Source organism: Pinus tabuliformis, chromosome 8 (genome assembly GCF_031772625.1).
Source record: "Pinus tabuliformis cultivar Carrire ecotype Pingquan chromosome 8, CPIR1, whole genome shotgun sequence".
NCBI lineage: Eukaryota > Viridiplantae > Streptophyta > Pinopsida > Pinales > Pinaceae > Pinus > Pinus tabuliformis.
The window spans coordinates 1,963,360,536-1,963,937,251 of record NC_142294.1 but is presented as its reverse complement, the minus strand read 5'-3'; the positions used below and the strand labels follow the sequence as shown (position 1 = coordinate 1,963,937,251).

At 39.4% G+C, this 576,716-nt stretch overlaps 1 protein-coding gene and 1 long non-coding RNA gene across 2 annotated transcripts; one reads left to right on the top strand and one right to left on the bottom strand.

Moving 5' to 3' along the window:
* Nucleotides 1–96,687: 96,687 nt before the first annotated feature.
* Nucleotides 96,688–423,888, top strand: HK5 (histidine kinase 5). Its single transcript, XM_089374807.1, has 13 exons — nucleotides 96,688–97,191; nucleotides 99,295–100,299; nucleotides 101,421–101,477; nucleotides 102,426–102,653; nucleotides 148,978–149,071; nucleotides 149,419–149,625; nucleotides 220,405–220,535; nucleotides 270,654–270,703; nucleotides 324,155–324,525; nucleotides 324,758–324,861; nucleotides 384,998–385,816; nucleotides 411,816–411,995; nucleotides 423,733–423,888. The coding sequence occupies exons 2-13, from the start codon at nucleotides 99,592–99,594 to the stop codon at nucleotides 423,856–423,858; spliced, it is 3,075 nt and encodes a 1,024-aa protein (XP_089230933.1). The 5' UTR covers nucleotides 96,688–97,191; nucleotides 99,295–99,591; the 3' UTR covers nucleotides 423,859–423,888.
* Nucleotides 190,696–492,511, bottom strand: LOC149244319 (uncharacterized). The gene is made up of 3 exons (XR_016246727.1): nucleotides 492,301–492,511; nucleotides 385,071–385,265; nucleotides 190,696–190,965 (listed from the first exon to the last, which is right to left on the bottom strand). It is a non-coding gene; the product is annotated as an uncharacterized LOC149244319 (long non-coding RNA).
* Between the last annotated feature and the right edge of the window lie 84,205 nt (nucleotides 492,512–576,716).

The window sequence follows — 576,716 nt, the reverse complement described above, 5'->3', positions numbered from 1 at the left end:
CAACTCTTTCATAAATGTTTCTCGCCTATTTATGAATCAATCCAAATCCATCTTGTTTGACGCAGCAATGCATGTTGAGTATGCATCTGCAATTGCTAAAACTTTCAAGGTAAATGTGGTTCCATTGGGGGAGGGTTTCAAATAATTGGGTCTAATGTTAAATCCAAATAACTATGGAATTAGGGAATGGACTTGGCTGATTGAAAATTTTGAGCAAAAATTACAATATGGACACATAAATGGTTTATGATTGGTGGTAAACTGATTTTAGTTCAATCAGTCCTTCAAAGCATTGTTGTATATTGGATGCATTTATACATCCTTCCATGTTCCATCATTAAAACTATAAATGCTATAATTTCAAATTTTATTTGGTCAGATTCATATGAGGCTAAAAAATTCCGTCTTACTAGGTTGGCAGACATCTATAAGCCCACGATGGAGGGGGGATAGGGCATGCTTGATATTGAAAAATTTGTCTGGGTACTGGGTTTAAAACGTATGTGGAGGGCCTTGGCTAGATTAGGCGCTTGGAACAGTATCATTTGGGAAAAAATCTAAAACTTATATCCCTAGAGGCTTGGACCAAAGGCGGAGCCAAATTTCCCACTTCAGCCTCATACATCTTGCACAGAATGATGAAAATTAAAAGATGGCTCATTGGCAATCTCCAGTGGAAGATTGGTAAGGGATCTAATGAGGATATTGGGTTGGACCCAATTATGGGTTTTAATGGAATCCACATCTTACCCACCTATCTCATTCAACATATTCGAAATTTGGGTATATATTTCATAAACCAGATCTGGGTGGCTTCATATCCTCTTTATTTATATCCTATTTAGCTTTGTGCAAAATCTCTGGACCTATTTGGGGATTTGGATTGTATATGGGACAATTACATAAATAATGGTATCTTGGTAGATATTAGTTTAAATGAGGAGGTGGACATGTATATATAGACTGGGAAGATGGTCCAAGGTCAAATTTAGGTAAAGGATGCTTACAGGTTTATTTCTTATTCGCAACAATGGAATGGAAATTATGGATGGCCTTATAAAATATGAGCCTGGAACTTTCCGACCAAACTAAAGTTCTTTGGATGGCTTGTCTAGAAAAGTAAATTTATTACATGGGATAACCTTTTGTTGGCATTATGATACAGGTATTGTCCTTGATGGTGACTCACTCAGATGAAATATCATAGTGTAGCAGGTAAACATCAAAGAATTAAAGATCAGTCTTCACAAAATGAAGAAAGAAAGGTACACACAGGTTCACCATTGACCAAGCCGGGTATACATGTAGGTTCACTTTATACAAGTCGTGTATACATACACACGTACTTTCACAAAAGAAAAAGCGCGTATACCTTGGGAAACTAAGTTTTTGGTCCGAAGTATTTGGTCCTTGGTATTTTGATCCATGGTATTGGTCCAAGGTATCTGGTCCGAGGTATTGATCCTGGGTATTTGGTCCAAGGTATTGGTACTAAGTGGTTTTTTTTCCATGGTATTGAGAAAGGCCTAAAACAATAAAAGGAGGAGAAGATCATTAGGCCAAGGTGTGCAAGTATCGAATATCGAATGAAGTGTGAGATCTAGTATGCAGGTTATTGGGTTATGGTGCATTGTTGGATCTGAACCAAGGATGAACCTTAGCGGACGATGAGGGATTAGATCTAATGATGGATCGGGATCTTAAGGCGTAAAACGAACTATCATTATGTGTTTTTGCTCTTGTATATTCTAAATCTGAATACCGAAGCATATATTATTCTGTAAATGATATGACCTGGATCTGGAATAGTTGCAGAATTCTGAATTAATATTTGTAGATGTATACGCTGGTTGGATTTGAGAAAAGTGTGTATACATGTAGGTTCGACACATGGAAATAGCGTATACCTTATAAAATATGTTTTAGTTGCTTTTGTTTGCTGTTGTAGAGTTCTGGGTTCTGGTTTGGGTTCTGGTTACTATATTTTGGTATCAATATTCTAAATGATCAGATTGATGGGTTGTCAAAGTGATTGATTGATTCGGTTGTGGTTGGTTCAAAAGGTGATTGGTTGATGCAAATGTTTTTGATGATTGAATTATAGTTATGATGTTGTTTATGGATCTAGTCTGAACATTTATGAAATGTGGTCCCTGGAGGAAGAGAGAAGGTTGTAGCCTTCTGTAGGTCGGCGCCTACGTACTAGCAAGCATATCGGCTAGTACAAGAGCTAGGGGGTTGTAGCTCCCTTCCAATAGTAGCTGGAAAACGAGAGAAGGTTGCAGCCTTCTGCAGGTAGAAGCTTTTGTACTAGTATAAGTATGCACCAGTACAAAATTGTAAATAGATTTTTCTTATTATTGAAAGAAGATAGAGAAGACAACAGCAGGTGGTTTTTACCCACATTGGGTTTCCACCTTATATCTTGGTGTTCATGTGTGATGCTTATGTGTAATGCTTTATTCTAATTTTACTGCACTATCTAATTAATATCCGACATACTGGTTAAAGTTCAATGCATGATAAATTGGGTAAATCAAAAATTTTCTGCATATATGTTGGTTGCTTTAATAACAGTCGCGTGTACACGCTGGTTCACTTAGCGAAAGTTGCGTATACAAATCTATCTATGGAAATGAAAAATTATTGAGTTACTAATACTGATTCACCCCCCCCCCCCCCCTCAGTATTGTTTCCAACACCTTTCTCATTGGGGATTTCATGGGCTAGGTAGATGTATATTATGCCAACATGCACAAGAAGATGTGGCTCATTTATTTTAAAATTGTCTCTTCTCTTTTGTTGTATGGATTGGCATACTAAACATATTAAATATTTAGACATCTTGGGATCCTACTACAATGGATTTTTACTGAAGGGGATGGTTGCAGGAATATAAGGTGTACATGATCACTCTCCCTTTTTACATCATGTGGGGAATTTGGCGTTGCAGGAATGCTTGTTTATTTGAAGATAAAGCACCAGGTATATTTGGTACATGCATGAAAATCTTCACATATTATTTATAAATTGGGCATGAAAAATAAAAACATCAAACATTGAGAGATGATTAACCAGTGGATGTTTGGAGAAAGTTCCCTGTTGGTTTTTTTATGGTGTTGCTAATCACAATACCTGCAGTTGTGGTGCTTATATTTTTTTATGTCCAGGCACATTTTTATATTTTTTTATGTCCAGGCACATTTTTCCATTTCAGTTGGTCGGGTGGTGCTAGATCCAATACAAGGGCATAATTTATGGCATTTTGGGGTGTTCTATTTTGTGCAAGATGGATAAAAATATATGAAATTGAGATTTTCGACAACTCAAAAGTGGTGATGAAGACATCATTTGGGCCTCCCTCCCTCTCTTTCTGGATGAAGAGAATCAGTTCCCTGATGGTCCTCTTCCATGAGATTCATTGTGCACATATTTATAGAGAACATAATGGTGTGGCAGATGATCTTTCAAAGGTTGGACACCTACAAAATCTAGGAGAGATCAACTATGTGTCCTATTATAATGACTGGTTTAACAAAGTTATCGATCAGATGAGAACTATTACCTCAAAATGCGAACTCTCACCAAAAACCCCCAAAAAATGAAAAAACAGGGGGAAAATGAAAAGTGTTGATGCTGGAATAATATAAAAAAATCGGGGTAAATTTTCAACATTTTTTAAAAATGGTAGTAAGGAGACCTGTCTTCTTGAAATCTTGAGAATAAAAATTCAACATAACTTCCCTGTATGGAGGGGAAACATGGAAGGAGACCTGTCTTCTCGAAATCTTGAGAATAAAAATTGAGAGAAGAAATTGTCCTGATGATGGACCCACTTTGGGGTTTGAAACATCGACAAAATTAACACGAAACTGTGGATAATCTGGATCATGCAAGTGCAAAAAACTACCACAGAAGCTTAAAATCTAACATAACTTCCCTGTACGGAGGGGAAACATGGAAGGAGACTTGTCTTCTCGAAATCTTGAGAATAAAAATTGAGAGAAAAAATTGTCCTGATGATGGACTGACTTTGGGGTTTGAAACGTCGACAGAATGAACACGAAACTGTGGATAATCCGGATCATGCGAGTGCAAAAAACTACCGCAGAAGCTTAAAATCTAACATAACTTCCCTGTACGGAGGGGAAACATGAAAGGAGACCTGTCTTCTCGAAATCTTGAGAATAAAAATTGAGAGAAGAAATTGTCCTGGTGATGGACCCACTTTGGGGTTTGAAACATTGACATAATGAACACGAAACTGTGGATAATCCGGATCATGCGAGTGCAAAAAACTACCACATAAGCTTAAAATCTAACATAACTTCCCTGTACGGAGGGGAAACATGGAAGGAGACCTGTCTTCTCGAAATCTTGAGAATAAAAATTGAGAGAAGAAATTGTCCTGATGATGGACCCACTTTGGGGTTTGAAACATCGACAGAATGAACATGAAACTGTGGATAATCCAAATCATGTGAGTGCAGTAAAAACCATTTTTTTGTGCAAAAGACACCTCGAAAACGAAAAGTGTTGATGCTGGAATAGCGCTTTTTTTTTCGAGGTAAATTTTCAACATATTTTAATAATGATGTTAAAGATAAAATACCATGACTCTGAAAAATTTAAAGTTCCAATGATTTTCAAGCATGACATTAAATATAAAATATCACATCTTTGAAAATCCTAAAAAATCCAACGGTTTTTAGGCATAACATTAAATATAAAATATCACGTCTTTGAAAAACTTTAAAATTCAAACAATTTTTAGTCATGGTGCTAAAGAAAAAATACTTATAACTATTTTCAACCATAGCATTAAAGATAAAATGTCATGACTTAGAAAAACATTAAAATTTGACAATTTTCAACCATGGAATTAAAACCAAAGGTTATGACTACAAAAAAACCTTAAATTTTCAAAATATTTCAAACATGACATTATGGAAAAAATGTATGACTAAAAAACCTTTAAAAATGAACACTTGAATGAAAGAGTCATTCTACCAAGAGTAATTTATTTTTTAAATGCTAAATGTATAGTGACTTTAAAATCTTAGCCTAAGACAGAGGTTCACCACTAGCTCCTTTATAATTGTTGTGGCTCCCGCGCACGCCCACCTCTGAACTCTCTGCGATCTACTTGCGGCCGCCTGGGCCTCGGCCCCAGCCATGGACCCTCCAGATCCCCCTTCGGAAGGGATGGATCCGCAAAGCGCTTTCTCAGCCCTGGTGAAATCGCTTCCTCCGCAACGCCCCAGGCCTGCCCTCTCAAAATTTGTGAAGAAGTTGGATGGGCTCCAAGAGGTTCAGTTACCCCCAGTCTTGCCCCGCATGGCCGCTCTGTCTCTGGCTGAAAAAGGCCTCATAGGTCAATTCACAGGCCTCTGGCCTTCTCCTAGAACCGTTCAAAGATGGGTTGAAAGAAATTGGACTGATAAAATTCAAGGGAAGATCTCCATAAGGTTTTGTGGGAAAGGATACTTCACATTCCACTTCGAATCTAAAGAGGATAAGGATTTAATTTTCAGAAATGGGCCCTATTTCATGGACTCCAGGGGCCTGTACCTTAACAAATGGACTCCAGATTTTGACCCTGAACTGGACGTCCCCAGTGTTGTTCCGGTTTGGGTTCGTCTTCCCATCTCCCACTCCATTGTTGGGGAGATGAATCTATACGAGCCATCGGGAATGCAGTAGGAAAATACATCGATCGTAGCGAACCGAAAGAGAACATGCAGGCCTGTGCGAGGATTTGTGTTGAAGTGGATCTTGGCAAAGGACTCCCCAAAGCGATAAAACTGGAAGTGGACGAGTGGAGCCATATCCAGCAGCTCGATTACGAGCAGATTCCTTTTAAATGCAAGGTACGTCATGAATACGGCCATTTTACCAATCGATGTTCTAAACTTGTTGATGCAGAGAGCGGTGATCAAGAAGGCCAATGGGAACCTATCAAAAAGAATAAGTTTGCCACGTCATCCAAAGCTCCTCTGGAAACTAAACCTCCTGTTCCCTCTGCTCTTCGTCCCTCCTCATCCTCCCCTCCCCTTTCTGCCCAACCCCCTCCTGATCTGCCCCTCCCTTCCTCTTCTAACCCTTTTTTTGTTTTATCTTCCCTCGATCCTCCTCCCGAGGATCCCTCTCTGCTCCCCTTCATCCCCTCCGAACCTTCAAATCCTTCTCCCCGCCTGATCATCCCTTCGCAGGCTTCTCTGGATCCCCCTCTTCCTAAGCTTACAAGAAGCTCTTCTAAAGACCATGGATCCTCTTGCGACTCTTACAAGAAATCAGTTCTTGGTAGAAAATCGGCCAAGCAACATAGAGACGAGAACGCTCAGAAAGACATAAGCATGGGCACTCAAACTCCTATAGAATCTTTCATCATGGGGAAACATGAGAAGGAGACAACTCAACAGAGGCGAGCACCTCTCCGTAAACCAAACACCCAATGATGAAAATTCTGTCTTGGAATAGTAGGGGTCTAGGGCACCCCTCCAAAGTTTTAGCCCTCAGAGAACTTATACACAGTGAAAAGCTAGAAATTATTTTGATTCAAGAGACAAAGCTAGAGCAGCAAGAAATAAGAGGAATAATAGATCAGCAGAAACAATACAAAGGTTGTACCAGTGACTCAAGAGGAGCTTCCGGAGGAATTTCCACCCTTTGGGATCATAGCAAATGGAACTGCACATCAATAAATCTACATCAGCATTGGATCAAAACAGTTCTGGATAATAAAATAGATAATCAAACTGCAGTTATCTATAATGTTTACGCCCCCAACCATTACAGAGAAAAGGAAAGTTGCTGGGATGATTTGAAGGCTAGCATCGATGGTGAAACAACTTCAAATATTATAGTGGCAGGCGATTTTAATCTGATCTTACATGCCAATGAAAAAAGGGGAGGTTGCTTTTCACCTAACCCCTTCAAAGGCCGTTTGGAAGCTATCATTCGAGACCATGAATTTGTGGACGTTGTACCAAAAAATCGCAGGTACACCTGGAGCAACCGCAGGCTTGGCATTGGCAACATAATGGAAAGGCTGGACAAGTTCTTAATTAATGTATCGTTCCTCTCCTCCTTTTCTGTGGGGTACGCTAGCATTTTATCCACCTTAGCCTCTGATCATTACCCCATAATTCTCATGCTAGAAACTCACTGCCCTCTTGGGCCAATCCCGTTTAAATACAGTCCTCTCTGGAATTAGGATCCGGCTGTCAAAGAAATTGTTCAGGGATCCTGGAACTAGCACGTTGAAGGCTCACCAAGTTTCATTTGGGAAACTAAACTAAGAAGAACCAAACAGGTCATCAAAGAATGGGCAAGAGCCAATTACAAAGAACCTAAAGAGACCAAAAAGAAAATTAAAAATGAACTTGAATGCATCCAAAGAACAATAGAGGTTCATGGCCTCTCTCAACAGAATAAGGAGCAAGAAGGCTTACTCTACGCACAGCTGAGTCACATAAACAGAGAAGAATAGTGAAAATGGAGAGTAAAGTCAAGGCATCTCTGGCTGCAAGGTGGTGATAAAAATACAACTTTTTTTCACAAACAGGCCACGGCACGAAAAATCAGGAACAATGTTAGCTCAATTTTGGACAATGAAGGCAACCAGCAAAACACCCAAGAGGCCATCAGAAGAGTTGCCACTGAATATTACAGAGAACTTCTAACAGAAACCAAAGGAGAAGAGGATTATGCCGATTTTCTTCAATACTTGCCCAAGGGAATCACCAAAGAAATGAACGACAGCCTGATAAAGGAAATTGAAGAGGAGGAAATCAGAAGAACGATCTGGACTATGAATCCTGATAAGGCTCCCAGGCCTGATGGATTCCCCATTTGTTTCTATAGGGATTTTTGGGGTTTAATAAAAAAGGACTTGACTAAGTTGATCAGATGGATTCAGAGAAAGGGTAAAATAGGAGGATATACCAATGCCACTTTTCTGGCTCTCATCCCTAAAGAAAACAGGCCCACTTCTTTTTCTCGGTTTAGACCCATTTCCCTCTGCAACTCCTCCTATAAAATTTTGTCTAAAATCCTTGCCTCTCGTCTCAAACCCCTCCTCCCCTCTTTGATTTCGGACAACCAAGGAGGGTTCTTGGCCAACAGACAAATTACTGACTCCATTCTTTTAGTTCAAGAAGCCATTCACTCGAGCCTCTCTAGGAAGGAGAAAGGGTTTATCCTTAAACTCGACCTTGCCAACGCCTTTGACAGAGTTAGGCACTCTTTCCTTATAGTTGTTTTAAAAAATATGGGTTTTGAGTTGCCCTTCATTAGCCTCATCACTGCTTGCATCTCTGGGCCTTGGATTTCCCCCTTGGTTAATGGTAGACCGAGTGAAGCCTTTCAGTCCTCTCGGGGTCTCTGACAGGGTTGCCCCCTTTCCTCGTATCTATTTATCCTTATGGCTAAATCCTTTAGTCAAGCTCTGGACTACAACAGAAGAGTGGGCCTCATCACTGGAATCAAATTTGGGAATGGAGTCAAGAATATCAATCACTCTCAGTTCGCCGATGACACCTTGCTAATTGGAGGAGCCTCCACCACTATAGCAAGGAGGTTCAAGACTCTTCTCGACAAATTTATGGGGTACTCAGGAGGTTTGGTTAACCAGTTAAAAAGTTGTATATTTGGATGGAATGCAACAAATTAGGTCATCCATAATATCGCAAATATTTTTGGAGTCCCTTGCAACCTCGAGTGGACGCATTTCTCCTATTTGGGCATGCCTGTGAGCCTAGGACCTCTGAAGGCAGGAACTTGGGATATCATCATTGACAAGGTGAAGCAGAAAGTACAACAGTGGGGTTCAGTTTGGCTCAACCCAGCAGGCCGTCTCATCCTCCTTAAATCTGGTATTTCTTCTCTCCCCCTTTATCGATTCTCTCTATATCAAGCCCCAGCTTCCTTTCATAACAAAATGGAAGTAATCCTCCGTCACTTCCTTTGGCAAGGAGGGAAAATCGATAAAAAGAAATTCAATTTAGTCAGTTGGAAACAAGTCATTCAAACCCAGGACAGAGGAGGTCTCGGCGTTAGATCCCCCAAATTTCTAAACCTTGCCTTCGGAGGGAAGATTGTTTGGAGGCTCATCACTGGTTCTTCTACATGGTGGAAAAGGGTTCTAGAAACCAAATATTTGAACTGCCCGAGACAACAATTGCTAGATTCTGCTATACCCAATAGAGATTCTTCAAAAATCTGGCGCTTATGTAAAAAAGCTATTCCGTTCATTGCCCAAAATACATCCAAAGTGCCCAAGGGAGGAGTCAGTATTAAGATTGGAGTTGATAAAATTCTGAGACAGCAACCAATAAATAGTCATGGAAACCATTCCTATTCTCTCTTTTCTTAACAGCAAGGGTATCCATTATCTGGATCAAATTTCTAGCTGGGATCCCCTATCCCACCTCTGGCTTGGATGGTCTTTCCCTGATGTTCCCATTGCTCTCAATCCTAGCCTTTCCTTTCTGCAGTCTCTCCTCCACAACAAAGCTCTCATCAAAAAGAATGAGATGGATGGCTTTCGATGGGGCCCAACTGGCTCATATTACATAGTTCAAGCAGCCCACCAACACATCTGCTACAACACTTTCCCTATGCCAATATGGAATCACTGGAGAATGGTGTGGAAGTCAGAGGCTCTCCCAAAAATTAAATTTTTTATCTGGACCCTGCTAAAAGGGAAAATCCTAACAACAGAGAATTTACAAAAGAGGGGTATCAACAGTCCATCTCGCTTCCCCAACTGCTACGCTACAGAAGAATCTATGCAACACCTCTTTGTAGACTGTTTTTTTGCTATTGACTGCTGGAAAGAATTGTACCCCATTGATAATTTCCCTTGGATTTCCCAGCATTTCATAGGTGAAGTGATACAATATTGGAAAAAGAATTGTCCTTGGAAAAATAAGCAGAGCAACTTAGTGCAGAGGGTCTAGAACACTCTCCCATACACCAGGTTATGGAGTATCTGGCTAGTTAGAAATCGAAAAATATTTAAGGATAAGAACTCGACTTCAAGATTTGCCTGCAACAAGGAAAAGACTCTAGCCCTTGAAACGATTTCTGTCAAAACTCATAGCAACATTGATGCAACTGTGTACAGTGTTGAAGAAAGGAGCTTCATCAGCTATATCCTGGACAAAAACCATAGCACTCAGAATGGCAATATAATGAGAGAACAACGCAGTCAGGAAACCCACAGTTGGAAGATAAGGTTCAAAGAGGAGGAGTTCGCAATTTGGCTACAAAAATGCAACAATTTCTACCTTTTCTTCGATGGAGAATCCAAGTCAAACCCAAGAATCACAGGAGCAGGGGGCTTGATCTCCAATGCCAATAGGGGCTGTGTCCTCTACTATGAATGGGGTTTAGGGAATATCTCCAACAACTAGGCAGAAGCGTTGGCCCTATATCAAGGGCTAACACAACTCATCAGACTTGGTATAAGATCAGCAAAAGTCTTTGGAGATTCTTCAGTAGTAATTAGTTTAATGGCTCAAAAGAAAGTATCATCGAATGCTCTCCTACAGCAGATCATTCAGTGCTGCCAACTCTTGCATCAGACAATGGGAAATCTGTAGTTTCATCACATCCTGCGCTCTTTCAACAAGCAAGCAGACAGGAACGCCAACAAGGCTTGCAACAAGACAATGGGTAGTCTGCTTTGCAATGCCGATGAGTCTCTACAGCCTTTGCCATGAATCGAATCGGTTCACTCAGCATCAATTCGAATAGCTCTATCAAGTGGAAATGGTTTCAGATTTTCCAGGCTTGCAACAGGATCATTATCAGCGCTGGGATGTGGCTTAGATCCGTTTCATTTATTACTCTGCTCATTCTGACTAAATCTATTCATCCTTTCCAGAACCGATCCCTCTTGTCTCTGTTTCGCGTAGGATCTTGGCTTCAACGTGACCTGGACGTGTCTATTACCTCATCCTTCACCCGAGCTCAGCTGCTGATCCTTGTCGCCCCATTCTATAATCAGTGGCAAGCAATGTGGACTGCCTCCCTGTTCTCGTTAACATAATTTAGAAATGCTATGCAAATATCAGTTTTTATTGTTTCAATTTGTTAGAGTTTATCTCAGTTTAGACTCTCTCAAAGTCAAAACAAGCAGGACTAAGGAGAAAAATTCTTTCTGTAACTCCTCTAATCCTGAGCCACCCCGGCTCTTCATGTATCTCAGGGATTCAAGTCCCCGCTTTTTTTTTCCAGATTTTAATATAGCAGCCGATTTTGTTAAAAAAAAATCTTAGCCTAAGACAATGTGACACATTGCAACAAAAAATTAAAAATCAACCATCAAATTGACATGCATTGTAGGTGAACTCGACCCATTGTAATGAAAACTTAAAGACCAACTATGAAATTGACACATTGTAGGGGAACAATCGATTCATTATAACCGAAATTTTAAAATCAATTATCAAATTGCACATAATGGGACCAGGTTGCTAGTCGAGCATCGACACGGACCCAACAGAAAAAAATAAAAAATAAAAAATAAAAAAACATAAAAACCAAAATAATATATAAATAAATACAAAAGAGAACAAAAATTCAAACATTGAAAAAAAACACAAATTGAAAAAAAAAAAATATATATATATATATATATAGAGAGAGAGAGAGAGAGAGAGAGAGAGAGAGAGAGAGAGAGAAACATGACAAAAAAATTATATATAAAAGACAAAAAAAAAAGGAAAAAACTAGCATGTAAAAATTAAAAATTTAAACAAAAAAATTTCAAAAATAAATAAATTAATGTAGAAAATATTTAAAAAAAAACACACATTTAAAAAAAAAAAAAAAAATAACATCAAAAACAAATTTTTTTAAGTTAAAAATTAAAATTAAAATAAAATATTAAAACAAGAGAAATTAAAAAATATATAAAAAGTTAAAACTATAAATTGTAACAAAAAAGTAAATTAAAAAAAAAAAAGACCGAATTTGTTTTTGCCTCAAGTGGCCTAGGCCGATTCCTCAAATTGACCTAAGCCGCTCAAGGCAAAATTTTTCCTTTTTTTGTAATTATTATTTTATTTTTATTTTTTTTAACTATATATATATATTCACTCGAGTTAGTGAAAATGATACTCATTGTCCTTGCTTAGTTAGCTCGTTCTTCAGGTGTACTTGTAGCTCTATCTGTTGAGTTAGCTCTGTAGTTCTGTATGAGTGAGTTGCCTATGCCGAAGAGAATATAATAGCTACTGCTACTACCTACCGCGTTTGAGATGAGGTAGCTACTTTTCAGAAGCAAGAAGTCACAAGGTAACCTTCCTCCTAAGGTGTTTATAATCGACACAAAAGCGATCCTATAAAAGACACCTCTTTCCTAAGTGAGCTATTATTTATGCTCTTCTGGGATTGGTTGCATGTCTATCATGCAAAGAGTTCAACTCTCCATATCAGATCATTTATAGTCCTCTCATCAGCGTTTATCGATCTATCTCTTTGTCTGCTCTATATTTGTATACAACTGCTAAGATGGTTACCTCTTTCTTGAAGCACTCCTTCCTAAAGGGTTTGCTATTAAAGCACTACTTCTTTGTAGATACCTACTTGTTCTATGGCCCTACTTGTGCTAAAGCACCCTGTGCTATGAAAGTGAGACAACTACTAGAGCTAAGCAAGCTAGGAACTACTACAGCTATAAACTAATCTGAGTAAATCTAGCAACTACTATAGCACTGATATAACTACTAAGCTATGAATTGTTGTAGCTATATATATATATATATATATATATATATATATATACACACAAGTTAATTTTAGTTATTTTTTATCTTTTTTGTCATTTATTTTTATTTTTTACCAACATTTAAAAAAAAATTATCCACACTTAATAAGTTAGAAAACTTGAAGTGTTAAAAATAAGGCTTCTAAAGAAAAAGGGTTGATGTTGCATCAACACTTTTCAAAATCAATATGAAAATCACTAACACTTAAAAAAAAATGCTCATACTTGATACATCAAAATATTTGAAATATCAAAAATAAGCCCTCTAAAAAAATGGGTTGATGATGTATCAATACTTTTCAAAATTAGAAAGAAAATAACTAACATTAAAAAAAAAAAAATGTTACATAAGAAAATTTAAGTGTCTAAAATATGCTCCAAAAAAATGTGTATTTTGAATAACCACTTTTTAAAATCAGGGGATTTTTTTGCTACCTCAAAAAAACGGGTAATGAGTAATTTTCTCTTTTGATCGGTAACTATGTTTTTTAGAAAGTTGGAATTATTCCTCTCTTAATCTATTTTCTTCTTGATGATGAACATCAACAATCTCTCTTATTTTATGTTTTCATTAGATTAAAAATAGATAGAAAATTGGGTGGTTGACATACACTTTGGACATGTTTGGAAAGGATATTTCTTCAATGTTTTTTAGGGTAATGTGTCATTTAAACTCTGGCTATAGTGATGCATTTTTAACAGTATAAAAGTATTCAAAGAATATTTTATTTTTAATACAAGTCTGTTGGCTTTTTTTTCTTGGTGAAAAAAAAATCATGAAAATTATCAAGGTTAAATGCAATCATTTGTCTACCCGTCATTTGCATGAATAAACAAATATATCGTTACTACTCTACAATGTTATTGTGACAGAGTTCTTCTTAATGGGAGAAAGAAAGTAATGAATGCGAGGAAAATGCCTTGCTGGAGGTCTTGTCCATGGAAAAAGTGAGACAATGAGTACACCTTGGCTCAACCAAGACGTGAAATTTCTCTATCAATTTTTTATTAAATAAATATATGTGGATATTAAAAAAATAAATAAATAAAATATCATGAGGTGTAGATTAGTTGGTTTGTTGTCCCTAGAGTATACCCTAAAATTGCTTCTCCTTAGCTAAAATCTTGTCTTCCTCAAACGTAAGGAATAAGCTAATAGCCCAAGACCTAGAGGCATTTTGAAGGAATGAAATCTTACCCCATTATGGAACACCAACAGGTTAATTCTAGGTAGCTTGGTTTTCCTTAAATAAAACTAATGAGTTTGTATGCATTCACAGATAATTACGAGTGATGGTTGTCCTCAATGTTGGTTTGACAATTGAATTACGACATGTTTTCCCACTGTCTAAAAAAAAAATAGCTGGCTTGAGAGGTATTTAGTTTTAATTAAGGCCCGGGTTTAACTCTGATGGGAACAGATTGAGAATGGAAGCCACTTTGAGAAAATTAGATTTCAAGATGCATCTCGTTGTAGGTAAATCATTCTTCATCTAATAGGTGGGTTGGCATTTCCCTAGACTCAACCTAGTCCAAAAAATAAAGAAAAATGTAAAATTATGAAAAAATAAATAAAATAAAAAATTAATTACACGTATGATAAAAAAATTTAATACATTGATGTTTTTAACGGATGGGAAAACCTATCATAACTCAATTGTCAAACCAACCGTGAGGACAACCATCTCTAGCTACTAACCACGAATGCAAACAGACTCATCAACGTTATTCAAGAAAAACCATGCCACTTGGAATAAGTTCGCGTTGGTGGTCCATAAGGGCACCTGTTTTCACTCCTGCTAGATGCCTCTAGGTCTTGGGTCATTAACCTGTTTTCTTACGTCCAAGAAAGATAAGCTCTTAGCCAAGCAGAAGTAGTTTTAGGGCATACACCAGGCCCAATAATACATTGATATTATTAATTAGAGTTAGGAAACTTAAAATTATTTTCTTTGTTTAAAAAAATAAAATTATATATGTATATATATATATATATATATATATATATATATGAAATTACTAAGTATACAAAGCCTAAAATAATTAAGAATAAAATATTTATATAATTTGTAATTTGATAAAATAAAGGATGAAAAATAATTTTCTTTTATAATGTATAACCTATAGAAGAATATATTTCATTTTTCAAAAAATGGTAATATTGTTAATATTTATAAAATGTCAATTTATTGGAGTGGTAGGTGGGGTGGAAGCATACATGATTATGGGTAACAAGGTTGTTCAATATGTTTAGGAAATAGGCAAAGTCTCCAATAACCTTGCAGAAGCGTATTTGCTTTGGGAAGGTTTGTATGTTGCCAAGGAAAAGGGTATTTAATCTTTGATTGTTTTAGTAAAATCGATTATTATAATTCAAATATTAAAGGGTAGAGCCTACTCAATTGGAATATAACTCGACTCCTTGATTTGAAGAATCAATCATCTCTTTCACCAATTTGAAAGTATTACAAAATTCCATATTAAGAGGGAGCTATAAATAGAACCCAATTATTAATCCCTTGATTTTGAAATCCAAGGTTATTTTCACCTAAGTCTACACCTGTCCATGCGTTTTATGGTCAAATAGTCGCGTTCCAGTTTGATGCATGAAGGGAACGGGTCTTTAAAAACACACCGTGGGCTGATGTTTAAATATTTGCATTCATATTTGCTAACAGTTTTCAATAAATTTGTAGAATCCATGGCCTCGAGACTCATTTGGATATTGGATATTTTTTTGATGGATTTCAGCCTTGATCCATACATTGACACTATAAATAAAAATAGTTTTTGAAGGGAAAACTTCAATACGTTTGTTGGAGTCCCTAAATATTCACAATGGAATTTCTAAGATTTTGGTTTATTTGTGTCAGTGTGGCACTCACTACGTTGGTTGGGGTTGTAGCCATTGCCTATGGAAAAGAAGGAATTATCTCCATTAGATGCCAATGGACATTGTAGTAGGTGCAATTGATTGTCATATTTTGATTGAATTAAACAGTGCAGTGGTGTATATAGATCATGGAGCAATGAAATGACATATGACGATTGTATAAACAATGCAACGGTTTATATTGGTCATCGGAACAGTGAATGGAAAATTGTCATATGTCGATTGTCATGCTGAAGATTAGGCTTGCATAAAAATTTATACAGAGAACAAAATTTTTCCATCTTTCTTTTTACACACAGTGGGCAAAATGCATTTCATCCATGTATGGGCACAGTAAAAAAATTCGAAACAGAGAGGGGATTTTTGATGAATTTTGGCAAGACACAGAAATTGAAGGCAGAGAAGAATGATTTTTATTTTCTAGATTTCGATTTTTGGGGAATATTATGTAGCTGAGCATAATTCTGATTGCCTTGTAGGTTGATTTTCATTTTCCAAAAATCAATTACTCAAAAGGTAGTGAATGAATGAGTGGTTATGTTGCATGCAGTGGTTACCTTGAGTAAATCTCCAGCTTTCAATTTTTTAGAAGGCGCAGAAGGTGAATTTGAAAACGATTATTCATATTTGTGAAAATTTTTCATTTGAATAATTTGATTTCAATTGATTTCCAATCAATGGATCTTAAAATTTTGTTCAGTCCTAGAAAGGCATTTTGATTTTTGAAAGCCACTATTTTTCGTTGCCTTTTTCTGAGTAAAATAACATGAAATTTGAAAAACGAAAACATGGGTTTTTTTCAGAACGAGCCTAGTTAGACTCCATGGGAACAGTTTTCTCAAATTCATTTTTATTTGGGATATTTTTATAATTCTTCCAACCCATATTTTGCAGATTGCATGGGTAAATCAGTGGCTAAATTGAGAGTGAATGCCTAGACATGAAAAAAATTTCTTCTTTTAATGAGATGTAAGGGAAACTGGATATTGGATGCTTTGAGTAAAATTGTTGATTTGAGAGGGACATGAATCCTGTGTCGGAATGTATTGCCAAATTCAAGTTTTATTTGTCGTCTGAAGCTGCTCATCCAGAATGATATATTGGTAAAGAAAGTCATCCACAAGAAAAGAGTAGAAGTAAATGAAAGCATAGATATCTTTTTACAGGTAGCTCAAGAGAAAGCTTCATCTTCAAGGGACAAAGCCATTGGTAGAACAGCAAGGGAGATCAACATACAGAGGTAGAAGATCAATGAGACAAAGACAAGCATGAGGACATGTTTGAAGATCAGCAAGGGGGAGATGTTGGCCCTCAGTTTTGGTCTATTTTTTCTTAGAAAAACCTACTTAATCCTAATATTTTCCATCCATTTTCCATCACATCCATCTCATTTTGATGTATTTTATGCATATTCAGGTGTTTAATTTTAATTTTGCAATTTTGGGCTGAATCAGAAATTCCCGTAATAGCTATGTGGATGACATATTTGCAGGACACTTGGGCTCGAGTTTGATGCATGGATGGACAGCTTGGGAACTAGGACTAAGCTAACTCCACTTGGTTCGGCTAGAAAAAGCTTTATTAGGCCCGGTCAAGGCTGGTCAAACATGACTAGTCACCAGAAAATCCCTAGGAAATAGGGCAGTTTTGAGATTTTATGGGATTGACCATATTTCTTGGGATGAATTGGATGAGTTCGACTTAGATAGGTAGATATGAGTAGATATGAGTGTTAGAGATAATATAGATCATTTTGTTTCATTAAACCTCTATTTAAAGCCAAGACTTTGATGGCTTTTGTAATGGAATTTGTATGTAACTTTTGTATAATTAGAGTTGGGAGATAATTTGAAGAACTTGTTTCATTCCAATTTGTTGTTCATGCTTGGTTGATTTACTAAAGTTGTTGTAACTGAGATTTCTTCAAGTGTGCAAGGCAAGGGTGGAGGGCCCCCACACCAAGCTAAGTACACTTCTTGGTTCAATTTTCATAGTTTTCATAGACCAGTTTTTGTTTCAAATGTATTTAGATGTGTGATGGTTGCTGAATGAATATTGGTTTAATTCTAATCTACATATGAAGGAACACACAGGAATTTAAGTTAAATTCCCCTTCAATTTGATCTTGAACTAAAACTGAATTTCATTCTCCTTTTCTTATTTGAAGTTATTTATGCATTTCTGGTTTGAAGCAATGGTGATTGTGATATAGTAGGATTGTGAAGAAGGACAATTTGTACCTCCTTAGTTAGGAGCCTCTTCTTTTACATATTCTGCATCATAAGCCATTGTTAGTTAGTGCTCTTAGATTTATCTTCATGAAAGTAGTATTGTAGGGAAAGACAACCAGGTTCTCCTAAGTTAGGAGCCTCTTCCCTCATATATTACAAAAATGAATTAGAAATTGTTAAAATAGGTTTATATTTGTAATATGTACTTCTCTAAATCTTCAAATTTTATCTTCTAAACTTGATTATATCTGATGTCCATATACAATGGATTTGCCTCCAAGTTTTACAAACACGGATTGATAATTAAATACTTGTGTTAATTTAGTCAATAAATTTGCCCAACACCTGCTCTTCCTTTTGCCTTCTTTGCTTTTCTTGATCCAATGTTGAAGTGCTACAAGAAAACTCTAAGTGTCCAAGAGTGAGAGAGAGAGAATAGAGAGAGCTCCAAAACTGAATTGGAAAAATCTTAAAACTGACAAAAGGTTACAAACTGATCTTAATAATCCTTTTTATTAACGAGGCCTCTATTTTTCTTCATTTTCCATTATTTTCCTTCATTTTCCTCCACTCAATTAGTGACCTTTCACCTTCCTTTTCTCCTAATTTACATTATTTTCATAAATAAAATGCCAATTAATGCCTCATGCCTTTCCAAAGCCTTTGTCATTTCTTGTTGGGTGTGTGTTATATTCTTTCCCTGACTAGTTGCACATGTGGGAGGATAATAGGGGGGCCAATAGCTCCCCCTGATCGTTGAGCTGGACGCAACAGGGTAGTTAAAGGGGGAACGTAGCCCCCCCTGTTGGGGGGTTTCAGGGGGGCAACATCCCCCATGCACAGGTTCTAGGGAAGTGCCCTGGGAAATTTTTTTTGGACCTTACATTAGGTGGGTGGACCTACCTATGGTTTTGTGCATGGGTTTTACACATTGTTTTGAGCATGATGGTTTTATGCCCATGGTATTTTGTATATCTGGTCAAGCGAACTATGACTATGTTCTAATCCAAGGTTAATGAATTTGGCTTTATGAATGTTTTGACATGTATATATATGTATTGTAACATTGAAAGGAACATAATGAAAAATCAATTTGGTAGTCCCAGTTTTGGAATCTAGGGGAAATATCTGTGTATTTGTTTTATATTCTCGTAATTGTTTATTTTCTATTTTTTAAATTCACCTTTAGGTAATTTTTGTACATGGTTAAAACCTACATTTGGTATAAAATTTGTTTCGGCTTCAAGGGGACGCCTTTGCTATTGAGAGATTTTTCTCGGGCTTATGGTAGACGCTATTCAGTGGGAGATCTGAGCGATCGATTCTTGCAGTGAAAGAAGATGGCGAGCAATGGAAAGATAGAGATCAAGAAATTTAATGGTCAGAGTTTCGAGTTGTGTAAATTCGTGATGGAGGATCTACTAGTGGATAAAGATCAGTGGATCGCAGAAGATTTGAGTACTAAACCACCGAAAATGTCAGATGAAGACTAAGGGAAGTTGAATCAGAAAGAAAAGAGAACAATATTGTTGTGTATCTCATATTCAATATTATTGAATGTATCAAGGGAACCTATGAGGAAGGCTTTGTGGGACAAGTTAGGGACTTTCTATCAATCTAATTCTCTAGTGAACAGACTGTTCCTACCAAAAAAATTGTATAACCTGAGGATGAAGGATGGAGACTTGTTGACAAATCATCTGAATGCCTTTAATATTGTGGTAAGCCAGTTGTTATCTATTGATATTAAAATTTTGGATGAAGATAAGTACATCAGTTTGTTGTGTTCTCTACCAAATTCGTGGGATAGTCTGGTTGTTGCAATAGGTAGCAATACAAATACCTTGAATTTTGATGAAATAGTCTCATCCTTGTTTTCGGAGGAGATGAGACGGAAAAATATGGAGGGCCAGAATGGAGATACCTTGTCTGTACAAGGACAGGACCAGAACATAAACAAAAATAAGTCCTCGAGTGGGAGATCTAAATCAAGAGGGAGATCTAAATCTCCAGGAAAACTTCTAAAGGTGTGCTAGAAATGCAGAAAGGAAGGGAACTTAAAAATGGATTGTATATCTAAAGCTCTTGAGAAAGGAAATGGACCTGATGATGCTCCTTCTGCAGAGGAGAAAGCCACCTCATATGAAGGTATGGATGTGTACTTGGCTTCTTCTTCAAGTACACATGCAGATCATGAGCCATGGTTGATTGACTCAGGTCCATCCTTTCACTTCACTCCCCATAGGGAGTGGTTTTTCGAGTATGAGAAATACAATGGTGGTGATGTCTTCTTAGGGGATGATAGGAAGGCTAGAATCATCAGACGTGGAAAATTCAAGATGAAAGTTGCAAGGTGGAAGGATTAGAACACTTCCAGGTGTTCTGCATGTTAATTTTTCATAGGGCTACATTGTTCTTTGCTTTGATAAATTCATTTATTCATTAACATATTAATTTCACCCCATAACATTAAAACATTATTCAGATTCACATTATTATTCATCACAATATGCAACTATGTAGAAAGAAAACTATCATCATCATCAATGCAGCGAACATAAAGGAATAATAGAAGAAAAGCATGCACACATAGAGACACGAGGACTAGTCGTAGACTAGGGAAGACCCCGCTACAGGGAAAACCCTTGAAATTCTTCTTCTTCTTCATAGATCACCATGAAATGATTCAGAAAAAGAGAGTACAATGATCCATATATTTATCTATGAAAAAAACAACTAGAACATCCATAACATGACCTTAAACATGCTTATACTCAAAGACCCTAATTCTGAGAAATGTAATGCACTGTCACTGACTGTAGTCAACTTCCGAATATGGATGTCACTGAGAAAAATCTTCAGAATAGTGATATTCATCTTTTGGGTCTGAGAAGCATGCAAAGATATTGTGTGCGAGCGTCTAAGATAGATATGGATGCTCTCTCGAGAACTGAATGAGTGTGTTTGGCACTGGTCAGGACACTCCCAAGAGAATTTCATGCAGGCATTTGGGGTCCAACTGCATTGCAGAAACCCTGACATCCAAAACTCTCTCTTATACACCCTATGCAAGCATCCAAGACACAGAAACCCTAGACATGTGCGAGCTTCGACCCTGTAGTTTCAAACCCTTTGCGCGAACTTTCCTCCGTCAGACATGTGTGAACCAACCAAATAGAAGAGAGAAGAGAGTGTTTGATGATTATCTCCAAATGAGCTTGAGGTATATTCTATATATATATGCTTTCATGAGGGTCCACTTGATGTTGAGGCCAACCTGTCCAATTGTACATGTGCTTAGGGCCAACCTAATCTAATATACATGGATAAATAAATAAATTCAAAAACCAACTTCTGCTTGTCCAAATAAGGTGATCTTTAGGTCTATTTTGGTCCTCTCGAAAACAGGAATCTATTGCAATTATTATCTTCATAATATGAGATGTCCAAAGTGGAATTTGACTGTAGTTGCATAATTTTAACACTCCTCAACTAGGGAGAATTTCACTTGCCAACATGTCCATCGATCAATGAGCCATTATGGCATCTTCAAGTGTCATCACATATCATCACTGATCATCTTTGTTATGTAGTCATCATTCCATGACCATCTCAAGTGTCTTATCATAACAAATCATCAATGTACATCTCGATCTATCCCTTGATTATTCCTGCTTATCTCTTGATCATTTATGCTCATATGTTGAACATTCTTGAATCTAAAAGAAGAAGGTTTTTTTACCGGAGGGGTGCTTAAGATACCACCCTCTATCCATCAGGCTACTACCCGAAATCTCTGCCAATGGGCTACTACCCAGAATATCATCATCAATCATCATCAAAGAGCATATCATCAAGGAGCACATCTAAACCTATAACCACATCGGGGACCACATCTCGACCTCGAAACTCATTGGGGGACTATACATATACAACCCCATATCGAGCAATAGGATATACAAACACACGGGGGAGCATGTCTTGACCCTTGGATCACATCAGGGAGCTCAATCTCAACCTGGAACCACATAGGGTTATCTCAACCCATCCTATTGCCTACTGACCTTCCCATGAATATTCATGGGGTAAGACACATGCATCATAATCAACTTGGGTTGTACACCCTAAGTACACTCTCAACCCATTGGCCAAACAAGGAGCATTATTCCCGACAAGCCCTGCTCGTGGGTATGATGCCAACTAGGGTATACTCTACAAATACCAGACAAGGGAGAATCATTCTTCGACCTTATGACGATAGGGGAGAAGCATCTCCAACCCTATGGGTAAAAAATAGGGGTCATACCCTATTTTACAAAGTTCCCTCAACCTTAGGATCCCTCTATCTCAATTCCTCACCCTAGGAGCTCAAACAGGGAAGAAGAGTTGGCTGAGTGTCCTCGATCAGCATTGCTCTCATCATGCTCAAATATGGTATCAAATTGTCTCAATAGCAGTTGTTTCCTATTCATACAGGACATCAAATCAAATATCATGTTAGAACATAAATAATCATATAAATCACAAAATGATACTATAATCATCCTCCCTCTCAAGGAGGTGCCAATAACAAGCCTAAGATTGTCTCGAACAGCTACACTATCTCAATATATGGAAGTATCTAAGGAGCTTCTACATCCTGCCTCATAGCTAGCCATGCTAGCAACTTCATACTCAATCTCGGTCGAGTGTAAAATTATGGACCTTTCATCAATAATATCATGGCATATCTCATATTAAGGCAAGACTCATATGTGCTCATCAACAATAATCTCTATTAATAACAATTCATCCATACAGTCATATATCATAAGAGAAATATCTCAGTTTAAAAAATAGAACATCTCATGAAAATATTTCAAAGGATGTTCAGTGGCAATTCTATGTGAATGAAGCAACTCAATCATGAATTTATTCAGGTTCTATTGATATCAATTATATGGACAGATGTTCAAAAACAGAACATCAATGCTTCAATCAACTGTCAGATGCCATGTCATGTTCAACAACATCTTCAACTTTAGTCAAAATATCCAAGGATTTTCATTTCCATTATTCAAAAACATTTTTTAATAGCCTTGCAATATAGAATTCCCTTTTTCAAATTTTAGAAATCGATTCATCATGCCATGATGCGTCATTTTGAGCTTCAGAAGTCATTTCCCTCTTACTTAGATCATCAGAGGCTCATCACCTATCAAGAGTAGATCATATGTATTTAAAACCAAAACCATAATCAAAATCAAAGCCATACCTTGGAACTCATCATCCTGACTTCATCGGGTAATTGTCAAATATGGACATATCTGGATTGGGGAGCTTGCTTCATGCAATGCTCTTTGCAAGCATAATTCCTTACGAAGCCAACATAACAAGCCTTACATAAAGAAATGTTGTATTAACAAAGTCAATTAATCAGAGTTTATAAGTGAGATCAAAACTATTATCAAGGTCATCAATATCACAATATTAATTCTTTCAGCCAGGTGACAGGTAGAGCTTATATCAAGCCTTAACTTCATTTATTATTATGCCAACAAGTTTGTCATCTATCATGCAATATCAATCCAAAACTTCATCAATACAATTCATTTATGTCACTAGATGAAAATGCATACACCAAGGATAAGTCATGCATGTTCCATCTTCATACTGAATCACAACTATCAATACTTCAACCATTATGCTAGGAATAAGGAGGCCAATACAAAACCATTTTTCTGAATACTCATATAAATCATTGAAGGTTACTATGCCCACATAGCATTGATATCAAGGCAAATCAAATCATTAGACATTAGGTCAAGTCCAAATTTGTTATCGTAGAGGGATCTATAGTGAAAAACATATCTCAATCATCAATTCAAAGTTCTAAGTTATTGTCAGGAATAACTTCAAATATCCAAACAAAACTCATCTATATCAATTAGCAAAATCATGCCAAACTCTTGTAGCACAAACTTCAAACATAATGAAATATCTATATGTATGTCCCGGTCACCTGCAAACACAATTTTAGTCTTCATGTTCATATTATGGCAAACATTAAGCTTTTCTGCTTTTAGATCTAACTGTTATTTGCAACACTTATGTAGTAATGACATATTTCTGGTGAACATATGATTTTATGCACAATACTTCATTTTTTTTGTGATCAACAATTTAACCAACAACTTCAGAAATCAGTTTACAATGGTAGAATATGTCAGGGACACCTTGATTCAGAGTTCAAACAACTTCAGAAACCTCCGGATGATGGTAAATTGTAGTCAAACCCCTACACGCTCCCTTCAAGTTAGCATGAAAGTATCTTTAGCTTCCTGGAAGCTACCTTGGCCTTAACATGCGTGTGTCCAAGGATGAAATCTCCCAGTTCTATGCCTGTGTCCAAAAGAGAAACCCTAATTTTGTGCGAGAGTCAGATCTCTGACATCATATGCACATAAATCATACTTCAACAGTACAAAATGAAAATAGTAATATGAGTAAGAATCTTGAGAAGAGATTCTCCCTCTAACTTGGAATCTACTTCATTCATATTCATTCATGTCACCAACCTGTCTCTACTAGTGTCATGCAATAGCAAATCCAGCAGATCATAAACATATATCTATCATGGTCATCAACATCATGTCATCAATCTTTCATCAAGGGTTATACTTGAAAGATTAGGGAAGCAGACATATGTGACATCATATCTCAAATATTATGAACATAATAACACTTTCTATCAAGACAATCCATCAATTTAGGGAATTTAATTTTACCATATGCCATCAAGATATGACTACAGGTAGTAAGAGATCTAGAATATCAATCTCATAGTTATACCTCTAACATCAAGGTTACCATGCTTACCATGATCAATTGGATCAAGTTAGTTCATTCAATAAAAATTTAACAAAACAACAAGAGTGTCAATATCTCTTTCCATTATCTTTCATCATGCTTATCACAAGCATTATCAATACTATCATGTATAAGAATTAATGAGATAACCTTCTCTGTGAAATCCATCATGTCTTATGCACGACAAGTATCAATAGTATCATCTACTAGATTCAAGGTGCTAGCCTTCTTTATAGGATCAAGATATCCAACAAATAGATGTTAGCCAAACATCAAGTATATAAATGTATCAACAGTAGATAGCTTTATAGAATTCAAGAAGATCAAAATGTTCAACACTAGGTGCATCATTTCATCATAGGAAACATATATCCAAGTTGCTTTCATATGCATGTATGAGCCATTAAAGAAAGAGATATTCTCATCATACCTTGGGGCTTACTGTTATAGACATTTTTGGGCACTGCAACCCCAATCATAAATGTCCATAAACCAAGGGCTCTTAAGTCCCTAAAAGTGTTGTTCCAACCTCTAAAAGAACAAGGTCAACTGATTACATCTTCTCCCAGAAGTTCTCCATGAAAAACTGCTCAGAACTGGTCAAAACTGGACCATCTCACCTGCTCCATGGTCAAAGTGTGCTGCATCCCACCTAAATACACATAGGAGGTGCGATGCATCTTGAAAATCCCTTCTATGGGGTGTGATGGGCGAGAGTGGACAAATGGCAGGGTCAATCTGCAAGGTGGAGGATCATGGAATCTTCTAGAAACTTCTCCTATGACACTTGCCTCTCTGCATTCGCCTAGGGATGAGTAAGAGATCATCAATCTCCAAGTGGAGTCAAGAACTATCAAAGTGAGGACACTAATCAAATCTCAAAAGCTGACTCACCCCCCTTGCAAACATCTATATATGGATCCCTCATCCCAGAGATCCAGAGGCTGGAATTTGGTATCTTGCAAGGAAGTGTTGTTGGTTTCTTGGTGCAATATCATAGTGTTGGGTGATCTAAGCTTTTCAAGAGGTGAAGAAGGGCTTTCTTACTTAGAGGATGATGCTGGGTCAGAACAATTGGTTGTAATCCTCTTTGCTCTTTCTTGATTATCAATAAAGCTATTCAAGTTTTCCTCCACATTCTTGTATGATTGATGTTATATGCATTTGTGTGGTAAATATATATCTGGTCCTATATTGTTTGTGATAATAGATCTATGTTCTTGGATAATGCTATGTTACTTTAATTCTACAGGTGCTCTTTGAAGTTGGGTAGACGAGGAAGCGAGTTGCAAAGATCTATCAGAAGAGAGAGGAATCGAGCAAGGAACCAAGCGCAAGACAGAGGTTGGTCTCCTTATTCCCTTCTTATCTATTTCTCATAAAGGAAAACGAAAGTAGTTTTAGTTTGTTTATTTCTAAGGTAGCTACCAGCCTTAGTGGGACTAGCAGCTCTGCATAGACACTAGTTTTCCCGATAACACTTACCTAGCCATCAATGTTACTGTTGAAAAACAACATATCATGTGCACCCTTTTATTAGACATAGGCAACTTGTAGCATTTTGTCATCTTTTCATATAGTGCCTCTTAACATTTTCTAGCTTTAGTCATTTGTCTTTCATTTCAAATTATCCTTAAGAAGGATCCACCCATCACATCTCAACTAGGAGGTTAGAAATGTCCATATATTCAAATACATATGTAGGAAGTATAAACAATAAACATAAAATAAAAATCCATAAGTCTAAACAAAATTAAGAGGCATCATAAGTCAAGAAATACTTACCTTCAATGAGAGGAGATCCTCTCCCTCTAGAACCAATCATCACCATCCATAGTCCACATAACATTGTTACCTTTAATCAACAAACTAGGCCTACTAGGGATTATCCCATCTAGGACTTCATCAAATATTTTGCAAGTGCTTGAGCCTTCTCACATTGACCATGCTATATCTCATGTATTTTCCATAAACAAGGGTTTTCTTTCCAACCCTATCCTCATAGAATCCATCAAACCCTAATAATAAAGTTTCCTAGGGTTTTCTTTAAACCCTAGAATTATTTTAGGTCTCCACCATATTCTTCTTGCTTCCATCAATGGTGTCATCATCGAGGTGATATCCATGAATTTTTTTTAACTTGGATCTGATCCCATTTTAATTTTTCATAGGGCTACATTGTTCTTTTCTTTGATAATTTCATTTCTTCATTAACATAGTAATTTCACTCCATCACATTAAAACAATATTATGATTTACATTATTATTCATCAACATATACAACTATGTAGAAAGAAAAATATCATCATCATCAATGCAACAGAACATAAAGGAACAATAGAAGAAAAGAATGCACACATAGAGACACCAGGATTGGTCGGAGACCAAGGAAAAACCCACTACGAGGAAAACCCTTGCAACTTCTTTTTCTTCTTCTTAGATCATCATCAAATGGTCCAGCAAAAGAGAGTACAATGATCCATATATTTTTCTATGCAAACAAAAACTAGAACATCCATAACATGACCTTAAACATGCTTATATGCAAAGACCCTAATTTTGAGAAATGTAATGCATTGTCACTGACTATAATCCTGGTTGTGTAGAAATTGTGCTTAAGACATTAATGATTACAATGATCGTCACTTGTTTGTCACTTATTTGTCACTTAATTATATGTTGTGTTCTCAAATGAAGGACCTGGGAAATTTGGTTCTTAACCCTTAATACTTTGTTGACAAGAAAATATCAGAATGCCATTTGATTGTTGAATATAAATGATGAATGAAGAAAGCTTGAATAATTCATAGACAATATTCTGTTTTACACAGGATCTACTATATGTGACACTTGAAGAAGTTATAGATAATATGTTGTCTTACACAGAAACTACTATTTGTAACTTATAAGAATTGCAGAGGTGTGAACTTCAAGTATAGGAGCGCTCTTTTTAGGGATTTTAACTTTATTTACATAAGCAAATAAAAACCTGCAGCTTCATTACCATACTTAAAGGAAGAAAACATAAGATGACACATAACAGAGGAGTCACAAAATCATACCCAACAATGCATGGAAAACTTCTGATTCTTTCATTAATCAACAGTTGTATCAGGAATTCAGTAGCATAGTCTCTAGGTTCTCCAAAATTCGAACCCCTTCTCTGTAAATTTTCCTCTTTTTATACATTATAAGGCAGTTAGTGATCACCAAACTGTCAAACTACTTAACTATTTTCCTAACTGTTTAGAGTAAAAATTATTATAGAACATTACACAGAGGGTAAAAGGCACCTCATTCTAAAAGAACATAGAATAACAGGAACTAACGGAAGTTAGAAAATGATGATGATTGTTAGCTTTTTGGCTTTGTTGTTTGGCTGCTGATGAAATCTCTCTGTAGATGCTTTAATAATGATTAAACTGTTTTAATCATAATAATTTGTATTTGACAAAACCCCGTGCATGGACCTGGGCCCACGTATGTATCGGGAGTGTTTTGATTGGCCAAAACACAGGGAAACCCGACCAATCATCGACCCTTTGAAGTTTTGTTCATCTCCCTCTAATTTTGATTATTTCGCTTAAATAGAAAAATTGACCAATTTACGCGGAACATAGTTTACCACGGAACTGAAAAGGATTAGCAATCTGATTCATAAAACTGTCGGGTCCACCTTAGCTATATATGAATAGTCTGATCACTCATTCAACAGTTCAATCCTTCGAAACTCATGAGATTTTAAACATGTTTGAATTAAACCTTATCGAGTCTGCCTTTTCAACACTCCATTGACTCCCATACGGACCCGATGGGAAATATAAACCGCCAGTTAATAATCTATCGGGTCCTATTTGAATGCTAAAACCCAATTACTTTTCACGCGATATCCATCAATTCCCGTCTCTTTGGATGGACGGCTGAGATTGGCCCAGACTTCCACAAATTTAAACTGTGTTTGATATGCCATTGCGTCCGATTAGTTACCCACCTGATTGTCATCGGATCTGCGGCCTGTTGATCGAATGACCCAAATCTTCTCGCTGGTACACCATCACATCTGATCTCTGAAATGAACCCATTCTATTTAACTTATGCAATTACCGTTGGATCTGTGGTTTGTTGATCAAACGGCCCAGATCTTCTCGCGGGTTCACATTCAAAAGCTAATCAAACAAAACACTTTATTTCTTTTAAACTTTGTGGGGTTAAAGAATATACGGGACCTTCATTGGGGGTGAACCCCTGTAGTAATTTCAGGCCACACATTGTGGTCAACCCAGCTAACATCATGGTCAATTATAGGGGTTGAGCCTTAATTAACCTTCGTGCTTATTGTTTCCCCGCATCACACCTCATCGTACTCATCAAGCTATCGCTTGATCATGTAGGAATTTACAGGGTAAGTTCCTCAGACAGAACACCAAAGGACACCGCTCACAAACAGATCGCAGATCAATACACCAGTACTTTTGGTGTGGTTAAAACCCTCAAAGAGGGAAACAGTCCACGACCTGAGCCAACGCGGCCACTTCGGACAATTTATTAATAAAAGAATGAAAATTTACATATGCTTCTCTCATAGACGGATTACCCTACAAATGACCCTCCATGCTCTTTAAATAGAGATCATGGACCAATCGCGTGTTAAGCCACGGATCAAGTGTCGGTAATACCGAGGAGAGAATGAACCGTCGGATCACTACATATCGTGACCGTCGGATTGTAAGTTACAAAATGTACATAGTAAAGAAACACACTTTACCTAACTCTATACTAGACCAAGTTGTACTTAACTATTTCCTATGTGTCGGAATATCCTAGCATCCCCCCTTAAGAACAACTTGGGATAGGATTGAAGGATTTACAAATATGACACAATAGGAGAAGGAAGGAGGCACTAGAGCCTATCCCCCTTAGTGACAACTTCCTGAACTCCAACCATAAATCGAAGTTTAGTGAACTTCGCCTCTGTGAGAGCCTTTGTAAAGATGTCTGCAACTTGATCATCTGTTGAACAATATTGCACTTCAAGAACATGGTCATGAATGAGCTTTCTGATGAAGTGCATGTGCAGTTCAATGTGTTTGTTGCGCTGATGTTGGACTGGATCTTTGCATAGTTGAATGGTACTTTGATTATCACACCAAAGTGTAGTCGGATGTTGCTGCTGAAAGCCAAACTCTGATAGGATCTGACGAAGCCACAAGGCTTCCTTACTAGCTTCTACGGCACCACGATACTCTGCTTCTTTTGAAGAAAGAGAAATGGAACCTTGTTTCTTGCAAGCCCATGTAATAGTTCCTGAACCAAGAGTGAACACATAACCTGCAGTAGACTTCCGATCATCAGGGTCACCAGCCCAATCGGAATCAGTGAAACCAACCAATAGAGGAGATGCTTCAGCACTGTAATGAATCCCAAACTGAACTGTACCTCGAACATAACGAAGAATTCTTTTAGCTGCTTTCCAATGGCTTTCATGTGGGTTTTGCATAAACCGAGCAACAAGGCCAACAGCAAAGGAAAGGTCATGATGAGTATGGGTTAGATACAAAAGTTTTCCTACAAGTTGACGGTATAAGGTAGCATAAACTTCAGGAGAAGTACAAGTGACTGAAAGTTTGACTCTAGACTGAAAGGGAGAAGGGGCTGGCTTACAGTCTTCCATGTGAAAATGGCGTAGAATATCACAGGCATACTTGGATTGGGAAAGGGAAATACCTTCCTTGGATTGCAAGACTTGAAGACCAAGAAAATAATGTAAGTGTCCTAAGTCTGTCATTTCAAACTTCCTTTTAAGGCTAGACTTCACATGGTTTATAAGGTTGGGATCACTAACAGTCAGGATAAGATAATCAACATAAAGAACAAGAATGATAAGAGACTTGCCCACTTTCTTGGTGTAGACAGTATTGTCAGAATGACACCTAGAAAAGCCATTTTCTAAAAGAAATTTATCCATTTTGGCATACCAATCTCGAGGAGCTTGCTTGAGACCATGAAGGGATTTATTAAGCCGACATACAAGGCTGGAGTCTGTTTGTATAAAGCCAATAGGTTGTTCCATATAGATTTCTTCATGCAAGTCCCCATGCAAGAAGGCGGATTTAACATCCATCTGATGGACTTCCCATTTGAAAGAGGCAGCAAGGGAAAGAACAAGGCAGATAGAGTTCATTTTGGCAACAGGGGAGAAGGTTTCAGTATAGTCAATGCCTTCAACTTGTGAAAAACCCTTAGCAATAAGACGAGCTTTATGTTTATCAACTTTCCCATCTGGTCCATACTTGGTTCTGTAAACCCATTTTCATCTAACAAGTTTTCGTCCCTTTGGTAGAGGAACAAGATCCCATGTATCATTTGCCAATAATGAATGATATTTTTCATTCATAGCTGCTTCCCAATCTGGATGGCCTGAAGCTTCTGCAAAGGTGTCAGGATCATAATTCACTGAAGCTTGAGCCATTAAAGAAGAGGCTCTCTCGAACTAAGAACATGTATGTCATTGATCTGTAGGATCACCGGCAAGATCACCTGCTGCATCCCGAGTAGCACAGACCCATTTTGGAAGCTGAGGAGCAGAAGGAGGATCCTGAGAAGGTGGGGGAGGATTTTCATCCTCGCTTTCATCATCTGAAAAAGAAATATTTTCGAAGGTAGAAGAGATAGGGAGAGGTGGCACATCCGCCGAACTAGGCTCACAGGCCAATATATTTTCAGCAAACTTTACATCTCTTCTAATGATAACATTTTTGGACTTAAGTGGAATAAGTCTATATCCTTTGACATCTTCAGAATATCCGACAAAAAAACATTTTTCACTCTTAGGTTCTAAAGCTTTATGTTTCTCATCTAGAATATGGGCCCATGCTTCACTTCCAAAAACACGAAAGTGACTTACATCTGGTTTAATTGAGCTCCATGCTTCTTCTAGAGTGATATTCTTTAAAACTTAGTAGGAGTGCGATTTATTATGTAATTTGCACAGTTAATTGCTTCTGCCCAATAATTAAGAATAAGTCCTTTAGATTGAAGCATACAATTAGCCATTTCCTTTAAGGTGCGATTCTTCCTTTCAGCTACACCATTTTGTTGTGGAGTATATGGAACAATATGTTGCATTTGAATTCCATTCTCAGTGCAAAAGTTGATGAATGTGTTTTTAACATATTCTCCACCATTATCACATCTTAGCTTAAGAATTTGATGTCCAGATTGTTTTTCAACAAAGGCCTTAAATGCCAAGAACATGTTATACTTCACTCTTCAGTTTTAAGAAGTATACCCAAGTGCGTATGGAGAAATCATCAATGAAAGTTAAGAAATACTTGTAGCCAGAGAATGAAGCAACTGGAAGTGGACCACATAAATCACTATGCACAAGTTTCAATTGAAAACAATTCCTTGCCCTCAGAAGCGCAAGCCCCTCCGGGACCTTTATATACGTTGATACTGAGAGCGAATTGACATTGATCAAAAAAGCAATCAGCAGGTCTAATCATGTGTGTAGATAAGGCAGGAAGGAAGGATGATCCTGTTTGACTAACAACAACACGTTTTTCGCAGAATGACAGGATCAATTAGATTCTAATGGTGCCCCTAGGTTCTTAGAACTTTGTTTTCGATTTGGTGTACTTACCCTTATACAATGATCTTATTACTACTCGTGACCCTATTTTCTTTCTAAAGTGCGTTTTGGGTCAGATACTTGCTCTCATCTCTTGAATCTATGAGAGAGAGTGCCAGGCGAAGCATATACTTCACAATTAGAGCCGGGGTCCGTCTTTAGATCCGAACAATCTTTCTTCCAATCCTTCTTCCGATCAGTTGGTTATGCTGTTGATGGAGCAGTTGATTGAGCAGTGGTGGATTGGAAGAAAGATTGTTCTCTGAAGGTAGCACGTTTCCTCTCCTTATCAGTCGAGCCCCTCTCCTCTCCTTATCAGTCGAGCCCCCTAAAGGGTCCTTATTAGTCGAGCGTGCTACAAACCCTGTCGGTCCTCTCCCTTATGGTCGAGCCTGTTTACGCATCCTCGTAAAGGGGCTAAGGTGTGCCAAGAGGCACGTTTTTCAAAACTGTCCCGATGATGTTTTCCAAGTACACATCCGGAACAAACACCATCTCTGCAAGATACCATTGGAAGACCTGTCACCATATTTTCTTTACATAGATTCTGAAGAGAGAGATAGTTTAAGTGACCAAATCGCTCATGCCAAAGTTTACTCACTTCATCATTATGAGCAACAAATACTGAGGGAAGATTTGATGACCCAAAGTTGTGAAACTTATACAACCTTGTAGAATCATCATCAATGTCAATAGCTAAAATTTGTCTAGGATCTCTTAGGTCCTTAATTACAACATCTTGAGGTGAAAATTCAACGATTTTACCTTCACCTGAATGAGTTATCTGATATACAGATAGAAGGTTGCAGGATAATGTTGGAACACATAATACATCATTAAACTGACCATTGTCTATATGAACAGTTCCAGTCCCTACAACACTAAGAGATCTATCATCACCAACATATATATTTTTGGTGTTACAATCATTTAAAGAAGAAAACATGGCTTTGTTTTTGGCCATGTGATAAGAAGCTCCAGAATCAATGAGCCACTCATGAGAATGAGAAGAAGAAGATACATTTAGTGCATAGCCAGACCGAGATGCTTGACAACCACATGCAGAAAGTGCCATTCCTGAAGATGAAGTTGAAGTTGAAGAGTGCTCCAAATGGATGTTATGCTTCTTCATTGCTGCTTCCAAGGCTTCCATCTTCTTAAAGCATTTGGATTCTAAGTGGCCATCTCGATTACAAAAGTTGCAATGTCTATCAGTCTTCTTCCCTTTGTTTTTATTTGTCTTATCATTTTGTTGAAATGATTTTTCATTTTGAGGCTGAAATCGCTTAGGACCCTTGTTTGGTTTAGGACCATTCTTTTTAGGATACAGCTTCTTAGGATTCTTTGGATTTGGTTGTTGCTGGGCGGCTAACGCTTTATTAGAAGAGTTTCCAAGATGAAGAAGACCAAGGTGTAAGAGTTTTTCTTGTTCTCTTATTAAAGAATCACAAAAGGAATCAAAGGAAGGGGACTTGTAGGTTTGTCCTTGAGAAATGAAGGCTTCTCTTGTAGAATGGAAGGTGGAAACAAACACAGAATAGGTTGGTCCCAACTTAGTAAGAATGGAGTAGATAAGGTTACTATCTTCTTTCTTAACCTTAACACCTTCGAAGAGAAGTCTAAGGGTCTTGAACTTGGACAAAAAAACTTCAATGCAAGAAAAATTATTGGGGTCCAATGTAAGAAATTCATTTTCAAGTTGATGGGCTTTAAGTTCATTTTTAATTCCAAAGACTTTAGTAATCTGTTTCATTGCTTCATCAGGAGTATCAAGTTCTGCAATATGGAATCTAAGATCTGGAGAAATAGACATCCCTATCAACCCACGTGCTTGGTCTTGCCTATTTTTCCATTTAGTTGCCTTGTCTTCATATTTCGGTTTGGTCTCTTGGCCTGTGGCTATTCTGTAAAGACCTTTACTTCTAAGTAAATCCACAATGTAGGACCACCATTGGAAGTAGTTGGTGCTGTCAAGAATAACTTGGCATGGATTTTCCATTTAAAAAAAAAACTGAAGCTATAGATGCTAAAACTAAGTGTTTCAATGGAAAGATCTTGAAAAATTAGGTTGTTTAAAAAAAACGGTTCTAAAAACGGCTTCTAGATGAAGAAGTTATGGATTTTTGAAGAAAATTTGATGAAGTCGCTGACGAAGTGCGGGAATGTGCGGAAATGAAGAAATCCGCCCCCACAAAATGGAGACTTGAACCCAAGACCTCTACTCTCATAAATTAGCTTTGCACCAAGTGAGATATACAAAAAGTTAGAGAGAGAGAGGGGGGGGGGGGGGTTGATGCTTTGTGTTGCGTGCTTGCTTTGAGAAAGCTCTTTTTCCCTACAAAACAAAAAACACAAAACCCAACACAGACATACAAAAAAAAACAAACCTTGCAGCTCGAAGTTAGCTTTAGCCGGAAACTAAATATTTTCAAAAACAAACCTTGTCGCTCGAAGTTATCTTTGGCCAGAAACTAAATATTTTCCTCAATGTTTCTGATTTTCCGAGATCACACTAAGGCGCAGCGGAAAAGAGCATACGCATGAGAAAAATCCTTCCTTTCTGTTTCTGATTTGCCCAGATCGCACAGAGTCGCAGGGAAAAGAGCATATGCAAAAATGAAAGGTATAGATCTGGTAATAAAAAAAGGCTAAATAAACCGAAAACCGAAATAAACAGAGAGAAAATAACTGTAAACTGCAAATAAACATTGTATACCTCCAGATCTTAAAAGTGACGCAGCTAGGGCTACCGGAAACCTTTTCGCGTGAAACGAAAGGGGTTCCTCACTGGAAAAGATGCTCCCAACACAACAGAGCAGTCCTCTCGGCCCAAAAGCAGTCAGAAACAGTAGATCTAGGAAACGGTAGTCGGATGCAGTTCTACCGGCTTCAGATTTGGATCACCAACGGACTCGGCCCTCAAATAGCTCAGATACCATGTAGGAATTTACAGGGTAAGTTCCTCAGATAGAACACCAAAGGACACCACTCGCAAACAGATCGCAGATCAATACACGAGTACTTTTGACGTGGTTAAAACCTCAAAGAGGGAAACAGTCCACGGCCTGAGCCAACGTGGCCACTTTAGGCAATTTATTAATAAAAGAATGAAAATTTACATATGCTTCTCTCATAGACGGATTACCCTACAAATGACCCTCCATGCTCTTTAAATAGAGATCATGGACCAATCGGGTGTTAAGCCACGGATCAACTGTCGATAATACCGAGGAGAGAATGAACCGTCGGATTGTAAGTTACAAAATGTACATAGTAAAGAAACACACTTTACCTAACTCTATACTAGACCAAGTTGTACTTAACTATTTCCTATGTGTCAGAATATCCTAACAGATCGTGCCTCTTGAACCTACACGACCTTTAGCCAATGGTTTTATTTTTCATTTCTTTTGATTTTTATTTCATTTTGTAATAAAACTGAAAATAAGACTAAAATAACAATGGAAGCTACAACACTGTAACTGAGCGAAATCTTCAGAATAATGATACTTCATCTTTTGGGTCTTAGACGCATGTAGAGATACTGTGTGACCATCTAAGATAGATTTGGATGCTCTTTGGATAAGTGGATGAGTGTATTTGCGACTGATCTGGATGCTCCTAGGAGAACTGCATGCGAGCATCCATGGTCCAATTGCACTACGAAAACCCTAGCCTGTTGGACGCTCTCTTTGACACCCTGTGTGAGCGTCTGAGACTTTCCAGACACTCCCTTGACCATATTGTGCCAGCGTTCAGGGATGAAAAACCTTATTTACGTGCGAGCGTACAAGACTCAGAAACCGTAGACACGTACGAGCTTCGACCCTGTAATTTTGGACCCTTTGCGTGAGCTTTCCTCCATCAGACCTGTGCGAACCAACCAAATAGAAGAGATAAGAGAGTGCTTGATGATTGTCTCCAAATGAGCTTGAGGTCTTTTCTATACATAGGCTTTCATGAGGGTCCACTTGATGTTGAGGCCGATCTATCCAATTGTACATGTGCTTAGGGTCGAGCTAATCCAATATACATGAGTAAATAAATAAATTCAAAAACCAACTTTTGCTTTTCCAAAGAAGGTGATCTTTAGGTAAATTTCGGTCCTTTCAAAAAGAGGAATCTATTGCAACTATTATCTTCATCATATGAGTTGTCCAAAGTGAATTTGACCGCAGTTGCATAATTTTAACACTACATATTTTTGCATTGGTCAGAAATTTGATTTTTGTAAGCAAGATGAATGATGCAAGTGTAAGAACAGTGTTCAAGAAAGATACCTGCAAGATGGTTTGGGGAGCACTGGCACTAATGCGGGGAGTTTGTATTGAAACTCTATATAAGCTTTTGGGTAGTACTGTTATTGATGGGTGCAACAGTTTTGTGGTTCCGGAAAGTGGAGCAGAAAATCTAGTGGTCTCTGGAGAAAATACCATGTTATGGCATTAAAGACTTGGACATATTGGAGAGAAGGTCATTTGAATACTTCATGGTTATGGTATGGTATAAGGTATGTCTATTTTCTCTTTGGATTTAGATTTCGGGAACATCATGTATATGGGAAGAAGAATCGGGTGAGTTTCCCCTTTGGTGCTAAGAGGGCGAAAGGGATATTAGAGCTTGTGAACAGTGATGTGTTTGGACCAGTGTCGGTTCGAACACTGGGTAAATCTGTGTACTATGTATCATTTATAGATGAATTCTCAAGGAATATATGGATATATATTTTTAGGAATAAATTTGAAGTCTTTAATAGGTTTAGATAATTTAAGTCTCTAGTAGAAAACCAGATGGAGAAGAAGATAAAGGTGCCAAGGAAAAATAATGGTGGAGAGTTCTACAAGAAGGAATTTGAAGAGTACTGTAAGAAGTGTGGTATAACACGACAGAAGACTACTCCATACACACCTCAACAAAATAGAGTTGCAAAAAGAATAAATCGGACGTTGATGGAAAGGGCAAGAAGCATGCTCAATAGTGTCAGGTTAGGACAAGAATTCTGGAAAGAGGCGGTGGAGATTGCATGTTACCTGGTTAATAGATCACCTTCATCAGCGTTGGAGGATAAGATTCCACATGAGGTATGGATTGGTAAGCAACCCCCTCTTTCACATCTAAGGGTATTTCGCTGTGATGCATATGTACATGTTCCAAAGGAGAAAAGAACCAAGTTGTATAGTAAATCTAAAAGGTGTATCTTTATTGGGTATAAGGATAGTTTAAAAGGTTATAAGCTTTGGAACCCGGAAACAAGGAAGCTTGTGTACAACCGACATGTGGTGTTTAGAGAGGTGAAAGATGTTATTAAACATGAAGTCTTACCAAAGGAACTTAAGAAGATATATTTTGAGCTAAAGGAGGAAGAATCAGACTCTACAACAGAATAGGAATCAGAAGATGAAGAGCCACAAACTCCAATTGTGAGAAGATCAGTTCGAGAAAGAAGGTTATAGCTAGACAGGTATAGTCCATTTGATTTCTGTTCAAATTTTTCTTTATCTATTACTAATGATGATCCCAGAACTATCAGGGAGGAATTAGATTCAAAGGATGGAAAAATATGGAAAGAGGCCATGGTTGATGAAATGGAATCTTTAGATAAAAATGAGGCTTAGGATTTGGTGGAGTTGTTGGTTGGAAGGAAACCCATTGGAAGAAGATGGGTGTTTAAGAAGAAGATGAATACATAACGCAAGGTGGAGAATTACAAATCTCGGTTGGTAGCCAAAAGGTTATTCCCAGGTGTCGGGAATTTATTCTAGTGATATTTTTTCTCTTGTTGCCAAGGTAGCTTCTATTAGATTACTTTTATCTATTGTTGCTGCTTTTGATTTTGAGGTAGAACGGATGGATGTGAAGACAACATTTCTTCATAGGGATCTAGAAGAAAAGATCTACATGAAGAAACTTGAAGGATTTGCGGTGAAGGGAAAGAAATAACAGATATGCAGGTTAAAAAAGTCTTTGTATGGGTTAAAACAGTCACCAAGGATGTGGTATCAGAAATTTGATACTTATATACAAGGACTTGGCTTCACCAGAATCAAAGCGGATCATTGTGTGTATTTTAAATTAATTGGTGATCGTGTTATTTATCTGATCTTGTATGTGGATGATATGTTTCTGATTAGAAATGACAAAGAAATTATCCAAGATTTGAAGACCCAATTGTCCTCCAAATTTGACATGAAGGATCTTGGTGCTGCAGACTACATTTTGGGCATGGAAATTAAACGAGATCGAGAAAAGAGGAAGCTCTAGTTAAACCAGAGGAATTATGTCGAGACAATACTACAGAGGTTTAATATGCAGGATAGTAAACCAATGAAGGTTCCTATTCCTATAGGTGTAAGATTATATGTTGAACAATGTTCAAGGCACAAGAAGAGGAAGAGGAAATTACATTTCCATATGCAAGTGCAATTAGTAGCCTGATGTATGCAATGGTCTGTACTAGACCAAACATTACAGATCCAATGGGATTATTAATCAGGTTTATGTCAAAACTAGGTAAGGAGCATTGGACAATAGTGAAGCAGGTTTTCAAGTATTTGTGTGGCACTAGTGATTATGGTTTGTGCTACCAAGGACGACTAGGATTGGACAAAGTTGTGGACATTCGTGGATTTTTTGATGCAGATTGGGCTGGACTTTGGATCAGAGAAGATCTACAAGTGGGTATATGTTTAACCTATTTGGAGGTGAAGTCAGTTGGATGAGAAAGAGACAGTCTTTATTGGCACTTTCAACTATAGAGGTAGAATACATGGCATCCACTCATGCAAGCAAGGAATCAGTTTGGTTGCAAAGATTGTATACAAGTATGGGTTTAGTACAATGAGTTATAAGGATAGACTGTGATAGCCAAAGTGTAATTTTCTTGGCAAAGAACCTTTCTTATCATTCAAATACAAAGCACATTGATGTTCAATATCATTTTGTGAGGGATATGGTTCAGGAAAAAAATGTGTTTCCGGTAAAGGTGGACACTTTGAAGAATATTGCAGATGCATTGACGAAGTCTATGAGCACTGAGAAGTTTTCTTGGTGTAGAGAAACAATGGGCATTGTAGGGTTGGATCAATGACTAAGCTCTCCTGTGATAGAAAAAGTGTAATTTTCTTGGCAAATAACCATTCTTATCATTCAAAGACAAAGCACATTGATGTTCAATATCATTTTGTGGGGGATATGGTTGAGGACAAAAAGGCGTTGCCGGTAAAGGTGGACACTCTGAAGAATATTGCAGATGCATTGACGAAATTTTTGAGCACTAAGATTTTTTTTGGTGTAGAGAAACAATGGGCATTGCAAGGTGGGATCAATGACTAAGCTCTCTTGTGACCCCTTGTGTGGAAAATAAAACAACAATTGGGAGAATGTTGGGTGTGTTTTATATTCTTTCTATGACTAGTCACATACACAGGGAGGTCATAAGGGGGGTGATGGACACCCTTGTCAAAGGGTTTTAGGGGGGTAGTAGCCCCCCAACACGGAGTCTGACGTAGCGCCCTGGGGAAAAAAATTGGACCCTATATTAGGTGGGCTGGCCTACCTATGGTTTTGTGCATGGGTTTTACACATGGTTTTGGGAATGATGGCTTTCTGCCCATGGTATTTTGTAGATCCGGTCAAGGGAACTACAGTCATGTTCTAATCTAGGGTTAACGGATTGTGGTTTATGATTGCTTCGACATATATATATATATTGTAACATTGAAAGGAACATAATGAAAAATAAATCTGGTATTCCCGGTTTTGAGATCCAAGGGAAAATATTTGTGTATTTGTTTTATATTCTCATCATTGTTTACTTTATGTTTTTTAGAATTCGTTTGCAGGTAATTCCTATATAGGGTTAATATCTACATTGCCTTTTCCAATTTCCTTAGCCATAATAAACCAAATGAACACCCACACTAGAATGTCCTACCTAACATTCAACTTGGAATAAGTTTCCCATGACCGTGGTTATTATTTTTCTTTTATTAACTTTTATTTACATGGAATTTTTACCATGGTTGTTACAAAAATTTACCCACTAATGAAAAGTCTCCTTTGTAGCTCAAATATAGAAGTCCCATTTATGTTCTTGTACATATTTTCTCTTGTATGAGTTGATATGCCTACTCATAATCAATGGGGTAACTCGGTTGCTCTTGCCATCAAAGTTATGTAATATGGCATCCCTTAGAGTCTGCGTCATAAATAGGATCATCTTTGAAGATAAAATAACTCAAGTCCCATTTACATCTATCAACCTTAAGGAATGCATCAATAGACTTAGGTTCTTCACAAGCCCAATCCTCTTCAATAGTAGGCCTATTTACTGAATCCTCTTCCTCCAAGTCACTGGTAAATGTAGCATGAAGATAAATTTCTTGGAAAGGAGATAACTTGTTGAACATTGTTTTCATCTAGAGGAGGATGGGTGGGTTCTTACATCTAAACCAATGACGAAAAATTTCATCATTGTGTCTTGTTGGAAGAGGAAATTGCTATTAATGAATTCATCCAATGCATAGTAATAATGTTGAACTAAATCACCATATCCATTGAATCTCTGGATTGCCTCTCAGTCTATAAAGGATGTTCATGGGGAAAACCCTGAAATATTGAGAAATCAACCAGAGCGTAACATTCTTCTAGCCATGCAAAAAGCTCCATGTTTTTGTTGGTTATAAAATTTGGTAGTGAGACATTGTATGAAATATTGGATGAAAAATGTCAAAAAAATACCAGAATGGAGTCGTTAATACATACCTTACCTACTTTTTTCTTTAACTTGGAAAGTGGTTCCTATGTTGTACTTCTGTAGATTTTATCGAACTAGAGTCACCATGTGAGATCTTGCAAGTTAACAATAATAATACCAATCTCATCAAAGTAAAAATAAATGAAATATATCTATATATATATATATATATATATATATATATATATATATATATATATATATATATATATATATAGATATATATAGATATATATATATTCTAAATATGACTAAATCTATTAATGAAACAAAAAATAGTACATGGAGGCACCGGCCTCTGCAGATCCTGTCTCATATTTTATCATGTTTTAACAAACAGTGACTGAAAAATGACTGCCCTCAAAGGGGAAACCAGTCCAAGATTCGAGGAGTATGTTGCCCACGCAGGGGAACCAGCCTGTAATAACATTGTGGTATAGTTTTTTGAAAAAAAAACAACAAAATTGACATCAATTACAACAAAAAACATTAAAAAGACCCCTAAGTTGGTGACCGGGTGCTTAAAGAAACCTGAAATAAACCTTGGCCTGCTAGGTGTCATTAGGTGGTAGAGGTTCCTCCAAAGTTAGACACTTGTAAGCCTCCATATCATCTTCGTCGTGCTGTTGCCCGCTCATTGTGGCTTCCATATTCGTATTTCCACATGGAGTGTTGTGAACCTGAGCTGCGTCCGTCTGTTTCAGAGCTTCACCATGTGTTCTACGAGTCCCCAAGCTACTACCAAGAGTTTTCCTTCTACTGGTGTTAGTGCTTTCCTGAATGATGCAAGCTGAAAAGACAGAGCTCTGTGGCTCCTCTCTGAAGGCAACAGAAATGGTAGCAATGATGCACGGGCGCTCCAGCATGCAATGAAACTAGAACTGGGTAGAATGGTTGGGTTTCATCGTTGGAACAGAGACATCAGGAGGTTGATGGGTGTCTGCAGCATGCCTAGAGTCGGCCGTCTAAGTAAGCCCCCTATCATTACGGGTGGTGGGATATCTACCCATGAAGTGAGTAGCAGTCGACAGGGAGGAGGAATTCGAAGGAGTAGAGGCAGAGTAGGACAGCGAGGGAGGGTGAGTTGCCCTTCCTCTACTGCTGCCCAATCTACATTGCATCCTGTGCCGCAAACAAGGCATACTTTCTTGGTTGGAATTGGTTCGGCGAGTGCTAGGAGGAGCAGGATGAGGAATAGAATAGCCAGTGGAAGCAGGAGAATGGGGAATTCATTGGTCAGAAGCAGAATTCAGAGCTGAAGCAGCAAAACAGATTATGCGAGAAGTGGGCACCTTCAACCATTTCAATACAACAGAGGATCTGGCACCTTCTCCCCATAGCCGTGCGCAAGCTCGGCTCTGCAGCAATAGGGAGGCAGTTACAGTCCAAAGGAGGCATAACAGGGGGAAGGCGATCTGATATCGCCATCTTATGGATCAGAGTGAGGTTTCCTCAGCCTTCACACAGCATTAAATTTTTTTGGCCTTCACACCGCATTAAAATGACGTTAATTATGGCAGTGGGCTTCTGGGTGGAAGCGTGGGTGGCCATGTGGCCGCACCACTTGCCAGCCCAGATTTGTTGCATTGTACCAACACAGTTAATCACCCGCATCTGGGAAAAAATAAATGAAATATTATCAAGGGTGTGTTGTTGAAATTCTAGATTATTTGACCTTATCCCCAACAATGATTAAAAGAATATTACAATATGATTAGGAGGGTTGCTAAGGTCCTAGAAACGTGTTGGATAGACACACATAGGGTAAAAGATTTGAAGGGGGTAAGGGCTAGAGTGAGCGAGATTGTATCACTTAGCAAGTTTTGGTTGGATTTAGTCAAGGAAACCCAAGTCAAGTTTAAGGGGGGAATTGTTAGGTAAAATTGACTCGGGGTTTAAGTCAAGGTTGACCTGGTTAAATAGTAGTGGTTTTGGGCACATAGATATTCCATGTGGAAGTGAGGGTTTCTGGATGGTCTTGAAATCAACCTCAAACATGTCATCTTAGCATTTTTGATATAACTTTTTTCTGGGGATTTTCAAATTGTGTTTTTTTAAGGATCCATGGAGACATACAAAACTGCCATGGCTAAAAATTTCATAATTAAATTTGCAAAATTGGATATGTGGCCTGCTATACAAATTCGCTCTTAGAAAGAAGTCGAAAAAAAACAAACTTTGGGAGAGTTACCATAAATTTCATTTGGAGGTTCAAAATTTGGTCATACCTAGTGAAGGTAGAAGTAGTAAGCAAACCTAATGAAGCTAGAAGCAACAACCAAATCTAGTGAAGGTAGAAGCGTTGAGTAGAATTGGTGAAGGAAAAAGTAGCAAGTAAACTTAGTGAAGGTAATGTGAATTTCATTATCATTTGAACAATATATATGCACTAAAGAAGAGTTGTAATTAAGGTTTATTTCTCAAACGAAGGGATTAGTGTCTCTTTCTAAGTTGGTGCTTAAGTGTGGGGATTGGTGTCTCTTCCTAATTTGGTGCTTAGTGGTGGGGATTAGTGTCTCTTTCTACATTGGTGCTTAGTGGTGGGGATTGGTGTCTCTTTCTAACTTGGTGCTTAATGGTGGGGATTGTTGTCTCCAATAGGTAGGTGCCTACAGATATTTGCAGTGGCCGAAATTAGTGTTTCCAGTAGCTTGTTGCCAACGAGCATTTTTAATAGTGGGGATTCGTGTCTCCACTAGGTTGGTGCCTACAAATATTTGTAATAGTCAATTTGTGGCTACAAAGAACTATAAAAATAAGTTTTGTGGTTTCCCCCAAAAGGGTTTCCACGTACATCTTGTGTTATAAAGATGATATATTTCATATGTGATTGTTTTCTTATGGTTCATGAATGTTTAAATAAGTAAAAATTCTCTTATACTAATTCATCCCCCTCGGTATAATTGTGTGCTCAACATGTGTGTCAAATGAAATTTTGAGCTCTTAATGTGTATATTGTTGTACTGACCTTGAGACTTCAATATTTTTTTTTTACTATTGGTGTCATCCTCGAAATAAGTGGAAGTTCCTAATGAGAGGGAAACCCACAAAACACTTCCTCATGTTCCATGAATGACACCTAAAGTAAATGTTGCTGGTGAACAACATGTAAGCCTAACCTTGAGGAACCTATGTGAATTCAATCTTGTGACCTCCTTGGCCATTATGGCTTCAACATGCAATTCAAACCACTTGAGCTAACTCTCAGGGATAACACCATTGCAAATTTCCTTGGAGAAACCCTCAAATCTCTTTCTTGTGTTCCATTAATGATACTTGAGGTAAATATTATCAATAGAAAACATGTACACCTAACCTCAAGGAACCCTAGTGGATTCAATCTTGTGACCTCTTTGGCCATTATGAATTTAGTATAGTAAGTAAAATTGTAAAGCTCTCTCCCACCCCCTTGTACTAGCTTAGGCTATAGAAGGTGTTATTTAATAACTTCACTTGACCTCCATAGTATATCATGAAGATGGGGTTACAAAAAATGTTCCTTATTCAAAGTTTGTGGAATCAAAATTTGATATCACCATCACACTCAGCTAAGTGATAGATTTTTGGTGATATAAATTTAACCTCAATCCTAGTTCTGGTTCAAAAATCATTCATGTGCGAAGTTTTGCCATTTACAAAGTGCCAAGTTAGCATTGGGTCACCATGTGCACTCACATGGCCTCCACCCGGCCTGCATGGCACAACCAAGTCATCAATGTAGGGTTCACAAAGTACCCATGTTGTCACAAGTCAAGTTTCTTTTATGCATTGATATGTTAGGATTAGAACTGGTCAAAATCTTAGACAAGCTGCTCGAAGTAGAGCCCACAAATGCACCTCATATTGGCCCTGGGTCTCTTGGCTACTCTCTCTTCTTAACTTCGTGTTAGCCCAATGGATTGAAGGCTCACAAGTTTAAAGGGTCCACGAGACCTACGTCACATTGAAATTGTTCCATTGCTCGTTGGATTCTCTTAAATCTTTTGGGAGCCCGATGGTTTGGTGGCGAGGTTCTGTTGGACAAGGTTCACCAGTAGACCATCCCCCTTCATTCATTTCCACATAATCACTTTTGGGATCTCAATGGCCAGGTGGGCGAGATCCCATTAGGCTCACTCTTGACACATTTTATTGTTGAGGTCTATTAGCCCAATCTCTACCTGTCTCATCCCAATGTCTCAAAGATTCGGAGGTATAAAGTCTAGTGAGTCCTACTATGGTCCACGTTGTATCGGATTGGGAAACTATCAGCCGCAACAAAGTTTGATTCATAATATTTCCCTGAAGGCCCAAAGGCCAAATGCCTAATGGGCTCACCCTCGACACTTTTCGACCTTGGGATGTATCAACCCATTCTTGACCAAATTCATTCAAATACTCTAAAGGTTAAGCATCGAAGATTTGTCTCCTAGATTGTTATGGTTTGAGGTCATAGTTCGTAGGCCTTGAGTTTCACTAAGTGAGAATGATCAAAAGGGTTAACCCCTAATTCACAACACAAATTTTCATAAGGCCATAATCATGGCCTTCACAAAGTTTTTCCATAACTGATAACTGATAATGAGCATGATCCCAAGCTACTCCTTATTCGGAATATTAAGAGAAGTTACGTGGTCCCAAAATACAATCCACATAGATTGTAAGCTAATTAATAAATTCCTAGTAGCCAATCTGACTTCGTTGACCTTATGTAGGCTAGGCTAGTATACATGTTAGGGGGCATCAATTGACCAATTAACTATTCCTAAATAACTACACAATGACGTATACTTGATTAAAGGGAGGTATGGTCGATTTAGTTCAAAGCATGCAAATTATCTATAATTCATAAATAAGATACAAACCCCATAATCTAAATACAAAATGTGTACAACACAATCCAGACATTTATTTGTCACTCAACATATTACATAATATATAAGTCTTAAATTCTACAACATAATTAAAAACACCAAAAATTTAGATAGCCACATACATCTTAGGCAGTTGACAATCATGGATACAAAGAGATTTAAGCATTCATTCATGAATCATATAGAAACATATATCAACTTGTTATCACATTAAGCATAACTCTTCATTCATAAATCTAAGAGCGTAAACCATTCTACTTATCTAAATGAGTTGAATCAACTGGCAATTGGAGAAGGGGCTTTCACTCTCCACCCAACCATAGGTCAAGTACACTGAAATATGCCTTGCAACTGACCACCTCCGAGCCAGATCTAGAGTCTTAGGAACTATTTTCTCAAGGGTAAATTCACACAATGGATTGTTCAAGCTCTCAGGAGCTACTTCACCCAAATTTCAAAGGAGTGTGTTACTTAGCTTCATAGAATTGATTTCACTTTTGTAGGTGGTTTAATAGCATATTGGGAAGCACTAGTGGTTTCATAGCTAACAACAAGCACCTTGTGTTCCATTGTGTGGGTGGTTTGATAACAAATACGAAAGCATGTAGTGGTTTAACAACTAATAGACACACACTCAGTGATTTGAACGTGTCAGGCCAGGGTAACTCCACAATGAATAGAAGACAACTGAGATGATATTTCATTAAGAGAACTATTGTTTATATACAAGAAGGAGACAGAACAGTTCATCTTCTTGATGACTGTTCACGTTCTAGTTCACCCATCCGTTGAGGATTAGGTGTCAACATTCCCCCCCTTAATCTGAAGGGATGTTGGTGAGTCCAAGCATCGTTCTGAATCTTTCAAGCTTTTCTCTTCCAAGCGCTTTGGTGAAGATGTCTGCAATTTGCTCGTTTGTGGAACAATGACGGAGATGGATTGTTTTGGCCTCAACATGATGTCGGATTAGATGATATTTAGTATTAATGTGCTTAGTACGATCATGGAACTTTGGGTTCTTGGCCAACTTTATTGCAGAGCTGTTATCAATCATGAGTGGAGTTGATTGTGTTTGTTTTACCTGCAAGTCTTCAAGAATTTTCCTGAGCCACACAATTTCTTTCGTTGCTTCAGCTGCTGCCACATATTCTGCTTCTGTTGTGGAATCTGCTGGAACTGATTGTTTGCGTGATCTCCAGGAGACAGCTCCTGATCCAAGACTCATAGCATATCCTGAAGTAGATACCCCAGTTTCTTTGTCTCCATCGAAGTCTGAATCAGAGTATCCAATCAAGCTGAAGTCGTCCACCTGTGTATACTTAATTCCAAGGTCTTGAGTTCCCTTCAAGTACCTTAGAACTCTTTTTGCAGCAGACCAATGTCCCTCACAAGGTTTTTGCATAAACCTAGAGAGGATTCCAACAGCAAATGAAATGTCCGGTCTGGTAGTAGTGAGGTAGATGAGACTTCCTACAAGCTGTCTATACTTTGTTGCATCCTCAAATTCCTTTCCTTCAATAGATGTGAGCTTTAAGTTTTGTTCCATTGGAGTAGAAAGAGGATTGCACTCTGTCATGCCAAATCTGTTTAACAAATCTCCAATGTATTTCTTTTGAGAAAGAAATATGGATTTTGGATGTTGGGTTACTTCAATGCCAAGATAGTAATGAACATAGCCCAAATCAGTCATTTCAAAAAATTTCCTAATTCTTTCTTTATGGATGCAATATAGCTTTCATTGTTCCCTGTCATTAAAAGATCATCTACATATACCACAAGATATACAACTGTTTTGCCAACTTTCTTGACAAATAAAGTTGCATCATCAAGATCAAAATGATTGAAGTTGAGTTTCAGAAGATGCTCTGTTAGTTTTTCATACCAGGTGTTATCACTGACAAAATTCCAATGCCAAATGTCTTACATTTGTTTGATGCTAAAAGTCGGTGCTAGTCTAAGTTTGAGTTTTTTTTTGCCTTAGAGTCTGAGTCTTATGAGTCAACTATGTATTCTCGTTCATCACTGGTCATTCTTATTCATCCCCGGTCTCATTCCATGTGTCAACTCTGTTCAAAGGTTATTATGTGCTACAAAGCCCTTTAGGTAATTTCGTAGCGCATAAGTCAGTTTTAAAGTGATTTCGTAGCGCATAATTCATATTTTGTACTCACTGCGCTACGAAATTGGGAATTTGTCTTAATCCACAGCCAATCTTACACAGCTGTCATATTCATCAAAATTCATTATCAGTGACTAGCTTATACCATTTGCCTGTCAATTCGATCGCCTATCCTTATCATTAGGTCATTAGGTGTCGTCGTAAGCTCAGGTTGCAAAACGGGTTCAGACAGATTTGAGAGAGATGTTGCAAGTTTCCAGGTGTGTTACATTGGTGAAGAATGAGAACATGTTGCAAGATTATGTGCGGAAGCAGGGGATGCCAGTTCGATTAAATAAAGGTGTGATAGAATTAGTAACAGATCATGTAGTTTGCCGAGAAGGAGAGCCGATATCACCCGAAGCATCTCGCATACTACATTTAATGTGTGTTCAAATGGCTACATTCCACCTCAACCTTGTATGCCGGTGGAGTCCTGATGAGTTTGAGATTTACAGAGATCATGGTGTGGCAAATCCTTCAGATGGTTCGTAGTGCATGCATTAAGCATCAAATTCTTTTACAAGTTTTTTGGTTCACGGTATTATTTTAAGGTAATACCTCAAGTTCCTTACAATGTTATCATGAATCAACCTGAGGAGATGTTTACCGTGAGCAACAGTTCTCTGTCAGAATTTGGTGTTCTGGGTTTTGAATTGGGTTATTCAATGGAAAATCCCAATTCATTGGTCCTGTGGGAAGTTAAGTTTGGTAATTTTGCAAATGGCGCCCAAGTCATTTTTGATCAGTTCATAAGCAGTGGGGAATCAAAATGGCTTCGCCAATCTGGACTTGTTGTTTTGCTTCCTCATGGATATGATGGCCAGGGTCCAGAGCATTCTAGTGCAAGATTAGAGCGGCTTCTCCAGATGAGTGATGACAATCCTTTTGTGATTCCTGAGATGGATCCTACATTACGCACCCAAATTCAGCAGTGTAACTGGAAAATTGTAAATGTGACAACTCCTGCCAACTATTTTCATGTTCTTCGTCGCCAGATAAATCGGGATTTCCGTAAACCTTTGATTGTCATGTCTCCAAAGAATCTTCTTCGGCACAAGGACTACAAATCAAATCTGTCTGAATTTGATGACATGCAAGGTCATCCCGGATTTGACAAGCAGGGAACCCAATTTAAACGTCTCATTAAGGATCAGAATGATCACTCTGACCTAGAGGAGGGCATCAAGCGTCTGATACTTTGTTCTGGAAAGATCTATTACGAGCTGGATGAGGAAAGACAGAGACTTCAAAGGAAAGATGTCGCTATTTGTCGGGTTGAGCAACTATGCCCATTCCCATATGATCTGGTCCAACGGGAGTTGAAGCGATATCCAAATGCGGAGATTGTTTGGTGCCAGGAAGAGCCTATGAACATTTTGGCACAATCATAAAATTCTGGGGCAAGTAAACCCACGAAATCAAGGAGATAGCATCCGGGCAGTTGGCGGTGTTGTTGCAATTCTTGCACTTGCGCATCCAGCAAAATAAAAGACTCATTCTCCGCATCTTTTCTGTTGGTGCTGTGGGTGAAATGGACAAACTCCAAGAAAAAGTTTTTGGAAAGCAGAGAGACACGTAGCCCAAACAGAGAAGGATTTGACACCTAGCTGTATCATTGGACCACCTGGGAAAGGGCCTAAATGCGGTGGGATAGATATGATCAGTCAGGCCCAAGCCTTGATGCAGCGACCTCATGTTGTGATTGCCACACCTAGGCTCTCCTCGAAGACTATCCTGATGTCCCCAAAGTGTTTTCCAGGGCAAAGTTTCTTGTTTTGAATGAAGCAGATCGTTTACTGGATGTGGGTTTTGAAGAAGAACTAAAGGTAGTATTTCAGTGTTTGCCCACTGAACGTCAAACTCTTCTCTTTTCAGCGACAATGACTGGTGATCTAAGAGCCTTGCATTATTTATCTGGAGACAAAGCATACTTTTATAAGACATGCGAGGGATTTAAGACAGTTGAGTCATTGAACCAGCAATACGTTTTCGTTCCTGAAAATGTGAAGGATATATATCTCATGCACATTGTTTCAACCATGGAAGATAATGAGATCAGATCTGCCATTGTTTTTGTTTCCACTTGCAGGACTTGCCATCTGCTTAGTTTATTGTTGGATGAGCTTGGTATGGAGGCAGTGGCATTGCATTCTCTCAAATCACAATCTGCAAGGCTTGCTGCCCTTCAGCATTTCAAATCTGGGCAGGTTCTAGTTTTGTTAGCAACTAAGGTAGCAAGTCGTGGTCTTGACATACCAACTGTTGATCTTGTCATCAATTATGATATACCAAGGTATCCTCGAAATTATGTTCACCATGTAGGTCGTACAGCAAGAGCTGGAAGGGAAGATGAAGGCAGATGTTCAAACTTCACAGCTAAACGTATATGGTCATCCAAGGTGAACCTGAAGCTGTCATCAGGGGGAAGAAATGATCTGCAGGTGTCACCATTAAGAAGACAACATGTGCACTTATCTTTGGCCTTTATGATGAACTGGTGACTCCAGGCGAATGTAATATGATTGTGGAGAGGCTTGGTGACTATTTTATTGACCAGGGCATCTAATTCCCAGTTAGTCCTTAGTTATAATGTTGTATGGGGCGTTCTGCCAATTTAAGTTCTTCCTGTTTTTTAGATGTTGGTAATTCTGCCTAATCCTAGTCATTAAGTAATGGAATATATATGCATATTCTGTAGAGGGCCTATCTGGTGTGTACAACAATGACGAGGTGCTTCATCAGTAACTCCTGTACGTTTCTTCTCGCGTTGAGGTTTCTGAATTTGAATTGATGTATTTTTCCACCATTTCCTGGCATAACAGGTTTGTCGTGTCCCAAGTTTGGACATGCTGATGGTTTGCCAGAAGTTTTACCATCAAGTTCAGATCCCAACATAACTAGTTGTAATGAAGAGTCCTGTGATGTAGAAATGCAGATAGAGAAAATCAAATTGTCAAGTGGAAGAACAGGATGATAATGCACTTTGTATCAACTTGCTTAATGGAGAAACTACAAACAGTGGAAAGGTTATAAAAGAAAGGTTATCAAGTGGTTCAAATACACCTTCAAGTGCTGACCCTGAAGTTGATCCCTGTTTAGGGATGAACACTGAAGTGAAGAGCAATAGTGAAAAGGATTTTGAGTTTAACTGGGTTGGTAATAGAAGTTCTAATGCAGGAGGAGAGGAGGTATTAACCAGATTCATATAGTTATATTTGGAACAGTGAATGGTGTTATCGGTGTCATTGCATCTTTTCCTCAGGAGAAATATCTATTTCTTTAAAAGTTGTAAGAAAATCTTGTCAAAATGATCAAGGGAGTAAGGTGCTGAAGTCATGAACAGTGGCGATCATTTAGCTATGAAAAGAAGACTGTGTTTTTGAAATTACACAGCAGTTTCGTAGCGCGCTACGAAACTGCTGTAGGTGGTGTTTTCAACGCAGACAAACAGTTTGGTAATATGTGCAGAAATTTTCAAAAGGAAACACCTAAAGGATATGTAAGAGACCAAACGAAGCCATCACAACCATTCAGATCAAGACAGCTGTACTTTTAAAAGGTGGAATGCTTTAACTCAAGTTTGAAGTTTCTGTTATAAAGCCACTTTATTACTGGTCATAGGGTATTGAATGAGTTGCATACAAGGAATTTTGGCTTGCACACTTGGCCATCGATGAAGCCTCCAACACATCAGGAACATGGTGATGTCCTATATTTTTGGGTTATTAAAAGGGCTAAAAACATGCTGCTGTATATTCGAAGTTATGGAGGAATGGAACCGAAAAGCAAGGGATATCACCTAACATCACTGAGCAGTTAAAGTATTCAGCATCCGAGGCCAACATGGAGCTTTAAATACTCATCTCAGCCATCTCAGCCAAACTGCAAGGAGTCCAAGTGTCAAAGAACAAGAAGGAATCATTCTACGAAGAAGATAGAGTTAGAGTCATAGTCAAATTAGAACTCTTTAGAACTCCAGTTAGCACTAATTGTATTTAATAGTTTGTTTTAAAGCAAATAGGTGTCATCATAGGCAGAATTCGAGTTCCCCTCATGTTGGAGGAGGAAGCTCGAAGTAGTTAGAATAAGGATTTTCTATATATAGCTGGAACATCTATGTAATGAGGGTTGGATATTTTATAAAACAGAGGACTGTTTTGGCTTATGTAAAAAACAGAGTTCAGTAATATAAATGACTGTTTTACTTCTCAGGATTCATAAGGGATTTTCTTGTTCAGAATGTGTGATAGTATATTTTCTTTAGTGTTTTTTTACAGTTGTACAAATGCATAATCACTCAGAATTCATTGATCATGCTCTGACTTCCTGTATGTCTTTGTAAACTGTGGTTTTATATAAGTGGTATTCTGAACATCCAAATGCTAAATGCCCTGACTTCTATGTAAGGCATCATCATTGTTTGCTGTAGTATGTTTGACTCCATAGGCCCAATGGAAACTTATGAAATATTTGTCCAGCCTTTATATTTGTCACTGTTATGTCACAAGAGTTAGCCCTCTTATTTTTAACCAAAATCAATAACCCTTTGAGAGAGCCCTTTGAGGCTAAGGAGGCTAAGCCTTAATCAAAAGATTGGTGTGAAATAGTTACTTGAAGTCTTCCTGGGTTGCAGCCTTCCAGGTCTTGATTTTGAGATAACACCAGGCTCGTGGTGCTTGTTTGAGGCCATACAAGGACTTCACAAGTTTGCATACTTTATGTTCATGTCCTTTCACAGCAAATCCTTCAAGCTGGGACATAAAAACATTCTCTTTTAGATCTCCATTTAAGAATGCAGTTTTTACATCCATTTGATGGACTTTCCAACCGTTCTGAGCAGCTAGTGCAAAGAGTGTCCGGATGGTGGCCCATTTTGCTGTGGGGGAAAAAGTTTCCTCATAATCGACCCCTTCCTTCTGTGCAAAACCTTTTGCCACAAGCCTAGCTTTGTGCTTGTCAAGTGAGCCATCAGCTTTGTACTTGTTCTTGTAGACCCACTTGCAGCCAATGGGTTTGGTTCCAAATGGAGGATCAACCAGCTTCCAAGTGCCATTCTTTATGAGGGCATCATACTCCTTCTGCATCGCTTCTTTCCATTCATCATGAGAAGCAGCTTCTTTGAAGGAAGTTGGTTCAAAATCTGTAGACAAGTTCAATTCACAATCATAAGTAACATCCATATCAACAGGTGAATTAGAGTTATCTACATCACCTCCATCTTGTCGGTTTATATTTCTGGTTCCTGTTTTTCCAATTTCATCAGGATGAACACTTTCAAGTGTCTTTGTCAGCCACTTTGGGGGACCTTTCTGAGATGGTCCAGGCTGCTCTGTTGATTGAGTTGGGACTGAATCAAGATTGAGTCTCCCAATTCTATCAATTACATCACTTAAAGGATCATCCGGTGTTGGAGTTTCATGCAAGGGAGATTGTTCTTCAGAAGAAGATTCCACATGTTGATCTAGTATAGGAATCCCCCCTTCAAGATGTGGAATCTGATTATCAAACTCTTGAAATGATTTCGGTTTTGTGAATCTATCCAAGCGATCAAGTTGCCGCTCAACAACACTGTCAGATTTGGATGATTCAAGAAAAATGACATCTCTAGATAAAACAAACTTTTTATTTACTTCATCATAGAGGCGGTATGCTTTAGATGTGTTTGAATACCCCAGGAAGATACACTTACGACTTCTAGCACCAAGTTTGTTTCTATGTACCTTTGGTATTAAAGCATAACAGGTGGAACCAAAGATCCTGAGATGTTTTACCGAAGGAACATGTCCATACCACAATTCATAAGGAGTCTTGTTTCTTATAGCACTAGATGGGCATCTATTCTTTATATATGCAGCACATAGAACAACATCAGCCCAAAACATTGTCTTTACATTTTTGAAGAAAAGCATGGATCGTACCATATTCAAGATTATTCTATTCATTCTTTCTGCTACACCATTCTGTTGGGGATTATAAGGTACAGTTGTTTGATGTTTGATCCCATGTTGGTGAAGATAGTTTTCAAATTCATTTGATGTATATTCTTTTCCATTATCAGTGCGAATAGACCCAATATGAGATTGTGCATCATTTTCAATCCACTTATGAAAATTATTGAATGTTTGAAAAGCATCATATTTGTTCTTCAATAAATAAACCCAACACATTCTGGTGTAATCATCAATAAATGTCATGATATATTTATTTCCATTTGCAGAAGGAACAGGCATTGGACCACATAAATCTGAATGAATGAGTTCAAGCTTCCTATGTGCTCTTGAATGTGAATCATGAAAAGACTGTTTGCTATGCTTTCCTAGAATGCAAGCATCACATTGCTTATGTTTTCTAGGAATTGTAGGCAAACCAGCAACACCAGTTTTCTTCAACAAGCGAAGACTATCATAGTTTAAATGTCCAAATCTAGCATGCCATAATAAACTTGATGGAAGTGTACCTTCTTCATGATGAGAAATATATGAGAAATGTTGTGCATAAGCAGAAGTTCCTTGCAGTTTAAGAAGTCTTTCTTCTTCTATACCCCTCATGACAAGTGAGTGGTCAGATGCCTTTCTTACCTCAAGCTTGCCATCAAACATATGAATGGAGTGACCTTGCTGGCGGATGTGGACCAGGGACAGCAAGTTTCTTTTGAGTTGTGGGAGATATAGAACATGATCTAGAAGAAAGTCTGGAAGACCAGGCAGTTTAAGCCTGATTGTGCCAAGCCCTGATGGCTTGATTTTTGACTGATCTGCAAAGTATACTGCTCCATCAACATTATCAGTGAAATCTTCAAAAAAATCTTTCCTATGAGTCATATGACAGGTTGCTCCTGAATCAAGCAACCAGTCATTTTTCGAAGAAGCAAGTGAAGCATTAAACAAATCTTCATTTACTCCAATGTTACATTGTGCCTCAATATAGTGAGCGGATTCAGGTGCTTTACCTTTGTCTGTGTCATCAGTTTTACCTTTCTGCTGATTTCTTCTCTACTCAATTTTGTCCCATGGTAGCTTGCATGTAGAAGCATCATGTGATCCATTTCGTTTGCAGCGAATGCAATGCAGATCTGCCTTTTCTGCTTGAGAATGTCTGCCCCCCTGCCTCTGAAGTATCTTCCTCTTCCTCTTCGTCCACCTCTTCCTCTTGTAGAATCTTGAGTAGGATGCTTTTCTTTATGAGCAAGGCAAACAGTTTCTTCAGAAGATTCAGGGACTGTTTTCTTTCCAAAGGCTTTCTCTCTTTCAGCAAACTTTTTCACAAGAGACTCAAAGGTTATGTCTTTAAGATTTCCATTTGCTTGTAAAGACTCAAGATAATTGGAGTAGGTAGGATAGAGTGCTTTGAGAAAGGCAATAAGTGAAATATCCAGCTCAACCTTAGTGGATTTAATATCATGCAATATAGACTTTATTTCAGATGCAAGAGCAAGAGGATCATTATTTTTCAGTTCAAGAGTGAAGAGTTTAATCATGAGCTGAACAACTTCAAGTGCAGAATGTGAATCATAGAGTGTTTTCAGCTTTTGTAAAGGTTCAAAGGCAGTGGAATAGGATGAAATATGACGACTTACTTCTTCATTTACAGATGTTGCGATCAATGCATAGGCTTTGCTGTTCTTGTTTTCCCAGATGACAAGTTCTTTATCTGATGTAGGCTGCACAGGGTCTTTGTCTTCTTCTCCGACACACACTCCTTTCCACAACTCATTGTAGATGAGGGTGTGTTTTACCATCCGAGACCATTCTGAATAGTTCTCCTTGCCAGTGAGAACTATTCCTACCATAGAAATGATTGAATGCATTCTGTAAAAAAATATCTCTGCTAAAAAAAAAACTTCTGTTGATAAAAAAACTTCTGCTGAAAAAAAAAAAAAAATCTTATGCCACAGCCTTATGCACTTTATTTTCTTCTAACGTTTGCATCAGCATTTCTTATATCACTGCAATATTACTATGTTTTGAGAAAAAAAAACTCTCAAGGATCACTTCAATATATATCAATATATCAAATATATATGTAATGCTGGAAACATCGCAATATTTTGAACGCTTTGAATCATATAAACGTTTTGAATGATACAACACAATACTCAACACTTTCAACTATCCCAGCAGCTTCGTGTGCATGGAAAACGACATAGTAGTAGACAGGAATGAGCCTCGTTCTATGTAGATGTCCTTTCAGTGGTATCTTAGAGATTATATGCTATCAAGTTTGAAATATACCATCTTGCATCCTTCGTCAAGGCATATGATCGTTCCCTTTTTATAAAATCAGAAATAAGATATTGTACAGACTCATGTATGCAGAGATTGTAAGTTATCCATCTGCGAAGTTTACATTAGACTAAAAAAAATACTCTTTCCAAATATTAGCAGACAGGAATGAGCCTCGTTCTACGACAGATTGCCAATAGAATCCGGAATATCACCCACTAGATTACAAGAACGAGCAAAGGAGGCAGAGGAGCGACGCTGCAAGCGGAGGTTGCGTGTGAGATTATCGATCGATTACAGTGCAAGGCTTAAATCCTGCCACAATGAAGAAGACGGACTTTGCAAAACGATTTGACTTAAAAAAGGCTAGAGCCAAGGCGGACTTCGAATTGCAATTACGAATTTGCAATCAATGGCACATCTTGGGGGAGGAGCCGAGGCTCACGTCCGTTTCAAGCAGTATGAATACAGAGAAAATTCCAGTTTAGTTCTAACTACAGACTCTAGACCCAGAAATACGCATGAGCCAGAAATACGCATGAGCCCACAGGAGAACCGGAGTCTCTTTGGCGTAAAATTGATCCTAGGAATTTCGATGATACCAGGGGAATGTACCTGAATGTTTCTGAGAGCAACGTGCTGCAAATCGGCGTCAGGGCAGATTATTCAACGCTCAGGTGCATTCAATATCAATTCAAAATCAGAAACGCATCAACGCTTATGCTTCAAAATCAATTCAAAATCAGAAACGCATCAACGCTTATGAATTCAAAATCAGAAACGCATCAACGCTTATGCGCATTCAATATCAATGGCTCATGATCTGAGAACAACGCACATTCAGCAGCGCATAATTATGGATAGTGCACAGTCTTCAGGACAGAGGCGCTCAGTCTCAGGACAGAGGGCGCAGTCTCTGGCAGTCAGAGAGCGCAATTCCGCCTTGAATGAAAACGCTTATAGTGCAGTCAGGCCAGGCAGAGGCAGAGCCAGGGAATCAATGTCAGAGTAGCGCTCAGGACTGAGCAGCTCTCAGGACAGTAGGAGTTACAACTATTTCTGGGACCTGTGCTCTGATACCATGTCAGGCCAGGGTAACTCCACAATGAACAGAAGACAACTGAGATGATATTTCATTAAGAGAACTATTGTTTATATACAAGAAGGAGACGGAACAGTTCATCTTCTTGATGACTGTTCATGTTCTAGTTCACCCATCCGTTGAGGATTAGGTGTCAACAGAAAGCTAATAGCAAGCACCCAATAATCCAATGGTTTAACAACAAATAAGCAAGCACTAGTGGTTTCACAACCAACAACAAGCACCCAATGATCAGGTGGTTTAATAACAAATAGGAAAGACATTAGTGGTTTCACAACCAACAACAAGCACCAAGTGGTTCACTGTGTGGGTGGTTTAACATAAAATAGGCAAGAAATAAGTGGCTTAACAGTTAAAAGTAAAGCACTAAGTGGTTTGACAACCAACAATAAGCACCCGATAATTCGAATTCAATATTTTCTTTCCAAGTTGGTAACATTGGTTTAAATGAAGGAAAAATAAGTGGTCTAACACAGTCAGAGTGCCCAAAGCATCCATGTCCATTGATCAAAATCTCCAACACAGAACTCCTAGAGATAGCAAAATACCAACTCACTGTTGAGGTGTGTATATATGGGCCTCCTTCTATATCCCTTGGCACAACTCAAGGGCACCGCCTAGACTACATGGTGCCTTCACTTCCAAATTTGTTTCTTCAGTCCACGAGGGGAGAATGAGGATGGGCACCGCCCAATCTGATCTATCCTTTCATTACATAGATGTCAGCAAGGTCTATCAACTCCAGATCGACCCTGATCGCATCTCATTAAAATTCAGTTAGAAAAATGTTTTTTCCCAACTGCGAATGTTTCCAACATTTTATTCAATAGGAAATTGGCACAACTTTTTAGAGTGTACAAGTAAAACCAACAGTATTTCCTCAGACTTTGATATGTAGATCATCCCTTTGTCCAACAAATTTAATTTAATTAATAAATCTCAACTATTTTATTGAATTTTTTCCAACAATAATTACCCTACAATAGAATCACAACTAAATTAAATATTTAAAAGCAATAAACAACCCAGAAAATATTATACAAATACTCTCTTTCTATATATAAATTTATCCCTTTCACTTTTTAATATTTCATTAAAAAAAAATTAAAATAAACGTGATTAAATACTAAATACCCCAACATTGACTTTAAAATATGTATATATGTATTACAATAAACTCAACTAAATTATTAAGCAACAATATGCAAAATGCTTTCTATATATAAATTTATCCCTTTCACTTTTTAATATTTCATAAAAAGTTAAAATAAATTTGATTAAACACTGAATACCAAAAGCATTGACTTTAAAATATGTATATATGTATTACAATAAACTCAACTAAATTATTAAGCAACAATATGCAAAATGATAAATAAGAAGTGTACAAAGCCACATTACTCAATACCTCCCACCTAGTGGAAAACTATAAAAAAATATATACCTCCCACCGACTGGAAAACTATATATATATATATATATATATATATACCTCCCACCGGGGGGAAGACTATTAAAAATTTAAACACGCCTGTAAAGGAAAAACTATTATGAAAAGCTTATTACAAACCAGCAAAACCTACAAACTATACAATTTAGTCCATATAATATTTGACAATGTCTTTTCCAAAACTGCTTATAAAAATTTCACCATAACCTTGGAATTTTAATATATATTTTCTTTTAAAGCAGGGCCTCAAACAACATATTTGGTTGTTTTACACATATGTCTTTCAACAATAAGTATTCTCTTATGTCCTTACAGTATAAGGAAAAATAAATTATACAAATGAATATATTTGGAGATGCTTCATATATGTCTAAATTAAATACAAATCGAGTAATGTGCCCCTTACTCTTAACATAGGTTTGCCGCCTGGTCTATGTAAAACTACATTTTCTAGGTTTTTTATATACGACGTGCCTAAACATTTAGGAGTTCGTTGGGAGCGATATCATTTTTTGTTTGTTTCGGTGGATAAACGTCATTGTTGCACAGAGTAAATTAGCGGTCGATAACCATGTGCAACAAGAGTTTAATAGAAATGAGAAGTACGGATAGGTTTGATTTTTTTATTATTTAAAAAAATATTATTAATATTGATAAAATAAATACATATGTTTATTAAACTGTATATATAAAATAAATTAATACCAAAATAATTGGTTTTTTAAATTGTATATTTTATTTTAAAGATGTGTTATTTTTATTATATTTTTAATAAAATATTTAAAAATATTAATTAAAATTTAATATATAAATTAAATATATTTTTAATCTGTAAAGCAGAAAAAATATTAGTTTTTATCTATTTGCTATTAAGATTGAGATGTTAAATTTTAAATAACTCTTTCACTTCCATTTTCTTAAATATATTAATTTTTTTATATAAGTATATTAAAATGGTTTATATATGTATTTTTGTTTCGAGACTTTTTAATATTATTTTGTTTATTAAACATTTTGCTTTTTCCATAGCGTTTTTTTTAAATAATTTTTATCAGTAGAAAGAATAACTTCGGCGTAAATCACATGTAGATAGACATTTGTCGACGAGTTTCGAACCAACAAGTATGGTTCATCGTCAGGACAAGTTGAAGAAACAGATCTAGCTTAGCATGTTAAATAGTCTGAGCAGAGACTCCAACGACTAAATCGACCAACGTCTAATTTTGACCTTAGGACCCAAGTCAAATTATTATTCATTAATTTAATATTATTATTATTTTTAATATGATGATGATGATAATGATGGTTAACGTCCACTGAGACCAAACAATGATCTATCGGACCTAAATAAACAAATTATTTATTTTGATTTAAGATTTTATTTCTATGCTCAAAAAGCTTGGAGAGAAGCCTCCCGAGCTCACTATAATTTTGACATTGTAAAAGGCTAGGAAGGTCAGTATTGTAACAAAGATTGTGAAATTGTGATCTAATGTGGTTGTATGCAGGGCACTCTAAGAGGAAGTGGTTTTCATCCTCGATGCTCCTATTCTCACAAATATGGCAGATCCTTTCCAACCATGGCGTTTTAGGAACTGCCCAACGACCTGTTTCACTATGGAGCTCATGAGAGTTCGTTCTAATCTTTGCTATATTAATTTTCTTCTTAATATTAATACATAAAATAATACATAAAATTTCTTAATATTAATACATAAAATATCTTTTTAATGGTTAGTTTTAAAAATAAATAAATTAGTAAATTATCTTTTTAAACTAACCACTAAAAATATTTTATTTATTATTTTTTAATCCTAACTTTTATCCTAATAACCTAATATTATAACTTTAATATATATATATATATATATATTAAATTAAAGTTTTTAAAACTAACCATTAAAAGTATTTTATTTATCTATATATTTTTACCTAATTTAACTTATTTCCATAAATAATAATAATATTAATAATAATATTAATATTAAATTAATAAATAATAATTTGACTACTAATATTATTAATATACTAATATCAAGACTATATTACTAATATAATATTAATTATATTTAATAAATAATTTAATTAAAAAAATTACCTATATTAAGACTATATTATTAATATATAATAATAAATAATTTAATTAAATTAAATAAATTACCTTTTCTAACTAACCATTTAAATTATTTTATTTATTTATATTTTTAACCTTAACTTTATGATTTTAATTAAAATATATATATGTGTGTGTGAGATTATTAATAAATAAATTAATAAATTACTTTTTAAGCTAACCATTGAAATTATTCTCGTCCTTAAGAACCTATTATTATATATATATGTATTATATTAACAATAATTTAAATAAATAAGTAAATTATCTTCTTAAACTAACCACTAAAAGTATTTTATTTATTTTTTAATCCTACTTTTATCTTAATAACCTAATATTATAACTTTATATATATATATATATATATATATATATATATATATATATATAAATTTTTAAAACTAACCATTAAAAATATTTTATGTATTAATATTAAAAATAATAATAATATTAAATTAATGAATAATAATTTGACCTGGGTCCTAAGGTCAAAATTAGCCGTTGGTCGATTTAGCCGTTGGAGTCTCTGCTCAGACTATTTAACATGCTAAGCTGGATCTGTTTCTTCAACTTGTCCTGACGATGAACCACACTTGTTGGTTCGAAACGCGTCGACAAATGTCAGTCTACATGTGATTTACGCCGAAGTTATTCTTTCAACTATTATGGATCACAGAAGCCTCAATTCAACTAATTTTTATCAGTGTTGATTTTAAGTTTTTATCATTTTTTTATTTCATATAATTAATTTAAATCTAAATTTTATTAATATTTTAGACTACCATTTTTTATTTTCTATTTATGTATAATCAAATTTCTTAATATGCTTAAATCTATGATTATAATCAAATTTTATTTAGGTGTATTTAAATGGAGTTATAGTTTTACTTAAATTTTAAATTTCTTTCTTATTATTACTTTTCATTAACTTTATTTAGATATACATAAGTCTTTATCTTTCAAATTTATAAGATATATTAAGATTCAAAGCATTCCAAGAAAACTCGACTATTCCTAAATCCAAATATCTATTGTCTTACATCTATTTATAAGACATATTAAGACTCAGAGCATTCCCAAAAAGACTCAACTATTCTTAAATCTGAATATCTATTGCCTTACATATATTTTCCACAGTTTTTAGAGTATTTTTTATTATAGCTTAATAAGAAAATGACCTTTGTACTTTTTTTGGTGTAGAGTTTGTCCCTTAATAATCTATTAATAGGGAAAATAGAGCAAGATTACATTTGATGTTTTTTTGTGAGCCATGCTGACATGATTAAGGAGATTAGTAACTTTTAACAAAAAACTCAACCATGTAATTTACCACATTGACTATGTGGTTGACTGACATAACCAAAAATCCACAGATTACATCGGAACTACATGAAACATCCTAACAATGTGAGGTTGACTAAGATAACATTGACACAAGATAAACATGACACATAACTGACATTTACAACATAAGGACGAGAGTCCATACTTTCGATAGAAGACATAAAACAACTAGAAATTTAGTGATCTAAGATAATCATTGGGAGATCTAGAGAAGGAGGTATTGTAGACATGTTCAATGGAGTAGCATTGATGATCGTCTCCCCATCTTGAGTTACATCTGATTCAGTATCAGAGTGTAATTATATAACATTCCATCTTGTGCAGGCGAACTGTTATCTCATCCATGTCATATCACATTCTCCTGTAGAATCCTCTTTATTTCCTCCTGACCAACAAATAATTTGTAGGTATCCCCCTGTTTGTCTCACAAAACCATGTGAAGAAGATTCATTGTCTACCTGTGAGTTGAAATTGAGTGGAGAAAGTATTGTCTTCTCTTTATCCATTTACCTAGATCAGGTACCCAATTAGTGTTACCACTACCAACAACTTTTGAGTTTGAGTGGTACAGGTGTTCACCAAATTCCTTTGCTTCAAGAGTGCAGGTCTCCTTTCTTATCTCAATAGGCATAGGATCAAAAATTTGCAGCAAACTCCCAACCAAAGAGGCGACGCCGTCTGGAGGAGGAAGCCCCTTGTGTGCTGCCGCTTCTACTAATCAACCGTTGGCATGGAGGCATGAATGAGAGGTACCTGCAAGAAAACTTGGCAAGGAGATGGATGGACAAAACTCTTACCTGACAATGATTCATGATAGACCCAAAATTGACAATTATTATACTATAAGCCACGTAATGAGTGATATGGGGATCAGAGTGAAGAAGTGGAAGTTTTAGACTAAAATCATCAAGATATCTATAGCTAACTGTGCTAAAACCGAAATAGAAACCACCATCTCTATGCAACCAAACCAACCTTGGATTAAACTTTTGGAGCTCTCTAGTTATCACTTGGGGCATGTATTTTGACTGACCTCAAAACCAAACTGAAAAGGAACCACTATACTAGAATCCCACAAACAACACAGGGAAATTAAAGGATATACCAGATGGATCAATTGATTGAAGGACTATGAAGGAAAAAACCACAACCAACTCAAAGGACAGACCTGACAAAGAGTTGTGCAAGAAACATACGAAGAACATTGATAACCGTAGAGTAACCATTGGGAGTCCCTGACAAATTCCTAACCACAGTCCTATAATGGAGGAATACACAATTGAAAAAACTCCCACTAATGACGTTTCCTTTAACTACATAGGGGATGGAAACAAACTACAGGAGAAATTGTTTACTATCAAAGCCCTGTAGCAAGAGGGCTCCCATGGTAGAATTCCACAGACATTCACAGATAAACATAAGTTAGTAAGAGGATAGATCAAGAAACGTCTAACCAGAGCTATCCCTGACCTACAAAGATGCCATATCCGCCACCCGGAGTCCTCAATGTAGCTTCACCACCCCAGTCATACAATCAACATCATAAAACCAACTACCAACCCTTATATGTTTATAAGGAACGTGTGACCATGATGGAAGGATGCTCTATGTATACATCATAAGTGATTTAGCTCCCTGAGATCCTCCATCCCAATGTCATGCATGATGAGGCCATTAATGCTTCATCTGTGTCTATCAATAAACATCTGAGTCGCATCCAATTGTCCTCGCTCCTGTCTCACCTCCATACTTGCAGCAGGGAGGCAGATGGAATGTCGAGAGTGTTTAAGAAACCCATATACACTACCTTCCAACATTACCAATTTAATTATGTCACCCTCACTTCTACGACAAAAATGTGTGAATTTAACGCACTTCCATGTGTTGTTCGTGAGAGACCAAGTGTAGGCCCTAGTTTGCATTTCAAAGACTGCCTCCAACCTATCCACTCGTGCCCTTTGCATGCCACTAATTATCATAGGGTAGAATCGGTCGCTGAAATCCACTGGTTTAGGTTGTTCCGTTGAGCATTTTTCGTGAGTGCACCCCCATCGGGGATGGCCTCTGTAACTATTGATTAACATGCCCATAACATTGATAGAAAGGAAATATGATTGACATGCAATTTATTTAGTATTTTAGTTTTTCATGTGTTTAGTTAAATATAGTTATTAAGAATTTCTATATATTGAAAATACAATTAATTTATCTTTTTTAAAATAAATATTACCCATATTTGATTAAAAAAAAAAAATTGTTTTATGGACAACGGGAGCGAGAGAGAAGATTCATAACCCTGATGAACAAATGGAACATAGTTATGCCTAGGGCTAGGTGTTGCAACAAATAATCAAGTAGGATTTTGGGCTTTCTGGACATGTCTAGAAATCATCGGGAGTAAAAACATCAAGAAACCAATAGTTTTCGGAGATTCCACAATGGTTATAAGGAAAATTTCATTGGCTATAACTAGAAAATGTTCAAGGCCCCCTCTAATTGCGTTATGGATAGCTCTCCTATCCTCAAAATTTGATGAAGTTTCCTATCTCCATATCCTCTGCCATTTAAATGTTGATGAAGACAAACTAGCTAATATGGGCTCCTAGCTGGATCAAGGCATAATTGAATATGAATATGGGGGGAGGCCCTGGATCCCAATCCTGTGACTGTAGACATAATAAATGACAGGATCCACAAGCTTGTTCAGATCAGATCGATGGGTTCGAAATTCAATAGAATTGAATGAGAAAATCCAAGTGGATCCCCTTCTAGGAGGTACGAGGGATGGCAAAGGACACTTGGTTTTTGAGCATACAATAGGTGTTTGGTACTGCATGCAAGCGATAGTATACATCTGGAGGCTCCATCTCGGAAGACAATGAGATTTAAATTTGAAGTAGACCATTCACACAAGGTCGAGGGATTTGCAGAAGAATGATTTGTCTGAGTGCATTCAATTCCTCATGAGAACTCATAATGCGAGGGCTATTAGGATGATAGTGCGAATTTATCTATAGGCATCTCTAGAGTTCTGAATTATCCTTGTTATCGACGATCGATTACGCTGACGGGCCATGTTTTTGCTATATAAGCTTGAAGGGAGCAATGTCAGGCTTGCCATAGATAAAGCGAGGTTGAGTGAACAAAGAAGAGTCTAGAAGTCTATCTACATGGAGGGTCCAGGCTCGATAAATGATCTGGCTCAATGGAATAAGTTGACAAAGAAGCTTTGTAAAATTCTGATGGGAATATATGAATTGGTAAATCAGAGATTGGAATTCATAGAGTAAGAGAGGGATGACAGAGCGAAAGTGTTGGAGCATAAAATAAAATGGATGCATGCTCGGATGGAACAAAGGCTAATTGGAATGGAGATAGAAATTCTACTACTGAAGACTCGGGCTCGCGAATCTGGAGAAGAGGATGATGAAGCAAATGCCCAGGGCCACTCGATTCCAATGCTAAGCCCACAAGAAGCTACAATGTGAGAAACAAACAAACTAGGTCGCAACAAGCAAGAGATATTAGGAGGTAATATGGATGCAGGCCCCTCTGGGGCAAATTAACAAAATGTTGTTTCATGTGATGCAAGTATAAATTGTTTTTTTAAAGATTTTTGTAGAATATGGGTGATTCTAGTGTAATATAATAGTTCAAAAAGCTCGGAGTAATTAGAAAACAAAGTTATGGTTGTATTGGAACTTTGAGGCATATGATGCCACAATAAAATGTAAATGATACCCACCATAACTAATTATTATAAATAAAATAAGTACCATTTTATTGAAAAAAATATTATTATTTTTTATTATAATTTAGAAAAAATATTACTAATATAATAATATTTTTTTAAATATTTAAAATATATTTTGAAAGTTTTTCCAAAAATATATAAAAATAATAATCGTATTTATATCAGATAAATTACATTTACAGATGCCAATAACATTCATTATGGACCAAAAAAATAAAAATAATGGCCAATTGACTTTTTCTTGTTTACAAAAAAAAATGGCATACGATCTTTTAATGACAATAATCAAGAGGTCCTTCCCTTTTTCTTTACATGTTGATATAGTATTTCAGTAAATTTCTGAAACTGAAAAAGGTAAACTAATGGATTATGCACATATGGTATATATTAAAACAAATACTTAAATTTATTATCACTATACTTCTATATATTAAATATAATTATAAATGGGCTATAGTTATAAAATATTTAAAAATAATTATATAATTACTGTACTTGTAAAATATTTTGAAGATGGCATGATTATAAAAATATTTTAAAAGTTGAAAAAGGATTATACCATGATTTTAATTATAAAATATTTTAAAAATTGGTATGACTTTTCACTATTTTAAAAGCTTGGTTTTATCATAGTATGTAGATTTATTTTAGTTAATTTACTTTATAATATGGCCAGATAATATATTAAAGGTTGGTTTTATTTAGCATGTACATTTATTTTAGGTAAATTTGGTGTTGTTGAAGCACGTGAGTACATGATGTAGCGGTCGGGGCGGTTGGTTTGCACGCCCCCTTGCCACATTCGAATCCTGTGGAGCTGCGCGGATGCTGCAGCGTATATTGTTCCATGGAAATTCCAGTGATGGCGATTAAAAATATGTTTCGATGTGATGGCTATCAGCCTGTTCTGACACGCATATGTACAAATATATATGTTTCAATGTGATGGTTGTCAGCCTGTTCTGACACGTATATGTACCAATATATATGTATAAAAAAGAGGGCCCATAATGCTTCTAAAGGGAACTAGCCCCTTCCATTTAAAAAAAATAAAAAAATAAAAATTGGTGTTGATGAAGAATATATATGGGTGTTTTCCCGTGCAACTAAAGATTAAAACAATTGAAAAATGATTATACCAGGATTCTAATTATAAAATATTTTAAAAAATTGGCATTAAGGATGGTTTTATCGCATTTATTTTCGTTAATTTACTTTATAGAGATTAGTTAATATATTAAAGGTTGTTTTATATAGTATGTATATTTATTTTAGATAATTTGGCATTGATTTTATATATATATATATATATATATTGTATTTCAATTTCAGCGTAATTCAACGTTAAAACTATATATATAAAATAAAAGATTAAAGATTTTATATATAAAATGAAGATTAAAAAGTATATTAATTTTTTTATTTAATTATATATATTTTTATTTTTTAATTAATTGTATCATTATTGAATTTTTAATTTAATGGTGTAGTTTAATTTTTTCTAATTAGATGAGGATTTTGATTTAGCTAGTAGATTTAGTGGAAATTTTGAATATGTAACTAAGAATTTATTTGGTACCGAGCTAATCCAGCTTTATAGTTCTCAAGGCCTTATAATTTGTAGTGGAATTAATAAGTGGTCAACCTCTAGCTAGATGACTTATATTCATGGGCTTGGCAATAGTGTTGTGGATTATGGGATATATGATATCCATGTTCTCAACCGCATCGTAAATTTTGACCTCTTAAATGACCATGAGCCTAATTCTAACCATAGACCTCTAACCTTAACTCTAAACCTAGATATTCACACCAACCACATTGGTTTTGACATAAGTAAAATAGATCTCTTCTTAAAGGATTTAAATAGGAATATAAATTGTTCAACGTATAGTGATAACTTTGATCACATCTACCACGATTTTACTACAATCTTTTCTACTACCATTAACAAGTTATCTACCGAGGTGTCTTATGAAAAGAATAATAGGACTTCCATCCCTTGGTATGTTAATGCTTGTAAAATTTCCAGAAACGCAATTAGAGATGCTCCTAACGAAACCATAAAGCTTAAAAAAATGTACAAATATCTTATCAAAAGGAAGAAAATATCCTATACTAATAGGAGGCAAGAGCATCTTCTTCACTTTTCTAAAGTTAAGCCCATAAAGTTTTGGGGGAAAATTCTTGTTCGTATAACAAAAGAAAATAATTTGATCCCCTTAAAGAATCGGGATATCTATCTTAAGAATCTTTATGATTTCCTAGACGCCATGGGAACCATCTTGAACACTCCTATAGAGGAGGATATCTTCTCTTTGGAAGACGTCAAGTTCGAGATTAAGAAACTCGCTACCAAGTTGAAATTCTCAATATGACAAGGTCTATCCTCATCCCTCATATACACAAGCCCCTCAATCTAGCAATGAAATGAGGCTTCCCTAAGCCTTAGATGCAAATCCTTATCCTGCCTATCTTTAAAAGTGAGGATAAAACCATTCCATCTAACTACAAGATTCTTATGATTAGCCACATTTTAGCCAAGTTGTATGGGGTCATTTTGGAAAAGAAGATTACTTTTTGGTTTGAAAGCCATTGTAAAAGATCTAAAGGGAAAGTTGGATTTAGGAGACATCGCTCAACTATAGATCATCTTGTTACTCTTAGGATCATTGTAGATGAATGCTACAATAATAAGACTTATCTCTTTTTTTGTTTTGTTGACTTCAAAAAAACTTTTGACATTGTTCCTTGGGATAAGCTATGGAAGAGGCTAGAAGAGATAATGGTTCCTCCTGAAATGAGGGTTGTTATGACTAGGCTATATGAGAATGTTATTTCCAAGCTCAAGACCACTGAAGGTTGGTCAGAAGAAATTACATGCAATATTAGAGTTAAGCAAGGATGTCCCTTATCCCCTACCCTTTTTGGTATTTACATTGATAAACTAGAATAGAGTTTGGAAGCTGCAAGTTGTGATGGCCACAAGCTCACAGGTATGGTCAGTACTCTTCTCCTTTATGTTGACAATATCATTATTTTAGCTAGGAGCCATGGCGATCTCGACAAGCATCTTAGAATCCTCCAAGATTACTACTCCAAGATGGGTATAACTATTAATACCAACAAGACTAAAGTCATGATAATTAAATCCAAAAATATCAACTATGATAAGTTCATTTATGGTAATAACTACTTGGAAAAGGTATCTTCATATAAATATCTAGGAATCGACATGCATAATCAGCTCATTTGGAATTATAGCATTGAAAAAAGGATAATTGGAGGTTGGAAAGCTTGTTGTGGGCTTGAAAACACTTGTAAGTCGACGAATCTTTGGGCATAGAGTAACACAAAGTTTCACTGTAATAGTCTCATCACCCCTATTATTTTATATTGATGTGAGGTGTTGGGTTACAGTATATCTAGATAGTCGTGGAGGAAGATTGATTTGGTCCAAAAGCAATTTATAGCCTACAATATCAAGATTAAAGGAAATACTCCCTACCTTATCCACCTGATTGAAGTTGGCCTTTCGCCCATTGAAAGCATGAGTATGACAGGTATCTCATGTATAAGAAGTTATATAACATGGAATCCAAGAGGTATCCCAAAAATCGCTTCTAACTCTAGCCAAAACCCCTACCTCCGGCTCAAGTGAGGTTGGCATAAGGATGTCCAGTCTTGGCTAGACCATTGTGGGATAAAGGAGGAGATAATATTGAAGAATAAGGATAATATTAAAAATATTATTACTTCCAAATTTTGGGTATGTGTTATATTTTTTCCACGACTATCCCCATGTGATACTACGTTGTATCGGGCGCAACAAGGGAGAGACAAACCCCTTATGGGAAAATTTTTATATAGACCCAATAATAGTTTTGTTGGATTTTGTAGCATCAGACAATTGTTCTAGTCTTGATTTGTGTCTAAGAGACTAAGGAACAAAGGATCTCCAAAACCTAGAAAAGGTTTCGTGAGATAAGCTTGGACAATGCCATAATTAAATTAATTAGCCATCATTTAAACTTTTCCTAATTCTAAATTAGGAAAACTGGTCAATTAATGAAAATTAATTAAGGAAGATCGAGAATGCTCTAGATACTCACATGGATCGAGTTTAAGATAATCTTAGTCATTGATGAGGGTTTAATCATGGTCGTTGAAGCTCCAATGGGAGATTAAGAGCAAGTCGATGGGATGGAGAGAGACACAGTTGACATAAGAAGGGAGCGAGTTCCTTGGTAGAACGTGTTATCCAGTTGCAGAGATTCAACAAGGAAGTGAGTTCAATCCAGAGAAGGAAAGCATCAATGATTGAGGGAGTATAGAGTTCCAGAGGATTTTCCAGTTCCGGAGAGTCAGCAGAGGGGAGGCCGAAATATTCTGCAGAGAAATTCGTCCAGGTTGTGAAAAATCAGTGACCTGATTCCCTACTACAACAACTAATTAAATTTCTCCTACTTGTTAATTTCTGAATCAATTTATTTATAGTGTTACACAGTAAACATTGAAATAAAATCTACTGCAGCCTTCAAAACATAAAATACTGCGTAAACAAAATACTGCACATGAGAGAAATAAACACACACATAAAACTACACTGTTGCTTTTGGACCAATGTCCCCAGAAAAACCCAACATGGGAAAACTGGTGCAATAGTTGAGGGTTTTATTATTATGTAGTAATAATCTGAGTACAAATATTTAGATGCCCAAACTAGCAATCTAATACAGAGAATAAACTGGCAAATAGGTAGTGAGAAATATTCTCACACTGGCACTGGCGATCCGAATCTGATCTAGGCTTTGAATGGCTAGCCCCGGGCTGCCTCTACGCAGTCTCTCCGTGGGCTCACGTTGCCGATACGTCACATCTTCTAGGAGTTGCGTCACCCTTCCAGCTAATTGATTTGCTAGTTGGAACTCGACTCTCTGGCCCTTCGGTCTCACACCCCGACTTCTGGCACTAGATTTCGACTTCTCCCAGTGAAATTACGGACTTCCTCTGCGTGGCACTGCACTGCCTCTCTGAACCTCTCATTTCCTTCTTTGCCTTGCACTCTCTGGAACTGGAAAAATCCCCTCTGGTCTACTATCACTACCCCTCACTGCAAGAAGATCACTCAATCTCTCTCCGACAACTCAGCGCTGCTACTCTTGAGAAATTCGATCTCTAGATCTCACTATCTCGGTGTGTTCTCCAAGTTCCCATCAAACTCCTTCTTATAATCTCTCATTAGAGAACCAATGACCAATATTAAAACATAATCAAGGACTAAGATTAACTGGGAGTTTATCCTCTTCTTTATCTAGAAGATTCACACCATATCTAATTAATACCCTTTAGTTAAACACATTTCGTAAGTTTAGACTTAGGAATACATTAAAAACGATTAATTATTTTAATTAAACTATTCTCCAGGGGGACTTTCCCAAACGATTTAAGGGTCTTAGAGAATGCATGTGTCTTAGCCTCTCTATAAAATCTTGAGGCTAGAGCACATCTAATGCTACATAAATAAACACTCCCTCTTAGAAAGGAATGTTCTCTAGTGCTACAACCCACTGAAGCATCACTCTGTCTCTGCACCATCTCTTGTTGTGTTGTTGATATTTGGCTCTACCGCCCATCAACTATTGTGCAACTCTGATTGTTGCATACGTGTTGCTGTTGGCCCCTACTTAACTACTGCGAACACTGCATATGCACTGCAACCTTCTCCAACTGTTTGTTTTGCAACTACAACAACTGCAACGGAAAAGCATTCAAAACACTGGACCAACTGTGGTTAGTATGATGCATCTGTCACCCGAGTCCTGACTGCTGCTAGAATCTGCTCTGTCACTAAATCCTCTGCGTTGTTGTTGACTCTGCTCTGTGCCAACTTCACTGCTGCCAACTGTGCTCTGTGCTATTCAGTCTCTGACCGCTACTAGCTACTACATCTATCACTCTAGCTCTTGATTGCGCCAACTGCCACTGGTCCATCCTGCTACTGCATGATATGGGCTCCCATAACAAACGAATCCTGCCCATCCTATAGCTCTGTGGGGCTACAACTCTAGATCACCCCACCTCACTCCTGGAGGTAACTTGGTGATCATGGAAAAATCTTCCTCCGATCTAGAGGACAACCTATCGATTTCTGCAGATGTAGCCTGTTGATCATGCTTCTCCTCCTTGTCCTTCTTTCAGAGAGGACATTGAGAGTTGAGGTGGCCAAGATCACCACACCTGAAGCACTTGAACTTGGAAATGTCCTTCTTCCTTCTGTGTTGCTCCTGCTGCCCCTTAGATGTGAGGGCCACATCTTCCTCCTCCTTTACTTGCTTCGTCCCACTATTGCTTCTACCACAACCAATGGTACTCTTCACCAGATCTCACCTCATCTTCTTCTGCTGCAGATCATTCCATATACGTTTTCAATCTGACAGTTTTTCTCTGCCCATGATACCCTGGATGAAAAGTTGCCATTCTTCTAAAACATTGTTTAGAGCTAATCGTACAAACTTTGTAGGTTGGGGTGCTGAGCCTACTGAAGCCAACTAATCCCAGACATCTTGAAGCCTAGTAAACAAGGGGTCTATACATTTCCCCTTGTGTATCCTTGTGCATCTCAGCTCCTCCTCAAGATATATCTTCCACTACTCAAAAGACCCTTCGTACAACGTAGCTAGTGCTTCCCACATCTGTCAAGTTGTATCTTTGCCAACTATGTGAGATACAACATGATCTTGAACCCCATCGAGAATCAACCTCTTAGCTTTTGCCATCTCCTTCTTGTATTTCTTAAGTGGATCTGCATCAGTGGGTACAACAACCACACTATCGATATAAGTTGTGAGATCATGTTCATTCAAAAGGCAAGAAATTCTAGCCTTCCAGATCACATACTTGAAGGCTATGTCCAACCGATCTTGATCTCTCAACCCAGTTGATGCCATCTCTTTGAAAATGTCGAACTCCTCCTCTTCTCCTTTGCGCAGCTGCTACCCAGCTATTCACACTCCCTTTTTGAGTGAGAAATTTTTCACACAACTACTGCTACTCTGCTAGGAAAATTCGAATTTCTTGTCTAGAAGTCCCCTGAGGAAAGAATTTCCTTAGTGTGTTCTCTTCTCCTTCCTCCTGGCGCTATTTGCACTAAAAAACTGCTACAAAATTTGCGACCCAGCCAAATATTTTCTCTGCAAGGAAATTGTTATTTCTCCCTCTACCTTCGGTACTCTTCGATCTGGAAAATTTTATTCTCTATCGACTCACCAGAGAGGTAAAATTTCCACAAAAAACTGACCCTCCTGGCCAAGGAAATATGCTACCCCTAGGGTTTTGAATTGCTTCCTACACAGAAATTTAAACCTCCTTCTTCCTTTATGCTTCGAGCTCTCCAGCTTACAAACTGTGCTCTAATACATGTGAAAAATCGGTGACCCGATTCCCTACTGCAACAACTAATTAAATTTCTCCTACTTGTTAATTTCTAAATCAATTTATTTACAGTGTTACACAGTAAACATCAAAATAAAATCTACTGCAAACTTTAGAACATAAAATGCCACGGAAACAGAATACTGCAGAGGAGAGAAATAAACACACACAATTACATTATTTTTTTTGGACCAATGTCCCCAGAAAAACCCAACTTGGGAAAACAGATGCAACAATTGAGAGTTTTATTATTATTTAGTAGTAATCTGAGTACAAATATTTAGATGCCAAAACTGGCAATATGATACAGAGAATAAATTGGCAAAGAGGTAGTGAGAAATATTTTCACACTGTCACTGATGATCTGAATTTGATGTAGGATCTGAATGGCTAGCCCCATGCTGCCTATGCACAGTCTTTGTGTGGGATCATGTTTCCTCTACATCACAACTTCTAGGAGTTGCAACACCCTTCCAGCTGATCGATTTGGTAGCTGGAACTCGACTCTCTGGCCCTCTAGTCTCACACCTCGACTTGTGGCACTAGATTTTGATTGCTCCCAGCAAAATTAGGGACTCCCTCTGAAGCACTGTGTTGCCTCTCTGAACCTCTCATTGCCTTCTTTTCCTTGCACTATTGAAAACTGGAAAAATCCCCTCCGGTCTACTATCCTCGCTCCTCACTTCAAGGAGATCACTCGATCTCTCTCCGGCAACTCAGCGCTGCTACTCTTGAGATATTCAGTCTCTAGATCTCACTATCTTGGTGTGTTCTCTAAGTGCCCATCAAGATCCTTCTTATAATCTCTCAGCCAAGATTAAAACATAATCAAGGGATAAGATTAAATGGGAGTTGATCCTCGTCTTTATCTAAAAGATTCACACCAGATCTAATTAATACCCTTTAATTAATTACATTTCCTAAGTTTAGACTTAGGAATACATTAAAAAATATTAATTATTTTAATTAAACCATCTCTAGGTGGAATTTTCCCAAACGATTTCTGGGTCTTGGACAATGCATGTGTCTTAGCCTCTATGAAAAATCTCAAGGCTAGAGCACATCCGATGCTATAGAAATCAACACAAGTGGCGTGAGTTAGCCAATCTAATAGAGTGAATTGTTGAGAAGGGTTTGGATTAGTCATCGGAGGCCGGAAAGACATTTCGGAAGGCAGAACGACTTTTTCCAGTGGCAGGAGAAGGCTAGATGGCTCCGTTTGGAGCAGTTCCAGAGGCTGTACAAGCTACGCAGGCCAGTAGTGTGAGTAGTTGATCCGTAAACTACCATGGATATTCAATTGGACAGTGCATCACAACAGATCTGATAATAGTATATTAAGATTATGATTTTTTACACTATTACAGTTTTATTAAACTTATAAATCTGTAAATTTAACTATAGTTAGTGCATGCATGTGAATGGAAATTGTGCAGAAAAGTAGAGAACGAAAAAATAATCTCACACACAGACACACATAAGACACAATATATGCTCTAGGAAACCCTTTCCGGAGAAAAACTAGCTGGATGGTGAGGTTGCTTCACTCTCTTTCTCTATCTGGTTAATAAGGCTGCTGGTACAAAGAAGTAATGCTTGTGGCCCATGGGCTGCTAAAATGCACACATATTCTCTGTGTTCTCTACCTCTTATCTCTCCTGGCTATGTTTGCTCAACTATGGAACAAAATGCTCTCAAAAGAATGTAATGCCTCTTCCTCCTAGTGGCCTGGTTATAACACAACACGGTAGCCTAATAGTGGTTAAGTTTGACTACCTCAACTCTTAACTAGAGTTACAATATAGACTCTTCTAGGTTATTTTACATCAAAAACACATGGCTAACCCATTTTCCATGAATAATGGGGGTTGACGCAACATACTCCCAAAGTATAGGTGTGAAAACAAGAAGGTCAACTTCTGAGTTGCATAACTTTTGCATACAGATTCTAATTGACGCGCTCCATGTGTCGTTGGAAAGATCTTTGTGTGTATAATAACTTAAAAAGGTGTTGCATTAAAGCGGAAAAATTTTACCCGCAAAAAACGTCATTTAATGCCTCAAAATGCTCTTAGAAGGTTTTAGACCTCGTTTTGCCAAACTGGGTCCTCCGCTTTTTCCACTCTTAATGCATCGAGATGGATGAAAAACAATGTAATGATCCAATCCGGATTAACATTCAAGAGGCAGTGCGAGCAAGCCAGAGGGAGGCAGAGTTATTTTGCAAAGGGAGAATTTTCTCCAAATTATTTTGGTGAGATTATCTGCTGGAGAATTGCCAATTAGGCATCCAGATATTGTACTAAGATTTTTATTGTTGAATAATAATAAGATAAATCCTCATCTGTTGCACCGGTTTTCCCTTCGGGGTTTTTCCAAGGACGTTTAGTCCAAAAATATTGGTGTTTATTTTATTGTGTGTGTGCATTATTTTCTCAACTTCCAGTTTATTTTCCACAACATATTTTATTTTTTGTGAAGATTGCAATTGTGAGTTTATCGATATTTGTCGTAATAACAAATAAACTGTAGAACAATTAGGAGATAAATTTCCAGTAATTGCAATCAAGGAATTTTCACGGGGTGGACCCAAGGATGGTGGGTGAACCTACGCATGGTTTTGCACATGGTTTTCGACATAATGGTTTTTTTCCCATGTTATTTTGTAGATCCAGTAAAGGGAACTATAATTATGTTCTAATACAGGGTTAATGGATTAAGGTTTATGAATGTTTCGACATGTATATAATGTATTGTAACATTGAAAGGAACATAATGAAAAATCAATCTGGTTTTCTCGGTTTGGGTTCCAAGAGAAAATCTCTGTTTATATTTTATGTTCTCGCCCTTGTATATTTTTCTATTTTAAAAATATATTGGCAAGTAATTTATGGGGTTAAAACCTACACAAAATTTAAGGATAAGTTATGGGATGATAATGAGTTAGAGGGAAAAATGAAGCTAAGGTATTATAAGGAGGTGATCAACTCCAATCTCAAAAACCATAATTACCTTCCTCTCTTGACCAATGCTAAGAAGAAAATGAACATTACCAATATAAGAACTAATTCGCATGAGGTTCAAAGTAAAACCAGACGTTGCTCTATTCCTAAAACACCTTGGGATGAAAGAGTTTGTCACCTTTGTGATACTAAGAGGGTTGAAGATGAAATTCACTTTCCCTTGGATTGCCCAATCCTTACTCACATCCATTCTAATTTCCATAATCTTTGCCACGCTACCAACCTTCCTTACTTGCTAATTCAACAAAACTACGAGGATCTAGGAGTGATTCTCTACATTCTTTTCAGTGATAGAAATAAAATGTTAAAGAATCTCAATTAATCCCTTACTTTCTTAGTGTTCGATACACCATATTGGTCTTAGTGGACGTTAATAATCATCATCATTATAAGTTTTTCTTCTTACTTTTATGTGAGATTATGATTTTTTTTATTATTATTTAAAATATATGTTTGAATGTACAAATGACTTCAACATTATGAAAAATATGTGGGGCACTTAGATTTTACGAATTACACAACTCATATAAATGAAAATGGTTAATAATTAAACCACACATTTTTTCAGCTAATATATTATCTAGTTCATATAAATCTAAAATGTCTTATTTACAAATTTAATGAAGAACTTAAAACAATACTTCTAATAATATTATTACTCTATTTTTTTACTTCTTTTTTCTTTTCTTTTTTTGTCTTTTTTCAGTTGAAATGGAAAAATAATGCATAAGATTATAACTTAGTATTTTTCGAATTCAGGCTTCTGTGATCCATATTGATTTAAGAGCAAAGTTTTTTGGTAGAAATCACATAGGAGAATTTTTTCCAACGTGTTTCGAACCATCCATGTGGTTCATCTTGTCCTGACAATGAACCACACTGGATGGTTCAAACACGATAAAAAATCTCCTATGTGATTTCTACCAAAAAACGTTGTTTTTAAAACGTAATATTTATTATTAAATTTTAAAAATTTAATGTACAATTACATTATTATTTATAAACAAATTTTAAACAAAAATTAGTCATTTAAAATAATGTGTTAATTTTGTTTTTGTTTTTTTTAAATGTCTAGAGGAATCAACAACTAGGTTGGTCTCATACTTGCATGTCACAGAGTCAATTCTGCTCTCACTCACGTTGTGTGACACACAGTCAATTCTGATTTTTTGGTCTCACTCTCACTCTTGCCTGACACATGGCACAAAGTCAATTCTAGTCTCACTCTCGTTGGGTTACTCTCACTCAATTCTGATTTTTTTGGTATCACTCTCACTCAATTCTGATTTTTTGGTCTCGCTCTCACTCTCGCCTGACACATGGCACAAAGTCAATTCTAGTCTCACTCTCGTTGGGTTACATAGAGTCATTTCTGATTTTTTTGGTATCACTCTCACTCTCACTAACACAAACATGTGTCACATTGGCATTCGCGTGACACAAAGTCAATTATAATTATGATTCTAGTCTCTCTCTACACAAGGTTGATTCTGAGATCTATCACTAACCCAAAAAATTGAACTTGGGACCTTCTACTCACATTTACTTTACATTTTCACATGCTTACCAAGTGAACTAGGGGAAGGGGCAAAATAGTTTGTTAGTTGAATGTAATGATGTTTAGCTTGATGCTCTAGTTTTTTTTAGGGGCTTGCACCCCCAATATTTTGATAACAGTGGTATGTATATGGTTTTTTTTTTTGAAACATATGCTATATGCATGAATATGTAACAATCTTCTTAACTTCTATTTCTAAGAGACTAATTCTTAGGTTATTAACTCATTATCTGATATTGAAAAAAAAAAAACTATTAATTACTTGATTAAATTTTAGATTATACTTTAAAACTAAAAATATAATTTTAACCAATGTTGATTAACTATTCAACATTTTTGTCTTTTTCCTGAATTCAGGAAATAGTGTATTTTAATTATTTAAAATATTTTTAAATGTATTTAAAAGCTTAAAAACTGTAAAACACTTTAATTATACAAATTACAAAACTCAAACATTCATTCCAAAAAATTTCAACTAATTTTTAAACAAAATTAAAAAACATTTATACTTAATATTCTTAAAAAAAAAAAGTAAACATCAATTAATTAAACTACTCTGGGTTGATATACTTACAATTACTTTAAAACACATATAGTATTAAAATATACCTATAGTAAAACATTAATACAATTTAACATCGCTAATACAAAAATATAGATAGATCCATAATATTTGTAAACTTAAAACGAGAAAAGTTTGCGCCACAGAAGAGCTACGTGGAGGACCTGAGATAAGCACATTTTCCTACATTAGTGCAGAGTAATCTTTTGGGTGAAAGCGTTTGATTCTCTAAATAAACATTTGACTCACGAATCTCAACCCAAATTTCGCTCTCATACAGCTATCAGCATGACGTTTGCCCTAAGCCATGATTTTGTTGTAATTGACACGTTTGGCCTCGTCCATGACGCTTGGTCGTGAATGGAGACAAAGTGCGAGGCAACCCTGTTACCCAAACACTACGATCATCCTAATAACGTGGATGACCACATTCCAACCTTTTTTTATATGTTTTTTTATCACATCGTATTAAGAGAGAGCTTTAGTTGGAGAATGTGTGAAAGGAAGCTCCATCATATTATATATATGGATGGGGTAATCACTGTGTTGTCAAATTAATGGTATGGGTTATTTATGAATTTGTCATTTTGGATGAAACAATCTGTAATCATTGTTATATCAAGAAGTTGAAGAAATGAAATAAGAAAATAAAATAATATTTTATTATTTAGGAGATAAAAATGGTATATAAAAATATTTTTTGTTTTTTTTTTTTATAATTTTTTTTTTTCCTTATTCAAATTGATGATGGGTTGGTTTAACTTTGTTGAAAAGATAATGTCAAAGAATTGATGCGAACATATTCCTATAGCAAATGTTTTTATGATTCCACTGCCCTAAACATGTAAAATGTACCCACTCATTCTTCCCAAATTTCTTTAGGTTGTTACTTTAGGTCCTTTTTGTCGTCTTGTTTCACACCAAAGTTGATGCAAGTTAGTCCTTAATTGAGCAATAAGAAGCTTTGCCCTCCATGAAATGCTAGCTCCAATGAAAAGCACTTTCTCTTGGATTGCCTGACTCTTACTCACATTCGTTATCATTGTCAAATGCCACACTACCAACTTTCTTGACTTGTTAAGTTAGCATAACTATAGTGATTTAGGAACACTTATTTCTCTTCCTTTTTATCATAAAAATAAAATTTTAAAGAGTCTCAATTAATCTCTTACTTTCTTAAAGTAGACCACATTAGTCTCAGTGAAAATCAATCATAATCATCCATATTAATGATGTGTTTATTAAAAAAATTATAAATAGTTAAATGATTTTAAATTTTAATATAAAATGTAAAAAATTAACTTAAATAATTTGCAAAATAAGAAAAATCTCCCTCCAAAGTTTGAACAACTAACAATTATTTTTATCAAATTAAACACCATATGTACATGTCCCATCAAATTTTAAGATTGGTAAAAGTCCAACATAGGGAAATTGGTCGACAGTGGGACAAAATTTATCATTAATTTAAACTAGAAGTGGAATTTAAATTAAATTTAAGGGCCCTCCCTCCCGAAAACCCGGGTGCTCTTGCTTTTATGGCAGAGCATATTATTAATAATTTCAATTCTAAACCATTCTCTTGAAATGAAGCATAGGTTTACACTTTGGGCGACTCGATGTGACCTCAAACCTTCCTATTCAATATCTACGTAAACTGAATAAAAAATAAGCTCACACAGACCAACGACTCACGGGCAACTTTCACATGGAAGCCTTATTACTAGTAAAAGTATTTAATATCAATAACAACCCCACCTCTTACATAAACAAATTGACCTCCAATAATTATTCATTAACAATCTATCACTTCCACGCCTTCGAGTATTATTTTGGTGTTAAAAAAATCCAGAACCAATAGACAATCTTAGTGTGAGAAAAGCATGACTATTGAAAATATTTATTTCTTAAAAGTAAAATTTAAAGTCACTATCAATGAAAAGGAGTTCTCTTAGGAATTTGGAACGGAGATAAAGCATCAATTTTGTGCTTTTTTAATTTGTTTTAATGAAAATTTGACACACAACTTTTATTAAAGACTTTTTATTATTTTAATAATAAACATATACAGAGATGTTTCATTTTACTCATTAGAATGTTATATTATATTCTAAATGGTAAATTATAATAATTAAAATTTATATTTAATATATATATATATATATATATATATATATATATATATATATTTTTAATTTCTAATTAAATTTTAAATAAAAATATTAACAAAATGAAAACCCATTGCACTAATATTATTGGACTTGTGCAAAGTAGGATCTAAGTTATTTTTATAAGTTTAAATTTAAATTTTCAGTAAATAATAAAGTGGAATTATTTTAATTTCAGTTATTAAACATTAAAAAGTGTTAATTTTATTTTTTTATATAAAAATATAATTTCACCAAATTCTTTTTTTTTTTCTAAATTTTTGAATGGCATATAACAATAATTTTTAAATCTAAAGAATTTCTTAAAAATAAATCAGGAATCAATAAATATTATCTCTTCAAATTATATATAGATATGTCATTGGGTTTAATGAAGTCTAAAATGAGAATTTGTTAACTTATTTAGAAATATCATTTTGATCATGATGATTAACGTTTACTAAGATCAATATGGTCTATCAAACCTTAAGAAGGTGAGAGATTAATCAAAATTCTTTGACATATTAGTTGTATGCTCGAAAAGAAGTGAGAGAAGAGATTAATCAAATTCTTTAACATAGTAGTTGTATTCGCGAAAAGAAGCGCTCCCTCATCTTCATGGTTTTGTTGCCTTAATAGGTCGAGAAGGTTGATAGTGTGACAAATATTTTGAAAAGAACTATAAGCTGAAAGTGTTTTTCATCTTCAATTGTGGCAAATATTTTTAAAAGAACTATAAGCTAAAAGTGTTTTTCATCTTCAACCCTCTTAATATCACACAAGCTACATTATTTTAAGACCAATGCCTAATTTCAATATGAAGCTCATGAGAATTAGTTATTATCTTATATTTTAAGCTTATAGACCAATGCCTAGTTTTTATTTTAATTTTTTAAGCTTATGTTAAAATCAAATTTTTAGAAAAAAAAAAAAAAAATTATCTAACTTTTTATTTATTTATAAAATAATTACTTTCATTTTTTTAACAGTAATGAGAATGTCTAAAGAATTAGTAACTTCGATACTTTTTTGTCACTATTACAACAGATACGAATATTCATAAATGCGGGTAACTCCGATGCATCTGTTGTCACTATTACACTAGATATGACTATTCATAAATGCCAGTAGCTTCGATACATCTGTTGTTGTGCTATTGGTACAACGGTTAGGAGATGCACTCTGCTTCTCATAGTTGTTGCACATTCATCATTGAGGCTCAAGATTGTAACCATCGCCTTTAAAATTCACATTTAGCCACTTTGGGAGTTCAAATGCTTGGTTAACCTCCAAAAATACCACAAAGCCATTCGTTTTGCCATCAAGAGCTTGTTCAGCACCACATAAGTTTCATTGTGCAAAAGTTGCAGGGGAGGCACTGCGCTCACATAACAATTACTGTGTTTTCCAAGTTAGTGATCAATCGCTTATTCCAAGTGCCAATTCTTCGTTTACTTGAAGCCTTTGTCTTGCATGTTGTTGAAATTGCTCCTATTTGTTGAGAAAAACGCATTAGAGACTTTGTAAACCTCAAAATTTAAGTTCGTTGTGTTTCCTTGTTGGGATGGGGTCCCCGGCGACAGAATGGAATTAATTATTCATTTTTTGTAACAAAATTCGTAAAAGATGTAAAGTCTCCGTGATTTGTGGAAGCGGAGCACGTAGATGAATAAGAGTCAAAGGGGCTTAGCCCCTTGTTTTAAGTAAAGTTTTGAGTCGGTTTTGAGATTCACCCATGGTCCGCACCATGGAATTGTATGGAAAAGTCTATAAATGGTCAAGTCTTAGTGACTCTAAGGATAAGTTTTGACATATGGTTTTTGAGAGAGAATTGGGTTGAAAAGTCTTGGGTAGGAGCTAAGGCAGGAAGGCTCTTCTTCCTACGCTTAGGCAGAGAAGGGAAGGCTCCACAGCTGAGTGCGCGGAGGCCTGGGTAGAGTTCGTAGTTGAGTGCGCGGACCCCTGCAACTGAGTGCATAAGGTAGTTTGAGTCTGTAATCAGTGAACTGAAGATCAATAAGACAATTTTCCGAAAAATTAGTGAGTATTTCTGTTTATATCTGTTAATATTATATGTTGTTGATGAATGAGATGTTTTATGAAATATTGATTGAATGCTACGCGATTATCTTGAATCTATTTTAATAATGCACACAATGAATACGAAGGCACTTCCACGAAGTTTCTAGTGAATTCTCTTATGTTTTCTGATGAATTAAATAGATCTGAGCAAACTCCAATTTAGGATTTCTTTCTGATGCGCGTAAGTAGGTAAATCGACTGTTAAGGGTCCGCAAGGAATGATCGTGGACCTTCGCGAAGGTCTCAAGGCCGCTTTAACTGAGTTGCAGTAACATGCCTGAGAAGTTTATCGATTTGTGCGGAGGCAGATCCAAGGCATTGGAAGACATCACACTAGTCTCTGGATGCAGAAACCTAGTTCTTGCATCCCCCCTATATTGCTTCGGGTGAGACTGCAACCTGCGCTACGCAGGTTTTCGCTGAAAGGGCTAGTAGTATAGGGTTTTTTTGGTTGGCACAACTAACTCTAAACTTGGGTCAGGAACCCCTAAGCCAACAAATGGTTCCATTGCCGGGATCAGGATTTTCTTCAAAGAGATGTGTGACATTGCATCATTGAACTCGACTAAGAAAGAAATTGAAAAGTGGTTGGACCCGAAGATTCACGAGATCGTGTCACAAGAAATCAAGAATTCGCGCCTGTCAAAGGAAGAGTGGTTGAATAGATATTTGTATATAGAGATACATGAGATCTTCTTCTGCACCTTCCCAATTGAACTATACGAGTGGTTAGCTAAATTGACATATAGCCAAGGAAGGTGGGAGCTCGATAGTCCTATAGTGTGGACTCCAGAATTAATGCGACGACTAGAAGCTTCTGAAAACAAGATCGCACGGGCTGTCGATCATTGACTCGATCAAATTCTCAGAGGATTTGTTACAAAATTTGTAGTTGATACCTCAGTCAGCCATAGCGAAGTAGAGCGAAGATTCTTCAAAGGACCGCGAGGTAAGTATTTAAGATCATTGAATACTTGGATTAAAATGTTGTTATGTGAAAAAGAGGTGATGCCATTACCTTGATGTTCGGAGCCACGCAGAGTGGACGATTCTTTAGAAATCACGAAGGATCAAGACCAGAGCACAGTCTGTTGATTGGACCTCCTTCAAGCAACGACTAAGGGGCGGGGCAGACTACATCGCGAAGCGCGATTCAGCTAATCACTTAGGGGATTCCTAGAACAAATCATCCACTCCACTCCACCGCCACCTCCTCCTCCACCGCACACCTTCGCCCACACCTCCACCTCCACCACCACCATTCAACATGGAAAACGCAATGAAAATGTCAATCTTCAAGGGAATAGGAAGTGAAGATCCATAACAATTCTAGTTTGTTGCGAATGTTGTATGGACAACGCAACAGATCACCGATGATAATATAAAGAAGGCGTAGTTGGTTACTACTTTGCAGGATCGCGTGCTAACCTGGTACATTAAGTATTGTGTTGATAATCCTCTTGCGATGCTAGCAGAGACTAAGACGACTTTGAACAAAGAGTTTAGTAAGCCTAAATCTGACTCACAATCAGTGATTGAATTTAAAGAGATCATGATGAAGGTTGAGGAGACGCCTTGGGACTTTGATCAAAGGTTGAAGTGCCAGATTAGACAGGCTAACATGCAGATCACAGATCACCAACATTGTGATTGGTTTATCGCGTCGCTTCTACCCCATATGAGAATCGCTCTGTCACAGCAAAAGATAGATACAGGTAGAAGCCTTGGAGATCGCGATGCAACTGCATGCATCACCTATTCAGGACATGAACCTAGGGGTACATCAGATCCAATCACAATTAGCAAGATTACACCTAGAATTACAGAGTTTGAAAAAAGACAAGGAGATTAAACCAAAAATGTGCGCAAAAGTCTGGTGTTTGAAGTGCAAGGGCCATGGGCACGATAAAGATCATTGTCTCGTGTCCGCAAATTATATTACAGGAGGGGGCCAATTCCCCTCAAGCCGGAAGCCTCAACAGGGTCGAGCATGGGGGCTGCACTATGGTGTGCCATTTGTCAAGTTACTGGGAAACATGTGACAGATAATTGCCATTTACTTTAGAAGTTCGTTCAGACACCCCAATAGTTGCTCTGTAATTTCTGCAAATCTATGGGCCACAATGAGCACCATTGTTGAAGTTATGAACTGATGATGGACATAACCCCTACTTACCATATGGAAGCAGAGACTCGGCCTTTAGATCAAGGCGCCAGAGGAACGCACAGAGGTTTTCTGGCCAAGGAGGAGGAACTGGTAGAGGTCGTGGTCAGATTATTTGCTACAACTACGGACAACCAGGGCACTATGCGCAAGAGTGCCAGAATCTTACACACCCTCATGTCAATACTGCAAACAGTTCGACCATACTATAGAAGAATGTCCAGTGTTAATAGCTAAGATGCAAGAGAAGAAAACGCAGCCTCAACAGACTACGCAGAATTTATAAATGATGAGGGCTAAGCCCTGCGAAGAAGATCAAACCATTAATATTGTGCTAAAAGGTGGAATAACGACTAGCGCTGATAAAGGTAAACAACTAGAAGAAGAGGGATGAATCCGCAAAGATTCGGAGAAAGAAGATGGATTTGATCTAAATCGTGCTAAGGAAAAATTTATGGAAGCCAAGAAGAGCTTCGTTGAGGCCTCCACCTCAGGAAGCCACGATAAGATACAAGAAATTAGCGTACCTGCAGAGGTTGATCCTTCTGTACTCACTACGTTTTTGGAGACCTACATGAAGCTGTTGCGCGATAATAAGGCTGTGGAGGCACTACAGGAATTAATAAATAAATGCGCCAGTAAAGAAAAGGTCCCTGATGGACATCGCGTGGTCAGAAAGATTGGCAAGCATAAGGCACGAACAGGGCGAGAGATGTGGCTAACAATGCAGATAGGTGATTATGAAATGGACCAGGTCATCTTGGATCTGGGGTCCGATGCGAATGTTCTACCGAAACAAACATGGGAAAGGATGGGGAGACCTACGCCGCAGTGGTCCTCGATTCAACTCAAGATGGTGAACCAACATAAAATCATCCCCATGGGACAATTATATGGAGTAACAGTTGATATTGAAGGTGCGAGTGCGGTGGCAAACTTTGAAGTTATAGAAATTGTCGATGATAGTAATCCTTACCCGCGCTCCTGGGAATCAATTGGGTTATTGATATGAATGGGGTCATCAATTTGAAGAAAAGAACGACGTCGTTTGAAATAAAGTCGCTTAGGGTTTTAGTGCCACTGGACCTTGTAGAAGGGGCGCGCTATACTGAACCAGTCTGCGATTATGAAGAAAGTGACGATGAAGTGGATCAAATTTACAAGATAACAACGCGAGATCACGACTAGATCAATCCGACAACAGATGGGTGGATTGCATGGGACCGAGAGAGTTCATGCACCTCTGATTCAGATGAGGAATTAGAGCATTGGCATAATTGCTTGCATGAATTTTCTACATTGCGATGCAATATGATGACAAAGTCGTTGCGCTGTGTTTTGTCGGAGGTAAGAAAGTTACCTTACTATGGTGGTTTAACTGATGTAGATATGTTTTTAGATGAATTTGAGTGTAAAGTCCCTGAGGAACACTGCTTCCAAGCATTAGAATTGGCACTGCATGCTACGCCCACACGATGGTGGGGAAAGCATAAGGATAGTTTTGTTGGATGGCAAGATTACAGAAGAATGATGAAGCTACGGTTTGGGCGTTCTAATACCAGAATGATTGAGAAGTATAATGGAAGGGATGATGTGCGCGATCACCAGGCAAAATGGACTAAGGCATGGGGAACGAACCACAGCCAGAATGGGTGCACATATTTTGCCATACCTTGGATACAATCCCCATGAACTGGTATCTTGAGATGGAGCTCTGCCATGGCACCGCGGAATGGGATGTCTTAAAGGAAGGGTTCTTATTGACTTTCAGTTTTGAAGACGATTTTGCAAGCATCGATGAAACGCTGCAAGAGATTAAATCGATTATCTTTTGAACACTGAAGGAACCTATGGAATGGACCCAATCAGATTGGAGCACCCAGTTGTGCCACGCATTGGAATGTTATAATGTGATCGTTGAAGAGGAAGAAGAAGACCCAAGGAACATCAATATTCCGGAGGCAGAAGAGCATCACGAAGTCAAAAGCCCACAAATAGAAACCCCAGACATCTCCACACCTTTGAAAACAAAGCAAGTAAACATTGGCACCGAAGAAGAATCGAAGTTCGCAAAAATCTGAGATTATTGGGACAACGACATAGTAGATAAAGTTGCTAAATTACTTCGCGAATATCAGGATTGCTTCCCCACTAAGTTTTCAAATTTAAAGGGCATAATTGGCGATTTGGGCATTATGAAGATCACATTGAAGCCGGATGTGAAGCCTGTTAAACAGAGGCCTTATCACCTTAATCCTAAGTATAAGGAAAAGGTTCGCCAAGAGTTGGATAAGATGCTGGAGGTAGGCATCATAAAACCTGTTGAAGAATCCAATTGGGTGAGCCCGATGGTGGTCCAAGAGAAGAAACAAAAAAGCGAAATAAGGATTTGTGTAGATCTGTGGAAGCTTAACGATGCATGTGTTCACGATCCATTTCCAACACCATTTACAGGCGAAGTGTTAGACAATTTTGGAGGGCAGCAAGCCTATTCCTTTACTGACAGGTTTTCGAGGTGTCATCAAATCAAGATCACGCCAGAGGATAGAAGCAAAATGACCTTCGCGATGGACTGGGGTTGTTTTTAGTACATTGTTATCCCATTTGGACTAAAGAATGTGCCTGCGATATTTGGACTGAATTTGCAGCTGACCACACCACCTGAGGTTTGGGAACAAAGGAACACGACAATTAAAGAATCCATGGCCCAGCTAGATTTTGCCATTCAAGGGTATGACAGGCTCTTCACCATGGCACTGGGCCTCTGGGATACATTGCAGGAGAATCCTACATTGCAATAGTTAAACACGGAAATTAGGGAAGCACAACCACAGTACGATGAAATTAGCACGACAGCGTGGACGTTGGCACTAGTCCAACGTTTCACATGCTTACACGAAGGTAAAGAAAAATTGTTGCACATTCAAGAATTGCAGAAGAAGAAGTTTGTGCTCAGCGCACAGCATGAGCCCTGGATAGAGGAAGCTAGCTAGTTCTCACAAACCATTCTTGAGAAGCTGAAGGCGAGGCAGCAGACACAGAGGACTACGTAGTTGGCAATAGAGGGGCCAACCACAGAGAAACTAGTCCAGGAAGTGCAATAGGCAGTAGAATAGAGTACCACGAAGCTACAAGCATTGACTAAGGCATTCAGCGAACCCCGCCAGAAAGTAGAACAACCAGTTGAGTGACTCGAGGGTGAGTCACGATCTTTGTGTTGGGGGCCTGTTGGGATGGGGTCCCCAGGGGCAAAATGGAATTAATTAGTCATTTTTTGTAACAAATTTTGTAAAAGATGTAAAGTCTCTGCGGTTTGTGGAAGCAAGCGCGTAGATGAATAAGAGTCAAAGGGGCTTAGCCCCTTGTTTTAAGAAAAGTTTTGAGTTGGTTTTGAGATTCACCCATGGTCCGCGGACCATGGCATGGAAAAGTATATAAATGGTCGAGTCTTAGTGAGTCCAAGGATAAGTTTTGACATATGGTTTTTGAGAGAGAATTGGGTTGAAAAGTCTTGGGCAGGAGCTAAGGCAGGAAGGCTTTGCTTCCTACTCTTAGGTAGAGAAGGGAAGGTTTCGCAGTTGAGTGCGCGGACCCCTGCAGCTGAGTGCGCAAGGTAGTTTGAGTTTGTAATCAATGAATTCAAGATCAATAAGACATATTTCCAAAGAATTACTGAGTATTTCTATTTATATATGTTAATGTTATATGTTGTTGATGAATGACATGTTTTATGAAATACTGATTGAATGCTACGCGATTATCTTGAATCTATCTTAATAATGCACGCAATGAATACTTACGCACTTCCGTGAAGTTTCTGGTGATTTCTCTTATGTTTTCTGGCGAATTAAGTAGATCTGCGTGAATTCCAATTAAGGATTGCTTTCTTATGCGTGCAAGTAGGTAAATCAACTGTTAAGGGTCTGCAAGGACTGATCGTGGACCTTTGCGAAGGTCTGAAGGCCGCTTTAACTTAGTTGCAGTAATGTGACCTAGAAGTTTATCGATCTGCACAGAGGTAAATCCAAGGCACTAGAAGACATCACACTAGTCTTTGGATAGAAACCTGATTCTTGCATTCCCCCCCCATACTGCTTAGGGTGAGACTACAGCCTGCGCTACACAGGTTGTTGCCGAAAGGGCCAGTAGTGCAGGGTTTTTTTGGTTGGTGCAACTAACTCTAAACCTGGGTCAGGACCCGCTAAGCCAACATTCCTGTAGAATACGTTGCGCTTTGCCTTAGTGTTGCATTTTCATGTTGTCACCCCCATCAAACACCCACAACTTTGTTTACCACCTTGGTATTTGAGCTTCAAATTTTGTTTAAATGGTCTGAAGCCTTGTATTTAGCTATTGTTGCTCTCAAATATCATGAATTCTCTTTTCCCCATTCATTGCGCATGTGTTTCTAAATTTGTCACAGTGACCAAGCAACATTTCAGTTGTTGTTTTGAGATTGAGATATCATTTTTGGTTATATGAGTCTACCATGCATAGTTTTCATTCTGATTTGCCATAAAACCCTAATCTAAAGCTTGATTTTATCATTGCTACCCTATCTAATACACTTAATTGATATACACTAAGATTACATTCAAGAAACCCTAGAGTTCATCTATGTTGGGAAAATCATGACAACCCTAGATAGAAAGAAGCATAAGGGAGGAAACATTGTCAGATTTGAACCCCAAGACCTCACCTTGATCAATTCAGACCCAACAATCAAAGTTGCATTTGAACAAGTTGGCTGCATTAGATTTTGTGAGAAGATCCAAGGATACAATGTACAACTCACTAAGGAGTTTGCTTTTAATTTCACTAGACTAGAGGTAAGATTGGAGAGCTCACTTTTCCAGTGTCATATGTCACCATCTCAGCTGCAACAGAGATTCCTCTTCAAGGAGAGTAGTGGTTCAAGGGCATGCCTCTTGACATAGCTAACTACAAAGATTTCTTGAAACCAAAGTATAAAAAACAAGGGTATGGAGCCATTGTACCAAGAGAATACCTACTTGAACCCTACATCAAACTGTTGAAGGTAATCTAGAGGTACTTTACTTGTGAGGGTAGGTTTGGGAGGATCTATCAATACCATTTCAAGCTTTTGATGCATTTTACAAGGAAGAGTCCTTTGAATTTTGCCTTCTATTTATTCAGAAGCCTTAGAAAGATAGCAAACAAGGTGCTATATAAGCAAAGTCAAGTGGAACCCAGTCTTTTCCACTTCTTTTTAACCAAGTTGTTGGTGGTTGAGGAACTAAATAAGAGGAATCAAACATGGCAAGAATTTCTCGACTCATCAAAGTTGACAGTTGACTTACCAATTGGCTCTTGTAGTAAGGACACACCATCATTTGTGGCAAGAGACATACAATCACCAATTGGAAGTTCTATGAAAAGACCATCAATTGTTGTAGATCCATCAGAAAAGAAGAAAGGTAAGAATTTGCAATTTTCTCCTGAAGTAGTGGAGGTTTCCAAGAAGCCAGTCACTAGAGCCACTGCAAAGAAGCTGCCCTTAGAACAAACACTTGAGAAACCATTTGAAGCTTTAGAAACCATACCAGAGGATGATGTTCCTGATGATAAAGACAAGGAGATTGCAAAACTACAAGAGCAACTGAAAAAAGAACACATGGTGATTGCTCAATTACAGCATGACAACAAGGAGCTGAAGAAGACTATTTTGGAAAGGGTGCCTAAGACTAGTGAAATTGAGTCAGTAACAAAGGCAACTCCATTTGTCACCAAGTCTAAAGGAAAGGAGAAGATAGTGAGAGAGGAAATTCAAGAGGTAGAAGCTCCATCAGTTAGAGTCACTAGGTCTTCAGCTAGAAAATTACAGATACAGGAAGAGAAGTCAATACAAGAAGAGAAGAAAACAAAGATAGATGAGGGGCAACATACTTTTAACACGTTGAGGATGTCATTGAAGAAAGCCCACAATGAAATTGTTGAAATTAAGGAGAAATATGAAAGGGTTAGGAAAAATATGGATGATCTTTTGAACATGTATGAACCAACAACGCAAAATGCCAAGTATATGTTGAAAAGAACTCTTCCTTTGTACAGACAACTCAAGAACATATGCAGATAGGACCTCACCTTGAGGAAAGAGCTAAGGGTTTCCAAGCAATAGTTACAATTCAAGAGAAGGACAGAGGTAAGCTAGATTTGTTGGCTCAAGCAGCCAAATTTTGAATATTGCAACAAGTAAAACAAAACAATTATGGTTTTTGGTTTTTCTGCCCAGTATGCTAGCTGAATGGGATCGGATAAAGAGATAAAGAGGTCATATTTTGCATGAAGTCTTTCTTGAAGCACAGTTAGTCAGGGTCCTTAAACAAAATTTTCAAAAGAGGCAACTCACACATAAATTTTGCACTTATTGACAAGGTATTAGGATTTTGATGTAAGGATGGAGTTTTGTCAGTTTTTGGTGAATAGGGACTTGAAAGGGGTTTGCAACATGTCAGCATCATCAACAAAATATGTATTTTGTTCAGAGACTTCAGCACTAATCAAAACCATGGAGGACAAGTTGCGTTGCGCTTCCTTACAAGCGTTGTGTTTTTTATTATGGGTAAAATTTTGAGAGATGGAGGCTTTGCATAATGAAATAAGGTTTCTAAAGGGGAAGTTAATGACGTCCAAGCCATTTCACAAGTGCAACAATCATCGAGCAATCAAGGGAGTGACCAGGGCTATATCAGCCATCAATTTGTTGTGCTTCTCTGCTACGTTTCTGCTGAACTAGGAGGTTGCACAACACCAGTGCTGCACTTCCACATAGTCAGCTTTTTGATTAAGTAATCCATGTCAAAACTTCATGTAATTTATTTTTATGCTTATGGTTAATGTTTTAAAGCATCTGAAGACTTTGAAGCTCGATTTAGACTTTGTATTTAATGTAAATTTGCTTGAAAAATATTTAGTCAAACAATTCATACTTTTCATAAAAAACAGTTCTATATTTGCTGCATTAGGTAGAAACAGAAATCCCTTTAGGGAATTTGGTTCCTAGAGGTGGGAACTGATTTGTTTTTATCTATTTATGTTGTAATTGTGATGAAGCAAAGGGTTGGTCAAGTTTTAGAAGAAGAGACATTGTGTATTGCATATTTCTGATATATTTTTCAGTGAATGAAAAGACAAAGGTCTGATTTTACAAGGATTCCTGTGTCAGTTTCTATGGAGATGTGCTTGTTTGTTTTGTAAGTTATCTTTTGTTATCAATCTTGTTTTGAATGTGTGGCTTCTTGTCTAGCTAAACAAATATTTATCTCAAAATTCGCTTTAAAGGTACTCTGATATAGTTTTCTAAACAATTTATGTTTTCTTCTTGAATGACATTTAGAATTAATCCCATTGTTTGATGCTCTATATGTTATTTCCATATTTCTTCCACTCACCCTCCTATAATGAATTTGACTGAAAAACTCCAAAAAGACTGCCTACCTTGCCCCTGTAGGAGATCCCTCTTTCTCTTCATCCTATCACTAGAAAATAATCAACTTTATATGGCTGTATTGCCCAATGGATCTGTCTTCTCTCCTACCAGTGAACCTTTAAAACCTATATCCTTCTAAGCACCATACCTAAGATCTTATCGATCGAAACATTTGGACAAATTGAGCCCTCTATGAAGTTGGAAGTGTTAGATTCCAGCTTCTAAGTGGTTTATGGTTACCTTTGGGTTCCTCTCCTCGACTTGGAGGAATTACGAAGTGCTAACAACTCTGATACATATGTTATCACTATTGCATTACCATTATTGCATGAGATACTATTCATAAATGCCATTAATGAACCAGTTACATGTCTCTGAAGACTTAAACCCATGTAAATAAGGAAACAAATGGTTTACTAAACCACTGAAGCTAAGATCCTTTAGCAAAATTATTTTCAATTTTTATTAATAAAATAATTTACTATAAATTAAATTTTTTAAATATTTATATAAAATTTTTATATAATATAAATAAAATAATTGCATATAAAATTTATAGAATATAACTAAAAAATACAATAATAATTTTTGTATTTAACATAAAATATATAATTAATGCTTAATATAATTTTTATTTTTAACCCATTTAATTTAATTATTTTATATTAAATATTAATTACAGTGAACGAAATTGAGAAAATAAAAGATAAGTTGGTTTTAAATGATTTTTTGAAAAAATAAAATATAAATTAAAAATTAATTTTAAAACAAATTATATATATATATATATATATATATTTTGAATTTGATAAAAGTATGTACAAAACTATTGATATTTAACACAGATAATAAATGTTAGGGTTAGTTTGATGTTTTTTTGGCCGGGCATTAATGTGCATCTTTGTGAAATAAAAAGTTATATATCGCTGAAACAGCGAAACGAGAAGTTCTGGATGAGGAGGTTTCAAACAACCTGCTACTTTAAAGGCAAGTAAGCTATTCATGGCAAATCGAAGATTCCCTACTGTAACATCTAAGTTGATGATGATATCTAAAACCTTAACCAATCAATACAATAAAAATAATATTAAGCATTTTCTCAAAAATACTTTGAATTCAAGATCCTGTTACATCATCGCTTTCATATATAGCAATAGACTAGAAAACTATGGAGGACTCATTATGGCGAAGTTCCTATTATATCGTTTTCATATAATTAGAGATGTCTATTGACTATTTTGGTAGCATGGTGGAGGAAAACTCTCTGAGGAGGTCAATATTTATTAGGTTTATGTTGTTTTTGTTCAAGAAGAAAAACAAATTCGCCTGAATAACGGAAAGTTCAATCTGCTGCTTTATTTTAATGTTTTGATGGGAGGGTTCACTTTGAAGACTGTATTCGTCACCAGTACCGAAGCCCAAGTCAAAGTTCTTCTCATCATCACCATAACTCAGATCGCCTTTTGACGGCCGAAGTACGTTTTCTTACTTAAATTAATTATAATTAATTAAATTCCAGTCTCTTGACAGAAGTTCGCACACTACCTCAATTAAATTCCAGTTTCTCGGTTGAGGTTTCCAGGCACCCCGGCTTTATCACGGGCAAGTTGCTCGTGTGGATCCACACATTACCGTGACAGCATTTTTGCTTCATTTCATTTCTTTAGCATCTTTTATGGATGTAAATGCATCATTTTGGCCGGCTTCTAGGCGGTGAGAAGTGGCCAGAGTTTGCTTGCTTCTTGGCCGAATAGGCGTTTGGTCGCTTGGGACGCAACAAAAAAACTGACAGACGGCGAATTTTACAGAGGAAATTCTTCTTTTATTTTCACTACTACTATAATTACTGTTTGGCCGCTGAAAGTTGCATGAAACTTGGTTGGTTTAAGGCCGGCAATGTGAAATTGACTGAAAATTTGTGAAGGTTTTGACGGATTTGTGTTGTGAGGCTTTGTCCTTGCAACCTGGATGCTACAATTTTAACAAAATCATTAAAAACGTCTATTTTTGTTAAAATGACAAGGTTTTAATTAATTAATTAATTATATCCATGTTTTAGTATTTACGCCGAGAATTTGATCTCACGCAAATTAGTTTTGCTAACTACATAACTTCAACTAACCAGAAGCCCCTGGATTTCTCGTCAAGTTTCTTAAAAATGCTACAAATAACCAGAAGCCCCCGGATTTCTCGTCAAGTTTATTAAAAATGCTACGGATTTATGTTGAAAAAGGGCATAAAATTCTGAAACATAAATCTGTGAAAACTTAAAATGACAAAATATTACAAAAAAAAAAAAAAAATCTTAGATTCGGGAAACTCTAAAACATTTATATTTCTTGGGTTAGTTTTTACCTTACTGTAGTTGAACGCCAAAGTTGCATCGGATTTTGAACTGCAAAAACGATAATAACACATTTTATTTTCAGTGCCCGGCGGAGTTCCGGTGTGTGACCGGAAGCAAGAGATATGTAAATATAAATGCATCTTCCTGCTTATTCTTCTTATTCTCCGTTGTTGCTGACAGGGATGCTCAGGGGCACATGCGCCTTTACATGCCAATGATAATACAATTACATGATTCTGCCTTTATTTTCTCGTTCTCACATGGCTTATGTTTAAAATATTTAAGGCTGAAAGGCGTTACCATTCTCATCCTTCCCTTCACCTTTTTCACCGCCTTTCTCCATAAGAGAAGCCTTTTCGGTATTCCCACTGTCTATTTTTGACCACTCTCGCACCAGATACAGACCAGAATCTGTCTCTCCTTTTCTTTGGTATGTCCAACGTTTTTGCCTGCTTAAACAATTTCTTCCTTTTTCCGTTTGCATTTTCATTTTTCCCATTGTTAAGAATGCCGCGTTTTAAATGAGATTGATGGACACAAGGGATTTACAGAGATTGGAATTTTCCAAGAATAGGCATATTCTTGCGTTTAGAGGTCTTGAAGTCCTCAATTCTTATTAAAGCTTCATGTCTTCATTGATTTTCCAATTTCCTTTGTTAATCTGAATGTCGCAGTGGTTTTAAAAGTAGCATTTAATTCTTTTACAAGAACACAGCAGTCCCTGTATTAAGATCTTTTGTGGTCGATCATTCTATAATGTAAAACTCAAAATAAAAATAAAAATACGGAGAATAAGAAAATCCGAGCATCTTAAGCTATTGTCATTAATATCGATGTTCCAATCTTTAAATTTGGGATTTCTCGGTATTTCCAAGCATTTTGTTTGATCGTCAATAACCAGATATGTCAATCGTTAAATTCTTTTTGGTCTTACTTTGCAACAATGCATTTCATACAAGGTACCCGTTATGCGCATCTCTGCGAAGAATGGATACTAATATGCAAATCTTTATCTTCAGGTCGTTCGAATCGCTGAAATGGCTGAATGAATGATTATATCTTGCAGTCTGAAATCATTCTATGACAATGATTTTGATTTTGAGCTGGCAAAGTTGAGGAATCAAATCTAAGGTCTGCACTCTATGGGAGAGTGGAAATTTTAATTCGACTGTCCACTTTCTATTTGATCGTACCATTTGCTTGTGATCTACTTTTGACAGGAAGTTTTCCAGGAGTTTGTTGCATTTTTCGCATACCTTAGAACGTAAAGTTTTGGATGTTTCTGTTGTAGAATGGCTGACAGCTTTAGAGTAAGCAGGTCTATAGGAGTGTAGAAATGACAGCTTTTGTGTAGGCCTTACAGTTTTAAACGCTGTTTTCTTATGATCTAGTCGGGTTCCAAAAGCATTCCTGAATTTTCTAACTTAAGTAATCTTGTAGCCTCTCTCAGTGCTTATGTGTACCGTATTTTGAAATTTCTCTGACAATTTTAAGCATTTTGCACTGTCAAAGGGCTTGGTCGAGGACTGTAGATTTGATTCTCTTTCAGTTAGTATATACTTGAAATTTTAGTTTCCTCTTGTCATGTGCGTTGTCTTTGAGTACTTGACTTCTCGCCTAGACTCATCTTGCCAAATTTATTTGAGATAATTTCTGCAATTTTTTTGGCACCGTATGAAAGCTTAGTTACCGATGACCATTTGAACACCAATTGAATAGGGTATTTTTTGTTTGTTTTTAGCCAGTCAAGTTCCTCATGTCTAATGGCTATTGTTGACCAGGGATTTCATGAAAACATTGCATCTTCAAGGAATGCGGTTTTTAGCTGGTATGATATAATCATGATCAAAGGAGAATTGTGTGGTAAACCAAGTCCGAGGACGATGGAAAGTTAGAGCATGTTACAACATCAACTCTTGTACTATTACTGCTGGAAGCAGGGGTGATTTCAGCTTCCATACGTCGTGTGATGATGCCATGGGATGTTACAAATACTGGAATGTACTATTTTGATCTTTGAAATAAGGAATTTCTCTTGAAAATGAAGATACGAAGAGGATTTTGGGCAGAAATAATGAATGGGAGCGATTCTTGGGAGGCCATTCTGTAAGCAGTGGTACGATAAATTTATTTGACAGCTAGGTGCAGAGGAGAATCATTTTCTTAATTTTTTCCGGAAGTTCAGATCAAGGACAAGATTTGATGCCCGTAGTGCTATGAAAGGATCAGTGATTGAGTGGATGCACAATTGTGTGTTGTTTTCGTTTGCTTATAGAAGGCTCAGGACAGGTATCATTTGGTTGTCTATACCTTCTTAGCATTCTACTGTAATCTTCTACAATCTGCATCGCCTTGGAGAACACATATTAAGCTATTACAATCAAGTGTAGCTGAATGGGATTACTATGCAAGATCTCCGAATGTTTGTTAATAAATATTGAGAGAATAATCCTTCTCTGTTTACTAGAACTAATATCAGCCATGGAAATTTCATTGGTCTGGTTTCAAAACGTTATAGAGTTCTAAGTGTGCCAGTGCACCAAAAATTCAGACACGGATGATCACATAAGAGCTTCTTGCTGTTCTCTTTCATGAAGGGTCAGAATGGAAACCAACATTTTTCTTTGAGCAATTGTAAGTTGTGTGGTAGTTTACTCTGAATTTTGCAGACCAAATTCCAAGCAAGGAACAATGGTTATTTTTCGAAGAAAGTGGGCCAGAATATATAAATCCTTTACGCCTCAAAGAACCATTGATTTTGACGATGACCTTGTTTACCTGTTGATGATTTGGGCCGAAATAAAAATATAGTTCAATCCAAAATCCGATTACTAGAGACATGAATCGTGAGATCCGTTCTGATCTGGAAAACAAGCTACATCAATGTTTTACTCACGTTGTCCACGAAACAGGGGAAAAACTTTTTGTCGGAATTAATGACCAAAGAGAAGAAATTAAACAGTCTTGAAAGTTATGAACAGTTCCTGTGTGCTTTAAATTATCCTTTAAAACACAATTCAAAGATAGTTAATGCTAAAAACTTAGAATTGAAAAGTCCGCATGGATAACCCCTTCCAAGAGTGGTTAAAATCTTGATTGTGTTTAATTCATTTCATATTCTCATCTCGATCGTAAACTTCCCCCACACTGCTTTAGCGACTCCTCTTTGTTGTGGAGGAACTTACAAAGATATTCCAAGTCAATTATCGAGGTTCACATAACATTGGGTTTCTGAGGTGGTCTAGTGTCCTGGCATCTTGTGGTTTTTTATGGAGAACCTTCATTACATAGGCGACATTTGTCCTCTGTTTTGCGGCTTTTAGCTTCTGGTATTTTGATATATAGACTGAAATTATTGGAGATTGAAAGTGACACTTCTAAGAGAAAACACTTTCCAAGAATATTGTCTCTTTTTTGTGATTGGGTTCAAGTTTCCAGCACTTTCCTAACCATTGGTTCCTTGTGTCTTTGTAGGACACAAACACACCAGACTAAATCCTTCCTTCTTCTCCTAGTCTCAGTTCAAGTAATTACCTTGATAACCGGAGGGCAAAGGTGAACAGAATTTATCAAAGTTCCTTTTAATATTTTAGGATGATGAACTTAGTGTGTGGAAAAATGCTTAGAATTCATTTTCAAGAGTTTGTCTTCATGATCAGCCTTCGACTCCCTTTGTTTGGCCCAAGGACATGCTGTAGTTGTAACTTCATTGAAGATAGTTTTGAAGTTTTTGTATTGAAATTTTCTATGTTTCTCCTTGCATTGAAGATTAAAATTCGTTTACCCTACACATTCATACTCAAAGTCTATTTTCGCTGAGACACAGTAATGTGTAACCATCCTCGTGATGATACTTGCAAATAAATGGAAGAAGCATCTTTACGTAAAACAATAATTGTTTTCCCATATCTCTCCCCTATTTTTTTCAGTGATGCTTGAATGCTTTAACCTTGATAAAATAATTTATTAGTATGCAAAAATATCAAAACTGCTTTATCCTTGGCTAATTTTTATGTTTGCCAAATTTTGCGTGCATTTTCTTGTGTAACATTTCTCTCTTGTTAGAGAGCTCAGGTTATTGTTTCTCTTAACATGCACTGCTTCACCATTTTCAAATTCTACAACATTCATTTCTACCAATGCCTCCTCTCTTTTCACTGGTGTTGATAGTTATCTTAGAGGTGGGGTTTTCTCTTTATCTGAGGCTGTGACTGAGTTTAGGGTGCATTATAATTGATTTCTGAATAAAGACAAAACAGCTAAACTATTTCCGATATATACAGGTCCCTTAATATTTTAGTCAGGTCACTATGCTTTTATATAGATGTCTGATGAATAGTGTCAAAAGTTATGTTCTGTTTCTGTATTTAACAGGTTTTTTCTGTTATACAGGATGTAAAGTCTGCAACTGAAATGGAGTCCTTGCATAGGATAGTGTTTGAAGGATCAAATGCTACAACAGTTCTTGTACCATGTTTGGAAGATTTTTTTCATGAACAGCAGAGAAAGCTTGCCCGGGTAGAACAGTTTAGGACATGGTGTTTGGAAAAGATTGCAAAAGACTAGAGACTCCATTCTTTTGAGAGAACTTCTGAATGTTATGCATGAAACAAAATGATGAAATTAAGTCTAGAACTTATTTTAAGGAAAGAGTTTTAAGCTGAGGCATTGCTTTTCGACAGTTGCAAGATGGGAGAAGACTATTCTACAGAAATGGACATAGAAGTTTTACCATCAATGTGGCCGGAAGAGTTAGAAAAGGCAGCAGATAAGCAGTTCAATATAGACCAACCTGGTTCAGATCAAGATATGTTGGAAGAGGTTTCAACTTTGCAGGAAACATCTATTGTGGACTTCAAGCGTCTTAAGGAATTGACTGATTTGACTGAAAAGGGGTCTTCACAGATGGGTTGCCTTATGAAGCAGTGGGAGGCTAGGCAGGCAAATGCTTTCCGTCTTCTTAATGAAGAACTTGACATATTAAAGAAACAAAAGCAAGAAGCTGAACTTAAGGAACTTGAAATTTTGGAGGAGCACATGTTTGAAGGAGAGAATTGTGCTGTAGACAAGAGGAATATTTCCATTCTCGAGGATGATTATAGATTTGGAGAAACAACACCAAGTTTTAAAAAAGACGTTTATATTTGCACTAATAAATTTCGGATGGATGTTGAGCATGATTCTATAGAGTATTGGAAAGAACGGGCAAAAAAGCTGGAACTACTATTGGATGCAAGCATTGAAAGAGAAACCAAGCTCCAGGAAAAACTGCAAGAAAACATAGGGTTGTTAGAAAAACAAATGCAACCAGTGGAAGAAATATCTCAGATGTTAACAAGAGCTGACAACTTCTTGCATTTTGTTCTCCATAATGCACCTGTTGTGATTGGTCATCAGGTATCTTATGTTACCAACATTTTATTAATTGATTTCCCATAATATTTGCTATCTTTTGGAATATATCCCAGGCTCAAATGTGGAGTCAGTGTCTTTTATAATGAATATATCACCCTTTGTATCGGTCTTATGTTATGTTGAAGTTGTTTGGTTTGCCTATAACCTGATTGCATGGTTATTGCATGTGAAATTGGCTGTTCCAAAATATTTATTAATGATCTAATTCTTTTAACCATTGAGAAGCTTGTTATTTTAACTTCCAATTATTGTTAGATTCATATTAATATGATTTCTTGATGCTCATGGATAATTGCTTTTTTCCTGCCATTTTCACTCTTTTTTCTTCTCTAGCTGGTGTAACTGACTGCGATTTGCATTAACATTTTTACTAATCATGATATGCTGACTAGATAAAGCACAATGACCTTAATTTATATTATTTTTATCATCTCTAGACAAGAGTACATCTCTCCCTACCAATTGATCTAAATGAATAGACTTGTTATTTTACATATGACTTTGGGAGTGCCTCATTGTAAGACGCCTTTTGCTAGTTATATCAACACCATTCTCGGTACAATTTTTTGATATAAGAGGCTAGAATTGGTTTTTAAAAAGGAACGAATAAGCATCAGTTTATTTTCAAAGGCCAAGACGAGGAAGTCATGGCTTCATATTAACTGATTTTGTTTGGCGAAGCCCCAAAACAGGATAGAAGATGCAAATTTATATCTCAGAAGTTACATATTAGAAATCATTATCTGCATATGTTCTTGGGTTTTAGGGAAATATATATAATTTCTGTTTAGGACTGCTACCTTTTTCATTTTATAGCAAGATCTGGAAACATTTGTCACCAAAATCAAATCAGGTATACGTCTGGTTGAGAAATTTTTGTAAACTGACCATTTGCTAAGTGAGCCAGGACTCCCTTGCATTTATTGAGAAAACTTCCCAAATTTGAGTAAACTAATTTTACTCTACATGGCCTACAATCCAAACACGAAACGGAAGTTAACTATTTTTGTTAATAGTCAATATAAATTTTATTCTTCAATCTGTTTTTAGTATTTTAAATTACACTGCAATTCTTATTAACTTTGTTTGTTCATGTGTATTAGGATAAGGAGTTACGCTATCGGTTTATCTACAATCACTTTCCTAGTCTTCAGGGAGAGGTAAAGTCTATCCTCGAATCCCTTTCACATGCAAGCATCCTTTTGTTTATTCCTTTTTCTGCTCATGAAGTTTCATCTCTGTTGATTAATAAGCATGACAAAAGTATACTAGGCTTGATGGCATTATATATCGTTCCATACAAACTGATGGGATTCCCTATCTAGTGCCTTACCATAAATGTGATTCTACCATCAAAATATGCAGCAAGGATCTGAAATTTGTATTTAATGTATAATACAATGAAAGTATGGAAAGAAAATACAATGATAAATTTTGTGCTAAGTGCTACATTCTATGTATTGAAGAAGGCAGCATTGATATAATGATGTCATTTTATGCTAAATGCTACATGTATTGCTTGAGTGGACCTAATTGTTAAGAACACATGTTTCCTCCTAAGAGGTCATAGGTTCAAACCCAAAGGGGTAGAGTATGAACACCTCCATAGACTTCAGCAGTCAACTTGTTCTGCGGAGGCAGGTCCCTTGTCCCACGAAACAAAGGGGTCTCATACACCAATTTGGTATCTGGATTGACTCTGATCTAATTTGCATCCATGTTCAAAATAGATGATCCCAAGTGATTACTTAATCAAATGTATGGAGCAATTCCAAATGCAGAATTTGCAATGATTGCCTGATTTGTGTACATACCTGGCATTTACACTTTTTATTTCTTAGCTTCATATAGAGTTTTAAGTGTTCAACATGAAAAATTGTTTCGACAGCCCGCATCATGTGAAATAATGTTACATTGAAAGTGGTTCGCTTGGAGGGATTCAATAAGTTCCTGATTTTTGTACATGCTTGGCATTTACACTTTTTATTGCTTAGCTACGTATAGAGATTTAAGTGCTCAACATGAAAAATTGTTTTGACAGCCCGCATTGTAAAATAATGCTATATTGAAAGTGGTTCATTTGGAGAGATTCAATTTACATTTTGCAGGATATCATAGGGAAAAAGGATGTTGAGATATTTTCTGGAGCTGGTGTGAAAGAATCTCAGGATTTTAAGGAAGAAGTTTTACTGCGTGGATTACCAGCAAAACGGGAAATTACTTTTGAAACAGAGTTATTTGGGACGAAGACATTCTTAATCTACGTAGAGCCTGTTTTTAGTAAAACTGGGGAGACAATTGGAGTGAACTATATGGGGATGGATATTACTGATCAGGTGAGAATCTCTTTCTTTGGAGTGAAAGCTATGTGAATTTTTTGCTCTTATGCAAACAACTAATATAATGAACATCTTTGAGGTTGCAGTATGAATCAAATAGGTAAGTTTTTTTTTGTCTCTTATTGTGTTGTTGCATGTTTCAGAATATTGGGTCATTGAGAAATTTTATCTAAACGTGAAATAATCTGAAAGATCTAGATAAAATACAGTTAAGTACTCTGTTCACACGTGCATCCGTTTTTCATGATTCTGATCAGTTATTTTATATAATTTTTTATATAGAGGGAATTCCTTTTCTGCACCTCCCATGTGAAGGGTTTGTGATAATATGTAAATGTCAGTGTTATCGGAACCGTTGGAACCAGCCGGTCTGAGAGGTTTGGGGGTCAAATTGGTCCAGTTTGAGGTTTGGAACCGGAAATGGCCTGTTAAGTATTGAACCAGTCTTCTTCACCGAAGTGGTCAGTTTTGTACCGAACCAGCTGGTTACGTGCAATGTGACCAAGGACATTCCAAATGCAATTTTTTTAAAAGAAACAAGAATTTTTGAGTGGGGCAGCTAATATTCAAGATTATGATGCTACTATTTTTTTTAACAAGATCGGCTATTGTGTTTTCTATTCCAAAAGAAAAATGGAGCAAGCTCCCATTACATATGGATTATTGGAGATTGACTCACTTTTGGTGGAAGTAGAGGGAGCGCATTCCCGATTACCCCAGGCATTGGATCCAAAATAGCCTGGGCTTCCAACTACATTCTGATTGTATTGTCTTACAAACTGATTAAGCAAAAATATACATTTACATAACATGAGTAAAACTTAAGATAAATGCCGAGAATGCTGCATTAGGATCACTGTTGTGGTCTTTTAGAACTGGTTGACTGAAGGTTCTTGCTGAGACTTGATCCTGCTGCCTTGGAAGTTTGAGTTTTCGCCAGTTTGGTTTATGATGAGACCCTTGAGATAGCTGACTGATTCCTCAAGATGGGAGCATTTGTCTTTGAGCAAATCAATTTCAGAGTTCTGATCATTAAGCTGCTTTTTCAGGAGAGAGTTCTCTGACTTCGCTTGCTACCTTATTTCCTTCACTGTTTCGCGGAGCTGGTCTATCATGAATTTGTTTGCTCTACACACAACACACTTGTCGTTTTGGGAAGCTCGATCTAGTGGATTCATTTCCATTGTTGCGCCAAGGGGAGGACGAACACTTCTCTGATGTCTAGAGGTAAGAGGAAGTTGAGAGATCAACAGGAAGGAGAAAGGATGATCCGCAAAGGGTACTCCCTGATGGAGGAAATCGAATTGGAAGATAGAAGTTGATATATAAAGCAGAGAGCAGCTAGATGGTCGAGAGACCAGCTGATGAAAGCGGGTAGAGCTGGAAGGAGAGAATGCAGGCCAGCGGGAGAGGGAGAGGGAGGCGATCCGATGCACAATGGGAGGATGCGTAGAGGGAGACACAACAGCAGGGAGGAAATCGGGACTGCAGGGAGAACATGAGCCACGACAGGAGATGAAGACGGGAGCGAAATAGAGGCAGATATAAGGGAGAAGACATAGGGGAGACGGAGGGGAGGATAAGATCGAAGTGCAGTCACGAGAAGCATGAAGGGGCTTGTCAGACTTGGAATTCAAGCATGAGCAGGGGAGGAATACGATAAGGATATGAGGGAGATCTGAATTCAGAGGAGGGATAAAAATACTATTGGTCAAACTCCTATCCATAATTCGAAGAGACAAGGATAGGATCGATCTGCAGGAGATTTCATGGGATTGGAAAAAGTGTAACATCATGTTGAATACGAGATTCACCAGGAGGCTGTGCCACTGCCAAGTTGGCCTGGATGTCAGCTGAGCTATTATTTTCTCTCAGAATGTGCTTGAAAGAGACTTGGCCCAGATTTAATAGATTTTGCCTGATTCTTATTATGGATTGGCTCAGAGCAGCATTTGTAGGGTTGCTTCTTTTAACCATTGCTTGAATGATTATTGCCGAGTCACCCAATATGACTGGATTTTGAATATTTCTTTTTTTGAGGATCATCGTGCCCAACAATAGACCATAGGCCTCTGCCCTGTTATTTGTGATTTTTCCAAGACCCCATTCATAGGTGGTAGGGTTGATTCCACCTGGTTCTAGGAGGATGCCACCTGCTCCTGCTTTGCCCAGATTTGCCTTTGAAGCGCCATAAAAAAAAGGCAGGGTCTGTTCAAATTTTTCATCCATAGGATGAATTCTTCATTTTTAGCCTTATTTTCCAGTTCTAAAGGGTCGGCTTTAACTTGGGGGTGCAAGGCCAATTAGGCCTGCTAATTGCATAGCTGATCCAATTTCTCTCCTCTTGCTGGAGCTGATTTGTATCAATTGGTTTCATTCCTTTTGAGGAGAGGAATTCAGATGTAAGACCCCAAGTCCTAGACATTATTTTGCTGATGACTGGAGGGCGGTCATTGAAGATTTGTTGGTTTCTTGCTAACCACAACTGCCAGCACAGGAAGGCAGGGAGACTTGTCCAATACCTTTTGATGGAGAGCTTTTTTTTAAGAGAATATGGATATTCTTTTTTCCAAGTTGTAAAGAAGTCGTTGAATGGTCGGGTTAGATTCAGATTGATCTCTAGGGGACTGACTAGGAGGTTCCAACATTCTTTTGCAAAGGGACAGTCGAGGAAAAGGTGTTGAATGCTTTCTTCAGCCATTAAGCACAGAGGGAACCTGGAGGGCCTTAAAATTCCCTTTTTTTTTAGGTTATCTGTAGTTAGGACTTTGCCTTTTAGAAGAGTCCAAATGAAAATTTTTACCTTTGGAAAACTTTCAGTTTTCCACATTGTTCTCCAAGGTGCCCACTCCTGTTTATCTTGTTGAGCTTGAATGGTCAAATATCCTGACTTCACCGTGTACTCTCCTCCATTAGGGTCCCATATAAATGAATCTTGGGAATCTTGATTAGTTGGAGCAGCGCCCTTGAGAAGGATGATTAAAGAGTCCCATTGCTTTTTGAGATTTTGAGGGAGGATGGGGATCTTCCAATCTTCCCAATTACTATTTTTCCAAAGAGAGATTGCTTCCAGTGTGCTTATTCCCTTTGAGCTCATCCATCTTCTTAAATTTAGGATATGAGAATGAGAGGCTAGGGGAGGGTTCCCCATTATTCTATCTTCCCATAAGTTTGTACCTTTTCCATTCCCCGAGAGTTTAGATGTGTGCTCCTTGATGAGCGGGAGGACTTTTTTAACTAGTTTCCAAACTTGAGAGCATGGCCTGATCGGGATTCCTTCTGCGAGGAGGAGAGATCGAGCATGATTCATATACTTAGATTCCAAGACTTGCTTCCACTAGCAATCCTTCCCTGTGATAAGCCTCCATGCTATTTTTGCCCCAAGGGCCAAATTCAAATGAGCTGGGAGTCTTATGGACAGAGCTCCTTTTATATATGGCAAGGTAACTTGATCCCATTTTAATAAACTGAACTTTCTTGATTCAGATTTCCTCCTTGCCATAGAAATCCCCTTTCTATTAACTCTATTTGCTTGTGAATGCTAGCAAGAGCTAAAATTGCTATAAACTGGTAGATTGGGAGAGTTGTGAGCATTGACTTAATTAAGATCACTATGCTTGCTAAATTGAGCCAATTCATCCCCCAATTTTGTACCTTTTTTTTCATTTTCTCTATGTGATTGTTCCACAGATCAGTCTTCAGGATTTCTTTAGATATAGGAGGCCTAGATAGAGGAAATGACTCCATTTTGCTTGAAAGGGAATGTCTAGAATCTGAGAAATTCATTGAAGAGTACGAGGAGGCGAATTCCAACCATATATTCTACATTTTTTGTTGTTTAGGAGTCCTCCTAAGACCTCCATGAAATTGTTCAGCACTTTTTTAATCCTTTGGGCTACTATGCAAGATGCCCCTCCCATCATTAGTGTATCATCTGCAAACAAAGAGTGGTTGATGCTTTTGACTCCAGAGGTTATGGAGAGGCTTGTTAATATGCGTTCTCTTTTGCTCTTTTCTAGAGTTCTGCTCAAAGAGTCTGCCATTATTATATAAAGAAAAGGAGATAAGGGGCATCCTTGTCTCAAACCCCGTGAACTTTGGAAGAACTCACTTGGCCTTCCATTGATCAGAGGGGTGATCCAAGGTCCGACTGTGCAAGCTCTGATTACTTCTATTATCTCACTTGAGAATCCAAATTTCTTGAGGACTGCTGATAGGAAGGATAGGTTAACTCTATCGAATGTGTTTGCCATATCTAATTTTACAATGATGCCCTGCTCTTTCCTTGATACACTTGAGTGTAGAGCTTCTTGGACTATCATAATATTGTCCAGTATCTGTCTATTAGGTACGAATCCTCCTTGATTTTCTGAGATCAAATCAGGGAGGAGGGGCTTTATTCTATTGGCTAGGATTTTTGTGATAATTTTATAAGAGGAGTTACACAAGGAGATTGGTCGGAATCGACTAAAAGTGGAGGGCCTTGCTTCTTTTGGGACAAGAGCAAGGTAAGAAGAGTTGGTGAAACCTCCTAACTTCTTTTTCCTAAAAACATTTTTGATCATTCTTATAAAGTCCTTTTTGATAATGTGCCAATTGAAATGATAGAATGCAATAGAAAATCCATCGGGGCTAGGTGCTTTGTCCGGATGAAGGTCCCACACTGCTGATTGAATCTCATTCTCATCAACTTCTTTAGTGAGATCCAAGTTGTTTTCTTCACTTATTTTTTGGGAATATGCTGGGTGAAGGTTCCATAATCTAAATTTGCTAATTCTGTTGTTAGAAGCTTTTTAAAGTGGTTGTAAGCTTCCTTTTTAATGCTTCTTGACCTCTGATTTCTCTGTCTTCTTCTACCTTTATACTATCGATCTGGTTTATGATTCTACGCATCTTTGTTGAGTTGTGAAAGAAGGTTGTGTTTTTGTCTCCCGCCTTCAGCTAGAGGTTGCGAGATTTTAATTTCCATTCCTCTTCCTCTCCTCTATTTTCTCTATATATTTCCCAATAAAGTTTATTTTCCTGAAATTGACTTTCTTTTGTTTCTTCATGACCTTCTTTTGTTTCTTGAGTTGATTCCATTTTTTTATTAATTCTGCCTTCCTTTTTTGAGATTCTTTATGATTATTCTTGGCCCAAATTTTCAATTCCTTCCTCAAGGTTTTTAATTTGGTTTCCCAAACAAAATTTGGAGAACCTGTGATCTTTTGGGACCAGACCTCTGCTGTTATTTTTTTTACTTCCTCATTGCTGTTCCACGAAGGGCAAAATCGAAATGGGATTGGTCCCAGATTCCCCATAGTCCCTAGGGAGATTACCACTGGCTTGTGGTCCGATGTTGTTGTGTGGACTATTCTAGAAGTGATTGAACTGAAGTTTGTTAATATGGTGTCTTGGATTAGAATTTTGTCCAGCCTTTCTTTTATATTGCTTTTGCCGATTCTCTGATTGCTCCATGTATATTTTCCGTTATTGGGAGGAATATCCAATAGGTTGTAGGATTCCATAATGTTTTCAATGGAATCCCTTGAAGGGTCAACATGAAAGGAACCACCAAACTTCTCATCAACATTCAAGACCAGGTTGAGGTCTCCTCCAACTATGATGCTTCTGTTTTGAACCTGAGATAAAATATCTTTGAGAGAGTTCCAACATACTTCTTTCTCTCTATAATGATTTGGCGCATAGATATTAATCATACAATATTGCTCATCAGTGATTTTGTTTCTTAGGTCAGTTTTTATCCAGTGCTGATCTTTTAGTAGATGAACTAATTCCCATTTTCCTTTCCTCCACAGAGTGCAGATACCTCCCGAGGCCCCTGTTGCTTGGAGAGCTACTCCTTCATAGTTCCTTATTTTTTGGATCATTTTCTCAGAATCATGTTCATTTATTTTAGTCTCCTGAATCATGAGGATGTCTGGATTTTCCATTGCTAATAAGTCTTTGAGTGCATTGAATTTCAGGGGATTTCCCATTCCTCGACAGTTCCAGGAGACTAGATTCATTATTTATTTTGGTTGGAAGCAGAGGGTCCTTTTCCTCTGGAAGGATGGGGGTTTTTCTCCTTATTTCCTGTGTTCTTTTCGAGGAAGGTATCCATAGGTTGTTGAGTACCCATAGCCATCTCCTTTGCTGCAACTTCATCTCTTAGATCTCTGTTTGACTTTCTTCCTTGTTTTTTGTGATGGTCCAGAGAGGATAATGATTGATTCCTTGTTAGGATTCGATCAAAAGAGGGGGGGAGGGGGCTAAGGGGGAGGATGGGAGAGGAGGGGGTGGGAAAGGGAGGGAAAGGGAGAAGCGGGGAGGAGGGAGGAGGAGAGGAGGGAATGGCAGGCTCTTCGAGAGGGCCAAAGGGGTTAGAGACCAGAATGTTGGAGGAAGGGAGGGAAGGGATGGAAGAAGGCAATGGAGAAGAGGGGGCAGGGAGGGGATCTAAGAGAATAGGGGTTGAGAGAGGGGGAGCTTGAGGGAATGAAGAGGGTTGAGAAGGTTGTTTACTGGCTGTCTTTTTCTTTTTTACTTGTTCCCATTTTGGATCCTGAGCATCTACTTCTTCGTTTTCTTGTTTTTTTGGACATCTATTAGCGAAATGACCGTATTCATGACATACCTTGCACTTGAATGGGATTTGTTCGTAGTCCAACTACTGAATGTGCATCCAACTGTCGATTTGATCTTCACTGCTTCCGGGAGGCCTTTTCCTAGGTCTACTTCAACACATATCCTTGCACACGCGTGCATGTTCTCCTTTGGCTCGCTTCTGTCGATGTATTTTCCCATTGCATTTCCTATTGCTTTGACTGATTCGTCTCCCTAACAGTGGAGGGGGAGGTGAGGGAGGTGCACCCAAACTGGCACAACATTTGGCACATCCAACTCTAGATCGAAATCCACCTGTTTAAATATAGGCCCCTAGTGTCCATGAAATATGGGCCATTTCTGAATATCAAGTCTTTGTCTTCTTTTGTTTCAAAATGGAATGTGTAATAGCCTCTTCCACAGAACCTAATTGAGATTTTCCCACTGATTGAAGAGGACCAGTTCCGTTCAACCCACTTCTGCACCGAACGAGGAGAAGGCCAAAGACCTGTAAATTGTCCCACCAATCCGCGTTCAGAGAGGGAGAGCGCTGCATGACGAGGAAGGGAGGGAGGAAGAATGATTTCTGGGATATCTTCTAGTTTTTTAAAAACTTGGAAACATAAGGTCTGGATCTAGGAGGGCCAAGAGAAGTTAAGAGAGTAGCAAAGGCAACAACATTTTCTTCAGGGAGCTGAGCCATCTGAGATGAGGTGGGAGGGAGGACTCCATCCAGAGAAGGCTCCAGAGGGTCCATAGCAGCGACAGGAGGCCAAGGCAGCCAGGAGTAGGGTAGCACAAATGCCAGAAGGTCGCACGCGCATCCAGTTCAAAAATTCTAGTAGTGTCGGCTGCACTTAGATTATGATGCTACTATTTCTATTCAATTAATGGTGATGTTAAATTCTTAAAGTAAAAATGACATTCATGTCACTTTTACTTAAATTTTTAACATTACCATTAATTGACTCGGGATGTTTGAGAGTGGTCCCAACTTCATTGGATTTCATATGGAGAAAGTAGAATTTTAGATCTCATTCAAAATCCAACAGACTTAACAGTTTTCAAGATTTCAGGATTGGGGGAATTGCAACGTTTCCATTGGATTTTGTCATGTATGAGGGTATGAAACTAGCATTTAATCAAGAGAACCAAGCCCTATGTGTACCTTAGTGTTAGTGGCATTGACTGTTGAACTCCTTTATCACGACCCTAGTAAAAATGTACTTATCACTCGAACAAAATCTCAATTTGACATGTGAAGCTTTTTTTCTTATTTTTATGCTCAAAGGGTGATATTGATGATGAAGATCCCAATATAGGCAATGACTTTTATGATATGTAGGTATTTGTTGTAGCATGATTTTTTTTTACACTAGAGGCCATCTAGAGCCTCTTTGTTGATGTATTTTTGGTTCAGAAATATATTGCACTAAAGTGTTATTATGGTTATATGCACTCTTATTTGCTATATAAATGAGAACTTTTACATGTTTGTGTATAAATAGTTTGGATTCATATGGATGCACGCACACACACACACACACACACACACACACACACATATATATATATATATATTTCAATAAAATTTAAATATTTAATGTGTTTTTGGTTGACTAGTTTTTGGTCCATTTTTTTAATGGTTCCAAGTGGTTCTCGGTTAAGAGGTTTTTCTAGTTCGGTCACTGGTTCGGTTTTGATAACATTGGTGAATGCATGTCTATATGCCAATGTAAAAAGAGCATATGGGTGGTCCATGTCTAATTATTTGATCATAGTTTCAGAGGCGCAAACATATGTGGTTTGTTTATTTAAAGAAAATTCTATTATCCACAAACAATAATCAACTGCCTAATTGCCCATCAAGGTGTCATGACAATATAGTAACCTTGTCTATTATTTTGGGTCTATATGGCTTGTTGTCCCCGCCACAAGTAGATAGAAACAACGGGAAAATATAATCAATCACATGAACAAGATATAGCTAAAAATAGAAAGGAGAATGATATTTTATTAAGGTGGAAATATTTCCATGAAAAAGCATATGTTCGGAAGTCAACTCTCTCTTCAACATCGTTATGCAAGGTAACCAATAGTAACTATTGGTTACAAAAGTAGTTTCATGATTAACTAGACTAAATTGATTAGTCAACATGACTCCTGGCCCACAAAAGTCAGTTGACTTGTCACATGGCACTAGGACATGGGACACATTTCATGTGTGTGTGTATATATATAAATATATATTAAAAGGTAAAAAATGTCAAATGACTCTAGCTTGAATGGTTCTGAGGGGAAGTTATTATCCTTCCCACTCGAGTTTAAATCCCACTTGTGACATGTTTTCTCTTTGTGAACCGATTGTTGATTCGTACTAGCAAGGTACCAACAATCTCATATTCACCTCATATATATATATAAGGAATCACATATACAAAAATAAATTATAGACATAAAGATCCCATTTTTAAGAACATTTATAAACTATTTAAATTTTATACATTTAGCTACTACATCAAACACAAGAAATTAGAGTATCCAAGAATCAATACACATAAAATAGAGGTTTAGAAATTACAACGATACATTGCAGTTTTCTCAACGAGTAATTGATGTCATCAAAATCAAGATGTATTACATAGACATTGATACTATGCGTGGGAATGCCAGTGACAAATACAAAAAGGGTAGAACTAGATACAACAGATAGTCAGGTAGTCTTTCTTGAGCTTGTTGTCTTGCTATAACAAGGTTATTTGCAGGATTGGCAGCTCCATAGTAACAAATGGAGTTGTTTAGCAATAGATGGGCTTGGAGGAGGGTGGGCAACACCAACAGTGACATTCTTCTCTTTCTTTTGACCATTACTAGTAGTCCTTAATGATTGAGCCATGGTTTCTATGGTATGAATGAAGAACACTGTCGCTAGAGAAATGTTAGATAGGGAGTTTAAATGCTTTTAAATCTCTTAAAATTCCTTAAAATTTGTTTTTTCTCCTTCTCCTACACAATGTTCAAGCATTTTCTTGTGGTTGAAACACAGTTTTAAAAACTAGAACCAAGTTTTGAGTCAGGCCACCTATCAATACACTGTTCAGACTAGAACTAGATCAAATTGGATTTAATGAACTAGAATTGAAAAAAATGCACAAAATAATTAATTTTTAATGAAAAAAAATTGTTTTTGAGATTTCAATACCAGGAATCAGAGAATAGTGAAAGGAAAACAATGGAATATAAACAAAATTTATGTGCTCTATGTGAATATTAACCATTCAAGTGCAATCGGTGTCGAAGTGTTTGAACTGTTAGGTTGTGCTAGGAATTTTGCCCAAAAAAATGTATAACTCTATTGTAAACCAATGTTGAAACCCTTCAGAACAGTGATGAATCACGCGTGATATTAACATCATTTTGTGAAAATTTCTAACCTGAAATTCTACTGTAGCTATTGATTTATTTCACCTACTTATTCTTCACAATAAGTTATTTACGAAATCCCTTCAGAAAACATCAAAATAAATTCTACTGCAGTTATCACATAATTACACAGAGAAAATAACAACGATATACATGCACAAGAAGCAATCACATCAACAAAGTTGTTTTTGGACAATTGTCCCTGGAAAAACCTAATTTGGCAAAACCAGTGCAACAAATGAGGATTTTATTAATCTTCAACAACAATCGCTTTACAAGGAATGATTTTATAGAGAAACTGAGAGAAAACACCTAAGACTTTCCCCTGGAAACTTTCTGACACCTGGAGACCATTCTCCCACTACTGCGTCACTCTGCGTGGTTTTGCGTGAGGGCTGCGTCTCCCTTTGCACTGTGTCTCACTGCCCCTGCATCACCTCCTCCTCAGTCACCGACTGCTGTTGATGCCCTCCTCTTCCTCCACCCTGCAACTCTCCCTTTGAATCGATCTCCTTCCCTTTGAGAATCGATTTTCCTTGGGATACTGAGTATCTGTCGGTGACACGATACTGAGTATCTGTCGGTGTGTCTCCAAATGATCCTCAAGTCTTCTCTTATACTTTTCCTGTTGATGAATCAACCACCGAGATTAAGTCTCTAATCAATGGCTAAGATTAAAACAGACTTGATTCTCGTCTCTTAAAAGCTTCTCACCCTTATCTTTATTAATACTCATTAATATTTTTATTTTCCTAAGTTTAGACTTGGGAATCCATTACAAATATTAATTATTTTAATAACTCCTCATCCGGGTGGAATTTCTCCAAACGATTTTTGGGTCTTGAAGATCTCATGTGCCTTGGCCTCTCCACCAAATTTCAAGGCTAGAGCACATTCGATGCTACCCAAAATCAACACTCCCTCTTAGCGAGGAATGTTCCCTCGCAATGCTTCATCATAGAAGCATCACACTGATCCTCCGCATTGGTCCTTTGTGTTGATGCTTGTCCTGTTGCTTCTTGTACTTCTTCCCATGACATTGCCACTGCCACTGCTACATCTGTACTGCAGCTCCCTCTCAACATGCTGCATCATGCTGCCCATAGAACTGCCACTGCTAATTGCTACATTGCAACTCCCAATACTTATCCATTTCTGCTACTGAAATGGATCCTTCATCATCCCCATCTTCTCCCTGAAATAAACAAAATTTGTTCTTCCTAGAGCCTTGGTGAGGATGTCTACCACCTATTCTCCTCTAGGAGTGTACCTCAACTGAATTGCCCCTCGTTGGACACAGTCTCTAACAAAGTGACACTTGATATCAATGTGTTTCGACCGATCATGAAATACTGGATTCTCAAAGAGCTTGATGCAACTCTGATTATCACACAAAATCCTGGTTGCTTCCATCCTTATCCTGAATAGATTCACAAGCAATTTCCTCAGCCATATGGATTCGCACGAGTGACGAAACTATGCTAGCTACCATATATTCTTCTTCAGCTGAGCTCAGAGCCACGAATCTCTGTTTTCTACTACACCAAGAGGTTATTCCTGATCCAATGTTGAAACAGTACCCAGTTGTACTTTTTTGATCTACTAAACTTCCAGCCCAATCTGTGTCAATGAACCCACTCAGCCTGATGTCATTGCCTTGGGTGTACAATAGTCCATGCTCGATTGTTCCTTGTATATACCTGAGAACATGTTTGGTTGTTGCCCAGTGCACCCTCTTGGGTTCCACCATGAACTGACTGAGGGTGTTGACAGCGTAACAAATGTCTGGCCTGGTATTGACCAGATACATCAGGGACCCTATAAGCTGCCTGTACAAGGTGGGATCAACGTCTTTATCTTCTGATGCATCAATCTTCTTCCAGTTGGTGATCATTGGAGTAGCCATAGGTCTACAGTCTTGCATCCTAAATCTCTTCAAGATCTCTGTAGCATATCTCCCTTGTCCAAGGAAGATCTCACCCTTTTGCTGCCAAACTTCCAACCCCAGGAAATAATGCATCTGTCCCAAATCCTTCATGTTGAATTCTGTGGCTAGGTTCTTCTTGCAGTCTTTGATGAGCCTAGATGATCCTGTCAGGAAAAGATCATCCACATATAACACCAGGATTAGAGGCTCATTCTCTATGACAAGATAGTAGAGATTAGGATCTGCGTCACTCTTGACGAACCCCATCTTCTGCAAGTAGCCATCAATTCGATCGTACCATGCTCTAAGTGTCTGTTTAAGCCCATACAAGGCTTTCTTTAATATGCATACATGAGATTTCTTCTCATGTGTCTCAAAACCCTCTAGCCGTTCAACATATACTTCTTCTTCTATCACCCCGTTCAAGAACGTCGTCTTGACATCCATCTGGTGAATCTCCCACCCCATCTGTGCTGCAAGGGATATCACGGTTCTAATAGAAGTATACCTAGCTACTGGGGTGAAGGTTTCTTCGTAGTCTATCCCTTCCTTCTGAGCATACCCCTTAGCCACAAACCTGGCTTTGTATTTCTCCACATTGTCGTCTGCAACATATTTGACTTTGTAGATCCACCTCGAACCTACCACTAACTTGTTCTAAGGCCTAGGTACCACTTCCCAGACATCATTGACCATTATAGAACTGTATTCCTCCACCATAGCATCTACCCATACTTGATGCTGAACGGCCTCTTGAAAACTAGAGGGTTCCCCAACCTGAGCTACTAGGGCCTGGTATCTGTCTGGCTGTCTTCACTCCCTTTTTTCATTCCTGGGTGCACTAATGAAGTCCTCTGCATCCCGTAGAATCTGTCAGAGTTCTTGACTCGCTCTTCCACTGGTAGTGGGTGCATCTATCAACGCTTCCTCTTCCTGAGATTCCTCCTGTTCTGAAGCTTTGCCTTTAGGAGAATTGTTGGTACTAGTTTCTGTTGGTCGAAGTGGTTGGACCAACGGATCGTCTTTTGACTGCTCCTCGGAAGGCATTTCTCGAGATTTCTTGAAAGCTCTGTCCTCCATGAACTTTACATCTCGCCGAACTACTACCTTCCTACTATTGAAGTTTCTAAGTTTACTTAGTTAGAAACCCTTCATGCACTTTTTCTGATTTATTCCTACCTACTTGTTATTTTTCCTTAACAAGTTATTTACAAAGTAAATACTGAAAATAAACACCAGTGCATGCTCAACATATTACAGATCAACAACTAAAAGAAACAAGAACAAACACACCACATGACACCATTATTTTTGGACTAATGTCCCCGGAAAAACCCAATGTGGGAAAACCGGTGCAGCTATCTGAGGGTTTTCTTATTAAGCAATATCAGAGTACAATTTGGGTGCCATAACTGGCCTACCCAACAAAGAATTTCCTTAGCAGTAATACCTCTCGGTTTCTGACAAATCTACTGGCTGAAACCCCAGATAATCCTTCCGGCAGCTACTCAACACCAATTTGCCCCAGAAACCCCAGTGTCTGCCCAATCTAGACTGCGTCAGCCTCTCCTAGCCCAGCGTTGGCACTGCGTCAGCTCTCTGAGCCTCTGTATCCGCTACGCTGGCCCCTCTGGTGCTCTACGCAGCACTTAGCTGCCTCTGCGTGGCCCTGCGTGAGCACTAGTTGCTCCTGCGTCTCTCTCTCTGGCTGCTCTGCTGCTATCCCGGCACTATCTCTGCCTCTCTGTACTCAATGCCCCTCAGCTACTCTTCTGATCACTGATTCTATCTCTCTTAGCAAACCCCTCTCTAGAGAATAGAATGACTGATCACTCTGGTGTGTTCTCCAAGTGACCTCAAGCCTCCTCTTATACTTTTCTTGTTGACATCTCAACGGCCGAGATTAAATCCCTAATCAACGACTAAGATTAGATCTAGCCTGATCCATGTCTTTTGGACCATTCTAACACAGATTCATATTAATACACATTAATATTTTATTTTCCCTAAGTTTAGACTTAGGGACTCCATTAAAAATATTAATTATTTTAATATCTCATGATCTGTTTAGAATCTACCCAAACACTTTCTGGGTATTGGAGATCTCATGTGCCACAACCTCTCCACCAAATTTCGTGGCTACAGCACATTCGATGCTACCCAAAATCAACACTCCGTCTTAGCGAGGACTGTGCTCTAGCAATACTCCTCACTGAGTATTACTTTGATCATCCGGCATTAGTACCTGTGCTGATGCTAGGCCTTCCTGCCCAACATCCTTTGCACTACTGCATCCTGTACTGCTGCCCATGGTTCTGCCACTATCACTGCTGCATCTGTACGACAACTCCCTCTGCATCCATGCTGCTGCTGGTCCTTTCTCCCAGTACTGCATCTGCACTGCACTTCCTCTCACCATGTTGCATCGTGATGCCCACTGCTGCACTGAAACTCAGTTACTGAAAAGTAAATAACTGATCTCCCAGCTGACCTCCCTGTTGGGCTAGAAACACCCACTGATGTTGAAGCTCCCTCTGCGGCTGACAAGTACTCCCTCTCTCTAACCTCTATGCTGCTGCAACAACTCCCTGCATCTTGCTTCGTTGTACACCTTCTCTTGTGCCGTCCTGCACTGGTGCAACACTCCTGTGCCTCTCGCATTGCTGCAGCCTGCTAGCTCTACGCTATCTCGGGACTCCTGCACTGTAGCTCTCTCTGTTGCTCCATCCACATTCGTCTCTACCCACCCAGCCAGTCCTGCTACTCTTCGTCGGGGCTCCCGTAGCAAGGTCTAATCCAAGAGGCTGGGTACCTCGAGGATCTTGCCCCTCATCGCCTGTAGTCCTCCTGACTACAACTCGATGTCTCCCCACTTCCGCTCAAGTGGCGTGTGTGCACTCATGGCACAGTCATCGTCTGTCAAAACTTCCTTCTCTGCCCGTGCTGGCGCTGCCTTAGTCTCGGAAGACTCTCCCTTACTCTTCTTCCTTGGACACTGGGTCGCATAATGACCCAGTTCCCCACAGTGGAAGCACTTGATCTTGAAGAGATCCTTCTTCTTCCGCTTTTCTTGCTTTCCCTCATATGCTAGGGCAACTTCTTCCTCTTCCTTTTTGACTCTGATCCCCTTACTACTGCTTCCCGCCTTTGTCTACCGTTTGATCTCTTCTTGGCGAAGAGCCGCCCACATTTCGTCCCAAGGTGGGAGAGTCCCTCTACCCAGGATACTCTGGACAAATACATCCCAATCTTCTGAGACAGCATTCAGGGTTGTCCTCACCATAAGCTCCTGATCCAGTGTCGCTCCTATAGCAGTCAACTGGTCTCGGATCTCATTCAATCCTCCAAGGAAGGTGTCAATCGATTGAGCCTTCTTCATCTGATACAACCTCATCTGGTTCTCGAGCAGCATTCTTCTCTGCACAAAAATATGCTGGTACAGCTTCTTGAGAGCCTCCCACATCTCAAATGTCGTTTCCTTCTCGGCTATATGTGGTACCACATGATCCTTGACCCCGTCAAGGATAATGCACTTGGCCCTCGCCATCGCCTCTTCGTACCTGTCATTATCATTAGGGTCGACTAGGACAACTATTACCTTCAAGGCGAAGTTCTTGACACGATTCCTGTCAAGCACTGATAAGATTCTGGCCTTCCAGACTGCAAAGTTCGATGCTCCGTCTAGTCTATCCTGGTCTCTTACCCCGTGTAGTGCCATGATGCTCCTCTACTTCCCTCCTGGAAGTTCTCTGTTCGACTCCTCTGAGTCTCTACTTCCCGTCTGGACTCCCTCTGAGTCCTGATTTCCCTCCTGGAAATCCTTCTGCCACTTGTCGAGATGTCCCCTACTCTGATCGACTTGTGCAGCTGCACTTCTGATTCGGGTTCCTCGGCTAGAAACCCTCGGCAACAACTCCTCTGGCCCTGCTTTGTCAGGGACTGTTCTGACTACAATACCTCACCAGCTCCACTCTGCAATATTCCTGCAGCCTTCTAGACCCCAACAACTGCCTCTCTGTGAACTACGTCAGCCCCTCTCTGCCTCATGCTGGCTCTGCATCACCCCAGATGGGTCTATGTCAGCCCTGGGATGCCCTGCGTTGGCCCTTTGGCCCTCTGCATCAGCAACGCTGGCCTTTCTGGGGCTCTATGCAGCTCCCGACTTCCTCTGCGTGGCCCTGGCTGGCTCTGCGTCACACTCCTTGGCTTTTGCTTTGCTAGAAACAACTTCTGTCACCTCGGGACAATTGTTCTCTGCTGCTATTGCTACGCTCGGCTAATGTCTCTTAGTCCTCCTGTGATCTGCAATCACGCTCTGATACCATGTTGAAGTTTCTAAGTTTACTTAGTTAGAAACTCTTCATGCACTTTTGTTGATTTATTCCTACCTACTTGTTATTTTTCCTTAACAAGTTATTTACAAAGTAAATACTGAAAATAAACACCAGTGCATGCTCAACATATTACAGATCAGCAACTAAAAGAAACAAGAACAAACACACCACATGACACCATTACTTTTGGACTAATTTCCCCGGAAAAACCCAATGTGGGAAAACCGGTGTAGCTATCTGAGGGTTTTCTTATTAAGCAATATCAGAGTACAATCTGGGTGCTATAACTGGCCTACCCAACAGAGAATTTCCTTAGCGTAATACCCCTCAGTTTCTAACAAATCTACTGGCTGAAACCCCTGATAATCCTTCCAACAGCTACTCAGCACCAATCTGCCCCAGAAACCCCAGCGTCTGCCAAATCTGGACTGCGTCAGCCTCTCCTAGCCCAGCGCTGGCACTGCGTCAACGTATCTTGGCCTGCGTAAGCCCCAGTAGGCCCTGCGTCAACTCTCTGAGCCTTTGCGTCAGCTACGCTGGCCCCTCTGGTGCTCTACGCAGCACTTAGCTGCCTCTGCGTGGTCCTGCATGGGCACTGGCTGCTCCTACGTCTCTCTCTCTGGCTGCTTTGCTGTTATCCTGTCACTATCTCTGTCTCTCTATCTCTCTGTACTCAATGCCCCTCAGTTGCTCTCCCGATCACTGATTCTATCTCTCTTAGCAAACCCTGTTCTAGAGAATAGAATGACTGATCACTTTGGTGTGTTCTCCAAGTGACCCTCAAGCCTCCTCTTATACTTTTCCTATTGACATCTCAACGACCGAGATTAAATCCCTAATCAACGACTAAGATTAGATCTGGCTTGATCCATGTCTTTTGGACCATTCTAACACAGATTCATATTAATACACATTAATATTTTATTTTCCCTAAGTTTAGACTTGGGGACTCCATTAAAAATATTAATTATTTTAATATCTCCTGCTCTGTTTAGAATATGCCCAAACCCTTTCTGGGTATTGGAGATCTCATGTGCCCTAACCTCTTCACCAAATTTCGTGGCTAGAGCACATCCGATGCTACCCCAAATCAACACCTACTCCCTGGAAGATAGATTGTATATGCCTTAGCATTCTCAGTATATCCCACAAGATATCTTTTCTCAGCTGTTTGATCTAATTTCTTTCTCGTTTCTTCGGGTATATGCCAATACGCCAAACTCCCAAATATCCTGAAATCACTGACATCAGGTGTCTCCTCGGTGAAGATTCTTTTCGGAGTGATTTTGCCCAATGCCCTGTGTGGAGTCCTGTTCTGGACATAAATTGTCGTGCTGCATGATTCCGCCCACAGGAATTTGGAAATATCCTGATCATACAGCATTACCCTAGCTGCTTCCACAATAGTCATGTTTTTCCTTTCTGCTACTCCATTCTGCTCTAGATTGTAAGGAGTTGTCCACTCTCTTCTGATGCCTTCCCTAGTGCAAAAATCGGTGAAGTCCTTGTCAATGTACTCTCCACCATTGTCTGAGTGCAACACTTTTATCTTCTTTCCTGTCAGATTCTCTACTAGAGCCTTGAACTCTTTGAATCGACCAAAAATCTCATCCTTGGTTTTCAGAAAGTAGATCCAAGTCTTCTTGGAATGGTCATCGATGAAGGTGACGAAGTATTTGGCACCACTAAGAGCTTTTGTGGACATAGGTCCGCATATGTCTGAGTGTATCAATCCTAGAACACTCTGAGCTCTATTGTTACTTCTGGAAAACGTTGCTTTGGCATACTTGCCTAGAGTGCACCCTCTACATACATCATCTCGTTCGGTACTTAATTCTAAAACTCCTGATACTATTTTCCTGAGAATTCTCAGAGCTCCATGGTGTAAGAGTTCCATCCTCCTGTGCCATAGTTCATTCAAATCTTTATCTCCATTGCTGCCAATCAGTGACATTGGAGATTCTAGTTGTAATCTATATAGCCTGCTACTTCCAATTCCAATCTGGGCCTTCCTTTTCTAACTCGGGTGTTTGACATATACTTTCTCCTTAATAAACAAAATGACATAGCCCTTGTTTTGAAGTTGAGATACGGAGAGTAAGTTCATCCCCAATCCTGGCACATGCAGCACATTGGTTGCTCGAAGCCACTCTCCTACTTCGGTTTGAAAGACTACAATACCTCTTCCTACGTGGGTACACTTTGCCTTATTTCCCATCGTGATCTGAAAATTCATCTTTTCTTCGTGATAATTTGAAAAGCATTCTCGAATTCCTGTGATATGCTAGGAAGCTCCACTATCTATAATACCAAACCTCAGAGGAGGCAGAGCTTGCTAGGCAAGCGACTTCTTCTTCCAGTCTGGAAGCTAACATCGAGTAATCGTGATCTATGTCCCTCGTGCTTTCTTCTGGAAATCTGCGTGAGTCCCTTTCAGTTGATGCCTCTGCATCATGCTCCTAACCTATAGCCGTTTCTTCTCTTCTGTTGCGAGATTTCCGCTTTGATACCATGTGAAAATTTCTAACCCAAAATTCTACTGCAGCAACTGATTTATTTCACCTACTTATTCTTAACAATAAGTTATTTATGAAATCCCTTCATCGAACATTAAAATAAATTCTATTGTAGTTATCACATAATTACACAGAGAAAATAACAACGATATACATGTACAAGAAGAAATCACATCAACACAGTTGTGTTTGGACAATTGTCCCCGGAAAAATCTAATGTGGGAAAACCGGTGCAGCATATGAGGGTTTTATTAATCTTCAGCGACAATCGCTTTACAAGGAATGATTTTACAAAGAAACTGAGAGAAAACACCTGAGACTTTCCCCTGGAAACTTTCTAACACCCAGGAGACCCTTCTCCCACTACTGTGTCACTTCTGCGTTCCTCTGCGTCAGCCTGCGTGAGGGCTGTGTCTCCCCTGGACTGTGTCTCCCTCTGCACTGTCTCTCACTGCCCTTGCGTCACCTTCTCCTCAGTCATTGACCGCTGTTGATGCCCTCCTCTTCCTCCACCCTGCAACTCTCCCTCTGAAATCGATCTCCTTTTCTTTGAGAATCGATTTTCCTTGGGACACTGAGTATCTGCCGATGTGTCTCCAAATGATCCTCAAGTATTCTCTTATACTTTTCATGTTGATGAATCAACGACCGAGATTAAGTCTCTAATCAATGGCTAAGATTAAAATAGACTTGATCCTCGTCTCTTAGAAGCTTCTCACCCTTATCTTTATTAATACCCATTAATATTTTTATTTTCCTAAGTTTAGACTTAGGAACCCATTAAAAATATTAATTATTTTAATAACTCCTCATCTGGGTGGAATTTCTCCAAACGATTTCTGGGTCTTGGAGATCTCATGTGCCTTAGCCTCTCCACCAAATTTCAAGGCTAGAGCACATCTGATGCTACCCAAAATCAATACATTCAATGAATATTATTCATCGATTCAATTAAGGGGTCACTTTGGATGTGTATGGCACATGTGTGAGAGAAAAGTTAAAGAAATACAAGCATGCAATGGTAAAAGGTTTCAAAACATACAAGCCAGAAAGCTGTAAATAAAAATCCTCAAGCACAGATCACAAATGAGACATTGGCTTTAAGGAGCAGGTTGTTTTTAACTCTATTGCATTGGTTTGATTTAGAGTGTCAATTGTCAACAATATGCCATAACGTTGGGAGAAAGGCTAGAATTGTGAGTTTTAATCCTGAATATTGTTTCATAACAAAAATTACTTGCACTCAACACAACTATCTCCATCAGAGATCATGGTCTTTAATGAACTAGTTTATAGCGGAACCAGTTGTTTTGTATCAATTAGTACCGATTAGGTACCAAACTGGCTGGTTTGGTGCCTAACCAGTATCAACTAGTTCCCAAACCAGGTTTATTGGCTAGGTTGATGTTCTAAAGTTGTTGACCAGTGAGTTTGACTGGTTACCGGTTTAGACAGGTTGGGTTTTAAAACTATCGGTTCAGAGCGAAAGAAAGGGGAGATCTGCTTTTTCTAACTTTGTTTTGGCTCCTTGTGTGTCTGAAATCTCAAGGCCAGTTTGGGGACTGCTTGTTAGTACCTAACTAGTCCCCAAACTGAGTTTATTGGCCGAGTCAATGTCCTCAAGTTGTTAACTGGCTGGTTTGACCGGTTATTGATTCAGACTAGTTCGGTTTTAAAACTATAGGTTCAAAGCGAAAAAAAGACAGGAGAATTGCTTTTCCTAGATTTGTGTTTTCCTCTTGTGTGTATGATACCTCAAGGCACACTAGGGAATGTGTAGGAGATGAGTATGACAAGTCCTATTTCACGACACATGTTAAACTCATGTATGACATGTAGGATATGGACAAAAATCCCTAGGGGATGTGTCCTATTTCTTAGCTGCTTGGTGGTCTCAATATGATAGACCAAGATGACTAATCATTTATGTGTATATGCACAAGAGACAACCAAATAAATACATAAAATACATGATGAGATTAGTTTGGAACAAATATGTTAAATTGGCAACCAAGGCCAAACTCCACCTTGGACAACTCATATGACCAGCTTTGACTTTCTGGTTAGGGCATCCCATTGACTGCAGTTTGACTGGACAGATTTGATTGTTTTTGGGCAAGTGAACTTTGTATATTGTACTCTCTTTGCTGAAATTTTGAAAAATAATAAGAAGACTTGATCAAAGGGTTTCCCCATATTGGGGTTTTTCCCTATTATCCGCCAAATATTGTGTCCTCTTGTCTTGGCTTGTCTTCTACTTTTTATTTATGTTCTATCTACATTTACTATCATGTTAATCTGATTGCTAATCTGGAAATTGATATTGGGCTAATAAGAAAAATTGAAGTAAATTGCTCTTAAGCATAGAACATACCATTGTTATCTATAATTAACATGGTATCAGAGCTGAGGTGAAGACAAAGTCCAAGCAAGAGTGAAAAAGAGCAATCACTAAGAAGAGAAATCATTGAGATCTGTTGGACAAGGACAAGATTCAATGGCCTCTGCATCTTACTTCAAACCTGATGATAAGCTCAATTACAAGTCTGATTATCATGCATAGAAGATGCCTCTTGATTTGACTTCAGAAGAGTAGGATGTTATGGACTATGTGCAGGGAAAGATCACTGAACCTTCTTCAAATGTACCGGCTGCCGCTAAGACAAAGTACAAGAAAGGTGAAGTGAAAGCTAAGAAGATCATTAGGGATTCTATTAACAAGCATTTGGTTGCATACATCTCCAATTGAACACATTTAAGGAGATATATGATAGGTTGGTTGGCATGTTCAAAGTTAGCAATGCAAACCAGGTCTTCTTTCTCAAAAACAAGTTGAAGGACATAAAGAAGGGAAGAGGTGAAGATATTCAATCCTACTTCATGAGAATTACCGAGATAAAAAATGATCTTTCAATTGGAGAAGTTATTGCTGATAGGGAGCTCACTCTCATTGCCCTTGGAGGTCTCTCTCGTGAATGGCATGCGTTCAACACTACTATCCTCAACAATTACAGGATTCCAAGTTCTGATGAATTGTTGACTAGATCTACTCAAGAAGAAACAAGGATGATGGAGAGAGACATGCCTTCAAATAGGAATGATCCTACTGCATTCTCCGCTCATGCTAAAAAGAAGAACAATGCAGGTTCAAAGAAGCAATGTCAAGGAAGACCGGGATTCAAAGATGGAAGGAAGGGAAGATGCTTCATTTGTAACAGGTTTGGCCACTATGCTAGGGAGTGTCCTAATAGAAGGGATACACCTCGGGATGATGACAACAACAACCACAACAATTTCAAGGGCAACAACAATCAAAGGAATGGCAGATTCAACAACAAAGGAAAAAGGAATGCTCCTGCTACTCAACATGGAAATGGTCGACCTCCCAAAAGATCAAGAAACTCTAGGTATGATGAATCTAATGTTGTAGATAACAAGCAAAAATAATTTTATCTTATATCTGCCCTCTCTACTGCCTCTCCTCCAAATACCTTGGGAAATTGGTTGATTGATAGTGGTGCCTCAAGGCACTTCACTGGGTATAAGGAAGCTCTTTCAAATATGATAGAAAATGATACAAATTTGGAAATCATTCTTGGGGGCAATGCTACCTATCCCGTGAAGGGAGTTGGGAATGTTACTCTTCAATTAAATCAAGGTAGCACCATTCGTCTACAAGAAGTACTCTATGTACCCGATCTAAAGAAGAACCTGGTATCCATCTCAGCAATGGAGGACAAAGGATTCAAGGTGGCATTCATCGATGGAAAGGTACGTGTTTGGAAAAGAAATTTCAAAGAAGCATTTACTCTTGGATTCAGGGTTGATAGCTTGTATCAAGTTAGAGGAAGCCCATTGGGAGCTATGTCTTGCGACACATCTCTTCATTCGAATTATGGCACCGGAGGTTTCCTCATCTACATTATAAGGCTCTACCCGATGCAAGGAAAATGGTGACAGGTATGCCTGAATTTAAAGTAGAACATGAAGGTGTTTGTCAAGGATGTGCTGAAGGAAAACATATAAGGGGACCATTCCCCTCAAGTGATAGCAAGACTACCGACATTTTGCAATTGGTTCATTCTGATTTATCTGGTATGTTGCTCGTGACATCTTTGGGAGGATATTTATATTATGTTATTTCTGTGGATGACTTCTCTCGCAAAACTTGGATTTATTTCTTGAAGAAGAAGGACGAAGTGTTCACATAGTTCCATTCTTTCAAAGCCTTGGTCGAAAATCAAACAGGGAAGAAGATCAAAATATTGAGGACCGATAATGGAACCGAATATGAATCAAATGAGTTCAATGACTATTGTAGAGAACCTGGCATTAAGAGGAAAACTGTACTGCATATACTCCCGAGCAAAACGGAGTTACTGAAAGAAAGAATCGTTCCATTATAGAAGCCACTCGTGCCATGCTTCATGATCAAAGCCTTCTGAAGTTCTTATGGGCAGACGCTGCCAACACTGCCGTGTACGTTCAAAATAGATGCCCTCATCAAGCGTTGGACTCCAAAACTCTCGAAGAAGTTTTCACCGGTAAGAAACCTGATGTTTCACATTTTAAAATTTTTGGTAGCCACGTGTATTTTCATGTGCCGAAAGAAAAGAGAAGCAAATTGGATGCATCTGGGAAGAAAGGAACATTTGTGGGCTACAATCAAACTTCTAAGGCATATAGAATCTATGTGCCTGATCAATGAGAAGTGGAGATAAGTCATTGCTGATTTGGGGTAGCATCGGATGTGATCTAGCCATGAAAATTGGTGGAGAGGCTAAAGCACATGAGATCTCCAAGACCCAGAAATGGTTTGAGGAAATTTTACCCAGTGAAGGAGATATTAAAATAATTAATATTTTTAATGGGTTCCTAAATCTAAACTTAGGAAAATAAAAATATTAATGGGTATTAATAGAAAATCGGGTTAGAAGGTTCTAAATAACATGGATCAAGCCAAATATCATCTTAGCCGTTGATTAGAGATATAATCTCGGTCGTTGAAGACTCAACAAAAAAAGTATAAGAGGAGGCTTGAGGGTCAGTTGGAGATACACTAGATTGATCAGTCAGTTCGATTTTCTAGAGCAGGGTTTGCTAAGAGAAATTGAACCAGTGATCAGAGTTGCAGCGAGGGGCAGTGAGTGCATAGCAGAGAGGCAAAGATAGTGTCGGAAGACCAGCGCAGAGGCAGAGAGGCAGACGTAGAGCCAACAAGAGCCACGCAGAGGCCAGAGTGACTGCGCAGAGGGCCAGAGGGCCTGCGTGAGTGATGCAGAGACTGCAAAGGTGACGCAGAGGGTTTCAGGCTGACGCAAAGGCCAAGAGGGTTGATGTAGAGCCTCAGAGAGGCATTGGAGAGAGTTTTTTGGAGCAGACTTTCAGAGTATCTGCTTCCGAAGAGAGGTATTACTGCCAGATAGATTTCTCTATTGGGTGAGCCAATTTGGCACCCAGTTGTACTCAAGAAAATCTGCTTAATAATAAAACCCTTAGAACTGCTACACCGGTTTTCTCAAGTTGGGTTTTTCCGGGGACGATTGTCCAAAAATAACGATGTCCCTTGTGTGTTTGTCTATTTCTTTCAATTGATGATGTATAGATGGTTAAGACTGCATTGTGTTTATTTCAGTATTTATATGGTTAAATAACTTGTTCAGTAATTAAACAAGCAGGAGAAATAAACCAGATAGTGTAGAAAAATTTCTAACGAGTTAGACTTAGAAATTTCAACATGGTATCAGAGCATTGCAGATCACAGGAGAATTGAAGACACCAGCTAAATCAGAAAATTTGCAGCAGAAACAGTTGTCCCGAGAGACAGAGTTGTTCCTACGCAGAAGGCAGCAGTGAAGGAGTGACGCAAAGGGCCTGCATCATCAGTTTGAGTCAGAGAAGGGGCCAGCGCAGAAGTAGTGAGAGGTAGAAGAGTCTCACGAAGAGCCACGCCATCCTGCTCAGCCAAGTAGGAGTGACGCAGTTGGCTAGTGGAGCGATTTAGCCACTGTCGGGATTGCGCAGAGCTTAGAGGCTCAGTTCTTCAGTTGCTAGGGCATAGGAAGCTATGGGAGGATTTTGGAGTGTGCAGCTGGTGGGGTGTTGTTGTTGTTGAGGCAGAACAGTACCTAACGGGACAGAGCCAAGGTAGAAGGGAGTCGCTACTTAGGCGGTGTTGACCACTACCGGTCAACTCCCCGTGCAGTACACCCCCTCTTTTCTTGGCAGAAAGGGGTTGCACCTGATCGACGTGTCCGTGCCATCCTACAGTCATCAGCAGCTTTATCGATTTAATTGTAAACCCAGTCTGCATGTATGAATTGTAAATAATCTTAGCAGATCAGAGTCATGTATGTAAAATTGCGTAGGTGGACCTAACTTTCTAATGATAATCTACGTCCCGGAAGGTTTTTCGTTTCACCGATCTACGATCGGCAGAGTTTTCCTTCAGCCTGACCCCAAAGCCGGGATTGATTTTGTCATTCGAATTTTAGGAGAATCCTAGTGTGTTAATCTGCTAGATTATAGTTGTGTCGCAGAACTGGGTGGTTTATGAGGGTCTATGTTAAGTGGGTTTGTCCCCTTAAGATGTAAATTGTAAAAGTCATGATGTAATGTGTCTTGAGGGTTGAAAAATGTTTTAAATCCCCTCATGAGTCCTAGGTCCTAGGTCCTAGGTGATGTTTCCGAAGGCTTAGTTCGATGATCCATTTGAGAAAATAAATAAAATAATAAAATAAATAAAAATTTAAAAATTTAAAAAATTTAAAAAATCATAAAATAGAGCAAAAACCCTAAAATAATAAAATAATAATATTTTAAGTGAATGCATGCAAAATATTATTTTTTAATAATTCGACGGATGAGATTAAGAGATGTCTTGATCTCCATCGACGGTCGAGATCATTTCGACATGGATCACTCGAACTAGCCGTTGGGATCATTTCCTTTATATAGGGTGCTAGGGGTCATTTCAGATCAATTAGATCTGTGAGTCTGGTACTGAAGAAGCTCTCTTGTAAATCTGTTTCTGGTTAATAAAAGAAGACTTTGGGGTCCATATCTTGCTGGTGTTACTCTCTTGAAATGCTGTGAGATTGTTTAATTTTCTGCATATTTTATTTTCAGCCATTAATAATAGCTTATTGTAGAGTATTGTGAGCACAGGTATCTTGTTCACTTGCTGGGGTTTGAGTGTTGTTAGGGTTTCTGAAGTAATGGCAGGTATCTCCATTACTTTTTGAGATCTAGCAGCATTTTTGCCCTCTTTACTGATGGTTGTCTTGAGCTGTGCAGAAAACCCTTACTTGAAGAAGAATTAACGGGCGTTAGGGGAAGTTCTCGGCTGAACCAGCCAACTCCCGCAAGCATTTTTTGCTGAGCCCAGTTGGATTTGATCCTGGGTCTATCATTCAGTTTATTTTTCTAATTTGCATGAGAGATTTTCTGAAGTTCTTCACAGTGAAACCTGAAATTTTTATTCTTTAAAATATTTCTGTTCTTATTGCTGAATCTGGCTGTTAAGGGGCCAAAAATCTGTACATTAATCAGCTGTTCTAGGGTTTCAAATTTTTTGCTTTACACAGTCTTCATTAGGGTTTAGGGTTTTTAGTTTAGTTTCTGGCATACTTCATTTTAGGTTCCTTTTTTCTTTTGGCAGGTTACAAGTGCAGGTTCCGAAAGCATATTCTGGGGTTTTTTTGGGGCAAATCGCTCCACCGGCTGATGTTTATTGTTCCAGTTACAAACACGCAGAGAGATACTATCTGATACGCCCCAGCCTCCGTCTGCGTTTCAAACATTTCACTCATGAGATATCCTCTCTATCTGCGCATGAAGAGTCGTCCTCAGCTTTCAAGCGTGACTGTGTTTTAGTGTTCGAGTCTCCAGAAATTCGCGTTTTGATTAGCCAGCTGCTCAGCCAGCAAATCCAAGTCAAATTGAAATACCCAGAGCTGAGCCAGCGTATATTTTTATCTGATCATTTCGCGTGTTGTTCGTGCCAATTCACAAAAGCAAGCAGCAGCTTCAGCACAAAATCCATTGATTTATAAACGGGATACGACTTTGGAACTTCGGCATTTGTCAATTTATCGGTGGTTGCAGTGTGTCTAAACTCCAATAACCAGTGCTCAGTCGAAAACCCTCAGATCAGGGTCACGATTTCCATTCCGCCGCCATCAGCTGTGCCATGGTCGAGGTTAACTCGTTTTCGATTTCTAACTCATATCTCAGCGTTCAGCATCCAAGGAGATCCGCCGTCACATATAATACATTGCCAGAAATCGCGTTTTTTGTGTGAATCAGCTGCAGTCTCCTCCTGAGCCATAGCCGGTTGCCCTTGTTGCGATTTTCTGTCTTCATATCCTCAGGTAACAACGGCAATCCGTTCGCCGTCTTCAATCTCGGGTCAGGTAGCATCTGCGTAAAGCCTTCGTTCTCTTCGTCGCAGTCTCTTCCTGAGACATAGCCGGTCCTTTTGAAAGTTTTTTTTTGGGTGTTTTAAACGCGTTAGATTTTTTGGGCCCAGTCAATTAGATTAAGTTTTTTATTTTAATTTTTGTTATATCATATATGCACATGCGTTTGAATATCAGTTACGTTTCCATTTCGTTAGATTTTTTTAGATTTAGGTTTTCTTTTGATTTATATTTTAGTTTAGGATTTATTTTATTTGGTTTTTACTTATAATATGAAAAATAAAAAAAATAAAAAGATTTATAGGCCTAGTTCTATTTTCATATAGTTAGATTTCAAATAAAAAAAAAAAAAAGGTTTTGTTTAGATTTTAGAATTTTTGACTTAGTTTATTTTGAATAGACTTTAGATTAGTTTTCTAATTTAGGAATTGATTTTTTTAGTTAAATAGTTTAAATTTCTTTTATTTGTTAAGTTTTAGTTTTATTTTAAATTGTTTCATCCTTTTTAGATTTTATTAGTTTAAAAAAAAAAAAAGGAGGATTTTCCATTTTTTTTTATTTTTTAGATTTTAGTTTTAAATTAGATTTTAAGCTTGTTTGGTTTTGTTTTTAAAAAAAAAAAAAAAAATTGTGGAAGTTTCTTTTGCCGGATCCAGTTATTCTCGGGAAAATATCATTTTGAGGTTCAAAATTACTGATGTGGGATAAATGTTTTACATGAATGACCATCTGGTATCTGATTGATGATTTATGAGTGGTTGTTTGAAAGCATTCATCTTTTCAAAACTCTCAGTCACTGAATATCGTTATTGAGCTTTTGTCATTATAAGAGCGTCGTCGTTTTAACTGATATCTTGCATCATTCGAGCTTTGATGATAAATGCTTGCTCTGCATGGTTTATATTATTGCAGCATCTGATAATTAAGCAATTAAACATTTACTCCACAAGGCACTGGTCTTTTAACTTCTAAATCCTTTTAGTGCTTTTCATATCGTGTCTCCCAACCAACTGGTCGACAGTTGGTCTTCATCACCTCATAGGGTCTACCCCCCTTAGCCGCGGGAGACAGGCTTAAACGGAGGGATCGGGGATCAGAGTGACAGCCCCTGGTCTGAGCGTTGTCGTGTCAATCTGCGCGACAACAGGCGGATTTCTAGCCAAGAAATCCAGGTCAATGTTGCAGGAGCAAAGGGGATCAGAGATTGTACGATTCGACTGTTGGCAGAAGGATTTCCAGGAGGGAAATCAAGACTCAGAGGGAGTCGAAGAGAACTTCTAGGAAGGAAGTAGAGACTCAGAGGAGTCGAAAAAAAGAGCAGAGATGGCAATGAACAGACTGAGGATTAGGACAGCTTGGACAGAGCATCCAACTTTGTCATCTGGAAGGCCAGGATCCTGTATGTTCTAGATAGACATCGCATCAAGGCCTTCGCCTTGAGAACCGTGGATATCCCAGTTGACCCAGCTCATAACGAAAACTATGAGGATGCGATGTGTTGGAATTTCTAAGTCTGAAACGTTAGAAACCCTCCATGCACTTTACTAATTTATTCCTACCTACTTGTTTCATTACTTAATAAGTTATTTACAATGTAAATATTGAAAATAAACACTAGTGCATGCTCAACATATTATAGATAATCAATTGAAGGAAACAGATACAAGCACACAAAATGACACCGTTATTTTTGGACCAATGTCCCCGGAAAAACCCAATGCGGGAAAACTGGTGCAGCTATCTGAGGGTTTTCTTATTAAGCAATTTCAGAGTACAATCTGGGTGCCAAATCCGGCTTACCCAACAGAGAATGTCCTTGGTAGTAGTACCTCTCAGTCTGAGACAAATGTCCCGGCTGAAACCCCGGATAAACCCTTCGACAGCTCCTCAGCTCCAATCTGCCCCAGAAACCCCAGCGTCTGCCTTTCTGGACTGCGTCAACCTCTCTCTGCCCAGCGCTGGCCCTGCGTCACCCTGAATGGGTCTGCGTCAGCCTCAGGAGGCCCTGTGTCAGCCTTCTGGCCCTTTGCGTCAGCAACGCTGGCCTCTCTGAAGCATTGCGTAGCTCCTGGCTGCCTCTGCGTGGCCCTGCGTGAGCCCTAGCTACTACTGCATCACTCTCTCTGGCTCCTACGCTGATCTCCCGGCACTATCTCTGCCTCTCTATCTCTCTGTACTCACTGCCCCTCAGCTGCAACTCCAATCACTGATTCTATCTCTCTTAGCAAACCCCGCTTTAGAGAATAGAATGATTGATCATCTGGTGTACTCTCAAAGTGACCCTCAAGCCCCCTCTTATACTTTTCTCGTTGACATATCAACGACTGAGATTAAGTCCCTAATCAATGGCTACGATTAGATCTGGCTTGATCCATCACTTTTGGACCATTCCAACACAGTTTTATATTAATTCACATTAATATTTAATTTCCCTAAGTTTAGACTTAGGGACTCCATTAAAAATATTAATTATTTTAATATCTTCCAAACTGTTTAAAATCTGCCCAAACCCTTTCTGGGTATTGGAGATCTCATGTGCCCCAACCTCTCCACCAAATTTCGAGGCTAGAGCACATCCGATGCTACCCCAAATCAACACTCCCTCTTAGCAAGGACTATGCTCTAGTAATACTCCTCACTGAGTATCACTTTGATCATCTGGCATTGGTCCCTGTGCTGATGCTAGGCCCGCTGCCCATCATCCTCTGCACTGTTGCATCCTGTACTGCTACCCATGGCTCTGCCACTGCCACTGTTGCATCTGTACGACAGCTCCCTCTGCATCCATATTGCTGCTTATGGCTCTGCCACTACCATTGTTGCATCTGCATTGCATCTCCTTTCATCATGTTGCATCGTATTGCCCACCGCTGCACTGCAACTCAGTTACTGAGAAGTAAGTAACTGATCTCCCAACTCTGACCTCTCTGTTGGGCTAGAGTCACCCGCTGATGTTGAAGCACCCTCTGCCGCTGAAAAGTGCTCCCTCTTTGACCGCTGCGCTGTTGCAACAACTCCCTGCATCTCGCACCGTTGCACACCTCTCTGTGCCATCCTGCACTGATGCAACACTCTCGTGTCACTCGCACTACTGCAACCTGCTAACCTCGCATTGTCCTGGGACTCCTGCACTGTAGCTCTCTCTGCTGCTCCATCCGCATCCGTCTCTACCCACATCAGCCAGTCCTGCTACTCCTCTTCGTGGCTCCCGTAGCAAGATCTAATCCAAGAGTCTGGGTACCTCCAGGATCCTGCCCCTTATCGCCTGTAGTCTGCCTGAATACAACTTGATGTCTCCCCACTTCCGCTCAAGTGGTGCGTGTGCACTCATAACACAGTCATCGTCTGTCTCCACTTCCTTCTCTGCCCTTGCTGGCGCTGCCTTAGTCTCGGAAGACTCTCCCTTACTCTTCTTCCTTGGACACTGGGTCGCATAATGACCCAGCTCCCCACAGTGGAAGCACTTGATCTTGGAGAGATCCTTCTTCTTCCGCTTTTCTTGCTTTCCCTCATATGCTAGGGCAACATCTTCCTCTTCCTTTCTAACTCTGATCCCCTTACTGCTGCTTCCCGCCTTTGTCTACCGTTTGATCTCTTCTTGGTAAAGAGCCACCCACATCTCATCCCAAGGTGGAAGCGTCCCTCTGCCCAGTATACTCTCGACAAATACCTCCCAGTCTTCTGAGACTGCATTCAGGGCTGTCCTCACCATCAATTCTTGATCCGGCGTGGCTTCTATGGAAGTCAACTGATCTCAAATTTTATTCAGTCCTTCGAGGAAGGTGTCAATCAGTTCTCCCTTCTTCATCTGATATGACCTCATCTGATTTTCTAGTAACATTCTTCTCTCCACAGAAGTATGCTGGTACAATTTCTTTAGGACCTCCCACATCTCATTGGTCGTTTCTTTCTCAATAATGTGTGGTACTACATGGTCCTTGACCCCATCAAGGATGATGCTCTTGGCCCTCGCCATTGTCTCCTCGTACTTGTCGTTCTCAATTGGGTCACTGGGATAGCTATCGTCCTCAAGGCGAAGTGCTTGACACGATTTCTGTCAAGTACGGATAAGATTCTGGCCTTCCAGACTACGAAGTTTGACGCTCCGTCCAGTCTGTCCTGGTCTCTTACTCCGTGTAGTGCCATGATGCTCTTCTACTTCCCTCTTGGAAGTTCTCGATGTGACTCCCTCTAAGTCTCGATTTCCCTCCTGGAAATCCTTCTGCCAATGTCGAGATGCCCCCTACTTTGATCATCTGTGCAACTGCACCACTGATCCAGATTTCTCGGCTAGAAACCCTCGGTAGCAACTCCCTCCTCTTGGCCTTGCCTTGTCAGGTACTGTTCTGACTACAATACCTCACCAACTCCATTCTGCAACTTTCCCACAGCCTCGTAAACCCTAGCAACCTGAAGGTGAGAGCTCCTAGGCTCTACGCAATCCCGGCACCAGCAACCCAGCCTCCTCAGCCAACTGCGTCAACCCTCCTAGCTTTTTTGTGGCTCTGCATGAGTCTCCCTTTGCCTCCCTTAGCCTCTGCGCTGCCTCTTCCTGGCTCACCCTTGATGACACAGACACTGTGTCACCCTTCCCTCATTGCTGCTCTGCCAGGAATAGCTTCGGTCACTCGGGACAACTGTTTTTTGCTGCTATTGCTCCGCTCGGCTGATGTCCTCAGTTCTCCTGTGATCTGCAACCATGCTCTGATACCATGTTGGAATTTCTAAGTCTGACACGTTAGAAACCCTCCATGCACTTTACTAATTTATTCCTACCTACTTGTTCCGTTACTTAACAAGTTATTTACAATGTAAATACTGAAAATAAACACTAGTGCATGCTCAACATATTACAGATCATCAACTGAAGGAAACAGATACAAGCACACAAAATGACATCGTTATTTTTGGACCAATGTCCCCGGAAAAACCCAATGTGGGAAAACCGGTGCAGCTATCTGAGGGTTTTCTTATTAAGCAATTTTAGAGTACAATCTGGGTGCCAAATCCGGCTTACCCAACAGAGAATGTCCTTGGCAGTAGTACCTCTTAGTGTGAGACAAATGTCCTGGCTGAAACCCCGGATAAACCCTCCGGCAGCTCCTCAGCTCCAATCTGCCCCAAAAACCCCAGCGTCTGCCTTTCTGGACTGTGTCAGCCTCTCTCTGCCCAGCGCTAGCCCTGCGTCACCCTGAATGGGTCTACATCAACCTCAAGAGGCCTTGTGTCAGCCTTCTGGCCCTCTGCGTCAGCAACGCTGGCCTCTCTGAAGCACTGCGCAACTCCTGGCTGCCTCTGCGTGGCCTTGCGTGAGCCCTGGATGCTACTGCATCACTCTCTCTGGCTCTTGCGTTGATCTCTCGACACTATCTCTGTCTCTCTGTACTCACTACCCCTCAGCTGCAACTCTGATCACTAATTCTATCTCTCTTAGCAAACCCTGCTCTAGAGAATAGAATGACTGATCATCTAGTGTACTCTCCAAGTGACCCTCAAGCACCCTCTTATACTTTTCTCGTTGACATATCAACGGCCGAGATTAAGTCCCTAATCAATGGCTAAGATTAGATCTAGCTTGATCCATGACTTTTGGACCATTCTAACACAGTTTTATATTAATTCACATTAATATTTTAATTTCCCTAAGTTTAGACTTAGGGACTCCATTAAAAATATTAATTATTTTAATATCTCCCAAACTGTTTAGAATCTGCCCAAACCCTTAATCTAACACAGTTTTATATTAATTCACATTAATATTTTAATTTCCCTAAGTTTAGACTTAGGGATTCCATTAAAAATATTAATTATTTTAATATCTCCCAAACTGTTTAGAATCTGCCCAAACCCTTTCTGGGTATTGGAGATCTCATGTGCCCCAACCTCTCCACCAAATTTCGTGGCTAGAGCACATCCGATGCTACCCCAAATCAACACTCCCTCTTAGCGAGGATTGTGCTCTAGTAATACTCCTCACTGAGTATCACTCTGATCATCCGACATCGGTCCCTATGCTGATGCTAGGCTCGCTGCCCATCATCCTCTGCATTGTTGCATCCTGTACTGCTACCCATGGCTCTGCCACTACCACTGCTGCATCTGTACGAAAACTCCCTCTGCATCCATGTTGCTGCCCATGGCTCTGCCATTGCCACTGCTGCATCCGCATTGCATCTCCTCTCATCATGTTTCATCGTGCTGCCCACTGCTGCACTGCAACTCAGTTACTGAGAAGTAAGTAATTGATCTCCCAACTCTGACCTCTCTGTTGGGCTAGAGACACCCGCTGATGCTGAAGCTCTCTCTGTCGCTGACAAGTGCTCCCTCTCTGACCTCTACGTTGCTGCAACAACTCCCTGCATCTCGCACCGTTGCACACCTCTCTGTGCCATCCTACACTGGTGCAACACTCCCATGCCTCTCGCACTGCTGCAGCCTGCTAGCCTTGCGTTGTCCTAGGATTCCTGCACTGTAGCTCTCTCTGCTGCTCCATCCGCATCCATCTCTACCCACATCAACCAGTGCTGCTACTCCTCTTCGGGACTCCGTAGGAAGGTCTAATCCAAGAGGCTGGGTACCTCAAGGATCCTGCCCCTCATCCCCTATAGTCCGCTTGACTACAGCTCGATGTCTCCCCACTTCCGCTCAAGTGGTGCGTGTGCACTCATGGCACAGTCATCGTTTGTCTCCACTTCCTTCTCTGCCCTTGCTGGTACTGCCTTAGTCTCGAAAGACTCTCCCTTACTCTTCTTCCTTGGACACTGGGTCGCATAATGACCCAGCTCCCCACAGTGGAAGCACTTGATCTTGGAGAGATCCTTCTTCTTCCGCTTTTCTTGCTTTCCCTCAGATGCTAGGGCAACATCTTCCTCCTCTTCCTTTTTGACTCTGATCCCCTTACTGCTGCTTCCCGCCTTTGTCTGTCGTCTGATCTCTTCTTGGCGAAGAGCCGCCCACATCTCATCCCAAGGTGGAAGTGTCCCTCTGCCCAGTATACTCTGGACAAATACCTCCCAGTCTTCTGAGACTGCATTTAGGGCTGTCCTCACCATCAATTCCTGATCCGGCGTGGCTTCTATGGAAGTCAACTGATCTCGGATCTCATTCAATCCTCCGAGGAAGGTGTCAATTGGTTCTCCCTTCTTCATCTGATATGACCTCATCTGATTTTCTAGTAACATCTTTTTCTGCACAGAAGTATGTTGGTACAATTCCCTCAGATGCTAGGGTAACGTCTTCCTCCTCTTCCTTTTTGACTCTAGTCCCCTTACTACTGCTTCCCGCCTTTGTCTGTTGTCTAATCTCTTCTTGGCGAAGAGCTGCCCACATCTCATCCCAAGGTGGAAGTGTCCCTCTGCCCAGTATACTCTGGACAAATACCTCCCAGTCTTCTGAGACTGCATTCAAGGCTGTCCTCACCATCAATTCTTGATCCGGCGTGGCTTCTATGGAAGTCAACTGATCTCGGATCTCATTCAGTCCTCTGAGGAAGGTGTCAATCGGTTCTCCCTTCTTCATCTGATATGACCTCATCTGATTTTCTAGTAACATCCTTCTCTACACAGAAGTATGCTAGTACAATTTCTTTAGGGCCTCCCACATCTCATTTGTCGTTTCCTTCTCGGCAATGTGTGGTACTACATGGTCCTTGACCCCGTCAAGGATGATGCTCTTGGCCCTCGCCATTGCCTCCTCATACTTGTCGTTCTCAGCTGGGTCGACTGGGATAGCTATCGTCCTCAAGGCGAAGTGCTTGACACGATTTCTGTCAAGTACGGATAAGATTCTGGCCTTCCAGACTACGAAGTTTGACGCTTCGTCCAGTCTGTCCTGGTCTCTTACTCCGTGTAGTGCCATGATGCTCTTCTACTTCCCTCCTGGAAGTTCTCGATGTGACTCCCTCTGAGTCTCGATTTCCCTCCTGGAAATCCTTCTGCTGATGTCGAGATGCCCCCTACTCTGATCATCTGTGCAACTGCACCACTGATCCGGATTTCTTGGCTAGAAACCCTCGGTAGCAACTCCCTCCTCTTGGCCTTGCCCTGTCAAGTATTGTTCTAACTACAATACCTCACCAACTCCACTCTGCAACTTTCCCATAGCCTCCTAAACCCCAGCAACCTGAAGGTGAGAGCTCCTAGGCTCTGCGCAATCCCGGCACCAGCAACCCGACCTCCTCATCCAACTGCGTCAGCGCTCCTAGCTTCTGCGTGGCTTTGCATGAGTCTCCCTTTGCCTCCCTTAGCCTCTACGCTGCCTCTTCCTGGATCACCCTTGATGACACAAGCACTGCATCACCCTTCCCTTGTTGCTACTCTGCTAGGAACAACTTCTGTCACTCGGGACAATTGTTTTTTGTTGCTATTGCTCCGCTCAGCTGATGTCCTCAGTTCTCCTGTGATCTGCAACCATGCTGGAATTTCTAAGTCTGACACGTTAGAAACCCTCCATGCACTTTACTATTTTATTCCTACCTACTTGTTCTGTTACTTAACAAGTTATTTACAATGTAAATACTGAAAATAAACACCAATGCATGCTCAACATATTACAGATCATCAACTGAAGGAAACAGATACAAGCACACAAAATGACATCGTCATTTTTGGACCAATGTCCCCGGAAAAACCCAATGCAGGAAAACCGGTGCAGCGATCTGAGGGTTTTCTTATTAAGCAATTTCAGAGAACAATCTGGGTGCCAAATCCGGCTTACACAACAGAGAATGTCCTTGGTAGTAGTACCTCAGTCTGAAACAAATGTCCTGGCTGAAACCCCGGATAAACCCTTCGGTAGCTCCTCAGCTCCAATCTGCCCTAGAAACCCCAGCGTCTGCCCTTCTGGATTGCTTCAGCCTCTCTCTGCCCAGCGCTGGCCCTGCGTCACCATAAATGGGCCTGCATCAGTCTCAGGAGGCCATGTGTCAGCCTTCTGGCCCTCTACGTCAGCAACGTTGGCCTCTCTGAAGCACTGCGCAGCTCTTGGCTGCCTCTGCGTGGCACTGCGTGAGCCTTGGCTGCTACTGCATCACTCTCTTTGGCTTCTGCACTGATCTCCCGACACTATCTCTGCCTCTCTGTCTCTCTGTACTCACTGCCCCTCAGCTGCAACTCCGATCACTGATTCTATCTCTCTTAGCAAACCCCGCCCTAGAGAATAGAATGTCTGATCATCTGGTGTACTCTCCGAGTGACCCTCAAGCCCCCTCTTATACTTTTCTCATTGACATATCAACGACCAAGATTGTGTCCCTAATCAACGGCTAAGATTAGATCTGGCTTGATCCATGACTTTTGGACCATTCTAACACAGTTTTATATTAATTCACATTTATATTTTAATTTCCCTAAGTTTAGACTTAGGGACTCCATTAAAAATATTAATTATTTTAATATCTCCCAAACTGTTTAGAATCTGCCCAAACACTTTCTGGGTATTGGAGATCTCATGTGCGCCAACCTTTCCACCAAATTTCGTGGCTAGAGCACATCCGATGCTACCCCAAATCAACAAGATGGCCAAGGCAAAGTGCATAATCCTTGATGGGGTCAAGGATCATGTAGTTCAGCATATTGCTGAAAAGAATACGATAAAGGAGATATGGGACACCTTGACGACATTGTATCAAGGCACTTCCGTGCAGAGAAATATGCTACTGGAGAATCAGCTGCAGTCATATCAGATGCAGAAGGGGGAGCAGATAGATCACTTCCTCAACAGGTTGCAGGAGATTCGGGACCAATTGACTTCCATAGGGGCCACGCCAGATTAGGAGTTGATGGTGAGGACCGCCCTGAACACAGTCTCCGAAGAATGGGAGACATTCGTCCAAAGCATTTTGGGCAGAGTGAATCTTCCAGATTAGGAAAAACTGTGGGCAGCTCTTCGCCAAGAAGAGATCAGACGGCTGACTAAGGTGGGAAGTAGTGGCAAAGGAGCTTGGGACAAGAAAGAGGAGGAAGAGGATGCAGCCCTGGCATTTGCGGGGCAGCAAGGGAAGAGGAAGAAAAAGGACCTCTCCAAGATTAAGTGCTTCAATTGTGGGGAGTTGGGCCATTATGCAACCCAGTGTCCTAGGAAGAAGAATAAGGGAGAGGCGTCTAACTCCAAGGCAACGTCGGCTAAGGCGTAAAAGGAGGTAGAGGATGATGACAATTGTGCCATGAGTGCTCATGTACCTCTAGAGAAGAGGTGGGGAGACATCGAGCTGTAGTTAGGAGGACTACATGAGATGAGGGGCAGGATCCTTGAGGCACCCAAACTCTTGGATCATATCCGGCTACAGGAGCCCCGAAGTGACAGTAGCAAGATGACGGATGTCGGTAGAAGCGGATGCGGATGGAGTGACAGAACAGTGCTAGATTGCAATAGTCCCTGGCAGCGCAGAGAGGGTTGCAGCAGTGCGAGAGGCACAGAGGAGGTTGCAGCAATGCAGGAAGGCACATAGGTGTTTGCAGCAGTGCAAGAGGCACAGAGTTGTTGCGGCAGCAGAGGGAGCACAGGATAGCAACAGAGAGAGCTTCAGCAGCAAGAGGGCTTCTAGCTTCACAAGGATGTCAATAGTTGAGTAGATCAGTTACCATCGTCTCAATAACTGAGTTGCAGTGCAGCAGTAGCAGTGGTAGTGCTATGGGCAACACGATGCAGCATGATGAGAGAGGGCTGCAGTGTAGATGCAGTGTTGGGAGAAAGGACCAGCAACATCACGGATGGAGCTGCTATACAGATGTAGTAGTGGCAGTGGCAAAGCCATGACCAGCAGTACAGGATGCAGTAGTGCAAAGGATGTTGGGTAGCAAGGCCAAGCATCAGCACAGGTACTGGTGCCCGATGATCAGGGTGATGTTCAGTGGTGGAGCGTTACTAGAGCATATTCCTCGCTAATAGGGAGTGTTGATTTGGGTAGCATCGGATGTGCTATAGCCATGAAAATTGGTGGAGAAGCTAAAGCACATCAGATCTCCAAAACCCAGAAATGGTTTGAGGAAATTCTACCCAGTGAAGGAGATATTAAAATAATTAATATTTTTAATGGGCTCCTAAGTCTAAACTTAGGAAAATAAAAATATTAATGGGCATTAATATAAAACTGGGTTAGAAGGTTCTAAATAACATGGATCAAGCCAAATCTAATCTTAGCCGTTGATTAGAGAGATAATCTCGGTCGTTGAAGACTCAACAAAGAAAGTATAAGAGGAGGCTTGAGGGTCAGTTGGAGATATGCCAGATTGATGAGTCAGTTCGATTTTCTAGAGCAGGGTTTGCAAAGAGAAATCGAACCAGTGATCAGAGTTGCAGTGAGGGGCAGTGAGTGCATAGTAGAGAGGCAGAGATAGTGTTGGAAGACCAGCACAGAGGCAGAGAGACAAACACAGAGCCAGCACGAGCCACGCAGAGGCTAGAGTGACTGCGCAGAGGGCCAGAGGGCCTGCGTGAGTGACGTAGAGATTGCAAAGGTGACGCAGAGGGCCAGAAAGGTTGCGTAGAGCATCAGAGGGTTGACGTAGAGGGTTTCAGGCTGAAGCAGATGCCCAGAGGGCTGACGCAGAGCCTTTGAGAGGCGTTGGAGAGAGTTTCGTGGAGCAGACTTTCAAAATATCTGCTTCCGAAGAGAGGTATTACTACCAGATAGATTTCTCTGTCGGGTGAGCCAGTTTGGCACCTAATTGTACTCAAGAAAATCTGCTTAATAATAAAACCCTCAGAACTGCTGCATCGGTTTTCCCAAGTTGGGTTTTTCCGGGGATGATTGTCCAAAAATAACGGTGTCCCTTGTGTGTTTGTCTATTTCTTTCAATTGATGATATATAGATGGTTGAGACTGCATTGTGTTTATTTTAGTATTTATATGGTTAAATAACGTGTTCATTAATTAAACAAGCAGGAGAAATAACCAGATAGTGCAGGAAAATTTCTAACGGGTTAGACTTAGAAATTTCAACAGTCATGATGTCACCTTTGATGAAGATGTTGCCCTTGGGAAGGTTAGTAACCTTCTGTTGATCAGTGGTTGTCATTGATGTCAACCCAAGCAGCACCAGGGGCTACCCTGATCTTGCATGGGCATTTTGACTTGACAACTTACTCTATTCTGAGTCAAGGATCTTCTAGATGGATTCTACTCGTCGAGATGTTTCTGTTGATATATGGCACGCCAAGTAATTCTTCACGGTTTGAGAGATATTCATGTTTGAAGTTAGTAACCCCAGTTAGTGGGCTAAAACCCTATGGGGTTGTGGCATGGCACTCATAATTGGTTGTGGTCATTGAATATTCAATAATTAATAATGTTTTTTTTTGCTCCTAAAATCCCTCCAACGTTCACTTGTTGAGGACCCTCTCAACTCAAGACATTCATATAAATAATGACCCTCATATCCTCCTCTAGTAGGGATTTTGTGGCTTCAAACAGGTCATCGTGGCATTTTCGCTATAATTTTTTTTTCTGCGAAGCTTCAGAAGTTGAAATTAAAACCTATTTGAGCCAAAATCTTGATGAACCTTGTGACTGAATTTTAGATCTTGGTTCGCTATAGTTTCGGAGATATGATCTGAGAAAGTTAGGGTTTTTGCAAGCTCCCAAATTCCATGTCAAACAAGTGACGTTGGGAAAATCGTCATAACTTTCTCTCTGAGCATTGGATTAAAATTTCGTAAATAGTCACAGAAAGAGGACGGACTGTAGTTTGTTGAGTAGCGTTTTCAGGGCCGAAGGTCACAACAGTGACACGTGACACTTCATACAAGTTTGCTTTACTGAACCAGTCTATAATCAAGTCATCGTGGGAGATTGGGCATAACTATTTCTTGAAGAATCCAATCTTGATCAGACCTGTGGGGTTGGAAAGAGGACTCAGAGGGCTACCACAGGACGAAATTTCAGACCCTGAAGATCCGAAATTACATAGATACAACAGATTCAATATCGAGCTCCTAGAAGGCAAGAAAAAGCATGCATTCAAGGATCACTGCAGTGAGGACCACACATCAATAGTCAAGGGTAAGTCTCCTACAACAAGGTATGTATGATTAGTGTTTACATTTGAAATATGAATATCATCTCTGACATATTTTTTTGCAAGACAATGTAAGTATATACAGCATCTCGGTTATATCTCTGTCTCTATATGTCATAGTTTTGATACCACATTCCGGATGTCCTATTCTTGATACTACACATTTGATGCTACATATTCTTGATGCTACACCAAATCTGCTAAATCTATATGATGTTGTAAGTTCATGTTACTTGTCTTTTCATAGTTGATAGAATGGTCTCTGTTGTTGTACTTAGAACTTGGTTCATCAAAAGTCTAGGGTCTGTCATCAGTTTTTATTGTATATATCTTTAGGTCAGTTTTGGATATAGTCTTGCATAGAGTCCAGGCCTATATCAAGAGTGGGAGTCTTTGTCTACTGCTGCAACAAGTCAACAACAAAAGTGACAAGCACACTTTAGGTACGCATTGTAATTTGTATTTGTATTTATTCATTATTATGCACTTACATGTGTTTTGCAGGCATAGGTAAGTTGAAGGGTATTTTCTTTTGTTTTGGGATTGGTTTCGTCGGGTAAATTTCGCATGCAGGTAGAAGAAGATTCAAGTACAACTTCAAGCAAGAATTCAAGAGGCAGAAGTATCAAATCAAAGGAAGCATTGTAATGGGACATCCTTTGAAGACATGACAGTCATTCGTATATTGTGAAGAAGTGTCAAGGCCAAGAGTCATCATTGTAAAAGTGTCATCATTGGAAGAGTCACTATTGTAAAAGAGTCAATTTGCCTAGAGTCGAAAAGGCATTATTGGGAGGTATAGGAGTCTCTGTTGGGATGATGTCATGGTTGGGTTGCAGGTCATAGTGTGATTGGGTGTTCGGTCAAAATCATTGTAAATCATATTGTATCGTGGATCATTGTCCCTAGTACGGGAGTCCACACTTTTGTATTTAATTTTTGTCTTTATAGGGTGGTAGGGTGGTGCTAGGCTGGCGCATGAAGTCGCCTACAAGTTGGAGCCTGTGAACACTTCAGGGTGGTAGGTTGGTCTAGGATGTTGGGGCATCCATTCAGGTTACTACTGAAGAAACCAGGCCATTGGGGTGTCCTTCCAGTGGGAGTTGGAGAAGAATGTTTTTCTAGAATTCTAGGAAGTTGTTGCTTTCATTTCAGTTGGGGTTGAAAATTAAAGAATTTATTAGAAAAGCATTCGGTGGTTTTTGACCCGGAGGGGGTTTTCCACTTAAAATTCTTGTGTCTACTGTGTTCTTTTATTTACTATTATTACTTCATAAACATTAATAATAATTGAAGATTAACTAATGCTCTGAAAAGATTTAAAAGTGCTAATTGCTAAGGAATATTGATTCATCCCCCCTCTCAATGTTTTCAACACCTACGTATTCCAAGGAAGGACAAAGAAGCAGATACAGGAAAGCAAGGAGAATCGCAGGATGAGTCGATGCCCGATGTTTAAGGAACAATGGATCCCATTGATCCACCTCCTCATGAGCACTCCTCCTAAAAAAGGAGACCCTATGGCTTAGGGAAACTCTCAAAGATGCCGAGAATCATATTGCTCCTAGGGGAACTTTTCGTGAAAGTAAGAAGCCAAATAGGTACTAAGGGTACTTAGCTGCCATGAGCACCATTGTTCAATCTGAGCCTTGCACATTCGAAGAAGTTGTGAAGCACCAAGTTTGGAAGGATGCTATGAACGAAGAGTATGAGTCGATTATGAAGAATGATATCTGGGATGCGGTCCCTAGACCAAAGGACAAATCTGTTGTCACCTCGAAATGGCTCTACGAGATCAAGCATGGAGCTGATGGAAGTGATGAAAAGTTCAAGGCTGTTGAAATTTCTAAGTATTATCTGTTAGAAATTTTATCTGTATTCTCTGGTTTATTTCGCCTACTTCTTAATTACAAACAAGTTATTTAACCATATAAATACTGAAATAAACACAATACAGTCTCAACCATCTATAGATCAACAACTGAAAGAAATAGACAAACACACAAGTGACACTGTTATTTTTGGACAACTCGTCCTCGGAAAAACCCAACTTGGGAAAACCGGTGCAGCAATTCTGAGGGTTATTTTATTATGCAGTCTTTCAGAGTACAACTGGGTGCCAAATTGGCTCACCCGACAGAGAAAATAATCCGGCAGTAATACCTCTCTATTCAAAAGCAGATATTCAGAAAGTCTTCCCTATGAAACCCTCTCCAGCACAATCTGAAGCTCAGTGTCTGCCCTCCTGGCCTCTGCGTCTCCCTGAAACTCACTCTGTCAGCCCTCTGAGGCTTTGCGCAACCTCTAAGGCCCTCTACGTCAATCCTACAACCTCTGTGTGGATGACGCATGCCTTTTTGGCCTCTACGCAGTACCTTCTGCCTCTGCGTGGCTTCCTCTGGCTCAACGTTTGCCTCTCTCTGCTTCTGCGCTAGTCTCTTGGCACTATCTCTGTCTCTCTGCCTCGTACTCACTGCTCCTCGCTGCAACTGATCACTGATTCGATTTCTCTTAGCAAACCCTGCTCTAGAAAATCAAATGACGAACACTCCGGTGTGTTTTCCAACTGACCCTCAAGCCTCCTCTTATACTTTTCTTATTGGTCTTTCAACGGCCGAAATTACATTTCTAATCAACGGCTAATATTAGATTTCGCTTGATCCATATCATTTGGAACCTTCTAACCAGATTTTATATTAATACCCATTAATATTTTATTTTTCCTAAGTTTAGACTTAGCAACTCTATTTAAAATATTAACAATTTTAATATCTCCTTAACTAGGTAGAATCTGTTCAAACCATTTCTAGGTCTTGGAGATCTCATGTGCTTTAGCCTCTCCACCAATTTTCATGGCTAGAGCACATCCGATGCTACCCTAAATCAACAAAGGCCAGGTTTGTTGCTCAAGGCTTCTCTCAAAAGGAAGGTGTGGACTACGATGAGATATTTGCACTAGTTGCCCGATATACCACCATCCGTTCGATTATAGCCCTTGTTGCCTCGCAAGGATGGAACCTACACCAAATGGATGTCAAAACAACCTTCTTGGATGGTTCAGTTAAGGAGTAAATCTATGTAGAACAAGTCTAGCCTTAATTTTTGGGCAGAAGCAATTAATTGTGCAAATTACATAGTAAATCACACTCCTACTAAGGTTTTAAAAAATATCACTCCAGAAGAAGCATGGAGCTCAATTAAACCAGATGTAAGTCACTTTCGTGTTTTTAGAAGTGAAACATGGGCCCATATTCCAGATGAGAAACATAAAGCCTTAGAACCTAAGAGTGAAAAATGTATTTTTGTTGGATATTCTGAAGATGTCAAAGGATATAGACTTCTTCAACCTAAATCCAAAAATGTTATCATTAGAAGAGATGTAAAGTTTGCTGAAAATATATTGGCCTACGAGCCTAGTTCGGCAGATGTGCCACCTCTCTCTATCCCTTCTACTTCTGAAAATATTTCTTCTTCAGATGATGACAACGAGGATGACAATCCTGCCCCACCTTCTCGGGATCCTCCTTCAGCTCCTCAACTTCCAAAATGGGTCTTGCTACTCGGGATGCAGCAGGTGCTCTTGCAGGTGATCCTACAGATCAGCGTCGTACACGTTCTTAGTTTGATAGAGCCTCTTCTTTACTGGCTCAAGCTTCAGCAAATTATGATCCTGACACCTTTGCAGAAGCTTTAGGCCATCCAGATTGGGACGCAACTATGAATGAAGAATATCGTTCATTATTGACAAATGATACATGGGATCTTGTTCCTCTTCCAAAGGGACAAAAACTTGTAAGATACAAATGGGTTTATAGAACCAAGTTTGGATCAAATGGAAAAGTTGGTAAACATAAAGCTCGTCTTGTTGCTAAGGATTTTTCACAAGTTGAAGGCATTGACTTTACTGAAACCTTCTCCCCTGTTGCCAAAATGAACTCTATCTGCCTTGTTTTTCCCCTTGCTGCCTCTTTCAAATGGGAAGTCCATCAGATGGATGTTAAATTCGCCTTCTTGCATGGGGACTTGCATGAAGAAATCTCTATGGAACAACCTCCTAGCTTTATACAAACAGATTCCAGCCTTGTATGTCAGCTTAAGAAATCCCTTTATGGTCTCAAGCAGGCCCCTCGGGCTTGGTATGCCAAAATGGATAGCTTTATTTTAGATACTGGTTTTTCTAGGTGTCATTCTGACAATACTGTCTACACCAAGAAAGTGGGTAAGTCTCTTATCATTTTTATTCTATATGTTGATGATGTTATCCTTACTGGTAGTGATCCCAACCTCATAAACCATGTGAAGTCTAGCCTTAAAAAGTAGTTTGAAATGACAGACTTAGGACACTTGCATTATTTTCTTGGTCTTCAAGTCTTGCAATCCAAAGAGGGTATTTCCCTTTCCCAGTCCAAGTATGTCTGTGATCTTCTATGCCACTTTCACATGGAAGACTGTAAGGCAGCCCCTTCTCCCTTTTAGTTTGGAGCCAAACTTTCAGTCACTTGTACTTCCCTTGAAGTTGATGCTACCTTTTACCGTCAACTTGTTGGAAAACTTTTGTATCTCACCCATACCCGTCCTGACCTTTCCTTTGTTGTTGGCTTTGTTGCTCGGTTTATGCAAAACCCACATGAAATTCATTGGAAAGTAGCTAAAAGAATACTTTGTTATGCTCGAGGTACAGTTTAGTTTGGGATTCATTATAGTGCAGAAGCATCTCATCTATTGGTTCGTTTCACTGATTCTGATTGGGCTGGTGACCCTGATGATCAGAAGTCTATTGTAGGTTATGTCTTCACTCTTGGTTCTGGACCTATTACATGGGCTTGCAAGAAACAAAGTGCCATTTCTCTTTCTTCAACAGAAGCAGAGTATCGTGGCGCCGTTGAAGCTAGTAAGGAAGCCCTGTGGCTTCGTCAGATCCTGTTAGAGTTTGGTTTTCAGCAGCAACATCCAACTACACTTTGGTGTGATAATCAAAGTGCCATTCAACTATGCAAAGATCCAGTCCAACATCAGTGCAACAAACACATTGAACTACACATGCACTTCATCAGAAAGCTCATTCATGACCATGTTCTTGAAGTGCAATATTGTTCAATCGATGATCAAGTTGCAAACATCTTTACAAAGGCTCTCACAGAGGCGAAGTTTACTAAACTTCGATTTATGGTTGGAGTTCAGGAAGTTGTCACTAAGGGGGGATAGGCTCTAATGCCTCCTTCCTTCTCCTATTGTGTCATCTTTGTACATCCTTCAATCCTATCCCAAGTTGTTCTTAAGGGGGGATGTTAGGATATTCCGACACATAGGAAATAATTAAGTACAACTTGGTCTAGTGTATAGTTAGGTAAAGTGTGTTTCTTTAGTATGTACTTTTTGTAACTTACAATCTGACGGTCACGATATGTTCTAGACATGAAGTGATCCGACGGTTCATTCTCTCCTTGGTATTACTGACACTTGATCCGTGGCTTAACACCTGATTGGTCCATGATCTCTATTTAAAGAGCATGGAGGGTCATTTGTTAGGTGACCGTTCATGAGATAAGCTTATGTAAATTTTCTTTCTTTTACATTAATAAATTGCATGAAGTGGCTGCGTTGGCTCAAGCCATGGACTGTTTCCTTCTTTGAGGGTTTTAACCACGTCAAGAATACTGGTGTACTGATCTGTGATCTGTTTGTGAGCGGTGTCCTTTGGTATTTTATCTAAGGAACTTACCTTGTATATTCCTACAAAAACCCTGTCTACAACAGAGATTTAGAAAAGGTAAAGTTTTCTACCGAAACTTCACAATCTGTGTTCCTTTTTCCTCAAAGACAGCTATGAAAATTGTTTGCTGCTTCTGAATGCAGTTGTCATCTTCATCTTCATGTCAGTCAAATTCCACTGCTGAATGATCTTGAAGTCTTTCCATTGCAAACTGCATTAAATATTGTACTTTTTATCTGCTTATTTGCTCGCAAATTTCAGTAGTTTCTTCCATAAAAACCATATTTGTGCAGATAAATATGCATAACCATAAGCTTTTCAGGCCAATAGAGGTTCTCCAAATCAAACCCATGGATGACATATTTCTTGTGTGGACAAATTTTACAGGTTGCAAAAAGAGAAAAATTGGCAAAGCTTCGAGAGGAAATAGCAGTGCGAAAAGCTATGGAGACAGAACTCAATAAAACAATACATATTACAGGTAAAGACATCTTAATATATTCAAGTAAGAAGTGGTAATCTTACTGATCCTTTCTAAAGGATTATTACAAATTTTGTTGGCCATCTAGTTGTTTGCAGTGCTGTATACTGTACGGGGAATGTAAAAACTTTGTCAAACAACGAATCAGAGATCAAATTGGTGCTAGTTAACATTATGTAGGGCCCAAATGTTATTTCTAATTCCATATAGGCATAAACATAGACAACTTAGACAGATAGAAGACAGGATTTCTTTCGAATTTCAAAGATATATAGCATGTTTTCTAAGCACAGTATTTTGTCCATTTCTTGTCTAAACTACATGATTTGTATTGTGTTTGTTTGCAGAGGAAGCCATGAGATCAAAACAAATGTTGGCAACAATGTCTCATGAAATCCGTTCACCATTAACAGGTGTTGTTAGCATGGCTGAATTACTTGCCACTACCAAACTAGATCCAGAACAACAGCAGTTGCTGGCTGTCATGATATCCTCTGGGGAATTACTTCTTCAACTTATAAATGACATTCTTGACCTTTCCAAAGTTGAATCAGGTAAGAAATTTGACAGATTTCTGTATATTTGACAAAATGTATGTCCTTAAGTGCTCGCTTAAAATGTTGATACTAGACACTAAAGAAGTATGCATACTAGATTTCATCATAACATATAATGCTTATAGGACTGTCCTAATACCCTTGGATATAAGTGCACACTCAGTTTCCACTAGAATTTATTGGCTTGAAAAACAGTAATATTAAAAATAAATTATTTACCAATATTGTTGAAACATCAGAAAATTTTATAATTGGTACATCTTTTTATGCCATTTCTGCACTGCGAGTCTTGAATAATAGCACCCCTGCCAGCAATTGGCAGCTTAGATTATTTTCTTTTCATTTAGCTACATTCAAGATATTTCCATTTATGGTATTTCTGTTTGTGATCAAATCATAGTATTTCCATTCTCTACAATTGTTTTCAAGGAGAGGTTTCTTGTTCAAAAAAAAAATTGAACGTTGTCTTTTTGATCATTTTTTTAGACAGCTTGAATACAGCACAACCTCCAAAAAGAAGAGTTTAAAAAAATATGCATATCAAGTAGGCATATTACCAGGAATCATGACAACCTACACATGCATAAAGAGAACAAATGTTTCCAGTGTCTTCCTATTCAGCAACTTGATAATGTATTTTAAGCATTAAAATATGAGGCAATATTATGGGCTGGTTTATGCCTCTAATATCAAGCATTGTCCTAAACCATATAGGCAGTCTTCTTTAACTCTGGGAGTTATGGTTTCATTGAAATTGATAGAAAAAGTTTATTCACCCCTTTAATTGCTGTATCTAGTGATGAGCTGCAAGTGTGATGAGTATATGAATTCAGTTACCAGAGTAACAACCGAGTAGAATGAAGGTGTGGATATTTCAATACACAAACCTCTTGCGTTTGATAAGGATGTAAATGCCACGTTCTTCATTTTTCTTATCTACTATAAATGCATAGGTAGTAGGTACAAAGGATAGCCTGACTGAAAAGTGATGATAATTACAAATACGTGAAGAACAGGGACAATGTGCAAATGAAGCAGCAAAATTACAGTAACACCCAATTGCAGAGATTGAAATCTGTGCAAGATAAAATTCTTATGGAGAATATTACGAATGTTAAGATTGATTCTCTACCTGAGAGATCAAGCTACACATATAAAATTGGGCCATGTGATACAAACCATTGTTACTAGATATGCATCATAAAGTTACAGATCATTAAGTTTCTTTTGAATACTACCAATTAGAAGCTTATAGCTGATCCTTTGGCTAAGCAGTTGTGCTATTGGAGGTGCATCTATATGTAATACCCCCAATTTTTATTTTCTGCCTTGGAGACAATTTTGTAAAACGGGAGACATTTCCAGCATTGGGACTTGGGAGGAAAAAGGAAAATTACAGCCTTAGTGGAGAGTGGGGACCACAAAGAGAGAAAATTCAACCCAAGAGGCAATTCGCACTAGTGAGAAGAGAGAGAAAGGGTTGCAAATTAGTGGAAGGTAGAGACCATCAAGGGAGAGAGGGCCAACAATTATAAATAGAGCTTAGAGGCCTCCATTTGGCATCTTTTTATCATTTGATAATTCAACAATTAGTTCTATTGAGCTGCATAGAAAAGACAACCCATGCTATTCAGCACAAGGAATTTCTGAGCGGGAATTCCACCTTCATTTCAGAGAACTTCGAGTGTCTCCCTAGTGTTTCCACAAAGCTTTATTGCAGGTACTCACTTCGTTTTGCACACTCTGTGTGTTGGAAATACTGAGGGGAGTGAATCAGTATTTCTTTTCAATTGTTACTTTTACCAGTTAGATCACTTATATTTAGAACACAAAATGAACAATAAGAATAAATGTTTTTATTAATTTCTTCTTTACAATAAATCAAGTACAATATATGTAGGGCTCCAACCCTAGATGAAGACACCGATCTTCAATCTCCCAGGCTCCAAACTTTATTTGCCAAGCACCGACTTAGACTTCCAAGGCTCCAACATTGTCAATTTTGAGGCACCAACCTCAAGGGCTCCAACCCTATATCTGGTTCAGGTTCTAACCTGGTTTCTTGAGGACTTTGATCCTCTAGGGCTCCAACCCTATCCTCCAAGGCACCAACCTTGTCTTTTTGAGGCTCCAACCTCTTGGGCTCCAACCCTTAGCTTTACTTTGTCAATATGTGTTTGATTATACTTCACACCTCCCAATGTCTCTTCAACGAGCCTTGTCAATCTTCATTTATGCCTTCACTTAGTCTCCACATCATGTCATTAATGACAACCTTGTTCTCTTAGAAGGTGTCACCATTGCTCTTCATCATACCCAGACAAATTCTCCAAGTCACCTCATGATGACATCACGGTCTCCAATGATCTCCACAAATCTTCAATATGTTGCTTCACAAAGTTCTCCAGCTCTACCCTATTGTGTTCTCAAGAGAAGACTTCAACAAGCTCTAATTGTCCAATCCCAATAAATCAACACTTCGATCACGACAAATATGGCAACTTTGACCACGACAACTACGGCAACTTCGACCACAGTAGCTTCAACCATGGCAACTTCGACCATGGTAGATTCAACCACGGTAGCTTCAACTGCGACCACGGCAACTACGATAGCTTCGACCACGGCAACTACGACAACTTCGACCACAACAACTTCTCTACTCCTAGATTGGACCTGTGGGAGACTATTTAACCCAAGAATAATTCCACAAACTTGTCTTCCTTGCTTTTCTAGGTTGCGGCTGCTTCTCTACCTCTTGTCTTATCTCCACCGAAAATCTGAGCTTGAATGGATGAATTTAGGTTTATATTTATAGTGGTTTTTCCATATTCTGAAGGGACACGTCTCTTTGCCAAGAGTTATGAGCCTACTCAAGTCGACTTCGACAGTTTGACAATTTTTTACATATGTTGATTTCAAAAATTGATTTCTCTTCAACGGTAAGGAATTAGGAGGCAAGTGAGTACTCATTGGAAAGAGGAAAAAATCCTCTTTAAGATGGTCTAGGTCCCATTGAGAAAAGATGCCTCTAAGGTGGCAAAAAATATTTTTCTTTGTAACTATCCTTAAATTTTATGCATAAAAAATTTAGGACAACATGAGGTATGTTTGGGACAGTGTGGCTTCTTCATTGTTATCAATGTATGAATGTGTCATCATGTAGGAGTGTTGCATTTATGTCATCATGAGTGTATCCAATAATGAGTGTATCATCTTGTGTCATCATATAATGGTGTAGTGATATGTCATAGTGCAACATCATTAGGAAAGTTCTAAGGTAGTCTTCCAACCATCAAATGAGATCTTCCACGTCATCATCTATTCTTCCAACCTTCATCAGGTGCCATCATCAATTGTGGTCATTCATTTAATGTATGACATCATCAACTATATGACTCCATATGTCATCAAGGGTTAAGGTCTAGATATGCAACATTATAGTTAGTTCAAGGGCTCCTTGGGACTTATTTATTAATGTTTTGACATCTTCATGGCTTGACATCTTCATTTATGGTATCCTTGTCAAACAAGAGTCCTGACATCATCATCTGGAACCAGGCATCTCAAGAATATTGACATCTCAGTCAATGCCATATTGACATCAATGACAACCTTGATTAACAATCTCCTCCTTTGTCATTGATGGCAATATTCTTGCCCTTCCAACATTCTCTCCCCCTTTGACATCAATGGCAAATAGGGTGCCCAAGTACTCCCCCTGTCAAGCTACTTCTTTTCTTCATCATATTTTCTTTATCAAAAGTAGTTCTTCATAGGTATGTTACTCCCCCTGTCATGGTGCTCTTCCTTCTAGCAATGTGGTCCATGATAGATGTGTTTACATTTCTTCATGTGATGAACCAACTCCCCCTGCCTGCATAAACTCCTCTAGCTTCTTTAGACAAGAAAGATTTCTGCCTTGTGATCAAGTGGAAGAAATCTTCAACAATAGTCCATCGGATGAGTAAGGAATCATGTTCTTCAATGGAGTTGCTCCCAAGAGATGATCTATCAAAAGATGATTGTCCATGTGTGACTCATCAAGAATTTCATAGGGCCCATTCACAGATAGCTTCTGCAAGAATGATCATAAACTCCCCCTAACAGTATGCATGGTCTCCTTTGGCAGAGTCTCATTATCAAACACTTGGAATATCAAGGATGACTTTATCAGATCAACAACATGTGTTGTTGGTTGGAGTGTTCAAGAGACTTTTAGATTCAGTTTGCTTCCTTCTCCATACTTGTGTAACTTTCTTCTCTGGCTTGGTTGTCATGGTTTTAGCTTGTTTAGGGACCCAAGTCAAGTTACAATCACATGCCATATGTCCAATGTTATGGCAATTGAAGCACTCCATCTTATTAATGAATGAGAAATTATGACTTCTTGCTGCAAAATTGCTTCTAGGAGATTGACAGGGACCATTATATTTGTTGGCTTATATGGGCTTGACCCAGGTTTGGAAGAGTTATTTAGCCAAACAAATCCCGCAGCTACTAGCCCTTTTGGCAACAGCGCGCAAAGCGCGAATTGAGGTCTCACCCGAGGTAGCAGGGGAGGGTTGTAGTGACTGTGAACTATTTTAATGACTTTTCCTTATAAACAGAATAAGAAAAGAATAGATGCAGAGACAGTAAAGTTTTCGGAATTACAGAAAAGAATAGATGCAGAGACAGTAAAGTTTTCGGAATTACAGATCATGATCCTGTAATAAAATTTCCTAAATTTTGTAAATTTAATTAACAAAACATAATCAATGAAAGTACTTACCTGTAGTCTTACGGTCGGTGAAGCCTCAACTGCTCCAGCTTCAGTTACCAAAAGACCGAAACCACCAAGCCAAACTGAGCAGAACCTTGCTACTCAGTCCAGTAAACTTCTCAAGCGAAGTCCATTGTTTCCCCCGTGCCCAGAAACCTCAGAACAAGTTAGGTCTTCCTGATCATAAACTTCTTGATCATCAACAAACTCTGTGTATCAGTTTTTCTCCTCCTCCTTCCTCCCCCCCCTTGCCTCCAACCGTTGCTTCCTTCTTATAAATTTCCATTACCGACATCCTCCATCATCGTGTCTCAATTATTATACGTGTCGATTTTTTTTATAAATCAAATCTGATTTGATCTTATCTGCATATCTTAATTTTGAATTAAAGTTTATTTATTAATTTTAATTTATTTAATTTTTAATTTAATTAATTTTATTTAATTCCATAAATATTACTTTACTATAAGTGGGTCATTACATACATCCCTCCTTCCAAAAACTTCGTCCCGAAGTTAGGGTTTATAAAATATATTAATGATTATTATGAGTATATAGGTCTTTATAGTACAAGTTGAATTTGTTTTCTTTATTATTTTTAATATTTTACAACTATAATATCCATGTTCTGTCTCAGTTGATTTTCAACTATTCTATAATCATCCTATCCTTCCTAATCTCTTCCGCTCCCATCCTATCCATCCTCTACTGGAGTATGTCATGGCGTCAGTTATACTGACGTAACCATTGATAAACTCCAAGGATGACAGCGTCGGCCATACCGACCTGATCCTTAGTAGGCATCCGGCAGTCATCATCACACGTCTAGGAGAGCGTGACTCGCACAGTCCTCCCATGACTCCAGGATTCGAAGGATAAACGGTGGGCAACACCTCCACCCCTCCCAGTAGAATCAGGGTTAACACCCTATCATGGAATCTCTTTGAGCCTTAATTGTTCTGATTTTTATCACTTTCTGATTTTTACGCGTTTCAGTCATATCTTTTGCAGTTAATATGTGTACTAGCGTCACGCAGGAACCCTATGAGAGGCTGCTATGATGGGCGTAATCCGAGCGATTGTGTCAATGATCGTTTAGAGACGGCATGTCGAGCCAACACCTGAGAATGCAAACGCACATTTCAGTTGGCCGAGCTCTGCAACTTGGCGTCGGCGGCTCTGTTGTTTTGGCATTTCCCACGTTAACTAGGTGAACCAATGAAGCATACATGTGACTAGTCTCCGGTTTTACGTTAAGGTTAATGGAAGTCATTGCTCCTCAGACAATTTGGACACTAGGGTCTGCTTTTGTTGTTGGAATGCACTGCTATTTGGTGGTAGTGAATTTATCATGTTTTGCTGTAATGTTATTGATCTTGATTGCGGTAATATAGGCGCAGACTGATGCTGTATTGGCAACAAAGAAGCCTATGATATGACCTGTTGTTGTTGAATAACATTCTTGTCTAATTGCTGAAACTGAGACAATGCTTGTTGCACAGATTGTGCTTTATTGCTACTTTGTAATTGAAGTTGCCGTTGTTCTTCATGTTGCTGTGCAACAAGCTTTCGTGTCCTCAAACCATTTAAAGATAGTATTATATGCTTCTCAAGCTGACGTATTTTGTCTTCATCAAACCCTTGTGGAAGACCCCCCTTTGTTGCATGAAGACATGCCTCAATTTGTTGTAGTTTTTTTTGTTTTTTTGTTTTTTTGAAAACTGATTGACCTTTTCCAACTGCTCAGGTCGCAAAGGCTTTTGAGAATTCTCTATAAGAAAGTTCTTTGCTTCTTTTATTTTAGGTAGATATGTCTCCTTTAAGCTTTGTAGCTTCTGATATATCATGTTATGAAACCAGCTCACAAAAAGATAGAAAAGAGAGATCCACGCCTTAGAATTCAGCCTCTTCGAGGGGGCAACCTCCTTTACATTACATAAATGAACAATTCTTCGATGATACAAATGACAAAACCTCCTTTCTATATATAGGAGTCTAGGGAGTCACAATATAATCCAGCCGACCTAACAATAATAATATAAAGCCACAAAAATAACAATAGAGGGATTCTATGGGGCACAGAAATAACAATATGGGGGTAATAGGGGCACAACAATATAAATAAGGGGTATAACTACAATAGTAATGGGGTAATCACTAGTATTATAGGGACCCAACATGCCCCTCTCCTTCAAAAAAGTGTTGTCCTCAACGCTTGAGTAGTTCTGGATACTTCTGCATAAAATTCTCATCCTCCCATGTGGAATCTTCAGCGGATAAGTTCTTCCACTTGATAAGATACTCTGAAATTGATCGATTTCGTAGCTGTCGAGTTCTTGTTTCTGTGACTGCTTCCGGTTCCAATATAATTTTTCCTTCCTCGTCAAGTTCTGGCAATATTGTTTGAATTGGGAGCTTGTCACCTATAACCTTCTTTAAACATGAAACATGGAAAACTGGGTGCAATCGAGAAGCTGCAGGAAGCTCCAATTTGTATGCCATAGTACCAATCTTTTGCAACACCTTGTACGGACCATAATACTTTGGTGATAATTTATTATCCTTCTTAGCTTGCTTTAGGGACATTTGCTTATATGGTTGTAGCCGTAGGAATACCCAATCACCTACATCAAAACTTCTTTCACTGCGATGTTGATCTGCCTGTTGTTTCATTCTATTTTGTGCCAACACGAGGTTATCCTTTAAGAGTTGGAGGACTTGTTGTTGATGTTCGATGTGATGTTCCACTGCCTGAACCTTAGAATTTTCTCTTAAATATGATGTGATGGATGGTGGTTGATACCCATAAAGTGCCATAAATGGGGTCATTTTTGTTGCTGTATGGAAGGAAGTGTTATACCACCATTCAGCCAGAGGCAACCATTTGACCCATTGTGTCTGTTTATCAGATACAAAGCAACGAAGATATCCTTCCAAACATTTGTTTACTATCTCAGTTTGCCCATCAGATTGAGGATGATAAGATGAGCTATGAGCTAACTGAGTACCAAGACAAGAAAATAATTCTGTCCAAAAATTTCCAGTGAAAATGGGATCTCTGTCACTTACAATAATCTTTGGGTTTCCATGTAGCTTTTGAACTGTTTCCATAAATGCAGTAGAAACTGTACTGGCTTTAAATGGATGTGATAATGCACAAAAGTGTGCATACTTGGTAAGTCTGTCAACTACCACCATGATGACACTCTTTCCCTCAGACTTGGGTAAACCTGTGATAAAATCCATTGAAACCTCCTCCCAACGTTGGCTTGGAATGGATAAAGGTTGTAATAGACCCGGTGTCTTAATTGTTTCAACTTTATTTTGCTTGCAAACCAAACATTCCGCCACAAACTTTTGAATATCTGATTTAAGGCCATCCCAAAAAAATTCCTTCTTAACCCTGTGGTAAGTTTTTAAAAATCCTGAGTGCCCTCCTAAGGGAGAAGTGTGCAATTCCATAAGAATCTTTTGTTTTAGCTGGGAATTCTTACAGAGGTATAAGCGATCTTTGTACCATAACGAATCATTTTTCCAGCTAAATGTATCAGAAGTACTGGAATCTTGTTGTAACTTTCGAATAAGTGCCCACACTTCTTCGTCATTCTTCCATTCCTCCCTTGCTTCGTTTATCCAATCTGGTTGGATAATAGAAATGGCACACAACAATGCTTCCACATCCTCATCCTTTCTTGAGAGTGCATCTGCCACCACATTTTGCTTCCCTTTTTTGTAGATGATTTCAAAGTCATAACCCAACATCTTTGTGACCCACTTTTGTTGCTCTTCAGAGGATAATCTTTGTTCTAAAAAGTATTTAAGGCTATCATGATCCGTTTTTACCTTGAAGTGTCTTCCCATTAGGTAGGGTCGCCATTTCTTAAGTGCATGGAGTATTGCCAACATTTCCTTCTCATAAATAGCTTTGCTTAAAAACTTTCCCTTGATTGGACGACTTTCAAAAGCAATGGGTCTTTCATCTTGCATTAGAACAGCACCAATTCCATTTCCTGAAGCATCACATTCCACAATAAAGGTTTTTGTGAAGTCCGGTGTAGCTAAGACCGGTGCTTGGCACATTGCCTCTTTAAGATGTTCAAAGGCCTTTGTTGCTTCCGGAGTCCATGAAAATGAATCTTTCTTCAATAATGTTGTTAGAGGTGCTGCTATTCTCCCATAATTCTTAACAAACTTGCGATAATACCCTGTCAACCCAAGAAATCCTCGCAGATGCTTTATGGATGTGGGGATTTTCCATTCCTTAATGGCTTTAATTTTGCTAGGGTCTACCTTAACTCCTTCATGAGATACAATATGACCCAAATATTCCACCTCCTGGACTCCAAAGAAACATTTGGATCTTTTTGCATATAATTGTTTCTCCTCCAATAGTTGTAGCACCCTGTCAACATGTTCAACATGATCCTTCCAAGACTTGCTGTAGATTAGTATATCATCAAAAAATACTAACACAAATTTTCTAAGGAATGGTTTGAAAATTGAATTCATCAAACCTTGAAATGTTGAAGGTGCATTGGTAAGGCCAAAAGGCATGACCAAAAATTCATAATGACCCTCATGAGTTCTAAATGCCGTTTTCGGAATGTCTTCAATCTTCATTCTGATTTGATGATATCCCGAACGAAGATCCAACTTGGTGAAGTAAATTGATCCATGCAATTCATCCAGTAATTCATCAATAACAGGAATGGGGAACTTATCTTTAATAGTGAGCTTGTTGAGCTCCCTATAATCCGGACACATGCGCCATGATCCATCCTTCTTGTGCACCAATACTACTGGAGCTGAGAAAGAACTTTGACTCGGTTGAATTATACCAGCCTCTAGCATTTCTGCAACCATACGTTCAATTTCACTTTTTTGGACATAGGGATATCTGTACGGCCTGATGTTTGGAGGAACACTTCCTGGAATCAGATGAATAGCATGATCATGATCACGCATAGGTGGGAGACCTTTGGGAGTCTCAAATACCTTGGAATGATTGTCCAGGACTTTTTGGAGATCTGGAGAAATAGATGATTCCAATGTGGAAACATCTAGCGAACATAATTGTGCAATTACACCTCTTTGCTCCTTTTTTAGAAGCTTTGTCATGCCATTAGAGCTGATTATCTTTCCTGGTTTCCCTGCAATACCCCTTAATTCAACTTCCTTTCCTTCCACAGAAAATTTCATGAAAAGTTCTTGAAAATTAAAAGCTATTGTACCCAAGGATTGTAGCCATTGGACTCCTAGTACAACATCAGCACCTCCCATTGGAATGGAAAGCATTGGGCTAGTCAATACATATTCTCCCATGGATAGCTTGATATTATGGCACTTTCCAGAACAATTTATTGTTCCTCCATTTGCAATCATCACTTGACACTCTGGTGCTGGATATAGGAAGCAATTCAATTCTTTTGCTACCCTACAATGAATAAAATTGTGGGTGCTTCCTGAATCAATCAACACTATTACCTTTTTCTTCTTGATTTGTCCTTCTATCTTGATGGTTTGAGGAGTGGTAATTCCCGCCAATGCATTACAAGATATGGTCGGATTTATTTGTTCTTCATCTAGGCTTTGTTCCTGGAATATATCCTCTTCTTTTGACCTTTCTTGCTCCTTTTCTTCTTCCTCTTCACAATCTATGTAGAATAATTTCTTCTCAGCACACTTATGACCTTTTGTGTATTTGCTATCACAATTGTAACAAAGCCCTTTTGCTCTTTTTTCTTCCAATTGTTGTGGTGTCAACCTTGTAGGTTGTGGAAGACTATGGGCAACAACACTTCCGTCTTTATAGTTGTGAACGGTATGCTTCCTAGTTGCCATAATTTTGCTTTCCATTTTTCTTGCTAACCTGAATGCCTTCTCTAATGAATCAGGTTCCCAAAGGCGCACATCATGTTGGATATTATCCTTTAAAGACCCTATGAACACATCAATCCTATGCTCCTCTGGAATATCTTTTACCCTTATGTTCAATTTTTGGAACTCCTCAATGTGCTCCATTATTGAACCCTTTTGTTTGAGACTTATCAATTGGCTAAAAAAAGTGTTGCTTTTTGTATCCTCATAATGTGCTATCAATTCTTCCGTAAAAATTGCCCAAGTGATAAATTGTTTACGAGAACAAAGCCATTGATACCATACAAACTGATTTGGTTCCAAATATAAAGTTGCCATACGTACCTTTTGTGTGTTTTGCACATTATTGAGATCGAAGAATTGCTCCATCTGTAATATCCATGTGGCGGGATCCTTGCCATCAAACTTCCTCATATCGATTTTTGGAACATGGTGAGTCTTCGATCCAACATTAGAGTCTATGGAATCATGATTAACATTTCTTTTGTTCTCATCATGAGTTTCCTTTACTACCTTTTCACCATTAGTGACCCTTTCTTGTAGCAACTTCTTCAATTCATCCATCTTATCATCCATGCCATCAATTTTAGCGTCCATGCCATCAATTTTAGCGTCAATCTTAGCTTCCATGCCATCCATCTTAGCTTCCATTCCCTTTATCTTAGATTCCACGCCATTTACCTTAGATTCCACGCCACTTATCTTAGCTTCTGTTAGCTTTTGTGAGCGTGACATTTGTTGCACTTGTTCTTGTAATTTTGATATATCATGTAGCATTTCTTCCTCTTCTTCATGAGTCATGCTAGAGCTTTCAGGTTCCTTACTAGGTGTTTGCATTTTCTTTCCTCGGGGCATCAGTTACCGATAATAAAGTTTTACTATGCCCTTTGAATTCCGTTAAACCAAGCTTACACAAAAATTAAAAAAAAAACTACACACCTTTTTTTCACTTTATAGAAGCCTGATATTGAATCTGATGTATCTCTGTAATTTCGGATCATCCAATTCTGAAATTGCTACCTGTAGTAGCCTTCTGCGTCCTCTTTCCAATGCCACAAGTCTGAGCCAAATTGGATTCTCCAAGGAAGAGTTATGTGAAATCTCCCACAGTGACTTGCTTTTAGACTGGTTCAGTAGAGCGAACTTGTACGACGTGCCACGAGTCACTGTTTCAACCTTTGAATCTGAAACACACACAAAAGAAACTACAGTCCGTCCTCTTTCTGTACCTTTTTACGAAATTTCAATCCGATCCTCAGAGAGAGAGTTATGACGATTTTCCCCAGGTCACCTGTTTTGAATGTAATTCAGGAGTCTGCAAAAAGACCAACTTCCTCAGATCATATCTCCGAAAATATCGCGAGAAAAGCTCTGAAATTCGGACCCAAGGTTCAGCGCCAATTCTTCTCAAATGGGTTTTTTTTGCGACTTCTGAAACGTCACAGAAAACAAGTTATAGCGAAAATGCCACGATGACCTGTTTGGAGCAGCGAAACCCTAGAATCCAAAGCTCTGATACCAAATGTTATGAAACCAGCTCACAAAAAGATAGAAAAGAGAGATCCACGCCTTAGAATTCAGCCTCTTCGAGGGGGCAACCTCCTTTACATTACATAAATGAACAATTCTTGGATGATACAAATGACAAAACCTCCTTTCTATATATAGGAGTCTAGGGAGTCACAATATAATCCAGCCGACCTAACAATAATAATATAAAGCCACAAAAATAACAATAGAGGGATTCTATGGGGCACAGAAATAACAATATGGGGGTAATAGGGGCACAACAATATAAATAAGGGGTATAACTACAATAGTAATGGGGTAATCACTAGTATTATAGGGACCCAACATATCATCTCTAGCTGGTCCTCAGCACCAATTGTTCGTTGTTCAGTTTGACCAGATAAATCAATAGAAGTTGAAGAAACATTCTGAAGCCCTCTTTTCTGTGAAGGCTAATAATACTGTTCAGGTGTGTTTTGCTGCTGTAACAAGCTATCTGATGTTTGAAGCCTGTGCTGCACTTGGTGATCGTTTGAATGCAGTTGCTGCAACAATGACTGTCGCTGCAATTGTTGGGGTTCAGACTGCAAATGGAAACGAAGTTGTTGGGGCTTTTGCAACTGATGTTGGGATTCCTGGCTTTCTGACTATAATAATGCTTGTGAAGCCTGCGTTGTTTCATGTATATTACTAGAATTTGGATGTTGAAAAATTTGTTGCATATGATATTCCAGCTGTTTATTTGGAACATTAATTTGTTTTCCCATATGTTGATGCTGTGAATGCAGAACTGACTGTTGATATGTGACCTGTTGTGATTGTTGAACAGATTGGCTAGTTGATTGCAAAACAATAGTTTGGTGGTGGCCAGCTTGTTGAGATGATTGGGTAATGGGCTGTTGGACAGTTTATATCTTTGCAATAAAGATTCAGAGAAGCAAATGCACGATTTTGATAAAAAAAACCTTTGTTTTTATTAAACTGTTAGTTGCAACTATATATATATATTTTTTATATATATATATAATTGATGGATTCTCAAGCTTCAAGATAAAACACGAGGACAGGCCTATAACCGACACCCGCTCTGATACCAGATGTAGTGACTGTGAACTATTTTAATGACTTTTCCTTATAAACAGAATAAGAAAAGAATAGATGCAGAGACAGTAAAGTTTTCGGAATTATAGAAAAGAATAGATGCAGAGACAGTAAAGTTTTCGGAATTGCAGATCATGATCATGTAATAAAATTTCCTAAATTTTATAAATTTAATTAACAGAACATAATCAATGAAAGTACTTACCTGTAGTCTTACGGTCGATGAAGCCTCAACTGCTCCTGCTTCAGTTACCAAAAGACCGAAACCACCTAGCCAAACTGAGCAGAACCTTGCTACTCAGTCCAGTAAACTTCTCAAGCGAAGTCCACTGTTTCCCCCGTGCCCAGAAACCTCAGAACAAGTTAGGTCTTCCTGATCATAAACTTCCTGATCATCAACAAACTCTGTGTATCAGTTTTTCACCTCCTCCTTCCTCCTCCCCCTTGCCTCCAACCGTTGCTTCCTTCTTATAAATTTCCATTACCGACATCCTCCATCATCATGTCTCAATTATTATACGTGTCAATTTTTTTATAAATCAAATTTGATTTGATCTTATCTGCATATCTTAATTTTGAATTAAAGTTTATTTATTAATTTTAATTTATTTAATTTTTAATTTTATTAATTTTATTTAATTCCATAAATATTACTTTACTATAAGCGGGTCATTACAAGGGTGCTGGAACTAGGTTCCACACCCTTGGGATGTCTAGATGTGGTCTGGAGGCTTCGCACACTGTTCTTCAACCTCGTGCTAGTCTGCTTCCACGCAGATCCACAACAAGACTACTTCTCAATACTAATTACTTAATGATTTGTTATAGATCAGATCTACTTATGAGGGTCTTTAAGCAACCATTTATCAGATTTAAACAGTTCGCGCACTTAGAATAAACACAGATTCACTTATATTCATAACATAAACATATGCACATAGATCAAATAGTTATATTAACCATACCAAAGCCAGATCCGCGATAATACAGATTTAACACAGAATTTCAGAAGTAACTTATCTTTATTCACTTTCTTCACCAATACATCCAGATCCGCCCTGCGCACTCAGCTGCAGGGGTCCGCGCACACAGCTGCGGACTCTTCTAGGCCTCTGCACACATAGCTGCAGAGCCTCTATCCACTACCCAATCCCTCGACTCGGACTTATAGACGCTCCAAAACTCCCTAGCTCATGTAGCCATTACAATTCAGATCATTTATCATCCAAAAACTAACTATTCCTACCCATAGAGCCTCACTCTATTTATACATTTCCATGGACCGCGATCCATGGGCGAGTTGACTCAACTTACATTTCTTTACATTATTTTTGGGCGGACTACCCTTTGACTCAACTTATTACAAATCGCACTCCGCGCATCCCACAGAGTCTTTACCCTATCTTTACCCAAAATTTCGGGCTTTGTGCCCCATCACCGTTGCGCGAGCTTCTGCTACCCAACAGTCCCCCAACACAATCATCGTGACTCGTCCCGAGTCACTCGTTGGTGCGGTGAGACGCACTGCCTTGGCTTCACGGTTCACCTCCTCTTCGAGTGACGCTCTTCGTCCTGTTGCTCCTTCGTTGTCTCCTGCAACGCTTTGTCCGGCTCCTGCTTCGTTGTTATTACCAATTCTCGCAACCGATAATGCTCATTCTGCTCTGCTCGGTTAACACAGAACACCCCCTCATAGGATTTTAGCTCTAGCGGGGGAGCCGCATACGGGACCTCCTTGTACCACCGCAGCCACTTTCTTCCTTCGTATCTTCTCTTCGCAATGTCTGCTGCAGCTTGTGTTGCAATTTTGCAAGACCCTTACTGTTGTCCGCGAGATCCCAATCCTCAAGGTACATCAGGGACGAGTTATTAACTGCATTTCTACCAGTGGTCTCTGTCTTTCCAGCCTTTCGCTTTTCTGTTGTAGTTCGCCAGCCTTCCCCCGGGCGAGGCGGTGGCATCCAGACCAATTCTGCTTCGTGTCTTCCATTTTCCGGTACATCCCCTCCTGTTGATGCTGAACTCTGCGTGGTGCCCTCAGCTGTTAACACCATGTTCCTCAGAGAGCCCTGCCTTTCCATCGGCCCGATCACCACCCACGGGCTTACTCCTTGTGCAGAGACAACGAAAAGTTCCATATCGGTACCCAACTTGCATTTTTCAGAAGCGCAGTTCACCCGATGGAAGCCCCCATGTGATTTATAAGCGTTTCAAATTTGAAATTCACTGTCTCCCGCCTGTTTTGGCGCCCTCGTGTTAAACCTGTGGCAAATCATTCCATAGCTGGCTCGTACCCCTTCTCTTAATTGCCCGCCACCCGCTCCCTTTTTCCATACTGCGGACATCTTGTCATGAATAGTGACAACAACGGTCACTTCTCCTCTTATCAACGCAACAGCGCCATCCGTTCCGCGCAACCGCGACCCTTGTAATTGGCCAAATCTACGCGCACCTTGGCAATCGCACATCCTTCCCCCAGACTGGTTTATCGTCCTGCGCTCTCTTTCAACTCGCTGGAGCGGTGAGATTGTCCTTCGGATGGTTAGTCAGGCGGTCGGCCCACCCGTGTAGAGCTTCAGGCGACTGCCATTCACTCTTCCCGGGAAGGGGTCTCCATTGAGTTTGGCAAGCTGAACCGCGCCCCCATTGGTAACTTCTTTGACGACATAGGGTCCCAACCAATGCATTCGGAGTTTGCCAGGGAATTTCTCGAACTTGTTGTCATATAATAATACTAGATCATTCTCCTTGAAAGTGCATACCTTGATATGGCGATCATGCCACGCTTTCTCTCGTTGTTTCTGTACTTGCTGATGGAATCCAGCCAAAAACCTTTCCTCCTCCAGTTCTTCGAGTTGCGTGAGCCGTTCCTCCAAAGCCCCGCGGTCTGCCATACCTGTTATTGCCGCTATCCGCAGACTAGGCACAATGTATTCCATAGGCATAATGGCCTCCTTGCCATAGACTAACCGAAAAGGTGTCTGGCCCGTCAACTTCTTGCACGTGGTTCGGTATGCCCATAGTACAGCAGGGATGCGCAAGTCCCAGTCATTTCGCTGCGCATTACAGACCTTTGTCAACGCAGTCTCCAGAATTTTGTTGAATGCTTCAACGGTCCCATTCGCTTGCGGGTGATAAGGCGTACTCTGTTGATGATATATCTGGAATTCCTCAGTGAGTGCGCTGATCGTTTCATTCAAAAAGTGCATTCCCCGATCGCTCATGAGAATTTTGGGACATCCAAACCTTGTCAGCATGTTCTCGAACAAAAACTTCGCAGCTGTCGCAGCCGTGCAATCCTTGACCAACTGTGCCTCTACCCATCGAGTCAAATATTTTGTCGCGGTGATGATATAGCGCGCGCCCGTCTTCCCTCGCAGTGCGATAGGTCCTACGAAGTCGATTGCCCACTTCTCGAATGGCTGTAGCGTCATCTGTGGCTTGAGCGGCATTTCATCCCTCCGCGATGGTTTCCCTGTCCATTGACATACGTCGCAGGCTCGGCAGTATGCTTTCGAATCTTGATGCAGAGTGGGCCACCATAATCCTGCGCGAAGAATCTTCTGGGTTGTGGCGCGACCCGCATAATGTTCGCTAGCAACCCCCCCATGTGCTTCGGCCAGGATTTGTCCTCGCTCGAACTCTGGGACATACCTGCGTAATATTTCGTCGTTGCCCATTTTGTAGAGGTGCCCTGCAATCACAGTAAAGTCTACTGCGCGTATCACTAATTCATTCTTCTGCTGAACAGAATATCTCTGCATCGCGGGTTCCTGTAGTTAAGAAATGGATTATATCAATGTTGTTAAAAGCGCGATCGGGATTAAATCGGCGCGGGGAACGAATCGGAAAAAAGCGGGAAAAAATCGTTTGGTACAAAAATATTCATTTTTTTTCAATTTTTTTAATATCTAAACCATCTACAACATAAAATAAATACATTGACACATAAATATGATAAAAAAACTAATATATAAGATGTTTAATATCATTTCTAGCGCTAAAATCACACATAACATTGAATCATGTCCTGAATAGTAAGTCCCAACTCAGCCTCAAAATATCAACAAAAAATATGATAATGTATCTCATCATGTCATAATGTCATATACAATAAAATGAAAGTCTAATCCTATTGATTTCCTCTGCCCCTCTTGCAAGAAAATGCCACAGCTTTCCCTTTCCCTCTAGATGTAGATGCTGGTGCCCGTGCAGGTGGAAATGGCAGTGGAGTCTGATGTGATCTAGACGTTGAAGAACTAGAAGTAGGAGCTATAGGAGGTAGACCACGTCCTCTACTGGTGGCAGGGGTAGCCCGGGCAGGTGGTGTCACCTGGAAACATTACAATCTCCCAATCCTGAAATCCTGAAAAACTGATAAGTCTGCTGGATTTTAAATGAAATCTAAAATTCTACTTTCTCCATATGAAATCCAATGAGGCTGGAACCACTCTCAAACATCCTGAGTCATTTCATGGTAATGTTAAAAATTTAAGTAAAAGGATGAAAATGAAGATTAAGGAGAATGTCACTTTTACTTTAAGAATTTAACATTACCATGAATAGCATATCCATACTAGGGCCTAGACTTGATCATTAAGCTACCCCACTCAAAAATTATTTGTTTCTTTCAAAAAACATTGCATGAAAAAACCCAAAAAAAATTATAAAACTATGCTGTCCTAAGCCCCCACGATTTTTTCGTTAAAAATCGCGCTTTTTTCGAAAAAATCGCGATTTTTTCAGTAAAAATCGGCAAAAAAAAAAGTAGGCGATTTTTTCGTATAAAAATCGCGATTTGATCGGCAAGCTGAAAAAATCGCGATTTTTTCATTAAATCGCGATTTTTTCATTAAATCGCGATTTAATCGCGCTTTTAACAACACTGGATTATATCCTCAAAGTGGCCATCCGCTACGTGCACTGCATACAGCTGTGCATCCAGGAGTCCGTCCTCTAAACTTGTGGGCTCTTCGCCAGTCTCAATTCGGGACAGGTGATCCGGGCCTGCGTTTAGACGTCCCGACTTTACGACGACCTCGAAGTCATATTCTTGGAATAACAACAACCACCTACAAATGTGCCCCCCCAACACAGGCTTATTCACTAGGTATTTTAGCGCCAAGTGATCAGTATACATCTTAAAGTGGCCTCCGAGCAGATAGTGGCGGTATTTTTGAAGCGCGTATACCATCGCTAATCCTTCTCGCTCAGTAGTGGAGTAATTCTTCTCCGCTTTTGACAACCAGCGACTTGCGAACGCAATCGGGTGATCAATTCCCTCCGCTCCTGGTTGAGTAAGTACTGCCCCCAACGCGATACACGATGCATCGACATGCACATGAAATTCGACGTCCCATTTTGGAAAGACCAATATAGGGGCGGATGCCATCTTTTCCTTCAGCGTTTCCAGACTTTTGTTGCACTCCTCATTCCAGCAATAAGTAGCATCCTTCTTCAGCAACTGTTCCATTGGAGTCGTGATCTGGGCGTAGCTTTTTATGAACTTCCGATAGTAGCTTGTGTGTCCCAATGTGGCGCGTAGTTATTTGACACTCCACGGCACTTGCAGATTGAGTATGACAGCAATCTTTGCCGGATCCACCATCAGACCTTGCTTACAAACCACATGGCCAAGCAGGTTCCCGAAGGGGACGAGGAAAGTACACTTCTTTAGGTTTAGCGCAATCTGGTGTCGTTGGCAAGTATCCAGCGTTAACCGTAAGCTCACGGTATGTTTCTTTACCAGTCCAAATACGATCCAATCATCAAGGTAGACCTCTAAGAACTTGTGTATAAATTCCTTGAATGCAGCTACCACAATGCAGGAAAATATCACCGGCGCATTCTTCAGTCCAAAGGGCATCACCGTATACTGAAAACAACCCCATTCAGTGGCGAACGTTGTTTTACTCCTATCCTCTGGTGCGATCTTGATCTGGTGGTACCTGGAGAACCCGTCCATAAAGGAGTAGGCTTCCTACCCCCCCACTTTTTCCAACACTTCATTTGTAAAGGTCGTCGGGAACTGATCGTTAACACAGCCATCATTGAGCTTTCTGAGATCCACGCAGATGTGAATCTCACCCTTCTGTTTCTTCTCCTGCACCACCATAGGACTTACCCAGTCGGACTCCTCAACTGGTTCAATGATTCCTGCTGCCAGCATCTTGTCCAATTCTTCGCGGACCTTTGCTTTGTATTTTGGATTCAATCGGTAGGGTCGTTGCTTAACTGGCTTCGCGTTCGGCTTCAACGTTATCTTCATCACTCCCAGGTCTCCTAGGATCCCTTTTAGCTCTGTGATTTTTGTTGGGAATAAATCTCGATATTCCCGAAGCAACTCGACAACCTTTTCCACCATGGCGTCGTCCCAATAGTCCCCAAGCGTTGCATACTTTGGCTCTTCTTCTGTTCCAATATTTACTTGTTTCATTTTCAACGGCGTCGTGATGTCTGGATCTTCAATTTCGGGTCTGCGCACCTCACGGCTCCCCTCTAATTTTGGAATATTGATGTTTCGCGGGTCGTCCTCATCATCTTCTACTTGTACATTGTAACATTCCAGGGCCTGGCTCAGCTGTCGTGACCAGTCTGGCTGCACAATTTCTTCTGGTTCCAGTGGCGTTTTGAAAATGGCGGCCTTCACCAGCTGTAACGTGTCGTCCATGGTATCCATCCATTGGTCTTCAAAGAGGAATGTCGACAGAAACCCTTCGCGCAAGATATCCCACTCGCCGGTGCCATGTCGAAGCTCTGTTTCAGTATACCAGTTCCTTGGGATGACATCCAGGGTATGATAAAATAAGTGCACCCACTCTGGTTGAGGCTCCTGTCCGTAGGCTTTGATCCATCTGGTAAGGTGCATGCGTGGGTCATCACGTCCATCGTATTTCTCCGTTATTCGTAGTTCTGGCTTCCCAAATCTGATCTGCATCATGCGCCTGCAGCTGCGCCAATCTTCGAAAGTCCCTTCATGTGTGCCCCACCATCGCGTAGGTGTCGCGCGCAACGCCCATCTCAACGCATCAAACCGTTGGTGCTCTGGTACCGTGATTTCAAATTTGGTCAGAAATTCATCTATTATTGTCAGCCCATCATACATCGGCAGTTCGCGATCCTGGGCCCTCACGCAGTACAGAGATTTAGTCACCATATTGCAGTGTAGCGTGGTTACTCCGTTCAACCGGTTATGCCATTGCTCGTCTTCTTCATCTGAATCGGTGGTGCAGGACTCTACATAGCCCGTGATATTCTTCTATCCTCCGTTGACTTGACCCATTCTTGCCTTTGTGCAGAAATATTGTAGATACAGTCTAATTCGTCGTCACTTTCTTCATTGCACACAAGTTCAATGTAGTGCAGTCCTTCAGCCGGATCTAGCGGAACGACTACGCGGAGCGACTTTGTTTCAAATATCATTGTTCGCTTCTTTAAATTAATAACCCCATTCATGTCGGTGGCCCAGTCTATTCCTAACAACGCAGGATAAGGCGTACTTTCATCCACGATTTCAATTACTTCAAAGTCTGTTCTGGTGCTCGCGCCTTCTATATCTACCATAATTCCCTGCAACCTTCCCATGGGCAAGATCTTCTGTTGGTTCGCCATCCGCAATTGAATAGGAGACCATTGTAGTGTAGGCCTACCCATGCGCTCCCAAGTTTGTTTAGGCAGTACATTTGCATCCGAGCCCAAATCCAAAATGATCTGATCCATCTCATAGTCGCCAATTTGTGCCGTTAATCGCATCTCTCGCCCCGTCCGTGTTGCGTGTTTTCCTAGTTTGCGGACCACGCTAGGTTCCCGCGTCCCCGCGCACCTATTTATTAATTCTTGCAAGCCTCTAACTGCCCTATTGTCGCACAGCAATTTTATGCATGTCTCTAAAAAGGTAGCTATCATCGAGGGATCCCTGTCCTGCTCAGGTTGATCCCTGCTACCTGGGGTAGAGACCTCCGCGAAGCTCTCCCTAGCTTCCAGATACGTCTCCTTGCCAACCCTTGTGTCTTCCTTACTTAAGTTCCTTTTATCCTCTCCTGTGGCCATGCCACTTCTTAGTACCATGTTTACCTGGGGGTCTTTGTCGCGGGGTTCGGACCTCATCATCTGCACGTTCTAGGTTGTCGTAGGTTGCGCTGCCCTTTTTTCACGAATCTATGCTATCAATGTGGGGCAATCTATCAGCTCATGATCAAATTTCTCACAGTATGTGCATGATATTCTAGTTGGGTTGGTACAATCCCGCGCGTAATGTCCTGGTCCTCCGTAGTTGTAACAGATTAGCTGCCCGCGACCCCTTCCTGGCCCCATTCCGCCCCATCCTCGTCCACGTCCCTGGAACCCACCGCGCGTGAGCGCCGCGGCTAGATCCTGACCTCGCGCCTCAGTCTGCATTCTGTAGGTCGGTGACTGGTCCATCAATAATTGATAACTACGGCAGTCTCGTTCCTCGTGGCCCACCAATCTGCAAAAGTTGCAAAATAGCCACTTGGGGGGGGGGTTGTCTCATGTTCTGTAATAGATGGCAGTTGTCTGTGGCATGCTTTCCTCCCTCCTGACATATCGCACACCAGAGGGCGGGCACCGCGCTTGGCCCTGCCGGTACCTCTGGTCGCAATGGCGTTGGTCCCCCCGCTACCACATAGTTTGCAAAGACTGGACAGTGATCTTTATCGTGACCCTGGCTTCTACACTTTATACACCATACTTCCTCCCGGGCTTCTGGGCGAGGTGCCTGTTCCTGTTTTAACTTCTTCATTTCTAAACACAGGGTTTGTATCTGCACTTGGATTTGCTGAACTCCCAACCCCGGGTCCTGTAACGGAGTTTCGTGCAACCTCATCGCTGTCTCCAATGCTTCAGCCTGGGTTGAGATCTTTTGTTGTGACAAAGCCGTCCTCAGATGTGGTGTCAATGACGCTACAAACCAAGCGCAATGCTGCGCATCCGATAGTGTCATGTTCGCTTTGCGGATGGTACTTTTCAGCCTTTGATCCAGATCCCACGGGGTTTCACCAGGTATCATCGCGATCTCCTTGAACCCTATGATCGACTATGTTTCTGACTTTGGCCGGCTAAATTCTTTCTTCAATTCGGTCCGGATCTCTGCTGTCCCCACATTCGGGTGATCGCTTGAGTACTTTATATACCATGTCAGTGCTTGGTCCTGCAGTGCGCTAACTAAAGTAGCCTTTCTGATATTATCGTCCGTAATTCTGTGTGCGTCCCATACCGATGTCACCACGAACCAAAATTGTTTTGGATCCTCGCTTCCTACTCCTTTGAATACCGGCAACTGGATCGCGCTCGTCATTTTTAACCTCGGGTTTGCGCTCCGATGTACTCTGAACTACTGCTGTTCCTGATCCCTTCGACCCTTAAATTCTTTCTCTATAGGATTCCAGCGCTTCTATATCAAACATCCCTTAGGCAGATCCCGGTCCCGGCAATGGAACCATTTGTTGGCTTATATGGGCCTGACCCAGGTTCGGAAGAGTTATTTAGCCAAACAAATCCCGTAGCTACCGGCCCTTTCGGCAACAGCCCGCGGAGCGCGAACTGAGGTCTCACCCGAGGTAGCAGGGGAGGGTGCTGGAACCAGGTTTCCGCACCCTTGGGATGTCTAGATGTGGTCTGGAGGCTTCGCGCACCGTTCTGCAGCCTCGCGCTGCTCTGCTTCCACGCAGATCCGAAATAGGGCTACTTCTCAATACTAATTACTTAATGATTTGTTATAGATCATATCTACTTATGAGGGTCTTTAAGCAACCATTTATCAGATTTAACCAGTTCGTGCACTTAGAATAAACACACATTCACTTATATTCATAACATAAACATATGCGCATAGATCAAACAGTTATATTAACCATACAAAAGCCAGATCCGCGATAATACAGATTTAACACAGAATTTCAGAAGCAACTTATCTTTATTCACTTTCTTCACCAATACATCCAGATCCGCCCTGCGCACTCAGCTGCAGGGGTCCACGCACACAACTGCGGACTCTTCATGGCCTCTGCGCATACAGTTGCAAAGCCTCTATCCACTACCTAATCCCTCGACTCGGACCTACAAACGCTCCAAAAATCCCTAGCTCATGCACCCATTACAATTCAGATAATTTATCACCCAAAAACTAACTACTCCTACCCATAGAGCCTCGCTCTATTTATACATTTCCATGGACTGCGATCCATGGGTGGGCCGACTCAACTTACATTTCTTTATATTATTTTTGGGCGGACTACCCTTTGACTCAACTTATTACAAATCGCGCTCTGCGCATCCCGCGAAGTCTTTACGCTATCTTTACCCAAAATTTCGGGCTTTGTGCCCCATGACCGTTGCGCGGGCTTCTGCTACCCAACAATATTTATCGTTGTGATATGCCCTACAATCTTTTGCCATGTGCCCAAAGTTTGTACAAGAATAACAATAACCAAGAAATATACTTTGATACCTGGGAGATGAAGATTTCCTTGATGTACTTCTGAAGTCTTTTTGCCTTGGGATTCTTTGATGATATTCATTACCTTTTGTATTCTTGACACCATCTGCAAGTCTCCTTGGAATAGGATTTCTTCCATTGTTGTCTTGACCCTTCTCCTTGCCTTTGCTGGAACTGGGAGCATCAACATTTCTTCCTGGCTTCCTCACATCCTTGTTGTTTGAAGCATTATCATTCTTTCTTGAGGATTCACCTACATAGCCAAGACCTGATTTATCAAGGGGATACCTTTGATGACTTAGGATGTCATCTAAGGTTTGAGAAATTTTCAAGTTCTTATTCAAGAAGTCAACTTCCTTTTTAAGAAAGACAAATTCTTCCTTCATTTTCTTGCATTCTTCATCCTTCTTTGATAGTATGATCTCCACTTCTTCCTTCATCTTGGTTTCTTCACATGATTGGGCTTTAAGAGAAGTGATTTATGATCTTAACTTGGTGATGTCATCATCATTTTCTTCTAGTTGGCATGTCATGGTGTTTCTCTCCTTTTCTGCTTCATCAACTTGTCCTTCTATGAATGCCAAAGCTTCCATCACCTTCTTAGCTATTTGTACTTGTTTCCTTGCTTCTTCTAGTTGAGATCTAAGGGAGGAGACCTCTTCCTTGTGTTGACCAATATGTGCCAACTGCCCATAGCAGTACACCCCCTTTTTCGCAAAAAGGGACAACGCTGGATCGACATGTCCGTGCCATTCGACTGTCATCATCAACCCGATCATGTTATGTTGTAAACCCAGTCTGCATGTGTAAATTGTAAATAATCTTAGCAGATCTGAGTCATGTATGTAAACTGCCTAGGCAAACCTAATTTTCTAGTGATAATCTACGTTCCGGAAGGTTTTTTGTCTCACCGATCCATGATCGGCAGAGTTTTCCTTTAGCCTAACCCCAAAGCCGGAATGAATTGTCATTAGAATCTTAGGGGAATCCTAGTGTGCTAGGTCGAGTCTATGTAAAAGTAATTTGGAAATAATTCTAAATTGCTTGATCTACTAGATTATATTTGTGTCGCAAGACTGGGTGGTCTATGAGGGTCTATGTCAAATGGATTTTCCCTCTTGAAATGTAAAATTGTAAAAGTCATGATGTAAAGTGTCTTGAGGGTTAGAAAATAATCAATCCCTCATAGGTCCTAAGTCCTAGGTCCTAGGTGTTTTTTCCAAAGGCTAAGTTCGAGGATCCAAAAATAAAAAATAAAAAACAATAAAAATAAATAAAAGATATAAATAATAAAAAATAAATAATAAAATAAAAATAAATAAATTGAAAAAGATAAATAAAAATTTGAAAAATAAAATAAAATAATAATAAGTCAAAATTTTGAGAAAATAAATGCAAGATTTTAATTTTTTAATATATTAAAATGCATTTAAAATTTCAACGGATGAGATTGAAAGGGATTTTGATCCTCATCAATGGTCAAGATTAGTTTGACATGGAACACTCGTACTAGCCGTTGGGAATTTTTCCTTTAAATAGGGTGTTAGGGGTCATTTGAGATCATTCGATCTGTGAGTTTTGTGCTAAAGAAAGCTCTCTTGTAGTCATTTTTTGTGCAATAAAGAAAGACTTTGGGGTTGAAAATCTTGCTGCTGTTACTCTTCTAGAAGTGTTGTAAGATGTTATATTTTTCTGCATAATTTTATTTTCAGCCATTGATAATAACTTAATGAAGATTGATTTAGGCACAAGTATCTTGTCTGATCTCTGGGGTGTGAATGATAGTTTAATTTCTAAAATATAATGGCAGGTATCTCCATTTGATCTGAATTTCACTGTTGTTTTCTCCCTCTATGTTAATGGTTGATTTAAGCTGTGCAGAATACTTTAATTCTGAGTTTACCAGGCGTTAGGGGAAGTTCTCGGCTGAACCAGCCAACTCCCGGATTGTGTTTTCTGAAAGAGCCCAGCCAGTTTTAATCCCGGGCTTATCATTAGAATTTTTGTTGCAGACGCATGAAGGGTTTTCTGAAGCACCTCACATTAAGTTTAAAATTTCTGAAAATATTTCTATGGCATAACGATAAATTTGGTTACCTAGAGCCTTCAGTTTGTAAATACTGTAATTATTTAGCTGGTTCTTAAGGTTTCATTTATTTTTTGCATTTTCAGGTTCTGGCTGTTTGTTTTCATTGTTTTCAGGAACAGGTTGCAGGTTGCAGGTCTGAAGTCGAAATTTGATTTTGACGCCAGATCTAGGCCCTGGAGGGTAAGATCTGGGCTTAGAACTAACTTTTGTAGGTGCATCGTTTTTCAGTCCAAGGGTTTTAAAGTCATTCATTTTCAGATCTGAATTTTTTTATGAGGGTTTCAAGAAATCTGAAGCAGAGCTGATTAAAAAAAAAAATCAGTTTTCTGGAGAATATTTTTTAGGTTCAGGTAAATTTTTGATTGGATGCCCAATGGGGTTTTATTGCTGCGAAAAAAAAAAATTGAAATTTTTTTTCGGGGGCCACAGTGTTTCGCTGCTGTCAATGCAGCTGCCATTCAAATTGAATTTCGATGCTCCAACATTCTCCACGCCTCCTTCCAGCCTCATTTTACTCAACGTTGTCCCCGTCAACTCTTTTCAAAACCCCACGTAGCTCTCCTTGCTGCGTACCTGCCCACCTGCATTCCTCCCTGACTCATAACGTTGTTTCGAGCTACCAAAACCTGCAACCTCCATCTCCTAGCATCGAAGTTGCCCGTCTACTAGCCGTCCCACGCTGTCCTCATTTCTTGGCCCGCATTTCCCTTCGCGCTGTCCTCCATTTCCACACTTCTCCTACACGTGTTTCTCATTTCCTTGTTGATTACCCTGCCTCTCACGCAGCCATCCCTGCTGCTCCCTCCACTTGCGTTCATTACAGCCCTTCCACCGTCGGTCATAAACCTGCATATTACAACAGCGCAAACAAAAAAAAAAATGATATGTGTAAGTTCTTCTTTGTTCTCTTTTTTATATATGTGTTGGTTAGTTTTAGGTTAGGCTTTTTTTTTTTTAATTTAGATTTTAATTTCTAAAATTAGATTATTGTTAGTTTTAGATTTTAGTATTTTAAATTTTGATCTTTATAAAAAATATAAAAATCGATTTTCATTTGTTTTAAATTAGATTTTATTTAGATTTTAAGTTTTGTTTCGTTTTAAATTAAAAATTTTAAAATCATAAAAATTAAAAAGTTATAAAAGGCATAAAAAATTTTCCTTTTAGATTTGATTTTAATTTTATTTAGGTTTTAATTTTTATTTAGCTTATAGTTTTTTTAGTTATAGTTTAATTTTAGTTTTGTTTTATTTAAACTTTGAATTTAGAACTATAAAAAATTCATAAAAAGTTTTTCTTTTTAGAATTTGGTTTTTTTTTTTTTTTTTTTTTTTTTCATGATTTTGATCATAAAATGAAAATCATTAAAAAATAAAATATTTAAAAAAAATAAAAAATAAAAATTTGAAAGAAAAGTTTTTTGTGGTATTTGACATAGCTAAATGTGCTTAAATTTTTACTTCTGAAGATTAGCTGGTCAGCGTTTAAATTGTATGGTTGTTTAAAGCATTCAATCTTTAGAAATTTAATTGCTGGAATATTGTTAAGGCATTGCGCATTTATTGATTATCTCGCATTTGGTAAAATTAATCTTTGCTTGGGTTATTTGATGATAAATGATCGCTTTACAAGGTTCATATTTCTGCAACATTTAATAAATAATCATTTAATCATTAACTCCATAAGGCACTGGTACATTAATTTCTAAAATCAATCAGGTGCTAAATTGCCTTGCTGTGTCTCCCAACCCAACTGGTCTGCAGTTGGTCTTCTTTTATCCCATAGGGTCTACCCCCTTAGCCTCGGGAGACAGCTTAAACGGAGAGATCGGGGATCAGGGTGACAACCCCCGGTCTGAGCGTTGTCGCGCTGCCCAGACAATCTGTGCAACAACATTTTTTGGCGCCGTTGCCGGGGAAAGAGTTTTTCTGTCCCTGGTGTTTCAATGACATTTCATCTTCATTCTTCTCTCTCATCTGGAATCTGGAATCTTTTCATTTGAGCCGGCAGGGTCAACATTTTTTGGCATCATCTCATCTTTTACGCCATTCATTAGCCTGTCAAACGGCCAGCATTCTTTGGCGTCATTTGATCTTTTCATCACCTTATCTTTCATCATATCAGCAACTACTCTTCAATTCGTTTCTTGTTTGGGTGGCGACTCCATTTATTTTCATTCATTTTTCCCAGACAAGAACCCTCCCTCATATCTGCTTGTTTGTTGCTTTTTTGGATCCTAGAATTAGATTCATTGTTCAAGTGGCGACTCCAATTCTTTAATCTCTTGATTTTCTTGAGCAAAGATCTCTTTCTATCATCCAATTGGTCCCTCATTATTCATCATGGATTATTCGTTTACCCCGTGTCATTTCACTGATGTTCTCCATGATATTCCGAAAGTGGCCATTTCTAAATTACCTTTGTTCTCGGGTGGTGATTCAGTCGCTGTTAGAAGGCATTTATGGAGTTTTTATCGTATAACGTTCATATATTGTAGACTTCCTCAATATAATCATGAAGATGTCAAAATGCGTCTATTTGTCTTTTCTTTAGAGGGTGATGCTTTGAATTGGTTTAATAATTGTCCTGAAGACTCTTTCACTTCTTTACAAGACATTTTCAATGCTTTTAAAGATAGATATGGTTATCCAGATAGCTCGCCTTGTGCCCCTAAAATTGTGCAACAGAATGAAAGTAATCTTATAAAAGGTCCAGCTGTCGATGAAAGATTTCAAGACAATTCTTCATATCAGAATGTGCCATCCACCTGTACCATTGCAGATCAAATCCATGATAGTGGAAAAGCAGGGACAAATTGTAAAAACAGTGTTGACAATGAAAAGGAAGATCATAAGCAAATTATACAAGAACTAATGCGGCTGGTAAAAAATATGGAGATCAATCAAACTAATTATGCCAATGATATGAGAACTTTATGCACCCACCTGGAAAAACGTGATAAGGAGATGGAAATCATGAAAATTAAACACTCTGATCACGTAACCGACATGCAAAGTCAGCATGCTAAGGAAATTGAGACCATGAAAGCTAATCATGATAGGGAAATTAATTCTATGCAAAACAAGTTATTAACTATGGATGAAGAAATGACTATCATGACATTCGATCATAATAATCAGTTGGCTAACATGCAAGAAAATCATAAGAAAGAGATAAACTCTATGCAGCATTGCTTGATGACCATAAAGGAAAAGAACGATAAAGTAATAAAAGATATGGAAGCCAGTCAAATATGTCTTCAGAATAAGTTACTGACCATGGAAGAAGACCATGCCCGGGAAATCAGTGCTATGAAGGTTGAACACTCTAGTCAGATGGATGCCATTAAAATACAAGTTCAGAAATTTCAACAATGGTCAGAGGATGAAAGAAACCAGGGAACGTCAATAGATCAAGAGCCTCCTTATCTGCTATAACAAGCTCCATCTTATTATGAGGTCCTTTGTTCCATTGAAAAATGGATAATTGAAGGTGACCTAGATAAAAGGGAAATTAATAATCAGGTTGATGCTCACATGACTAATCCATAAGTCTTAGAAGATCAGGGTATAACTCATGACACCTGTGAGATTGATCCATCATCCTTGACAGGGCAGATGTAGAATGAAGAAATACATGTCACACATATCTTACATACTTCGTCTGAGAGCTTTGAAGCAGAAAGTTCCACGTCATCCGTGATACAGCATGCCACAAAGAAAAAACGCAAAAGAAAGAGAACGAGAAGGCGATTTGATACATCAGATGGCCGTGAGCAGCTTCATTTTCGGATAGGAAAAAGTCCTACCGTATGCAGAATTGGATATGGCACATCCGACAAGCAGCCGACAGATTTTCCTGAAAGCAGGGAAATGTTCAGTATACACTATATTGAACACATCTGATGCCATGGGGCATCCTCTGTATTTCTAACCCTACCCCTTGTTTTTTCAGCATTTTCATTTCTGTTTTAGGATTAGATTTACTTTTCATGTTACTAGATAGTTAATAAATGAAGAGCTTATATCTTTCCTGTGCTTAATGTTATATGATGATTTTTGGATGGACGCTACTTATATTTTGTTGTGTGTTGCATGGATGCAGATTCTGGATTCTCACATTCCTACAGTGCAGCAACGTGTCCCCAAGTAGAGCCAGATGTTGACCACTACGTGTCAACTACCCATAGCTGTACACCCCCTTTTTCGCAAAAAGGGACAGCGCTGGATCGACATGTCCGTGCCATTCGATTGTCATCATCAACCCGATCATGTTATGTTGTAAACCCAGTCTGCATGTGTAAATTGTAAATAATCTTAGCAGATTTGAGTCATGTATGTAAACTGCCTAAGAAAACCTAATTTTCTAGTAATAATTTACGTTCCGGAAGGTTTTTTGTCTCACCGATCCGTGATCGGCAGAGTTTTCCTTCAGCCTAAACCCAAAGCCGGAATGAATTGTCATTAGAATCTTAGGGGAATCCTAGTGTGTTAGGTCGAGTCTATGTAAAAGTAATTTGGAAATAATTCTAAATTGCTTGATCTGCTAGATTATATTTGTGTCGCAAGACTGGGTGGTCTATGAGGGTCTATTTCAAATGGGTTTTCCCCCTTGAGATGTAAAATTGTAAAAGTCATGATGTAAAGTGTCTTGAGGGTTAGAAAATAATCAATCCCCTCATAGGTTCTAAGTCCTAGGTCCTAGGTGTTTTTTCCAAAGGCTAAGTTCGAGGATCCAAAATAAAAAAATAAAAGATATAAATAATTAAAAATTAAAAAATAAAAAATAAAAAATAAAAAAGATAAATAAAAATTTGAAAAATAAAATAAAATAATAAAATAATAATAAGTCAAGATTTTGAGACAATAAATGCAAGATTTTAATTTTTTAATATATTAAAATGCATTTAAAATTTCGACGGATGAGATTGAAAGGGATTTTGATCCTCATCGACAGTCGAGATTAGTTTGACATGGATCACTTGTACTAGCCGTTGGGAATTTTTCTTTTAAATAGGGTGTTAGGGGTCATTTGAAATCATTCAATCTGTGAGTTTTGTGCTAAAGAAAGCTCTCTTGTAGTCTTTTTTTGTGCAATAAAGAAAGATTTTGGGGTTGAAAATCTTGCTGGTGTTACTCTTCTGGAAGTGCTGTAAGATGTTTTATTTTTCTGCATAATTTTATTTTCAGCCATTGATAATAGCTTAATGAAGATTGATTTAGGCACATGTATCTTGTCTGATCTCTAGGGTTTGAATGATAGTTTAATTTCTGAAATATAATGGCAGATATCTCCATTTGATCTGAATTTCACTATTGTTTTCTCCCTCTATGTTAATGGTTGATTTAAGTTGTGCAGGATATCTTTAATTCTGAGTTTACCGGGGGGAAGTTCTCGGCTGAACTAGCCAACTCCCGGATTGTGTTTTTAGAAAGAGCCAAGCCAGTTTTAATCCCAGGCTTATCATTAAAATTTTTGTTGCAGATGCATGAAGGGTTTTCTGAAGCACCTCACATTAAGTTTAAAATTTTTGAAAATATTTTTGTGGCATAACGATAAATTTGGTTACCTAGAGCCTTCAGTTTGTAAATACTGTAATTATTTAGCTGGTTCTTAAGGTTTCATTTATTTTTTGCATTTTCAGGTTCTGGCTGTTTGTTTTCATTGTTTTCAGGAACAGGTTGCAGGTTGCAGGTCTGAAGTCGAAATTTGATTTTGAAGCCAGATCTAGGCCCTGGAGGGTAAGATCTGGCCTCAGAACTAGCTTTTGCAGGTGCATCGTTTTTTAGTCCAAGGGTTTTAAAGTCATTCATTTTCAGATCTGAATTTTTTTATGAGGGTTTCAAGAAATCTGAAGCAGAGCAGATTCAAAAATAATTCAGTTTTCTGGAGAATATTTTTTAGGTTCTAGTAATTTTTTGATTGGATGCCCAGTGCGGTTTTATTGCTGCGAAAAAAAAATTGAATTTTTTTTCGAGGGCCATAGTTTTTCGTTGCTGTCAATGCAGCTGCCATTCAAATCGAATTTCGATGCTCCAACATTCTCCACGCCTCCTTCCAGCCTCATTTTACTCAACGTTGTCCCCGTCAACTCTTTTCAAAACCCCACGCAGCTCTCCTTGCTGCGTACCTGCCCACCTGCGTTCCTCCCTGACTCATAACCGTTGTTCCGAGTTACCAAAACCCGCAGCCTCCATCTCCTGGCATCGAAGCTGCCCATCTGCTGGCCGTCCCACGCTGTCCTCATTTCTTTGGCCCGCATTTCCCTTCGCGCTATCCTCCATTTCCACACTTCTCCTTCACGTGTTTCTCATTTCCTTGCTGCTTACCCTGCCTCTCACGCAGTTGAGCCATCCACGCAGCCATCCCTGCTGCTCCCTCCACCTGCATTCATTATAGCCCTTCCACCGTCAGCCATCAACCTGCATATTACAACAGCGAAAACAAAAAAAAAATCGATATGCGTAAGTTCTTCTTTGTTCTCTTTTTTATATATGTGTTGGTTAGTTTTGGGTTAGGCTTTTTTTTTTTTAATTTAGATTTTAATTTCTAGAATTAGATTAGTGTTAGTTTTAGATTTTAGTATTTTAAATTTTGATCTTTATAAAAAGTATAAAAATCGATTTTCATTTGTTTTAAATTAGATTTTATTTAGATTTTAAGTTTTGTTTCGTTTTAAATTAAAAATTTTAAAATCATAAAAATTAAAAAATCATAAAGAGCATAAAAAAATTTCCTTTTAGATTTGATTTTAATTTTATTTAGGTTTTAATTTTTATTTAGCTTATAGTTTTTTTAGTTATAGTTTAATTTTAGTTTTGTTTTATTTAAATTTTGAATTTAGAACTATAAAAAATTCATAAAAAGTTTTTTTATTTTAGAATTTAGTTTTTTATTTTTTATTTCATGATTTTGATCATAAAATGAAAAATCATTAAAAAATAAAATATTTTTAAAAATTAAAAAATAAAAATAAAAATAAAATAAAAAATTGAAATAAAAGTTTTTCGTGGTATTTGACATAGCTAAATGTGCTTAAATTTTTATTTCTGAAGATTAGTTGGTCAGCAGTTAAATTGTATGGTTGTTTAAAGCATTCAATCTTTAGAAATTTAATTGTTGGAATATTGTTAAGGCATTGCGCATTTATTGATTATCTCACATTTGGTAAAATTAATCTTTGCTTGGGTTATTTGATGATAAATGATCGCTTTACAAGGTTCATATTTCTGGAACATTTAATAAATAATCATTTAATCATTAACTCCACAAGGCACTGGTACATCAATTTCTAAAATCAATCAGGTGCTAAATTGCCTTGCTGTGTGTCCCAACCCAACTGGTCCGCAGTTGATCTTCTTTTATCCCATAGGGTCTACCCCCCCTTAGCCTCGGGAGACGACTTAAACGGAGAGATCGGGATCAGGGTGACAACCCCCGGTCTGAGCGTTGTCGCGCTGCCCAGACAATTTGTGCCACAACACCTTGTATTGACCAATCTTTGCTTCAAGTTTGTTTAAACTCTTGAGTCTTTGTTCAAGGTGGTTTGACAAAGTTTCTTCCCTTTTCTTTGCCTTATCCAATTGATTTATCATGGATATTACTCCTTCATGATGCTTTCTTTTGTTTTGATGAAATTCCTCCTTAAGTTTGGTGAGCTCCGCATCTCTTTCTTGTACTTGAAGCCTGAAAAGATCAACTTTCTTCCTTGTCTTGTCCTAGTCACCATCTTGTGCTTTCTTCTTAAGATCCTCATTTTCCTTTTTCAAACTATTAATTTCTTCCATGGCAGCTATAATTGTAGGCAGGAGATCTTCTTCAAAATCTTCTTTGCTTTCTTCTACTTCTAGGTCTTCTTTGGCCTTGATGTCATCATTCTTATTTTCAGCTTCCTTGATGGGTTATGGATTTCCTTCTTTCTTACCATCATCTTCTTGACTAGAGGTCATGGTCAATGCTCCTTTTGAGTGAAGGTCATGAAGTTTGTCCCATATATCTTTTGCTGACGAACATTTCTCCAAATTGGCCTTTATAGAATTTGGTATCCCTTTCAAAATTGTATTCATCGTTCTTGTATTATACTCCTTGGATTTACCATCCATCATGCTATCAGTGATCACTGATTCCCATACTCCAACGCCTTGAGCCATTAAGAAATTTCTCATTCTTACCTTCCATACATCAAATTTTTCATTCAACACTAGAACTTTTTCAATTTGATTGTCTTCAGTTTTCATGGTTGAGGAAGAGACTTCTTTAGGAGGATTAGAAGCTTTCTTCCTTGGCTTTGCCATTTGTGTTCTAACGATCAACCTTCAAGCTATTAGGCTTTGAGTGAAGGTACTAACTCTAATACCAATTGTTGGAAATACTGAGAGGGGGGTGAATCAATATTTCTTTTCAATTGTTACTTTTATCAGTTAGATCACTTATATTTAAAACACAAAATGAACAATAAAAATAAATTCTTTTATTAATTTCTTCTTTACAATAAATCAAGTACAATATATGTAGGGCTCCAACCCTAGATGAAGACACCGATCTTCAATCTCCCAGGCTCCAACCTGTCTTTGCCAAGCATCGACTTGGACTTCCAGGGCTCCAACCTTGTCAATTTTGAGGCACCAACTTCAAGGGCTCCAACCCTATATCTGGTTCAGGCTCCGACTTGGTTTCTTGAGGACTCCAATCCTCTAGGGCTCCAACCCTATCCTCCAAGGCACCAACCTTGTCTTTTCAAGGCTCGACCCTCTTGGGCTCCAACCCTTGAGCTTTACTTTCTCAAAATGTGTTTGGTTATACTTCACAGCTCCCAATGTCTTCTTCAACGAGCCTTGTCAATCTTCAGTTATGCCTTCACTTAGTCTCCATGTCACGTCATCAATGACAACCTTGTTCTCTTAGAAGGTGTCACCACCGCTCTTCATCATACCCAGACAAATTCTCCAAGTCACCTCATGATGACATCACGGTCTCCAATGATCTCCACAAATCTTCAATATGTTGCTTCACAAATTTCTCCAACTCTGCCCTATTCTGTTCTCAAGAGAAGACTTCAACAAGCTCTAATTGTCCAATCCCAATAAATCAACACTTCGACCACGACAAATATGACAACATTGACCACGACAACTTCAACCACGACAACTACGACAGCTTCGACCACAATAGCTTCAACCAGGACAACTTCAACTAAGACAACTGCAACAACTTCAACCACGACAACTATGGCAGCTTCAACTACGACATCTTCGACCACAGTAGCTTCAACCACGGAAACTACGGCAGCTTCAACTGCGACCACGGTAACTACAACAACTTCGACTATGGCAACTACGACAGCTTCGACCATGGCAACTACGACAACTTCTCTACTCCTAGATCGAACCTGTGGAGGCTATTTAACCCAAGAATAATTCCACATACTTGTCTTCCTTGCTTTTCTAGGTTGCGACTGCTTCTCTACCTCTTGTCTTATCTCCACCGAAAATCTGAGCTTGAATGGACGAATTTAGGTTTATATTTATTGTGGTTTTTCCATACTCTGAAGGGACATGTCTCTTTTCCAAGGGTTATGAGCCTACTTAAGTCGACCTGGACAGTTTGACAATTTTTTACATATGATGATTTCAAAAAGTAATTTCTCTTCAAATGTAAGGAATTAGGAGGCAAGTGAGTACTTATTGGAAAGAGGAAAAAATCATCTTTAAGATGGTCTAGGTCCCATTGAGAAAAGATGCCTCTAAGGTGGCAAAAAATATATTTCTTTGTAATTGTCCTTAAATTTTATGCATAAAAAGTTTAGGACAACATGAGGAATGTTTGGGACGGTGTGGCTTCTTCATTGTTATCAATGTATGAGTGTGTCATCATGTAGGAGTGTTGCATTTATGTCATCATGAGTGTATCCAATTATGAGTGTATCATCCCGTGTCATCATATAATGGTGCAGTGATATGTCATAATGCAACATCATTAGGAAAGTTCTAAGGTAGTCTTCCAACCATCAAATAAGATCTTCCACGTCATCATCTAGTCTTCCAACCTTCATCAAGTGCCATCATCAATTGTGGTCATTCATTTAGTGTATGGCATCATCAACTATATGACTCCATATGTCATCAGGGTTAAGGTCTAGATATGCAACATTATAGTTAGTTCATGGGCTCCTTAGGACTTCTTTATTAATGGTTTGACATCTTCATTGATGGTATCCTTGTCAAACAAGAGTCTTGACATCATCATCTGGAACCACTCATCTCAAGAATATCGACATCTCAGTCAATGCCATATTGACATCAATGACAACCTTGATTAACACCGTGGATGTTGTTGCACACATTTTGTCAAATTTCCAAGGAAGTAGTTTTGTCAAATGCTTTCAAAGATTTGGATCATCAGCCATCAACTTTTTGAGTCATTGTAAACCCATTCTGAAAAATTTGTAATGTAAATGATGCTAGTACGACCGTGTATGTATGTAACAACCTAGGTAAGTCTATTATACGAATTTCATCCTATGAGGTTTTTCGTCTCATTGATTTATCTGTGTTTCTAAACACGAATAATCGGTGGAGTTTTTCCCTCTAGCTTAAACACCAAAGCTAGTGTGGAATTTATCATCAAGGTCTTAGGTGAGTCCTAGTGTTCTTAGTCAAGTCTATTGTAAAAATGATTTGGGAATAATTTAAGCTATTTGGCTAAATTATTTTATTACAAATCACTTGATCTACTAGATCATATTGTGTCACATAATTGGGTAAATATTATGAGGGTCTATAACGAATGGATATTCTCTCTTTAAGGGTTGAATTTGTAATTATATTATGTAAAGAATATTTTAGTGCATGGTCTCACACAATCAGACACCATGGCTAAAGTATTTGAGGGTGGAAAAATAATAAATCCCCTAAAGTGTTAACTAATTATTTTTTCTGGCAAAAATAAAATTAAATCCTAAGCTAGAAAATTAATTAATTTAGAGTCAAAAATTAAATTCTAGAGAAACTAATTTCTCCAAGTGGAAAATGACCAAAAAATTCATGGTTCATATTGCAAATTTCAAGAAAAATTGGACCCTCGGACCTTGGTAGTCAAATTTTTGAGGAAATTAGCTCAAAATAATTATTTTTGAGCTAATAAAAAATTATTTTAATGATAAATTCGAAAATTCCTCAAAAATAATTATTTTGACGGCAGAGATTAAAGGATCATCAAAGATTTATCGACAACCGATGGGGATCAAGCCAACTCGCTGTGATTTTCCACTTGGAGGATTTATCTATAAATAAGAGGTCATTTGTGTCTCAAGGCAAATGATATTTGGCTAATGTAACTTGTAAAAGTTGATGTAAAGCTACTGTCCCGCTTTGAACGTTTTGATTATCATAATAAAAGACTTGGGGGTGCAGTTCATGGTGTCTTTGTCTCGCTAATTTGTGTTATATGCTGGGTACGAGCATTCCTATATTGTGCTTTAAAATTTAATTGAATCATTATTTCATTGTAGATGATATGAACATTATATTGGTAAGTTTTGGGCTTATTTTAGGTGATCCGATTCATTGTATGTTTTAACTGTTTTTTCTTGAGAGAATATATAGAGTTCGCAGGTTCACCAGTCCTTGGGCTCAAAGTTCACAAACTGTGGACACAGGTCGACTATGTTTGGATCCTGAATACTTTATATGATTTTCTAACTTCGCTAAGGCTGTAGTTTGGCATTTATTTTTCGAAATACATCTAGACATTGTCAAAATCTACAAAAAAATCATTCTCAAAAATTATTCTAAGCATTGTACATTTGTATAATTTGTAAATATATTTTATATAATAATTTTGTAAATTATTGTATTTTCTAACCCTTGTTTTGCAGCTGGGGTTTTCTGGGGTTTTGGGATTTAAAGTTTTTGTATATATTAGGGTTTTCGTCTCTTGTAAATTCATTTGTGCAACAAAACTTCGAGCTAGATCTGAAGATTTGGAAAGTATTTCAAGATTTTCTGGCATCAAATATCATTGTGAGGGTTTCTAGGGGTGGATCTAGGCCTAGGAAGGCAAGATCCACCACCGACTTCCCATCCAAGTTCAACGTCCAAGCTAGAAGGAGAATCTGCTAGCCTTGTTGTGGTGCTTTGTAGTGAAGTTCTACCGTATTCAAAAATCTTAAGTAAAATTTAAAATTCTTTTAAAGATTTCTGAGATTTTGGGCCTCATAAACCTAGTCGTGAGCCCTCCAAGCCCTACTGTCAGCCTAAGGAGGCTCCTCCTCTTAGCCGCAGGCCCTTAGGGCTATTTTCAACCCTAGTTGTGGGCATCCAACCTTTCGCTCCCTCTCCTATCCTCTCTGCCCAACCTCCTTCCCCTCCGTTGCCCTTCCTTCACGCCCTTTTTACCTTCCCCGTGGCCTTCTCTCCTTCCTTTCCTCCTCAATTCCCCTTATTTCTCCCTCTTCCCTGCCCTTCGTTGCCTTCCCTTGCTTCCTCTCTGCCCCTTTTAACCTTGCCGCAAGCCTTCTTAGGCTCTTTCCTCCTCACCACAGAGTTTGAGGCCTTCTCCTTTGCCTCAGTGGGCTTCATAAGCCTAGGCCACAGGCCTTCTCTGCCTTGGATGGCGGGTCTTAGGGCCTTTCACCTCTACCATAGAACCTTAGGGCCTCTCCTCTATCCTGTTGAGGCTTGTCTAGTGCCTTTCTCCCTTATTGCCCTCCTTTCCTCGTCATTTTCCTTGCACTGTTGCCTCATCTTTGTCCTTGAAGGTATCATTTGTTTTTTGAGCTAACCTATGGTGTATTTTATAGAGAATTTGGTTAGAGACTTGTGTTTTTAAGGTGGCATGATTATTGAATAAAGTTTAAGCAAGTGAGCCAGCCTCCTCCTAGGCCTAGGGCCTTGCTGGTTTTCCATCTTCAACTTCACCGTTCCACTGTTTATTTCAACAAATCTATCACCTTATAACATTAATAAGGCACACATGAAATTTCTCTAAAAAATAATTAACAAATTGCCTCACACTTTAAGGGATTAACTGGATAAATTTGGCACTTTTGTTTTAGTGAAATCTCATGTTTTTTGGTGACTGTTATCTCTTTTCTGAATACATTATAACGTCTGATTCATAACAGTGACTTCAGCATCCTTTCATAGTGTGCATCTTCATTTGAATGTGCTCTTGAAGAATTAAACAATTTTGGGACAGTCTCATGCATTTGGCACAAAAGTGATTCATTGTTAGCTTTTTGTTCTCATGAGATTACTCACTGCTATCTTGATTATTCATTGAATATCATTTGGTAAACTTTAGAACAAAAGTAACATAAGAAGTTTTAATTGTTCCTTGTTTCATGGCATTATATACTATTGTGAAAAGGGTTGCTAGCTTTGATCATTTGGAATCCAACATTGTGTTTCCTTGTGAGTTTATGATCCACAAAGCTATAAACAAACTCACTAAAGCACTAGTCTCATCTTGTTGAATAAATCTAAGGCAACTAATTCATTGAAATTTTGGTGTTGACAAAATAGTCTTGTATTGGGATTTCCTCATTTGCATTGGCATCCTAGATGCTCTAAAACATAAGTGACTTGTTGCTACCCTGTTGACCCTGTCGCCTACGCCTATGTACAAGTCAGTGAAAAATGCCTTCAACCCCCTTGGTGTGGTTGGTGGCAAGGAACTAAGAGAAGGGGTTGTCACACTAAATCCCCTCTCTCTCCGTTTAAGTTATCTCCTAGGTTAACCTATGGGGGGTGGTCCCTAATATGGAAAATTAAGATAAAAGAAATGTGAGGTTCTAGAGAGATGTTAAAGTGAAAGTGGATTACTTTTAAGAACTATGAGAAAAATGTGATATGAGCAATAAAAATCATTAATATAATAAAACCATAAAACCAATGTTTTAAGATAAATTGCTCAACAAGAATGAAAGACACATTTGCTCAAAACAAAAGTAGAATGCTTCAAAAAATGAAAGCAAAGCAATTCTGAAATGGAGACAAAGATGTTAGCACGATAATTGATACAAGATATAAAATGCTTTCAAAATATAATCAATGCCTAAATCAAAGCATATAGAGATATCTTGCAAAAGGAAAAGCAATTAGTGTTCTACTTGCAAAAGGAAAATGAAACAATGCTTGCCAACATAAAATATTCAATAATGACAAGTAAAATGGACAATTGCAAGTGAAATCATAAGATGTATTAGCATGAGATGCACCTATACTAGATTTGAATGCAATTAGTCTTGTTTATTTTTAATCTAAAATGCCTAATCTAAATGAGAAGTCCTCATCTTGAGCTCTTACCAAAGGGTAAAAATTGGGGTGACTATAAGAAAGAGGGGGTGAGGGCATGGAGGTGTCATTAACAATACCCGTCTCTTGAGTCTGACGAGCCAGCGTGTGCCTTCGTTCCTACAAGGGGGCAAGCCACCTTTATAACTGCAGGGTCACAACGTTTTTACTTTACTTCATACCGGATGGAAGAATTTTCCAAGAAAGTCTTGTTCCCTATACTTTCTATCAAGCAAGCTTATACTTGGAGGTTAATTGAGTTAAAATTCAAACTATGCTAGAATTTGTAAATGATGTGCAAGTAAGTTTGCTTTGCAAAAAAGGAAATTGCCTCTAATAGATGGAAATGCTCACAATGATGTAACTTGAAAAAATTCTCTCAAAGTTGTACAAGATATGTAAACATAAGCTTCATAAATAAATGGAATTGTAAATTGCTCCGAGTAAATGTCGCAAACCATAAACTTATAGCAATTGAAAATAAGATGAAGCTAAAAAGTGAATGCTTGTTTGTAAAGTACGCTTTGAAAGTAAATGAGAAAAACCACAAATGAACCTATAGTGAGGCAAATTGTAAAGAAAGCAAATGTTAGACAACTAAATTAAACTTGCTACACAAATTGAGATACTTGCATGTAAGAAATGAGTTGCTCTAAAGCAAAATATCAACTTATACTTCAAAGCAAAAGGAATGAAAGGCAAAGCATCAAATGAAACTTGTAGCAAAATTTAACTTAGAAATTGAAATGTGATGGTGAGGTTGTGTTAATTTTAGAGCATGCAAAATGAGCTAAAAAGGAAAGTTAGAAAATATGAGATGCCAAAATTAATCCACCCACACAAAATCCTTCTAAATAAGGAGAAAGGATGCCTTGGGTAAACCCCAAGCTCCCACGAGAGAAAAAAAAGAAGAGATAAATTATTAAGATATTACAATGGTGTAAAAGCCTCTTAAAGGGTTGCCCAAAAGATGAAGGAGATTTGTACAAGATGAGAGCTAAAAATAGCTAGAATATCCCTCCAAACTATAGCAACCTCAAAGGGCAATGAAGTCCTTCTAAAATCAGAAAATTACAAGCTCCCAAAGGCCCATGGTCTAGCCTTCTTTGCAGCTCCTTCTAGTGTCCATGGCCTCCTTAGAATAGATCTTGGGTGCTTGAGAGGTCCTACAAGAAAGATAGAGTTTTCAATGGTCTTTCCTCAAGGCACTTGTTGTCAAAACTCCAATCAAAACTCCAACTATGGGCTGCAAAACCAAGACAAAATTAGTGTAGAACACATATAAAATGAACAAGTATGATACAAAATAATGTACAAAACCAAATCAAGTGATGGGAGTGAAGTTTGAACCCCATCACTTGCCTAGCTTGGAAAATGCTCTTAAATAGCTAAATAAATCAATGAAAGCACAATTTTTTAAAAGAGATTTAAATTTAGAAGTATTTGTTTGTACACAAGCTATGTCCAAGAAAATCTCTGCAAAAAACCACTTTATAAGATAAAACTATGGAAATTCAAAGAACCAATGAGAGCTCTTTGGAGAATGTGTCAAGAGCAGTGTTGATAATACCAAAATATCACAATATTTTTGGGGAGCCGAAATATGACCGATAAAATATCGCGATATTTTCACTCCCTGAACATATCACGATATTTCTGAGATATCTCCGATATCTCGCGAAAATATTGCGCAACGATATGAAATATCACCGGACCAGTTGGGTCGCGGCTAGAAAAGGGAATTATCGATTTTTTTGGCTCATTTTTGTTTTCTGAGTGTTGGAGAAGGAAGGGGAGAGCGTTGTGGTTGTTGTCAAGGAGGAATTGAGGATTGAAGAGCCATTATCACCACCAACTACGAATTTTTTGTTGATCAAAGATTGAAGAACAGTGAGACAATCTTCATTTCTTCAATTAAGAGGTATGTTCTAAAAAACCCCTATGTTAATGATTTTTTTGATAAATTTAGGGTTATTCTTGCTTGCCTCTTTGCCTACCAACATTTTGCTTCTTTTTTCTTCCATTTGCTATGATTTTCATGCCCATGAGCCAATGCAAGGGTTTTCTCCATATTTGGATAGCAAACTCCATTTCGTTTTTTAACTTTCAAATGCACCCTCTTATTGTCATTTTTCATTGAATTCACATTGCAAATAATGTAGCAAATGTGAAAATTCTATCACTGCAGCAATTTATTTATTTATCCTACTTATTTCATCATAAGTTATTCATGAAATTACTTCAGCAAACATTAAAATAAATACTGCTGCAGATATCACACTGTAATATAGAAACAAACATATGCAGCTCTTTGTCCTTTCTTCGGAAGGTGATGCTTGAAATTGGTTTTGTGATTTTCCTAATAGATCTTTTGATTCCTTCCAAACCATCGTCAATGTTTTCAAAAATAAATATGGGGATCAAAAGGATTCACCTTGTGCCTCTAATACTATGAAGAAGGATAAAAGTGATCCTGTGAAGGACCCAAATATCATAGAAAGGTGTCAAGAAAATGTGCCATATATCAGACATTGTGACCATTCTCATGACAAATCCACTTACGCAATTGCAAGAAGAATCCGCGATGGTGGAAGGGCAAGGACAAAGGATCAAATTAATATTAATGATGAAAAGGAAAATGATAAGCATCTTATCGAGGAACTAAAGCAAATGATTAAAGACATGCAATTCAGTCAAGCATAGTTGATGAAAACCATGGAACTTAATCAAAAAATATTAATAGCAGATCACGCCAAGGATATGAGAACCATGTATACCAAATTTTGGCCATAGAAGAAAAAACGAATGAGGAGCTAGAAATCATGAAAGTTAATCACTCCAATCAGATGACCACCATGCAAAATTATTTGATCACTATGGAAGCAAATCACAAGGAAGAAATGATTTTTATTAAAATAAATCATGATAGAGTGATAAAGGAAATGCAAGGCAGTCATATGTGTTGATTTGGGGTAGCATCATATGTGCTCTAGCCACGAAGAGGCTAAAGCACCTGAGATATCCAAGACCCGGAAATAGTTTGGACTAATTGTACCTAGTTTGGGAGATATTAAAATAATTAATATTTTTAATGGAGTTCCTAAGTTTAAACTTAGGAAAAATAAAATATTAATGGGTATTAATATAAAACTGGGTTAGAAGGTTCTAAAAGTCATGGATCAAGCCAAATCTAATATTAGTCGTTGATTAGAGATTTAATCTCGTTCGTTGAAGGACCAACGAGAAAAATATAAGAAGAGGCTTGAGGGTCAGTTGGAAGATACACCAGAGTGATCAGTCATTCGATTTGCTAGAGCAGGGTTGCTAAGCAAAGTCGAATCAGTGATCAGCAGTGAGTACTAGGCAGAGAGGCAGAGACAGTGCCAAGAGACCAACGCAGAAGCAGAGAGTGAGAGGCAGCAGCCAGTTCGGGTCACGCAAAGCCCAGCAGAGACAGTGCAGAGGCCAGAGGGATTGTGTCATCCACGCAGAGGCTGCAGGAGTGACGCAAAGGGTCCCAGAGGTTGCGCAGTGCCTCAGAGGGCTGACGCAGAGAGGTTTGAGGCTGATGTAGGGCAACAGGAGGCTGACTCAGAGGCTAGAAGGGCCAACACAGAGCTTCAGAGACGCTGGAGAGGGTTTCGTGGGACAGGTTTTCGGAACACCTGTTTCCAAATAGAGAGGTATTGATGCCGTGTATTTTTTCTCTGTTGGGTGAGTCGGTTAGGCACCCAGTTGTACTCAAGGAAATATTGCATCATAATAAACCCTCAAAATAGCTCCACTGGTTTTCTCGCATTGGGTTTTTCCAAGGACATTTGTCCAAAAATAATGGTGTCACTTGTGTGGTTGTTTTCTTTCAGTTGATGATCTGTAGATGTTGTGATTGTATTGTGTTTATTTCGGTATTTAAATGTTTTAAATAACTTGTTCAGAATTTACAAGTAGAAGAAATAAACCAGCGGAATACAGATTAATTTTCTAACATATAAACTTAGAAAATTCAACATGGTATTAGAGCGAGCTTGCAGATCATAGGAACGCTGAAGCCATCAGTTGAGCAGAGGATTTGCAGCAAATTCAGTTGTCCCGAGTTATAGAGCTGATCCTTGCAGAAAATGACAGAGGAAGGGTTGACGCAGAGGGACTGCATCATCAATCCAGGCCTGAGAGAGGCTAGCGCAGAGGCTGAGGAGGGAAGAAACAAGCTCACACAGAGCTAAGCAGAGGCCAGGAGGGCTGACACAGTTGGCTGAAGGAGTTGTTTTGCTGGTGCCGAGATTGTGCAGAGCCAAGAGGCCCAATCCTTCAGTTGTTGGGGCGAAGGAAGCTGTGGGCAGTTTGCGGGGACAAAGTTGATCCTTGCAGAAAGCGACAGAGGAAGGGTTGACGCAGAGGGACTGCGTCATCAATCCAAGCCTAAGAGAGGCTAGTGCAGAGGCTGAGGAGGGCAGAAACAGGCTCACGCATAGCCACGCAGAGGCCAAGAGGGCTGACGCAGTTGGGTGAGGGAGTTGTTTTGTTGGTGCCGAGATTGTGCAGAGCCAAGTGGCCCAATCCTTCAATTACTGGGGCGAAGGAAGTTGTGGGCAATTTGCGGGAGTGAACCTGGTGGGGTACTGTGGTCAGAACAGTACCTAACAGGGCAAAACCAAGGTAGAGGGAGTTGCTGCTGAGGCGGATTTCTAGCAAAGGAATCCAGATTAGTGTTGCAGTTGCACAGACGATTGGAGAGGGCAAATTTGATGGTTGGCAGAAGGATTTCCAGGAGGGAAATCGAGACTCAGAGGGAGTCCAGAGGAGAACTTCCAGACGGGAAGTAGAGAGACTTAGCAGGAGTCGAACCGAGAACTTCCAAGCAAGAAGTAGAGAGACTCGGAGAAGTCGACAGAGAAGAGCAGAGAGATGGTTGTGAATGGGCTGAGGGATCAGGATAGGCTGGATGGAGCGTCCAACTTTGTGGTCTAGAAGGCCAGGATCCTATCCATTCTAGACAGACATCGCATCAAGGGCTTCGCCTTGAGAGTAATGGTTATCCCAGTTGACCTGGTAGCTAATGAAAGGTACGAGGAGGCAATGGCCAAGGAAAAATGCATCATCCTTGATGGGGTTAAGGATCATGTGGTCCAACATATTGCCAAGAAGGAGACAGCAAAGGAATGTGGGATACCTTGAAGACGTTGTACCAGCATACTTCCGTGCAGAGGAAGATGCTACTTGAGAATCAGCTACGGTCATACCAGATGTAGAAGGGAGAGCAGATAGATCTCTTCCTCGGTCGGTTGAAGGAGATCCAGGACCAACTAACTTCCATAGGGGCCACGTCGGATCAGGAGTTGATGGTAAGAACCGCACTAAACGCAGTCTCCGAGGAGTGGGAGACATTTGTCCAGAGCATACTAGGCAGGGTGAATCTTCCAGATTGGGAAGAATTGTGGGCGGCTCTTCATCAAGAAGAGATCAGACGACTGACCAAGACGGGAAATAGTAGCCAAGGAATCCAGATCAAGAAGGAAGAGGAAGATGCAGCTCTGGCATCTGCGGGAAAGCAAGAGAAGAGGAAGAAGAAGGACCTCTCCAAGGTCAAGTGCTTCCACTATGGGGAACTGGGTCATTATGCGAAACAGTGTCCGAGGAAGAAGAACAAGGGAGAGGCGTCTGACTCTAAGGCAATGCTAGCGAAGGCGGAGAAAGAAGTCGAGGAGGATGATGATTGTGCCATGAGTGCTCATGTGCCACTAGAGAAGAAGTGGGGAGACATCGAGCTGTAGTCAAGAGGACTACAGGCGATGAGGGACGGGATCCTTGAAGTACCCAACCTCTTGGATCATACCTTGCTACAGGAGCCCTGAAGAACGAGTAGTAGGACTGGCAGATTCGGTAGAGACGAATGTGAATTAAGTGACAGAGAGTGCTACAGTGCAGGAGTCCTCAGGCAGCACGAGGCTAACAGGCTGCAATAGTGCGAGAGGCACGGGAGTGTTGCAACGGTGCAGGATGGCACAAAGAGGTGTGCAATGGTGCGAGATGCAGGGAGTTGTTGTAGCAGCACAGAGGTCAGTAGAGGGAGCACTTGTTAACAGCAGAGAGAGCTTTAGCATTGGGAGTGTTTCTAGCCTGACAGGGATGTCAGAAGTTGGGTGGATTAGTAACTTACTTCTCAGTAATTGAGTTGCAGTGCAGTAGCACGATGCAGCATGATGAGAGGGGGGTGCAGTGCAGATGTAGTGTTGGGAGGATGGACCAGCAGCAGCACGGATGTAGAGGGAGCTATCGTACAGATGCAGCAATAGCAGTGGAAGGGCCATGGGCAGCAGTACAGGATGCAGCAGTGCAAAGGATGTTGGGCGGGGAGGCCTAGCATCAGCACAGGGACCGATGCCAGATAATCAGGGTGATGTTCAGTGTGGAGTATTACTAGAGCACAGTCCTCGCTAAGAGGGAGCATTGATTTGGGTAGCATCGGATGTGCTCTAGCCATGATAATTGGTGGAAAGGTTAAAGCACATGAGATTTCTAAAACCCAAAAATGGTTTGGATAGATTGTACACGGTTTGGGAGATATTAAAATAATTAATATTTTTAATGGAGTTCCTAAGTCTAAACATAGGAAAAATAAAATATTAATGGGTATTAATATAAAATTGGGTCAGAAGGTTCCAAAAGTCATGGATCAAACCAAATCTAATCTTAGACGTTGATTAGAGATTTAATCTCGGTTGTTGAAGGACCAACGAGAAAAGTATAAGAAGAGGCTTGAGGGTAAGTTGGAAGATACACCAGAGTGATCAGTCATTCGATTTGGTAGAGCGGGGTTGCTAAGCAAAGTCGAATCAGTGATCAGTAGCGAGGGGCAATGAGTACTGGGCAGAGAGGCAGAGATAGTGCCAAGAGACCAGCGCAGAAGCAGAGAGCGAGAGGCAGCAGCTAGTTCAGGCCACGCAGAGCCCAGCAGAGACAACGCAGAGGCCAGAGGGACTGCGTCATCCACGCAAAGGTTGCAGGAGTGACGCAGAGGATCCCAGAGGCTGCGTAGTGCCTCAGAGGGCTGACGCAGGGCAGCAGGAGGCTGACACAGGGCAGTAGGAGGCTGACGCAAAGCCTAGAAGGGCTAGCGCAGAGCTTCAGAGACGTTGGAGAGGGTTTCGTGGGACAGGTTTTCTGAATACCTGTTTCCAAATAGAGAGGTATTGCTATCGTGTATTTTTTCCCTGTCGGGTGAGCCGGTTAGGCACCCAGTTGTACTCAAGGAAATACTGCATAATAATAAACCCTCAAAATAGTTGCACCAGTTTTCCCGCATTGGGTTTTTCCGGGAACATTTGTCCAAAATAATGGTGTCACTTGTGTGTTTGTTTTCTTTTAGCTGATGATTTGTAGATGTTGTGACTGTATTGTGTTTGTTGCGGTATTCAAATGTTTTAAATAACTTTTTCAGAATTTACAAGTAGAAGAAATAAACCAACAGAATACAGATTAATTTTCTAACGGATAGACTTAGAAAAGTCAACAATATGGCTCTTCAGAACAGGTTATAGGTTATGGAAGTTAAGCAGTATAATCAGATGATCACCTTTCAAAATATGATGGATACCATGGAGTAGAATAATGCCAGAGAAATCAATGCTATGAAGGATGAGCATTCTAGTCAAATGAATGCCATAATAAGCAAACAAATCATTCTTCAAAATAAGTTGCTGATAATGGAAAAATCACAGGTTCAGGAACTCCGGCCAAGGCCAAAGGATCTAGAACACAATCCTCCGAGCTCACAAAGCAACCTTCATCTTATTATGAAGAAGCCATTGATTCCATTGAGAAATGGTTAAATGAAGATTATCCAGGCAGGAAGGAAATTGATAAGAATCAGGTTGATGCTTTACAAGGTTGATCCACTAGTCATAACAGACCAGGTTCATGAAAATAAATAAGAGCAGGTCACAAAAGTCTTGGACGTTACAAATTTTCTATATGAGCGTTTTTCGGATCAAGAAGGAAGTTGTGAACCAACCACATCATCATCAACATCACATCCTACAGAGAGCAAAAGTAAAAAACGAAAGAGAAGAAGGAAGAGGTTTGATGCATCTGATGGTCGAGAGCAGCTTGATATTCGGATAAGTCAAAGTCCTAGTATTTTCATAATTCAACATGGCACATCCGAGAAGAAAACGACAGACTTGTCGAAGAGTCAACACATGCTCAATATACAGAGGGATGACATCTGATGCCATGGGGCATATTTTGTATAGTATCTCTAAACCTACTCCTTTTTTATTTATGTCGTTAGCTAGTTTTATTTCACGCATTTCAGTTATGTGTTCTTTATATTTTAGTTTGTTAGAGTAGATTTTTTTCTATTCCAACAGATTTACTATATATGCATAATGATTTCGATTTTGAATGGATATCTATTTGATGGACTTTTGTTTTCTTGAATACAGGATTCTGGAATTTTCACGTTACTTCATGGAAGCAACGTGTCCCCATATGGAGCCAGATGTTGCACACATTTTGTCAAAGTTCCAAGGAAGCAGTTCTACCAAATGCTTTCAAGGATTTGGATCATCAACCATCAGCTTTTTAAGTCATTGTAAATCATTCTGCAAAATTTGTAATGTAAATGATGCTAGTAAGATCATGTATGTATGTAAAAACCTAGGTAAGCCTATTATTTTGGTGACGATTTTCATCCTAAGAGGTTTTTCGCCTCACTGATTTATTTGTGTTTCTAAACAGGGATAATTGGCAGAGTTATTCCCTCCTGCTTAAACCCCAAAAGCTAGGGTGGAATTTATCATCAAGGTCTTAGGTGAGTCCTAGTTTTCTTAGTTGAGTCTATTGTAAAAGTGATTTGGGAATACTTTAAGCTATTTGGCTATATTGTTTTATTACAAACTACTTGGTCTACTAGATTATATTGTGTCGCAGAATTGGGTAAATATTACGAGGGTCTATAACGAATGGATATTCCCTCTTTAACGGTTGAATTTGTAATTATCTTATTTAAAAAATATTTTAGTGCATGGTCCCTCGCAATCAGACACCATGGCTAAAGTATTTGAGGGTGGAAAAATAATTAATCCCCTCAAGTGTTAATTAATTATTTTTTTTGACAAAAATAAAATTAAACTCTAAGCCAGAAAATTAATTAATTTAGAGTCAAAAATTAAATTATAGAGAAACTAATTTCTCCAAGTGGAAAATGACCAAAAAATTCGTGGATCATGAAGAAGTCAATTTTTGGAGGTCCTCCACCAAGGGAATATTGAAAATTTCAGGAAAACTTCGACCCTTGGACTTTGATGGTCAAATCAAAGTCAATTTTTTTAGGAAATTAGTTAAAAAAAATTATTTTTGAGCTAATAAAAAATGGTTTTAATGAGAAATTCCAAAATATCTCAAAAATAATTATTTCGATGACAAAGATTAAAATATCATCAAATATTTATCGACGACCAAGATTATTTTGACGAGCATCAAGCCAACTAGTCGTTATTTTCCACTTCGAAGGTTTATCTATAAATAACAGGTCATTTATGTCTCAAGACAACTGATCTTTGTTAATCTAGGCTGTCATTGATGTCAATATGGCAGTGTTTGTGATGGAAAATTCTTGTGACATGTGTGGCTGCCCATTGATGCCCATTGATCATAATACTGCTCATGGAGGATCCAAGGATTGAATACAAACATAATAGAAACAGTGGAACCAAGGAGGAAAGATATCGGATGCCATCAGAACAAGAGAAAGAGTAAAGAGGAGAAGCCATCGTGAAGCCAAAGAGTAAGATGAAGAGTTTATCGAAAGCCATCAAAGAAGCAAGTTATTGGAGCAAGAGAAGCAGGTTATCACATATGCCCAAGGGTAAGTGTTATCGAAAGAACAAAGAGCAACAACGATATCAGAGTAAAGAAGAAAACATCGAAGGATCCATATCAGAAGTATCGCATGTAATATATGCCCAAGAAGAACCGATAGGAAGAAAATAGCGGAAGAGCACAAACAGAGTTATCGGAGAAATCGTATCAGCAGTATATAATATCAGCATTTTCTATTATATGCCACTGCTCAAAACCCGCCCGTTGCGATATAAGTTGCGGACCCGATGGTCCCATTACAACACACCCTAATTATTATCGCATCCGCCGTATCAGAATCTTTGCCTTGCAAGTTATGAAGGCTTGTCACATTAAAACTCTGATTGCGATATAATATGCGGACCCGATCAGTGTATGGTAACAACCCTAATGTAATATCGCATCCGCCTATCGGAATTTTCATATCGCAAGTTTTAAAGGGATGTCTCATTAAAAACTACGATTGCGATATTATTGTGGACTCGACTACAACACTATAACATAACTTAATGTAATATCGCATCCGTTGAATCGCAAGTTTCAAAGGATGACGTGTAAAACCTCTGATTGCGATAATATTGTGGACCTGATGGATTCATTAAAAACAGTTCATTGAATATCGCATCCGCTCCATGGGAAGACAGAGCATGTGCACACTTGTAAAATCTCCAATTTTTATGATGTTGCGATTGCGGGATTAAAGGAATGACTCCGATTCTCATGAAATTGCGATTGCGAGATTAAAGGTGATGACATGGCATGTGGGACCTCCATGTGGGTATAGCAGCTCTTATGTGATTTCCGTAAATAATAATTCTATTGGATGAATATTGAAAAAGGGCCTCTCTGATATAATTTTAATATGGGACATCATAAGTCGGTCTCTTCTCCAATAAACGTGTCTTTTGGGTATTGATGAGACTCATATATATACAAGTTGAAATGCTTCACTTCAGGTAACAGATTTCGAGCATTTATCACAAAGAAGAAGGACAGTTCACAACTCGTGATAGTGAATTAGCATCAGAAAGGAAGCCAAAGGTCGAGCGAACAAAAGTGGAAGCCGAAGGTCGAGCGAGCGAAAAAGGAAGCCGAATGTCAAGCGAGCGGAAGTGGAAGCCGAAGGTCGAGCGAGCGAAGAAGAAAGCCGAAAGGTCCAGCGAAAGAAGAAGGAAGTTGAAGGTCGAACATTCTGTTGACTGGGTTATTTATTGAAAAGCTCGGACCTGTGTTTGACAGTGATTCAGATAACAATTCAAAAGGACGCTCTGCGGATCTAAGAAGATTATCTGAGTATGAACAGGGTTGTTTTTAATTGAACGCACAATATGAAACTGCGACAGTCACTCCTCTAAAGAAGTCACTCCTGAAGCAGTCACTCCTAAAGCATTTACCGTGACAGTGAGAACAGAGGCTTGAAACAGAGAGTTGTTTTTGTGCAGAGCTTAGTGCAGTTCATTGTAGACACATTGAAGTTGTGTGAAGACTATTGTAGATCATGATGGCTATTTGAAATCATCATGAGGTAACTTTGCAGACTTTGTTTGGGCAATATGAAGAATTGTGAAGACTCCTTCATATGAAGACAGGTTGTCATTGATGTAGCAGTGAAGCTGTAGATTGACAGAACACAGTGAAGAAGATTTTGAGAGCAGTGTAATACAATCAAAACATTTCTTGACAAGATAGGGTCGGAGCCCTTGGGGTTGGTGCCTCAGAATTGGAAGGATTGGTGTCCTTGGAGTTGGTGCTCCTAAATCCAAGGTTGGTGCCTTGACAAGATAGGGTCGGAGACCTTGGGATTGGTGCCTTAGAATTGGAAGGATTGGTGTCCTTGGAGTTGGTGCTCCTAAACACAAGGTTGGTGCCTTGAGAAGATAGGGTTGGTGCCCTAGAGGTTAGAGCCTCACAAAAGACTAAGTTGGTGCATGGCAACAGGTTGGAGCCTTATATATATTGTACCTGATTTATTGTAAAGATTATATTAATAAAGCATTTATTCCTATTGTTAATTTTGTGTTCTAAATATAAATGATTTAACTAGTAAAAATAACAACTGAAAAAGAATACTGATTCACCCCCCCCCTCAGTATTTCCAACAATTGGTATCAAAGCCAGTACCTTCACTCAAAGCCTAATAGCTTGAAGGTTGATCATTAGAACACAAATGGCGAAGCCAAGGAAGAAAGCCTCCAATGCTCCTAAAAATGTGTCTCCCTCAACCACCGAAATTGAAGTCAATCAATTTGTGACGGCTCCATTGTTCAATGGAAACTTTGATATATGGGAGGAAAGAATGAGGAATTTCTTAAAGACTCAAAGCATTGAAATCTGGAAACCGGTGATTGTTGATAGCATGATGGATGGAGAATCCAAGGAGTACAATGCAAAAGCAATGAAGGCAATCTTGAATGGGCTACCAGATTCTATAAAGAACAATTTAGGAAAATGTTCATCGGCGAAGGGTATATGGGACAAACTTCATGACCTTCACTCAAAAGGAGCATTGACCATGACCACTAGTCAAGAAAATGATGGAAAACAAGAAGAAAATCTAAAGCCCATCAAGGAAGCTGAAGATAAGATTGATGACATCAAGGCTAAAGAAGACCTAGAAGATGAAGAGAATGAAAAAGATTTTGAAGATCTCCTCACTAAACTTATGGCTGCCATGGAAGAGATTATCAATTTGAAAAAGGAAAACAAGGAACTTAATAAGAAAGCACTAGCTGGTGACCAAGACCAAACAAGGAAGAAAGTTGACCTTGTCAAGCTTCAAGTACAAGAAAGGGATGAAGAGCTTGCCAAGCTTAAGAAGGAATTTCATCAAAGCAAAAGAAAGCATCATGAAGAAGTCATATCCATGACAAATCAATTGGATAAAGCAAAGAAACGGGAAGATAACTTGTCAAGCCACCTTGAACAAAGGCACCAGAGCTTGAACAAACTTGAAGCAGAGATTGGTCAATACAAGGAAGAGGTCTCCTCCCTTAGATCACAACTACAAGAAGCAAGAAAGTTAGCACAAGGAGCTAAGAAGACAATGGAAGCATTGGTAATCATAGAAGGACAGGTTGATGAAGCAGAAAAGGAGAGAAACACCATGATATGTCAACTAAAAGCAAAGGATGGAGAAATCTTCAAATTAAAATCTGACATCAACCTTCTCAAGGTCGAAACATGTAAAGCTACAAGGATCAAGGAAGAAATGGAGAGCAGTCTAGCTAAGGAAAATGAAGAAATTTTCAAAATGAAATCAGATATCATCTCCCTTAAAATAGAAGCAAATGAAGCTACTTGTATCAAGGAAGAAACTAAGAAACAACTTTCTAAGAAGAATAATGATTGTGAAAGATTGGAAGAAGAGATTGTCTCCCTCAAGAAAAAGGTTGAAGGGATGGACAAAATCTTGAAGAGCTCTCAAGCCTTGGATGACATGCTTAGCCATCAAAGATCTCCATTTGATAAATCAAGTCTTGGCTATGAAGGTGAATCCTCAAGCAAGGGTGACCATACTTCAAACAACAAGGACATGAGGAAGCCTGATGGAAATAATAATGCTCCCAGTTCCAACAAAGGCAAGGAGAAGAGTCAAGGCAACAATGGAAGAAATCCCACTCCAAGAAGACTTGCAGATGATGTCAAGAATACAAAAGGCGATGAATATTATCAAGGAATCCCAAGGCAGAAAGGCTTCAGAAGTACATCAAGGAAATCTCCATCTCCCAGGTACCAAAGTTTATTTCTTGGTTATTGTTATTCTTGTACAAACTTTGGACACATGGAAAAAGATTGTAGGGCTTATAATGATCCCCGTCAATCTCCGAGAAGCAATTTCGCAAGAAGAAGTCATGAATTCTTATTCATGAACAACATAGAATGCTTCAAGTGTCATAACATTGGTCATATGGCACGTAATTGTAACTTGATTTGGGCACCTTCTCAAGCTAGAACTATGCCAGATAAGAAAGTTACACAAGTATGGAGAAGGAAGCAAATACAATCCGAAAGTCCCTTGAACTCTCCAGCCAACAACACATGTTATTGACCTGATCTTCGACAATCTAAGCATTTGATGGGAAGACTCTGCCAAAAGAGATGATGCATACAATTAGGGGGAGCCTGTGATTCTTGATCATTATTGCAGAAGCTATTCGTGAAAGGGTCCTTATGAAATCCTTGATGAGCTATATTAACAATCATTCTTTGATAAAGATCATTTCTCAAGAGCACTACATTGAAGAACATGATCTTGTAACCATCCTTTGGATTGTTGTTGAAGATGCTTTCCACTTGATCACTAAGGATAAATTGGAGCAGCAGAGAAGGCCATCCAATGCTAGAGAAATAGGGAAAATAACTATGTTGTTGGTATTACAAAAGTTGAATGTCTCGACTTAGGGATATAATGTGAGAACAGGTAAATCAAGGACAGTAATAGAGGCAACCTTAAAAGAAACAAACACATTTGGGAATGGAGCTTGAAGAAAGAGCAGTTGGAAGAATCTAGCATAATTGAAGCATTGCAAAAAGTTGTCAACCAGTAGAAATAATTTAAAAGATAGTCACGGATTAGATATTAAAAAAAAAGGGGAGAATGTTGTGATGTCGAATATAGCTCAACAACTTAAGGAGAAGCACAGAGATACAAAGGAATCCTGATTTGAAGAAAGATAGCGAGAATGACAATTTCAGTGGCATTTTCTCTTGATTCGGACTGTGAAGGCCTCTTAATTCTGACTGTGGAGACAACAGAATACAGTGTAGAAGCATAAAAAATTGGACTTGGACATTTGGTGTATGACTATTTGGAGTTTGTTTTGAAGCATTGAAGTGGAGCATATTTAAGCATTGTTGAAAGCATTATGAAGAAGTTCTGAGACATGAAGAGGGGATAATGTGCTAGTTGATGATGAGGCAGCAATCCTTCTATCTTGAGTAAAAAGAAGAGCACCACGACAGGGGGAGTAACATACCCATAAAATTATTATATTCATAAAGAACAGAAGCAGTTTGACAGGGGGAGCAGTTCGACAGGGGGAGTCCTTGTGCACTCCTTTGCCATTGATGTCAAAGGGGGAGAGAAGAAGAATATTGCCATCAATGACAAAGGGGGAGATTGTTAATCTAGGTTGTCATTGATGTCAATATGGCAGTGTTTGTGATGGCAAATTCTTGTGACATGTGTGGTTGCCCATTGATGCCCATTGATCATAATACTGCTCATGGAGGATCCAAGGATTGAATACAGACATAATAGAAACAGTGGAACCAAGGAGGAAAGATATCGGATGCCATCAGAAGAGGAGAAAGAGTAAAGAGGAGAAGCCATCGTGAAGCCAAAGAGTAAGATGAAGAGTTTATCGAAAGCCATCAAAGAAGCAAGTTATCGGAGCAAGAGAAGCAGGTTATCGCATATGCCCAAGGGTAAGTGTTATCGGAAGAACAAAGAGCAACAACGATATCAGAGGAGTAAAGAAGAAAACATCGGAGGAGCCATATCGGAAGTATCGCATGTAATATATGCCCAAGAAGAACCGATAGGAAGAAAACAGCGGAGGAGCATAAACAGAGTTATCAGAGAAATCGTATCAGCAGTATATAATATCGGCATTTTCTATTATATGCCACTGCTCAAAACCCGTCCATTGCGATATAAGTTGCAGACCCGATGGTCCCATTACAACACGCCCTAATTAATATTGCATCCGCCGTATCGAAACCTTCGCGTCGCAAGTTATGAAGGCTTGTCACATTAAAACTCCGATTGCGATATAATATGCGGACCCAATCAGTGTATGGTAACAGCCCTAATGTAATATCGCATCCGCCTATCAGAACTTTCATATCGCAAGTTATAAAGGGATGTCACATTAAAAACTGCGATTGCAATATTATTGTGGACCCGACTACAACACTATAACATAACTTAATGTAATATCGCATCCGTTGAATCACAAGTTTCAAAGGGATGACGTGTAAAACCTCTGATTGCGATAATATTGTGGACCCGATGGATTCATTAAAAACAGTTCATTGAATATCGCATCCGCTCCATTGGAAGACAGAGCATGTGCACACTTGTAAAACCTCCGATTTTTATGAAGTTGCGATTGCGGGATTAAAGGAATGACTCCGATTCTCATGAAATTGCGATTGCGGGATTAAAGGTGATGACGTGGCATGTGGGACCTCCATGTGGGTATAGCAGCTCTTATGTGATTTCCGTAAATAATAAGTCTATTGGATGAATATTAAAAAAGGGCCTCTCTGATATAATTTTAATATGCGACATCATAAGTCGGCCTCTCCTCCAATAAACATGTCTTTTGGGTATTGATGAGACTCATATATATACAAGTTGAAACGCTTCACTTCAGGTAATGGATTTCGGGCATCTATCACAAAGAAGAAGGACAATTCACAACTCGTGAACGTGAATTAGCATAAGAAAGGAAGCCAAAGGTCGAGCGAACAAAAGTGGAAGCCAAAGGTCGAGCGAGCGAAAAAGGAAGCCAAAGGTCGAGCGAACGAAAGTGGAAGCCGAAGGTCGAGCGAGCGAAGAAGGAAGCCGAAAGGTCCAGCGAAAGAAGAAGGAAGCCGAAGGTCAAACATTCTATTGACTAGGTTATTTATTGAAAATCTCGGACATGTGTTTGACAGTGATTCAGATAACAGTTCAAAAGGACACTCTGCGGATCTAAGAAGATTATCTGAGTATGAACAAGGTTGTTTTTAATTGAATGCACAATATGAAACTATGACAGTCACTCCTCTAAAGAAGTCACTCCTGAAGCAGTCACTCTTGAATCATTTACCGTGACAGTGAGAACAGAGGCCTGAAACAAAGAGTTGTTTTTGTGCAGAGCTTAGTGCAGTTCATTGTAGACACATTGAAGTTTTGTGAAGACTATTGTAGATCATGATGGCTATTTGAAATCATCACGAGATAACTTTGCAGACTCTGTTTGGGAAATATGAAGAATTGTGAACACTCCTTCATATGAAGATAGTTTGTCATTGATGTAGCAGTGAAGCTGTAGATTGACAGAACACAGTGAAGAAGATTTTGAGAGCAGTGTAATACAATCAAAACATTTCTTGACAAGATAGGGTCGGAGCCCTTGGGGTTGGTGCCTCAGAATTGGAAGGATTGGTGTCCTTGGAGTTGGTGCTCCTAAATCCAAGGTTGGTGCCTTGACAAGATAGGGTCAGAGCCCTTGGGGTTGGTGCCTCAGAATTGGAAGGATTGGTGTCCTTGGAGTTGGTGCTCCTAAACACAAGGTTGGTGCCTTGAGAAGATAGGGTTGGTGCCCTAGAGGTTGGAGCCTCACAAAAGACCAAGTTTGTGCTTGGCAACAGGTTGGAGCCTTATATATATTGTAAAGATTATATTAATAAAAGCATTTATTCCTATTGTTAATTTTGTGTTCTAAATATAAATGATTTAACTGGTAAAAATAACAATTGAAAAGGAATACTGATTCACCCCCCCCCCTTTCAGTATTTCCAACAATCTTTGGCTAACAAAACTTTGTAAAAGCTGATATAAAGCTAATGTCCCATTGGGAACGTTTTGATTATCATAATAAAAAACTTTGGGGTGTAGTTCATGGTGTCTTTGTCTCGTTGATTTATGGTGTGTGCTATGTATGGGTATTCCTATATTGTGCTTTAAAATTTAATTGAATTGTTATTTCATTTGTAGATGATAGGAACATTCTATTGGTAAGTTTTGGGCTTATCTTAGGTAATTTGATTCATTGTATGTTCTAATAGTTTCTTCTTGAGAAAATATATAGAGTTTGCAAGTTCTCCAGTCCCTGGGCTCCAAGTTCACAAACTGTGGACACAGACCGATTATGTTTGGATCTTGAGTATTTTATATGATTTTCTAACTTCGCTAAGGCTATGGTTTGGCATTTATTTTTCGAAATACATCTAGCCATTGTCAAAATCTACAAAAAAATTATTCTCAAAAATTCTACTAAGCATTGTACATTTGTATCAGTGTTGATAATATCGCTGAGATATCGGCGATATTCGGAAATATCGCGATATTTTCGGCAAGCCGATATGTCGCCGACAAAATATCGCGATATTTTCGGCTTTTGAAAATATTGCGCGATTTCCGAAATATCGCCGACATTTCGGAAAATATCGCGCGACGATCGAAAATATCGCCCGGTGACTATAAAAAATTTCTGCATGGCCTATAAAAAATTGATTTTGGTTTTTTTTCATATCATTTTCATTTCTGATTACTGGAGAAGGAAGGGGAGAGCTATGTGGTTGCTGCCAAGGAGGGTTTGAGCGTTCTAGGCCCTAGTATTGATATGCTATTCATGTTAATGTTAAATTCTTAAAGTAAAAGTGACATTCTCCTTAATCTTCATTTTCATCCTTTTACTTAAATTTTTAACATTACCATGAAATGACTCAGGATGTTTGAGAGTGGTTCCGGCCTCATTGGATTTCATATGGAGAAAGTAGAATTTTAGATTTCATTCAAAATGCAGCAGACTTATCATTTTTTTAGGATTTCAGGATTGGGAGATTGTAATGTTTCCAGGGGACACCACTTGCCCGGGCTACCCTTACCACCAGTAGAGGACGTGGTCTACCTCCTATAGCTCCTAGTTCTAATTCTTTAGCTTCTCGAGCATAGCAAACTCCACTGCCAACTCCACCAGCACCAGCATCTACATCTAGAGGGAAAGGGAAAGCTGTGGCATTTTCTCGCAAGAGGGGCAGAGGAAATCAATAGGATTAGACTTTAGTTATTTTCTTATGTGCTTCTAGGTTGTACATGAACAATGAACATTGAATATTCAAGAATCAAGACCAAGCATATCACATTCTAATTTCTAAATAGTAAATTTTGATTCTATTTATTTTTTTAAAGTGAACTATGAACTTTGAGAAGTAATTATATTTTAATTTGATTAGATAAGCTGCAACCTGTAATTTAATATGGATAAAAAACTATATTTTGGTATATATATATATATATATATATATATATATATATATATATATAAAACGTGTCCCCCGTGTCTTGTTTCCAGGTCGTTGCGTTTCGTATTGAATACTCGTATTTACGTGTCCTCCGTGTCTCGTGTCCTCGTGTCATGTGACTTAGCTTAGACAATATTGATGTATTGTCTTTGTGGAGGGTGGAGTCTGAGGAGCCCCTCTTGGAGGAGTCACCTTCATGGTTAGAGCCAGTAGCAGATGATCCATTAGAGCAGGGGCAGCAAGAGGAGGACTCGGAGTCAGAGGAGCAGCAGCACTCAGAGGAGGAGCGGGAGGAGGAGGAGGAGGAGGAGGACACTGTGGGAGCATCAGCATCAACATCATCTACTATAGATATAGGAGAGCATAGCCCCATACCTAGCACTCATTATTTGACATTAGGTGCAGAGGTAGGGTTAGGGCCTCCTACTACTAGGGGCAGGCCTGGCAAACAACCCATCATGTTTTCCCGTAAAAGGGGGAGAGGGCAGTGATTTCAGATACATAGCTGCTAGTTTTATTTGTTATGCTACATATAACTCATGATGATGAGATACTTTTATATATGTGATGTTATTTTGTATTGGTTCTCCACATTTGAGTCCTTGAATGGACAATTATCAGGGATTAGCAGGATTTGGTATCGCCTTTGATGTATCATTTCTATTTGACATCATATATATCAGTGTTTTCTTCATATTTATGTGCCAATGTGTTTATTTCATGTTGTTATTGCTTTATATGTTTAAAAATCTTTTAAAAATGAATATGTTATGCATTTTTTATGCTTGCCGATATTTGCCGATATTTTGCCGATATTTTCGCCGATATTGCCGATAAGATATTTTCTGGAGCCTCGCCGATATTTTCCCGATACCGATATTATCAACACTGTAATTTGTAAATATATTTTGTATAATAATTTTGTAAATTATTTTATTTTCTAACCCTTGTTTTGAAGCTGGGGTTTTCTGGGGTTTTGGGATTTTAAGTTTTTGTATATATTGGGATACTGGGCTCTTGTAAATTCATTTGTGCTGGAAAACTTTGAGCTAGATCTGAAAATTTGGAAAGTTTCTCAGGGGTTTCTGGCATTGAATATCATTGTGAGGGTTTCTAGGGGTGGATCTAGGCCTAGGAAGGCAAGATCCACCACCTACTTCCCATCCAAGTTCAACGTCCAAGCTAGAAGGAGAATGCGCTAGTTTTGTTGTGGCGCTTTATGGTGAAGTTCTAGCGTATTCAGAAATCTGAAGTAAAATTTAATTTTTTTTTAAAGATTTCTGAGATTTTTGGGCCTCATAGCCCTAGCCATGAGCCCTCCAAACCCTTCTGTCAGCCTAAGGAGGATCCTCCTCTTATCTGCAGGCCCTTAGGGCTATTTCCAACCCTAGCTGTGGGAATCCAGCCTTCCGCTCTCTCTCCTATCCTCTCTGCCCAGCCTCCTTCCCCTCTGCTGCCCTTCCTTCCAGCCCTTTCTCCCTTCCCTGTGGCTTTCTCTCCTTCCTTTCCCCTTCAGATTTCCCTTTCTCTCCCTTGGCTCCCCTTATTTCTCCTCCTAACCCTCTTCCCTTCCCTCTGCTGCCCTCCTTTGCTTCCTCTCTGCCCCTTTTGACACTGCCAGAAGCCTTCTTAGGCTCTTTCCTCCCCACCGCAGGCTTTGAGGCCTTCTCCTTTGCCTCGGTGGGCTTCATAGCCTAGGCCGCAGGCCTTCTCTGCCTTGGAAGGCAGGTCTTAGGGCCTTTCACCTCTGCCATAGACCCTTAGGGGCTCTCCTCTGTCCTGCCGAGGCCTATCTAGTACCTGTCTCCCTTACTGCCCTCCTTTCCTCGCCATTTTCCTTGCACTGTTGCCTCATCTTTGTCTCCGAAGGTATCATTTGTTTTCTGAGCTAACCAGTGGTGTATTTTACAGAGAATTTGGTTAGCGACTTGTATTTTTCAGGTGGCGTGATCATTGAATAAAGTTTAAGCAAGTGAGCCAGCCTCCTCATAGGCCGGTTTGCCATCTCTAACTTCATTGTTCCACTGTTTACTTCAACAAACAATCACCTTATAACAGTAATAAGGCACACACGAAATTTCTCTTAAAAATAATTCACAAATTGCTTCACACATTAACAGATTAACTGGATAAATTTGGAACTTTTGTTTCAGTGAAATCTCATGTTTTTTGGTGACTGTTACCTCTTTTCTGAATACATTATAAGGTCTGATTCATAACAGTGACTTGAGCATCCTTTCATAGTGTGCGTCTTCATATGAATGTGCTCTTGAAGAGTTACACAATTTTGGGACTGTCTCATGTATTTGGCACAAAAGTGATTCACTGTTAGCTTTATGTTCTGATGAGATTGCTTACTGTTATGGTTTTATATACTATTTTGAAAAGGGTTGCTAGTTTTGATCAGTTGGAATCCAACATTGTGTTTCCTTGTGAGTTTATGATCCACAAAGCTATAAGCAAACTCACTAAAGCACTAGTCTCATCTTGTTCAATAAATCTAAGGGAACTAATTCATTGCAATTTTGATGTTGACAAAATAGCCTTGTATCGGGATTTCCTCATTTGCATTGGCATCCTAGGTGCTCTAAAACATAAGTGACTTGCTGCTGCCCCAAAGGTCTGGACTCTGATCATTGCTCATTGGACGTAATTGGTGCATACAGGAATTGCACATATCGTTTACAATTGAGTTGTTGAATGATTTGACAATTGATGAAATATCTTAAGAAGACTACTAACTTTGTTGTTTCTCATAAGTTCCTTCGGTTTCAAAGGATTCAATTACTCTTTAATAACCTCAGTCTCTAAAGCACATTGGTATCTTCTTGATAATCTAAATATTCATTGGATTTTACTATCTTGGTTGAATGCTAATTGTATAAGAAGAATTAATTTCTTGAGCAGTCTTTTGTTTTCAAAATTGGCATAAGAGCTTTGGTAAATATTGCTTCCACCATTGTCATTATTGATTTATAAATGATAATCTCATATTCACCCAAAGCGTTCTTCACTTGAGAATTTTTTACCTTATTGAACAATTGGAGTTAAGTAATATTGGTGTTTATCTTGCAAGATCTCTAATTATTTCAAGTTATCATCATCGGCACTTAAGTTCGAAGGAATGATGAATCTAATTGCATTAGGCAATATTGACACATGTTGATGCATCTAATTGTCTAAGCAACATTGCTAATCTTAAGAAAAATCATTGGTAAGAAAACAAATAGTCTTGTTCTCCTTTTCCATCACTGGTCTATTGTTATTGTGAATCCTTGGCTTATCGACATATATTACGAAGCTTTGATAATTTTATTGTCTATCTTAACCATTGGCATCTTGAGAATTATTGATTGTGAAATATCTATAGTGGTGAATCATCTTAAGAGCATCTCTTTTATACTTGAGCAATTATATTTGTTGAGTAATTGTATCTTGTATCTTGTCACACTTAATAGCTTGGCACATATTCTTGTGGTTGAGATTACCTTTTCTAAGCATGTTGAGTACTCGATATCTTAATTTGAAGAAAGTCATAACTAAGTACTTAAAGAACATTAAAATGATCTTAACTCAAGAAGCACTCATATCTTTGCACATCATTCTATGTTAGTCTTGCGTTTAATAACTTACCTCCAAGTATAAGTTGTTGATAGACATCTGGGGCCACCCTTTCTCAATTTAGCTTGAGGAATTCAACACCTTTCTAGTGCTTAACACAGTGACCTTGCAGTCGTCAGAGCCACAGTCTCTGTAGTGCCGGAGGCATCGGGTGCTTGGAACACAGAAGGAGGTATTGTTAATCAAGCCTTTGCTTGCTTCCCATTGGCTTCCATCCCACCACCTACTCTAAAGACTGGTTCCAAAACAGTTAAGAGGAAGGTGTTAAAATTGGCAACTAGGGCCAAACTCCATGTGGGTCATCTTATTTATGGCAGCTGATATTTTTCCTTGATTCTCGTCAAGAGGTGTAGGATTGATCTAAAGATCATCCGAGTCCAACAAGTATTTATGGAGATATGAATTTATTTTTAATTACTTGACAAATTGTCAAGGTCGGCCAACAGCTAAGTGTGTGGCACACATGCCCAGCGTTTCATATAAATAGAAGAGAGGTTGAGTCATTATAGCATCTCATCTCATCTTCTTCTCTTACGCTTGCTTGGGCTAACAAAGGAGCAGCTAACGTGGGAGAAGAAGGACGCAGCTAGAAGGCAAGGAGGAGGACGCAGCAAGGAGAAGGACGCAACAAGGAGGAGGACACGGGTCTGTTCTGCGTTGACCTAGGGTGCAGCAAGCTAAGGAGGACTGCGTTGACCAGCGAAGGAGCCTCTTTGACTGCGGCCTAGTGTGGGGAGTCTCCCTCAAGCAAGCCGCAATCTGATCTGCTGTTTGTGGAGCTGATTTGACCCACGAAGTGACCAGCACTAACTGGTTAGGGCTGACCGCAGGGCTGCCTAGACGTTGACCAGTTTTGACCATATTCTTTGGGTTGTTTCGGCCTGTCCTTCATTGCTATTGAAGGCTGAGTTGACTAAGGTTGACTCTAGGCTATTTGTGAATCATTTGATCCACTTTGCAAGTGCTGGTTAGGGCATCTTTTACTGCTGTCATAAAAATTACAGATCTGTACTATTGTACTATTTCTCTCTGCTGAACTATTGAAGATTAAAGAAGAATTGATCAAAGGGTTTCCCCGCATTGGGGTTTGTCCCTGGCTAGCCGCCACATCTGGTGTCTCTTGTCTTGGCTTGTTTTCTGTCGATCTATTAATGTTCTATCTGCACTTTACTTTATGTTTATGTGATTGCTAAACAGTGGCTAATAAGAAAAATTGAAGTAAACTGCTCTAAGCATAGAACATACCATAAATTAACAGAAGGTCATACTTAGCATAGACATATAACTAAAAGTAACCAAGATTATTGCATCACACCTTGGTCTTAGGATTTGCATAGCATATAAGTTAGTGAAGCATCCAAGCAGCGATTGTCCATCCGGTTACTTGGCATATAATTTGTAATAAGCAAGAAATTGACTCTATAAAACACTAGTCTCACATTCGAATCAAATCTAATCCTTAAGTCTTGCTAAAATTAACCAAGTAGCTAGGCCAATCAATCATGTCTCACGCACTCGTTGGTTGCCAACTTGTCCTTCAACTTCACATCTCCATAGGGGCGATCACAGTGACAGCCCCCGACCTGAGTCGTTGTCGCAATGCCTGTACAATCTGAGCGACAACAGGCACAGAGACAATTCGAGTTGCTCATTGGAGGATTAGCTATTGTGGGTTGGAGTTCCAACTATTTTGCAAGTGGTTTTTTCTATTGATGTCGGTGATTTTGTAGTGGATTTGCAAAGTTGAGATCAACATTCTTTTGTGGGCCGAATTTGGTAATTATCGCAGTGCACAAAGTTTCTTGGACATAGCCTATAGAGGCATTGAGAGAAGAGTTGATTCATGGAGCAAGGGGTTGGAAAAGGGTTGGGTTTCCGAAGTTAAATTTGTAGGAGAGCGTGAGGAAATTTCCAGTGGTGGATTTGGGCCTAATTTAGTAGTATCAGAACTATGGGGCGTTTTCTCGCCAAATTTGAGTAATTCACACTTGTTGGGGGTCACCATGGGTCGATGGATTCAGCCCAAACCCTTTCTGGGTTTTTGTGGGTTTATTGAGAGGAGTCCCCAGCTAATTTTATAGAATTTTTTGAGCAGATTTGAGGGTCAAAATCTCAGCTCCATTCCAGCAACAACAGTATTTCCAGAGCAGAGTGCAGTTATTAGGGGCAAGCCATTCTACCACTTGGGTTCGTGAGATATTTTTGGGTTTTGCTGGGCATCTAGTGAGGAGGCCACCTGCAGAGTTTCAGCTCATTCTGAGCACTCTTCAGGGCAAATATTCCATTTCCATTCAGTAGTCGACAACAACATTTTCTGGGCAGGGCGCAGTTTTTGGTGGAGAACCTCTCCGACACTTGAGTATTGTACTCTCACCTGGGTTTTGCATAGCTTGCAGTAGCAAGCCTAGGTTTTATCTTTCTTATCATCTGATGTACTCAGTTCTCCACATTAATAAAATGGCTCAGTTATTTGCCCTATTTTTTGTGTTTTATTGACTGGAGCATGTGTAGTAAAATTTATTTGCTATAGCCTAGTTCATGTCTATTATTAGTTATAAATTTCAATTTGGAATATATAGTGGTATCAAAGCATGATCTTGGCCAGCTGTGGGGAGGCTAGCAAGATCATGGAGTTTTTAGCCATGCATACACAGTGACTAGTGAATTTATGGGCACTCAAGTGACGCAAAAAGGGAAGAGTACCCAAGGGATCATGTAGGAGTTGATGAGGAAAAACCAACAGGTCCTGGAGAGGATGCAACAAATGATGGGGACATTAATACATAATCAGCAGAGAAGCCACGCACATGCACGCACAGTCCAGCAGAACAACACCCATGGCCAACCTAGCCGACCTACCATGCCTCATTTTCTGGATGAACCGGAGAAGGAGAGGAAGCCAAACACCTTTTATTTCTAATGAGGTCCTTCGTAGATAGGATTGATGAGTATGAGGTATCAGACCCCAGGATCAGGAGGGCTCTCTCATTTGAGGAGCATGGATCAGGAGTAGGATCATCATATTAGTGCACCAAGGACAAGGCCCACTGCATGGAGGAGATTCCCGACATCGAGCATGAGGAAGAGATTGCACATGAGGTAGATAACCCCAGTGATTGTGAGGAGGATATAAATCGACCTAGTGTGACTCCAAAGTCACCACTATTGGAGAGCACCTTGGCGGCACAAGTTGAGGCGTCGATAGAGAGAGCAGATCATGCACTCATAGGATCACCCATTAACGAGATGTTAAGTGACACAGAGGCGCCTACCATTGATGAGGTGCCATCCTCTATTGAGATAACCATTGATGAGGTGTTCAGGGTTGTGTTGAGGTTTTCAGGTGATAGCATCCCATAGTAAATTGGTGAAGTGCCAAGAGACATACCCATTAATGAGGAGTTGATAGGTACAAAGGCATCCAGATCTATGACAGAGTTGTCAGATGACATCCACCTATAGCTGACCTATGAGGATGTTTTGCATGATGGATTGTCGATGGAGGAGTAGTTGGAGGCTCATGTTGAGGTCGTGATGGAGGATGACGAGTAGTCATCTTTTGGGCCTGCCACCGATTTAGAGCAAACAAACACGCAGACCGTCAGCAGAGCTACAATACCTTTTGACAGTAGCTCTCTTCAGACCTATATAGGTGGGGCTTGCAACATTGCTAGGCTACCTCTGCACAATGGAGAGAGAGATGCAAAATTACCCCGACAGATTTTATGTGTCGACCAAATCAGTGAGATGAGGCGACATGAGATGCACAGGGGGCAACATTCACAGGATGTGGGACTAATTTCGTGTACGGGAGTTTGTGCTTTCGATCCTTCCCTTGGGGTTGGATGGCAAGAGATTCTGAGTTGGTACCTAGTGGAGTGGGCTAGGCATATGGAGTTGGTCATAGACCGGAGTGAGGGTCAACAGGCATGGCATCGGGGATATTGTAGGCCCAGGATAGCTTTGGGATCCAGGTGGGATTACATACCACTTACTAGATACGAGGATTAACTATGACATTGGTGGCATAGTTGACCCAGCGATCGAGCACACGCATTCGCTAGGGGAGTTTCAGTCAGCACCAAATCAGTTTGTAGGGGATTTCATGGGTCATCTTTGTATGTTGGTTGTGCATGGGATCACAGGATGATCCGAACACTCTAGTGAGAGATTGACAGAGGAGGTGGCATTGGCAAGCCACAAGACAGTGCCTTGTATGGGGTTGGGGATTATCCACATTTATGTGGTGCACAAGAGACACAGAGTAGCAGAGCAGTGGTGCCATCGCTACTGGTACATAAGGAGATTCACCTCTCAGGTCCCTCAGGGAGGATTTGTTGGGAAAATCCATGCATCAGAGGGTATGGTGATGCGATGGTGGAGGTGGTGATGCTGGTAGGGTGTGGGCCAGCACATATTGTCTCAACTTTAGGCCATGGCATCTAGTGGTGTGTAGGAGCATACAACATTGAGCAGTGGTTTGCAGGTGGGCATGGAGATGCATGGTGGTGTGTTGTAGTGTGTTGGATTGCGTTGTGGAGTAGGAGCAGTTCACATCGCATTGAGTACACGCAGGGAGTGTCAAGTACAGTGACACAGACAAGATACGAGACAGTACAGGATGGTACAACAATAGCAGGGGGTATCCAGTGGTGTACAAGGATAGGTCGCAGTGTACAGTGGCATGCCGAGGGGTACAGGGATACTTGGTGGTATGCAGGGGCATATGGTGTTGCACAACAAGGTCTTAGAGTGTTGCCTCCAAGGAGACCTATGGATCGGGACACCAGGCATACCTTTAGGTGTAGTTCACCCAGGATCAACAAGGACATAGATGAGCAACACTTGATGGTATCCATGGGGACTCACACGCCTATCCGTCTTCTACATCGCTTGTAGGCACAGATGATTTGGTTGTTGTCCTTCAATACTCTGGGCACAAGCAGCAAGGGAGAGACTTCTCAGCGGTGGCATTAGGTCAGGGCACGAGCAAACATGTATAGGTTTGGGGAGTGCGTGATTTGTTGCATAGGTAGCGTATGTTCCACCCTTGAGTTCACACTTAAGGGGATGCATGACACATTTTGGGCGAGGCACTCCAAGGTGTCACGGGGACATATATAGCAGGTGGTTGACCTTTCTTACGGGCAGATGTTTAGTCTCTAGGTAGTATCGAGGTGCGTTTTTAGGAGACAAGATAGCAGATCCCACAATGTGGTATGGCAGACGCAAGGTAGTTTTGCATGTGCTATATTGATTCATGTTGTGTGGATTCTATATATCGATTACATGCAGGGAGCAGAGATGTGGGCCAGGTGGATTTCAGTAGTCGTCAGGACTACACCGCAGTAGATCTGGTTATGGGCTCTAGGGATTCAGTTGGATGATAGGGCACTCCATTTCATGACGATCAGGACCATAACAGAGGGTGATCTAGCTCACTTTGGGTTGACACATGGGGGATCGCTGAGGCCTCCATTGTTTGGCGAGGCAGGTTTTTCCAGTTGCAGCTCGGGATCGGGATTAGAAATGGATGGATAGATATTGACATCATACAGATACCTGGGCAATACGAGCTTGGCCTTCGTCGATATTTCACCACCATGTTTCAGGGTTGAAGGATACTGTGTGCACACGATGGGCAGCCTGTTAGAGTCAGAGTGGCATAGTGACAATATGGTGGCACCCTTCTGAGACTAGCATGGGACCTGTCCATCGCAGTACTGGACAACTCAACGACCTCTAGGGATGAGCTGGCTACTACAAAGGGAGATCATTCAAATCTTCCATTGGGCTTTTGTGACTCGTTGATGGCATGGGGGACTTCATCAGCATGGCAGGTTGGTCAGCAGGAGGATATCAGGGGAAGCTCATGCAGGAGAGACTTCATCCCCACAAGGATTGGGTTGTATCTTCAGGAGTTTACTCTTGGAGTGCATGAGGTGGACTACTCGATAGGGCAGCTTCACGGGGAGTTGGACAGAGTCCTATACTATCATAATTCTCTACTTATTGATAGTATGCAGAGGGCTTCTGGTACCTATACCTAGCTGGACAGTGAGCGGAGAAAGGGGTGCTTCACATTGATCAGGATGGCTTGGGATCTTGGTATCGAGGGATTCCTTCATGACAGGACAATTCAGAGATTGGGGATGACTCAGTGGCGCATTTACGGCCCTGGTATTATTGGTGGTGATATTGGTGATCAACAGTCTGAGAGGATTCTTGTTCAAGCATTGCTTGAGGACAAGCAATTCTTTGTGGAAAGGACTGTAATATCCCCAATTTTTATTTTCCGCCTTAGAGACAATTTTGGAAAAAAAGAGACATTTTTGACATTGGGACTTAGGAGGAAAAAGGAAAATTACAGCCTTAGTGGAGAGTGGGGACCACAAGGAGAGAAAATTCGACCGAAGAGGCAATTTGCACTAGTGAGAAGAGAGAGAGAGAGGGGAAGGAGTGCGAATTAGTGGAAGGTGGGGACCACCAAGGGAGAGAGAGCCAATGATTATTAATAAAGCTTGGAGGCCTCCATTTGACATCTTTTGGTCATTTGATAATTCAACAATTAGTTCTCTTGAGCTGCTTAGCCAAGATAACCCGTGCTGTTCAGCACAAGGAATTTCTGAGCGGGAATTCCACCCTCATTTTGGAGATCTTCGAGTGTCTCCTTAGTGAGGCAATTTGGGGAGTCCAATTCAGGGTTTCCACCGAGCTTTATCGTTGGTAATCACTCAGTCTTGCACACTACTTGGGTGCAGAGGCAGTTCGAGTTGCTCATTGGAGGATCAGCTATCGTGGTTTGGAGTTCCAACTATTTTGCTGGTGGTTTTCTCTATTGATGCTGATGATTTTGTAGAGGATTTGTAGAGCTGAAATGAACATTACTTTCTGGTAGTGCGCAGAGTTTCCTAGACATAGCTTGCACAAGCATTGAGAGAGAGTTGATTCATGGAGAATGGGGTTGGAAAACGGTTGGGTTTCCAAAGTTCAATTTGTAGGAGAGCATGAGGAAATTTCCAGTGGTGGATCTGGGCCTAATTCAGTAGTAACAGAACTGTGGTGCGTTTTTTGGCCAAATTGGGCAATTCGCTCTTGTTGGGGGTCACCAAGGGTCAATGGATTCAGCCCAACCCCTTGCTGCTAAGAGGAGTCCCTAGCTAATTTTATAGAATTTTCTGAGCAGATTTCAGGGTCGAAATCTCAGGTCCATTCCAATAGCAGCGGTAGTATTTCCAAAGCAGAGCACAGTTATTAAGGGCAAGCCATTCTACCACTTGGCTCCGTGAGAGATTTCTGGGTTTTGCTGGGCATCTAGAGAGGAGGCCACCTGCAAAGTTTCAGTTCATTCCAAACACTCTTCATGGCAGATATTCCAGTTGCAGTGAGCAGCCAACAACAACATTTTTTGGGCAGGGTGCTATTTTTGGTGGAGAACCTCTTTGGTACTTGAATATTGTACTCTCACTTGGGTTTTGCAGAGCTTGTAGTAGCAAGCCCATGTTCTATCTTTCTTATCATCTGATGTATTAAATTCTCCACATTAATAAAATGGCTCAGTTATTCGTCCCATTTCTTGTGTTTTATTCACTGGTGCATGTGTAGTAAAATTTATTTGCTATAGCCTAGTTCATGTGTCTATTATTAGCTGTAAATTTCAATTTGGAATATTACACTATAACATCAAAATTACCCAAGACTTGCACCTAGCCTCATCCTCTCAGGGCATGGGGGTGGGGTGTTGAACCACAATCTCCACGTCAATATGAGCCGATTAACTAGTTGTTTACTGCTAGACCACACTCTTGTGGGCCATAGAACAGAGTTTCTAAATTCAATACAAAAGAATGGAGATACCCTAATTTGCTAAGGAGAGGTAAAAGGGAAACCGTCAAAGAAATTTGGACCATAATAAGAGAGTCAAAAGAACTTATAGGTACAAAAAGCAACAAAATAATAGCTCCTACTTTATTATACTGACTACAAATGGTCAAAAATATGTATTTCAATTTTCAACATGCCAATGTAATCAATACATCATACACACATACTTTCCTAGACTAAACACGTGGTAAAATGCATTTTGTGTTTTTGTACAGTAATTTCACTGTATGTTTTGGGTTTTAACTTTTAACAGTAGCAGATGCCAATTTTATAGCTTCTGTATTTCATTTTTTGTCATTAGGAGTTATGAAGTTGGAAGCTACACAATTCAGGCCTAGAGAAGTTGTAAAACATGTACTTCAGACTGCAGCGGCCCCTTTGCAAAAGGAGCTTACCTTGGAAGGTTTTGTAGCAGAAGACGTGCCTTTGTTGGTGAGTATTTCAGTTTATAAAAATTTTACTGTACTAGCCATAGGTATGTTTCCTTTGTTACAACACTTGGCTTTTCAACCTTCTTTTTACATGGACATGGTCTTCTGCAGCTATAATTACAACTTTCTTTAAATGCAATTAGTCACAATACAGTTTGAGATGTTTGGCTTGTCTTTGCACTCCTCGAAAACGTTATGGTTTACAACAGTTTTACCTGGTTGACTGCACCAGCATTATCTTCTGCTGAAACTCACTCTATGTGTCCGACACAGCTTGTCCTTTACAGTTTAGTATGTGGAAAGTCAAAATAGATATTTTAAAATGCTTTTGTTACGATTTGATGCTACGTTTAAATCCCATCTATGGAGGATTACTCTGATAACTTGCTTTGGGATGTCCGTGAAGACATAAAAAGGTTGGTTGGCTACCAGTATAGGTGATACTACCCACTCCAGCTTTCAATATCTGACCATGGTTACAGCCAACATCTTACCAATTTCCATTTTTTGGCTGTTAGCTGCAAGTTAGCTTCCCAGATAACAGGGATTTTTGTTCAGCCAATAAGACAGTGTGCACAACATAGATAAAGATAAGAGAGGATAAAATTATTAATGTCCAGCAAATGACCACAATTTGTTCAATGGGACTCAAAAGTATAGCACACGTAAATACACAGTGGGAGTGTGAAAGCAACTCCTAACACTACTAAAAGGATAAAGAAGATCTAACTAACTAATCACTAGAAATAAAAGCAGGCATCAAAATGTGCAAGAACTAGAAGCAGAATGAGGGAAGAGAGAGGAAGAGAAAGAGGACCACCCATCAGGGTCATGAATCACCATGAAGGGGCCAAGGCACCACGTTATAATCTTTTGTGGAGAATATCTACGACCAAGGGGCTTGGCTGTGTAATCCTAGGGGGATCCCTAGATCAAGAGGTCCATCACTCCTGACATTTAAGGTCTCAAGGAAGAATCTCCAAACAAAAGATTGGTGATCAAGCAGACTTGGAGAGTAGTATTCTATATAAAGTGAGTCTACCCCCAAATCTCTTAGACATTGTTACCTCACAAATTAGCACCATTAAATTAAAGTCCCAGAGATAGGGCACTAGCCTTGTGGAACAAGGAGGTTGGCCATTTTCACCTCACCAACTCTCCTCTGCACTTTAGGCTAGGGTAAATGGAATCTTAACCAAGGGGGGCTTCCCTATGGGTTACTAAGCTTAGTGTGTATGTAGTATGTACTATGTCATGGGGGTATGAGAAAGCTTAACAACATAAACATGATGGAAAAATGGATTTAGATAGTTGGGGAGTGGTGAATAAAAGGGAGACTAGTGCCTTTAATTGCTGGGGCAATGGGGTCCTGTGAGTGATCTTAGAGGGCAGTTCTAAAGGAATATTAGGTGGTAGCAAGCAGTAACTTGATATGCGCAACTACACATAGTTGTTTAATCTATAAGTGTGATGGTGGAGAGGGTCTATAAATATTCACTACTCAAAGAAAATTGCAAAGTGGCCCCTTACTAAAGACTATATACAAACACACCTATTCTAGTGATATAGAATGTCTAACGTTTTCATCTTGAAGGTGATGGATACAAAAGTGAGATAAGAGGGAGGAAACCATCACCTTGTTCCTTTCAATTGTGGCACATATGCTTCTCTATGGCCCTTGTTTTGCCTTTGTCATCCATACACCCTGCAAACAAATTCCCAATTGCAGCACATAGAACTAAAAGCCACACATCAGAAATTAACTATACATCACTCTATTACTTAGGCAAAATAAAGGCAAAAATACTCCTATAGCCTTGAGCTTCTTTTATTTACACCAAAAATCCTGAATTCAAATGAATAAGAATGCTTCTATATAGATGAAGAGCCTCATAAAACATGGCTGAAAACAATGGGTGCTTAACAAACCATGGGCGAAAACAATTGGTTGGCTAAAACCATGAGCTTTTTTGTCAACAGTCTTCTCAAACCCATTGAGAAATGTCAAAAATAAATTGACCCATTAAAAAATGACATGGATCTCTCTAATCATCAACATGCATAGGTGGAAGATTTCCTTATGTGATATGCCAAGTGACCATAAGAAGGGGGTGCCTTTCTCTAAAATTTTAACCATTCTCAAAACCCTATTTATTTTTTGCACATGCCAAGGCAGATTCCACATAGCTTTGACCAATTTGAGAAATAAATGTGTTAAACTACACAAAAAAAGGTAGGCAGAATTAGGATAATCGTTGAATGCATATTATTCCCAATGATATACATTTATATACATTGTTAATGCCCCTTGGTTTTCATATTCCAAGTGGTCTCTTGGACTCCATTAACTGTTCACATTAAACACCCAAAACCCTTAGCGGATTAGATGTCCAACATTCACCCCCTAAATCCGAAGGATATATATATGAGTCCAAGAACAGAGCTGAAATAGAAGAATGCAATAATGCATGACAGAAATTAGTTGATTGTGTAGGAATTTACAGGGTAAGTTCCACAGAAAGAATACCAAAAGGACACCGCTCACAACCAGATCTCAAATCAATACACCAGTATTTTTGACGTGGTTAAAACCCTCAGAGTGCAAGGAGGGAAACAGTCCACGGCCTGTCCCAACGTGGGTACTACAGGCAATTTATTAATCAAAGAATGAAAATTTACATAAGCTTCTCTCATGCACGGATTACCCGAACAATGACCCTCCATGCGCTTTAAATAGAACTCATGGACCAATCGGGTGTCAAGCCACGGATCAAGTGTCGGTAATACCGAGGTGAGAGTGAACCGTCGGATCACTACATATCGTGACCGTCGGATTGTAAGTTACAAAATGTACAACGGTAAAGAAACACACTTTACCTAACTCTAACCTAACTCTATACTAGACCAAGTTGAACTTAACTATATCCTATGTGTCGGAATATCCTAACATCCCCCCTTAAGAACAACTTGGGATAGGATTGAAGGATTTACAAATATGACACAATAGGAGAAGGAAGGAGGCACTAGAGCCTATCCCCCCTTAGTGACAACTTCCTGAACTCCAAGCATATATCGAAGTTTAGTGAACTTCGCCTCTGTGAGAGCCTTTGTGAAGATGTCTGCAACCTGATCATCTGTTGGACAATATTGCACTTCAAGAACATGGTCATGAATGAGCTTTCTGATGAAGTGCATGTGTAGTTCAATGTGTTTGCTGCGCTGATGCTGGACTGGATCTTTGCATAGCTGAATGGCACTTTGATTATCACACCAAAGTGTGGTTGGATGCTGCTGCTCAAAGCCAAACTCTGATAGGATCTGACGAAGCCACAAGGCTTCCTTACTAGCTTCCACGGCACCACGATACTCTGCTTCTGCTGACGAAAGAGAAATGGCAGCCTGTTTCTTACAAGCCCATGTAATAGGTCCTGAACCAAGAGTGAAGACATAACCGGCAGTAGACTTCCGATCATCAGGGTCACCAGCCCAATCAGAATCAGTGAAACCAACTAACAGAGGAGCTGCTTTGGCACTGTAATGAATCCCAAACTGTACTGTACCTCGAACATAACGAAGTATTCTTTTAGCTGCTTTCCAATGACTTTCACGGGGGTTTTGCATAAAACGAGCAACAAGGCCAACAGCAAAGGAAAGATCAGGACGAGTATGGGTTAAATACAAGAGTTTTCCGACAAGTTGACGGTATAAGGTAGCATCAACTTCAGGAGAAGTACAAGAGACTGAAAGTTTGACTCCAGACTGAAAGGGAGAAGGGGCTGGCTTACAGTCTTCCATGTGAAAATGACGAAGAATATCACAAGCATACTTGGACTGGGAAAGGAAAATACCCTCTTGGGATTGCAAGACTTGAAGACCGAGAAAATAGTGTAAATGTCCTAAGTCTGTCATTTCAAATTTCTTTTTAAGGCTGGACTTCACATGGTTTATAAGGTTGGGATCACTACCAGTAAGAATAAGATCATCAACATAAAGAACAAGGATGATAAGAGAGTTGCCCACTTTCTTGGTGTAGACAGTATTGTCAGAATGACACCTAGAAAAGCCAGATTCTAAAAGAAAGCTATCCATTTTGGCATACCAAGCCCGAGGAGCTTGCTTGAGACCATAAAGGGATTTCTTAAGTCGACAAACAAGGCTGGAGTCTGTTTGTATGAAGCCAATGGGTTGTTCCATATAGATTTCTTCATGCAAGTCCCCATGCAAGAAGGCAGATTTAACATCCATCTGATGGACTTCCCATTTAAAGAGGCAGCAAGGGAAAGAACAAGGCGGATAGAGTTCATTTTGGCAACAGGGAAGAAGGTTTCAGTGTAGTCAATGCCTTCAACCTGTGAAAAGCCCTTAGCAACAAGACGAGCTTTATGTTTATCAACTTTCCCATCTGGTCCATACTTGGTTCTGTAAACCCATTTACATCTAACAAGTTTGCGTCCCTTTGGTAGAGGAACAAGATCCCATGTATCATTTGTCATCAATGAATGATATTCTTCATTCATAGCTGCTTCCCAATGTGGATGGCCTGAAGCTTCTGCAAAAGTGTCAGGATCATGATTTACTGGAGCTTGAGCCAGTAAAGAAGAGGCTCTTTCAAACTGAGAACGTGTACGTCGCTGATCTGTAGGATCACCGGCAAGATCACCTGCTGCATCCCGAGTAGCACGAACCCATCTTGGAAGTTGAGGATCCTGAGAAGGTGGGGGAGGATTATCATCCTCGCTTTCATCATCTGAAGAAGAAATGTTTTCAAAAGTAGAAGAGATAGGAAGAGGTGGCACATCCGCCGGACTAGGCTCGCAGGCCGATTTATTTTCATCAAATTTTACATCTCTTCTAATGATAACATTTTTGGACTTAAATGGAATAAGTCTATAACCTTTTACATCTTCAGAATATCCAACAAAAGTACATTTCTCACTCTTAGGTTCTAAAGCTTTATGCTTTTCATCTGGAATATGGGCCCATGCTTCACTTCCAAACACACGAAAGTGACTTACATCTGGTTTAATGGAACTCCAAGCTTCTTCTGGAGTGATATTCTCTAGAACCTTAGTAGGAGTGCGATTGATTATATAATTTGCACAATTAATTGCTTCGGCCCAAAAACTAAGACTGAGTCCTTTAGATTGCAGCATACAATTAGCCATTTCCTTTAAGGTGCGATTTTTCCTTTCAGCTACACCATTTTGTTGTGGAGTGTATGGAACAGTATGTTGCATTTGAATTCCATTTTCGGTGCAAAAGTTGATGAATGTGTTTTTAACATATTCTCCACCATTATCAGTTCTTAGCTTAAGAATTTGATGTCCAGATTGTTTTTCAACAAAGGCTTTGAAGGCCAAAAAAGTGTTAAATACTTCGCTCTTGAGTTTTAAGAAGTATACCCAAGTGCGTCTGGAGAAATCATCAATGAAAGTTAAGAAGTACTTGCAGCCAGAGAATGAAGCAACAGGAAGAGGACCACATAAATCACTGTGCACAAGCTGTAAAGGGGCTGAGGCGTGCCAAGAGGCACGTTTGTCAAAACTGTCCCGATGATGTTTTCCGAGTACACATCCGGAACAAACACCATCTCTGCAAGATACCATAGGAAGACCTGTCACCATATTTTCTTTACATAGATGCTGAAGGGAGCGATAGTTTAAGTGACCAAATCGCTCATGCCAAAGTTTGCTCACTTCATCATTATGAGCAACAAATACTGAGGGAAGATTGGATGACCCAAAGTTGTGAAACTTATACAACCTTTTGGAATCATCAGCAAGACCAGTAGCTAGAATCTGTTTAGGATCTTTTAGATCCTTGATTACAACATCATGAGGTGAAAATTCAACAATTTTACCTTCACCTGAATGAGTTATCTGATAGACAGATAGAAGGTTGCAGGATAAGGTTGGAACACATAATACATCATTAAACTGACCATTGTCTAGATGAACAGTTCCAGTCCCTACAACATTAAGAGATCTATCATCACCAATATATATATTTTTGGTGTTACAATCATTTAAAGAAGAAAACATGGCTTGGTTTTTGGCCATGTGACAAGAGGCTCCAGAATCAATGAGCCACTCATGAGAATGAGAAGAAGAAGAAGATACATTTAATGCATAACCAGACTGAGATGATTGACAATAACATGCAGAAAGTGCCATTCCGGAAGTTGAAGTTGAAGTAGGCTCCACATGGATGTTATGTTTCTTCATTGCGGCTTCCAAGGCTTCCATCTTCTTAAAGCATTTAGATTCTAAGTGGCCATCTCGATTACAAAAGTTACAATGTCTATCAGTCTTCTTCCATTTGTTTTTATTGGTCTTATCATTTTGCTGAAATGATCTTTCATTTTGAGGCTGAGATGGTTTAGGACCATTCTTTTGAGGATATGACTTCTTAGGATTCTTTGAATTTGGTTGCTGCTGGGCGGCTAACGCTTTCGTGGAAGAGTTTCCAAGATTAAGAAGACCAAGGTGTAAGAGTTTTTCTTGTTCTCTTATTAAGGAATCACAAAAGGAGTCAAAGGAAGGGGCCTTGTAGTCTTGTCCTTGACAAATGAAAGCTTCCCTTGTAGAATGGAAAGTGGAAACAAATACAGAGTAGGGTCCCAACTTAGTAAGGATGGAATAAATAAGGTTACCATCTTCTTTCTTAACTTTAACACCTTCCAAGAGATATCTAAGGGTCTTGAATTTGGACAAGAAATCTTCAATGCAAGAAAAATTATTAGGATCCAAAGTAAGCAGCTCATTTTCAAGTTGATGGGCTCTAATTTCATTTTTAATCCCAAAAACTTTAGCAAGTTTTTCTAATGCTTCATGAGGAGTCTCAAGTCCTGCAATGTGGAATCTAAGATCAGGAGAAATAGACATCCCTATCAAACCACGTGCTTGATCTTGTCTATTTTCCCATTTTGCCGCCTTGTCTTCATCTTTTGGTTTCTTCTCTTGGTTTGTGGCTATTCTGAAGAGACCTTTACTTCTAAGTAAATCTTCCATGTATTCTACCCATTGGAAGTAGTTAGTGCTGTCAAGAATGACTTGGCATGGACTTTCCATTTTTAAAAAAAACTGAAGCTGAAGATGCTGAAAGTAAGTGTTCCAACGGATAGATCTCGAAAAAATAGGCGGTTTAAAAAAAAACGGCTCTGAAAAAGGCTTCCGGATGAAGAAGTTATGGCTTTTTGAAAAAAAATTGTTGACGTTGCCGGCAAAGTGCGCGAATGTGCGGGAATGAAAAAATCCGCCCCCACAAAATGGAGACTTGAACCCAAGACCTCTACTCTCTTAAAATAGCTTTGAACCAATTGATCTATACAAAAAATTTGAGAGAGAGAGAGAGGGGGGAGGGGGGCCTTGGTTTGCGTGCTTGCCTTGAGAAAGCTCTTTTTCCCTACAAAACACAAAACACAAAACCCAACACGAATATGCAAAGAAAAACGAACCTTGCGGCTCGAAGTTAGCTTTAGCCAAAAAACTAGAAATTTTAAAAAAAATCTCAAAGTTAGCTTTAGCCGAAAAACTAAATATTTTTCTCAATGTTTCTGATTTTCCGAGATCACACTAAGGTGCAGGGAAAAGAGCATACGCATGAGAAAAATCCTTCCTTTCTGTTTCTGATTTGCCCAGATCGCACAGAGTCGCAGGGCAAAGAGCATACGCAGAAATGAAAGGTATAGATCCGGTTAAAAAAAAGGCTAAATAAACTGAGACCGAAATAAGCAGAGAGAAAATAACAGTGAACTGCAAAAGAAACACTGTATACCTCCCGATCTGAAAAATGACGCAGCTAGGGCTACCGGAAACCTTTTCGCGTGAAACGAAAGGGGTTCCTCACTGGAACAGATGCTCCGAACACAACAGAGCAGTCCTCTCGGCCCGAAAGCAGTCAGAAACAGCATATCTAGGAAACGACAGCCGCATGCAGTTCTACCGGCTTCAGATTTGGATCACCAACGGACGCGGCCCTCAAATAGCTCTGATACCATGTAGGAATTTACAGGGTAAGTTCCACAGAAAGAATACCAAAAGGACACCGCTCACAACCAGATCTCAAATCAATACACCAGTACTTTTGACGTGGTTAAAACCCTCAGAGTGCAAGGAGGGAAACAGTCCACGGCCTGTCCCAACGTGGGTACTACAGGCAATTTATTAATCAAAGAATGAAAATTTACATAAGCTTCTCTCATGCACGGATTACCCGAACAATGACCCTCCATGCGCTTTAAATAGAACTCATGGACCAATCGGGTGTCAAGCCACGGATCAAGTGTCGGTAATACCGAGGTGAGAGTGAACCGTCGGATCACTACATATCGTGACCGTCGGATTGTAAGTTACAAAATGTACAACGGTAAAGAAACACACTTTACCTAACTCTAACCTAACTCTATACTAGACCAAGTTGAACTTAACTATATCCTATGTGTCGGAATATCCTAACAGATTGTGCCCTCTAAAATGATGGTATAAGGTGGGAGAACTCGAGGTCTCAACCGGTGGTGGTTTAAGGCTAACCACCAAACTGGAACGCTTAGTGCAGTTCCTGAAACAGTTCCAAATCTAGCTAGAAACTGAAGTCTTTTGCTAGAGAAAGTGCTCCCCAATGCTTTGAAAGGTGGTTTTTAAAGTATACCACAAACCCAAAAGAGGAGTTTCTTTGTATCAGCATACATTTTCTTTACACCAGGATGTGCACAATATAATGCTCTGTGGGCTTCCTTAAGGATGGTGTTTCGGAGATCCCCACTATCAGGTATGTACATCCTTCCATGGAATCGCAAAATTCCATCATTTTCAAATTCATATCCCTCAAACTTAGATTCTTTTGGATTTCTATTATCAATTCCAGATCTCACTTTTAAATACCAATTATCTTTCAAGAGATGTTCTAATACTTGTTTCCTCAAGTCTACCTTGATAGGTATGAGGGAAAATATTCGCGGTCTTCTACTTAAAGCATCTGCCACTACATTCTCTTTTCCTTTAATGTATGAAATTCCAAAGTCATACTCACTTAAGAATTCACTCCATCGTCTTTGCCTAGCATTCAAGTCTCTTTGGGTAAATAAATACTATAGACTTTGATGGTCTATTTTGACATAAAGCTTCTCCCTACCAAATAGTATCTCCATATATTTAAAGCTAATACTACCGCGGCTAACTCTAGATCGTGCGTGGCGTAGAGTTCTTCATGAGGTTTTAACTTCCTTGAGGCATATGTTATTACTCCTCTATCCTGCATTAATACTACACCTAATCCTTGCTTGGATGCATCAGTACATACAATAAAATCTTTGTCCATATCAGGTACTCGCAAGATTGGTGCACTGGTCAACAGTCTTTTAAGTTCAGAGAATGCTCTATGACATTCCTCATTCCATTCATACCTAACACCTTTACGATGGAGGGTTGTCATAGGCTTTGCAATTTTGGAGAATCCTTTTATAAATCTTCGATAGTAGCTAGCTAAACCCATAAAGCTTCATACTTCATGTGCATTTTTCGATATCGACCATTCCATGATTGCCTTTACTTTCTCAGGATCTACTAAGATTTCTTCACCAGATATGTTATGACGCACGTAGTAAATCTTCTTTTGAAAGAAAGAACACTTGGATAACTTTCCATATAATTGGTGTTCTTTGAGGCAAGATAATACTATTCATAAATGTTCTTCATGCTCCTCATTTCTGGAGTAGATGAAAATATCATCTAAGAAGACTTGTACAAATTGATCGAGATATTTGCGGAAAACGTTGTTCATAAGGTTCATGAATATTGTTGGTACATTGTTAACCCCAAATGGTACCACAGTGAACTCATAATGCCCGAAACATGTTCGGAATGCAGTCTTAGAGATATCACTTTCCTTAATTCTTAATTGATGATAGCCTTATCGTAGATCAATTTTTGAAAAGATAGAAGCTCCTTTCATTTGGTCGAAAGAGGTCATCAATTCGAGGCATTGGATACCAATTTTTTACTGTAGCTCGATTTAAGTCTCGGTAGTCTATGCATAACCACAAGGAACCATCCTTTTTCTTGACAAAAATTACAGGAGCACCCCAAGGTGAAACACTGGGTCGAATGTGTCCTATATCCAATAGTTCCTTCAACTGAATTTGTAATTCTTGAAGTTCTGGAGCTGTCATTCTGTAAGGTGTTTTAGAGATTGGTTTTGTACCAGGTTTCAATTCTATTGTGAGATCTAGCTCTCTTTTAGGAGGTAATCCTGGTAGTTCCTTCAGAAAAACATTCAGAAGTTTGGATAACACTAGGTATTGTTCTAAGCAGTGAAGCACGACCTGTATTAGACCCACGAGTACCCGCGGGTCTTGGCGGGTTCTATACCGAGTCGGGTCACTCGCATAGAACCCGCGTTTAAGACCCAGACTCGGCGGGTATCTTATAGAACCCGACTACCCGTATAAGACCAGCGGGTATGCTATAGCCCCCGTATCGGACCCCTATAGAACCCATCGAGCCTCAAAAGGCATATTTTATTCAATTTTTTTTTAATATCTTTTTTTCGAAATGAGGTGGAGGGGAAGGGAAATTGGAGGGGGAAGAAAATGCTTCATAAGAACCTCTCTCCCTTCCATTTGTCATCCATTTGTCATTTGAGTGTTTGGCTAATTTGTATGAGTATTGAGTGACTCCATTGCACAGTGAAGGAGCTCTGGGAGGAGGCTTCATCGGATCAGACCTAGCTTCAAGTAGGCTTCATGAACCTTGTTTGAATGGTTTCCATGTAATATTTTTGTATTCAATTTAGTTTTTTTTGTTTTGAACTTTTTTTTTTTATATTTGCAGTTTTTTTTTTTTTTTTTTTTTTTTTTTTTTTTTTTTTTTAATGTTTGGGCCTGTGTCTATGTTTCTTAGCAACACAGCTGCCCTGTGTGGCTGAGAAACGCAGCCACAGGACCAAAAAAATTGCAAATTAAAAAAAAAAAAACAAAACCAAAAAAAATTAATTATTTTTTTTTCTTCCAGATTCTATCACCATGTCACCAAAGGGTTCTCGAAAATCTCATGATTCGGCATGGGCACATGGTCAACGAATCATTGTCAGTAATGACCACCATGTCAAATGCAATTATTGCAATGCCACAATGCATGCAAACATAAACAGGCTAAAATACCACCTAGCCAAAATTCTTGGGAATGGTGTGGGATGTTATCAAAATTGCCATGATGAAGTCACTACTGAAATGGCAGCTGCTTTGGAATCCATTAAAGAAGAAAGTTCTAAGAGGGCAAAAAGGAAGGACGAGATTATTGGGATAGGTCGATCTTCATCTTAGAGTGAAACACAGATTCAAAGTCCAGCTATTGGTAACTCCTCTTCAAGTGTTGTGGCAAACATGAGTATAACCTCTTCTTTCTGCAGTCCTCGTACAACTCCAGGATCTCAACCAACCTTGGATAGTTTTAATGAAAAGAAGAGGAAGGATGCATATATGGCAGTGAGGAGGTTTTGGTACCATAACAATATTTTATTCATGTTGGGGCCTTCGTTTTGAATTTAGGATTTTGGAGGGAAGAAAGGTCAAGAATAGGTGGCGGGGACAACGGTTCGGGTTGCGGAACTGACAGCCAAAGGAAAGGGACAGGAACTGGGAGTTAACAGGCAGTTGCAGCAAGGTGGCGGAAGAGTACAAAAGCAGCCGAGCAAGGGAAATAGAAGGCAACTGAGAATGGAGTCAATCAAATAGAACTGACAGTGGGAATGTCGAGCAAAGGATAGAAGGAAAAAGATAGCATGAGGAAGGGGTTGGTGATGAAGTGGGTGAGTAAGGGTGGGATCTTGAGAGCCGGATCAGTTGTGGAAAGGCTAGGACTGTCCTCATCTCTGCTTATGTCCATTCTTGTCAGTTGTGTTCTATGAAAAGTACTCTTTGTGTATTTGATGAACGGGCCTCGAGCCTTGTATACTCTGTCATGTACTCTCTTATATTCCAGTTAATGAAAGAAGCAGTTTGGGTTTTGTTGTCGCACAAAGTGTCTAGGCACCACGACAACGCTCAGAGTAAGGGTTGTCACTCTTGATCCTTACTCACTCCATTTAGACTCTCTCCTAGGCAAGTCAAGGGGGGTAGTCCCTAAGGTAAATGGATGAGAAAACCGGTGGAACACAGGCTCTAGGAGATTTTAATGATGAACAACTTGACGAATGTAAATGAATCTCGATTAACTCAGATGAATAGATTAAACGCTAATGTAACCAAGACACAACCACAAGATAGAAATGATTATAGACCAGTGCCTTTATGTTCAATTAACCGTAGATTAAGTAAGAAAACAAGTTATCCAAAACAATTTTCCAATATGTGACGAATAGTGACAATCATGAATGATCAATATAAACACCCAAAACTGTATCATGCAAGAGATTCCAGATTTAAAATGATTTTTGTTAGGAATTTAGATCTAGAACAATTAACTTTCTCCTATAGCCAATATATTTAAAACATTTATCACACCTTGACCATAGAGAAATCATGAAAACGCATTTAATCACCAAGTAATACTAAGGAACTTCAAATTCAAATTTTAATTATTCCTTAGGCAATAACTTCAATGTGATGAATAAAGAAGTCAGACTGAATCAAAGGGTTAAAAATTTTAGATTTTTTGTGAGCCATAGGCCATAGTAAAATATTTAATGTAAAAGCGCAAATCCCCTTAGTTTAGTTTATTTTCAGTCACAAAAAACATTTTAGATTTTTTAATCTTTTAGAATTTTTTAATGTTTTAATGTTTTTAAGATTTTTTTAAGATTTTTAGAATTTTTTAATTTTTAGGATTTTTAGATTTTTTAAGATTTTTTAATTTTTAGGATTTTAATTAAAAGATAGTCAAAATCGTGAAAATCTAAAAAATGTAAAAAAGAAAACAAAAGTAAAATCAAAATAGAAAGAAAAAAAAAATCGAAAAACCATGAGCCAACAAAAAAAAAAATCGACTTCCAAAAATTTTATTTGTTTTTAGATTTAAAAAAAGAAAAGAAAAAAAGAAACAAAACAAAACTAAATCAAAACAAATTAAAATCATGAAATGAAAATAAGTCTAACCCTAATCTAAAAATACAAAACAGAATTAAGGCAAACATAAATAAAACCTAACGTAACACAAAAATAAAAAAGGAAGTCGAATGTGTTTGGGTTGTTTGTTGTGCAGGTCGACGGACAAATGCATGCGGGAGGAAAGATTTGCTAGACAGAGGGAGCTCGGGTTTGCAGTCAGGGTTGCAGATCGACGAGGAAGGGAGAACACAGAGCAGAGGAACAGCGGACAGCGATGATGGGTATGATGCAACAGTCGAGCGATGGGCAGCGTGGAGCAGGGACGACAAAGAGGCAGGATGGAGGACGTGGAGAGGATACGGGCAGCAAAAAGGAGCAGAGATGTACGCAGAAGGCAGGGCAGCGAGGAAGGGGTGAGACTGCATCGTTGAGGGAGGAAAGGCTACGGGAGAGGGTTTGCAGTTGCTGCAAGGAGGGAAATGCAGCGAGACAGAGAGCAAATGGGAGTTACGATGTAGGGTTTAGGCAGCTGCGGAAATGACAGCGATGAGGAAGGGACAGCGCACGGAGGCAGTAGCGGATGCAATGGAGGTTTGAGGAAAACGCAGAGAGAAATGGCAGCAAAGCTGGGGTTTGTAGATTCGAAGAGAATGCAGGCAGCAACAAAAGGTTGTGGGCCTTAAAAAAAATCAAATTTCTTCAGCAAGACTGCAAAACAAAAACCCTAGGCAGCAGACAAAAAGAAAAATGGTGCCCAATAAAACCCAGAATTTTCCAGAAGTCTTAATTTAAAACTTTGAATCCACTTGCTTCAGATTTAACCCTGAAACCCTCACTAAATTTCCAAATCTGAATTTAAATTTAAACCCTTGGACTGCAAAATGTCTGAATAATATCCATGGAAAAATATTTTAATGAACCCCAGAGATCCAGATCTTACCCTCCAGGGCCTAGATCTGGACTCTACATAGTTTTCTCCTTCAGATCTGTAGCTGCAAGACAACAAGAAACACCCAAACGATATATAATGACCCCAAAAAAAAAAAAAACCCAGCAAACCCAAGTCAGAAAACTGAAAATAACTACAGATTTATGCACATGAATAGCAGATCTATCAGATCTGAGGAGTGTGAGTCCAACTCCGCTCCCAAATCTGATAATCTAAGGCTCTCAACAACTAGATTTATCAATTTAGCACATAGAATTTTTTTTTTTTAAGTTTAAAGGAGGTGCTGAGCTCAAAACCCTTCATGTATCACCCAAAAAAAAATATATCTTATGATAAGCTCGGGATCAAATTTAAGTTGGGCTCTTCAGAAAACACGGATCGAGAGTTGGCTGGTCCAACTGAAAACTTCCCCGAACGCCCGATGATCTAAAAATCAAGACTTTCCTGCAAAACTCAATTCAGCCATCAACATAGAGCGAGAAAACAATAATAAAACTCAGACAAATAGAGATACCTGCTATTACGTTCAGAATTTAGATTATTATTCAAACCCCAGCGACTGAGCAAGATACCTGTACTCAAATCACTCTTCAGAAGCTATTATCAATGGCTAAAAAGAAATTACGCATAAAAACAATACATCTTACAATATTTCCATGAAGAGTAACATCGGCGAAAATTAACCCCAAAGTCTTTCTTTATTATCCGAATAAAAATTACAAGAGAGCTTTTCACTTAGCACACAACTCAAAGGTTGGATGAATTGACTCACAAATGACTTCCTATTTAAGATAAATCCTCCAATGGCTAGTTCGAGCGATCTGCATCAAGGCAATCTCGACCGTTGATGAGGGTCAAAATTTCTTTTAATCTCATCTGTCGAAATTTTAAATTCTTGAGGAAATTCGAATTTTTCAATTAAATGCAATTTAATTAATTCAAAAATTAAATTTTTGAATTAATTTCCTCAAAATTTTGACTTTGACTTAACCCCAGGGACCAAAGGCTTATAATATAGCAAAATAATCAATTTACCTTAGTCTCGGGTCCTTTCAAATTTTGATTTTTAAGGACCAACAAATTTTGCCTTCGGAAAATTTAAATTTAACTAGGACCTAGAATTAATTAAATTTATGGCTTAGGATTTTAATTAATTTTGGCCAGAAAATTTAACTAATTAACCTATGAGAGGATAAATTATTTTTTCAACCCTCAAGACACTTCTCATCATAATTTTCATATCTTTTACATCACAAGGGGAAAACCCATCTGAAATAGACCCTCACAGATTACCCATTTTTGCAACACAAATATAATCCAGCAGACCAAGCAATTTGTAATAAAATAACCTAACCAAATAGTTAGGATAATTTCCAAATCACTTTTACATAGGCTCGATCTATAACACTAGGACTCACCTAAGATCCCAATGACAAAATCCATTCCGACTTTGGGGTAAGGCTGAAGGAAAACTCTACCGACCATTCGAGAATGGATCGGTGAGACAAAAAACCTCCCGGAGTGTGGATCATCACCAGAAAAGTAGGTTTACCTAGGCAATTACATACATGACAGATCTGCTAAGATTATTTACATCATATACATGCAGAATGGGTTTACATTATACCATTTTTCTTTCTGTATGCTGCCTGGGGTTTTTGTTTTGCAGTCTTGCTGAAGAAATTTCGATATTTTTTTAAGGCCCACAGCATTTTGTTGCTACCTGCATTCTCTTCGAATCTGCGAACCCCCGCTTTGCTGCCATTTCTCTCTGCATTTTCCTCAAACCTCCACTACATCCGCTACTGCCTTCGTGCGTTGTCCCTTCCTCATCACTGTCATTTCCGTAGTTACCTAAACCCTGCATTGTAACTCCCATTTGTTGTCTGTCTCGCTGCATTTCCCTCCTTGCAACAACCGCAAACCCTCTCCCGCAGCCTTTCCTCCCTCAATGTTGTAGTCTCACCCCTTCCTCACTGCCCTGCCTTACACGTACATCTTTGCTCCTTTCTGCTACTCATATCCCCTACGTGTCCTCCATCCCACCTCTCTGTCGTCCCTGCTCCATGCTGCCCATCGCTCGACCGTTGCATCACATCCATCATTGTTGTCTGCAGTTCCTCTGCTCTGCGTTCTCCCTTCCTCGTTGATCTGCAACCCTGACTGCAAGCCCGAGCTCCCTCCATCCAGCAAATCTTTCCTCCCGCGTGCATTTCTCCGTCGACCTGCATAGCAAACAACCCAAACGCATTGAACTTCCTTTTTTTTTATGTGTTACGTTAGGTTTTATTTTTATTTGCCTTAATTCTGTTTTGTATTTTTAGATTAGGGTTAGACTTATTTTCATTTCATGATTTTAATTTGTTTTGATTTAGTTTAGTTTTGTTTCTTTCTTTTTTTCTTTTTTTCTTTTTTTTTTAAATCTAAAAACAAATAAAAATTTTGGAATTCGATTTTTTTTTGTTTTCTCATGGTTTTTCGATTTTTCTTTCTATTTTGATTTTACTTTTGTTTTCTTTTTACATTTTTTAGATTTTCACGATTTTGATTGTCTTTTAATTAAAATCCTAAAAATTAAAAAATCTTTAAAAATATAAAAATCTAAAAATCCTAAAAATTAAAAAATTCTAAAAATCTTTAAAAAATCTTAAAAACATTAAAACATTAAAAAATTCTAGAAGATTAAAAAATCTAAAAAGTTTTTTGTGACTAAAAATAAACTAAACTAAGGGGATTTGCGCTTTTACATTAAATATTTTACTATGGCCTATGGCTCACAAAAAATCTAAAAATTTTAACCCTTTGATTCAGTTTGACTTCTTTATTCATCACATTGAAGTTATTGCCTAAGGAATAATTAAAATTTGAATTTGAAGTTCCTTCGTATTACTTGGTGATTAAATGTGTTTTCATGATTTCTCTATGGTCAAGGTGCGATAAATGTTTTAAATATATTGGTTATAGGAGAAAGTTAATTGTTTTAGATCTAGATTCCTAACGAAAATCATTTTAAATCTGGGATCTCTTGCATGATACAGTTTTGGGTGTTTATATTGATCATTCATGATTGTCACTATTTGTCACATATTGGAAAATTGTTCTGGGTAACTTGTTTTCTTACTTAATCTACAGTTAATTGAACATAAAGGTACTGGTCTATAATCATTTCTATCTTGTGGTCGTGTCTTGGTTACATTAGCGTTTAATCTATTCATCTGAGTTAATCGAGATTCATTTACATTCGTCAAGTTGTCCATCCTTAAAATCTCCTAGAGCCTGTGTTTCACAGGCTATCCTCACCCATTTACCTTAGGGACTACCCCCCTTGATTTGTCTAGGAGTGAGTAAGGATTAAGAGTGAGAGCACTTACTCTTAGCGTTGTCGCGTTGCCTAGACACTTTGTGCGACAACAGGTTCCTTATTGTATTGTTGTGTTCATTATGGTTTATTTAAATTTTTAAATGAATGATCAATAACTAGGTAGTTTCCTGCGATGGCATGAGCAGAATGACAGTCTTAGATAGTACAAAGAATTGAGTGTGATGAGTTATTGTTGTATGTTATTTTCATTTCCTCAATACCCCACCCAGCCCCATCTAACTTCGATCGCGGTACACCTCGAGTGAGACTCCTTGCCCTCCGGGTAAGGTGAAAATGTCGGTGTTGTCCTAGACTACAGCGGAGCCTTGTTGGCCCCTTGAGCCTGAACCCAGGGTCTCTTCCCTGTTGTCATTTTCGTGCCAACAAATGGTTCTGTTGCCGGGACCTGAAATCAAAAAGAGGGGTTCGGAATATGGTATCGAGGATCTTTAAGAAAGAAATAAGAAACTGGTGGGACGACCAAGTGGATCGGTTTGTGTCGCAACAAGCTGTCCTTCGAAGTCGGACTGTTGCTAAGGTGAATGACGAGATCTTGTACTCAGAAGCTGCAAGTAATCAGTACGAGATCTTCTAGTGTAAGTTCCCAGAGGAACTATATAATTGGCTGCGGAGACTACAAGTGAAGGGTCAGCCGAAAGGACAACAACCATCTCGTCACGGTTGGGGCCCCACTAATCTTGTAGCACTCCAGCACCTGGACACTGATCTGACAAGAGTAGTAGACTTTTGGGTACAGACTACTCTGGAGGGATACGTGGTCGAGTTCGCAACAGAAAGTTATCAGTCCTTCTCGAAGGTTGATGCGGTGTTTAGATCGGGGCTGAGGGGAAAATTGTTGAAGGAAGTACCTCTTTGGATTAAAATTCTGATGGTGGAAGAAGGTTTAATTTCTTTCCAAGAGGCGAGCATGGCAACGTAAAACCCTAGTGTTGGGGGAAGGATAAAATGGGGCGAAATGCTACTGAACGGGGGACTGTGATGTTGCTGAAAGGATGGATGTAGAAGAATCACGAAGGGCTAGGGAAGTGAGAGCGCAGAGGAGGGCGTTGATAGCAGAAAAGTGGCAGGAAAGGGCCATGCAGGCTATGAAGGTGCATGCGGAGGGACCACACCAAGCAAGAGCGGTGTCGAAGGGTCCAAAAGGAAGAGATGAGATAGCGAAGAACTCAGAGAAAGGAATAGAGACAGATGGGCCAGACGGAAGCACGAAAGGCGGTAGGAGCCCTCCCTCCCTAGTCGCAGAGGAGGTGTTTAATGTCAGTGGTCGAAGTAATCCCAAGGAAGAGATGGAAGATGAGATGTGTGATTTTATGAGACAACAGTTTGCGGAGGGCAATGCGCTAGATAAAATCGGGCACAATCGAGGTGAGTGTCCTACTTTCCATGGCATAGACTCGGTAGACGTATTTCTAAGTAAGGTTGATAGAACCATAAGGGAAAGCCACAAGGTACCGTTGCTGGACATTGCACTGCAAGCAACCCCAGCATGGTGGTGGGGATCTCACCGCAACACCCTTCGTGATTGGGACAAGGTCAAGCGGGCCATGAGAGAAAGGTTCAAGCAGGAAGGGGACCGAGCGCGAGAGTGTAAAATACAGGGGGGACTCTAATCCCCGGCAACACCTAGAACACTGCACAGACAAATGGAACAAGGAACGAATCCCAAAGGAGCTATGGGTACACATGTTTGTACACACCCTGGGTACAGTCCCATAGGCTTGGTACATACAAGAAGAAATTCGAAGACAAACTAGGGACTGGGACGCACTGGCTGAACAATTTTGTAGCAGTTTTTCATTTAAAGATAGTGACAAATGGCTAACCGAGGCTTTGTATGCCATCAAAAGAATACTCTTCACATCAGGACAATTATGGGAAGGATGCATTGACGAAAAGTTCTTACAATACTTTTATGAGTCAGGGTACCCAGAGTCCATGGCTTGCAGGATGGTGAGCGTAGATCCAAAGGAGGATGATTTAGAGGGACTGAGGCACTTGATGTTTCAAGAGATTGAAGGAGAAAGGGATATTCAAGAGGGACTGGTAACAGATGCCCCCCACTTGCTCCCAGTAAAACTGCAGAAGCATAACATCGGGACGGAGGAAAAACCAAAGATGGCATCAATAGGGGACTACTGGGATGAGCACACGACTAAGGAAATTTTTTATCTATTGTACGAGTATGAGGATTTATTCCCAGCTTCAGTCACGGAGTTAAAAGGAATCAAAGGAGATATTGGAGAAATGAAAATTGTGTTAAAGCCTGATGCCAAGCCTGTGAAGCACAGATCGTATAGGCTAAACCCAAGAGTAAAAGAAAAGGTCAAGAAGGAGATAGATAAAATGTTGGAGGCAGGACTCATATTTCTGGTAGACGAAACAAAATGGATCAGCCTGTTGTCGCGCAGATTGACACGACAACGCTCAGACCGGGGGCTGTCACTCTGATCCCCGATCCCTCCGTTTAAGTCTGTCTCCCGCGGCTAAGGGGGGTAGTCCCTGTGAGATGATGAGACCAACTGTCGACCAGTTGGTTGGGAGACACGAGATACGATATAAAAAGCACTCGATGGATTTGATTAATTGAGCAGACCAGTGCCTTAAGAGATTGTTATTTAAAACGATTACTTGTTAGATGATATAGAAACATAAACCGTGAACAGCAATCATTTGTCATCAGCTAAATCACAATGCTCTTAAAATGACCAAAACGATATCCAGCAACTGAAAATTTTGAAAAGATGAATGCTTTAAACCACCACGAATCATAACCATTAACCAGATATCAATTTCGCATCTCGGCCTGAAAATTTAATAATCCTGCAAACCATGAAAGGAAAAGATCACCCAAAGAAAAAATATGCCTAAAACCAAGAAACTGAAAACCCTAATGAAAACTGAATAAAACAAAAATTTGGAACCCTAGGTCAGCCTAATAATTTACAGATTTAGCCCCTTAGCAGCCAGATTTAGCAGTAAGCACATAAATATTTTAAAGAAAAGAAATTTCAGATTGTCACTGTGAGAAAAAAAAAAACTTCAGAAATTCTCTCATGCAAACTAAAAAATAAAACCGAATGATAGACCCAGGATCAAATCCAACTGGGCTCAACAAAAAATGCTTGCGGGAGTTGGCTGGTTCAGCCGAGAACTTCCCCTAACGCCCACCAAATCTTCTTCAGCAAGGGTTTTTCTGCACAACTCAGAAACAACCATCAGTAAAGAGGGCAAGAATGCTGCTAGATCTCAGGAACAGTAATGGAGATACCTGCCATTACTCCAGAAACCCTAGCAGCACCCAAACCCTAGCAAGCGGGCAAGATACCTGTACCCACAATACTCTACAAAAGCTATTATTAACAGCTGAAAATAACATATGCAGAAAATGAAATGATCTCACAGCATTCCAAGAGAGTAACACCAGCAAGATATGGACCCCAAAGTCTTCTTTATTAACCAGAAACAAATTTACAAGAGAGCTTCTTCAGTCTTTGACTCACAGATCGAATGATCTGAAATGACCACCCAAGACCCTATATAAAGGAAATGATCCCAACGGCTAGTTTTGGGTGATCCATGTAGAACTGATCTCGACCGTTGATGAGGATCAAGACATCTCTTGATCTCATCCGTCGATTTATTAACTTAAAATATTATTATTTTATTAGTTAGGGTTTTTTGCTTCATTTTTTAATTTTTTATTATTTTATTATTTTTATTCATTTTTAATTTTTTTAATTCATTTTAAGATGGATCATCAAACTAAGCCGTTGGAAACATCACCTAGGACCTAGGACTCATGAGGGGATTTACAACATTTTCAACCCTCCAGACACATTTCATCATGATTTTTACAATTTACATCTCAAAGGGATGAACCCACTTAATACAGACCCTCATAGAACACCCAGTTCTGCGACACAACTATAATCTAGCAGATTAACATACTAGGATTCTCCTAAAGTTCTAATGACAAAATCAATCCCGGCTTTGGGGTCAGGTTTGAAGGAAAACTCTGCCGATCCGTGGATCGGTGAGACAAAAAACCTTCCGGGACGTAGATTATCATCAGAAAGTTAGGTCCACCTAGGCAAATTACATACATGACTTCATGTCTGCTAAGATTATTTACAATTCATATATGCAGACTGGGTTTACAACCAAAAAGATCAAGCTGCTGATGATGGCAGGATGGCACGGACATGCTGATCAGGTGCTGCTTCTTTCTGTCAAGAAAAACGGGGTGCACTGCATGGGTAGTTGACCAGTAGGGGTCAACATCTGGCTCTACTTGGGGACACGTTGCTGCTTGCAGGAATGTGAGAATCCAGAATCTGCATCCAAACAACACAAAAGTAAGTAGCGTCCATCCAAAAATCAACATATACGTTAAGCACAATAAAGATAGAAGCTCTTCATTTATTAACTATCTAAAACAGAAACGAAAATGCGGAAAAAACAAAGAGTAGGGTTAGAAATACGATACAAAGGATGCCCTACGGCATCAGATGTTTTCAATATAGTGCATACTGAGCATTTGCCTGCTTTCAGGCAAATCTGTCGGCTGCTTGTCGGATGTGCCATGTCCAATTTTGCATATGGTAGGACTCCTTCCTATCCGAAAATCAAGCTGCTTACGGCCGTCTGATGTATCAAATCTTCGTCTCATCTTCTTTCTCTTACGCTTTTTCTTTCTGGCAGGTTGAATTACTGATGACCTGGTACTTTCTGTTTCAAATCTATCAGATGAAGTATGTAAGATATGCATGCTATGTCTTTCTTCATCTTGCATCTGATCTCTATCATTCTTAAGTCTGTCTGGATTGCCCTCAATCAACCGTCTTTCAATCGAATCAACAACCTCCCAATAATAAGATGAATCTTGTTGCAGCAAATGAGAAGGCTCCTGATCTGTTGATGTTTGCTGGTTTCTATCATCTTCCAATTGCTGAAACCTTTGAACTTGTATTCTAATGGCATCCATCTGACTAGAATGTTGTACCTTTATATCACTGATTTGTCTGGCATGGTGTTCTTGCATGTCTTTTATTACTTTAACATTCTTTTCATTTATGTTCATCAAGAAATGCTGTATAAAATTTATTTCTTCTTTATGGTTCGCTTGCATGTCCACCACTTGATTATTATGGTTGAACGTCATGATGGTCATTTCCTCATCCATGGTTAATAGCTTGTTTTGCATAGAGTCAATTTCCCTATCATGATCAGCTTTCATGGTCACCATATTTTCCTCTAAGATCGACAACCTGCTTTGCATGATTCTAATTTCTGTTTCATAATTAGTTTTTATGGCCTCAATTTCTCTAGCATGGTGACTTTGCGTGACCTCAATCTCCCTATTACGTATTTCCAGGTGGGTGCATAAAGTTTTCACATCATTGACATAATTAGTTTGGTTGATTTCCATATTTCTCACTAGCATCATTAGATCTCGTAAAATTTGCTTTTGCTCTTCCCTTTCATCGTCATTTGTCCCTGATTTTTCACTATCATGAACTTGATCTGCAGTATTTTCGGTGGATGACACATTTTGACATGAAGAATCGTCCTGGGATCTTTCAGCTGGACCTCCTATCAAATTACTTACATTCTGTTGCACAATTTTGGAGGAAGAAAGCAAGCTGTTTGGATAACCATATTTGTCTTCAAAAGCATTGATAATATCAACCAAAGAAGTGAAATATTCCTTAGGAAAACTGTTAAACCAATTCAAAGCATCATCTTCTAAAGAAAGGACAAATAGACGCATTTTGATATCGTCATGATTAAACTGAGGGGCTCTGCAATATATGATCATGATGCGAATAAACAAGTCAATATGCCTTTTAGCAGCGATTGGATCACCATCTGAAAAAATAGGTAATTCACGAAGGGCCTCCTCCGGAAAATCATGGAGACGGCGAGTAAAACGACATGGTTTACATGAATAATCCATGATGAATAATAAGGGATGAGATGGATGATAGAACTAGATCTATGCTCAAGAAAATCGAAAGATGAAAGAAGTGGAGTCGCCACTTGAACAATAAATCTGATTCTAAGATCCAAAAAGCAATCAACAAACAGATATGAGGAAAGCTTCTTGTCTGGGAAAAATGAGAAAGTGGAGTCGCCACCCAAACAAAAAACAGACCGAAGAGATGCTACTGATATGGCGAAAAATAAAGCAATAAAAGATCCAAATGATAACCCAAAAGGTTGAATTTGCCAGCTCAAAATGAGAAATGAGAAAGATGATAAGGTGAATGTCGATGAAACTCCAGGAACAGAAAAACTCTGTCCCCGGCAACGGCGCCAAAAAATGTTGGCGTTGCCGGCTCAAATGAATGATAAAAAGATGAACGATGAATGATGAAAAGTCGTTGAAACACCAAGGACAGAAAAACTCTATCCCCGGCAACGGCGCCAAAAAATGTTGGCGTTGCCGGGCCAGATGAACAGATAAAAATGAGAAGAATGATTGTCGTTGAAACGCCGAGAAAACAAATTCCCCGGCAACGGCGCCAAAAAATGTTGTCGCGCAGATTGACACGACAACGCTCAGACCGGGGGCTGTCACTCTGATCCCCGATCCCTCCGTTTAAGCCTGTCTCCCGCGGCTAAGGGGGGTAGTCCCTGTGAGATGATGAGACCAACTGTCGACCAGTTGGTTGGGAGACACGAGATACGATATAAAAAGCACTCGATGGATTTGATTAATTGAGCAGACCAGTGCCTTAAGAGATTGTTATTTAAAACGATTACTTGTTAGATGATATAGAAACATAAACCGTGAACAGCAATCATTTGTCATCAGCTAAATCACAATGCTCTTAGAATGACCAAAACGATATCCAGCAACTGAAAATTTTGAAAAGATGAATGCTTTAAACCACCACGAATCATAAACCATTAACCAGATATCAATTTCGCATCTCGGCCTGAAAATTTAATAATCCTGCAAACCATGAAAGGAAAAGATCACCCAAAGAAAAAATATGCCTAAAACCAAGAAACTGAAAACCCTAATGAAAACTGAATAAAACAAAAATTTGGAACCCTAGGTCAGCCTAATAATTTACAGATTTAGCCCCTTAGCAGCCAGATTTAGCAGTAAGCACATAAATATTTTAAAGAAAAGAAATTTCAGATTGTCACTGTGAGAAAAAAAAAAAAAACTTCAGAAATTCTCTCATGTAGATCAGAAAAATAAAACCGAATGATAGACCCAGGATCAAATCCACTGGGCTCAGCAGAAAATGCTTGTGGGAGTTGGCTGGTTCAGCCGAGAACTTCCCCTAACGCCCACCAAATCTTCTTCAGCAAGGGTTTTTCTGCACAACTCAGAAACAACCATCAGTAAAGAGGGCAAGAATGCTGCTAGATCTCAGGAACAGTAATGGAGATACCTGCCATTACTCCAGAAACCCTAGCAGCACCCAAACCCTAGCAAGCGGGCAAGATACCTGTACCCACAATACTCTACAAAAGCTATTATTAACAGCTGAAAATAACATATGCAGAAAATGAAATGATCTCACAGCATTCCAAGAGAGTAACACCAGCAAGATATGGACCCCAAAGTCTTCTTTATTAACCAGAAACAAATTTACAAGAGAGCTTCTTCAGTCTTTGACTCACAGATCGAATGATCTGAAATGACCACCCAAGACCCTATATAAAGGAAATGATCCCAACGGCTAGTTTTGGGTGATCCATGTAGAACTGATCTCGACCGTTGATGAGGATCAAGACATCTCTTGATCTCATCCGTCGATTTATTAACTTAAAATATTATTATTTTATTAGTTAGGGTTTTTTGCTTCATTTTTTAATTTTTTATTATTTTATTATTTTTATTCATTTTTAATTTTTTTAATTCATTTTAAGATGGATCATCAAACTAAGCCGTTGGAAACATCACCTAGGACCTAGGACTCATGAGGGGATTTACAACATTTTCAACCCTCCAGACACATTTCATCATGATTTTTACAATTTACATCTCAAAGGGATGAACCCACTTAATACAGACCCTCATAGAACACCCAGTTCTGCGACACAACTATAATCTAGCAGATTAACATACTAGGATTCTCCTAAAGTTCTAATGACAAAATCAATCCCGGCTTTGGGGTCAGGTTTGAAGGAAAACTCTGCCGATCCGTGGATCGGTGAGACAAAAAACCTTCCGGGACGTAGATTATCATCAGAAAGTTAGGTCCACCTAGGCAAATTACATACATGACTTCATGTCTGCTAAGATTATTTACAATTCATATATGCAGACTGGGTTTACAACCAAAAAGATCAAGCTGCTGATGATGGCAGGATGGCACGGACATGCTGATCAGGTGCTGCTTCTTTCTGTCAAGAAAAACGGGGTGCACTGCATGGGTAGTTGACCAGTAGGGGTCAACACAGCCCAATAGTGATCCAGAACAAAAAGGACGCCATGGAAATAAGGGTCTGTGTAGACTACAGTAGCCTCAACAACGCTTGTATCCATGACCCATTCCCCACGCCTTTCAATGATGAGGTCTTGGATAATGTTGTGGGGAATGAAGCCTACTCCTTCACAGATAGGTTCTCATGGTACCATCAGGTTCGAATAGCAGAGGAGGACAAGAAGAAAATAATGTTCACCACAAAATGGGGCTCGTACGCATACCACGTCATGCCTTTTGGCCTAAAGAATGCGCCTGTTGTGTTCTCCCGAATTGTCATTGCTGCTTTCAGAGACTACATTCACCGGTTCTTGGAGGTATACATGGACGATTGGACAGTTTACAGCCTGTTGAAGAAGCATGCCATCTTACTTAGAGTAATGTTCGATCAATGCAGACAGCTACAAATCTCCCTAAACCTGAAGAAGTGTATCTTTGTAGTTTTGTTTGGTACATTGCTGGGCCACATCGTTTGCAAAGACAGTGTTTGTGTGGACCCTGCAAAGGTTGTGGCAATTGTAAATATGGATCTGCTGGCCAATGTGAAGCAGTTGCGATCAGCGCTGGGCCACACAAGGTATTATTGCCAATTCATCTGCAACTATGCATCCATAACTGCTCCCATGGAGAAGTTGCTCAAGAAGACGGAAGCATTCAATTGGACGGAGACTTGTCAAGCGGCGTTGAACATCCTAAAGGAAAAGTTGGTAAGTGCACCCATCTTAGTATACCTGGATTGGAACAAACAATTCCACGTACATATCAATGCATCAAGCATTGCTCTAGGGGCAGTGTTGGCGCAACTAGGGGAAGGGAACTTGGATCATCCAATCTACTTTGCAAGTAGGAAGTTGTCGACTGCAAAAAAGAACTACACCACGACCGAAAGAGAAGCACTAGCCATGGTGTACTCCTTGCAAAAGTTTCAGCACTATTTACTTGGAGCCCCATTCAAATTCTTTACAGATCACTCAGCATTAAAATACTTGGTCAACAAGCCAGTCTTAGAGGGAAGAATCTGCAGGTGGCTACTGTTGTTCCAGGAGTTTACATTCAAGGTTATCATTAAACCAGGTCGGTTGAATGTGGGACCAAATCACCTCTCTAGACTGGAATCAGGGGAAAGTGGGGGCTCCCTAGATGATCAACTACCAGACGCTAATTTATTCTGCATAGAAGCAATACAGACTACTTGGAGGAAATCGCAGCTTTTCTAGCCACAGGCAATGTCCGAAGGGACATATGGCAACGCAGAAGAGACACATGGTGGTGCGAGCAAGTTGACTATCAGCTGATCACAGGACATCTATATAAGCTGGCCTCGATCAAGTCTTGCGGCGATGTCTCCTCCAGCATGAAAGGCAAGATGTCCTATGGGAGTGCCACTCTAGAGTCGCGGGAGGGCATGTCGGGGGAAAAGCAATGGCGAGGAAGGTCTTGCAAGCAGGGTTATGGTGGCCTACACTCTACAAGGATGCCAAAGAATATGCGAAAGGCTGTGATGTGTGTCAGAGAGTTGGAAAACCATTGCATCGTGATGAATTACCATTACAGCCGGTACGTACAGTGCAGATCTTTGAAAAGTGGGCAGTTGATTTCATTGGGCCAATCAACCTACCGGCACATCATTCTCAAGCACGATATATCATCACAGCTACCGAATATCTCACGCGATGGGCAGAGGCGGCACCAGTGAAAGATTTACAGCAGACACAGCTGCGAGGTTCATTTTTGAAAACATCATATCAAGGTTTGGATGCCCAAAAATCCTGACAAGTGACCAAGGGACTCATTTTATAAACGAAACAGTTGCGTCCCTCCTGCAGAATTTCCTAGTCCAACATCATAAGAGCAGCCCATACCACCCTCAGGCTAACGGGACAGTCGAAGCATTCAACAAGATACTGGAAAAGGGACTAACGAAGATATGTTCGGCAAGTCGAGACGATTGGGATGAGCATGTACCAGCCACATTATGGGCGTACCAAACGACAGTCAAGCAATCACACAAGCAAACACCTTTCCAGTTGGTATATGGACAGGAAGTTGTGGTACCCGCTGAATTTGCAATACCGAGCATCTTCATTGCTCAAGATACAAAGATGGCACACGATGCATTGCTACAGAAGCGTTTGGAGGAATTGATGGAATTAGATGAAGCCAGATTTCTAGTTGAATTCCACTAGTCTATTGAGAAAACGAGGTAGAAAGCATGGCACGACAGACACATTAAGAGAAAATCATTCACAATCAGAGGACAAGTTTTATATACGTACTCAAGTTTCAGAAGTTCCTAGGTAAGTTGCAGATGCATTGGCTTGGTCCATTCATAGTCACAGAAATCAGGGAGTCCGAGTGGTGAAACTTGTGCAACTGGATGGAATATTGATACCAGGATGGGTGAATGGCACACGCCTGAAGCCTTTCCACCAGCACAACACCCAATCTTCTAATTGATGAGGTCTTTGAAAAGGGCCTATAGGTAGGTTTAGAGTCAGTAGGAATAAGACAGTCAAGCAGTCAGTCCGTTTAAGTTTTTTATTTTATTTTCAATACAATAATTCTCGCGTGTCAGTTCAGTTGCGGCACCTATGCCACCTCACCACAACCAACTGTGGTCGGGGAGGTCAGTCACACATTTCACAAGTCTTATCCACCGTACTCAGAGTCTTTTCTATAATAATTAGGTAATAATACCCCTGTCAGGTAAATTTCCGTAGAATCTTTTCCTGTTATGGAAAGAGTTAACTAATAAAGCCGCCATTATGGTCACATTATTACCCATCTACTCCACTTTGTACTTTTCCCGTCATGTGTCATCCAAGTCAGGTACAGCTTAGCCAGTGGCCAGTTAACACGATCGATTCTGCATAGGGAAAGTTGTCATAGTAATTAGTTAGTGAGTCTAGTCAGAAACGTCGTGTCAAAGCTGGTCTACTTAATTTGCATGGCTATGCAGGAATTTTCAGAATTTCCAATTTAGGTGACAGAATTCTTCAAGTCTCGGTTTGAAACTCAGCAACATCGCTCAAGCACTCGCTATCAGCCTCTTGTAACTGTTGTATATTAGTGATGCAAAAGTATGACGAAGATAATCTCAGTTCCTAAAGACAAATTAGATGACCGAATTACTGTTATAGAATCATTGTATGGGAAATATGACAAGGCAACACTGGTAGACAACGATCTTTCAGATTGCTTCCAGTTTCTAGCGCTCAAGCGAGAGGTATATATAGAAGAAGTTCCGAAGGGTGATGACACAATGGCGACAAAGATCAAAGGAACATTTCGGTCACTCCAGTGGTCGACATTGATCAATTTGAGGAGTCTGTCGGTCTTTGGAACGTCTTTCACTACAATGCAATGCACTAAACTTCTGGTGAGCAGGATGCATGGTGGCTCGCTCTGGTTAGACAAGGAATATCCAATTCATGTGGAGGACATTCAACGCCTCACCGACTCTCAGCAATAGGAGATGCAGTCTCAACAGCGTTCCAAACCGAGTTGAAGCAAGCCAAGAAAGAGGGGGACAATGATTATTACAGCAAGTATAACACCAAGTGCAATGGCAAGGGCACTAAAATAGATTTGATCAACAAGGACCACATCAGATTCACCTGCTACATCATTGCAGGGAAAGTAATGAGACACTTCTCTAGAAATGAGTGCACGTTGGACACCATATCAGTTGCAAGCACTGTTGCGAAGGAATTTCACTCAATTGGTCTGCATTTCTACTGAATGAGTTATTTGAAGCTTGTGAGGATGTCTACAGACAAAGCACAAATTTCATTTTCAGGTATTTGATTATGACTTTGGTGATGTGGAAATGGTGCCCGCCAGCGGGGAGGAAAGATCCCAGGTATCCCTATTGCTAGGAATGGGCCCACTCTCGAGCGAGGAACCAATCACCTCACAACCACACTCCACTGCAATCAAACCATTTGAAGCCTCTTTTCTAATAAATTTACCCATTGTTCCAGAGCCAGTGATTATCCCTCTCGCCGCTCAGTTTCTTGAAACCACGCAGCCTACAACTTGCCCCCAAAACCACTCAAAAATATCTATTGCTAGTGGCCAACCCCTGCAAAGCAACTTCCCAGACCCATCAACAATGCAGCCCAAGAACCTTCAGCACTGGTCATCTACACAGTTGTTCGGATTTATCCAACAGGTAGCTCAGAGGGCTGAACAGATCCACAATGACCTGGTCGCCGAGCATGAGCAGCAGAAGCAACAAATTGTCGCTATCACGGCGGAGCGAGATCAGCTCCGACAGACCAATCAACAGCTGCAATCACAGGTCGAGCAAGTGACATCAAAGCTAAGAGCACTTTGGCCAACTGTGGCCGATTTAGTAATTGAAGTGCCCGAGGATTTTTTGGCCTGCACATTGGTCAACTACTGCGACCATATTCAGACATCATGCACGGAACTTGTGGCCACCAACAAGGAGCTGAAGAAGAGTTTAGATACGGCAAGAGCAGCACTGCCCGATCCAACTACAAGCTACATCGCGGAGATCGAGCAAAAACTCCACACTGCCACTGCACTAAAAGCTTCGCTAACTGATGCCCTGGCGGATGGTTATGTGCTACTGGAGCAAGTCAATGATTGGTCAAGCAACTTGGCCATGAAAAACCAGCCAGTCTATCCACTTCGCCAACAACTCCAACAACGCATCGCTAACAACAAGACATGCAGGGACAAAGGCCAGCTAAAGCAAATCGATGACGAGATTGCCTCTCTCGAGGCCAGGGTACAACAAATTGAGGAGGAATCGGCCAAACAAAAAAGAAAATTCGTGATCTGAGGCCACTAGTCCGTAAACATGTGATAGCACTGCGGGAGGTATGTGATGATGTTGAAGAACAGTGGAGCACCCTGCAAAATACCCGGCCCGAGCAACCGAACTCCACATCAGCGGCCGAATTTCTCCAAAAGACAGAAACCCTCACAAGCATCTGGCAGACGACATTGGAAGATTATAACCGCTTCTGCCAGGAAACGATTGTCGCAGTACCTGAGTTGGGGCCTTCGTTTGGAAAAAAGAAGGCCAAAGTGTAGCAGAAGCAGCCCCACACGAAGCAAGACCAACATAGCCGGGGGCAGAAGCAGTAGCACCGCAAGAGGAGGAACCATCACAGCAACAAAAAATAATGACAGAGACACCGCCAGGAACAACAACAGAGCCGACAACACTTGAGATAGATTGACTCGGGGACAAGTCAAAGAACTATGGTCAGGGCCTGTTGGGGCCTTTGTTTTGAATTTTGGATTTTGGCGGGAAGAAAGGTCAAGAACAGGTGGCAGGGACAACGGTTCAAGTTGCGGAACTAACAGCCAAAGGAAAGGGACAGGAACTGGGAGTGAACGGGCAGTTGCGGCAAGGTGGCGGAAGAGTACAGAAGCAGCTGAGCAAGGGAAATAGAAGGCAGCCGAGGGTGGAGTCAGCCGAACAAAACTGGCAGTGGGAATGCAGAGCAAAGGATAAAAGGCAAAAGATAGCATGAGGAAGGGGTTGGTGATGAAGTGGGTGAGCAAGGGTGGGATCCTAAGAGCCGAATTGGTTGCAGAAAGGCTAGGACTATCCTCGGCTTTGCTTATGTCCATTCTTGTCAGTTGTGTTCTATGAAAAGTACTCTTTGTTTATTTGATGAACGGGCCTCGAGCCTTGTATACTCTGTCATGTACTCTCTTATATTCCAGTTAAATTAAACATTTACAAAACTTCAAAATTATAGGGAAAACTAAATATATATGTAAATAATAATTTAATTTGAAAAGCTTAGGATCCTTATTGCCAAACCCAAACTTTTATTCCTTGCTCATTTTAAATTGTCCTAAATTAAACATGTATTTAACCTTTGATATCTATTTTCAATCTTTCCAATTTTCTATATATATTTAAATATTGAGAAAATGAAACATTTAGATTAATTATAATATTTATGGTCCAACGAAGTTATTGCAACAATTCAATCACGATAGTTGAAAAAATTCATGGTTATCCTCACCATGTTACGCCTTCAAACCCTAACAGTAGAGGTGGCGAACAGTGGGGAATTCATGCAGCTCAGTTATTCAACATTTAAAAACAGACCACCCTACGTTGCTTTCTATGATTCCATCGTATCGAGTTCCAATGTCCTACAAAAACTGAATTTGTAATTGTCCCAGGGTAAAACATTAATACTATAATTGCGTTTGCTAGAATTTTGTTGGATACGCAAGTGAAAACATCTTTGCAAATCCAATCGAACCCTACTGTAAGCATTCATACGAATATAAATATTATCAGAATGCTCTTTAAATTTTAATTAATAAAAAAATTATATTGTTAAAATTTTAAACACCGATGGTTCAAGGCCCTAGTTCACACCATACACATATGATCGTCGAATCTCATCAACTCAATTCACACGCCAGCACCCACACCTAATGCGTCGAGGGAAGGGCCCGCTGGGACCATTGCCTTTGCACTACGCGTCCAGCGTTAAATATTATGGGCGGAAGCAACCAAATTTAATTGTGGTCACGTAACAATATGTCGTCTGGTGCAGTAGAAGAGGTAACGCCGTGTTATAGGATCCCTGTGAAAATTTCTGAATCTTTACAAATACAAATCCTACTGTAGTTACTGGTTTAACATCTCCTACTTGCTATTTCATTCAACAAGTTATTTAATTAGATAAACAGTGATGTAAACACTACTGCAGACTACACTAACATACAGATCATAAACGAAAACAATAGATGAGACAAACACACAAGGGACACTGTTATTTTTGGACAACACGTCCTCGGAAAAACCCAATGCGAGAAAACCGGTGCAGCAAATAGAGGGTTTGTAATATTAAGCAAGCAGAATCTGAGTACAATAGGTTGCCTCTCACATCGGCTAACCTTTACAGAGAAATCACGACAGCAAAAAATACATACGAGGCAGTGAAACCGGATTCGTTGTTTTTTCCTCAAGTGTCTGAATCCTACGAATCGGATTCAATTCGACCTAATTCGAATCTGATTTTCGGGACATGCTCGAATCCGGGTCGTGTCCCATTAGGACACATCGTGTCCCGAAAACCGGATTTGAATCCGGTGAAAAGGAACCCGCGGGCCATTAAAAAGGGCGCATTCCTATTTTTCTTTACCATTTTCTCTCATTCCTTTTGCAAATAGTGAGTTGTGGGTTTGTTGTTAGAAGTTTGGAGCAAGGAGCCAAGGGTTTGGAGCATTTTCAAGGAGATTCAAGCACCAAGTAAGTGCATTTCATCTCTATTTTTTTTGCATTTGTATTACAGCAGTTTGTATATGCATTTTTTTTACAAATTTGTGCATGTTTTGTTTATTTTTTTTCACAGTATTCATGGCTCAATCAAGGGCAGCAGGTAGGGGGCAAAGGAAGGAGAAGAATGTCCCCATTAGAGATGCCCCTCCTCCCCCAATATCATAAAAGTCTGCTGCAAGTAATGTTGAGGGAAGACTTCCTCCTAAAGATAACATTGGGAAATATCCCTTGTGGAAATATGTCATAAGAGAGGATGGGCCAAGCAGCAAGGGGAAGGGAGGATGCAATGTGCATTGGAGACGCAACTTTTTCCACAGTACTTTCACAAGCACATACTTTCGTGTGAAAGGCCATCTGTTGGCTTTACCAGGTTGTGGAGTTGGAGCTTGTGCACAAGTTCCTTTACAAAAGAGGAAAGAAATGGAAAAAGAGTTCACTGTTGGTATGGCAAATGTGGCTGCAAAATCAAGAAAAACTAAGAATGATGACCCGCTTCCATTTTTGAGGAAAGGAACCACCAAATTTCCATTTGAGAGTTCTATTGGGGGACAAGTAGCAAAAATAAAGGCAATTTCACTTGGTCCCATGGACAAGATTTTTCAAAAAGAGAAACGAGAAGAGCTTGATCCCACCATTGCCTTATTTTTCTATGAAAACTTCATATCCTTTAATGTTGCACGCTCACCTCTATTTATTGATATGTGTCGAGCTCTAACCCATGGGTCTCCATCATGATATGTGCCTCCTGGTTCAGAGAATCTTAGAACCACATTGTTGACGAAGGCAAAAAAAGAGGTGCAAAAAATGCTTGAGCCTATTAAAGCATCATGGCCAACATCTGGGGTTAGCATTGTTTCTGATGGATGGACAGATCTAGCACGACACCCACTCATCAATTTCATGGTGTCTTCCTTGAATGGTCCAGTTTTCTTGAAAGCAGTGGATACACTTGGAGAATACAAGGATGCACAATTTATGGGTGAGTTGTTTATTAAAGTTATTGAAGATGTAGGTGTTGATTCTTGTGTGCAAAAATTATAGATAATGCACCTGTTTGCAAGGCTGCTAGCATGATTGTGCAAGCTCAATATCCACAAGTGTTTTGGACACCTTGCATTGTCCATTCATTGAACTTAGCACTGAAATCCATTGCTTCTGATGTGCTTTGGATTGGTAACATTATTGAGGATGCACGACATATTCGTAACTTTATGCAAAATCATACAAATGCCCTCACTATCTACAAGGAATACAACAATCTATCATTGTTGAAGATTGTTGATACACGTTTGCCTCTTCATTCATCATGTTGAAGAGGTTGAGGGAGGTCAAGACCGCTCTTGGGGCCATGGTTATTTTTGAGTTTTGGTCTTTTTGGAGAAAGACAGATCAACCGGCCTCTAAAATAGGGAAGGACACAGTGCTAGATGATGCTTGGTGGGAGAGGGTAGATCTAATTATTCAAATCATGGACCCTATCATTTCTTTGCTTCGATTTGCAGATACAGACAAACCCATCCTAGGAGAGGTTTATGAGGGATGGGATTCCATGATTGAGTCTGTGAGGAGCATTATTCTACAGAGTGAGTGCCCCAAGTATGAGACATCGCCAGAGGTCTTCTGTGGTACTATACAGGATATTCTTGTCAGCAAATGGGACAAGAATTGCACACCTTTACATTGTTTGGCTCACTCATTGAACCCAAAATACTACAGCCATGAGTGGCTGAATGGTGGACCTTCCCGCAGATTCCCTCCTCACATGGATGGTGAAATCTCACAGGGGAGGAAAGATGCATTCAGACGGGTTTTTCAGGATAGAGCATTGCTTGATGAGGTGGAGGATGCCTTTACAAAGTTTTCCACTGGCACTAGTCGATTTGCAGGATATGATGTGATTAGAGACAGGGGGGCTAAGAATCCCTATTCTTGGTGGGCAAATCATGGGGCAACAAGCCCTCCTCTTCAGCAGTTAACCATGAGGCTCCTCTCTCAGGTGACTTCATCCTCTTGTTGCAAGAGGAATTGGAGCACATATGGGAATTTGTATAGTGTGAAGAAAAGCAAGCTTGAGCAGTCCAGGGCAGACACAATGGTGTATGTGCACACCAACCTTCATCTTATTTACAGGCAGAGGGAAGAGTGGTTGAAGGGAAAGACAAAGATGTGGGATGTCTTTCCTGATGATATGGGTCTAGACAACAGTGTTGAGTTGGCATTGGCCAACATGGATCTCAATGATCCAGTGCTAAAGCCTGTTAAATTTGATGATGGTGATATTATAGAGGGGTCATCCTCCACACCAGCAGATGCAGAGGCGACTATGGATATAGGGGAGGAGGATGCAAAGGAGAGTAGTGGTGACCATGATGATGAGCACAGTGATGCTGATTCTGATGATGACTATGAGGATTGATGACTCATGAGTCATGGGCTACCTACTGCCTTGAGGCTTGTATACCTGTAGTTGTTTTGTATTTTCTATTTCTATTTGCCATTGGCATTGCACTACCTATGTAACACATTTTGATTTGATGACTTAATGAGAAAACTACAACTATCAGTGTCTTTATCTTACTATCTTGTCTTTCTCCCATTGGATCATTGATCAATGATGAATTGAATATGTATTATCATTTATCATTTATGAATTTAGAATTTATCATTTATGATTTATGTGACATGTATTTGAATTTTGTATGTACTATGCATGCTATAATGTTACTAACTTACTTTATAAATAGTAAAACTTACATCTAGATGAAGATCTATGTTTGAAATCAATGAATTTGTATCATTAATGAGAATTTGTGTAATAAATATCTAATTTTTAATATATATATATATAGATAATAAAATAATATATAACGAATACTACGTGTCCTGTTCCGGGGGGTCAACATGTCCGAATCTGACACTCGAATCCCCGTATCCTACGAATCCCGAATCCCCGTGTCAGGTTACTTAGATACGAGGGTTTACCTTGTTCTCCAATTCACAATTGATCCACTGAGTGGCCTGACTCCTGGCAAACACTAAGAAATCCCACCGCAATTGCTGCTTGGGCTAGCGTCTTGCCTCTAGGAGACTGCGTCACCCCTTCTGCTGGATCGATTTGCTAGACGAAGACCGTTGTTCAGCCCTCCCGGCTCAAAACCTCACTTCTCCAACAAAATCTCGGACTTCTGACGAATACTCTGCACTGCCACTACAAGAGACCCTCCTGGCCTGCGTCAACCCCTTCCTGGGCTGCATAGGCCTCTCCGCTGCCTCTTTGATACTACTGTTGTCTCTTTGCCATGTACTCTTTGGCTTGGAATTCCTTTCCGATCCAAATCTTTGCTTCTGCCCCTCTCATTGCAACTCAAATCACTAGTTCGATTTTCTCAGCAAACCATGCCCCAGAAAAATCGAACTGACTGATCACTTGGTGTATCTCCAACTGACCCTCAAGCCTCCTCTTATACTTTTCCTATTGATGAATCAACGGCCGAGATTAAGTCCCTAATCAACGGCTAAGATTAAAACAGACTTGATCCTCGCCTCTTAGAAGCTTCTCACCCATATTTTTATTAATACCCATTAATATTTTTATTTTCCTAAGTTTAGACTTAGGAACCCCATTAAAAATATTAATTATTTTAATAACTCACAATCCGGGTGGAATTTCTCCAAACGATTTCTAGGTCTTGGAGATCTTATGTATTCTAGCCCCTCCACAAAATTTCGGAGCTAGAGCACATTCGATGCTACCCAAAATCCACAATCTCAGGTCAAGATTTGGCTCGAGTCACCGGCTCATCCTTCACTACATAATTTTTTCAACTGGAATCAAAGTTGAGGGGGTAAATTTCAGACTCCCGACAAAATAGACACGTAATTTATTTGAAGGTGGGGAATAGGGAGGTGGTGTAGTTGTATTAGCTTGTTCTATTAGAAGCTAATAACAGAACCAAATAAATTAAATTACATTCCAACTAAACAGATAGCTCTATCACTTGAAACTATTTCTTTAGGGGCAAGCGAACGATTCTTTGCAGCTTGCTCACCCCAACATCTGCGCCTTGAATTTTTCTTTTCAAAGCACATTTCCAGGAGCTCGTTTCATTTCTTCCTATGTTTAATTGATGGCATTAGCTCTTTGGACAGTCTTGGAAACATGCTATATTAACGAGCATAGGTATTATAGCACTGCATTATTAAAAGTTCAAAGAATATTGTAGTAATACGATTACTCCAGTACACAACTAATTATTAGTGTTGTAATGGACACATTAATCCATCTGCTCTTCTCTAAAAGATGCCCAAAATCAAGATGAGGAGCAAACGGCGTAGCTGCACCCATAAACTAACTGAATTAAGCACAAACCCCAAAAATCGACAACTAAATTCTTGATTGCATTGATTAAAATTTATTTGACAAAATAATTATTTCCGATTGTGTAGGGCATGTAAGGTCCCGAAGGTTTGAACAGCGCTCCGATACCAGAATGTAAGGGTTCTAAATTCGGAAAATTAGGAGATTACTTCTAACATTGCAAACAGTGTAATTTAGGACTAAAACTTATTAATTAAATTCATTATAAATACCTGTTTTTTTTAATTTGATGTCGATCCCAGACTGTTCTCGCTCCAATTTCGCTCTTGTTATCAAATGACAGAAACCTCCTTCCCAAACTAGACACAATCCTTGGTACCCGGCTCCAAAATACTTCGCAATTGAAGTACTCTAGCCCTCGTGCCCAAAAGTTTCAAGAACAATTGCTAAAATCTCCAATTCTCAATTCCAATCTCTTAGATCAAAATATCAATCTTCAATTTAGAATTACCCTCTATCTTCCCCCCTTCTCGATCTCTCTGTGTACATGGATAAATAAGTCTTTTTAGGCGATCGTCGTCTCATCCACTGCCCTCCCCAGATTTTTATTTGCTTAGTCATATATTTACGTGTAACCTCCAAGTGATTATTCGTATATGTGATTATATATTTAGAAGGTGGTTGTTATGTTAAATACATAACTTTAACTTTTAACTTTTTTAAATTATATTATTTAAATACAATGAATAGTTATACCTAGGTATATTATCAAGTGTTTGTTACATTAAATAATGATTTTTAACTTTTAAAATTTATTCTAGCCCCTCCACAAAATTTCGGAGCTAGAGCACATTCGATGCTACCCAAAATCCACAATCTCAGGTCAAGATTTGGCTCGAGTCACCGACTCATCCTTCACTACATAATTTTTTCAACTGGAATCAAAGTTGAGGGGGTAAATTTCAGACTCTCGACAAAATAGACACGTAATTTATTTGAAGGTGGGGAATAGGGAGGTGGTGTGGTTGTATTAGCTTGTTCTATTAGAAGCTAATAACAGAACCAAATAAATTAAATTACATTCCAACTAAACAGATAGCTCTATCACTTGAAACTATTTCTTTAGGGGCAAGCGAACGATTCTTTGCAGCTTGCTCACCCCAACATCTGCGCCTTGAATTTTTCTTTTCAAAGCACATTTCCAGGAGCTCGTTTCATTTCTTCCTATGTTTAATTGATGGCATTAGCTCTTTGGACAATCTTGGAAACATGCTATATTAACGAGCATAGGCATTATAGCACTGCATTATTAAAAGTTCAAAGAATATTGTAGTAATACGATTACTCCAGTACACAACTAATTATTAGTGTTGTAATGGACACATTAATCCATCTGCTCCTCTCTAAAAGATGCCCAAAATCAAGATGAGGAGCAAACGGCGTAGCTGCACCCATAAACTAACTGAATTAAGCACAAACCCCAAAAATCGACAACTAAATTCTTGATTGCATTGATTAAAATTTATTTGACAAAATAATTATTTCCGATTGTGTAGGGCATGTAAGGTCCCGAAGGTTTGAACAGCGCTCCGATACCAGAATGTAAGGGTTCTAAATTCGGAAAATTAGGAGATTACTTCTAACATTGCAAACAGTGTAATTTAGGACTAAAACTTATTAATTAAATTCATTATAAATACCTTTTTTTTTAATTTGATGTCGATCCCAGACCGTTCTCGCTCCAATTTCGCTCTTGTTACCAAATGACAGAAACCTCCTTGCCAAACTAGACACAATCCTTGGTACCCGGCTCCAAAATACTTCGCAATTGAAGTACTCTAGCCCTCGTGCCCAAAAGTTTCAAGAACAATTGCTAAAATCTCCAATTCTCAATTCCAATCTCTCAAATCAAAATATCAATCTTCAATTTAGAATTACCCTCTATCTTCCCCCCTTCTCGATCTCTCTGTGTACATGGATAAATAAGTCTTTTTAGGCAATCGTCGTCTCATCCACTACCCTCCCCAGATTTTTATTTGCTTAGTCATGTATTTACATGTAATCTCCAAGTGATTATTTGTATATGTGATTATATACTAAGAAGGTGGTTGTTATGTTAAATACATAACTTTAACTTTTAACTTTTTAATTATATTATTTAAATACAATGAATAGTTATACCTAGGTATATTATCAAGTGTTTGTTACATTAAATAATGATTTTTAACTTTTAAAATTTTAATTATAATATTTAAATTAAAATGAATATTTATACATATTTACATTAACAGGATTGGAAGTGTAAATTTTATTTAATAACTTTATAATTACGAAAATATTTTAATATGTATATTTTGAGAGTGTCAAATTTTAAGCAATATTTTCCTTCTTAATGATTTTAGGTACTTAATCCCTTTATCCTTCATTTAAACATCTTTCATAATTATTTAATAAGTATACTAGCATAAGACATGCAATGTATGCATATGTAGTTATCATATGCATATATCGTATGTTTAATAATACTTTTTTGCTTATAAATTCAAAATGGGTCATTGCAAATTCTCCTCGTCGAGCTGATTCTTGTGGTATGTGGCACACCACGAGAAGCCTCACAGTGTGTGAGTTATTCTAATTTGAAGTCAAAGGACCAAATTTGTGGGAAAACCCCCAAAGGGTGGTGATTTGGCAGCTTCTCCTTGGTAAGGACAAATTGTCAAGCAATGTGGCTCTTCTCCAACGAATAGAATAATTGCAAAAAATATTCTTGGGGTTTTTACAAAACTATTTTAAAACAAAAATCAAATGAAGGGGTTTTGGAGGTATTTTAAATTTCAAATTAAAAACCCTCAAAGGGTTCTTCCCTCCATAAATCAAATGTCCAATTCAAAAATTATCCTCCATAATAGCAACTTGTTGCCTCTCACAGAGCCCCTCCTAAGTATATAAACACAAGCCACATTCACCTCCAAAGGCATGTAAGTTCAATGATTATCTTGTGTTTAAGCTTTGAAATACTTTGGCCCTATGGAAGATGGACACATCAGACGAGAGGCTTGGAGGTTTTTTACTTAACTTTGTTATTGGTTGGGATTTGTTGGTCACCTGTGCAAAAAAGGAGTTTCGGCCCTCATTCAGGCATGAAGATCTGGGCTTTAATGTCTTGAAGCAGGTCTACTTGTATCGGGAATTCTTAAAGACCTAGCCGCAGTCATGAAGACTAGTCAATAAACCATCTAACGTCATATTCTAGAACATCTTCGACACTCTATTGAGCCATAGCTTGATGCTTGAGATATAATACTTGTTCGGATCTTTCTTAAGATATAATGCTTCAAGCTTAACGTTGTTATTTTATGAGCATAAGGACTCCTATGAAAATGCAGACTAATTCTTGGTTCCAGAGCCTTACAGTCATCACTGTTTCAAGACCTATCACATCGCTAGAATTTTGGTTCTTTCTGAAGATCTTCTCTTAGCAAGACTCTGCCCTCATTAGAGCATCATAATTTTGTAGAGAAATTAGTCATTACATCTTTATGGCTTGATTACCTAAGACTTTTGTGGATTCTTAAGGTTAGTGTTTATTTGAAGGCTCAAAATTGAAGTGGGATAAAACAATCAATCTCCAATTCATTAACAGACTAGCAAAGAAAGAAAAATTTGCTTGCGGTGGACACATATGAATGTTTTAAACGTGTGAAGGCAATTTGATCAGCAAAGAAGCCCTTCTTCCTTGCGGCTATGCTATCTAAAGCTTTTGTGGCAAGATCGAAGCCTTATGTTATGTTTATAGCCTATTCTTTGTAGCCTGTATAGACCAGCAAAGAAAAGTATTGTTAAACCATCAAGAAATTAAGGTTTGGCAGATCTCAAATCATGACACAACTCTGAACAGTGTGAAGTGGTTAGAAGAGGAGTTTGACATATTATATATACCTATTCCAGTGCTTGTCAAAACAAGTGAAGCTGACCTAAAACAGCAATCCAAAGTTGGTGACAGTATAGTGAAGAATCTTGTATGGAAGTTGGTCAAAACAAATCCCCTTAAAACTGAAGAAGGTATGTCTTGTAGCACTTTTGTTTTGAAGATTTAACTCCCATCTCTTTCAAAGAGGATTAAAAGTTTTGTTTAGTGGCTATATTAATATCATGAAAAAGGGTTTCTCAAGAACAAAGATGCCAATTGTAATTTGTATATTGATGATGTCTTTGGCACAGTGAGTAAGGATTCACAGTTATATTTGGGAATTGGCTTCTCACAACATTCATAGCAGTACTATATTACTTTGTAGCTAGAAGTAAGGGTTTGATATTGTTGATTTCTGTAGCATCGGATGTGCTCTTGCCTTGAGATTTTGCAAAGAGGCTAAGACACATGCATTCTCCAATACCCAGAAATCGTTTGGGAAAATTCCTCCTAGAGATGGTTTAATTAAAATAATTAACTTTCTTAATGATTTCCTAAGTTTAAAATTAGGAAATCTGGTTAATTAAAGGGTATTAATTAAATCAGGTGTGAATCTTCTAGAAGAAGACGAGGATCGACTCCCAATTAATCTTAGCCCTTGATTATGTTTTAATATTGGTCATTGGAGCTCCAACGAGAAATTATGAGTTCGATGGGCACTTGGAAGATATATCGAGTGAGGGATCAAAGATCGAATTTCTCAAGAGTAGCAGCGTTGAGTTGCTGGAGTAAGATCGAGTGATCTTCTTGCAGTGAGGGGCAGGGATAGTAGTCTGGAGGAGAGTTTTCCAGATCCGGAGAGTGTAAAGCAGAGAAGGCTTTGAGAAGTTCAGAGAGGTAGCGCAAAGCTTCAGAGGGAGTTAGAAATCCAACTGGGAGAGTCAAGATCCAATGCCAGAAGTCGAGGTGTGAGTTTGGAGGGCCAGAAGGATGATTTTCGAGATAGCAAAGATCAACAGAGGAGTTGACGCAGAGCCCAAGAGTTGTGACGCAAAGTTACGTAGGACTGATGCAGAAGCAGCATGGGGCCAGTCAGCCAGCCCTTGATCAATGTCAGATCTCCCGGATCACTGTGAGATTTTTCTCACTAACTTTTTGCCAGTTATTCTCTATATCAGATAGCCAGTTTGGGCATCCAATGATTTGTACTTAGATTTACTACTGCATAATAATTAAAACCCTCAGTTGTTGCACCGGTTTTCCTACAATGGGTTTTCCCGGGGACATTGTCCAAAAACAACTATGTAGATGTGTATGATGTTTATTTCTCTCCAGTGCTGTATTTAGTTTCCGTAGTATTTATTTTGTGTAGGCTGCAGTGTATATATTTCGATATTTGTTGTAGATAACTGCAAGTAATTTGTTCAAGTAATTAACAAATAGAAGAAATATCATCAGTTTGTTGTAGTGGGAATCGGGTAACCGATTTTTCACATAGTATCAGAGGACAGATCGTGAGCAGAAGAGCTTAGTTACAGAAAGTAAGAGGGAGTTCGAAATTATTACAGAGGCAACAATTCGAAACCCCAGAGGCAACGCAGTCCTTGGGCCAAGGAGGTCGAAGTTTTGAGGAGAAATCGATTTCTCTGGGTCGACAGAGAAATTCGACCTTTAGATCAAAGCTTTCCAAAAGTAGAAGGGAGCAACGTATTTTTCCTTGCAAAGCATATCTTCAGCTGGAACGCAAATATTTTGCAGCAGTGGCTGGCAGAATAGCGTGTAAATAGGAGAGAAGAGCACATACTAAGGGAATTTCTTCCTCAGAGGACTTCCAGCCAAGAAGTCCGAATTTTTCTAGCAAAGCAACAGTAGCTATGTGTGAGATTTCTCACTCCAGAAGGGAGTGCGAATAGCTGGGTAGCAACTGCGCAGAGTAGAAGAGGGAGCAGTTCGACTTTTTTAGGAGAGATAGCATCAGCGAATTGTGAGGTCAAAATCGGTTGAACGGATCCTCCAACTATGTGATCTGGAAGGTTAGGATCTCCTAACTTCTAAATGAGCACGATCTCAAGATGTATGTTGATAGGGTGGTAGTTGTATTTGCCGATGCAGATCCACTCAAGAAGTACAAGACTGAGATGGAAAAGACTAAGAGGATCATTCTCGATAGGGTTCGAGATCATTTAGTATCCCATATAGCCTGCAAGGATACTGCCTGTCAGATGCGGGAAGCCTTAGCTACGATATACGAAGGATCTTCTGAGCAACAGAAGATGTACTTGGAGGAGAAGCTAAGATGCACGAGGATACAGAAAGGGGAGCATGTAGACCCCTTCCTTACGAGGCTTCAGGATGTCCAAGACTCGCTGGCTTCAGTAGGACTAGCACCCCAACCCTCAGCGTTTGTATGATTAGCACTGAATAACGTTTTTGAAGAATGGCAAGTTTTTGTCCAAAGTATCCTGGGCAGACAGAAACTGCCAGATTGGGAGCGTGTATGGGTTGATCTGTAGCTGGAGGAAATGAGGCGTGATCTAGTGAAGACCACCATCAGTGGCAGTAGCAGCAGCGAGACGAAGCAGGTGAAGGAAGAGGAGGACATGGCTCTTGCATCAAAGGGGCAGCAGGAGCAGCAAAGAAGAAAGAAGGACATTTCGAAGATCAAGTGCTTCAGGTGTGGCGAGTTGGGCCACTACAGCACTCAGTGTCCTCTCATAAAGAAGGACAAGGAGGAGAAGCAAGATCAGCAAGCTGCATCCGCTGAGATTGACAAACTGTCCTCCAGACTAGAGGAAGAGTTTTCCATCATTGTCGAGATGCCTCCAAGGGTGAGGTGATTTGGAGTTGTAGCCCCAGAGAGCTACAGGATGGGCAAGATCCTTGAGGAGTACACCTCTTGGATCAAGACCTTGCTACGAGAGCCCATAGTCAGCAGTAGCAGGATGGACTAGTGGCAGTTGGTGCAGTCAAGTGCCCAAGTGACAGTTGCAGTGGCTAGTAGTGGTCAGATACTGAGCAGCGCAGAGCAGCTTTGGCAACAGTGCAGTTGGCATAGAGCAGAGTCAGTAGCAGCGCAGAGGCTAGCAGCATTTAGATCTCGGACGACAGATGCATCATACTGAACACAATTGGTTTACTATTTTGGACATTTTTCCGTTGCAGATGTTGCAGTTGTAGCAGCAACAGATGGAGAGAGGGTTGCAATGCAGACGCAGTAGTTGAAGGCAGGGTCAGCAACAACACATATGCAGCTCATATCAGAGTTGTGCAGTAGTTGGTGGGCAGTAGAGCCAGACATCAGCAGTGCAGCAGGAGGTGGTGCAGAGACAAAGTGATGCTTCAATGGGTTGCAGCACTAGAGCACATTCCTCGCTAACAGGGAGTGTTGATTTATGTAGCATTAGATGTGCTTTTTCCTAGAGATTTTGTAGAGAGGCTAAGACACATGCATTCTCCAATACCCAGAAATCAATTGGGAAAATTCCACCTAGAGATGGTTTAATTAAAATAATTAACTTTTTTAATGATTTCCTAACTCTAAACTTAGGAAATCTGGTTAATTAAAGAGTATTAATTAAATTAGGTGTGAATCTTCTAGAAGAAGACCAAGATCAACTCCCAGCTAATCTTAGCCCTTGATTATGTTTTAATCTTGGTCGTTGGAGCTCCAACGAGAGATTATAAGAAGGAGTTCGATGGGCACTTGGAAGATATATCGAGTGAGGGATCAGAGATCGAATTTCTCAAGAGTAGCAGCATTGAGTTGCCAGAGTAAGATCGAGTGATCTTCTTGTAGTGAGGGGTATGGATAGTAGTTCGAAGGAGAGTTTTCCAAGTCCAGAGAGTGCAAAGCAGAGAAGGCTCTAAGCAGTTCAGAGAGACAGCGCAGTGCCATGCAGAGGCAGCACAGTGCCACGCAGAGGCAATGCAGAGCTTCAGAGGGAATTCGAAATCCAACTAGGAGAGCCGAGATCCAGTGCGAGAAGCCGAGGTGTGAGACCGGAGGGCCAAAAGGACGATTTTCTAGGCAGCATGAGATCAACAAAGGAGGTGATGCAGAGCCCAGCAATTGTGACACAGAGTTGCGTAGGACTGACACAAAAGTTGCGCAGAGGCAGCGTGGGGCCAGTCAGCCAGCCCCTGATCAGTGTCGGATCTTTCGAATTAGTGTGAGATTTTGCTCACTAACTTTTTGCTAGTTATTCTCTGTATCGGATAGCCAGTTTGGGCATCCAATGATTTGTACTCAGATTTACTACTGCATAATAATTAAAACCCTTAGTTGCTACACCGATTTTCCCACATGGGGTTTTTCCGAGGACATTTTCCAAAAACAATTGTGCAAGATGTGTATGATGTTTATTTCTCTCCAGTGTTGTATTTAGTTTCCGCAGTATTTATTTTGTAGGCTGTAGTGTATGTATTTCGATATTTGTTGTAGATAATTGCAAGTAATTTGTTCAAGTAATTAAAAAATAGAAGAAATATCTTTAGTTTGTTGCAGTAGGAATCGGGTAAACGATTTTTCACAGATACTCATCTATTTAGAAAAGAATTTGATCTCACTTGCAGCAGTATAATAGGCAAGGTCATAACATTATCTGGCAATAAGGGTTTTAACATCTAATTCATCAATGATCTCAATTTGAAGAGGCAGTGGTTTAATTGACAATAGTTACTTCAATGTGTTATCATTCATCTTCAAGTAATTTGTTCATCAAGTTTTACTGAGACACTACGATTGACATCTACAAGCAATGACATTAACATTTGGCAAAAATAAACAAGTTATCAACACATCTTTTAGTAAGAGTTGTTTTGCAGCACAGTAAGGGTTCTGATTAGGGCTTCAATTATCAACATAGAACAAAAGCGACAACAAAGGTATGTGGGTAGTTGAAATTTTGCATTTCAGTTGTAAGGGCATCATTGTCTAAAAACTATTGTACAGTTGAAGGGTATTTTGCAAAAATTATATTCATTGTAAGTGGGCCATTGTCCCTGGTACAAGAGTCCACATAAATTGTAGAAGTTGATTTATTGTAAGTGGACCATTGTCCCTAGTACAGGATCCACAGTAGTGTATAAAATTCATTATTATTTTCAGGGTGGTTGGGTGGTGTTAAGCAGGTGGTTGAAGTCACCTTCAGGTTGGAGCATGTAAACACTTCAGGGTGGTAGGGTGGTGCTAGGGCGAGTTGGAGCTTGCAAGTGTGTTGGAGCATCCTTTTAGCTCACTATTGATAAAACCAGGGCATTGGAGTGACCTTCTAGTTGGAGCTGAAAATTGAACGCTTTTCTAAAGTACTAGGGAGTTGGGGCTTCCCTTTTTAGTGGGAGTTGAAGCATTTGATGTACTCACGAAATTATTAGAAAAGCATTTGATGGTTTTTTGTCCTACAAGGGGTTTTCCACCTATCAATTCTTGTGCCTATTGTCTACTACTCATTTATGTTTTTGAATTGATGCTAAAGATTAATTAATGCTCTGAAAAAAAATTAATAAGTTACTAATTGCTAAGAAATATTGATTCACCCTCTTCTCAGTGTTTTCAAGATAAGAGAGAGTGTAACGTATCCATTCAGAGAGAGAGAGAGTAATATAGTGCAATGTGAGTCATCAAGGAGAGATGTGCGAAGTGATTGAGTGTCATGATGGAAAGGGGACTTGAATTTCCTTTTGAGAATATCATGGTATAATAATAATAATAATAATAATAATAATGATGATTAAGTCGAAATTGAACTATTAGGATTGATTAATGATAAGTTAAGTGATTTTCCATCAACTATACTTGATTACCAATTGATGCAAGGTGATTTACTATTTTTAGAAAGTCATACTTGAGATGCTAGACATGACTTTCTAATTTTAGAAAGTCACTCCAGAATTGTCAAAAATGAGTTTTTATTTAAGGAAATTCATCCTTGAGTTGCCAATTTTCAACACTCCCTCTCAGCTAGGGAGGAATTTCTTTCTACAACAAAGATCTTTGCTTTCTCTACTCATCTCTGCTTTGGAACAATGACGTTGCAATCTAATGAAGAAGAATCATCATAAGGGAGATTCATCTATCACCCTATATCCACTGATCTTCCCACCTTGACACAAACTTTGGGGGATTAACACTTGTCAACACATGACAAGGATCATGCACAACCAAGCTTCACCACACCCATTGGCTAGATGGGTGGAAATCCCATACTAGGGTATACCCTTGGCAAGTCCCAAACTAGATGGTAGGGGGGATTACCACTTGTCAACACATCACAAGGATCGCGCACAACCCAAGGTCAAGAGTTCCCTCAACCCCTAAAGCTCTCTTGGCTCCATTTCCAACCTGTGAGCTTAGACAAGAGGGAAAAGCATAGCTCAGTGTTCTTGATCATCCATGACTACCCCCTCTAGGAAGGGTCACATCCGTTAGTCCAAGCTACTCTCTGAATACCAAGAACTTCCCTTTCGGCAAAGGCTTGGTAAGTATGTCAACTATCTGATCATCAGTCGCAATATGATGGAGTCTCACTACTCCTCTCTGCACCATATCCTGGATATAGTGATATATAATCTCAATGTGCTTGGACTTGTCATGGAACACGAGATTTTCTGCAAGTCGAATCCCACTCTTATTGTCACAGTATATTATTGTCGTATCTGGTACATGCTCAAATAGCTCTCCAAAGAGCTTCCTCAGCGATACTACCTCACAACTAGCCATGCTAGCAATAATGTACTCAGCTTCAGCCGTGCTAAGGGCTATAGACTTTTATTTTCTGCTCATCCAAGATATCGTGGCAGATCCCAAACTAAAGCAACATCCCAGTGATACTTCTCCACCTAGTGATATACACACCAATGATGATACCTTTCATGCAAATGTGCAACTATTGGATGACAATAATGATGATACTTCTACTATAGTGTTCCCATGCATGCCTAAAAGGGTTGTTTACACTCTTACAAACTCTCAATTTCCTTGCAAGTCCTTCAGTAAATAATTCTGAGTTACCTCCATCTCAAGCTCTTATTTCTACCAAGTCTCCTACTCTTGACGAATACCGATTTGCTACACTAAAGATTCTTGGAATCTAATCAATGCGAACAAAGATCTAAAATAGTTTCTCTCGCTACATTATGGCTTTTGATGACCCCTAAATCAACATTAAGGGGGGATATTGTGATGATTTGTGGATGTAATAGTTTCTTTGTACCCACTCTTTAAACTTTAGGTATGGGTGTTGATATTATATGTTTAATATTCACTTGAGGCCATGTAAAGACGTATTGATTGATGTACTGATGGAATTATTGAGCCTACACATGGGTGACTAACCCATTTATAGTATTTATTTCATTTGGCTATTTTGGCTAAGGCTGACCTAGTCAAACTCTTGGGGCTAGTACTCCAAACCGTAATCTGTGTAAATATAAGTACTTTCCTCTTAGTTGTATTCATTTACTCAAGCTGATTATTTGATAAAGTCCCAAGGGAAACTCTTCTATACAATGTATCTTTTGGAGTTGCTTGTGTTTAGTTACCGTGTGATCTTTCTCTTGTAATGTTCTTATAAATATATTGTGTTTTTCTATCTGGATAGGTTTGCTGAAGTGTTCATAGATTTTATTTTCCAGTGATCTTAACATTCTCTTCATGTGCAATGAATCAGTATGCTATTTTTCTATATTTTTAGGAATATCATCAGTCACATCATAATTATAACTGCAGTGACAATGGTAGCACATTCTGCCTTTTTGTTTTAAGTGAAGGGATCTGATTATAGTGGTAACATTACTTGGTTTTCTCTGCACTCTTACTTTACTTACATTGATATGTGTAGGGCTCTCCTTCCAAAGTCCTCTCCCTTTCTTGGTCTTTCGTAATGTTTGGGACCTTATAATTCGATGTGCTTGAAATTTTACTTATACTTTTCGCCCTCTTTAATCAGTTCTTAGAATTAATTTCTTAGATTGTGTTTTTCTATCTGGATAGGTTTGCCGAAGTGTTCATAGATTTTATTTTCCAGTGATCTTAACATTCTCTTCATGTGCAATGAATCAGTATGCTATTTTTCTATATTTTTAGGAATATCATCAGTCACATCATAATTATAACTGCAGTGACAATGGTAGCACATTCTGCCTTTTTGTTTTAAGTGAAGGGATCTGATTATAGTGGTAACATTACTCGGTTTTCTCTGCACTCTTACTTTACTTACATTGATATGTGTAGGGCTCTCCTTCCAAAGTCCTCTCCCTTTCTTGGTCTTTCGTAATGTTTGGGACCTTATAATTCGATGTGCTTGAAATTTTACTTATACTTTTCGCCCTCTTTAATCAGTTCTTAGAATTAATTTCTTAGATTGCGAGATCCCGTTTCCTTAGTGCCTACACTGATCAAATGTTGTGATGTATTTCCACAATCCCGTTAGCTACTCTTAACTACAAGTGAACATTAATATTATCCTTCCTTCCTTCTACTTCTGTGTTTGTTGGATTCTCTGTTTACACTGTACAGTGCTCTTTTCGTTGCAACTTATTTCCCACTCAAGTAATGGTTGGCTAATTACATAAATGATACAAACATACTTAATAATGAACAGCCCTACATGTTATATTTTGATGAAAAGGGTGTCAGGGTGAGTTTTCCGTGTGGGGAAGTGAAGATTATCTGGATCTTGATTCAAGGTGTTTGTGTGCATCTTTTTGTGCCTTGTATAAGTAAATGCTTCTGTTGACGTTCACCAAAATGACAATTCTTATAAGTTGATATTTATGAACAGGTGATTGGTGATGTTCTAAGGATGCGGCAAATTTTGACCAACTTGATTAGGTATGGATTTTTGATATTCAACTAAACTACATTGAATTTTTTATCATCAAGTAACATACTGATGATTTTATAGACTCCTGGCATCCTTTGTATTCGACTATTTCAAAATTCCAAATCAGACGTGAAACTGCATTTGGCTGCAATCACTTTAAATTCGAGCTCTTTTATATACCTACCTTCCTCGAAATATGGTTAGCTATGTCAAATTCTTTTTTTTCTGAGTAATTTATGCCGATTTTTCCATCATATGGAAATTATAGCGACTTCAAATAGTTTGCAGCATGCACAATGAGCGATATATGCTACAATTAATCTTGCCATTCGAAAATAATTTGAAATTAAAAGATAAACTGATGTTCTACATTTTATACTTGTAATTTTGATGTTTTGATTCTTTATGTTGTTGTCATTTTTCTATTACTATTTGCAAGTATTTTAGGCTTTTCTTTTTTTGAGATTATCCTTCATTTGGCTTCTTTTCAATTGAACATGTTTTCACGTCATCTTATTCTGTTCAATCTTCAAGTTTACTCGATTTTGATCTCATGAAATGAACGTTTATAGGTTTGTTATATTCTGCCTTTTCTGTTGGTAGTACTCAAGTAAAAACAACTTGAAAATGCATTAATTGTCCAAGTAGTAGTTGAGTTCTAATGTTGCTTTCATAGATATAGATGTTGAAGAATCTAGGGCATGCCATTTTTAGTGAGATTCTTCTTTACATGATAACAATTTGTGAAGTTCTTTTACAATTTTATATTAGCTTGATCTTCATATTATTATTAGTGTGTGATTGCTTCATCAAACTGCTATCAAAAACAAAAGAGACAAGAACACAAAGTATTTGGCTTCTTGCCAGGGCCAAAACCTCTCACTCTTGGATCGGAAAACCCACACTAAATTCTTCTTATAGAGATTCCAATTGACGAATACCAAGACCATGACCCTTGACACTTTCTGCCACTCCAAGACCAAGACATCAATCTTCTTCTCTGTCACTGCTGAGATCATCATGATTGCTGCACCATTGAAGCCATCACTGCTGCATCACTGAGATCTTCACTGCTGCTTCTTCACCATGTCAATGAGGTTTATTGAGATCTTCATTGTGATCCTTATTCTATGCTTTCATTGATGTATCAAGAATTACATTATGACAATCACCATGATAATTGTTTCATCGTACCTCCATTATTGTATTCTAACTAAGATCATCATCACATTAACTGTGAGCATGCCGAGAGTATATTTCTAGACTGTGATTACAATAGTGAGATCTTATTCCGAGACAGTGAGACTATATAAATACAGTGAAGGTTCCGAGCCCTCCTTCATCATATGTATACATTGACTATTATGAAACAGGTCCACCGAGATTGTGATATTGAGATCCTTACCTTCCAGTTAGGCCGAGACTATAGTAGTTATTGTTGCTTCTAATTGTGTCGAGACTGTGATCTTAATTCACTGTCATAATTCCGAGACTGATCATCTTTGTCACTGTTGTTTCTGCGTCTCTTCATCAAGACTGTGATTCTCTTCTTGCATTGATGTCGTCATGATACCTTCGAGTATGTTGGGATATACCGAGATCCTTATCATTTTATTTGTGCCGAGACTGCAACCTTCAAGGTATGCCGAGAATGTAACTAACACAGAACTCCTTGCGTCCTCTTGTCATGCGTTCCTTAGGTCCTTGTGATCATGCGTGTTGTCATGTGATAGAGTGAGACTAGCCCGGGTTTCTCTTCTGCTCCTTATACCCATCCGAGGTAGCAGTGAAACCCGAGTTTTGTCCCTCCCTTGATGAGGATCTCTGCTCCCATATTCACCCGAAAATTTAGAGAGAAATGCGAGTTCTTCTTGTTTCTTTTGCGCTGACCCTAGGCGGGTATTTATAGTGGTTCATGCTCCTATTTTGAGCCGACTTGAACTTGTGAACCAACATGTCTATTGCCCAAGACGACATGTCATTTAGTTATGTATTTAATTCATTTTTGGAGCCGACATGAAGAATTCATTATCGATTTGCTTGCAGACTTCTTAAGCTTGCCAATTGAGGATTGATCTTGGTCTTGGAGGGCTACCTTGACTTGAATACATTTTACATAATCTCTTAAAGAGCTCCTTCATATAATACTTGACTCTTTGACTTCATTAATAAATTCTAAAGACATCAAGAAGAAGTCTTTGACCTAATGACACTTCTTGCTCATGAAGCCCATGTAGCAAGACATACAAAAATAATTTATTACATCATTTACAAAGATCATGTCATTATGAAGACCGAACCTAGTTATACTTTCTGCAACACTCTCTCTTAACTAGGGAGGTATTCATAATGTTACTTGGTCATTCTCAATTTGAAGAATTTCTCATAAGAAGATCGGATTTACAATCCATCTATTATAGCATCATTTCAACCAACATTGTTTTCATTTAGCAAGGCCTTGACTAACAGCTCTATCTCTCACTTAGATCACACAATGTTGGCGAGACCAATGACTAATAGACAACATCATCATTGTCTCTCTTAGGGTCATACCCACCCAGGTATTCTCCGAGTATGCCCTACTAGGACTATTCTCATCTTGGGTTCCCAGCCCTCAAGAATATCGGTCCTCTTGCCCACTCTTGTCTTGGATGCCCTACCACATCCCCAAGGAGTGTAGGATGCCAGATGATTACACAATCCTCCATTATTTCTTCTAAACTAAAGACAAGAATGTTGTGTCTAACTCTCCCTCTTAACCAGGGATGAGTTCCGAGTTTCTTTTTACTCAGAAACTTACTAGAGTTCCTTTACTCATAGGAACCTCCCAGAGCTCCCTCTTACCCAGGGACTCTATCATCAATACTTTATAGTGTCTTCTAGTTGACTAATGATCCAAGACCTCGATGTCATCAATTTCTTCATATGTAGGGTTCAACCATCCATCACTTTCCTCCATCATGTCATTCCTTCTTTCCCGAAAAGTATCCTCCTTGGCTTTACATCTGGGGCTTCCTTCATAGGGCCATCTATCTTCACCTTTCCTGTTGAAGTCTCTAAGTTTACTTAGTTTAGAAACCCTTCATGCACTTTTCTTATTTATTCCTACCTACTTGTTATTTTTCTTTAACAAGATATTTACAAAGTAAATACTGAAAATAAACACCAGTTCATGCTCAACATATTACACATCAACAACTAAAAGAAATGAGAACAAACACACCACATGACACCATTATTTTTGGACTAATGTCCCTGGAAAAACCTAATGCGGGAAAACCGGTGCAGCTATCTGAGGGTTTTCTTATTAAGCAATATCAGAGTACAATCAGGGTGTTGAAACTGGCCTACCGAACAGAGAATTTCCTTAGCAGCTATACCTCACAGTTTGAGAGAAATCTCCTGGCTGAAACCCCAGAAAAACCCTTCCGGCAGTTCCTCAGCACAAAACTACTCTGCAACCCCAGCGTCTGCCCAATCTGGACTGCGTCAGCCACTCCTAGCCCAGTGCTAGCCTTGCGTCAGCCTTCCTTGGCCTGCGTCAGTCCCAGGAGGCCGTGTGTCAGCTCTGGGAGCCTCTACGTCAGCCACGGTGGCCCCTCTAGTGCTCTGCACAGCGCTTGGCTTCCTCTGCATGGCCCTGCGTGAGCCCTTGCTGGCTCTGCGTCACTCTCCTTGGCTGCTGCACTGCTCTCCCGGCACAATCTCTGCCTTCTTTGTTTCTCTATACTCAATTCCCCTCAGCTGCTCTCCCGATCACTGATTCTATCTCTATTAGCAAACCCTGCTCTAGAGAATTGAATAACTGATCATCTGGTGTAATCTCCAAGTGACCCTCAAGCCTCCTCTTATACTTTTCCTGTTGACATCTCAACGGCTAAGATTAGATCTGGCTCTATCCATGTCTTTTGGACCATTCTAATAGAGATTCATATTAATACACATTAATATTTTATTTTCCCTAAGTTTAGACTTAGGGACTTCATTAAAAATATTAATTATTTCAATATCTTCTGATCTATTTAGAATTTGCCCAAACCCTTTCCGGGTATTGGATATCTCATGTGCCCCAACCTCTCCGCAAAATTTCGTGGCTAGAGCACATCCAATGCTACCCCAATTTCCAAATCAACACTCCCTCTTAGCGAGGACTGTGCTCTAGCAATACTCCTCACTGAGCATTACTTTGATCACCTGACATCGGTACCTGTGTTGATGCTAGGCCTTCCTGCCCAACATCCTCTGCACTGCTGCCTCCTGTACTGCTGCCCATGGTTCTGCCACTGCCACTACTGCATCTGTACGATAGCTCCCTCTGCATCCGTGTGGCTGTTGGTCCTTTCCCCCAGCACTGCGTCTGCACTGCACCTCCTCTCATCATGCTGCATCGTGATGCCCACTGCTGCACTGCAACTCAATTACTGAGAAGTAACTGATCTCCCAACCGACCTCCCTGTTGGGCTAGAGACACCCACTGATGTTGAAGCTCCCTCTGTCGCTGACAAGTGCTCCTTCTCTGACCTCTGCGTTGCTGCAACAACTCCCTGCATCTTGCACTGTTGCACACCTCTCTATGCCTTCCTACACTGGTGCAACACTCCTATGCCTCTCGCACTGCTGCAGCCTACTAGCTCTGCGCTGTCTCGAAACTCCTGCACTGTAGCTCTCTCTGCCACTCCATCCGCATCCGTCTCTACCCACTCAGCTAGTCCTGCTACTCCTCGTCGGGGCTCCTGTAGCAAGGTCTAATCTAAGAGGCTGGGTACCTCAAGGATCCTGCCCCTCATCGCCTGTAGTCCGCCTGACTACAACTCGATGTCTCCCCACTTCCGCTCAAGTGGCGTATGTGCACTCATGGCACAGTCATCGTTTGTCAAAACTTCCTTCTCTGCCCGTGCTGGCGCTGCCTTAGTCTCGGAAGAGTCTCCCTTACTCTTCTTCCTTGGGCACTGGGTTGCATAATGACCCATCTCCCCACAGTGGAAGCACTTGATCTTAGAGAGATCTTTCTTCTTCCGCTTCTCCTCCTTTACCTCAGATGCTAGGGCCACATCCTCTTCCTCCTGCTTGACCTTGATCCCTTTGTTGCCGCTACTTGTCTTCGGCTGTCGTCTGATCTCTTCCTGGCGAAGAGTTGCCCACATCTCGTCCGAAGGTGGGAGAGTCCCTCTGCCCAGGATACTCTGGACAAACACTTTCCAATATTCTGAGACAACATTCAGCGTTGTCCTGAACATAAGCTCCTAATTCGGTGTCGCTCCTATAGCAGTCAACTGGTCTCGAATCTCATTCAGTGCTTCGAGGAAGGTGTCAATCGATATACCCTTCTTCATCTGATACGACCTCATCTACTTCTCGAGCAGCATTCTTCTCTGCACTAAAGTATGCTGGTACAGGTTCTTGAGAGCCTCCCACATCTCAACTGTCGTTTCCTTCTCAGCTATATGTGGTACCACATGATCCTTGACCCCGTCAAGGATAATGCACTTGGCCCTCGCCATCGCCTCTTCGTACTTGTCGTTATCATTGGGGTCGACTAGGATAGCTATAACCTTCAAGGCGAAGTTCTTGACACAATTCTTGTCAAGCACTAATAAGATTCTGGCCTTCCAGACTGCGAAGTTCGATGCTTCGTCCAGTCTATCCTGGTCTCTTACCCCATGTAGTGCCATGACGCTCCTCTACTTCCCTCCTAGAAGTTCTCTGTTCGACTCCTCTGAGTCTCTACTTCCCGTCTAGAAGTTCTCTTCTGGACTCCCTCTGAGTCCTGATTTCCCTCCTGGAAATCCTTCTGCCGCTTGTCGAGATGCCCCCTACTCTGATCGTCTTGTGCAACTGCACTGCTGATCCAGGTTCCTCAGCTAGAAACCCTCGGTAACAACTCCTCTGGCCCTGCTCTGTCAGGTATTGTTCTGACTACAGTACCTCACCAGCTCCACTCTACAATATTTCTGCAGCCTTCTAGACTCCAGCAACTGCCTCTCTGTGAACTGCGTCAGCCCCTCTCTGCCTCACGCTGGCTCTACGTCACCCCAGATGGGTCTGCATCAGCCTTGGGATGCCCTGCGTCAGCGCTCTGGCCCTCTACGTCAGCAACGCTAGCCTCTCTGAGGCTCTGCGCAGCTCTTGGCTTCTTCTGCGTGGCTCTGGCTGGCTCTGCGTCACACTTCTTGGCTTCTGCGCTGCTAGAAACAACTTCTCTCACCTCGGGACAACTGTTTTCTGCTGCTATTGCTCCACTCGGCTGATGTCTTTTAGTCCTCCTATGATCTGCAATCACCCTCTGATACCATGTTGAAGTTTCTAAGTTTACTTAGTTTAGAAATCCTTCATGCATCTTTCTGATTTATTCCTACCTACTTGTTATTTTTCTTTAACAAGTTATTTACAAAGTAAACACTGAAAATAAACACCAGTGCATGCTCAACATATTATAGATCAACAACTAAAAGAAACAAGAACAAACACACCACATGACACCATTATTTTTGGACCAATGTCCCCGGAAAAACCCAATGCGGGAAAATCGGTGCAGCGATCTGAAGGTTTTCTTATTAAGCAATATCAGAGTACAATCTGGGTGTCGAAACTGGCCTACCCAACAGAGAATTTCCTTAGCAGCTATACCTCACAGTTTAAGAGAAATCTCCTGGCTGAAACCCCGGAAAAACCCTTCCGGCAGTTCCTCAGCACAAAACTGCTCTGCAACCCCAGCGTCTGCCCAATCTGGACTGCGTCAGCCACTCCTAGCCCAGTGTTGGCCCTGTGTCAGCCTTCCTTGGCTTGCGTCAACCACGGTGGCCCCTCTGGTGCTCTGCGCAACACTTGGCTGCCTCTGCGTGGCCCTGCGTGAGCCCTTGCTGGCTCTGCATCACTCTCCTTGGCTGTTGCGCTGCTCTCCCGGCACAATCTTTGTCTTCTCTGTTTCTCTATACTCAATGCCCCTCAGCTGCTCTCCTAATCACTAATTCTATCTCTCTTAGCAAACCCCGCTCTAGAGAATAGAATGACTGATCATCTAGTGTAATCTCCAAGTGACCCTCAAGCCTCCTCTTATACTTTTCCTATTGACATCTCAACGGCCAAGATTAAGTCCCTAATCAACGGCTAAGATTAGATCTAGCTGGATCCATGTCTTTTGGACCATTCTAACACAAATTCATATTAATACACATTAGTATTTTATTTTCCCTAAGTTTAGACTTAGGGACTCCATTAAAAATATTAATTATTTCAATATCTTCTGATCTGTTTAGAATCTGCCCAAACCTTTTCTAGGTATTGGAGATCTCATGTGCCCAACCTCTCCACCAAATTTTGTGGCTAGAGCACATCCAATGCTACCCCAAATCAACATTTCCTTCAACGATGATTGCTCTAGATCACAAGGTACATAGTTGTGACATCCTTCACAACTCTTCTTACCATGGCCCTGCACACATACCCAGACTTTCTCCAAGAGGTCAGAAACCAAAATCAAATCACATATTACCTTTTTGGTTATGGCCTTTTCCAGTGACATCTTCTTGTAGGTATCAACACCCTGCATACAAGCAATGTTGTGAAAAGCGCGAGCGGGATTAAATCGGCGAGGGGAACGAATCGGAAAAAATCGGAAAAATCGGGAAAAAATCGGAAAAAAGCGGGAAAAAATCGTTTGGTACAAAAATATTCATTTTTTTCATTTTTTTTTCAATTTTTTTAATATCTAAACCATCTACAACATAAAATAAATACATTGACACATAAATATGATAGAAAAACTAATATATAAGATGTTTAATATCATTTCTAGCGCTAAAATCACACATAACATTGAATCATGTCCTGAATAGTAAGTCCTGACTCCTGAGTCCCAACTCAGCCTCAAAATATCAACAAAAAATATGATAATGTATCTCATCATGTCATAATGTCATATACAATAAAATGAGGTCTAATCCTATTGATTTCCTCTGCCCCTCTTGCGAGAAAATGCCACAGCTTTCCCTTTCCCTCTAGATGTAGATGCTGGTGCCTGTGCTGGTGGAGATGGCAGTGGAGTCTGATGTGCTCTAGAAGCTGAAGAACTAGAAGTAGGAGCTATAGGAGGTAGACCACGTCCTCTACTGGTGGCAGGGGTAGCCCGAGCAGGTGGTGTCACCTGGAAACATTACAATCTCCCAATCCTGAAATCTTGAAAAACTGATAAGTCTGCTGGATTTTAAATGAAATCTAAAATTCTACTTTTTCCATATGAAATCCAATGAGGTTGGAACCACTCTCAAACATCCTGAGTCATTTCATGGTAATGTTAAAAATTTAAGTAAAAGGATGAAAATGAAGATTAAGGAGAATGTCACTTTTACTTTAAGAATTTAACATTACCATGAATAGCATATCCATACTAGGGCCTAGACTTGATCATTAAGCTGCCCCACTCAAAAATTATTTGTTCCTTTCAAAAAAAATTGCATGAAAAAACCCAAATGACCAAATGAAAAACCAAAAAAAAAATTTATAAAATCGTGCTGTCCTGACAACCCTGAGCTTTTTTCGGAAAAAATCGCGCTTTTTTCGAAAAAAGTGCGCTTTTTTCAGAAAAAAATCGGCAAAAAAATCGCTGATTTTTTCGTGTAAAAAGCGCGATTAAATCGGCGCGCGGAAAAAAGCGCAATTTAATCGCGCTTTTCACAACATTGCATACAAGTTGACACATCTCCCAAAGATATATGTTGTCAAGGGTCTTCATCTTTTTAAACTTCCACCAGAGTCTCCATATCTTTCCGGGAGATTTCCTAGTCAAATCTTCCTAATCCTATGGATGTTGATTGCCTTCATCATGGTTGCATATTTCACAATCTCTTCCATCCTCACATCTTCCATTCCCAAGAGCTTTCAATCAGAGTTCTTCAATTGTAGTCAACCACCTCATACTTCATATGAGGACATATTATGTTGATTTCATCTAATGTGACTTATGTCTTTCTGCATCCTTTCAGAGGAGGAGATCTTTTTCCTCTTGATCATGCTCGATCTATGTTACTTGCAACCATATGTCATGACACTACAATTTTAAATACAAATACAAGCATACATACCTCATTTTTCCTTCAGGCTTCTTCCAGCAACTTTCTTGATTGAAAAGATCTTCAATCCCTTGATCTGCTTGAATTTCTCATGTCATCGGACCATCATCTCATGAATTCCAAAAGTTGGATTTCCTAATGAAACACTTGTTGCCTTCTCAGACTAGGGGATCCTCTGCTGAGGTTTCTATCAGAGAATCTTCAGGATCTTGTATATCCCCATCTGGCAAATGTTTTTCTTTGACCTAGATGACTTCTTCCTTTCTTTAATGTCCAATGAGATTCCCAAGAGCTATGTCCTTCATGTTTCTCATGGTGATATCACGAGCTCTTGTTTCTAATGCTTCCATGATGCCACGATGCATCTTCTTACCATGGTCATATCAGCAAGGACTTCTGATAGGATCCTTTTGAGAGGGACACCATCTCATTCATAATGGAGATCTATTACTCCCTCTTTCCTTGGTCCTTTTCTTCAACTTCCTCCATCCTTCAGGCAATATGAGCTCCTCTCCATAATCTTTCCATAGTACTGTCTTGTCAACCTTTCCTTTGCACATATTTGAGTCCTTTCAACTTGTCTTTCTCTATCTAGCATAGAGACCACAAACTGTTGATTGAGGTAACCTTCTTGTTCATGGACAATTGTTACCTTGCTTATCAATATTAATATTCATGATGATTATCTTCTCATCATTTTCCCAGATCTCGCAATTGAGATTTCATGAAGATATTTCTTCATTCTTTGATACCTTCTTCACTGCATTTCAGAAAGTATATCTTCTAACATTTCATGTAGCTCTTTTATGTCTCCTCTCTTACTACATAGGAAAGAGAGAACCTTAAGAGTTCTTATGAATTCAAAGGAGACCTTGATATGTTCAATGACTTTTCTTCTCCATAAGGATTTTGTCAAACCTTCTTACTCCATGCAAGGACCTTAGATAACCCATCTATCCTATAGATCTCCTTGCAATCATGAAGTCATTGAACCAAACTTGATTATAGAATGAAAAGATACTTACTTGATATGTGAAGATGAAATCTTCACCCTGATCATGATGGTTGTTGATGAGGCAGATGTATTGATGCTTCCACCAGATGAGATCCTTGATAGGAAGATTGCCTTCTTTGCCTTTGAGCTATCTTGATATACAAATTGCTGATATAATTTGGCTTCATAAGGAGCCTTGAAGTATGCAGCATCGATTTGAAGTTGCTTGTCATGATGTATGAAGACCCATCAGTTGGAATAGTTTCTATATTGAGTACTGTCCATATGAACTGCCTTCAAATATGTATCCAGAAGCTCTGAGGATCCGAGATTTTAAGACTATGTTCTTTTATAGAAATGGACACAATCTGAGTTAGTGACTACCACTGGCATGTTGTAGACCAAAACTATGGGAGGTATCAAAATTTTTGTCATGTATCCTGAGATCTGAACACTTCTTCTTTTGTTTGATGTGTACCAAGACCTTTGTTGTTGAAGACTCCTAATGTAGACTGCTTCTTTAATCTAGGTCTTGATTCTTGAATGTAGATCTTGATTTCTACAACTTGCTTTGATGCTTTGTTTGAAATTTGATCCTTGAATGTCTCTTTTTCTGCCCTTCCTTTGACTTCTGAACCCAATCCCTCTGATACCATGTTGAAGAATCTAGGGCATGTCATTTTTAGTGAGATTCTTCTTTACATGATATCAATTTGTGAAGTTCTTTTACAATTTTATCTTAGCTTGATCTTCATATTATTATTAGTTTGTGATTGCTTCATCAAACTGCTATCAAAAACAAAAGAGACAAGAACACAAAGTATTTGGCTTTCTTCTAGGGCCAAAACCTCTCCCTCTTGGAGAGGAAATCCTGCACGAAATTCTTCTTATAGAGATTCCAATTGACAAATACCAAGACCATGACCCTTGACACTTTCTGCCACTCCAAGAGCAAGACATCAATCTTCTTCTCTGTCACTACTAAGATCATCATGATTGTTGCACCATTGAAGCCATCACTGCTGCATCACTGAGATCTTCATTGCTGATTCTTCACCATGTCAATGAGGTTTATTAAGATCTTCATTGTGATCCTTATTCTATGCTTTCATTGATGCATCAAGAATTACCTTATGACAATCACCATGATAACTGTTTCATCATACCTCCATTATTGTATTCTAGCTGAGATCATCATCACATTAACTGTGAGCATGCCGAGAGTATATTTCTAGACTGTGATTACAACAGTGAGATCTTATTCCGAGACAATGAGACTATATAAATACAGTGAGGGTTCCGAGCCCTTCTTCATCATATGTATACATTGACTATTATGAAACAGGTCCACCGAGATTGTGATACTGAGATCCTTACCTTCCAGTTTGGCCGAGACTATAGTAGTTACTGTTGCTTCTAATTGTGTCGAGACTGTGATCTTAATTCACTGTCATAATTCCAAGACTGATCATCTTTGTCACTGTTGTTTCTGCGTCTCTTCATCAAGACTGTGATTCTCTTCTTGCATTGATGTCGTCATGATACCTTCGAGTATGCTGGGATATACTGAGATCCTTATCATTTTATTTGTGCCGAGACTGCAACCTTCAAGGTATGCCGAGAATGTAACTAACACAGAACTCCTTGCGTCCTCTTGTCATGCGTTCCTTAGGTCCTTGTGATCATGTGTGTTGTCATGTGATAAAGTGAGACTAGCTCGGGTTTCTCTTCTGCTCCTTATACCCATCCGAGGTAGCAGTCAAACCCAAGTTTTGTCCCTCCCTTGATGCGGATCTCTGCTCCCATATTCACCCAAAATTTCAGAGAGAAATGTGAGTTCTTCTTGTTTCTTTTGCGCTGACCCTAGACGAGTATTTATAGTGGTTCATGCTCCTATTTTGGGTTGACTTGAACTTGTGAACCGACATGTCTATTGCCCAAGCCGACATGTCATTTAGTTATGTATTTAATTCATTTTTGGAGCCGACATGAAGAATTCTTTATCGATTTGCTTGCAGACTTCTTGAGCTTGCCAATGGAGGATTGATCTTGGTCTTGGAGGGCTACTTTGACTTGAATACATTTTACATAAGCTCTTAAAGAGATCCTTCATACATGACTTGACTCTTTGACTTCATTAATAAATTCTAAAGACATCAAGAAGAAGTCTTTGACCTAATGACACTTCTTGCTCATGAAACCCATGTAGCAAGATATATGAAAATAATTTGTTACATCATTTACAAAGATCGTGTCATTATGAAGACCGAACCTAGTTATACTTTCTTCAACAATAGAAAGTTGAAGGAAAAACATATAGAGTTTAAACTAACCAATTAATTGCAAATATATATTGCTTGTGGGCTTATACACATGATTGGTTACTTAATGTCCAATTTCACTTCTTAAGCTGACCAAGCTGCTACAATTTCAATTAATCATTTTATTTGCACTTAGTATAGAAGGATATAGATGTATAACAGCAAGGAAATTCAACAACTTGTTAAAGAAAGACTCCACCAATCTACATACATAAACACAGATATGTGTCTATGTGTCTATGTATGTGTCTGTGTATGTGTCATATAGTCCAAGCATCAACACCACATGACCTTATAAATTGGAGCATATTGCTTTTGTTGGTAGCTACACAAGGTGCCAGAGCAATAACTCCCATTCGATTTTCTCAACCAGCAAAGGATCCAGAAGAGGGGCAGTGTAATACCCAGGAGGGGTGACGCAGAAACTGTTGGGAGTCACATTGTTTTGCGCAGAAGTGACGCAGAGGCTCCAGTTCAGCAGGATCAGTTACTGATTCTCCCAGTGACAGGGTGAGATCATTTCACCAGTCTTTTGTTCAGTATTCTCTCTGTATTGGATTGCTAGTTGAGCATCTTAGAATTGTACTCAGATTTTCTCCTGCATAATAATAAAACCATCAGAATTGTTGCACCGGTTTTTCCGGAGACTTTTGTCCTAAAATAACGGTGTCCTGTGTTTCTATTTTCCTTGCTCAGTTTCTATTTTTCAGAGTCATATTTAATTTGGTGTCGGTTGCTTTAGTAATTTACTTCAATGTTTCAAGAAGAAATCTGAAATAAGTTTGTAATGTAATTTACAATCTAGCTGAAGTAGATTCAGTTGGTTGCAATAGGATTCCAGAAATTGTTAAATCTAGGAATTTTCACAAGCCATTGCTAGAATTTTCATGAAACTTCCCAATGAAGTCCAAACACTAATGCTGAAAAGGTGCCTCAACAATGACAGGTTGTAAGGGCAAGGAAGCAAGCTTCTGTTTCCCAGTGAACAATTGACAGGTTTGACAACTTCTAACAAACTTATGCACATCAAAAAATATTGAAGGCCAATAATATCTAGCTCTCAGAATTTTGTGGGCAGTAGTTCTAGCAGCATAATGACCACCACAAAATCTTGAGTGAAACTCATAAATCAACTTCTTGGACTAAATTTCATCAACACATCTAAGTATAATACCCTCAGGATTTCTCCGTCCAGGGCCATCCTTCATAAGGAAATACATAGTTGCTTTTAATCTAAGAGCCCTTCTTTTATGAGAAACTAAATGATCAAGACATGTAAGATTTAATAAATAATGAATCATGTCCTTGTACCAATCATGCTCTCCTAACCTTTGCAGCTCAGGTGAAGATGAATCGTTAAGACAAATCAAACCAAGAGCTTTCTCATTTCCTTCAGTCAACATTTCAGCCAATCCTTGACCTTTGACCAGCTTAGTGGGTCTAATCTCCAAGTCATATTCTTGGATCTTAGTAACCCACCTAGCATGAGTCCCTAAGAAATCAGTCTGAGTTAATATATCTTTAACAGTTGAATGTGGGACAAAAGCAATGATTTTAGAATAACCCACATAAGTCCTGAAATGCTTAAGAGACTTGACCAAGGCATATGCTTGCTTTTCCATGGTAGTATAATTTAATTTAGAATTTTGAAGAACTCTACTCATGAAAGCAATAGGTTGCTCGTGACCTTCCTTATTCTTTTGTAACAAGACACCAGCAATTGTATCTTCTAAAGCAAAAGAAAAAATCATGAAATATTTAGAATAATCAGGGCTAGCTAGAACAGGAGCTTTTGCAATAACACCTTTGATTTCTTGAAAACCCTTTTTACTATCTTCTTTCCACAAAAATTTAGCATCTTTCTTAAGAAGACTTTGAATAGGTTTGGCTATCTCCGCGTAATTTGGAATAAATCTCCTAAGAAAGTTGGTCTTTCCAAGGAAAGACTGAAGGGATTTGAGATTATGAGGAAGAGGAATCTTTTGGATTGCCTCAACCCTTTCAGGATCTATCTTGATCCCATCTTTCGAGATGATGTGACCAAGTAACTTCCCTTCAGTTACTCCAAATACAGATTTAGCAGGATTCAAGGAGATTCCAAACTCTCTACATCTATCAAAAACTTGCCTAAGATGACCTATATGACTGATACCATCCTTAGAAAAAACCGTAAGATCATCCTGATATATCTCAATGATTTTACCAATTAAACCCTTAAAGGCATAATCCATGGCCCTTTGAAAGGTAGCTCCAGCGTTAGTTAATCCAAAAGGCATTCTAATATATTCAAATGTACCCCATGGTGTGGTGAAAGTAGTTTTGTGTCAATCTTCTTTCTTAACCCATACTTGATTATATCCAGAAAAACCATCTAGCAATGACATCATTCCTGAACACGTTACTCTTTGCAACATAGTCTCCATGTTTGGCAAAGGGTAATTATCTTTTTACATGCTAGATTAATGTTTATAAAATCGACACAAAGTCTAATTGTACCATTCTTTTTCCTAACAATCACCAGGTTGGAACACCATGTTGAATGCCTAGTTTGAGCAATAATTCTTGCGGCAAGCATCTTTGAAAGCACCTTTTGAACTAAGGGGGCCAACTTAGGATTTATCTACCTAAGCTTTTGACGAAAGGGCTTAGAATTTTCATCTTTTAAAGGGATAGTGTGCTCCATGATAGCTTCCCTATAACCTTTTAACTCATCATAAGAAAATGCTAAAACATTTCTATATTCATGAAGTAAATTAATTAACATTTTTCTTTCTTCATCTTTTAAAGGGATAGTGTGCTCCATGACAGCTTCCCTATAACCTTTTAAGTCATCATAAGAAAATGCTAAAACATTTCTATATTCATGAAGTAAATTAATTAACATTTTTCTTTCTTCATCACTAGTACCTTTACCAATTTTTACAATTTTTGGGTCACTAGAGGCACCAATATTTACTTCAATGAACTCCCTTAGATCCATCTTGATTTCATCTTTTTTCTTTGTAGCATCATGACGATCGAAATGTTGCTCCAAAGCTACAATGTTCCTGGGAGTAGGATTAGTTATATCTTCATGATTTTCAGATCCATCCTCTTTATAACTAACCTCAAAATTTTCGAACTCATCCAGCTTATTAAGAAAGCGAATCACCTGTCTTTCATCATCAAAAACCTACCAATGCTCCATATTGTCAAGTATAGAGTGTCTAAAGATAATTTCCATTTTAATCTTATCCTTCATCAATTCATCAAATAATTGCAAGGTAGACGCTACTACAGTAAGCTCATCAGCCAAGTTATTATTTTCTCTAGGGATAGCTTCTAGATCCAGAGCATCAAAACATTCCATAGTATCCCATACAGCATTTCGATAGTTCCTTAATCTTTGGTTTTTACATGTAAACTTATTCTTAATTTGCATGATAACCAAATCAGAATCTCCCTTGATACTAAGCATCTTAACCTTCAAGTCCTTTGCCAATTCGAGACCCAACAATAAAGCTTCATACTCAGAAACATTGTTGGTTGCTCCAAACTCCAATCTATAGGCAAATTTGAAAATGTGACCAAGGGGAGACTTTAATACAATTCCAGCACCTTTACCATGCCTAGAAGATGCACCATCGAAATACATATACCAAACCTTATTCTTTAAATCACCCATCTTCTCATCAACCTTGACCTCTGGGGGAATTATAGAGTTAGACAAAATAACATAATTCCCAAGGTTAGGTTGTTCCTTTATTATTTCATTATGGGGACTCTTAGGATCTTCAACATGGAATCTTCTCTCAGACTCTCTGTTAAGTCTAACAAGCCCATCACCTCTAGGAGGACTCGTAGCATATGACCAATTCATTTGAATACTTCCACCTAGATCAGAGGCCCATTTCCTAGACAACAACATGCCCCAAGCATCAGGAACATCAACTACAACTATGTCCATTACAATCATTATGTTAGAGTAAACTGATAAATGAACTTGCAAGTCCTTAATCAACCCATGAACTTCAATCTTCTTTGAATCCATGGCACATATGTTGTAGTAAGGTCTAGAAATTCTTAAGTTAAGTTGCTCCATGACCCTCTTGGTCATAACACAAGTCAACGCACCAAAATCCAACATGCAGTTATACAATCTATAACCATTAACGAGCAAAGTAATAAAAATTGGTTGATGATCTTTGTTATCTGAATCCACACTTGCAAATATATGGGCGCATCCTGATACACAGTCTTAGGAGCCTTCTGTTGAGAAACATTCACACGAGGAGCTTCAATGGATTTTAATAACTTAGCTTTTTGGGAATGAATCTTCAATATCTCAGTGACAAGAACCCAGATTTTTGCATTATTAAACCAACTTCCCAAATCAACATCCAAACCACAGCTTGAATTAGGGTTAAAACTTCGAGGAAGAATTTGATTTCCACTTTGATCCTTATCCCTTCTTGATAAGTTAAACCCTTATCTTTCGCAATTTCCAAGACTTGCTTTGGAGAAGGCTTTTCACCAAATAATTCAACCATAACATCCTTTTCATGATCAAAAGTATACTAAAGGAAGATGTAGAAGGCCTGACCTCTTGACTGTTCTCCTTAACTTCCATCCAATCCTCCATAGATAATGAAAACTCCTTGCCAACCACATTGATTTGATTACTTGTTCCAAAGATTTCACTGTCCAAAATTCTCTTAACAGTGGAGCAAGTAGCCTCTTCATGAAGAGCATCACAGACCCTACAATAAGGAGGAGTTTCATCCACAAGATTAGCATATTCGAGAGGATTTGGAGGTCTATGCTCATTAGATGGGCCTTTTCTTTGCCAAGCATTATTATTCTGATTATTATTATTATTTCTAGGTTGGGAACTTTGGGCTTGAGACCTTTCCATTTGGACCAACCTAGACTGCAAGGCACTTATTTCCTTAGCATGGTTAGATATTAACTTCGCCTGATTTAACTCCATGCTTTCAAGTTTTTGTAACAATTTTTGCATAGGATCATCATCAGATTCTTTAACCTCTTTTCGTTTAGGTTCCTTCAATTTCGTTGAAGCCCTATCAAAACTTGGGATTTCGGACTTCTCGGATGCCTTCTTATCTTTTTCAAGCTCTTCAGCTAAACTCTGAGCAACTTTATAATCACGACTCTTAGCACGTCTTAATTCATAAGAAGTATCAAGATTAAAAGCATCAATGTAAAAATCCAAAAGAGATTTATCAAGAGGCTTATAATCTTGAGGTAATTCTTTAATAATACCAGTAAATCTCTTATTGAATTCTTCTACAATTTCATTTTCCTTCTTCTTTATGAAATTGATAGCCTTAACCAAATGCCTTTCTTCTTTCTTATCTCCAAACTTTTCCTTAAAGGCATTAATGATTGACTATAATGAGTCAAAAGAATGATCAACTTTCTCAGTAAACCACTCCAAAGCATCTTCTTCCAGAGATAGCACAAAAAGCTTCATCTTTACATCCTCATGAGCAGTGTTAGCACCACCCCATTTATTAATGAAATGCCTAAAATTTTGAAGATGAGCTTTAACAGATATCGCATTATTGCCTTGGAAAGAAGGCAATTTATCCAAACCTTTATCGAGAAGTTCATGAGGATAACCTTGAATATTAGCAAAATCACAAGGAAGATATAAATCATCCATGAAGTCTTGTTGAATAGGATCAAGAAAAAGAGAACGGATATCAAAGAGAGCTTCCTGCCTGAGATTAACAAGAAGTGTACGGAAAGATAGCTTGTGTAATCGTACTCTAAGAACCTTTTCAGGATCTAAAACAGGATTAACCAAGCTACTTGGGTTCCGTCTAGTACACGCCCTTGTAGGAGATGAAGGAAGTGAAGTCGACACTCGGACATGAATCTAACTTCAAATAACCAATATGCAAGGAATAAAGTCAATGAAAGGAACCAAGGACAAGGAACTTATCCTGGTGAGAGATGAAAGGATGAAAATGAGGAGATGAAAATGATTAAGACGAAATGTCACAAAGCCAAGGTCCAAAAAATTGGTCCCTAGCAACGGCGCCAAAAAATGTTGTCACACAAAATGTCTAGGCACCGCGACAATGGCTCAGAGTGGGGGTTGTCACCCTGATTCCCAATCCCTCCGTTTAAGTTTTCTCCCAACAGCAGGCTAAGGGGGGTATACCCTATGGAAATAGATGGAAGGACTAGTTGGGAACCAACGAATCCGGGAGACAGTTAAATGACCAAATATTCATTTTAGATTAAACAAGATTTTAAAGGATTAGATTAGATTTAAGCAATTGATACCAGTGCCTTATGGAATCAACTATCTTGCTAATTAAATTTAGGACAAGTATTAGATGGATAACTGCTGCTTGGATGAATAACTAACCTATATGACATGCAGTTCCTAAAACTAATGTGAAATGCAGGATCTTGGTTAATTTTAATTATATGTCTATTCTAAGTATATTCTTTAATCTTTGTTTGTATTGAGCCTAAACTTGATAGTGAATGGCAGAGAGAAGACAAGGTGAAGCACACGAGGGTGTGATTAACGATCCCTCTCATTGAAATCTAACGTACCTGGTGCCTCCGATGCAGCAGAGGTTGTGGCTTTGACAACTGCAAGGTCACCGTTTTAGACACTAAAAGACTAGACTTCTCAAGAGAAGACACAAAGGTGTTGTTATCTTTCTTTCAACCAAGCTTATGCTTGGAGGTCGATTTTTAAATGCAAGACTAACTTAGAATGCAGAATGCAAGGACAATTAGAAGATGTTTTAGTGAAACGCGACATTAAAGACTCAAAGCACTTAGATTACGATTTATTCTGAATTAAATACTAAGTACTTTAATGAAAAATACCAATTGAATAGATGCTCAAAATACTCAATTTTAAGAACCGAAAGATATACAATTTTCCACAAGTCCACGACAAAGTACTCACTAAAAATGTTGATCACAATTACTTGAAAATTCTCAAAATTAATTATTCAAGAAACATTCAACAATTCAAGTAAATAAATCCACACTTAGAATTAATTTTCCTTTTAAACAATGAGCGATCTCAATAGATATCAAGCATCAAAAATTAAAACCCAATGCCAATGATCATGAAACTTAGTTGAAGTGCGTAAATAAGTGAAGGCCTAAGCACTTAAATTTCAATAATTAATTACCAGGAAAAAACATGAAAAATTTAGATGCTAATTAAATAAATACGTCTTCAAGCACTTCTGGACTTAAAATGATTTTCTTAAGTAACCCAAAACTAGAAAAAATTTATTTTTCTTTTTATAGTCAAACTTAGAGATAATTCAAAATTTCAAGTTACTTTGACTATAAGAACTTTTCCACAATCAAAATTTTTCTCAAGGTTAAATATTTTAAACAATTAAATATCCTAAACACCCAATCCTAAAAGAAAACCCAAAAATTGATTTTTTTTTTTTTTTTTTTTTTAAATGTTAATAAAAAAATCTCTGATGAAAATTCTAATGTTATTAACGTCTAAAAAATAAATAAATAAATAAAATTTAAAGGACCGAAACCTATCAAAAATTTAAAGTTTGATTTTCTTTTGTCTTTGTGATTAGGTAAAGTCGAGGGGAGAAAGCATAAAGGAAGTGAAGTATGGGACGTGGAGGGGATGGAGCGAGAATGGACTGAAGGCGGAGATGGAAATGCTGGTAGAAAGTGAGGTAGATGAGAGGGTTAGGGAGGAAAGCACAGGCAGACAGGGACAGAAGCAATATGGGAGTTAGGATGAGGGTGGAGGATGTGAGATAGGGGTCCGCGGAGGAAGGAAGGGATGCACGGGCAGATAGAGAGAAAGGAAGAACGCGGGAAACAGGAGCAAGGATGATGAGGAAGATGGGGACGCAAGCAGAGAAGCAAGGCAGCAAGGGAGAAGCGACGCACAGGCAGATAGAGAGAGGAAGAATGCGGGAAAGAGGAGTAAGGCAGCTAGGATGATGAGGAAGACAGGGACGCAGGAAAAGAAGAAAGGCAACGACGGAGAAAGGACACTTAGGGCCACAGGCAGAGAGAAAGGAGCTCACGCAGAGCTGAAGGAAGATAAGGCAGCTGAGGAGATAGGGTTAGGGTTGCGGTTTGAGAGAAAAACGCAGAGGATTGGGCAGTGAATAAGGAGAAACGAAGGGATTAGCAGCTAAAAAAAATGCAAAGAAGGGTTCAATAGCCGAGGAAGAAGGGATTTGAAAATCTAAAAAATCCTGAAAGATTTCACTCCAATTTTTATTTCAAACAACCCCAGATCTAAAAATTTTATAAAGAGAACCCAGATCTGAAGAAAAAAAATTAATTAAATGATTTTGATTGAAACTTTTCCCTGCAAACAATTGTTTCTGAGACAAGATCTTGCCCTCCAGGGCCTAGATCTGTCTCAGATCTTGAAAAATCTTCTTGTAAAACTCTAGATCTGCTCCTGCAAAAACGAAAAACAAAAACCCAAGACCCAATACATTTACAAAAATCTGAAATCAAACCCAAATCCCAAGTTAGAAAATAAAATTTATGTTACAAAAACTTTAGATCTATATGAATAATTTATAGATCTATCAGATCTAAGGAGTATGAGTCCGACTCTGCTCCTAGATCTATAGATATAAAGCTCTTTCTTGCCAGATCTAACTATTTAACACAATATTTTGATGATAAATAATTTTTTAAAAATTTAGGTACTAGTCTAGAAAATCCCTACAAGATATATTTCGTTAGATAATATCAGAGTATTAATCCATAAGGCTCTCCAAATCTTAAGTTTCAAGAGTCGACTGATCCAACCAAGGACTTTCCCAAACGCCCAAAATTTCTTAAAAAAATGATTTCTGCACACTTAGAATATAAGTTGTTAAATTAATAGACGTATAAACTAACGATTAAATCTTCAGAGATTAGAGATACCTGCAAATCAAATAAAAATTTAAATGGTATCTTAAAACCCAACAACTTAAGCAAGATACCTGTGCAATAAATTGATCTACAAGAGCTATTAACCAACAACTTATAAATAATATCATCAAAATATGAAACACAAGTTACCATAAAATACCGGAGATGAACACTGCCATAAGTAAAACCCAAAAGATTTTGTGTTGTATTATTCCAAAAAAGTTTAAAAGAGATTCAATAGCTAGTACACGACTCAATGATCGGATCCTTTTGAATGACAAATGACCTCTATTTTATAGATTAATTCTCCAACGGCTGGTTGGCTTAATCCCCATCAAAGTAATCTTGACTGTTGAAAAAGATTTCATTATCTTTTAATATTTTCCGTCGAAATTATTTTATTTTTTAAGAAATTCGAATTTTTCATTTAATTGAATTTTAATCAACTCAAAATTAATTATTGAGTTGATTTCCTCCTAAAATTGACTTTGACTTAACTACTGTTGACCACTACGTGTCAATGACCCATAGCAGTACACCCCCTTTTTTCGCAAAAGGGATAGTGCCTGATCGATGTGTTCATGCCGTCCAGCTATCATCATCAGCTTGATCATCATCTTATAATGTAAACCCAGTCTGCATGTGTATAATGTAAATAATCTCAATAGATCCGTGTCGTGTATGTAATTACCTAGGTAAACCTACTTTTCTAGTGACGATCTACATTCCGGGAGGTTTTTTGTCTCACCGATCCATTCTTGGATCGTCGGCAGAGTTTTCCTTCAACGTTACCCCAAAGCCGGAATGGATTTTGTCATTGGGATCTTAGAGGAGTCCTAGTGTTCTAGATCGAGTCTATGTAAAAGTGATTCGGAAATAATCCTAACTATCTGGTTAGGTTATTTATTACAAATTGCTTGATCTGCTAGATTATATTTTTTGTCGCATAACTAGATAGTTTGTGAGGGTCTTTTGCAAATGGGTCTTCTCCCTTGAGATGTAAAAATCATGATGTAAAGTGTCTTGAGGGCTAGAAAAGTAATTTATCCCCTCATAGGTTAATTAATTAAATTTTCTGGCCAAAATTAATTAAAATCCTAAGCCAAAAATTTAATTAATTCTAGGTCTTAGGTATATTTAAATTCTCCGAAAGCAAAATTCATTAGTCCTTCAAAATTCAAATTTTAAAAGGTCCAGGGACTAAGGTAAATTGATTATTTTGCTAAATTTTAGGCCTTTGGTCCCTGGGGTTAAGTCAAAGTCAAAATTTTGAGGAAATTAATTTTTGAATTAATTAAAATGCATTTAATTGAAAAAATCGAAATTTCATCAATAATTAATATTTCGACGGATGAGATTAAAAGAAATTTTGATCCTCGTCAATGGTCGAGATTACTTTGACAAGGACCACTCGAACTAGCCGTTGGAAGATTTATCTTTAAATAGGAGGTTAGTTGTCAGTTGAGATCATCCGATCTTTTGATCGTGTACTAAGTGAAAAGCTCTCTTGTAATCTTTTTATGAGCAATAAAGAAAGACTTTGGGGTTAAATTTCGACGGTATTACTCTTCATGGAAATGTTGTAAAATGTACTATTTTCATGCATAATTTCTTTTTTGCTATTAATAATAGCTTCTGAAGAGCGATTTGAGTACAGGTATCTTGCTTAGTCACTGGGGTTTGCATGATAATTTAAGTTTTGAATATAATAGCAAGTATCTCTATGTATCTGAATTTTATTATCGTTCTCTCGCTCTATGTTGATGGTTAAATTGAGTTTTGCAGGAAATCCTTGATTATTAGATCATCGGGTGTTCGAGGAAGTTCTCAGCTGAACCAGCCAACTCCCGATCCATGTTTTCTGAAGAGCCCAGCTTAAATTTGATCTTGGGCTTATCATACGATATTTTTTATGGGTGATGCAAGAAGGGTTTTGAGCTCAGTACCTCCTCTAAAATTAAAAAAATATATAATTTTTTTTTTGTGCTAAATTGATAGATTTTGTTGTTGAGAGCCTCAGATTATCAGATCTGGGAGCGAAGTTGGACTCACACTCCCTAGATCTAATAGATCTGCCATTCATGTATATAGATATGTAATTATTTTCAGTTTTCTAACTTGGGTTTTTGGAGTTTTAGTTTTTTGGGTCATTGTATATATCGTTTGGGTGTTTCTTGTTGTCCTGTAGCTGCAGATCTGAAGCTGAAAGTTGTGCAGAGTCCAGATCTAGGCCCTGGAGGGTAAGATCTGGATCTCTGGGGGTCCATCAACATCATTTTGGCAGCAATCATATCCAGATTTCACAGTCCAAGGGTTTAAATTTATTTATTTTCAAATCTGGAAATTTTATAAGGGTTTCAAAGAAATCTGAAGCAGAGCGATTTAAAAATTTACTTAAGATTTCTAGAAAAAATTTTAGAGGTTCTGGTGGAAGTTTTGGGCCACCATTTTCCAGATTGATTAGCTGCTTGATTTGGGGTTTACTGTGCATTTTGATTTAACAAACAAACAAAAAAAAAAACCTTCTTTTGCCATGCACAACCTTCATCTACTGCCCACGCAGCTCCTTCATCACCAAAGCCGCAACCTCTTATCGCTCCATCGCAGCTCCAACTCTTTGTTGTGTATCCATTTCTTGTTTCAACACCATCTGAGCTTCCCTTTCCATTCACGTTGTTACAGGCTCTAATGCCTCCTTCCTTCTCCTATTGTGTCATATTTGTACATCCTTCAATCCTATCTCAAATTGTTCTTAAGGGGGGATGTTAGGATATTCCAACACATAGGAAATAGTTAAGTATAACTTGGTCTAGTGTAGAGTTAGGTAAAGTGTGTTTCTTTACTATGTACTTTTGTAACTTACAATCCGACGGTCTCGATATGTAGTGATACGACGGTTCATTCTATCCTCGATATTATCGACACTTGATTTGTGACTTAACACCCGATTGGTCCATGATCTCTATTTAAAGAGCATGGAGATTCATTTGTAGTGTAATCGTTCATGAGAGAAGCTTATGTAAATTTTCATTCTTTTATTAATAAATTGCCTGAAGTGACCACGTTGGCTCAGGTCGTGGGTTGTTTCCCTCTTTGAGGGTTTTAACCACATCAACAATACTGGTGTATTGATCTATGATCTGTTTGTGAGCGTTGTCCTTTGGTGTTCTGTCTGAGGAACTTACCCCATAAATTCCTACATGGTATCAGAGCCAAGTTGAGGGCCGCATCCGTTGGTGATCCAAATCTGAAGCCGGTAGAACTGCATCCGACTGTCGTTTCCTAGATCTACTGTTACTAACTGCTTTCGGGCCGAGAGGACTGCTCTATTGTGTTAGGAGCATCTGTTCCAGTGAGGAACCCCTTTTGTTTGACGCGAAAAGGTTTTTGGTAGCCCTAGCTATGTCATTTTTAAGATCTGGAGGTATACAGTGTTTATTTGCAGTTTTTAGTTATTTTCTCTCTGTTTATTTCGATTTATTTAGATCTTTGTTTTTTTTACCAAATCTATACCTTTCATTTTTGTGTATGCTCTTTGCCCCACGACTCTGTGCAATCTGGGCAAATCAGAAACAAAAATGAAGGATTTTTCTCATGCATATGCTCTTTTCTGCCGCACATTAATGTGATCTCGGAAAATTAGAAATAGTGAGGAAAAGATTTAGTTTCCGACTAAAGCTAACTTCAAGCCATAAGGTTTGTTTTTTTTTGTATGTCCATGTTGGGTTTTGTGTTTTTTGTTTTGTAGGCAAAAAAGAGCTTTCTCAAATAAGCACGCACCCCAAAGCTTCAGTGACTAAAAAAAAAAACCCCCTTCTTCTTTTCCGAAAATTACTAACATTTTAATCTAGCTCACTTGATCCAAAACTACTTTATGAGAATAGAGGTCTTGAGTTCAAGTCTTTCTTTTTGTTGAGCTAATTAGATTAATTTTTGAAAGGGGGCGGATTTTTTTTTAAATATAACATTATCATTCATTTCCACACATTCCCGCACTTCGTCGGCATCTTCAACAACTTTTCTTCAAAAAGCCATAACTTCTTCATCCGGAAGCCATTTTCAGAGCTGTTTTTTTTAATCAGCGTAATTTTTTGAGATCTTTCCATTGGAACACTTAGTTTCAGCATCTATAGCTTCAATTTCTGTTAAAATGGAAAGTCCATGCTAAGTTATTGTTAACAGCACCAACTACTTCCAATGGTGGTCCTACATTGTGGATTTACTTAGAAGTAAAGGTCTTTACAGAATAGCCTCAGGCCAAGGAACCAAACCGAAAGATGAAGATAAGGCAGCCAAATTGGAAAATAAGCAAGATCAAGCACGTGGGTTGATAGGGATGTCTATTTCTCCAGACCTTAGATTCCATATCGCAGAACTTGATACTCCTAATGAAGCAATGAAACAGATCACTAAAGTTTTTGGAATTAAAAATGAACTTAGAGCCCATCAACTCAAAAATGAGTTGCTTACATTGGACCCCAATAATTTTTCTTCCATTGAAGATTTTTTGTCCAAGTTCAAGACCCTTAGACTTCTCTTGGAAGGTGTTAAGGTTAAGAAAGAAGATGGTAACCTTATTTGTTCCATTCTTACTAAGTTGGGACCAGCTTACTCTGTGTTTGTTTCCACCTTCCATTCTACAAGAGAAGCCTTCATTTCTCAAGGACAAGACTACAAGTCCCCTTCCTTTAATGCCTTTTGTGATTCTTTAATAAGAGAACAAAAAAAGCTCTTACATCTTGGTCTTCTTAATCTTGGAAACTCTTCTAAGAAAGCCTTAGCCGCCCAGCAGCAACCAAATTCAAAGAATCCTAAGAAGCTGTATCCTAAAAAGAATAGTCCTAAACCAAACAAGGGTCCTAAGTCATTTCAGTCTCAAAATGAAAAATCATTTCAACAAAATGATAAGGCAAATAAAAACAAAAGGAAGAATAATGATAGACATTGCCACTTTTGTAATTGAGATGGCCACTTAGAATCCAAATGCATTAAGAAGATGGAAGCCTTGGAAGCAGCAATGAAGAAGCATAACACCCATTTGGAGCACTCAACAACTTCAAATTCATCTTCAGGAATAGCACTTTCTGCATGTGGTTGTCAAGCATCTCGGTCTGGATATGCACTAAATGTATCTTCTTCTTCTCACTCTCATGAGTGGCTCATTGATTCTAGAGATTCTTATCACATGGCCAAAAACAAAGCCATGTTTTCTTCTTTAAATGATTGTAACACCAAAAATATATATGTTGGTGATGATAGATCTCTTAGTGTTGTAGGGACTGGAACTGTTCATATAGACAATGTTCAATTCAATGATGTATTATGTGTTCCAACCTTATCCTGCAACCTTCTATCTGTATATCAGATAACTCATTCAGGTGAAGGCAAAATCATTGAATTTTCACCTCACGATGTTGTAATTAAGGACCTAAGAGATCCTAGACAAATTTTAGCTACTAGCATTGCTGATGATTCTACAAGGTTGTATAAGTTTAACAACTTTGGGTCATCAAATCTTCCCTTGGTATTTGTTGCTCATAATGATGAAGTGAGCAAACTTTGGCATGAGTGATTTTGTCACTTAAACTATTGCTCCCTTCAGAATCTATGTAAAGAAAATATGGTGACAAGTCTTCCAATGGTATCTTGCAGAGATGGTGTTTGTTCTGGATGTGTACTCGGAAAACATGATCTGGATAGTTTTGAAAAACGTGCCTCTTGGCATGCCTCAACCCCTTTACAGCGTGTGCATAGTGATTTATGTGGTCCACTTCCAGTTGTTTCATTCTCTGGCTACAAGTATTTCCTAACTTTCATTGATGATTTCTCTAGACGCACTTGGGTATACTTCCTAAAACTCAAGAGTGAAGTATTTAACATGTTCTTGGCCTTTAAGGCCTTTGTTGAAAAACAATTTGGACATCAAATTCTTAAGCTAAGATTTGATAATGGCGGAGAATATGTTAACAACAAATTCATCAACTTTTGCACTAAGAATTGAATTCAAATGCAACATATTGTTCCATATACTCCACAACAAAATGGTGTAGCTGAAAGGAAGAATCGCATCTTAAAGGAAATGGCTAATTGTATGTTTCAATCTAAAAGACTTGGTCTTAATTTTTGGGCAGAAGCAATTAACTGTGCAAATTACATAATAAATCGCACTCCTACTAAAGTTTTAAAGAATATCACTCCAGAAGAAGCATGGAGCTCAATTAAACCAGATGTAACTCACTTTCGTGTTTTTGGAAGTGAAGCATGGGCCCATATTCCAGATGAGAAACATAAAGCTTTAGAACCTAAGAGTGAAAAATGTATTTTTGTTGGATATTCTGAAGATGTCAAAGGATATAGACTTATTCCACTTAAGTCCAAAAATGTTATCATTAGAAGAGATGTAAAGTTTGCTGAAAATATATCGGCCTACGAGCCTAGTGCGGCGGATGTGCCACCTCTCTCTATCCCTTCTATTTCTGAAAATATTTCTTCTTCAAATGATGACAGCAAGGATGACAATCCTCCCCCACCTTCTCAGGATCCTCCTTCAACTCCTCAGCTTCCAAAATGGGTCCATGCTACTCGGGATGCAGCAAGTGCTCTTGCCAGTGATCCTACAGATCAGCGTTGTTGACCTAGGTTGTCCTTGATGTCAATATGGCAATACTCTAGATATTAGATGATGATATGGAGCCAAGGGGAAGTAGAGCAAATCCATGAAGAGACAGGAGCAAGGCTATCAGGATAGCCAAGCCATAAGCAAGAGGAGTTACCAAAGGAGGCAGATCAAAGCATGTTACAGGATATCAGAGCAAGAGAGGCATTCATTTATGCAAGGAGGTCTTTGAAAGACACTGCCAAGCCAAAGGAGCCGCATTGGAGCAAGGGGAGTTACAGGAGGAACCATATATATATATATATATATATATATATATATATATATATGCCAAAACAGGCATATCAGAGCAAGGAGGCATATCAAAGCAAGAGGAACCATATCGGAGGAGCGCTGCTTGTAATACATGCCCAAGAAGCACCTACAGGAGTGCTGCCTGTAATATATACCAAAACAGAGCTATCGGAGCCATACTTACAGACCATACATATATGCCAAGCCAGAGGAGCCACACTGGAGCAAGAGGAGTTACAGGAGGAACCATAACAGAGCTATTGGAGCTATACTTACAGACCATACATATATGCCAAAGAAGAGGAGCAAACAATGCAAACAAAGCCATCGGCGATATGGAGGAAGCAGACAGAGCTAACGGGAGCAGACAGGGTCATATGCGTGAAATTACACATATGCGTGCAATTACACTATCGGGAGCCATTGGAGGAGCAAGGATGCATATACACTATCGGAGCGGAAAAGGCAGAATTCATACAAGAATACCGTACAAATACACTATCGGAGGCCATATATGCATGCATTTACAGGCGTCGGCCTGTGTTTTTTCATATGTTTTAATGGAATTACTGTGTTAAAGGATCGTTTGGCAGGCGCATTCCATGGAACTGGTTTTGAAGGCAGAAAAACCCAAATACATTAAGTATCGGGCGTAAAACACAGTTGGATTGAGAATCCGGATCTCAAATCCTTTAGACAGAGATTTTGAACGTTATCGGGTCCGTAGAAACCCAAATTACATCAATCCTGTGTATTTCCTTATCGCATCGCTGAAAGCCTTTTACACTGGAAAATCACGCTAAACACTTAGCGGATCCAGAAAAACGGACTTGAAAATATATGCACGGGAGTTTTGGGATCCAATCAGGTCCGGGACTTACATCGCATCGGCATATCGGAGCGGGAGTGTATTAAGTGTTAAGCGCCATTGTAAATCGCCGATAGCGATCAACGATATCGCATCAGACCAAAGGAATAGCGTCGATAGTGCAGTCCATTGGGACCTCCGATCGCCGATAAGGCAATTTGATCTGGACCATTAGATCTCATCGCTCCAGATCAACAGTCACAAATGCTTGGCGCGTTGACTTCGGCGTACGGTAAGTGCGCAGATAGGAAAAGGTAAAAACCAGTGTTTTGGGGTATTTTTCAAAGTATTTCTGTTTAAAAGGAAAACAGGCTGATATAGTTAAAAGGGTGATCCACAGGGTGATCCACAGGGTGATTCGGGGTGTTTAGGCATTCTTCAAGGACATTCCGGTTTCGAAAGGAAAAGGCATAGATCATGTGGAAAAGGTTTTGGGGCCGATTGCGATGAAACTGTGGAGGAGCGGATCCGATACAGTATTAATGCGGGTGTATGGATTCTTGAAGTCCGCCCTTTAGTTTTTTGGCTGTGTTCGATCGTAATTCCTGTGTATTTGTATATTTTGCTTGCGCGGGGTTTGGAGACAGAGATACGTTAAGGAATGCTCCCGATAGCTCAGAAGACTAGAATCAAGCCGATTGCGATTGCGATAGGACGTGGCATGTCCGTTACGCTGTAAAGCCCTGTGTATGTCAAATAATTATGGATAAAAGGAGCGTTGTTACAGTCTTTAACTTGTAATAGGTATTCTCTGTGTATACGGTCCCTCTTCCTCCTGAACGTGTCCTGTGAATATTGGAACGCTCGGATAGACAGAGGAAACTGAAATCCGGGAAGCCGAAGCAACAAGCGAGCGCAGAGGAAATGACAGCGACCGAGGAGGAAACTGACAGGATAAGCGAGCGTTGAGGAAGCCAAAAAGCCAGCGAAAAAAGGAAACTAATAGACAGAGGCATGTGGAACGGATAAGATGAGAAAAAGCAGAGAACAACGAGCTGTTGAATGTTGTTGAAGGTTGTAAAAACATTGTGGAAAATAAGTTGGAGGAGACAGAGGCAGTGAGAGGATCCAGCAAAACAGAAAGAGGGCCGAAGGGCCAACAGGACAGCAAACAGTCAAAGGGGAGAAGTAGCCAGCAGAGAACATAAGCTTGAACAGGAAGTTGTTCTTTATGCAGAGCTTAGTGTAGCTAATAGTAGACTGACTAAAGTTGTGTGAAGACATTATCAGAGAGCATGAAAGCTATTGGAGACTATGTGTGGGCAGTGTGTAGAGTTGTAAAGACTTCCTTATAAGAAGACTCGTTGTCATTGATACTGTAGCTTGGAGACTACAATGAAGCTATAAACAAACAGAACTCAGCAGAGAAGAGTTCTAAGAGCAGAAGATTAATATCAAACATGCCTTGACAAGATTGGGTTGGAACCCTTGGGGTTGGTGCCTCAGAAGTGAGAAGGATTGGAGTCCTTGGGGCTGATGCCTCAAAAGTAAGAAGGATAGGAGTCCTTGGGGTTTGATGCCTCAGAAGTAGGAAGGATAGGTGTCCTTGGTACTGGTGTCTCAGGAAATGGAAGGATTGAAATCCTTGGGAGTTGGTGCTCCTAAGTCCAAGATTGGGATCTTGGCGAAATAGAGTTGGTGCTCTGGAGGTTGGAGCCTCACCAAAGTCCTTGTTGGAGCTTGGCAACTAATTGCAACCACTTATATATTGTATCTATTTTACTACAAAGATTATATTAATAAAAGCATTTATTATTGTTGTTCATCTTATGTTCTAAATATAAATTGTTTAACTGGTAAAACAATAGTCGGAAAAAGAAATACCGATTCACCCCCCCTCTCAGTATTTCCAACAAGCGTCATACACGTTCTCAGTTCGATAGAGCCTCTTCTTTATTGGCTCAAGCTTCAGCAAATTATGATCCTGACACCTTTGCAGAAGCTTCAAGCCATCCAGATTGGGACGCAGCTATGAATGAAGAATATCGTTCATTATTGGCAAATGGTACATGGGATCTTGTTCCTCTTCCAAAGGGACGAAAACTTGTTAGATGCAAATGGATTTACAGAACCAAGTATGGCCCAGGTGGAAAAGTTGATAAACATAAAGCTCGTCTTGTTGCTAAGGGTTTTTCACAAGTTGAAGGCATTGACTATACTGAAACCTTCTCCCCTGCTGCCAAAATGAACTCTATCTGCCTTGTTCTTTCCCTTGCTGCCTCTTTCAAATGGGAAGTCCATCAGATGGATGTTAAATCTGCCTTCTTACATGGAGACTTGCACGAAGAAATCTATATGGAACAACCTACTGGCGTTATACAAACAAATTCTAGCGTTGTATGTTGGCTTAAGAAATCCCTTTATGGTCTCAAGCAAGCCCCTCGAGCTTGGTATGCCAAAATGGATAGCTTTCTCTTAGAAACTAGCTTTTCTAGGTGTCATTCTGACAATACTGTCTACACCAAGAAAGTGGGCAAGTCTCTTATCATTCTTGTTCTTTATGTTGATGATCTTATCCTTATTGGTAGTGATCCCAACCTTATATATCATGTGAAGTCCAGCCTTAAAAAGAAGTTTGAAATGAGAGACTTAGGACACTTGCATTATTTTTTTGGTCTTCAAGTCTTGCAATCCAAGGAAGGTATTTCCCTTTCCCAGTCCAGGTATGCCTGTGATCTTCTATGCCATTTTCACATGGAAGACTGTAAGCCAGCCCCTTCTCCCTTTCAGTCTGGAGCCAAACTTTCAGTCACTTGTACTTCCCCTAAAGTTGATGCTACCTTATACTGTCAACTTGTAGGAAAACTTTTGTATCTGACCCATACTCGTCCTAACCTTTCCTTTGTTGTTGGCCTTATTGCTCGGTTTATGCAAAACCCACATGAAAGTCATTGGAAAGCAGCTAAAAGAATACTTCGTTATGTTCGAGGTATAGTTCAGTTTGGGATTCATTACAGTGCAGAAGCATATCCTCTATTGGTTGGTTTCACTGATTCCGATTGGGCTGGTGACCTTGATGATCAGAAGTCTACTACAGGTTATGTGTTCACTCTTGGTTCAGAACCTATTACATGGGCTTGCAAGAAACAAAGTGTCATTTCTCTTTTTTCGGCAGAAGCAGAGTATCGTGGTGCCGTAGAAGCTAGTAAGGAAGCCCTGTGGCTTCATCAGATCCTGTCAGAGTTTGACTTTCGGCAGCAGCGTCCGACTACACTTTGGTGTGATAATCAAAGTGCCATTCAACTATGCAAAGATCCAGTCCAACATTAGCGCAACAAACAAATTAAACTGCACATGCACTTCATCAGAAAGCTCATTCACGACCATGATCTTGAAGTGCAATATTATTCAACAGATGATCAAGTTGCAGACATCTTTACAAAGGCTCTCACAGAGGCGAAGTTTACTTAACTTCGATTTATGGTTGGAGTTCAGGAAGTTGTCACTAAGGGGGAATAGGCTCTAATGCCTCCTTCCTTCTCCTATTGTGTCATATTTGTACATCCTTCAATCCTATCCCAAGTTGTTCTTAAGGGGGGATGTTAAGATATTCCGACACATAGGAAATAGTTAAGTATAACTTGGTCTATTGTAGAGTTAGGTAAAGTGTGTTTCTTTACTATGTACTTTTGTAACTTACAATCCGACAGTCACGATATGTAGTGATTTGACGGTTCATTCTTTCCTCGGTATTATCGACACTTGATCCGTGGCTTAACACCCGATTGGTCCATGATCTCTATTTAAAGAGCATGGAGGGTCATTTGTAGTGTAACCGTTCATGAGAGAATCCTATGTAAATTTTCATTCTTTTATTAATAAATTGCCTTAAGTGGCCGCATTGGCTCAGGCCGTGGACTATTTCCCTCTTTGAGGGTTTTAACCACGTCAACAATACTGGTGTATTGATTTGTTATCTGTTTGTGAGCGGTGTCCTTTGGTGTTCTGTTTGAGGAACTTACCCTGTAAATTCCTACAACAGCTCCTCCGTCGATCTCTGTCCATCAGCGTGCTCTCCCCGCACTCTCCAATCCCATCAATCCATACGTTGTCTGCTCTTCTAACCCCGCGGATCTTCTCACGCTACCCTCTCCTTGACCCTCGCAACTCCTTTCATCGCACTTCGTATCACTCCTTCCTTCATCCCGCTAACCCTCAGCGTGCTGCCCACTCCACACCCATCCTAGCAGCTCGCTTCTACCATCTTCGTTCTGCTGGCCAACCCCTCCATCCGTGTGTTGTCCCTCGCATCCAAACCTGCGTACTCTTACCCTCGCTCTCCTTTCCACTGTCAAGCTCACACCTGCACATACGCACAACAACAAAGCATTTCGACTTTTCTCCTTTTTGTATGGGTTTGGTTAAGGTTTAACGCATTCACTTTTTTTTTAGTCTCATTTGACTTTCGAATTTGGGATGGTCCCACTTTAATCTGATTTCATCTTATATTTTTTTATTTGACTTTCATTGCATTTAGTTTGTATATAGTTAGGTTAGCTTATGTGCATTTTTTCTTTTAGTTTCATTTGATGTCTTTTAATAAAAAAATCTAAAACATTTTTAAAACCTTAAAAAAAAAAAAAAAAAAAAAAAGTTCTAAGCATTAAAAAATCTAAAAGTTAAAAAAATCTAAAATTTTAAAAAATCTAAAAAATTCATAACATTTTTTTTTAAAAACCTAAAAATCCTAAACATTAAAAAATTCTAAAAATTTTAAATTTGTGACTTGAGAATTAAAAATGAAATAAATTAAGGGGTTTTTTGCTTAAATATTAAAAATTTTAATGTGGCCTATGGCCCATTAAAAATTTTGATTTTTTAACCTGTTGATTTGTTTTCCTTCTTTAGTTATTGACTAAGGATAATTAAGATTTAAATTTGAAGTTCCTTAGTGTTATTAAATGCATGTTTTTCTATGGTCAAGTGCGACAAACGTTTTAAATCAGATTTATTGGAGAAAATTAATTAATTCTAGATCTTGGGCAGTTAATGAAAATCATTTAAAATCTGGAATCTCTTGCATGTTAAAGTTTCGGGCATTTATATTGGTTATTCATAATTGTCATTGTTCGTCACATATTGGAAAAATTGTTCTGGATAACTTGTTTTCTTGCTTAATCTACGGTTAATTGATCATAAAGGCACTGGTCTATAATTGTTTCTATCTTATGGTCGTGTCTTGTTTACGTTGACATTTAATCTATTCATCTGAATTAATCGAGATTCATTTAGATTCATCAAGTTTTCCATCATTAAAATCTCCTAGAGCCCGTGATCCACAGGCCACCCTCATCTATTTACCTAGGGACTACCCCCCTTGACTTGTCTAGGAGAGAGTCTAAACGAAGTGAGTAAGGATCAAGAGTGACAGCCCTTACTCTGAGCGTTGTCACGGTGCTTAGACACTTTGTGCGACAACACTTTTGGCGTCGTTGCCGAGGATATTTTATTCTCGGTGTTTCAACGACATTTCGTCATCATCCTTCTCATTTCTCATCTATTCATTTGAACCGGCAAAGACAACATTTTTTGGCGCCGTTGCCGGGGATAGAGTTTTTTTGTCCCTGGTTTCCTCGACATCGTTTTAATCATCTCATCTTTTTCGCCATTCATTAACCTATCAAGCGACACAACATTTCCTGACATCATTTGATCTTTTCATCACCTTACCTTTCATCATCTCATTAATCGTTTCATCTGCACTTTTAGCACCTGGACATTTCGGTTCATTTCTTGTTTGGGTGGCGACTCCATTTCTTTCATTTATTATTTCTCAGACAAGAAGCCCTCCCTTATATCCGGTTGTTTGTTGCCTTTTGGATCCTAGAGTTAGATTCATGTTCGAGTGGTGACTCCACTTCTTTCATTTCTTACAAGAATTTCTACTAGAAGCTCGCTTCTTGTGGATCTCTTGATTTTCTTGAGCAGGGATCTCTCTCTATCATTCATTTGGTCCCTCATTATTCCTTCAAGCAAGTCATCATGGATGATTCATTTACCCCGTGTCATTTTACTAATGTTCTCCATGATATTCCGGAAGTGGCCATTCATAAATTGTCTTTATTCTCGGGTGGTGATTCAGTCATTGCTAGAAAGCATCTATGCAGGTTTACTCATACAATACTCAGATATCGTAGTTCTCATGAAGATGTCAAAATGCATCTATTTGTCTTTTCTTTAGAGTGTGATGCTTTGAATTGGTTTAATAATTGTCCTGAAGATTCTTTCGCTTCTTTACAAGACATCGTCAATGCTTTTAAAGATAGATATGGTTATCAAGATAGCTCGCCTTGTGCCCCTAAAATTATGCAACAGAATGAAAGTGATCTTGTGAAGGATCCAGCTATCGATGAAAGATTTCAAGACAATTCTCCATATTAGAATGTGCCATCCACTTGTACCGTTGCAGATCAAATCCATGACAGTGGGAAAACAGGGACAAGTTGTCAAATCAGCATCAACAATGAAAGGGAAAATGATAAGCAAATTATAGAAGAACTAAAGCAGTTGGTTAGAGACATGCAGTTCAATCAAACACAGCTGGTAAAAAATATGGAGCTTAATCAAGAAAAATTTGTAACCGATTACGTCAGGGATATGAGAACTTTATACACCCACCTGGAAAAACGTGATAAGGAGATGGAAATCATGAAAATTAAACACTCTAATCACGTAACCGACATGCAAAGTCAGCATGCTAAGGAAATGGAAACCATGAAAGCTAATCATGGCAGAGAAATTAATTCTATGCAAAGCAAGTTATTAACTATGGACGAAGAAAAGTCCATCATGAGATTCGATTATAATAATCAGTTAGCTACCATGCAAGAAAATCATAAGAAAAAGATAAACTATATGCAAAATTGTTTCATGGGCATGAAAGCAAAGAATGAAAAAGTAATAAAAAATGTGGAAGCTGGTCAGATATGTCTTCAGAATAAGTTATTGACCATGGAGGAAAACCATGCCAAGGAAGTCAGTGCTATGAAGGTTGAACACTCTAGCCAGATGGATGCCATAACAATACAGGTACAGAAATTTCAACATCGGTCAGAGGATGAAAGAAACAAGGAAACGTCAACAGATCAGAAGCCTCCTTATCTGTTGCAGCAAGCTCCATCTTATTATGAGGAGGTCATTTGTTCCATTGAAAAGTGGTTAATTGAAAGTGACCCGGATAAAATTGAAATTGATAAAAATCAGGTTGACGCTCACATGGTTAATCCACTAGTCATAGAAGATCAAGTTATAACTCATGACACTTGTAAGACTGATCTATCATTCTTGACAGAGCAGATGCAGAATGAAGAGAGACATGTCATGCATATCTTACATATTTCATATGAGAGTTTTGAAGCAGAATGTTCCACATCATCAGTGATACAGTCTGCCACAAAGAAAAAGCGCAAGAGAAAGAGAATGAGAAAGCAATTTGATGCATCAAATGGCCACGAGCAGCTTGATTTTCGGATAGGAAAAATTCCTACCGTATGCAGGATTGGACATGGCACATCCAAGAAACAGCCAACAGATTTGCCTGAAAGCAGGCAAATGCTCAGTATGCACTATATTGAACGCATCTGATTCCATGGGGCATCATTATATTGTATTTCTAACCTTATGCCCTGTTATTTCAGTATTTCATTTTGTAGTTAGATTTGTGTTTTTAAATTAGTTAATAAATGAAGAGCTTATATCTTTCCTGTGTTTAACATTACATCATGATTTTTGGATGGACGCTTCTTATGTTATGTTGTGTGTTGCGTGGATGCAGATTCTAGATTCTCACATTCCTCCAGTACAGCAACGTGTCCCCAAGTAGAGCCAGATGTTGACCACTACGTGTCAACGACCCATAGCAATACACCCCCTTTTTTGCAAAAGGGATAGTGCCTAATCGATGTGTTCGTGCCGTCTAGCTCTCATCATCAGCTTGATCATCATCTTACAATGTAAACCCAGTCTGCATGTGTATAATGTAAATAATCTCAGCAAATCCGTGTCATGTATGTAATTACCTAGGTAAACCTACTTTTCTGGTGATGATCTACATTATGGGAGGTTTTTTGTCTCACTAATCCATTCTCAGATGGTCAACAAAGTTTTCCTTCAGCCTTACCCCAAAGCCGGAATGGATTTTGTCACTGGGATCTTAGAGGAGTCCTAGTGTTCTAGATCGAGTCTATGTAAAAGTGATTTGGGAATAATCCTAACTATTTGGTTAGGTTATTTTATTACAAATTGTTTGATCTGCTAGATTATATTTTGTGTTGTAGAACTGGGTAATCTGTGAGGGTCTTTTGCAAATGGGTCTTCCCCCTTGAGATGTAAAAATGTAAAAATCATGATGTAAAGTGTCTTAAGGGTTAGAAAAATAATTTATCCCCTCATAGATTAATTAATTGAATTTTCTGGCCAAAATTAATTAAAATCCTAAGCCAGAAATTTAATTAATTCTAGGTCCTAGGTAAATTTAAATTCTCCAAAGGCAAAATTCGTTGGTCTGTAAAAATTCAAATTTTAAAAGGTCCAAGGACTAAGGTAAATTGATTATTTTGTTAAATTTTAGGCCTTTGGTCCCTGGGGTTAAGTCAAAGTCAAAATTTTGAGGAAATTAATTAAAATGCATTTAATTGAAAAATTCGAAATTTCCTCAATAATTAATATTTCGACGGATGAGATTAAAAGAAATTTTGATCCTCATCAACGGTCGAGATTACTTTGACAAGGACCACTCGAACTAGCCGTTAGAAGATTTATCTTTAAATAGGAGGTCAGTTGTCAGTTGAGATCATCCGATCTTTTGATCGTGTACTAAGCGAAAAGCTCTCTTGTAATCTTTTTATGAGCAATAAAGAAAGACTTTGGGGTTAAATTTCGCCGCTGTTACTCTTCATGGAAATGTTGTAAGATGTATTATTTTCATGCGTAATTTCCTTTTTGCCATTAATAATAGCTTCTGAAAAGCGATTTGAGTACAGGTATCTTGCTCAGTCGCTGGGGTTTGCATGATAATTTAAGTTTTGAATATAATAGCAGGTATCTCTATGTATCTGAATTTTATTATCATTTTCTCGCTCTATGTCGATAGTTAAATTGAGTTTTGCAGGAAATCCTTGATTATTAGATCATCGGGCGTTCAGGGAAGTTCTCGGCTGAACTAGCCAACTCTCGATCCATGTTTTCTGAAGAGCCCAGCTTAAATTTGATCCCGGGCTTATCATATGACATTTTTTATGGGTGATGCATGAAGGGTTTTGAGCTCAGTACCTCCTCTGAAATTCAAAAAAAAAAAAAAAAAAATTGTGCTAAATTGATAGATCTTGCTGTTGAGAGCCTCAGATTATCAGATCTGGGAGCAGAGTTGGACTCACACTCCCTAGATCTGATAGATCTGCCATTCATGTATATAGATCTGTAATTATTTTCAGTTTTCTAACTTGGGTTTTTTAGGTTTTAGCTTTTTGGGTCATTGTATATATCGTTTGGGCGTTTCTTGTTGTCCTGTAGCTGCAGATCTAAAACCGAAAGCTATGCAAAGTCCAGATCTAGGTCCTGGAGGGTAAGATCTAGATCTCTGGGGGTCCATCAGCATCATTTTGGCAGGGATCATATCCAGATTTCACAGTCCAAGGGTTTAAATTTATTTATTTTCAAATCTGGAAATTTTATAAGGGTTTCAAAGAAATCTGAAGCAGAGCGATTTAAAATTTTAATTAAGATTTCTGGAAAAAAATTTAGAGGTTCTGGTGGAAGTTCTGGGCCACCATTTTGCAGATTGATTGGCTGCCTGATTTTGGGGTTTACTATGCATTTTGATTTTAAAAAAATAAAAAATAAACCTTATTTTGTTGTACACAACCTTCATCTGCTGCCCACGCAACTCCTTCCTCCATCACCAAAGCCGCAACCTCTTATCGCTCCATCGCAGCTCCAGCTTCTTGTTGCTTATCCATTTCTTGTTTCAACGCCCTCTGAGCTTCCCTTTCCATTCGCGTTGTTACAGCTCCTCTGTCGATCTCTGTCCATCAGCTTGCTCTCCCCGCACTCTCCAATCCCATCAATCCATACGTTGTTTGCTCTTCTAACCTCGCGGATCTTCTCACGCTGCCCTCTCCTTGACCCTCCCCGCTCCTTTCATCGCACCTCATATCGCTCCTTCCTTCATCCCGCTAACCCTCAGCGTGCTGCCCACTCCACACCCATCCTAGCAGCTCCCTTCCGCCATCTTCGTTCCACTGGCCAACCCCTCCATCCATGTGTTGTCCCTCGCATCCAAACCTTCGCACTCTTACCCTCGCTCTCCTTTCCGCTGTCAATCTCACACCTGCACATACGCACAACAACAAAACATTTCGACTTTTCTCCTTTTTGTATGGGTTTGGTTAAGGTTTAACGTATTCACTTTTTTTAGTCTCATTTGACTTTCGAATTTGGGTTGGTCCCACTTTAATCCGATTTCATCTTACATTTTTTTTATTTGACTTTCATTTCATTTAGTTTGTATATAGTTAGGTTAGCTTATGTGCATTTTTTCTTTTAGTTTCATTTGATGTCTTTTAATAAAAAAATCTAAAACATTTTAAAAATCTTTAAAAAAAATTCAAAAAAGTTCTAAGCATTAAAAAATCTAAAAGTTAAAAAAATCTAAAATTTTAAAAAATCTAAAAAATGCATAACATTTTTTTGAAAAACCTAAAATTCCTAAACATTAAAAAATTCTAAAAATTTTAAATTTGTGACTTGAGAATTAAAAATGAAATAAATTAAGGGGTTTTTTGCTTAAATATTAAAATTTTTAATGTGGCCTATGGCCCATTAAAAATTTTGATATTTTAACTTGTTGATTTGTTTTCTTTCTTTAGTTATTGACTAAGGATAATTAAGATTTAAATTTGAAGTTCGTTAGTGTTATTAAGTGCATGTTTTTCTATGGTCAAGTGCAACAAACGTTTTAAATCAGATTTATTGGAGAAAATTAATTAATTCTAGATCCTGGGCAATTAATGAAAATCATTTAAAATCTGGAATCTCTTGCGTGTTAAAGTTTTGGGCATTTATATTGGTTATTCATAATTGTCATTGTTCGTCACATATTGGAAAAATTGTTCTGGATAACTTGTTTCTTGCTTAATCTACGGTTAATTGATCATAAAGGCACTGGTCTATATGTTTCTATCTTATGGTCGTGTCTTGTTTACATTGAAGTTTAATCTATTCATCTGAATTAATCGAGAATCATTTAGATTCATCAGGTTGTCCATCATTAAAATCTCCTAGAGCCCGTGATCCATGGGCCACCCTCATCTATTTACCTAGGGACTACCCCCCCTTGACTTGTCTAGGAGAGAGTCTAAATGGAGTGAGTAAGGATCAGGAGTGACAGCCCTTACTCTGAGCGTTGTCGCGGTGCCTAGACACTTTGTGCGACAACAACTACCAAGGTCCCAAGGGTCCAAAATCTCTTGAAATTTTCAGTATTCCCTTGATCGGGGATCTCCAAAAATTAATTCTTCTAGAACCCACGATTCTTTTAATTTGGAAAATTAATTTTCCCTAGGACTTAAAATTAATTAAATTTATGACTTATAATTTTAATTCATTCTGCCAGAAAATTCAATTAATTGACTCATGAAGGGATTAATGATTTTTCCAACCTTCAAATAATTTAGCCATGGTGTCTAAATATGAAAGACCATGCACTAAAATATTTTTTATATCAAGATATTACAATTTAATTCATGAAGAGGGAACACCCATTCGTTATAGACCCTCATTTATAAAACTCCATTCTGCGACTCAATATGATCTAGTAGGCCAAGTAATTTAATAAAGAAATTTAGCCAATTAGCTTAAATTACTCCCAAATTACTTTTACAGAAGACTCGACTAGAACACTAGGACTTACCTAAGATCTTGACGAAAAAGTCCACCCTAGCTTCGAGGTGAGGTTGGAGGGAAAACTTTGCCGATCATCCGTGTTTAAAAACACACATGAATTAGTGAGAAGAGAAACCTCCTAGGGTAGAAATCGTCACAAAAAAGTAGGATTACCTAGGTTATTACATACATAGATGGTCTTACTAAGATCATTTACATTATAAACTTGCAGAATGGGTTTATGACTTTTACAAAATAATCACTGAAGATGATGATGAAATCTGGATAATCTTCACTGCCCAAGCATGATGGAATATTCTTGCGAAAATGTACACTGCTATAGGGTAGTTGACGTGGAGTGGTCAACACAACCAAGCTTATGCCCGGAGGTATGTTTTATAGATTCACTTCTAACTTAGAATGGAAATGCAAGATGTGAGGGATTGCTTCAATGAGATTACAAAATACATTAAGTACTTCAACAAGATTAGATTACTTGAAATCAAAATGCTTATTCAACACAAGATGACAAGAGCAATTAAATGGAGCACTTAGGAAACAATTATCAAATATCCCAATGAAACAGTAGAGACAATTTCAATGAAACACAATTAGCAAGAGCTTATTAGAATTTGTTAATGTGTTAGTTAATTCCTCTTATGATCAAGAATTGGAGCACTTTATCACAATTAAGGCTAGCAATTTCAAATACTCAAGATGCTTATTAGATGTTCTCAATGTATTACTTATGTCAAAATTTGATTAGCAATTAGGCACAAGAAACAACTTTATATCACAATGATGATTTGTCACTTAGATCATGAATCAATTAGGCATAATATAATAGCAAAATAGAGACAAGCACAATGAGAGATGAGATTGCTAACAGTGATATGAAGCCAACAAGTGCATCTAATTAACAATGGATGCTAGAAAGAGACAATGCAAATGATGCAAGATGCAATAGACAAGTTAATGCAAGACTTGTATGATCAATTCACCAATGAATTTCCCACAATGTTATCACTCTGAAAATGCACCAGACTTGAATAAATCAGATCAGCAAGCTATATTTGTGAAGCAGTCCCAAAATTGACAAGAGAAACCATCAAACACAATAATGATTAAGCCCTTAAGTTATTAATGTCACTTCTTATACTTATTAGGCTTATTTAGAATTGTTTTTAGGCTTCTTTAGAGTGATTATTATTTAATTATGCCACTGTTATAGATTAGCTTTAGATCTGATATGTTATGACAGTCAAGGAAAGAGAGAAAGCGATAGAGGATCAAACCCCTGGGCCTAGTGGCCTATGCCAAGTTTAGAGACAAGGGAGAAATGCTTCTTTCAACACCTGCACTCACAAAGGTTGGCTTAAAACACAAGGATCAGACCTTTGATATCACTGCAACCACAAATCGTTAGTCCAGACACTTTTGCAAATGATAGATCAGACTTGTACAATGATAGCTAAGAGGAATAGGGCTAAAAAAATTGGAAATATTGACCTTGTAACTCCTTCAAGAAGACCTGCAACACAAATGGATCAGCACTAAAACGAATTTAAGTGATGAGTTTAGCCTTCAAAAGGGTGTGGCTAGGCCTAGGGAGCTTGCGGCCTAGTGGAAAGAGGCTTTAGGCCTCACGGATAGGGCTTCTAGCCCTCTTTATGCTAGCAGCCAGGCCTCCAAGGGCTAGAATGGCTGAACAAATAAATTTTTGGCCCTTGAAAGCCTTCTTCAATAGATGAGAAGCCTGCAAAACCAAAGTTAGTCCACTAGATGACAAAAATATAATAAGAAATCTCTACAAACCCCTGCCATAAATCACCTTAGGCCTGCAAAACGAATTATTGGCCTTTGAAATCACTTGCAAACATAGGTTTAGGCCTTTCTGGGGCTGCGGCCTAGGCTTGAAGGCCTAAATATGCCTACAGCCCTCTTGTGGAGGCTAAAAAGGGGTTGCAGCTAGGGCTTTTAGCCCTTGAACCCCAATGGCTAGGCCAAGAATGGCCTCCAACCCTTGCAGCTACGCCAAACTAGCCTTGAAACTTCGAAAAATGCCCAAAAATGACATTAACCTTGAGAATCCACCTACAAAACCACTTCAAAAAATAATTGCTCAAGAAAAACCAATGTTGCATTAATCGTTATCGGGATATTATTGGTGCGAGGAAAAAATCGTAAAAATTGGAAAAAATCGGAAAAAAATCGTAACATACAAAAATATTCATTTTTTTCAATTTTTTTAATATCTAAAGCATCTACAACATAAAATAAATACATTGACACATAAATATGATAAAAGAACTAATATATAAGATGTTTAATATCATTTCTAGTGCTACATCACACATAACAGTGAATCATGTCCTGAATTGTAAACCCTGACTCATGACTTCCAACTCAGCCTCAACATATCAACAAAAAATATAATAATGTATCTCATATCATGAGTCATAATGTCATATACAATGAAATGAACCAAATAACTAAAGTCTAATACTACTGATTTCCTGTGCCCCTCTAGATGTAGATGCCGGTGGAGTTGGCGGTGGACTCTATTGTTCTCTAGAAGCTGAAGAACTAGGAGCTACAAGAGGTAGACCATGTCCTCTACTGGTGACAGGGGTAGCTTGGGTAGGTTGTGTCACCTCCTCCCCCTGTTGCTCCTCCTCCTCATCAAAAATCCAAAAAAAATAAATAAATAATTTATTTTTTTTATTCCACAATTTTTTCCCAAAAAATCGCCGAAAAAAAAATGTTGTATTTATCGGGTGATAATATCGCCGGTTTTAAAAAACTGCGATTTTACGATATAATCACGATTAGTGCAACACTGAGAAAAACCCTAGTTGCAGTAGCAAAAAAGCCCTCTATGGCGAGCAGCTTCCTCAAGGAGGCTAGACGTTGCAAAAATGGGACTTGGGTCTTGTAGATCTTAGTCTCCAAACCCTAGATCAACCCTTAAAGGCTAAAGGACTTGCTTCCTTGGGATGTCGATGGACGACTCCTCTCCAAGTTGAATACCCCCTCAGACCCCCATCTATGGTAGGAGAGGGCTAGAACCTTCACACTTGAATTTATATTTAAGATTTTAGTCCTTTGGCACCTACAAAATGAATAAATAGAGCCCAAGACACAAGATCTAGAAATTTCTCAAATAAAACCCCAAAATTATTATTTACAAATAGGAAAAATAATTTACAAGGGTTAGAAATAATTTAAAAAATATTTACAATAATCTACAAAAGAATATTGGCTCTAATTAGCAAATAATTCATTAATAGACCAAAAATCAATTCTACAAGATAATTTGGTGGAAATAATTTTAATTTTAATGCACAAACAAAAACTCTGCAAAATAGATTTGTTAGATAAGCTCAGGGTCCAAACAAAATGTGATCACCTCAAAGTCCATGAACTTGGGCTTTCCCCAAGGGTTGAATCACCTAAAAGATCTCTATACACTTGAAAAATAGATCATTAGTTTCATAGGGGTTCGATTCACACAAATAGACTAGTGATCTAGAGATACCTGCTAGATCCACCAGCTTCTAAGTGTTTACTCTAGCCCAAAACCTAAAGCAAGATACATGTGCTAATAGATAGTCCAACCACTGGCTATGAAACAATAATCTTCAATGATAGCATAAATTAGAGCATTCAACACATACCATGAATCATTAAGCGAGAGACACCTTGAATTGAAACCCCAAAGTCTATATTAATGCAAAAATTCCCCAGAGCTTAGCTCAGTACAAAAATATTTCAATCTAGTGAGATACAAATACCATGAGAAGCTTGAGAGCTTCCTTACATAGAAAAATGAGAGGGGATAACCCCTCCAAGTGGAAGTAACGGCTAGTTGCATCAATCCATGGCTTGATCCTGGAGGAAAAAATTCGAACCCTTGATTAACTAGCACAAATCTCCAAAAAGTTTTGACCTTGTTCCCTATGCTGGAGGGGTCAAACTTTGACTTTTAGGCCATGGAGGACCCTCAAAAAATAGAATTATCATTACTTGTGCAAAATAATTCTTTTCTTGCTCCAAAAAATTAGATTTGCTTGGAATATAGTCTTTTCTGCCCCAACGAATTTCTGGACTAGGTCCTTCTGCCTTGCAAATGAGGCAGCATTTTATTTTTTGACTTTAATTATTTTCCTTTGAAAATAGCCTCAAATATTTTTGATGTATTTTGCCACTTGGAGGGTAACTAATTTTCCCTTCATTTTATTTTTTTTTGGACAATTTCTGGCTAATTTAACTTTTGTTTTTGCCAGAAATTAAAAAAAAAAAGACTCAAGCGAGGATAAATTACGTTTCCACCCTCTAAGTGTATCTGAAAAATATTTTGGTAATGATGTTCTAATTATGAGGAACCATTCATCAAAAATATTTCTAAACACACTTTTACATCATATACTACAAATTCAATCCTTTGAAGGGGAAATATACATATAGACATAGACCACTTGAGACTCAACCAAATTTTGTGACAAGACACATGATCTAGTATGAAAAATACATAGACTTGATAAACACTAGGACTCACCTAAGACCTTGTTAATGAGCTCCACCCTAGCTTTGGGGTATATCTGGGAGAAAAACTCTGCCAATTATTGGTGTCTACAAACACACATAATTTGAGGAGGTTAAAAAACTCCCTAAAGTGAAACCCTTTGAAAATAATCATAGGCTTACCTGGGTGTTGTTACATGGCTTAATAGTCATACTACAATCATTTTTACAATAAACTTGCAAAATTTGGGATTACAATGATGACATTGACTAAAAATTTATGTATTTTGCTTTATACCCTGCTTGGATTGTTGACATGTACATGGTTAACACAACCGTAAGGGGAGAAACAATTTCTAGGCTGACCCATCAATCAGTTGGTGTAAGTGATCAATGACATGATATGGGGTTTACTTCAAGGATGATGCCACAATCTTGTACCAGCTATGAAATTTGAACATCCTTGAGAATTATGATGTGAAGACAGAGTAATCGTGGGACCTTAGTTACCCCTTTCCTTGGCCTTTACCACCCCTCTTATGCACCTTTTTCATTATTAATTTTCACATATATAGCTTGGATTTCAAGCTTTCATTGATTCATCATTGGCACCTTAAAGATGAAACATTTCTTTGCTCATTGGGGTTGAGATAGTCGAATTTCTTTTCATTTAGATAGCTCATGCATTAGCCAAGAATTGAGTGAGGACTAATAAGGGGGTAGAGGCTAGAGCTCAAGCTAGGCTTTTGCCCACACACTTTCATTTATCCTTGCCAATCATTTCCATTTTAACATATGCCTCATGCTTTTTCCTTTCTTTGTGCATCATCAACCTCTTAGGTAACGCTTCTAGGCCCTTAGCCAAAGATGAGGAAAACACGAAACCTATATTGGTGATAAAGAGCAATGGGGAAGATGGAAGTTGTGAAGTATAGATTACTATGGACATGTAACATCAATTAGAGCCTCTTATTAGTGCCCCTCCTAGACAATGAAAGAAAGGCCTCAAGAAAGGTCACATTGGACTAGGTGGAAATGATAACCACCAAGGTGAAGTAAGGGAACAAGTGTATAGTCAAAAGCAATTTATCATCCAATTCAACATGTGATCCATACTAAAATGTCATTAAACAATAAATGAAAGAACTCCAATACAAAAATGGTTTACCTACCTCATATTTGATGACCCACCTGTTGACCCTGCCGCCTACACCTACCTACAAGTCAATGAGAAAAGCTTTCAACCCCACAAGGTGTGGTTGGTGGCAGGGAACTAAGAGAAGGGGTTGTCACACTAAATATCTTCTCTCTTCGTTTAAGCTATCTCCTAGGTTAGCTAAGGGGGATGGTCCCTAATCAAAACTAAGTTAAAGAAATGTGAAGTTCTAGGAAAGATGTTAAAGTGAAAGTGGATTACTTTTAAGAATTATGAGCAAAATATGATATGAGCAATAAAAATCATTAACATAATAAAACCATAAAACCAGTGCCTTAAGATAAATTGTTCGATAAGAATGAAATATACGTTTGCTCAAAACAAAAGTACAATGCTTCTAACAATGAAAGCAAAGCAATCCTAAAATGGAAACAAAAATGTTAGCACGATAATCGATAGAAGATATAAAATGTTTTCAAAATATAATCAATGTCTAAATCAAAGCATATAGAGATATCTTGCAAAAGGAAAAGAAATTAGTGTTCTACTTGCAAAAGGAAAATGAAACAATGCTTGCCAACATAAAATATTCAATTTTGACAAGTAAAATGGACAATTGTAAGTGAAATCATAAGATGTATTAGCATGAGATGCACCTATACTAGATTTGAATGCAATTAGTCTTGGTTATTTTTAATCTAAAATGCCTAATCTAAATAAGAAGTCCTCCTCTTGAGCTCTTACCAGAGGGTAAAAATTGGGGTGACTGTAAGAAAGATGGGGTGAGGGCACAGAGGTGTCATTAACGATAACTGTCCCTTGAGTCTTATGAGCTAGCGTATGCTTTCATTCCTACAAGGGGACAAGCCACCTTCATAACTGCAAGGTTACATGCTTTTACCTTACTTCGTACCAGATGGAAGAATTTTCCAAGAAAGCCTTTTTCCCTATACTTTCTATCAACCAAGCTTATGCTTGGAGGTTAATTTTAGTGAGGATGCAACTATACTAAAATGCTTAATATGGTATGCAAATAAGTTTTCCAAATAGAGATTTGCAATGCTTTCAATATAATAGAAATAGTGCTCAAAGTAAATTGCAAAATGTAAACTCAATTGGAAAAGGAAATTAGCTTGCACATGAATTAAATAAGATTACTAAATGCTTTGCTTCAAGAAAATGGAAATGTGATCAAAAAAATAACTTGGATAGTTGCTCAAGATAATGCAAGATACATAAGCTTTATGAACATTTAAGATTGTAAGTTATTGAAAATAATTGCTTTGACAAATGATAAACCAATAAGCAATTAAAGCAATGAAGCTTGAAATTTATGAGCTTGCAAAATGAGCAAATAACTTAAATAAATGAGCATGTAAGAATGACCTATTGTGAGGCCAACATGAAGCAAATGGTTAAACTTTGCTACTCAAAATTAGATGCCTTGCATAAAATAAATTGCTTCCAAAAGTAAGATTTAGAATTGTACTTGAAAGCTAAACTTGAAATGGCAAAGCATGAAAATAAGTAACAAAAAACAAATTTAGAAAATTAGCTTGTGAAGGTGATGTTGTGTTAATTTTAAGGCATGCAAGATGAAAAACTTATAAAACAAGCTCAAAATCAAACCACCCACATGTTCCTCCTTTTGCAAAAAAAGGAGAAAATGATGCCTTGGGTGAAAACCCAAGCTCCCACAAGAAAAACTAAGCTTTTATTAGATGTTACAAGATGAGAAACCTTGAAGAGGTCTCAAGTAAATCTTCAAGAGGAGTCTTTACAATTAATGGGGCTTCTCAAGCTCTAGATCTCTTTCTTGAAACTCAAATTCAGAAAATGAAGTAAGTATAATGAGAAAGCTCTCAAGATTGAAGAAGTTAAGTGTCTCTTGGTGCCCCAAGGCTTGGCCTCCAAAGGTGAATGAAATGTTGCACAAAACAAGGAGTCAATCCTCCTCAAAAGCCCACGGCCTTGCCAAATAGCAGCCCTCCTCTTTATCCACGGCCTCCTCAAAAATATCAACTTTGAAAGGGTAGAGAGGTCCTACAAAGAAAAATGTTAGAGTTTGTGTGATCTTTCCTTGATGCTCTTATCACCAACACTCTACCTATGGGTTGCAAGATCAAGAAACAAATTATTGTAGAGAGAATATGAAAACAATTAAATAAAATACAAATAATATACAAGAAACCAAATCAAGTGATGGGAGTGAACCCCATCACTTGGTTTAGTTTAGAAAAGCTCTCAAATAGCTAATATGAATCAATGAAGCATTATGTCAAAGATTTGAAAAAATTTAAAATAATTGCTTGTATACAAGCTATGCCCAAATGAATCTCTGCAAGACACTTTTCGTAAGATAAACTAAGTGAATCCAAATAACAAATGAGAGTTCCTTTGAATGGTGCTCCAAGAGTGGGTTGGTCTCCCAAAGACTTCCCCTCACGCTTGATCCAACAAAAATTCTTCTACAATACTCAAATCAAACATTAGTCCATATAGATTTAGATAAGCAAACAATGAATTGAAACTTCTAGAAATTCCTTTGAAAATAAACTAGAACTTTCAAACTCTAGAACTTACTTTCAAATCAAATGCTAATACAAGATAGCTGTGCACTAGCAAGTTTACAAGAATATATGGAAAATGAAATAATTCAAAGCATATAAAGATTATACCAATAGCTCACAATGCACCATGCTCCAAAGGAAAAACACCCATGAATGGACCCCAAAGTCTTTTTATTGATATTCTTGAAAAGTGTACAAGGTAGCAACGCTTCCGCAAGCACAAGAGCTAGTAGACAATGATACAATATGAGAGCCCATGGCTCCATTATATAGAGAGTTGGGAGCAAATCCCAATGTAGAGTGATTAAACAAGTGGCATGAGGTGACAATCCCAAAGAGAAATTCGAATTTGTTGAATGGAGCTCCAATGCCAAGTGTAAAAATCGATTTTTGGCAAGTGGACATCATTTTCTTCTTCCCTTATGTGCCAAATTCGAATTTTATGATGGAATGACAAGTGTAGATGGGTGGTAACCCATGTGGGGACAATTTCCCACAAAAATATCCTCCAAATATTCTCCCAAATTCTTCCAAATGTGCATTAACTTCACAAATTCGAATTTCCAAGTAAGCAATTTTCTCATTTAATGCCAGAAATTCGATTTTATTTGAGCACATGTCCTTTCCTTGATTTTAGGAGTCCACATCACCTTGGGACTTCACTTTAACTCGTCTTTCCACCTCATTTCCACAATATTTAGCATGTGTGGATATTTATTTTTTTCCATTTATTTAATTTATGGCTTAATTAATTGTCAGATTTCCCACTAAACTTAGGAAAAGTGGGTTTTGAGGGTTCAAAACACATTTTTAACCCCTCAAAGTGTGTCATAGTAGAAAGTTGAGGGTGAGAGGTGAAAATTTTATTACTCATACCCCATACAACTTCTCTAAACATCACTTATTACATTACAAATACAATTTTTATTGCAATTTCCGCTCTACAGGAAATCTGAAAATTTAAAAAATGACTACTTAATCCTAACCAAATTCCACGAAATTTTTTATGTGATCTAGTATGGTAATATACATCGACTCTAGACACTAAAATGCATTAGGGGCTCGACCTTCAAACCATCACCCCGGCTTTAGGGTTAAAAATGAGTGAAAAACCTAGAAAATTATCCGCCTCTAAAAAAGAACGGATAATTAACCAAGTAAAAAAAACACCTCCAAGGTGTACTCATTTGTTGATCGATTCCCAACATCCTAGGTCTATTACAGACTCAAAAATCATCATTTCTAATATCACTTATTACAATTCCCTGCAGGGTGTGAAATATGGGTACAAAAAAGATGATGAAAAATAGAAATAGAGTTTAAAAACTCTATTGACTGATGATATCTGATGGTACAAGTGTCATTTGGATCATCCTTGGGCATGGAGTCTTCATATAATCATCAGGTGTCACTCCAGTGGTGAACACCAACTTCATCAATGAGCAGGCTAGATGAAGAAAGCATTGACCGAAGAATGGGATGAGAAGCATCTGAGGCTACCTATATGTGGATCATGATAGGGCTACTAGCTAGCAAGCTGAAACATCATGAGAAAATTCTCCTAGGGGTCACCCACATGGGTGGGTAGGAATCCCTACCAATTATGAATGGCTTAATGGTCAAAGTTGTCCATATGGCCAACACCATAAATGATCCTTTAATCATAACCATGGTAAGAGTAGCGTCAAGTGAGTAGCATGTGAGGCCTTGCCAAGACCTATTTCCTAGAGGAGCACCACAAATGATACTATTTTTTTTAAATGTTTTAAATTAACATAGGTAGAATAATCCTAGTAAAATGCTACTAAAGATATCCTAGTAAAATCCTAGTCATATCCTAATAAAATCCTGGTAAAATCAAAATAAGTCATAGCATCTAGTTCTTTGGCATCCTTAACCAATAGAAAACCTTTGGCTAACAATTGCATGAATCTTGTCACACCGTGTACAACAAAAGCACTTTAATGAATTGACTTCATTGGAAAAAATATGCTTGCACCTTAGTTGCAACTTGCCAAGTAGTGGATAAAATAGTAACTTTGAGGCAATGCCAAATTCTTGAAAAAGCAAATCGCATGAAGCATCTACAATCTCCAAATAGTGCAAGCCTCCAATGCATTTCCATGAAAAAAGGTTGAATGTTGATATTGAACATGTTTCCAATAGGCTCAAGCAAAGTTGCAATCCGAAAACATATTCTTCACTATCTCTTGTTTGCCACAAAGCAAAGCCCATTTGTGAGCCCACATTTCACCAAGTGAACTTTAGTGTCAACAACCATTGCTAGATAACCAACCAAGCAAAGACTTTAAAGAGAGTCAAAGGGACCGGACATTGTGCAATCTATGAATTAACCTATCCTTTCGGTTGGATGAAGTCCAATAAGCATTGAGAACCGTAGACAAAACATGCTTCTGGTTTAAGAGAAGCAGAGATTTTTGGAATCATACTATTCGATTTGCTTATAGACACCCAATATCTCCACTAGGGTCCTTGCAACAAAAGAGATGAACAAGACTTCCTCAAAAGAGATCAATGCAACAATTTCCTTGATACAAAGCGTATCTAAAGAAAGGAGGGCCTTCGAACCCCTAACAGCCTCCAGTCCTTCCAACAGCTAGCTTTAAAATACTGAAGATCCCTCCAATAGGAAATACATTTCCTACTCAATCAGCTTGGAAATGTGGAAATCTAGCTATACATTGGTCCTAGGGGTTCCAGCTCCAAACTGGGCACCAAGCCAATTCCTAAACCAACCTACTCCCTGAAAAGTTCCAATTCATTAGATGAGCAACAAACATCCTTGCCTCCCAGATTTTGTGGATGAAGGAGCTAGAAATTCAGAACAATTGAGGGAAAGAGATAATGACACACAATCCAAAAGTGTCATAGATTTTGAGCACGTGCTAAGCTGAAATAAACATTTGTTGCAGCATAACCTACCAAGGGGAAGAAGCCTCAAGGCATCATAAAACCCACTTGGAAGCAAGAATGATTCCCTTGGAAGCAACAAGGCCTAGTCCTCCGTCCTCCTTGAGCACGGTACAATTTTCCTAGTAAACGATTGGCAACTCTCTTTCTCAACCATATTTAGACCACAAGAAAGATCAATATAATTTTTCCCAGCCATTTGACATGGGACTTGCTGGCAAGCCAACAAGAGACATAGTATATGTGTGAAGCCTAGAGGATTCATGATCCAATAGTTAGCTGACCTGCAAAAGGAATACCCTTCAACAGTCAAAAAATGAAGGTTGGCACAGAAGCCTCTGAAGAAACAAATTCCACATGTCCACAACTGGGAGACAGTTTCTGAATGAAATCCCTAGATAGCACACAATTACACCACACAAAAGGAATCCAATCTGGAGGGTCATCCAAGCCAGCCAATGAAAAATCAGTTTTCATATGACTAACAATTGCTGCTGAAGCCGCACAAAATGTGTCAATGCAGTCTCATACATTCGCCACCCATTCCTGCTGCATCCAAACAGAGGAGAGATTTGTCTGCAAAGTTATTGTTTATGTTTTCAGAGCCATTGAGAAGAGAAATCCCCCCCAGTCCTTCCTTGAGCCTGGGCAGCCTCCAATAAGTAGTGAAGGGCATCAGCAGTGAACACAGAGAGATACATGGCAAAGGGAAAGCCTGCTGAAACAAGCAGAAGGATGCTGGTCAACAACAAACCATTCCAACTATGACATTGGCCTTAACTCATTAGTAACTTTTGCAATGAACATATGACAACTGAATAAAGAAGAAAAATGAGCAGTTTTCAGACTTGGAGATGCTTCACTCTCACAATCTGTCATTATCATATGTATTGCATCAGAAAACTCACGATAGAAGGCAATACCTTGTGTGCTCTTAACAAGAAAAAGCATTAGATAGCCATGTCTTTGGATTATTACATCCCTCTATATAGCCAACAAGCAAATGCTCTCGAAATTAAAATTCCATAAGAAAACATCTCGATGGAAGAATAGTTTTGTATTTGCAATGCTTATATACATGTTGATTTATGCTAACTGCAATTAGTAGTTAAATGTGAAGTCTTTTTAATAGGAAACAAATAGTTTTAATCGAGTAAATGCTTGCTTCTAACTCTAATTGGGAAGAATGTATTTGCAAATTGTGCATCAATTAAATGCTTTGTAAATTTCAAAGGGAAAAAATTTATGGCTTCTGTTTTATAATTTATTGCTTTGTTAAAACTGTTTTTTGGAAGATATTGTAATGCCATTTCTTTTCATTCCCATCTTGCAGCAATGCCATTAAGTTTACCCATGAGGGAAAAGTGGGTATAAAATTGCAGGTGACATCACCACCACACTTCGAAAATGACCAGAAAGATGGAAAGAATCCAGGAGATGCTTGCTTATATAGAAAAAGAGATATGCACATGGAACAAAATATCCCTCCCATGTCTGAAACTGATTCATGTGGAGGCAAGTCTTCACGCTCAACATGTGGAAAAGAATCTAACCACCAAAATGAATCTGTGAACCAAATGGTAAAATCAGAAATAAAACCATTGCCACTAATGGATGGAGATGAAAACCTGGATTTTGATTCTGATAACGAGATCATTGTGTGGCTGCATTGTGATGTTTATGATACGGGGATTGGAATTCCAGGTAAATAATAACTAATGTTGTTTGGATGTCATTATTTTAAGCACTTCCCCAGTACTGATTCTTAGGTTGGATAGCTTATGTTCCCTAGAACTGTACAGTGTAATCCACTACTACTCTTCTAATTCTTAATGCTACATTTATAGTGGTACCTGTTATCAGTTTTCTGTTCTAGCTCTCCATAAATATGTAAATTCCAGAAGATTGTTAAAAGCAACTTGTCTGTTTTGAGCAGAAAAGGCATTGCCAAATTTGTTTCGACAGTACATGCAAGCAAGTGCCGCTCATGCTCGAAAATATGGTGGAACTGGGCTTGGTCTTGCAATTTGCAAACAGCTGGTGAGTTATTTGTATTATTTCAATCTTTTCCTTTCCAGTTTGTTACATGTATTCTCCTACAATCAAATTCAATTTAAGCTTCATTTACATTGTAAATTATTAAAAAAACAAATATCGTGAAAAAATTTGTCGCTTGCATATTTATTGTATCAGTTGTTATTTATTTATTTATATTTTTTTTAACGAGCAGAAAATGAACATAGATAAAAGTGCTTACTGGATTTGTTCCATGAAATATCTGTCTTTGGTGACTTGTAAGATCACTAGGAGTCCCGAATTTCTTGAACCTTTCAGCTTATGTAGCCAATGACCATAGTTCAATCATATTTGAATTGAACGATTAGATTGTTATTTCGAAATACACATAAGGTAAAAGTGACGTGGGAAGAGAACTTGTTTATATCTTTGTGTCATCCATTTATCTCATTGCATGATGGGGATCATTCACAGAAATCTATGCTCCATTTGGTGACATTTGAAAATATGTGTTGGGTAGTCTTACTTGTAGATGTGTAGTAGTTAGTTCAACCCCTGCATAATGGGGACCGAAGAGGCATGCTTGGTGCATCCTTTGCTTTCCCTCATTAGTAGGGGATGCCACAAGAACATATCCTATGATAGGGTCTGTCTTTTATATATAGATAAAAGGCATACCCTATGATAAGGTCTGTCTTATATATATATATATATATATAAGGCATACCCTATGATAAGGTATGTTATATTCACATAAATATATTACATCTTAGGTATGTCTCCTACCAAACATGGAAACCAACATGTTGCTATGGCACGTACACCATAAACAAAAAGAAAAAAGCAGTCATAAAACATCCCAATGGTTTAAGGGCTTCATAGTGCCCCATTTCTCCATGGCACTCATGTGTTGCACATAGCACTCACATGTTTTTTCTTTATTTTTGTAGACAAAGGCAAGAAATCCTTGTCTGTTTGGCATTTGGCTAGAACTAATTGGAGCAAAAGAACAAAGAAGGGAAGTGATAAGCATCAATAAAATAAAATGTATGTTTCAGCAAAGTTTAGGGATGGGGGGTTAAGACTAATTGGATCTTGCATTTTGTTTACTTGGGATTAGTATGATTAATTATTTTTTATACTTTTTTCTATATCTGAAAGGTACCTTATTATTGTCTCTTGGAACTTCAGGGGTCTATTGGTTATACCTTATTATTGTCTCTTGGAACTTCAGGGGTCTATTGGTTGTTGGAATTGCAATGGTATGTTTTGGTCTTCACCGAGTACACTTCGAGATGCTATAGGATCCTGGAACCTTCTTTTCCTCACTGAGACACATGCAAGTCCCATGCGAACACCATCCCCAATTCAGGGGTACCACTAGATATGGTCATATAGGCAAAAGACAAGATACACTAGTGTCAGAGGGTCAAGGGGTGGCTTGTCTTATATGAGACTCCCTTAAGAATCGAGTTACTATGATGTCATTGGACGAGCATGCTAGATATCTTTGGGTCCGGGTCCATTAGAAGAGTTCCCTGCTTCAAGACAACTACATTGTGATTTGCTAACTTCCCCCTACCTCATCATACTTTGCACTTCATATGGGACACACTTATTTATACACAAATGAGGAGTTTGAATTAGTCTTTTGTTAGTTTTTGGTAGCATCGGAAGTTCTCTAGCTTTGAAAATTGGTGGAGAGGCTAAGGCATATGAGTTCTAAAGAACCCAGAAACCGTTTGGTGAAATTCCACTCGGATTGTATTTTGTTAAAATAATTAATATTTTTAATGGAGTTCCTAAGGCTAAACTTCGGGAAATTAAAATATTAATAGTTATTAATCAAAATATGGGTGAGAATGATCTAGAAGGCGGATCAAGTCAGGTTTTAATCTTAGCCGTTGATTAAAGACTTAATCTCGGTCGTTGAAGACTCAACAGGAAAAGTATAAAATGGAGGCTTGGGGTTCATTTGGAAACACACATAGAGAGATTGAGGAAATTGATTTTCTGAGGTGAGAAGTTCTCAAGAAGAAAATCGATTGGGGAGATCTTGTAGCTGAGGGGCAAAGAGAATCCGAAAGAAGGACTTTCTAGAAAATATAGAATAGAGACGCGGAGAGAGCTTGCAGAGAGGCAGCGCAGTAGCCGGGAGAGCTGACGCATAAAAGTTGCATGTCACGCAAAATCTAGAACTGTCGAATCAACCGAAATTCTACCAAGTGAAGTGAGGTAAAACTCACTCAGATTTTCCGCCAGTATTTTCTCTGTAAGATTTGTATTCAGATATTTCTCTTGCATAATAATAAACCCTCAGAACTGTTGCACCGGTTTTCCCGCATTGGGTTTTTCCAGGGACTATTGTGTCCAAAAATAAGTGTGTCCTATGTATCTTGTTCTTTGCTCTGTTTTCTGTTTCATGAGATCAAATATTTAATTAGTGTAGGCTGCAAAAGTAATTTGCTTCAGTATTCAGAAGAATAACTTGGTTAATGTATATTAAAAATCAAGTAGGTGAAGTAGATTCAGATTTGCTGCAGTAGGGGTTCCTTCAGAGTGTAGGAATTTTCACATGGTATCAGAGCGTTGATTTTGAAACAAGAAGAGCAAATCAAGTGTTGAGTAGTGAGGCCGAAAGCTGCACTTGGAAATAATTCGAATCCCCTTGAAGGGATTACGCAATCCTTACCAGGAAGCAGATCCGAGGAATCCCTCTCTGAGTGAGACGACACAGAGGTACGATTTCCAATTTGTGAGTTTGCAAAGGCAAAGGGAGTGACGCAGAGCCTCAGTGCAGTGCTTGAAGGGCGCAGTTTCTGTCGAGGCAGAAATCCGCTGGAAAAGAACGAAGACACGTAGAAGGGGAATTTTCTCCTCAAAGAACTTTTTGCCAGAAAGTTCGAATTTCTCACTTGCTGAGTAGTTGAGCAGTGCTAAGCAGTGACTAGAGGAGTTAGTTCGACAGTTGGGTGAGATGGCATCGCATGGGCTCAGAGATCAAGACAGGTTGGACGGAGCCTCCAACTATGTCATATGGAAGACCAGAATCTTAGTTGTTCTGGAGGAATATGATCTCGAGGCCTACGTCAAAAGTGTTGTAGTTGTTCCTGCTGACAATGATCAAAAGAAGAAGTACAAGGTCGAGCAAGTGAAGGCAAACATGCTCATTCTCGATGGAGTTCAAGATCATGTGGTCTCACACTTGCAGGGCAAGGATACAGCCCGAGAGATGTGGGAAGCCTTGTCTTCTCTGTATGAAGGCTCTTCCGAACAGCGGAAGATGTATTTGGAGCAGAAGTTGCAGCGAACTTTGATGCAGAAAGAAGGGGTGACCCTCTATCTCCAGCGTCTTCAGTACAGTAGAGACCAACTTACTGCAGTGGGGTCCACTCCTTAGCCAATCGTGATGGTGAGGATAGCCCTGAATGGAGTCTCGGATAGTGGCAAGTTTTCGTCCAAAGCATATTGGGCAGAGAAAAACTACCTTCATGGGAGGAGATGTGGGCAGCTCTTCAATAAGAAGAGTTAAGGAGGGACCTAGTGAAGGTCAACCTCATTGGCAGTAGTGGGAGTGGCTCAAAGATGAAGGAGGAGGAGGAGAACTTAGCTCTAGCATCGAAGAGACAGCAGAAGCGAAAGCGAAAGAAGGACATTTCAAAGGTGAAATGTTTCAGTGGTGGCGAGTTGGGCCACTATGCATCCCAGTGTCTTTGAAGAAAAAGGACAAGGATGAGAAACATGATCCTAAGGTTGCTTTAGCAAAGATTGATGAGGATGAGTTTGCCATGAGTGCCCACGCATCTCTAAGAGGGAGATGGGGTGATATTGAGCTGTAATCGGGAGGACTACACGTGAGCAGGATCCTTGAGGAGTCCACCTCTTGGATCAATTCCTTGCTATAGGAGCCCAAGATTCAGTAGTAGCGAGATGGACTTAGTGTCAGATGATGCAGTGGATTGTTTGGAGGACCGATGCAATAGCTTGGGACCAGAGACTGATCAACGTAGAGCAAGGTTGGCAGCAATGCAAATGGCATAGTGCATAAGTCAGCAGCAGCGCAGAAGATTCAGAGGGTCAGCGGCAGTCAGACTCCAACATTCATTGTATTATGTTGAACACATTTAAGTTTAGCTAATTTCGTATGTTTTTCAGTCGCTTCTCTCAGCAACTAAGTTGCAGTACGGATGCAGTATTAGCAGTGGTAGTGATAGCAGCATAGTAGATGCAATGTTTGAGAGGGAGTTGTAGTACGGATGCAGCAGTGGCAGTGGCAGTGTCATGGGCAGCAATACAGTGGCAGCAGCAGCACAGTGTTGGTGGAAGCAATAGTGCAAAAAGGTGGTGCTTCAAAAACAGAGAAGCATGCAGGTGGACATTGTTGTTAGAGCACTTTCCTCGCTAAGAGGGAGTGTTAGTTTTTGTAGCATCAGAAGTGCTCTAGCCTTGAAAATTGGTGTAGAGGCTAAGACATATGAGTTATAAAGAACCCAAAAACCGTTTGGTGAAATTCCACCCAGATTGTATTTTATTAAAATAGTTAATATTTTTTAAGGAGTTCCTAAGTCTAAACTTAGGGAAATTAAAATATTAATGGGTATTAATCAAAATATGGGTGAGAATGATCTAGAAGGCGGATCAAGTCAGGTTTTAATCTTTTAGCCATTGATTAGAGACTTAATCTCGGTCGTTGAAAACTCAACAGGAAAAGTATAAAATGGAGGCTTCGGGTTCATTTGGAAACACACAGAGAGATTGAGGAAATCGATTTTCTGAGGTGAGAAGTTCTCAAGAGGAAAATCGATTAGGGAGATCTTGTAGTTGAGGGGCAGAGAGAATCAAGAGAAGGACTTTCCGGAAAATATAGAACAGAGAGGCGAAGAGAGATTGCAGAGAGGCAGCACAGTAACCGGGAGAGCAGACACAGAAAAGTTACTTGTCACGCAGAATCCAAAACTGTCGTAACAACCGAAACTGTCGGGAACTGTCGGAACAGTCGGGAGAGTTGACGCAGAGGCAGCGCAGTAGCCGGGAGAGCCAACGCAGACAAGTTGCCTGTCACGCAGAATCCAGAACTGTCAGAACAACCGAAACTGCCAGGAACTGTCGAAATTGTCGGGAACTGCCGAAACAGCCAGGAGAGCTGACGTAGAGGGCAAAGAAGGTGATGCAGGTCTAACACAGAGCCTGAAAGGCTGACGCAGGGCTTACGCAGGGCCAGTGCAGAAATAGCCTAAAAGGCTGACGCAGGGCTTACGCAGGGCCAATGCAGAAATAGTCAGGGCTAGCCAGTCTTGTGCCGGATCAGCCGAAATTCTATTGGGTGAAGTGAGGTAAAACTCACTCAGATTTTCCACCAGTATTTTCTCTGTAAAGGATTTCTAGATGAGCATCCTAGATTTGTATTTAGATATTTCTCCTGCATAATAATAAACCCTCAAAACCGCTGCACCAATTTTCCCGCATTGGGTTTTTCTGGGGACTACTGTGTCCAAAAATAAGTGTGTCCTATGTATCTTGTTCTTTGCACTGTTTTTTGTTTCATGAGATCAAATATTTAATTAGTGTAGGTTGCAGAAGTAATTTGCTTCAGTATTCAAAAGAATAACTTGGTTAATGTATATTAAAAATCAAGTAGGTGAAGTAGATTCGGATTTGTTGCATTAGGGGTTCCTTCAAAGTGTAGGAATTTTCATATCTCCTAGGCCTACATAAGCCCCAAAAATAAAATAATGTGCTAATAATCTAACTTTTGGTGACAATCCCACCAAACTAGCTCACAAATGAAATAATAAGCCTCTTAAGAGGTCAGATGATGAATAATACATGTCGTAGGGCCCTCCAAGAGGCCTGATGAGGTCCATAGGTGCCATAATGAAAAATAGGACCTTCAAAAGTGATGGACAAGGGGTTGGCCCCTTGTTCTCCAAACAATAAACTTGTGGTGCTCCCAGTGGGTGTGGGGGCACAATAATAACCTCATGGGTCTCCAAATGAGTCGAAGATGCATGTAGATCATCTGCAAGGGCTCTGATGATGGTGTAGGGGATGCCACATCATCCTACAAGTCTTGGGTCAGTTGCCAAGTGCATGGTACATCTGTGGGGTCGGTTGGGCAAAGGTGAACCAGGTGCATCTTCCTCGTCCAATAGGAGTATCTCGAGCATCTCTAAACATCCTCGAGGATCCATGGAGTGTTTTCTACTGTTGTGGAGGCCCATGGCTCTCAACACACACCCTACATGTGCCAATGTATCCCTCTGGAGGATTAGGACCCTGTATAGGGAGACCAAACCCAAGATGGAGACCATCTGCAATCCTGCATAAGATCCAATGTGTCCCCTAGCCTTCCAGTACAACAAGTCATTAGAGAAATCAAGTAAATGAGCTTACCAACCATGGACCATAGGTGGGGACTTCATAATGGGCTTTGGGATGTGCCAATGTCTCCTAAACTCTAGATGGGATTAATCAAGTATCCTATTAGGTGGTTTCGACTTCTAAAGGGGATAATATGTTCAAGGTACATCCTTCAAAAGATGGTGGCATATGACAGATAGGTGAATGAAGTAGGGGATGAAAAGGGGCAACCCTGCGCCACATGCTGGGGTACAAGGGTAGCTAATAAAAGGGAAGCCCACACTTGGGTTTATAAAGTATAGGAGGAAGAAATCGAGATACATGAGGCGCCCCGACCTTGATTTTTCCACCCTTCTTTATATGCCTTTTGCCTTTTTATAATTTTCTTTGATTAACTACTCGAGGCTCAAGGGGTAAGAGCATGATGCATAAGATATAGCAGTGAATACCCCCTTTTATGGTAGGGTGGTTCATTGCCCACCAGGGGTTGGGACAATCATGGGTTCCTATATGATGAAGGAGGCTCATAGAACCTGTAGGAACCAAGGTGATGGCCATGATGATGGGGTAGAGCTCATGTATTGGCTTTTTCCCACGTGCTAAATGTGTTTGTCTTGGCCATCTTTTGCATTTTGTGGTACATTTCCCTGTTGAATGTGGTCAAATATGCTTTTATCTTTCTTTTTCGCTGCATCAACCTTTGGGGCATCATTCCAAGCTTGACCCAAGGTGCGAGGAAGGAGAAGGGGTGAGCTAACCCTATGTGGACCCAGTGGAAGAATGTGGACCTAGGTGGGAGAAATGATGAATGGGGTAATAATGAGTAGAAAGAGGGTAATATATGCGAATAAGGGAACGGGACCATGCAACCAAAATCAGGCTTTTCCGTGAAATACCATCCCTAAAGCCAAATGGTCAGTAAAAGAGATCCCACGAGACTAGAATCCAAGGTTAATATCCAAAAGGGGTCTAGGGGACAAGAGCACAGACCTAGCCCATTCTTTCCACTGAATCCTCCCATTAATCCATGCCAAGAGGTGTCCATGATAAGCAAACTACCAAACTGAATTACCAAATGATAAGTCATACCTTTAGGTTCGGGAGGCCCACCTTCAAACATACGATCATGGCAGATGGGCAAGGGACCACATCGTTGGCTCAGGTGGTGGAGAAATGGCACAATGAGCTAGCTGCTGGCTGCAAGGGGTTGTTGGCTACCGGCTGAGGACCATCTTGGAGAAAACTTTTCTCTTAGGGATATCACCACAAAATGGTGTGTAACAGGGCCTTCACAAAATCTTTATTTGTGCTTAAATATGGTCATAGTTTTATATAGATTTTATTTTTTTGGAACAAAACGATGGTCGATTATTACATGTAACCATAATATATAAGTATAGGCATTCATATTTCATATCTAGTTTTCAATAGTCTACTTTGCCAAGATAACTTGTATATGGTCGAGACTTAAAAAAGAAAACATACATTAAGACTTTACATACATTTGAAACTAGTGCTTGTTGAAATTTCTAAGTTTGACACATCAGAAATCCCTACTGCATTATCTGGTTTATTATCTCCTATTTGTTCTTTCCGTTAACAAGTTATTTATAAATATAAATACCAAAATAAACACAAATGTAGCCTTAACACATATACAGATCAGCAACTGAAATAACTGAGACAAACACACAAGGGACACTGTTATTTTTGGACAATCGTCCCCAGAAAAACCCAATGCAGGAAAACCGATGCAGCATATATGAGGGTTTTATTATTATTCAGTTTCTGAATACAACTAGGGTGCCAGAAATGGCTCGCCCTTCAGAGAATTTCCTTGGCAGAAGTACCTCTCCTCGGAGACATATATTCCAGTTGATCAACAACCGTATGATTGATCCCACAGCAACTTTGACAGTTCCTTAGCTGGATAGCAAAAGTTGATCCAAGCTTCTCTCTGGAACTGTATCACCCTCCAGGGACTGTGTCACCCTTTTCTGCTCTGCGTCTTCCTCTCAACTCCCAGTCTGCCCCACGATAATCCCTCAACACTACCTCTTCAACCCAGCGTTAGCTCTGTTGACCTCTGTGCAGCCTCTACTGCCTTCTACATCAACCTCTTGGCCCTCTGTGTCTTCTGCGCTGGCCCACTTAGCTTCTGTGTCAGTCTTGGTTGCCTCTGCGTCAGTCCTGGTTGCCTCTACGTCAGCCTTCCAAGGCTCTGCACTGTCTCTCCGGCACTTTCTCTACCTCTCTGATATGTATTCTCGGCCTTCTGCTGAACTGCCCCTCACTGCAACAGATCACTAACTCGATTTCTCAGCAAACCCTGCCCCAGAAAATCGAATTCTTGATCAACTTGGTGTATCTCCAACTGACCCTCAAGCCTCCTCTTATACTTTTCCTGTTGACGATTCAACGGCCGAGATTAAGTCCCTAATCAACGGCTAAGATTAGATTTGGCTTGATCCTCGTCATTTAGAACTTTCTCACCCATTTTATATTAATACACATTAATATTTTAATTTTCCTAAGTTTAGACTTAGGGTCACATTAAAAATATTAATTATTTTAATATCTCTCCATCTGGGTGGAATTTCCCCAAATGATTTCTGGATCTTGGAGATCTTATGTGCCTTAGCCTCTCCACCAATTTTCATGGCTACAACACATCCGATGCTACCACAAATCAACACTCCCTCTTAGCGAGGAATGTACTCCAGTAATGCTCCACCACTGAAACATCACACTGATCCTTCGCACCGGTACCTATGCTGATGCTTGGCCTGCTGCCTCACATCCTCTGCACTGCTACTTCCTGTATTGCTACCTATGACACTGCCACTGCTTCTGCTACATCTGTACTACAGCTCCCTCTCAACATGTTGCCCATGCTGCCCCTAGCACTGCCACTACTAACTGTTGCATTGCAACTCAGTTACCGAGAAGTAGGCAACTGATTTCTCCCCCAGTCAGTCCAGAAGCCTCGTGATGTTGAAGTTGCCTCTGCTGCTATCTTATGCCTCGTCTGTTGCCACTGCATACACCTCTGTGCCTCTCACACTTTTGCAACCTCCACTGTGCTGCCTCAGAATTCTGCACTCAAGCAATGCCTTGCTGCTCCACTACACTTTGCTCCACCTGACACCTATCATCATGCTACTATCATTAAGGGCTCCCATAGTCAGATGTGATCCAAGAGTTTGGGCACCTCAAGGATCCTGCCCCTAGGATGTAGTCGTCCTGACTACAACTCAATGTCCCCCCACCTCTTCTCTAGAAGTGCATGAGCACTCATGGCACAATCATCATCAGTCTCGACTTCTTTCTCCGCCTTAGCTGGAGCTGCCTTTGAATCGAAAGCCTCTCCCTTGTTTTTCTTCCTGGGACACTGGGATGCATAATGTCCCAGCTCCCCACAATGGAAGCACTTCACCTTGGAGATGTCCTTCTTCTTCCTCTTCCCTTGCTGTCCCACAGATGCTAGAGTCGCATCCTCCTCCTCCTCTTTCTTGATTCGACCTCGCTCGCCACTACTCCATGGCTTGTTCATCCTCCTGCTCTCTTCCTAGCGAAGAGCTACACACATCTCCTCCCAACCGGGAAGAGTAGCCCTGCCCAAAATACTTTGGACAAATGTCTCCCACTCCTCGGAGACTGCATTCAGGGCAGTCCTGACCATAAATTCTGGATCCAATGTAGACCCCACGGAAGTAAGTTGGTCGCGAATCTCCTACAACCTGAGAAGGAATGGATCTATCTGCTCTCTCTTTTGCATCTAGTATGACCACAGCTGATTTTCCAATAGCATCTTTCGCTGCACGGAAGAGCCCTGGTATAAGTTGGTTAGGGTGCCCCACATCTCCTTTGTTGTGTTTTTCTTAGCAATATGTGGTATGACATGATCTTTGACCCTGTCTAGGATCATGCACTTCACCCTCGCCATTGCATCCTCATACTTCTCGTTCTCAGCTAGGTCAACTGGGATAGCCACAGTTCTCAAGGCAAAGTCCTTGATGCGATGTCAATCCAGGACTGCCAGGATCCTGGCCTTCCAGATGACAAAGTTGGAAGCTTCGTCCAACCTGTCCTGATCCCTTAGTTCGTTCACTGCCATTTCAGCTCCTCTTCTGGACTCCCTCTGAGTCTCGACTCCCCTCCTGGAAATCTCCCTCTAAGTCTTGATTTCCCTCCTGGAAATCCTCTGGCCAACTATCAAACCGCTCCTCTCCAATCCTCCTTGCAACTACAACTCGGATCTGGATTCCTTGGCTAGAAATCCGTCGAGGTAGTGATTCCCTCTACCTTGGCTCCGTCTCCTTAGACATTGTTCTGCTTCGACAGAAACAACGTCCCACCAACTCCTCAAATCACAATCTGCCCACAGCTCCCCAAGCCCCGACAACTGAAGAAATTGAGCCCTTCAGGCTCTGCGCAATCTCGACAAAGGTTGAATATAGTCCTCCTGCCCACAGCGTCGATCCTTCCTGGCTAAGAAAGATGACCAGGCATTGCGTAGGTCTGATCTGCCCCTATCTGTCTTTGTGTTGGCCCTCCTCCTGGCTCGAAATGATAACGCAGGCTGCGTCACTTCTTCTCTTGTTGCTTCTGCTCTGGAACAGCGTTGTCTCTCAGGACAACTATTACTGCTGCAAATTTTAGATTTTTGTTGGTGCCTTCATTCCTCTTGTGATCTGCAATGCTTTGATACCATGTTGAAATTTCTAAGTCTGACACATCAGAAATCCCTACTACATTATCTGGTTTATTATCTTCTACTTGTTCTTTCCGTTAATAAGTTATTTATAGATATAAATACCGAAATAAACACAAATGCAGCGTTAAAACATATACAGATCTGCAACTGAAATAATTGAGACAAACACACAAGGGACATGGTTATTTTTGGACAATCGTCCCTGGAAAAACCCAATGCGGGAAAACTGGTATAGCAGATATGAAGGTTTTATTATTATGCAGTTTTTTAATACAACTAGGGTGCCAGAAATGGCTCAACCTTCAGAGAATTTCCTTGGCAGAAGTACCTCTCCTCGGAGACAGATATTCCGACTGATCAGCAACCAGATGATTGATCCCACAGCAACTTCGACAATTCCTTAGCTGGATAGCAAACGCTGATCCAAGCTTCTCTCTGGAACTGTGTCACCCTCCAAGGACTGCATCACCCTTTTATGCTCTGCGTCTACCTCTTAGCTCCCAGTCTGCCCCACGAAAATCCCTCAGCGTTGCCTCTTCAGCCCAGCATCAGCTCTGCTGGCCTCTGCGCAGCGTCTACTGCCTTCTGCGTCGGCCTCTTGGCCCTCTGTGTCTTCTGTGTTGGCCCACTTAGCCTCTGCGTCAGTCTTGGCTACCTCTGCGTTAGTCCTGGTTGCCTCTGCGCCAACCTTCCAAGGCTCTGCGCTATCTCTCTGACACTCTCTCTGCCTCTCTGATATGTATTCTTGGCCTTCTGTCGAACTGCCCCTCGCTACAACAGATCACTAACTCGATTTCTCAGCAAACCCTACCCCAGAAAATCGAATTCTTGATCAACTTGGTGTATTTCCAACTGACCCTCAAGCCTCCTCTTATACTTTTCCTGTTGACGATTCAACGGTCGAGATTAAGTCCCTAATCAATGGCTAAGATTAGATTTGGCTTGATCCTCGTCATTTATAACTTTCTCACCCATTTTATATTAATACACATTAATATTTTAATTTTCCTAAGTTTAGACTTAGGGTCACATTAAAAATATTAATTATTTTAATATCTCTCCATCCGGGTGGAATTTCCCCAAACGATTTCTGGGTCTTGGAGATCTTATGTGCCTTAGCCTCTCCACCAATTTTCATGGCTAGAGCACATCCGATGCTACCACAAATCAACAGTGTTGACAAAAACCGACAAGAAAAAAACAAAATACCATAGGACTTAATTGATCTATAACTATTATGTAATATCCCTTACCAGGAATATTCCTCAAACACAAGCAAAACTCCAACTAGAGATGGACTGGGAGGGCATTTACCAGATATGTTGCCTCTGAAAAGAGGACGAGATCCGGAGGCTACCTGGCCCTTTCTAGACTCTGTCTAAGAGTATACGAGAAACACACAAGTAGTATAATAGCTAAGAATGCTCAAAGAGATACAAATAACAATGATGCAACATATAACAATATAACCATAAGCAGATACTCAAGAAATGCAGAGAGAATGCTGAGCCATTTTATTATACTTAGTAATAGAATGAGTACAGGAGGTGATCAAGAAGATGGCACCTCGACTTGCACCAGGCAAGTGAAGAAATACGCTCAGAATGGCAAAGGAACAGCCCCTCTCTAAACTACGTCCAAGCTACTAGAGAACTGTTGTGTTGTTGTTGCTACTAGAAATCAAATGATGATTTGGGGCTGCTCCCCTCCTCAGAAAAGGCTGAAACTCTGGAATCGGACTCTACTCAAGAAACCCAAAAAAGTCCAAAAAGCTTTTCTGAAATGGCCGACCCCCGAAGATCATCCCCTTTGGGGTTCTACGCAGTCCCTCAATGCTCTGCGCTGCCACTGAATGAAACCCTCCAGAAAACTACCCGAAACCCCTGCCAAAACTCTCCAATATACAAGAATTGATCTCCTGCTCTACCTCTCAGCACAAATCCTCCTGCAAACCCTCAACCCAGACTCCTGTCAGAAAGAACTGCGTCCTCCTCTCAGTGCTGCGCAGTCCTCCAAAATGTTAATGAAACTGCTGCTGAAAAGCTGATGAAACTACTACTGGAATGCCAATGGAAATACCTTGCCCGAGCAAGCACTCGAAGTCCCCCGGGGCTAGGCGTGAGATCTCCGAACGGAGACACTTAATGCACTAAATAGTGCTGTAGACTAGCTAAACAGCCAGTGTGCTCTAAGTCGAAATGAATATCACAAATGCTCATAACCAGAATGATCAAAATGAGGGGGCTCCTCTCTCTTTTATAGCCTTTACCTCTCTCAATCCCAAGGCTCACCTCCTCCTGCGTGATTCCCCTCTTGCCACGTGTTTCTTCCCTCCTGCGCAGTTCCTCCATGTGTCTGCGTGGGCTCCATTTCTGCGTCCCCCTTTGGCCCCCTTGGCTCCCCTTTAAGTCACAACGTTGTGCTACTAGGAAGTGACTTTTATTCTAAAAGTGAGTTATGTCCCCCTTCCTCACCTTTTTATTTACAAATAACTATAGAAGGCAAAAAATTGAACAAAATCGAATATTCCAATTAGCCATGGCTAATTAGGAATATTATAGTCTCCCCCGGCAAAATGTTGCTTGTCCTCAAGCAACTGAAGTGATGGATGCTGTAAGATCTTCTCACTCTCCCAAGTGGCATCCTCATCCGGCAAATTCTTCCACCTCACCAAGAATTCCCGGACCGTCCTGCTCCGCAGCTGCCTCTCCCTGGTATCAATGATAGCCTTCGGCTGCAATACCAAATGCCTCTCATCATCCATGGGTCGTAGCTCATCTGTTACTGTCACCTGCTGCCCCAATGCCTTCTTTAGGTATGATACATGGAAAATGTTATGAATCTTGCTACCTTGGGGCAACTCCAACTCATATGCAACCTGTCCAATCCTGCGTATCACCCTGTATGGCCCATAAAAGCGGGGCTTGAGCTTCTCAGCCCCCTTCTGCTTCAGTGATGACTATCGGTATGGCTGTAATTGTAAGCAGACCATGTCCCCTACCTCGAATTGTCTCTCCACCCGACCCCTGTCGGCATACAGTTTTTGCTGGTTCTGCGCTGTAGCCATGTTATTCTTGAGAGCTCGGAGGATATCCTGACTCTCTTGGATCCAAATCTTAGCTCTAGGAGCCCTGCTATCACCAAACATCACATCAACAAAAGATAAAGGATGATACCCATATAAGGCATGGAATGGTGACATACCAATGGACATGTGATGGGAAGTATTGTAGTAGTACTCCCCCAGATGCAGCCACTTCAGCCATGCTCGCTGCTGCCCACTGACATAGTTACGCAAGTAGCCCTCCAGCCACTTGTTAACTATCTCTGTCTGCCCATCGGTCTGTGGGTGATAACTGGTACTCAGTGTCAACTCCGTCCCCGCCAACCGGAAAAGCTCTTGCCAAAACCCGCCTGTGATGCTCCTATACCAATAGGTGTCATATTTCATGATTGACTTGATGAGCTATGAATATGTTCATACCTTTCCTTGTTGCAAAGGTTTTCCATATTGTCAAAAAAATCAAAAAATTTTAAAAATGTAAAGAGGGTATACCCTAAAAAAAAAATCAAAGGGTGAAAAGAATAAAATGGTCAAAAAAGTGAAAGAAAATGAACCCCACCAAAAGAAAGACCATGGAAAGTGTGCAAGTCTAAATGCCACTACTTTTTACTCTTATGTAATAAACAAATTGTGTGCAACTTGTAAATTATGCCACAATTGATGAGCAGTCAAACAGCTTAAGCTTGACTAGTTCATATTTTCAATTTTAGGTTTTAGAGATAGAGAATAAAATCTGACCAAACTGTTTAATCTTAGCAGATAAGTAGATAGGTAGAGTGAATAAAAGGAGCTCAATAGCTTAATCTGAGCCCTTGGATGTAATAAGGTTAGACTTAGATAGATTTCTACATGTAAAAGAAAAGAAAGTGTGATAAGGGTTTGCTAGTCTAAGTGCACCCTAATAAAGAAGAAAAAATGTTAGGTTAAAGTAGGTAGGGTAGGTAGATGATGTTGCAGAATTACATGTGATGGATAATGACTCTAAATGTGTTAATTTTCACTTTCATCACAAGTGCAAGGCAGACATTACACTGGAAGCATTTCAAGCAAGACAAGGTCAAATAATTAACTCCCCTTCTCATTTTTCCCTAAAAATTTCACTAATTCCCCCTAAGTACTAAGGCATTTGAAAATTAGAGGGGCTCAGAGCATTTCTCTGACTTCTGGAGGGACCGGACCCTCGGCCCAATAATTTAAAAGCCTAAGTACTTAAAACCATCATTCATTCACTCTCATAAGTCTTTTCCTAAGTAAAATCCTATTTTACTTAGGAAAAATACACAATATCACATAAAAACCCCTTTTTTCCACTTAAGCCTAAGTTAAATACATAATCCTAATGTTTTACTTGGCGCTTTTCATTACATTGTCATATTAACTATTAACCTATTTAATCTATAACTCCCGCACAATATTACCTTTTCCCGTATTATTTAAATATATTAAAAATCCCCAAATTTTATATATTCTGCCCCTTTGGTTAATTATAACCATAAATACGTTTAAATAGGATTAACTAGTTAACTCGTAACTAGTTAATAGCCTAATTCCCCTGCTACATTAATTGGGATTAATTAACCCTCACGGTTAATTAAGAACCCTCCCCAACCAATCATATCACCCCCGATACAATTAAACAATTCTTAATTGGGTCGGGCCCGCTCACATTAAACCCCGCCGCATCGCACCTCCCGTCAGTCGTCCGATCGTGCCTCCATCATCCAACAGCCATTAACGATATCGCGCACCACTTTGTGACCGCACGATCACAAAGTGGTTTTCACACAGCACCCCGCCACGCATCGCAAAACCTATGGAATCGTTGGCTCCCGGCCAAATACTGCCCGTCTCCAAAAGCGGTGCAATACCATACCACTTACCGCCCTCCGCATACGACAAAACATCCTTTCCTGCTTACGTCATTTGCCCAAATAACAAAAACTCCCGCCAACTTTGACTTTGTGAATAAAACCAACAAAGTGTCGTTTTCATTATTCTGTACAACAACTCGTGCTCCCATGCAAAGAACGTCCAAGTCAACTGTCCAAGCTTTCCAACTGCCACCTTGCTAAGAAAATTGTAGCCGACGCAGCCCGGAACCTGTTAACCACCGTCAGCACCTGTCATTACACTGTTCATTCCCCAAATACAGGTATTTATCCAATTTCCGCCGAAACCCTGCAAGTTTTGGTTTTACATTATAAAATCCATAGAGAAAGGCAAAATTCATTGCAAATTCAGTCTTTGTTTCGCCATATAAGTTCCCAGACCTGTTAATTTGCCCATTTTTCACCAAAAACCCAATTCTTTTCTGAATCCACAAGAACCAAAAATGGAAACCCCTATGGCTTTGTCTGTTGCACCCATGAATGCCCCTCATAAAGATTTAGACTATCTGCCTCTTGTGGATAAAGACTTTCAGATAAAAGACTTATCCACTGATAAAAACCACCTTAAAGTCTTTTGCCAAGCCAGAGACCACTACCTAAATGGCTCAGACATCCTGGGACTATGGGAATCCAACCTTCCCAGGTATTTTCTCCCCTCAATCCATGTTTTCCCTGATCTAATTCATCAATGCCAGGCAAACTATGACCCTAACCGCAGAGTTGTTATGTCCCCAAGTCAAACAGTCCTCTTCCCCATAACAGCTGCATCCATTAATGAAATGTTGCAATTTTCCCCTGGTCAAGCTCTCACTCCCCTTTCTATGGGATATTTACTTGAGAAATCCACTCAATTGTCTCAGTCAGAACTGAACCGTATCTGTCAGACTTTCATGTCACCAAAACATCAGCCCAAAGGCCCACCTCCTTATCTGCAAACTTTCTTCACAGACATGGGAGAACTTATTGTTGATATGATATCTTTAATCATGGGATTCAACACTAGTGAGTATGTTGATGAGATAACCTTAGTGTTGTCAATTTTTACTCCTGGACAGCCCCCTGCTGTCAAGTATGATTATGCCTCCTATATTGCCAATAAGATTCATGACCAATTCCTGAGACTGGACAATGAGGGAGTCTTCAAATACAACACCTTCATCTATCATCTTATGTTGTATTATCAGTCAGAGAACTTCCCTTTCCCTGTCAGAAAACTTGACACTAAAGGCAATCCAAGGTCTGTTATCTTTTGGAGTCCCATCTTCCATGCATCCTTTGAATCCCCTTACTCATACAATGAGTTCATTGATCAATTTGTTCATCCAGCAACCACCTTATTGACAGGGGTTTCCCCTCCTAGGATCAGTGGTGACATTAAAAGAATCCTACAGCTCTCCAAGCAGTACAGAATAGGTGATTGGTACCTATACAAGAACCATACAGAAATCAGGATATATGGATGTGAGCTCTGCCCTTTCAAGTTACCAAAATACGTTCCAATGACACTGTTTGCATTGGAATATTTCAAACAAATGATACATACAGACATGGTTCATTTTTGCAAAGCCAAAAGAAAGCTCAACTCAGAATCAAAAATCAATTAGGCCCTTTTGTCTGCAACGATAGGGAAGCATGGAGAGAAGCAGAGAAAATTCTAGAAGATCATCTTAAGTTGCACAAAAGTTTTGGTTGGAGGCCATATGACCCTAATAGCTTCATCTATGATAGGAGAATGAAAAACAGGTTGTCACCATACATTCACCATAGGATCCCAAAAATTGAACAATTTGCAAATATGGATGAGTGGAGAGAAGGGACCCTAGTAGAAAATAATAGTGAACAGGTCAATATTGAGAATGTTATGAGAGATCTTGAGAAAACACTTGACCTGGATTCTTTTGGGCAGGTACCATTTGAGTTATCTCAAAGATCAGGAATTGGTGCCTCCATTGCGAGAACCTCTCAGCAACCTTCACAGGAAACCAGCACGCCAGCCACAGGAACATCAAAAGGCAAGGAATTAGAGACCAGCATTCAAACCACAGAACAGTCTACAATGTCTAAGCAGCCTGAAACTTCCAAAGAACAGGCCCAAATACATACTCCTCCCACTTAGGGCAATGTGGGAGAGCCTCCAATCTTGCAAACTCCTCTTAATGAGGAAAGAAACAAAAAGAGAGACAGGGAAACAACTACCCCTGCCAGTGGACCTTCAGGACAGCCTGGAACAAAAAGGCAAAGACTAAATCCCCTTTCAGAGGAGGAATTTGTTGAAGAGACTACAGATAGTCAGAGGGAAGAAAGAGTAGATAGCCAGCAAACTTTTCCAGTAGGAGGAACATCCACTAGCTCACAGAGACAGGAGCTAGAAAGACAGCAAAGTGCAGAGGTATCTTCTTTTAGGACACCAGGAAAGGACACCCCAGATATCAAGAAGACATTTATAGAAATCAAAGCCAGAAATGATCCATTAAGGCTCCAGGTTTATAACCAATATTTGAAAATGGCTCCCACAAATCAAAACAGACTGATGTCAGCCTATGACATCAAAGAAGGAAAAATGATAATGAGCTATTTCAAACCAAAGGTGCAACAGCCTAAATCAGCAGCAGATTATCTCAGAACAAATTTTGAGGTCATGGAAAAGGATATTCATCCTTTGGATCAAATTGAATTGCATAAACAAACTAGAGATATGATTTATTCCACCTTGACTGGTAAGGCTATGATGGCCCAAAGGCTGGAAAATTCTTTAGATAACACAACTGCCCAACTACATTTGGAGAAAGCTTCCTCCCAGGCCAAAGATAACAGAATAAAGTCTTTAGAAGAAATAATTATTGGATTGGGTCATGATCCCAAAGATGTAAAGGCTACAGAAGCCTTAATCAAAAAGAAAGATGAAGATATTGCTGCCTTAAGGAAGCAGCTAAAGCTGCCTCCTTCAAGGCATCCACAAACTACTAAGATCATAAAGCAAAAATCTGAAGAAGAGCTGATGGATTTGCTCTTAAAACTTAATGAATGATTGAATGAGACTGAGCAAGAACTAGAAAAAGCATTGAAGGACAAGCAGGGAGAGTCGACCTCTCAGCCTCCCGATGTGATACCAGTAGTCTCAATAGCAGTCCCTTCTACACTTGGGACAGCACTAGCACCAAACATCCCAGCAACCACAGCAGAGGTGGTCACAGGTACAGCAACAGTAGGAGCAGCGAGAATAGCACAGGGCAGCATTGCTAATTTGAGCACAGAGGAACTAATAAAATCAATGGAGGACATGAAACTACAAGTTTCAGAGCTAAATAAGGTAAAAGAGCAGTATGCCAACTTAGAGCAAAGGTATGATCTCTCAAAAATAAATGTTGCAGAAAAGACAAGAGAGATTAAAGGATTGGAAAACAAAGTGAAATCATTAGAAAAGGATCTTACTTTTGACAAGCCTCTGGCAGAAATTAAGAAAATTCTTTGGGCCAACATCACTCAGTTAATAAATGATGTTTGGCCATCCATCCAAATAATTTTTTAGCAGATTGATCTGGTAAAAGCAGCTCGAGAAGAGGTTCAAAAGGCAAGGGCAGAGTTAGGAAATATCCCTAAGGAAGCCAGCAGGCTTATATAGTTTTTGAATACCAAGAATAAGTACCAGCTTGAAGAGTTGGGCATTCAAGATAGAACATGAACAATTTTGGAAGTCAAAAGGGTTTTTATTAAAAGAACTCTAATGCAAAATTTAGAGAGAAGGTGCCATGACATGCAGGAAGAAATTAATGCCTTCATGAAGAGATTTGACATTTTGCAGAGTAAAGGGTTGCCTAATCCTTTAGTTATTAATGATAAACTAATGAGACATATAGACCATGTGGAAAAATTGAATCAATATGCAAGCAACCAGGCAGGTCCATCAACAAATGCATCAGCATCAAAAGCATTGCCTACAGGCAGAGTTCTCTATGACAGTCTAGAGAACTTATTCTATGTCGAGCATGAGATAAAGCACTTGTTTCCAATTCAGCCTACTCTTTTCAAGTACACAAAAACTGATGAGACCCTGAGAAAACTCCAAAAAACCAGAATACCAGAAGCACAATAGTGGGAAGAAATGTTAGAAATTTTGTAAACTTATCCTTGGCAAAATGTAAATTTTGGTTATTTACTGCAGTAAGTAATGGTAAACAGGATAAACAGAGATCAAACAGGTCGAAGTGTATCAGAACAAGTAAAGAGTATCAGTGAAAACAGGGCAGCCAGCACAGAGTTACCAAAGAAGACAGTAGCAAGCCAAATCATAGGGCCTGCCTCCAGCGCACTCACAAGAATAGGAACAACACAACATTAGTTTACCTTTTCTCCTATCTACAAGACCATTTGTCTCTATTTTCTTGTAACTTATTCGTAGTCTTCCTAGAATATATCTCACTTTGTTATGAGATATTTTTTGTAAAAAAATTTGTATAAATACCCCCTCAATTGGAGTATTGAGGGTGGATTCTAATACTGATTATTTTGGAATAAAGTGCTATTGGACAAAATTTTGTATGGCTAGCTAGATAAAGAATTGATGCAAAGGACTTTTCACAAAATTCTTGAGTCAGACACCGGATCAATAAGTCTTCTATACCTTATGTCTTAAAGTTTTCTTGTTTATTATATCATCTATGTTTCATATCTGAATGATAAACGAAAAAGAATAATTCGGAAAGTGCTTGAGTGCAATCTGTTTTCAATCGTTGTTATTCTTAATGTTTTCCTCTGAACTAGCTTAAACAGTGAATTCTTAATTGCTCCTGTTTTCTAGTTTATTCACTTTGATTATTTAGTAAAGAATTCTTAACTGCTCTTTATTAGTAATCATTCAAGTTCCCTCTTTCGAATATGGTGAAGGATTCTTAACTTCCCTTCACCCATTTTGAGTCCATTCCATCTATTTTAAGTCTTTATTTGTTCCCTGTTTGACTACCTTGCCCTGTGAAACCATCCCTTGTTAAGAGACCAAATCCAGTTAAGCCATCTTCTTTGACTCCATTAGCCCAATGGCCTAAACTACTCAGTCCTACCCCTCTGCTATTGAATTTCACCACCAAATACAATCAAAACTCCTAAAACTTTCATAACTAGCCTAATATCGTCCAAGAACAAAGCTAAAATTAAAGAGAGAGCCCTCTCTGGATACAGATTGGCTAGATTCTGTATCTAAAAGTTGGTTTGTGGTTACCTCGGACCCCTTTCCTCTTCCCAACAACTTCAAGGAAAATCTGAGTGATAACACCGCCCATGAAACGGTTGTACCTATCACTGACGATGGTCTTAGGAAGACCATGTAGCCTGAAGATCTCCCTGAAGAACAGCTCGGCCACCTATGCTGCTGTATAGTGTGCGGATATGGCAAAAAAATGTGTGTACTTCGTCAGTCGATCAACGACGGCAAAGATATAATCCTTGCCCTGTACCATGGGCAACCCTATGATGAAGTCCATCGAAATACTCTCCCATTTCCCCTCCGGAATGGGAAGAGGCTGCAATAAACCCGTGGGATGGTTCATCTCTCCGTTGTTCCTCTGGCAAACATCGCACTCCCGGATGTGCTGGAGTACGTCCTCCTTGAGGCCCTTCCATGAGAACCTCTCTCTAATGGCCCTGTAGGTTTTGTTAAACCCCTAATGTCTTGCCAAAGGTGAATCATGTGATGCCTGGAGTATCTTCTTTTTGAGCTGAGACCCCTCAGTCAAGAAGATCCGGTCCCTGTAATAGATGATCTCATCGACCACCCTGTACCTATCATCTACCACCTGCCCATCCAGAACCTCACATGCAAACCTGTACTCTACTAAGAGTCGAGCCCTCCAATCTGTATCCAAGCTCATAAGAGACAACGTGGCTGGTCTACGTGAAAGGGCATCTGCTACCACGTTGTTCTTACCCTTGACATACTCAATGTCAAAGTCATATGCTTGGATCTTACTGATCCACTTCTGTTGCCTCTCCTGTCGCTGCTTCTGCTCCAAAAAGAACTTGAGGCTGTTGTGATCAGTCCTCACCCTGAACCTGTTACCCACCAAATACTGCCAGTACTTAGCCAATGCATGCATGATGGCCAGCATCTCCTTGTTGTATATGGAATACAACCTCTCGTGCGGAAGGAGCTTCCGGCTCTCAAAGGCTATAGGGTGACCTCCCTGCATCAATACTGCACCGATCCCCTCTCCCGACACATCACACTCCAAAACAAATGGCTGCGTAAAATCTGGCAACGCAAGCACTGGGCAGCTGCTCATAACCTCCTTGAGCCTGTCAAAGGCTCGCTGCACTGTATCCGACCAACGGAATGCCCCCTTCCTCGTCAAATCCATCAGGGATGCAGCAAGCTGTGAGAAACCTTTGACGAACTTCCGGTAGTAAGTACAAATGCCAATGAATCCTCGAAGTTCTGTCACGTTTCTCGGCTCCGGCCATTCTCTAATGGCCCTGATCTTCTCCTCGTGGACCCTCACTCCGTCCACCCCTATGATGTGTCCCAGATACAACATCTTCGTCAACCCAAACTCACACTTGGAGAGTTTGGCATAGAACTACTGCTCCTGTAAGATACGCAATACCGTCTCAATGCGCTGGAGATGCTCCTCCCAAGTCCTGCTGTAAATGAGAATATCATCGAAGAATACCAACACAAACTTCCTCAAGTGACTACGGAAGATGTGATTCATGCAGGACTGAAATGTAGTTGGTGCGTTGGTTAGCCCAAAAGGCATCACCAAGAACTCAAAGTGCCCATAGTGACACCTGAAGGTGGTCTTGGGAATGTCCTGCTCCCTCACGCGAATCTGATGGTACCCAGATCTCAAATCAATCTTTGAGAAGAAACGTGCCCCTCTCAACTCGTCCATCAACTCATCGATCCTAGGTATGGGGTACCTGTTCTTCAGGGTCTTCTTGTTCAAGGCCCTGTAGTCAATGCACATCCTCAATGTGTCATCCTTCTTCTTCACCAACACCACAGAAGAAGCAAAAGGACTCGTGCTCGGTCGGATGTACCCAAGAGCCAGCAACTCCTGGATAACCCGCTCAATCTCATCCCGATAGGCCTTGGGGTGCCTATAGGGGGTGGTAATCACGGCCTATATGCCCTGCCCAAGCTCGATAGTGTGCTCAAACCCCCGATCTGGTGGCTGTCCTGGTGGAATCTCCCCAAACACTATGGCATACCGATCAAGGATAGATTGTATCTCTGGATGTACCGTCTGCCCTGTAGTCCCTGCCTCTGATGCACGCAGCTCCACTGCCCACTCTATGTCTCCCTTTCGGAACACTGCCTCCATTCGATGAGCCGAAACAGTCTGAGGTGAATATGTGTGCTGTCCCCGTATCTTCTCATGCCTCCCTGTCTTCTCATCATCCCACTCCATCTCTAGGGTCTTCCAATCTGTCGTGACCTTCCCTAGAGTGATAAGCCACTGAACACCCAGTATCATGTTGGTGTCTGGAATATCGACCACGAAAAAGTGGTCAGTCAATGTGTAGGTGCCCATCGTCACTGAAAGCTCTGGAACATAACAAGCACATGTCATGGTCTGATCTCCTGGGACCAAGATTGAAAACCCATCGAAGCTCTTTGTCTGTATACCTCTCCGCTCAACCATCTATGCATCGATGAAGTTGTGGGTCGCCCCACTGTCAACCAAAACTGATACTCGCTGGCCACATACTGTCCCTCATACGCGTAGCGTCAGATACTTGGGAACTCCTCACAATGCTGCAAGGGCCCCTCCAGTGGGTGCAAAAGATGCACCACCTGCTGCTGGCAGTGGAGGTGGCAAAGGTCCCTGTACGGCATGGCTATCTCCTGCCTCCACATCATCCTCGTCATCCTCTTCTCCATTGCTCTCGGAGAAGACCTCAATAAAATGTGCTTTACCAGCAGCACATCTATGTCCCGGTGCCCACGGCTCCTGACATGTGAAGCACAATCGTTTCTTCTTCAGCTCCCTCCTGACATCATCATCAATCTGTACTCATCCTGGATTCCCCTTTGGAGGTGGAATCCTCACATCCTTCCCCTTAGACTGGAAAGTCTGTCTCTGGGGGTAAGGTGTTCGGGTCTTGGGTAAGACATCTTGTAAGTCCCGGGTCCTGCTAATAGTGTCCTGGAGTGTGGCTGGTCTAGTGGATCGGACTAGACCCCGAAGTGGCTCTGCTAATCCCTCAACATACATATAGACCCTCCGTGCCGTGGATAGGTCTGGCACCATCACGGAGACCCTCAAGAAATCTGCAATGTAGGTCTCTGGGCTCCCTGTCTGTTTGAGCCTCGTCAACTCAACAAAATGCTGCTCTGGATCCCTCCGATCAAATCGCTCCATCAATCTCCTGGTAAACTCAGCATATGTCGTCACTGTGGAGTGCCCGAGTGTAACCATCCCATGAAACCACCAATCCTGGGCCTCACCATCCAAGTGCAATGTTGCCACCTTGATGGCCTCTGTCTCCGACATCTGGTTAAGCTGAAAATAAATGTCCAGCTTCTCCACCCAAGACTTTGCCGAACTGTTTGATGACCCATCAAACGTAGGCAAGTGGAATCTACTCGCTGCACGGTGGGTGTCACCATCATGGTAATGTCGGTACCCTCTGTGATGGTCGCGGGGTCTATTATCTCGCTGGAGCTAAACAAAATCTCTGAATGAGAGGGCTTCCCTGAATTCCTGCCCATAGACCTGGTACTCTGCAAAATAATCGCCCATATGTCCGGGCTCTACCTCCTGCTGGGCTACGGCCCCCATGTCTGCTCCTAAGAAATTTGACATGGTAGAGCGTGTAGGGGCATGTGAGGCCACCTACTGCGCAGTATCACGCTGCTCTGGCAAATGGTGGGATGCACCCGATCCCTCACCAACCTGGAAAACCCATGGGCTCTCACGCTGTCTGGCCTCTACTGCCGTGAATCTCTGCCCCATCACCTCAATCTACCTCGACAAATCCTGTACTGATTTGAGGAGCATATCCGCAAATCTCTTCCTGTCATCATCTGCCATCGGAGCCTCCCGCTCTACGTCCACCACAAGCTCCCTCTGTTCTGCATCTACCACAGGCTCCTCATGTTCTGCGTCCACCACCGAAACACAGTCTCCCTCTCCGTAAGTGTTCTCCAACCTACGCCGAATGTCTCTGTACCTCCAACCTCTGTAACAGATTTAGGGTTTTTCCCACGGTGTCATAAATTGCTAGCTCCGCAAGCTGAGCCAGATCTATGCTCTGATACCACTGTAATATCCCTTACCAGGAATATTCCTCAAACATAAGAAAAACTCCAACCGGAGATGCACTGGGAGGGCATTTACCAGATATGTCACCTCTAAAAGAGGACGAGATCCGGAGGCTACCTTGTAATATCCCTAACCCGGAATATTCCTCAAACCCCAGCGAAACTCCAACCAAATACATGCAAATGATATAATAACCCAAAAATGACAAAATAACTGTGGTACAGCATATAATAATGTAAACAGGAAATATAAGCAGATACTCAAGAAATGCAGTGTAAAATGCTAAGCCATTTTATTATACTAAGCAATAAGATAAGTACAGGAGGTGATCAGAAAGATGGCACCTCGATTTGCACCAGGCAAGTGAAGAAATACTCTCAGAATAACAAAGAATGGCCTCTCTGCGTGGATGCCGCTGTTGTGCTACTGCTGCTGCTAGAAAACAGATGATGATTTGGGGCTGCTCCCCTCCTCGGAAAAAGCCGAAACTCTGGATTCGGGCTCTACTCAAGAAACCCAGAAAAACCCAGGAAGCTTTCCTGGAATAGCCGACCCCTGAAAATCACCCCCTTGGGGATCTGCGTAGTTCTTCAATGCTTTGCGCTGCCACTGCAGAAACCCCTCCAAAACTCTGCCTGAAACTCTGCCAAGAATCCTCCAATAGGCAAGGGCGGTTCCCCTGCTCAATCACCCAGCATAAATCTTCCTGCAAAAACCCCAATCCAACACTATTGCCAGAAAGAACTGCGTCCCTCTCTCAGTGTTGCGCAGTCCTCCAGAAAGCTGATGAAATTGCTGCTGAAATGCTGATAAACTACTACTGAAATTCCAATGGAAATACCTTGCCCGGCAGGCACTCGAAGTCCCCCGGGGCTAACGGTGAGATCTCCGAACGGAGACACTCAATGCACTAAACAGTGTTGCAGACTAGCTAAACAACCAGCGTGTTCGAAGTCAAAACAACTAGCTCCAAATGCACATAACTGAATGATCCAAAATGAGGGGGCTCCTCTCTATTTTATAGCCTCTACCTCTCACAATACCTAGGCTCACCTCCTCCTGCGTGATTCCCCTCTTGCCATGTGTTCTTCCCTCCTGCGCAGTCCCTCCATGTGTCTGCGTGGGCCCCATTTCTGCGTCCCCCTTTGGCCCCCTTGGCTCCTCCTTAAGTCACAACGTTGTACTACTAGGAAGTGACTTTTTATTTTTAAAGTGAGTTATGTCCCCCATCCTCACTTTTTTTATTTATAAATAGCTATAGAAGGCAAAAATTGGGCAAAATCGAATATTCCAATTAGCCATGGCTAATTAGGAATATTACAGTCTCCCCCGACAAAATGTTGCTTGTCCTCAAGCAACTGAAGTGATGGATGTTGCAAGATCTTCTCACTCTCCCAAGTGGCATCCTCATCCGGCAAATTCTTCCACCTCACCAAGAATTCCCGGACTGTCCTGCTCCGCGGGATGGCTCATCTCTCCCTTGTTTCTCTAGCAAACATTGCACTCCCGGATGTGCTGGAGTACGTCCTCCTTGAGGCCCTTCCATGAGAACCTCTCCCTAATGGCCCTGTAGGTTTTGGTAAACCCCTGATGTCCTGCCAATGGTGAATCATGAGATGCCTGGAGTATCTTCTTCTTGAGCTGAGACCCCTCAGTCAAGAAGATCCGGTCCCTGTAATAGATGATCTCATCGACCACCCTGTACCTGTCATTTGCCACCTGCCCATCCAGAACCTCACATGCAAACCTGTCCTTGGAGTACTCTACTAAGAGTCAAGCCCTCCAGTCTGTATCCAAGCTCATAAGAGACAACGTGGCTGGTCTACGTGAAAGGGCATCTGCTACCACGTTGTTCTTACCCTTGACATACTCAATGTCAAAGTCATATGCTTGGATCTTGTTGATCCACTTCTGCTGCCTCTCCTGTAGCTGCTTCTGCTCCAAAAAGAACTTGAGGTTGTTGTGATCAGTCCTCACCCTGAACCTATTACCCACCAAATACTACCGGTACTTAGCCAATGCATGCATGATGGCCAGCATCTCCTTGTCGTATATGGAATACAACCTCTCATGCGGAAGGAGCTTCTGGCTCTCAAAAGCTATAGGGTGACCTCCCCGCATCAATACTGCGCCGATCCCCTCTCCCGACGCATCACAGTCCAAAACAAATGGCTGCGTAAAATCTGGCAACGCAAGCACTGCGCAGCTGCTCATAACCTCCTTGAGCCTGTTAAAGGCTCACTGCGCTGTATCCGACCAACTGAATGCCTCCTTCCTTGTCAAATCTGTCAGGGGTGCAGCAAGCTGTGAGAAACCCTTGACGAACTTCCGGTAGTAAGTACAAATGCCAATGAATCCTCGAAGTTCTATCACGTTTCTCGGCTCCAGCCATTCTCTGATGGCCCTGATCTTCTCCTCGTGGACCCTCACTCCGTCCACTCCTATGATGTGTCCCAGATACAACATCTCCGTCAACCCAAACTCACACTTGGAGAGTTTGGCATAGAACTGTTGCTCCTGTAAGATACGCAATACCGTCTCAATGTGCTGGAGATGCTCCTCCCAAGTCCTGCTGTAAATGAGAATGTCATCGAAGAATACCAACACAAACTTCCTCAAGTGACTACGAAAGATGTGATTCATGCAGGACTGAAATGTAGCGGGGGTGTTGGTTAGCCCAAAAGGCATCACCAAGAACTCAAAGTGCCCATAGTGACACTTGAAGGCGGTCTTGGGAATGTCCTGCTCCCTCACACGAATCTGATGGTACCCAGATCTCAAATCAATCTTTGAGAAGAATCGTGCTCTCCTCAACTCGTCCATCAACTCATCGATCCTAGGTATGGGGTACCTGTTCTTCAGGGTCTTCTTGTTCAAGGCCCTATAGTCAATGCACATCCTCAATGTACCATCCTTCTTCTTCACCAACACTACAGAAGAAGCAAAAGGACTCGTGCTCGGTCGAATGTGCCCAAGAGCCAGCAACTCCTGGATAGCTCGCTCAATCTCATCCCGATAGGCCTTGGGGTGCCTATAGGGGGTGGTGATCACTGCCTGTATGCCCTGCTCAAGCTCGATGGTGTGCTCAAACCCCTGATCTGGTGGTTGTCCTAGTGGAATCTCCCCAAACACTATGGCATACCAATCAAGGATGGACTGTATCTCTGGATGTACCGTCTGTCCTGTAGTCGCTGCCTTTGATGCCCGCAGCTCCACTGCCCACTCTATGTCTCCCTTCCGAAAGACTGCCTCCATCCAATGAGCCGAAACAGTCTGAGGCAGATATGTGTGTTGCCCCGTATCTTCTCATGCCTCCCTGTCTTCTCATCATCCCACTCCATCTCTAGGGTCTTCCAATCCGTCATGACCTTCCCTAGAGTAATAAGCCACTAAACACCCAATATCATGTTGGTGTCCGGAATATCGAGCACGAAAAAGTGGTCAATCAATGTGTAGGTGCCCATCGTCACTGAAAACTCTGGAACATAGCGAGCACACGTCATGGTCTGATCTCCTAGAACCAATACTGAAAACCCATCGAAGCTCTCTGTCTGAATACCTCTCCGCTCAACCATCTGTGCATCGATGAAGTTGTGGGTTGCCCCACTGTCAACCAAAACTAATACGCGCTGGCCACGTACTGTCCCTCGTACGCGTAGCGTCAGATACTTGGGAACTCCTCGCAACACTGCAAGGGCCCCTCCGGTGGGTGCAAAAGATGCACCACCTGCTGCTGGTGGTGGAGGTGGCAAAGGTCCCTGTATGGCATGGCTATCTCCTGCCTCCACATCCTCCTCGTCATCCTCTTCTCCACTGCTCTCGGAGAAGACCTCAATAAAATGTGCTTTGCCAGTAGCACATCTATGTCCTGGTGCCCATGGCTCTTGACAGGTGAAGCACAACCGCTTCTTCTTTAGCTCCCTCCTGGCATCATCGTCAAGCTGTACTCGTCCTGGATTCCCCTTTGGAGGAGGAATCCTCACATCCTTCCCCTTAGACTGAAAAGTCTGTCTCTGGGGGTAAGGTGTCCGGGTCCTGGGTAAGACATCCTGTAAGTCCCGGGTCCTGCTAATAGCGTCTTGGAGTGTGGCTGGTTTAGTGGATCGAACTAAACCCCGAAGTGGCTCTGCTAACCCCTCAACATACATATAGACCCTCCATGTCGTAGATAGGTCTGGCACCATCACGGAGACCCTCAAGAAATCTGCAATGTAGGTCTCTGGGCTCCCTGTCTGTTTGAGCCTCGTCAGCTCCACAAAATGCTGCTCTGGATCCCTCCGATCAAATCGCTCCATCAGTCTCCTAGTAAACTCGGCATATGTCGTCACTGTGGAGTGCCCCAGTGTAACCATCCCATGAAACCACCAATCTTGGGCCTCACCATCCAAATGCAATGTTGCCACCTTGATGGCCTCTGCCTCCAACATCTGGTTAAGCTGGAAATAAATGTCCAGCTTCTCCACCCAAGACTTTGCCGAACTGTTTGATGAACCATCAAACGTAGGCAAGTGGAATCTACTCGCTGCACGGTGGGTGTCACCATCATGGTAATGTCGGTACCCTCTGTGATGGTCGCGGGGTCTACTATCCCGCTAGAGCTGAACAAAATCTCTGAATGAGAGGGCTTCCCTGAACTCTTGCCCATAGGCCTGGTACTCTGCAAAATAATCGCCCATATGTCCGGGCTCTGCCTCCTGCTGGGCTACGGCCCCCGTGTCGGCTCCTAAGAAAGTGGGCATGGTAGAGCGTGTAGGGGCATGTGAGGCCACCTGCTGCGCAGTATCACGCTACTCTGGCAAATGGTGGGATGCACCTGATCCCTCACCAACCTGGAAAACCCGTGGGCTCTCACGCTGTCTAGCCTCTACTGTCGTGAATCTCTACCCCATCACCTCAATCTATCTCAGATCATGCATTGATTTGAGGAGCATATCTGCAAATCTCTTCCCGTCCTCGTCTGCCATCTGATCCTTCTGCTCTGCGTCCACCACAGGCTCCTCCTGTTCTACGTCCACCACCGGAACACAGTCTCCCTCTCCGTAGGTATTCTCCAACCTATGCTCACTGTCTCTGTATTTCCTACCTCTGTAACAGATGTAGGGTTTTTCCCCTAGTGTCATAGATTGCTAGCTCCACAGGCTGAGCCAGATCTATGCTCTGATACCACTGTAATATCCCTAACCCGGAATATTCCTCAAACCCCAGCAAAACTCCAACCAAATACGTGCAAATGATATAATAACCCAAAAATGACAAAATAACTGTGGTACAGCATATAATAATGTAAACAGGAAATATAAGCAGATACTCAAGAAATGCAGCGTAAAATGCTAAGCCATTTTATTATACTGAGCAATAAGATAAGTACAGGAGGTGATCAAAAAGATGGCACCTCGACTTGCACAAGGCAAGTGAAGAAATACTCTCAGAATAACAAAGAATGGCCTCTCTGCGTGGATGTTGCTGCTGTGCTACTGCTGCTGCTAGAAAACAAATGATGATTTGGGGTTGCTCCCCTCCTCGGAAAAAGCTAAAACTCTGGATTCGGGCTCTACTCAAGAAACCCAGAAAACCCAGAAAGCTTTCCTGGAATAGCCGACCCCCGAAAATCACCCCCTTGGGGATCTGCGCAGTTCCTCAATGCTCTGCGCTGCCACTGCAGAAACCCCTCTAGAACTCTGCCTGAAACTCTGCCAAGAATCCTCCAATAGGCAAGGGCGGGTCCCCTGCTCAATCACCCAGCATAAATCCTCCTGCAAAAACCCCAATCCAACACTACTGCCAGAAAGAACTGCGTCCCTCTCTCAGTGCTGTGCAGTCCTCCAGAAAGCTGATGAAACTGCTGCTGAAATGCTGATAAACTACTGCTGAAATGCCAATGGAAATACCTTGCCCGAGCAGGCACTTGAAGTCCCCCGGGGCTAAGGGTGAGATCTCCGAATGGAGACACTCAATGCACTAAACAGTGCTGCAGACTAGCTAAACAACCAGCGTGCTCAGAAGTCGAAACGACTAGCTCCAAATGCACATAACTGAATGATCCAAAATGAGGGGGCTCCTCTCTATTTTATAGCCTCTGCCTCTCACAATCCCTAGGCTCACCTCCTCCTGCGTGATTCCCCTCTTGCCATGTGTTCTTCCCTCCTGCGCAGTCCCTTCATGTGTCTGCGTGGGCCCCATTTCTGCGTCCCCCTTTGGCCCCCTTGGCTCCTCCTTAAGTCACAATGTTGTGCTACTAGGAAGTGACTTTTTATTTTTTAAAGTGAGTTATGTCCCCCGTTCTCACTTTTTTATTTATAAATAACGATAGAAGGCAAAAATTGGGCAAAATCGAATATTCCAATTAGCCATGGCTAATTAGGAATATTACATACCTAGCCCTTTCCAGACTCTGTCTAAGAGTATACGAGAAACACACAAGTGGTATAATAGTGAGAATGCTCAAAGAGATACAAATAACAATGATTCAACATATAACAATATAACCATAAGCAGATACTCAATAAATGCAGAGAGAATGCTGAGCCATTTTATTATACTGAGTAATAGAATGAGTACAGGAGGTGATCAAGAAGATGGCACCTCGACTTGCACCAGGCAAGTGAAGAAATACACTCAGAATAGCAAAGGAATGGCCCCTCTGAACTGCGTCCAAGCTGCTGGAGCACTGTCGTGCTGTTGCTGCTGCTAGAAATCAAATGAGGATTTGGGGCTGCTCCCCTCCTCAGAAAAGGCTGAAACTCTGGAATCGGACTCTACTCAAGAAACCCAGAAAAGCCCAGAAAGCTTTTTTGAAATGGCCGACCCCCGAAAATCACCCCCTTGGGGTTCTGCGCAGTCCCTCAATGCTCTGCGCTGCCACTGAATGAAACCCTCCAGAAAATTCCCTAAAACCCCTGCCAAAACTCTCCAATATACAAGAGTCGATCCCCTGCTCTACCTCTCAGCACAAATCCTCCTGCAAACCCTCAACCCAGACTCCTGCCAGAAAGAACTGCGTCCTCCTCTCAGTGCTGCGTAGTCCTCCAAAACACTGATGAAACTGTTGTTGAAATGCTGATGAAACTACTGCTGGAATGCCAATGGAAATACCTTGCCTGAGCAGGCACTCGAAGTCCCCCGGGGCTAAGGGTGAGATCTCCGAATGGAGACACTCAATGCACTAAACAGTGCTGCATACTAGCTAAACAGCCAACATGCTCTAAGTCGAAATGACTATCACAAATGCTCATAACCAGAATGATCAAAATGAGGGGGCTCCTCTCTCTTTTATAGCCTTTGCCTCTCTCAATCCCAAGGCTCACCTCCTCCTGCGTGATTCCCCTCTTGCCACATGTTTCTTCCCTCCTGCGTAGTTCCTCCATGTGTCTGCGTGGGCTCCATTTCTGCGTCCCCCTTTGGCCCCTTTGGCTCCCTTTTAAGTCACAACGTTGTGCTACTAGGAAGTGACTTTTATTCTAAAAGTGAGTAATGTCCCCCTTCCTCACCTTTTTATTTATAAATAACTATAGAAGGAAAAAAATTGAACAAAATCGAATATTCCAATTAGCCATGGCTAATTAGGAATATTACATATTATTTCCTCCTTTATTCCGACTGTAGGGATTTTTTCTTCTTCTAATGGTTTTTCAATAGGGCCAAGGCTCTCGCTTGCATTTCCAGAGCTCTACTCCATAGGGTTAGACAACAAATCTAATTTTGAAGACTAGTCAAAGTCACTCAGGAGGATGGACCCATCTTCCCTCTTAAGGGCCTTGGCAATGCCTTACATGTGTGCCTCTATCATCAATGCAGTTTTGTTGTGGATGCAACCATCAGTTGGGTTGAATTCAATCCTTGTAGAGGCAACCTAGTTGCTTGGGTATTTGTTGAGAGAATACTTCCACGTTCCTCTACCAAGGTCCAAATGGCCTCCAGGTTGGCCTGAGCTTGATCTGCCTTTTTCTTCCTCCTCATTTTGTCCTTGATTTCCCATAGATCATCTCTAAGATCACACTCAAAATTGAATAGTTGTACCTACAACTTAGTTACGTCATCGTGTCATTCCTCCTTGTTGACATGGAGACAATCCCTTGGGCATATTAACAATACAGAACCTTCTAGCTCGAGTGGTTGGGAGAAATGTTATTACCATCTGCGTTTAATTCCCACATGTGACATGTTGATATTGTAATGGCTTCGAGTCTTGTTGTCTGAGAGTCCCTCAAGGACCAAAACATGTATATTCCTCATATAAAATATAAAAATATTTCTTTTAAGGAAAACTTAATTTGTTATGGTTTTATACATATGTTCTATTGTTATACTTATGTAGTTTTATTTTTTGTACTATTTTTGGCATTTCATAGGAGTTGTGTTGGCACGCCCACATTGCATCCATACTGGTTGTACTCTTCAATCCCATTGAACTACTTTTGTGGCCATTTGTTGAACATTAATAAAATTACCTTATCTTATCTAGTATGAGCTATTTGTTGGACATTATTAAAATTATCTTGTCTTATCTAGTTCCAGGAACATGTTAGACAAAATTCAAGGTGTGTAATGAGGGATCCCTTATGCCCAATTTATAGTAATATCTCCTAGTCTAACTACTTTCAACTATTATAATACAACAGGCTTGCAAGTCTTTCAGACTTTGTTATTTCCTAGAATGGTTGCGTTGTATAACTTCCTTATATTTGAATATTTCCCATTCATAGCACTGCATGCTTGAGACTAAAATGAAATTTTCTCCACTCCTCAAAAAGAGATATTCTGGTGCCAAATTGGCAAGTATGCACCACCTTTCCTATATACATCCTTTAAATTCAATGCCTTTACCTCATGACAAGGATGGAGGGTCCTTCGTCAGATACAGTCTATCACTTTGCTAATGTTGAATCATACTCCTAGAACAACAATGACAATACTTCCGACTAATGGTACCTAGGTTTCCCAACTCCTTAAGTACTCCAGATCATCAAGTGTCATTTTGAAGGCTTCAAGGCCTTCATGAGATCCGAAATGACAAAGGCCTTTGCTCTCCCTTTTTTGGTTACATTTGACATAATGTTAGCATTCTCACCTTTGGTTGGTCTCCTTCTCTATTTATCCTTAGTTCTTCCTACATGGAAAATCATTGGCTTGCTTTTGCATGGACAAGAGAGATGGAATTTTGAAACACACGGTGAAAGCTCACTTTGCTTAAATCCTTTAGGAGCATCTAGGTCTTGATTATCATGTTATACAACTTGATGTCTTTGAAGGAGAATTCCCCTTGAAAAGTATCAATAATTAAGGAAAAATAGTCAACCATTTTGATTTTTGTCTAGGTCACCTTTGTTGTCAGTTGAAGCCGTTTGAAGCCACCAAGCCCTCTGCTTGATTATTCATGGTTCATCCTATTCCCCAAGCAAACTCCATGAGAAGGGATCAGCCTATAGATAGCACTACCCAAACCAACAATTCTTGAGTATCTCTTTGCTTCCCAAATTAAGAATGGGGTGAACATGTTATCAAATATGACCCTTGACTCAAGATTTGTTGGGTTGAGATGGACACTTTGCCTTGAATAAATTTTTGTATTAGGAGAAATCATTTAATTTTGCATCTCTTTACCCATGTCTCCTCTTCAAGGTTTAGTTTTATATCTGGGATTTTTGACTTGTAATTTAGAATAAGAGTCTCTTTGAGAAGGTTTATGGAAAGTTCTTTCAATATCTAGTGTCAGCCAATTTGTTTTTAATATAAAGTTGTTGCACGTGAACCAAATTTTCCAGAGTGCGTATATCAAGAGAAGTTCCCAAGTCTTTTTGATCAAAGTTATTTTGTAGAGTGACAATCAAGAAAGAATTCTAGGATAAAATGACCTTGTATTTTGTGACCATGTCTACTTTTTTATTTGTTTTTTACATGACCAAAGTCTAAACTTCCCTTGTTTCTATACATTCAAAAAATATATCAAGAGCATTGATATTCCCAGTTGTAGAAGGGGGACCTAATGTTGATGTCTATAGCTCAGCCATGTACTTTTGCACAGGCCTAAGTGTCTAGGCATGAAAGAAGTCGGCTATAGATCTCCTTAGGACTCTTGCTCAAGTGTGAGAAAGTTGCTATTGTAGTTTAGCCTAAGTTCAACTTAGGAAAAGCACATAATTATTATGTTGGCTAATTGAGCTAAAGAAACTTGGGAAAAGTAAAGTAACTTTAATGATTATGTTTTAATCTCAATCGTTGATCTCAAGTGAGGTGAGATCTAATTTCGGTCTTCAATCACATTGGAGATTAGGGTTAGATTTTATCTAAAGTTATAAAAGCAAGGCTACAAAGAGAAGAATACACACCATACAACGACACTAGCCATTGCGAGAGAGATTTTCTCGAGTGAGGAATGTGATATTCCAGTTTGTCGAGTTTGAAGAGGTGCAAAAGGGCAACTTTGGAGATCCAAATCAGCCACAAATCAAGGACCAATCTAGGGCCTAATTTGTTAGATCTAATCCAAAACATTTTATATTTGTAATTTTCTCAATTGGGTCATTATCCTAACATAGTAACCCAAGTAAGTTCAGATTTAATGGAGAATTGTTGATTGGGTAGAATATGTTTGTGTCGTTGTAATTAAGATTGGTCACATGAAATTTTGCTTTTTCTAATTACGTTAAGAATTTTGTTGTGCTTTCATTCAGTAGATTTGCAATATGCTAGGTAAAAGAATTGTCAAGTTCTAGGTTCAAGGAAAAATTAGCATGGTCTCGGAGCCTAAAAATCTAGAAACCAATCTTTGAATCACGCAGAAAGCTAGGCTTGTCCAGGGATCATCAAGGCCAAGTTTGGTCGTGATTGTGCGAGGCACAATTTTTTTTATAGGTCGAAGGAAATCAACTGTATGAGCCAAAAGAAAATCGATACGGCGGTACAGACACATACGGGTTGAGTTCAAAGTTTTAAAATAAAAATAAAAATTTAAAAAGAAAAGGAAAAAGGGTTGGACGACTATGGTGGCCAACATGCTAACTGCCATTCAACCAACCCTTGAGTCATCAGTTGCAACATTGACACAGCCGACTAGGAGGAGTTGTCAAATAGGTAAGCCAAATAGTGGGGTTGCGCACGGAGTCAGCTGGCAGTCCGCGGGAGGTGGACACGTAGAGCAACAACCATTAAAGGTGCAAGTTAAGTTGCAGGCTAAAAATTCAATTGTTGCATGGCCCATGCGCATGGAGAGCCAATCGATTGACAAGGGGGAAAATCCGACAGAAGAAGCAGTTGAGGTCAATGGTGATTGAGATAATTGTTAGGTGTGTAGGAGACAATCACAAGGTAGAGAGTTAAACGAGTGGGCTAAAGAACACAGCAATCAACTACAATAGTTTCTAGAAGTCAAGGAGGTGCAACAAAGTAACAAACTAGTTGGCAGTCTTGAACAATGCACAAGGCATTTGTGCAAAATGCTCGACTATAGTCGCCAACTAGGTGAGTGATTGGCAAAGCCCAAGGGGACTATCGGAGGAGTCGTTGTTGTCTCAGTGCACCGGTCTGCACCCTGGAGGTGGTCAAGCACATGAATATGTACAAAGGGTTGATTGGCAGACCGAGGTGGAGTTGTCTGCGTCAGCCGCCGCGAGGTAGCTCAAGGGGTGGTTGTAGTGGTCGAGCCATAGTTATAAGTCACTCAAGATGCACAAGATTGCACAAGGCTACAAGATATGTTGTTGGTTCGTTGAAATAGCAAGGGAGAGGTAGTCAAAGGACCAACACACCAAGATTGTAAGAGGAGTATGTTGTGGAGGAACTCAGCATAAAGGCCAAAGCTGCCAATAGACACAGTGATTGGCTGGAGAAGGTGTAGTGACGTAGCAACACAGAATAGAGATAGCAGGATGCAATGGTTAGCAAGATGTCGCTAGGAAAGGGATCTGTCGCAATAGGAACGAGTCGATAATGACCAGTAGGGCATTGTATGAAAAACAGTACCAGCAAGGCTTGCCAACAAGATTGGTGGAGGTAAACCCTCAAAAGCAGAGAGGGAGACCTTACCAGTTGAGGGATTGGCGATAGATTATTTTGTGGGTGTTTCAAAGGATTGAGACAAACCTGCAAGGAAGATATTGGCAAATCTATAAACTAGCAGTAGTGTTAGGACATAGCAGAGGGGCACGTGAGTTGTTTGATAGCCTAACTGAATGGGACACAAAACTGCATGTAGAGCTTGGTGTTGATTCCAAACATGCAGTGAAAGGGGTTGGAACAATGATATTCTAGTTGGAGTCAGAAGGTAGGTCGGAGGTGAAAGATGTGCTCTGGGTGACAAAACTTAGGTTGAGTTTTCTCTCAGTCTTTATGATAGAGAAGGGGTTCTATGTAGTGATCCAGGATGGACAGGAACTGATCAGACCCATGTGATCTAGTTCTGACAACAGCCACATCATTGAAGTTATAAAGAGAAACCTACATAGGCTAAAGGGCTAGCTTATTCGAGCAATGGCAAGAAGCAGACCAATGAAAAAGAATAAAGAGCAAGTAGCTCTAGAGGTTGAGCTACTCAAAGGGAGTCAACCTTTAGGTTCGAGTGGGGAGGAGCAATCAGCAGCTTCCTCCAAGTCTATCAAAAAGGTCTCTTGGTATGAAATGACCTTATAAAATGTTTAGGAGTAGAAGGCTTCTAGGAACTAGTCCAAGGGGAGAAGGACTTCGAGAATGTTTCCAAATGAAGTAGCAGGGAAAGCCTTCAATTCAGAGGGAGTAGCCATGGTGGCGAATGCAATTCCAGGATCGAAGCCAATTCCAGGGAGCAGAAGTACCTCCCTTGCTAAGGATGTTTACAGCTCGGGCAAGTACTTCTGCATAGGCTTGTGTCTAACCATGCAAGAAATCACCCACAGATCTTCTCAGGACACTTGCTGAAGTGTGAGCAAGTTGCTATTGTAATTTAGCCTAAGTTCAACTTAGGAAAAGCACATAAATAGCATGTTGACTAATTGAGCTAAAAAAACTTAGGAAAAGTAAAGTAAATTACTTTAATGATTATGTTTTAATCTTAGTTGATCTCAAGTGAAGCAAGATCTAATCCCGGTCATCAATCACTTTGGACATTAGGGTTAGGGATTTAGCTCAATGTAATGTTATAAGAGCAAGGCTAAGTAGAGGAGTATACACATGATACAGTAGCATTAACCATTGAAGGAGAGATTTTCTCAAGTGAGGAGTGTGATACTCCAGCATGTCGAATCTGAGGAAGTGCAGAAAGGCAACTTTGGAGATCCAGATCAACCAAGGAGATCAAGGACCAAGCTAGGCCCTGATTTGTTGGATCATATACAAAGCACTATGTATTTGTATTTTCCCAGTTGGCCAAGACAGGAGCCCAAGTAAGTTCAAATTAAATGAAGAACTGTTGATTGGGCAGAATCTACATGTGTCATTGTGATTGAGGTTGGTTATATGAAATTTTGCTTCCACTAATTAAGTTAAAAACTTAATTGTGCTTTCATTCAACAGATTTGCAATCTACTAGGTTAATGAATTGTCAAGTGCCAGGTGCAAAGAAAAATGAACACCTAGAGGTCCCTTGGATTCATCTTTCACTTAGAGTTTCTACAATTAGAAGCCTATTGTGTGCTAAAATCCATAGAAAGGAATTTACTTTTCACAAAGAGACTCCATTGTAGATGGTTTCCCATTTCATCTTCTTAAGGATATGCAACATAATAATGCAAATAGGTGCTATCTATGAGGTAGTATAGCAGTATGTTTTATAAATATGACCACTTTTACAAAAGATTCCAATTTATCTATGTTGAGTATCCTCCACCTCCAAGCAAGGGAGGTAGGGTGCCATCTATCCCAATATTTTAGTGCTCAATTAGAGCAATGTTGATAGTGATTTTGAAATCCATGGAGAAAATTATGATGACTTTTTTTCTGTAGTGAAATGGAAGAAGAAAAGAAGTTTATGCCATTAAATGGAATACAAGTTTATTGTTAGAGGCAAATGTGTAGATTATACATAATAACAAATATTTCAAAATAAAGATAAGAGAAGAATGATATGAATGAAAATCATAATCTACACATGTTTATAAATAGAAGTCATGTGGTACATATTAACTAACCTACCTATAGCTAGCCTATACATTTAATCATAATTAAACTACCCTATATAACCTACCCTATGTATTAACTTATGTTCTTTACAAATCGCTCCCCCTTCAAAATGATTTGACCTCAAAGCATGGTTTAGAGAGGATGTTGCAAACAATAGACCTTATTTCCCCATGAGTGGTCCTCAGCTAGTGAGTTCTTCCATTGGACTGAAGATCATCAATTTGTTGTGTGAATGCATGTCAAGATTTTTAATAAGGATCCCCATTAGGATGTGCATAATCTTTTGAGGTTATCCCAGCCACACAACACCAGTTGGCCAGGAATTAGACATTCCCATCAATCAACAATGTCACCTACAATACCCTTCAGACATGAGGTATTGTGTGATTCCCCTACTTGAAGTTCGTGATGTTCTTTTAGGGCAATAGTGTATATGAAAGCATCATTGTTTACCAATCTGGGACTCATAGTGTCATTCTCGCCCTAATAGATCAACTTTACAAGCTACCAAAGATAGCCTCAACTATCCTAGTCTCTTCAATCATTACTAAGTAGTGCAAGAAGATAACCTCTCAAACTAGAAGATTTTCCCTCTTCATGCTTTGGTCTGAAGGAGCAAAGAAATTATTGTGATTACCAAAGCCTCTGCAAGGGGTCCCTCTATCTGAAAATGAGGTACTAAAGGCTTCTTGTCAAACTTACAAGAACCTCTCCCACTTCCAAAGCTTAAATATTCCCATGATCTAGTGATTAACCAATTGCGGAATTAATAATATGCTTGAAAATATAGGTGTATGCTTATGTTTGTTTTAAAATTGTTTATTGATGTAAATTATGTTGTTTATGCTAAGATGTAAATACATATAACAGTAAAACAGTGGCAATAAAACACACACACAGAATAACAATGTAATATGGAGTTCACCCAAAACTCTTGGGCTACGTCTCCTTGAGCTCTAATCAACTCGATTAGGCTCTTTGGGATTATGGTTGAATTCTTTTACAAGTCCTTGACTCAACTCCATATGGTTTACAAATGAACCAATGGGCTTAGAATACCATCTTACCCCTGGCTGTCCTTTAGCTGCAAACAAATCTAGGCTTCTCTGGACTAATTCTTTCAGTCAGTGCTCTGAGCTCCTTTGAGCTTCTGGCTTCTTTGACTCCCTCAAAATTGTTTACTGTCTCTGGACTCCTTCTTCTGTCTTCAACTCAAACAACACTAACAACAGCTCGATCATTCGGTCTCTTTGTTGTCTGATACTTCACTAAAGCATTTATGCGCTGCCTCCAACCTCTGGTGGCTTTGCTCTATTAAGCGCTCTGACTCTGCCTTTCCAACCTCTGGTGGCTATCTCCTATCAAGCGCTCTGGCACACCAAGCTTCCCAATGGGTTCCTCAGCACTCCAACTCTGCCCACGCATTCACTTCACGCTGTGGACTACCCTCCTGGCAAATTCTCAGCGTCCAAGCCTCTTTGAGCTTCTGGAGCTTCCTCTGCGCCTTCCTCTGTCTCGGCCTTCGAGAATCCACTGCTCTCTGTGCTTTCTGTGTTTTGCTCAATCTATGCGCTCATCTGTGTTTCGCTCGGCCTCCAAGCGAAAAATCCCCTGTCAATTCTGTTCTCTGTGTATTTAATACACAGCAGTTACAGTTCCTCTGAAGCGTGGAATCGACTGTTTCATGTCAAGAATCAGTTCACAAATGAAAATGAACCGGCGGGCACAAGAAACCCGGTCGTTTGGCCTCCCTCTGCATAAAATCCGAAAATAGCCATATAACGGCAATACACAAGCAAACGCGCGAAAAACACATCATGAGCCGTTCAGCCGGACTTCAAAATACATACAATCGCATCTATAAACTTATCGGGTCCGCCTTTGATCGCATATCGCAATCGCAACAGGCAAGAGCCCTAGTCCATGGTCTTAACGCAAATAGCGATGCGATATTCCCCATTAAATCTCCACCATCCGATCAGACTCGCGATCCAACGGTCCAGATGCGATCGCATTATCGCTCATCGCAACATCAGCAAGTCGCTTTATCGACAGGTCGTGAGTTGCTTGTGCATATGGCTCTCTGTATCGAGGGTTCTTCGATCGCCGATCGCCAATCACTCCGATCGAATCCTGACCGTTGATCTGCGCACCCGATCCAACGATCCATGTGCAATCGCACATCGGCCCATCACTTTATCGCATATTGGCAATATCGCAGTGCTACAGCCCAGGGGTCTTCCCTTATGGCATACGCCGACGCCGATCCGCCGATGATCGCATGTCGCATTGGCCTCAGCCTTTTGTTAAGTCCTCCCTTTGGCTTTTTGCGATGCGATAAAGCGGTAATCGCATATCACAATGCTTTAAGGCCTATGGTTAAGTCCTTCCCTTTGGCACATTTGCGATGCGATATTTCCTCTTTGACCAATCAAATAGGGCCACGTGGCCCAATCCTGGCCTGCCATGTGTCAGCTGTGGATTGGCCCGTGAGCCTATACTAAAAATCAAAATTTTCAATATAGTTCAAAATTTAATGAAATTGCCTCCTTTTCTAAGGACATTGGGCAATTTTCATTTTACAATAACTCCTTCATCCGGAGTCCGTTTTGGTCCGTTCAAATTGTGTCAAATTCAGAATGAACAGATCTATGCAATGGGACTATTTCCAGGAGCAGCCTACAATTTTCATTTTCCTCTGATTTACAAAGGATTTGTGCCATTTGGCACTTTTTACCTCTTATATGAAGTCTTTCAGACTTAGAGGTTTATCCAGGATCCATTTTTGGATCACCCCCTATGCATGTATGGATGTCAAGGAGGGAACAATCGTGGAGGCATGAGTTACCCCTTTCCTTGACCTGTTTTTTCCACTGCTTTGTTAAGGTGAGAGAACAAGTATATAGTCAAGATTGGTCATGTTGAGAAATCCAAGGCAGTGAGATGTAGGTGATTTCTCTTTTAATGATAACTGCTTGTGATGATTTTTTTACTTTTCTTAATTAGGTTCTTCTTTAGCTTGATTAATATTGTGTTCTCTTCATCAAAAAACTACCAAAACATAATGAACAATGAGACAAAAGACACAAGATATAGGCGATCAGCTAGGGCCAAAACCTCTCCAATATTGAGAGGAAAACCCAAAGAATTCTTCTTCTTATAGAATCTTCAATTGACGAATTCCAAGACCTAAACCCTTGACCAACAACCCCTCCAAGGCCAAGTCAATCCTTGCTTCAAGTCAAAGTCAATTTCTTCTTGATATTACTGCAATCTTTTCTTCGTACTTAACCCTCGACCCTGCAATCTTATTCTGAAACTTTCGACATTCCTTCCTGCAATTCTCGGCCTTCTGCAGTTGACTGCACTTTTCCCACGTGTGACAAAATTAGGGCAACTTTAGCCCTCCTCCTTCGCTTGGCTTGAGCTAGCTTCTTTGTGACTTCGGCCTTCAAGATAGATTATTTCCTTGTCTTGTTTTGGCTCCTTTGAGATGATTGTACTTCGGATTTGCTGCAGTGAGATAAGCCCTAGTCCCCTTGCACATGTGAACAGAAAATGGCCCAAAACAGATCCAAAACTATTTGGTCTTTTCTCTCCTCTTCTTCGCTTATCCAAGAGACTTCCTATTCGCACTTTTGTCCTTGATTTGCTTGCTTGATGAATGGTGTCTTGAGTGAGGCCAAGTTCTCCTATATATAGGCTTCTCTCCCATGCTTTGAGGCCGACTTGACTTCATCTCTAGGCCGACATGATCTTTTGATAGGCCGACTTGATTGTAGCACATTGACAAGGTCTTGGAGGGTCCCTTGACTTGACTTTGACTCAAATAATTTTTCTTACAATATGTAACATGCCCAAATGGGTCTTTCATACATGACAATGACCTTAATGACTTGTAGACTCAAATGACAAGCCCTAAGAGCTCACAATGGGAGCTTGACCTAAAAATAAATTTCCTTGAGCATGAAACCCATGCCTCAAGGTCAACAATAATAAATTTATTTTTCTCTTTACATAAAATCATGATTACATATGTCATTATGAAGACCAAACCTAGTTACATATTTCAATAGGTCAATCATCCAGAACACCCCTTTATCCATGTTAAAATGCTCAGCATTAAGTAAAAGCACTTTATTGCAAAACGGTTGAAGTACTTGTTGGGTGGTAACCCACCTTCATTCAAAGGGAATGTCAGATGGTGAGAGGTTCATGACGGGTGCAAATCGCAGAGGAATGTGGCATATCATCATCACTGAGCAATGTGTAGGGTTGTTGGCTAGCTGGCTAATCATCACTGAGCAATGTGTAGGGTTGTTGGCTAGCTAGCTAATCATCACTGAGCAATGTGTAGGGTTGTTGGCTAGTTGGCTATCCAAGATAGGAGAAAAAATTTTCTCATAAAGGTTTACTTATTTTGGTTGTTAACATCTAGCTCCAACTCGGGGACATGTGCTCACCATAGAACGCATGATCCATATGCTCAAATGGGAGTTCATGAGAGCTCTAGCAATCACTGGGCTCGCAACCTGTTACCTACACACTCAAATCAACTTATTTCCTAGCATGTGTACGAGGTGTTGACCTTCACCCTTGCATTTGTATGATATAATAAATCCATAGTGAAAATAAAAATATTAGCTAAATGAAATCTAATCTAGAATGCAACACAACAGCATGAGAAATGAAATAAGTAGGATGCTCACACAAAAATGCAACTAGCTAACTAACATGTACTACATGATATATTGACTAAGTATAGTCATATAACCTATGAAACCAACATATTATCAAGTCAATATCACACCCCTTACCCCTATGCTTAATTAAGAGATAGAACAAAGAAATATCACAATAAGTAACTACTATCTCATAATACTCAACAACTGAATCAAACCAACAAGGGTGGGTGGTGGGAAAACAAAATGACCATGGATCATGGTGAGGAGTCAAGGATGAAAAGGCAAAGGAGGAACTCAACTTACACCGTCGGATCCTCTCGTGCAGTCTGAATATGGAGTAATCAATAATCAATTTCAAGAATTTTTGCACAATAGCTATCCTCAACATACAATTCTCATTGATGTCACTTAAGACATGTTGCAAGTTGCATGAGAAGGGAGATGACTGAGGGGCAAGTTCTCGATAAACAAGTTGCTCGTCATAAAATTCAGATTCAAAAGGGGCAATCAAAGTTGGATCATCATGTTCACAAATCATGGAATCTGAATATGATTGAGGAATGATATTACGAGGAAGTGGAGTTGGCTCAAACAATTTAGTAATAATATCTTCCTGATCATCACATGGCACACAAGGCTCATTTCTAACAAGATCCTCTTCATCACTCTCATGACCTTTACTTGTTTCCTAACATTCTTCTTCAACCTCGACATCTTCAAAGGAATCAAAGAGGCACACCTTTTGAAGGGTTATGGCCAAATCTTGAAGGGTATCTTCATGGCTTTGGAACCTTGGCCTTCGATACTCAAGAAATTTTTCAATGAATACCCTAATTGGTGGGATGCTTTTAGGTTCACAAGAATACTTAACCCATTCACTTTGAACAATCCCAAGAGGATTATTGAATAACCTCATAAGAGCATTATTGTGAACCACAGTGACCTTTGAAGCATACTAGATGAATTTTACATCATAATCCACAGTTGAAGAAGGATCACCATCAAATTTTGGAACATTTTCCATACAATATGTACCATAATGATCAGGATACCCTAGATTATCCTTAACATCCAGAGAAGGATGCATTTCATGTAAACCCCAAGGAGCCATTGTCTTGAATCTTGCATGACAATCAATTTTGGGGTCGCCAGGGTGAAATCAAAATGCCTTGAGAGATGCTTGCTTCACCCTACAAGCATTGAAACATTTAATGCTCAATGAAGAACTAGGTCTTCATCCTTCCAATGGAATCGCCATATGAGAATCTATGTTGTTGTTTCTAAGCTTATTCTTCAAATAATGAGGAGGTCAACTCAAATCCTCATTGGCAATGACGCCATAAATGTTCCCTCAAGATCTAGCAGGCCTTGTGAGAGGCGTCACAAGGAAAGAGCTAGACTAAGAACCAACAATGAGGAGGTTGTTGTTGATTTTTGGTAGCATCGGATGTGCTCTAAGCCTCAAAATTTGTAGGGAGGCTAGGACACATGTATTCCCCAATACCCAGAAATCGTCTTGGGAAATTCCACCGGTAGACAGTTTTATTAAAATAATTAATTATTTTTAATAGGTGCCTAAGTCTAAACTTAGGAAATTAAAATAATTAAAGGGTATTAATCAAACTGAGGGTGAAACTTCTAGAAGAAGACGAAGATCGAGTCCAAATGATTTGAGCCATTGATTAGAATCTAATCTGGGCCGTTGATTACTCAACTGGAGGATTATAAGAAGGACTTCGATGGGCATTTGGAAAACACATCGGAGAGAGATCAAGAGATCGAATTTCTTAGAGAGGGTAGTGCAGCATTGCTAGAGAGAAGATCGAAGTGATTTCTTGCAGTGAGGGGCAGGGATAGTTCCGGTTGGAGAGTTTCCTGATCCGAGAATACATCGCAGAGGAGGCAGAGAGAGATCCAGAAGAGGCAGCGTAGAGGCCACGCTGGGCAACATAAGCTCACGCAGAGGCAACACAGAGCTTCAGAGGGAGTCTAAAATTCAGCTGGGAAGTCGAGTTCCAGTGCCAAAAGCCGGGGTGTGAGATCGGAGAGCCAGAGGAACGAAGTTCTAGACAACAGGAGATCCCGAAAGAGGTGACGCAAAACTGCATAGGATGACGAGTGACTGCACAAAGCCAACGTGGGGCCAGCCATCCAGGGCCTAGATCAGTATCAGATCGTCAGTGATAGTGTGAGGTATTTCTCACTAATATTTTGTCAGTCAGATTCTCTGTATTGGATAGCCAATAAGGCATCCAAAGATTGTATTCAGAAAACTACTGCTTAATAATACAAACCCTCAGTTGTTGCACCAGTTTTCCCACATTGGGTTTTTCCAGGGACATTTGTCCAAAAATAACGGTGTCATGTGCTGTGTATTTCTTTCTTGCTCAGTTTCTTGTTTCCGCATTTAAATTTAATTGGTGAAGACTGCAATGTATTAGTTTCAGTATTTGTTGTAGGATGCAGTAAATAATTTGTTCAGTAATTTAACAAATAGAAGAAACTTAATCAGTTGTTGCAGTAGAAATTTAGGTCTCCAAATTTTCACATGGTATCAGAGCACAGGTGAAGCAAGAGAGCAGACCAGAAGAGCCCAGCGCTGAAGAGGAGGGAGATCGAAGTGTTGCGTAGGAAGCAAATCGAATCTCCAGAGGGATTGTGCAGTCCAAGCCAGGAGGGCAAGAATCTCGTGGAAAAACTCTCTCTGAGTGACATGACAGAGAGGTAAGATTTCCAGATCGAGATTTGTCAGCGGCAGAGGTAGCAGCACAACAGAAGCTTCAGCGTAGAGCAGTATTCAGGTAAGAAGCAGTTTTTTTCAGCAGTTGCTGGGGAAAAAAACATCAGAAGAAGGAAGGAGACACTATTGTGGGAATTCTTTCTCACAAAATTCCTAGCCAGGGAATTCAATTTCTCTATTGTTGAGCAGCAGCAGAGAGGAGCAGATCTACTAACTCCAGCAAGGAGTGCGTAAGCCATCCCAATGTTGCGCAGAGGAGAGAGGAGGCAGTTCGACATTTTGTTGGAAGAGATGACAGCTAGTGGGCTAAGAGATGAAGATCGGTTGGATGGTGACAGCTAGTGGGCTAAGAGATGAAGATCGGCAAGGATATTGCCCGGTAGATGTGGGAAGCATTAGCTACACTATACGAAGGATCTTTCGAGCAACGGAAGATGTACTTGGAGCAAAAGATGAGATCCACGCAGATGCAGAAGGGGGAACACATTGATCCATTCTTGACAAGGCTTCAGGAAATCTGAGAATCGTTGGCAGCTGTAGGGTCTACACCTCAGGCTACCGAGATGGTAAGGCTGGCCCTGAATTCAGTCTTAGAAGAATGGCAAGTGTTTGTCCAAAGTATCATGGGCAAAGAGAGATTGTCGGATTAGGAAGGAATGTGGGCCACTCTTCAGCAAGAAGAGATGAGGAGAGACTTGGTCAAGTGCACACTTGACAGCAGCAGCAGCAATGGGACGAAGCCTAAGGAGGAGGAAGAAAATGCAGCCCTTGCATCCAAGGCACAGCAGGAGCAGCAGAGGCGAAAGAAGGACGTCTTGAAGATCAAATGCTTCCGGTGTGGTGAATTTGGTCACTAAACTACACAGTGTCCTCTCAAGAAGAAGGACAAGGAAAAGAAGCATGATTTGAAGGCTGCATCCGCGAAGATCGAGGAGGAGGAGTTTGCCATGATTGCCCAAATACCTCCAGGGGAGAGGTGGGGTAGTCTAGAACTATAGTTCGAAAGAACTACAGATGGGCAGGATCCTTGAGGAGTCCACCTCTCGGATCAATACCTTGCTACGGGAGCCCATATTAGAAGTAGCAAGATGGACCAGTGTCAATTGGTGTAGAGGAGTACTGGAGTGGCAGTTACAGTGGCTAGGAGCACCAGAGACTAAGCAGCGCAAAGCAGAGTTGGCAGCAGTGTAGTTGGCACAGTGCAGAGTCAACAGTAGAGCAAAGGCTTTAGAGGGTCAACGCAGAGACTAGCAAGAGTCGGAACTCCAGCAACAGATGCATCATGTTGAACACCTGTTCAGTAATTTTGGATGCTTTTCCGTTGCTGATGCAGTAGCACCAGTAGTTGGAGAAGGTTGCAGTGCAGACGCAGTGTTGGTAGTGGCAGGGCCAGTAGCAGTACAAATGCAGAATTTGAGAGGGTTGCAATACAGATTTAGTGTTGACAGTGGCAGGGTTAGCAGTGGTACAAATCCAACATTTGCGCAATAGTTGATGGGCAATGATGTCAGACATTAGCAGCACAGAGGGAGATGTTTAAGAGTCAGGGTAATGCTTCAGCAAGTTGAATTACTAGAGCACATTCCTCGCTAAGAGGGAGTGTTGATTTCTGGTAGCATCGGATGTGCTCTAAGCCTCAAGATTTGCAGGGAGGCTAGGACACATGTATTCCCCAATACCCAGAAATCGTTTTGGTAAATTCCAACCAAAGACAATTTTATTAAAATAATTAATTATTTTTAATAGATGCCTAAGTCTAAACTTAGGAAATAAAAGTAATCAAAGGGTATTAATCAAACTGAGGGTGAAACTTATAGAAGAAGACGAAGATCGATTCCAAATGATCTGAACCATTTATTAGAATCTAATTTGGGCTGTTGATTACTCAACTGGAGGATTATAAGAAGGACTTCGATGGGCATTTGGAAAACACATTGGAAAGAGATCAAGAGATCGAATTTCTCAGAGAAAGCAGCACAGAAGTTGCTGGAGAGAAGATCGAAGTGATTTCTTGCAGTGAGTGGCAGGGATAGTTCCAGTTGGAGAGTTTCCTGATTCAGGAATACATCACAGAGGAGGCAGAGAGAGATCCAGAAGAGGCAGCACAGAGGCCACGCTAGGCAGCATAAGCTCACGCAGAGGCAGCACAGAGCTTCAGAGGGAGTCTGAAATTCAGCTAGGAAGTCGAGTTCCAGTGCCAGAAGCCGGGGTGTGAGACCGGAGAGCCGAAGGAACGAAGCTCCAGACAGTAGGAGATCCGGGAAGAGGTGACGCAAATCCCCAGAGAGGTTGACGTAGAACTGCGTAGGCTGACGCAGTGACTACGCAGAGCCAGCGTGGGGCCAGCCATCCAAGGCCTGGATCAGTATCGGATTGTCAGTGATAGTGAGGTATTTCTCACTAATCTTCTACTAGTCAAATTCTCTGTATCGGATAGCCCGCAAGGCATCCAAAGATTGTATTCAAAAAAATATTGTTTAATAATACAAACCCTTAATTGTTGCATCGGTTTTCCCACACTGGGTTTTTCCGAGGACATTTGTCCAAAAATAACGGTGTCATGTGTTGTGTATTTCTTTCTTGTTCAGTTTCTTGTTTTCGCATTTAAATTTAATTAGTGAAGACTGCAGTGTATTAGTTTCGGTATTTGTTGTAGGATGCAGTAAATAATTTGTTCAGTAATTTAACGAATAGAAGAAACTTAATAAGTTGTTGCAGTAGAAATTTGGGTCTCCAAATTTTCACAATTGCCACTACCACCTTAGCACTCCACCTCCTTCTCTTTCATGGAATTTCACCACACGAGAGGCTTCCCAATTTATCACCTAAAGGATGTTCTAAGTCAATTGGCTCAAGGTGATGTATGTGAATGGCTAAGCAAGATACTTTTTCTATTGATTAGGGCACAATTATTTAATAAAGGAATAGAGTACCACAAGCAAAGCCTAAAAAATAGTGCTTGATAACTAGGGTTTCAAGAATCAACTTAACAAACGTGTATCTAGGTATGAAAGCACAATGAAAAGGTTTACTTAAAGGTATGATCAACAAAAGGAGATGGTAAACCTTTAAATAAGCCCTAAGTTGAACCCTTGTATAAAACTAGGGTTTATTAGGGCACTAAATTGCATAGGGTTGATGACATTAGCCCTAATGAGGCACTTTTCACCATGAAATAAGCTAGATTTTCAGTGTGTGAGGTCAATCAAGTTGAAAGCAAGCCAAATAAGCTCCAATGTTTTGCTTCCTCGAGCCCTAGTTGAATTCGACCCTTGCCATAGCCCTAATGACTTACCTTATAGGGTCGAAAAGTTTAAAAAAGGAGAAAATGTTGAAATTTTAATGAGTTTTGATCATCACTAGGATCCTTGTGCCCTTCCCTACTTGGGTGATGTAGTCTTAGGGGCTAAATTTAAGAGATATCAATTCATGCATGGAGTAAAGGGGAAAACCCTAGTTTTCACTTTCAAACCCTAACTATCTTTTTATGAGGGGATAAATTAACTAGAAGAAAGCTCTCTACGAAGTCCTCTATGTTAGTTTTTGTAGCATCGGATGTGTTCTAGCCTTGAAAAATTGTGGAGAGGCTAGAATACACGAGATCTCCAAAATCCAGAAATCATTTTTGGAAATTCCACCTAGAAATGACTTAATTAGATTATTAGTCAATTTTTTAATATTTCATAAGTTTAAACTTAGGGAATATGACTAATTAATCAGAATTAATTAAGTTAAGGTGTGAATGTTGATTTGGGGTAGCATCGGATGTGCTCTAGCCATGAAAATTGGTGGAGAGGCTAAAGCACATGAGATCTCCAAGACTCCGAAATGGTTTGGGGAAATTCCACCTAGTTAGAGAGATATTAAAATAATTAATATTTTTAATGGAGTTCCTAAGTCTAAACTTAGGAAAATTAAAATATTAATGGGTATTAATATAAAACTGGGTGAGAATGTTCTAAATGACATGGATCAAGCCAAATCTAATCTTAGCCGTTGATTAAGGATTTAATCTCGGCCATTAAAGACTCAACAAGAAAAGTATAAGAGGAGGCTTGAGGGTCAGTTGTAGACACACCAAGATTGATCAATGACTTCGATTTTCTGGAGCGGGGTTTGCTGAGAAAATTTGAACCAGTGATTTGAGTTGCAGCGAGGGGCAAAGAGTGCACAGCAGAGACGCAGAGATAGTGCAGAGGGCTAGCGCAAAGACTGAGGAGGCTACGCAGAGCCAACAGGAGCCACACAAAGGCCCAGAGAGACTGCGCGGAGGCTAGCAGGGCCTGCATGGGTGACGTAGAAGGCCAGAGAGCCAGCGCAAAGCAGCAGAGGGCTGACACAGGGGGTTTCAGAGCTACGTAGAGGCAAGGAGGGCTGGCGCAGAGCCTCAGAGAAGCGTTGGAAGGAGTTTCGTGGAGCAGACTTGCTGAATATTTACTTTCGAAGAGAGGTATTACTGCCAAATAGATATCTCTGTTGGGTGAGCCAATTTGGCACCCTAGTTGTACTCAAGAAAGCTGCTTAATAATAAAACCCTCAAAACTGCTGCACCGGTTTTCCCAAGTTGGGTTTTTCTGGGGACGATTGTCCAAAAATAATGGTGTCCCTTGTGTGTTTGTTTGTTATTTCACTTGATGATCTGTAAATGAGTTGAGACTGCATTTGTGTTTATTTTCAGTATTTATATGGTTAAATAACTTGTTAAAGGAATAAACAAGTAGGTGAAATAAACCAGATAGTGCAGTAGGAATTTCTAATGTGTTGGATTTAGAAAATTAACAGTGAATGTTATAGAAACTCACACGGATCGACTTCAAGCTAATCCTAGCCATCGATTCAAATCTAATCTTGGTCGTTGAAGTCTCAAAATACGATTATAAGAAGAAGTCGATGGGGCTTGGAGAAATCACTTGAGAAGTTTGATTTCAACCGCAGATCGATTTCCAGAGTAGCAACTGTCAGTTGTCGGAGAGAGAACCTGAGATCAAAGCAGTGAGAGAGGGGCAGAGACAGTGAAGCCAGAGGAAGGATTCCAGATCCAGTGAGTGCATTTGCAGAGAGGCAGAAGAGCCACAGTGAAGCTAATGCAGAGCAGCGCAGTAGCCTCTAAAGCCAATTTCGAAATTGTTGGGGAGAAGCAGAGTTTCAGTGCCAGAAGCTTGGCAGAGGTTCTGGAGGCCAGGAGAGACATTTTCCCAGATAGCAGCAAACCAGGCGGCTTGAGGAGAAGTTGTTCCGAGCTGAGTGCAGAAGTGACTGCGCTAGGGTGACACAGTGACTATGCGAGCCAGTTTGGACAACACAATTTGAGCTTAGGTCATAACATGGATTTCCCTGTGGAGTGAGGAAATTCCTCACTAGATTTTTCTTGCCAGTTTGTCTCTATAGGATCGCCAATTTCGGCATCCAGTTGTACTCAGATTATTTCACTACTGCATAATAATAAAACCCTCAACTGCTACACCGGTTTTCCAAAGTTGGGTTTTTCCGGGGACATTGGTCCAAAAATAACTGTGTCATTTTATGTGTGTGTGCTAGTATTTCTTCCAGCGTTTATTTCCTCCGCAGTTTATTTGTGTAGGTTGCAATGTGATTGATTCAGTATTTGTTGTAGCAAACAAAAAATAAATTGTTAAGAATTGCTTTAACATTTAGGAGAATAATTTTGACTTGCTACAATAGGATTCTGGGTTTCAGAATTTTCACATGGTATCAGAGCGCAGATGATCAACCGAAGAGCTTAGTAGCAAAGGAATAGGGAGTTTCACTGTTCATTTTGGGGCAGCAGATCGAAACCCCAGAGGCAGCGCAGTCACCTTGGCCAAGAGGTCAAATATCTTGAGGAGAATCGATTTTTCTGAGAGGGGAGAAAAAATTCGATCTCCCCAGACCGAGGGATTCCAGAGGTAGAGGAAGCAACCAGTATTTTTCGCAGAGCAGATTTCTTATTGGACGCAGTATTTTTTGCAGCAATTTGCTAGAGCAGAACTAGCGTCGAGTGGAAGAAGAGAACACACTAAGGGAAAATTTTCCTCAAGGAACTGCTAGTCTCAAGAAGTTCGATTTCCCTTGCAGATCAGCAGCCGTTGTCAGCAAATTTTCTCACTCCATAAGGGAGTGTGAATAGCCTAGCAGTAGCTTAGTAGAAGGGAAGAGGAGATTTCGACATTATCTGAGATGGCCACTGTTGGACTACAAGATTAGGGCAGGTTGGATGGTGCTTCCAACTATGTCATCTGGAAGGCAAGGATGTCCTTCCTTCTGGATGAATATGGCCTGAAACCTTTCATAGATGCAGTGGTAACTATCCCCACGAATGCAAATCAGTTGAAGGAGTACAGAAAGGAAATGGCATGGGCGAAGAGGTTAATCCTTGATGTTGTTCAGGATCACATAGTTTCTCACATAGCTGGCAAAGCGACTGCCAGAGAGATGTGGGAGACTCTCACCACGTTGTACTAAGGCACTTCCGAGCAGCGGAAGATGTACTTAGAGGAGAAGTTGAGATGCACCAAGACGCAGAAAGGGGTATGCATAGACCCCTTCCTCACCAGGATTCAAGAGATACGGTACCAGTTGTCAGCTGTTGGGGCAATGCCTCAACCCACAGAGCTAGTGCAATTGGCACTAAACAGTGTCTCCGAGGAGTGGCAGGTATTTGTCCAAAGTATCTTGGGCAGAGACACCTTGCCAAGGTGGGACAGGATGTGGGTCGATTTGCAGTAGGAGTTGAGACAAGACCTGGTAAAGAGCTCCATTAGTGGCAGCAGCAGCAGATTGAAGTAGGTGAAGGAGGAGGAGAATGTGGCCCTCGCATCGAAGGGTCCCAGTCAGGGACAGGGGGAGCAGCAAAAGAAGAAGGACTTGTCGAAGGTCAAGTGCTTCAGATGTGGTGAGCTTGGTCACTACAGTACCCAGTGTCCTCTCAAAAAGAAGGACAAGGAGGAGAAGCGAGACTAGCAGGCAGCATCAACAGAGATCGATAGGCTATCCTCCAGGTTGGAGGAAGACTTCGCCATGTTTGCTGACATACCCCCAGGAGTGAAATGGGGTGACTTGGTTTTGTGGCCCCAGATGCTACAAATGGACAAGAATTTTTTAGGAGGTCCACCTCTTAAATCAATACCTTGCTACGAGGGCCCAAGGTATTTTGTAGCAGGATGGATCAGTGGCAGTAGATGTAGTCAGATGCCAGAGTGATACATGCAGAGTCTAGTTGCAGTCAGATGCTGGGCAGCGTAGTGTAGAGTCAACAGTCGTGTAGATAATCAACCTACTATTGTAGAGGTGGCTAGGTAATCAACCCTATTAGGTGCTTCAAACCCCAAAGGGGAGTTGGCATTTTCAACGTCAACCCTTCAATTCATAAGTGTTAGTGAAAATAAGTGGCAGTGGAGAGGAATGACTTCATGCCTAAGTGTCATGGCCAGGGAACCGACTAATGAAGGTCCACATCTTGAGTGTGTATATGTAAAGGAGGAAGAAATCGTGAAGGCATTGGTTACCCCTTTCCTCAGCCTTTTTCCACCCCTCTGGTAAGGTGATAGAACAACTTTACAGTCAAGATCAATCAATCATCTAGATCACCCCTTTATCCATGTTAAAATGCTCAAAACATCAAGTAAAAGAACTTGATTGCAAAATGGTTAAAGTACTAGTTGAGTGGTAGCCCATCTTCATTCAAGGGGAATGTCGGATGGTGAGAGGTGCATGACTAGCAAAAATGGTAGAGGAATGTGGCATCATCACTGGGCAATGTGTAGGGTTGTTGGCTAGTTGGCTATCCAAGATAGGAGAAAGAGTTTTCTCCTATAGGGTTACCCATTTTGGTGGGTAACAGGGAGCATGCTCTATATGTTGGGTAAGGGTAATCATAAGGGTATGTAATTATTTTGTCATAGGTAGTCTACACAAACAATGGGATTGTCAACAATCTGTAAGAAGTTCTCAATTCTCACCATAAAATGCCATCTTAGGGTTGAGGGATTGTGGGTGAGAACCTAAGTGATTTGAATGGATTGCTAATAAATGTCTTCTCTGATTAACTTATTGATATCACTCTTCTTTGGGTGTGTATGCATCTAGTGAATACCTTTCACAAGGAAGCTAGTCAATAGAGACATTGACAAGCTGAAGAAACAAAGCTGCCACAAAGTAGCAACATCGCCTTCCTTTAGAAAGACCCATGGATGTGATCTCCTTAAATAGAAATAGTGAGAAGAAAAAGTTGTGTTGTCAAATTCTCTTACAAATTAGATTACGTCTGAAACTATTTTGGGTTGGATCAAGAGTCAAGACCTACTTTAAAGAGGAGACCTCTAAGCATTGTTGGGACACCCATCTAGCCATACCAATTCCATTATGACCAATAGAGATGAGGAGATAATCCAATTTATTCAACCTGAAGTTTGATACGCTTTTGAAGAAAAAGTTCAAGTAGATTAGAAGCCATAAGAGAAATATAAAACTACAATGGATAGCCTATTAATTTTAAGGCCGTGGGGATGGAACATTTCGAAAGCTTACAAAATTAGAGTTGATGCATCTCTAAGAGTTAGGACATTGTTTAGAAAAAGGAGTTCGACATCTATTTGTGGAAAAGGATTTGGTGGTAATTTTTGAGTAACAAAAGGCCAGTGCAAGAATCCCAATTGGAAAATTAGGTATGTGTTGTATGAAGTCAAAAGCTAACTAACTTGTTTCAGAGTTGGAAGCTAGATCATTTACCAAGAAATAGGAAGAGATGTTAAATCTCTAATACAAGATCTGATTTATTTATGCCTCAACAATTATATTATACCCAGAAATTATTTACTCAATAAATCTACAAATCGCTGAAAGTAAAAACACTGGTATTTTAACTTTCAAAAGTTAAAATTGCAGCAAAAATAAAATAGGGAAATCATGTTGATTTTTTGTAATAGAAATTGATCTTCTAATCTGATAATTACTTTCCAATGATTGTTTGATCAAGTTAACTTATGTCACATGTACCATTAAGCAATTATACATAGAAAATCTCAACAATAATACAATGATAACAGTAGGATCATAAAGAGACAGCCAAGCGACAAAGAGACAATAAATTTACCCTAGGAAAACCCAACCTTGGAAAAAACCCAGCAAACTTTTCTTCTAAGGAGAAATTGTTCTTCAGCGATAATTACAATTCTAAGAATATTCTAGAAATCTATGCCAAAAACCAAATCCAAGATACTAGTCAAACCTGGTCAAATACCAGCTAGTCCAAGTTGGTCAAACCCTCCAAAAAGAGCAGAAAAGTCAATGTTGGTCAACTGTCAAAATTCAACCTGAGGTTAATTTTGTCCTATGGTCAAGACCTGCAGTCAACTTTTGCCTATGGTCAACACTTTTGCGGTCAAAGTCAAAGTTGTGGTCAATGTCAATACTAAGATCAATTTGGTGGTCAAACAGTCCCTTCTTTTGGTCCAACTTGCTCAAATTTTCGATCAAACAAAGTCAGAACTTCAGTCAACCAGAATAGATCAAAACTCGGTGAAATGGCAGTTTCAATGACTAGGTCAACCTTCAATTTTTTGTCCTTGACTTTGCATGTGTGAACAAAAGAGTAGAAGTGTGATGTGATGCAAATTGGTTCAAATGTCGAGATTGACTTGTGTATTTATATTGGTCAAATTAATGGGTTTTGACTAAGGGTCACACCCTTTCATGGTGGGGCCGACTTGATGATTTGGAGCCTACATGAACCCCAAAAATTACAATTTTAATTTTATTTTTCATAACTTTCGTTGACTGATTTGGTAGGTCTATTTGGCATGCAGGAATACCTCCCAGTGCTACACAAAAATCAACAAATCAATTACACTACAGCAAAAAAACTATCCGCAAGACAATCTTCCTTCTATTTAAAATACTTAGAAAAATTAGGGCCTAGGCCCTCAAAGAATACACAGAAAAATTACAACTTCTTGAACCTAAAAAGCAGCCCCACTGGAAAATCGGCCTCAAGGAATTCGGCCCACTGGAAATCAGCACTCCTAGAAGAATTCAACCCTTGAAGAATTTAGCCGCACTCATTAGCAAATCAGCCCCTCCGTTTCCTCTCATACAGCCCTTGCACACTTGAGAAATTCAGCCCTCCTCTTCAGCTAACTCAACCTCTTGTTGGAAACTTGACTAAACTGAGAGGGGGTGTGAATCAATTTAGTGCATTCATGGACATAAAATTTTTGTTTACTTTTCTTTTCAACATTTATCTGAACTATTAGATGAGCAACATTCCTCCATATAAAAAGCAAATTTTAACACACAAACAACATTCAGCTACAACATAAAAATCAGCACAAATAAGCAACAAATGTGGACACCAGTGATAAGTGGAAACCCATAAAGGGAGAAAACCACAAAAAAAATTGTTGTGATGTAAAGGCAAGCTCCTACTTCCTCTATTACAACAGCTTTTGGAGGCTCCTACCTCTATTTTTTATGCAAGTTACAACTTGCTTGGAAGCTCCCACTTCCACTTCAATAGGCTCCAACCTATTCTTTTTCAGGCTACAACCTGAAAGGAGACTACAATCCCCTGATACATAAAAAATACAGTGTCTTGGTTTCCCTGGTCTATAATTCTGCATACCTCCATCTCTTTGTCTTTCCCTTCTCTTCCTCAAGTCTGCTTCACATTAGTTCCTCTTCTTCTTGGTCTTTGTGCCAGGTAACTCACGAACAAGGTCTCACAACAACTCAATCAACTTTCCCATATTCTCTAGCATTCCAGCCTTCCAAAATTACATATTTTATAAACAAACTTTGTTGGTTGTTAGTATTCCACACAAGAATATAAAGTGAACAGTCTTGTCCCTTTGCATTCCACTCATTCGTTTCCAAATTCTTTCAACATTTGAATATTAATATACATAAGATGAATTTCGAAATATTCAATTAACATGCATTAATATAGGCCAACTTTAATGATTACAATAGCCAAACCATTCTTGCATCACAACAATAACTTGCAACTTGCATCTTCTTGCATCACAACATTTTTGTGTACCTCTACAACATAACCCTTCAACATGCCTCTGTCCACTGACCTCTACAACATACTTCTCCAACATAACTAGCTCAACAACATAGCCCTCACAACATCTGAGCAACACATACTCAACATCATAGGATCACAAATCAATCACCTCTTTGCCAACATTGCCTTACATCACAACTTTTTCAAGCATCGCCATCAGCCAATACTCCATCCATCTTTGACTGGCAACACATCTAAGCCATACCTCTATTTTGCAACATTATCTCTGTGGTTGCTCACAACATACAACGGCAATCTTTTTGTAACATACCTTACTGCTCTGCAAGCATAACAACACCTCCATAATACAGTGCATCAACACAAGCATAACAAGCATAGACAGCAAGCATATCATCAACTGCAATTGTGGGCCGCATACATTAACTGACACCCTTTGCCATCAATGACAACTATGCCAACACCTCTCTCTCCTAGACTCGGCCTCCTTGAAATTTAGTCCTGAAATTTCCCTACTACAATCCTTTTCCCTTGATTGTGCCTTTTCTTTATAATTTCTCCATGGGCCAAATCCCTAATCTCCAAAGTGATTGAGGGCTAGGATTAAATCCTAGCTTTCTTTGATCAACGATGGAGATTAGATCTAAGTCACTTAAATAATTAATTATTTATCCTTAGAAAAACATTAGCCCAAAGTCAACATTAATTAAATAATTAATCAATGTACTTTTTCCTAAGTTAAAACTTAGGAAGGAGATCATATTAGTTGCTCCTCTCGAACAACCACCTAAAAAGGACTTCTTTTCCTGCGTGCTAGACACAAGCCTATGCAGAAGACCTTCCGAAGCTACAAAATCAACAAGAGACTAGTAGATAAAATCATAAAATGGCCAATAAATGGGCCAATCCTAGTGTAAGCAAGGTCAAGCTTGTTGACTACAAAGTAGGAGTTAGGTTCTCAATTCTCCTCTAATCAGCATGGCAGTTCTAGTTTCTAACTAGATTTCTTAGTGGGAAAAATGTTTTGGTATGTTCTCATTAGAAATAGGAAAGAGGATCTGAATTGAAATTGAAATTCCAGTCTATACATTACCCTCATCAAGTACGATTCTCATATACTTTAGACTAAACATTCGAGTCATGCTACTTTATAATTTTATTAAAATTCATGAATCAAGTGAGCAAATGAGGCATTTAATACGATCATGGCAAGCAAGTTCCCTCAAGTGTACAGAGAATGCTCACTACTTCCAATAGAGAGCTTCCTATCTAGAGTCTGCCCTCATCGCCACTATCAATTACAGTTGGTTTTGATATTTTCTCACTTCCCAAAGCAATCTACCCTGAATTTATAATCAAAATGGGCTGGAAGGATATACTTTCCTCTTGTAAAGACTAAAAAAGAAAAGAGCATACACATTCTGTTCTGGTCAGATTGAGGGTGAAATAAGGGGAATCTCGGTAAAATTGGGGAAAGGAGAGAGAGAGAGAGCTATATCAAGGGACTCTACATCCAAATCCCAAAAGTAGTTTCTGCAAGTGAATGTCGATCCCTAGTCGTGGAGCATCCTGTGGGACACTTGCAGTAAAAACACCCCATTTGGAAGGGACTAGATTGTGGAACAAGGACTCAATGAGAAAGTTCAAATAGTCCAAAGTGCAGACCAAGGTAGCTTCCCTGAAAGTGTCAAGAAGCAGCAGCTTAAAAGAGGTAAAGATTGAGTAGTACCTGAACAAGACAAGCTGTACAAGTTTATCAAGCACTTCGATAAGTTGCAACTGTTTTTCTGCATTAGTTTGCTTTTATCAGGTCAATAGCCATAATATATGCCAAAGACTATGGTAAGCTAGTTCTGAGAAAATTAACATCAAAATAGTGTAGATATTCTTTGTATTAGCAGTCTTTCTTTCTGGTTTTCTAGAAGCCATTTTCTGAAGGTCATACATAGAATGTATGGAGTGTCAGCAGAAGATCATGGCTGGCATTGTGGCAACCAATGTATGCTTGCAGGTTTTGCTGTAGGCAATATTTAAAACACGGAGAGTAAATGTATGGAATGTAAACAAACATTCATGGTTGGTGGAACTTTTTGCACTGCAGTAAATTAAATTGAAACTGATCTTTCTGAGGAAAAAAGGTAATACAAATAATTTATCTGCAGTTACTTGTATTTTTGTATAAATTCATTCTCATCATTCTTCCTGGAAAAAGAACAGAGCAAACTATTTTTCTGCATTTGATATGTTTGTCAGAAGATATTTCTGAGACGAAGAGGTAAAAGTATTTAGATTGGATAGAGATAACACATTTTTATAATGTTGCTGAATTGACAGGTGGAATTGATGGGAGGGCATCTCACGGTAACAAGTCAGGAACATCACGGTTCAACATTTTCTTTCATTATACCTTGCAGAGTTCCGAAAATGGCCCCCTGTGATGAGACAGATAATGATCCGCTATATGATATGCCTCTTCCTCAATATGAGAACACGATGAAACATACTGTCGAAGACAATAAAGCAACTTATTTTCAGTTTCAGCCACGGACATTAGGTTCTTTATTCTCTTCAAATGGAGTAGCTTCCAGGTCCAAACTAATATCTGTAAGTGACATTAAATCAAATAGCATCAGCAAAAAAACTAGCATGCATGCAAACCATATGTTTCTTACAGGTAAATCAACTTCAACGGAAAGAACTTCAAATGAAGATGTGAGTTCTATCAATGATTTTGTAAATCAATGTTCAGCACATGGTAGCAATAATTTTTATGGAAAGGAGAAAGTTCATAAACAGGACAATGAATGCTCATCAAATGAAAGTAATCAACATTCTCAAGGAAATCCTGCTGCTATTAATCGCAAACCAGTTGCTTCTAAGCAGATTCAGCTATCAGAGGATCTCAAGTTTCCTAGTTCTGTACATGAAAATCAGGGGGAATTGGAAAAGTCCAGTCACAAATCATCAGACAATACCTCAGAATTAAGACAGACACGATCCAAAGCTAAGATCCTGCTCGTTGAAGATGACAAAGTTATTGTGATGGTTACACGGTCCATGATGGAGCGGCTAGGTTACAGCATTGATGTTGTCTCTAATGGGGTGGAAGCAGTACGTGCAGTGCAAAGAAGAAATTATGACATCATTCTAATGGTAAGTCCTCTTTAATCTGATAATCTTTGACATGGATAGGTAAACATTTCCGAGAACATGACAGCTAAGAGTCTTCTCTTGTTTCTTTCTTTACAAATAAATTGAAGGTTGTATAACATTACAGAAGAAAAAGCAGCCTGGCAACTGCTTGCTTTATTTTTTCTTTCTTATTTATTATGTTCTAGTTCTTATTAAGTTTCAAAGCCATTACAAATCAGTGTTTATATACTTTATTTTCCTCCTGTTTTACATGTACTTTGACTATAACTGAAATTTAAACAATGCTGTTATCTAGATTTATTTTTAAATGCTTGTAGTACCCCTCTTGATATCATTCTGCAGATAGAACTTTTTATTGAACTATAAAAAGTGTATATATGCGTTAATACCTTTTTATGCTACAGTACACATTTGGCCTTCTTAACTTAATGATCACACATGGACAAGAATTTTAAAAACGTTCTTTGCCCAAGTATTTGCATCACTTGGTAAGAACTATACATTGCCTGATAATAATTTCCTGAAGATGCTATTTATATTAGATCATTAGCACCTTGAGCATAGTATTTATGTTAGTTTCTTCTTCTTCTTTTTCTTTGTCTTTTAATCTTGACATATTTCAAAGTAGGAAGATTTGAGGAAAAAATCAAAGAAACAAATATAACAGTGGGAATTCAGAAATCTTGTCACATGTGATGCAAATTATGTTGCCTTTTAATGTGTTCGTAAGAAGCAAGCATAGAAAGCAATCTAAGGAATAATATTATGAGTTAAGCAACAATGATAAGCCAGCGAGGGGAAAATCTTAATTCATATCCTAAAAATTATAAAGACGTGACTAAGTCACTAAACAACCTCCTGGGCATCTGCTTGCAATGTCAGAATTTTTTTTAACTGATAACAGGTTTAAGGAAACAGTGAATGAAACTCCTTTTGAGTGAAGCAATTTATTTTGACTTGGGATGTGAGAGGGATGACTATCCCTAGCCAAAAGATGCAAGTAAGAACAGTTATGGAGGATGTTAAGCTCGTTGTTGTCTTTTTCCACAAACTTAAATCTGCAGGTTTTGAATTAAGACATTGGATGGATCATTGTTGGAACCATAGTTTTAAAATCAATTTGTATGGACTCAGACTCAGCCAACTTGATCAAGTTGACCCTTGATCAAGTTAACTTGGCCCTCTACTCAGTTGGGGGGATTGGTTTGGCATTGAACCGGCCAAGTCAAGACATGACTCAGATGGTTCAGTACTAAACCAGTCCAACTCAATTGAGTCCTGCCTACTTAGCCTATTGATGCTTGTAGCTCGGGCAGGTACTTTAACACAAGCCTAAGTGTCTAGGCATGCAGAAGTCACCAACAAGATCTCCCTAGGATGCTCTAGGTTGAGCAAGTTGCTTTGTAACTTAGGAAAAGCACATAAAGATTATGTTGGCTCAAAGGGCTAAAGTAAACTTAGGAAAAGTAAAGTAATTTACTTTAGTGATTTTGTTTTAATCTCAGACGTTGAGCTCACATGAGGCAATCTAATCTCAGCCGTCAATCACTTTGGAATTAGGGTTAGGGATTTAGCTCAATGTAGAGGGAGAAGGAGAAGGCACACCATACAGTGTCACTAGCCCGAGGAGGAAGAGTGTGATACTACAGAGTGTCAGGTCCAAGGAAGTACAGGAGGGAGCTTGGAGATCCAAATCTGCCAAGGAGATCGAGCACCAATCTAGGGCAGATGTGTTGGATCAAATCCAAGGCATTTGTATTTTCTCAGTTGGGCCATTTTCCGATGATGTGAGCCCAAGCAAGTTTCGAGGTTATTTTAACCAAGAACTATGATTGGGCAAAAATCTATGTCATTGTGGTTGAGATCAATATATTTACTTCCGCTAAATTTTAACGTGTTAATGAACCTAGTTGTGCATTTAATCAGTGGATCTGATAATTTTGCTATGAATCAAGTGTCGAGTGCTAGATTTGCAGGAATATTAACATGGTATCAGAGCATAAACTCTAAATCGATCTTGGGATTACAGGAAGCCAGGACTTGTATAGGATCGTTGGGCCAGGTTCAGCTGTGATCATATGAAGGTGAGAAAAAAATTTTAAAGGGGACGCTGAAATCGGTCATATGGCCCAGCAAGTGAAATTAGAAAAAAAAACAAAACACGGGGAGGGCCAACAAGTCTGACGACCCACCCAACTGCCACAACTTCTGCCAACAGGAAGTTAGGGCGCAACCAAGTCAAGCCAACCTTGTGTGAAGAGCGTCGGTGCACATATGCAAGAGCAGTGATGCTGTGAGAGAGACAGAATATCAAGCTCGAGGAAGTTGACTGATTATCGTGAGACAAAAGGACGAGTCAAGTAGGGCCCATGCAGGGAGCTACCATGAGCTGGAAGTGTGAGGGAGAGTACTTGGCAAGGATTGGACGTGATGTAGACAAGCCCATGCACAGAGGACCATCTGACCAAGAAGCCGACAAGCAGATCAAGCCTGTTATTTTTTGTAGCATCGGATGTGTTCTAGCCACGAAATTTGGTGGAGAGGCAATAGGAAGATTGTAGTAAGGAAGAGACGTGAAATTCATGGAGGACCGAGCTTTCAGGAGATCTCGTGAGATATCTGCAGGTGATCAGAATCAGTCAGCAGAAGCTCCTCTGGTCTAGCAGTAGCGGCAGCCATAGGGACAGCTAGTGGGATAGGCAAGAGGACAGTCACAAGGATCGAGTACTGTGACCAGTACCAGTATTTCCTCAGGTGCAGGAAATCCAGGGAGTTCTCAGCAAATGGAGCAACAGAGGCAGGATGAGGAGGAGTTGGCTGAACCTCCCACAACTAGTGGTCAAGCCAACAGAGAGGTTTGTCAGACATTGAGAGATGCAGAGGAGTTTATTGGAACTCCTAAGATGAACAAAAGACAGCGCAGACAGCCTGACAGGTACCAAGCATTGGTGGCTCAGGTTGCAAAACCTTCCAACTTTCAGGAGGCTGCACAGCATCAAGTGTGGGTAGATGCCATGGTAGAAGAGTATAGCTCTATCATGACAAATGATGTTTGGGAGGTAGTGCCAAGGCCGGAAGACAGATCAGTTGTAAGTTCTAGATGGATCTACAAGATCAAATATGTTGCAAACAATAGTGTGGAAAAGTACAAGGCTAGGTTCGTGGCAAAGGGGTATGCACAAAAAGAAGGGATAGATTATGAGGAGACCTTCGCCCTAGTTTCCAAATACACTTCTATCCAGTCAGTTATATCCCTGGCAGCTCAGATGGGATGGCAGATTCACCAGATGGATGTTAAGACAGCCTTCTTGAATGGGGTGATAGAGGAAGAAGTGTACATAGAACAACCAGAGGGCTTTGAGACTCATGAGAGACACACTCATGTGTGAAGACTAAAGAAAGCTCTATATAGACTCAAGCAAGCTCCCAGGGCATGGTATGGTAGGATTGACAGCTACTTGCAGCACATGGGATTTGTCAAGAGTGACAAAGATCCCAACCTTTACTATTTAATGGTAGAGGGTGAGCCACTCATTCTAATTTTCTATGTGGATGGTCTCTTTTTGACAGGATCATCAGGGCTCATAGAGGACTGCAAGAGGAACCTGGAAACGGAGTTTGACATGAAGGATTTGGGGTTGATGCACTATTTCCTAGGGTTGGAAGTGTGGCAGAAGGATGGGGAGATCTTCCTTGGGCAAGGAAGATACGCTACAGATATTCTGAAGAGGTTTAGAATGCAGGATTGCAGACCCATGTCTACGCTCATGATCACCTACTAGAAGAAGATAGATGCATCGGATGACAAGGATGTTGATCCCACCTTGTATATACAGCTTATTGGGTCTCTCATGTATTTGGTCAATACTAAGCCAGAAATCTGCTTCGCAGTCAATACCCTAAGTCAATTCATGGTAGAGTCGAAGACAGTACATTGGGCAGTAGCGAGGCATATTTTGGGGTATGTTCACAAAACAGTCGAGTATGGGTTGAGATATACTCGAGTAGATGATGTCAGACTTTGTCGGTACACAAATGCAGATTGGGCAAGCAATTCAATGGACAGGAAAAGTACCTTTGGGTACTGCTTCAGTGTTGGATCAAGGATGGTTTCTTGGTGTAGCAGGAATTAGAAGTCACTAGCATTGAGCTCTGCAGAAGCAAAGTATATGGCAACCAGCACAACTACATGCGAATCTATATGGTTTCAGAAGCTGCTAGTAAGCTTGTTCAGGCAGAGGATGGAGGCGACTAGTGTCTATTGTGATAATCAGAGTTGCATAAAGCTCTCTGAGAATCCAGTGTTTCATGACAAGTCGAAGCGCATCGATATTCAGTGTCATTTCATCAAAGATTGTGTACGATGCGGAGCAGTCCAGCTTCAATATGTTCCCACAGAAGAGTAGGTTGCAGATATACTCACGAAAGTTCTAGGGAGAGCTAAGTTCGTCTATTTCAAGGAATAGATGGGTATGGTGGAGAACCCGTTTCAGTAGCAGGGACAGGTTACTTTGGTTGATTCTCAGTTGCAGATGTTGCAGTTGCAGCAACAACATATGAGAGGGAGTTGCAGTGCAGATGCATATGCAGTGTTGGCAGCAATATGGCAGGGTCAACAGCATCACAATGCAGCACATATCAAAGTTGTGTAGTGGTTGGTGGGCAGCAACAGCTAGACATCAGCAACGTGATAGGAGATGATGCAGAGACAAGGTGTTGTGGCAGCATGTGCAGCACTAGAACACATTCCTCGCTAAGAGGAAGTGTTAGTTTTTGTAGCATCGAATGTGTTCTAGCCAGGAAATTTTGTGGAGAGGCTAGAATACATGAGATCTTCAAAACCCAAAAATTGTTTCTAGAAATTTCGCCTAGAATTGTCTCAATTAGATTATTAACCTTTTTTAAATATTTCCTAAGTCTAAACTTAAGGAATATGGTTAATTAATCAGTATTAATTGAGATAAGGTGAGAATCATCTAAAAACTCACATGGATCGATCCAAAAATGATCCTAGCCATCAATTATGTTTTAATCTTGGTCGTTGGTGCTCCAACAGTGGATTATAAGAGGAGGTCGATGTGGTGATGGAGAACACACCAGTGCAGATACTCAATTGCCCAGGCAATTTGATTTTCTTAGTAGCAGTAGCTCAGCAGAGAAGATAGAGCTAGAGGGTGAGTAGCAGGTGGAAGAGGAGGGCAACAACATTCCGGGAGGAAGGTTTCCAGTCCCTGAAAGAGGCAAAGGAAGGAAGGCCGAAATTCTCATAGGGCCAGCGTAAGCTCTACGCAGAGGGTGATGCAGGAGGCTCAGCACAGAGGATACGGACGTGATTTTGGTGGCAGAAATTAGTTGAGGGGTGAGAGAAAATTCTCACAATAATTTTGCCAATATTTTCCTCATATTAGACCAAAATTGCTACTGGAGAATAATAATAAAGCCCTCATCTGTTGCACCGGTTTTCCCGCATTGGGTTTTTTCAGGGACAATTGTCCAAAAATAACTATGTCAAAATTCTTGTGTGTGCTAGAATTTCTCAGTTTTCAGTATTTTATTTTCTATAGTATTTTTATGGTGAAAATTGCAGTTGTGATTTTATTCGTTGTTTGTCGTAGCAAATAAACTTCATAATTAATTTTTCAGTTAGAAGAATAATTTCCAATTGCTGCAATAGATAAAAATTTCACGGGGCCTTTGTTTCATGAGAAACAAGGCAGATCAACAAGCAAAGTACAGACTACGAGAGCTCAATAAGGGGACGACTAGAGCGTTGGGTGTCAAAACTTGGGCTAGGATGCATGAGAAAGTGTTAAGTGTGGGACAACAAATTAGCAGCGGTGGAGGGAGGTGATGAGTCCACCTTAGCAGTGAGTTGGACAAGTTTGTGGTAGTATTTGCTTGGGGCAGCGGTGCAAACAAGTAGACACAACACGTTGTTGGCACATTGAGCAAGCATAGCAAAGAGACATGTTGTGCAGACCGAGGAGTCGAGACCGCCAATTGACAAGAGCTACTGAAATAACAAGGGGAGGCCCAACGGCTAGTGGCCAACAAGCCAGCCACCAGTCAACTCGACGGTCAAGCTCGAATGCAACAGAAAAAGGATCACGCAAGAAGCCAACAGTCGGGGGTGGCGAAGATATGTCGACTGGTCTGCAAGCCGCGACAAAAATGAAGTTGTGACATAGACAAAAAGGGAAATGGCACAAGCTAGGGTGGTTGATGAGGCCATCAGTCACCCAACCAACAAGACAAGACGGCGCATGAAAGTGTTGGTCAAGAATGTGGTGCTACGTGTGGTGCATGGCTAGAAACCAAGCACAGGTCAAATGCTTGCGAGCGAAGTACAAAGCACAAACTACAACTTGTAGGAGCAGTTGGGCATGTAGATGTTGCTTACGTGCTATTTTGGTTATATGCACTAATACTTGCTATATAGATGTAATGGTACCTTCAAAATTTAGAAAACAAAAACATATTCATCAAGTCAACAAAACTAAAAGCTAAAAGCAAAAGTTAAAACTTATAACTTATAAGCAATGAGAATTGAAATCCAAAATTACATACCTTGGATTTAAGTAGTAGCCAGTTGCATGTAAAGGTCTATGGAGTTGTTTGTTCCATATTTCATCAATGATTCTCCATAGAGGAATGTACTTTTGTCTTTTATCCCCATATGTTGCCTTTATTTGTTCCTTGGCCTGATCCATGGCCTCATAAACAAAACCCATAGTAGATTTATCACTATCCACCATCCGCAAAACTCTGACAAGAGGCTCACTAAATAGCACAATCTCCTCTGCCTTTGACCAAAATCTTTTGTCAAATACTTGGTCAACCATCTGTTTCCCTTCTGCCTTTTTGCTCCACTGAGATGAATTCCATTCATCACATGAAAACATCTTCCTCAAGTTTGTTTTTTGTTGAACAAGGGATTGCAACGAAAGGAAGTTGGTTGCAAATCGTGTGATGGTTGATCGAACAAGCTCTTTACCCCCTGTGTGCTTTCTCATAAGGTTCAAAACCCATGAGTGGTTGTAGATGTACTTGGTTATGGATTTTGCATCTTCCACATACTTCTTCACCCACTCAATTTTGCCAATATCCTCAAGCATGAAGTCCAAACAATAGGCTGCACATGGAGACCACCAAATAGTGGGGTGTTTTTCCTCCAACATCTTTCCCACTGCAACATAGTTAGAGGCATTATCTGTGATAACTTCTACAACATTTTCAGCCCCTACTTCCATAACTACTTCATCCAAAATACGAAATAGAAATTGTGCATCCTTCACCTGATCAAATGCATCAACAAATTTGAGAAACATAGCACCTTTTGGACAAGCAATTAAGAAATTAAGTATGGTGTGAGATCTACCATCAGTCCATCTATCAGACATAATTGTGCATCCTGTTTTGGTCCATGATTGTTTGAACTCTGTAAGGTACACTTATATTCTTTGGATCTCATTTTGTAAAAGTAGGCCCCTGATATCATGAAAGCTAGGGCCTTTGAAGCCTGCTCCACATGAAGCTATAGCATCAATCATGGGCTGATAATATGCAGAATTAGTAGCATTAAAAGGTATGTTTGCATCATACCACCATCTAGCAATGCATTCATATGCAGCCTCCTCTATTTTCTTCCATTTAGCGTCAAGAGTTGGTTGAGAACTAGTGGTGGTGCGGGGTACAAAGAAGAAGTCAATCCCTTCACGGGTTGTTGTCCTCTTCAAGTTTAAACCACTTGAATTACCCTCTCCAACTTTAGAAGGGAAATTAGAGGATTCTTCAAAACTGGGCACATATGCTTCAAAATCAGGGTCACTATACATCGCATCATCCTTTTGAATTTTGGCTATATCTTTTCTAAGTCTTTTGTTTTTCCCCTTCTCTTCATTGTAGAATTCAATTAAACTTCGCATCTCTACTTTGAAATCATTAAAAACATTTTCACAAGGTTTTACTTGCCCTCTCCAATGTGCTAGGTGTTCTTTGATTCTATGGATCCCCCACCCTTAACTTTTTTCCCACAATAGTTGCAGACTTTTACCCCTTGTTCATTTAAATGACAGTGAACCCAAGTTGGATCATTCTTGTTTTTGGGGGCCATGGGGAAGAATAGAAAAATCTGCATAGAAAACCCTATGGTTTTTAGAATTTTATGACATCTTTTTTTAGAGAAAAATAAAAGAGGAGTAGAAACAATGAAATACCTGGAGAAGATCTGTAAATTTTGAGAAGAGAAGAAGCTCCAACCAAGCTGAAAATAAACTCTTCAATCAGCTCCAAAATCTCCTTCAAAAATTTGCCAACGAAATCTCTCAAAATAACCCTGCAAATTACAATAATTTTTGAGAAAAAATAGAAGAAATCTGAAATTCTGAATTCTGCACAATAAAAAAAAAAAAAAAAACTGGGGTTTTAAAATTTTAAGAGAAGAAAAAAATAGTTTTTTGAAGAAAAATAGAACATTAATGGTTGAAAAAAATACCTTGTATTTCCCTCTTAATTTGCTAAAGAAAATCAGCTCCAAACTCCTCCAAAATCAGCTCTAGAGCAGCCCTACAAATCTGCATAAAAACACTGGGGTTTTTAATTTTTATGAGAAAAAAATCGTTGATTTTTAGAGAAAAATAGAAGAAAAAAAAGGTTGAAATTTCTTTGATTTACCCTCTAAATATTTTGGAGAAAATCAGCTCCAAAATCAGCTATGTAGCAGCCCCAACAAAATAAAAATAAAAAATTCTTCCACCAATTGCAAAAACCACTGAAGAAAACCCAAAAATCTCTGGGAAAAAATAAATCTTTGAAGTAGCTCAAAAATCTTCCAACCCAACAGCTCTCCAAGACTCCAATCAGCTCTTCAAATCTGCAAAAAATCTCCCTCAGAACAACCCTGCAAAAAACTCTCCAAATTCTCCTCACCGAACTTAGCTCAAGAAATGCAAGAGACTCGAATGAATAGTGTGAGTAGAGTAGAGGGGTGGGGGTCTTTAAATAGGTTCGGGTGGGGGGAGGCTAGATTAGGTTTAGAAATTAGGAAAATTAATAAAATAAAATAAAAAACCAAAAAAAAATATTTTTTTTACTGCTTGGTCGCGCAGAAGTGGGGCCTGCGGGCTAGCAGAACCGGTCCGGACCGATCCTACCCTGAACCAGTGATTTCCGGTTTGGAGGGCCAGTTCAGACTGGTTTTGCCTCCAAACCGGACGGACCAGTCGGTTTTACCGGAACCAGTTCAGTACCGATAACACTGCAACCAATACAATATGACCTTAAAGGATGTTCAAGAGCATGAGGCATCTAGGAAACAATGCCAAGGGGAGTTGGACATTGAGGATCTTTGCAGACAAATTGGCAAAGAAGTCTTCCAATTCAGAGGGAGCAACCAAGGCAGCGGATATAGGTCCAGGATCGAAGACAATTCTAGGGGGTAGAAGTACCTCCTTCACTAAGAGGGAGTGTTGATGTTTGTAGCTCGAGAAGGTACTTTTACACAGGCCTAAGTGTCTAGGCGTGCAGAAGTCGCCCACAATATCTCCCTAGGATACTTTCTCTAGGTTGAGCAAGTTGCTTTGTAACTTAGGAAAAGCACATAAGTATTATGTTGGCTCATTGAGCTAAAGTAAACTTAGGAAAAGTAAAGTAATTTACTTTAGTGATTTTGTTTTAATCTCAGCCATTGATCTCAAGTGAGGCGAGATCTAATCTCAGTTGTCAATCACTTTGGAGATTAGGGTTAGGGATTTAGCTCAATGTAAAGTTATAAAAGCAAGGCTAGGGAGAGAGAGAAGACACACCATACAATGGCATTAGCCTCAAGAGGATGAGGAGTGTGATAATCCAGGTTAGCGGGTACGAGGAAGTACAGGAAGGAGCCTAGAGATCCAAATCTGCTAAGGAGATTGAGCACTGATCTAGGGTAGATCTGTTGGATCAGATCCAAGACATTTGTATTTTCCCAGTTGAGCCACTTTCCTAGGACGGGAGCCCAAGTAAGTTATGAGGTTATTTTAATGAAGAATTGTGATTGGGAAAAAATTTGTGTCATTATGATTGAGAACAGTATATTTGCTTCCACTAAATTTTAATGTGTTAATGAACCTAGTTGTGCATTTAATATGTTGAACTATTAACTTTGCTAATAATTAAGTGTCGGTTGCTAGGTTTGCAAGAAAAATAACATAGCCAAGTTGGTCAGGGACCCCACCGCAATGCACTATTCATGAAAAATTCAATTTAAAAAAAAAAACTAATTCCTAGCAGCCTAAACCCTACCAAGCATGGCATATGCAAACACTAGCCATGTAGCTTGTGCTTTTGCTAAAACCACTACCGCAGTTGCAGATTTCCCTAAGGAGTTTGAGGAGCTCAAAGACTTTGCACCAAAGGATGATTTTGTAGCTCAAGCTAAGGATCCCACTCGTAGGAGTGGTGATAAGTTTGATGATAGATCATGTTGTGTACTATGCACTATGTAGTAGGCCAGTAGCTTGTAGCATGGTTTTTGGACTCTAGAGGCCATTTAGGGCTTTATTGATTATGTATTTTGCTGCTGATATGTATTGCGTTCAGTGCCACTTTGATATATTCACCCTTACATGGTATATACATGAGCAGGCTTTGCATATTTTTGTCTCTGATCATTTAAAATCTTTATATTTTTTATTTTTTTCATTAAAATTTAAATATTCTATGGATTTTTTCGTAAAAGAAGTCATTAAAATCAAATCACTCAAAGTAATAGCCAAATCTAAGTTGGCTCTTAACAGCTTCCAAGTCTGAGTTCAAATTTTAAAACATTGGTTGGAACAAGCTCTTTTCATTAAGCGATCACCATTACAGAGGAGGAGGGGTTTTTTCCATATCTTATTGTTTGTGCATTTATGTTGTAGGATGCAGCTTAGATCCCTCCAACCGGCATGTCTGGGTAACTACTTTTTCATGAGGAAAAAAATAATTCACTTTTGCTCCATGTATGCCCTCTTTGCAGGAGAGAACAATTCTTTCTGAGTGGCTTGTCTCTTTACTTCCAAATGTGGATTGAGTTATTTGAGACGTCTTCAATATGGTAGAATGGACTAGAGATCATGGAGGAGCAAATGGTTCCTCCATCATAGGAAGTGAGAAGCAAGCATGAAACATGAGTTGGGCAACTTTGCAAATTTTTTACACAAATTGGAAGAAGAGAGATTTGGTTTATGGAGGTTAGATTACATGGTGTAATTTTAGGATAGAAAATACGTGCAGATCCATTTGGATAGATTTGTTGGCCCTAAAAAAAGGCTCACTTTGTAGGGAATGTCCAACCTGTAGATGTATTGGTCAATATTGTCAATTCAAATCATTGTCCCATATATTTTATTGTTTCATTTTCCCAAGTCTAGGATGATCCTACATTCTCTTTCTTCAGGCTTAACATATCACATTTATATCCTAAGGACTTAAATATTCTAGTTCATAGAATTTGGAATCTTTACTTAAGGTTAAAAGTAAAAGGAAACAACGAGTAAGGGTTTTTATTGAAGAATATATTTGTAAGTCTTCCCTACAAATAAAGGTTGTAAGTTGGAGCTGTTGACCACTACCGGTCAACCACCCATAGCAGTACACCCCCTTTTCTTTGCAAAAAGGGTAGCGCTTGATCGACATGTCCGTGCCATTCGACAGTCATCGACAGCGTGATCAATTTATGTTGTAAACCCAGTCTGCATATTTAATTGTAAATAATCTTAGCAGAGTTGAGTCATGTATGTAAATTGCCTAGGTGGACCTAATTTTCTAGTGATAATCTACGTTCCGGAAGGTTTTTTGTCTCACCGATCTATGATCGGTAGAGTTTTCCTTCAGCCTAACCCCAAAGCCGGAATGGATTTTGTCATTAGAATCTTAGGAGAATCCTAGTGTGTTAATTTGCTAGATTATAGTTGTGTCGCAGAACTGAGTGGTTTATGAGGGTCTATGTCAAATGGGTTCTCCCCCTTGAGATGTAAAGTTGTAAAAGTCATGATGAAAAGTGTCTTGAGGGTTAGAAAATGTTTTTAATCCCCTCATAAGCCTAAGTCCTAGGTCCTAGGTGATTTTTCCAAAGGCTAAGTTCAAGGATCCATTTAAAAATAAATTAAAAAAAAAATAATAATAATAATAATAATAATAATAAAAATAATAAAATAAAGTAAAAACTTAAAAAATAATAAAATAATAATATTTTGAGTAAATAAATGCAGAATTTCAATTTTTAATGCATTAAAAATTCGACGGATGAGATTAAGAGATATCTTGATCCTCATCGACGGTCGAGATCATTTTGACATGGATCACTCGAACTAGCTGTTGGGAATTTTTACTTTAAATAGGGTGCTAGGGGTCATTTGAGATAAGATTCGATCTTGGAGTCTTGTGCTGAAGAAGCTCTCTTGTAAACTTTTCTGGTGCTAATAAACAAAGACTTTGGGGTTAAAATCTTGCTGGTGTTACTCTCTGGAAGTGCTGTGAGCTATTTTATTTTCTGCATATTTTGATTTTCAGCCATTAGTAACAGCTTATTATAGAGTATTGTTGAGCACAAGTATCTTGTTCACTTGCTAGGGTTTGAATGGTATTAGGTTTTCTGAAGTAATGGCAGGTATCTCCATTACTTTTTGAGATCTAGTATTATTTTTCTCTCTCTATTGATGGTTGAAGTAAGCTGTGCAGGAAACCCTTATCGAAGAAGATCAGTGGGCGTTTGGGGAAGTTCTCGGCTGAACCAGCCAACTCCCGCAAGCATTTTCTTGCAGAGCCCAGCTAGTTTTGATCCTGGGTTTATCATTTAGTTTATTTTTCTGAATTTGCATGAGAGATTTTCTGAAGTTTTTCATAGTAAATCTGATATTCTGAAAATATTACTGCTGTTATTGCTAAATTTGGTTGTTCAAGAGTCAAAAGCTGTAAATTACTTAGTTGATCTAGGGTTTCATTTTTGTTTTATACACATATTATATAGGGGTTTGCCTTTTTTCTTCTACAGGTTACAGGTACTTTTGGAGCAAGGAAAATCAAATACAAATTTCGTGGAGTTTCAATGATTTCTTTTGGCAATCTGGGTAATCCTTTTCATCTCCTTCGCTGCCAAGTCCACAATCGGTTACGTAGTTCCTCCTGGCATTTTCAGCTGCCCAACCTGCAAACCTGCTCGAGCTACCATTCCACAATCATTCTGCCATCACCAATCGCATCTCAAATCCATCCTTAAACCCTGCAAAAAGGCATTGTCAGTTTCAAACGCTCCCTTGTGGATGCAAAATCGTAGTCCCAAAACGCAGTCTGGAAAATCGCATTACCCATCACAGCCGCATTTTTTTTATTTGGCCTGTGTCTCAGCCTACAGCCATCATCCCTCACGTTGTTGGCAATTTCCTCACCAATCGCTGCCATAGACTGCTGTGTGCAGCCTCCAACTGGTAGCATGATTTCTCCATGAGCCGTCCAGCAGCTCTATCCTTACCGCCCCCGTCTCTTAAATCTGAGCCTTCACGCTGAGCATCGAAAACGCAGTGGTTTTCGACTTGTTTACTTGCACAAAGAAAGGAATACGTCGATTCCCTCTGCTCATCGAGCACGTCCGCCACCAAACCGCCACATCCGCGTACAAACAAGGGAGAATGCGGTAAAATGAAACATTAAGCGCAGGTGAGGTTGTTTATGTTTTACGGGTTAGTTTTCCTTTATGCGCACGCAGTAATGCAGACTTGAGTTTCATGTTTTCTTTTTTGAAACGTAAGGTAATCGCTTTTTTTTTTTTGTGTTTTTGCTTAGGGGTAGGTTACATCTTTTCTTTTAAGAATTAGCTCAGTTATCGTTTAGCTTAGTTTTAATTTTCTTTTAAATAAAAAAAATATATATATATAAAAAAGAAAGGGGTTATCATTTTTAATAGATTTCTTCTTAGGTTTAGATTTAGTTTAAGTTTAGTTTAAGTTCTTAGCTTTATTCTTATATTTTTTTTTAATTCTGAATCTTTAAAAAAATATATATATATCAAAATCATTTTTCTTGTTTTAAAATTAGATTTTATTTCTTTTAGAATTTAAATTTTTTTTTAAAGGGTATAAAATATAAAAAAGCATAAAAAATCATTTTCTTAGATTTTGATTTTAACATCACTTAGATTCTTGTTTAAAAGTTTCATTTAGCTTTAAATCTTTGCTGTATTTCCAAAAAAAAAAAAAATTGGAAATATTTTTCGGTCTTGGCTCAGGGGTTTATCACGCTTTATTATCTTTGCTAAGGCTAAAATTTTTGATGTGGAATGAATGTTTATCATTTTATGCGAGTCTGCACATGAATGATCATTTTGAAGATTAGCTACATGAATGCGATCTCTGGTTAACTTTTGAAATTACGTGGTTGTTTAAAGCATTTATCTTTCGAAATTTTTAATCGCTGGAATATCGTTATTGAGCTTTAATCGCTGAATCATTATAAGAACATTGTGGTTTTACTGGATATCTTGCATCGTTCAAGTTATTTGATGATAAATGATTGCTGTACATGGTTTACATCTCTGCAACATCTAGTAAATAATCGTTTAAACATCAAACCCATAAGGCACTGGTCCGTTAAATTAATAAAATCAATTAAGTACTGGTTTCCTTTCGTGTCTCCCAAACCAACTGATTCACAGTTGGTCAATCATTTTCCCATAGGGTCTACCCCCCTTAGCCGCGGGAGACAGGCTTAAACGGAGAGATCGGGGATCAGAGTGACAGCCCCTGGTCTGAGCGTTGTCGTGACAATCTGTGCAACAACATTTTTTGGCGCCGTTGCCAGGGACAGAGTTTTTCTGTTCCTGGCGTTTCAACGACATTCATCTTCTCATTTTTCATCATTCTCATCATTCTTTCTCATCTCGCGTTTGAGCTGGCAGATTCAACATTTTTTGGCATCATTTGGATCTCTTTCATCACCTTATCTTTCGTCATATCAGCAACTACTCTTCAGTTCGTTTCTTGTTTGGGTGGCGACTCCATTTCTTTTCATTTTCCAGACAAGAAGCCTCTCTAATATCTGCTTGTTGGTTGATTTTTTGGATCCTAGAATTAGATTCATTGTTCAAGTGGCGACTCCACTTCTTTCATCTCTTAATTCTCTTGAACAGAAATCTCTTTCTATTATCCATTTGATCCCTTATTATTCATCATGGATTATTCATTTAAACCATGTCATTTTACTGATAATCTCCATGATTTTTCGAAAGAGGCCATTTCTAAATTATTTAAGTTCTCAGGTGGTGATTCGGTCGCTGTTAGACAGCATTTAAACAGGTTTACTTGTGTAATGATCATATATTGTAGACTTCCTCAATATAATCATGAAGATGTCAAGATGCGTCTATTTGTCCATTCTTTAAAGGGTGATGCTTTGAACTGGTTTAATAGTTGTCCTGAAGATTCCTTCATTTCTTTGCAAGACATTGTCGATGCTTTTAAAGATAGATATGGTGATCCAGATAGCTCGCCTTGTGCCCCTAAAATTGTGCAACAAAATGAAAGTAATCTTGTAAAAGGTCCAGCTGTCCAAGACAATTCTTCATATCAGAATGTGCCATCCACTTGTACCATTGCAGATCATAGTAGTGTTGACAATGAAAAGGAAGATCATAAGCAAATTATACAAGATCTATTGCTACTGGTAAGAAATATGGAGATAAATCAAACTAATTACGCCAATGATGTGAGAACTTTATGCACTCACCTGGAAAAGCGTAATAGGGAGATGGAGATCATGCAAAATCAACATAGTAAGGAAATTGAAGCCATGAAGATTAATCATGACATAGAAATTAGTTTTATGCAAAGCAAGATGTCAGGCTTAGAGGAAAATATGACGACCATGCAAGCAAATCATAAGAAAGAGATAAACTCTATGCAGCATTGCTTGATGACCATGGAAGAAGACCATGCCAGGGAAATCGGTGCTATAAGGGTTGAACACTCTAGTCAGATAGACGCCATTAAAATACAGTTTCAGAAATTTCAACAACAATCGGAAGATGAAGGAAACCAGGAAGAATCAATAGATCAAGAGCCTTCTCATCCGCTGCAGCAAGCTCCATCTTACTATGAGGAGGTCATCGGTTCGATTGAAAGGTGGTTAATTGAAGGTGATCCAGATAGAATTAAAAATGATAAAGATCAGATGCAGGATAAAGAAAGACATGTCACGCATATCTTACATTGATCCAGATAGAATTAAAAATGATAAAGATCAGATGCAGGATAAAGAAAGACATGTCACGCATATCTTACATACTTCATCTGATAACTTTGAAGCAGAAAGTTCCATGTCATCAGTGATGCAGCCTGCCACAAAGAAAAAGCGCAAAAGGAAGAAAATGAGAAGAAGATTTGATGCATCAGACGGCCGCGAGAAGCTTGATTTTCTAATAGGAAAAAGTCCTACCATATGCAGAATTGGACATGGCACATCCGACAAGCAGCCGACAGATTTGTCTGAAAGCAGGCAAATGCTCAGTATACACTACATTGAACACATCTGATGCCATGGAGCATCCTTTGTATAGTATTTCTAACCCTATTCCTTGTCATTTCAGCATTTCATTTCTGTTTTAGGATTAGATTTACTTTTCCAGATAGTTAATAAATGAAGAGCTTATATCTTTCATGTGCTTAAATGTTATATGATGACTTTTGGATGGACGCTACTTATTTCTGTTGTGTGTTGCGTGGATGCAGATTCTGGATTCTCACATTCCTACAGTGCAGCAACGTGTCCCCAAGTAGAGCCAGATGTTGACCACTACCGGTCAACCACCCATAGCAGTACACCCCCTTTTCTTTGCAAAAAGGGTAGCGCTTGATCGACATGTCCATGCCATTCGACAGTCATCGACAGCGTGATCAATTTATGTTGTAAACCCAGTCTGCATATTTAATTGTAAATAATCTTAGCAGAGTTGAGTCATGTATGTAAATTGCCTAGGTGGACCTAATTTTCTAGTGATAATCTACGTTCCGGAAGGTTTTTTGTCTCACCGATCTATGATTGGCAGAGTTTTCCTTCAGCCTAACCCCAAAGCCAGAATGGATTTTGTCATTAGAATCTTAGGAGAATCCTAGTGTGTTAATCTGCTAGATTATAGTTGTGTCGCAGAACTGGGTGGTTTATGAGGGTCTATGTCAAATGGGTTCTCCCCCTTGAGATGTAAAGTTGTAAAAGTCATGATGTAAAGTGTCTTGAGGGTTAGAAAATGTTTTTAATCCCCTCATAAGCCTAAGTCCTAGGTCCTAGGTGATTTTTCCAAAGGCTAAGTTCGAGGATCCATTTAAAAATAAATTTAAAAAAAAATAATAATAATAATAATAAAATAAAGTAAAAACTTAAAAAATAATAAAATAATAATATTTTGAGTAAATAAATGCAGAATTTCAATTTTTAATGCATTAAAAATTCGACGGATGAGATTAAGAGATATCTTGATCCTCATCGACGGTCGAGATCATTTTGACATGGATCACTCGAACTAGTTGTTGGGAATTTTTACTTTAAATAGGGTGCTAGGGGGCATTTGAGATAAGATTCGATCTTGGAGTCTTGTGCTGAAGAAGCTCTCTTGTAAACTTTTATGGTGCTAATAAACAAAGACTTTGGGGTTAAAATCTTGCTGGTGTTACTCTCTGGAAGTGTTGTGAGCTATTTTATTTTCTGCATATTTTGATTTTCAGCCATTAGTAACAGCTTATTATAGAGTATTGTTGAGCACAGGTATCTTGTTCACTTGCTAGGGTTTGAATGGTATTAGGTTTTCTGAAGTAATGGCAAGTATCTCCATTACTTTTTGAGATCTAGTATTATTTTTCTCTCTCTATTGATGGTTGAAGTAAGTTGTGCAGGAAACCCTTATCGAAGAAGATCAGTGGGCGTTCGGGGAAGTTCTCGGCTGAACCAGCCAACTCCCGCAAGCATTTTCTTGCAGAGCCCAGCTAGTTTTGATCCTGGGTTTATCATTTAGTTTATTTTTCTGAATTTGCATGAGAGATTTTCTGAAGTTTTTCATAGTAAATCTGATATTCTGAAAATATTACTGTTGTTATTGCTAAATTTGGCTGTTCAAGAGTCAAAAGTTGTAAATTACTTAGTTGATCTAGGGTTTCATTTTTGTTTTATACACATATTATATAGGGGTTTGCCTTTCTTCTGCAGGTTACAGGTACTTTTGGAGCAAGGAAAATCAAATATAAATTTCGTGGAGCTTCAATGATTTCTTTTGGCAATCTGGGTAATCCTTTTCATCTCCTTAGCTGCCAAGTCCACAATCGGTTACGCAGTTCCTCCTGGCATTTTCAGCTGCCCAACCTGCAAACCTGCTCGAGCTACCATTCCACAGTCATTCTGCCATCACCAATCGCATCTCAAATCCATCCTTAAACCCTGCAAAAGGCATTGTCAGTTTCAAACGCTGCCCTGTGGATGCAAATCGTAGTCCCAAAACGCAGTCTGGAAAATCGCATTACCCATCACAGCCGCATTTTTTTTATTTGGCCCGCGTCTCAGCCTACAGCCGTCATCCCTCACGTTGTTGGCAATTTCCTCACCAATCGCTGCCATAGACTGTTGCGTGCAGCCTTTAACTGGTAGCACGATTTCTCCATGAGCCTTCCAGCGCTCTATCCTAACTGCCCCCGTCTCTTAAATCTGAGCCTTCACGCTGAGCATCAAAAACGCAGTGGTTTTCGGCTTGTTTACTTGCACAAAGAAAGGAATACGTTGATTCCCTCTGCTCATCTAGCACGTCCGCCACCAAACCGCCACATCCGCGTACAAACAAGGGAGAATGCGGTAAAATGAAACATTAAGCGCAGGTGAGGTTGTTTATGTTTTACGGGTTAGTTTTCCTTTATGCGCACGCAGTAATGCAGACTTGAGTTTCATGTCTTTTTTTTTGAAGCGTAAGGTAATCGTTTTTTTTTTCTTTTCTTTTATGTTTTTGCTTAGGGGTAGGTTACGTCTTTTCTTTTAAGAATTAGCTCAGTTATCGTTTAGCTTAGTTTTAATTTTCTTTTAAATAAATATATATATATATATATAAAAGATGTCCTTGCAATCATGAATTCATTTAACCAAACTTGAATATAGAATAAAAAGATACTTACTTGTCATGTGAAGATGAAATCTTCACCTTGATGCTTTCTTGAGTGATCTCCTTCAATGAGATTCTTGCTTGAGCTGCCTGGTACAATAGAGTTCCAGAACCTTTCTTGAGACTTCCTTGCATTGTTCAACACCAAGCACTATTGCCTTTTATGATATGTTGAGATTATTTGATTCCTTGACTGTGAGGGTATGGAATCGAAATCAAGAATTTTGAGAGCACTGTCATGATGTCCACCCGAGATGTGGCATTGTGTTCTCCTTCTGAAGTGATATTGTTGTAATGTATGTTGTGACTGTATATCTTTGTAACCTTGTTGCAATGCTCCTTGCTGGAGTAGAACCTTGCTTGAGTTGACTAGCATGAGCAAAGATCTTTGTGGCCTTCGAGCATTGTTCAATACCAATCATCGAAATTGCTTAAGTCATTAAGATTGTTGTGGTATGACATGGGTTGTAATGACACCCAAATTTTGAGGCTAGCACCGAGACTATGAAAGGTACTGTGTTTTCCTTTTGTTGTAGTGTAGATTAGGACTGTGCCTCAGATTTTCGACCTTCTCCAAGATGATAATCTTTGACTTTGAGTTATCTTGCTTTGAAGTTTGTATTCATATTGATAAGGTTCTTGGTGACCTTTTTGATGATGACTATGGAGAAAAGGTTCTTTGCTGATGTAGACCGCTGCTTGTAGACTTGATCCTTTATTCTTGACAAAACCTTTAACCTTACTTTGATGCCCTTCTTGAGGACTAATCCTTGTATGTCTCTTTTGTTGCCCTTCCTTTGACTTTTGCACCTTAGCTCTGATACCATGTTGAAGAATCTAGGGCAATTATAGATAATGAGATTCTTCTAGGCATGATAACTATTTGTAAGGTGTTTTTCAATTTTTCTTATTCCAATCTTCACTTATTATTATTAGAGTGTATCTTCATTAGTTCATCAAATAGCTACCAAAACAAAGAGACAAGAACACAAGATGTTGGCATCCTGCCAGGGCCAAAACCTCTCCCTCTTGGAAAGGAAAACCCGCACTAAATTCTTCTTATAGAGATTCCAATTGACAAATACGGAGACCGTGACCCTTGACCTACTAGGCCACTCCAAGACCAAGACACCAATCCTCTTCTTACTGCTGAGATAATCATCAACACTGCTGCTTTACCTTGATCATTATTCTTGCACCTTCATTGAGATGATTGTTGTATCATATCTCCATCTTCACTTAGATCATTATTGCACTCTTACTGAGATCATCATCACTGTTGCACTGAGATCATTACTACACCACTGATATCTTTATTGAGACACCATCGAGACCACAATTGCATCTATGCTGGGATCATGATTGTATCTAGGAAGTAAGCCGAGATAGAGTGTATCACAGTGTGATCACAGAGATCCTTTTCATCACCAATATATCAAGGTTGTAACCACGTTTAGTATGGTGAAACAGTTTATGACTACAGTTATATGTCGAGACAATGAGTGTTTGCCGAGATCATTCTTATCATATGTATGCTTGAGACTATGACTGAGTTGTATGCCGAGACAGTGAGTGAAGAGACCGAGACATTATCTCTGCAGTACCCATTCGAAAACACAGAGACTATTACTCATCTGAGACCTGAACCATTAAGCTTGTCCGAAAGTGACTTGACCGAGATTCCTACACTCCTGTACCCATCCGAAGTTTTGTGCCTCTGTCATCATCCGCAGTTTCAGAGAGATCCGAAAATCTACCTTTCTGTGGTGACCCTACACGCCTATTTATAGTAGTTAGGTCTCTGTAAATAAGCCGACATGTTAGGGTGAACCAATGTGTCCCTATTTCTGAGCCGACTTGTTATTAATATTCATTTTGAGGCCGACTAAATTGTTTTCTTCATCGTTTTGCAGGAAAGCTTCTTCATGCTTGTCTTGGAGGATTGTGCTTGTCTTGGAGGGTTGTTCTAGACTTGTATACATTTCATATATGCTCAAGAAGAGCTCTTTACATATGTCATTGACTCTTTGACTTTCCTAAACCTATGGAATTTGCAAGAAACTCATTCTTATAATTTACAAAAATAATATTTCTTTTTCTTGACAAGTACAAAGATCAAAATTACTTTTGTAAATACCGAACCTAGTTAAACTTTCTTCAACACAAGGTGATGTCAAAAATAGCCTTAGTGAAATAGAGTTTAGGTTTTTATATAGGAAACAAGAAGGTGATGGAGGGACTTGAAGATTTGTGCCAATATCCTTCAAGTGTGATGGAGTCAAGGTGTACCAAGTGGAAAAATGAGATCCTCTTAGGTCGATATTGCCGGCTAATTTCAAGGGGGTGGATTTGGTCTGGGACATAAATCGCCCCCACTATTGCTTAACCTTTCTGGAAACTTTCAGATCTACTTAAGAGCAGCCTTTCTTTTGAGTGATGTCTCTAGCCTTCAATCTCTGTGTCCGCCGAAATACAAAATCCTGCACAATTTGGAGCTTCCTTCTAGTGATGGTCTAATTTTTGGATCGACCCACCTACAAGCAAAGAAACTCAAGCAGTGTACTCCCCTAATTGGCTCCTTCCACGTAGCATCTTAGCTCTTTAATGGCAGAAACTGTTAGCCTTAGCATAACATTATTGATTACCGAGAAGAGTTAAAAGAGTATGCATCGAGACATATATCAAGAAAAAGAAAAACACTTAGACCACATTAGAAAAAACCCTTAACAAAATTAACTCTCAAAAGATGTCTTCATTAATCTTCAAAGAGAGGAATTCTCTCCCGATCCAACCATGATTACAATAAAATATTATTATTATTGAAACTGACTCCTTAAACTTAGTCAGATCTAACTATGTAGTATACCTAGGGGGGATAATATGGGGTACAAAGGGAGGTACCCAAGGGAATAATGTAATAATGGGATGGGCCATAGTAATAAATAAGGTGGTTAACCCGTATCATGTAAGGGACCACAAGTAGTTAGCAATAATGTAATAAGCCTATGGTATTAGATAGATGGTATTGAGGGAACCATGGTAATGACCCATGGTATTGTATGTATAAGACCTATATAGAGGCTAGAGACTTTCCATATCAAACCCTTAAGGTAGGGCAACACCATACATTCACTCCTTAAGGAAGGAGAACACTCCACAAGCCATATGCCTGTTCATACAATAATTCCTTGACATCTCTCAATGGGGAGTCTCTAGTCCCTATATAGGCCTCATACATACAATACCATGGGTCATTACCATGGTTCTCTCAATACCATCTATCTAATACCATGGGCTTATTACATTATTGCTAACTACTTGTGGTGCCTTATATGATATGGGTTAACCACCTTATTTATTACTATGGCCCATCCCATTATTACATATTCCCTTGGGTACCTCCCTTTGTACCCCATATTATCACCCCTAGATATACTACAAACTACTTCTAAATGATTGTATTTTTTTTCTAACTAGGAATAACGATAAAAATAAATAAAAGTGGACAAAGCCACATGTACAATGATAGTATCAAGAGGTCCCATAGATTGTTCTCATGCTTGTCAGTAGTCCTCCATGTCATCATCATCAAAATCAATATCATTGCCACTGCTCTCTCCTCCATCCTCCTCCTCTATATCCAATCTAATCTCTTTGTATTTGCTAGTGTGGGGAATGATCCCTCAAGAGGATCACCCTTAACTCAAAAGTAGGTGCTATTAAATTGACTATGGTAAAGACTACATGTCCAAAGAACATTTCCTCCTACCCTTATGGTCTGACCCCTTGATGTCTTGTAACATTCTTCGACAATGGATAATTTTTCTCTTGAGCTTGTTGTCTTGCTCAAACAATGTTTTTTTTCCAGTATTTTAAGTTGTTGTTGCAACCACACTTCCAACAAATGGAACACTAGCAAACCTTGATGAAAATGAAAGAGGGGGGACAACATCAGTGGGGGCATTCCTCCCTTTCCTTTGTCCTTTCGAGCTTCCCTCAATGACTGAGCCATGATTTCTGCGAAATGAAGAAAATGGACTATTGTAGGAAAAAATCTTGAAGACTAGTGGACAAATCCACTTACCCAACACTTGGGATCCTTTATAACACAACATAATATCCCTTAGCCACACTCCCAAACCTCTTAGACCTCCAACCTGAGTGAAATGAGCTTGAAGGAGGGGCAAAGTGTGATTTTATGGGCCACGGGCCACTTTTGCACAAGACACATGTTCGTATTTTAGGTCACATGTTTGGCACATGTCGGACACATTTCCTCACGTATTCATGTCCAACACATGGAATATGTGACATGCGAACCATTTGGATGTGTTTGGTTATAGGTGAACAATTTAGGAATTTTGTGCAATAAAGATCCAAACCCAATAGAATTTACAATGAACGAGGGATCAAACCCCAAGGATCCAATGCTTTGCTTCTCTTGATTCTTCGTTTAAATAAAGCAAATATAGAGTGATCAAGTTTTACTAAATCAAACAAATGTCTTCTCATTATAATAATATTAAATACAATAGATCATCTGTGACAAAATCGTAGATGATATTTCTGTTATTTTATCCTCTAATATACTTAGTGGAGATCTTTGTCCTTGTACCCACTTGTTAAAGGAAAACTTCATTTTCTTAAGACCAGCTCCTTCATTAATTTATGTTCATACTTCCAAATTCTTGTTTCAATTATAGACCAAAGCTCTTATTTGATGAAGACAAATTTGATATCTGATAAAGTTTCAACCATCAATACGCAGTCTTACTCTCTCCTTGCATCACGACACACTCTAGGTCCATCATAACTTCTTGGGTGGCTCTACAACAAATGCATATTCCCTTCTTTCATGACATTCAAGAAATCTTCTAACCAACGTTGAGCAACATGCATCAAACTAAACTACGCCTTTAATATAACATTTTCATCTTATAGAAACTTGGTGCACTAAAGCTGGATATTAAAAATGTGGATGTACTCTTTGTCTGATTTCTTGCCTTCATTGCTCTTCAATGATCCCTCTTTTAAGCATTTGGTTGACCAAACTGAAATTGATGCTCTTTAGGACAAGCTACAACAGCCATAGATCTTTGCTTCCATCAAATCTTGGTCGTTAGATTTTCCCCTTTTCTATTATAACACAATGGTAGATCCCTACTCCCGTCGAATCCTGGCCATTAGACTTTGCCCTTTTTCATTTATACCATATGGATATGTGAATAGAATAGATAATATTTATATTGAAAAAGGTTTCTACTTTGTATTAGGGTGAAAGGCTCATGACCCTGTCTTTGTCCTGCCACATGATAATTCTAGAGCTCGATGGTTGTGCCCATGCCCAATTATCATGCCACATCGTCGCATCCACGCCATATGTCAATGCCTCGTCCTAATCCATCTTAAGTTCCCCTTGGCTCTATTTTGCCGCCCGGCATCTCCTTCTCCATATGTTTGCACTACTGGCCAAGTATTAAGTTCCTTGACAAGGAATGCAAAGCAAGCAATGAGTGTGAAAAGGAGTGAAGTTCTTTGTGCTCCACATCTTGCATTGTGATGCGGAGGTTGGGGATAGTGGAGTGTGCAGAAAAAAACATGGAATGGGAAGGGAGGGAATGAGTGTGAAAAGGGGTAAAGTTCTTTGTGCTCCACATCTTGCATTGTGATGCGGAGGTTGGAGATAGGGGAGTGTGCAACACAAAGCAAGGATTGTGAAAGGAGATGATGCAGCATGTAGAGGGAATGGAATGTGGCTATGCATGAGTCTACCGAGATGATCATGCAACTCAACAATGCAGAGACAGCCAAAGATAGTGTGCAGCGCAATGGGACGATGCAGTAGGATAGAAGCCCCATGCTCTACGCAATCTGGAAATCAACGATGGAGGAAGAAAAGGGAAAAAGACGGAAAAAAAAACAAGGAAAGAGAAAATATGAAAAGAGAAAGACAAGGAAAAAGGAATGATAAGAAGAAGAAAAGAGATCCATGGCCAGAAAAATTTAGCCAATTTACCCTAATTGGCACAAAATTCGCCCACACAGTTTTGTGCTCTAATCAATGTTGTGAACATCGGCATCGGGATAAAATTGGCAAGGGTACGGAAAACCAAAAAATCGTAAAAATCGGGAAAATGTCGGTAAAAATTGGCAAACATCGGCAAAATTACAATACCATAAAAATATATTTAAAAATCAGCAAACATCGGCTAGGCCAAAAAATCGTGATTTCAAGATAAAATCAGGATGTTATCGAGATGTTTGCAACACTGGCTCTAATGAGTCACTCGCAAATGATGCCTTCTAAGGAATCACAACTATTTGAAGAAATGAAGGTCAGGGTGATTGGCCATGGGGAACACTGAAGATTGTTTCCATATTTCCTGTCTGCAGACATGACTAATTTGAGGCTGAAAAGAATTCTCAATGAGATATGGTCTTTCTATTTGATTCTAAAGATGGCTTATTAAAATTTTGCCTGAGTCCAGAAGGTTAAAAGAGTAATCTTTTCATCACTCATGATCATAAAATTTTGCCTAATTACTTTATAACATGCAAAACTAATTATGTTAATAGTTCAAATCTGTGAGCGATCTTTGAAGTTGCATTGTTCAATTTCTCAATTATATAACTCTAGAGTTTAAAACCTTCTAGTACACAGCATGCTTCTGTGATAATTCAAATTTTAGAAAATCATTTTTTATTGAAATAGTGATTATGTCCATTTATTGCATACTAATGAAAACACTGTTATTACAACTCTAGATTTTATTTGGTGCAATTTTCAATATATATTAAGACCCGCCAATTTATATACTTAATGATACTATGGGACAGTTATGCTGAACCCTGCAGGATGTCTGTATGCCAGTAATGGATGGCCTCGAAGCCACTCGGTTGATTCGTGCATATGAGCGGACCGGTAACTGGGATGCTGCTGAAGCAGCAGGAGTGGGCATATCTGATTGTTCCACAGAACCCCAACTGGGCTGTCAAGAAAAATCTCTTCACAGGAAGAGAACACCAATAATTGCAGTAAGTGAAACCAATCCCTTTCCACAATTCAGCTATATGGTAATTTTGACGGCTTTTTTTTTCAATCCAAGCACTTGCATAACTAGTGGCAAGTTTTTTTGGCATTCTTTGCTTGGCAGTTCAGCATAACATCTGTTAATTTTTGTTTCCATGCATGCAGCTTTCTTTTTGCAATATAAACTGACTCTCCATTTGTGAATTGAAAAAGCTTGTGTAAAACTAGACAGCAAAGTTGCAAACCATTCCCTTTACATTTTCTGGATTAGATAAAATGACTGTAATTTCTTATAGTTTTAACCTTCAATGGCGATATTTAAGTGTGCAAGAACATCAAAGCATTCCATTATCTGAAATTAGAAGGAAATCAAATTACTGCTTTTGTTTTCAAATTCCATTAACAATTACTTAACCAATCATTGATTTTACATAAACAACCACGATTGCATTTATTTTAACTTTTCCTATCCCATTTTATTAGTTTGTGTACTTCTACTCATCTGGTTAGGATAGCAGATTTCAGAATGTCAAGAGATCTGGAAGTGATCAGATTGAACTAGATATAAATAATATTATAGAATCGGATGATCAGATTCATTTTCTTGGATCTGCTGGTTAACATCAGGCAAAAGCATTATCCCTGACAGCATTTTCCTTCATTTCCTTTAGGATTTTGCACTGAGTAAAGTGAAAACAGAAGCCCTTTATTCCTCTTCAATAACATGTTATGTTCACATGTACCATGAAACCACATTAACCCCATCCAGAAGATTTGAAACCCCCACTTGGCTACCAGGATTACTATATTGTACTTTTATATAAAAGGTCAGTACTCAAACAATCTATCACCATGATTAGCCAATGCATCAGTTATACTCACACACAACCCCCATGGTCAAAGTGGTTGAAACTCTTTTCGACTTAATACCTCTTATCAAAAGACCATCCAGTATCCATGCTTACACCCATAGGAGCTTTGTTCACATGTCCAGGTCTCTGATGTAGCTCCAATTGGTGAAACTTTAGCTCACTTCATACAAAGTTAACCCATGTTAGTTTTTGTAGCATCAGATGTGTTCTAGCCACAAGATTCGGTGGAGAGGATGGAATACATGTATTCCCCAAAACCCAGAAATTGTTTCTGGAAATTCCACCTAGAGACGGCTTAATTAGATTTATTAGTCAATTTTTAATATTTCCTAAGTCTAAACTTAGGAAATATGATTAATTAATCAAAATTAATTAAGTCATGGTGAGAATGTTCTAGAAAAGTACATGGATCGATTTCTAGTTAATCCTAGCTCTCGATTAAGATTCTTAATTAGATTTATTAGTCAATTTTTAATATTTCCAAAGTCTAAACTTAAGAAATATGATTGATTAATCAGAATTAATTAAGTCATGGTGAGAATGTTCTAGAAAAATACATGGATCGATTTCTAGTTAATCCTAGCCATCGATTAAGATTTAATCGTGGCCGTTGAAGTCTCAACAGAGGATTATAAGAAGAAGTCGATGGGGCTTGGAGAAGATACACCAAATCAATTGAGCATTCGATTTTGTTGGGAAATTGATCTCCAGAGTAGTAGCATTCAGTTGCCGGAGGTGATTCAGTGAGGGGCAGAGATAGTGAGGCCAGAGAAAGCTTTTCCAGTTCCGGCGAATACATTGTGGAGAGTCAGTGATTTCCACAGAGAGGCAGCACAGATCCTCTTGGGGAGATTTCCGTTTTGCTGGGGAGAAGGAGAGATTCTAAGCCAGAAGCTGGGCAAAGGGTCCAGAGGCAAAGAGTATCAGTTTCCCATACAGCAATTGACGAGACAGTGAGAGGAGACGCAGTTCTGAGCTTGTGGGACGCAATAACTACGTAGGTTGACGCAATGACTGCGCAGAGGGAGCAAGGAGCAGCTCAATTCGAGTTGAGGTCGGTGTTGGATTGCTTGTGGAGTGAGAAATCTTTCTCACTAATTATTATTGTTAGTCATTTCTCTGTTTGGATTGCTAGTTTAAGCATCCATAGTTTGTACTCAGATTTTCACTACTGCATAATATCAAAACCCTCAACTGTTGCACCAGTTTTCCCAAGTTGGGTTTTTCTAGGACTTAGTCCAAAAATAGCAGTGTATTTTGTGTGTGTGCATCTACTTCTTCTAGTGTTTTTATTTCTTCCGCAGTATTTTATTTTTGAAGGTTGCAGTGTATTTGTTTCAATATTTGTAGTAGCACACAACAAATAATTTGTTTAATTAAATTAACAAATAGAAGAAATAACATCAGTTGCTGCAATAGGAATCGGGGTTAGACGAATTTTCACATGGCATCAAAGTGCAGATTAGCCAAAGAGCTCAGTAGCAGAAGGGAAGAGGAATTTCGTAGCTCTGTGTAAACAACAGTTTGAAACCCTCTGAGGCAGCACAGTTTCTTGGCCGGGAGGGTCAATTTCTCGAGGAAAAATCGATTTCTCTGAGAGAACGACAAAGAAATCGAATTTCTCCAGTTCGAGGATTACCAGATGCAAAGGGAGCAACCAGTATTTTCCTTGCTAAGCAAATATCTAGCTGGACGCAGTATTTTGCAGCAGTTGCTAGTGAAAAATAGCATCAGGAGGAAGAAAGAGCACACATTAAGGGAAATTTTCCTCAGAGACTTCTAGCTTCAGAAGTTCAATTTTCTCTTGCAGATCAGTAGTCGTTGTGAGTAAATTTACTCACTCCAGTATGGAGTGCGTAGAGCCTAGCAGCAGCTGAGTAGAAGAGAAGAGGAGGATTTCGACTTATTTTGATGAGATGGCTACGAGATCAAGACAAGTTGGACGGTGCTTCCAACTATGTCATCTGGAAGGCAAGGATGTCCTTCCTTCTGGATGAATATGGCTTGAAGCCATATATTGATGCAGTGGTAGCTATTCCCCAGGATGCAGATTAGCTAAAGGAATAGCGAAAGGAGATGGCGAGGGCAAAGAAGTTGATTCTTGACGGTGTTCGAGATCACATTGTATCACACATAGCAAGCCAAGGAATGACCAAGGAGATGTGGGATACACTTTCCACGTTGTACCAAGGCACTTCCGAGCAGCGGAAAATGTACTTGGAGGAGAAGCTAAGATGGACCAAGATTCAAAAAGGGGAACACATAGACCCCTACCTCACCAAGATTCAGGAGATCTGGGATCAACTGTCAGTTGTTGGAGCAGCACCTCAAGCCACAAAGCTAGTACGATTGGCACTCAACAGTGTCTCCGATGAGTGGCAAGTATTCGTCCAAAAGCATTTTGGGGAGAGAAACCCCTCCAAAGTGGGACAGGATGTGGGTCGATTTGCAGCAAGAGGAGTTGAGACAAGACTTAGTGAAGAGTTCCATCAGTGGCAGCAGCATCAGGTCGAAGCAGGTGAAGCAGGAGGATAATGTGGCCCTCACATCGAACGGTCCCAGTCAAGGACAAGGGGAGTAGCAAAAGAAGGACCTGTCAAAGGTCACGTTCTTTAGATGTGGTGAGCTTGGCCACTACAACACCTAGTGTCCTCTCAGGAAGAAGGACAAAGAGGAGAAGCAGGACCAGCAGGCAACATTAGCAGAGATCGATAGGCTTTCCTCCACGCTGGAGGAAGACTTTTCTATGTTTGCTGACATACCCCCAGGAGTGAAATGGGGTGATTTGTTTTTGTAGCCCCAGAGTGCTACAAATGGGCAGGATTCTTGAGGAAGTCCACCTATTGAATCAGAACCTTGCTACGGGAGCCCACAGTATTTCAGTAGCAGGATCGATCAGTAGCAGTAGATGCAGTCAGATGCCAGATTGACAAATGCAGAGTCTAGTTGCATGTCAGATGTTGGGGAGCGCAGTGTAGAGTTGGCAGCGATGTAGATACCTCAGTGACAGCGCAGATACTAGCAACAGTCAGAGACTTGGGTGAGAGAAGCATCATACTTATCACAGTTGATTCAGTATTTAGGATGCTTTTCAGTTGCAAATGTTGCAGTTGTAGCAGCAGCAGATGGAGAGGGAGTTGCAGTGCAGATGCAGTGTTGGCAGCAGTTCAGTAGAGTCAGCAGCAACACAGATGCAGCACATATCAGAGTTGCGCAGTGGTTGGTGGGCAGCAGCAGCCAAACATCAGCAGCGTGACAGGAGATGATGCAGAGACAGGGTGTTGTTTCAGTGGGTTGCAGCACTAAAACACATTTCTCGCGAAGAGGGAGTGTTAGTTTTTGTAGCATCGGATGTGTTCTAACCACGAGATTTGGTGGAGAGGCTAGAATACATGTATTCTCCAAAACCCATAAATCGTTTCTGGAAATTCCACCTAGAGACTACTTAATTGTTGATTTGGGGTAGCATCGAATGTGCTCTAGCCACAAAAATTGGTGGAGAGGCTAAAGCACATGAGATCTCCAATACCCAGAAATGGTTTGGGTAGATTTTAAACAGTTGGGAGATATTAAAATAATTGATATTTTTAATGGAGTCCCTAAGTCTAACCTTAGGGAAAATAAAATATTAATGTGAATTAATATAAAACTGTGTTAGAAGGGTCCAAAAGTCATGGATCAAGCCAGAGTTAATCTTAGTCGTTGATTAGGGACTTAATCTCGGTCGTTGATTTGTCAACGAGAAAAGTATAAGAGGAGGCTTGAGGGTCACTTGGAGGACACACTGAGGGAGACCAGTGAGTTCAATTTCTAGAGCGGGGTTAGCTGAAAAATTCGAACTAGTGGTCTGGTGAGCAATCAGGAGGCAGCAAGTACGGAACAGAGAGAAGGGATTAGCCACTAGAGACCAGCGCTGAGGCAGGAGAGGCAGACGCAAGGCATTTCAGGCAGATGCAGAGGCAACAGGAGACTACGCAGTCACTAGAGGGCTTGTGTGGGTGACGCAAAGAGGCCCAGGGCTGACACAGTGTCTGGGAGCCACGCAGAGGTCAGCCAAGTTGACGTTGGGACTAGGAGAAGTGCTAGAGAATTTTTCTCTGTGGGTAAGGCAATTTGGCACCCTGTTGTACTGAAGAATTGCTAAATAATAAAATCCTCCCTTGTTGCACCAGTTTTCCCACACTAGGTTTTTCCGGGGACTATTGTCCAAAATATCTGTGTCAATGTGTTGATTCTTGTACATGTATTTGTTTCTGTATTACGGTGTGATATCTGCAGTAGAATTTATTTTAATGTTTATTGAAGGAATTTCATAAATAACTTATTGAAGAATAAGTAGGAAAAGTAAATCAGATGTTGCAGTGATAGAATTTTCACATGGTATCAGAGCGAGTAATCAGAGACAGAAAGGGAAAATCAATTATGGGTCGAGACCACGATGTAGAGGCATCCACGTCAGGGAACTCGCACAGATTTTCAGAAGATTGCACAAGAGAAAGAGACTTCAATTTCTCTATGTTGGCTTCCAGGCTAGAAGAAGAAGTGGCTTGTATGACTAGTTCTGCATCATCAAAAGTATGGTATATAAACAGTGGAGCCTCGTGGCATATGACGAGAATCAGGGAATGTTTCTTAGAATATCGAGAAGAGAAGATGAACTTTCAGATCACCATGGGGCACAAGGCAAAGTGTCCTCCAGTAGGGAAGGGTACCACAGTTTTTCAAACAAAATCAGGAGAACGGTTCCGTGCTACAAATGTGTTGCATGTAACAGGATTAGGGATGAACTTACTTTCCGTGTCACAACTTCAAGGCAAGGGCTATGGCGTCTACTTCATCAAGGAGAAGGTATACGTCAAACACCCGAGCTGGAAAAAGAAAGTGCAGATCGGGATCAAAAGTAACAGGTTGTATAGATTACAACTAGAATCACCAATGGCACTAATAGGCAGTCATGGAGACAAGGACTTGAATGAACTATGGCACAGAAGAATGGGTCATTTGCACCATGGAGCTCTGAGAATTCTCAGGAGCACTGTAACAGGAGTTCCGAATCTGAGTACGGAACGAGATGATGTATGCAGAGGATGCGCTCTAGGAAAGTATGCCAAGGCAGCATTTCCTAGGAGCAAACACAGGGCCAAGAGTGTACTAGGATTGATACACTCAGATATCTGCGGACCTATGTCCGTCAAAGCTCTCAGTGGTGTCGAGTATTTCCTTACCTTCATTGATGACCACTCAAGGAAAACTTGGATTTATTTTCTGAAAACCAAGGACGAGGTTTTCTGTCGATTCAAAGAGTTCAAGGCTCTGGTGGAGAATCTGACTGGGAAGAAAATAAAAGTTTTGCGCTCAGATAATGGTGGAGAGTATGTCGATAAGGACTTCACTGATTTTTGCACTAAGGAGGGCATTAGAAGAGAGTGGACAACTCCCTACAATCTGGAGCAGAATGGAGTAGCAGAAATAAAGAACAGGACTCCTCATCGGACGTTGGGCAAGATTACTCCAGAGAGTTTTCACCGGGAAGACACCTAAAGTCAATCATTTCAGGATATCTGGGAGTTTAGCATATTGCCGCATACCAGAGGAAAAGAGGAAGGTAGTAGTTCGACGAGATGTAAAGTTCATGGAGGACAGGGCTTTCAAAAAATCTCGTGAGATGCCTTCCAAGGAGCAGTCAAAAGAGGAGCCGCTGGTTAAGCCTCTTCAACCAACGGAAGTAAAAAATTCTTCCTCGGGTTAGGAAGATTCTCAGGATGAGGAGGAGGAGCTAACAGAAGCACCTGCTGGCAAAGGAAGAACTAGCAAGGAACTTCGTCAGATTCTGCAAGATGCAGAGGACTTCATCGGTGCGCCAAGAAACAATAAGAGGGAGCGAAAATAGCGAGATAGATATCAGGCATTACTAGCTCAGGATGGGGAGCCTACCAGTTTCAAGGAGGGAGCTCAACATCAGGTTTGGCTAGACGCGATGGTAGAGGAGTACAACTCCATAATGGTGAACGATGTCTGGGAGGTAGTGTCAAGGCCTCAAGACAGATCAGTGGTAGGTTCGAGATGGATCTACAAGATCAAATACGCTGCAAATGGCAGTGTTGATAAATACAAGGCCAGGTTTGTGGCTAAGGGGTATGCTCAAAAGGAAGGAATTGACTACAAGGAGACCTTCGCCCCAGTAGCCAGCTCTACGTCTATTAGGACCATGATATCTCTTGCAGCTCAGATGGGATGGGAGATTCATCAGATGGATGTCAAAACGGCTCTTCTAAACGGAGTAATAGAAGAAGAGGTATACATTGAACAACCAAAGGGCTTTGAGACACATGAGAAGAAGTATCATGTATGCAGGTTGAAAAAAGTCTTGTATGGGCTGAAACAGGCACCTAGAGCATGGTATGGTCGAATCGATGGCTACTTGCAGAAGATGGGATTTGTCAAGAGTGACACAGATCCAAATCTCTACTATCTAGTTGTAGAGAATGAGTCGTTAATCTTAGTATTGTATGTGGATGATCTCTTTTTGACAGGATCATCCAGGCTCATCGGGGACTGCAAGAAGAATCTAGCCACAGAATTCGATATGAAGGATTTGGGACAGATGCATTATTTCCTAGGGTTGGAAGTTTGGCAGCAAAAAGGAGAGATCTTCCTTGGGCAAGGGAGATATGCTACAAAAATCCTGAGGAGATTCAAGATGGAGGACTGTAGACCCATGGCTACTCCAATGATCACCAACTGGAAGAAGATTGATGCATCAGAAAACAAGGATGTTCATCCCACCTTATACAGGCAGATCATAAGGTCCCTGATGTATTTGGTCAATACCAGGCCAGACATTTGCTATGCTATCAACACCCTCAGTCAGTTCATGGTGGAACCAAAGAGGGTGCACTAGGCAGCAGCCAAACATGTTCTTAAGTATTTACAGGGAACAATCAATTATGGACTCTTGTACACCAGGAGTAAGGATATCAAATTGACTGGATTTACTGATGCAAATTGGGCAGGAACTTAAGTGGATCGGAAAAGTACCTTTGGGTACTGTTTCAACATTGGATCAGGAATGACCTCCTGGTGCAGTAGGAAACAGAAGTCTATGGCTCTGAGCTCATCTAAGACAGAATATATGGCGGCAAGAACAGCTTCGTGTGAGGCCATATGGCTTAGAAAACTGCTTGTGAACCTATTCAAAAGGAATATGGAGGCGATCAAGATCATGTGCGATAATTAGAGTTGCATCAAGCTCTTTGAAAATCCAGTGTTTCATGATAGGTCGAAGCATATTGATATCTGGTGTCACTTTGTCAGGGACTGTGTCCAACGAGGAGTTGTACAATTGAGCTACACTCCTACAGGAGAACAGGTGGCGAACATCCTCACCAAGGCCCTTGGAAGGACAAAGTTTGACTATTTCAGGGAAAAGATGGGGATGGTAAAGAACCCGTTTCAGTAACATAAATGGGAGTGATAACTGCACGGATGCAGAGGGAGTTGCAATGTGGATGCAGTGTTGGGAGAAAGGACCAGCAGCAGCACAGATGCAGAGGGAGTTGTCGTACAGATGCAACAGTGGCAGTAGCAGAGCCATGGGCAGCAGTACAGGATGTAGCAGTGCAAAGGATGTTGGGTAGGGAGGCTTAGCATCAACACAGGGACTGATGCCGAATGATCAGGGTGATACTCAGTGAGGAATATTACTAGAGCACAGTCCTTGCTAAGAGGGAGTGTTGATTTTGGGTAGCATCGGATGTGCTCTAGCCACGAAAATTGGTGGAGAGGCTAAAGCACATGAGATCTCCAATACCCAGAAATGGTTTGGACAGATTCTAAACAGTTTGGGAGATATTAAAATAATTAATATTTTTAATGGAGTCCCTAAGTCTAAACTTAGGGAAAATAAAATATTAATGTGAATTAATATAAAACTGTGTTAGAAGGGTCCAAAAGTCATGGATCAAGCCAAAGTTAATCTTAGCCGTTGATTAGAGACTTAATCTCGGTCGTTGATTTGTCAACGAGAAAAGTATAAGAGGAGGCTTGAGGATCACTTGGAGGACACACTGAGGGAGACCAGTCAGTTCAATATCTGGAGCGAGGTTAGCTGAGAAATTTGAACTAGTGTTCTGGTGAGCAGTCAGGAGGCAGCAAATACGGAACAGAGAGAAAGGATCAGCCACTGGAGACCAGCGTTGAGGCAGGAGAGGTAGACGCAGGGCATTTCAAGCAGACGCAGATGCAGCAGGAGACTGCACAATCACTAGAGGGCCTGCGTGGGTGACGCAGAGAGGCCCAAGGCTGACGCAAAGTGTCTGGGAGCCACGCGGAGGTCAGCCAAGCTAACGCTGGGACTAGGAGAAGTGCTAGAGAATTTCTCTCTATGGGTATGCCAGTTTGGCACCCTGTTGTACTGAAAAATTGCTAAATAATAAAATCCTCCCTTGCTGCACCGGTTTTCCCCCACTGGGTTTTTCCGGCGACTATTGTCCAAAATATCTGTGTCAATGTGTTGATTCTTGTACATGTGTTTGTTTCTGTATTATGGTGTGATATCTGCAACAGAATTTATTTTAATGTTTATTGAAGGAATTTCATAAATAACTTATTGAAGAATAAGTAGGAAAAGTAAATCAGATGTTGCAGTGATAGAATTTTCACGTTAATTAGATTTATTAGTCAATTTTTAATATTTCCTAAGTCTAAACTTAGGAAATATGATTAATTAATCAAAATTAATTAAGTCATGGTGAGAATGTTCTAGAAAAGTACATGGATCGATTTCTAGTTAATCCTAGCCATCGATTAAGATTTAATCGTGGTCGTTGAAGTCTCAACGGAGGATTATAAGAAGAAGTTGATGGGGCTTGGAGAAGATACACCAAATCAGTTGAGCATTCGATTTTGCTGGGAAATCGATCTCCAGAGTAGCAGCATTCAGTTGCCGGAGGTGATTCAGTGAGATCGAAGTAGTGAGAGAGGGGCAGAGATAGTGAGGTCGGAGGAAGCTTTTCCAGTTCCAGCGAGTACATTGTAGAGAGGTAGTGATTGCCACAGAGAGGCAGCGCAGAGCCCTCTTGGGGAGATTTTCGTTTTGCTGGGGAGAAGGAGAAATTCTGAGCCAGAAGTTGGGCAGAGGGTCTGGAGGCAAAGAGTATCAGTTTCCCAGACAGCAGCTGACGAGACAGTGAGAGGAGACACAGTTCCGAGCTTGTGGGACGCAGTAATTGCATAGGTTGACGCAGTGACTGCGCAGAGGGAGCAAGGAGCAGCTCAATTCGAGCTGAGGTCAGTGTTGGATCGCCTGTGGAGTGAGAAATTTTTCTCACTAGTTATTATTGCCAGTTATTTCTCTGTTTGGATTGCTAGTTTAAGCATCCATAATTTGTACTCAGATTTTCACTACTGCATAATATCAAAACCCTCATCTGCTGCACCGATTTTCCCAAGTTGGGTTTTTCCGGGGACTTAGTCGAAAAATAATGGTGTATTTTGTGTGTGTGTGCATCTATTTCTTCCGCAGTATTTTCTTTGTGAAGGTTGCAGTGTATTTGTTTTGATATTTGCCTTAGCACACAGCAAATAATTTGTTTAATTATATTTAACAAATAGAAGAAATAACATCAGTTGCTGCAATAGGATTCGGGGTTAGCCGAATTTTCACAACCCATACCAAAACGCTTATTAACTCTTAGAACTTCCGTTTTTATCACGTTTAAAACCAACACTAGTTTTTAGGTTCATTAATAATGTTCATAAGTATCAAACTACAAAACGCATTCACATTGCAGATGGTAGAAGGTAGATAAGGTTGAATGATGCTACAAAATATGGGCTCCTATGCATGAATACTAACCAACTAAAACAAGTTGCTAAAGCAAGTGTTTAATGTATTTTGAAAAGAAAAAAAACAACACTATTGGCAACTTTTCAAAATCTAAAAAGACAGAATTAAATACTCTCCCTGTTACACATAAACACACATATACGTTCAGGTATCATGTCCATGCTAGATTTCTCAACCGGGTTGACAATTAATCAGACCCTGCTTTACAAATTTTATTTGTTAAAAAAATGGTTTCACATTAAATAATAATGCGGTCTACCACTATGAACATCAGTATCAGCAATAGACAGCATGCAATCATTCTCCATAGGGCGATGGAACATATTGTTTATTATTTTTTAAATTGATTTATTGACTGATGTTATTTTTTGGGTCTTTAGGGCCCTGGGTGCCATACACAATTAATAGAATAATAAGGAAATGTACAAAGAACAATGACTGCCCTCAGGAAATTGCACAGATTATTTCCAGTTTTTGCACCTTGGATTAATATGACAGGATCAAACGTCAAGTTGATATATGAATGTTTTGGGTGACAGAAAAATGGAAAATAGAATTGGTTTCTTGCAATGGAAAAACCTGACATAATGAATGTGACAATATATATAAGTGAATTACTCCATCTTCAAACAAATTTTTGGCATGCTAGGGTTCCTTTGCCTCATATTACAATCATGAAACGGTAATCCTGACTTATCTGATTTGTGTGCCTATCAGCTAGCTGGAAATTGGCAATAAATATGTTAGATATTTCCAAGTGCTGTCATTGTTAGTCTGATATGATGATATTTGAATTATGTTAACATCCGGGCATAGCATTGTTCCTAATAGTTCAGTCAGACCTCTGTATTACATGGTAAATACTCCTTGTGTATTATATTAAAATATTTACATCTCAAGAAAAGCAAATTGTACATATAGACAAAATTAACATGCATCAGCACACGTTTACTTTTGCCCCTAATTGCTGGGTGTTGTCCAGGAAGCCTTGAAATTACTTAACAGACTCCCAATTTGTTGCAGATGACAGCCAATGCTTTGGCCGAGGGTATTGCTGAATGTTATGCAAATGGAATGGACTCCTTTGTTGCAAAACCGGTGACATTTCAGAAACTGAATGAGTCGCTTTGTGCCTATATCCCTGGTTGAAAGCTGCCAATGAAAGCAGTTGTTTAAGTATATGTGGGGTAGGTCCACTTGTATGCATTCCGGTGATGACACTCTACAGAAGTGAATTTTGTAACGTTTCATGTATGTATTTCAACCTTCATGTGGCAAGAAAAACTGTCACACTGTATCATAATTCTGTGTAAAGTGCTAAAGTGTAGCCCATTTTTTCCAACATGCATAGTGTCATTCTTTCTTAATGATACCTAGATTCTAAGGTCTTCTCATGATAAGCTGCAGTTGTGTCGAAAACACATTACCATCCTAACAGTAGAGGACAATCCGCCTTCAATATGGATAGTGTATATTAATTCATTTATAACTTCAGGAGAGAATCAAATGATATTGTGACACGTGTCTTAAAGTTTTTCATCATATTTTATTGCAGTAGTATACTACGAATTTCTGGCACAGAGTATGCTTCTCTTTATCCATATGACAAAAAGCCAAATCTATTGTGGAAAGACTGCAGATTTAATTTTTAGAACCTCTGTATGCATGTGGCGCATTGAAAACCAATTGCAGGCAAAAACAGGATAGCTATGTAAATCTGTACCAGAAATTCAGGACAAAATACATGATAGGTGAAGACTAACAATTTCCTATGAAGAAGTTGTTCTCACCCCCATCCTTCCATAAATGCGCTCACACACACACACACAAAAAAAATGCACATTGCAAAGTTATGAAGAACAAGCGATAAAGAAAGGCCACAAATATGGTGGTAGATATCAACTCGCAACACCTCTGAAGAAGTTGAACTGAGAACAACAAACACCCTTGTGTTACTCAACATACGGGAAATAGATGACGAATAAACTTAAAGATTCACTTAATGATTAACTTATAGTAAGAAAGTTTTTAGGGAACCTTACAATAGATTGACTTTAATCCAGACATTATACACACAACCTGGTTATATCTCACAGCATCAATGACGATAATAAGTGAACTGATACTAGCAGAGATCAGCTATAAGTTACTAAGGAACAATATAAAAAGATAATGTGTCCTGACTTCACTATGGAAGCTATAGGACACCACATGCATCCAGATATAAACCCAAAATAGCCCAGTGGGGTAGCTCAAGTGTTTAAATGCTTTGAGCTTCATGCAAGAGGTCTTGGTGTCAATCCCCCAAGCTGGCTGCCTCCGTTGCATGCCTCATTCAATGTCCTTACCGGGTAAGGTGCTATAATCAGCACTGACAGGTCTACACTATGTACTGTCCATGAAACATGAGAAAGTACCCGAGAGTTTCCCCACAAGATTTTCCTTGGAAGAAAGAAGATATCAAACTGAAATAAAATGTACTCATTCCCATGAAATTTTCTTGCATACAAATATATTTGAGATTTGAGACTCGACAATTTCAAATAAATCTTGCAACAGAGAATATCACAACAATGGTTGTATCACCATTGTATACTTTCATGTCTGTTTACAATGTACATTGAGATGACCATCCACAACTGCCAGTCCACTACTCTTTACTTTTTGTAGAAGGATATCATTTTGAGCTTGAGTAGACGATGGTCTTGGTCTTGTTGAGTATAGTCTCAATGAATGAAGTTCAAAAGGATGGGTACGAACAATCTTGCCTATGTGTGTTTACCTCAAAAGGAAGCATGAAACAACTTCTTCCAAGTCTAATGCTCACAGGCAAGCTAAGTTTCTGTGTCTCTCTAAACAAACTGTATAAAACTATTATAACTCTTCCCTCTTTTTCATTACCACAATCCATTTGTTTGTTTTTGTTCAAGAAAATTCCATTTTAACTTTCACTAAGAGAAGGTGCTTTACAACTTGAAATGCTTACTTTATAACTTGACTACCTTATGAGTTTGTAGGCTCCTTCTCTTCCCCTTTTATCCTCCTCCAAGGCGCCCCTTTAGAGATTTTTGATTGTTGCACTTCGTGATATATGTATCATTTTAGTTTCTTTTCTTATCAGCACTTTATTTACCAACTATTAGTTTAAGATCTTAGCTTAGATATGTGTTTCATCTTTTTATATAGGAGCTGCCCTTTGCATTCCCACAACATATTGATACTATTGTATTATCTTACCTTATTTTACGAGCAGTTATGCATACTTGAAAGTTCATACATGTTATTTTGACTCCAAAAGGATGGGTAACCAAGCATCACTAATCATATGGCTGTCACCCCCTATGCAAGTTATTGTACACCTTCCCAATCTCTAACAGCCTACCTTATGCATCCTTCTGAAATGTGGTCTATTTTTTCGTGACAATCTGAGCTTCTCCTCTTAGTGGATGGGATGCTTGGTTTCGTGAGAAAGCTCAGCAAGTGCTAAGAAGTGAATACAATTATGGTGAATATCTGTCCCATTTTCCTTTGTCCTAATTGAGCAAACAGTGTCACCAATGTAAGACTTGCCACAAGAGCACAAAATTTTATAGACCCCTTTTATTGCTTAAGGGTAAACTGGATCTTTAACCAATCTAAGAAGTTTATGAATAGTGTTGGGAGGAGAAAACATTGTCTTGATGTGCTTTTTCTTCATAATCTTTGTGACTTCGTCAGTGGTTCCTTAACTACAAAGAAGGAAAACCTTATGCTCCTCCAAATCTGTGTAATATTTCTAAGAGGAAAATTGAAAGTGATATTAAGCAAAAATACACAAGCAAACAGGAAATTTTCAGACAGCCATTAAACACCCAGAATTGCACCGGAACTGCACCAAAATTCAGCCATTTTATTATATATAAAGAGGAGTACAATGCATGAAATGTGTGCACCTGGGCTTGCCAAGGCAAGCTAGACAATCCCAGGTGAGAAAATGCTGCCCGAATGCAAAGGGAACAACTCCTCCAAAAGGTACTGCATTGGCCCTAGAATTTTTGCACTACTAGCTGAAAGGAACCCCTGTTTGAGCCTCCAAAAATGTCTAGAAAATTCTACCAAATTAATCTTGGACTCTCCACCAAAAACCGAGAAATGATTTGATCTAGTTTTGACGCTCCAAAATCACCCCTAAATTCTATGGGCTCCTCCACTGCCAGAAAATTACGGCTTGTAGGAATTTTGTCTCTGCAACCCCTCCAAAATATTGAGAAATATCCCCTAAGCAACCTTCTTGCACCCCCAACTCAATTCTACCCAAAATCCTTCCCCAAGCCTTCCCCACAATTTTCTCCACCATGAACTACACAGCCCATGACAGGGACTGCGCAGTCCTCGGCAAAGGAATTTTGTCCTGAGCAAATCACACTCTCCTAGCCTGTAATTTCTCCATAAATCCACTACAAATTGACCAAGGGAGAGATCTACAAAGGCTCAATGCTCTTGTCACCGGAATGCTCTCCCACAAGACTACGTGGCTTCCTTTCCTGTGTCCAGTCTGAGGCAAGATAACTCGTACCACCTACAATATGCTCTCCAAGCCTACACAAAATTATGGTAATACCTCCCTAGGGTGGCACTCGTGGTCCACCGAAGAAAGGGTGAGATTTCCCCTCGGAAATCTCTAGTGTTGAACAACACTTTGTGACTCAACTAAGCAGCTTGAGCAACAATGGTTTAGTTTGTCAAACTATAAAAAAAGGTCCCAATAGTTGCTCTCATCCTCCTATTGATATTTGTTGCTTCCATTTTTCTTGTGGGTCTCCACCAAATATTTTGATCTCCCTTAGCAAAATCGATTTTCCTTTCAAGGGGTGCGTATTTCATGAGGGGTGGCCCCCACATTCCACCAACTCAATTATTCGACCCACTTTTCCTAAGTTGGTGTCCAAAATTGCAAAATTATAATCCTTCCCTTAGTAATATTTATTGAGATGGGACATTACAGTCCTCCCTCCCAAATGTTGCTTGCCCTCAAGCAACTGTAATGCGGGATGCTGCAAAATCTACTCACTCTCCCATGCGGCATCCTCAACCAGCAAGTCCTTCCATCTCACCAAGTACTCCCTGATGACCCTGCTTCTCAACTTCCTCTCCTGTGTCGCCAAGATGGCCTCTGGCGTCAGTACCAATTTCCCCTCGTCATCCAAAGGAGGCAGTTCAGTGGTTATTGCAATATGTTGTCCCAAAGCCCTTTTCAGGCATGAGACGTGGAATACATTATGGATCTGGCTCCCTGGGGGTAGCTCCATCTCATATGCTACCTCCCCAACTCTTATGGTCACTCTGTAAGGCCCATAGAAATGGGGCTTGAGCTTCTTGGCCCCCTTCTGCTTCAGTGATGACTGTCGGTAAGGTTGGAGACGTAAGTAAACCATGTCCCCCACCTCAAACTGCCTCTCCACCCTATGCCTGTCAGCATACATTTTCTATTGGTTCTGTGCCATCTGTAAATTGTCCTTGAGAGCCCTGAGGATCTCTTGGCTCTCTTGGACCAAGTCCTTTGCCCCTGGGGCCCTGCTATCTCCAAAAATCATGTTAGAGAAAGAAAGTGCATCATATCCATAAAGAGCTCGGAAAGGAGACATACCAATCGACATATGGTAGGTGGTGTTGTAGCAGAATTCTCCCAGGTGAAGCCACTTCACCCACGCTCTCTGTTTCCCAGTCACATAGTTATGCAGGTACCCCTCCAGCCACTTGTTCACAATCTTGGTCTGCCCATCCGTCTGAGGGTGATAAATAGTACTAGGAATGAGCTCTGCCCTGTTGATTTGGGGTACCATCGGATGTGCTCTAGCCATGAAAATTGGTGGAGAGGCTAAAGCACATGAGATCTCCAAGACCCAGAAATGGTTTGGACAGATTGTACCCGGTTTGGGAAATATTAAAATAATTAATATTTTTAATGGAGTTCTTAAGTCTAAACTTAGGAAAAATAAAATATTAATGGGTATTAATATAAAACTGGGTTAGAAGGTTCCAAAAGTCATGGATCAAGCCAAATCTAATCTTAGCCGTTGATTAGAAATTTAATCTCGGTCGTTGATGGACCAACGAGAAAAGTATAAGAAGAGGCTTGAGGGTCAGTTGGAGAACACACAAGAGTGATCAATCATTCATTTTGCTAGAACGAGGTTGCTAAGTAAAGTTGAATCAGTGATCAGCAGCGAGGGGTAGTGAGTACAAGGCAGAGAGGCAGGGACAATACTGAGAGACCAGCACAGAAGCAGAGAGAGCGAGAGCAGCAGCCAGTCTAGGCTACGCAGAGCCCAACATCTACAGCGCAGAGCCCAGAGGGACTGCGTCATCCAAGCAGAGGGCAGAGGAAGTTACGCAAAGGGTCCCAGAGGCTGCGCAGTGCCTCAGAGGGCCAACGCAGAGGGTCCTAGGGTTGACACAGGTTAGCAAAAGGCTGACGCAGAGGCTAGAAGGGCCAGCGCTGAGCTTCAGTTGTGTTGGAGAGGGTTTCATTGGACAAGTTTTCTGAATACCTGTTTTCGAATATAGAGGTATCGCTGTCGTGTATTTTTCTCTGTCGGGTGAGCCGGTTAGGCACCCAGTTGTACTCAGATAGACTGCATAATAATATAACCCTCTGAATCGCTGCATCGGTTTTCCCGCATTAGGTTTTTCCGGGGACATTTGTCCAAAAATAATGGTGTCACTTGTGTGCTTGTTTTCTTTCAGTTGATGATCTGTAGATGTTATGACTGTATTGTGTTTATTTCGGTATTTAAATGTATTAAATAACTTGTTTGAATTTAAACAAGTAGAAGAAATAAACCAGCAGAATACAGATTAATTTTCTAACGGATAGACTTAGAAAATTCAAGATGTCCCCACCAGTCTGAACAACTCGTGCGAAAAATCCCCCATAAACCTGTTGTCTCGATCACTGACTATGGTTTTTGGAAGACCATGTAGTCGGAATACCTCCCTAAAGAACAACTCTGCTACCTGAGAGGTTGAAGACCTCAAAGGGATAGCGAAGAAATTAGCAAACTTGGTCAATCCATCCACCACAACATAGATGCAATCTTGTCCCTATGCAACTGGGAGACCCGTGATGAATTCCATGGACACACTCTCCCATTTCCTCTCTAGGATAGGGAGCGGTTGAAGTAGCCCTGCTGGGTGGGATAGCTCCCCCTTGTCCCTCTGAAAGGCTACGCACTCTTGCACGTGCCTCCGTACGCCTCCCTTGAGACCCCTCCATGAAAAACGCTCCCTGATGGCACAGTACGTCTTGAGGAATCTAGGGTGCCCTACTAGAGGGGAGTCATGAGTTGCCTGCATAATCTTCTCTCTGAGTTGAGATCCTGGCACCAAGTAGATCGTATCGTAATATATCACGTCATCCATCACCCTGAACCTATCATCCCCACATATGCCATCCAGTATCTCGCAAGCCTGCCTATCCTTGGAATACTCAACCAAGAGTTGAGCCTTCCAATCCTAAGTGATGTCCATCAGAGATAGTGTTGTGGGCCTCCGAGAAAGTGCATCCGCTACCACGTTATGTTTGCCCTTGATGTACTCAATCTTAAAGCCGTATGCTTGGAGTTTACTTATCCATTTTTTATGCCTCTCCTGTAATGTTTGTTGCTCCAGGAAAAACCGAAGACTGTTGTGGTCAGTCTTCACCTTGAACAGGTTGCCCACTAAATACTACCTGAACTTGGCTAGTGCATGCATCACAGCCAACATCTCTTTGTCATAAATAGAGTACAACGCTCATGGGGCAGCAATTTCCTGCTCTCAAACGCTATAGGGTGGCCTCCCTGCGTCAACACAGCTCCAACCCCTTCACTCGAGGCATCACACTCCAGCACAAACGGCCGTGTGAAATCCAACAAGTCCAACACGAGACAGTTGCTCATTACCTTCTTGAGGCGTTCAAATGCCTCCTATGCCACCTGCGTCCACTCAAAGGCCCCCTTCTTCGTCAAATCCGTGAGGGGTGCTGCAAGTTGTGAGAATCCCCTCACAAACCTCCTGTAGTACGTACAAATGCCCAAGAATCCCCTCAGCTCAGTCACATTCTTGGGCGTATGCCAATCCAAGATGGCCCTAATCTTCTCCTGGTGTACCTTCACTCCATCCTCTCCTATCACGTGCCCAAGGTACAACATCTTAGTCAATCCAAACTCACATTTGGACATCTTTGTATACAACTGCTGCTTCTCAAGTATGCACAGTACTTCATCTAGGTCTTGGAGGTGCTCCTCCCAAGTCCGGCTATAGATAAGAATGTCTTCAAAGAAGACAAGGAAAAAACGTCGCGACTGCCCATGGAACATGTGGTTCATACAAGACTGAAATGTGGCTAATGCGTTGGTTAGCCCAAAGGGCATCACCGAAAACTCGAAGTGTCCATAGTGACAGTGAAAGGCAGTCTTGGGGATGTCCTGCTCCCTCACCCGGATCTGGTGATACCCCGAACGCAGATCTATCTTAAAGAAGGATATCGCTCCTTTAAGATCGCCCATCAGCTCATCAATGCGTGGGATGGGATATCTATTCTTCAGCGTCTTCTTGTTGAAGGCCCTGTAGTTGATACACATGCGGAGAGTCTTGTCCTTCTTCTTCACCAACACCACGAAAGAAGCAAAGGGACTCGAACTAGGACTGATGTGCCCCAATTTCAGTAGCTCTTGTATCACCCTCTCAATCGAATCCCTTATCTAGTGGTCTTCCTGGAGGAATCTCCCCAAAAACCCCCTAGTGGGAATATGTCAAGATGCACAAGTCGTGTTTGAGTCCCCATCTCTGAAATCCTGAGCTCCACTGCGCACTTTCCATGCCGCAAATTTGCCTCCATCCGATGAGCAGAGACTATCTGGGGTGGGTAGGAGTGTGTTCCCTTCAACACTATCGGCTTCCCATCTAGACCCGTGAACTCCATCACCATCTTCTGCCAATCAGTGGTGACCCTCCCCAACAATTACAAACACTAGACTCCCAACACCATGTTGGTGTTTGGAACATCAACCACAAAGAAATGATCAGTGATGGATTTGTTCCCCATCGTTAGAGTCAAGATGAGAACATACTTCATGCACTGCATTGTCCGTTCTCCTGGCACCAGAACCGAGAACCCCTCAAACATCTCTGTATGGGTGCCCCTCTGCTCCACCATCAGAACATCAATAAAGTTGTGGGTGGCCCCACCGTCTACTTGAACTGACACCCACTACCCCTGTACAGTGCCTCTGATCCTGAGTGTCAAGTACTTCGGGACTCCCCAAAGTGAAGCGAGAACTCCCCCAAATGGAACGAATGGTCCTCCTCCATGGAGTGGTTGAGGTGGTGCTCCTGCTGAACACTGTGCCCCCTCATCTCCCTGACCTGCGCCAAACTCAACCTCCTCATCCGGCTCACTGTCTAAATATACCTCAATGTAATGGGCCTTGCCCTTAGTGCACTTGTGCCCGAGTGCTCCAAATTAAATTGGGACAAGCTTCACCTAAGACAAAGACCTTACCTCCATGCATCAAATCAGACCTCAAACCATCCATTCAACTAGTCAATTAGGGCTTCGGTCCTTCTGCAATTCATTTTGTAATCATGATCTTGTACCTTCATCCTCCATACCTTTAATCCTTTCACATGTGTGACAAAACAGAAAAATTTCAGGCTTCTTCCTTCTTCGTTGGGCCTTCCCTTCCCCCTCTTGCTTTGGGAAAGGCTTCTTTTGATATTCGCACTTCATACTTCTTTTCTTGTAGTGCAAATCCAAGTACTCCCAAATAGGTCGAGCTCACTTGCTATTTATAGTGCTTGGAATCTGTTCTTAAGACCGACATGATGAGCTTAAGGTCGACTTGTGTGTTTGAGGCCAACTTGTTGAGCTTGAGGCCGACTTGATGGTGGAGGGGTTAACATGACTAAAATAAATTTCTTTCTTTGTTACATTGAGCCCAAGAAGGGTCTTTTACATAATGATTTTGACTTTGACTTAGTGCAAAAATCCTAGAGCACTCAATGGGTGGTTTGACCTATTGACCATTGACCCAAGCATGTAACCCATGCTTTAATAAGTCAAAAAAAAAAAAAAAATTCTTTCTTTTGACAAATACAATTATGAAGATCGCCACTAGTTACATTCTTCAACACCTCGAACATGCATAGGCCAATAACATTCTAACGGCTTCCATCCTGGCAACGGGTGGAAATGTCTCTTTGAAATCTATTCCTTCAACTTGTGCATACCCTTTGCAGACCAATCTTGCTTTGTTCTTGGTAACTTGTCCATCCTCATTTAGCTTGTTCTTGAAAACCCATTTTGTGCCAATGACATTTTTGTCCTTCGCTCGTGGAACCAATTCCCAAGTATCATTCTTTTCAATTTGATCCAATTCCTCGTTCATAGCAGCTACCCAATGTTCATCGTGATTGGCTTCTTGAAAGCTACTAGGCTCAAATGTGGCCAAGAGTGCAAGATGTGCTTGTTCTAAAGTTTGTCGCTGCTGGTTTCTTTTGGTTCCTATGCCTTCATCAATGTTCCCAATGATTTGGTCTAAATGATGATTTTTTTGGTACCATTTCTTGGAAGTCTTAGAAGGTGCATGTTGTTCACCTCTAGTCTCTTCCTGGTTGGCAGTTGTTTCCTCATTTGATTGTGCTTGCTCCAGGGCTTCCTCTTTGACCCTTTCTAGTTTTGTCTCTTGTGTCTCTAGTTTGCTTGAAGAGGAGTTTCCTTGTTCAATCTTTGGTCCACAATCTTCATCAAATGTTACATTGATGCTTTCAACTATTCAGTTAAGTCTCTGATTGTAACATTTGTATGCTTTCCTTTTGCGTGAATAGCCAACAAAGATGCCTTCATCTACCCGAGAGTCAAATTTTCTTGTTTTCTAGTCTTCCCTTTTGATGTAGCATTTGCTTCCAAAAACTCAAAAATGTTTGACATTTGTTGGTCTTCCTCTCCATAGTTCATATGGAGTCTTATCACAATTGCTCCTAAGTAATCCTTTGTTCAAAATGTACACAACTGTATCAATTGCCTGAACCCAAAATTTGTTATCCAATTTTGAATCATTCAGCATTGTTCTGGCCATTTCTTCTACAGTTCTATTCTTCCTTTCGACAACTCCATTTTGTTGTGGTGTCCTAGCTGTTGAGAACTGCCTTTTTATTCCATGTTCTTCACAGAAATGTTGAAATTCTTTGGATGTGAATTCTCCACCGTTATCCGATCTCAAACATTTAATCTTCAAATCAGTTTCATTTTCAACCATTTCCTTGAAGATTCTAAAACATTCAAATGCTTCGAACGTTTTCTTCAAAAAGCTGACTATTGTCATCCTAGTGTAATCGTCAATCATTAGCATGAAGTATTGTTCACCATCCAGTCCTTAGTCTTCATCAGTCTGCACAAATCAACGTGTATCAATTCCAATGGTTTTGATGTGGAATGTTCTTTTGTCTTGAATTCAACTCTTGTCTGTTTTCCATGCCTGCAATGTTTACATATAGCACTGGTTGGTTTGAAATCAACAACAATTCTCTCACAACCTCCTTTTTACTAATTCTAACAAGGTTGCCGAAGTTTATATGTCCCATTTGTCTATGCCAGAGCCAACTTTTGTCTTCTTTTGTGAAGAAACAACCTTTAGTAGTCTCATCCAAAGTATATATGTCGTTTGGAGTCCTAGTTGCAATAGTTATCAGTTGGTCGGTTTTCTCTCTTTATTTCACATTTCTTTGAGTCAAAGAGAAGCGTATGTCCCTAATCACACATTTGAATTACACTTAGTAGACTATGATTCATATTTTCAATGAGAAGCACATCCTCTATTGTAGCATCCTTACTTCCAAGCTTGATTGTACCTGTTCCTATAACATTTGTAGATCTGTCATTTCCAAAAGACATTGTTCCATCCTTTCCTTCTTTTAGAGATATAAATTTATTCTTGTCTTCAGTCATATGTGTTGAGCAGCCACTATCAACATACCACACATTCTTCTTGCTTTGAGCTTTAAGAGCAAAAGCACATCTTTCAGTTTTCCTTCTCCAGACATGAGCATTTTGATTCTACGGTGATTCCCTTGGGAGAACGATTAACCTGCAATATTTAGCCAAATGTCCAAAGTTGTTGCATTTATAGCATTCTACTTCATTGCTTAAATAACCAAACCTGTTGTAATTTTGCTTGTAATCCTCCTGCGAGTTTCTGGGATAATCATTCCTGAAAGACCTTCCAAGATTGTTTTTGTTCCTACCATAAGCCTGACAATTTACAGCTTTATGTCCAAAATTTCCACATGACTAACAAACGACAAGAAAGATATTTTGATACCTGAGAGGGGGATACCTTCGTGACACTGTTATCCATGATCCTTCTTATTGATCTTGAATCTTCTGTTCTACTAGGAATCCTCTCTTTTTTCAATAGATCCTCCAGCCATTGCTGCATACGTTTTCTATCCATTTCCTTTTTCTATTGTGGTAGAGGTTGAGCCTTTTACAAACGTTTCCTTGTAGCCCAAACATGTCTTGTCACTGTGCGGCGTTTGGTCGTTGATGAGCTCATCTAATGCTCTAGAGTTGTTTGCAAAATTTTGTTGAACGAGACTTCTTATTCTAGGGAATATTTACCTTTGAACTTATTGTTCCTTTGTTCAGCTTTCTCACAAAGTTAGCAATTTCTTCATCTGAGTATCCTTCTTCTTCGCAACAACTGGAGCTTGGTTTTGATTCTTATTTTTCTTTCCCAGACTTCTTGGATGTTGTGAATGTTGCTTCTCGGTTAGATGGAGCATCTTGTTCTTTCCTCATTTCATATGTCGTAAGTATTCCATGCAGTTGGTCCATGGTGAGCTTTTCCAAATCATCTCTTTCTTCTAGCACAAATACTTTAGCATCAAATCTCTCTGGAAGAGATCTTAGAACTTTTCGAACAACTACCTTGCTTTCCATTGGTTCTCCCAATGCTTCTATAGCATTCACTATTTCATCAACACAGAGGAAGAAGGTTGAAATGTTCTCCTCTTCATTCATTCTCAGTTGCTCAAATTGTCCTTGGTGGGTCTGGAGTTTAGCCTTTTTTACCTTCTTGTCTCCTTCGTATGTATTTTTAAGCTTGTTCCAAATTTCTTTTGCTGATTTGCAAAGCATTATTTTGGCATATATAGAATCTGTCACACCAAACATGAGGGCAATTTAGCTTTAGCATTGCTCTCGTAAAGTCTTCATCCATTATCATCCAAAGATTGAGTTGAAGGTTCCTTGTATTTGTTCATTGCAACATTCGAAACATCAAACCCTTGTGCTTGAAGATATGACTTCATCTTTCCAACCCAGAATGCATAGTTGTTTCCATTTAATAATGGAATTTCTGGCTTATTCCACTGCATGATCTCCTTCTAGTTGTTAAACTACTAGTGAAGGAACCTGCTCTTATACCAATTGTTGGAAACATTGAGAAGGGGGTGAATCAGTATTTCTTAGTAGTTAGTAACTTATGAATCTTTTCAGAGCATTTAATTAATCTTTAGCAACAATTCAAACATAAATAGATAGTAGACAGTAGACACAAGGATTTTTAGGTGGAAAACCCCCTCCGAGGCAAAAAAACCACCTAACGCCTTTCTAATTAGTAATAATTTATCAGTACATCAAATGCTTCAGCTTCAACTGAAAAGGGAAGCCCCAACTCCCTAGTACTCTAGAAAAGCGTTCACTTTTCCAACTCCAACTGGAAGGGCGCTTGAACGCCTTGGTTTTATCAGCAATCGGCTGAAAGGATGCTCCAACACCCTAGCAAGCTCCAACTCGCCCTAGCACCACCCTACCAGCATGGAGTATTTTCAGGCTCCAACGAGAAGGTGACTTCAACCCCTGCCTAGCACCACCCAACCACCCTGAAAAAGATAATAGACAAAATTAACTAATGTGGTCTCCCGTACCAGGGACTATGACCCACTTACAATGAAAAGACAAATGCAAAAGATATAACAATAATGCCCCAACCAAAAACCCTTATACCCTGTCAAGTCCCTTACTGTCGGATTCAAGTGATGATAAGTGATTCTTTTTGCTGTAGAAGATGATGAAAACTTCTCTGTCCTTATTGTTGTAGTAAGTGATGAAACTGTTCTGCCCTTACTTCCGTAGATAATAATGAAACTTCTTTGCCTTCACTGATGTGGAAAATGATAAAATTGCTTGACTTATACTGCTGCTAGATAACATCTGGAAGAAACCCTTACTACTGCATATTCTTACTTCTGCTATACATATGTCTCTGAACAAACTTCTCAAGGTGACAAAGATACTACAAGGTGTAACTTGTTTGAAGTGAATGTGGAACCCTTAGACAATCTTTGAATGAAAATTAGACCCTTGTTGCTCTCAATCCTTAACAACTTGGAAACCCTCACTACTGTAAAGATTATGGCAAATATGTATACTGCACCTTTTACTTTGCTCAAAGACTAGCAACTAGATAAGGAGAGCAACACTATTGCCTTCAGAACACAAGCACTAAACATTAACAACCATAACTTTGAGTATGCAAGAGTTGTCACTGATAATCTTCTTATAATGGACGCAGGCTTTGCTAAACCTTTAAGTCTTGAGCCCAAATCTTTTCAGAACAGACCTTAAGGTATTTCAAATACTGCAGTGATCTTCCAGGTTAGCAAGCTCAAGTAGACTCAAATGTAGACTCAATATATATGATACAATGTAGGTCAGCTTAAGTCTTCAGTCAAGTCGGCTTCTTGAGGCAATCACATATATATATATATAGAAGGGACGTTACTTTAGTATGTCACTGTTGTCCGGAAGTGATAGTAACAATCTCTGTTATGCAGTACTCATACATCCACAATAATTACTGAGATATGAATGACAGCGTCTTACAAGGTGGTTTGCATCATTATCGCAGGAAATTGAACCTTAATTATAGGGTGAGATAGTGACTCCTGCGCATGGTGAATAGGGCAGACCTTATGCCTTCGCTGCTGCTAATTTGAACCACGGAGGTACCACAGGCACATAGTTCAGGCCTCCTCCACATTAATGATCTTTAATTCAATATATGCTTAATGGGTAACCCTTGACAAATTTTCGGTGTTCAAAGAAAGATATATTGCAATGAAACTTCCTTCAAAAATTCCTTTTTGTAATTGCAGGGTCTAGTGCCTTCGCTGCTCTAAATTCATGTGACCTAGGCTTCAGAACTTGTTTCCTAAGGCTGCATAGATAAAAGGTTGTCTAACCAATCCTTAGCACTTGACTTAGGGCCTGATCATGAGAGCAAAAAAAATATCTCTTCGCTGTTTTGTATTGATGAATGCTCTAGCAGGCCTAAAAATAAGGTTTCGTTGTCTTCAGAGAAGAGGAGCTATTTGATCCTTTATTGATTCTCAAAATGGATGCCCTAATGAGGGTCAGATTAATGAATCTTCCATTTGCACAAGATTTTATACAAGTGAATCCCAAAACCAGAACAAAACACAAGTTACAACAAAAGCCCTGAACCCAAAAGGATGTATAAGAACCTTCAATAACCTTCGTTGTCCTGCAACATATGTAAAATAACCCTTCCAAAACTAGGCCTCTCGTCTAATGTAACTTGGTATCCACAGGGCCGAAGTATCTCAAAGAGGTATTGTAAATGATATGTGTTTAAAGTGCATACCTTGTGAGAGTAAATGAAATGTTCTTATATAGTTTCCTTCTTGGATAGAAGGGGCTCCAGTAAGTGATCCGTTGGAGTGGAGGAATTTAAGGTAGATAATCCCTTTTGAAATTAGCCTTTAATTTTTTTAATAAGGTTCAATACCCCTTCAAACCCTTGATATGACTTGTCCTTTTGACCTCATTAGCCATTGGGGTTTTTTCCCACACATTGAGGACTTCAACTTCAAACAAGGATATCTCACAAGCCATGAAGAACCATGTGGCATGCAACATACCATTGAAAACAGCTAGACGAGGAGAATCCATCAAGGTTGATCCTGTTGAAGTTTCTAAGTTTACATACTGAAAATAAACACCAATGCATGCTCAACATATTACAGATCAGCAACTAAAAGAAACAAGAACAAACACACCACATGACACCATTATTTTTGGACCAATGTCCCCGGAAAAACCCAATGCAAGAAAACCGGTGCAGCGATCTAAGGGTTTTCTTATTAATCAATATCAGAGTACAATCTGGGTGCCGAAACTGGCCTACCCAATAGAGAATTTCCTTAGCAGCTATACCTCACAGTTTGAGAGAAATCTCCTGGCTAAAACCCCGGAAAATCCTTCCGGCAGTTCCTCAGCACAAAATTGCTCCTGCAACCCCAATGTCTGCCCAATCTGGACTACGTTAGCCCCTCTTTGTCCCACATTGGCCCTGCGTCAGCCTTTCTAGGCCGGCGTCTGCCCCAGGAGGACCTCCGTCAGCTCTGGGAGCCTCTGCGTCAGCTGCACTGACCCCTCTGGTGCTCTGCGCAACACTTGGCTGCCTCTGCGTGGCCCTGCGTGAGCCCTTGCTGACTCTGCGTCACTCTCCTTAGCTGCTGCGCTACTCTCCCGACACAATCTCTGCATTTTCTGTTTCTTTGTACTCAATGCCCCTCAGCTGCTCTCCCGATCACTGATTCTATCTCTCTTAGCAAACCCCGCTCTAGAGAATAGAATGACTGATCATCTAGTGTCTTCTCCAAGTGACCCTCAAGCCTCCTCTTATACTTTTATTGTTGAGATATCAACGGTCGAGATTAAGTCCCTAATCAACGGTTAAGATTAGATCTGGCTTGATCCATGTTTTTTGAACCATTCTAACACAGATTCATATTAATAAACATTAATATTTTAAAAATATTAATTATTTTAATATCTCCTGATTTGTTTAGAATCTGCCCAAACCCTTTCTGGGTATTGGACATCTCATGTGCCCTAACCTCTCCACCAAATTTCGTGGCTAGAGCACATCCGATGCTACCCCAAATCAACACTCCCTCTTAGCGAGGACTGTGCTCTAGCAATACCCCTCACTGAGTATTACTCTGATCATCCGGCATCAGTCCCTGTGCTGATGCTAGGCCTTCCTGCCCACCATCCTCTGCACTGCTGGCTCTTGTACTGCTGCCCATGGTTCTGCCACTTCCACTGTTGCATCTGTATGACAGCTCCCTCTACATCTGTGTTATTGTTGGTCCTTTCTCCCAGCACTGCATTGGCACTGCACCTCCTCTCATCATGCTGCATCGTGCTGCCCACTGCTGCACTGCAACTCAGTTACTGAGAAGTAAGTAACTGATCTCCCAACTGACCTCCCTGTTGGGCTAAAAACACCCATTGATGTTGAAGCTCCCTCTGCCGCTGACAAGTGCTCCCTCTCTTTGACCTCTGTGCTGCTGCAACAACGCATCTCGCACCGTTGCACACCTCTTTGTGCCTTCCTGCACTGGTGCAACACTCCTATGCCTCTCGCATTGCTGCAACCTGCTAGCTCTGCGTTGTCTCGGGACTCCTGCATTGTAGCTCTCTCTGTCGCTCCATCCGCATCTGTCTCTACCCACTCAGCCAGTCCTGCTACTCGTCGGGGCTCCCGTAGCAAGGTCTAATCCAAGAGGCTGGGTACCTCAAGGATCCTGCCCCTCATCGCCTATAGTCCACCTGACTACAGCTCGATGTCTCCCCACTTCCGCTCAAGTGGTGCGTGTGCACTCATGGCACAGTCATCGTCTGTCAAAACTTCCTTCTTTGCTCATGTTGGTGTTGCCTTAATCTCAGAAGACTCCCCTTACTCTTCTTCCTTGGGCACTGGGTCGCATAATGATCCATCTCCCCACAGTGGAAGCAGTTGATCTTGGAGAGATCTTTCTTCTTCCGCTTCTCATGCTTTCCCTCAGATGCTAGGGCTACATCCTCCTCCTCCTGCTTGACCTTGATCCTTTTGCTGTTGCTACCTGACTTCGACTGTCGTCTGATCTCTTCCTGGCGAAGAGCTACCCACATATCGTCCCAAGGTGGGAGAGTTCCTCTGCCCAAGATACTCTGGACAAACACTTCCCAATCTTTTGAGACAGCATTCAGGGTTGTCCTCACCATAAGCTCCTAATCCGGTGTCACTCCTATAGTAGTCAACTGGTCTCGGATCTCATTCAGTCCTCCGAGGAAGGTATCAATTGATTGACCCTTCTTCATCTGATATGACCTCATCTGGTTCTCGAGCAGCATTCTTCTCTGCACTGAAATATGCTGGTACAGGTTCTTGAGAGCCTCCCACATCTCAACTGTCGTTTCCTTCTCGGCTATATGTGGTACCACATGATCCTTGACCCCGTCAAGGATAATGCACTTAGCCCTCGCCATCGCCTCTTCATACTTGTTATCATTTGGGTCGACTGGGATAGCTATAACCTTCAAGGTGAAGTTCTTGACACGATTCTTGTCAAGCACTGATAAGATTCTGGCCTTCCAGACTGCAAAGTTCGGTGCTCCGTCCAGTCTATCCTAGTCTCTTACCCCGTGTAGTGCCATGACGCTCCTCTACTTCCCTCCTGGAAGTTCTCTGTTCAACTCCTCTGAGTCTCTACTTCCCGTCTGGAAGTTCTCTTCTGGACTCCCTCTGAGTCCTGATTTCCCTCCTGGAAATCCTTCTGTCGCTTGTCGAGATGCCCCCTACTCTGATCGTCTTGTGCAACTGCACTGCTGATCCAGGTTCCTCGGCTAGAAACCCTCGGTAACAACTCCTCTGGCCCTGCTCTATCAGGTATTGTTCTAACTATAGTACCTCACCAGCTCCACTCTGCAATATTTCTGCAGCCTTCTAGACTCCAGCAACTGCCTCTCTGTGAACTGCGTCAGCCCCTCTCTGCCTCACGCTGGCTCTGCGTCAGCCCTCTGGCCCTCTGCGTCAGCGACGCTGGCCTCTCTGAGGCTCTGCGCAACTCCCGGCTTTCTTCTGCGTGGCTCTGCCTAGCTCTACCTCACACTTCTTGGCTTTTGCGTTGCTAGAAACAGCTTCTGTCACCTCGGGATAGCTATTTTCTGCTGCTATTGCTCCACTCGGCTGATGTCTTTTAGTCATCCTGTGATCTACAATCACGCTCTGATACCATGTTGAAGTTTCTAAATTACTTAGTTTAGAAACCTTCATACACTTTTTCTAATTTATTCCTACCTACTTGTTAATTTTCCTTTAACAAGTTATTTACAAAGTAAATACTGAAAATAAACACCAGTGCATGCTCAACATATTACAGATCAACAACTAAAAAAAGCAAGAACAAACACACCACATGACACCATTATTTTTGGACCAATGTCCCCGGAAAAACCCAATGCGGGAAAATCGGTGCAGCTATCTAAGGGGTTTTCTTATTAAGCAATATCAGAGTACAATCTAGGTGCCGAAACTGGCCTACCCAACTGAGAATTTCCTTAGCATCTATACCTCACAGTTTGAGAGAAATCTCCTGGCTGAAACCCCGGAAAATCCTTCTGACAGTTCCTCAACACAAAACTGCTCCTGCAACCCCAGCGTCTGCGCAATCTGGACTGTGTCAACCCCTCGCTGTCCCACGCTGGCCCTGTGTCAGCCTTTCTAAGCCTGCGTCTGCCCCAGGAGGCCCTGCGTCAGCTGCGCTAGCCCCTCTAGTGCTTTGCGCAACACTTGGTTGCCTCTGCGTGGCCCTGCGTGAGCCCTTGATAGCTCTACGTCACTCTCCTTGGCTGCTACACTGCTCTCCTGGCACAATCTCTGCCTTCTCTGTTTCTTTGTACTCAATGCCCCTCAGCTGCTCTCCCGATCACTGATTCTATCTCTTTTAGCAAACCTCGCTCTAGAGAATAGAATGACTAATCATCTAGTGTCTTCTCCAAGTGACCCTCAAGCCTCCTCTTATACTTTTCTTGTTGAGATATTGTTATGCTCTTAAACTGCAAAGTAATACCCAAACATAGAATTTGCGAAGAAAAGATACCGAGAACACAGAATATGCGAAGAAAATATACCTAGAGCACAGAATAGCAATGATTTTATTATTCAGAGAGAGATGTTCACAGGCTTCTTCGAGGGGGCAACCTCCAATAGAGCAGAGCTCGATTACAAAACAAGACACGATACTCCTCGCAGGGAGTCTCTATCCTTTATATATGACTCATACGTGCAAGACCACGGGCCCATACCGTGGGTTTTATTAATACCATCTATCTAATACTACCGCCCATTTACCATCTATCTAATACTACCGCCCATTTGCAACTAACTGTGGTCCCGTCATTAATTGCGGGTTAACCACTTACAAATATTAATATGGGCTTTATTGACTCTTGACTATGACGTGATCCCATGACATAAATAAGGGGGTTAGGGTGGGACCCTAACAGATATCAACGACCGAGATTAAGTCCCTAATCAACGGCTAAGATTAGATCTGGCTTGATCCATGTCTTTTGGACCATTCTAACACAGATTCATATTAATACACATTAATATTTTATTTTCCCTAAGTTTAGACTTAAGGACTCCATTAAAAATATTAATTATTTTAATATCTCCTGATCTGTTTAGAATCTGCCCAAACCCTTTCTGAGTATTGGAGATCTCATGTGCCCTAACCTCTCCACCAAATTTCGTGGCTAGAGCACATCCGATGCTACCCCAAATCAACAGATCCTCACACGAAAAATCATGAATTGCCATGCCATATTAGTCAACAAAAGGCATGGCATCTCTGGTGTTGCTTGGATTGACATCAATGACAACCACATATCAACAAGAAACCTGTAATACTTGTTAACCAACTTTAACTAGCCATAACTTGCCTATGCCGTCACTGATTGGAAATTCAACGCGAAATATCATTTTCACATCAAACTGAACAAAATCAGACCAAGTTGATTTTTTGACTTCTAGGATCACTTTGCATCAAGAAACATGAACTACCTTGGTAGGCATGAAAATTTTGATAATTGTGAGACTACCAGGTTGAGAAACATCTGAGTTATATTGCACAAAAGCCAAGGCCACCTACAAACTTAATAGACTCATAACAATGTGGTAAGACAGGTGCACCCGACATGTGTTGGACTGGCCCCTACACTTGTTGTCACCCCTACAAAACTTGTTTCCTCTAAAAACATGAGTTCTCGAGTAAGCCCATCCAAGGTCCTCCAATCCTATCCTCGACGAAAGGGACAGAGATGAACTTAAAGGGACCAACGATGTTCTGACCAAACACAAAGTCTACAACACCTAATACAGGGCCTCACTTGGTTGTTACGAGGCTTTAACCTCTAGCCTTGGGTTTACAATAGTGTGAAAAATGTTGCAATGATATATGTTTAGCCCTACTAGTATAAGGGGTAACAAGGCCAATTAGCATTGGTATCGTCCACACACCTTACCAACCATTTTTGTTTGACAGGAAAAGACTTGGGAGCATGCTTCTCAAAATATTCCATGAAAAGTTTGAAACCAAAAGACACAATGACGATAGCATAGTGACATTACACATATGCTCATAAATATCACCTTCAAAGCTAAAGAAAGCCAACCTGAGGCAAATCTAAACTAGAGTAGATGTATGTTAATCAATGATCTTTTTGAAAACTTCAATCACCTTGTTTATAGGGATCATTGTGTAAAGAGACACAACATTATTAGCAAGTGTTGAAAACACTGGAAGGGGGGTGAATCAGTGTTTCTTAGCAATTAGTAACTTATTAATCTTTTCAGAGCATTAATTAATTTTTGGCATCAATTCAAAAACATAAATAAGCACAAGAATGGAAATCCCCTCCGACAGAAAAACCACCAAACGCTTCTCTAATAATTTATGAGTACATTAATGCTTCAACTCCAACTGGAAAGGGAAGCCCCAACTCCCTAGTACTCTAGAAAAGCATTCAATTTTCCAACTCCAACTAGAAGGACGCTTCAGCGCCCTAGTTTTATCAGCCAATGTTGGAAGGAGGCTCCAACACCTTAGCAAGCTCCAACTTGACTTAGCACCACCCTACCACCCTGAAGTGTTGTCGGGCTCCAGCCTGAAGGTGACTTCAACACCTGCCTAGCACCACCCAACCACCCTGTATTGATAATGAATTTGACACAGATTGTGGGCTCCCGTATCAAGGACAATGACCCACTTACAATGAGTAGACCTTTGCAAACTATGCGAGCTCCTGTACCAGGGACAATGACCCACTTACAACATTAATGATGATAGCCCTTACAAAGATACAATTTCAAAAACCCTTATTCCAGAAGCCCAACTACTACTTGCTACAAGATGACTAGACTGCTGCAATTTCATTAATGACACAAGACCTTAATGCAGACCAGTGAAACTGTTAATTTTAGGTTTGTTCTATGCTTAGCGCAATTTACTTCAATTTTTCATATTAGCCCAACGACAATATTCAGATTAGCAATCACATCAGCATGATAGTAAAGTGCAGATAGAACATAAACATAAACAGCAAAAGACAAGCCAACACAAGAGGACACAAGATGTGGCACCAACCAGGGACCAACCCCAATGTGGGGAAACCCTTGATCAATTCTTATATTCTTCAATAGTTCAGCAGAGAGAGATAGTACAAATACATTTGAAGACAATAGTTGACTTTTCAAAATAGAAGATCAGACATCAGAGATCTTCACCATGAAGATGACACAATGCAGCAGATGATAGGCCTAGAACAACTCAACCAATTACCCAACATACTGAAGCTTTCCTTCCATAAGACTCTCCTTCCTTTGTTGCTTCACTGATCATGACAAGGTTGCCCATCTGGCAACTTGTGTATGTTGAAAGGACTGAAGCATATCTTGGAAAACCTGATCACTGGTTTGGGCACAAGATCAGTTTGCTACAGCACCCACAATACACGCCACAGTCCACCTATAGACAATGACTGGCCTTCATACAATCCTCCAATGAAACGCTGCATTATATGACTGCTTACCTTATGAATGCAGCTCCAAATAAGGTCTCCAACTATTGGCTATGGCCTGCAGCCTAGCCCAGCAGTGGACTGCAACTATAGTCTCGCCAAACAATGATCCAAACAGCCCTTACTTAGCAGCCTCTAGCTCCTCCTTATAGTGGATTCTTCTTCCCTTCAAATCAAGCTCAAGAATCATCATCATGCCCAGACAGTCCTCAATTAGGCCAAGCTATCACCTACAACAATGTGGCATTATGACAACAACTTGAGACCTCGTTTGCAGTGGCTGGAACCTCCGTCTTGGACTACGGCTACGGCAGATAGAAGCCTCATCAAACTGCAGATTAGGGCTCCTAGATTGGGCTGCAGATTAGGGCCTCTTGACTGTGTTTTAGACTGCGGATTAGGCTGTGGATTAGGAGACCTTTTGAGCTGCAAATTGAAGCTCCCTTTGACTGCTAGAGCTCCCCTCTAGGATTGTGGCCAAATCTCTCCATTACCAGCAGTTAGGGTAAGGCTAGAATCCTCCCATTAGGACTGCGGTGAGCTGTGAGTTTATCTCTTCCTCTTAAAAGCACTAGGGCTCTTTTAGTGTTGAAATTTCTAAGTATTACCCATTAGAAATTTTATCTGTATTCTCTGGTTTATTTCGCCTACTTGTTTAATTACTAACAAGTTATTTAACCATATAAACACTGAAATAAACACAATACAGTCTCAACCATCTACAAATCAACAGCTGAAATAAATAGACAAACACACAAGGGACACCGTTATTTTTGGACAATCGTCCCCGGAAAAACCCAACTTGGGAAAACCGATGCAGCAGTTCTGAGGGTTTTTATTATTAAGTAGCTTTTCTTGAGTACACTGGGTGCCAAACTGGCTCACCCGACAGAGATTTAAAAAATAAAAAATAAAAAAAATCCGACAATAATACCTCTCTTCGGAAGCAGATATTCTAAAAATCTACCCCATGAAACCCTCTCCAGCACAATCTGAAGCACTGCGTCAGCCCTCCTGGCCTCTGCGCAGCCTCTCTGGCCCTCTGTGTCACTTCTGCAGCCTCTGCGTGGATGACGCAGGCCCTTCTGGCCTCTGCGCAGTCACTGCTGGCCTCTGCGTGGCTCCCTCTGGCTCTACGTCTGCCTCTCTGCCTCTGCGCTGGTCTTCCGGCACTATCTCTACCTCATACTCACTGCCCCTCGCTGCAACTTTGATCACTGATTCGATTTCTCTTAGCAAACCCCGCTCTAGAAAATCGAATGACTGATCACTCTGGTGTCTCTCTGTTAAAATTGGCAACCAGGGCAAAACTTCATGTGGGTCATCTTATTCATGGCTAATAATATTTTTATTAGATTCCTCTCGTCGAGAGGTGTAGGATTGATATAAAGATCATCCAATTCCGATAAGTATTCATGGAGATATGAATTTATTTTGATTATGGAATTATTATCAAGCCGACCTACAACTCATGTAGGCTCAGAAGCCCAATAGTCGCATCTATTCACCCACCAACGTTGTGTATAAATATAAGAGGACTTTTCCTCATTTAGACTCACTCATCTCATCACATCTTTCTCTCTCTACTGCGCAGATATGAGTCTCTTCTCTACTGCGCTGAAATGGGTCTCTCTCTCTCACACATGTGAAGCCGGAAGCTGTTGAATTTGAAGCTGCAACTGCAGAAGTAAAGATTGACTTGCGTGGCCTAGAAGATCTCCTCTTTGGAACTGCGCTGTAGGTTCATCTGAACCTCCTTTGAAAGCCGCAACTTTTGGTGGTGGAATGAAGTCAATCCGACGAACAGTTTGCAAGATATCGACTGCCCTAGTTTGAGGCCGGAAACTGCTGAAACTGAAGCTGCAACTGCAGAAGTAAAGATTGACTTGCGTGGCCTAGAAGATCTCCTCATCTGAACTGCGCTGTAGGTTCATCTGAACCTCCTCTGGAAGCCGAAACTTTTGGTGGTGGAATGAAGTCAATCCGACTGTCGGTTTGTGAGATATGATCTGCCCTAGTTTGATAATGAAGCCGCTAATGTTGATGCTACTGATCTAGGGTTTGCTACTGCTGATATGAATCAGATTTATTGTACTATTTCTCTCTGCTGAATTATTGAAGATAAAAGAAGATTTGATCAAAGGATTTCCCCACACATTGTGGGGTTTGTCCCTGGCTAGCCGCCACATCTTGTGTCTCTTGTCTTGGCTTGTTTTCTGTCGATCGTTTAATGTTCTATCTGCACTTTACTTTATGTACATGTGATTGCTAATCGGTGGAATATAATAAGAAAAAGAAGTAAACTGTTATAAGCATAGAACATACCATAACTTAACATGGTATCAGAGCTGAGGTGAAGACAAAGCCCGAGCAAGAGCAAGAGCAATCATTGAAGAGAAGATTGGCAAGGCTATCCTAAAAGAACTATGGGGTCCTCAACACTCTTTCCTGCCGAAGACAAGCTCCGTGAGAAAGCTGACTATCATGGATGGAAGATGTCTATCGATCTAACCCTTGAAGATCAAGGAGTGCTGGACCATGTAAGAGGCAATATTGTTGAGCCTTCATCAAATGCATCTGCTGCTGCCTGGAACAAATGGAAAAATGGAGAAGTCAAAACAAAGAAGATCATCCGGGACTCTATCGACAAGCGCTTGGTGGCCTACATCTCTGATCTAGACACCTCCAAGGAAATCTACGACAGAGTGATGAGTTTATTTAAAGTTAATGATGCAAATCAAGTTTTGTTTCTTAGAAATAAGTTGAGGGAAATCAAGAAGGGTAAAGATGAAAGTATGCAAGCATACTTCTTAAGAATCATCGAGATCAAGAACGATCTCCTATCTATTGGGGAAACCATTACTAACAGAGAAATGGCACTCACAACTCTCGAAGGATTACCATCTGAATGGTATGTGTTCAGGACTACTCTTCTGAACAATAATGTAATTCCTAGTTTCGAGGAATTAATGGCTAGATGCATTCAAGAATAAACAAGGGTAGAAGAGCAGGAAATGCCCTTGCCTAAAGGTCCTCCTGCTGCTTTTTCTTCTCATGCTAAGAAAAGAAATAATTCTGGGTCTAAATCAAAAGGAAAGGCTGGACCTAAGGGTGGAAGAAAAGGATGATGTTACATCTACGATAAAGCAGGTCACTATGCAAGGGAGTGCCCTGATAGAAAGGACTCACACCGGGACAATGATCAAAATCCCTTTGATGGCAAATCAAAGGAATGACAAATTCAACAGCAAAGGTAAGAGGAGAGCTGGGGATCGAGGAAGAGGACAAGCATTCAAGAAGGCTAGAAATTCTAGGATGTATTAAATGCACCTGACCTCAAAAGGAACCTAGTGTCCATCTTGGCAATAGAAGACAGAGGCTACAAGGTAACCTTCAACAATGGCAAGGTATGTATATGGAAAAATAATGTTAAAGATGCCTTTACTCTTGGGTTTAGTGTTGATTCATTATATCAGGTCGATGGAAGTCCGCTAGGTGTCATGTCTTGTGACACAACTCTTTAGTCCGAACTTTGGCATCGAAGGTTTGCCCACCTTCATTACAAAACTCTACCCAATGTAAGACAGATGGTAACAGGGATGCCCGAATTCCAAGTAGAAAAAGAAGGTGTATGTTCGGGATGTGCCAAAGGAAAGCTCAAAAGGGGACCATTCCCCTCAAGCCAAAGCAAGACCTCCGATATATTACAATTGGTTTACTCAGGCATACCTGAGGTTGGCATTAAGAGGGAGACTACTACACCACATACTCCTGAGCAGAATGGTGTGGTGGGAAGGAAGAACCACACGATGATAGAAGTTGTCCGGGCCATGCTACATGATCAAAGACTTCCAAAGTTTCTATGGGCTGAAACTACAATCACCGCCGTATATGTACAAAATCGATGCCCTCATCAAGCATTGGGTTCCTAAACTCTTGAAGAAATGTTCACCACTGGTCAAAGGGAAGTCGTGATTAGTCATGATGTCACCTTTGACAAAGATATGGCTCTCAGCAAGGTGGGCAATCTATTGACTTTGAGTAGCTCTCAAGAAGCCGACACCAGGGAACCGAAAGAAAAGGATGATGAATCAATGCCTGATGTAGAAGAACCCATGGATCCGATTGATCCTCATCCACATGAGCCTTCCTCTTCTAGAAAGAGGCCTTCATGGCTTAGGGGGATACTTGATGATGTTGAAGGACATGCTGCACCCTGAGGAACCTTCCATCAAAGTAAGAAACTTAACAGGTATCAGGGATACCTGACCATCATGAGCACGATCATACAAAATGAACCTTCATCATTCTCAGATGTCATCAAGCATTAACTATGGAAGGATGCTATGACCATAGAATATGAGTCTATTATGGAGAATGATGTCTGAGAAGTAGTTCCCAGACCCTGGACAAGACAATTGTTACTTCAAAATGGCTTTACAAGATAAAGCATGCAGCAAATGGAAGTATGGAAAAGTATAAGGTTCATTTTGTTGCTCGTGGTTTAACCCAGAAGGGAGGTATAGACTATGATATTTGCACCTGTTGCCAGATATACGACCATCCACTTGATCATAGCCCTTGTGGCTTCACAAGGATGGAACCTACATCAGATGGATGTTAAGACCGCGTTCTTGCATGGTTCTATCAAAGAAGAGGTCTATGTGGAGCAACCTGAAGGATTTGAGATTTATGATTGAAAATCTCATGTATGCAGGTTGAAGAAGGCTCTCTATGGGCTGAAGCAAGCACCCCGAGCATGGTATGAGAGGATCGATAGCTACTTGATGAAGTTGGGATTCACTAGGAGTGAAGCTGATCCTAACCTTTACTTTACGGTTGAAGATGACAAGCCTCTCATACTGGTGTTGTATATGGATGACCTCTTTCTAACAGGTGCAAACCCTCTCATTCACAAGAGGCTCTGAATTTGAAATGAAGGACCAAGGACTTGAAGTGTGGCAGAAGCCAAGGGAAATTTTCCTATCTCAAGGAAAATATGTGGTAAATATATTGGAAAGATTTGGTATGATGGACTGCAAGCCTGTGACTACCTCGAGGATCTTAACTTTTAGAAGTTATATGGTAGTGATGTCGGACCAGACTTGGGAAATGCCTCTGAGTTTCAAAAACTCATTCGCATTGATGTTCTTGGTGAGCCTCCGTCCGAACATATGTTTTGCAGTTAGCATTGTGAGCTCATACTTGGTTGAGCCTCACTGGATTGATGCCAGGAATCTTCTGAGATGTCTTCAGACACAATCTCTCATGGATTAAGATACACTGCCAGAGATGTGAAACTACTTGGATATACTGATGTTGATTGGGCAGGCAGTGTGGTGGACCATAAGAGCACTTCCGGGTACTGTTTCACCTTGGGATTTGCTTCGATATCCTGGATGAGCAGGAAGCAGAACTTGGTGGCTTTGAGCACTGCCGAAGCAGGATATATTGTTGCTAGCATAACCTCGTGTGAGGCAGTCTGGTTGCGAAAGCTCTTCAGTGAGATGTTTGGATTTACATTGGATACCACTGTGATTCTCTATAACAACCAGAGGTGGGATTCGATTATTGAGGAATCCCGTATTCGTCAATTGCTCCAGCAGATAGACATCATCTGGGATATGGTAAGTCGATGAGCAAGGAAGCTCCATCACATTAAGATGATGTACAGGTTGATACACCTTGTCAAAGCCCCGAGGAAAGATCTAATCTGTGATTTTCCCAAACGACTTGGAGTTGGCAAGAAACCCTTGTACAAGGGTCCTGCATACATTGAGCTCTGGGAGCTCTGAGGGCTTGCGGTTCCTACTGGAGCAACATATGACCACAGGGTGACTCACCCTCCCCTGGTGGTGCACACTGGAACAAGATGATTCGCTCTCTTGTGGGACAAGATGATTCGCTCTCTTGTGGAACAGGATGATTCGCTCTCTTGTGTAGCAAGATGATTAGTTCTCCTGTGAGGCCTGGATTGATGTGTTCTCCATGGCAGCCTGGATTGATGTGTTCTCCATGGCAATTGTAGCAGGATTGACGTGTTCTCTTGTGAGGCCTGGATTGATGTGTTCTCCATGGCAATTGTAGCAGGATTGATGTGTTCTCCTGTGAGGACAGGATTGATTAGTTCTCCTGTCGAGGCATCCTACCCATGCAGTCTGGGACTCATGGGAAGTACCTCTCATCTGATCAATGAGCAGGGAAATGGAGTTAGGGACCATAGTAGTACCGATGGACGCATCGTTGTAACTACCATACTCCCTACGCTAGGATGACCTCCATTGATCTGGGATCAATGATACTGGTCTGGGACCAGTGATAGGAGTTGTACCATACTATGACGCTGACTTCGGGTCGGTTGAGACTGGTTTGGGATCAGTGGTACATACTCTGAGACTGACTTTGAGTCAGTGGAGGATGATATTGGTCTGGGACCATTGGAGTTGTACTCACTATGATGTTGACTTTGGGTTGGTTGAGACTGGTCTGGAACCAGTGGTACATACTCTGAGACTGACTTTGAGTCAGTATGATACATCCTCGATCATTTCTTCTTCTTCATAATTCGGACAAAAGCAGAGTAGAACAGAACAATACAAGAGCAGAGCATAACAGAACAAAACAGTACAGATCAGTGCAGGGCAGAACAAGACAAAGCAGAACAGGCAAAATAGAGCAGAGCAGGGCAAGGGTCAGGCTGTACAAGGCAGTGCATTTGATGGATGAATAGTAACGACCGATTGACAGATTGCAGATGAAGTTCTCCATGGTTGAGAGGGAGTGTTAAAATTGGCAACCAGGGCAAAACTTCATGTGGGTCATCTTATTCATGGCTAATAATATTTTTATTAGATTCCTCTCGTCGAGAGGTGTAGGATTGATATAAATATCATCCAATTCCGATAAGTATTCATGGAGATATGAATTTATTTTGATTATGGAATTATTATCAAGCCGACCTACAACTCATGTAGGCTCAGAAGCCCAATAGTCGCATCTATTCACCCACCAACGTTGTGTATAAATATAAGAGGACTTTTCCTCATTTAGACTCACTCATCTCATCACATCTTTCCCTCTCTACTGCGCAGATATGAGTCTCTTCTCTACTGCGCTGAAATGGGTCTCTCTCTCTCACACATGTGAAGCCGGAAGTTGTTGAATTTGAAGCTGCAACTGCAGAAGTAAAGATTGACTTGCATGGCCTAGAAGATCTCCTCTTTGGAACTGCGCTGTAGGTTCATCTGAACCTCCTTTGAAAGCCGCAACTTTTGGTGGTGGAATGAAGTCAATCCGACGAACGGTTTGCAAGATATCGATTGCCCTAATTTGAAGCCGGAAACTGCTGAAACTGAAGCTGCAACTGCAGAAGTAAAGATTGACTTGCGTGGCCTAGAAGATCTCCTCATCTGAACTGCGCTGTAGGTTCATCTGAACCTCCTCTGGAAGCCGAAACTTTTGGTGGTGGAATGAAGTCAATCCGACTGTCGGTTTGTGAGATATGGTCTGCCCTAGTTTGATAATGAAGCCGCTAATGCTGATGCTACTGATCTAGGGTTTGCTACCGCTGATATGAATCAGAGTTATTGTACTATTTCTCTCTGCTGAATTATTGAAGATAAAAGAAGATTTGATCAAAGGATTTCCCCACACATTGTGGGGTTTGTCCCTGGCTAGCCGCCACATCTTGTGTCTCTTGTCTTGGCTTGTTTTCTGTCGATCGTTTAATGTTCTATCTGCACTTTACTTTATGTACATGTGATTGCTAATCGGTGGAATATAATAAGAAAAAGAAGTAAACTGTTATAAGCATAGAACATACCATAATTTAACAAACTGACCCTCAAGCCTCCTCTTATACTTTTCATGTTGAGACTTCAACGGCTGAGATTACATCTCTAATCAACGGCTAAGATTAGACTTGGCTTGATCCATGTCCTTTAGAACCTTCTAACCCAGGTTTATATTAATACCCATTAATATTTTATTTTTCTTAAGTTTAGACTTAGGAACTCCATTAAAATATTAATTATTGTAATATCTCTTTAACCGGGTAGAATTTGCCCAAACCATTTCAAGGTCTTGGAGATCTCATGTGCTTTAGTCTCTCCACCAATTTTCATGGCTAGAGCACATCCGATGCTACCCCAAATCAACATTTAGAGCTTCATTGGACAGCGTATAGAGGCTTTCTAAGGCAACGTATTGAAGCCTCTCCTTGTTGCGAAGAATAGCCTCATTTAGGACAACGTATGACTAGCATATAGAAGGCCTGTCCTTGCTACGTAGATAAACCCTCCTTGACTGCGGCTAGGTGTCTTCTTCCTCTGCAGCTATATGACTCCTTCAAGACAATGTTTAGGGCACTTGAGGACAACGGCTTAGGGTCTCTTCTAGACCTGCGTTTAGGGCACATTGATAGCGTTAGAACTTCTCCTTGTTGCGCTATAGAAGCCTCCTCCATGACTGCATTAAGATCTTTCTTCCATGACTATGTTAAGGGCTAGAGCATCTCCTCTAGGGCAGCGTATAGACCTTCACCCAAGGACAGCGTATATGCCTTCTCTTCACGGCCTCTCTTTCCACTAAAACCCAAACAAGTGGAGAGATGGATCACAAGAGATGTATGACCAAATGACTTGAAGACCTCTCCTATTTATGGTGAAACGTTGAGGACAAGTGGGGGTAATTTGGTGGCTGGCCGACCTTGACGAATTGTCACATAACACAAATAAATTCATATCTCCATGAATACATGTCGGAATCGGATGATCTTTAGATCAATCCTATACCTCTCGACGAGAGAAATCCAAGAAAAATACCAGCTGCCATAAATAAGAAGACCCACATGGAGTTGGCCCTAGTTGCCAATTTTAACAGAAACCCTTATCCAAACTGATCAAATATGAACATATTATTGTTGCTATATAAGCCAATGAACCATACTCTGTCAGAAGATGCCAACTGAGACTACAGTGCAAGAGTCGTTACTTCAAGGATGAAACTCTTCCTTACTCAAGACCATTGTTGTCAAACACTTACTACTACTACAAAAAATAGAGCATCACTATGATAATGAAAGCATTGTTAAATCAAAAATGATGATATAGCCCCACTGCTTACTACTGAAGGTATTAAACTCTAACCACATATTTCTCTATTTTTGCTTGTAGATGATTCATATTTGGAAACCATTCAAGCAATGTAAAACATACCTCTATTTGCTTCTCAAGTCACAGAATTTCTTAGTGAAAAGAAGACTATAAATGCAGTGAACAGTCTTCGAACTTGTTCTTGTAGTCAACATCTTTTGGCAAGCACAAGACAAGAATATATATATAGGACACTTCACAACCACATCACTCTAGATCTTTCACCATTGATTGTTTGTATTGGAGAAAACATGTTGAGTTGTGGGACCTTTTCAATGATCAAGGATCCAAGTTGTAATATGACCATGACTGCTTTAGAATAGGCCGAGAATCAAAATATGTCTTGAGTTGCTTCAGATTCAAGAATATGATAACTTCAAGGAGTAGTGTTATTTCGCTACTTCAGGAGTTCATTGAGAACAGTGATGATTTGAGCATTTAAATCATGCGCGTTAATTAGAAGGTCGAGACCAATTATTCAAAATTGTTCTTTAAGATATAGCAAGACAAAACGTGTGCCAATTTGTTGAGATTGAGACCTCATTCATCTTCTAATCCAGGATTGCAACTTCAGAATGTAGGCCACATGACATTGCACATCAATAAGTAGGTCATGACCAATTCATTGAGATTCGACTTCTGTTCCAGAATTGCAACTTCAAAAAGTAGTCCATTAGATCAAACTCGACACCTCAATACTTCTGCTTTGGTGGTGTAATGTTCCCTTTTTCTATTGTTCCTTATGACATGGTTAGGATGGACTTTCAGAGTTGGGGGCAAACAAGTCACATGCGCAAGTTGGTGTTATCAGTGGGCCTAGGGGCTTTTGGAGGGGTTTTGAGGAGTTTTTATGAGGTCTGATGGCATTTGCTTGGTCTATTCCATCATCCACACAGTTTGCCTTTCATTCCGATGCATTCCAACAACTTTTAGAAAACAGAGTTATTATTGGGTCTGACTCAATTAAGTATGCTCAAGGTGGCATTTCGGGAGGAATACTTGACGAAGCACCTTAGTGTAATAGCTCATTGGAACTAGAACGAGAATATCTACATGATGAGATGGTTAGATGTGAGTTTCAGTGACCTGAGGAGACATGGTGGCCAATTTACCCTTTTCCCGCATTAAAAATAATATTTTAATTAAAATAAAAGAGGGAAAAGTGCTCCATGATTAAAATAATAATAAAATAGCAGGTTCTAGAGGGGCCCATCAAATCTATAAAAGAGGAAGAAGAGGCCATTGGAGGACATATTGGGTTTAATATTGCTTCTTGTATGAGAGGTTGAGAAGCCATATCTCTACTTCATTGGTAGCCCCAGGACGAAAACCCTCGGGTGATTCAGTGAGATTGGGCGAGTACCCATCTCCCTTTGGTGAATTCATCCAGAATTCACAGGAGAGCTTAGCAATACAGTTCAGTTCAGTTTGGAGGGCCAACATAGCAGTGAAGCAGATTATCTTAGAGGCCATCTTTTCATCTCAGCTATTTTGATTGTATGTGCATGTAACCCTAGTTTATCCAATATAATAAAAGCTGAGAAATTTCTTGTTCATTGTGTTATTGGATTGCAGTGCTCTATTTGTTTATTTTATATGGCAATCTTCTGCTAATAAAATGTTGATTCCATGGAGAAATTATGGGTTGAGAGAATTTCTGCAAATTTAGAAAATATTCCGTTTGGGGACACATTACAGTGGTATCAGAGCTGGTGTTCTTGCCAGCCTGAGGGTTTATATCAGAGGTGTCAAAGGAAAATTAGTTCTGGAGCCGTGTTTTTGTTCTTTCATAAAATTGGAGCCTTTATGAAAAAGAAGTCCGCTATGAAGTTCGTAGAGTAATCAAAATTCAAGGGCCCAATTATTTTTGTAAAGTCGAGAAAATATTTGTCAAAATTTTAGAAGGGCCGTGAGCGAAATTTTTGAAGTGACAGAGCATCTATTCTAAAAGGGGCCCGTAAAGGATTTAAAAGTTGCGTGTGATTTTATTCAAAGTTTATTATTTTATAAAAGGGCCAAGGTAAAATTATAAAAAGGCGCTTTTGAAATTTATTAAAAGAGTGGCCCAAATTATTCTTGAATGGTCGTGAGCAAATTTGTGGCCATCGCATTACATATTTCGTGACCATATGAAAGTAGCAATGTTCATTGTTTTCCAGAAGGTCGAATACAAGGTGAAAAACAGATTTTGGGAGCATGTTCTTTATGCCAGGGTCCAGGCCAAATATTTTCTTCATGAGAGATGAGGAATTGAATGAAATTTCCAAGTGTTACATCCACAAGAAATCATATTCATATTTAGGAAGAAAAGCCAAATTGTTATGCACTAGCAGGAAATTCCTATGCATTGCTGAGACCCCGTAATTACTTGGTAGAGCGTAGTTTGTTGTTGGAAGTCAAAGATAGGTCGTATTACCTTGATACTGTAAGAAAGAATGAAAACCATAGAAGTTTCTCTGATATTATAGAAGTTTCTCTGATATTATAGAAGAAAGTAGTTAATCTACCTAAGTTAAGAGGGAGCATGGTTCGAAGAAAATAGTACATCTCCCCAATTAAGAGGGAGGGCATATTATGATGGTCATGATGAATACCTCGAAATCAAAAAATAAATGATAGTACTGAGGATGTCTTGATGTTGTTGAAGAAAAGTTTCCGACTGATTGCATATAAATAACTTGATATAAGTGACATCTGGATGATTAAGGACCCTGAAGGTTTGTGTTTACTTGTTTGTATATTTGAAAGTTTATTGTTGATTGGGGTTTGTGTTTGTACAGGTAAATCTCTCCATGAAGAAGGATGAACACTTGGGAAGCATGCTTGGACAAATGGATATATCTAGTTTATTAGGGAGAGATGAAGCATCTAATGGCGGATGCTTGGGAGGACATTTGGCCGACCTATGTGTGTTTGATGTCTAGATCCTGAAGAGGGAGGGTGGCGTTGGTCTTGGAGCTCTAACCTTGGATACACACCTAGATCCCTGGGTTGATGGTTAGTTAGTAAGCCTGATGGTACCTAGACTGGCTAAAAGCTTTAGTCCATCTTAGTCCCACCCGAATAGATTACCCTGGTCAAGAATCTAGTCTGCAGCACTAAGTGTGCTAGAACTCTTCATAGTTCATTTTGGAGATCTTCCATGTACCTCTATAGATATAGGTAATTATGAATACCTCCCTAGTTAAGAGGGAGTGTTGAAGAATGTAACTAGTGTCGGTCTTCATAATTGTATTTGAGTCATGATGTATTATATTTATCAAAAGAAAGAAAAAGAAATTTTATTATTAAATAAATTGACTTATTAAAGCATGGGTTTCATGCTTGGGTCAATTGTTTTTAGGTCAAAGCCTCCATTGAAGGCTTCTAGGGTTTATGTCAAGTGTCCTTGTCCATGTCATATTGTAAAGAACCCTTCTTGGGATTTATTTGTCAAAGAAGAAATTTATTTTATTGTAAAATAGGTCAATTAGGCCTCCTCCACCAAGTCAGCCTCAAACTAGACAAGTCGGCCTAATCTAGGCAGTAGAATCACTATATAAAAGCAGCAACTACTTCATTGGTCACTCACTCACAAGAAGTTCGATCTGCAACTTTTGGGGCCAAAAAAAGTGTGAATTTCAAGGAAGAAGAAGAAAAAAATAGCAAAGGAGAAGAAGGTCTCTCATAAGCATAAAAAGTCAAAATTCTCTCTCTTTTTCCCACAAGTGTGAAGCTATGAAGCTGTTGGAAGGGCCAAAAATCTACAATGGCTGGGTAGGCCGAAATTTTGAAGTTGTTGGTGAATCTAGGACCGAAATTTCTAGGTTGATGTTGGGTTGAAACTGTTGGACAAGAAGAGACTATTGAAGTGAGCTAAAACATATTGGAAGGTTGACTTGGTGGAGGAGGAAGGTTTGTTGGTATAGGGTCTTGGTCCATCTCATTTGAATCACTGAAGGAAGAGTTATTGACTGGGTTTTCCCCTATATAGGGGTTTTGCCCTGCTTGTACGCCTACATCTGATGTTCTTAATCTTCGTGTTTTGGTTTTGGTAATTGTTTGATGAACTAAGAAAAAAGAACATAAGAAAGATTATAATAATAATCACAAGTAATTATCAACAAGAGAAAATGTTTCTGCCTTTCTGATTTTCTAACACCCTTAGTTCGGCTTCTAGATATTTGATGATTCCCTTTTCAACCTTGAGATCCTTTATAATTCTGACCATCTCATTTTGAAACTCGATCTCGTCCATCTCTTCTTCATCATTTTCTTCTTCTTCGGGAGCTTCTTTCTTGTTGTCCCTAGCCATGAATAGCACTTTTCCTGTGTCATTTTCTTTGTCACTATCACTTCCTTCTTCAGATGAGGAGTTGTCTTCTTTAGAGAAAAAACTCTTCTTAAAGCCTTTCCTTTTACCTTTGCTTATTGAATCTTCTTTGACCCTTCTTCCCTTTCCTGAATGCTTCTTCTTTGCTTCCAAAGTTCTTGTGAGGACATTTCGCTGCAAAGTGACCAACCTCACCACAATTGAAACATATTAAGGGAAGTTTACCTTTGAACTTACTTGTTCCTCTTTTCAACTTTTTCACAAAGTTAGCAATTTCTTCATCTAAGTACTATTGTTCTTCTTTGCAGTAGTTAGAGCTTGGTCTTGATTCCTATTTGTTTTCCCTTGGATGTTGTGAATGTTGCTTCTCGATGGCATGGACTTTCTTGTTCTTGTTAAATTTGATGACCAAAAAAAAAGTTTCCTGCAATCCCAACCCAGTTTTAATTTCACCTTATCACTTCCATTCAGTTAAATGCCCTTTCCCATTAATATACATTCAACATATGGAATTCTGGAAATGAAATTTTCAAATTAAAACACATGGGACTGTCAACACATGCTGAAAATAAATATGGACATAACCAGACCAGCAAAACACATAACAATACATAGATTTTTGGTCAACTTAGACCCAGGCAAAACCCCTTCAATCTTCTCCAAGAAAAACCTGTTAGAGAGCTCTTCAAGTTTATTTATATTTCAAGTTCAGGAAAAATACATTTGCAGACAAAATAAAACAGCAAAATACAACTTATCTCTTCAGCCCAAAACTCCTTGAAAACCGTGCCCACTTTGCCTCGATTTTTGTGCCCACTTGAAGCTGAAAATATGTACTGTACGGATACCACTATACGAACTATATTATACAGATTTTTTTCAAAAAAAAATCAAAAACTTCTCTCGAACGACATGCAACTCACAACATTCAATGTTGTTCGTACTATACCTTTTGTTGTCTTCTATGCCTTGATTTCCTTACCCAGCTTTGCCCAGAAATCACTCCTTCAATTTGCTGCAACAAATTTCTCCTTCAAAACTTTTCTCCAGCGCTCAGCCTCCTTTCTCCAATCTGCTCATGAAGAATGAATGCCGTCTCTCTTTTCTTTTCCCCCTTTTGTTTCCCGAAATGACTTTTGGGCAACCCTAAAATCTAATGGCTTAGATTCATTTAGATCAAGGGATGAGAATAAATGTGCATTTAATTCTCACTTTCTATTTTTTAACTCAACCATTTAATAAAGTACCCACATTGTACTTTATGTCTAAAGTCACTTTTCACTTTATAATTTAACATTGACTTTACCACTTATAAAACCACTTTCACTTTATAAAGTCACACTTAGGTAAAGAATCGTTTTGGACCTAAGTTGCAGGAAACATTGGGTAAGGGTTCATTTGTGGCCGAAAACGAAACAGAAAAGAGGAAACTCGTACCGTACGGCCCGGAAACCCGTATGGCGGAGTTTCCTCTTGTAACTTGACTTTTTCTTGTATTTTTTTTATTATTTTATCTTCTAATTTTTTATTGGGTGACTATAGTGACTTCTAGTTGCTTCTAGATGCCTCTCTCAAATTATAAAAGTGACCCTCGCCTCATTCTCTCATCACACAATTGAGCAAGTCGTTTCTCTTGGAGACTGGCAATTTTAGCAAAGGAGAAGAGAGGAAGAGAGCAGTGGTTTCAACTAGGGCGTTTTCAACAGTGAGCAAAGGAGATTTCAGCAGCAGATTTGGAGTGCAGAGTTTCCGACTACGGCATTCTTGGCTTTTGGCTCAGCTACAGCCATATTTCTCGTCTTTTCTGGCATTTTGGGGTAGCTTCAGCTACAAAAAATTAATTTGGGTAAGCAACATTCATTTTCTTAGTTTTTTTCCTACTATTTCTTCAATTTTTCGAGGGATTATGCTGCCAAAAATATGAAAAACATTTTTTCTTTACAGCTTTGTTTTTTTTATTTATTTTTGCAGCAACGGCTTCCAACCAAAGTGCAGCTACAAGTTCAAGCCCCAGGGCCAACCCAAGGGCTGAATATTATCCTCTTTGGAGGCATGTTCAGAAGCTTCAAAAATGTGGAGGTGGTGGCTCATGGGAATGGCGATGCAATCTTTGCAATAATTCGTAGAAGGGCTCCTACCCAAGAGTGAAGGCACATCTTTTGCATGGAGGAGGACAGGGGGTTGTGGGTTGCACAAAAACAGCAGACCCATTGGCAAGGAGGGCATATCAAAGAGAGCAAGATGAGGCGGATGTTATTAAGAGAAGGCATGATGAGCTTAGTCAAGCTACTCCTCAAGCTCCATCTAACATTGAGTCAAGGATTGTAGTTGAAGCAAGAAAGAGGAGAGTTGGTGCCACTCAACAACATGAACAACCAGCACCCAAAAATACCAGAGGGGCATCCCCTTCAGTTCAGGATAGCAAAATTGCTAAATTGGTGAATGTGCAAGCGAGAGAAGAAACTGATTCCAGAGTGGCTAGGTGCATTTATGCATGTGGTATCCATTTCAATGTTTGTTCGCTCTCCTTACTGGGAAGATATGATAAGGGCAATTAACAAAGCTCCTCAAGGGTACAAGGGGCCCAACTATGAGAAAGTCAAAACTCAGCTTCTCCAAAATGAGAAGGAGCTTTTGGAGGATATTTTATCACCAATTCGTTCTTCCTGGAGTAGCCCTGGGGTTACCATAGTCTCAGATGGATGGACAGATACAAGGCGCTGACCATTGATAAATATCATTGCCACTTCCCCCAAAGGAGCAATGTTTATCAAGGCAGGACACTGCTCAGGAGAGGTAAAAGATGCACAGTTCATTGTTGATGTTATTATAAAAGCTATTGAACAAATAGGGCGTAACAAGGTGGTGCAAGTTATCACAGATAATGCACGAGTTTGCAAAGCTGCAGGTTTAATTATTGAGGGGAGGTATGACCACATATTTTGGACACCATGCATTGTCCATAATCTGAATCTGATCTTAGAGGAGATCGACAACAAAGTTTCATGGATAAAGGAAATCACAAGGGAAGCAAGGGAGATTGTCAAATTCATCACCAACCACCACCAATCTCAGGCAATATTTCGAGAGTATTCCAAATTGGAGTTGTTAAAAATTGCTGAGACAAGATATGCCTCAAACTTCCTGATGTTGTGCCGCCTTGTTGAGGTTAAGCATGCATTAGTTTCTATGGTGGTGAGTCAACTTTGGATTGAGTGGAGACAAGCAGATTCAGAGCAGGGATATATGGTGCGTAGATTGTGCCTTGATGAGGATTGGTGGAGCAAGATAGATTTCTTGCTAAAGTTCACAATCCCTGCATTTGAGCTTCTTCGGAATGCTGACACTGACCAACCATTCTTAGGAGAGGTATACGACAGCATGGATTCCATGGTTGAGAAAACTATGGAAATCATTTCGCAAGGGTCTCCACAACTTTTGTTTGTTGATGATCATTTTGTTGATTTAGTCAAGAAAATCATTGTTGATAGGTGGAACAATTTCAGCGCTCCATTGCACACTTTAGCAAATGCCTTGAACCCCAAATTTTATGATGAGGAGCTTATTGCTCAAAGCAATGGGAAGAGGAAGGCAACCCATAAGGATAGAGAGGTGGCTAAGGGGGTGAAAAAAGCCCTTATGAGAATGTTTCCTGCTCATCTACACAAAGAGATAAAGGAAGAATTTGCCAGTTTTGCTGCAGGAATAGATGATTATGCAGATATATTAGCTTTGGAGGAGAGAAGCACCATGAATCGAGTTAGGTGGTGGATTTGTCATGGAGCAAATGGTGCACATTTGCAAAACCTTGTCATTTGTATTCTTTCACAAGTGGCAAGCTCTTCATTAGCAGAAAGGAATTGGAGCACTTATGGTTTTATTCATTCTGTGAAGCGCAACAGATTGTGCTCACAAAAGGCATAGGATCTTGTTTATGTGCACTCCAACCTCTGCTTTGCATCTCATAGGGGTCCAGAATACAACAGTGGTCCTTCTAAAGAATGGGATGTGCATGCAGAAAGTCCTGATTTGGATCTCTCTCTTGCTGCCCTGAATATTGAGGTCCAGCCTGGAAGTGGAATTGGCCCATCATCTTCTTCAGCACCACCATCCACTGTTGAGCATGCTTCTGCTTCTATTTTTGATGAGGATTATGATGATGAGGATTAGTCTTTTGTCTCTATAGTTTTTGCAGCCTTATAGTCTTTATTGTACTTGCCGCCTCATATATATAATAAACGCTAATTTTGAGATTTGGATATATAATAAAGATTGATTTTGGATATTCCGATATTGTTATTTTCATTATGTGATCATTCATGAGTAAATGTGATGTAAATTTAATCATAATGTTTAAACTTTAAATGTAATAAATTATAATGTATCATGTATGCTTTATGATTGCACATAACATTTCTTAAATCTCCTAAATTCTAATATATATATATATATATATATATATATATATATATTCGCGTTTCCCCGTTTCCAAAATTTGGGGGGGGTCGCGTTTCATACCTATGCCCGTTTCGGAAACTCGTATCCGTTTCCCCGTTTCGTGCAACTTAGTTTTGGACACTTTTCCCTAGGTAGAGACTAACCCATGGGAAACCACTTGTCCAAGGTACATTAAAAATCAACACTCCCTCTTACCGAGGAAAGTGTTTCTCACCACACCCATTTTGTCCCTGAAATGGACATGCTTGCCTCTTGGCAAGGACTTCGTGAGAACATTGACCACCTACTCATCTGTTGATATATACTCCAACTTCATTGCCCCCTTCTGAACATAGTCCCTGATGAAATGATATCTGATGTCAATGTGTTTTGACCTGTCATGAAACACTGGATTCTTTGTGAGTTTAATGCAACTTTGATTATCACAGTGAATAATCGTCGGTCTCAACTCCTGATCAAATAGGCCATACAACAACTTGTGAAGCCAAATGGCCTCACAACTAGCCTGACTAGTAGCCATATACTCAGCCTCAGAAGAGCTCAAAGCAACTGACTTTTGCTTTCGATTGAACCACAACACAACTGCCGAACCCAATCCGAAGCAACACCCTGAAGTGTTTTTCCTGTCAGAAGCACAGCCTGCCCAATCTGAATCTGTGTAACCTGCCAACCTCACTCCATCTCCCTGCCTATAGTCCAGACCATAATCAACAGTCCCCTGCACGTAGCGAAGAATGTGCTTTGCAGCTACCTAGTGCACCTTTCGAGGCTCAACCATGAACTGGCTAAATGTGTTCACTGCAAAGCATATATCTGGCCTAGTGTTGACCAAATACATCAAGGACCCAATAAGCTGCCTATACAATGTGGGATCCACCAAACTAGAATCTGAAGCATGAAGCTTTTTCCAGTTGGTGATCATAGGTGTAGACATGGGTCTACAATCTGCCATGTGAAATCTACTCAACGCATCCACAACATAGTGCCCCTGCCCCAAAAAGATATGCCCCTCCTCCTGCCACACCTCAAGCCCCAAAAAGTAATGCATCAGCCCAATGTCCTTCATCTCGAACTCCATAGCAAGATCCTCCTTTCAACCACTAATTAATCTCTCTGCCCCAGTAATGAACAAGTCATCAACGTACAACACAAGAATGAGCGGATCATCCCCTACAACAATGTAGTATAGGTTCGGATCTGCATCACTCTTCGTGAAACCCATTTGCTGCAAGTAAGTATCAATCCTCAAATACCAAGCTCTCGGAGCTTGCTTAAGTCCGTAGAGTGCTCGCCTCAACTGGCATACATGGGTCTCCCGCCCAAGTACCTCAAAGCCTTGTGGCTACTCAACATACACCTCCTCCTCTATAACTTCGTTCAGAAATGTGGTCTTCACATCCATCTGATGGATCTGCCAACCCATTTTTGCAGCAATAGAAATAAGGGACCGGATAGAAGTGTATCGAGCTACGGGAGTGAAGGTCTCATCATAGTCAACTCCCTCTATCTGTGAGAACCCTCTAGCCACAAACCTCGCCTTGAACTTCTCAATGCTGCCATCCGCAACATGCTTGATCTTGTAGAGCCACTTAGAAGTCACAACTGACTTGCCCTCAGGCCTAGGCACCACTTCCCAGACATTGTTCTTAATGATAGAGGCATACTCCTCCACCATAGCCTCTCTCCATACCTCCTAGCTGGCAACCTCCTCATAGCTAGTAGGCTCAGAGTCAACAATGCTGGTAGCCTTGGCTACATAACTGCAAAACCGCTCAAGTGGCACACTCTCCCTGTTCACCCTCTTCGGAGGACCAACAAACTATGCTTCCTTCAAGGTGTCTTGAAGCCACTTGGACCTCCTCTTCCCTGAAGAAGCTTCCCCATAGGGAACCTCATCCTCTGCCCCCCAGTCTAGTGAACCTAAAGGTCTGCCAACTAACCCTGGTGTGCCTGTACCAACACCTGTCCTCGTAGAACCTGTACTAGCACCTGTGCCTGTGCCAGCTGAAGTGCCATTTGAACTCTGTACTAGTGGACTCCTTAAATAAGTGCTCGGTGAACTCGCCACTAGTGCCCCAGATGTCACTGACACTGAAGTACCTCCTATACCAGTCGATCCAGAACCCTAAGGTCCTACTCCATGTACCTGACCTCCCTGCTGAGGAGAAGTCTGTGACTCTCTCTCATCATACTCCCTTGATCTTCGATAAGCCCTCTCCTCCTCGAACTTCACATCCCTCCTAATCATCACTCTTCGTTTCGAAGGAATGAAAGATCCGATAGGCCTTCGAAATCTCGTTGTAACACATAAAGATACCCTTCTCTGCCATGGGTTCCAGCTTCGTCCTCTGCTCCTTGGGGATATAAGAATATGTGAGACATCCAAAGATACGAAGATGTGCCACATGAAGCTTCTCTCTAGTGAAAGCCTCCTCCGAAGTCATATTCCCCAATACTCTGTGAGGACTCTTGTTCTGAAGATAAACAACAATATTGCAGGCCTCAGCGCACAAAAACAAAGGCAACCCCTAACATGAATCATCGCTCTAGCAGCCCCAACAATAGTTTTGTTCTTCCTTTCAGACACCCCATTCTGTTGGGGGTTGTAAGGAACCATGAACTCTCTCCTAATGCCCTCCCGTGCACAGAATTCAGAAAACCCACCATCAGAGTACTCACCACCATTGTCTGACCTCAAGACCCGAATCTTCCTACCTATCTGCTTTTCCACAAGAGATTTGAAATCTTTAAAGCGACTGAAAACCTCACCCTTAGTCTTCAGGAAATATATCCAAGTCCTCCTAGAGTAGTCATCAATGAATATAACATGATACTCATAACCACCCAAAGACACATGAGACATATGACCACTAACATCAGTATGAATCAAGTCTAGTATACCTATAAATCCGATGTCGCTCGCTGGGAATGGTAACTTGGTGTACTTGCCCAAAGCACACCCTCTATAGACCTCATAATGCTCGACACTGAAATAAGAAATCCAGTAGTGATCTCCCTCAGTACTCTCAAAGCTCCATGATGCATATGCACCATCCTCCAGTGCCATAACTCGCACAAGTCTCTATTGTTGGTGGTACTAGTGTGAGTGCTACCAAATGTGCTACTCACCAATGCTCCTACCGATTGAAAACTGAAACTGTATACTTTCCCAGAGCAGACTTCAATCACTTTGGTCGAAGTGATGGAAGCTCCCCTAGGATGCATCAATATCTGCCCTCCTGAGAAAGTGACGTCAAACCCCTTCTCCTCCATAGCAGACACTGAAATCAAGTTCTTCATCCCCGGAACATACAAAACATCCATCACCTTCAAAGGAGGCAAAGACTCCCTCTCAAAGGTCACAGTCCCCACACCAACAGCTCTCACAGTGCGGTCATCTCCTAGTACAACTTCAATATCAAGTGCCCTCTCTGCAAGCTTTGAAAAGAACTCTCGTGCACCTGTCATATGGCGGGAAGCCTCGTTGTCTATGTAACACATATCGGTGATGTACTCCTACTAGATGTAGAAGTAATAAATGTAAAGTCCTGGTCAAAATGTGAAGCAAACTGCTCCACCTCTGCTGAAGCTGCAGTACCCCTCTTCCCCTTGTTCTTCCTCTCAGGACACATAGCAGCATAGTCTCGCATCTTCTGACATGCCCAACATTTGACTTTCGACATATCTGTATCTTTCTTCTTCTTCTTCTTCTTTCCCTTATCCCCATCTGATGAAGCCCCTTTCTTGGCCTTCCCTTTGTTCTTCCCCCTGGATGTCAAGGCTACATCTTCCTCCTCTGCTATCTTCACGCCACCACTGCGAATCTTTCGTATCTCATGTTGCACACAATCATCCCAGAATCTGTCCCAATTGGGAAGATTCTCCCTATAGGTAACAGCGTCTCCAAAGACCTCCCAAGACTTAGGAAGTCCCGCTACAATGATCCTGACTAACTCTGTGGGTGCAACTACCTCACCAATAGCAGTCAAATCATCACGTACATGTTTGACCCTGCCAAGATAATGAACTACACTTTCAGCGTTTGTCATCTTGATGTTCTTCAATTGTTCTTTGAGTACCATCTTCTTGCCCTCGTTGGTACTCTGATAGAGAGGCATATGTGTTTCCTCTCACCTGAGGAACCACATGATCCTTCAGACTGTCCATCAAAATCCTTTTTGCTTTTGCATTATTTTTTGTGAATTCAGCAAGTTCATCTGCAGCAGTAGGAGGTACAACCACTTGCCGCACTATGTCCCAAACTACTGCCTCCTCAAACACTGTTTGAATTTTGTCCTTCCAAACGGCATAGTTGGATATTCCATCCAATCTATCCTCTATCCTTAAGAACATGACCATGACTACTATCCAAAATTTACAAAACCAAGAAAATGGAGAAATGAACTTTCCAGCACACCTTGTTGTCCCAAAAGTTAAGTCTGTGTGAAATTTCACCTTGCTGTCCCAAAATATCAGTGCGTTGTCCAAACTGAGTTTGCTGTCCAAAAATTCAGTGTTATCCAAACCACTGTTTGTTGTCCCAAACTACTGTCTGTTGTTCAAACTGCAATTTTCAGCCTATAGCTCTGATACCATGTTGAAATTTGATGACTAAAAAAAAAAGTTTCCTGCAATCCCAAACCTGGTTTTAATTTCACATTATTCCCATTCAGTTAAATGTCCTTTCCCATAAACATACATTCAACATATAGAATTCTGGAAATGAAATTTTCAGATTAAAACACATAGGGTTGTCAACACATACTAAAAATAAATATGGACATAACCAGGCTCCAACATGAAGGCGACTTCAACACCTACCTAGCACCACCCAAACACTCTGCATTGATAATGAATTTGATACAAATTGTGGGCTCCTGTACTAGGGACAATGACCCACTTACAACGTTAATGATGATTGTGGGCTCTCGTACCAGGGACAATGACCCACTTACAACGTTAATGATGACAGCCCTTACAGATATACAATTTCAAAAACCCTTATTCCAGAAGCCCAGCTGCTATTTGCTACAAGATGACCAAACTATTGCAATTTGATTAATGACACAAGCCCGTACTATAAACAAGTGAAACCCTTATCCAAACTGATCAAATATGAACCTCTTGCTGCTACTAGATAAGCCACTGAACCATACTCTATCAGAAGATGCCAACTGAGACTACTGTGCAAGAGCCTTCACTTAAAGGATGAAACTCTTCCTTACTCAAGACCGTTGTTGTCAAACACTTACTGCTACTACAGAAAATAGAGCATTGCTATGACAATATGACAATGAAGGCACTGCTGAAGCAAAAATGATGATATAACCCAACTGCTTACTGCTGAAAGTATTAAAGTCTAACCACATATTTCTTTGTTTTTGCTTGTAAATGATTAATATTTGTAAACGTTCAAGCAATGTAAGACATATCAATGTCTGCTTGTCAAGTCACTTTGGAATTTCTTTGTGAATAGAAGACCATAAATGCAGCGAACAAACTTCGAACTTGTTGTCGTAGTTAGCTTCTTTTCGCAGGTACAAGACAAGAATATATATAATACACTTCAGAAGCACGTCACTGTAGATCTTTCACCATTGATTGTTCGTACTAGAGAAAACACATTGTTGTAGGTGTGGGACCTTTCCAATGATCAATGATCAAAGATCCAAGCTGTAATATGATCGTGACTGCTTTAGAATAGGTCGAGAATCAAAATATGTCTTGCGCTGCTTCAGATTCAAGAATATGATAACTTCAGGGATTAGTGTTATTTCGTTGCTACAAGAGTTCATTGAGAACAGTGATGATTTGAGCCTTTAAATGATGCACAATAATAAAAGGCCAAGACCAAATGTGTGCCAATTTGTTGAGATTGAGACCTCATTCATCTTCTGATCCTGAATTGCAACTTCAAAATGTAGGCTGCGTGAGATTGCACATCAGTAAGTAGGTCACGACCAATTCATTGAGATCTTACTTCTGTTCCAGAATTGCAACTTCAAAAAGTAGTCTGTTATATCAAACTCATCACCTCAATACTTCTACTATGGTGGTTTGTGGAGCTTCAAGAGATCAATTTCTTTGTGTATAGTGATGATGCCCTATGTATGGGCGTAAACATAGATATGAAGACTACAGTGTACAGATAGACCAGCAAATGCTTCAAAACTTGATAGTCGCAGGTACTTTAGAAAGGATATCCCTTACTCCAAGACGAATTTTGTTGAGAAATCTAGGGCATGAACAGTTAAAAGATTTCTCTGCTTGATAATTGCTTGTGATATACTTTTACTTCTTAGCTTATAGTATTTTCTTCGTTATGTTATTATTGTGTTCTTTTCATCAAGACAATTACCAATATGCACAATAAAAGACAAGTGACACAATATGTAGGCTTGTTAGCCAGGGCCAAAACCTCTCACCTCTTGAGAGGAAAACCCGATCAAAATTCTTCTTCTAAATCTTCAATTAATGAGTACCAAGACCATTACAAAGACCCTTGACTCTAGTATCCCCCCAAAAACCTTGTCACTAACCTTGATGCTCTACCTCTTCCCTTTCTCGACTTTCTTCTTGATCTCGAACTGCTCTCCTCGGCTTCTTCTTGAGAAACTCAGTCTCTATCTTTCACACTACTTCTTCTCGGTTTCTCCTATAGAATCTCGATCTCTAGTCTTCACACTGCTTCTTCTCGGCTTCTCCTAGAGAATCTCGGTCTCTATTCTTGATCTCTATTTCGGTCTCCCAGAACAAGTACCCCAGAAGAACCCTCTCTTCGCTGACTCCAGAAGAATCCTTCCTTCACTATCCCCAGAAGAAACCTTCCTTCAATATCCCCAGAAGAAACTCGCCTTCACTATGCCCAAAAGAAACTCTCCTTCGCTATGCCCAGAAGAAACCTTCTTATCCCTTCTTCGCACTTCTCTTTGTAGCCTCTTCTTCGCACTTTTCTTCACCGAATTCTTGTCGAGTTACTTGCCTCTAAGTGAGGCCGAGTGTGGCTATATATACACCTTATATCATGTCCTTTAGGCCGACATGATTACAAGTAGTTAGGCCGACTTCTTCTAGTAAGTTCTTCCATCGTTGTAGGCCGACTTGAAGAGGATAAGTGACAAGGTCTTGGAGGATACTTTACATAGACAAGATTGACCTTTTACAAAGTGTAACATGACTTCATTACATGACAATGACTCAACATTTTATGACTAGATGACAAATAATTCCTAAAGACTCTCAATGGGAGTCTTGACTCAAAAATAAAATCTCTTGCTCATGAAACCCATGAAGCAAGCAATACAATAATTTTATTTTTCTTCTTTACATCTCATTACATAAAATCATAATTACATGTCATTATGAAGACCGAACCTAGTTACACTTTTCAACACTCCCTCTTAACTAGGGAGGTATTCATAATGGTACTTGGACATTCTCAATCTGAAGAATTTCTCATAATAAGAATTCAAATTGGCAACTCATTTGAATAGCATCATATCAACCAGCATTGTCACATAGCAAGGCCTTGACTAACAGCTCCATCTCTCCACAAGATCTGAGCACAATGTTGGCGAGACCAATCATTTATAGACACTCTCATCATTGTCTCTCTCAGAACATACCCCACCCGGCACTCAGGGTGTGTTCCATGAGAACTATTCTTATCTTGGACTCCCCAACCCTCAAAGAATATCAATCCTCCACGACTAATCTTCTATTGGATGCCCTATCTCATCCTTAAAGAGTATCGGATGCCAAATGATTACCCAATCCTCCATTCTGTCTTCCCAGGTGAAGACCAGAATGATGTGTCTATCTCTCCCTCTCAAATAGGGAGGACATATTCCAATAAAGGAATGTACTCATTCCTACAAAAGGAATGTACCTAAGCTCCCTCTTGGCTTAGGAATTTCAAGTTTTTTCTCTTTACAGGCTCCCTCTTAACTAGGGACCTGCACAGATGGAGATGTTGGGTCAACCAGCTGCTTGAAGAACTCCTTTCTTCTTCAATGTCATAAATTTCTTTTGTCATGGAGTCTTCATCTTTTGGGACTTCTTCATAGGGTATAGACCATCCATCACTTTAATCCATGAATTAGTCATGTCCTTATTTCATCAGAAAGTTATCCATCAGTTTTCCATCTGGCTTTACTTCATGTCATGTTGCTTTCTTTATGCCATATTTCCAGAAGGATCTTACATCTTTCAATATGGTCCTCTTGGAAGTCATCCACAGATTTCCCTTTGGCAGTCCTACATAAGCCCATCCAGATATTAGTTCAAAAATAAGAAATGAACACTTAAATCAAAATTACCTTTGTGATGGTCTTTTATCATGACATCTTCCTATAGGTATCAGCATCCTGCATGTATGTTGACACATCTCTTAAAGATATTCATTGTCAAGGGTCTCCATCTTTTTCCGACTCCTATCAGAGTCTTCATATCTTTCTGGGAGATATTCTAGTCAACTCTTCTTGGTCTCGGATGTTGAATGCCTTCTACCTTTGTTGCATATTTTCATAATCTCTTCCTTTCTTTTCACACACTTCATTCCCAGGAGCTTCCAATCAGAGTTCCTCAATTGTAGTCAGCTTCCTCATGATTCATATGAGAACATATTATGTTGATTTCATCTAGTGTGACTTATGCTTTTCTGCAATCTTTCATAGGAGGAGATCCCTTCTTCTTTTGATCATATTTCCCAAGATGGAAATAGTGATCCATATTATCTGCAACCATATGACATGACTTTCATAATATCCTATGTAAGCATACATACCTCATCTTTTCATTGGGTCATCCAGACCTCCTGTAGCAACTTCATCTGAAAGAACTTTATCCTTTAGACCTACTTCACTATTATGTTATCATACCATCAACCCTTGAATCCCACGAGTTGGAATACCTGATGAAACATTTGCTTCCTTTCTAGATCGGTGAATCCTTTAATAAAGATTCCATGAGAGAAACTTGAGGATCTTTCATATCCTCACCCAGCAGATGTTTCCTTATTGACTATTGTATGATGATCCCAGTCGATGATGACCTCTACTTCTTTCTATAAGTATCACTTGAGATTTCAATGAGATTTCCAAGAGCTCTTATTCTTTGTAGTCAATAGAATTTATTCTAGACATTCTTTCTGCTTCCCATGTCAGGTGTTCTTACGTCTAATGCTTCTATCATGATGCTATTTTTTCTAATCTAATGCATCCTATCTTATTTATATTGCTTCTTATCTATTAATTTCAATTGGAAAGTACCTTCTAGTGAAGAAGATCCTCTCATTCATGGTAGAGATCTTTTACTTCTTCCTTCTTAAGCCTCTTTGTCTCAAGTTCTTTCACTTCCTCAGTAATATGGGCTTCTTCCCTATTCCTCTTATCCTTATTACGTTTAGGACAATCTCTTCTATAGTGCCCAAGTTCCTGACAACCATAGCATCTTACCTTAGCCATGTTTTTCTTTTCTTTGAAGGACCAAACTTTCCAAATTTCTCTTTTCTTCTTGTCATAGCAGCGTATGCTTGATTTTGTTCATTGATCCTACATCAATCTTACAGAGTGACCATAGATCTTGAAATGGAGTAATCTCTTTCTTCCCATATAAACTTGAAGTGAAGTTACCCCATTCTTCCGGTAGTGCATTTAGTACCACTGTGGTCATCTCTCTATCAGACATGACTTCTCCCAGCTCTTGTAGTTGATCTCGAATTTCTGATATCCTCATGAAGTATAAAGTTATTCCTTCTTCTTTGGACAATTTCAATTTGTAGAGATCTTGCCTTAATGAGATTACTTCTCCTGCAGTACTTACAGAAAACAACTCTGCCAGTTTGTCATATATAGCTTTTGTAGTCTCCAACTTTGATACATATGGGATTAGAGAGTCTTTTATAGATTCTATGAGAATCCTCTTAGCTTTCACTTCTCCCTTCATGAATCTAGCATGTGCTTGAGTAATCTTCCTTTGGAGGTTGGGTTATTGACCCCTTGATGTGATCCATGACCTCATTCTCAATAAGATTTAAGTTTGTCCTTGTCTTCCATGCAAGGTAATTTGTAGCCCCAACTAATTTATTGCTTTCCTTGCAAAAAGACATTTTGTTATTATCAAATATAGTCGTAGACTTACTTGAGTGATTGTTGCTTGCTTCCTCTTTAATCTTGATGTTGATAGAGGATTTGCTTCTTGAGGGATTGATGAGAGAGAGCTTGACTCACGATCCTTCTCGAATGTTCTAGTCTTCCTTCTTTCTTCAAGATGGCTTCAAGACTCTTGTTGGTGTAGATTTCTTCTATCTAGGGTTTTGTAGATCTTGCCCTTGGTAGCCCTTGGATTTGTTACCCTTCTTCAATACTTTATGTCTTCTCGATTGAGTGCCCCTTCTTGACTTCAGCACCTAAGCTCTGATACCATGTTGAAAAATCTAGGGCATGAATAGTTAAAAGATTTCTCTGCTTGATAATTGCTTGTGATATACTTATACTTCTTAGCTTATAGTATTTTACTTCGTTATGTTATTATTGTGTTCTTTTCATCAAGGCAATTACCAATATGCACAATAAAAGACAAGTGACACAATGTGTAGGCTTGTTAGCCAAGGCCAAAACCTCTCACCTCTTAAGAGGAAAACTAGATCAAAGTTCTTCTTCTAGATCTTCAATTGATGAGTATCAAGACCATGACAAAGACCCTTGACTCTAGTATCCTCCCAAGAACCTTGTCACTAACCTTGATGCTCTACCTCTTCCCTTTCTCGACTTTCTTCTTGATTTCGAACTGCTCTCCTCAGCTCCTTCTAGAGAAACTCGGTCTCTATCCTTCACACTACTTCTTCTCGGCTTCTCCTAGAGGTCTCTAGTCTTCACACTGCTTCTTCTCGACTTCTCCTAGAGAATTTGTCTCTAGTCTTGATCTCTATTTCGGTCTCCCAGAACAAGCACCCCAAAAGAACCCTTCCTTCGTTGTCCCCAGAAGATTCCTTCCTTCGTTGTCCCCAGAATATTCCTTCCTTCGTTGTCCCCAGAAGAAACCTTCCTTTGCTATGCCCAAAAGAAACTCTCCTTCGCTATGCCCAGAAGAATCTCTCCTTCGCTATGCCCAAAAGAAACCTTCTTATGCCTTCTTCGCACTTCTCTTTGTAGCCTCTTCTTCGCACTTTTCTTCTCCAAATTCTTGTCGAGTTACTTGCCTCTAAGTGAGGCCGAGTGTGGCTATATATACACCTTATCTCATGTCCTATAGGCCAACATGATCACAAGTAGTTAGGCCAACTTCTTCTAGCAAGTTCTTCCATCGTTGTAGGCCGACTTGAAGAGGATAAGTGACAAGGTCCTAGAGGATACTTTACATAAACAAGATTGACCTTATACAAAGTGTAACATGACCTCATTACATGACAATGACTCTAACATTTTATGACTAGATGACAAATAATTCCTAAAGACTCTCAATGGGAGTCTTGACTCAAAAATAAAATCTCTTGCTCATGAAACCCATGAAGCAAGCAATATAATAATTTTATTTTTCTTCTTTACATCTCATTACATAAAATCATAATTACATGTCCTTATGAAGACCGAACCTAGTTACACATTTCAACAAATTCAATAGATCAAGGCCGCATAAGAGATAACGCTAAGAAAAATAAGGCTGGACTAGTTTTAGCCTTTCAGCAAGACGTAGAAACAAGACCTTCTTCAGAAATTTCTTTCAAGTTATATGGCATACAGTTTGCTTCAGAAGGAAGGTTGTATGACCTTGTAATAACTATGTAACTTGTTGATCTTGGAAGCCCACAAAAACAAGAGGCCGAGCCTCAGGAATATCCTTTAACCTGTAGATGAACCAACGAATCCCTGAGCCCAAAACAAATACAAAAACCCTCTTTGTTTGATATTTCAATGTCTCCACAGGGGCCGAAAATCTCAGAGAAAATGTCACAAGATATTTTCATTGAAGTACATGTCTTGTAAGAGCTAACAGAATGTTGTTATATAGTTTTTCTTTTGAATGAAGAGGGGCTTCAATAGGTAAGCCGTTGGAGAGATTCAAGGAGGAAAATACTCTTTTTAAATTTCAATTAACATGAAGCCCAAGGATGTAGTCGTTACCTTATAGGAGTTAGGATTTGACTTTTCTTTGAAGTCAAAGACCCTTTGTAAATATAAAAATAGTCTTTAAGGCCCTTCAAGAAATGTGTTAGTCATAAAATTTGATGAAAGCCTAACGTCCTTGATGTGGATGATATGTTGGCCAATGAAGGATTGCCACATCATCTTCTTTTGGGATTATTACCCACAAATTTGGTCTTTCAACTTTAAACAAGCATAACTCACAAATCATGAGGCCTCTCGTGGCATGCTACATACCACAGGAATCAACCCAATGAGGAGAATCCAACAAGGATGAGTCAAACTCGAAGAACCATGAATTTCCATGTCATTTTGGTCAACAAAGGCAGGGCATCTCCCGGCGCTGCTTGCGTTGACATCAATGACAATCCTATATCAACACTAAGATGCATGTCATCATCATCAACCTGAATATCCTCAATCTTTTCCACAACAAATGTGAAATCTTGGTTGAAGGAAACAATGTGCCCAATAAATAGTTGGACATTACTTGCTAAATACTTAGCAAGATTGTACAAAGGTAACCATGTGAATCTTGGGAAGCCCATTGGAACTATTAGATAAATAAGTTGGGTTTGGTCTTAAGATTTTCATAAGTTGTAATATTCCTAATGGAAAATTTGACAGTAGATACCAGAAATGAACTTGAACAACAAAATAATCGCAAATAAACACACAACTACAATTTGATGCACAAATAAACGCCAATAAAATCACTGAGCCATTTTATTAATCCACTAGAAAGAGTACATCAACATGAAGGAATAGTGGAACCTGGGCTTGCCAAGCAAGCAGAGCAAAACCCAAAAAAAGATCTCTGACCAAAATGATGTATGACCCTGGCAATGATGTAGATGGCCTGGTGAGAAGACTGCTGCAAACCTGCTACTGCAAACTTGCTCTCTCCAAAACTCCAATGAAGCACCATGAGATTTTTGAGTGAAATCTCCTCAAGAGTGTTGGGTTTTCGTCCAACACCCGCTAGCAAACTCGAAGGTTTCTGAAGCGAACAAAGTTCCTTCTACAGATTAATTACTCCAAAAGACTTGGAATATCCAAATATCCATGAGGATACAAATATTATATATTAAATGTGTGAATAAGAATAAGAATGAATGATTTACAAATGAGAACGAGAGGCTTGCTTATATATCAGGCAAGTGTCTCTTCATGAAGAGTCATGTCTCATTTAGACATGTCTCTTCATGAAGAGTCATGTCTCATTTAGACATGCCTCTTCAACCTAACTACTGATTAACTAATAATTATTTATGATTATTATCGTTCACATTATTTCACATTATTTTATTTGTTACATTGCCTTCTTCCTCAAAAAGCTTTGTCTTCAAAGCTTGTCGATGAAAAAGGCTTGATCTCTTTTTCTGCTTCGAAAGTCTTTCTGTCTCGGAACAGTCATCTTCGTCGATACATGCTAATATGATCTTCTAAGTGACAAACAAAATTGTCGCATTGAGAAGGGATCAAACCATCCCAGGTTAATTTTCTGTGTAGTATTATGATCACTGGAATTTTGTAACGACTTGTTAGCATAAGACTGGGGTGAGATTACATCACTATTATCTGGAACATCAGTTTATTGTTTCTGGTCTGAATGGTCCCGATACATAGCGTGGTTGATTTGTCGATTCTCATGATTCGGATGCCGATAGGGAACTTTTTTGGTTTGATTTTTCCTTATTGGGCATGTGGCAATTTTTATATTTTTTTCTGGCGAAGATGTTGTTGAGTTGGTTATGGAACATTCTCTTGGGAAGTTCATTGTTTGAACTGCAACATCCAAGCACGTCTTTTCTTCAACTTGCTTGTCTTCTTCCTGAGTTGTGACATTCACTGAATCGGTATTTGTTGTTTTGTCATCAACTTGAATTCCTACATTTGATGCTTCTTTCTCGATAAGTTGTTGTACCTTGTTTTCTAATGACTTCTTATCCTTCTTAAGTTTCTTAATTTGCGACAATAATTTTTCGCTATGGTTTTTAAATCGAGAAACTTCTTCATTTTTGTCAACATTGATTTTGTCAATTTCTTTTTGCATATTTTGTAATACCTTTTTACCTTCTTGAGACATTACTTTTGAAATATCTGAGATATCTTCTGGTGTTACTGAATTTGGTTTTAGTGTAAAATCTTGGAGCGTTATTTTCTTCTTCTTGTAAGAAAATGTTAAAAACTTCTTCTTTGTATTTAGAATAAAGGAACCTAGAGTTTCCATCCAGGGTAATCCCAAAACAATGTCACTATCGTTAAAACATAAGGTTTTCACGGTGAATTGTGAGGTAAAAGTATAATCTCCAATATTTAGGTGTAGATTGCTTATGTCGTATTGTTTGTTACATGTGCCAAAAATATTTGTTTCAACTATATTTGATTCAGGAATCACCAATTGGTTAGCACATTTAGGACTAATATAATTACTTGTTTCAGCAACACTGATAGAGATTATGATATCTCTTCCTGCGAGCGATCCTTTGATTTTAAATAATGTATCAACACATTTACCAAAGGTTTCAGGAAACCTTTCATTACTAGTCTCCATTTTACTTCTTAAATATTAAACATTTTTTTAAATCACTTTTTTTTATTTAAATTATATTTTTCCAAATATTTCCCCCTTTTATATATATATATATAAAACAAACTTTCTTTCTTCTTCTTCTTCTTTTTATATAATAGTAATTTTTTTAATATATAATTATAAATTATATATATTATATAATTTTAATTTATATATATTATAAAATTATAATTATATAAAATTTATATAATATATTTATATCTATATATATAACTATATAATATAATTATATATATTTTAAATCACATACATTAATTTATGAAATCGTATGATTAATGGAAGGACGTGATGGATGACTGTAAGAAGGCCACGGGGTTAAGATGCACTATTGGAATTAGATGTGATGGAACAGAGGAGCAGCGGTAGCAGCGGGTGGAAGGGAGCAGCGGGAGTGTGCGGTGTGGGGTTGGGTTATTGAGAGCTGCGACTTCTTGCCGAGTAAGAAGCCCGCTGCAGATGGCGTTGGGTTGTCGAGCACGAGAGCAGATGTCGCGGGAATACGGGGGAGCCAAGGGTGTGGGACGGCAACGTGGAAGAGGAATGGATCAGCAGCGGAGTATGGTCGTGGACTGAATGGAACTGTACAACTGGACGATGGTGTCTGGACTGCAATTGGTCCGTTGACTATGGGGCTCTGTCGTGGACGAGAAGTCGACAAGATAGCGGTGGAGAAAGCAACTAGTCTGAGTCGTTGGCAGCTATGAAAATGTGGCAATGGCAATTGATGGGAGCGGCGACTCAACGAGCTGCACTTAGAGGCAGTCACAGGTAAGTTTTTTTTTTTTTGCTTTTTTTTCTATAATTTGTTTTCGAATGTATAATCTATTTTATTTTTTCTTTTGACTTTTTTTTTTAATATTTTTTTATGGCCAAAGGCCTGATAGCGAAAAGAGGAGAAACTCCCAATTTTTGAGTGAAACGCTTCAATCAAGATGGCAACAAGGTTGACGATTTTTCGATGGTCAAAGACCTAGATCAGAGAGCGAGCTTTATGCAGCGTCGAAGCAGCCAAAGAATCAAACAACTCTAATACCAAATGAAGCGAACAAAGTTCCTTCTACAGATTAATTACTCCAAAAGACTTGGAATATCCAGATATCCATGAGGATACAAATATTATATATTAAATGTGTGAATAAGAATAAGAATGAATGATTTACAAATGAGAACGAGAGGCTTGCTTATATATCAGGCAAGTGTCTCTTCATGAAGAGTCATGTCTCATTTAGACATGCCTCTTCAACCTAACCACTGATTAGCTAATAATTATTTATGATTATTATCGTTTACATTATTTTACATTATTTTATTTATTACAGTTTCCGTCCTGGGGATATAATAGCTAAGAACTAGGTTCTCCAACTCTCATCAAGACTATATGCACAAATCCAAGATGTCCTGTAATGACCTCCTCCTCTTTTTTTATAGATATGATGGACCCCTCTAGAAGCTCCTATTTTATTATTATTTCAATCATTGAGCACATTTCTCTCTTTTTATTTCAATTAAAATATCTTTTTAATGTGGGAAAATGGTAAATTGACCACCATGTCTCCTCGGGCCACTGAAAATCACTTCTAACCATCCCATCTTGTAGATCTTCTCATTCCGGTTCCAACAAGCTATTACACTAAGGTGTTCTGACAAGTATTCCTCTCAAAATGCCACCTTAAGCGTAATTAATTGAGTTAGGCAAAATAATTGTAATGACCTTACCAAAACTAAATCCCTAAATTCTAACAGTTGCAAATTAAACAGGAATTTATCGATTTAATACATAGATACATACCTGGCTTCCGCATTTGAAGTCGGTCATGAGTTGTCGTAGCTCCAAATTTGCTCCCGTTACCAAAATGACCAAATCCTCCCTGCCAATCTGGGCACAATCTCGATACCCAGATCTAGAATACGTCAAAATTGAAGAACTTTGGCCCCCGTGCCCAAAAGCTTCAAGAACAGTTACTCAAATCTCCAATTCTGATTGAATTCTCCTCCAAACCACATTTCACCCCCATAGCAAACCAATTTTCTCCTCCTCCAGGCGTCTGTGCGTACTCGGATAAATACCCCTTCCTAGGCGGTCATGGCCCTCTTCCACCACCCTCATCAGATTTTATTTGAGATTTATATGCTTTACGCATAGCAAGAAGGTGAGGATATGTAATATATTAGTGGGGAGTTGATTATAATATTTAACTATAATATTAAAATGTTTAAAACTCTAATTATAATATTTAAATATAATAAATATTTATACATATACATCAATAATAATTAACTTATAAACTTTAATGCTATGGTTATCAATTTTTACACTAGTAAGATTGAAAGTATTAATTTTATTCAATAACCTTAATAATTATGAAATATTTAAATGTATGTTTTGAGTGCCGAAATTTAGGTAATATCTCCCTTCTTAATAATTTAGGTACTTAATCCCTTTATAATTCATTTAAACATCTTTCATAATTATTTAATAAGTATACTAGTGCAAGGCATGCGATGTATGCATATCTAGTTATCATATGCATACCTCGTACGCATGCTAGTACCCTTCTGCTTATAAATCGAAATGGGTCATTACAATAATAACTTCGTTTTACAAGAATTATCAAAATGCAATGGAACGTGAAGCAAGTTGTGTGGAATCAATCCTGATGATGGAACATGGCAAGTGAACTCCTTCAGACCCCATAAAACATCTCCAAAATCCCCTGGGCCCACTGATGAAGTAAACCTGCACCTGTGACCTGTATGCCTCCAACCCTAAAAGTCCATCCTACCCATGCCAAAGGAACACCAGAAAAAAGGAACATCACAAATCCTGCCGCCCCAAGATTGCTTGCCCTCAAGCAAGCCAAACTTGTGGACCAGTCTGGTGGGCCAATGCAACTGAAACCCAATGCCCGGATCCCATACAAACCACTAAATGATGCTATGTCTCTATGTCAACCCACCATGGACGGACCCCTCAATGCTCGAATCCCAAACCAAACTCTAACTAAACATGTCATCAACAAATCCTCCTGGATCGCAAAGCCACTAAGAACAAGCATCAATGCTCCATGGCTCTGGTTGTGTTATAGCTCGGCTATGAATGCTGCTCCATTAACCACGTACCAACTCATCACCTCTCTCTAGTCTATGAAAATTCCTGAATCTAACACATCAGAAAGCCCTCCTGCAATTACTGATTTACAATCTCCTACTTGTTCTTTATATTAACAAGTTATTTAATTGCATAAACATTGAAGTAAACACTATTGCAGCCTTCACAAATATACAGATCATGCACTGAAATAAACTGATACAATGACATAAGGGACACCGTTATTTTTGGACAATTGTCCCCGAAAAAACCCAATTCGGTAAAATCGGTGCAGCATATAGAGGGTTTGTATTGTTAAGCAGATTTCGTGAATACAACTAGGGTGCCAGAAATGGCTCACACAATAGAATACCCTTGGCAGTAGTACCTCTACCCGGAGACAGATATTCCAACAAATCAGCAAGCGGATGATCAAACACCACAGCGACTATGGTTGTTCCCTATGCCGGACAGCAAAAGCTGCTCCAAGCACTACTCTGGAACTACGTCACTCCTCTAGGAGTTGCGTCACCCTCTCCCAGCTCAGAATCTGTTGATTTGCTCCCAGTCTGCCCCACAAAATCTCCCTAGCGCTACCTCTAACGCCCAACGTCAGCCTTTTGCGTCCTTTGCGTCAGCTCTTCGGCCTTTGCATCAGCCCTTCTAGGACCTGCGCTCTCTCTCCCAGCACTACGTTGCCTCTCTGCTATGTATTCTTCAGCCTCGGATGAAAATCCCTTGCTGAACTGCCCCTCACTGCAACTCTGATCACTAACTCAATTTCCTCAGCAAACCTCGCCCTAGAAAATCAAATTCTTTGATCACTTGATGTATCTCCAACTGACCCTCAAGCCTCCTCTTATACTTTTCTTGTTGACGAATCAACGGCTGAGATTAAATTCCTAATCAACGGCTAAGATTAGAACTGGCTTGATCCTCGTCACTTAGAACTTTCTCACCCATATTTTATTAATACACATTAATATTTTTATTTTCCTAAGTTTAGACTTAGGAACCCATTAAAAATATTAATTATTTTAATAACTCCTCATCCGAGTGGAATTTCTCCAAATGATTTCTGGGTCTTGGAGATCTCATGTGCCTTAGCCTCTCCACCAATTTTCAAGGCTAGAGCACATCCGATGCTACCCAAAATCAACATATTCCAACCCTTGGCATAGACCAAGGTCGGTCCCACGCTTGAAATGTTGGAAAGTTGTTGGCCTATCTCCCACCGCCAACTAGAGTGTGTAGTACTCCTCATGTTTAAGAGTCTTTGTTGCACTATGCTCTCGACTAAGAATATCGTGCCACCAACAGGATACCAACTCATGATCTCCCGCCAATCCATCTCACGGGAAGGATCGAGTGCTTAAGCACTTGTACATGGTACAAGTTGTTAGTTTCTATAGCAACAGATGTGTTTTAGCCACAAAATTTTGTGGAGAGGCTAGAATACATCAGATCTCCAAAACCCATAAATCGTTTCTAGAAATTCCACCTAGAAATGACTTAATTAGATTATTAGTCGTTTTTTAAATATTTCCTAAGTCTAAACTTAGGGAATATGACTAATTAATCATAATTAATTAAGTTATGGTGTGAACCTTCTAGAAATCACACAGATCGACTTCAAGTTAATCCTAGCCATCGACTAAGATCTAATCTTGGTCATTGAAGTCTCAATAGAGGATTATAAGAAGAAGTTGATGGCACTTGGAGAATACACTTGAGCAGTTTGATTTCATGAGCGGATCGATTTCCAGAGTAGCAACAATCAGTTGTCGGAGGGAAAGCCACTGAGATCGAAGCAGTGAGAGAGGGGCAGGGGTAGTGAAGCCGAAGGAAGGATTCCAGTTTCGGTGAGTGCATTTGCAGAGAGGCAAGTGAGCCACAGTGAGGCTAACGCAGAGCAGCGCAGTAGCCTCTAGAGGCAATTTCGAATCTGCTGGGGAAAAGCAGAGTTTCAGTGCTAGAAGCTAGGTAGAGGTTCCGAAGGCTAGGAGAGACATTTTCCCAGACAGCAACAAACCAGACGACTTGAGGAAAAGTTGGTTCAAACTGAGTGCAAAAGGGACTGTGCTAGGGTGATGTAGTAACTGCACAGAGCCAGTTTGGACGACTCAATTTGAGTTGAGGTCAGAGCCCGAATTTGCTTGTGGAGTGAGGAAATTCCTCACTAGATTTTTCTTACCAGTTTTTCTCTGTAGGATTGCCAGTTTCAGCATCCAGTTGTACTCAGATTATTTCACTGCTGCATAATAATAAAACCCTCAGCTGCTGCACCGGTTTTCCCGAGTTGGGTTTTTCCGGGGACATTGGTCCAAAAATAACTGTCATTTTATGTGTGTGTGCTAGTATTTCTTCCAGTATTTATTTCTTCCGCAGTTTATTTGTGTAGGTTGCAGTGTGATTGATTCAATATTTGTTGTAGCACACAGTAAATAAATTGTTAAAATTAATTTAACAATTAGGAGAATTATTTCCAGTTGTTGCAATAGGATTCAAGTCACTGATTTTTCAAACGAGTCCATCATGTTGCACCATGCTTAGCTCATGCAGCTCTACCCCACCAATCAATAAAATATGTCTAGGGATCCCTGCCTCTCTCCCTATAGGTGGGCAACTGGTGCTGCATTCCCTGTCTATGTACCCCTAGAGAGGGTTGTTGCCTAGAAATACTACAGCTTTGCTAGCTACCACTGCATCTACCTGCACCTCATCAATGGGTAGACCCAAAGATGGATGCACCACTATCTCCAAAAGAGCCTCCCTCATCTGACCGGAAACTCCATGCTCCACCGGTCCACTTGTCACCTGCAAAATTGTCCTGATAGGTCTCAATACCTCCTAATGACCAATGTATGCAAATACTACCTCCCTAGTGGTTGTCTGTACATCTGCTTGCTCCTCATCAATGGTTGGCCCCAAGGATGTTTGCTCATCCTCCATCATGGGCTCAACATGAGCCACTAGCTGACTCTCCAAAGATGGCTCATCATGTGCATTGTGCTCCACTATAAGTTGTTGCTCATCAATCTCCTCTATCAAACATGGTTTCATCTCTGCATTATTGTCAACAACTCCCCATGACTGCCCAAGCTCCTCAGAGGTGTCCTCGTAAGTACCCATGAACTCAACTACAAAAGAAGAATCCTCATCCTGAAAGTCAAAAAATTCTTCTCCTCATCTACCCCTGTCATCTCCTCGGTGTCACTTATGCATGAGTGGTCAAGTCCCCAAGGTTCCTTGCAGATGAAGCAAAGACCTTTTCTCCTCAGCTCATTCTTGTTGCATGGTTGGTCACCACAAATCCTCCGCAACTCCTCCTGGGTTAGCTGCCTTCTAAAGAACCTCATGTTTTTCTCAACCACCCTTTTGGCTAGCTCATAGGCAGCTAGTGAGACAACTTGTGTCTTCCTCCAAATGACTAACAATTTGGCCTGCAGTTGTTTGTGAATGATGTCACCTTCAACTAATAATGAAGATAAGATATCTTGCATGTTGGCTTTTACCTCCTCAGGGTGATGCTCTTTGATGTTGGTGAAGAAGAATTGACACATCTGAAGGATCAAATCATCCTGCTCTAGATCAAGCATGACTATGTAAGATCTAATTTTGGCCATAGTGTCTAGGATCACACGCCTTCTATCAAAGTTTGAGCTTTGGGTGTCATGCAGTCTTGAATAGCACTCTACAATCAATTGAAAGACCCTCTTCATGATGTCATCATTGTAGGGAGGAAAGGGTGCTACTATCCTCAAAATATCACTGAAACAAGAGGCAATTATAAGCTTGACTCTCTCACCAGGGTGCTCCAAGAATCTGGCTTGTACCAATGCAAGCATAGCTGGCTCTAGAGCCCAATTTAAACTCCAATCAAATTGCTCCACCTTGGAAAGATAGCATTCCAGCTCTTCCAATGTGAGAGGGTCACCTTTTGATCTTCCAGTCTTCAAGTCTAACCCAAGTGCGAAAAGCCAATTCCCCACCTCTTTTTCCTTTTGCAAGTCTCTTGGATGCCTTTGCTAGAGCATATTATGAACCTCTCTGGTGAAAGGTCTGTTGTTCCACGCTTTCCACGACCCTAAATAATACTCCATGGCGTTCACAAAGTGTAAAGGTAAATAATATTTGGCCCTTAGTGAATTGTCGTCACCCGAAATATTAAACTTGGCCGCTTTTTAATAATATTTCCACGGCCCTAAATAATACTCCACGACCTTCACAAAATGTAAAGGTTGGATAATTCGACACAACCAAATATTTGACTTTATAAAATTTAATTCTTGGCCAAGTAATGGACCTTTAGCTAAATATTTGGTGAAAATAATGGTTGCCCCCCTTAAAAAAAAAAAATTAACCAATCAATAATATTGGGTTGAATATTGGCTTTCAAACAGTAATTCGAACCCCTGCAACAAATTACTTTGGCAAACAAATTAAGAATTCTCGAAATCGATCTTCAATAAACCCTCAGGCTGGCAAGAAGACCAACTTTGATAACACTGTAATATTCCTAATGGAAAATTTGACAGTCGATACCACAAATGAACTTAAACAACAAAATAATTGAAAATAAACACACAACTAGCAATTTGATTCACAAATAAACGTCAATAAAATCACTGAGCCATTTTATTAATCCACTGGAAAGAGTACATCAACTTGAAGGAGTAGTGGAACCTTGGGCTTGCCAACCAAGCGGAGCAAAACCCAGAAAAAGATTTGTGACCAAAATGATGTATGACCCTGGCAATGATGTAGATGGCTCGGTGAGAACACTGGTGCAAACCTGCTCTCTCCGAAATTCCAATGAAGCACCGTGAGATTTATGAGTGAAATCTCTTCAAGAGTGTTGGGTTTTCGTCCAACACCCACTAGCAAACCCGAGGGTTTCCGTCCTGGGCTATAGTAGCTGGGAACTAGATTCTCCAACTCTCATCAAGACTATGCACAAATCCAAGATATCCTGTAATGGCCTCCTCCTCCTATTTTTATAGATCTAATGGACCCCTCTAGGAGCTCCTATTTTATTATTATTTTAATCACTAAGCACAGTTTCCTCTTTTTATTTCAATTAAAATATATTTTTAATGTGGGAAAATGGTAAATTGTCCACCATGCCTCCTCGGGCCACTTAAAATCACTTCTAACCATCCCATCTTGTAGATTTTCTTGTTCTATTTCCAACAAGCTATTACACTGAGGTGTTCCATCAAGTATTCCTCTCAAAATGCCATCTTAAGCGTAATTAGTCGAGTTAGGCACAATAATAACTTTGTTTTACGCTAAATATCAAAATGCAATGGAGCGAGAACCAAGTTATGCGGAATCAATCTTGATGATGGAATATGGAAAGTGAACTCCTCTAGACCCCATAAAACATCTCCAAAAGCACTTGGGCCCACTGATGAAGTAAACCTGCACTTGTGACCTGTCTACCTCCAACCCTAAAAGTCCATCCTACCCATGCCATAAGGAACACCAGAAAAAGGAACAACACATAAGTGAAGAAGAGGAATTTTTATTGATAGTTAGAGTACCCATTTTGTATCGAAATGTTCACCATTCTTTTAATGTAAACAGCTAGGTTATAACCATTGTAGCATTGTCTTTGTTTAAGGCACATTGTATTAGGAATATCGTTAAGGCTCTGAAGGGCTTCGTTAGTGCTTCTAGGTGGTTTTGAGTTGTCTCAATGCAACATGAACAACAATTTTGTCATATAAATGAGGGAAAATATCCTATGTCGTCCCTAATGCATAATAAGAGTTATTATATAATTATTCTAGCATTGCATTATAGACCATGTGATAGCCTATATTTATATAATAAACTTAAATATATTATATTGTGACATTTTACATTTTTCTATCATAACCCTTTCTATGTCGATTAACCACATGATGATTTATATTTTAATGGTGGGTGCAAATTTGCATGCATTGGTGTTTTTTTAGTGATTAATTTCACGTGATTTGTTTAGTACAGGTGAAATATGCAACATTGTAGACAACGATGGCACCCTAGTTTGCAGTATGGTGACTAAAACTAATTTTTGTTTGCCAAGTGTTGGTTTTTTTAAGCAATTTTTAGCAGTTCTTACGAGACCACTAGGCAGACATGATGGTCGACAAATGTGGGTAGACACTTTGTTTGAATGCAAAAACTCATGCCCAAAATAATTTTCTAATGACAAAATGCTCATGCTCACTCTAAGTTTCTTTAACAATCTGAAATGCTATAAAGGCTCTGTGTGCACTCAACAATTTTTTTAAATATTCTCATAGTGATTAATGTTTAACTCGGTAGTAATGATAAGAGTAGGGTTGCAGAGATTGATAGCTTTTTTCAAAGAGTAACATTATTTGCAAAGGCTTGCAATAGCAATTGTGCTTCTAGTGTATAAAGTTACATTTTCCATTATATAATGTAAGGGATTGAAAACTTCTTGATGACTATTATCTAAACAGTTTTGTCAATTTTTACCATAGCCTTCAATGGTACATTGGGCAGCTAACAATAATAAAGGTGATTGCTTTTAACTTGATAAGGGTTGTGGCCTATTGCCACAAAATCTAGTAGGACTTGGAGAGGAGACCCTACAAGGCTACAGCTAAACCAAGTGCCAAAAATGGGATAGTGGCCCACTATCACCACAGCCAAAATCCCCTACTCTTTACAGATTTTCACCGATGGGAGGAGTCCCGGTATGAGAGAGGTCACCTGAGATTGGTATTCTAATATTGATGAACAAGGTGACCTAAGTAGGATCTCAAGAAGAAAGGCACAATTTAGGTTCAAGGCTTCACAAAGAAGCAATCTACTTTCTAAAAAGAGAGTCCTACAAGACAAGGCACAAGACCTAGGGTTTGATGATTTTGATGTGTGTTGGAGTATCCAAAGGTCAAGGCCAAAGAGAAAGGGTTTCTTGTAAGATGATAAGACAAAGACAAGGCTCATGAAACCCTCAACAAGCCCCCAAGTTGAGGCAAGACTAGCTACCCAATGCAGTGACCTGGTGTACTCGCTTAAGCTCTACCATAAACTGACTGTGTGTTCACTACAAAACAGTCTGGCCTGGTGTTGACCAGATACATGAGAGAGCCAATCGACTATCTATAGAAGGTAGGGTCCACTGCCTCTGATCTGGAAGTATCAATCTTATTCTAGTTGGTCACAAGTGGCATAGCCATGGCTCTACAATCCTCCATTCTGAAACGCCTCAAGATCCCAATTGTGTATTTCCATTGTCCAAGGAAAATCTCTCCCTCTCTTTGTCGCACCTCCAACCCCAGAAAGTAGTGCATCAACCCCAAATCTTTCATCTCAAACTCTTTTGCAACATCCCGCTTGCAATGCACTATGAGCTCCTCAGACCCTATGAGAAACAGGTCGTCATCATACAACACCAATATGAGAGGCTCGCCCTTTACCTAAATGTAATATAGGTTTGGTTCTACCTCACTCTTGGTGAATCCCACGCTTTGCCAGTAATTGTCAATCTGCGCATACCACGCCCAGGGAGCCTACTTGAGCCATACAGTGCTCTCTTCAACTTGCATGCATGGGAGTCCCTCCCATGCACCTCGAAAACCTTTGGTTGCTCTATGTAGATCTCATCCTCAATAATACCGCTGAGGAAGGCCACCTGCACGTCCATCTAGTGAATCCTCCAACCCATCTGCACTGTTATAGAAATGATAGCCTTGATGGATGAGTATTTGACTTCTAAAGTGAAGGTCTTGTCATAATCGATCCCTTACTTGTGCAAAAAGTCCTTAGCCGCAAAGCGAGCTTTGAACTTCTCCATGTTGCCATCTACAACATGCTTGATCTTGTACAGCCATCTCAAGCCAACCACTAACTTGCCCACTTGCCGTGGCACAACCTCCTATACGTTGTTCTTCATGATGGAAGAATACTCTTCCATCATGGCATCCATCCACATCTAATGCTTAGACATCTCCTAAAAGCTAGCAGGTTCAGCCTCAATCAATTCACTCATCAATGCCATATACCCAAAACAACGTTGAGGAGCCTTGCTTTGTCTCACTGAATATCTCGGAGTACCAACATACTCCTGGGCCTCTCTCAATGTCTGCTCTACCCACTTGGTCTGCTTTCTCCATGTTCAAGAGTTTGAGGTTGGGTGTGAGGAATCTCCTATTCCTCATCCTGATCTCTTTGCTTGGCTTGCTTGCTCTACTCACCAACTTACGTGACTATAGTCAGAGGAATATGTGTTGACTCAACCTTTGGTGCCTGCTCCTCCTGAACCTTAGTTGTAGAAAAACTCATGCTGCCAGACTTTCGAAGAGTCCTCTCTTCTTCAAACTTCACATCCATATGCACTATTGTCTTCCTGAGAGTTGGAATGTAAACACGATAGGCTTTTGAAGTCTTACTATACCCTCAAGGATACCATTCTCTGCAATAGCCTCCAACTTGGTTCTTTTCTCCTTGGGAACATGGCAATACACAAAGCACCCAAAGATGTGAATGTGTCACAAATCTAGTTTCTTCCCTATAAACGCCTCCTCTGGTGTCAATCTACCCAACACTCTGTGTGGGCTTCTAGTCTACAAGTATATAGTAGTGTTGCAAACCTCTACCCATAGAAACAAAGGCAAATTCTGGTAATGGAGCTATAGCCCTGGTTTTTCATTCTGCAACCCCATTCTGCCGAGGGTTGTACAAAACAATCAACTCCTTCTTGATACCTTCCTACACACAAAAGTCCTTGAAAGCAATGGATGTGTACTCGCCTCCATTATCCGACCTTAGTGTCTTGATCTTCCTCCTTGTATGATTCTCAACTAGAGACTTGAACTCATTGAATCTACTGAAACCTTGTCCTTATTTTTCATGAAATAGATCCAGTTCTTCCTAGAGAAGTCGTCAATGAAGGTCACATAATACTAGTACCCACTCAAGGATATTGTTGACATGGGCCCACACATGTCTGAGTGTACTAGATCCAAAATCCCTTTGGACCTAGTGTCGAAAAATTGGTTTTGGCATATTTACCTAGTGCACAACCCTTGCACACCTCATGTTGCTCGACCTTCAATTCTAGCAGCCCCATCACTATCTCCTTGAACACATTAACTGCTCCATGATGAAGATGAGCCATCCCCCTGTGCCATAATTCTCCCATCCCTTGGCTACAGCTTACAAATGCATGTGTTGGCTCAAACTGCAATCGAAACAAGTTGCCCTTCCTGACCCTTATTACTTTCATTGTCTTAGAGTTCTTGGGCCGAATATACACTTTACGCTCCTCAAAGGTCACAATGTAACCCTTGACCTCCAAGGTAGCAACTGAAACCAAGTTCTTTGCCATTCCCGGAACATACAAACACATCCGCCACCAACAAGGGTTTGTCGAACTCCCTCTGAAACTTGATTGTGCCAATAGCAGCTGGATAGTACTTGGCCTCGTCTCCGAGCTCTACGTACAAATTCAACTCCTCCTTCAAACTGGTGAAATACTCTTTGACTCTTGTCATGTGGCAACAAGCCCCACTATCAACGTACCACATGATGGTGGCTACTGGCCTCAAGAGACACGCAATAAGCAAAAACTCATTCTCGAACCGTGTTGCAAACTTGTAAACCTCTGCAATAGCAATAACCTGTTTCTTTTGCTTTCCCTTCTTCTTATTTTGGCACTAGCTAGTGTTGTGACCCAGTTGATGACAGGCAAGGCATTTAACCTTGCTTAGATCCTTCTTCTTCTCACCCTTGTAAGAGGACCCCTCGCTTGGCCCTTTCTTGGCCTTCTGCTTACCCTTGATTTCTAGTGCAAGGTTCTTGTCTTCTTCAAACCTCTTCCTTTGATCTCCCCACTGAGCACTTTCTCGAATCTCCTCTTGGATGAAATCATGCCAAAGACTCGCCTAGTCGAGTAGGTGATCCCGGGCTATATGCACTAAATCCTCCTCAACAATCATCTCTCCAATAGCAACTAATCCATCCCTACCCTGTATCAACCTAGACAAATAAGACATCACTCTCCCGCCCTTGGATATTCTTGTGCCATGCAACTTGTCCTTACGCATCATCTTTCGACTCTAATAGTTGCTCTAATATAGTTTCGTGAGCATAACCCACATATTTTTCGCAGTATCCTTCTCTGATAGATGGGGTATGAGATGATCTTTAACCCCATCAAGAATAATCCTCTGCGCCTTGGCCTTCTTGACCTCATGCAAATCAAGGGCAATTGGATCATTTGTTGGCAGAACCATTGTTGTATTAACAAAATTCCACAACTTATTCTCCTTGAGAACAGATGAGATTCGAACCTTCCATTGCAAATAGTTCGAAGAATCCTCAAGCACATCCTCATATCAAACACTGGTAGCCATTGTAAAATAAAAGTTAAAACCCTCAAAAAGATTGAAAAATAAAATCTGAATTTTTTGTTCTAAAACCTGTGTCAAATATCCTTGGCTTCATATTCAAAGTTTAGAGCTTTGGTACCATGTTAATTTCTTTAAACCCAACTACAAATTTACTATCTCAACAAATAATCACAGATCTGAAATAAGCAAAGCTTTCTAATCGAATTTGAAACAACAAATATTCTAGGTTTTTAACCAAATAAACAGCAGAAGCAATAGCAAAAATACTCGAAACCAATCACATGCAACAGAGAATAACACAGATATACCCTAGAAACCCCAATGTGGGGAAAACCAGCAAACATTGGGCTTCTTATTCAGCTTCAAAATAAATATTTTCTTACAACAATTACACAAGAATTTGCACCAGCAAATACCCAGCGAAAGATCTCAGCCCTCTTTCTCTCACTCCGCTCTTGTACGACCCACACACGCGACCCAACAGAAAACTTTTGCATACAAAGAAACTTGACCTCTCGGCCAAAGAGAAAACTCAGCCTCTCTGTTGATCTCGCTTGCCCCGATCTCGCTCTAGCTAGCTCGATCTAGCGTTTTGTCGCTCTCACTGCCCAATACTGCGCTCCACTTAATCCCAATTCATGCCAAATCAAAATGTACATCTCCTTTGGTTCGAACCTTCTATTAGAAAGATCAAACCCTAATCTCAAGCGAAATCCCTAATCTCAACGGTTGAGATTAGATCTCGACTCATTGAGATCAACAGCTATGACTTAATCTGTTGTTGACTTATTTTCCCTTTTATAAAAAGGTACCCAACAATTAAATTAAATTGCCGTCTAAAGTCTTGACTTAGGAAATTCATCAATAGACTGTCGTAGGAGATAATTAAGGCGACTCACTGCCTTTCATGGCACTTAATCCATGTAAAATCACCTCCGAAGCTACAATCTCAACACTGATCATTGTGATAACCTGGACACACCAATAATGGAACCAGCAGAATGGAATCCAGCTGGATCTTAACCCTCCAATTGCTATTCTTAGTGCATGACAAGCAATATTTTATCACATTTGATTCATTGAGTATTCGTAGTGGTTAAATTGGAAGAAACTTCCTCCCAGCAAAACCGTTCACAATAAAAACTGAGGAGAGATTTCAGCGGTTGATTTAAGAACTTGGAGCATTAAGTCTGGAGATATATTTTATATGCCAGCCCATTCTAGGTTTATTGCGAGGCATATAAAAACATGTCTAGCACATGAGAGACAGCGAATGAAGAAGAAAAATTGCTCCTGTTGAAAGCAAAAGATAAGTTTATGACCAAGTTATCAGATCAGGAATTGTTCAAGTTTCTCTCTGACTTTTGGATTACCAAGCATTTTGACTTAAAACAGAAGAACAGGTAATAAAATGATAGCAGCTTCCAAACCTGAAGTGTTTATATGATTGTCAAAATAATACATGAACATAACCGCTTTGGCGTATACCCTGTTTGCAATTAGAGAAACGCATGGTTTCTGCTTATATATTGTGCGTGCCACTACAGATAGATATATTTAAAGTTCATATACCGCTCACATTATAACACGGGGAATTACTAATAATTGCATGCATAGAGAAGATATTAACTATCATAAAAGCAGAGTTGTGGCAATGGAGGTGTCTGGTTCCAGGGATGCAAAAAATCCAGAGCACAGAATTGAGAAGTGCCAAGGGCAGCAACAGCAAAGAACTGTGAGCAACAAATTAAAAAATTATCATTCTGCCCAAAGGTTGAGGGTGGAAAGAATTTGTCAAGATGTTGGTGATACCTGGTTTTCCATGTAATTTTCCTAGCCACTAAGGTTAGATGTATACAAATGTATGTGCACCATGTACTCAAATAACTATTACGGTAAAAGACTAACAAATGCAAGAATGGGCAAAATGATGCCTTTAGGCAACCAAAGGCAGTGAGGTTGAATTCAAATCAAGCAAATTTTGCTTTAATTGCATTTACTCGATTAGGTTTGGGTTGATTTTGATCCCACTAATAAATAAATGAATGGACGATACTGCTGGGAGGCACAAGCACCCCAGAACAGTGCTAGGTGTCAAAATCAGCCCCCGAGAGTCTGAAATCTACTGTTTCCATGTTGTTGTGATCAACTGTGCTGAGATGCCAGGTGGATTCTATAATCCAAGTATGGGAAGATCTTCAGTGCTTAATGCCTGTAATACTAAACAAAATAGTGGATCTAAAACAAATTAAAGATAGCAACAATGATACTAACAATAAATACACTAGCATATATCCATCTTAACCCATATCTACTAAGCAACCATAGGAATCAAAAAAACAAATCAAGGGCACTTTTCCTTGTAGTTGGAATTAAATAATCTTTAAAGGCGCAAAAAGATTGAGGTTGGCACTTCAATTTTTAGATACCTCTATGCATCTATGCTGTATATGAAGTGCATATACCCAATGTACACTCGCATTTAAATAATAACATTGCTTTAAAGTACTAACAAAAACATGCACAATTTGGGTGACACGTTAGGCAACAAAGGAGAAAAAATTGCTGAGGGTTTGGTGTACCTAAATCATGCATGCCTTCTCCTGGTGGTATTCACTGACCACACAGGGAGAATTTTGTCGTCAATTACTAAACACGCCACTAACAGGAGAGGGGAATGTCTGATGCCACTCACAAATATCCCAAAATAGGTGAGTACAAAAAAAGCAACACCAAATATTCTGAAAACAAACTCAGTAGTCACCAAGTAGCCCCCAAATTAAGCTTAGGAAGTGAAAAAGTTTAAAATCGCACAGGAACCAACAGATTTTCACATTCAAAATGCACTGTGAGGCCAGAAAATTACCATGACTTTTCACAAATTATTATTGCATTTATGTGAAGTTTTTGGCATTTCCATGTGAACTACAGAGAACATTATGAGCAATCATCTTCAATTTTCATAAGAAATTTTTGGTTCGGTTCTAGTTTGAGGGAGATTTTAGAAGGTGAAAATTCTTACCCTTAAAGGTAAGGGAACTTAAACATAAAAATACTCTTCTGGACGGAAAACCGGCTTCAGCAGCGATGACAATTTGTGATCGCTTCAAATTTTCGATTGCGAAATGTACCTCGTTTCGCGCTATTGAGTTGGGTACAAAAGTTTTGCTGCCCACCATACTGTTTTCAGTCTTAATGGGGTTGTTAACGGGGTTGTTAACAATGGCGGTAATGTCAATTACTTTGAGTTTATATTCATTTAAAATCTGAATTTATTAAGTATCATAAAAAAAGAAAAGGTTACAATTTTTGTATTATATATATATATATATATATATATATATTATTAAATGATTAAAAATCATGATATCAAGGTTTAAGATGAATTTATACAGATTTTTTTTTAAAAGTGTTTTCATAAATAAAAGTAATTATTTATTTATTTTTAAGTTTTTTTTTAATAATGTAGATGTGTATAAACCCCTTAATGTTAAATGACCACATTTCTCTTGTACTAAATTATAAAGTACTTTGCAATACAATTAATTATTAATAAAATATACTAAATTTTAAAGCACTTTGTAATACAATTAATTATAAATAAACTTTAATATTTTTATTTATTTTTATTAATAAAAATAATCAATTTTTTACTTATTAATAATTCATAAACATATATCATTATTCATTTTTTTTGGTTACGAATTGATTAAGCAAAATAAACTTTAATATTTTTATTTATTTTTATTAATAAAAATAATTAATTTTTTACTTATTAATAATTCATAAACATATATCATTATTCATTATTTTTTTCGGTTACGAATTGATTAAGCAAATATGTTTTTTATTGATTTATAATTAAAAGTAGATATTTATTTTTTTTTTCCGAAGGTGGTAAAACCTATCAACTCAGGTGTCAAACCAACAGTGAGGACAGCCATCTCTGGCTGCTATCCGTGAATGCTGGGTTTGACTCATCACTGTTAAATAGGAAAACCACGCCACCTGGCATAACCCTGCTGGTGGTCCGTAATCGGGAGCAGGCTCTCACTCCTGCCAGATGCCTCTGGGTCTTGGGCCGTTAACCTGTTTCCTTACGTCCGAGGAAGACGAGCTCTTAGCCAAGCAGAAGCAGTTTTACGGCATACTCCAGGCCGATTAAAAGTAGATATTTATTATTATTGATATGTGATAAAATTAATTATTTTTTATGTTTAATTTCTTTTTATAATATAAATTTAAATAATTTATTTATATTTATTAAAATATTTTTTGTTGAGGTTTTAGATAGATAATGCTTGGGTGTCATGTTAAAGCATTCGATGTGAAGTTGGTTTAATTCCCTCTATCCATCAGAGTGATATATTGGACATAATGAAAATGTAGTCTTCCAAAACTTTAAAAAAAATGTTATGATTATTGTTATTAATTAAAAAAATATATATATATTAAATTTACTTTAAAATTGTTTTTTATTTTTTATTTTATTTTAATGTAAATAATTTTTGCAAGTGTAAAATTTATATTTTAAATTTAATTCTTTCTTATACTAATTTGTAAACAACTTCTCAATCTTATTATTTTAAAACTAGCCTAGATCCATTTTAAATTTGAATCTACCAAATGTTAAAAAAAATCAAGTCCAAAATTAATTTTGTATTTTAATTATATATAATTATTATATTTTAATTTAATGTTCTAATTTTAATATTTACTTAATTAATATAACATAACATTACATTATATAAAATTTTATATAACTAACTTTTTACAGTATCATTATCATACTAGATTATAGAGAGCCCTCTTAACCTAGAAAATTTTAAATTTTAAATATAAAAAATTATAATTATAATTTCCACTAATAAATAAAATTAAAACATTTAAGAGAATTATTTCTCTTTAAAATTATAACTTTTATATATAAAATTTTAAAGGTAAATTGTTTTATAGAGTAACAAAATTAAAACTTTTAAGAGTTTTATTTGTTTATTGTGAAGATACATTATCATTTTAAATTGGTTTATTATTTAATATTTTTTTTCAAAAAAAAAATTATTTTTTATTAGAACAAGTATAATATGCAGTGTTGCTGCTTAGTACCTGTCTTTTATACAAAAAGTAATTATAGCTAAATTAAAATAAAAACAATAAAAAACTAAAATTATATATATAGTTTGGTATGTAGCTCGGAGGACAGTAAAATGGCAAGCAAGTGTTGCAATATTGGTTTGGTTTCTACCAATAGTGATCAGGTGCCAAATTTTCAAATTGAGTTGTAATTTTTACCTGTGTAGAATGAGACAATTGAGTTGTAATTCTTACCTCGAGTGTAGAATGGGAAAGCGACTGAAAGGATCTGTAGTTTGATAATCTTGGGATGGCAAATGCATTCAAACATGACAACAGGACAAGAAATTTCATAACCTATGGAGACAAATGATTTAGGGCAAGTGAAAATTGTCTCATCTGCTAAAGCTGGGAAGTGGGTTTGGGCCAATGCCAAACAATATCGTGGCATTTTAAAACGAAGACTAGCCCGTCTAAAATGGGAGAAGACAAGGAAAAAACGGTCTCAAAGGGAAAGTACTCGGGCCCTTCGCAATAAGCACTCAAACAAGTCCTCTCTATAAGCATATGGCATCAAGAAGTCTAAAGAAAAAAGTCATTGATGATTTTGCCTTCTATAGTCCCACATCCACACCTCTCACCTGGTCATCTGATCTTTATGTGAAAGAATTGTTAAATGCAAAACAAAGGTTGGAGATTTAGAAGCTAAAGAGTAGGAAAGAGATCATAAAATTCATATAATAACAACTGAGAACAAGGCTTTAGCAGAAAGCAATAAAATTTTAAAAGAACAAGTGGCATTGTTACAGGAAGCTCTCCTGATAAAGAAAACAGAATGGCAACGCATGAAGGTGGATGTGCAAAACATAAAGAAATGTGTAGTGGAAAGTACATAGGTGGTGAATGTGAAATCATGCAAGATAAAAGGAAAACGATTGCCCAAATAGACAACGTTGAAGAGAAAGCAAGAGAAGAAAGGCAAGGAGATTCCACCAAAGTTTCCAAAACTTGGGCTCAAGTTATTAGCAATTCTGCTAATAAGGAAGGAGAAACAAACATTCGGGTTGACAACATGCAAGATAAAGAAGGTAAGGAAAGACAAAATAGAGCAGCAAACATAATTATTAAAAGGGGGAAAGACTATGGGAAAAATTAATGTACTCTTGAACTTGCAAGAGACTTTTTGAAAGACAAGTTGTTATGGCAAGGACAAATATGTCAAGCATGGAGGGTGGGTAAGTTTAATGGTGAGAGAGCTAGGCCCATAGAAGTCATCATGCCTAGCTTGCGTGATAAATATATCATTCTAAGTAAGAAGCATCTCTTGAGGGGTTCTCGCTTTTTTCTATAAGAAAATTTAACTGTAAGACAACACGAGGAAAAGAGGGAGGAAATGTTAAAGGTTAGGGCAGCAAGAGATGAAGGTAAGAGAGCATGGATTTATAAAGGTAAATTTGTGATACCGCGATTTGGACATCCTTTTAAAGTAGAGCAACAAGATGGTAATAAAGAAGAGGCAACAAACTCTTCAATAGGAAATCAGGAAGCAAGGCCAGTATGGGAAAGCAGGGACAAAGACTCAAATGTGAGTCTTGCGTGTCAAAATAAATAGAAATCAAGTCATACCTAGGTTTCCCTAAGATTAGTTTGTTGGAACTGCAAGGTTACCCATGAAGACGAGGACCTGGGTTAGGGCCTATTGCAGACAAGAGGGACATAATTTGCCTCACAGAAACACATGAGCATGAAGGGTGCAAGACACCTATGTTTGAAGGGTACTGGAAGATTGTAGTGTGGAACAAGGCAGCAGGGAATGGCAAAGGGCACAGGGGTATCATGGTTTTAGTGAGGGAGAAAGAAGGTCATCTCATTCAGTTAAAAAAGGAAGACTCAAATAAACAATTCATTTGGTTTAAAATATCAGAAAATGGAAACCACATCAAAATTGCAGCATGTTATTTTGCACCTCAAGTTTCAAAAATCTACAAAGGTAGACGGCTTGACCACAAAGATCCCTTTGCAGCCTTAAAAGCATATATTGCAACATATGGTGAAGTCCTTATAGTGGGTGATTTCAATGTTAGGACTGCAAGTGAGCAAGCTAGCAGTCTTTGTTGTAAAGAAGATTGCGACCCTATTTGGCTTACAGAAGAGAGTAATCATTAGTGGGAAAGAGTTTCAAAGGACAAGGGCTACAATCTCTTTGGTGGACAATTCCTTACTCTATGCGGGGCCTTTGATTTATTCATTGTAATTGCTTGACTAGATGGGCAAAGTCCAGTAATTTCACTTGCAATACTTACAATGGAGCAAGCGTAGTAGATTATGTAATTTGCTTGCATGGTTTGTGTGAGAAAAAGGAGGAAGTTTTGATTAGAGATCAGCTTTGGGACTTAAAACCATATCACAAGCCAATTTATTTAAGTTTCTTTTGGACTCGAAATAAACATCTAGAGTCAAAAATTCAGCATGTCCAACAAAATCTCCCAAAGGGCAAAATTCTTTTAACTCCAGAAAATTGTAATACCTTCAAAATGACACTAGAGAAGCTCTTAAAGAAGGAGAAGATCACAATTCATGACCTTCATAGTCATGAATTAACACATTTAATTAAATGCACACTTGCAGAGTGCAAAAGGGCAAAAATTAAGAAGGAAACAAATTGTTTTTTGGTTAATGCTTGGTTTGGCGAGGAATGCAAAAAGGCAAGGAGAATGTAGAAAGAGTCAAACAAGGATAACATAAAGCTCAAAGCTTACAAGTAGTTATTAAGCAAGAAAATGGTCTATTTCATGGTTTCAAGGAGGGAAGAACTAATCATCCTTGGGAAAAATAATTCCAACTTATTTTGGAAGGATCTCCAACCGAGAAAGATACAAACTGGAAATAGTATTACATCTTCTAAATGGTTTGACTATGCAAGACGACTCTATGAACGAGATCCCAAGGTTGACCCTCCCCCCTTGGTCAACATTGATACTGAACTCTTCACGGTGCAAGGGGTAGAGATGTGTATCAAGAAGTTGGGTGTTGGAAAAGCAAAAGACTTCGCTGAACTCCAAGCAGAATATCTAAAGTGAGGGTCAAAGCTTCTTGCACCTCACATTACAAAAAAATTCAACAACATCATACAACAGGGGCTCCCCACAAATTGGACAACTAGCCTAGCAATACCTCTTTTCAAGAGCAGTGATGTCAATAATCCCTCCAATTATAGGACTATAATGATAAACCCTTTGTTTGCAAAGCTATTTGGAAGCATGCTAGAAAATAAAATTAGCAAGTGGGCAGAAGAAAGAGATAAGTGTGCTAAAGGGAAAGCAGGTTCTAGACCTAAACATTCCATAGTTGATCATTGTATAACTTTAAGGCACATCATTGAAAAAATTTGGGAGAAAAAGGAAGAAGTCTTTTGTTGCTTTGTTGATTTTAGAAGAGTGTTTGACACAGTTCCTAGGGATAAAATTTGGCACATATTGGAGGAACTTGGGGTTCTTAAACATTTGAGAGCAGTTGTGCATAGGTTGTATGAAGAGGTGAAAGTCAAAATTAGAACTTCAGCAGACATTTCTGAAAGTTTTAGAAGGGATATCGGGGTCAATCAAGGTTGCCCATTGTCTCCTACCCTTTTTGGTTTATATATCAACAAGCTTGAGGAGTGGTTAAATTCGCAAGGGGGTGATGATATCTATTTGGGAAAGTTTGTTATAAGGCCTCTTTTGTATGCAGATGACCTTATTTTGATTGCTAAATCAACTCTTGGTTTATAAGAGCACTTAATATCCAATGAGCATTTTTGTATAAGTGTGGGGATGCAAGTCAATATCAACAAAATGAAAGTAGTGGTTTTCTCTAAAAAAAGAAAACATAGCCAACATAAGTTCTACTTTGAAGGCAACATTTTGGAAGAAGTAGTGGATTACAAATACCTCGGAATTAACTTCAACAAAAATCTAAGGTGAGATGGTTGTAGAAAGAAAAGAACTTTGTGGGGTTGGAAAGCATTTTATGTTTTTCAAAATAGGTGTAGAGAGGTAGAGTTATGGGATTGGAAAACCACTCAAACTCTTATTGGGCTTCTAGTGATTCCAGTAATTCTCTATGGTTGTGAACTAGGGGCCAGCAGTACATCCGACATGCAGTGGAAACAAATTGAGAAAATTCAGAAGCGTTTAGTTACAAACACATTCAAGATTAAAAGTGCAGTTCCTTGTGCTATCTTGTTAAGTGAAATAGGGGTTGCTCCTATTGAAGTGATTGTTATGGTGCGAGTCATAAGGTATTTAAAAAAAATTGAGAAAATGGAAGAGGGTAGATGGCATAAGGTTGTCCTTAATGACATATTGTGCAACAGAAAAAATATTTGGATGCAACAAAATAACAAATGGTTTAGTAAATGAGGTATTTGCTTGAACACGTGTCTCATAAACAGCAAAGAGACAAAAGCTTTTGTTATGGAAAAGTTCCACAAGCGTACTTGGGATAAGGAGGTAGGAAGAAAGAAAAAATACTATATTGAAGTGCTTAATCCCACTCACAGTCATCAACCAAAAGCATACATAGAGGCCAATATCTCTTGGAGAGTCAAAATTCTTATTGCTTAGTTAATAACTAATTCCCATCAACTTCGTTGTTAAACAGGGCGCTGGAAAAGGCCAAAAGAAGTGTGGGAGGAAAGAGTATGCATTTTTTGTTCTTCTAGAAAAGTGGAAACAGAAAAAACATTTCATTTTAGAATGTGGAGCCTTCAAAGACAACAAGAAAAGTTATGTAGATATGCTAGGAGTTAGCTCTTGGAATAATTTATTTAGCGAGGGGTTTGTCGAGAAGCTGAGAGCATTTATTGTGAGGTTTCACAGAAAAAGGATCGAAACATCAAGCAGATGAAAAAGCAATTTGTCCCATAGGCAATCTTTAGCCTCATGGACATTAAAATGATTTTCTTTCTTTCTTACGAATTCTTTCTATAGTATTCTAATATTATATTACAATTGATATAACTTTAAAAAGAGTAAGAAATTTTTAAATACCTTATTTGTATTTAATCATTTTTTAATAAAATATATACTAGAGATGTTTCACTACATCAATATTAACACAAGTTATTGTAGTAAACATATTAAAGCAAGGTATATATTACTATAATTACACAAGGTATATATTACTATAATTACACATATACATTTGGTAGTGAATTTAGTCAATTTTTGATAAGATATAATAAGATAAGATATTTAGTGATGATAAACCACACTTGTTGGTTCAAAAAGCTTAGGCCAAAAAAATTTCTTATATAATTTCTACCAAAAAACTTTGCTTAATTTATTATGGATCACAAAAACTTCAATACAAATATATATATCTATATATATATATATAATTAAAATTTAATAATTTTAATTTTAAATATATAAATTTAATATATTTAAAAAAATTAATAATCTCCTAAAATAATTCCCAATTCCTCACTCCCACTTTTGATTTTGATACACTTGATATGTCGCATGCTTGTGCATGGAAATACTTTCCAATTTTTTTCCCAAATGCAAAATACAATTTTTTTTACGCTATAAAAAAGAAAACTCATGATACATGTGTGAACCTTTTGAAAGTTATTTAGTTCCTTTTATAAAATTATCATAATTAAAAAAATTCAGTTGTTTCAGTCTGCTCTACACCATATTGATAATGTAAGAAGTCGTTCGGTCCTTGTGGAGGAAAGAATCTGCTGTCAAATTTTCGTGATATTATTTTTGTAGTTGTTTTTTATCCGTTTTAAATGTGATATTTCATATGTGAAAAATAGGTCGCAAAGAGTCGGTCTTTGTGGAGGAAAGAGTCTGTAGCGTTGTCGAAATTTTCGTGATATTATTTTTGTAGTTGATTTTTTATCCGTTTTAAATCTGATTTTTTATATGTAAAAAACACTTCGTATTTCTAAAGAGGAAAAAATTGGTTGAGTATTAAAGTTAAGGGTTTCTTATTAATATCAACCAGTATTTCGTAGTAGGAGCTACTACTTGTTGTTCAGTTTAAATATAGGAAAATTGAAATTTGAATTATTGAAAGGTGAAACTGTTATGATAATTATATAATTTTATTTAGTGATAGGTTTAAGTTAGGAAATCAATTTTTTGACGCTGAAATTATGGCAATTTAGGTGAGTTTATTTTGTAATCATTGTTATAATAAATAAAAATGAAACAAAAATCAAAATCTTTATGAATTTTGTTGAGATCTTAAATTATTAATTTTCTATCATTTAAAAATAATAATTTAGTAATAAGATTTAAAAATAATAATTTAGTAACAATGTTTATTGAATAGTTTATATTTTAATTTTGAATTAAAATCATTATTATTTAAATAAATCTATTCAATATATTTAAAAATCTCAAAACACTTAACTTATACAATTTTAACAATTAAAAAATTATTTTAATATTTTATTATTAAATTTAAAATTAATAAAAATCTTCAGATACAATCTTCATATATTCACACTTGGAAATATATTTTTTACACTGTAAACTATAAACAAAATATAATGTAATAAGATAATCAAATGTAATTGGGCTAAGATAAATAAAAGATATTTGAATGTAGTTGAGCTAAGATAAATAAAATATATTTAAATTTAATAAGGCATGTGAATAACTCGTTGTGAACCTCAAAGGTTTAAGTTGTCTAAAACCAAATTGCATTCCAAATAAAAAAACTCACCTCTAAAATTATCTTTGGTTTTGATTTATTTGCGGTTCGTGGTGAACCTCAAAGGTTCAAGTTGTCTAAAACCAATTTGCATTCCAAACAACAAAAATCTCCTTTAAAATTATCTTTGGTTTTGATTTAGTGATTTAGCAGAGCAATTGAATAAGGATGTGCCACTTCAATAGGATTTCAATATGTTTCACAATCGATGCACATTCAAATAGCGCAGGCACATAACCAGGATAAGACAACGACATATGACAAAATCAAAACAAACCGAGAAAATATAAATAAATCGGACAATTTCGAAACGACAGATTCAAAAAATAAAACATTTAGTCATTGAAAGATCTGAAAATCAGAATCCTAACCTGAAGAGATTGAATAGCACTGTCCATGACCGATGTGCATCCAACGCAACAACCATAAAACATCAAACCCTAGAGGTCTGTGTTTTCTACCGATCTATTTTTCTTCCTCTGTCCGTTTGTAACTTTCATGTTTTCACCAAACCCTTGAATCTACCCAATAAGAATGGTGATTTGGAAGTTACATATGTTTTTAGGTAATTCATTAAAAATATAGTAACCTATCTAAATATTGGCAATGATCTTATCCATGGGAGCTAGATTTTCATGTTTTCACCAAACCCTTGAATCTACCCAATAAGAATGGTGATTTGGAAGTTACATATGTTTTTAGGTAATTCATTAAGAATATAGTAACCTATCTAAATATTGGCAATGATCTTACCCATGGGAGCTAAATACATAATCTTCAGACCAACTGGGGTCCTCTTCCACTTCCACGTAGCTTAATATTTCTATTATAAAACAAAAAAAAAGACCAACTATAGTCCTCTTCCACTTCCACTTCCACTTAGCCTAATATTTTTATTATAAAACCAAAAAAAAACAAAACAAAACAAAACAAAAAAACAACAACAACAACAACTTATATTTAATTTCATTTATATCAAAGTCCATATTGTAATATTAAAATTTCACATCCATCTTTGAATGGATTATTTTATTTTATATTGATATGGATTTTATATATTATGTTTTAATAGAAATTAAAAATTAACAATTTTCTAATAAAATTTATTAGATCACAAATAATTTATAAAATCAAGATTGATATTGATTTTTTTTATAGGTTTTTCACAAAGAGTTTTTAAAAAATCATAAAACTGGTTTTCTTATTTCCTTTGACTTCAAACTAATAGATAGTCAAAGGCAAAATTGAATGAGTTGGTATAGTAAGTAAATATTGTGAAAAAATTATAATTCATGAAAAAAAAAGAAAAAAAAAAAGAGAAAGAAAGAAAAGAAAAGAAAAAAAAAACAAAAAACAAAAAAAGAAGAAGAAGAAAACAAAAAACAAAAAATTACTAACTAATAAAAATGGAAGTTACTAAACAACCCATAATAAAACTTCAACCAATCACCTTACAAATAAACAAATTTCAATAATAAAAAAATCACTAAAAACTGAATTCCTAATGTTAAACTATGGATAAACGTAATAAATATTTGATAAAAAACAAACTAATACCCTGAAAAACACATATATAAATTTTAAAATATAAAAAAATTAAATCAATTATAAATCTTAATTATTGATTTTATTTGTATTTAAAATTTTATTTTTTTTATAAAAATAAAATCATATATATAAAGCCAACAGGGCTGTAACTTTCTCGAAAAAAAAATGAAAATATTTTCTCATTATGCAGATATGCTGGCAGCGAGCTCTTACGATAATTTATTTAGCGAAGGGTTTGTCGAGAAGCTGGAAGCGTTTATTGTGAAGCTTCACAGAAAAAGGGCCAAACACATCACGCAGATGAGGAAGCAATTTGTCTCATAAACTATCTTTAACCTCGTGAACGTTAAAATAATTTATTTATTTTTTCTTTCTTCTTCCAGTGTAGTCCTTAAAAACACAGCCATATCGACTCTATAAACTAAATCTTTGATTTAAACACGGAAACTGAAGCGATCCCACCGGTCTAGACGCGATTCGCTTGTGTTTGACAAGAGATGATATTTAATGTTACAACCAGATCAAAGAATCTGTGCATGTATCTGCATCTATTCATTCTTCCATGAAAAATAATTCCTTGATTCGATGTGTGTGGGTAATGGTCCCTTAATATATTTTAATATATGGATAAAGGCTGACTTCTCATACAATAATATGAAAACTAACTGCAACCTGCGAGATCCGCAATTCGCGGGATTAGAAGACTGCGATCGCGCCCTCTCTTTGCGAATACCGATCCCTGCGGGCGGGTCCGCCGAGGGCTTTGCTACTAGCTGCGGTCGATCAGGGTTGGATCTGCTGGCCCTGCATGGAGGAACCGACTCCCCCCCGGGGGTCTTCCTCCCCTCCTCCGCTGAGGCCTTCAGATCCTTGCTGGCCTCTCTGCCCAAGAAGAAAGTCGTGGAAGCTGCCAAGTTCGTGAAAAAGCTAGAAGCTATCCCCGAGATCGCCCTTCCTCCCGAAGGTCCGATCCAGGTAGCATTATCTCTAGCAGATCGTGCTCTGGTCAGTCAGTTTACAGGTCTCTGGCCTTCCCCGAAATCAACAGAGAACTGGGTCGCTAGGAACTGGGCTCCGCTGATAAAGAACAAGGTAACCTCTTACTTCCTCGGAAGAGGATACTTCTTATTTGAATTTTCTGAAAAAGAGGACAAGGATCTCATTTTCAGGAATGGCCCCTACTTCATGGGCCCTCAAGGGCTGTATTTAAATAAATGGACGCCAGACTTCGATCCGGCGGTGGATGTGCCTTCGGCGGTTCCGGTGTGGGTAAGGCTCCCCAATCTCCCTGTTCACTGCTAGAATTGCGACTCTTTGAAACATATAGGAAACACTCTAGGGAAATTCATAGACAAGGCCAACTGCAAATATCAGTACGACTGCGCCAGAATTTGTGTGGAGGTAGATCTGGAGGTCGGACTACTAGAAGCCATCAAAATAATTGTAGGTCCCTGGACGTATGTTCAGAAATTGGATTATGAACACCTACCGTTCAAATGCCGGAAGTGCCACGTCTACGGACACTTTGCTAGAGACTGCCCATCCAAAGGGGTAGAAGAAAAAGGGAAGGATTAAGGATGGATCCAGGCAAAAAGATCCAAAACTACACCCAGGAAGAATGCAAATGCTAATGCTAGAGCCCCCCAAACGAGACCTGCTCAGAAATCACCCATGGAAAGCCAAGGGAACAAATTTGAGATCCTTGGATCTGAAATCATGAATACACAGGAGACAGAAATTCCGAAGGAGATCTCTCCACCTAAATCCAAAAGCATACCAGAGAGATCCAAAGGGAAGATGTCAGAGGAAGAAGAGGAAACCCAAGAGTCCGAGGAATCGGAGGAAGAAGGGGAAATAGGTGAATCACAGTCTACCCCCAGAAGATCTACAAGAGGGCGAATGTCATCAAAGGAAAAAAGAGACCAAGAAACATACAAAGACAAGCTTCAGGGCAGCCAACCAACGCTAGAGAAACTCCTAGCAAAAACCCCGAAGATGAAGAGGATCCAAACCCAGAGCTCCAAAGGAGCTCACCATAGCAAAAGTAAATGATGAAGATAGTCTCCTAGAATTGTAGGGGAATGGGCACCAAAGCCAAGGAAGAAGCAATGAATAGTTTAATAAAACTGGAATCCCCGGACATTCTCCTCATCCAGGAGACTAAATTGGAGGACTCAGCCTTCCTCCAAGCAAGCAAAAAATTTTGGAAGAAAGACGGAGCGCAAGCAATCTCTGCCCGTGGAGCATCGGGAGGACTTGGGTCGCTCTGGAATCCAAATAAGTTCTCTTTAATCTCTGAGTCCCTGAACACTCATTGGATTTTGTTAAAATTGCAGCACTTAGAATCTAAGGAAACCATTTGTCTGGTCAATGTATATTCTCCTAACAATGCAGGTGAGAAAAAATTATGCTGGGACTCCATCAAAAACTTGGCAGATCTAGAAAATCTGGAGAACATAATCATAGCCGGAGACCTCAACCTCACCCTCCTCTCGTCAGAAAAAAGAGGAGGCAGCATTGTCAGGGATCCGGCAAGAGAATTAGTGGAAGATCTCATGCAAGATTGGGATCTGATAGACATTAAGCCGACTATTGGCAAGTACACGTGGTCAAACAAGAGAGTTGGCCCGGGTCACATAGCGGCAAGACTTGACAGATTTTTGGTGCAAAGCTCCTTCCTGCTTCTTGGACTAGAAGCTAGATCGCGTATTCTTCACAGCAGCATATCAGATCACAAGCCTATTAGCCTAGAGCTGCTGACCCCCAAGGATCTGGGGCCTATTCCATTCAGATTCAGCTCTCTCTGGATCAAAGAGACAGACTTCATGGATAAGGTCAGAGACTGCTGGAAAGACCCAGTCAAGGGATCCGCCTTTTTTGTTTGGGAGGAAAAACTCAGAAGAGTTAAAGCCATGCTAAAAAATTGGGCTAAGACCCTGCCCAACCCTGCTGCGGAAAGGAAAAAAATTCAAATCGGTCTAGAAAGCCAGCATCTCCATCTTGAAACGGCTGAAATCACTAAAGAAGAGTTGGAAAAGGAGGCCAAGCTCTAGCAAAGTTTCCATAAGGCCTGCCTGGTAGAAGAGGAATATTGGAGGCTCAAGTCCAGAAGTCTTTGGCTCAAATCTGGCGACATAAACTCCTCCTTTTTTCATAAACAAGCCCAAGCTAGGAAAGGACGTAATTCCATCACCGAAATAAAAGAAGAAAACTGTGTTCTGAAGGACTTTGCATGCATAAAAAAGGCAGCCTCAGAACATTTTGAGAAGCTGTACAGGGAAGACCTAGGAGTTGAGAAAAACGACAGCCTATTGGACACTGTCCCCAGCCTTATCACCTCCAAGATGAACCAGGCTCTTGAAAGCAAAATCACGCAAAAGGAAGTCAAGGAGGAACTTTTTGCAATGGATCCCGACAAAGCTCCGGGACCGGATGGTTTCACACCTAGATTTCTACAAACCTGTTGGCAGATTGTTGAGAAGGAGTTCCTCAAAATGATCCAGAAGTCCCAGGACTGTCAGAAGATTGGAGGCTGCACAAATTCAGCCTTTCTCGCCCTCATTCCCAAAGAGAAAGGAGCAAACTCTTTCAACAGATTTCGGCCAATTTCCTTATGCAATATTCGGTACAAAGTGATAGCTAACAGATTGAAAAGAATTCTCCCCAAAATCATTCCGGAGAATCAAGGTGGATTCATTCAGGGCAGGCAACTGGTGGACAACTTCGTGCTGGTTCAAGAGGTGATCCATTCCAGCCTACACCGAAAGGAAAAAGGTATGGTTATTAAATTAGATCTAGCAAATGCCTTTGATCGTGTTAGACATAGGTTTTTGTTTGATGTGTTGCATAAATTGGGGTTCGGGCAAAACTTTATTAAGTGGATCAGAGCATGCATTTCGGAGCCCTGGATTGCCCCCCTGGTGAATGGTAGGGCTGCTGATTTTTTCAAAGCCTCTAGAGGGCTGAGACAGGGGTGTCCCCTTTCACCCCTCCTATTCGTCCTCTAGGCTTCTGTCCTCAGCTTTTACCTAGATAAAAAGCAGCAAGAGCAAGACATTGCTGGCCTGTGCATTGCAAGAGGGGTTAAAAGCATCAACCATGCCCTCTTTGCTGATGATACATTACTGTTGGGGGCTGCATCTCCTCACTCAGCTATTAAATTCAAAGAAGTTCTAGACGACTACTGCAAGGTCTCAGGCAGTGTATTAAACAAGGACAAATGCCAAATATACTGTTGGAATATTCCCGCCTCAACTGCAAACTCCATAGCCAGATGCCTTGGATTTGCAGCCTCCATTACTTGGTCCTCATTTAAATATCTTGGTCTGCCAATCTTCCACAAGAGGGCCTTAAGAAAAGACTGGTCCCCTCAGCTAGACAAATTCAAAGCAAAAATGCAAGCCTGGGGATCCTCTTGGCTCAACATTGCCGGAAAATCAGTGCTCATTAAAGCAGTGCTCAATAGTCTTCCGATATTCAAATTCTCTGTCCTCCTGGCACCTGTGGGAATCATCAAAAAAATGGAGGAGCTAATCAGACAGTTCTTCTGGAAAGGAGGCAAACAAAACAGCAAGAGACTATCCCTAGTCAATTGGGAAATAGTCACCAAACCAATTTATGAGGGAGGACTGAACTTCAAAGATCTCAGAGCTCAAAATCTAGCCATGGGAGCCAAATTGATTTGGAAAATCATAGCTCCTAATCCAGGTTGGGTACAGGTAGCATTGTGGAGGAAATATTTCAGAGGACCGAGACTCAGATGTCTGGATCAGCCAAAAATCAAATCAGAACTCCTTTCAGCATGTTCATCAACAGAATTGGCTCGCTGATAAGAAATTACTCCTTCTGGATTCCAGGAAATGGTAAACGTATCCATCTGTGGAATGACAGAATCCTGGATCGACCTCCGCTGGCAGAATCGAGAGACATATCAGAGTTGAAGCGTTGGATGTCTGAAGCGAACATCAACTCCCTGTGGGACCTCTCGATTTGGAAGGAAGACGCTTGGGCGGGTTGGAAAAAACTCCTTGTTCCTCCCGCCTTGCATTCAGAGATGACAACGCTCAGCAAGCACTTGCACGGGCTGGCTCCTATACATGCTCGCAGGCAGGATGTGAGAGGTTGGGGCAGAAATCGGGCAGGCTACACGATAGCGCAGGGATACGCTAAATGTCTCGAGCGACCCCACGTGCCCCCCAACCCTGCCCCCTGGGTAGGCATATGGAAATTCCCATCAATTCCTAAAGTAGACCACTTCTGTTGGCTCCTCTGCCATCAAAAAATTCTCACTGATGACAGGCTTCAGAAAAGGGGCATCTATGGGCCTTCTAGATGCATGCTTTGCAAAGAAAACTCAGAATCCACCTTCCACCTCATGATCGATTGCAAGTTCGCAGCCTCTATTTGGCAGGAGTTTCTTGTTTCCTGGAAATACAAGGTCATCTTCCCTTCCTCAGTTTCGGACCTGTTCGCGTGCTGGATGGCCAGATATCCAGGCGCACTTCCAAAAAACAAAACAATCAGGATAGCGTGGAGTGCTCTGCCTAAAATCATCAGTTGGCAAGTCTGGTTGGAAAGGAACAGAAGGATATTTCGGAGCAAGGAACAGGACTACAGAATAGTTGCCAACTCAGTGAAAAGCCAGCTAGTCGAGTGGATGGAAGACAAAGGTGATGATTCAAATCTAAGTCAGCAGGACAGAGATTTGGGAACTGTCCTCAATTTCAAATTTCAAAAATTGAACAGTTCCCCCCCAATCCTCAAAGAATGGCAAATTAGGAAAAACGAAGAAGACTTTCAGTCCTGGCTGGCCAATCAATCACTTCCCTCTCTCTTCTTTGATGGGGCAGCAAAAGGGAATCCAGGAATTGCTGGAGCTGGAGGGCTCATTATTAACCCAGACGACACATCTTCGCACAGTTTTGCTTGGGGATTAGGCCATTCCTCAAGCATACAAGCTGAGGCGTTGGCCCTCTTTCAAGGTATCAAACACCTCAAAGAGCTGGGACTTGAGGAGGCAAATGTCTTTGGAGACTCCCAGGTTATCATAAAAGCAGTGGTGAACAACTCTAATCCAGCGGATCTGCAACTAGCAAGGTTAATTACAAGGATCAAAAGCATGACAAAGTCCCTAAATCTGAATTACTTTCATATTCTGAGATCAAATAATAAAGCAACAGACATTGAGGCAAACAAGGCAGTCCACTTAGAGGCAGGTTCTATTCTCAAAGATAAGGAAATTCTTTGGGAACCAATCCCTTAAAGAGTCATGTTTTATTGCATTCTTTTGCAACAGTTCGTTTGTATCTTTCAGCTTGGAAAACTAGCAGCAGAAGTGCACTTTAACAACTGTAAAAAGAGGATACTGATAAGAGTAGGCGCTACTTTCCTCTTGTTGGAAAGGCATGCTGAAATCTGCTCCTCCTTTTGTAACCGAATTCATGGCTTTTAGCCATTCAGTTAATGAAATCCCATAACTGTTCTTGTAAAAAAAAAAAAGTATGAAAACTAATAATTAATTAACTTCTTGTACATGATATTAAATATATTAAATTAAAATTAAAATTAATACAAATATATGTTTATATGGTAAGCCACTTTGAGGTATAACAAAATTTTTAAATTTTATTTTTTTAATTAATTTTTTAAATTCTAACAGATATATATGGTCACTTTTTTAATTAGAAAATTGGAATATATTTAAAAAAAAAATAGAAAAATATTTTTATAATTATAAAATATTTGATTTAATAATTAAATATTTTTAAACTATAATAAAATTATATCAAAATTTATAAATTAATTAAAAGTCAAACTATATAATTTTATAAATTAATTAAAAGTCAAATATAGTTTGACAGAATTAATTGTAATATAATCTGCTTTGCTTTTCGCAAGTTTTAAAATAAAAAACAAAATAAATACAATTTGTATGTGCATAAAAATAATCAAAGGAATCAAATTTGTTTAAGTTTAATTTTTTATTTTTATTTTTATTTTATTTTTATTTTTTTATCATTTATTATAAAAATAATATATATATCTATATATAGATATAGATATATATATTTTGAATAGAATTAAATGATATACAAATTTATATTTTAGGAAAATTGATTATTCTTGACGATTGATAGATATGGGTTTAATATGGATGTATTCTGATTTATTTTTGGATGTTGTCATAATCTATAAACTAGTGTTTATAAGGCAACAAATCTGATATAAATAGATCAAATCTTTCAAAATGGAAAAAGGTTTGAACCTATGGAGATCAAATCTCATATCTCAAGATGCAAGAATTTAAGAAAAGTTTGTTGGTATATCCAAAGTTAAAGATGGATCTATGCTAGTTTTTAATAATATTATTTATTTCATATATATATATATATATATAACAATTATTTTATTCTTAATTGAGCTAGGAGGGGCTTTATAGCCGAGAGATGTTGTAATGTCCATAAATGAGGGTAAACATTTAAATGTTGGCTCAATATGGGGTAAATGTTATGGGGTAACTGTCATAGCGTGTGTAAAATGAAGCATTAGATCAATAATAATAATAATAATAAAGCATAATATCTGCTCAACTAAAAAAGTAATAAAAAATAGAAAGCTTACACATTTTTTTTTTCAAAAATAAATCATAATGATCATGATTAACGTCCACTTAGACCAATATGGTCTATCAGACCTTAAGAAAGTAGGAGATTAATTGAGATTCTTTAATATTTTATTTTTATGATCCAAAAGAAGTCCATAAATGAGGGTAAACATTTGAATGTCTGCTCAATATGGGGTAAATGTCATACTGTCCGTAAAATGAAGCATTAGATCTATAATAATAATAATAATATCTGCTCAACTAAAAAAGTAATAAAAAATAGAAAGCTTACACATTTTTTTTTCCAAAAATAAATCATAATGATAATGATTAACGTCCAATATGGTCTATCAGACCTTAAGAAAGTAAGAGATTAATTGAGGTTCTTTAATATTTTATTTCTATGATCGAAAAGAAGGGAAAGGAGCATTCTAGGGTCACCACAGTTTTGACAACTTAACAAGTCAAGAAGGTTGGTAATGCGGCAAAGATTTTGGAAATTAAAGCAAATATGAGTAAGAGTCGAGCAACCCAAGAGAAGGCGATTTTCATCTTCAACCCTCTTAGTATCACAAAGGCAATAGACTCTTTGGTCCCAATTTTTTTTGGGAATTTACCAACACTCGGTTTCACTTTGAAGCTCATGAGAATTAATTTTTATCTTGGCAATGTTCATTTTCTTCTTAGCACTAGTCAAGACAAAAAGATAATTCTAGTTATCAAGATTGAGGTTGATCACCTCCTTATAATACCTTAGCTTCCTTTTTCCCTCTAACTCCTTATCATCCCACAACTTATTCTTAAATTTGGAAGTAATAATATTTTTAATATTATTCTTATTCTTCAAAATGATCTCCTCCTTTACCCCCCAATGGTCTAGCCAAGACTAGGCATCCTTATGCCAGCCTCACTTGAGCTGGAGGTGGGGGTTTGAGCTCAAGTTATAAGCAATTTTTCAGAACCTCTTGGCTTCCATGTTGTATAACTTCTTCTTATACATGAGATACCTAATCATAACCACAATTTCAATGGGGGAAGGTTAGCTTCAATCAAGAGGATATGGTAGCGAGTATTTCCTTTAATCTTGAGGTTGTAGGTTATAAATTACTTCTGGATCAACTTGATCTTCCTCCACGATTCTCTAGATATACTGCAACCCCAAACCTCACATCCATATAAAATAATAATGATTCATATTCATCACCATGATATTTCACAATATGTGTGTGTGTATAGAAGTTAGGCACTTTGCATTACATCAAATGAAAATTACATAAACAAAAAATATTCAGACTAGTCGTGTAACATACCCCCTACCATCCCTAGCACCTACTAAGGGTAGGAGGAGGCAATTACGCTAATGATCTGACCTCCAACATCCCGTTATGGAAATGGGGTCTAAATTTTTTGATCTTTTTCAACTACCTCAGATCTTAAAATGGATAACAATGTTGTACTCGCCTCGTCAAGACCTTTCCAACAATATAAAATTTGCTTCAATCTGACTCCAGGATCAAAAGTTATGGCTAATTAAAGTCTAGCCGATCAGATCTTGCCATGTCATCAAACCTGCCACATGGCGCCCACGTCGCTACCCCAATCATAGTCACCACACCACCTCATGCCTGCTCCACCTTAGTTGCTGACCCATTCATAACCGGTGTCACGCTACACCTTTAATGTGGCTCGCAAATCATGTGTGTTCTAATACAAGGGTTAAACCCTCTTCCAAACATAGACATGTTGCATATGAGGTACGCGGGCTGCTTCATCGCCACATCACCCTAGGAATAAAATCTCGGCGGTATCCTTTCCAGACTCTAATAAATTTCGGGGTGAGACTTTTGCGCTTACATGGATCCCACGCAGACCCCTCCTCCAATGTGTCTCAACACCATTTGCTACAGTCACGTGCTCAACTCCACCACCACCACATCATCCCAACCTATTCCTCCTTGCAATGCATTCAAATCATCGGGATGACGTGGAGGTTCACCTAACTATCTGCCACCTCAACTTACTTCAATCAATCACATGGGTCACGCTCCCTTATAGTTGTGCAGGTGAGCCCCACCACTGCCACCTCACCCTGGGAATAAAATCCCAGCGAGATTGCACCCAGCGCCACGGGAAATCATCGGGGTCAAGGCATTAGGAATGTCACCCTTCCATGTGGCTCCACTCTAGGTGTGCCACATTTCACCTATTTTCGAGCTTAGACATGGCCCCACAAAAACCTCAAATTAAACTGACACGTGCCATGTTCCCAGGTTGCCACATCACCCTGAGGCCATGTCACCTGCCACATTAGTCATGGGTCCCACTAGTCTTGCATTGCATTATAAGATTCAAATTTCACGCTATAAATAAATTTAGGGGTCGTAATCCCAGCAGGGTCGTCCTAGGATCCCATCGAAATCTCTAGGGTAAAACCTTTGAGATATCTGGACGACGTTGAACATTTAGTGGAATCCAACGACTTTGAGCTTCCCCTCTTGTGTTCCCTTGGTGATGGATCTTGGCCATATAACTCGATAGGGAATCTACCCTTTTTTCCCTCAACAATTGAACTTCAACACCCACTCTCAATGCTTGGTCACGTTGCTCTATTAGGCATGGGCATATTTCAATTTGAGGGCCAAACCCCTTAATGATTTCAGTGCTTCAAATTGCATTCACCCCATAACATCATATCATCGTTATCAATTATGTAGAGAGAACAATAACATCAACAATTCAGCGAAACAATAAAGGAATATAGAAGAAAAACATGCACAATAGAGACACTAGGATTTATGTCAGAGACCAAGAAAAAACCCTGCAAGGGGGAAAATCCAACTAGATTATTCTTCTATTAAATATTCATCAAATGTTCATCTGAGAAAAAAATTATAGTAAGAATAAGATAAATCAATCACATCAGACCTCTTAGGGCCAACCCAATGTTGAGAAACCTAGGGCATAACAATTATGTGATTTCTCTTCTATTAGTAACTGCTTGTGAGTGCTTTTTACTTCTTTAGATTAGGATCTTCTTTTACTTAGGTTATTAGTGTTCTTCTTCATCAAACAACTACCATTGCATAAACCATAAAGGGACAAGAGACACAAAATATAGGTTATCATCCATGGCCAAAACCTCTCACTATTTGAGAGGAAAACTCGAACAAATTCTTCTCCTTATAGAGATTCCAATTGACGAATAGCAAGACCAAGACCCTTGACCTACTTTCCAATCCAAGACCAAGACATAAGATCCCTTAATGAGATCCTTAGTCAACCTTCTACTTCTTTCCTTTTCTCGTCTCCTCTTCCACTTCGACCTCCTTCTGCTTCAAACCTTCGACCTTCCTTCTAGACTTGACCTTCTTCTTATCTCAACCTTCCTTCTAGATTTTACATTCTTCCAACTCTTGTCTCGGCCTCACTTTTAAACTTGACCTTCTTCCAATTCGTTTACCTAAGTGGACTGGTTCTTACTATAGCAATATTCCTCCTCTTTCTTCGCACGTGTGTCTCAAAATAGGCCCTAAAACATATCCAAATATTACCACAAATCTCGCTCTCCCTTTGCTTCACTTCGTTGGTTATTAGGATTGTTTTCTAGACCCTTTCATTGATCTTCACACTTCTTTTTCACTTCATAACTAAACTGAATTATCTATGAAATTTTGTGCTCTGAACTTAGGCCAAGCGCCTATTTATAGTGGTTTGCATTTGTAATTAGCCAACATGTCTCTTTGGAGGAGTTAATTAATTCAAAATATCAAGTTGACTTGCAGTAATGGTCGTGTGCTTGTCTTGGAAGGATTTTATACTTATTTAATGACTCATACAAATGTGTAACATGCCCAAGAGGGTCCTTCATACATTACATTGACTCAATTTGACTTTATGACTAATCCTAACTTCCCCTTTCATATAGTTGGCAAGAGCTTGAGCATCTTCCTTTCTTAGTTTAGTGATAGAACCTTTGACATGTTCCATAACCTCATTTTCAATGAGATTCAGATATGTCCTTTTCTTCCATGCAAGATAGTTTGAATCCCCAACCAATTTGTTGCTTTCCTTGCAAAAAGACATTTTAACAGATTCAGATGTGGACATAAATATACGTACTTAATAGGATGCTCCTTCTTCTTGTTTCCTTCTTGATGTTGAAGATGATATAGAGGATAGAAAACTTCTCCTTGATGAAGGTAGTTTTCTTCATGAGTGATCCTTTATCCCACAAAAAGTGAGATGACATCGCCTTTTGATCTAGCTTCCTCTGGATGAATAGTCTTCAAAACAATTTAACTTGAGTAGATGTAGGATTTTTTGCCTTCTCCCTGTTGATGATGATCCCAATACTTCTTTGATCTAGGGTTATGATGCTTCCTTTGACTTCTTCGCTTTGATGCCTTCCTTGAGATTTGATACTTGAGTGTCCCTTGATAAGATTCCCTTCCTTGACTTAGTCATCGTAACTTTGATACCATGTTGAGAAATCTGGGGCATAGAAATTATGTGGTTTCTCTTCTATTAGTAACTTCTTGTGAGTGCCTTTTACTTCTTTAGATTAGGACCTTCTTTTACTTAGGTTTCTAGTGTTCTTCTTCATCAAACAACTACTAATGCATTAACCATAAAGAGACAAGAGACACAAAATATAGGCTATCAGCCAGGGCCAAAACCTCTCACTCTTTGAGAGGAAAACCCGAACAAATTATTCTTCTTATAGAGATTCCAATTGATGAATACCAAGACCAAGACCCTTGACCTACTTGACACTCTAAGACCAAGACACAAGCTCCCTTGATGAGATCCTTAGTCAACCTTTTGCTTCTTTCCTTTTATCAAATCCTCTTCCACTTTGACCCCTTTCTGCTTCAAATCTTCAACCTTCCTTCCCTTCTTCTTATCTTGTCCTTCCTTCTAGACTTTACCTTCTTCCAACTCTTGTCTTGGTCTCCCTTCTAGGCTCGACCTTCTTCCAACTCATCTACCTAAGTGGATTGGTTCTTACTTCAACAACAATCTTCCTCTTTCTTCGCACGCGTGTCTCAAAATAGGCCCTAAAACATATCCAAATATTTCCACATATCTTACTCTCCCTTTGCTTCACTTCGTTGGTTATTAGGATTGTTTTCTAGACCCTTTCATTGATCTTCACACTTCTTGTTCACTTTAGAACTAGACCAAATTATCTCTGAAATTATGTGCTCTAAACTTAGGCCAAGTTGCCTATTTATAGTGGTTTGCCTTTGTAATTAGCCGACATGAAAGAGCTTGAGTCGACATGTCTCTTTGGAAGAGTTAATTAATTCAATATTGAAGCCGACTTGTAGGAGTGGTCTTGTGCTTGTCTTGGAGGGATTTTATACTTATTTAATGACTCATACAAATGTGTAACATGCCCAAGAGGGTCCTTCATTTACGAGACTAACTCAATTTGACTTTTTGACCAATTCTAAGGACTCACAATGGGATTCATACTAAAGATAAATTTCCTTTCTTATGAAAACCATGAGACAAGCATTACAATAATATTTTTATTTTTCTTCTTTTCATCAGTTACATAAAATCACAATTTCACATGTCATTATGAAGATTGAACCTAGTTACTTTTCAACACCCAAGTCAGTTCACCACTATGTTTGTGAACATAACGATCTGATCTCTAGAGAGTTGTTGCCATATCATTGTCACAAGAAGTAATATCCATGCCATAGGAATAAGTGTTTTCACTATCAAAGGTCATCATTGTCAAGGGACATCATCACTGTCACAAATCAATACAGTCAAATTACATCAAATGATATCAAGGATCATTTGTCAAGAGTCATAAGAATAGGTGCCATCGTTGTCAATTGTCATCATGTATCATATAAGAGGAAGGTCATTGTCACAATTGTTCATTGCCATATCAATATTATTATCATATAACAAAGTCACTGCCATACTGCCATACAAGGTCACTACTACTGTCATACATCAACATCATTGTTATGCAACAAGATCATTGCCATACATATAGATCACTAAGTCATGTCAAGTAGATTACCACAAGTTTACTTCCATATGTTTACTGCCATATGAGGGTCACTTTAATATTAGGGTTACATTCATGTCAAGATTATATCGAAGGATGCTACCATTTACATATGTATCAAGGTCATAGCCTTAGGAACAAATTATTGTTATCAATGTTGTCAAGATTAATCCCATACATTATTGTCATGAAAACTGTTGTACATCACATTGTGTTATGTGAGTCACAATGATACCAAATGCAAGCTACATAATCATAACGAGCCATAGAGAAGAGTATATGAGAAACTGAAATGTATTAGAATCACAAAGAAGGTAATGTTAACCTTTGGTATGCGAGCTATTGTTAGTTCAATTCGAGCCACAGAGAGAAATACAATACAAGCCATTATGAATATAATTTGAGCCATTACAAAGATACTATTGTGTACCACAAAGATGTGATCCGAAGTTAGACATATAATTTATGAATGCGAGCCACAAGAAATTGCGATCACAATCACAAAGATATATGTGTGAGTCACTAAAATTTTGAATGTGATCCACCAAAGATTGTAATGCCAAAGATATATGTGCGAGCCATTGAAATTATGAATGCAAGCCACTATAAATTGTAATCACGAAGATATACATGTGAGTTATTGTGAGAGTGGGCCACTGTAAGAATGTAATGCGATGCCACAATTATGTAATGTAATGTCATACGAACCAAGCCACTGAAGTAATGTAATGTGATGCCATATGTAATGTGTTGCCACAATTATGTAATGTGTTTCCATGGGAATGTAATGCGATGCCACGGGAATCTAAGAAATTATGCGAGCCACCTTAGATCTTTGCTAGGATGTGAGAGATCAGAATTATATATTCCTCATAGAACCATCAAAACAGTTACTATGGAAGTCATAGCTCCTCTACAAAATCTAATTCCAAATGATGGAGAATCATTGTTGATATATAATTATTTTTTAATGTGAAAGGACACGACTATTAGGGGCAGGATGACTTGTGATTGAGGTTGACTTATGGAGGGAGATCTTAAATTCAAATTCACACATAATAATATTAAACATATTTTCCACGAGCCTTAATAATTTCATGTTAATTTTTGCCATATAAATAATAATATTTCTTTATTCAATTTGACTTTTCTTTTTGGGGCAAGATGGGTTTTACTTTGGGCCAGTAGGGTTTCTCATTGGAAATTCGTCGCATAGCTGCCCAAATTTCAACAAAAAAAGGATTGGTAACCAATATTTAATTGCATAATCATCTTGATAGAGATCTATCCATCCATTATACTTAGGCCCACTTGACCAAATTCAAACTCATATCAATTCAGAGTTATACCATCCTCTTAGGCGGGTAATAGACGTGAAACAAGCTCACGAGTGCATGCAAGAACCATTCATTCACTCAGGAATTACATAAAAATCACCATTCCTCAAGCATGCAGAAAATTGCATTCCATAACATATTACGAGCGTTGGATCAACACATTGAATCAATATCAATAAGGGACTTAAGCCTACACATTAAACATGTGAATAACAATTAATGTACAAAGGATTGGGTATAATTATCTTGTTGAAATGTGCTTAATAACTTATAGTGGGACTTCAACTCTCCACCAAATTTTAGACACGCTGCAACCAAGCCTTTCTTGCAGTAGTCACCCCCGAGCCAGATTCCAGAGCTTGAGGACAAGTGCTTGAGGGATTAAACCAATGTTGCTAGCTGAAAAAAGGATCCCATAGGACTATCCACCTCCACCCACCAATTAGTTCATGCAGTCAACTTCTCACAGGGAATCTATATGTCCACCATCTTCGCCCTTCAATTTCTTCAATAAGGGTTGCAACTCTACCATTACAAGCTGAAATAGGGAATCCAATGTCTGTGCAATTTTTCTAGTTAGTGGGTTAGGCTGAGAGGATGATCACTGCGGGATAATTATGTGTAGTTTTGAGAGGGAAGAGAGGTTGGTCGACTACGAGATTACGCAATCTAGGAGCTCAGGTAGGGAGCTTGAACAATGCATAGGTAAGGCTAGGCTGTCTGAGAGGATTGCACAATTATGGAGGTGAAGGCTAGATCTTGGGTTCAAGAATTGTATAGATTCAAGGGGTTGAGGCCACCGCTAGAGGATTGGAACTACGCAATGTGCAATCCAGGCATGTAGGGTGAAGTCGAGTTGAAGGGTCGGGAAGCCTCTTTGGAAATGGTTAAGTGTTAGACTAGTGAGATTGATATGTGAAGTGATAAGGTTTCAACTATGATCTAACACTTAGAATACTTGACTAATCAAAAACATTGATCACCCATGACACATGAACAATACATATGCATGTGTGTGACCACTTTATGACTAGTTACGATAAGTGCGACACCTAAGATACACTTTACGACGACCGTGCCGACACTTGTGCGACAATGCTCGAAACTTTGTGAATGAGTGCGAAAGGTGTTTACACAGTCAAGACAACTCATAAACAAAAAGATGGACCCTTGAAACCACCATAATGAGCTTTTACACTTGATACGACAACCTACATGTGAAAATACATCATTTTGCCCAAGTAGCAAACGAGATCAAAACACTTGAAAAAGGATACATGAAATGACTCTGAGTGTTTGTGACAACAATGTACAAGACAAAGGAAGGCTTTGAAATTGAGCATAGGCCAAAATTTTGGAGGGTGTTGCGACCGCTACAACAGGTGGGCAAGGAAAATTTTCTTGAAGTTTAAAAACATTAGCAAATCTCACTAATCCCTAATATGCAAACTATAAAATGTTTATTGATATATTTGTAATTTTTTTCAAATTTATAATGATTTTATATATAGTCTCTATATAATGTTGTGGATTTTTAAGGTAAAATAATTTTATATTCTAAGATTTGGGCGAATCATCTTTTATAAAAATTGGAAATTGGCGAATATTTTTTGTGGAAAAATCATGGAAAATTAGCCCATTGGGCGAACATTAGCCCCCAAAATTTTCCATGCAGGTGGGGCATGCTGGTATCTCCATCAGGGCTATAGACGCTCACTGGCAGTGGAACAAGGCTAGTGGCATTAGATTAAAATCTAGTGTGTAATCCTCCCACTCCTTCTATTGAGGTAACCTCCGATGGGGCATGTTGACATCTCCACTAGGGCTATGAACGCTCACTGGTACTGGATCAAGGTCAGTGGTATTGGACTAAGTCTAGTGTGTAATCCTCCATTCCTATGAATGATATGTTTAATAAATAAATTGAAAGAAGGGCCTCTAACACGAAGAGAAAACAAGAATCTAGAAAGTTCCTTACCTTAGGATAGTGGATGACTTTGTCGGAGCTATGGATGCTTGTTGGTAGCGGAGCGACATCCGATTCTGGAACTCATGTCATGCGACAAAAGGGGAACCAAATATGTGACAACTAATCTCCATAGTTTCAACCTTATTGCAAATTGAAAGTAATTCTTATGAATCTTTATTAATACTATGATTCGTGTCATTCTCTCATCATGTATTGTAAGTAGGTATGACTTGTTATGGTGTTGAATGCTCTTATGAAGTGAAACATTTATCATTTATGATCATATTCCCTTAATCATTATCTATCTATCCCAATACACTTAGTATACAAACAAATGTATTTTATGTATGTAAATAATCATTATACTTGTTAATCTATATTTATCGGGACCTCACATGTATTCTTGATTCGTTCTTGCTATCGATTGACTGAGTCTTTAATATGAAAAATATTTTCCTTTTATTACTTTTTATCTCTTTAGTCTCCTTTCTTAACTCCATGCCCAATACGAAGCCTTCTAGTCTACGTTCTTGATCCTCTATAGGGAGCATCATCCCCAGTTAGAGCCAAATGTTGTCGCCAATTTGACCCCAATTAGATCTTGGCTCCTTTTGTTAGTTTCAACTCATTATATGACTCCCTCTTATATTCTTGAGATCAAAATTGCTGCTTAGAATATTCACGTTTATCAGATTGTTTATCCCATAATCTTAATCTGTGAAGAAATTCCCTCTTGTTTCAAATTAACGGTTGATACACACCATTAGGCAAGACATGCTCACTAGTTAAACAACTCACTTTTCCCCGATAAGTCATAGTTGCTAGATTTGTTCTCATCTAATGGCTCTCATTCCCATCAGGTAGGAAGGAGAAATGGTGTTAACACGCCCCCCTCTGCCCGATGAGATATTATCATCTATTTTTCACATAATCAACGGTCTATAAGAGCATCAGGCCTGATGGATGGGATGCTACATCGGTATAAGAGCATATTTTGTTCTTATTTGATTGAAATCATGATCAATATCCTATTCGTATTTAGCAGGGCATTTCTAAATTAAATACACCTTTTTGTAAGCTTTCGAGCTTATTTTCTAGCTAGTTTCCTTGCTTGTCGTTCTGCACCATTTTCTTTGCAGTAGCCATCGCATCTGTGCCAAGATTGAAAATCCAACACAACCCTCCACACCCTTTACTACCAAGTTAGTAATTTCTCATTGTTGGCCTTCTCGCTTTGAACTTTTAAGTAGGTTCAACTTTTGAAGTATTAAGATTGTCTAAAGAGCTTACGAAAGGGGTTTATATTATTGAGTTAGCGAGTATGAGACATCCAAGTTTATCTCATTGAGGTTTTGAATTTAAGGCAAACTCTCATTTTCTCTTCTGGTGAATCCCCAGATAATGATTGTCTTATCGAATCTAGGGTTTCAGTCGCCACCCTACTTCCCCTTGATTGTAACCCTCCTAAAAAATCACGCTACCTTTACGGACCCTCACCCACACAAGCCTTTGTCTGCTTTGTCATGTCTCATTCGACTCCTAAAATACAAAAGACAAATCAACAAAATGATTAGACAAATATAAATGGGGCTAATGACTAAGGGACATTTTCTAAATGTAAGAAGCCAAATATGCACATGTAATACCTTATTATGATTTTAATTTTTTAAATCACATATAAATTTAAAACACAACAATTAAAAGATTAACTTCATTAATTAAGGTATATCATTAAAAGTTGTTAACATTTGTATTCCTAACTAAAAAACTCCTAAAAATAGGCAAACAATGTCCATAAAAAGGGAAACAATGTCCAAAAGTAATAAATGGTATAAAATATGGTTTCACTAAGGATAAAGGTTTTCTACCACATATGATCTTTATTTACTTTTTGAATCTTGTCCTTCACTTTCACATCTAAATGTCATAAAGTTGAAATATAACACAAAGTTTAGAAATCATCTAAATTTCATAATGTTGAAATATAACACAAAGTTTAAAAATCATCTATTTCAATTTTTACTATTTTAAAGACAAAAATTCAAAGAAATATGAATAATAATAATAATAATAAAAATTACTATTAAACTCAACAAACTCTCACTTTGTTATTAGCCATGCACCAAATATCATCAACCAAAGAAGATTTTAAAACTATTTATTATAACGACTATTCAATAAACATTTGGAATGGTTTATTAATAAATAAAACAAATGGAGATGACGGGAAAAACATTTATCATACCATATTTTATTAAACAAATGAATTGCATCGGAAACTGTGCACACAGCCTCACACATTCATATAAATGTTATCGGGCCAAGAAATGAAGTTAACACACCTTTATCTTCCCACCCGATATGAATGTCATTCCCTCATCAAAACAAAATCAATGGATGGGATTTCATCGGGTGAGTAATACTCCTTAAAAAACTCCTTACTCCTCAAGTGACCCAAAAAGAGAACCATCCATTTAATTTGACTCTAATCCCTAACTTTTATTAATCTTGCACTTTGGTTGGGGATTTTGGGGTTTTCTCCACTATAAATTTATCCCAAATTTGTCTCAAATTTGTTAATGTCTGATCGAGGCTTTACTTCAAGCTGCGTTCACATGCATGAATTCATTTATGCAAAATATATTGGAAGCTAGGGCTTTATTACATGATTGAGGAGGATTTATCGTGGTCAATCTGCGTTCATGAATTCATATATGCAAAATATATTGCAAGCTAGGGATTTATTACATGATTGAGGAGGATTTATCGTGGTTTACTTTGAAAACCATGACAAAGTAAAACTTATATTATCTAGAATTGCTATGAACAATTCAATCAAGAAGAAAGTAAATAAATGTGCATACAATATGTCAATATATTTTTCAAGATTTAGGGTTTGTTCAACCTCGTTGATTTCTTTGGCTGGGGTTTTGTTTCATACGAAATTCACCATGCGAGAATATTTCATAGCTTAAATATGTGTAGCTTAAGTATGTACATGACTTATTGTGATTCACTGTTAAGGGTTAAATCAAGAAAATAATCAAATACATTTGAAATTTATGCTTTTTTATATTTTCAGGGGTTTTTTTATGTTGGTGTTCCTAAAAGAAGCATAAGGTATGAGGTTTTACGGAAATAATTCTTTTCACAACGTTTTTGAAATTCATTACCAAAATAAAGGTGAGTGAAATAATTATGAGATAAGGAAAAAACATTTACCATACTTTTCGTTAATTTTCAAGACCACGAGAAAAGATTGAAGTTCCAAAGTTATTTAAGATTATTCTCATTTCCCTTTACATTAGAATATTAAATAAATAGTTATGTAAGACAATTATTCAAATTGTTTATATAAAAGCCTCTAATTTATCATTTGAGAGGGTTGGAGGCTTAGTGATTAGGAGAGAGAAGACACTTAGGTATTACATGTTTGATTGCACACGATGCACATGTCAGAATGCGAAATATTTTGTATTTTGTAACCTTTGATTATATGATCTGAATTTGATCTATCTGCAATTTATTTCTGTTTTCAATTCATGAACATGCACTGGTTTGCATTAGTTGTTTAAATAGTTGACATGATCAATTATATGAATTGCTTTCATTATCTGATTTGATTGCCTCTTAGATATACATACTATCATAGGAAAATAGATATAATTATTTACAGGCTTTATTGTTAATAGAATTTACAATATCTCTTGTAAATATCATTTACGATAGTTACATGTTCTTTTTGTTTCCTTTGTCATTAATTTTCATTTATTTCTCATGCTTGCATCTTATATCTCTCAAGAGGGTAATAGTTGACTTAATTAACACTATTATGTTGCCAACAAGAGATTTACTCATTTCCTGATATATATTATTAGATGGTGATTCAGTCTCGATACTTGCCTTTTTGTAAAGTGAGCAGAAAAGTATAATACTTGATATTACATCTTTCACATTTTCCATTAAGATGAGTTTTCAACAATAATATACAAGCATAACTAACCCTTAATTACTTTTATTTTATTTTTTGTTCTATTATTTCTTTGGTTTTAAGTTGTTTGCAGAATATCATTTTTTCTTGTCGCATAATCAAGGTTACAACTTGATATGATTCACTACATCTTGTATAGGTTTCTCCCACCTAGACCCTCACACTTTATACCTCTTTTCATCATATCAATAAACTAGCCTTATTTATTTGCCTAAATAGAATAATTCTTTAATTAATATTATTACCAAGGAATACCCCCAGTGGTGAAAGGGAGGCCAACCCTTGTCACCTAGAGCGGGAGGATCTAGGATCCTCAATGATGTGGTCTCAGGCTGTCCTCAGTTACCGGGAAAATTTGAACACCAACAAGTTCAATTCGTGATCAAAGTGATGTGAAATTGTGCAAACTAAGAGATCCAAGGTTCAATCCCCCAGTCATGACTTGGTCTACAAATAAGAGGACAGGTCGTAGGCCCCCAGAGGTATAGTGGTAGCAACTAGAATCAACCCCATGTCATGCAAGTACATGGTTGACCCAATTTCAATTCCTCTGGGTTACAAGAAAAAGGTGGAATGAAATTTGGTTCTACATAGAATCAATTATGGTTATTTTACCTAGTACGTCTATTTGAGGTTTGTTTTAGGGAAAGTAAAAAACCCTAAATTCCATAGCCTATAGCTTCAAAAGTATAGAAAATAAGAATATTAATTTTTTACCGTAGGTACTTCATTATGTCACCTTAGTCACCAAAAAAAAAAATCTATTTAAAAATTCACACTAAAAAACATATATCATATATTCCAAGATGACTCGCTTGGGACTAATTTTAGGACTATTCAAAAGCCTTAATTTCCTTAGCTTATATTTTTAAAAGTATACCAAACCATAATCTAAAAGTTTTACCACTGGTAATTTACTATGTTTCCTTCACCTCTCAAAAATGTCACTATTCGAAACTTCATCTAAAAAATACTTATATTGAATATGACAAGATGACACATTTGAATGAGAAAAACCATATGGTTATATGATATGATACCAAATGTAAGCCAATAAACACCCAAATAACCTAAAACTAGAAAGAGAAGTAACTCCACGTCTTGAGAATTAGATCAAAGAATGAATGATAAGCCTTTCTAAGGGGGAAACTCCTTTTGCAATATAACAAATGTACCATGCGAGATGTTTTCTAAAACATGCCACTAATCTATAAATTTTCATGGATATCCCACTTGAATAGTTTGTCACAACATATCTAATAAATAACTAAAAATATTTATTGTGAATGTTAATTCCCTTTAGATCCCAAATTCTTTATTTACTATTTTTATGTTTAAATGAATAGTTTGGCTGAAATGCAAGAAATGTAGAACATAGATATATACACACACCATCCACAATAGACACAATTTTTTTCCTTAGGAAACCCTTGCATGAGAAGACCCACTAGAAGGTGAGACTACTATACTCTCTTTTCTCTAATATGGAAATATGCAAATTCAAAGGAAGACATAATTGTTGACTCATATATCACCTACTTATGCATAAGGCTTTCAAAATACATCCTATATCCTGGTGTTAAAAATAGACTAAAGTAGGTGAGGTCCCCTAGTAAAATTATGTAAGTTATCTTCATATGGCACATTCTTTTACTTTCACATAGAAATTTATGGTTTACTATGTTTATTGATGCTTATGATATTAGTGTTGAAAAATATTTCTACAATTAGTGAATGATGAGGCAAATTTGTTTCACATAAATGGGTGTATGAATTATTTGGGAGGTGAAAAAAAGTTTCAACAACATATTGATCACATATATATGAGGTAGATATTGATATTTGATAAGAGGCTCATGAAATATCCTTTATAAAATGTATATTACATTACTTGGTGGCTTAAAGTGATAATCGACATTGCCATATACATATATACTAAGTGGCTAACCATACAAATGTTCACATGTCAACTAATGTTTTTGTATTAAGTATATGCCCAGAGCCATCACATAGGACATTAACCTCTTTTGTGTTCATGATATATATTGCATCATTATATTGTTTATCATCCATCTTGATGCTTTTAGGTTGGAAAAATTAGAGAAATTAGGCTACAGGAGTAGTTTTCGCTGTGGGACGAAGTTTGGAGAATATGGACTGAAAATATTCCTAGGCCAGTTTGAGGCCTCAGATGAAATATTTTGGGGTAAAACTTTGTCTCATAGGTGTGGCATCCCCTGACAATGGTCTACACTTGAATACCTTTCCAAGGGTGAAAGAATTGAATCAATCATAGCCTAAATGCAAAAGTTATGGCTCTAAGAGGTTGACCTATGTGGTTTTCCATTTCATCCCCTCGTTGCTCATGGAAAAGGGGCTAGCCATGTCAGAACTTTGAAGGAGACTCTATAATAGTTTATTTGTAACTCATATTAGGGTTGAATGGGTCAATTTTAACCCCTAGTTTGCTATCGTATTGTGTTATAGCCAAGCCACTAGGAGGAAAAGGGGCTTGATTATATTCCAGTGTGTTTTGTTGCATAATAGATCAAAGTCGCAGAGATTGGATAGAGAAAGGGAATAATAGATACGGGTTGTTTTTTGCAGTATCCCATGGGCCATAGGTCTCACTCCTTTGTATTTGCAACAATCCCATTTAGAAAAAGAGAGAGTAGAGAAATCTCACCTTTCGATTGGGTTTTCTCCTAAAAGGGTTTCCCAAGTCATATCTAGGTGTTATCTATTTCTTTATTTTCCACATTTTATGTATTACACGCATAAGCAGAAAACAATTATTTAATAATTCAAGAAAAAATAAGGAAAAATAACTTCAAAGTGTATATTTTAGATTTTAGTATACTTTTGTTAGATTTATTGCATGGCGCATTGTCCAGTGGATTATCCACAGTAGTTTACAAGCCATATTGGTATCAGAGCAAATTTCTTTGGGAATATTGGGATATTTGAAGAGGATCAAACTATTTTAAGTAGAAAGTCATAAAACCTTAGCCATGCCTAATGAATATAGTTTTAATAACCCTTGAGATCTAACAAAGGAGAGATCCAAAAAGGTTGGAAGAGCATGTTGTAGATATCTGTCTTGATATGAACCTCCTAAAATGAAAGAAAATGGAGGTTCCAAATCATTGGTCAAATTAGAGGGAAAATCAGGGGATAGGAAGAACCAAAGAAGGAGTTTGAGAAATAAATTGAAAAAGAACAACCCAATTTGAATGTTGTGAACCGTTCACAAACCCTGTTTAAGATGGAAATTAAGGTTGACATCAAACTTTATCAAGGTGAGATATATACTTTGAAATTAAATCATTAGATGTAATAGTTAGAGGTTTATTTTAATGTCTACCAAATGTATGAGGAATAGAAAATTTATTTCAGTCATTTGAAACTAGAGGGTCATGCCTTGACCTAGTGATCAATCCACACATAAACCATGAGGCTAGAGGGGGATCACTCAGTAATTAAGTGTGACAATTTCAAAACCTCATAAAGTCTCAATTCTAGCGTAATGGGTATGTAGAGGACCATTGGATCTAGTGGCATTACTTAAGGAATAGACATGGGTAGAGTTGTATAGGAGTACACCACAAAATTCAATAAGACAACAATAATGTTAGGAATCTCTCACAAGAACCCAATTGTACTCCTCAAGTATTTGAGGCATCTCCGCAGCCATTTGCGAAAACGAATGATGGTGTTCAAACCTAGAATGGTGGATGAGGCTTGTGTATAGGCATAATACCTAGAAAACATAGGCAATAAGAAATGGGAGTTGGGTGCTTCAAATCACAAGGAACACTAGGAAGCTTTCAAAGAAAAGAATAAGAAATGGAGAGGGGGAAGGACAAAAAGACAAAAACCACAACACACTAGTGCAAAGATCCTAACAACCAATGTAATGATGATGACCACATAGAAGAGAAGTAATGGAAACTACATCCATATCTCATCCCGAAGAAACGAAAGAAGGGCATGAAGAAGAAAAATAACATGGCCATAGATTTTAACAATCAAGTGGAAATTTTCTTGGAAGTTGATGAGAAAATTTTCTACACATCAATGTAGAAGGGGGTGAATCTAAGTAGCCTTCAATAATAGGAAGAGAAATGGATGACTAAACTCTTCCATATAAAGATAGAGGTTAACAAGATGAAATTTGATGCTCTATCAAACTCAGAGTCACAAGTGAATTTGATTATAGCAAAGATGGTAAGCAAATTTGGATTGGAGGTTTGAGATCATCCTAGCCCATATCCATTGGGATGGGTAAATAACGATGCTTAAATCAAGGTAAAAAAATAGTGCAATGTCAAATTTTCTATCAATACTAATTTTATTCATGAAGTTGAGTTGGATGTTGTTCCACTTGGTGTATGTGGAGTGGTGTTTGGGAGTCCCTATATGTACATGAGGGATGCAATATTCATGCAGAGAGATAATCAATACCACCTCATCAAGGATGAAAAATGCTTCACAATCAACGTGCACAAGGGAAAGTCTAAAATTTCAGTAGTAAGTGCCAACCAAGCCAAAAAATTGATCAGTTCTAGCATGAAGTTTGTTTAACTATTTTTAAGAGAAAATAATTTCTTAAAAGAGTCAGTGAGAGCAAAGGCATCACTAGAGGGGTGCACTAAGGAACATAGACGAAAATTGGATGAGCTTCTATAAGAATACAAGGGAGTGTTCTAGGAGCCTAAATGGATACCACCCAAGAGGGAAGTGGAGCATGAGATCCAGTTGTTGTCAAACTCTTTATTGCCAAACAATAGACTATATAGGCAGTATGTAATAGAAGCAAATGAGGTGAAGAAGTATTTTTAGTTGCTACTGGAGTAGGTTTTTTCCCGACCAAGTACCTCGTCATGTGGGTCACCCATCATAATTGTGCCTAAGAAGGACGAGACTTGGCATATGTGCATTGATTACAGGGAGTTAAACAAAATAATGCTCAAGAACAAGTATCACCTACCAAGGAGAGGTGACCTATTACACCACTTGTAACATGTAAACTACTTCACCAAGATGGACTTGAAATTAGGGCATCACCAGGTTCAAGTCAGAGAAGAAGATACTTGGAAAACTACCTTTAAAACAAGACAAGGTTTATATGAGTGGTTAGTCATGCCATTTGGTTTATGCAATGCACCATTGAATTCATGATATTAACGAAAGATATATTGCACCCATATTTAGATTCATTTATTATGGTGTATTTGGATCATATATTGGTATATCTACCTAGGAGAAGCACATCTCACATTTAATATAGCTGATAGAGACATTGAAAAAGAACTCGTTGCTATAAAATCTCAATAAATGTGAGTTTGCACAATAGTATTTGGTGTATTTAGGATGTGTGATTGGTGGTGGATGCCTAAAGATAGATCCTTCCAAGATGGAGGCCATCATGAAGTGGCCAATTCCTACCAATGTTTCTAAGGTCACGAGTTTCATTGGGGAAACATAGTTCTTGAGAAACTTCATATCCTCTTTTTCAACAAAAGTAGCACCACCCCATTCCATCACCATGAGTGAAAAGAGTTTTTGATGGGGAAAGGGTTAGCAGAAGGCCTTTGAGAATTTAAATAATAAAACCAGTCAAGTAAATATTGTTGCATTACTAAACTTGTAACAACCCTTTGAGTTGGAGACAAATGTGATTGGGTATGCTATGGGAGCAATGTTGATACAAGGAGGAAGGCATGTATACTATCATTCTGAAGTATTTAATGGGGATATTCTCAATTACCCTACCAATGAAAACGATATATATGCTCTGGTACAAGTTGTAAAAAAGTGGAAACACTATCTAATAGGAAAGGAGACAATAATCCATGCATATCATTGGCCACTATAGTACCTATCGACCTAGAGTAAGTTACAATGGACTAACGGGAATTATGAATGGATGGGGTTTCTACAATAGTTTCATTTAGTGATAAAGTATAAGAAGGGTAGAACAAACAAGTTGGATGGAATGCTTTCAAGCCCACCCATATGAAATATCACAACTTTGGGAACTTTGTTGCACATGAATCATTTCACCCATGATGCATGTAGAGAGGCATGCATAGAGGATGATGACTTCAAGGAGGTGTTTCAGTAGTTGCAAAGCCATATTCATGTGCATTATGGTGACAACACAGTTGAATACCTTTTCATAATGGGTTACTCTATAAGTTGGACAAGTTATGTGTTTCTAGAGGTGAGTAACTAAAACTAATGAGAGAGGCTCACACATATAAGTTTGTAGAGAATTTTTGTGTGGGGAAGGTAGAGGCCAACTTACAAAGGTATGTGTATTTTCCAAAGATGCAAGTAGATGTAGCTAGGTTCATAAGAGGATGTATGATTTGTTGTACCAACAAGCCTCATATTAGGAAACATGGTCTATACCATCTATTACATGTACCCACTCATCCCAAGGAAATAATTTCCATGGACTTTGTGGGAGGTTTACCAAAAACCAGGAAGGGACATGACTACATGTTCATGGAAGTTGATAGGTTTATAAAAATTTGCATTCTCATGCCCTGTAAAATGACCATTAGTGAGAAAGAAGCAACAATGTTCTTCTTTGGAAAAGTCTGGGTGCACTTTGAGATACCAAGGAGCATCATTTTAGACAAGGACACAAGATTTTGCAATGAATTTTGGACTACATTGTGGGAGAAGATGGACACAAAGTTTTAGAGGTCTATAGCATTTTGTGCACAAACAGTTGAAATAGAAGTAGTCAATAAGACTTTGGTGTAGTTTTTGAGGTTTACAATTAGAATCATCCGAAGAATTGGGATGATAATTTGGTATATATATAACACTCTTATAACAGAGCAGTCTGCACTTCTATTGGTAAGTCCCCATTTGAAACTTGTTTTGGATATTTTCCCCTTTAACTTTGGATATTGCACATGGGAAACAAGGAGTAAGGGAGGATTTCATAGGGGATGCTTTAAGGGCAGATAAATTTGTGGATAAGATCAGGTAGATCCATACAAAACTATAAGATACACTAAAGAAGTCACAGGAAAAGTACAAGGCCAGGCATGATCAACACATAACAAAGAAGTTAGTCAATGTGGAAGATAGAGTATTGTTACAGTTGAACAAGGAGAGGCTATATGGTCCTAATAAGAATTAATGACGATGTGACATGTTCTATGGGAGATAATTCCTATAGACCTAGTCTACCTCCATACATGTGCATATATTTAGTAGTGAATGTGGAAAATTTGAAACTCTATGAGCCCTCATGATGGATTAGGAAAAGGTGAAAGTATTACCTTCTATAAAATATTTATAACTAGATGCTCAAAAAAGGTTTATATATGAGACAATTCCATAGAATAGGTCTACAAGATAAGGGAAACATGACCTTTGGAAAATTGGGTTGAAAAGACAACCCTCAGGCAAGGTTAAATGGTACTCCAAAGAGAAGGCAGAGGAAAATTTTCCTCACATAATTCATTAAAATATTTTTGGGACCAACATCCTCCAAAATCGAGGACATATGATCCATATTAGATCATTATATTGTTTCTTATCCATCTTAATCCTGTTATGGTGGAAAAATAAAAGAAATCATCTTATAAGAGCAGTTTAGCGACGGGACCCAGTTTGTAGAATTGGGGCTAGAAACCTTCTATGGATTATTTGAGGCCTTAAACAATTGTTTTTGGGGGGTAAAATTTTTCCACGTAAGTGTGACATACCCAATGTTATTATACACTAAAATACCTTTCTAAAAGTGTAAGAATCACATCAAACAGAGTTCAGACACAAAATTTATGCCTCCCTAAAGTTGACCTTTCGTGATTTACCACCATAATTTGAGATTATTCCCATCAACCTTCATTACTCATGGAAAATGGGATAGAAATGTGGGAAATATGAAAAATAATCTATAAAGGTTTAGTTTTAACTCATATTGAGGGTTTAATGGGTCAAATTTAACCAATAGTTAGTTACTAGGTTGTGTTATAACCAAGCCATTAGGAAGAAAAGGGGTTTAACTCTATTCCAGTGTGTTTTGTTCCATAGTAGAGCATAGTAGCAAAGAGTGGATTGAGAAAGGGAAGAACATAGATGGTTTGTTTTTTGTAGTAACCCATAGACAACAAGTCCCACTCCTTTGTATTTGCACCAATTCCATTCAGAGAAAGAGCAAGAATATCAACCTCACCTTCCAACTGGGTTTTCTCTTGAAAGGGTTTTCCATGTCATATCTTGGTATTATTGTGGGTTGTGAGTGATTGTTTTATCTATTCTCTATTTTCTGTATTTTATATATTGCTTGCATAAACATAACACAATAATTTATTAAATCCAAAAATAAGGAAAGTTAACCCTTATAGTATAGATCTCAGATTTCCATATATATTTTTATATCTATTACAATGAATTATCCACTGGAATGTACATGACAGTTATGGATCAATTCATCATAATGAAATATGTTGAAAATAGCAACAAGAAATGTTGAAAATAGAATCTAGAATATTCCAATTTTAATTTGTCCTTGAATTAAAATTGTGAATTAAATTCGAATTTAGTCTCATGAGCTGCTGGAAAAATAATTAATTAATTCATTATGGATTAATTAGTTGGAGAAATTCAAGTTAGAAGTCTTTATGAAGTCATGCAACATTTATCCCTTAAATTAAGGAGATTATCCCTTAATTAAGGAGATAATATTTAGTTGCATTTGAGTTGTAATTAGTTAGATCAATTTACTGAGTTAAGTCTAGTTAAATTAGTTCCAAACTGTTTGAGGAACAAATTGTGAGTTCAGTCAGTTAATGCATGCATGCATCCAACTAGTGTACTCCAGATAATTGAAGATTCTCTCATCATTAACTCATGCGTGTCTATTCTGAGAAAGACCCAGTTGAGATTAAAGACAGGGACAATGTACTATAGTTTGCATGTTTGATCCTATAAAGGAAACTCATGCATGTAGAAGGAACAAGGTTCCTTGAGGATTGCGCAGTTTTACAGGGTGTGAGATCAGTGTGAGTGATCAATGTTCCACTTGGTAACAGGAGGATCACCGAGGAGAAACTGCGCAAGGAAATAGGAGGCTTGGAGGACAGAGAAGAAGGTTTGTGAGAAGCCTTTTTTTCTTGTGAGCATCCAGGAGGATTGTACTGAGAGCTGGCTAGTTGTGAGAGCTAAGGCTTTGTGTAATTCTAAGATATTTCCACCTTGTATGATAATACAGATAGTGGGGTTTTTAGCTGAGGCTTTCCCCTGAGTATTCTTCTATGTTTCATGTGCATTGATTCTTCTTCTGGTTATATGTGTTCAACTTGATCTTGCTCAAATCTTTTAAGCTTCCGCAAAATTGATTGTAGAAGTAGATTAAAGTATTTTGCTTTAGTTATATTGCATTATCAGGTTAATCTACAGTCAGAACATATACATGGTATCAGAGCCAGGTTTATCGGAGCTGTGAACAATATACTAAGAAGAGAATTCGAAGTTTGAAGTTCGGGGTTGCAAGTGCAAATCAAATTCATATCATACTTCAAGGTTGATCAATGTCGTTCTATGGCTTGAGACTCGAGTATGCCTTGGAAGGAAACTCGAATTACATAGCATGGAAAGATCGCATGGAGGCTGTATTAGAAGACAACGACTTGAAGGACTTCATTGATCAAGAAATCCCAAAGCTAGGTTCAACTAATGCACAAGAGTTCGCTGAATGGAAGAACTGTGTGACGAGGGCGAGATAGATCATCCGTGAGGGAGTTCGAGACCATATTGTCTCGAGTCTCCATGGGAAGGATACTCCATATTCAATGTGGAAGAAATTAAAGGACCTCTACCAAAACAGTAGCGACCAGAGGAAATTGGCGCTCAAGGATAAGCTTCGAAGAATCAAGATGGAGAACTGCGATACTATTTCCACATATCTGAACAAGCTCACTACTTGCAGAGATGAACTTAGCAGTGTGGGAATAACTATTGCTGATGATGATATGGTGAGCCTCGCTCTCCTTGGACTTCCAAAGAACTGGAATAGCTACCAGGACTCTGTGAATGGAAGGGAGAAACTGCCAGATTGGGAACGACTGTGGTCGGATCTCATGCAGGAGGAGATCAGGAGGAGCACACGAGATGGTTCTTCATCCATGGATGATGATGAAGAAAATTTGGCCTTAGCAAGTAAGGCAAGGAAAGGGAAGGGGAAGGCGTCCCTTTCCGAATTGAATTATTCTCATGGAGGGAAGAAGGTTGACAAGTCTAAAGCGAGATGCTTTAATTGTCACGAGATGGGTCATTATGCAACTAATTGCCCATCGAAGAAGTCCAAGAAGGGATCCTCGGAAGGATCTGAAGGTGAGGCATTAACCTCTCAGTTCGAGATGGAATTCACCCTCATTGCATGCATGGTGTCATCGATGATGGGTTGTGGTTGGTTTCTTGATAGTGGAGCCTCATTCCACATGATCGACGATAAAAGTTTATTCAGTACCTTGGAGAAGAAAGACCTCAAGATGCACATAGAGATGGGTGACGATGAAAGGTACATTGTTTCAGGAGTGGGCACGGTTGCTTTTCAGAGGGAGCATGGATCTCTTATCACCTTGACATATGTGAAGTATGTGGCTGGACTGAAGAAGAACTTGGTATCGATCGCGATGTTGGAGGACAAAGGCTATGATGTTGTCTTTAGTAAGGGAAATGTTTTCCTTAGACACATCAGCATGAGACAGGTGAAACAGATCGGTTCACGAGTCAAGAACCTGTATTCTCTTGAGGTTCAAGATGCATGTAAAGCCTTGAGGATCAAGGAAAATGTTAGAGACTTGGTGGTTGAGAGGGAGAGTAAATTACCTCTCAACATGCAGTCCCAGAAGAAGTCTCAGACAATTTTGGAGGAGCCACAATTGGAGATGCTGAGAGGAGACTGAGTGGAGGCATCCACTCATGCATAGACCTCCAGTAGGGGGAAATTTCGAGCTAAGCGGGCAGAGGGATCACATGCAGCCATACCTCTAGGTGTGAGGTGGGGCGATGTGAAGTGATAGTCTCAAGAAGGCTGAAATTGGGCAGGGTCCATTGAGAGGTTTTATCTCATGGATCGTACCTTGCTACGGGAGTCCAAAGTACATAGTAGCGGGAGGAATCAGTAGGACTGACAATAGTGCAGAAAGGCAGAGTCAACAGAAGCACAAAGTTTTCAGTTGACAGAGGCAATAACAGTCAGAGACTTTGAGGACAGATGCATCATACTGATTTAGGTTGGATGTTTTTTTTTTTTTTTTTGGTGGAGATTGCTAGAGAAACAACACCAAAGAGAAGTGTTGCATGCAGAAGATTCCAAAGGTTCAGGATCGGGATCGAGTTGAATTCCTTTCTTGTTGAGAGGGAGTGTTGAAAATAGCAACAAGAAATGTTAAAAATAGAATCTAGAATATTCCAATTTTAATTTGTCCTTGAATTAAAATTGTGAATTAAATTCGAATTTAGTTTCACCAACTGCTTGAAAAATAAATAATTCATTCATTATGGATTAATTAGTTGGAGAAATTCAAGTTAGAAGTCTTTATGAAGTCATGCAATAGTTATCCCTTAAATTAAGGAGATTATCCCTTAATTAAGGAGATAATATTGAGTTGTAATTATTTAGCTCAGTTTACTGAGTTAAGTCCAGTTAAATTAGTTCCAAACTGTTTGAGGAACTAATTGTGAGTTCAGTCAGTTAATGCATGCATGCATCCAACTAGTGTACTCCATATAACTGAATATTCTCTCATCATTAACTCATGAATGTCTATTTTGAGAAAGACCTAGTTGAGATTAAAGATAGGGACAATGTACTATCAATCGCATGTTTTCTCCTATGAAGGAAACTCATGCATGCAGAAGGAACAAGGTTCCTTGAGGATTGCGCAGTTTTACAGGGTGTGAGATCAGTGTGAGTGATCAGTGTTCCACTTGGTAACATGAGGATCACCTAGGAGAAACTGCGCAAGGAAATAGGAGGCTTGGAGGGCAGAGGAGAAGGTTTGTGAGAAGCCTTGTTTGCCTGTGAGCATCCAAGAGGATTGTACTGAGAGCTGGATAGCTGTGAGAGCTAAGGCTTTGTGTAATTCTGAGATATTTCCACCTTGTATGATAATATAGATAGTGGGGTTTTTAGCTGAGGCTTTCCCCTAAGTATTCTTTTGTGTTTCATGTGCATTGTTTCTTCTTCTGGTTATATGTGTTCAGCTTGATCTCGCTCAAATCTTTTAAGCTTCCGCAAAATTGATTATAGAAGTAGATTAAAGTATTTTGTTTTAGTTATATTGCATTATCAGGTTAATCTACAGTCAGAATTTCTACAAAATATGTATCATTATTAAAATTGCATTATTATACTATGCAAAGGTTATGGTTATCAGAGCATAATGCATTTGAGCAATAAACACGGTCATGAGCTAGTGCAAGACCTATGACATAATTTTGAAGTTGTAAGTTATATAACATTACAAAAAAATATAGAATGTTTATTGGTACGGTATAATACGTTAATTGGAAAGGATTGTAATATGTTATAAGGAGGGACATGATCTCACATATCTTGATGGAAATTAAAGATTGTATTACTTTGAATGGATGGCATTGTTGGCTATTTATATTAGGACTTTACATTCATATGATTTTCTAAACTTGGCAGTGTATATTGATATGTTGGCATGGACGTAGAACCCGTGCATTCAACTCTAAAATTAAGTGGCTTTTATACCATCGAATTTGCAAATTCCACTCATTGGAATCTGTGAGGGTTGAGTTATGCATGTTCATTTGGTAATTTTTCAATTCTGAAGGTTTCTCTACATTTTAGCTTCAATTAAGCTTGAACTAGGGTCATTGTGCAGCCAATTTCAACAAGTTTTAAGCTCCATGCCTTTGCAAAAATCATTTATGGTTGAGGTAAGTACTCATATTGTTTGAATGCATTTCAATAGCTAGATTCTGTCGTTAAATGTTTTAACTCAACCATGCTTAGTTGTTTTCTATGTGTACTTCTTATTCCTCCTTATGAACTTAGAATTTTTTTGGATATTTCTCTGTGAATTGAAATTATGTGGTATAAATTTGTATCTTAGCAAATTTAAAAAAATGTCGTGATAAGAATTTTCACAAAAGAATTCTTTTTTTTTTTTTTTATAGAAACGATTAGATTGTATTAAATTAGTTGGAGTACGGGCCAAAACCCTTACATACAAAGATAGTTCTTCTTCAATAGTAGATAGAATTGTTCACTAAACATTTGATTTCTACTTGGTATTTTCAATGCAAGGATTCTTACAACATTTTATTTATTTATTTATTTTTTCTATATTCTCCAAAAGACCCCACAATATTTATAAAAATTACAAAGCATTCAAACATTAGGGAATTATCTAACCGTAAGCTTCCATTTCCACCTATTCATCGTCAACTTTCTCACCTTCCATTGCTTCCATTTGTTGCGGGGCTGGTTCAACTAGAGGTTGGTCCTGAGGTTCGCCAGGATGAAGCTCTTCATGATCACTTGGAGGAGGAGGTTCGAAAAGACCATAGACCTCCTTTAGAACACCAATTGTTGTCATCTCCATTGCTACTTCAATTGCATCCACCTTGAGGCTCAAGTTATCCAAATTCTTCACCAAATTCTCCACCATAAGCTAGAGACACTCCAATTCCTTTCTTAGGTCTTCCAATAGACGAGTGATCAAGGAAAAATGTGAATGCGTTTCCAATATCACTTGTTCCCCGAGTTTCAACATTGTGGCTGGCATTTCTTCCATTATGATTAGAAAATGATCCTTGCTATTGTTTCCTTGGCCTTCTTGACTCGGGGAAGCCATAACACCATACACAAAAGCTCTAACAGAAAATGTGGAGAATTTTAGGAAAAACATGCTCCATTTATAATAAGAGTTTCTTCTCCTATCACGCCAACAACCATCATTTCGCATTGTATGCCCCTATCCTAATTCTGCATTTTAGTATCACAATTTCCCTTCTCAAAATACTTCACCCAACTTCTAATCGCATATGTACTGCATTGCATCGATGCTAGTGGGGTACTATCTTGTAGGCCCTTAATCCTCAAATTCAATTCACTTGAAACAAAACTCCACCTGTCTTGTAGCATGGGATCCATATTCTTGTTCCCCCATCTGGAATACCATTCCCAATAATCCTACTTGTTCGTGGAGTGATCCTCCCATCTAATCATAAGAGTGGGATTAGTGCCTATATTAATTAGATTGACAGGCTGCGAATCTTGCTTGTTCAATTTTTTTAGCAGTCTTAATCTCCTAATTCTAGATAATTAAATATTCATGGGATGTGAATAAAAAGAGGACCCCCTTGGTCCTAAATGAGGCCACCTTCTCCTAAATTTTCTCCTTTGTTGGCCTATTCATCAATAATTGGTTTGTTTTCCCTTTTGATATGATAAAACAAATAGATTCAAACTTTTGTATTTGCAGCCATATTCTCGTGATTAATGGTGATTGATCTTTTCGAGGGGAGTTCTTGATTTTGTGGAAATTTTGGATTATAATCGTTGAATCGCCAAATACTATAATTTTTCAAATTCCTTTTGCTAAGGCAATCCTCAAACCTTACCATAATGCTAAGGTCTCTGCTTGATTGTTTGTTGACCATCCTAATTCCCAAGCAAATTTTGTCACTATTTCTCCTCTAGGCTATATATAACCCCTCCCGCTCCTACCTCCCTTGGATTTGATTTCGAAGCTACATAAAAAAATAATTTATATTTCCTTAAAGAACGATGCCAATCCTTGAATTGATCCTCATCCATTCTGATTATGAATGATGGAGAAGTACTACAAGACTTGAAGCTGGCAACATGATAATGAGGCTTACTTATTTTAAGTCAGTCATTTTATTCTGGCGATAGATCCTCTAGCTCAGTTGGGTCATATCCCTTGGAGGAAATAAATTCAAAAAGAAATTGAGATGCTTTCGAAGTAGAAGAGACCAGATTAGGCTTGATGTTCTAAAATATGGCTTGATTACGAGCTAACCAAATAGACCAACAAATGTATTTGGGAATTGTAACCCAACATCTTATGAGTACCAAATTTGATTTTCGGTGTCTCAAATATTGGTTTCTCCAATTTTCAAACATTTCAGTCCAATCTAATGGAATGTTTTGAATTTGTTTGATTGGCCTCGACATTATTTTCCATACATCTGTTGAAAAGGGGAATCGACAAAAAACATGTTGAATATCCTCTTCCTCTACTCCACACAACGCACATCTTACGCGCCTTGGATTTTACTTTTTTCAAGTTCTCCATAGTCATAACCTTTCCATGGATCATTTCCCAGCAGAAAGTGTTAAATTTGGGTAGACCATCCTTGTTCCATATTTTTTCCCATATACTAGAAATTGGAGGGTGCGACAATTGTTAAATTATGGATTGTATCCTTCTTTAACTATATAACTATCCTTTTTCCCTCCCGTTCAGATTCATCGATCTGTTATGTTGGATGCTACCGGTGTGGATCCTTTTAATGATTTGATCAATGATAATCACTGCTGAGAAAGGTGAGCTAGAAGATGGGGACAAAGCTAGCCTTTCCATAAACCATCGTCTTCCCATTCTAATATATATGTAAGCTTGTGAAGACCTTTCTCCTCCATCAAATGTGCCAATTCATGAATTCATTTATCATCAGAGAATAACAACGAAGAAGGAACCCAGTCATTCCAAAGATGGATATGTCTTCCATTCCTCGAGTGTTAGCCCAAGTGATCCAAAACTATTAGAGTCGTAACTTTGCAAAGCATCCAATATTAGAGCCCTGAACATCTTATGGCTCTTCCTTCGGTCTAAGAACTTATTTTTTGTGGAAGTACATTCCAAGGAATGCATGCTTCCACCATTCCTTAGACTCCTAAAGAAGTCTCCACAACCTTTTCTCCCAAAGCTAAATTCATGTATTTTGGATCTTGATTGCCAAACCTCCTAGATTTTTTGGGAGCCTTATAGTGTTCCAATTTACTAAGTCGAAGTGTCACTCATTCTTCCCCCCCCTTGCAATAGGAACTATCAAATCTTGTTGCTGAGGCACTGAATGATACCTTTGGGAGCTAAAATCCCAGAGCCAATGTATACCGGAAGAGAATAAAGGAAAAACTTTATAAGAACAATCTTACCTTCCACATTTAGACATTTTTCTCCCCGGGAACATATTCGGTTTTTGATATTTTGAAGAACTTCCTCCCAATCCTCTCTATTTGAAGGCAATATGGAGATTGGAATGTCGAGATAGGTGAATGATTTCCAATGTTTATTCACCAGAAATCCCAATATTCTTGATATTTCTTGCAGAGAGGACTCATTGCAATTCCAACCTAGCAATTGACTTTTCCGTTTATTGACTAGCTAACCAGACAGAAATAGATATGAATCAAGAATCCTTTAAATCGAGTTGAAATTATTTTTGAGGTGCCTCCCAACAAAAGAGTATCATCCGCAAACTGGGAGTGGTTTATTTCTTTGACATTATGAGCAATGCTCAAATCTGGTAGTTTCCCTTCAAGCCTCGCTGCTTCCATATTTCCGCTTAGGATTTCTACCATGATTATGTACATAAGAGTAGAGAGTGGACACCCTTTCCTCAGGCATCTGGAGGCAATGAAGAAGTGTGTTGGCCTGCCATTTACTAATGGCACAATCCAGGGGGCCCGAATACATGCTTTAATCCATTGAAAATATACTTGACAAAATCCCATTTTTTCAAGAGCTAGAAATAGGAAGGAATGATTTGCCCTATCAAAGGCATTGTCCATATCCATCTTAATGACCATCCCTTATTCTCTTGATTCCTTGTTGGAGTGGATTGCTTCTTGCACTAGGACAATATTTTCAGGAATATTTCTTTGTTTAATAAAACCTCCTTGATTCTCTAAAATGAAAGAGGGCAACAATTTTTCAATCAGTTGTCTATGATTTTTGTTAGAATTTTATAAGCCACATTGCATAAAGATATAGGACAAAAACAAGAGAAATTTGATGGATTTGATTCCTTTGGGATGAGGGCGATAAAGGAAGAGTTGGTGCTACCTCCCAATTTATTTTTGACCCAAGAGTTGTTCAAAATCCGAAGCAAACCTTTTTTAATCATAGGGAAAAATGACCAATAGAAACTAGCTGTGAAGCCATCCGGTCCCAAGGCCTTGTCTGGATCAAGGGACCAAATTTCCTCATGTAGTTCATCCTCATCTATGATCTTGACTAGCTCTAGGTTTGAGGAAGGCGAAATCACATTGGGTAGGGCTCAAAGAAAATCATGTGCTTGATCCATAGGAATTTGATCTACACTGCATAATGCTTGGAAGTGGGAAAAGGCCTTCTGCTTGATATCCTTTAAAGAGGATATTCACGACCTGCCTTCCGGAGCAATTTATTTTACTAGTGTTTTAGTTATCTAGCTTTTGCCTGCTTATGAAATAATTATGTGTTCATATCCCCTGCTTTCAACCATAGACTTATTGACTTTATTTGTCATATCTCTTCCTCCTGTCTACTAACAAGAAATATGTGCCAAGTCATTTTCCTTTCTGTTTTCAAATGCCAATATTCCACTAGAAAAAAATCAAGGAGTCAATGATGGACTTCTAGATATTTAACTAATTCAATCTGCTTATGTCTAGGTGGTTGGAAAGTCTCTTTCAGCTAGGACCTAAGGGTGTGCTTAACATTTTGGAGTTTGACTTCCCAAACAAAGGTTGAAGAGCCCTTCACCATAGAAAACCAAGCTTGCTTGATCATGTCGACAATTCCATCTTCTTGTAACTAGACTGGGTTAAAACTAAAGGGTATAGGACCCATATTTTCTAGCTTTATCATCTAAAGTGAAATAAAATGGTGGTAAGACTCTCCTTGATATTTTATCGCAGAGAGGAAATCCAGTCCTTTCAGGAGCCATCTGCTGTGAATCAAGAACCTATCTAATTGAGTAGCAATGTGTATATTCCTCAAGTGACGATTGAACCACGTGAACTTCCTAGATTTTGGGACAACATCAAACAAGTCTCATTCAACTATTAAATCTTCCATTATTTCTCTGAAAGGGTCCATAACTATGCTTCCGCCTCTTTTTTCCTCCGCTTTTAGAATTTCATTGAAGTCACCCCCAATAATATAATTTTGATGCAAGCCTTTATTTTTTTATTTCATTTGGCGAGACCCAAAATTATGCCTTTGCACCATACTAAACTGGAGCTTAAATGTTTATTGTTTGGATGCGTTCTAATGTATCCTTAGATTCCAGAAGCGTCATCATCCAATGTTGCAATTTCAAACTCTCAACCATAATGAAATGCCTCTCCGACCAAAAGATGATCAAACCTCCTGACACACCTCTTAATTGTTGAATTATACCCGAGCTCCCAAACTAGAAAACTTATGCTGCCTTAAGGACTTCATGCTCCTCAAACTTGGTTTCTTGAAGAAAAATGACCCAAGGAACTTCTTGCTTTACTAAATCCTTTACAGTTAGGGTTTTAACAAGGCTCCCTAAACTCCCGGATCTGGGTGTTTAATGGTTTGAATGGTACGTGGGCGGCTATATGGGTTGGCACGTGGCTCATTACCACCGCCACCCGGCCTCGCGCATTTACAGTCTTTAATGCATATGCTCTCAACTTCAATGCTGCATTAACGCAGCCTGTCCCTCCCTATCAGCCTGTTCATTCTTCAATCATGTCACCCCTTCCTGGTTTCATTTGCGCTCCTCCTCTGCGCTCGCGTCATTCCTTCACTATCGCAGAGCCGCGCTCCCGGACCAGCCCTGGGAATCGTTGGGCTCTGGATCGCTGGGTGGAATTATTGCTGGCCCTTCAGGTTCCTCACCGCCATTTCTGCAATTGTAATAGCAGCTCGTCCTCTGTCCCTCCCACTGCCCCTCTGGGTGCTGAAGCTCAGCTACTTTTAGTCCCCTTCTGCCTCCACAGTATTGCAGTCAATTCTGAACCTCATGCTCTTCCCACTATGCCTAGATTGTGCCGGAGAATGAGTTGCAGGAGGGGTAGTTCCCGGGGGAAAGTTAACTGCCAAGCCTCCTCCTCCACGACGGAACCCTCGTCATTCTCCTCAGACTTCTGCTCTGACCGTTATCCTGTTACCAGGAGTGGTCGTGGACAAGGTCGTGGGCAGTTCAATTTGGTAGCACGCTCTCTCAATTCTCCTCCTAATACAGCTCATCTTCAGTTCCCCTGTACTCTCAATAATGTCTCCTTTTTAGCCTCAGTCACCATTGAGCTTCGTGAGGTTACCTCTAGTCAGGATGCCATGACCTCTGGGGCGACTCTGGAGATGAGGGTGGAAGATAGGCATGGCACTACTCAGTTCGATAACAAGCAAAGCAAGGCTCTGGGTCCAAGTAAATGCATTGCAACCCAGGTCAAGGATAATCAGGCTGGTCCGAGCGTCCCTTCTAGCGGTGGTTCTTCAAGCAAAGAGGGCCATCCCTCCGAGGACGAAGACCTCTACAATTATGGGTGCCACATCATTGAAGAGCATCCCTCCACCTCTCATGAAGCCTAATCAGGTCTGCATTCAATGGTTTTTGTCTCTCCGTGGCTCGAAGGTGCTCAATTTCCTCCTGTTTTATCGCCATGATATGCTAAACAGTTCTCATGTTCAGTCCTTGGTTCCAAAGTCCAAAAGCCGGTTTCCCCTGCGTGGGCGGCATTTTTCGGGCAATATGTTTTGGTCTTGAATTCAGTCACAGCTGTTTTTCAAGTTTGACTTCAATTTTGATTTGGGCAGCGCCTCTCTGTTTTCTTGCCTGAGCCCAGTCATCTTGTTTTGGTTGCTGAATTTCCACGGGTTAGTCTTCAGTTTCAGTCATGATAATGGTGTTTTTCTATTTCTATGTACTAGTCTTGGTCATGTTCCTAGAAACCCTTCTGGTCGGCCTTCAGCAGTTTTTTTTTTTGATAGTGTTTGGCTTTGCAATGTGAGCATGCAGCATCTCTGGGCTAGACTTCTCGAGGTTGTGGCCTCTATGTAAATTTATTTTGTATCAATATAGGAGTAGACAAATTCAGAAAAAAAAAAAAAAAAAAAAAAAAGGCTCCCTAAACCCCTTACATTCCATGATATAACTTTCCTTTACAAGCGGGATTTTGAATGAGACCTCCCCCTTTGTTTCCTTCTCGGCCTTTACCACCTTTCCCTTTTATGACCTTTTTTATTATTGGTTGGCTCCCCAATTTCTTATTCTACTTTGCTTCTTTTTCCCTCATAGATTTTTTGGGCGGCCGATCAATTTTTTTCTTGGAGCTCTTTGTTTCATGGTTGGTGCTCTCATCCTCCCACACTAGATTTTGATCCATATGACGGGTAATCACCTCCACAATTTCCTCTGTGTCACTATCGTTGGAGGATTTATGAAGAGGTACATAGGGTTGAGAATATCCCACATCCTCTTTCAGCGCATCCGATCTCAAAAAATATGAGGCCTGAGGAGGGTCTTCCTCATTGATTTTGCCTTCTTTGGTGTCCTCAACTCCTCATCATCTCTTGTGCTACATTGTTCACTGCTGCATTGGAACCCTCTACCCTCTCTTCTTCATGGTTCCTCGAAGCATTGAAAGGATTAGTGGATGTAGATGCATCATTATTTCCTCGTGGAGAATGGGGCTTTTGAGTAGGAGATTTACCCTTAGATCCTCCTTTCCACTTTGTCTGCCATTTCTCCTCTGGAAGGTCATTTTGATATGATCCTTTATTATTAGGGATTTTAGAGTAGTCTCATGCAAAATGGTCGTAGTCATGGTAATATTGACATTTAAATGATATCTGCTCATAGTCTATAATTTGTCGATGTTTCCACTCTCTTAGGGTTATATTTACTTATGCAGGTGGTCCTTTTTAGATATCCACTTCCACACATATCTTTGTACAAGAAAATTGAGAACCCTTGGGATTTTCTTTGTCAAGATATTTCCAAACTTCATTCCCAATTGCATGGAGGCAATCATCACTCCAAAAGACAGAGGGAGACAGGGAAACTTTAACCAAACTAAAATTACAGTCGGGGTATCCTCATCGGGGTTTAAATCAGGAGTCCACTTATTTAGATACATACCGTGGGATCCAAAAAAATATGGCCCATTTCGAAAAACTACATCTCTATCTTCTTTAAGTTCAAACAAAAATGAAAAGAAGCCATTCCCATTGCATAAAGGGCAATATTTCCCTTCATCATGTGTCTCCAATTTTTATCGATCCATTCCACCATAGATTTCGGCGACAACCACATACTGTAGACTTTCCAATTAGGGCTCTCTCAGAGTGAGTGAGTGAAGTCATGCGAGCTCCTAGAGGAAGCACCATGTCCTTAACCTCATCATTTCTTTTCACGATTTTTGATTGCAGAGCAGAGGAACGCGGGCACTTTGGTAGGGAAGAGACCAAAGTGTGAAAGGAAGTAGATTCATTTGCTTGCGAGGGAGAAGAGGGAGGAGGTGGGGGAGGAGGAGGGGGAGAAAACCCCTCCGGGGACACCATTGGTGAGGACTAGGGTTTTTACGGTCGATTCAGGAACTACAGAGCCTTACAGCGAAAAAGATTTATCCACAAGAGAATTTTTATTGATACCTCAGGCTCGCTTGGAGTTTTCATTCTCTCATAATTCCACTTTTCACTCATTGTTTGGACTTTTAATATTATGTTTGGGGTTTATGCATGTTGAAGTCTATTTATTTGAAGGGCTTAGTAAAATTTAAGACAAAATGTGGCTCAATTCTTATGAGAATGGGGATAATACCTTTACATTTATTCTTGTTGAGTTTCAAAATATGGTAAAAATAGTGTTTTTTTACTTCTTGTAAATATATTTTCACAAGGGTTTTTGCTATGTAAGAGAATATATCATAGGATTCAAACTCGAGCCATTTTTCAATGTTTATTATGGTTATATTTTGTATCGAACCCCAATTTACATCGTAGCCACTAGTTGAAAGTGAAAGTTAAGTTTTTTTATGCAACATTTGGTTTTAAAAGGAAAGAGGTAGCAATCAAGTTTAAAACATGAAGCCCCAAGGTTTAGCTCAACCGGTCAAATCAGTGCCTCGTCGATCGGGAGGTAACATGGTCAATTCTCCCCGAAGCCCTTGGGATTATGCCTAGTTATTGGTCGCGGGGCTCGATTCCCTTCGGGGTTGATCAAGCCAGATATTTCCATGGACGTAGTGGCCACCCAATGACTAGGGTGTTCGTGAACCACATCAAAAAATAATAATAATAATAATAATTAAAACATGATATATATTCAAAGCAATACATACTAAACCATGGACTTACTATGTCTAGTTATAAGTTGGAAGTAGAGAATTTTTTTGGGATGTAACTTGATGTTGGTATTAAAGGAGCTCAACAAGGTTTTTTATGGTTTAATGACCTCAAAGGAATATATAAACAAAAGGATAAATATGACACCCAAGCTTAGAGTTAATTTTTTCATCTTAGTTGAGACTTATATTAAACTTTCTAAAAAAAAGGAAATAGTTTTGTTAATGACTATGGATTGTTCTTTAATCTTGATGAAAGTGAGAATTTTACCCTATGTATACTGGTTTGACTGGGTTTCATGAAATGAAAACTTGGCTTATATCACATGAATGTAGTTTTATTATGGTTCAGGTTGATCTGTAGACTATTATGAACATAAATATATCAATAAATAAATAATAATAATAATAACAATTGATAAGTATAGGTTTTCATTTATCACAATTAGCTCAAATGTTTCGTTTTGCATCTTTGTGCCACTTCTTGATGTTTCCAATCCCTCAAACCCTACTTTGAATCTCCACCTCAACCTCATTTTTTGGGTTGTTTCATCCCAATGGTCTTCCAGGGTTGGGGGACCTCAGCCCCTCCAACCCACTTCATGGATTTGGCATGTCTTCCCAAGAAAACCATAGATTAAGTCTGCCTCTTCTACAGAATTAGATATGAATAACGCCAATATAGTTTATGGTGTCCAATTTGTGACCACTTACGGCATGGAACAAGCACATTCTGAAATCCCAACTCAAAGATAAACTGGTACCTGCAAAGAAAAATTGACAATGATCCCGAGTCTGTACATTCTTCCAGCTAGGCTGAATGAAAACATCCATCACATGGAGGGTGATGCCCTTGTCTGCAAATTTATTGGGATCTGGCCAATGGAAAAGGCCCTTCTGTATTGGATTACCTAATGTTGGAAGCCCAAGAACCACTATGATGTCAAGCTAGGCTCCAAATGCTTCTTCACCATTATTTTCTCAAGACAGGAGGATCTGAAGGCTGTAACGAAACGAGGCCACTACTTCTTTAACTCTGCAACCTTATACATGCACAAATGGATGAAAATATTTAACCCAAAAAATGAGGACTTCTCCTAGGCCCTTGTCTAGATCCACATGTATTTGTTGTCGTATGAATATTGGGATCAAGAGCCTCTTCAAGAAATCGACAATAAGATAGGTAAATTTTTCATCCTCTCCGAGAAAACTAAGCAGGTTTTCTATACATCATATGCTAGTATTTTTGTCTACATGAACATAGCAGACTCCCTCCAAAAAGCAATATCCCTTGAGTCTGAAGACAAATACTAGTTCCAGACCTTAGACTATGAACATGCTCCCTTCAGATGTCGAAAATACCACCAGAATGGGCGTCTCTTCAGAGATTGTCCCTTGAATGATATGAAACCAGATCCCAAGGAAAGCAATATGGTGGATGCAGAGAGCTCCACCAAAATTATAAACAATAAACATCATAATAAGAAAGTTGGCTCCTCGTCAAATTCCAAATAGCTAACAACCATCAATAGGTTCGAGATCTAAGGAGATCTACCAGAGGAACCTCAACATCCTTTGCAAGAACTTGCCCTCAAAAGTCAGCGAGACAAGTCAGAACAACATAACTATGAAGAAAAAGGATAAAATCAGATGGAGGTAGATCCCACTACTTTGCAACATAAAATTAGTATTTATCAAGAAGAGGACGTTCAAATGGGTGAAGATGAAGATTTCGTAGCCATGGAAGGTGTTAGGTCCCTATAATACTTGTGTATTCCCTCATTATTATTATCATTGCAGCCCCTTATTGTTATTGTTGTGCCCCATAGAAGCCCACTATTTTTATTATCGTGCCCCATAGAATCCCATTATTGTTATTGTTGTGCCCTTACATTATTATTGTTATGTTGGTTCTGACTATATTGTGACCTCTTAGACTCCTATATATAGGAAGGAGGTTTTGTAATTTGTATCGTCCAACAATTATTCATTTGTGTAATGTAAAGGAGGTTTCCCCCTCGAAGAGGCTTATTTTGAAGTCGTTGATCTATCTCTTCTTCTATTTTGTGAGCTGGTTGCATAACATTTGGTATCATAGCTTTGGATTCTAGGGTTTTGCTGCTTCAAACAGGTCATCATGAAATTTTCGCTATAACGTTTTTTCTACAAAGCGTCAAAAGCTGAAAAAAACACTTTTGAGACGAAATCATGATGAACGTCGTGTTCAAATTTCAGTTTGTTTCTTGTTATATTTTCGAAGATATGAACCAAGGAAGTTAGGGTTTTTGCAGGCTCCCAAATTCCATGTCAAATAGGTGACCTTGGGAGAATCGTCATAACTTTATCTCTAAGCATCGAATTCAAAATTTCATAAAAATTTATAGAAAAGGACGGACTGTAGTTTGTTGGGTATCGTTTTCAGGGCTGAAGGTCGAAATAGTGACATGTGGCAAATTGTACAAGTTCGCTCTATTGAATAAGTCTATAATCAGGGCATTGTGGAAGATTGGGCATAACTCTTTCTTAGAAAATCCAATCTTGATTGGAATTGTGGGGTTCAAAAGAGGACTCAGAGGGCTACCACAGGACGAAATTTTAGACCTTAGAGATCTGAAATTACAAATATACAACAGATTCAATATCAAGCTCCTACAAAGCGAAAAAAGATGTGTAGTCTTTTAAAAATTTGCATAAGTTTTGTTTGAAAATTAGTTTGAAGTGATTAAAAGGGCATAGTGAATAAAATTATCATTATTTGATTCCCCAAAGAAAGAAAATGGCAACACCTAATAAGAAACCTGAAATCTCTACTATGACACATGAAGAAGAGGAAGAAACGCAACATGATATATCAAAATTACGAGACCAAGTGCAACAAATTTCGCTCTCACAAGAAGTAACTATGGATGGTTTAAAGAATGGAATGGAAGCTAAGATGGATAGTTTAAAGAATGGAATGGAAGCTAATATGGATGTCATAGAACAAAAACTTAAAGGCAACATGGAATATTTGAATATAGATTTGACAAAGTTGCTACAAGAAATGATTACTAGTGGCGAAAGGGTAGTAAAGGAAACTCATGATGAGAACAAAATAAATGTTAATCATGATTTTATAGAATCTAATGTTGGATTGAAGACCCACCATGTTACAAATATCGATGTGAGGATGCTTGATGGCAAGGATCCTATAACTTAGATACTACAAATGGAGCAATGTTTCGATCTACACAATGTGCAAAACACACAAAAGGTACGCATTGCAACTTTATATTTGGAACCCAATCAATTTGTATGGTATCGATGGCTTTGCTCTCGTAAACAAATTGTCACGTGGTCAATTTTTACGGAGGAAATGGTAGCACATTATGAGGATACAAAGAGCAACACCTTCTTTAGCCAATTGATAAATCTCAAACAAAAGGGTTCAATGGTGGAGCACATTGAGGACTTCAAAAAAATTAATATAAGGGTAAAATATATTCCAGAGGAGCATAGGATTGATGTGTTCATAGGGAAGTTAAAGCATAGCATCCAACATGAGGTTCACCTTTGGGAACCTGATTCATTTGAGAAGACATTCAGGTTGGCAAGAAAAATTGAAAGCAAAATTATGGCAACAAGTAAGCCTACCACTCACAACTATAAAGATGGAAGTGTTGTCGCCCATAGCCTTCCACAACCTACAAGGTTGACACCACAACAATTGGAAGAAAAAAGAGCAAAAGGGATTTGTTATAGTTGTGATAGCAAATACACTAAAGGTCATAAGTGTGCTGAGAAGAAATTATTTTACATAGATTGTGAAGAGTAGGAAGAAAAGGAACAAGAAACGTCAAAAGAAGAGGATATACACTAGGAACAAACCCTAGAGAAAGAAGAAATGAATCTGACCATATCTTGTAATGCATTGGCATGAATTACCACTCCTCAAAATCTCAAGATGGAAGGACATATCAAGAAGAAAAAGGTAATAGTGTTGACTGATTCGGGTAGTGTTGTAGGGAAAAGTATCCAATACGGAATGACCCTATCCCACTCTAAGGGTGATAGTACCTCAGCAACAACCGAAGCAAAGCTATCTAAGATTTCTTCTTTATGAAAGTAAAACAGGGGAGAAAGGGATCCACTAACCGATGTCTTTCGCTAATGATTGATCCAATCTTCTCTCCTTGCTGCTTGCTCCCAGCTCCTTGCTCTTTCACTGGCCCAGCTACAAAAAGATCCTGCAAAAAGGCAAGAGAGGGAAACTACAAGAAGCATACATTCATAATTGATTCAAGGATTAGAATAAATCAAATACACAAGTATAACAATACACCATTGAGACACATGCATATAGAAAAACCTCAAATGCTTTATTAATGGAAGAAGTAAAGTTCAAGGAGTGTTACAACCATAAGAGGCCCAATCCAGCAACACCTCCCAGCAGAAAGAAATCTCCTCTTCACCTCCTTCAAAGCAATCACCCAATAGCTCTAAACTCAAACCAACAGCACTTCCTTACATTCACAAAATTCCAGCCTCCTTAGACCTCATGAGAGAGCTCTATATATAGGAGTTTTGGAGAAAGGATGAGTCAGCTTGAGGCTGGCTTCAAGCTGACTAGTGTCCTCTCTCACTTTAGTTATACTTCAGTTCTTGAGTCCACTTGGAGATCCTTGCTTCCACTTGGAGTTTAAGAACCTCTTACTCATCACTAGGCGAATTCCCTGATCCAAGTGTCATTTTGGAAGCTTCCTGGGCATTGACACCTTGAGGAATGACTGTGCCACTTGTCCAATCTCGCTCAGCGCAGGTAGCCTTTGTTGGATTTGACATTCAACGCAGGTACAGAGAGGGGCAGTTGACATTCAACGCAGATGCTCAGTGGAGCAGTTGACATGATCCAGAAATTGCTTGTTTTTGAGTGTTTTCAGGTGGAGAACTGATTTTCAGTGCTGTGGTTTGCTGACCTTGTTCCTCTAGGGGTAGGAACAACATGTTTAGGGACTTTGGATCCCTTAGATTATGGACATTTCATGCTTCATGCTGCAAGGCACAAAAATGTCTATAACAGTTGCCCCCTAAAGCATGAGGTCGTTTATCGGGTGAAATGCTTTATCAGGAGGATCCGAAGTTCATTCAATTGCTGAGAGGTGACCTGTAATAAGATACAATACAATACATTATTTTTCATTCTGCTTTCATGATCTATCCGAGGCGGGCATTCCCATGCTCAGCTTTATAAATTCATTTTGGTACATAGAACAGACGATCGTCTGATGGTAGACTGATAATTCTCTGCTGAAATTATCATCCTTTGAGTAGGATGATCGTCTGCTGCAATGATGTACATGACAAATGTCTTTATATTTCCTGAATATATATCGCAGCCCGGATGGATGAAACTAGATCCGGGGTCTTCAAACTCGTTCGATCTTCACTCTAAGTACAAGTCGATCCATGTGAGAATTGCGCTGAAGTCGAACATGGAAAGACATCGCTTGATTACCGGTCAATGATGTAAACCGTTAACAAGCGCGAGAGGAATCACCGATAATGATAATGACCCTCAAGGTACTGCAGTACAATTCACGTGATGTGAATAAAGGACTTGGCATCGAACACCACGCAAAATATTCTGGTCGAAGGTCATTGATGTATACCTGTCGCCGGAAGTGAGAAACTTGCCATTGAGGCATGCAAGCTTCAAAGTACTGAAGGGGTTGTTCCTAGATCAACTTCTTGGATAATGAGCTGAAGTCGACAAGAAGCGATCCGTCAAAGGAGGGCCTTAATGAATCCCACATCAGTGACACGGAACGGAGCTAATGATTTTAGTGGAGGTGAATACAATCTGTGACATGATTCAGGGTGGCGATCATGGATGGATGAAGGATAATGTATGGCAGTGGATGGGACACGGTTGACTCTTTCTGAACGACATCTCTTGAACATATAACGACACTGATGCGATGGATCGGTAGCATTACCCCAAATGTGGATGGTTTGGCGAAGACCATGGTGATGAGACCGGTGAATGAAACAACCCAACCCGATGTGGTACGGAGGAAAAGTGTCATGTTCAAGAGCGACTTGCTACCATTAAAGCTTTGAGGTTCTCCCAATTTTTCCCCAGTCATTTCTGACCAGTACCTCTTTATTTTTGTCAAGCTTGAGGAGGATAACATATGCTTGTTCTATAACCTGCCCTTCGGGCAAGCCCATCTCTATGTTTTAACGAGCCTAGCGATAGGGAAACTCGTTCTCGTCTAAAGACGAGTTTGTCGCTATTTAATCATTTTAACGAGTCTAACGACAAGGAAAACTCGGTCCTTTTCATTTTTAGAGAGTCTGAAAAGGTACAGAAAGTTAACTCCAAAATTTCCTTTTTCGTCATCAAATCCCTTAAGTCCGAAAAAGTATAAAACAATACAGAAGGGATGAGTTTTCGGTACTTTTAACGAGCCGAACAAAACAAGCGCTCGATCTTTTTGTGCAATAATCCCTAAGGTCCAAAAAGATTAAAATCTAGAGGAGGGATAGCTCTTTCGGTCGTTTAACGAGTTGGAAGGCCAAAACTCGGCGAACTTTTCATATTTTACGAGTCAGATGAAAAGAGCTCAAAGAAGACTCGTCTTTTGAGGAACGAGTGATGAACAGGGATAGCAACTGATTCCAGGTACAGGTTGGAATTTTCCAATCACGGCAGTGTCACAAGGATGGCTAGGTGAAATCACTCTTCGCAGCTGTTCCTCAAAATGGGTAAACAATCATATGGAGGTGAACGATCGGCCAAATGACGGTGGATGTGACAGGTGCAAACACGACCAAGGTTTTTATGGCTGATGAATTTACGATCACAATGGTTATTTACCGGTTCATTTTTTCTGGATGAGCTTGAACTCCAAGGGAAAGCTTGCTCACAATCTTATGTTTATTTTTTAACGAGCATGAACTATGTGCTAAAACTGCTCGGATCTTGCGTTTATTTTTTAACAAGCATGAACTATGTGCTAAAACTGCTCGATATATTTTGCATGCCCCCAGCATAATAATACAAACGAGGCGCATGCCCCCTAGACTTTGGGGGATCGTTTCATTTTTTTAACGAGGTTGACATGAGATAGGAACTATCCTCGACGTCCAAATCCATCAGACATAGAAGGTTTCATATTCTACCGTGGCCACTTCCGCCAGATTACTCAGAGGTGGTAGGGCAAAAGTACCCATTAAGGCAGGGTCTTTTAGGAGACCTACTCCGATATCTTGGATTGAATGGTCGCTCCCATGGATCATGGGAATGCTTCCTGTAACTTGTGAACCATTAGGGAGGAAGTTCTGTTGGTCGACGATCGTAATCCCTCCTTCAAATGGGAATGCGATCTTCCTAAAATAAGTCGACACTACAGCCGCCATGGCATATATCCATGGTCTTCCCAGTAGGATGTTATAGTCAAGATTGCCATCAATGACTTCAACATCAATTTCCACTGTTTTTCCTCCTAGTTCAACCTTCAAGTTATTTAGGATGCCGTACGGGGTGTACGTCCTTCCGTCGAATGCTTTTAATGTCGTCGAAGATCGCGACAAGGTTGGAGATCCGAGAGTTTTCCAGCAACTCATCGACATGATACATGTCGATGCCCCCTCATCAATAATTGTTCTGTGAACAGTTTTGTTGAGTGCTTTCACTTGAATAAGGAAAGCTAGTTGAGCTGGTAACTGAGGATCATATCCTTTGTGATCAAAGGATACAAGATTGGAATCCTTAGGATCCACTCCACCAATTGCTGATAACAATGCCTGCCTTTGGGATGGGCAATTTTGCAGTACCTCAAGAGTCGACATAGCGGATGGCGATTGGGCCAAATCTTCCACTATGTTATAATGCTGCGCCGCCCTGGCGCGAGGATTAAACGTCGACTTGTGTACTACTCCCTTCGGCGGTTTTATTGTTAACTCATGCGTGATGGGGGGTACAACTTCTGCCGAAGTTGTTGTCGAACTACTAGGTTGATCTTTACCTTTGTCGTTCGACACCTGTGGATTCCCGTAATCTTTACTCCTTGTCGAAATCAAAGCATCATTTTGCTTAGAGATCGATAACATTAGCACTTGCGACGGGGAAGCATTTCCACTATCAACCATATTTTGACCTGGGTTGGGAAATGGATCAGTTAACACAGCTGAGGTTTGGGAACTTTTAAAGAACCTCTTTAACTCAGCTTTGAATGGGCAATTCTTTGTGAAATGATCCTCTTCATCACATATCTGACATGGATAAATTTGTTTCCCTTGCCCAGGAGGGTTTGAAGAAGTCTTTTGAGGGGATGACTCACCCTGTTTCTTCTTCTTCCCTTTGTTTTGCTTCTTCTTGCTTCCTGGTTGATTGGAATTTTTGCCTTTATCTGCAGATATGGCATTTATTTCCGAAGCAAGAATTTCTTGATTTGCTTTTTGATTTGAAGTCTTACGGGCTTTCTTATTCGAATCCCTTGTCGACTTTGCGTTTGCAGTGCCAATCACACCGTCGCCGGCATGAGAGTCACTATTTGATCCAGGAGGAGGAGGAATTGAAAATTCTGGTATGGGGGCATCAGGTATCTTGTCATAGAGCGTGCCAGACTGAGTATATACTAAGTCTAAATACTGGGCATGAGCAATAACTTGCTCCTCTGTTACGACCCCTCCCTTGGCCACATCTTCTGTTATAGCAGGAAGAAGCGACTTTATAAACCACTCAGCTAATAGCTGATCTGGAACATAAGTCTTTACCATTCTGCGACGACGACGCCACTCATGTATATGATCGGATATATGCGTGGCCGTTGTCTGCTTGAAATTGGTTAAGATCTCTGTTCCAGTTTCGTACCTTATAGGTAACTGAAAGTGGGTTAAGAAAGTTGTGGCTAGGGAACTGAAATTGTCGAAAGAGGCTCTAGGTAATTCAATATACCATTTAGCCGCCGGACCTATCAATGTCCTCTGAAAAAGGCGAAGCCTTATCGAATCATCATTCAAGGTGTTCGACGAACACCACAGATGAAAAGTCATCACATGATTCGAGGGGTCTTCGCCAGGATTTCCATTGAATTTAGGAATGTCCGACGGAAGCTTGTGAGGAATTGCTGGCCACCAATGGGCATAGGCAATTGGATCGTTTGTCAATCGATGTAAATCTGGTAATTCTAAAGTTGCCACGAATGGTAACTGTTGATTCAGGTTTGGCGAGGCGTACCCAGGATACGATGGAATCGCCTGAGCAGTAGGCCTTTGCATACCAGCATAATGCAATTGATGCTGGTATGACTGATACGGCTGGTGGACTTGACCACTGTAAAGTGGTTGATTTAACCCGTTTTGAATATAGGGTTGCCCACTATTCGCAAAGATCTGTTGCTCAGATCCTTGGTACACCTGTTGGAACTGTGGTTGTTGGTACTGCACCATCCATGGCTGTGAAGCCATGTTTTGCTGTGCTATACTAACCGACGGACCAAGATGCGGAGTAATTGTACCCGTTTGGACCTGTGTCGTCCCGGCAGTTGGCGATTGTGGTTGTGTTGCAGGGTCAAGGGGCTGTTGCATTACAACCTGGGGTTGACATACAACAGGCATCGTTTGAACCTGCGACACGGTTACAATAGCTGGCGTCGTCGGGATGTTAGACATAGGTACACATTGTTGCATATAATACACAACTCTTGGCTGTTGGGGTAACATAGGTACCCAACCACTTGTCGTAACTCCAGTCAAACCTGAACACTGTTGAGAACTACCGTATGGGTATCCTCCCGGAGGGGGTAATGAAAGGGCATATTGCCCCCCATATGGTAGCAATCCGGAGCTCAAGGGTATAGTTTGCCTTTGAGGGCTGGACGGCCCAAATTGACCTCCATAGGAATCAATTTGTCTAGTTTCAACATAAGAATTACCGGGTATTATACCGGAAGAACAAACTGGAACAGACCACACTGTCGAAATAGTCCCTGGGTGGACTCCTTCTAGCTGTTGAGAGCTAGTTGGGACAGATGGTACGCCGGCAAACATCGTCGGAGTGGCGGCAGGGAGCTCTGCCGTCGCTGTGTCGTTCGACACAGTCCTAGATGTCGACGGTTGCTCAGACATTTTAAGTCTATCCAATAGACTGCCTAGCGATTCTACAGGAACTTCCACTGGTGATGGACAAACTTCTGATGTAGAAGGAAAAAGAGTGACACCTACTCCAAAATGAGTTGGAGTATTTGCTTGCGGGTCCTCTACGATTTCCTCTATTGCAATCAAACCAGGTGGAAGAGGAAGACCGTCAGGTCCGTAAAAGATTTCTGGTGCCGAAGAAGGGGTTGTTTCGACAGCGACAGTTGTTTGAGGAACAATACTCTCTGGACCGGTTACAGATGGAACTGGTTCAGTTATACAAGTACTTGTTCTCAGACCAGGATCAGTGTTACTGTCCCTCTGTGGCTGTTGAACTTCTTCAATAGAGGCAGGGATTCCAGAAATACTTGGAGTGACCGGGATCTCAGATGTTGTTGGAACTGTCATTCTAACTTTGATAGGAGATTTCGACCCGGTTAAGCGAGTTTGCTTTGTCCGTACTACTTTCGATTCCGGAGATGAAGACGGTTGACTCACAAGCCTCCACGAACGACAGGGTTTCAATTGACTTTCTTCCACGGTTGCGGATTACTCGATCAACTAAAATACAAAAGGGGGAATTATATTTCCGAATTGAATGAATTTTATTAGACGCTTTTAGACACAACTTGCTTTTTCAGTTTTAAAGAGTCGAGAAAAAGCTAAAGATGACTCTAGTCTCCTTCGATATTTTAACGAGCCCGAAGTGACAAATGCTCAGTTGGACTTTTTCAGTTATAGAGTTTGAAAAAGGCCAAAAGAAACTGCTCTGGAGATCTAGGCAGAGGGTGTGCCAAACCTTTCGCGAAACGATAGAATACGTTTTACGGTACGGTGGTCGATCTTCGTGAATGTTGTGTTCACTGCATCGCGATCAGTAGGGCGGCCGACACGGATTCCTAAGGATAAAGGGTAAATTCCTATAGGGGTCTCCCAATATATACGCGACGGTACGTGGGAGCACAAGTCCGTATTAGTGCTATCGTCCCTCAGGAGGAATCACCCACCTTCGTAGAGATCGACAGTCACTACGTTTAACGACGCCGGAACACGTCTCTACCTAGACCTCTACTGTGAGCGTTATGTTGCAAAGCGTTGTTAGGTTCATTCAATATATTTTAAGTTGATCTTTTTAAAGTTTGCCTTTCAGGATCACCATGAGATGTATTGGTACAAATTCCTAAATGCAGCCTAAGATGATAAGCAAGCTTTATTCAATCTTTTCGACTTATGAAAATCTTAACTACTAAGTGAAAAGAAAGACATCATCTTTTCACACAGATCACAAAGCACACACTAATGCACTTTTCTCCTAAATCAACATGCAAACTTACAAATGCAAAATGCAAAATGCAGGTATTTCTTTTCTCTTTCTTAATGTTGATGTATTACAAAAGAAAGCTGTTGTATAATTTTGAATTCAATTTCAAGTGAAAGAAAACAAGCTTGTCCAAAATCAAAAGACACCTTAAGATTTACTTGTTTCAACACTAGAAATACATAAATTCAAACCATATGACGAAAGCAAAAGCTCAATCAGCTATGAACAGCAAACAAACTAACTCTTAAGATCAATACGACACTTATCACAGGTCTAGATCTAAGAGGCCACAGCAAGACTAGTTCGCTTTTCGTTATGGGAAACTGTAAATGATGTAAGAAATACACAAAGAACAATCACAGTTTCTTTATACAACTGAGGCGGAATAGTGGCAAGGAAATTTGGTTTCAGATAGGTATATTGACTGGTAACAGGCTGCAAAAACAAGGATGAAAACAATGAAAACAGGGCAAGAAACAGCAGGGAACCCCAGTAGCACAAGGCAAGACTGGTTCAACGCAGGTAGTACACTATCAGTTTGACATTCAGCGCAGGTAGCCCCTTCGGGAACTGCGCTGAAATGCAGACTGCCTTCACAGTGCCTGCACTGAAGAACGAAACTTTCGTTTCTCTTGGTTTCCGGGTCACAGATTGCTCAAAAATTCACAGTTTTTGGCCAAATTAGAAGCTATCAATCAAGTACACACTAAAGGGTAATTAGGAGGATGAAAAGCTATCACTAAGAGCTGTTCAGAGTCCTTGTGGATCAGCTCTTCAAATCATAAACATGCCCAGAAACTGAGCTAGAGTAGCTGCCCTCTACTTTGCATTTGAAAGATCCAAATGCAGTTCGATTCGGTACTCCCTGTGTTTATGAAATGAATAGCAAAAAACAAAAACAACCAACAAGATACGATCCCCAGTGGAGTCGCCAATTTGTTGTAGGGAAAAGTATCCAATACGGAATGACCCTATCCCACTCTAAGGGTGATAGTACCTCAGCAACAACCGAAGCAAAGCTATCTAAGATTTCTTCTTTATGAAAGTAAAACAGGGGAGAAAGGGATCCACTAACCGATGTCTTTCGCTAATGATTGATCCAATCTTCTCTCCTTGCTGCTTGCTCCCAGCTCCTTGCTCTTTCACTGGCCCAGCTACAAAAAGATCCTGCAAAAAGGCAAGAGAGGGAAACTACAAGAAGCATACATTCATAATTGATTCAAGGATTAGAATAAATCAAATACACAAGTATAACAATACACCATTGAGACACATGCATATAGAAAAACCTCAAATGCTTTATTAATGGAAGAAGTAAAGTTCAAGGAGTGTTACAACCATAAGAGGCCCAATCCAGCAACACCTCCCAGCAGAAAGAAATCTCCTCTTCACCTCCTTCAAAGCAATCACCCAATAGCTCTAAACTCAAACCAACAGCACTTCCTTACATTCACAAAAGTCCAGCCTCCTTAGACCTCATGAGAGAGCTCTATATATAGGAGTTTTGGAGAAAGGATGAGTCAGCTTGAGGCTGGCTTCAAGCTGACTAGTGTCCTCTCTCACTTCAGTTATACTTCAGTTCTTGAGTCCACTTGGAGATCCTTGCTTCCACTTGGAGTTTAAGAACCTCTTACTCATCACTAGGCGAATTCCCTGATCCAAGTGTCATTTTGGAAGCTTCCTGGGCATTGACACCTTGAGGAATGACTGTGCCACTTGTCCAATCTCGCTCAACGCAGGTAGCCTTTGTTGGATTTGACATTCAACGCAGGTACAGAGAGGGGCAGTTGACATTCAGCGCAGATGCTCAGTGGAGCAGTTGACATGATCCAGAAATTGCTTGTTTTTGAGTGTTTTCAGGTGGAGAACTGATTTTCAGTGCTGTGGTTTGCTGACCTTGTTCCTCTAGGGGTAGGAACAACATGTTTAGGGACTTTGGATCCCTTAGATTATGGACATTTCATGCTTCATGCTGCAAGGCACAAAAATGTCTATAACAGGTAGTACCCATAATTTTATTCATTGTAAGATAGCCAAGAAATTGAATTGCTTCCTATATCTAGCACAAGAGTGTCAATTGATGGTTGTAAATGGAGGAACCATAAATTTCTCTTGAAAGTACCATAATATCAAGCTTTCCATGGGAGAATATGTATTGAATAGTCCAATGCTTTCCATTGCAATGGGTGTGATGATGTTGTACTAGGAGTCCAATGTCTACAATCTTTGGGTATGATAGCTTTTAATTTTCAAGAACTTTACTTGAAATGTTTTTGGGAAGGAAAGGAAGTTGAATTAAGGGCTATCGCAGGGAAACCGGGAAAGATAATCATCTCTAACAACATGACAAATCTTCTAAAGAAAGAACAACGAGGCGTAATTGCACAATTATGTTCACTAGAGGTTCCCACATCGAAATAATATATTTCTCCAGATCTCCAAAAAGTCTTGGACAATCATTCTAAGGTATTTGATACTCCCAAAGGCCTCCCACCTATTCGTGATCATGATCCTGCTATTCATTTGATTCCAGGAAGTGTTCCTCCAAACATAAAGCCTTACAGATATCCCTATACCCAAAAGAGTGAAATTAAATGTATGGTTGCAAAAATGCTAGAGGTTGGTATAATTCAACCTAGTCAAAGTTCTTTCTCTGCTCCAGTAGTATTGGTTCACAAGAAGGATGGATCATGGCACATGTGTCTGGATTATAAGGAACTCAATAAGCTCACTATTAAAGATAAATTTTCTATTCCTGTCATTGATGAATTATTGGATGAATTACATGGAGCAATTTACTTCACCAAGTTGGATCTTCGTTCAGGATATCGTCAAATCAGAATGAAGACTGAAGACATTCTGAAAACAACATTTAGAACTCATGAGGGTCATTATGAATTTTTGGTCATGCATATTGGCCTTACCAATGCACCTTCTACATTTCAAGGCTTTATGAATTCCATTTTCAAACCCTTCCTTAGAAAATTTGTTTTAGTATTTTTAATGATATAATAATCTACAACAAGTCTTCGAAGGATCATGTTCAACATGTTGACAAGGTGATCAAACTATTGGAGGAGAAAAAAATATATGCAAAAACCTCCAAATTTTTCTTTGGAGTACAAGAGGTGGAATATCTAGGTCATATTATATCTCATGAAGGTGTTAAGTTAGACCCTAGCAAAATTAAATCCATTAAGGAATGGAAAATTCCCACACCCATAAAGAATTTGTGAGAATTTCTCGGGTTGACAGGGTATTATCGGAAGTTTGTTAAGAATTTTGGGAGAATATCAACACCTCTAACAACATTACTGAAGAAAGATGCATTTTCTTGGACTCCAGAAGAAACAAAGGCCTTTGAACACCCTAAAGAGGCAATGTGCCAAGCACCGGTCTTAGCTATGACAGACTTCAAAAAAACCTTTATTGTGGAATGTGATGCCTCAGGAAATGGAATTGGTGTTGTTTTAGTGCAAGAAGGAAGACCCGTTTCTTTTGAAAGTCGTCCAATCAAAGGAAAGTATTTACACAAAGCTATTTATGAGAAGAAAATGTTGGCAATACTACATGCACTTAAGAAATGGCAACCTTACCTAATGGGAAGACACTTAAAGGTAAAAACAGATGATGATAGTCTTAAATACTTTTTAGAACAAAGATTATCTTCAGAAGAGTAGCAAGAATCGATCACAAAGATGTTGGGTTATGACTTTGAAATCATCTACAAAAAAGGGAAGAAAATTTTTGTTGCAGATGCACTCTCAAGAAAGGATGGGGATGTGGAAGTATTTCTTTGTGACATTTATATTATCCAACTAGATTGGATAAACTAAGAAAGGGATGAATGAAAGAATGACGAAGAAGTGTGGGCACTCATTCAAAAGTTGTAGCAAGATCCTAATACATTTGATACATTTAGATGGAAAAATGATTCATTATGGTACAAAGATCGCGATACCTCTGTAAGAATTCCCAACTCAAACAAAAGATACTTATAAAATTGCACACCTCTCCCTTAGGAGGGAACTCAGGAATTTTAAAAACTTACCATAGGGTTAAGAAGGATTTTTTTTGGGATGGACTTAAATCCGATATTAAAAAGTTTGTGGCGGAATGTTTGGTTTGGCAACAAAATAAAGTTGAGACAATTAAGACGTCGGGTCTGTTACAACCTTTATCCATTCCAAGTCAACGTTGGGAGGAGGTTTCAATGGATTTTATCACAGGTTTACCCCAAGTCCAAAGGAAAGGGTGTCATCATGGTGGCAGTTGATAGACTTACCAAGTATGCACACTTTTGTGCATTATCTCATCCATTTGAAGCCAGTACAGTTGCTACTGCATTTATGCAAACAATTCAAAAGCTACATGGAAAACCCAAAGATTATTGTAAGTGACATAGATCCGATTTTCACTGGAAAATTTTCGACGAAATTATTTTCTTGTCTGGGTACTCAGTTAGCTCATAGCTCATCTTATCATCCTCAATTTGATGGGAAAACTAAGATAGTGAACAAATGTTTGGAAGGATATATTTGTTGCTTTGTATCTGATAAACAAACACAATGGGTCAAGTGGTTGCCTATGGTTGAATAGTGGTATAACAATTCCTTTCATACTGCAGCAAAAATGACCCCATTTATGGCACTTTATGGATATCATTCACCATCCATCACATCATATTTAAGAGAAAATTATAAGGTTCAAGTAGTGGAAGATCACATCGAGCATCAACAACAAGTTTTCCAACTCTTAAAGGATAACCTCACTTTGGCGCATAATAGAATGAAACAACAGGCAGATCAACATTGCAGCGAAAGAAGTTTTGATGTAGGTGACTGGGTATTTCTACGACTACAACCATACAAACACATGTCCCTCAAGCAAGCTAAGAAGGCTAATAAATTATCACCAAAGTATTATGGTCTGTACAAGGTGTTGCAAAATATTTGTACTATGGAATACAAATTGGATTTTCCTGCATCTTCCCGAGTGCACCTAGTTTTCAATGTTTCATGCTTAAAGAAGGTTATATGTGACAAGCTCCCAGTTCAAACAATATTACCAAAACTTGACGAGGAAGAAAAAATCATATTGGAACCTGAATCTGCCATAGAAACAAGAAATCGACAACTACAAAATAGATCAATTTCAGAGTATCTCATCAAGTGGAAGAACTTACCCGCTGAAGATTCCACATGGGAGGATGATAATTTTATACAAAATCATCCAGAACTACTCAAGCGTTGAGGACAACCCTTTTTTGAAGGAGAGGGGCATGTTAGGTCCCTATAATACTAGTGTAATTCTGCCATTGTTATTGTCATTGCAACCCCTTATGGTTATTGTCGTGCCAATGTTGTCCCCATATTGTTATTATTATGCCCCATAGAAGCCCACTATTGTTATTGTTGTGCCCTTACATTATTATTGTTATGTCGTCTTTGACTATATTGTGACCCCTTAGACTCCTAAATATAGGAAGGAGGTTTTGTCAATTGTATCATCCAAGAATTATTCATTTGCGTAATGTAAAGGAGGTTGCCCCCTCGAAGAGGCTTATTTTGAAGTCGTTGATCTATCTCTTCTTCTATTTTGTGAGATGGTTGCATAGCATAAGGACTAGGTTTGATGGGTATGGAGGACACTTGTTGCAAGAATGCCATAAACACGATCATGCCCATGCAAAACAACCTCCTAGAAACGACCCTCAGAAAATCCAAAGCAACCATGCAAATAGGGTTTTTGTTGTAGCGCCTACAACCACCCTCCAAAATTTTTCCTTAGCTTTTTTTTGGAGCCTCCCTACCAACCTTTCACAATAGCATAGCTTTTTTTTGGAGCCTCCCTACCAACCTTTCACAATAGCATGTCTTGCCTTGTCAAGTACACAAGCTTAAGTGATTTTCTTGCAGAATGATAGCCTGTCCATCAAAGTTTGTTGCATCCCCCTCACAGGCTATTTCTCCTGCCTTGGTCCAGTTGCAGGCTGAGCATCTCCCTCAAGAAATTGCGCAATTCTGGAGGGCAACCAGACTTCCCTCCATAAATTGCGCAATTCTGTGTAGCAGCCTGTTGGGCTCCAGAATTGCGCAAATCTGCCTATCACTGTTCACTGAGAAAATTGCACAATTCCTCCCAGCAGTGTTGCTCAACCCATAAATTGCACAATTCTGTGCAGCAGTCAGCTGCTTAGCCCAGAAATTGTGCAAACCTTCTGGGCAGTCAGCCCAACTCCCTCCCAAAAATACACATTTTTTCCTCTTAGCTGAGTAGACTGTTGCATGTGCAGTTGAGTTGACCGGTTCCACCCGGGACCAAAAAACTTGACCTGCATGCATGGGCTACTTTTTCACGGAATAGAAAAAGCAACATGCAAAAAACATCTCTAGATTTAGGAGCTATTTTTAGAAGCAAGATGTTACATGCAAAGATCATTTTAGAATCATTCCTCCAAGTGTCGCTTTTTCGTAGATTTGTGGCATGCGTGTCATGGCCCTAAAAATTATTTATTCGACGCTTCAGAGCTCACTCATTCACACCAATCTTGGAGCTCTGACATCCCACAGCATATCCAGGAGTTTTCGACACATGTAGCTCAGCTATTCACGGGTAAGTTGTCTTAACTTGTCTTTTGCAACATTTTTGTTGCTTTTTGTGTTTTGGCTTGTGTGAGTGTTGTTTGCTTGATTTATGTGAATGCTTGTTTTCATTTACATGCATACTAGCTTGTGCTAGCACCATTTCAGTTTTCGTTAGCATCTCACGGCTGTCGCATGCATGAAACTATTTTTCATGAATGGTCGATGATTTGGTGACTCGCTTCACCCACATGCATGTTGTTCCATTTTCTGAATCTTTCATTTACTATTTGCATGCATGATCATTCAATCCTGCTTACAGTGAGTATCGCCATGCATTCACTTTCACATTTGATTTCAGTTACCCGTCAGTGGGTTTGGGCAGCCTTGTCCCGGACTCTGCCTCACCAAGACAAAATTGCAATCCTGAGAGGGAAAGCTCTATCTTCCCCTCAGGAAATGCGCATTTCTACCCAATGATTGTCCTCCAGTCTTGCATTGCACAATTATGAGGGACAGTGACTGCTGGCCAAGAAAATTATACAATGCAGTCATTGGGCCTGCAGCTACTGCCAATTGAAATTGTGCATTGCGCAGTTCCAGCAGCTAGCAGGCCATCCTGGATTGCGCATTGCACAATTCTAGCAGCCAACCAGCCTCCCCAGACAACCCAGACTATCTTTTGTGCATTTCTGGTAGCTAGTCTCCCAACCTCCCAGGAAAAATTATGCAATCCTTGCCAATCAATCCCCATGTATGTTGCATGTCGTTCCTTAAAGTTCACTTTGGTTTTCGCTGACAGATTTCTTTCCATGCATGTCGCTTTGTCTCCAGATCTAGCAGGTGTTCGTCTGCCTCTTAGCAGTTCAGGATCAATGGCCTCCAAGGGAGCAGGATTAAAGGACACTGACGAAAGTGCAACTGGAGCAACAGTTGAGCGAGTGTTTGAAATTCTACCGATCTATGAAGATACCAAGCTGATTGTATACAAGGACATCAAGCTGAAATGGAAAGAGGTCAATGATGCATTTTCAGGCACATTTGGGGAAGACCTCAAAGACCGCCAAGTCTATGTGAACATCCATAAGTCCACCTTGTACCAGATTGCATGCAGATATCCCGTGCTCCCATGCGCGGACATGATACATTGGATCATCTTGCACACTGATCCTGAGACGATGACATTGAGCAGTGTTAGCAGGACAAAGATTGCCACCTTCAAGGCACATGATTATGATGATATGTATCATATGTCGAAGCTCGTGACCATCATGGAGACTCCCTTCAGCACACCCAACAACAATGCCAACTCCAGAGACATTTTGAAGAACTGGGTGAAGGAGCCGACCAAATTTAGGATGACACCCAACGAGGTCTACAAGACGAAGATACTGAGGAATGCGTATCAATACTTGGTCATCTTTTAATTTCAACTGTATGTCCAAGAAAGTACGAAAACCTTCCCACAGAGTTGGTGATCGCGTTGGACCAACTGGCTAGAGAAGCAAAGCATGCAACTGGTCCAGCATGTTGGCTCATCAGCTGAAGGAACATGTAACAAGGGCTCGACAACCGCCCAAAGGTATGCAAGCAGAAATCTACATGTCTGCCTACATCTTGGATGCAATCTGTGTGCGTCAGGAGTTCCCGGGCTTGAAGTGGGCATGGACATCGACAGAGACTGCTGTGAACACTTATTGTAAGATGTTGTCCGAATGCAGCTTCAGAGTAGTTATCACACAGCTGTCCAATCATTTTTCCATCCCAGTTTACAAGATGATATTCGAACAGGATCCACCCTGCATGTCAAAGGTAGCAATGGAGGCACTGATTGACATAGCTGATTGGTATGCCTCACCGTCTGACACCTTCATGCAGATGTACAGTGCGGAGAAGCCTTCGCATGTTCTACCGAAGTTTTCCTTGGACAAGCTCGTCATGTAGGAGGTTTCATATCACATCTTGGTAGGATTGACAACTAGGCTGCACTGGAAGAAGAAGGCACATTGGCCCGCTCTTTCATTTCGGATCGAGTTATACGAGATACAGAGTTTCAAGCATGCGGATGTCGAAGTAGAGTAGATGAAGAAATATCCATTCGACCTCTGAAGTTACAATCCGTATGACCCACATTGTCTTGTGAAAGATCACTGCACGAGAGTACAGTTCAACTGGATCCATGGGGCATGTCATTGGGCAGAGGAAGACCCATGGAGATATTGTTACAACTCCTCCAGACTCAATGAACCAATCAGCCTCGCTGTGGAATGGATAGCGAAGCAGCATCCCGGAGAGCACCAGAAGCAATAGAGGTAAACAAACTAGTGCGCGATAAGGGAAAGAGGAAGATTGTAGATCACATGGAGGAAGAGAAAAGATGCAAGTTCTGAGAAGACCCACTTGTGTAGAAAGAAGCTTTGGCCATAGAGGCGAAGAGGCAACAATGCGACAAGAGAAACGTGCAAAGGCAGAGAGAGAAACAGAGAATGGAGGAAACAGAGAAGGAGTTGCATGAGTTGAAGGAGCAAATCCGGAAGGAACAGGAGCTGCGCAGACATGAGAAGGAAGTGCAACAAGAACATGTACAGAAGGGGGTGCAACTTGTACAGACAGATGAAATTGGGCCTGTACAGGTAGTAGACTCATCAGAAAAACTGGCATCAGGCAGACAGGGTGAACCATCACAGGAGAAGGACTTTGCTCGAGAGATAGAGGAAGCACTTGAACAGATGGATACAGATATGGAGCAACAAGAGTTAGAGCAAGACTTCGACCTCATGCCTCATCACCAAGATGTTGACCCACTAAGTTCACCACATCCAGAAGAGGAGCAAGTCCCAAGCAACCAAGGAGACACAGAGATCCTTGGAGATCAGCCGAAAGGGGAGATGCACAACATCTCATTCGACGAGTCTCAACATAGATTTGTGCAATCTCGCAGAGTGTCAACTCCGGAGGATTATACATCTCTTGCTTAGTTTGAGGAACAAGTGATCGTGTCTGATGTGTGCAAACATCCGATAGCATTGGCCGTTGCTAACAGAGCATATGCCGAAGCCACTAGCTCGAGTGTTCACTTCCTGATAGCTGAGAACGAGTGAATGGCGAAGGAGCTACAAACGACCCAGAAGGGAGGAGAATTGGTTAAAACATCCGCCTGAGAAGAATTGAAGAAGGCAATACTGGATGAAGTATTGTCCCTTAACATAGTCATGCGGGCGTTTTATTCCAAGTTTGGTACCGTTCATAAGGCAGTTGTCCATCTCAACAGATGTAAACAATGATGTGCTTGAAGAGCACATATCTTGTTGAACGTGCATGCTGCTGTTGATTACATGAAAACATGGACGATGAGATACAAGGGAGCCCCACTTCACTTGCCTAAGATGATGAAGCCAAGAGCGGTTGAGCTGAAGGCACGCATCCGGAGTCAGATCCGGAACTATGAAGAGCTCCCAATACTCATCGCTAGTCTACAGGCTTTCCATGCAAGTGTATTCAAGAGTATGGATGCTGTTGTGCGCGCAAATGTGATCCCATCTATTGAGACACTCACCCAGGAGAAGACAAAGGTACAAGTCTGACTAAAGCTTGACTCATACTTTGACGAGTTGATGCACATAGCCACCAACTTAGACTTGTCCATCAGTGCAAACACCATGCACAAGTATGTCGTTGGTCTGGCCGGACTCAAGACAAAGATGCGCATGCTATCAGACGTGTTAGATAGAGGAGCCTGAGCAGTGTACCCGGATGCTACGGAGGCAAGAGTCAGGTTCTAGAAATATGTCACCTTAGATTACATAGAGACCATCGCAGACTACCAATCTTGGCATCAGTTTGCTACTATCGACCACCGTGATGATGTCGAAGAGCTGGTCTTCCAACAGTTGTCTGAGTCGTAGCGATGTATTGCATGGCTTTCTCAAGCCATTTTGTCTCACATGGGTACATGTGCATTGTAATGTAATGTCTTGTCAAGAGTAAGTTCAAGTGTCGATAGTGGATGTAACAATCATAGAGTAGGTGAAGAGTCATGAGCGTAGATGAACTGTTACAAAGGGGAATGTCAAGGGCCACCCCACCCTTTGCTATAAATATACCCTCATAACTCATTGTAAAGGCTTTTGGTCAGCGAAGCTTTTGATAAGACTATCTTAGAGAGAGCTTGGACAGTATTGTAACGTGCCTTGGCTTCTCCACTGCACAGGCGGTTGTGGATGTAACATTTCGTTGCCGAAACTAGTGGTTGGACATGGATGTATTGTATGACTGGAACTTACACTTCTTAATATAACAAGAGCCAACACGTTTCATGCATATGTTGTATTGTATTCCAACTATCTTGAGTACTCTAAATGATATATGTATTTGTTTGCTTACGCTTGCATGTGTAGCTTTCTGTATATGTATGTATGTATCTTTTTGAATTGTGCTGTTGGTTTAACCATCACTTTGGATTGCTAACTAACTTGAATTCCTTGTTGTGATGCATCTTTTCTTGCGTGCTCCCTTCTTAACCCCGTGATATCACAGGTTTCCAAGGGGTGCACTCACCTCACCCTCCGTGTGTTAGAACTGCTCATGCACTTTCCTTGGCTTACTGCAATTGTCACACCCTTGCTACCAACAGAGACATCTTACTTGCCTCTCTGCGAAACTGTGGTCAAGGCATTACCGTACGACCCACTACTGGGACTCCTACACCAAACAGTCTGAGGTCTAATTGGGACTTCTTACCGGGGAGATCCCCTGACATGTTGGCGGGTCCAACACCGTCAACAGGTTCAAACCAAAATAAAAAAAGATGGGAAGAAAATCAACAAGGATTATAATAAGAGAGGTTGAAAATATACATTGTAACGCCTGGACATTCTGGGCAAGAAATTGGTTGATTCTGGTCAATACAAGCAGATCTTAGAGATCTACTCTTGTCAACCTTCAATTTAATCATGAAGATAATATCCTGGAATGTCACGGGTATTAATATTCCCTCAAAGAAACATATCCTTTGTCGAAATATTCAATAGGATCCCCCAAGGGAGCGTCAGGGGTTTTAGAAATCACCCGAAACCCATCTCAAATAAGCGTGGAGATGATTCTTCCCAACCCCTATGATCTTTTTGTTTCCTTCCACTTATTAAGAACTAACATGCACAGATTTATGACCAATGTCTACAGACCTAAATCCCCAGACAAAAACAATAGATGTTGGGACACCTCTAATCTCTCAGGAACCTGGTAGATGCACATAAATTGATCATTTGTGGTGATTTCAACATCATCACCTCCCTCCATGAAAAGAAAGGGGTTCGACGCCATCTGCACCTTGAATTAGAGGATCTCAACAACTTCATCAAAGATCTTAGACATGAAAACTACCAATGGTCTTTTCACATGGAACAACAAAAGGGGTGGAGCTTCCCAAATCTCCTCTCGCCTAGATTGCTTCCTAGTTGTTGAATATATTCTCACCGGAGGCCATGAACTCTCAATCAAAGTCCTACCATCAACGGGATAATATCACTGGCCCATTGCCATCTCATGGAGAACTTTTGGCATACCACTTAAATGCCCCTTTTGATTTGAACAATTTTGGTTTTATGATGACAACCTCATAAGAAAAACAAAATAATTTTGGCATAGTATGGCTCACTTCATAGGGTCAAATATGTATGTCTTACAACAAAAGTTAAAACAAATCAAGTTCCTCCTAAAAAATGGAACCAAGAAAAATATCGTTCCAGGAAAAGTAGGCCTTGGAGAAGGAAATGGCCATCCTCCAATAGGAAGTCATCCTTCAAGGACACACTAAAGAGTCATAGGACAAGGAAGTGACACTAACCAAGCAACTCAAATCTCGCTATAAACAAGAAGAGTTATGTTGAGTCTCCTTAATGATGCCTTTCATACCCCTTATTGTCCTCCATTTTTTATCAAGTTTACCTCGAAATCTACTCACTATTTGCCTACCTTCTTCGAGAATATACCTTTTAGCCTCCTTATGTATCTATGAGGTAATTTATATTTCAAAGTGTGATTTTTATGTTTTCTTGAAGTAGAAATAGAATTATTGATTCTTTATACTCTCTAATCGATTGGATTGGTCCACACAGATGTTTAGACCATATTCCTACTCATCCGGTACCAGTTTATTGATCTGGTACTCATGCTCCTACTCATTCAGTACCAGCATTACCGGTCCAGTACTGGTTCTCCTACTTATCCGGTACTAGTGTTATCAATCTGGTACTCATGTTCACGTCTGGTACTGGTGTTCTCGTTTGGTACTCGTGTTCTCGTTTGGTACTCGTGTTCTCCTCTGGTACCTACGCCTTTGCCTATCAACTACCCGACAACAGTTGCCCGTGTTCCTGCTTACCCGCGTTCACCCATGTATTTATACTCATCCGACACCAACAACATCGGTCTGACACCTGCGATCCAACAATTGTGTTATTCTGATACCACCTGCATTGACTGTGTTATTTCGGTACCAGACCCTACTTTCCAGGTTTGGTGGTTGAGCAAACTGTCTTCGATGAGGCCGAGGAAATTGTTGGTCAAAGACATCATCTTGTTACAACAAATCGAGATACGCTTCATCACTAATGCACTGCGTGTCATGAGGATGAAGCCGAATATGTAAAATGAGCTAAATTGTAATATTTTGTAGTGATTTATTACTATTCTATTAAGCCTTGAATGTAATGCTATTTCTCTATAAGAGAAGGCTTGTAAATGATAGCAATTTAACCAGAGAGAGAGAGATAATTAGTAAGAGACAAAGATACAGTTAGCTAGAAAATGAGACATAGCTAGTTGGTGATAGAGTTTTAACTCTATTGTTATGTTGGAGACTTGATTTTGTAGCCTTTTATTTTGAAATGAAGAATATGAGTAGCAATTGATGAATTCAATGTGTTAGTGGATCCTTTATCTCTATAGATTTTTCCAACTTTCCTTGGTAGCTCGACAAGGGCCCACCGAAGCCATCAAGGAAAGTTTTCATTATAATATTGTGAATATTGATTTGGTTTATGTGTGAGAGTGATTTAGTATTTTTCAGAGTGTTAATATAATTCCTGTTTTGATCATATGCAAGTAATATATTTTCTCAGGGACAGTTCATTAATTTTATGAATGAAAACTTTATTTCTTAAGCTGCACATTTAATTGTTGAATTCTATTTTGAAGAACAGGGAAGCTAAGATCAGAGATCTCACCATTCACCTACATGTTCTATTAGTGAAGACTCTTGTCATACATTTCCTGTACTAGAATGCAGAGTTTCTTTTAGGATTAGTCTTGGTTGTTTTGATTGTTGTTTGAATGCAGTGAATTGATTCTAGTGTAGTGATTAAAATTAGTTGCTACATGAAAACAAAGTTAGATCCATATTTCTGTTTCATGAGCTTGTAAATGGATAAACTTGTTACCTGAGAAAAAACATTTAGCTCACAATCTCGTTAAGATTTTATTTCTGAGTTTTGCTTCCAAATTATGTGAGGAAGTTAGTATTGGTTTTGAATGCTTTTTATTTAAGCTAAACTCATCAAACATAGGAACTTATCTGTTATCGACACATATAGTGTATCAACTCTACTAATTACGAATCCCTAGTTGATAATTTAATATTGTGGCGATATATCATTCATATAATTGCCCCAACATTTTTGGTGCCGTTGTCGGGGAGCTGTAAACATGTAATAGGTAATGATTTGTTTTTTTTTTGGTTTTTGAGTGATACTGGGGACAACCTAAGGGCATAGAGAAGACGGTAAGACATGAGTGAAGAGCCACACATCCATTATGGTGGGGTTGCTCCAAAGTCTGGTTATCTCTATTTGATTCTCTAGTTTCTCTTTCATATGCATATAATTAAAGGTAGGATCTAAAGCTTCATTTTTCTTCATTTTTCTTTGCAAGTGTGTTTTCCTTTAGATTGATTCATGGAAATAAGAGAAGACTGACTTGTATGAACAAATAACTTGGTGACAAAAAGATTCTAGTAGCACGGTAGTGCTTCGATTACATGATTGGTTTGCTTGCATTTGTTTTAAGTGCGTTTTCTTCTTATTTAGGATTTTTAATAAGAACTTCGTACACTAATCAATGTGCATGTCAGGGATTATCAACCAACAAAGCAGTACTCAAGGATGACCAAGAGTTTGGAATAACTCTTTCAAATTCTAACAACAGCTGGGATATTTTCTTCTTAGGAAGAACAAATCTTGACAACAGTCAAGAATTTATCTGCCTCTCTAGAAGTGATAGAAGAACAACAAATCCATGAATCACAGGAAGATCTCCACCCTTGCAATATTGTTGAAGAAACTAAAGAATCATGGACCACATCCAATGGAGAGAAACCATTAGAACATGAGATTGAAGAATTTTTGACATGCCTATCTACAGATCCTCTAAGCACACAAGAGGATAATCATCTAATGCTAGAAGATTTGCATGGCATAGTAAAGGAGGATATGCTAAATGAGCCAAATAAGGATGTAAACCAAAATCATTTTGATTTTGTTGAAAGTTAGTTTCAATCAATTGTAAGGCCATGCAAGTCCTTAATTCTTCCTTACTTCTTGACATCATCACCAAAACAATTGGTTCTTCATACTCTGGTATGCATTAAAGATTATATTCTAAAGTTGAGTATGAACGCAATTTTATACTTGTTAAGCACCTGGTTACATTGGAAATATTCCTATAATTGAGGAGAGGGATTTCTTTTTCTCATGTAGAATAGGATAATAAATAAATAAATGTTGCATATAGTAGTTAGTATAGTTATAACATATAGTGCAACATCTTTCTCATTTGTTTTCGATAAGTTGGGATGTTAACAGCTAAAAAGTACTTAGTTGAAAATGGGAGATCTATGTTCCCATTACATATTTTTGTTAGGGTCTCTTTCAACTGCATATTATTTTAATGAGGATTGCCACACATTCTGATTTTCAGCTGCAACATGGTTCAACTATTACACTGCTTTCCCACTTATTATTTCTTTTCAGTTAGATCCATTTCTAGTTTTTCTTTTCAATAAAGCAAACTATGACCATTATGTTTGGAATTGTAGGTAAATTTGGAAATGACTGCATAGCAACATCATCTAGTATTTCATACCAATTGTTTAGTACCATGTTTCATCTAACCAGTATCAAGAATTCCGGTATCAATTTGCTATTTTGCAAGAAAAAGCAAGATCCAAGGGTATTGTTCATTTGGGATGCTTAAATACTGGAAGAATGTTTATTTTGTAAAGTGGAAAAGACATCTTCATCAACGGAATGGAACACTTAGGGGAGTATTTGATGACATCTTTCCTTTTTCCTTAAGTTATTAAGGATGCATTCATGCTTTATCTATTATTTCACAAAGATGATATAAGCAATCATTTTCATAAAATTTGAATTGAAGGATAATTCCAAACTATTCATAGTTTCTATTTCTGTTTTTAAATTTCATTTTTCTTATTCATATAGATTTATGATTATTAATACAAAACAATTGCTTATAATAGAGTTACCAATGTATAAAGGGGATTAAAACAAAGTTAAGAGGTCTATACAATGATACCGATGAAAAAGAAACTTGAATACTATAACCATAACACCAAAGCATGATCTCCAAGCATCTTTATTAAGCCTTGCAAGAGAGTTAATGAAGTATTTGTTCATAGTGGAACACTACTTAAAAGCGGAAGCATACATGAAAACTATGATTAATAGGACTTTAGGTGTCTTTTGGTCATTCTTTGGTTAGCCTCGTCCATCTCACCTTAAAAATGGCTTATTCATGCTATGTCCTTTGAGTACCTATAAGTACCTTATTCATCTAAGAAATTATGAAGGTAATCCAAGTCACTCTGAAAGGTATCATCCTATTCCTTTAAGGGGATTTTTGAAGCCTCTCCCCCATCTACAAATTGAAAAAGAAATGTTCATAAGCTAAACCTAAAATGGTAGGGAACATGGGACTATAGCTTTCAGTGTAAAAGAGGTTTAAGAGGTTAACCTGTCGAGGCTATGGACGCCTGCTCGCAACGGGTACTAACCTGTGATATCATTAGGCAAACCCATCGAGGCTATGGATGCTCGCGAGAAATGGGGAATTTTGCATAAAGAAGTGTCAACCAAAACCAAGGATTTTGTCTACACATATGATGGTTACTCTATAGTGTTACAATAAAAAGGAAGCATGCGTGGATGAAGTCAAGGGTAAAAACCAACTCCATAAATTTGCTGTTGAAGAATGGCCTTAAGGTAACCTTAAGTCCTC

Bases quoted from the DNA above. Each gene is read 5' to 3' on its own strand.
- HK5 (XM_089374807.1), top strand. From the start codon at position 99,592: ATGGGAGAAGACTATTCTACAGAAATGGACATAGAAGTTTTACCATCA. The intron at 220,536-270,653 runs GTGAGTATTTCA...ATTTATGAACAG, and splicing joins CAGAAGACGTGCCTTTGTTG to GTGATTGGTGATGTTCTAAG. The intron at 411,996-423,732 runs GTAAGTGAAACC...AATTTGTTGCAG, and splicing joins AGAGAACACCAATAATTGCA to ATGACAGCCAATGCTTTGGC.